The 556,842-nt window shown below is 40.4% G+C and overlaps 5 protein-coding genes across 7 annotated transcripts; 1 reads left to right on the top strand and 4 right to left on the bottom strand.

Annotated features, from left to right (window-relative positions):
- Nucleotides 1–30,366: 30,366 nt before the first annotated feature.
- pou2f2a (POU class 2 homeobox 2a) lies at nucleotides 30,367–98,242 on the bottom strand. Its single transcript, XM_086280614.1, has 16 exons — nucleotides 97,005–98,242; nucleotides 46,038–46,100; nucleotides 45,833–45,861; nucleotides 45,019–45,075; nucleotides 43,829–43,954; nucleotides 42,359–42,628; nucleotides 42,111–42,225; nucleotides 41,747–41,838; nucleotides 40,622–40,885; nucleotides 40,401–40,542; nucleotides 39,937–40,085; nucleotides 38,689–38,886; nucleotides 38,557–38,605; nucleotides 37,854–37,992; nucleotides 36,758–36,831; nucleotides 30,367–33,024 (listed from the first exon to the last, which is right to left on the bottom strand). Exons 1-16 carry the CDS (start codon nucleotides 97,102–97,104, stop codon nucleotides 32,645–32,647), a joined length of 2,247 nt encoding a protein of 748 aa, XP_086136740.1. The 5' UTR covers nucleotides 97,105–98,242; the 3' UTR covers nucleotides 30,367–32,644.
- Nucleotides 98,243–120,278: 22,036 nt separating this feature from the next.
- LOC147303409 (uncharacterized) lies at nucleotides 120,279–123,323 on the top strand. Its single transcript, XM_086280228.1, has 4 exons — nucleotides 120,279–120,527; nucleotides 120,962–121,135; nucleotides 121,630–121,709; nucleotides 122,490–123,323. The coding sequence occupies exons 1-4, from the start codon at nucleotides 120,460–120,462 to the stop codon at nucleotides 122,594–122,596; spliced, it is 429 nt and encodes a 142-aa protein (XP_086136354.1). The 5' UTR covers nucleotides 120,279–120,459; the 3' UTR covers nucleotides 122,597–123,323.
- A 6,098-nt stretch (nucleotides 123,324–129,421) lies between these two features.
- On the bottom strand, nucleotides 129,422–155,424 carry atp1a3a (ATPase Na+/K+ transporting subunit alpha 3a). Its single transcript, XM_086280087.1, has 24 exons — nucleotides 155,243–155,424; nucleotides 155,012–155,088; nucleotides 143,067–143,180; nucleotides 142,293–142,352; nucleotides 141,840–142,043; nucleotides 140,666–140,779; nucleotides 140,224–140,358; nucleotides 139,593–139,710; nucleotides 138,713–138,801; nucleotides 138,345–138,524; nucleotides 136,796–136,994; nucleotides 135,982–136,226; nucleotides 135,615–135,807; nucleotides 135,292–135,467; nucleotides 135,048–135,184; nucleotides 134,763–134,913; nucleotides 134,481–134,649; nucleotides 133,720–133,874; nucleotides 133,025–133,148; nucleotides 132,528–132,673; nucleotides 132,161–132,291; nucleotides 130,973–131,074; nucleotides 130,638–130,729; nucleotides 129,422–130,405 (listed from the first exon to the last, which is right to left on the bottom strand). The coding sequence occupies exons 2-24, from the start codon at nucleotides 155,015–155,017 to the stop codon at nucleotides 130,377–130,379; spliced, it is 3,069 nt and encodes a 1,022-aa protein (XP_086136213.1). The 5' UTR covers nucleotides 155,018–155,088; nucleotides 155,243–155,424; the 3' UTR covers nucleotides 129,422–130,376.
- Nucleotides 155,425–205,108: 49,684 nt separating this feature from the next.
- Nucleotides 205,109–546,414, bottom strand: pvrl2l (PVR cell adhesion molecule related 2 like). Of its 3 annotated transcripts, none has more exons than XM_086279062.1 (10): nucleotides 545,793–546,408; nucleotides 406,811–406,923; nucleotides 401,834–402,077; nucleotides 387,848–388,141; nucleotides 385,016–385,133; nucleotides 383,947–384,095; nucleotides 223,866–223,995; nucleotides 219,552–219,609; nucleotides 211,599–211,694; nucleotides 205,109–209,240 (listed from the first exon to the last, which is right to left on the bottom strand). In XM_086279062.1, exons 1-10 carry the CDS (start codon nucleotides 545,878–545,880, stop codon nucleotides 209,055–209,057), a joined length of 1,476 nt encoding a protein of 491 aa, XP_086135188.1. In that variant the 5' UTR covers nucleotides 545,881–546,408; the 3' UTR covers nucleotides 205,109–209,054. The 3 variants fall into 3 exon arrangements, with proteins under 3 accessions (XP_086135188.1, XP_086135187.1, XP_086135186.1); XM_086279061.1 differs by having other exon boundaries at nucleotides 223,866–223,998; nucleotides 545,793–546,400; XM_086279060.1 differs by lacking the exons at nucleotides 205,109–209,240; nucleotides 211,599–211,694; nucleotides 219,552–219,609; nucleotides 223,866–223,995 and adding an exon at nucleotides 351,770–355,889 and having other exon boundaries at nucleotides 545,793–546,414.
- On the bottom strand, nucleotides 325,612–326,900 carry LOC147303407 (uncharacterized). The gene has a single exon (XM_086280137.1). The coding sequence runs from the start codon at nucleotides 326,312–326,314 to the stop codon at nucleotides 325,622–325,624; it is 693 nt and encodes a 230-aa protein (XP_086136263.1). The 5' UTR covers nucleotides 326,315–326,900; the 3' UTR covers nucleotides 325,612–325,621.
- Nucleotides 546,415–556,842: the final 10,428 nt, after the last annotated feature.

The raw sequence follows: 556,842 nt of genomic DNA, 5'->3' as shown, positions 1-556,842 counted from the left end.
GGCTCCTGAATAATGGTGACTTTCGACCTTTTGGTGAACAGTCTGTGTTGAGGGTGTGTGGGATCTTTGAGGATGGAGGCAGCTCTCCTCTGGACTCTGCGATGGTAGATGCTCTGCAGAGAGGGCAGCAGAGTCCTGACGATCTTCTCCGCAGCTGTTATCACTCACTGCAGGCGTTTGCGATCCATAGCACCAGTGCTGCTGTACCGTGCAGTGATGCAGCTAGTCAGTGTGCTCTCCACAGTGCAGCTGTAGAAGCTGCCGATGATCTTGGCTACTCAGTGCACAGAGTATTAATATAGCTCATATAGTGCAAAACATCCCACAATGCCCTGCAAAAAGTGACGTGCGCCCACTACACCACCCAGGCTTGATGCGCTGCTCTTAAGAAAAAGTGATGGACAGACGAGAGGAATGAGAGCGGTACATCATAACATAAACTGGCACAGCGTACGTTTTATGTATCAACAGAAAATATACGACACAGTGGATACAACATGCTGATTTTGATTCATCATTTTCACTTTAGTTTAGTTTCAGTCGGCTTCCAGTGTGGGTTTGCACCTTTCAGTTTACATTTATCATTTGAAAAAGTCCAGTTTTAGATTTGTTTTTGTTATTTTAAACATTGGTTTTAACCTTTTTTTTAAAATATTATAATTTGGGATTCGGGATGTTTATCATGTAAATATCCCAAATCCACATTTGCTGAATATTTTCTTTTAGTTAGTTTTGCCCCTTTACAAAATATTTCAGCGTGTTCTTTTTTTTTTTTAGAAGTCTTGTTTTTATTTCCGTTTCAGTCATCTAAAATCATCTGCCACACCTAGTTTTTGTTTCAGTTTGGTTAATGATAACCTTGAGCTCATTTTATAGTCCATTACAAAGAATTATCTATACGGGTAGGACATTGTGAATAAGTCACTGATTTTAAACATTGTCCTTCTACAAGCAAGTCATACAACGGAGAAGTGATCATAAACACCTATTATTTGCAAAGTAATTTTGAAGATTTATCTAAACTAACTATAAATTGTCACCAGAGTGTAAAACCTGCATACAATCATATTCTTTGCATTAAAATGTGTACTGGTCTCTGTGTCACAATTGATAAGAGAACAAAACATCAGTTAAATCTGATCAAAAGTCTAAAAGTACCACCACCTATGTTATTACTGCATTTTCCATAGTTTTTAATTTAGGATTCTTAAATCCTGAGTCAAGAATCTTAAATCTTAGATTTATTTATGACGTCCCCTCCTTGTATCATCTCTGTTATAACTTTTAATCACTTCATGAACCGATCTTGAGTGACTTGTGTATTAGCTTATTATTTCTGAACTGTGTGTATGTTTGTTTAGGCCACAGTGACGTTTATTTATTTATTTTAATCACTTTTCATTTCATGTTGGTAGACAACCTGACAACATAATGCTCTATAGTTAAAAAAACCCCCAAAAAAACCAAAACATTTTTGGTTGTCTAGACCAAAATACAAAGTTTTGCTCTACAAGGGCCTGATAACCACTTATAAGGACATTATACTGCCACTATCCTATTGAATTTTAAAGCAAATATCCTCATATGGATCTCATTTTTCTTAGAAACAACAATCAGGAAAAAACAAACAAAACAAAACACAAAATTCTTTGTTTTTACATTTATCAGGTCCCAATCAGCCCAAATAGCAAATTAAAAAAGAATTTAAAAAATGCATGCCATGAAAGAGTTCGGGTCTTAGGAGGTTAAATGTGTTTGATCAAGTACCTTAGACTGAATGTCAAACATGGATATGGCCACTGTAATGTCACCCATATTTCGATGACATCTTGCAGCCTTAGGCTGTAGCTTTCTACTTGATGATGATTGAGGCGTGGTTCTTAAAAACTGAGGGTCAGTATGTAAAGCAGCGACTTTTCACTCACAAGGTAACTCCAACATAAAACAGGCCCAGCTTTATCATCCCTTGTAACTCTAATGAGGCCGGATTTGACAAAATGTATTTAATTAAGACCTGCTGCTACATGCTGCCAACTCAACAGGAAAGCGTTTTCTGAGATCATAGAAATGAATGAATGCATTTAAATAAATAAGCCCAGAGGTCAATTACTTAGTCTTACATTCTTTTTACTATCAGAGGAGTCGCCCCCTGCAGACCTTTAGAAAGAATAATCAAAATAATCATCATTATTATTGTCATATCACATGCCATTGTTTCAACCATAAAGATCAGATGAAAAAAAATAGACTGATATTTCAGTGGGACAACGACACATGAAAAAAAAAAATGTATCTGAAACAACAAAACAAGGGAAAAAGTGCATGAACAATTATGTACGGTATACACACGACTCACTCTGACACGTTCCACTTTTTTTTTTTTACCCAGAGAAGGTAATTTGAGTATTTTTAGACTCACTATATCTAAATTAAAAAAAAATATCTAGGCCCCCCAAAAATTGCTAAAACTACCAAACTTTAAATTCTGACTTTGCAAACAGGAATTAAAATGGGCTGAAATAATCCAGAACTGCATCCTGGCATCTTCATTTAATGAGCATTTAAACCAGATAAGCAGATTAATGCATATTACAAACAAATGAGTTAATTTCTTGTGCTGCCTGGTGCAGCGTGGATATGCTAAGTCATTAATAGGAAAATAATAACATCCCACAGTCTGCTTTCACTCTCAGCACATTTCTTTTCCCTTCTCATCCCTGTGGTGTGTTCACTGTGCAGATGTAAATAAAGTTACGATCGATGTAACTTCAGAAGCTAGCTGAGGATCAAGCATAAAAAAAAACCAAAAACATTTTTGTTAAGTGACAGATCATTTTAAAGGCAAATTCAGCAAATGTGATCAAACTGGCAGAGAAAAAAATGTTATTGTCTGACACTGAGAGCGGGAGAAAGATGCAAGAACGACAGGACGATGAGAGAAGATGCGAGAATCAGGAATGCTCAGCAAGTGAAATTTTATAGTCTGGAAATTTAAACTTTACACATAATATCCTCATTTATTTAATAAATTTTGAATCCAATACTGCATCTTTATTTCTGAGCAATTGTCTTCCCCACTCTACACTACTACTCCTGATCTTAGAGGTTCCCATTCACCCATCCATTTTCTGCTGCTTGTCCAGGTTGCAGGGGGGCAGCAGGCTAGGCAGAGAAGCTCAGACTTCCCTCTTCCCAGCCACCTCCTCCAGTTTATCTAGGGGAAAACCGTGGTGTTCCCAGGACAGCTGAGAGATATAATCTCTCCAGCATGTCCTGCGTCTGCCCCGGGGCCTCATCCCAGTAGGACATGCCTGGAACACCCCACTCAGGAGACGCCTAGGAGGGATCCTAGTCAGAAGCCCGAACCACCTCAGCTCTACTCTGAGTCCCCCCCAAATGACTGAACTCTTCACCCTTATCTCTAAGGGAGAAGCCAGCCACCCCTTGGGGAAAGCTAATTCTCGCTGATTGTATCTGTGAGCTCATTCTTTCGGTCAGACCTAGAGCTCACACATTGGCGACTGTAGGTCAGGACTCCCCAGCCTGCAAAATCACACATTCAAAGCTTTATAGTGGGAAACAAAGTTAAATCTAAAATATCTCATTAAAATAATGTATTACATACAACTATTTGAAATAAAACAACAGTAATATAGTAATATTAATGCTGGTACCCCCCCCTCAAGAGAATTTCAAATGCTCACACTTTGGTCCGCAGGCCGCATGTTTGACAGCGCATGTTTTTGTTTGTCCCAAAGCCCAAGGAGCCAAACATATTAAATGAAATGTGGCGTTTGAGTACCAAGAAAACAACCCGAAGACATTTTCGTCAGATATTCTCCATTTGCGCTTATGACGTATTTTAATGATGAATAAATATTTCTGTTTTAATGTAACTGCAATCAGAGATGAATCACAGAGGGAGATGACGGTGATGTGGAGTGAGTCATCGTGCTAATAGACGATCTTCTCAGAGGACCGCGGCTCATCGCTGCCCGGAGCTTCCGCCTCTGCCTCCAGTTTGTCGCCCCGCTCTCTCCCGGTTGGCGCGTCACGGCGTTGCTGTGGAGACCCATCACCGCCGCGGGTCATGAGAGGTTCCGTGTTTACCTGTAAACTGCGACAGCGAGGCAGCCAGGGAGCCGCCATCCGTTATTTATACACGCAGGGAAGGAAGGAAAGGGCCGAGCAACAGGCGCTCTTTTCGCCTCCCCGCGGGGATCTGGTGAGAAATTTACATAGATTGTAATTATAAGTGGACATCAACTGGAGCCCATCAGGCGCTTATTAGCATTATTTGCTCATACAGCCACACTTAACACACATCCACACACACTGTTCTCCCACACTCTTTTCTTCCTCTCTAATGAAGGGCCCTTCAGCACTTACATCGGCTCTGAGGAGGCAGCAGAGGGAGAGGGAGTTGAAAGAAAGGAGCAGTAATTACTCAAGAGCGTGAACTGGAGAGCAGGGAGCGGGTGGAAGGAAATAAAGTGGCGAGACAAAAAGTGTGGGTCTTTTCTTTTGCCTTATTTCCAGCCAATCAGCCATCCCACTGTCTTCTCCTCACACCCATCCGTCCGTGCATCCATCCATCTCCGTTCCTCCTCTGCTCATTTACTCTGAGTGGCAGTGTGTGGGACGTGAAGGGCATCCTGTGGGTGACTGTCACACACACACAGCCATAATAACATCAGCAGTACAACAGAAAACATCTCATCATCTAAGACTTACTTCCCCATCCTCCTCCTTCTTCATCCTCATCAACTTTTACTTTTGCCTACATGTACCCCCCTCCTCCTCCACCTCCTCCTCCTCTTCCTCCCCCTCACCTTCAAGTGCTCTTTACTTCCTTATCTTCTTCATCATTATCATCATCTTTTTACCTGAATACTTCCATGTGATGCTTCATAACACCTTCGCCCCCAAAAACCCTCCACGATGAGTCACTTTCTTGTGAGGAGTTAGATGAGGAGAACGATCCCGCACTAACGCCAGCTGCAGACTGTATGCAAAAAACTGAAGTAGCCACCCATACAAAAAAAAAGTGAAATGTGAAAAAGTCTGGAGTCACCCCCTCATTTGTTTGCGTTTTGCTTCTAAGGTGCCAGACTTTCTTCTAATCGTTTTTAAAAGTGGTCTCGAGGAAATGTTCTCCAGGCTTTCTGAAGGTCTTCCAAAGTTTTACTTTGGACATTAGCTGCTTTTTCACTTTTAGCCCGAACATTTTGACACCCAACAAAGAACCAATTTTACATTTTCTCCTAGCACCTGTTGCAGGAACACATTTATGTAGTTGAATCTCTGACAGATGACAAAGATAAGACAGTTTGACAGGATTTAAATACTAGTTTTTCAGCAAAAAGGTGATTCCCAGACAACTGTTAGCTGAAAACCTGTCATATCTCGAAATGTTGTGCAGTATGTAGTTAAATGAAAAATAAAACCCCCAAAACACACACTGGGTAGGCCTGTTCAACTGCTTATTAAATATGGTGGCAAGTCTGTGGCATGCATTGACACGTAAGCATGATCAAGACGACCTCTTGGAGTTCAACCTGAGCATTAAAATGAGGAAGAAACCTTATTTAAGTCACTTTGAATGTGAAAAGTGGTTGCTGGTGCCAGATGTGATAGTCTGAGTTTTTCCAGAAACTGCTGATCTGCTGGGATTTTCCCTCACAACCATCTCCATGGTTTGCAGAGAACGATCTGAAAAATAGCTTTCAATCTGAGAGAAGGGCAACAGTAACCCAAATAAACACTTGTTACAACCAAGGTGTGTAGAAGAGCATCTCTGGATGCACAACACACTGAACTATTAAGCAGATGGGTTACAGCAGCAGAAGAAAACACAAGGACTGACTCCCATTAGCTAAGAACAGGAAACTGGAGTTACAATTAACACTTTACCTGATCTGATGAGTCTTTAGTTCTGCTTTCAGATGGTGGTGCCAGAATTTAGCGTAAACAACACGGATCCATCCTGCCTTGTATCAATGGTTCAGCGTGGGGCTGTAATGGTGTGGTGGAGAGTTTCTTGGCACACTTAGTACCAAGTGATTATTGTTTAAATGTCAAAGCCTCCCTGAGTATTGTTGCTGACAATGACCATGTAGCCACTTCATGTAGGATAACACTCGATGTCACGAGGCTCAAATAATCTCAACACTGACTTCACTTCACTCACACGGCTTCCGCAATCACCAGATCTCAATCCAGTAGCCCACCTTTGTGATGTGGTGGAACTAGAGTAAAATCGTTGATGTGCAGCCAACATATCTGCACAGACTGTGCGACGCTAACATGTCGCTTGGCAATGAAATCCCTAAAGAAAGTTTGTAGCACCTTATTTGAATCTATGGCAAAAAGGAGTTTAACCTTGTATCTGTTGAAGTGGCTGGTGAGCGTATATCTGTTTTTATATAATATTCCTTATCACTGGAGTTGAGCCAAGATAGCGAGTTATTCTCAGTTAAACAGGGAGAACTGATACTCAAAGAATCCTGAATTAAGCTTTAGACAAAGATCGTAGACGTTTCAATTTCAGTGAGAAACAAGAATTTTTTTAAAGTCGTATTTTGGAGAATAAGAGTCGGAGAGTTTTTAATGTGCGGATATTCATTTTATTTAAATAACGCTTTAAAGATTTTCAGTTTTTTCCACTGAATGAATGTGTTAAAAGGCTGTTTTTCCACTGTTGTACTTCTAACACCACACTTGCTTTCTTTTAGTGCCGTGTGTGTTTCTCTAATAATGTCTCTGAGAATAATCATGTTAAACACAAGCAAACATTAACACCTTATAAGGTGAGGCTTTCACACGTCACAGCTGGTGTAAATAATAACATTTATGTTTGCTGACTGATTTGAGGTCCAGCTCGCTGTCACAACATCCTGAGGGGTTTTTATAACACCTGCGCTCTTCCCACTAATGCCGGCTGTGATGAAAGGCCTAATAATGACACAGTGTTTCCGCCTCAGTTTGCCCCTTAGCTTTATGCGTCTCCTCTGCTGCTGCTGCTGAACTTTTGTTCAACCCAAGGACGCATCAAGACAAACAAGGTGAAGCGTGAACAGTCTTGTTGCATCTGGTTTGCGCGGCACAAAAACAAGGAATCCACGTGGGTTCCTTTGAATGAGGAGCAAATATTCAGTTAGATTTTGCTTTGAGATCCCTGTGCAGAGCTAACAGTGTGTCTTGATTTACAAGAAACTGCCCTGCTTACTGGAAGGAAAAGTGAATTATAATATAATGCAAAAACAACTATTTCTCATTTTGCCAGTGAGCTTTTAGTCCTGAGAAACCACAGAATGCATTTAGCTGTGTAGGTGGGGAGAGGCCACTGCACGGCAAGCAACATGCCATATGAATCAAAATACATCCTCCCACCAAACCTTCGTTCCTTCGTTAAAAATCTGTAGTTTGTGTTCGCTCTTTAGTGTGTGAAAAATTTAAATACTCACTGTGGGCATCACTCACTGTGACTTAGCAGATTCTAATCTTCATCAAAGCCTTTTCACACATGAGCTGCAGCTTTGAAACCGATAAACATTTCCAACAAATCCTTTAACCTGCTAGCTCCCCAGTGCAGGAAATGGTTTGGTGAATTCACAGTAAGCGACTTGACATGGTGTATCCTGCCCTCGCCTTAACCAAGTGGAGTATTTCCAGTGGTGAGAAAGTTTCTAAGGTGGTACATGTGAAAAAAGAGAACTTTATTTTCTCAACAGAGACCAGAAAATGGTGAAAACTGCTTATTTAAGAGATAGAATCATTGTATATAGAGTACCATCAGATTAGTGCAAAGTTATGGAGATGGACAGACAGTGTACTGGGCTGGGTGAAGGTGAAGTTTCCACCAATGAAAATGCTACGTCCAGGTGAAAGGAAGCAATATTTTGGGATTCAGTCTACACACAGCATCATCCCTGTTTGGGGGACGTGCTGTTGGAAGATTGCACACGAGCAAACAACTCTGCCTACCTTTGCAAACAAACCCGAAAACCTAAAGCAAAAGCATGGATGGATGGGTTCTAATGAATGAGTCTAATTAGAAAGATAATACATTTTGTAAATGGAAATAATGGAAATTTATTCAGGAGTTGCTCTCGTACACTGCTGAAAACTGTTAAACTATGAATAATTATATTTCAAAGCCCTTAACGAGCTTCAAACAAACAATTACTATGCTGGGGTTACTCCTCTTATCAAGGCTAAGGAAATAAACGTGGAAAATGTATCCGTCTATCAAATGCTACATGCAAATCTGTCGGTGGGTATCTGCAAAGCTCCAAGCAAGAAATTCAAGGACAGTTCAGTCATTTGTTGCAGAAAGCAGCTGAAAAGCACAAGAAGGTAAAACAGACTTTGAGAACAAATGTCTGTGAAAGAGTATTTCTTCCACAGAATTTCAGTCTGTGAGCTGTGACGAGCGTTTAGACCTGGGCTGCAGTTTGTTGATGAAACAGGCAGTGTCGAGGGTGGCCTCGTTGGGGGATGCAGACCGCGACTGCATGTGAAAAGCAATGGCAACAAAAGCCCAGCAGGAGAGCTGACGCTACATATGGGTGAATAGGTGGAGTGATTGGGACTAATTAATCACCAGAGTCACTATCACTGCATTAGAGGTGTTAATGACCCTGCGCTGCCGATGAGGTAAAGTTTGCGACCCATTTCAGACGCAAAGGCTCCAGCTTTTCCTTCGCCTACTTTTTGCATTTTTTTGTTCCATTTGCCAACATGGAGCTCCGTTCGCGTCCTTATTTGTTGTTTCAGAGCCAAGTGTTTTCTATCTGAGGAAATCTAGCTTGTTTTGAAAATGGAAAACAGGCCTGAGGGGGCAAATGGTAGCAGAGCCACACCCAGAGTGATCAGCACGTACTCTCAACAACAGAACTGTAAAGGGAGAGGCCTTTTGACACCGGCCCATCTGCATGCATAAGAAAACACTGCCAAGCACACCCAGTAGAGGAGTAAAAATGAAGCAGCGAGCATGTTCGTGACAGCAGAAAATGTTTGGAGGGGAAAGTTTCTCTGAGTCCCTGTTTTTTTTTTTTTTTTTTTTTTTTTTTTTAAATACTAAAGATGGAGTGACATTTTCCATGTCGTGTTCCTCTGCTCTGCACCATGACAGTATGTTAGTGGAATAAGGAGGCCCTTGTCTGTGTTTCTCTGTGTCTGTCTGTCTGTCTGCCCCCTGGCTGGTCAGATGATGTGTCTGTCTTTTCTTTATGGAGATCTGTCTCTCGGTCCTGGATTTGCAGATAAGATAGAAAAAAAAATGGAGGGAAGAAAGACACAAGGAGAGGTTTTTAGAGGAGGATAAAAAAATAGAGGTCAGGAGAGGAGAAACTAGCGAGGATAAGTAGAGGGGAAGGGGGAGAGAGGGAGTGAAAGAAAGAAAGAGAGTGAGAGAGAGTGAATGGGCCCTTTGTGATCAAAAGGCTTGTTTATTTTCTTGGCGCTTGAACTCTTCAGGAGCCACATTGGGCCTGTCTGCACTGTCTAGCTTGCGTCCTCATCGCCTCCCCGACAGCCCAGCAACCAGCCCTGAATTCACCGAGAGGAGCTGGGCCATCTCAGAACCAAAACAAGCACATCAAGCACGGAAAAAAAAGAAGGTTTAGACACTTGAATCACTCGAAGCACACTCAGCTAAACATCCTGAGCACTCGAGAGGTGGTAGGCATGGAGAAGGTTCATTTCAGATTGAGTCAAAACAAGAGTTTCTTAGGTGTGACGCCTACTTTGATTTTCTTTTCCTTTGGTAAAAAGTAGAAGCTAGTCATTCGTGTACAACTTGTAAGTAAATTTACTTCCATTTTACGTAGTGAAAACACACATTTCTGCATGTCTTTGATAGATGACAGTCTGACAGTCATACTGATTTACATTTTACTTACTGTGGGACTAATAAGTTACGATGCACCGTTACAATGTAGAGTGTATTTAAATGCACAGTTTAACAGAAAAGAAGCCTTTGTAAACTGTTGTTGGACCTGAATACGCTTTCAAGTTTCCAAATATATCGACTATTTATCCTAAAAATGAAAAGGACCAAAAAAAATCCTGAGTTTAGAAAAAGGGTTCATGTTGCAGCTGTGTGTTATTTTTTTCCAATGAGACATCTAAATAATGCACAATGTGAGCAAAAACACACATACACGACTTCCATCAGCTTCATTTTCAATAATTTCTACTTGTGGCCTTGTCAAACCACATTTTCTGTTAAAAGTTACAAAAAAATCAGTTACAAATTCACAGAAATTGGAGGTTAATTTGACTTTATGGTCACCTCTGCTCTGGTGTGACATATTGCACAAACCAAACTGCAAAATTTATCTTATTATAGTCCACCCAGTTCTGTTCTATTGCTTATCACGGACCTCGAGGATGAATAAAACACAAAATACTCATTTTGAACCTTGGAACAAAATAATCAAGGTCTGTCAGCTTTTCTAGTCTAGCTTTTTCCAGCTTTGCAAACGTGGACCTTGTTCTTTTTTTAAAAATGTCAGATTCATTTGTTTCTATCTGCACGAAACACACAATTTGTGCATGAATTTATACAGTAGATTACATTCTCCAGAATTCGCCTTGGCATACTGTGTATTTTTAGAAACTTTGATCTTTAAAAATTCATATAAAGCTCTGTGCAACATTTGAGTTTCTTTGCTTCTTCTTTTCTGTAGAGAACACGATTGCATTGATATGGATATGAGGTGCAGATGGTTGGTTCTCTTTGTTTCTGCTGGTGTGTTATTCTGCAGTATATCACGTATAAAGTACACAGAGTTTGGGTTTTACTCAGAGTGAGTGGAACTTAAGATGAAGTAAGCTTTTAAATATCAATGACTATTAAAATATACTAACTCAACTTTGCCTCTCAGCTGAATTCCTAGAACCAGACACAGCAAAACGCCTACATTACACTCCATTATAGTGCATTGAATTATGTTACGTTAAACATCACTCCACATCTGGGCGTTCTGCATCAGGCAGACACAGTCGTATGCATTCAGTCTCACTCGGACACAAACACTCTCTGTTCGCTGCCTCCCCCTTCTCTCCCTCTCTCCCCCCTCAGTTGGTATTCACACATGTGTAATGGGATTAACACGCTGCTGCGCCGGGGGAAAGGCGAGAGGACAGAAAAGGAGGAAAAAGAGGAAGGTGAGGCCATGGAAGAAACGGGGGAGGTGGAGGAGAGAGATGAGTAAGAGTGAGTGAAGGGGCCAAAAAGGGGAAGGTTGAGGGGGAGGAGAGAGCGGGGTTCTGAAAAGGAAAACAAATGTATAGAGGAAGGAAAGAAAGAGAGGTGGTACAGCTCTTTCCATTAGCTTGTTATTAGGCTACGGGAGGTCACAGAGGACGTTGCAGGCTCATTTGAAATTCAGGGAGGACACCTCCCTTCAAACTTTACCTCCAGTTCAAAGCGTCTGAGTGATGAATTGCATTTATAAGCAAACACCAGTCTCATTAGTGAGGTGAGAATTCATGGCAGTTTCAAAAAGAATGGTTTTAAAATAGGTTTTAAAGAAATATGAGCATAGGTGCTGATTAAATATTAAATGATTAAAAGTGTATTGACTTAAGCAGACTTCATATTCTTTAAGTGAGCACACCAAGCTTTTAAAATACCCAGTAGAAAAAAATCCTACTGTTAACTGAGAGTACAGTAGAGCGCCATCTGCAAAATGATTAAAGTGCTCAGTAGAAAACTTTGATCCTTGCCTGAAATGTTTCCAGTCATCTTTTTGCAACTTTATTATCACAGTGGGGAATAAAAGATGTCTGATTGCTAATGAAGTAGGACCTCACAACAGTTTGATTCAATCTCTAATTTTGTGTTTTTCGTGCATTAGTGCCATTGAAAGTCTGAGAGTTTAGTGGGAAGGCCACACTTGGAACCTCAGAGTCATCTAGATGACATCATGGTGAGTCCAACTGTTATTTGAAACCACGGTTTTCTGTTTGTATTCAGAGCACTTTATTTGTTTTCTATGTAAGGTCTTACTGTCACAAATGTCATGTGAAAAGCTAAAATACCAAATAAATGAACCTGAGCATTTCCTGTTATGGAAGGAAATAAAAATGTAAATACTCAAGGTCAGCGCAAGCCCCTCAAAACTGGATTACAGTAAATTATTTAATTACCAGTGCAGTACTAGTAATACTTTCATCTAGTTATTTTTATTTTCTGCCACTTTATTCCTCTGTTTCACTGCAATAATTTAACAGGATTAACATTTTACACAAAACATATAAAAGAAACTGGATTACACATTTAGTATGTACCTTTCTGGCTTGCAACCTCTAATAAAATCTAAGCACGTGCTTTTTCTTTTTTGTCCAGAGAAGATATTTTCCTTGTTCTCTTTCCACCTCTTTCATAAACATAAAAACAAAGATGTTCCGTCGCATTGTGTGAGTAATCGCTTGAGAGATTTCTTACCTCGATATTGACGTCGAGAGAAGTAGCCATCTCCCTCTTTGCTGGGGAGAAAGCACATGAAGATTCCACTATGAAATAAGACCTACACATATCTTTTAATTAGATTGGTTATGCAGATAAGCTACACAAAAACACAGCTGTGCGTTGAGAGGCAACATGAAGTAAGAGCACGACACAAATGTTGCCACCCAAATCCGATGGAGGTAAAATGAGTTTTTGTCTTATTCAACATGACTGGGGCAACCAGGTGGCCTTCAGGTTTAAGTAGCCTACCTATTTAAATCCAGTTAATCACTCCTGACTACTTTCTAGTAGTGATTTTAACAAAAATTTTATAAAAATAAACAATAAAAAAAGTCATTAGAGTAGATTAATTAAAATGTCAGCGTCCTGTTATGGCGTGGAAAGGAAACAGTCTGAGCAAAGGTGTTCCCACTGAGTTGTACTCACGATGAAAGAGAGAAAAAACATGGGAAACAAACAGTGCACCAACCGGCAGACTAATCTGACTAATCTGTCTCCTGATCAAATGCCAGCTGTGATTAAGAGATGACTTAGCTCTTTCATTATTTCACTGTGGAATGAAGTTTTTTAACATTATGACTAGAAAATGCTTTGTTTCCACTTCCTAAATGACATTTAAAAATTATCTGATTTAGTGTGGACAGCATAAGATAGAGTGTGTTTCAAATCAAGAACCGATGCTCAGATTTTAATTTATGCTCATGAATTATGAATCTGTCCCACACACACTCTCATCCTGCCGTGATGGCCACTTGAATTTTCTTTTAAGCTCTTTCAAAAGTTTTGTCACTAATGAACTGCCATAAATTATTGCTCCGCATAATGAAGTGCACAGGAGAGACTCGCACACATATGAAGTGGTGGGAAGTTGGGGGGAAAAAGCCAGCTTTTAATTAGAAGCAAGTCAAGTCTTCTGCAGAGTGACGGTGGAGTCATATTCAATAAACTTTTAATGTGAAGAAAGAAAAAGACAAAGAGAGACCACATTCAGTCCTCAGAGGGGAAGAGGGACTGCAGAAAGGAATGTGAGAGTTATATTTGACCTATTTGCAGTCCTGTGCCAAGTCTGTAATGGAGAGAGAAGAAGAAGTAGAACATGAGTAAGGGGAAACTGGAGAGGGAGAGCAGACAGACGAGGGGAATGAGCGAGTGAAGGAGAGAAGTGTGAGTTGGCAGGATGTGAAGAGAAGGGGGAGAAGGAGATGCTAATGAAAGAGGAGGAGTGTGAGGGAAAGAGTGAAAAAGCGAGAGAGAGAGAGGGGATTAGGAAGCGGAGCAGCCAGCAGTCAGTCGGACTGAGAGCGAGGTATGTGAGGAACGGTGTCAGTCTATATGGAGCTCAGTGTGCATGTGTTAACAGTCTCTTCTGACTATCTCTGGAGGAACTCCCTCTTCCTATTGGCACCATGCACCGCTTCCTGCCATATTACACTCCATAAATACCCAGACTACTCCGTCACCCTTCAGTATAGAAACCGACTGTCTGTAAGCTAAAGGAGACTGCAATCCAAGATGATTTTCTTTAATCTGCCTCATGTGCTTCATACGTTTCTCAGAACTGCTTTCAGCAGTCCAGCAGAATGTGTTTGGACTTGTTGAGTTCAATTAGGTGGGCCTCGAGGGTGTGCCAAGCTTGTAAATAAAGCCGGGTAGCAAGCCAGATTGTTGCAGTAGCTGGATTTCTCCACAGCTAATCTACAACAGAAAAGGCAGAGACTGTGAAAAGGTTACATTTTCAGTCAAGATTATAAGGAAATGATCATTTACGTACTTGTGAAGTATTTACCTCACTCATTACACTAAAGCCACAGCTAATATTCTCCTGATCATGTCTTTTTTCCTCTTTGATGATTTTTTTTGTCTTTGCTGCGTTTCAGTAAATGTAGCTTTTGTTCTCAATTTATCTGCTCCAGGTAAATTTGACTTGTGATGGCAGAGTGATGCAGACACATCAGTGCAAAAGCATAAAGGCAAAAACTGATATCAAGAATCATCACAGCACTTTAACACAAACTTAACTGTGCATCAACACAGAGACAGAATAAATGTAAAGCTCCACAAACTTTTTTTGACCACTAGAAGACTGACAGAAACATGTTTACTGCGTCTGAAATCTCACACTTGTTAGGTTCGCTGTGCTAGTACTGTGTTGGACCAACGTTTGCCTTCAGAACTGCCTTAATTCTCTGCAAACGAGGTTCTGGAAACATTCCTTAGAGATTTTGCTCCATATTGACACGATAGCGTCACACAGCTGCTGCAGATTTGCTGACTGCACATTCATGCTGCGATTCTCCTCTGCCACCACATCTCAGAGGTGCACTGTTGGATTGAGATCTGGTGACTGTGGAGGCCAGTTTGAGATGACATCTAGACTCATCAGAGCAGGCAGCCAGTTATTCTGCCTCCTTATCAGCTTGAAACTGTCTGCCAGTTCTCCTCTGCCCTCCGACATTAATAAGATATTTCTGCCCAGAGAACTGCTGCTCCACCTCTGTGTTCTCCTTTTCCGACGTCATCATTTAGGAACGTGTTAGGTACCCGAAAGCGTAAAATGTTGATGATTTGTCACCTAGCATAAAATATTACGCTTAGGGAGTGAGAACGTGTTGGCTGCTCACTGGATATTTTTTCTTTTTTGGACCATTCACGGCTAATCCTAAATGTGGTCAGCAATTTCTGAAACACTTGGACCAGCCTGCCTGGCGCCAACCACATGCTCAGCAGATCCTCTTGACCATGTCTATATGTCTAAATGATATACTGCTAGGTGACTGGCTGATTAGACGTCTGCGCTAGCGATTAGTTGAGCAGGTGTACTCAAAGTGTCTGGTGAGTGTATGTACTATGATCCTACACTGCTCAGTGATTAAGACATCATTTCTTGAGAATTCTCTTTGCCTCTGGCAATGCCAATCTTTTATTTAAACACTTAAACTGAAGACTGATTTAGATTAGTGCTTACCTATTTGCAGATCACTAATATACTGCACCAACATATATTTTTATGCCCAGATATCTTCTGCTTGCAAAGTATAGTTTTGTGCTGGAAACAGTGTACACTTGCTGCACAGCAGCAATCCTGCACTCTGGAAAATGAAGAGTTGGGAGAGACACAGCCATCACATCAATGCCAAAAACCCAGAGCATTGCAGGAGATTTGAACTTCTAGGCTAAAACAACCCACAGAACCACGAAACCCTATGCAGTAACATGACATACACCTCCCTAGAAATGTATGTTACTTCAAAGCAACCCACAACAAGCACGACTGGCCTGTTCAGTCATTTCCCCCGAACTGACTGGAAGAGAAAGCACGAACTCAAAAAGAGAAACCCCACCGCCAACTAGTGTGTTGGTATGTCGCGCACTGCGCTTGGAGAGCAGCGCAGGCACACACTACAGAAATATAAATCTTGGCAACGCCGTCGGCCATTTGCGTAGGCTACGTCGTAGGCTCTACATAGATTCAACACAGAAGCCTAAATTAAGCTTTGTGGTGCAGATGCCAAAGGACATCCTGTGCGCGATTTACCCACGCCAGCTGCATCGACGAAATGTCAGGATTTGACATCCTGGGAATAATTATAGACTGGAATCTACCTTGGATGGGTAATTTCAGTTCAGGGCTGCACTTTGACAGTTTTAGTTATTAGTTGTAACCAAGACAAAGTATTTGGTTGGTGGCTGATAAAAATTTTTTTAAAAAGTGAATAATGACTATTCAAAACTGAAAACACATTGGGGTAAACGATTAACATCTAATTATTATTATATTTGAGTGAAAATATAGTACATTCTGATTCAGTAAAAGGACTAGATGTTACAATCCCTGATAATTCATTGCTTTAAATGGAGAAAATCTTGAGGGATGTTATGAGGAAAGGCAGCCCAGAAACTTTACCAGCGGCACACATCGTTAGGCCTCAACTTTTGGTCTTTTACCCAAGCTAATCTGCCATTAAAGTAAAGTAAAGTAAATCACACATCAAACAAAAACTGAGAACTAAAAATAAGTGATTTCCCTTTCAGGTGGTTGTGAGATTGTTGACTTAAGGCTAAACACTCGTTTGAATGTTCAGGATGTCCCCATTTCCACTGACTGTAATTCACTGTCAGCAAACTCAGTTAAATGTAAAATGTAGTTTAGCATTGATGCTAACAGGCTCGTTGCCTCGTAGCATCTCACAGTAGCTCATTCAGGAGATTTTACTGTCTGTTGACAGGAGAGACAGAAAGGTATGTAAAAGTCAACGGCGCTAACATGGTGACAGGCCAGTGAAAATAGTAATAGGTGCTTGTATTCACTACGTTGTTGATTTAAATGTCTGTGGCTTGGATGCAAACTTCAGTCTCAGGAGTGTGTTTTTCCTCTAGTGGAGGCTTTTAACCTTTCTGTTCAGCACTACATTTATCTGCATGTCACTTTCTCCCCCTCCTTTTCCTAAACTCCTTCACTTCACCTCACCTCTCCTCCTCTCCCCTCCTGTGTTTCTGCTCCTCGTCACCCTGTCCCGTTTCCTTTTCTGCATGTATTGCGTGTTTCTGCACGCTGACAGGAAATCAAAGCTGAGAATCAGCAGCCTTCTTTGCTCTACTTTTTCCTTATCCTCCTTGTCTTTATTGTTTGAATATATTGTATATGTTTAGACTGACATGTATAGTCTGCTGTCTTGGACTATTCAGGCACGCAAAGCCCTGCTGTATGTCAACACTTGTCTGTACTTGCATGTCTCTGAGAAAAATTACAAAGACTTACAAAGAGATTCACGCAACTTGAACACACATTGCATGTATTTGAATGAAACCCAATGCTAATCTTTTGTTTAGCTCCGTCCTTTCTGGCCTACATAACTCAAAACTATGAAATAAACATGAAATATTGCGTCAGTGTAAAGGTCTGGCACCTCTGTATCATTTGTTACTATGTTGGATTGATATTTTTCTCCTTCATACGTCTTTTATACACGGATTTATTTGTGATTTATGGTTTTGGCGCTTAGCTCGGAGTGTCTAACACTGAATGGTTTGCGGTTGATTGTTTTGCTAAAACACTTTGACAGTGAGCTTGCAGACAAATCAGCTGTCAATATCATCAGGTTTTTGACCTTTCTGTAATAAGACACTCCTTTTACTCCCAGGGTGATCCTGCCACCCACAATTATTTCTTCCACTGTTTGCAGTTATAAGACTGTGTGGAGGCGAGCGTTGGCTAAATAATGTCTAGAATATAAAATATCAAATGCTGGTTTAGGACAGGGTGGAGAGTGGTGGGCTTGGCTGCACACAGTTACGCTTGGGTGGGTTTGGCTTGAGACTGAGTTTGTCTGAGTTGGGTTGAGATTGGCTGGCACCATGTTTGTGTAGGTTTGGCTGGGGTGGATGAGCGAGAAGCGGCCTATAGGCCCTGCAATATGAAAGAGTCCTGCTCTTCTTGGCTCAAGTCTAGAGCGCGATGGCAACAGACATCACACCAGGGCTGCGGTGATTAGCCATCCCGACAACACCAGCCATCCGGCCAACCGCAAGCAGCCTGCCACCTACCACACACCCCGAGCGCACAGTTTTGTTTCTATAGCTACAGGACGACTGTCTGCATCACAGCGGTTACCAGAGGACGTTGTGTCTGGAGGCGTCTGAACCTCGGGGAGACAGTCGTATGTCAGACGCACATGTGGTGATGGGTTTTCATGCATTTACATTTTAGGCAAGCAGCCATGTGCTTTCATGCAAACACAAAGGCCAGTTCACACCATCATCATCTGTTCTGACGAACAGGAGGGGAGACGCCCATCCGAGGGTTCAGAAGCTGATGTGTCTTTATATAAAATCAAGTCTGCTCTCAAACGGATTGGCTCAAACGTGGCTCGCGGTGGAAATCTACAAAGATTTTTGCTACTTTACTGTTGCAGTCAGAAGTTTACATGCACTCATCATGGGCATGGCTGTTGCGGTAATTTGGGGGTTTTAATGATTTCTTTGAGCTGTTATTTTTCCAGGGTGGAATGATTGTACAGCATTTATATTGAATGACTTTAAAAAGCAAGAACTGGGAGCACAAGTTTGAATTTACTGTATTTTCTATTTTGTATTTATACACACCCACTAATATTTAGTTAAATATCACATCTCTCAATAGCCATCAACAAGTGTCTGGCATAATTTTAGCTGGATATTAGGCCGCTCTTCTGGCAGAATTAGTAGAGTTCATTAAAATTGGTTGGTTTTCTGGCATGGGCCGAGCTTTTAAACACATTTTCTATAGACGTTGGAGCTTTGGGAAACCTTTGGAAAGTCTGTTAACCATTCCAGAACCAGTTTTGATCTGTGTTTGGCATCATTGGCCTGCTGGTACATCCAGATGTGTCCAAGTTTCAGCTGTTGATTTCAGATAATGCTACCACCACCATACTTAACAGCTGGTACAGCGTTCTTAGGTTTGAAAGCCTCAACTTTACTCCTGCAAGTATAGCTCTTGTCACTGTTGCCAAATAGCCCAATCTTTGTCTCACCTGACCATAAATAGTTTCTCTAGAAGGTATTTGGCTTGTCCCTGTGACGAGCTGCAAATTCCACTTGAGTTTGAAGATACTGATTTTCGAGCAGGTGGTTCTTTCTTGATCAGCAACTGCTTAGTCCACGGAAAAATAAAACTCCCTTTGCTACGGACAAGGATGCTGGTGTTCCACGGTATTCATGTTCCTGAAAAACCTAAACAATTCCCTTCCATGTGAAGGTGATAGTTTGGGTATTCTTCCAGTGAGCCAAACTAGCAAAGCAACTTGTACTTAACATACAGTTTCTTAAACTGATGATATTTGGATCTGCAGTTGACCAGAAATGGCTCCAAGAGACCTTTCCAACTAGCAAATCTTCAAATTTCCTTTTTTACTGATTTCTTTAGATTTTCTGATTGTTTTCAGTCAATCCAATCAGTGCTGTCAAACAAACCCCTTTTCATGCCTGCAAAGAGGAACTACTAGCTGTAGTCAGTCATGATCAATAATGAGATGTTAATAGGCTTTGGCCTTGTCAGGTTAGAAGACATTGTAGAGCCTTCAGCATCACTTAGATTTAAGTGTACATTAGAGAAAATCCAAACTCATGCCCCCAAGTTTTTAAAGTCATTAAAGATGTATGCAGTGCATTCATCGCCTCCTGGAAAAAAAACATTTGAAAGAAAGCCAAAGATCCTCCATACCCATGATGAGCGTATTTAACTTATGACCAAAATATAATTATTCTCCACTACAGTGTTCAAGAAAAACAGACTGTATAAAAAGGATGGACAAAGCCAAAATTATGCTACCCATTAATTGGTTAAGTCTGCTTTTTTGTAACCTGTAGTTGAGCATTTTAGCTGCTGTTATCTTTGTTTTGCTTAACTCATTCACTGCCATTGACGTCTATAGCCGTCAATGGCAGTGCATGAGTCAATGGGTTTAACTCATTCACTGCCAATGGCTGGCACTGAATGAGTTAAATCAGAGATAATGAAGGAAGAGTGGTGTTTTATTCTGAAAGGCTTGACATGTGTATATCACTTTAAATGGGACTGTTCTTACAAAATAAACATCGTTATAAATCACATCAGACTTTAAACTAGAAGGTAGGACCATAACTCCACTAGGAGAGCATTTACCAAGGTCATACCTCAAGTGAGAAGTAGGTCCCTGTTCTCAAATACTTCTATACAATCTTCTTTTTGCCATCAGAAGAGTCTCCCCCTGCTGGTCATTAGGAAGAATGCAGGTTTAAGGCACTCTCTCAGCAGCTTTTCAGACCAATGCCACTATCAGACCTTAAGTTTTTCTATTTATCCATCTATTTTCTTTTGATTTGAGCTACCCAAGGTTGGAGATATCAGTTTTAGAGATGTCTGACTTTTTTATATAATGGAAGTAAATAGCATTTACCAGAAATTAAATAAATATGGAAAAACTCAGCAACAGTGCCCATTCCCAGAAACAGAAACTGCAACTTTGGTGCAGTCAGTGTCTTGTATCAACTGTTTTCTTTAAAATTAAATGAATCAAGATTTATACACGGTGTAGATCTTGATTAATTTACTAATTTAGTGCTACTGTAAGAAAAGATCTGAATACTTCTTATATACCAACACTGGACAGGGTTACCTTTAACATCAATGAGTCACCACGTGTGAAATCAGCAGTGAATTGTGATGTAACTCAGACCAGCGTCACACATGTTTGCACTGGTTTTACGCTGCAGACAGTTTAACCGTGTAACCAAATTTAAATGTGAAATGTAGCAGAAAACACTAACGGCCACAATGGCTCTCCCATTCAAAACAATGAAAGCTCATTTACATGCAATACAGCTCAGGAACTGAGTGCGGGCAGGCAGTTTGTTTACAGCAACACTCCTGCAGATTGTCTTTAACAAGTTTATAAGAGTCTTTTTTGCTGCTTGGTGTTCATCTGACTGACAAAGACCTCAAGTGTCTGCTAAAGGAAATACCTCACAGCATCCCAGCCTATCCGAAGATTTAAGAGCGAGGCTGTAAAATAAGATTTTCTTCTAAATTAATGCTGCTATCAGTTCTTTCAAGCTCACAGATTTTATGGGTTGTTGTGACATGAGATTCATAGTGACTTTTTAAACAGCTTTGCTTCAGGTTATGTTTTAATGAAAAGTTTTTTTGTGCACTGGGAATTTTTGCAGTTTCATGAAATTTTGCCTCCAAATGCTCTTGAATTGTCTCATTGTGGCAGTTAAAGTTTCACTTATTTCTCAATTATTTGTTTTAAATCGTAAATAGTGCCTCAGTGTTGGTAATCCAAGGATGAAACAGGAATATCAGACTCTTTAAACAAAAGAGGAAAAAATATAAACGCTGCATGGTCAAAGTGATAACGTGAAATTATAAGGACGAGCACTACGAACAACAAAAGAGTCCCTCAAGAGCTGAGGTAGTGCTGGGTGTCCATGTCTTCATGCCTTTCAGTCGTTGTGAGCTTTTTGTAATGAGGGGGCGCCACCTAGTGGGGTTTGCACTAAACTTGCCCGTGCTGATTCTTTAAGAGTCTGAAGAAAGGGATTTATACTGAGAATAATTCAAGAGGGCCTCTTTTTAAGGTGTTTTCTTGTTGTTGCTGTATTTAATAAACGTAGTGTAATATGACTCTTAGCAAAGAGAAATAAATCAGTCTTTTTTTCTTACTTTTCATCTATATTTTTGAAGATATAAATATATCTTTTAGTTTCCAGCTGTGCAGCTGCTGTGATGAGGAAACGGACTGACTTATGATCCAGTTCTTTGACACCTTCTCTGCTGGTCATCATGTGGCTCTGAGACCCCCTGACCGACGCTCAGCATCGCCTCTGCGGTCAGACGGGAGCTGCCAATTTCAAGGTTGCTTCACACCTGGTATTTCATTTGACTTTCCAAACATTTGGCAGTTTCACATCTGGCATGCAGAGTGTGTAAAGGTGCAAACACAGGGATTCATTCATGGTTTACAGAGCATGGGAGTGTGGGAGAAAGAGACAGAGTTAGTTTCTTCTGTGCAGTGTAGCAAGCAAAGCTGCTCCTGAGGGACTCATGTGGGTTACAACATGTTAGTTCCCAGAAGAGAGACTGGGGCTGACTGGAAATGCGCACACACACGTATGGACGCACGCACATACACACACGAACTAGGCCACCCAGATCTGAACCACCCAGGACCAATAGCAACATCATTATTTCATGTCATCGATTCATAGGGGAACAAAACTACTGCATCAGTTTCACACAGAAGTTCGTATCTGCCTTTCTGCTGTTTCATTTCCCCACAGCTGGCAGTCGGTGGCAGAAAATGTTTCACAAGACTGGGAGAAAGAAACTAAATATTCCAAGGAGGGAGCAAATGAAAAACCCAGTCCTTAAATTGTGTTTTTAAAAAGCAAAATGACAGAGTTGAATGTCAATTTGACCAGATAATAAGTTGGTGCTGGACAGAGAACCAAGGAGACCGAGTTCTAAATTTTCCCCAGAAGCTATTTGTATGTGGAGTTGGATGCACTTGTATGATTTACTGTAGATGGGAGGAGGCGTGCGGATTATGGTTTGGCTGATCTGTTAAATTAGAAACCCTCACACAACCCTGGGTCGCGCTCATAAAAAACAGATGAGGAGAAGCACGTAGGAACTGGCTGAGAAGCTGTAGCTTTTAGAAATGAAAACCGGTTCGATACTTGTTCCCTAAACAACAACAGCAGCAGCAGCAGCACTCTTTTAATCTCCCGAAATTGCAGTTGCTGAGCCCTCTGTTAGTGCTAGGCAGCAACAAGGGGCGAATGTGTGCAGGGGCGCTGCTAGAAATCTTGGCAACAAGAGCACCTGCACATTAAATTTCAATAATCCGTGGCAGGCTGCAGGGCTCCTGTCCTATCCTGCTTCGAGCCCCCTGAATGATTCAGGGGGCTCACTCCCTGATGTCGCCCCTGAACATGTGTAGCAGCAAGAATTCGAAGGGAGGTTCAGAAGGGTAAAAATTCTCTCTATGTCAGCAACTCCCGAGGAACCAAAACTGGGAGAGAGAGATAGGAAAGTGCAAGACAGGCAACATTTTAAAAAAGGGGATTAAGAGATAGGTAGACTGTCAGCAGAAAGATGTTGCCACAATGCCTGATTGTAATTCTTCTGGCTGAACATGTGAAGTTGTTATCATCCCTGGGATTTGTTCTGGTTTTAAGATCTGGACTAATAATAAAATCGAGTGTATGTCTTGGTTGTCACTTTGATAGTGTCTTCTTTTGGGTTTTACTTCCTGTTTGTCTGATTATCCTGATTACTCTCACTTGTGTTGTTTCCAATCCCCGGCAACACCACTCTTAAGAAGCAGAAAGTGTGTGGGATGATAGTGCAAACACTAATCGCACACTTTATTAAGTACACCTGGTCAACCGCTCGCTCAGCCAACCACCTGGAAGCGTCTCAGTGCATTTAGACTTGTAGACATGGTCAAGATGACCTGCTGAATTTTACACCGAGCATCAGAACGGAGAAGAAATTGGGACTTAAGTAACTCTGAATGTGTTTTGTACCAGGCGGTCTGCTCTGAGTCTTTTAGAAACTGATGAAGTTCAAAATAGAGAAAATATCCAGTGAGCGGCAGTTCTCTGGATAAAAATACCTTGTTGATTTCAGAGGTGAAAGAAGAATTTGCAGACTGCTTCAAGCTAGGCAACACTAACTCAGAAACAACCAAGAAATGCAGAAGAGCATCTCTGAATCCACACCATGTCGATCCTTAAAGCAGATGAGCAGCAGAGGACCACACTGGGTCCCACTTTAATATCCAAACAATTGTTATTTATAGACACATTTTTATATATTTTGAACTTAATTTTTTAATTTTGAGTGACTGTGTCTTTCTTTTTCTAGATAACGGCAGCTCAGCTTCATACAGTTTCATTGCTATAATAAAGATTCTGATTCTGTCAGCTAAGAACAGAAGACTGAGGCTTCAGGTCACACAGCCTCAGTAAAGGTGAGCAGAAGAAGGCTGGAAAAATATTGCCTGCTCTCATAACTTCATTTTTGCTGCTACTTTTGAATGGTAGAGTTAGAATTTGGTGTAAACAACTTAAAAGCATGGCTCCATCCTGGCCTGTGTGGGGGATATGTGGGCACCCTTTGGTCCCCTTAGTTACAACTGAACATTATTTGTCACAGCCTACCTGAGTATTACAATGACAATCCCTTTATGACCACAGTGTGCCCATCTTTCAGTTACTCCATGTTTAAGCTTCTGGTCTTCACCTCATCTTCAGACCTTTTTGGAAGTTCTGTTTTGTCCCTTTAAGCATCTTGGAAGTTGGTGAAAAGAAGGTGGTCTAACATTTAACTAGGTTTGTAAAATAACTGGATTCAAGTTCACAAAACACAATAATGTGTGGACAGAAAAAAGTGACCAGGCTCTTAAGGAGATGAAGTATAAACATTTATTTAGTCAGGAATGCAAATGGTTTAAAAGCAGATTTTCAGCTCATAGCGTCTTTATCAGGGTCAGTATTTTATACCATGAAGATGGCAGACTAAATAAAGGAGCTCACATATCTTTTCTCTGTGCTCGACATTAAAGTGAAGAATGTTATTTTTCCTATGACTGTTTTTTTAATCCCCAAGAGCACTGTAAAGATTCCTCAGATAAGTTGCATGTGAAAGTATGTGGCCTCTGAATGCCATTTATGTTAGCAGAATGCAACATTTTTCACTTAAGTTGTACAGTTTAAATAACTCAGACTGTGGTGGGGAGCCACTGCCAGTGAAGTCCAGACAACCAGGTGAAAAATATGAAGTCAAGCTAAACTGAAGAAACATTTTATTTTTATTTTTTTGGGGGGCGGGGGTGTTGCTGATATTCATTAAAGTTTCATTAAAGTTGGATCCTCTTTATTTTTTAATGATTCATTTCTTTTTAGATTTTGAGGCAGGGGACACCATAAAACATTAATAAATCTGAGTTCACTGAATTTGTCTTTTAGAGTGTAATATGTTTAATAACACTGAAAGAAGAAGTGCTCAGAACCTGCAGCAAGGCAGCTCACTGTCTGGGCTTTTAAGGGAATAATATTGTATTATTTTAATATTAATTTAAAAATTACTTTAAGAAGTTCATAACACAGTAAAACGTGCAGATTTGCTCTGTCGAACCTCATTTGAACATACTAATAGACTTAATTTTTACTATAATTATTTTTTATTTACAGTATGTGACTATAGTACATGCATAGCATCCACTTCATTGTTTAGTACAAGTTTTTTCAAATGTTTAGTAATAAATATAAAGTGGAAAAAAAATTTGATCTCAGGTTTATCTAGTTTTCCTCAAAAAATAACACTTATTCAGGGACATTGTAGATGTAAAAAAAATTTTATGCACTTAAAAGTTAGAACCCATTACTGTAACGTACATAAAAAAGTCACAATGATATTAACTATACTCAAAAGTATCCTATGCTAACATGTTCTTGTCAGTCTGAAAACCTAATGACATTTCAAACAGCTCTATATTGCATTATTATCACTTTGACCTTCAGAATAATCCATTGACCTTAAAGGAGAAGTCAAAGGTTAATTGAGACATGATATTTTTAATCTTTTATGTTGCCAACACAAACCACACTTTGGCTTTTTGCGAGATTTGTCAACCAATGAATCACTAATTTGGTCTTGAAGGCCTCGCTGAATGTGAGCCACATTTTAATGGATCGCTAACATGACCCCACTCTACAAAGTTTTATTGGAATTCATTCAAAAGTTTTTGAGAAATTATATTTACAGACAGCATGACCAACAAAAACATAACCCCCTCGGTGGAGGTGAATTTTAATTAACAGATTAACTGACTGTTTTATTTTCATTATGCTAAAACTGCAAATGTGTTGGCAAATAGTCGTCTATGAACACTCACTGGACGCTGATGACTGTGGAGGCCTTTTGAGTACAGTGAACTCCTCATTATGTTCAAGAAGTCATCATCCTAAGATGATTTGACCATTTTTTACACGATTCATTATCCTAATTGTCAAGTGGCCACTAGAGGAACTGCATTATAGAAACAAAATAACAACAAAAACACGGGAGATGACTTTGGTCTAAATTCGCACTTTATTTCTAACACTTACAGGTTTGTTTTGTCCCCGTTTCCCTGGCCCCCAAAACAACAGGCACACAGATAGCGATGAGTTAAGGGACAGTAGAGAACAGTTTCAAACCCAAACGTTTCCAACAGAATCGGGTTATAGAATCAACTCAGACAGAGAGAGCCTCGAGGTCAAAAAACAGCATATCGTAAGCATACTTCAAAACAGGAAAAAAAGAGAACCCCAAAAAACAGATGCTTGTTTTCGTCTTTTATGTTCACCACCACCACTACCATCATCATCATCATCATCATCAGGCTATATTAAAGAACACTTTTGGAGTTTACATCATAAAATCGAGGGAGTTGCACAATGCGGAGAAACAGAAAATGTGAAAAGATACAGTGGAGCTCTTTGGTTTTCACTATTGAGGTCTTTTCTTTAGCAGTAAAATCTATCTTTGCTGTCCTCTTAACCTTTGGATTTAAGCTGCATTGTAGAAAAAATAGAAAGGAAAATGTTTCTTTTAAAACTTCTCCTTAATAAATCAACAATAACAAGGGGCAAACAATACTGACTGAAGTAATACTCTCATTTACTTTTACTCTGTCTGGTAGCAGGTATTAACATTTGTGTTCTCAAGGCCAAAAAAAAAAAAAACAAAGAGAGAAAAAAAGTCGTCGATTTCACGGTGACTTGAGCAGAGTAGTAAAATTAACATTCACAGCCACATAAAGAACTACAGTAGAAAACTGCCGAGGCCTGAAATGCTCTTATTATCTGACAGTGTTCTTATATTAACATCAGGCGCTGGATATCCTTTATTTTATCAGTTACAGTCCCTAATGAGAATCCTGAATGCTTATATACACGTGGAATGACTGTGAGCGCGTGTGTTGTGTTTGTCGTGCAGGGTCTCGCTGTGGTCGTTTTAACTTTGGTATCATTCTCTGTCCACCACAGCCGAGTCCGACTGCACAGGCACACATACAGACAGAGCTGCACTGCTGTTGGAGTTAAAAAACATAACACGTAACACAAATGTTAAAAATATAAAGATCTGTTAAGTCGGAAATCCACACAGTTTTTAAGATCCACAGTGGACTTTAAAGACCCCAAGAGATGAGCGTCGTGCTAAAAACAGAAATTCACTTTTTTATTTCGAGTAAAAAAAAAAAAAAGAAGATAAAAGAAGTTCGGATGTTTTTTTCCGACAGCAGTGATAAATAGACACACACCCCCCTCCCCTCGCTACAAAACACGCCACGTCTTCACCCAGCGTGGCCGTGCGTTCTGTAGGTTAAAGCCATAAGAACAACTGGTTCGTGAAAATCTTTGTTTTTCCTCCGTCAAACTAACTTGCTAGGGCCGCTTTCACACCCCTCACTCCTGAGTTCAGACAAGACACGTCTTTTTTTTTTTAGGTTTATGTTTCGTCATTAAAGCTTGAATGTCTATTTGGTTTATTTTATCTGAGTATCAGAGGTATGAGTTAAAGCCCTCGAAAGATTGTTAGAGAGCAGAGGAGGAGGAGCGAATTCACTCGTTGGGACAGAAATGTTGGATTTTACACCACAAAGTCGAGCAATGTTTCAAACACTGACGTGTTTGGAGTGTGTGAAGCTGAGCGGGATTTAAAATCTAAAAGTTTACTTTACGTTTTCTGGAAAAGAGGCTTTCCAGCTTGACCTATAAGCACCTCCCTAAAGGTTTTAGGGGGTTAATCAAGCAAAAGTTTTTAAAATTTGGTCTTAGTAGGTTTCAAAATTGAGGTTTATCCAGGGCTTATTCATTGGCTATGGACTTGTGATTGATAAGACCTTAGCCAGTAAACAAAGCAGTTTTAGAGTTAGACCCGCCCCTTTAATGGGGCTTCAAAACACAACTTCAGAACCAGCAGATGATGTCACGGTTGCTATTCATCGTCTTATGTGCCATCATGGTGTCTCCCATCTTTTTAATACAGTCTATGTTAGTAATGTATTTAATAAGATGATGATAAAAACAATGCTGCTGGAGGTAAGTAAACCAAACGCAGTGACACACACTCCAATGCCTGTCTGATGGCTGGAACAGGAAACAACTGTTTCCCCACGAAGCTAGCCATAAATGTTCCTCCCTCTGTTCCCTACTTTCTCTCCTTCTCAGGTTGCAACAGTCTTAGGTTTGGTTTTGCTTTGAAACATTCGTTCCTCCTTGTTTTGATCTCAAGAACATCCCTCTCTGCAGATACAACCCCTGAAAAGCTGTTACAAAGATCCCGAAAGACTTAAATAGAATTCAATAAATACATAAATAATCAATAAATAAACAAGATGAGAGACAAAGAAGTTCATCAAATACAAACAGACTATTTTCCCCATCCCCGAAAAATCACACACCTCCCTCATACAATAAATACAAATATTTTTTTTCCAACAAGGAGCCCGTGAGAGATAAAAGAGTTTTAAAGCTTTTGGTTCTTAAATCATGTCGTCGTCTTCGGTCGTCAATGGATAATAGTCCCAGCCTTTTAATACATGAGCAACAAATAAGAGCAGGTGAACATATATTATTTCCTTCTACAAAACCTATAAGAACTAATGGATACATTCCCTCTAAAAGTGGATGTTAACAGCCTTTACCACCTGTACCCCGTGCCCCTCCCCATATCGTCTTCATCACTGGTTGCCTTCAGTATCTGTGTCACATCAAAGTTCATCCCTGGCTTCAACCTGGTACTTGCTTTCTTTAGTTCTCCAATCACAGCCATTAATCCTCACCAAAATAAGAGTGGGGTGGAGCCAAGGTGTGACTACCATCTTTTGAATACAGTCTGTGTTTGTAAGTCTGGCCACCCCACGCAACAAAGGATCACAGGACCCGATATTCACTGGAGTAACCAACAATTTAAAGTGTCATTTTCTTCCAAGTTTTATCAGTAATTAAAAAGAATACATTTAGCAATTGTTGCAGATTTATTGCAGTCTTAGATTTTAATTGTAAGTTTTTAATTCAAAATGACAGTCAGTTAAATAAATAATCAAATTAAAGACAGCAGCACTAACAGTCATAGCCTGGCAGTCACTCTGCCACTGCTGTCTTTATCACAGACTTGAGACCTTTAAGCACAACTGTGTTTTATTTATGGTACTGCTTAGGTGGTCAGTGGTTTGAATTTGGTTTTAAACATATGGTATTATGATAAAATTAACAACTGGACTTGGAAAAAACCCTCAAACTAAGTAAAATAATATTGTGCACTTACAAATCTAACAAAAATAAAAGTAGAAATTAATGTATTGAGTTCTAATCTTAATGAATTTGGTTTAAAAAAATCAGTTTTTGTGCAGATGTGACTATAAATCAAACGTTTGTGTTCTAATATCTTTTGTGACCTTTCTAAATTTAATATAACACACATTATAATGACATAAAACCCTGAAACTAAACATTTTAAAAGAAAACCTTGAAATGTGCGCACTCATTTTTTCACTTATGCAATACAATCAGACTCGTAAACTGTTGTTTTTTTGTTTACTGTGGTGCCGTCAAGACCTTTAAAACTGAATTTACATCCTGTAAGTACTAAAATAAGAGGTTGACTTAAAATTGGAGTTTAAGTAGCCAGGAGCTGAGTCACCATAAGCATTCCTGCATTTTTCAACATGTGTGAGAAACTGTGGGAACTTGCTGTGATTTATTTGATCATAATTGAACCCAAAAATGCTAAATTTGTGCATTCCTTTATGGGGGGGATGAACGGGCAACGTTTTTATGAGATGTGATCTAAATCTTTTGCAGGAAGCCGACGAATGTGATTGGAAAACTGCAGAAACAGGTCCAGGTTCAAACTGACCGGAGCTTTGCTCTTCACTGACTGATATTATTTTGTCCATCATGTGTTTTTGTGTGTTTTATGGTTTGGTTTGTATGTAAGAGAATCATCTTTACCTACACATGCTTACACACACACAGACACTCTCACACACACTTCAGCTAATCCAATCATACGACTTGTGCATTGGTTTGGTTGTTCTATTTGGTATGGTTGTATTTCTAAAAAGTTTTGCTTTTGGTTTTCAGTTTTGGCTTTTTCACAACATTCTGAATCAACTTAAAAAGAAAAAAGAAAGAAAGGAAATCCCGGAAGCTACATTTTCACAGTTATCTCCAAACGTCAAAGAAAAACCCGGACCACAACCGAAGAGACAAGAAGACGTGAAAACAGGCAACACGTTGCCAAACCAACCTGTCACCCCCGCCCACCCAGCCCCACACCCAGCCCCTCCCTCCCTCCTTACCCACCGCATAATAAGAAGAAAGCAATGAGACGAATCCATACATCGGTAACAGACACACTATGGAAAGCAGAAACAAAAATATATATATTCTCAAAGTCAGTTTGTTGAGGTTAATCCATATTTTATCCATCCAGGAAAAAGAAAGTGAGAACAAAGCGAGGTGGCCGGCAGAGGGAGGCAGGGAACGATTTCTGTCTGATATACAAGAACGGCAATCACAGTTAAAGACGAACAGACAGACAGGGCCTTACTCACCCCTTCTCTCCCCCGTCCTCCCCCTCTTTGTTTGTATTTGGTTTCGTTACGCTTCAGTCACTCACACATAACTAGTAGCAGTAGTAGCAGTAGCTTTTGGTTTTGGGTTACTTTTTGGTTTTTTGGTCCGCTGCTTCAAGCGTATCTCCTCCTGCTCCTCTTCCTCCTACTTCTCCATCTCCTCCTCTTCTTCTTCTCCTCCTCACTTTCCCCCTGCAGCTCCTCATACCTTTGGCTCCTCCGCTTCTCCTCTTTCTCTTCTCCTCCTTGTTTCTTTTGGCCCTTTGATCTGATCTTTGGAGACAAAGGAGAGGGGCGGATGGGAGGGAGGGTTGGAGGGCAGGGGTTTGGGGGCAGTAAGGGGAATGCCGGTGCTTCACCTCTTTCTTTTGTTCTTTTTTTTTTGGTTTGGTCTTTCTTATGCTTGTAGTGTACTGTAATATGTGTGTTTGTGTATATGTGTGTGTGTGTTTTCCCTTTGACACTGCTGAGGTTTTGTCTGGACACTCGTCTCCCGGGCGAATCCAGAGACAACGCTGCCAGAGGCGATGCTTTGGTATCCAAGAGTGAGTGACTGGTGGTAGATGAGCAGTCTGAAAGGTGACGTGATGGTGATGATGATGGTGAGCGTGTATAAAGGGTAACATTAAATTAAAGACAGCAAATAATAAATAATATAAAAATAAATAAACCACACATCTTCCTTGTGTATATCCACTCCGCAGGCAGCATGAATCCTATTCAGGGTATACTTTGGTTTGAACAAAAATTAAAGATAATAACGATGATGATGATAATGATGATGGCAGTAACCCATTAAAATCTGTCTCTGAGGGTAATCTGAGATACAAATAATCCCCCAAATCTAACTGTGGATCTAACAAATTGACATTTAACAGCTAAATAACCCTTAAAATTTTGACCAGTATTTTCCTTTAACTTCAGTGGAGTTTCCAACTTTTGCCAGAAGGGTGGCTTTTGCTACGAAGAAGGCTTTAATGAATACCAGAAAGTTATTTTTGTACTACAGCGAATACAGATTGGCTTCTTACTGGAAACTAAAGTAATTATTATCGTAATAAACCCCACCCATCTGCTGCTCCAGGCTCATTGAAACAGTCTGTTAAAATGTAAGGTAGGTTGACCACTGTAAAGCTGTAAAGAGAGAGGTAGGTAGACATCCTGCATGTGGGTTCAACTGTAAAGGGTGAAACTGTTTGAGTTAGATAAAAAAAAGAGCGATGAATACAAAATAATAGAAAAATAGATGTTTTGTAAATCTTCAGCTGAAGATGGAAAAAAAAAAGGAAAAACAGAAATCCTGAGTGAAATGGGAAATGTTTGACGTAGAATGAAGTAGTAAACTGATCCTGGACAGATCAGAAAGTCTTTTTGAACTAAAGCTTTTCGCTCCGTTTGTTGTTGTTTTTTTGTCTTTTTTTGGTTTTCAGTTTTTGGTATTCAGAGATTTTGGTTACATCTTTGTGTGTTTCTCTTCTAGCATATTTCCTTTCTTGCTTTTTTTTTTTTTTTTTTTTAAATTTGGTTGCAACCACACGACCTTCCGGGCTTGTTAAACAAGTCTTTTCTTTGCCTCCCTTTTTTTTTTCCACACACAGTTTCAGTTTTCATCCCTGCCCTCACTGAGTTTTTTTTCTCCAGCTGTTAAAAAGCGTGGTGTTCACTTCTCGATGCCAAGCAAAAACACACCTCAGTGCCACCTCTCCAGCTGTAGATCAATATTTGGTTTCGAATTCCCCTCCTTCGTTCTGCAGTTCTCTCTATCCTTTCCATCCTACCTCTCTCTTTGCTTCCTCCCCGCATCCATCTGTGTATATTTTTGGCTTCAAAAGACGTCAGCAGGGAGATACGAAAAGAGAGAGACAGACAAAACCAGAGATGGATTGGACAGAGAGATGGCTTTGGTTCAAAGGCGAGGTTGTAAATTTAGATTTTTAAAGCTCCTTTAATCGTCCTCCTTCTCCTCCTCGTCCTCCTCTAATAGGATACTTTGGCTGTCAGTCGGGGATCAGTCGGCCATGGTCCCTCCCAGTGGTGGCGGTGAGGCTTCGCTGAATGAACAGAAAGAGGCGGGACTTGAACAAGGAGACGCAGACTCTTCTGGGCACGAAGTTGGGCTCATGAGGTTGCTGGTGCCAGCGGAAGGAGACTGGGAAAAGCAGGGCCTTGGGCCGCACACGCCACCACTGCTGCTGACCAGTCCCATGACAGTTGTGGATGTTGTTGCCATAGAGCCGGTCACCATGGGGAGGAGAGTGGGTCGGTTGAGGAAGAGAGAAGGGCGGAGGGAAGAGGGGACAGAGGCACCCCCAGGTCCACCGAGAAGCATGTGACCTGCTCCACCTTCAAGGCTGGAAATGGGTAGCTGCCCACCGCTGGCTGCCAGAGCTGCAAAGCATGGAAGAGGGGAAGGAGAAGGTGGATAGAGGAGAAAAGAGGACAGGAGGATGAAGAAAAAGACAGGAGATGAAAAAGAGACAGGATTAGGCTCAAGAAATGAGGGTGAGGGGAAGATTAAAAAATGTTGCAAAAAAAAAAGTGAATGAAAAAGTCAAAATTGACAGAAAAGGAAAACAAAGGTTTCAGAACAAAGTTGCAAAGCGATCAGAAGAACAAAAGAAGAAGAACATAGAGGACAGGGGAATAAATGCAGATGTGATGGCAGTGAAGACGAAGAAGGGAGAGGAGAGGAAAAAAGAGAGACAGTTTCCAGGGTGAAATAATGATGGAGAATGGAAATAAACAAAGAGAGAATTAAAAAGAAGTCAGTGAACAGATCAGAGACATTAGTTACAGACAAACATTTAAAAATAGGTTGCTGAAAGTGAAGATGATTAAAGAAAGCCTGAATAAATGTGAAAGATTTTCCCACTTAAATCATAATAACAGATAAAAAATATAAGGCTAAAGCAGGAGTGTCAAACATATGGCCCACGGGTCAGAAACAACCCACCAACTGAGCCCAGTGTGGCCCAATGGACTAGTTCCACAAGCATAAAAAGATGGCTCACTGTATTTTGTGTGAATCACTGTAGGTTTTACAGCCCTCCTGCTAACAAAGAAACTACTCACACAACATCACATCAAAGCACGGCAAGTTGGGCATACTTAGTTGCTCTAAGTTCATCTGAAGGACACATGGGTAGTTGGTGATTTGTGGTTTAGTGCCTCAGAGAAGAGTCCACATGGTCCCAAAAAATTAGCAGATGCACATTTATCCTTTGATGATGACATTTAGATTACTCAGACTGAAGTGGACCTTTGTATACCCACTAATGTGGAAAGTATAAAATCCACATAAGATGGTTAAATCATTTAGTCTTTAGTGAGGAAACGTGGAGAGAATAGTGCTTTAAAACATCGGAGGTTGTTTGTAGATCATCAGTGATCGCTCAGAACGTGTTTGACACCCCTGCGCTAAAGCCAAGACTCTTCATGATGACACTCAACCTTAAAATGCACAGAGACAATGATCGACAGCAAAGGATGAAATCTGATTGTGATATTCACACACAGTGGATGTGAGAATGAACCTTTTCTGTCTCACCCTGTCAAACCCGCGTCTGTTACAATCTGCAAAAGCAGTAGTTTGCAGACTTTTAATAGAAAAAAAATGAACAGGCTCAAAAGGTTTATGTTAAATACAGTGCTCTGAAAAATATTTCCCCCCTTTGTGATTTATTATGTCTGAGATCATCAAATAAATGTTGATATTTGACAAGAAAATATAAAAATGCCTTTGAGGTCCAAAATCGCATTCTTTTTGAGCCACTCAGATGGACTTGTTGGCGTGCTTCGGTTCTTAAACCGAGCTTCTTCAAGATTTTCTGGTAAAGAGCAGAATTCCTGCTTTCATCAGTTACAGCAAGTCGCCCTGAAGCAGCAAAGTAGTCCAACACCATCACGCTGCCACCTCCACGTTTGACTATTGGTATGATCTCTTTATGAAATGCAGTTAGTTTTACGCTGTAACGGGACTCAAACCTACAAAAAGTTCAACTTTTTTCTCGTCAGTCCACAGAATATTTTCCCAAAAGTATCGTGGATCATCCAAGATGTTTTTTGGTAAACGTGAGACGACGTTCTGTGTTCTTTTGGATCAGCAGTGGTTTGCTCTATTTTTCCCAGTCTCTTCCTTATTATTGAATCATGAACTCTGACCTTATCTAAGCCTACTGAGGCATGCAGCTCTATAGATGTTGTTCTGGGTTTTTTGTGACCTCCTGAATGAGTCGTTGATGCGCTCTTGAAGTGATGTTGTACTCTCTGGAACATTTAACGACTGTTGTAAGTTTTCTCATATTAATTTTTGAATAACGGCACTCACTGTGGTTCGTTGGAGTCGCACAGCCTTTAGAAATGGTTTTGAAACTCTTTCCAGAGTGATAAACTTTAACGAGTTTGTTTTTCAGATGTTTCTTCACATCGTGGCATGATGTGTTGCTTTTTGAAATCTTTTGGCCTACTTCGCTTTGTCAGACAGGTTCTATTTTAAAGATTTATTGATTCAACCAGGCTGGCAGTGATCAGGTCAGGGTGTGGCCAGTGAAACTTAACTCAGCCTTCCAAAAAAATGCACGTAAATTACCGCAAGTTCACGACTGAATGAAGGGGAGCAATTAATTTCCCCTCCACAGAGTCAGGTAGGTTCGGATAGCTTTGTTTTTACCTTAATAATGTATTTCCCTTAATTTTCCATTTACTCAGGTTATCTTTGTCTAATATTGAAAATCTGTTTGATAATCTGAAACATGTAACATTAACAAGTCAAAAAAGAAGAAGAAAGGAAATCAGTAATAGCGCAGACATTCTGTACTTAAGTAGAAGTACAGATACTAGTGTTGAAAAATAGCCAGGACTGCCTCTCGTGTGTTACGTTTTAGGCTGATATCAGTTTGATGTCTGAAGGCACACATGATTTCATGCAGTGATGTGAAATAATAACTCTCCTCAAATTCCTTAAACCAAAAGCAACGAGCCCGTTTTGAAAATGTAAGTAAAAAGTACAGATATTTGTTTAAAAATGTAGGGAGTAAAAGTAAAAAGTTGCCAAGTACAGATACCTGAAAATTCTACGTAAGTACAAAGTAACAAAGTAGTTGTACTTTGTTACTGTCTGTTAGGAGGGTTAATGCTTTTCCACAGCACTATATTTCATAGCTTTTTATTACTTTTCAATGAGATAAAATCCCAGTACTGTTACAGTAGCCGTCTTTTCTGCGAGGTTACTGCTGCAAGCTTGTCAGGATAACCTGTCAATCTGTCCGAACCCTGCCGTAACACAGTGATACACCTGCCAGCGTTTGAATTCCAGTGTAATAATACACACTTTTATCCATTACATGAGAGTAAACATTTACAGCATGTGTGGCCCCAAAGGGAAGCAAACTGAAATCCTTTCGTGTCAACACTTCATTTCATCCCATCCTTTTTTCTTTCTTTTCTTTTTTTTTTAAAACTCAGGCTCTTCTCTCTTCTTTCCTTCAGCCTAAAACTCTATCAGAGCCAACAGTGCCAGAGCTGCAGTTTCCATAACAGACTGTATCCTTCTCATCAGCACATGGCCCGGAGGACGCCGACTCTGAATGACGCTGAACAGAGCGCGAGAAAAAAGGGAAGGCCTGAATCGGCGCTATAGGGAGATGGAGCACGTGACGGATTCAAAGCTGAGCTTATTTGTGATGCTTAATTGATTTGGCAGCAGATCGTCTCTTTCAAAGAGGAGAATTTTGAGTGAAACTAGTTATTTAGCCAACAGGCTTTGATATTGAGAGGGTGGGGATTGTGCCTGTTCAACTGTTTACTGTAAGCTGACTTGGCCTCCTAAGCTTTGCCATAAGGGGCTCTTGTCACTTTGTGATAATAGTGGGCTATTGTATGAGAATCAAATTGAATCTTTCACCATACTGAGCGATTCAAAAAGTTTGAGAAAGGAGGAGTAGTGCGCGCCGGGCTTGCTCTTGGCTACTGTCATACTGAGGCTTTGCAAGGAAATTCATTTTGGGCAGAATGGATGGAGGATGAAATGGGAACTGGTCTTTAGAAATGGAGACTCATGAAGACTCGCTGGGCCAGAGGGGACAGTCTAACAACACACACTCATGCACTCAGTGACACAAACCTTGCATGGTAGCCAGGGGATTGTTGCCAATGAGGGCCTGGTTCATCCCTGTGCTTACTCCCATCATTGTGTTCCTGAAATGTGGATGGACAGCAAATTCACACACACATCCAGACATTCATTGATGTACAGAAACATTTTTCAGGTTAAATAACATCAAGAGAGCATTTGTCTGTGTAGGTTCTCAGTCATCCACATCACGGTAGTCGAGGCAGCTTGGAAAGAAAGAGCTCTGATGCATTTGTGGCTATGCTTCTGAGATGCAGGGAGATGCTAGATCCTGCTCCAAACTGTCAAAATTTTGACTTTAATTTCACTTGGGGGACGAGAACTAAATCACAGGGAGCCAAATACAGTCAGCAGGGTGGGTGGAGAGTGAAACATGCACCCATATGGCATTAAAAATCCTGCACTTTCATGTGATGTAGTTCAGGTCACCAACCACTCTTTTTATGCTCTTTTGGGTCGGGACATCTTCCATTCAAAGCTGCTGTTTAAAATACTTCCAGTTTTGAGGTCACTAGAGAAATTACTGAAGTAGACTGGAACTTCTATAGGAATCTGAAAGCAGCACTGACGGTGAAGGAGGTCCAGAGGTGCACATGGAGAGCTTGGAGGCTTTGGTTTAGTATTTGACTTTTTTGAAACACAGCCACATGGGATTTTGAGCAAAGCTTGCATCATAAATGCTCAAGAAACATCTGCTCACTTATGTATGACGTGATGTCAGGTTAGAGATCATGGTCAAGTCAATTTGAAAAGGTAGTTTTTGCAGAGTTCAGAGGTTTTGTTTAAAACTAACCAACAATAAGAAACCTTCAAAAAGTTTTGCATCAATTTTATATTCATGCTTTCATTCACTCCAGGAGAGCAAATGAAGAAGAGCTAGCTTTTCTTCCATCTAGGGATCCGACTAATTCCTGCAACAATACCAAAATAATATCATGTATCAAAAATGGTTCTAGCTGAGTAATATTACACTGAAATTTATTTAATAGGATTACAAGGGACCAGAATTTGGAGATAATAATGTGATAGTAAACAGGAGGAAAAACCAATTAGTAATTAAATTTCTCAAATTGTTATTGACACTCACCCAGCGTTGAGCCCAGAGGTCCCGAGGCTGGGAGGAGCTGGGCTGGCTGTGCTATGAGGAGGCGGAGTCACAGAAGAAGAAATGGCAACTGAGCTGACCGGAGTCATGGGGCAGGACGCTGAAGGTGACGAACTGGTGCCTGAGAGGGAGAGAAGAAGAGTGATACGGATGTCGCACAGCAGTGCACAGAAGAATTACAGTGTTATTACTAAATAAACACTTTGGTGACACAGTTCTTCATCAACAGCCAGGGTCCTGAACTATTCAAAGGTCTTCTTCTCACCATTCAACTTCACTTTCTGGTTGGCCGGTACTAGCCTCGACTCAACGGGCCAATAAATTTCCAGCTGTGTTTGCTACCTGTCAGGTCATCTGTCATATCTGTGAAGCCTGGACAGCTCACGGACGAATCATGACTCACGGAGGTAAACAACTCAACATAAGACCAGCGCTTCTGTGCTGCTGTCAACAAAACATCCCTGTTTCTGTTTCCAGTCTTAATGATTTTTTTTGTCTCAGTGATGATTCTTCCATGTTTCATCAAATCAGCGAAACACTCAACAATACTGAAATATCAACTGTTAAATAATGTCAGGACCAGACCGACCTTTGGGTTCAAAAACATAATTGAGAAGCAGCGCTCTAACCTTTAATAATTTATTGACGAACGTCTACGCAGGCACAAACAGTTATTACAGCTCACCTGTTGTGCTGAGGCTGGTGGTGACCTGGGACAGACCCTGACTCGATATCTGCAGATACAGGAAAAGAGAAATTAGGAAGTTCTTCCATCCTACTGCGAAACATCTGTTCCCGCATAGAGGGCGGACTGTACCATGTGCGGGCTGTAGCAGGGGGCTTTGTGCGTCACAACAGGCGAGGTCTGGCTGGGCAGTGGAGGGGTGGTGCTGCTAGAGGGGTTGATGCGTTTCTCTTTCTGCCGGCGGTTGCAGAACCAAACGCGAATCACCTCCTTTTCCATGTTGAGCTGCTCCGCCATCAGCAGGATCTCCTCAGAGGTAGGCTTCTGGTTCTGAGGAGGAAGAGATCAAAGCGATGAGGAAGTACTGAAAACACTGCATGCAGTCAGAAGAAGGCTAATTAATAAAGGGAGGCTATCCAAAATAGGATGCTGGTTTATCACATGTAGAAGAGCTTTTTTTTTAAAGCCACTGCATTAATATAACAATATGTTTGTATTAACTATTTATGGTGTGCTAATCTAAGGCAGGAGGTGTCAAACATAAGGCCCAGGGACCAGGATTTGCCCAGCAAATCCTTCAATTAGGCCCACCATATGACTTTGGAAAATGTAAAGTAGAACAGAGGTTTTAGACTTTTAATTTATTTTGCAGCTTTCCCTAAGCCTAACTTGAAGAGTTGCACTGATTTCTGTTGAAATAGCAATTTCTTAGGGACTAAATGTGTAGTTAGACTAAACTGGCAGAAAGGGCAGTTCCACTGGTCTGGCCCACATAAGATCAAAATGGGCTGGATGTAGCTCTGATCTACGGTGTGCAGTCGATCTACGGCAGTTTCCAAGAATCTGCTGCAGGTTTGTACAAGATCTACAGCTCTGATATGACGGCCTTTGTCATTGTACTTTTTGTGTTCTGTGCTGGGCGGGTGTTTAGCAAGTTCATGTTTCTGCTTTTTAATGAAACTGCAAGTGTTTAATTCAAAGAAAATGTTTTTTCTTCTTATTAAATATAGAGGCTCCTTAGCTCTTTAAAAGACTCTTTAAAAGGTCTTTTAACATCAAGCTCCAAATTTATAACGTATCCCTACAAAGTGGTCGCCATATATTGGGCTATATTTAAATATTTTCCTACTTGCTGCATTTTTAAATCTTTGTAAAGCAAGAATTAAGAGTATTTAGGGTTAAAAACGGCCACATTCATGAATCTTATTGTCTAATAACAGCACTGGAAATTCCATGAAAGGTGTTATAAAGAAAATTGATTCAATTCTATCTTATTTCTATAAAAACAAAAGTGGAAACCTGCATTATTTTATATTCAGGTGTAAAAATCATACCCATTAGAAATTCAGGCTCAATTTTGCTAATAACTTAATCTCCTACCGTGCTGAAGTTGCGCTCTAGCATTATTCGCACATTGGTCTCGATGCTGGTGCGTTTCTTCCTGCGCCGGCCAGGTAGACCCTCGATGCCCAACATGGGGGAGGAGATAGAAGAAGGGCTGGGCAGCATGCTGTCTACCGCCATTGTTTCTGTGACAGAAACAGAGAAAGAAGGCATAAATGAAGGAAGTGTTTTTGGTGACGTAAAGAATGATCAGAATGTCAAATTAAATTAAAATCCTTAAAATATGTGAAACACTATATTTTAACACTTTATCACTGATGGAAAACTATAGGTAACATTTTTAAAGAAGTCTTGATTTAAGCCTATTTCCATCAAAATGAAACATCCTGAGCTTATTTTCAAATTAAAGTTATTTTTAAAATATCTCTGACTCTCACATGTTCCAGCAAACAAAGATGAGTGTGCTGATTGTACACCAGCAACAAAATATTTCTTAGTACCTGCGTCACTCAGCCACTTCTCGAGGAGAGGCTTCAGCTTGCACATGTTCTTAAAGCTCAGGTTGAGAGCTTCAAAGCGGGAGATGGTGGTCTGGCTGAAATCGTTGCCGTACAGTTTTCCCATAGCCACACCAACATCGCCCTGATGGAGACAGAAAATTTGTGTCACTGTGCAAATACATGCAGACTTTATCATGCAAACATGCCTTCCTTCTTCTTACCTGGGTGAATCCCAGCTTTATGCGGCGCTGCTTGAAGGTGCGAGCAAACTGCTCCAGCTCCTCTAGATCGCTGGGTTCTTCTCCCATGTGACCCCCATGACCCCCATGACCTCCAGAACTCAAGCCGGAGGCTAAGGAAGAAGCCATGGCGCTGCTGGATGCAGAGGTAACTCCTACAGATGTCACAACACCAACACCGCTGCTCCCAGTGGCAACTAAAGAGCCTCCACTGCTGCTGCTTCCAGCATCGCTGCTCTTCTCTCTCTGTGATGTCAGCAGAAGTGAGACAAAGAGTATATGCATGATTCATTCAAACATTCTTTATGTGCTGGTAAAAAAAAGCTCACACACTTTTTCCTGAGAAACATGCACATTCATTTTCTACGAATTGAAAAACAAATTAAATAAGGTCATCGGCTAGAAAACATGCTCAGAAAAATAAAACACGCCCTGGTTGCTATAACGAGACCTTTTACTCTAAAAAGGAGAGAGGAAAAAAAACATTATTTAGAATTTTGAAACAGCGTCTGTGCTTGGCTTAGCACCAAGAGAAGCTACATACTGCCTGTCAAAGCTTTGGCCCTGCAGGCTGCGGGAGTGTTAGCTAATTGACGAGACATCATGCACGATATCTGCTGCTACGCAGCTCATTTACATTCACATCTGTTGTGTCTGACACGGCTTCATCACAACTTAATCAAAAATCTGTAACAGCCTTTGGATGTGTGAGGTTGCATTCATGCATCACGTTATAGAGGATAAGGGGTGACGATACCAGATACCTCATTGGACCAGAAATTGCATCTATTTTGAAAAGAAGATGCTATGCAAATGCAGTCTTCCTTGACATTTTTCAGCTGGCAGGACAGTTGCATCACAGATGATCTATTAGTTCTTCATGCAAACTTGTGCTGCTTTCGAGCACAATGACATTAAGGTGTGTTTAGCATCCTGCAGGTACTTCTGACGCAGATAAATCCTGATAATGGTGAATGTCAGTCTGACAGAAACTCTGTGGTTCAAAGATTCTCATTTAAATTAAAAGAAAACAAAATGTTCTGTAAGCTCATTTGCATGTTTCGACTCTCTCTCTCTCTCACACGCACACACACAAAGATTTACTACCTGTGCTTGGAGTCCCAGGCGAGGTGGTGATGTCAGCAGTCCCCCTGGGCTTTGTTGAGGTAGCTGGATCAGATTTGGTGTCGAGAGCAAACCTGTAAAAATAAATCAAACACTTTACAAACCAAATATGCCAACTTTCCAGCCAAAGTTTGGATTAACGAGTTCATGGGTGGATGAACTCATCGAAAGGTGAAAGCAGCACGGCTGATTCACAGAAATCTTTGCTGTTATTAGGAAATATGACACATTTCCTAACCAACTTCACCACTTTAATCCCACTGAGACAGTGAGGGGTAATTTTTTGATTCTCAGATGAATTCCATGTAATATTTGTACAGAAAGGAGGTTTCAGGGTTTTCCTCACCCTGCTGTGACTGCTGTGCAGGTGCTGGCTGTGACAGGAGGAACTGGGCAGGAGACTGGAGAGGGTGACCTGGCATTAAAACCAGCTGCTGGAGCTGCAACAGCTGCTGGATGTCCTGCGATGCAACACAAACGCATTTCAATACAGAGCAGTAATAAAGTCGGGTAAAGATGAGTCGGTTTATTAATTAGACTTATTATTAAGAGAATCAATAAAATCAATAAAACACTCTTTTAAGCTGACGGTACCTGTGCTGTGAGCTGGATTGGCTGCGACAGGGCCAGCTGTGGCGGTGGAGGCGGAGCTTGGACTGTTTGCTCCTGTTTGGTTTGCTGCTGCTGCTGTTGTTGGGATTGCGATTGGTTTTGTTGCTGCTGCTGGTTGGCTTGCTGCTGCGCGGCGGCGTGGGCAGCGTGAGCGGCATGGGCGGCGTTCGACTGCTGAACGGCTGCCGCCAAGAGCTGAGCCTGAGCCTGTTGGAGGAGCAGCTGCTGCTGGGCCGGGAGAAGCGCAGCAAGCTGGGAGAGAGCAACAGTTGGAGGAGGGAGAGGAACGAGGACAGTGATGGGAAATGAGAAGAAGATGTAAGCGTGCACAGTGAGAGGGAAATGGAATTGGAGAAATAAAAAAATTATGCAGGACGGCAAAAGTTGGAGAGAGAACAAAGAGTATCAGCTATCATTCCAGGAACACAGGTGTAGGTGAATCTGTTAGCGGACAGTAAAAGCATGCCAGAGCAAGACAAGCAAAGAAAAGGAACCCACTTAGCTTCAAAGTACATTTAGCTGAAATGCAAAAACACAAAAACACTACAGGTAGTGCAAGGGCTTCTGGTTTGTCAGGAAGGCCTTATTGAAGTTACCTAATGCTGAATCGTTGATTGCACTCTTTGTTTTTCAGCAGTGCATCACGTTTGGAGTAATGCAAGCAGAGAGCAGCTCACAAATGTGTGTTTTTATGGAAACACTAGAGAGGGCAGAGCCAGGCGAGGAGTGTGGAAAACAATCCTGACAAGTTTTATTATTGAAGAGACTACACGTGAGTGTATGGCATCTAAAGCAGCCCATTTTCTCAAACATAGACATAGTGGCGTGTCAAATGGGTTCCAGTATGTGTATTTCCATGTGATCAGGTCAATTTAGTAAACTCTGAATTGGTAAAACCTAGATGACCTATTTTCTTGAGATAATTCCCTTATTTATGTATCATTTTTATATTCTATTTAAACTTTCTTATCTATCACATACCAGTACTGAGGCTGATTCGTGTTACAGTTACTACATTTACCTGCATGTTTTACCCATTTATTTGCTACTTTCTCATCTAAAAGCAGTGGTTTGAAAAAATATAAAAGTTAGATTTGTCTGCTTTTGTTGTTCACTAGTTTTTGCGACTCGGCAGATGTTTTCTTTTCTGATCAAATTCCAACTTCTGATTTTAAACATTTGAATTTAGCTAAGCTAATATTTCATGCACTACTTGGAAAATCCAGAAGCACACAAACTGTGTAGTGTGGATCAGAGGTAATGATAAATTTTCATTTAGATGATGGCTTTGAGACTAAAACCTGCAAGTACACAGGTTACAGATTACAACAACACCAGCTGGAAGTGCTGCATGTTTATGAACGATGAACTGTTCCCATCTATGTGTTGGCCAGCAGCAGTTTCCCTAATTTTGATTAATGTAATTTCCTCTTTGTGTGTGTGTTTTCTCACCCCTGCTAGCTGACTTCCAGCAAGCATCAACTGTGTGTGGTGGTGTTGAGCCTGTTGCTGTTGCTGAGAGGGCAGTGCCGGAAGTGCAGTGCTGTGTGTTATCTCAGCGCCATCTTCAATCTTTCCCTAAAAGAGAAAACACAGGCACAAGTTATTTCACAACCTCACACTCACCATGCTTATCTATTAAGAAAAATCTGATTTTTGTGATGATTTCCAGGTGAGAAATCAGAAATTATAAAATTCCGATGGTTCACATAATTCCTTTTTCAGATTGTACGGAATCTGCGCGCATCTCCGCATTAGCAAGGCTGGTGAATCAGCTCATTCCTACGAAGTGGATTTGAAATGACACGCGTACCTCAGAAGACAACTCCTTGCTGTCAAACGTTTTGCAAGTGTGTACCTCTGGTATCACACGGCCACAGAAAATATTTGACTAAAAGGTTTTTAAAAAGTGACCAAAGCTTAAGTATTTTGGGACGCACTCTGACTTGGATTATGTCTCTCAGATTGCAAAGATCTGAGGAACATAAACCAGATTATGGTAAAAAAGAAAGGACAGAGATCCTCTCTTAGTTCTTCTTGTGTCTGTGACTGTGAACTCCAGCCTCCCCGTCTGCCTTTCTTACCCCTGAATCACAGACTGAATCTTTTGTCAGTCATCTGTCCAAAAATCCGGGTCAGTTTTCCTCGTATTTATGTTGTCAGAAAAATTCCAAAACCTGCTGACCTCTAGCTACCATTACGTGCTCGTGTCTCGTCACTGTCCATCCATCAAGGAGTTTTTGTCTATCACTCACTGCCACCTTGTTCATATTCGTTTCCCCTACTGGCTTGTCTCTGCAGGATTTTTCTTCGTTGGAGTGGTAGGTGTGGAAACGGCAGCGTGATTTGCATATTAGATTTTTTTTTTGTGGGCGTGTGTCATTGTGGTGTAAATGCATGTGTAAACATATGTGTTTATACAAAATTACATAATCCCAGAGATGCACAAAGCTCCTCCTGTTAAGACTGTGTAACTTTCAATACACAGAAACAAGCACTGAAAATAAACTTTACAGCATTTATAACTATTTATTTGTTATAAGGAAATATTTTCAGTATAGAAGAGTTTTAAATGGTGACTTAATGACCACACACGCACGCACGCACACACGCACACACACAGCATGCCTGATCAGGCTCACCTTGTTGCCAACTGGTGTAGGAGAGAGGCTGAAGGGGCTTGTTTTCATTGTCTGAGCCTGCAGCAAAACAATGAAAATATGCATCGCACATCAAAGAACCGAAGTGTGATGACACATTCAGAAGAAATGACATCCTGTAATCTCTGTCAACAGATTTCCAGCGAACCACTTTCATGGGTGAGGCAGATTAAACCATTTATTACAAGTTAATAAGACTGGTCAGAATTTTAAGAGAAGTTATAATTTTGGCATCCAGGGACACCCCCCACCCAGGGAGCCTGCAGCAAAACAATGAAAATATGCATCGCACATCAAAGAACCAAAGTGTGATGACACATTCAGAAGAAATGACATCCTGTAATCTCTGTCAACAGATTTCCAGCGAACCACTTTCATGGGTGAGGCAGATTAAACCATTTATTACAAGTTAATAAGACTGGTCAGAATTTTAAGAGAAGTTATAATTTTGGCATCCAGGGACACCCCCCACCCAGGGTTAAGTAACCCATTGTGAAGAAGGGGTCCTCAGAACAGTTTGACATATATCATAAAACTGTACTCCATCTATAAAAAGTGGATTTATGCTAATAAAAAATGTTTCTTTGGATTTGATCGTAACACAGTTTGCCCTGAAAATCACTCTCGCCTCTCATGGTGCAGCAATATGGAGACAAAAAGATGGAATGAGGCCTAAACCAGTTACATCTGCGTCAGGATTGTTGTAGTCCACGTCCCCAAAAAGTTGAGCACAGTGCAAGTGCATCATCAGCGAGTACGTGCTCAGTATCTTTAATGAGAAAAGTAAAATACCCACCTGCTCATCGGGGCTGTTTCTGTCAGAGTCTGAAACAAAGAGCGAGATTTAAATGACCGATTAGCAAGAATGTGAGCTCGTGTGTTTGTGTGTTGCACATTTACTGGAACATTTTAGCCTGCTGCTTTCCTGTTCAAGCCTGTTTAAAGAGATTAGATAACTGAACCGTCCACACCGTGACTGAACACGAGTATGTGTGCTGTACCTGAACTGTCCCCTGGATAGTCAGCTCCAGGCTTTTCCTCCCCTGCTTTGGACATCCTGATATCTGCAGGAAACACACACAGATATCCATCAGACAGGTGCATGAAAAACACTTCAACTGGTATGTTGCCTCCACAGCTGACGATCAATGTGGGGATAACACGGTCCCAGCATGCAGGGGAATGGGAGACATGACACATGCACACATCTGGAAGTTTCTAATGTAGCTGAGCTCATGTAGACTGGAATTTGGCTAATATGTTTCCATCTGACGTTGCCTCTATTTTCTTATGCTGCTTTTTAATTTAGCTTATTAATTTTTTTGCTTTGCTTTAAATGAGAATAGTTTTAATGCCACTATTTTGTCTTCTTTTTAGTTTTGTTGCATTTCTTTAATGTTTTCACAACGTAAATTATTACTGCTTGCTCGCTATGCTTTTCTGTGTCAGACCCGTGGAGCACTATATTGCATCATTAATTTGATATTACATTTAATTACGAAACACATTTCCAAGGAAGGAACTCATGAGTTCAGGCCAATAACCCACAACTCACAGCCTAAAACGTGTTGTAACATCTATTTTTATATCCTGGAATTTCAACCTTTTAGTCACATTTAGTGTGAAAAGAAATAATAAAGTAAAACCTGCACTTTTACAGTTTTTTATTACATTATGAAAACTTTAAGCACACAAAACTTGTATTACACGTCCATCCGATCTCAAAAGTCTTCTTCCAGCTGGCCAATTTACAGCAAAAGGATACGAACACTCGGTGCTTCCTGCACAGGAGGTCAGCCGCCTCCTCTGTGTTGGAGTGGCTGAACTTTTGTGCTTTTTGCTATTATGCAGGTCAGAGTAACTGTGAAAGTTCAACTAAATGAAATGCTGCCATGAAGCTTTTGAATTTGAAAGAATAGCGTGCAAACCAGGGTGACTCAGCACCAACAAATATGTGTGAGAATAAGTTGTTGTATGTTTGAACTCATGAGTTCCTTCCTTGGAAATGTGTTTTGTAATTAAATGTGCTCTATAAATAAACTTGACTTGACTTGACTTGACTTGAAGAAAAAAAGCATTTAATCACAGAAATAATGAGACTTTCATTTCATCTTGTTTTGTATCCTGGACACAGGCAAGACAAAATCTCTGCTAAGCAAAACAACTTTATGCCCCACCAGCATAAAGTTGTTTATGCTCTAATTTAGCTCTTTAAATGTAAACTTTATTGACCCAGGAGGTGGAAGCGGGACGTTTCATGGCAGGTATCATCCTAACTACCTCTGCTGTTCCTTCAGTTTGTGGCCACTTCTGGGACTGCAGTAGTAATTGGTCCAGGAAGAACAACGCCACCCGAAGTGCTTACCTGAGCACCAGACATTACTCAGCATCACTCGGTGCCTTCTTGAAAAAAAACACGCTTTCACCCCCTGCACTTAACTTCTGTCTTTCACTTTTTAAATTAATATTCCCTCTTGTGCTCAGGACTTTCATAATAACCGTCTCATCTATGGCATCGGTTTAACTGGAAAGGATGTATGCTGATAATGGCAGTAAGAAGGAGCTCCAACTCTGAGGTTAAAGTGAATCAATGCACTAAATCTGCTTTGTCTTCAGCACAAAGTTCATGCAACTGACAGGAAGCACAACAGGGAAAATAATCAAAGTACACCACATAAAAACACAGCTGACATCCGCAACCATATTGTTTCCCCTCTGTGTAATAGACATATCCTAAATACACAACTTCCCTCCTGTCCCTACAGGTTCAGTCTTCAGAAGTAACCCCCCTCCCTCCCCCCAGGGATAATCACATGAGCTCCAGATAAATATGTGGATCTTTATGAGGTTGTAATATCTAAATGTAATATCAGGAGACCATGTTCAGTTAAAAAAAAAAGGCCAAATATTGATTTAACAGTCAAAATCTAAGATTTTACACTATATCTAGGCTGAATGAAAAAATTTTTTTTTCAAAAAGGTCAATTTTTGCATCATTACATTAGAGTAATGTAAACTGGTCCTAAGCCACAAAACACAGCGTAAGCCTCCCTGTCAAGGGTACAACAGCAGCACCTTTGAGGGTATCGGCCCAATGACGAGCACTTTTTACCCTAAAGGTCCACATTATTCTCTGAGAGTGTGGGAGAGGACATGATTGAACACTTTAAAAAACAAAGGAAGGCCTTTTGGGAATTATACTGAAGGGTCACGAACAATTTCAAGTGTGCTAAAAGATGGTGGAGGGCAAGGAAAAAAAGGAGGAAGCAGGGGTTATGCTGAGAAAATGCTGAAAAAGAGAAGATTAAATATAAGGATGAGTGAAAGAGAAAAAGAAAAACTCTAATAACAGATATCTGTTTAACAGTTCTTGGGTTGTATTTATTTCTTAAGATCTTTGTGAAATTGTAGATTAGAATCAAATTCAACCTGAACGTCACTTTTTGCCTAAATTACATTTTAGAAATGATGCAACAACAAGTCTTCAAAATTTTTATGTTATTATGATCATCCCACCATTATTAAGAAAACAAGTAAACACCCCTTTGGAAGTGTTTAGTCAGGAGAGATCCTGCAGTTGCATAAAGGGCCCAGTTGGGGGCAGCACTCTCTAAGACATCCTCTGCGGGAGCCGGTAGATGTGTGTGTTAGTGTAACAAGCACAGCACACACACTAATGAGGTGTATAAAAAGTGACTCTTGTATTCATTTGTAGATAATAACTGAGAGGTAGAAAGACGTGTTTTAAAGGGGCAAAGACCTGCTGTCAGTGAGCAGCCGGACCATTCAGAAAACTAAAAGTGCACTTGAATTTATTTATCCCCAAACATGAAGAAATATTTCATCTTCAATTAACTGAATCAGATGGTTTTTAGTTAGAAATGTCACCTCCAGTAACAAATTCAGAAAAATGTCTTCTTTGTAAGGTTGGCACTTTAAAAATGGTGTTAAAAAAATCCTTTTCATTTATCCGTTTGATTAAATAAGCCCAGCACAACACTGTTAATCAAACTTACTGTTTTCATATATTTCATATCTGAGAAATTCTTTTTGATGCAACATTTAACCTTGGACAGTTTAAAAAGTGTAACATTACTAATACCACCGCTTTCTCTAATCACACCCATATGTAATGTTGTTACTATCACCACGACGACAAAGACAGCCGAACCTTCAGAAAAGCTCTGTGTCAAAATACAATTCACTAAAACGCCGCCCCCATTTAATTCAAACACGGAGTTAAATTAATACACTCCACTTCAAACACGCACGTTACCACTCCGGGCTCCTTCATCCTCTCAGGATATGAAGAAAGGGATCCCATAAAATCATTTTATCAGCCCCCTCCTCATAACGCCTCAACTGGCCCTAACCCCTTTGGTCATGGAGACTTTTAACCCCCCCATCCCCCAACCAACCATCCATCCTTATTCGTCCTCATGTATGCCAACAAATCAAACAGCCTGAACCCCAAATGTCACAGATGTCCAGTGCACATCAGAGAGCATGTTTTAAACCAAACTGCATTATACAAACGAACACGTCTCTACATCTGCAATCTGCACATGTATACCCCACCCTACCCCACCCCCCACCCAGCTCTGGTTTTGAGTGTTTTTCCTGTAACAATGGCAATATTAGCGGATTTAGGAATAAAATTTCATTCCAAGTTATAGTGACCACCACCCCAGCACACTCCTCCACCCTGAGGCAGTTTAACAGCAGTTGCATGGATGTAAGGTAGACCCCCTCCCATCCCAATCCCTCCTTACTCATCCTATCAGTGCTAATAACAGAAGGGGGGAGGAAGAGGGGCCACTGGGCAGATGATGTATCTGTCTTGTGGGGCTGACATGGACAGCCTGCCCCTGTGTGTGTGTGTGTGTGAGCGGGAAAGGAGGAGGGGGGGGGGGGGGGCACAGGGTCACTGTCAGGGAATTAGAAAAGAAGGACCGAGAGAGAGAGAGGGGAAGAGAGGGTGCAGGATGGCTGGAGGGGTCCTACACTCAGCCTCCTCTCCCTCTGCCTCCCTCCACCTTCTTTTTGCCCACCCACCCCGCCTCGGTCACGCCTGTCAGGGGCCTGTGACAGACGGCGCGTGGGTTCATGTGTGTGTATGTATATGCCGCTGCCGTTTGGCGTGTGGATGTCAAAGGTCAGGCACATGGTCTCGGCCACCTCCCGCCTCGCAGTCAAACACAAACAAGCTGCCTGGCGCCTGCCTTTTCCACCTGTCCCCCGTCACATTCAGCGCCAAACAAACACACCCGCAGCACCAACGAGCAAATCTGCAACTGCTGTAATGATGAAAAATGTAATGTCAGCTACATCGTGACAAATGAAGCCGATGAGGCAGAAGCATGAACGCAGCACACAGCCAAACACGCGCACACGCTTTAAGTTTTTCTCTTTAAACTTTACTTTTCTATTATCTGCAACAAAACCTTAACACAGGTAGCGTGTACGAGCAACTTTCAAATTATAAAGACGCAGGAGCGCTTCAAAAAAGTTGTTTAAAATAATAAGAAAAATAAAAAATTTAGAGCTCTGTTTCTTAAACTGAAAGGTTTCTTGGCATTGCCGTAAGTCCAAATAAAGGATATCTGACACATTCAAGAGAAGCAAATGGTTGTAGATGGAAAGTCTAGAGGAGTAACTAACATTTATTTCTTGATTACACTGATTAGCTTCCACTCTTCTGCTTTTGTTCATCCGCCTTTCATAATAATGGTCATGTTTGTTGTCAAAACCATAAAAGTACAAATTCAGGTCTCCTTTAAAAGTTTTACTTCTTTTCTTTTGATCCTTCTTAAAAATACACTGTCTTTAACTCAAAGTAGGAACATCTGCCATCACAGCACGGTCTACTGTGCTGCCTATACATGACTACATTTCTCGCAAACGCACAGCTTTATGTCTAATTTTAATGACTATCACGCAGCTGAAGACAAACACAACCCAAAGAATGGAGCTCAGAGGATGAGCACACAGATGTTTGCATTTTATGAGAATGCATTTTGCTTTATATTAGCTGTGAAGCTGCTGCAGAGATGCTGTGGACTGTAACAGCAAAGTTAGGGAACTGAATACTGAAGCAAAGAAATGAGACGGTCAAATAACTGCACAGAGGATATTTTACTTCTTTTATGGTTTACATTTATTTTGTGTGGTTGATCAGGCCCCAGATATGTTTTCCAGTCAGGAAAATATCACAAAAATCCAAATTTCTGATTAGTTTTAACTTGGAATAATTGATTCACACTCTTCAAGTTCTTCTGAGAATAAAACACAAGAATTCAGGTTTAATGTGAAGCTAAAATAAAACTAAATTCACAACATACTTACTCTTAAAATATCAATACGGGCATTTTTCAGCCAGTCCTACAGCAAACAAACACATTATGTTGCTCTACAGTGATTTCTCACTCATATTTCACTAGAAAATGCTTGTTTTTAGATAACCGGTGATCATATTTTAGTGCAAAGACACAGCAATGCCTGCTGCTTTTACTGCTACCCCGACACTCAAACACAAACTGTGTTCCAGCCTCCTATTTGCATCCCTGCTCCTGCACTTTGTCCCTCACCTTACTTTGTCCTCCAATGAGTCCAACCTTGATTTATTCTGATCTCTTTTCATTTCCCCTCTTCCTTTTCTCCCTCAGCTGCAACATCTCACTTGAACTTCCTCGTCTAACCTTCCCCCCTCCGTCCGAACCCGTCGACTCGTTTGCCTTACCCTAATTCCTTCATTCCCTCCTGCCTCTCTCTGTCAAATTTAATCTCTAACATCCCGTCTCTGCCCTCACATTCCCCACCTCTCCCTAAGAATATAACCCCCCACTTACGCCATCTTCAATCCTATGCTGTCCTTTAAAGTCTCAAATATTTATTGAGCTTCCTCAAAACAATTCAACGTGCTGGTGGATTATGTGAAAGCTATTTTTGTGGTTGAAGGTGAGTTAGATCTTGGAAATCTTGTTTGCAAAAGCCCACTCACCCAGACCAGACCCCCTCCTTCACCCCGTAGACTACATATATATATAAAGATGGAAGGAGCCACCATGACATCAGTCCTGTTTTGTAGCCTCAACTTGAAACCAGAGACTGAGGCCACAAAAAGGCAAAAAAAATCAAGTGAGGTCGTGGAGTTATTATCTCACAGACTTCTATATGCATCTGTCTGAATTAAAAAGTTTTAAGCATTTTCACTCTGACTTCATTCACGATTAGAGAAATATCACAAAAACACAATTTAAGTTATTTCACGAATTTTTAAAAATTACAGATTAATCTTATTTTATAAAAAGCCTCTATCAAATTTTCACACACGCCCCTAAAAATTGTTAAAACTTGATTCTACACCGCTACAAGCCTGATGAGTATCCGGGCTATTTTATACTAAACCTGAAGAGTGAATTAAACTGAAAATCTTCACGTTTCTCTGTTATTTCACTACTTTTGCACATCTCTCAGTATTTTAGGTCTTATTTAGTTTTCAGGATGGTACTGCTAAGAGTCTTAGCTTCCTAGTATTAGCCTCTTCTCCTTTTTTACCTTCCCAGTGAGGTGCTACTTTGACAAATTATTAGTGGTTTTCACATTAACACTGTCCAGCAAACACAGATTATTTCTGTCTCGGTGCAATGTTAGCATCATTAAAACTCTTATTTGCCCCAGTGTTGTATTCTCGGCCTCACTTTTTTTTGTTGTTGTTGCGTGATCTCTGTAACCCGCCCTCCCTGCCTCCCCTTCTCCTTCAGTAGTGGTCAGCTGCAGCGGTCATGGCACCACTGGACAGCGCTCTGCTAGCACAGGACACATAGACCCGTTGCCAGGCAACAGCAATGAAAGATCACAGTGCGTGCATGTGTGTATGTGTGTGCAGCGTGTGTGTGCATAGCTCACATGTTTTGTGTGTACCTGTGAGAGTGTTAATCATTAAGAATAAACATGTTTCCCTGCCTGTAGCTGAGACTTTGTGTAAGGCAAACAAAGTGGTGCATGCTAATGTCTTCACTGCTGTTTACTCTTTAACAGTACGTATTAAAGGATTATTTGTGCTTTTTTTATTCCAGGTGAGGTTCACATTTTATCACAGTCAGGCAAGAAGAGGGTTAAACCAGAACCAAACAAGTAATGTGCAAAGACTGTGTAATCACTGAGGTTTTTGGTTGGAAATCCTAACAGATTAAGATAAATCAGGATATTTTTGGCTTTTTGGGGGCTTTAAAAACACGTTTTATTGTTCCAATTTCATTTAAACACAAAAGATGAGCTACTTTGAGTATTTTTTTAGTGATATCAACGACTTCTCTTAAAAAAAAATAGGTTTAGTGAGGCTCATCTGTAAGATAATATTCATCCTTAGGTATATTTAGTGACGATGCTGCTTTCTCAGTGCTCCCTGAGAATAAACGAGTAATGTTTTGTGTAGACAAAGATTTGTTAGTGATTCATGTTTGAGTTTACGCACAACTGGAAAGTACTGCATTCGTATGATGTTCTGTGCACCTTGCATGTGTGCGCGCACGAGTCAGAGCGATTACACGGGTGTGTGTGCAGCTGTATGCATGTATGTGAGCGCGAGCACGAGGCCGAGCGCTTTCCGAATATGTCTCCAGAGTGTTTATTATATCCGATACAGTACCTCTTTCTCGCACCACATATTTCTGTGCCGATCGATTCCTCTGACTCCCGACAAGACAATAATCGCACCGCCCTCCCTCTCTCCTTCTCTCCACCATTATTACTGCCCTCCCCAAGGAGCACAACGCAGGGATGGAAACAGAGAAATAAAGGGAGGGAGGACAAGGTGATAGAGGAAATGGCCACTGGGTGTTACTTCCTTTTCCAGAATCCCTGCATTGGGGTAAAAGATGGAGGTGAGAGGATGAGGGAGGAACAGGAGGATGTTGGAGGGGGGTGGAAACAAATGAGCTAGAAGGATGAAGACAACAAGCAGAGGGTGAACATTTTGGGGAATTTTGGTGGATAATAGGGGAGGCTGAGAGACATGACAGAGATGGTTTCAAAGCGAGAAAACAATGGGAGTAAAGGGACAAAAAATTGCAGGGTGGTGATGGTGAGAACAGAGAGATGGCGATGGCGATGGGACAGAAGGGAAGACGCGCGAGAAGCGAGAGTAAAAACAAATGAATGACAAAAAAAATCCACGATGAACAGGTAGCAAAAATGTAGGGATGTGGGTATAATGGCTGAAAGTGGAAAAAATAATGAGGTCTGCTGAAGAGAAATTTAGAGAAAAAGAGGGAATTGTGGCTAGAAAGAGCAGGCGCATGTGAATGGGTGAGTGAAGGGATGCTGGGACAGAGATGCTAAGAAATAACTAAGTGTAGATATTAAAAGGGAAACAACAACGGAGGAAGAAGCAACACAAAAAATGTCAAACATGGGCGATAATGGCAATGAAAGAGAAAGAAATTACAGGCGAGTGCGGCACAAATACAGAAAAAAAATTTATAAAACAGATGTGTGGAACAGAGTGAGCTGCAGTGTGACAGAGCATCTTCACAGGAAATAGCAGGAGGGGAAAGATAGTGACAATTGGGCTAACAAAGATACACAGCCTTGCCTTGATGGTGTGTGTGTGCACGCGTGTGAGAGTGATTGGATGAGGAGGGAGGGGGCAGATTGTGTGCAACACAGTCGATGACAAAATGAACCAACATAGTGGACAGAAAGATGACCAAAAAATGAGACGGTGCAAGAAAGAAGAAAAAAAAAGGACGAATAAAGGCCGTGGAGGCGAAATGTGCAGGTTTCACGTCCAAACTGACCTGGACCGCATCGTCTCCATCTTTGTATATAAACTTGTCACAAGAAAAGAGTCAGGAATAAAATCATACTCGTATTTATTCCTTCTTAAAATGCAGAGAATGTGTTTTTGCTTCCCCGCAAAATTTGTTGGATTTGATGTTGATTAAAATGCTTAGAAATTTAGCTCAGCTACAAGAAAACAAATATACTGCAACAGGAGCAGGTATATGTCTAAAATACAGACACAAAGACTCGGGATCAACTGGTTTTCATTCTTATTTGTGCTACAGCTATTTCAGCACTGAATCCGAGCCAAAATCCTGCCGTCTCGTTTTCGGCTTGACCACCACATTTATCCGATGGGGGCTGAAAGGATCTCATAAGTCCAAGGATGGCAGAATTTTCTCCACCCATAGAAGATCATATTATCCGTCAATTTGGAGTTATGAGGTTGTCATGTGACCGCGGGGATATTTATGTTCGGAGTATTTGGATTCGGGGTGAAAATCCCAGCGCAGAAAAAAAAAAAGCCTGTAAATCCACTAAAACCCTCGTTTTGTTTTTGTCACTGTGATGAACTGCGCGCACCTTTAATTGTGATTCCACCTCTCATCTTATTGCTTTCTTTACAAACAGGGAAAGGTCTGCTGGCTCTACAAGTGCAAACAGATGAAGGAGTGACTGAACGAGGTGCGCCGAAACCAGGCCGCCATCCTCTCCTCCAGCCGTGCAGTCCCGGTGATCTATAGTGCGTGCCGCGAGCCGATAGACGGCGAGGTTTACAGGTTTATCGATTGGACCCGACTTAAATTGGCTTCCAATTAAACAGAGCGCTTATTTGACCTCTTTACCCCTTCCTGTCCTCTCCTTTCCTGTCCTGTTAAATATCCCCCCTACCTCCATCTTCTCCTTATTTCCCCCCCACCTTCCTCGCCACTGAGCTTCTCTCCATCGACACATCCATCTCTCGCTCAGTGTAATACCTCTACTCCCTTCCCCCTTCGTCTATGACCATCACCCCATCCCCATTCTCAGTTAACAGCACCTTCCCCCCTCTATTTAAACCCCTCTCTCTCTCTCGCTCATCGCACGGTGCTGCAGTCGTTTCCTCTCTGTCCTTTTCCCCAGATATGATCTTTGCTCTGTTTCTCTCTTACACTTTCTCTCAGTCAATCCATCAATCGCTCCTTAAATAACAACGATGAATTATTAAGCGTATTTATTCAAACAGCATTAATTATAAAATACAGGCAGTGCGTCAGTCGAATCGGCTGTGGACGGAGAGGGAGAAGAAGAAGAAGAAGTAGTGGCAGGAGAAGAAGGTATAGGAAGGAGGAGGGTGAGGTGGTTTATGGTTAGGGTTGAAAATTGGGGAGAGAAAAGAAGAAGAAAGAGGTGAAAAGGGGGGTTAGGAAATTGGTGTGGCTAGCGGAACAGCTCCTCTCCCTCCCCAGCACCCCATCCCTTGCTCCCCACCCTTCCCTTCCCCGGTCTGCTTTGTATTCTGTGGAGATGACAGGGGGAAAGCTTTATTGCTCTGAGTTTGTATCGATCGGGGCCCCGCAGAGGGGGTAGCCAGACCCGCGCACGCTGGAGGCCCCTTCGCAGAGGCCGCCGATTCCTGCCTTCAGCCCCCCTCCTCACCTCACACCAGCCAAACACACCCTTCCCTCTTCTTTCTCCCCCCCCCCACCCCTTCACTTTTAAAAATGCGTTCTCCTTTTCTTGTTTTGAGAGGTCAAGAGACGAAGCGCGGTGGCTTTTATTTACTTGCATGCAACATCAACGCACCCAAACAACACGGAAAGCCTCGCGCCGAGAACGGAGTGTAAATGAGAGTGAATGAAAACACGAAGACTTTCCACAAGCAGAGGTGAAACGCATTCGCCTGGAGCAGCAACACTCACACGAATACGCTCACATGTAGCAGCACCTCACATGAAGAGGCACACACACAAACACACACTTTGCCCAAACACAATCCCAAGCTGCAGGGCTGAGCTGCTGTCCTGACCGGAGTTGCATCAGAAATCCCTAATCTGGGAGCGTGACCATCCTCAGTTCCAGCAGGCAGGGATCAGGATGCTCCGGGCAGATTCCGAATTTAAGGATAAGATGGGATGGGGATGCAGGTTCTGAAATCACCCCTGGGGATGGAGGTACGGGATGGAAGGGGGCGAAGGAGGAGGGGAAGTCGAGTGGTATTATTTGCCCCCCCCCCCGTGCCCTCTTACTGTGCGCCCACCTTCCCAGTGTTTCCAGGGGCACAGGGCTGTTGGACAGACAAGGGGGCAGATGACTCCCTTTTTTAGTCACAGTTATACAGATTCATTACAAGCAGCTGCAGCCGCAGTTTACATTTGGATGCTGGAGCAGCTGGGCGTTAAATCGAAAGGAGCCTACACAGAGTTACAGCTCCTAAAATACTGAAAATATCTAGTTTACTTTCCTTTTTTAAAATCATTTAAGCATTAAATGAAATATAATCCCAAACAGAAACAGAACGATCGCAGCGTGATTATTTTTCCGGATATTTTAAGGCTTTAATGGATCATGATATTAAAGAGAGATGACAGGAAATCAGTGAGGAAAACAGGAAACAAAGGTCACCGACCTGACTCACACCAGAAATGCTGCAGTTCACGGTCAACGTCAACACCTTAAACATCAAGGGACACAAAAACCGATAGATCGGCCTGAAAAATGATGAATTTTTTTTTTTTTTTTTTTTGGGTTAATAGCTCTTTATTTGGCCCTCTTATTGCCCAGGAATGATGAATGATGAATTTTTTTAATCCTGACTTTCATCTTTTTTCTGTAAGTGATGAGCAGAAAGTACAACAGAGAATTCTCAACTTTGGCACAACACAATGAAAGTTTTCTATATGCAAAAATTGTTATCTGTCATGAATAATTTACTTTAACAAAAAAAAGATTTGGCGCCGACTTTTGTCCAGAAAGCATAAAGTGGAATTTAATCAACAGCAGGTCAAGGAAGAGGATAAAACCCACAAGATTAGTTAACACGAGTGTACAAAAACTAACTCCTTTTTAAAGTATTAGGATTTTTTTTAAAATCTTGTCCAGCAGATGTTGTTTTTATAGTTTATAATGAAGAAAGGATGAAGATCTGTAGTGACAGTGTAAAAACATCATCAGCAGCAGCAGCAGCGATAAAAAAAAGAAAAAAAGAGAGAGATCAATGATCAACAAATCAAATGTTTTCCTTCGAGGCTTTTCCACAGATTTGGGGTTTGGGATTGGGGACGATCAATCGCCCAGATCTGTAACCTCCTGGCCACCGTCGCCTCCTTCCACTTAACAAATTCCATTTTGTTGAGGTGGGCTGAACGAATCGGCGTGCCAGCCATGGAGAGAGGGAGGAAGAGAGAGAGGTGGTCGGATGGACGGCTGGAGGGGAAAAATGGGTGCTCAAGGCCACCGTGTTCTGACCCCCTCTCCTCCTTCAACTCTTTCTCTGCAGAGTGGCTGTTATCTCTCTATTTTTACACTCCTTCCATCAACAGACCGCCCCAGACCCACTTATGTTCACTCACCAAATGACACATTGACACACACACACACATATATATATGTACAAAAACACACACAATTACAGATGTAGACAATGACCGCAGTCCTGCTAAGCCACTGTGAGTCATCAAGTGTGTGTGAGTGTATGCTTTATGCGCGCTATACGAGTTTGTTTGTGCACTCTGTAACCTTTTTCAGGCACTGCAAATCACCTGCTGCCCTGCTGTTTGACCAGATCACGAGGGATCTTCTTTGGCGTTAACGCAGGTCTGGAAACGCTCTTCTTCACTTTGTTTTATTTTTCTGAGGATATGTCATAAATGAGGCGATTTCTTTTTCTTTTTACATTTTATTCAGACTTTAATTAACTCTTTAGAAAACAGCAACGGCGACAACAAAAAGACAATAACAGCTCACCGTATACCAAGGTTGCTTCTTTCAGGTGAAAAACTTTTTATTTCCCTGCCTAACACATCAGTTTCACTATTTTATAGGCAAAAATATTTTATTAAAGCGAAAAAGGGAATTATTTCAAATTAAAATTCCTTAAATCAGCTTTGATAATTGCTGCAACGCCTGAAAGTAGAGACGGAATTTTTTTTAAAAATGCCGAAAATAATCACATCAGCGAGGCAGCAAGCGCGCGCGATTACAGGCTTCCAGAGCAGAGATAATTGAAACAACCATAGAGAGGATAGGTGCATGCGTGTGTGTCTGTGTCGTCATATGGATCAGATCCATAGGGGGTCGACTATACAATAACGACCAATTTAATGGAAAAGTCTTTTTTTTTTGTGCCGTGGGTGGAATGTGTGTGTGTGTGTCACTGAGATTGTACCACACAAAAGGGATGCCAGCATGATGCCATTACTTTTCACTACAACAACATGCCTTACAATACGTATTTTCTCATTATGTGTGCTATAATCATCTCCTTTATTTGTATGTGCGTGTTGTGTGTGTGTGTGTGCACCCTGGTTTCAGAGATGAAAGCTCGCCGGCACATGCTGGACCTCCACCAGTGTTTTTTGCAATTCAGACCATTCTTTCCTAAATATACACACACAAACAAACAAACACACACACTCTCACACTCACACACACACACACACACACACACACACACACAAACCCTGCCTGGCTGACTGACCTACCACCATTTCACACTACTGACCAGTACAAATTGGATAAGGGTCCATTCTCTCTGCACCAGCACACTTCCACACACAGACACAAAGCGCACATGTACACGTATAGACAAACACACACACACACGCTCGCGCACACACACACAGGCGCGCACGTGCACAAACGTGCTGTACACATCAAGCTCAAAATGGCCGAAAAAGCTGCGGTTGGAGTCGGTCTCTCAGTGGTGAGCAAAGTTACAGAGCAGGCAGCGAGTGAGCGCGAGATAAGGAAAAGTGCACGCCGCTTCCTCTTCTCCTCTGCGCTCGACGATTTCTTTTATTTTCCCGTCTTAATGCCAACGATCATCCGTGTTTATGTTATTGAATGAACCTCGTTACGGGACACAGCCTTATTTGTGTTCTGTGTAATAGTTTTCCTTTCTGCTTTTCGTTCCTCGGCCTTTATCTTTTGTTTTTTAGAGGCTTAAACATACGATGCAGATTTCCTTTTTGCATCCAGTCCTACTTTTCCTCTTTGTTAAAGCACCTCTGTGTGCATTTAAACACGTTTGTTTGCTTTATTAACCATGTGACCTTGCATAGCACCCCTCCCGCCACACGTATCAACAGTATTTATATTCACATGCTCAAAGTTCTCACCTCTCTATTCATACTAATGAAGCACTATTGCAAGGCCTGCTTTCAATGCGGCAGCTCATGTCACAATGCAGTGTAGTACAGAGAACACGCTACCCTTTGCTTCCACCGTCCCCTCACAACCATCGGCTTCATAGTGCTATGTAATTATAGCTTGGCCTTGCCATACCCCCCTATAGTGTCTAATTGTGTGGATGCCAGGGCTCCATGCTGTTAGGGAGCGGCTGTATTGTGTACGTTTCTGATGGTTGCTTTTTTTTTCCATTTTTTTGCACAGGTCTGGTTTCACCACAAACAGCTGAGTGGAAAAAAAGGACTGATGTGTTTTCCAGGTTTTATAGGTTAATCTTTCTACACAGAGAGATGTAATCACTAAAGAGTGATCATATGAACCCTTGTTTGAGCTCTTATACTTTTTATTTTTCCACAATTTGTTCAGAGTAGGATAGCATTTAAGTCTTACCCTTATTAGTTTATCTCCACAAATCAACTAAAAAAAGATCCTAGGAAAATGTAATCAGACTACCTAATGAAAATCAAACCATTCAAGCAGTTTAACTTAACAAACTGCAGATACTTACAGACATAAAACAATGTCAACATAGTCAAAATAACTAGTTTTAGTTACTGTGTCCAGTTTGGAGGAAAAACAAATAAAATGCATCTTCTAAATGTTTCACTTCTCTGATAAGCTTAAAGAAGTTCTTGTTGAAAACTGTCACATTTTCACATTTAAGGATGCTTAACGGTCTCAGACGCTTTCAGAAAAATAAGTAGAAAATTCATGAATTTCAGCAATGTCAAGTTTTTCCATATTCAGAGAGCATGCCGTTTCCACGTCACAGTGGATCTGTAAGAACAGCCGTTACATGCAGAGACGTGTAGGTAAACAAGAAGTTTTAGAATTCAAACAGTTTCTTTTGTAGCACACTGACAGTCTGTCTCACACCAGGAACAAAAATCAGTAAGCAACTAGTTTTGTAGTTTTACCACTTTATGGAGCAGAAACTGGGCTGAATTGGACCCTTTGGTGGGGACAGTTCTGGCATGCATGACACCTCAGTGGTGTACGAGAATATTTAATGCATGTTTGCACCAGCTGTTTTACAACTACATAATTAAAACATCCTACAAACGAACCTTGGAAATTATTTCATTATTAAAGTTATATTAAAGAGTCATTTTATTTCTGAGTTTAACAGTCTTGATGACCGTAACACATTAATTATCAACACATTTTTTGGTGCAATAATTGGACATATTTTGGTGAATCCTGAGTTAGATAGAAATAGATTCACATATCAGAGCAGAGACGTGTGAGAAGAAAAACAGGACGTTGGAGCTGACACATCTGCACGAACCGACTGATCGCCTGAAATGAGAGCTGCTCACTTCACCTTCAAATGACCAAGCGGTGTCATTTACAGCTCCACTCATATATATTTACACAAACCGCTGTGATAGTTTTAATTAAAAACATGCATCCTAGTATGAACTTGTCAATCTAGCTGTCATATATTTGTTTTTTGTTTTGTGTATTTTATGTTCAATATAGGTATTTGTTGTGCCTGAAAATGAATAAATAAATGAAAATGAAATGAATGAAATGAAATATAAATTTTCACAGTTCTTTACAGAAAGTTGCCCATTATTCTGGGAATGATGATGGAAAGTCGTGTGTTGCTGTCTGTGTTGCAGTGATCCAAGGCTAACAACAGACTCAGAGTAGAAAGATTCACGGCTGCAGATACATCACTGACCAAAGTGACGATAAAAATGGCTCAACTTCTTTTAGCTTAAAAATTATTTAAAAAACAAACGCATATATTAGAATATTTTAGATTATCTGTCATAAATGAAGAAAAAAGTATATTATGCTTAACACAAATATCCCTTAAAAAAGATCACGTCTGCACTGCATCGTTATCTTGGTTGCTTGAGGAATTATGATCTATAATCTATAAAAACCACCTAATGTTTATGTGGTTTTGACTGTGCTGGCTGGACTGGAATTAATCCTTCTGATGCTTCAAAAGTATATTTCCAATATTATTGTCATGAAACTGTTATGAGCACTAATTTATATCAGACAAAGAGCTGTGGAAAAATCTTTTTTTAATCTTCTTAATGACTTGTAAATGGAATAATGCCACTTCATTGGTTCAGAAGCACATTATTGGTCACTTGTGGCTGCTGTGGCTGCATAATTTCAGGATGTCTCTCGTTGCCGTCGGTGGCCGTGTGTTGGTCTAAGTTGGAGCGCATTTGTAAATCTGAATATTTGCACAGCAGCGTGCGTTTGTACACAGAGGCGAGCCACGTGGCCCGGTGTGTTTACATCTGTTGACGGGGCACACGGGGTGATATCTCACGGTAATCAATGAACAAGGGAATGAGAGGGGGGGGGGAGGGATAGAAGGGGGGAGGTAAAAAGAAAATCGGTAAGGAAAGCAGGTTATCTCCTGTCATTAACGGAGGGATTCCCGCGCGGAGGAAAGGAAGGAGGGGCAGGCGGGTAGTGCAGGGGAAAGACCTGGATTCATTGAGAAAAAACAGCGTGTTTGGCATGAAGAGAAAGCAGACAATTATCTATATTGATTAAAGCCAGCCAGCCAGCTCAGAGAAGACAGAAAACTATGGCTGGATCAATAGTGAGGGAGGAAAGGAGGGAGGGAGAGAGGGATGTAGGGCAAAGGAAAGAGGGATAGCTGGAGACAGTCGAACCGGTGAGGGATTCAGGAGAGACGCGACAGATGAAAAAATTAGTATTACGAGGAGATAAAAAGAGAAAATGAATTAAAGCAAGATGAGGGAGGAGTGAGAGGGAGAGGTGGCAGAGAGCAGATGACTGGCAAGAAATCTCACGGTGAGGGATGAGGTCGATGGATCTAACAGAGAGATAGTAAAAGTGTTAATGAAAATGACGGGTGGGCATTTGATGACTTGGCATGTAATCTATTTGAGGAAGTGAGCGTAAGGAGATCAATAAGTACAAGTGTACTTGTGATGGTCGGATTTAAGATGGCAGCAAAACCGGAGGAGCGGGAAGGGCTTGTGATGGAGGGATGCCGATGAAGGTGAGAGTCCAGGATGAAGGAAAACGATGGAACAAAAGCAGTGAAACTAAAGATCCTCAGAGCCCTGTGTTTGTGTCTGTGTGTCTGTGAATATTACATTACCAGGAAACCACATCTGGATCAAAGACACCTAAAACACCTGTCTCACTTAGACAACAAAGAAAGGACTAAGAACAGAAATGCTAAAATGTGGTAAAAGAAACTGTGCATCATAAAAGTAAATCACAACTACATTAATGGTTAACAGCAACCTAAAGTCAAAGCTAAGCTAAAGACAAAATCTTAATGCTAAACTAGAAACAATAAGAAAAAAAGCAAAAATAGAAACATTACAAGGACTCCCAGAAACTGCAGATCTGCAGCAGAGGGTCAGGCCTCCTTGGATAAAAGAAAATGACTGAAGATGACCTGACTTCTGTATTTTTCCAACACTCTCTAAACAACTGCAATCAACTCGCATCCAAGAAGGTTAGCAAAATGAAAAATGTCCTAATATAGTACTTGTCAAAGTAAAGCCTGCAAAGCCCCGGGATTTAATGATCTATAGTCCTCAAAACAAACTTTGCTATAAATGATAAAACTGCACTGTAATACTGAGATGTAATAACTCTATCAGGGGGAAATTTACATCAAACAACACAAGAATTGCAAGTTATCTTTGGATCAGCAGAAACTAGTGAAATGATTGTCTAATGTTATTAGTTTTAAAAGTTTTAGGATGTTTTCACTCTTCACCCCTTGTTTCTTTCTTTCCTTTTTGCTTTCGAAATGTTCTCTCACTGAGCAGGACTTCCAATTTTTTATGCGCTTTTTGGCTTTATTGTGAAACACTTTGCTTTCACATATAATTACTTAAAGTGATTTATACAGACGCAGCTTTGTTGAAGAAGCATTAGGAATCCTCAAAAAGTTTGAGAAGCTGATCTAACACTATAGCCAGGTGTAAAATATTTCTTGAGCATTTTTTATTTATTTTTTATTATATTGGTTAAAACCCGAGCTGCTCTTTGTCTCTCAGTCTCCCTCACCATCACTTTCCTTAACTCTCCCTCCATTATTTCCTAATTCCCTCTCTCAGCAATTTTGCAGCCTCTCTTCTTTCACTCCCACTTTCATTCACAATTTCTCCATCACAATTTGCCCCTCTCTTCAGTCCTGCCTCTGCCCATTCTTTCCCACTCTCCGCTTCTCTCTTCTATCTCTTCTTCCACAGGGTCAGCCTGATGGTCACCAAGGTGCTGTAGTGAGCAGTATGGAGGATTGTAGGTCTGGGGCGAAATGGTCCTTAAATGGCTCTCAAACTCACACTAGCTTTATTGATGCTCTGGCCTGACGCCAGCTAGCCTCAGTGCGCTCCATGTGTGTGTGTGTGTGTGTGTGTGTGTGTATGTCGGGGAGAGTGGCGCTGATTGCTATGTTGATTATACAGAACAGCCCGACACCTTTCTGAAAGCTTCTTAACACAGATGCTGCTAAGAGACAAGACAGAGGCAGGTGGAAAACAACGCCGGCCTGAGTTTAAAAACAGCCAACCCGGTGGATGTAAAAAACATATAAAATGCTCCTGCAAGCTCGACAAAATAAGAACTAAACTTTTGCACTTTGGAGATTATAGTTTTTGTGGGTTTGCTGGTGAATCATGCTGCAACACACTGCAAGTGTTGCAGTGATTCACGCCACGTCCGCCTTTATTATGCATGTAAAATCTAAAATGGGAATGTGGCTTGAACACCTTTCTCCCAGCTTGCAAAACTTTACAACAATGATTTCTTTAATAATGCAAAACATTAGATTTCTTTTTCAAACTAAGATTTAAGCGTTTATAAGAGCATCAGGTGGTACGGGACACCAGATGAGAACAATTGGCATACTGTTTTCTTCTTCGCTGACACAAACAGTAAAGTGTTGCTCTTATAGCTCAGGGTAGGCCTCCAGTCTTTCAGGCACTGAAGGGTGTTGAAAGATTGTTGAAAGGTGCAAAAGCATGAGAGAACAGCGTTATCCTGTTGAACTAATACATTAGATTCTCTTCTCTTGAACCAAGACTTTTGGAAATGACCTAAAAACAATTATATCTAATCGCTGAAAACTTTCAGTTATTAAATGCCTTTTCTTTATTAAATACAGTACAGCAGAGACGTGACAGAAACAGGCGAGTGAGGAGAGGGAGAAAAGACCTGATGACATGGTGAGCATGCTAAACCACGAGGTCACCACGACATCTGGTTCACTGCGATTCCCAGGGCTTCAAATACTGATGTTTAGTCTAAGCTGTGCTGTCTCACACAGGTGTCCTTCTGTGTCGGAGCCGTGAGGAACCAGCCTATGGCAAAAGTGAGACTGGTGACACTTTATAAGTCTCCACTTACAGAGACTTATGAAGGACATTTTGATGCTACATTCAAATAGAGTGGATAATATTCTAAAAACAACCCAAACTCAGAGCAAAGCAAGTAGTTTTTGGTCTCTAAACCTGAAAACGAACGCACATCCTTGTGTCCACAAGTACAAGTGCTGGATTCAAAAATCCACACCCAAAAATAGCTCCCGAATAATGGCAGCTGTTTACTAACCATAACCAGCGATTAAAATCTAAGTGTGATACAGAGAAACAAACACCTAAATGGATCACGAACTGTCTTCTTTGTTGGTGTTTAAATAAATAACCACTACTGCTGCAGTCAGTGCATCAATGCACACGTTGTGTAGATGTGTAATGACAACACTAGCACTTTATATAGCCTCTGTAGAAATTATCCACATATCTCACTTATCTTAACTGCACTACTGTATAGCTCTGTAAATAATCATTCTGTACATACGATAATTCTTAACCCTACAACTGTTTACAACTTGCATAGTTCCCATTTCTGTATAACTGTATATCTCAGATTCTGTAAAGTTATTTATTTCATATTCTGTATAGTTTTTCATATTTATATCCTGTTCATAGCCTGTACATAGCTTGTACTCACTACAGCCTGTACATACTTATAGTTATAGAATATTCACAACATACTTCATACCGTGTACATTATAACATACCATAATAGACCCATTTCTGTAATATACTTACATATCTATATTATTGCTAATAGGGCTGGGCCATATTATACCGTTCACGGTAATACCAGTATAATGTTAGGCAACGATAGGAAAATGAAATATCGCGATAGAATGGGAGTAAAACGCGCGTGCGCAGTGCCTTTGTTTTCATACGCACATGGCCGATTGTTGAGTGAAACAGATGAACCAGAATTGGTTTGTAAAAATGGTGCAACTTCCGTGATGTGGAACTGGTTTGGTGTTTGTCCATCAGATACACAACAAAGCACATTTTTTTGCAGAACATGCAAGCGGCCGTTGTTATTGTCATATTTGTCGGACTAAGATGCTCTTAAATCTGGGAGTAATCTGGGTCCTAAACTCCGTATGCTTCAGGTCAAACAACACTGCAGCATCACTTAGAGTTAAAAACTGTCTAAATTCTTTCATCTTTAATAAAACGATCAGCATTGCTGCTTTACCAGGTGTAACTATGAAGTTTAACTTCCAGGCATCCATGAAAACAAAAGTTATTACATTTAACGGAGTTAGAAGTTAGCAGGAAGCTAGCGGAAGTTAGCTCGCTAGTTTCGCTAGTTACCTAAGCATGATATTGCATGTTCTGACTGAGAGATTTCTGAAAAAAATCAAACGTACAGCTCTGCTATCACTTCCAACATAAATGAAGATGGGAAACTAAACAGCAGTGACGTTTGTAGGGTTACTGAAGTTGGGCTAGCTGGTATATAATGATGTGCTACGTGATCGCTAGCGACACAGCTATGTTAGCATAACATAAACAGTGAAGCTGGAGGACGAACACTAACACTTTTCCACTTATAAAAGTTAACGTGAAGGTTCTTCATGGTTAGAGACAAATGCAATCGCATGGCAGGATGCTGTAAACGGACCAAACTTCAGTCAGGAGAACAACTGAGATAATCCATCCACAATACGAGGTTAGTCATTAATATACTGCAACAACATGGGAATAGAGCAGCTGCCAGAGAATTCAACATTAATGAATCAATGGTACAGAAGTGGAGGAAGCAAGAAGAATGAGTTTAATAAAGTTTGATTTATCTGACTGCTTTGTTTCGCTTAATGTGCCTTATAATCCCGTGCACCTTATGGTCCGAAAAATGCGTACTGCACACTGCAGTTTAATGTTGCAAAGCACCTCTTTTTAACTTCAGTGGATATTATACATGGTTATGCTCAGGATATGTCAGCCCATTTCTACTGGAAATGCCTTTTGGTTAAACTTTCAGCAAGGAATTTGCATTTGCACTGTTACATTTTTATAAAGCTTTAATGTACATAAAAACCAGCTTCTTGTTTAAGTGAAAATAAATGGAAGGTTGTCTTTTTGCGCTAGTAATGTTGTGGAGTTGTATTTTGTCTCGCATCAATTATATCGTCGGTTATATCGTTATCGCAAATTTTCAAATATATATCGTGATAAATATTTTTGGCCATATCGCCCTGCTCTAATTGCTAATATATATTGTAATATATCTATATCACTAAAGCACTTCTGGATGGATGCAAACTGCATTTCGTTGCCCTGTACCTGTGCATGTGCAATGACAATAAAGTTGAATTCTAATTCTAATTCTAATTCTAACAGAACAGGAGTAATTGAGACTTTGGTGTGAGAATGCATTGGGTGTTGTGTTGTGATGCATTTTGGGTTTTCCACACTGTAAAATGTTTATGTTTTGAACTCTAGGAACTCAAGGATGGCGGTAAAATCCTAAAATGAAAAAAAAAATGCAACACAACACAACAGCCCTGCATTCACACGAACACTCAGTGATGTTTGAAAGATATGACTAGAACCAATAACTGATAACGAATTAAAACAAACTGTGGTTGTTTGCTGAAAAACCACTGTGGTGAACATATTTCTCCTTGTTTCACATTCTCTCTTCACACACACACACACACACACACACACACACACACACACACACACACACACACACACACACACAGACGGCTACATATGAATGGCCTCAGTCAGTCATACATGGTTAGGAGTCTCATCCACATTCTGGCTGAATGTCTGCCTTCTTTTTCTTCAGCTGACGTTGGCATGTTACTGTGGACATAGTGCAACACAAAGCAGCGTGCACGCTCAAGACACGTGCACACGCACACACACACGCACGCACACACAAGGAGCCTGTTCACTCTCCTCTTTCCGTCTCCCTCACACAGACAGACTTGAGGAGCGATCAAAAGTGCAGAAATCTTTGTCTCAACTCAGAAGACCAAATCAATTCAAAGAACTCGAGCTTTAAATACGGAGCGGAGCTTTTTAATACCCGTAGCACATAAATAATATGCAGATGTTATTACTGCTTCACATTTTTATTCCACCAAGGGAAAAAAAAGAGATGAAATATTTTGATATATCACTATCAGGATGCCTCAGTAACTAGCCTCACTTTGATATTGCTTCTGACGTACGACTGATGAATGACTGAATCCAATAAAATACATTCTATAGAGGCAGACTTGATGAAATTTGGGATGCAAACGTATGTTAAAGTATGTTTTCTATAAGGGGTGGGGTGGTTGCAGAGTTGCCATGGTTATATGAAGCAGTGGGTGTATGATTGGGGGGCTGGGGGATCGCGCTTATGAAAAATAAATTTCAAAAAGCCAGCATTACCTCTGCTCAGGCCCAAGCTCCAGCCTTTGCATTTCAATGTGAGGTGCAGCCTCCATTATTTATGATGCTTTACACCTCAAAACCACAGCCTACCTCCCTCTCTCCAACTCTCTCTTTCTCCCCTTATCCCCATAGTAACCACTATCCCTGGGTCTCCAGAAACACCGTCCGTGTGTGTAGCGGGAATCAGACAGCGGCCTGTGGGATGGTTTGGTACCACGAGGCATTTGACAGGCGACAACTTGCAGGAAGTTCAAAACTAACTTGATATGATTGTGAAACATCGCATTTTAACATCTCCGGAGACTGACAGTAGGATTTTACTTCTCTGATATCAGAGATTGACGCACACAAAAGCTGCGGAGGACTACGTGTGTTCTCCGCTTTGATTCTGGTGTTATATTTAAGCTCGTTCAGTGATGGTGCAGGCTGTCTATCAGCATCTGTTACATGTCAAAATATTCACTCTTTGGCGAGCGCTTTTTCTGTCACTCCGCCTGATAGGAGGCATGAAGAGTTTTATCTTGGCATGCAAGATGCTACACATGCAGAAATGTACACTATATCCACACTAAACTGAAAACAAACTTCAGATTTGTGGGGCTAAAGCTACACCATTCATTCCTGCACGAGCAGATTATTGAAAAGAAATAAGATTTTTGTGTATAAAGTGTAACTATCACGACTGAGAACCCATAATTGGGCCGTACAATTGTGATCACCGTGTCAACACTATTTCTGTGAAAGAACCGCAATCAGTTAAGTTATAACCCACCGGTGAATTGATCCAACTTTAATTCTACCGTTTTCGCCCACGTGAAACTTATATTGTTTGTCACAAAATAAGAAAAAAAGCTTTTTGTCGCATGAAAATATCTACTCTGGCAGTAGACAAAAAGAAAACCACAGCTCCTTAAAAATCCCTTCAGCTCAAAGTGCCACTTTACTCCCTACACTCCACCCTTTTTTCACATGATGCATTCTGTTTCAAGAATCCAGAAACTCATTCTTGAGAAAACCAAAAATTCTTGACAGGCTCAGCGACTGCGGGATCAGCACTGGTGTCAGAATTTCCCCGAACCCTTTCTGAGACTGACTGGATGCTGACAGAATATTTTCTGGAGTGAAAATGGCACCCAAATCAGTCGAGACCGAGCCTGAAAAGTTACAAAAAAACCTATAAAGGGCTTTTAAACATGCCTTTTGCAGATTATTTTACATAACAGTACATTAAGAGATATACAATGTATGTCACATGTACTGACAAACCAACCTGATATCACAGCAAAGCGCGTTATAGGTGCACCAGTCCTCCGTGTCCATTTCACACTTTGGAGAGAAAAAGCATCAAACATCTGCATGCAGAAGTTCAAGTACCAGCAAGGGGAGATAATATATTTAAAACCCAAAAGTCACTAGTGACCAAGATAGATCTGAAGAACATTTCAGTATAGAAACGATTAAGCTAGGTGGCTAAAATGTAACTACATGTAAATGTGTTAATAAAGTCCTTTTAAATGCTTTCCCGTGATTATTTTCACTTTCTCTCTCTCTTCTGCTACTAAAGATTAGAGCAACTTTCCATGTGTGCCCATTTCATGCTTTGGAGAGTTAAAGTGAGAGAAATGGACCTGTTGGACCGGTGTGTCTATTGTACGTTTTGCTGTGATACTAGGTTGGATGAACTTATAACAGAACTGTCTGCTGAATATTGTTGTTGAACACCGTAGCCAGCTTTAGCTGCAGCTCAATTTTTGCCCAGAAGAGGTTTTTTTTTTTTAATCACTCTTGTCAACCTCATTGCATATTTTCAGCTAAGACAGGCAGTTATTTTGCGATAGAAGGCTCTAAAAACACACGGTCTGGTTTCTGCTTAAAACCAAATGGGAGACACAATTAAAACACAATTAAAAGCCCCTTTCAGACTTGCATTTCTTTCCATTAATCTGATGTCACCTGAATGTGATGTTTTTGGGTCTATATGAGCATCCTACCCACTTTACCCTAAAAGCTGCTATGGTGCTCGCACTAGTTCAGACCTCATGATAGTTACATGGCATGAATCTGAATATATGGTGTTAAACTGCAGCACTGTGCATCCTGCTAACAGACAGATACAGACATCTAAATAATAGGGGTGCAACGATATTCGTATCGATATTGAACCGTTCGATACAGTGCTTTCGGTTCGGTACGCATATGTATCGAACAATACAACATTTGTAATTTATTTTATCAATTTTCCTTCTGACGATGCTGTCTGTGTTGAGCGCTCAGTGAATCTGTGTTCGACTACTCCGCCTAGGCTGCACTGTCGAGCGCAGATCCACTGAGCGCTCAACACAGACAGCATAGTCAGAAGGAAGAGCGCAGGGCAAGCTAGCGAGACAGAAGTTAAGCTCTCCTTGCAACATGGCAAATTGAACGTCATTCAGATCTGGCGTTTGGAATTATTTTGGTTTTCATGTGACGTATGACCCTGAAGGTAAGCGAGTCATGGACTACAGTAAAACAGTATGTTGAATGTGCCATGCAATGCTCAATTACATTGGTGTGAACTAGTGTGTTAGCGCAGTTAGCTCGTTAACGTGTTGGCCGTCTAAACCCAAGCACGGAGTGATCGGCGGTAGCTCGTTAACGGAGATTTGCCGTGTTGTGGCGTTAAGGTCATTTCAACGAGATTAACCTGAAAGCACTAGCGGGAACACAACGAATATGACTGCACATTTACGCTGACATCATCGTAGTGCAAAGACAAGTGGAAGCAGACAAAAAAAAGCAAGCATGCTACTAACTTTAGCCGAGTCATTTAGACAGCTGTTAGCACATGATTCTCCTTATGCTGCTGAGAATATAGCCCAGAAGAAGCGGATAGTATAGCTTTTATTTTGGAAAGAGCCATTTCTCTGTAATAAACTCTCTTTTCCAAAGATGAGTGATTCCTCAATCAGATACAGGGCTTGCAATATCGCTAGCCCGACGTCCCGGAGCTAGCGATTTTTTCAGTCGGGCTACCAAAATCTTTCTCTTCCCTGCCCGTCGGGCTATTGTAGGAAAAATATATGTCAATGCTTTTGCATTCTTTCGGAAATGTAGCTGGGTAATTATGTCACTGGCATCGGTGAGCCACTGTCAATATGTGACATATTGAAGTCGCGTTTGAATTTGCGCTTGTTTTTTTGCTTTCACTTTGCAATCGTGCGAACTGTGTATAGAGAGCGACAGCACTGATCTGTGAGTGATGATAATTTGTGCACCAATTCCTCTGACATCGTCTTATTAATCGTTAGCTTACTATGCAAACATGACAAGTGAAATCTCCCGCAGCAAGCTTAAACATGTGAGAGGTTGATCGTGTAGAGAATCGCTGAGCTTATGTGAGTGAGTGTGTAAAAGCATTTCAGTTCTGCTGAGCCAAATAAGACAGGTCAGGGTGAAGAAGTGACAGCCAAAGAAAAGCTTACCACAAAACGGAGAAGTTATGACAAATCAGACTATGAGGCAAAAAGAAAGTGCAGCTTTATGGTTTCATGGACAAAATAATTTCTGTGGCTGCGATATGACGAGCTAAATAACCAGGGCTGCACATAAGTGGTCCGCAGGTGCGCATTCGCTGTCAAAATAAAAAACACGCACAAGGGTTAGGGTTAAATTCAAAAACTGTACTTTTGAGTTAAAATATATATTTATAATTTTAATAAATGACAAATTAAAAATGCATGAACATTTTTTTGTATCGAAAAAATATCGAACCGTGACACCAAAGTATCGAACCGAACCGAACCGTGAATTTTGTGTATCGTTGCACCCCTACTAAATAAAGCTGTGTCAGGACTAACAATGCTCATTGCCCAGTCCAACAGGTCTTTTGCATGTATGCAAAGGTTTTTGTGCACACGTTCACATTCTCTCTCTCTCTCATATTAATATTATATATTATTAGATTATTAGCTTGACTTATGCTAACTTTGTGCTCGCCTCCTGTACAACTGAGATTTGTGATAAAAGTTTGGTTGGTTTTTTTTTTTTTTTTTTTAAACAGCACCAAATCGCTATCATCATAAACAAAATGGCGATAATTGTGACCATGAAACACGGCTGAACAACATCACATTTTCCTTTTAGCAGTAGCGTCGCAAATGCACCGTGTTATCAAAAGGACATAGAACATTACATTATGATTTCCATTTGACACGAGGATGTTTGTTGTTTCTGTTGATTTTCCATCTACAGCATGAATATCGCCTTGATAAGAGCACATCAGCTAGCACTGCATAAGAACTACACTGCCCTTGAGGATCATCTTTACTGCATTCATGGTCTGTTTGAAGTGCAGCTGGTCCATGAAAATAATCGAAGCTACAAGAAAACACAACAAAAACATAATTTATGGAATTAACTTGAGGGCTACATGCCAATTTTCTCAAGTTCAGGTCTGGCCGAGCTGTGTGCGAAGGCTGACATGCAGAGTACGGGGTTGGTGGCCCTGCATGCAGTTAAAGTGTAAAATGAAACTAATGTAATAACTGCAGAGCCTGGAAGGGATGAGCCTTTTCATGGTGGAAGATTTATAGTTTCTGAGCGCACAAGAATCTCCATTTCCTGAATTAGACGAGAACTGACCCCAGCCCAGTGACAATAGTTGGCCAGTAGCGTTAGAACATCTGCCAGACATTAGTCAAACACACCATCGGCTAAATGATGGAGCTTCTGAGGGGGTTGTAAATTATAAAGGGAAAGAGGGGTAATATCCATCAGTCCATCCATCTGTGTGCGTGCGTGCATGTGTGTGTGTGTGTGTGTGTGTATGTGTGTGTGTCCAAACCCTCGGACAAAAGGCCTGCTGCTGCTGCGCTGGCCAAAAGCTCTGCTGGTCAGACTTAATGAACCTCACCCCCCCTTCGGTCCATCAGACACACACACACACACATATATAAATATATATACACACCACCCATCCCCCAGTCCCTCTCTCCCCTCTCCAACTCTACCTTGGCCTTCAGTGGCTGTGTCACTGCTAATATTGACGACACCCCCTCTCTCTTTCTCTCTCTCCTCCCTCTCACTTGCTTTGGCCAGCAACCGCTGTTGTCCACATCTCACCTCATCCATAGTAGACAGTATTGATTTTCAGCACGGAAAATAAAAAAGGCCATGAATTTTAATGCCTCACTGTCTGTCTGTCGCCCTCCCTCTCTCTCCTGCTCTCTTAGTACTCGTCCTTACCTCCTCTCCTTTTATTCTTCAGGCCATCTCTCTCTCTCTCTCTCTCCCCCTTTCTCTGATGTATCTGTCTGTCCATCTCTCCCCTTTCCTTCTCATTTTCTTTCTTCTTTGACCACTGCTCCCCATCTCTCTTGACCAAACCCACCCACTGCCATTCTCTCTTAACGTTTGTTCCCCCCCCCCCCCCCCCCCCCTCTTCTCCAGAGGGAAGCAAAGGGGTGAGAAGAAAGTGAAGAAGCAGGTGTGGAGGGTGCAGCGATACGTGTTTGGGTCAGTTGCCATTTCCAAGCTTGTTAACTAATCTGTGTGTGTGAGGGAGGAAGACAGATGTGTGTGATGGGATTTGGAAATATCTGAAGACCGGATCTTTCTTGAATCTTAGTACAGCCTCGTTTAAAAACCTCTAACATACCGAATACGATCATAAATTTGAGGAAACACATGAGAAAAACCTTCCACCCTTTCTAGATCAAAAATTCAGTTAGTGAGACAGTTTCACGCCGTCTTACCTTCGAGTACGACCGAAGCAGAGCTCTATTGGATTTTTCTGTTTTTCAGATGGTTATTAGGACTGAGAGTTGGCCACTGGTGACCACTACATTTGACGCTAGCTAATGCTGAGTGAAGTGAAAAAGCCACAAAAGTAAACACATCCTCCAGGAATCACTGAATCATGTTTCAGCTAAGAGTCTTTTTCTCTTTTTTTATACACATATTCAAGAAAATAATACATCTGCGGTGTGTACTTTTATCAATATAAAAGGTAAAAACAGAGTACTGGATTGAGAAAACTGACAAGTTGGAACATAGTGATTTCACCACTCAGGAACAGAAGAAGAAGAAAGTGGCAATTGCCATCAATGACAGGTTGCAAGCTGTCAGCGCTGACTGCATATCATCGTTGGCAGGCAAAAACTCTGCTTTTGCAAAAAGCTCAATTTTTAGACACGAAAAAAAAAATATGTGGAGTTTTTCTGAAATTGTAATACTAGGTGTCAACTTTCATGGTTCAGATAACTCACCAAGTACCTAAATAACAAGCGTTTAGTTCAAGCAAGCAGAAAAAAAGAAAAATGCTAAAATTACATGTTACTTGGATTTCACTGGACAGCAGTGTAATTTTTCCAAATAATCATCAGGAGTCATCTGTGCCTCCCACAGTTTAAACCACCAGCAGACTAGCTAGACGGTAGATGTGGAATGAAAACTATAATCTGAAATCAAACCAACAATCAGAGACACGCAACCTTTCAATGCAGGACGCTAAGATATTACTGAAAAGTGGTGCACAGCTACTGAATATTTTATAAAACTGAAACAAAAATCGGATCCATTTCTTCACAGTTTTTGCAAGTTAGCTCTGCCTGTGTTATATTTCACGTCATGTTTAAAAGGTTCATGCTTTCATTTCATTTGTTATATTTAAACTTGCCTGACTCAGTTACAACTAGTTTATGGGTTTCTCTTCTGCAGCACACAAAATACAGAATCACATTATGATCCAAAATATAAAACAGAAGCAATCAGCAGGAAAAAAAAAATGTTTTATATGACTGGTTGAATTTCTAAAATTGGGGTCTTGGTCACGTTTTTAGGGCAAGAAACTGCAACGGGGGGGAGTTGTTATGAATATTAAAAGCTCTTTCTTCAGTAAAAATCTGGCTGTTTGTTTAATAATTTGCTTTGTGTTAATGACCCAAAGTGAGACAGGGAGAGTGAATGTGTGCACTGAACTTCTTTGCTAAACATGGTGAAACACCAGATGCTATATTTGCAGGTTTAGATCCAGAACTTTTTCTTTTGAGTCAGTTTGTGGACGTTTTGCCTCCAATGAGCATCACTTTCAACAATATGCTGATTCTTTTCTTTTTACACCTGCTAGAAATCTTGTTTAGTGTTGGACTACATTCAAATGTGAAATCCAACTTGTAAAAAATGACAATGATTAAAGTTTCTGTGACAGTTTTCATTTAAGACGTAGCTCTCACATCACATTTACGCACACAGTTAGCGGAGTTCCAACACAGTGAGCGTCACCTCAATTCGATGTCGAACAATCAACAAAGAATTGCTGACTGCAAACGAAGCAAGAGCCAAAACGAAACAGAATAAGTATTAGAGTCAGTTTCAACTTGTGCTCTGCTGATATCCTGGTGACAGCTCTATCCTACCTTTGATTACTCAGAGTTTAGAGTCTCATGATGCCCTGAAACGAATCTTCCATCAGTACAATCCTCCACAAAATTAGCTGCAGTTGTTGGTATGAAAGTCAACTATATGGGTTATTAATAGATTTAGTTTAAAAATCTGTACTAGCTAAAATATTTTTGCTTATAAGAAGATTTTCAACAGCAGCAGTTTGACAGGCAGACAGCTGTGCATGATGCAAACAGACAAGTGTGTGCACAAAGCATCCACAGGCACAGGTTATCCTCTTTTGTTACAGGCAGTCATTTTGCATCCTCGACACACAGCACAGGTTCATCTGGAAAGTAAAATCATTGGTCTAGTCTATGCGCCAACTACATACACTACAGAGCAACCATTACCAGCTGACTAGCTTTGGCTCTTAGAGGGCAGAAGTCATTCTCCATTTGCTGGATAACCTTCAGGCCAGCTCAATCAACTGTCAATTGGGATGCTTTCAAAACAAACTCCAGCCCATTATCGGCAAGAATGCCACAAACACAAGCAGCAGGTTAAATGTCAGATGCCTGAAGAAATTGTTTTCCCACTTAACGCATCCTTGGACTTTGTGATGCTCTGCATCTTCTCAAGGAATGCCACTTTTGCAGAAAAAAGAAAATAAAATAAAAACCAACAAAAAAATATTTGTAACATATTTGTATGTTTTCTCAGGATAATGTGCAATGTACAATCTGTATTATTATTTCGCTCTCAATGGGTGTTTATTCATCTCAGAGTGTCCTCTGCAGGCTAACAGTGCTTCGCTGGGACAATGGAGGTATTTTTCTGTTTAATGAAAGCTTAGTTATTTTCAGGAGACGGTTCAATCACTGCATTCATTCACCGTTACACGTGCAAACTGAAGGCCAGTGTGTGTGCGCTCTTAGACTTCATTTGTTAGCCAATATAAGATGTATCTGGCTTCCAATAAAATTCAGCTCATGAAAAAAATGTAAGCGCTGGAAGAGCATCAACTTCAGTCACCTCCCGCGCAAAAACATGAAAATTGTTAGAGGCTAAAATTAATTTCTGGAATTCTTACTAACCACAAACATTTAAATCCTCCCGACTCAAACTGATACAAACCATCACTTTCATATCGTCCTCGCTGACAATACACTTAAAAACATAAGGAGCCTCCCGATCCTGTTAATCCACTCATCCACATCAATGTCAAGTCCACCGTCTGTGCATCCGTCTGGTTAGCTGACCCAGGCCCCACCCACCTTGACCCTGACCCCGAGCCCGTAGCACCAACCCCCACAGCAGGCCCCTCGATGAAGGACAATGAGCCCCTCCACAAAAACAGAAAGATAAAGGTGAAATTCTGTCCTGGAGTCCGTCTAGAATAAAAATAAATGCAATGAAAACAAAATTTCAGGTTACTATATATTAGTATTAAAATCTTTATATTAAAAAAGAAATGTATTTCTCTGTTTATCCCACCTTGATTTCACAATACTTGAAGTATTTTAAATAGTTTTAATCAGTTTCTACAATATTTACAGAGAAATCTGTGTTTGTTCAAAACCTGACATTATGCATCATATGACATGCAAGATGTAAGCATATCATCAATCAAATCTTTGTTTAACAACATAATAAAGTCTTTTTTTTTCTTCCTCTGTGTTTATGCAATTATGGAAAGACAGTTCCACTACTGATAAATGATTATTTTCCCCCCACTTGGAGTTTTAATTCTATGAGAACAACATTACAAGAGACGATGTGACGCCACAGAGTTGTGTTAGCCATCGCTTCCTAATGGTCAAACGTATTATCTGAGAAATCGATTTTTTACTCCATTTACTTCATGTTGAAGTAGCAAAACTACAGTACCCATAAGCAACTGTCACATGGTGGTCTAGCTGTGCCATCATGTTAGCAGGTCAGTTTCATGAGCTGGGTTTTTAATAGTTTCATCTTGGGTTTAAGAAATGTGACACCATGAGTGCAGAGGGTTGACGAGTCAACGTAGATAGGTGTGTTCAGAAAAATGCTTTGCTCAGTTTTAAAACAAACAACACAGGGCGCCGTGCTGTTTTATTGATCTTTGTCTAGCATTGGTAGTTTCATGATATTTACAAATAAAATATCTATCTTGTCACTAATGCACATTAGATAATATCAGAAATCACTTTGAATGATTTTAATGCAGTTATGGTTCATTTAGACACAAAGCTAAAATTTTAATTATATAAAATTAAGATTTCTACTGAATCTATTACATTAATTTTTATTCTATAAATTTATATATATGGTACTGTCATTATCCTGGATTAATTCTTACCATTATAATCATGACGTGAAAACCACGTATTGTAGCAGTCCTAATTTCAAACAGAAATAGTCTCCGAGTAGATAAATCAGGATGTTTTCTTCTCTTCTGTAAGTAGCAGGAGGCTTAATGGCAGATGAAATCCTCGGCATGTTTTTCAGAGCAGGACTGACCCCAGCATGTCACCCCAGCCTATCCCCCAAACACGAGCCAGACCATCTCTCACTGACCCTCATAAAATATGAGCAAGCAAACACTAGTTCCCCTCCCTCCCTCCCCCCAGACCCTCACTGCCTGCCAGATCTGGTCTGTTGTGGTCTGGCCTGGCCCTGGATGGCCTGGCTCATCCCAGGACTTGAACTTGAGACTTGACACAACAGCCTGCCCAGGCGTGGACAATTGAAAGAGAAGAATAGGCTGGTGATGGGTCGCTTGCATATGAATTGTTCCGGGCATTGGAGAAGGGAGGGCTGAGGTTACGGGGTTAAGGGCAAAGGTTAACCCCCCGCATCCCCAGGTCCCGCGTGGACCGCTCCCTAACTGACGAGCAGACAAAGGAGATGAGGAGGGGGTTCAGGATGACACAGGGCGCCGGGCCCTTGGACCCCTGCCACCCCGGAGGAGGAGGAGTAGGGGGCTGGGAAATGAACACATAAGCATGGATTTACACATGCACACACAGGCAGATGCACTATACAAACACTGCTGGGCTCACATGTGCCACAGCTGAACGACAAAAGCACTAATTCGAACGCACACGTGGACACACAGGCACTCCCTCCACACAGAAGAGCCCGTTTAATTTCAAAAACACACACAAACACACAATCAAACCTCAACTCACATGAATGAACACACCGACAACATCCATATTAATATTTTATCATTTCTAAATTCAAATGTTAACATTAGAGCAACATTGCAGGTGTGCTAAACAGAGTCCAAAATCTGATCACTGATGATATTCAAACACATTTTTCAGACACTTTTAGATCACAGATATTAACCAAATATAAACATCATCATTAACGATCACCTTTACCACCACACAGCTCAATACAAAGAACCATTTAACCATTTCAGATGTTATAATACATTACGAACTTTGAAACAGTGAATATTTCCACACAGTATGTTAAATGAAAAGAACCATGTTTTAAGTAGACAGAGGTATACTTCAATAAATGCACATTTATGCTGTAATGATTTCCACTTGTTAGGACCGTGGTCTCTGTAATCTTCACAGCCTGCGGTTTAAATGCCTCTTTTTCCTTTTTGTGCTGCACAGAGCCCATTACTCTGCACCATAAATAATTTACAGAGCCAAAGACACACTTCAAGATTAACAGATATTCACTATGACAGCAATTCACACCAACTCGGATGTTTGAATGAATAAAAACTTTTTCTAAAAGTTTCAGTTTGTATTTCTCAGATGCTCCTTTTAATAATTAGACAACTGACTTAGAAATGAAAGGCCACAAGACTGATTCCTGCTATTGAGAAACTGGATTTCTATCAGTCAGCACCTTGACTGTAATTAACGTTTAACTTTATAAGGCTGGTGAATAAAATGTTGATAAAGAGCGCACAGAAATACAGACCTCTGCATCACTTACTGGACAGGCAAAATCAATTTAAGCTTCACTGCAATAAAGACTGATACATATCTCTCTTACATCATACCACAATACTTAGTACATCAGATTTTTGATGTACTAAGCTCTTCACTCCTCTTTTTCTCTAATTTAACCCCTTTCATGTAATTTTAGACATTCTGAGATCTTCTATTTTATGATAACATATTTATTATATATATATATTGTCATCCTTTGCTGTAACTTCCTATCTTTTGGGGAAAGCAAAGTATATGTTTATCACCAACCTGAGCATATTTACATTTAATAGAAATTAATGTTTCAATAACTGTATATTTCATAGGACTTTACCTCTGCCACTGAGCGCATGTGATCGGCCCAGTTTGTAAGTTTGTCTGAATTTGACCCTTGCCTCCTTGGCTCAACTTACAAGTGATTGACTTTTATAAGGATGCTTTACTTTTGCAACAGAGAAAAAAGGGCTAATTTCTTATCTTTACAACTACAAATCCTATTGAAATGAATAAAAGTTCAAGAAATTATCTTAATGTCACAAACTAATCCAGATCCATCTGGACCCAGGTACTCAGCGGGGAAATTTTCAGCCTTCTTTTCACATCGTCGTGACATGGTTGGCTTTTACACCGACATCGTTAGTGTTTCTCCTCTGGAATAACGTTACACACAATCTGTGTGAAGGAACCGATAATCATACTCATTATCCACACTGAAAGTATTGAGTCAGAAATATTATGCTGTGGGATTGTGTCTATATTCCCCAGCTCTACTACTAAGGCCAACTAGGTGCAAATAAACTGAATGTTTTGTCTCCTGCAGTAATGGATGACTGACGGACTGTCTGAGCGAGCTGCCATCCAACCATGTTCTCTGACCCCGACAAGACTGGAGCTGCAGAGCTGGTAGCAAAAAAACAACCTTGTGTATGTGCGTGTGCGAATGTGTGTGAATGCATGTGTGTAACAGAACATGACGATGGTCGCCGGTGATCCCTCACTGCCTCGGGCGAACACTAGCTAAATGGACCTCACTCCGTCAGTGAGACACAGACATGGATAGAGGCTCTGCATGCGTGTGAGTGTAAAAGCCGTGCATCCAGATAGCGATGGCTGTGCAGCTCCAGCCACCATGTTTAAGCCGAACTGCCGTGTGGTGTGCTATCACTGCTGCTGCTGTGGTTGTGAGATAGATAGGAGGATTGGGGCTGGCCGGGCCTTTTCAAACCCCCAGAGAGCAGAAAGGGAGTGAGTGCTGGGCATAAATGCAGAATCTCCTTAGCTTATACCCCCCAGGGACGCAGACACAGGGCCATTTTCTGGGAGAGAATCATGCCGCCAAGCGGACAGCGGATTTACCATATTCATACCACTCTTTAGAGAGGAGGAGGAGGAGGGAGAGGATCTTCATCTGTCCCATTTCACTGCTACGACTGTATGTGGCTGCCGCGGCTCGTGTAGCCACTAAAACCCCTAGGGGGAACCATTAAGGAGAACCTCGCTCACTCCCCACATTTCTCTCCCTCATCCCCCCCTGTTTCTACCGCCGTCCCCTCCCCACGTTTCCCTGCCTTCCTTTTTCATATGAAGTATGAAGCCTCTCTCATTCATCCGATATCCTCACTAATAAGGCTGGATGGTTTAGCCAAGGCCAAAGCTAAAACCCAGCAATATCTGCCATTTCTACATAGAAGTGGCTGGAATAAAAGGCAGGGCGGGGGCTGATGAAAGATGTGTAGCTGCTAAAAAGTACAGCTGCTATATTACTGCTGCTGCCAGCATGGAGAAAACAGCCCAGATTCATATCAATGGCTTTGATTGAAGCACCGGGAGAAACCCGCTGAAGGACGGTTTGTCAGAGATGTCAACATGTGTATGTGTGTGTGTGTGTGTTTATGGTCTGTGCGCACGAGGGTTGGGATTTGCTGAGAGATTTGTTTAGATACCTGTGTGGAATGAAGTGTGTGTGAGTACAGTGTCTGTGCATGCTTATGTTCACCACAGTGTGTGTGTGCATGCAAGTGCGTAAATAAGTGTGACACAGCTTCTGTGTGTGTCTGTGAACTCTGTGGATTGAGGTGGGGAGTGTTATAGAGAGGGGCAGGCAGGCTAACAGATTCATATCCAATATGAAGAGGTTAAAGTGACGAGTCCAATCCTCCCCACAGAGCAAAGAGAGAATGAGATTGAGATGCGAGAAGAGGAGGAGGAAAAGCAGGGAGGAAGAAGAAGAGGAGGAGGAGGGAGGGGTGTAGTACAACAGATTAATTTCATTTCTGGACTGAGCACTCCTCTGCTAAAGAAAAAAAGCAGAGGATAATAAAAGAGGATAAAGAAGAAGAGAGGAGGGGGCGGTGATAAGGAGGTAAGCTGGGAGGAAGAGAAAAAAGCGTGAAGAGAAAAAAAGAAGAGTTTTTTCCCCTCTTTTATCTGATGTAGTAAATGTGTGTGTACTGTACGCGGAAGAGATTGGAGTCACAGAGTGTGAAGACGATTATGTGTTCAAAATTGCCCGTGAGTATGTCTGGCCTCTGTGCATCTGAGAGGGGGATACAGTACGGTGCAACTTCACAGCCTAACAAAGGCTTCTTAAATCACGTAGAGCAAAAATCAGCTAGTGAGTACAGTTTTGAATATGAAGCCCAGACTTCAAGCAACAGGCATCAAATCTGATAATTCCATTTCCTCAACAAAACTCTACATTTTTCTAGAGACACTTATATTAGAAATACAGTGTCTCACATAGCTTAGATTCTTCTTTCACTGGTGTTTTGGGCGCTTTAGATATGAGCATAATGTCTGCAGCTCTTTTTGAATCAGTATCTGTTAAACGAGTCAAACGTAAGGAAGCAGCATGATCACGAAGTTCTTGCAAACCTTACCTGATTTAAATTTGGCCAATCTCTCCTTCACGGTCATCTTCTCATGCAGCTCTGGACCACTTTAAGCTTTGCCAGGAGAGCTCTGTTAGCTTCCACTTGTGTGTTTGCATCATATGCTAGATCTCTTCTAGTGCATCAAAATAGAAATCCTCTAATTTGAATACATTTTTGGAGCAATAACGGGTAGTGAGCAAACATTGTGTTGGTTCTTGTTCAGTCTGCTCTGGACTGGCACACTGAGGTATGATGACATACATGCAGGTGATTTTTACCAGATGTTTTCACTTAGATGCCTCCGTGCATTACAGCAAAACCCGGGACTGACAGTCTGACCCTGAAGGACAAATCCACTGTGAACAACCCTGTGTAAAAAAAACAAAAAAACAATGAGCATGCTCCTGACCCAGTGCCTTCACCTTCAGGCTATGACACTGCAGTCTCCTTCGCTGAAAGCTGCTGCTCATTCTCTAGGTCATTGCTGAAGACCTCGTCATGAGCTCTCGTCATGAGGGATGATAATTAGTTTGGATGTTTAAATTACTTTATTTTACAAAATTACTTCACAAAAAACAAAAACTCCCAGAGTCAAAATTACCCCACCACCACGCTCTGATGCTAATCATCTATTCTGCATTTGTGTCCCTACGTGGACCTTGGCCTTGAGATCACCGCACAGAAGTCAGGGCTTTGTGCAGGCCAGTCAATAATGTTCGCTCTGGTCTTCTGGAGGTAGCTCTTCACCAGGAATGACGTGTTTCATGATGACCCATATCCACATTTTCTTTCAAAACCTTCACATATCCTTCTTTCTTCACAATTCCCTCCAACCTTAACGAGATTCCCAGTTCCAGATACACTGAAACCCCACAGCATAATACTCCCACCACCATGTTTCTTTGGTTTGCACATCTCTCCCTTTTATATCCAAACATAGGCAGCATCTATATGACCAAAGAGCTCTGGTTTTGCCTCATGTGAGCACAGAGACGCTTCCAGCATGCATAATCATCCTCCAGGCTGTACTTGGCATGGTTTAGTCTGCTCTCCATTCTTGGCAGGGTTCTAGTGATTGTCTTTTTGGGATTTAAATTCCCGACTTGGCTAAGTCACTCACAGGTGTCTTGGCGGTTTTTCTAGGGTCTTTATTAACATCTCTCACCACTTGGAACTGCCCAACCCTGGCTGGAGTTTTTATACTCTGTGTAAATTAGAAGATAAACCTCAGTTTTAACCTGATATTACAAGCTTTGTGCTTTGTGTGCAATATAGATAATTTATGCTTTTTAAAGTAATCCAATATGTTTAGAAATGCTTTGTTAAATAAAAAAAAAAAGAAATTGACAAAAGGCTAATAATGTTGTCTTTATCAGACATTCAAGTGGTCAGAAACAAACTTCCTAAAAACAGGATAAGACCAGAAAGCAGTCCAGAGCTGAACAATAAGAAGACCTTGAAGGAGAAACTGGCCAAATTTAAATCAGATATAGCTTCTTTATGGCTGAAACTCTTTACTTGTACCTGTTATGTTTTCATTTATAGTCACAGATTGATACTTCAAAACATAGGTTAACCTATACACCACCTGAGCAAATACAATAGTGTTGTGGCACGGAGACACTTTAGGTGCACTTGATTCAAAATAACATATAACGCTTTTATATTCTCACCCGGTTAAATGTCAGCCCACTGTGAGTTCCATATTTTATCTGACAATAAAGTGTCTTAATGTTTCCACTTTGCTTTAACTGACTGCTTTTTAGCTTTGTGATTACTTTCATGCATTTTTCCATCGAGGCTTTTGACAGCGCACAAAGGACGGCCCTGAACTTGTTGGATTTGAACTGTATACACTAACAGCAAAAGTGATATCAATGGCAACAGCACGGACACGGAATGTAAAAAATTCTCCACGTCTCTGACTACGTATTATTAAGAATCTATGCAGAGATTTTATTCGGTGTGAATCTTAAACATTGGCACAAAGTGGAACCTCTATAAAGAGGTTCTTGCTCTTTCCATCTGAGTGGCTGAGACCAAAACCTGATGTTTACTGTTGATGCTTTAGACAGGCGAAAGATTTTCTGCAATTACACTCCACTGTAGCGGTCTTAACGTGACATCTTGCCATCTGTACTGGGCCAGTTATCTATGATGAATAGGAAAATTACACCTTCAAACAACAAAATGGACCCAGAAATGCAAGGTACATAGCCTGCAGATATTTTGTAGTGTGTTAGTGTGTTGTTTCTTTGCTTTAATTCACCAGGTTCTCAAAAAGCACCCACACTGGAGTCATTGCATGCATTAGATGCACTATTTACAGCACATCCAGGTGATTGTGGGCTCACTAACTAGCATATCTCTTAGCCTGTTTTTATGCTTGTTGAAAATGCACATCTCCTGAACAAGACAAAAATTCAGCAGACGAAAAAAAAGAAAGAAAGAAAAGTTCATATTAAAACACTAAATGTAAAAAATAGTTGGTGTTTCATACTTTTGTGCCCACATCTGGTGGACAGTACAATTAGGAGCAGCATCAGCTGTACAGTCTGGAAAAAACACCTTCTAAAAGCCCTTGAGCTTGTAGTCTGGCGAACGCATATGTGGGTGAAAATGAGTCATAGAGAGTAAGTGCACGTATGTATTTGGTAGAGCATGTGTGTTTGTATGTAATGTGTGCAGGGGGTTAGTTGAGTACAGGAGATTGAAGCACTAACCAGAGCACTCAGATTTATTAAAAAGGGCCGGACCCAGTGCCTGTCCACCCCCCAACCCCCCACCATTCCTTTCACTCTCCATCCTCTATTGTTGTCACTTTACTTCTGTCTCTGTGCATACATACAGACCCCCCCCATCTCCTCCTACATGATATTACGTTTTTCACTAAAAACCCTTCACAGTCACTGCTGGTCCCTCAATAAGACAGGCTCAAGAGAAGGAGGGGTTGGGGACAGGGAGGACAGGAAGGACGTGGTGTTCCTGAGGTAAATAAGGGGACCCCTACCCCTCCTTCCCATCCATCCATTCCTCTCATCACACACCCCTTTCTCTGTCCCACAAGTTCATTTCCATAACTCCTGTCAGCTAAATTAAATTGGGGGGGGGGGGGGGGGATTTAAATCTGCCCTGTTCCCCAAAACTGCAGTGACTACCAGCCAAGGGGATGGACGGGTGGAGCGAGGAGACAAAAGAGGTGGAATCCAATGTAACAAACCTGACTTTTGTCATTCGAGTTTATTAGCTAAATGTATCAGCTGCTGGAAAAATGCATTGTTGGCTGAAAGCATTCATATTCCTTAGAAACACACACTCACACACACTCACAGACATGCAAAGGGCCCAGACAAAGGAAGAGTTTTGGCTCTCCGTGTGTGGTTTACTCGATCAAAACTATGTTGGGCAGCATTAAACGTCCCTGCGGCACTGCAAACGGCGAGATTACATTACAGTGGCGCGTAAACATGCAAACACTCAGAGAGGAAGATGTACTTAAGTAGAGACAGGCACACACACACGCTCCCTGCTTATCCTGCTTGTCATTTTAATCTCTATAGGCAAAAGCAGCGAGACGAGCTTCCTCACACTTCCAAGGGAAGGTTTTGTGTGAGATCACACACTGGCTTCATTATGTCAGAAACCTGTGAAGGAGGACAGGAGCCTTTCCTAAGCCCTGTTCTCTCTATTCAAGCAAGCAGGGGAACAAGATCACTGCCTTGAGGTTGGCACAAAAGACCAGCACTTCTGTATTACACACATCGGCAGCAGGCAGTGATGGACATTAGCTAGAATACACACACACACACACACACACACACACACACACACACACCTGCTGGCGATCACAGACATGCACCAAACTACAGTAGACCTTCTACATACCCACTAATGCGCGCGCGCACACACACACACACACACACACACACACACACACACACACACCATCTAAAAAACTTAAAAAACACATAATTGCAGTGCATGAAACTTTTTGACTAATGGTAAATGACTGCTGGTTAAGTCCTGAATTTAGCAATTGAATTGTCAGATTACGGCTGTCTGCCTCAAAAATAATTTATGTCATTTACGAGTTAGGTTGCTTCCTGGGAGCTGAAATTACTGACCATCAGATTTATTTAATGGAAGCCAGAAGACACAAACCTTTGGACACAGATTACATACAGATTACATACTGTGGTGTCCTGAACAAATGTACCTGCTTTAAGTGGCGATGTCTAGACTCATCCTTTGGTTTTATTAAACGTACACATGACTTTGAACTTTTTGAAGCAGGTTAAAAGTCGAGTAGTCTGAGATTGCTTGTACTGTTTGGACCGACTTTTGCATTTAAAACAGGCTTGAATTTTCGTGGAATTGATTCAACAAGGTTCTGGAAAACATTCCTCGTTACTTTGGCTCATTCTGCCATAATTGCATCATGTTGCTGCAGAATTGTAGGCAGCGTCTTCACCATGCACTTCTTCTTTGGACCACATTTTAAACGTGCACTGTTGGACTGACTTGGTGAATCTGGAGGCCATTCGAGTACTCATGGTCATGGATCCAGTCTGAGATGATATAAGCTTTTGACAATGATACAATCTGCAGCATTTAAATGATGCTCCATTGGAATTAAGGAGCTCCAAGACTATGCCCTTACACCTTTACACCACCTGCTGCACGGATCCTTACTTATATGCCAAAATGTGACACCACAATCTCAATGTCACAGCAGAAATTGAAGTTCTAGTTTTTCACCGTTTTGGAACATCAGCTCTATGTTCTTAGCCAACAGGAGCAGCACTTAGCATGGTCCTCTTCTACTGTGAACTACCTGCTTTCATGTTTTTTTCAACTGTCAAGATTTCAGACTTTCATGATAACGATATAATCACTTATAATTTGAATTAATATTAATCCTATCAGCCAAAAACTGTAATTTTCCACAAACTTAAAATAGAGGTGCTCAGAGGTGATGAGAAAGGAATTATAAACTATAAAACAGGCACAAAACATTCAATTATTTACAATAACATATAAGCACCGTTAGAAATACATTAACAATGAATAACAAAACATCAAGGTTATCAGTGCAACACCCCTTTTTGTTTCGTGTTTGGAGTTTTGCAATTACTGTTTTATGTGAGCTCCATTGTACTCTGACCTCATTCATCAACAATGGACCAATGAAATGCGTGACAACTAGAAAGATAATTGTGCATGAATCTCAAGCTAATAAACCCGTTTTGTTATGTGCATTTCGTCTCTGTTTGCCTCACATGTGTTTTTGTTGAAGTTTTGTATTTTTCAGCATATTGTGGTTTAGGAAAAATGGAGCCTGCCACTTCTAACTGTGTATGTATTCATGTAAAAGCCTGTTTAGAGACAAGGGTTGAAATTTAGCAAAAGTTATAACTCTCTCTGCTTCATATCATTTTCATGCACCGTTCAGAGGACCTTAGGTTAGTTTTCTTCTCCATTCTTATACTTGGTTTCACAGCTTTGACAGATCCTCTTGCCTCCATGGATGCAAGTAGTTGACCAGGTAAATGATAAATCAGCCATTCACTGCACACGTCGAGTTTACAGAAAAGGAGTGCTTTCAAACAGCAAGAGGTGCTAAAATGAACCAAGAATCCCAAAGAGAAACCTTCATGTATCACTTAACACTGCCACATGCACACACAGACCCCTAATTGGTGTACAGCGTAAAACCTCATTATTCTGCTTAATTAGAAGGCAAGCAGCAGTCCTGACCTGAAACCAGCCTCTCAGTACCTTGAACAGCATTCATGCCTTTATTTCTGACTCCTGCCCTCGTGTTCCCTTTTCTTCCTGCCTTTCCTTCTTCTGACCAAACAGACCAGGTTGCACGCTGGGCAAGGGCAGGGAATTAGAGTGATAGAGGGAGTGAAGGGAGAGGTGGAGAGGAGTGTGGAGAGATGGAATGTGAGCTATGAGATGAATGAATAGGCACGGGGTTCTTTATGGCATTTATGTGCACTGAGGAGAAAGCCTATCGACAGACACCTTGTCGGACAAAGGGGCAGCACACGCTGAGTGCATTCGATTAAGGGTGGGCATTGGTGTTAAACCAAAAAAGGTCCCCTGCTGCGCCCACGATTCATTATTTAGACGGGGGTGTAAAATGGACACTGGCCGAAATAAACACACACGCACGTACTCTGCAACAAGCCATCGGGGAAACACCAATTTTACAGACACAAGTACTCAAGAAGTACACAGGGTACTCGTGCTTTCGTGGACAGACATGGTTGCAAACACAAACCAACACACACTTACATATGATTGCCGATTACATACCCAAAGAGAGCGGGGCACAGAGGGCAGTCAAATATAGCCTGAGTACAGCCAATTTAGCCCTTAATGGTCTTTGGGCCATTAAGGGCAGCCATCAAGAGCGCAAGACTAAGATGACTGTCCAATGCAGGATGCACGTGTGTTTATGTGTGGAGGAGGACAGTGTTTACCTAGATTCTTCTCCTCCTATATGTGTGTCTAATGGCCTATGAATGTTTCCACGGTAACTATAAGAGTTTTTAGCTGGTTGGATGGACTGACATACAGACGGCAGCAGAGGGGAAGCAGAGTTCAGGCGCCCATATTTTGTTGTGGCAACGTTTTTATTTCATATCTGCACAGCAGGAAGTGTCCATGGTATGAAATGGCTTTTTTCATCTATAAGACAAAAGGTCTCTGTATAGGTGTGTGTGTGTTCAATGCTGCATGCAAAGGTTTGTGCATGTGTGAAGGTAATGCACAGGACATTTATTACATCTGCTATAGATGACAATGTTTTATGTTTCTGGTAAATTTACATTTATTTTTAACGATGAGGCGTGTGATAGGAAACGCGCGCTGGCACCAGTACTTGTATGTAAAAGACAGATGTAGCCACTGTGATGTCACCGATTGAGTAAGCCCAGCTCTGATACTCTGACTTTATGGTCATCACTGTTTTGTTTTCTGGTGCAAGAAGTGACCGTTGTTGCAAAAGGAATGAGCGTGGTGTTTTGAGCTAATGCTAAAAAGAAAATGCTCGAATTTCACTAAACAAACATGGGCCAGGCAAATGGTTAAACACAGTTTTTACCAGGTAATTGCATCCAAAAAGACACAAATTAGCTGATTTAATGTCACATCTGATATAAAACCAAAATCGTATCATTAAGCAAGCTGTAAACATTCTTATTTCTGCTTTAAAGTTTTGGCATTTTAAACTGGACTCCTTTTTGGATCCAGCCTCCAGCGGCCATTAGAGAGACTGCAGTTTTGGTAGGTCCATGGTTGTTTGTTGCTTGGCTGACATGTAAAAATTAAGGTATGTTAATTTGTTCATTTTTGATTTTTTAACATCAGTGAAAATGCAAAGAGAACACTAAACAGGCTGGGCTTACACTTTAAGAGTTTCAAGTATGTATGAAAACGTCTGTCTGTGGAACAAACACTGAGAAACAACAACAGTGTCACAGTGTGCAGGCGGTTCAAGTAAAGCAATTAACCTGACAAAATGTGCTAATTGATATATAACACGGCCCTATGTTAATGAAAGACTATGTGGTCATAAATGTTGTTGTTTGTAAAAGAAAGGAATTAAATGCTATACTCATTAAAGAATCAACATATTTGACTAGCTGATTGCTTCCACGGGTCAGTTGTAGTCCAAAAATTCCCCTCAAATTTTTAATTGTAATTTTTTTTATACAAAAAAAATCAACTGAAACTGAACTGATAATCTATGATGGATTTATTTTAATATATAATAATAATGGATTGGATTTATATAGCGCTTTTCAAGGCACCCAAAGCGCTTTACAATGCCACTATTCATTCACTCTCACATTCACACACTGGTGGAGGCAAGCTACGGTTGTAGCCACAGCTGCCCTGGGGCAGACTGACAGAAGTGAGGCTGCCATATCACGCCATCGGCCCCTCTGGCCAACACCAGTAGGCGGTAGGGTAAAGTGTCTTGCCCAAGGACACAACGACCAGGACAGAGAGCCCGGGGATCAAACCGGCGACCTTCTGGTTACAGATACGCTTCCCAACCCCCTGAGCCACGGTCGCCCCAAATTTGGGTGCCTTGAAAAGCGCTATATAAATCCAATCCATTATTATTATTATTATTATTATTATTATTATATATTAAAATAAAAACTGTATTCACTGACAGGATTAGTCTACCTGCTGCAGATACCCTTTAATGAAGCTGCCTGTTTAGGACAAGTGAGGTGTCTGTTTCTCAAACTCCAGACTCTGATGTCTTTTCTTGGTGTCCACTTACACTGGGTCCTCCTACTTCTTTTCTCTCTGGCTGGAGCCAGTATGAACTGTTCTGTGAAGGGAGTAACACAAACTGTTGTATGACATCTTCACTTTGCAGAAGGCATTTAAGACCGCTAACCTGATGTAAATGTAAAATTTAAACAGGGATGATGATTTCTGAAATTGGGCGTCTCTGCGTCTAACCAGACATTAATGAATTATTAATTTAATGCTATACTTTCAACAACCAATGTGGGGTTTTTTTTATAGCTCAAACATTTTGAAACGACCTCAGGCTTTTGAGCAGTGGTGCAAATAAAACGACTCATAAACAGCCAAACAAAAAATATGTGTCACTGACAACCTCTTTGATATGCATGTCACGTACTTACTTTAATATTTGGATGCATTTGAATGAAGCGGATACATCGTCACATGCAGTTTGTGTGTGTGTGTGTGTGTGTGTGTGTGTGTGTGTGTGTGTGTGTGTGTGTGTGTACGTACAGAGCTCAGTGTGGGGGTGAGGCAGCTTAACGCAATAAAGCATGTTGTATTGACATCTGTGTTGTGTCTATTGATTCCCCATTATGGAGCTAACAAACCCGCCTGGACGCTTTGTCATTCGCAATCACGTTAGCACCGGGACTCACCAACAACGCTGCCCCTTTTAAAATCTGATCCATACGCACGCGGACACACACATGCAGACGCCGCTTCCTCGCATTCCCACACATCTGTGGCAGCTGTTCGTGTCAATACACACAGATCCACCCGCAACCACAAATTCTCATGCACACACATCAACAGTCTCCACTCACAAATGGGGTGGCGAGAGAGCAGTCAATGCTGGCTAATCAATAGCGGTGGAAGGTTAAAACCACTCACACAATGGGCAGCTATGAGCTTCTTGTGGTTTTCAGATAAACCAGACATGCCGGAAAGATCCATAACTGACCTCAACGTGCAATTATTGAATCGTCTACCTGTCTGCCTGCTCACACACAGATCTGGTAGCTTTATGCACACACACACACACACACACACACACACACCCACCCACGTGTTCAAATTATATAAATTCCAGCTGGCATGCATTTCCTCCTCATTGAATAAACTCAAATATATACAGATATACGTTGTAACCAGCTTCACTTAGAGTTCATTCACAAATTAAAAAAAAACACACGTTTGAACGTTGCATCTACCTGAGCAAAAATCACATCTTTCTCCCACAAACACACAAGCTTTGTTATCCATAATCGCACAAACGTGTGCTCCACAAACACAGAAAGCCAATTAATCTGAACACAGGGGCCTCAATTTGATGTGGCCCAGACTTCACAACCCCCTCCTGGGCTCCACGAGGTGAAGATCCTGGGTGTGAGAGGAGGTAGTTATCAAACAGCACGCAGCACCCTGTGTGTGTGTGTGTGTGTGTGTGTTTGTTGTATTTTTAATGCCACTTGCACAAATATTTTTAGACAGCTTTTTTTGTTTGATCGTGAATCATCATGACTTTACGTATGTGTTGCGGGGTAATCTAAATAGAAAAGCGCGTCTGAACACGCTGAACTAGAGACTAAAAAGAACACTGTGCTGAATAACTACACCTGGAATAAGAGGCCTCTCACAGTAGCCAACATAAATAAACCATCCCTCTCAATCCAGACATGTGCCTCCTCTCTGTGAATTTGACAGCTCTCAGTTTTATATGGGCCACAGTGGCCCTGGAGGATTTTACAGCAGTGTACATAAAATAAAAGAGCATTTAGATTTCCTTTGTTGTGGTGCAGAGGAGGGACAGAGCAGAGGCAGCTACAGGTCCCTTTCCGCCCTCACTGCCCTCTGAAAACACACACACACACACACACACACACACACACCGCTGCAGAGACCGGGCTGCACAAAAAAGAAGGTTTTAAGTCTTTGCGGCAAAGATGTGAAGCTGAAAAAGAGCCAAGAAACACTAGTCTCCACTCTTCAACTGTGGATGATCTGAATGCTTCTCTGGGTGTATTAATGGCTGGAAAGTAAAGAACTCAAAGATGTGATGTGGTTTATGACCACACTGATGAGATGTCAGAGTTCATCCTCATTACTGCCCCATGCACAAGTTCCCCAAACTAACACAAGCAGCGAGAAATCTGAGCTACTACAACAATCGCATTCAGAGCTCACATCTATACTATGTTATCTATTTTTAATTAATTCACAACACTGGATCCTGAAAACAACTCAGGAAGAATGAAAATACACAACACAGCATTCCTGGCGAAATAACTCTGTGAATGCGAAGTAATTCTACGGGTCAACAATATGATAGGAGTTTCTAAAAGGCAGAAAAGGCTTAATGTAATAAAAGGGTTTCATTACTAAAAGCACACGAGCTGTAAAGCCAGCGGTTTTCTGTATACTTCACGAGTTATAGGATCCACTCACTGTAATAATGTTTGCATTCATACAGCCGCAGTGTGAATAGGCTGGGATAGAGTCAGATTTCAGGGTGATGCCTTTCCAAACAATATCTGAATTGATAGCGGGAGATTCCAGGGACTTAAAGGCACTAAAACTCAAGCCAGATTTCTTTAATAGATAGCAATCATGAAAGTAGCCCAACCCATCGGTTTCTCCAAGGCTGGAACCATTTACTGCACTTAAAAATGTATTTAATAAAGTACAACATTACAAATATAAAGAAAACATTATCAAGCTCAGATGACAAATTTAATCCAGTGACCAATTTAAAGGTGTGCGACTGCAGTGATGTGTCTGTGGCCCCGCTCAGCTGAGGCCAGCGGTCTCAACACTGTAGCGTTTAAGAGTCGAGCTGACAAAAAACCCATAAGCCCTTGGTTTAGATCCACTGTAGAGCCACTGTCTGCAAGCGTCTGCTGTTTAGGACCACTCTCTCGCTCCTTCTCCACTGAACCTCACTCACCTCGTCTTAGACTTTCGACACTCCCGTCTTTGCTCCCACTAACGCAAACACACACAGGTGTGTGCGTGCTCACACATTTACAGGTGCACGGAGTGGTACAGATGCACGCCTTGGTCAGATCACAGAAAGAAGGGGAGAGCGAGAGAAAGGCAGAGAACTGTGGGTAACAGACTTAGCTAAAGTGGCTTATGGGGCCCAGGCAAACCACACTGGGCAAATCCAATTCAACAACTCCCCCCCGTTCATAGGGAACAAGACACAGGAAGAGAGGGATAGACGGGGAGAGGGGAAAAAGGGAGCGAGAGGAAGACGGGAGAGTTTGCATTTTACAGAAAAGGCTTTTGTGTCAAGTCAACACTTCACAGAAATGAGAAAGACAATGAGGAACAGAGGATTCAGAGTTTCTTTCTCTCCAGAGATTAAAGATGAAAGATGGAGAAAAGCGGAGAAATAACAGGGGAAAGGAGGGATGAGTGCTGCCCTTTGCTCTCCTACCTACTTTACTTCCCTCGTGTGTATCGGCTGCTTATCGCACCAACATGTTTAAATAAAAAAAAGCAGCCAGTACAAGAACTCTGACCCTTTCATTTTCTCCCATGTGGAAAATACACCATGCAGACTGAGCTGCTGAGGAACTGCTGCCTCACTCCTACCCTCGTTATTCTGTTTTTCACCTATTCACTCCTAATTTACTTCCTCATTTAATAATCCACATTCAGTCACGGCCATTTAATTATCCCTTTGACACCACAGTGTCGTTGCTAACACAGAATCTTCCATTCTGGCTTATTTCTCTCCAAAGCATTAAACTCCTTTTCCCACTCTCACTAATTCATTCTTTTATTGCTTTTATTCATTCAATTCAATGACTCTTTCACCTGTTAATTCACTGATACTTTAACCCTCGCATCTATTTATTATTCATTTATGCACCCACTCATTCTGTTATTCATTCAATCATTCATTTGGCCCCTCGCTCCCAGTGTGCACTTCTCCTCCCTATTCCCCCATCAGGTCTTTTACTTTAATTTCTTAAAGGATCAACTTTAAAAAAAGGAAAAAAAAAGACCCCTCCCCCGAAACAGAAGCTCGGTGGTTATATGTCGCCTGTCAAAGCCGCCAGAAGCAGTTGAGGTTTCATTAAAAACCACAACCGTTTTTCTCCTCCTGACACCTACTTAAGGTGATAGCCTGAATTATCCCTGCACGGCTCGGCACGGCTCAGCATACACACCTAACCCCATCTGTCTTTTTAAATTTCCGGCTGGATGGATGGGAGGTGGGACAGAGGAGCCACCGGCACTGTCACCCTCCAGGAATCCTGCTCAAACACACACCTCAGTGCACACACTCGTGTTTCTGTGACCAACACGTCACAAAGTTTTACCCAGGAGGTGGCAGGAAAGGGAGAACTTTGAACAACCTATCTAAAAACCAAATGTAACGACAAAATTAAGACATTCAGCTGATTTGTTAACACTGTAATTTTACATTTAGATTTATAAAGCACAGCACATCACAGATTTTTATATTCAAACAAAGAAAGCTAATCCAGAGAAGTGCATTGTCAATATTGATCACACTGCAATATTATAGTGATCATGATTTATTAAAGCAGAGCATTAAAGCATCACAAGGTCATCATAAAAACCAAGTATTGACTGACAATCCCACCGATTAATCCCGAAGATTAAAAGAATATTAAAAGAAAATCAGTCCTTAATTAAATTATTCTGATTTTTTAATATATGGATTTCAATTTCAGTCTCTTGAAAACGCCACCATTTCCCCTCTCACATCATCACCTGTGTTGGCAAAGTTTCTCCCTCAGCCAACTTAACTGTACTCCTGTTTTCCCAATGTGGCCTCCTGTCAGGGATCAATACAATCTGATCGATAGATGACCATGAATATTCCCCACAAACCTAGCCAAGTTAGACCGAAGGAGAGGAGCAGAGAGGAGACAGATGGGATGGAGGCTGAGATGGATGGATTGCCATGGATGAAAGAGGAAAAGATAAGGAGAGAGTGTGGCGCCTCAGAGAGACTGTGATGGATGCTAATGGCCCCTATATTCATGCATCCAATTTGGGGTGTGTTTTTACATTTTTGGATTTACATGCAAGTAAGTATTGCGAGTTAAACTGGTCGTTTTCCCTCTTTTCGTGAGGATATAATGACAAATAATAAAAATACACATTTTTTATGATATTTAGTCCTCAAATATTCCTTGACAAAAATCACTTGCTTGTGTAATTTCAAAGAAATCCCAAATGTCTTGAAATATTTAATACTGAGAGTCTGATCTGCTTTTTCTACTTTTAAATAAATAAATGATATTTTTGTTTCTTAAAGAATTTCATTTTGCGTCTACAGTGGTTATGGAGTGCATTTTGCATCTTTCACATATGGAAAATGAAGTTTGTGGGTTGTATGTTGCATCATCGGTTTACACGCGTGTATTTTATTTAAGTTTATTTTGGGTGTTTGAGAAACCTGAGGTGAAACTGGAAACATAAAATGATGCGTAAAGACTTTTTAAAAATCTAGATTTAGCAGGTTAAAAATAAAAAAAAATATTATATAAATTATGAACAACTGTGATTCTTTGCGTATAGGTACACAGTAGTGGGAATGGGACCGGGGAGAGGTGTCTTACCGGGACTGGACCGCGGAGCCAGCGAGGACTTGAGTCTCCAGGCGCTGAAGTCGGACGCTGTTCTCTGAAAGACGAAGGGGACCGGCAGGGGGACAAACATGGTCCTCTGTCGACCTGGGGGTCGTTGTTTTTATTTTAGTCTCACTTTTTTTTTTCTTCTCCTATTCGTGGTCCTGTCGTCGTTCTTTGGCTTTTCTTCGTATGATCTCCAGGTTTGTGGACAGCCGTTTGTAAGGATGCTGGGACGGCTTGAAAAAAGGAGATTAAGGATTTGGCTTTTTTCTTCTTCTGTGAATCGATTCTGTGTCTCTCTGGATTCACATTGCTCTACTTCTGGATTTTGTACAGCTGTGGTAACCAGATGGATACTCTGTTCCTCTGACTTGAGTCTTCTTGAACTGATCTAGTCCGGCACACACACGAACACGCAGCGATGTGCTGGGCGCGCAGCAAAGACTGTTTGGCTTTGGGAGAACAAATAAAGCTACCAGTGGTTATCCATACAGGCTAATACAAGCTGAGGGTGACTGGCCATTTGGTGATATCTGCTATCATTGCACCCATGTGAATCCGGTGCAGTCGGTGCTCGTCACTCAGATACTCTCTACAGGATGCAACACAGGCACAATTAGACTCTCAGTGGTTCTCGGACCCAGTCTTCACCCCTCGGCCGGGTTTGCTTTGGTTTGGGTTGGGGAAAGATGGATTTTCCCTCCTGCGCTCTCATTAAAAGTCCTAAACAAACGCAGTCCACCGGCGAATCCTCGGTAAGGAAAAGGCAGAAAGCAACTGTCCGTGTAAGAGTGGAGTTGCTGCTTTTTGGTTCTCCTAAAGATTTGGTTAATAGCTGGCTGATCTGCTGAAGAAAACACGCACGCAAAGCGACACTATAAAAACCGTTATTTGGTAAAAGAGAGAATTAATGAAATAATAAAGTAAGGCTACGCAGGCACCCCAGTCTGACTTTCGCTCCTCCCTCTCCTCCCCTCGCTGTTTCTCTCTCTCCTCTTTCTCTACCGGGGGTCACTAATTAAAGCAAAATCGATAGATAAATAAATGAATGAATCCATATTAATAAATAACTCAGTCCTCCGGCTTCCTCAACTGATGCGCAAGCGAAAGCGAGAAAAAGACGAGGAGAAAGCGTTGCCCCTTTCCTTTTACGGTGCACTGTCTATTCTTTGGCTCTGCTCCGCCATCCGCCGGTGTGTATCTCTCTCTCTCCTTCTCAGTCTTCCGTTGTGTGTATCCTCCGTGTGTGTGCGCGCGCGCGTATCAGCGTCCCTTCAGTTTATTTTGGGAACCCCGGTGGTTTCGGTCCGACACCGCGCAGCCTGAACGCACTCTGGCACGGCGAAGCGCTCTGCCCGGGAGACTGAGATATCCAGCCCCCCTTCATCTGTGTTTTTTTTTTTACCCCTCTTCCCTCCCCTCTCTACCGCGACCCCCTTTATCCCGACACACACAGCACAAATATACACACACACATACATATACATATACACAAAGAGAAACACACAGTCCCGCCTCTGCCCCTTGGAGGCAAACATTTCTTTTCAGCGCACACTTGCAGATTTATTGGCACTTGTATGTGATCTACAAAGTAACTCGATGGTGATGAATATTACAAATACTACAAATACGCGTGGCTGTCTGAAAGATGTTTACAAGGTTTATGTAAAAAACAGCTTCTCATAAGAGCCCTGCTTTACTACTTTAAAGCCTTCCTCCACGAACGCGACGCTTTTCTTTTAGCACGTAATCTCGTACAAGGCGAGCGCTGATCGGCCAATTGATCTTCTGATTATTTCATTATAATGAAGCCAATAATCACATCATCGCCGGCCTCCGGGAAATCGATCGCCTCTTCACAATGTGCGGACATGAAATCAAAGGGGGAAGCTTTGATGTATATTTCAGCAGGTGGATCTCTCTCCCTCTCGCTTATATAGATTTAAGCGGCTCTGGCCTACGCAAGGTCACTCGCACTACTCAACTAATGCTTTTTTTTCTAGAGGTGGATAATCAAAGCCTGCACAACCACGGGTCTTAAATTAGTAATTATTTGGGGCTCGCAAAGGCTGCGTGCGTGTATGCGTAAAATGTCAGTTGAGTTGAATCTAAATTGCATGTTTTTCCTATTAAGGGTTGGCCAGAAATGTTTTATAGTTGCAGCTTTCCTGAGTGTGTGTGAGTGTGTGTGTCCGAAGAAAGGTGCCTCCCGGCCATCACCTCTCTCTTCAGTCTGCAGCAGCCGGCTGTCAAGACTCACTGCCCCAATCTGCGCTGCGCATTTACACTCAAGATTATTGCCAACATAGATTTTTTTAAATAGAAAAATCCATACGCTAAATATCGCAGTCAATAAAAGAAAATCGACCGCACCACACCTCTCTCCCTCCCTCTGCATACACTCCGAGGTGAGACTGAGCTGTTAATAAGTTATCGATCAATTATAGCCCCTGATATTTAGAAAGGCCCCCGGGCTCTTTGCCAATGCTAATGTCCATGCATGCAGGGAGAGGAAGAAACCGTCAAATAGCCCATAAACTGCCTCCTACACGGATAAAACATCATCAGAAATCTTCTGTCCTCACTTTACAGCAGCAGCACTCACTCTGCTCCTGCCAGTGCTCTGTGTTCCACTGCAGCCTGTGTCTTCACTTGCTGAAATACTACTAATGCATGAGCTGATATTTACACACCAACTGTACTCTTCTTTCTCTGCTAGAAATATAACCACATTAAAACTAATGATGGAAAACCTTATATTTCTATCTGCACTTGAACTGTCAGTACTGTGACCTTTACTGCTCCACAAGGGTTTGATGGCCTCCTTTGTCCTTGACTCAGCCACGGAATTATTCTTAATTATAGGGCAGATGCCTTACTTGCTACCTCGCTGAAAAGGTGGGGAAAGTTATAGTCTTCAGTCTTCCATCCATCCACCTCTGAAACTGGTGATGAATTTGGGTTAAAAAAACCCCAAAAACTTCCCTGTCAGCCTGGAATCAGCTCCAAACCATCTTTTGGAGTTGCTGAATCCATTTAAGGTCAGTTTAAGTGACTTTAAGTAACTTCAGGCTGAAAATGTTACCCTGAACATTACTGCTCCTTTTTTTTAACCCACAGAAATTGACTTACTCTGTCATGTGTATATATTTTTTTGTACTTTACTCATATTTACATATTCATATTTTCCTTATTAAATATAAGTTTAAAAAAAATGCTTATGTTGCCAGCGTGACTTCACTTCAGTTCTTTCATTTCAACACTTTTTTTTCTGTCACACTTAAATCTCAGTATACTTTTTGTTCTGCTGACATTTTAGACACTTAAGCTCTTTTTATATTTTACATTTTAACTCACATTTTCAGCCTTTCACCTATCAGACACGCCCTTCCACCTTGACTCCTTTTGGGCAGTGACTACAGCATCTCCCCTTTCATATTTTTCATTATAATCCTTACTACTTATTCAGATGCTAGAGTATAAGTGCTGCGGCCTCTACCATAACTCCTCCTCCTCTAGAAAAAACTACAAAGTTATGACTATTACCAGCTCCCTAAAATATCAGTGTTTTAATGTTATTAAAGCAGCCACGTCATCTGTAGTGCTGAAATCTAGTCTCTCTGTGATTTAGGACATTTCCATTACGAGCTGCTGCTTTTGATGTCATCTATGCATAGACACACGTCATGTCACAAAGGAGGGGCCCCTCCTCAGAAAAAAAGCCCACTCCCCATTGACAGATGACATCCGCGTGCCCAACGAGAGAGAGACAGAGAGAGAGACAGAGGAAAAAGAAAAGAAGCAGAGCAGCAGGAGGAGGAGGGAGAAGAGGAGCCATATAAAGAAGCGACCGGTTGTCCCTCAAGAGCCCCCCTCTCCAGATGAGGGCGAGCGCAGAGGAGCCCCGATCCAAACTCCTTCCAGACAAAAGCAATTATTTCTTGTAGAATATAGTGTGTTTTGTGCGTCCATCGCAGGAGGGGAGGGAGGTGTGAGTGGATTTGAAGGAGAGGTGAAGAATATGGCGCATGCCGGGCCTCATCAATAGCAATATGTTCTTTTCCCCCCTTCTGTAATATCTGTCCTTTTATAACTACTCACAAACCTGCTGTGGTGGTTGCTTTGTCTGACATCGTGAGCTCACGGGCCATATCAGACTTCTGATCAGTTACAGACACACAAATACACACAAACACAAAGAGACAGTCGTAAAAAAATGAACCTAAAACAGATGCTCCCTTTCAGATAAAACCTGTTGTTCCTAAATCCAGATCTGATCTGGAACTGGTGTATTACTGATATTCACGTCAGATTCATATGAAGTTACTTTATTTATAGTTTAACCTGACACATCATCATCTTATACACCTCGAAATCACGAACCGAGACAGTTTAAATATTTAAAATACACCATAAATGTCACCATCACATTTCTTGTTATTTACATAGCTCCACAATCTACATATCTTAAGACAAACCAAATAATCTGATGTGAAAACACACTTCCCACTACAAGAAGTCTGTTGCAGGATAGATCTTATTGCTCTTTATCTGTCTGCTCTGTGTGCGAGTGTGTGTGTGAGAGCGAGTTCATTGTTAAATGGCAGTGTCATGTTGACAAACGAGTTGGTTGAATTAAATTCTCCCTCATCAATAACAAGGGGGGGCCCAATCAATACCAGCTTACAATTATATCACCACCAAACCCTCCGCTACTGCTGTAAACACACACACACACACACACACACACACACACACACACACACACACACACACACACACACACACACACACACACACACACCCTTATAAACCAAGGTAGCCCTTCTCTGTTCACCGACATTATTTTTAGCTTTCGGCATTTTATCCATATTCAGCATCTCTCTCTCTTAATGCCTCTCATTCTCTGTCTATGTCTCTCTCCTTGTTCTCTCGTAGCCTGACTAAGTAATCAATGCTGACAGGTTGTCAATAGGCCAGTCCGGGCCCTGCCAATAACCGTCCTACATATCCATTATTCCTCTTAGGCTGCGGAGGACAAACAGAAAAAAGTACAACACAAAGCTGTCGATACGCCACCTTGATACGATCGTTGAGACAGATCAATGCTCTTGCTTACAGCTCATCAGCTCGTCTCGACCTCGAGCGCACTGGAAATCACAGTTAGCGTGAAACTCAGTTTGTGAATACACATTTTCTCTCACTCGAAGCGTTTCCGTGGTCTTATCTCTATAGGCTGTTTTTTTTCCCCCCCATGTATATTCTCCTTTATTTCACGCATAATTTCATTTTGACTTTGAGGATATTTTCCCTCCTGTGAATCTGCCGGTGTTCATATTTCACACATGTTCTGCATCGTGTTTCATCCCAAACTGGTTGTAATGGATTTAAGATGTAAACCCAAGACCAGACTGAAGTAAAGGATGGAGCGAGGGGTGGGGAAGGGGCCGCAGTATCGACTTTGTGCTGTCATTCTTTATCAGGTTCCCAGACGATCCTGTATTCCACACACACAAACACACACAGGCACATTTTCTAACGTGCTGTTGTACACATAGAACAAACATATCCATATGCAAACTCACCATAACATGCAACAAAGCACACAACGGATATTCACATAAATGGAAACACACTGTAACGTGCACAAAATGCACACAGACACACACACCTCTGGTTCTTGTGCTCAAACAGCTTAGCTTAGCACAAATGCAGCATCAAGGCTTGAGGTAATGCCAATGACATGGATGGAGCTTTCGGGCCCTTGCAGTCTGCAATATGTGTGTGTGTGTGTGTGTGTGTGTGTGTGTGTGTGTGTGTGTGTGTGTGTGTGTGTGTGTGTGTGTGTGTGTGTGTGTGGTGTTTATGGGTGTCTACGTGTGCCTGTTGGAGAAGCGGGGAGGGGGGTTGATAGCCTTAAACACTGAGAGGATCAGACCCAGCTCTCGTGGACACCATCGAATACGATCAAGAGGAAAAAGGGTGTGTGTGTACATAAATGATAACAAGACTTGCTTTTAAAAAAAAGAAGAAGACAAAACTAAAAATAAGCAGTGAAAGGTGTTTAAACACAATCCTTCAAAGCATCGTACTGCTGAAATAACATCCTACGCAACATCCGCTGTTATGATGCATTTTTAAAGCTAAATATTTTCAAAATTCCAGTAAAAACGCAAGCCGCACAAATTCACAAAAAGCCGTTTTACAATTTTGTATTTCTCGTGGCCTCACAAAAACACCCACACTCCACAGGTTTCCTCCGAGATGTGCATTTTATTCGCACAAACCTGATAATCCTTTTTCTTGTACTACATAAACACCATTGACTAAACTTGAATCCCCTTTCTCTGCGCCTTTTTACTCGCAGTTATTCTCTACATGCCTCGGTCTCTCTCTCTTCCACACACACACACACACACGTTCAGTCATACACAGATACACAGACATGTTCATGCTCGGCCTGTGCGGTGTTCATGGAGAGAAAGAGAGACAGACACCGAGAGTGTGTGGATGTGTGTGGGTAGATTTAGAAGTGGGGATCAATGAGAAATGTAGAAATCAATGCACTTAGCAGTGGGAAATCAATGGGGCCTAATCGGGATGCCAATGGCACAAGTCAAAACAATTAAGAAGGAAGAAAAATGTTTAACAACCCCTCAGCCCCGCCCCACCCCGATGCTTACACAGAGGCCGAGGAGAGATGGAGGGAGCGGAGGGAAGAGAGAAGAAGAAAGGGCTGAAGCAATACAAGGGATGTTGAGAATGTCAAGAGGAGGATCACAGCGATGTTTGGATGTGCTCGTGGATCAACAGAATTAAATGTGTTTACCTTGTGAACTGCGGGGAAAAGTTGCAGGTTTGATTTTACATCGCTTCATCTTTCAGCTCACTTTAAAGCCTTTTCTGCTTACAATGAAGATCAACGAGGCGAAAAAGAACCAAAATAAAGACATAATTAGAAGAATTTTGTCTTATTTTTAATTATGGAAAAAAAAAAACATTCAGCTAAGTGTACCAACAGGAATTAAATCTTTTGTTTTTATTCAGGAGAATCGAGCCATCATCAATCTGTTTGTAACAATCTGTGGTGGGAGCAGCTAAGCAACATAACCCAGACGCTGTTCTCCTCAGGCATTTACGGCTCTTTCAGGAGGATATTTGGATATCTCAGGACCAGATGGGAGAATGCATCTCATTCATAAATTAACCCAAACTCACGAATGAGACCGTAATATACTTTGAAGAGGAACTCACTTTCCTGTTCTGCAGAAGTTCATCATGTACAAAATAAGAGACATTTAAATAGTTGGAGAACATTTTTCTCTGATATTTCCTGTACCTGCCCGGTTATTGAAGTCACTGCAATGAGCAAAACACTAAACCTCCTTATTAAGCCTTTCAAAAATGCAACTGTGGGCTCTTTTACAAAAGCTACTGTCAGTCGAGCTACAATTAAACCTGGATAAGGAGAGGCGAACCCTTATCAAAAACAGGAGGTGCTGCCAGGTATAGTTTGTTATTGTGTAGTTGACAGTACTCCACCTTCGGTCCCTAAATGCCAGCTTTCATGACCAGGGTTCAATCCACTAAAAGCACAGTTTTCACTTGCAATGCACTGCCCTCTTAACATCCGGCTGTGCTAGCTGTGGACAGAGTGTTGCACCGTGTCGCTTCACAGAGCTGAGCCTAATGCGGCCCAATGGATGCAAAACCATCCATCTCGTGCTATTTTGTGTGAACCTTTCCAAGTCCGTGATGTAGGAAAAGCCCTGTTTGCTGAGCCTCTGTCTGTGCCAGGAAATGTTTAAATGTTGAAGGAGGCCCATTTAGAAAAGTCCATGTCTGTCTATTATTGAGCTGAGGTGTATCTGCTGATGATATTACCACAAATTAAATAGAAAAATGAACAAATTAAAGTTTCACTTTAACCTTACTCCTTGTGCACGGTCCTTCCAACCACAGCACCTGCATTACTTTTTAAACTGGGAATTGGCTGAATGGCAACACGCTAATGAAAATGTAGGAGGTTCAAGGTCATAATTTGTTTAAACCAGGACACAATTTCTCTAGTTTTCTGTGGTTTTACACCACCACATTATATTGATACTCAAATCAAACAATTAACCTATGATTGAAGTGCAGGCGTTCAGCTTTATTCATCAGGTTTTCCACAAATTTGGCACCAAATGTTTAGGAACTGCAGCCATTTTTATACATAGCTTCCTATTTTTAGAGGCTCAAATTTAAGTGAACAAACTCACATGATTTCAAATGTAAACACTGTTTCACGCCACAGTCTACTGTAACATTCATGATTTTAAATGGATTACAACCATCTTCTCTGTAAAAACGTAACCCGACAAAAGCTTTACAGTCACTTTTCAAGTCTTTGAGACGTGAAAGATTTTGGGAGAAGTATCACTTGAATGCACAGATACAGATGAAAGGATGTGAAAGTATTGGCAAACACAGAGCAGGTAGAGAGGGGTGAGATGACTCCTACAACTTGTGAAGTCTATCAATAAAAAAATATTTCAGTCTTCACAAAAAATAAATAAAAAAAATTGATTGATGGAGATGATACCACAACATGACACAAATACACCCAGTAGCACACTGAAAAAGAGAGCAAAAGAGTGTGGATAGGTGGAAGAACCAGAGCCACAGACACAGAGAGACTCTATCTGAAGGCATGGTAAGGCTGCATGCTGTAGGACTGCAGCTGCATTGGTTTGGCGTGCACGGTATGTGGAGGTGGTAGTGGGGTTGATCTGGGGCCAATCAATAACGGCAGGCTCTCTTACGACCCCCGAGTTCCTCCTGGCTTGGCTGGCAGGCTGGAAATCAATGGGCCGGGCCAATAACTCAGGATGGTGTGTGGATTAGTGAACTGTCAACTAATCAGAGAGTTACTGAATCTGACACCACAGCTATTAACCTATCGATATGACACTTGGCACTGACACACACTCGCACACATGGAGATATATGTATTGATGAACACGCAGAGAAACACGTATGTGAATGCCCGAAGGTGGCTTGCACGCGTCTGTACACCAGCACATACGTGGAACACACTATCATACGCATTTTCTTGTAGATTTACAGTAAACAACATGTACGCTCATGGATTCTGGGACACTGCGAGTGCTCATGTGTGTGTTCTTAGCGGTTACTTTGCTGCACAAATAAACATGAATGAAGATGTATTAGCCTTTGCCTATAGCACCCCTCTAAAGCTTTACATCATGCAACAGGCAATAAATATTTTACAAGAAGCAATGTTGCTATAACACATATAAATGCTTATCAATAATACTAGTGTAAACAATTCATCATGCAGGCATCCATAGGGACATATGTAATAAATAAATAAAGGACAGTATAATTATTTTTCCTTAGTTTCTCTTGAAATAGTAAGAAAGTTTTCTCTGACAGTTTATAACTGTTAACAGATATTTTAGGCTTTCATTATTTTCTACCACACACAGTGTCAAAGACAGTTTTTTCTACTCTTGGATAGAAACAGTAGAAAAAACTCTGAATATCCTAATATGGTCACCCGAGGAACCCAAACTCAGTAATATAAGTCTAGGAACAGCGGTACCAGCACATGCTATTCTACCATTGTGTCTATGAGGGGCAGCCAATCAGAAGAAAGTTGGCTTTAAAACATAAACAAAAACTCTGGAAATGATCATGCAAGGCCCCATTTAAGCACTTACATTGCACAAAAGTGCCAAAAAAGGGGGACAGCAATAAAGTGTTATCAAAAAATATCTAAAAAGAAGCGATTACTTTTATCCATTTTGACTTAAATGTGCTAAATGCACATTTTCAAACTTTAAACAGCGTGTCATCACCCTGAACCATCTGAATCAAAAGCTATTTTTTTCAAAGTAATGGGCACTTAAATTTTAAAATATATGACTGAATGCAAACTTTTACATTAAAAAAAAAAAAACGTAGGTCTTCACAGGTGTTCAGTGTATGCACATTTAGACGAGTCCATATGTCCATACATAGTTAAACTCATCCCAAACTTTTGCGAGCAGGTCTGGAGTCACTGTTGTTGTTGTGCTACCTACAGACAACCACATGAAGCTCACAAATCCCCTCTTTCTAACAGTATATGTTTCAATCATTACCGGTGAGAACATCTGGATTTTAAGCACTAACTGGATTTTGATACAACCAATATTTTTAAACTTGAAATAGTAATATTTACAATTCAAAAACTCTGCAGCTTCCAGAAAGTTCATCTTAAGAGACGTCTGCTGGCTCTAGAAGCAAATAAAAATAAACCAAATAAAATTAACTTCTAAGGTAATAACAAAATATATCCATCTACCTCTAAATTGGACCCTTTTTTGCTTTCAGAATGACCTTAATTATTCCTGACACGAATTCAACAAAGTGCTACAAACATTCTTCTGAGATTCTGCTCCATGCTGACATGATAGCATCACACAGCTGCTGCAGATTTAAAGAACACATTCATGGTGTGAATCTCCAATTCCACCAAATCCCAAAGGTGCTCTCTTACATTGAGATCTGGTGTCTATGGAGGCCATTTAAGAACAGCAAACTCACTGTTGTGTTCATGAAAATATGGGGTTATCCTGGCAGGTTATGCTGCTAGAAACAGCCATCAGAAGATGGGTAGATACACTGGGTACACTGCGGTCATAAAGAGATGAACATGGACTGCAACAATACTGAGGTGTTTAAATGATAATTACAGTTGGTACTAAGGGGTGAGGGGACCAAAGTATCCCAATAAAATATCTCTTATATCATTAAACCACCAGCAGCCTGAACTGTTGATACGAGGCTGGATGGATTGATGCTATGCTAAATTCTAACCCTACTGTCTGAATGCTGCAGCAGAAATCAAGACCCATTAGACCCATCCTGTTCTTTGCTGACACGGCAGCCAGTGTGGCTTTCTGCTTCTGTACTCCATCTGCGTCATCGTTTAATGTGGTGTGCATTCAGAGATGCTTTTGTGCATACCTTGGTTGTAACAAAATGAAAAAGTGTGTTACTGTTGCCTTCCTATGTGCTCTGACCTCTAACACCAACAAGGCATTTCCCCCCCAGAGACCTAATGCTCACTGGATATTTTCTCTTTTTCAGACTGCAAGCCATAAAGATGGCCATGTGGACATATCCCAGTAGATGATCAGCTTCTGAAATACTCGGAGCAGCCCATCTGGCACCCTAACGCCCAGGACAGGTCACTGATCTATCGCAGGGTAACAAGGACGGACAAATAACCATTCACACTCACAGTCACACCTATGGGGAAATTAGAATCACCAGTTTACCTATCCACCGAATCACTTAATTCATAAAAAGAAAATAAATCAAATACAACTGATCTATTTTTCAGGAACTCTCTTGGAACATACATATAAAATACACACAATAAAAATCCTACAGTCATGGTTAATTTAAGGCTAATTTGAAAACAGCCATCATTCAGTTTTATTACATGTACTGTGTGGGCGCTGAGGCTTTGACCCTTGACCTCCAGGGAAGTGATGCTATGAATGTTGCTGAACCAGAAATTTGACACATGTGTTACATCCACTGCACCTCTGGATATCTCTTTGGCGTGTCTAAGGTCTGCTTCCTGCATACTAAATTGTTTATTAAGATCAATTTACCCCAACCTGCAGGAAAAAAATTCTCAGAAAGTGTCCCCGTGTGTGGGTCCTTTTAAAGACCTCTTTCAACTTACACTTCCACAGACCAAAGACCTAAATCCTAAAAACCTCTGTCAGTGTATAAAGGTGAGTAATCTCCATTATTCAAGTAAAAATAACAGGAAAAAACAGGGTAAGCTGGCTTTGCTGAGGGAGAACTCTCCTTTTATCCACAATTTTTATCCAAATTCCTCTGTGCATCTTTTAATATGCACACTCTGATCTTTTCATATTCTCATGTCCCTCTCGTGTGGAAGTAAAGGCTTATTTTGTGTCAAGGGTGCTGGTTCATTTTACATTATTCCCTTCTTTTCTTCCGCCCTTTCTTACTTTTTTGTGGAAAGGGGGGAGCAAAAGGAGATTATTTTGGGGGGTAATTCCATTGAAATCGCTCTGAAATAACTTGACTTGGCATGTGCCTATACAAGGCTCCACAAAAGGCTCCGGGAACACTATTCAGTAATGGGCTAAAGCAAGAGAAGAACCAGGACAAAAAGCCTGTGTGTGTGTGTGTGTGTGTGTGTGTGTGTGTGTGTGTGTGTGTGTGTGTGTGTGTTACAAGAGCAGCTGAAATGAGGGAGAAGAGAGAGAACAAAATCACCTGAGAAAAAAAATAAGACAGCTTGCAAGAGGGAAAAAGTGCTGAACAGAAAGAAGAAGAGGCAACAGCAGTTTTAATATCCTTGAAAATTATTTGATAAATGTAAAAATTTAAATCCCAAATTAATATTAAAAATTGTCCAGGTTACACATTAGATTAATTATAATAGGGTTCTGGTTTAATTTAAGGGTTTTAGTTTCTGCGTAAAGACCCTGCTCCAGTTAAACCATATATTGAGCAATTTTTCATGTTTAAGCATGGCAAGTGTATTTCCCAGGAGATCTGGATAAAACCGAGAAAACAAAACAGACGCAATAACCACACAAGTAACAAGGAGGGGGGAAAAAGCAAGAAATGAACAAAAAAAAGAAAAAAAGGAGTGGTTGAAGGGCTCCGAAATCAGAGGACTGGTTGGGGGCAGGCTGGAACCGCACTGCTGTCTAACGATAAGAGCCGCAGAAAGAAAGAGAGAGCGAGTCTGGGGCTAAAAGAAAGAGGAATAGAGGCAGGTTACAGCATTACAGCCACCAAGAGAAAGGCAAGGGCGGAGGTGGATGAGGAGGGGGCACGGGGAGGGGTGAGAGTGGGCCTCCCACACACTCCGGATTAGGAAACATATGCAGTGGAGTAGCGAGGGATTAAAGGGTGAATGAGAGCTGGAAGAAGGGAAAGAATGCTTTTTGGGGAGGAAAGGAGGGGTGAAGGGGAGGGATGGAAACACAAGTGCTCGGCCAGGCGTATTTCCACCCTGCTTTTATCCTACATCCCCTCGTCTACCACCCCCCCTCCGCCTCCTCCCACCTACTCACCTTCATCTTTGAACCTCTGGGATGACGAGATTGGTGTGCAAGAACTTGGAGAGAGACATGGAAGGAGGCAGCTTACTGGCACCATCCTTTGGGTGTAGTTATTCTCTGCAAATACCATGAGCACTTTAGATGTCATTAATTTATAAAAACTTTATTCCATTTATTAATCTCAAAAGATTAATAAAAAGGTCCAAACACTTGATCAAGAGATCTGCCGTTCTTTTTGCATTTAAGATTTCAAGTTTAGAAACACACTTGAAAAGCACATTTCCTCAAAATTATTTTGGTTTCCCAGTTTTGGGCATTTCGGCTGTAGAGAGATGTGGGCCCGCTCTTGATTATAATGGACCTAGATGACACTCACTTTGTGCTGTTCAAATCATCGAAAAACGCATTTGAAAATCTCAGAGTCCCCTAACCAGGTAACTCAAAGAAAAAAAAATCCACAAATCTTATTGCGAGAGGAGTTTCATGCTGGAATTATTACTTTTTCTACTGAACTACACCCACCCAGGCAGAGTGGAAATAGGTAACATTACAGCTGTGCTGAGGGGGGTGCAATACACGTTTAGATGCTGCCACAATGTCATGAACACAAGCCTCTCGCGGTGCGTATTCACACTTCCTCCAGTGCAGTGACACAGTGAGCAGGTGCACAAAAAACTGCCCAAAAGGGTGTTGGATTACTTTGAGTAACCAGGTCATCGTTTCAGGAAGGGGACACCTATCCTCAGTTTTTTTACGGTGTATTTTTTGGTACTTTGAGTACCACATGGAAGATGCCATGAAGCCCCACTACACTGAAGAGAAAGCATTCGACTCTGCAGCCAGCATCTTCAAAACAGCGCAGCTCGAACCTATACAGTGTAGATGGATAAGTAACACTACGTAACTATTAACTAAAATATGTATTATTGTGGGGTGAACTTTCCCTCCGCAGACTGTTTTCCTACCATATTAAATATTTGATTTTTGTAGAAAATAATCAACACAAAAACATGTTAAAAAATGTATGCACCAGACTCAAGGTAAATAAGGATAAATTATTTACATTACTCTTACTATAGTGACATATTCAATCTGTTTGTGCAGCATGTTAGAAGAAACATGATGTAAAATGGACACAGCGCACTTCTAAAAGAAAGATAAGTTTTAAATTTACTTTTAGAGATGACTAAAACGTAAATTCTAGGAATTTATTGACATCTCTGTAAATTTGACCATGTACTCGACTATGTGCAACTTGCTGCAAGTGCAGTATCTACAAGCCTGTGTGTGCTGTATTTGTGTGTGTGTGTGTTCATTTGGGGGGGGGGTCACATGAGTCAAGGTCAGGTGATAATTTGCCAGAAAGCTGCAGTGAGATGCGGGGATGGAGGGACGGAGGAGCAGAAGGACAGGAGGAGAAAGTAAAAGAAAAATGAAATGATGGTGAAGGAAGAGGAAAAGCTGCAGCTGCAACTATCCACCAATCTGTCATTGTTTTTCTTTAACCAGCTTCCCTCTACTTGTCCTTTGCTTTGTCTCTAATTTGTCATCCTTTCTCAGTTCATCTACTTCTTGTCTCTATATCACGCCTCTCGGCTCCGAATGAGAAAATCCAAGTTTAAGATGCGGACAGGATTTCGTACTCGGACACAAACTAACACGAAATAACATTTTTCTCATCTTCAAATCACAAATATCTTCAAATTTGTTAACCTCTCATCCACGGCCATCTGCGACAATCACACACAGACGCAGACACACTTAAATTTTTATGTTCACCATTTGGCAATAATTCACATGTTTCTCTCCTTATCGTCCACCCTCCCTTTCTACTCTCACACTTACACCCATACACACACAGACACACACACTCCTGATCCAGGGAGGTCAACCTTTGGTGGATGAGGTCAGGTGTCTGGGATGAAGTTGACCTTTGACCTGCAGGGTGCAATCGCCTGCTTCCATCCTAACCAGCTGGACAAAGAGCCAGCCATATAATTCTGTTATGTGTGTGTGTGTGTAGTGCTGTATGCTGTATCTATATTTTTTCTATGTGATTGGATTATTTGTCTGCGCTTTAATGCTTCCTCTCATGTTTCCGTGCATCCATACTGAAGAATTGGATTTACCTCCTGAGTTTCAAGCGACCGGGGTCTCACCGGTTGTTACCGTCGCTGAATAACAAAACAATATTGATCGGGTCGGGGTCGTCCATTGACGAAGCCCGACTGAAGCGTTTTCCACAAACACTCATCACTTCCTGTCTTCGTCCCTATTTGGGGTTAATATCTCATTAACGGCTATTATCTCCACGCCAGTCGCCAAGGAAACAGGCATCAGGACAGGAGCTGACATTTCCCCGCAGGATCACACAGGCAGCGACCAGATTATTGGAAATCAATCCGAGGGAGTTACTGTTTCCCTGACCTCCCATGCTTCAGTTGCAGTATTTATTGAGGAACACTGATCAAATGACGACTATTATGAGGTTCACACAGATGTCAATAAACACAATGATGAGAGTCAATATGCAATGACTGTGATGATGGCTGAGGTTCATAAATCAGACATTACCCAGAATACTGTGTGACATCAGGAGAAAGCAGCTTGTTATCTGGATTTTAGATTTAACTGTTTACTTCAAGCTGATTGCAAGAATTTCTCATACAGTATAAGAGACACAAATATTTATTGATGTTATCAGTCAATATGAAATTAATTAATTTTAAACCTTCCACAGAGATGACAGGGAAACCAGAGGGTGGAAGAAGAGGGGGCGTCTGCATGTGAGGGGCTTTTCTTTCTTATCAGTCACTGGGCAGTCCTGATCCTTATTTTCCACGGAGCAATGAGGAAATATTATTTAACAGCCTGCAGTCACAGCTCAGCGACACTTCACTGCCACCATATTTTCATACTTTCTCAGTTCCTTCACAAATATTTCACGTGTTTATCTGCATTTAACCATCAGTAGACCTACATTATGTACAATACAGTCACAATATGAAATTCCTCATAAGGACATTAGACAATTTGCTTTTTCTTTTTTTTTGGAGCATGCCTTCTTAATAATTTGACTTATTTGATAATTGTTGTGTTTAAACCTGCTACTGGCATGGTTCAGTATGGCTGGAACCACCATGTTTTTCACAAGTGAACATAAAAATACGATTTGGCTTTTAAAAAAGCTTTAAAAGGCCTCGTGAAGCCTTAACATCAGGCTATTAGCCACAATAAAACCGGGACTATTTCAAGTGCCGTGAGGCTAAAGGAAGGATTTAGCCTGCACCAATAAACCACCTAATTATGCCAAGTCTTCTCCTCACACCGAGTGTGTTTGGGCAGGTAGGTAACAGAGAGACTGACACTAATGTTTTGGTGTAAACTTTAAAATTTCGGGGAAATTTTCCAGTAAATTTACCTGATAAACAGGTGGCTGGAAAGCTAAGGGCTAATTTAAATATCAATGCGCAGAATACTCACCTGTGTGTCCGCGACGCTGTTCCTACAGGCGGAGGGATATCTTCTAAGCGTTGCAACTCCACGTCTCCCAGTTCGTTTGTATACTTCTTCATAATTTACTGTATTTTCTAAAGGAAAAACAGTCGCTTAAACCTCCACGTGACACTTGTCTATATTTTAAAACGAGCCGGCTCCTCTGGTGCTGGCAGCGGCTGATGAGCTGCAGTAACGGTGGAGTGGCTAGCTGACCTTTGACCCGGGGGTCAGAGCGGCTGCGGCTCTGGGGCCCGCAGTGACAGACGCTCCCTGCAAATTGATGAAAAAGGCAATAGCTTTTATAATAAAAATAAAGAACCGCCAGCACCACATAATCACATAATGGCTCCTGCGCCCTTATTGATGTTTTAAACAGGTTTCCTGTAAGTAAGAGTTTATCATGAGTCTATCAGGATGTCTTGGATTTCCAGATTTGTCTGCACAATTTATGCAAACAGCTGTTTTACGATTCAAGCGCGGTTACTTTTTTTTTCTTCCATAAATAAAATCTATAAACACCAAATAAATAATATTCTTTTTCTCCAGTTTGTCAATATAGCCCAATTAAGGCCTTCACTTATCAGGAACCAGACAACCGAATGTCGAGTTTAAATGTTTATTTCGATATTATTCTTTATAAAAAAAATAAAAATAATAGTAAATGTTCAGAATTTGGAGTGGGAATTATAAAGGTTGTGTTTGGTGCCAGGGGGATGTGTGGCCCTCCAGATATAAAATTGTTATTATTCATCAATTTAAATGAAAGTGTCGCAGTGTAGATGGAAAATCGATCGATGACAAATGGACATTAAAAAAGTCTGGGCGATTTCAAAGAGGATTAAAAACAACAATCAGATCAGTTACTATATATCTTTAACTTTGTTTGCAAAGCCATATCCAAATGCATAATATTTGAATACATTTCAATTAAGCAAAGAAAAAATGACGATCATAAAATGAGACACGCCTGTCTGGTTGTTTTGTAGAACGACGTTTGATTTATTTTTAAAATCATTTAGTCAAGATTTTAATTTCGTTTTCTTACACTTATCTGCTTTAAATAAAAAATTATTTATTCTAAAAATATTTCTCTAATTTAGACTTTTTGTTTTTCAGTGAGAAATATTTAACCTCGCTTCCGTTCTTCCGGTGAACCTGGCAGGCCATTTACATCCAATGCATAAAACAGACTTTAGCGAAATCTAAGGAAATAAGTGCAGACTAAATAAATATTGTGTGCAGCATTAATATCCTGGATTTATCGTCACAGATTATGGCCTTCTTCTCTTTTTCTGTTGAGTGAAGCTTATTTGCATATAAGCAAATACTTCGGAATTTTGCGCACAAGATTGAGCTTCTTCTTTTCGTTTCAACTCGACAAAGTAGCGCACAAATTGCCCCAAACAAACATAATAGCTATTTTAAATTTCCATTTTTAGGTAAATTTGAATAAAAATAGGCCTTTTTTAAAAAAAGAAAACGAAATGGTTGAACGTCATTTTTTGTTTAATATATCAAAAGACAGCAACACGTGCAATAATTACACTGAAAGTGCAGCTTCTGTTTTCCATCAGGTCACAATCACATTTGTCACATTTATTGTTAAAAAGAGACTCCAGCAGATATTCAATAATCAGCTGTCTCTATGTTGGAAACATCAAATTAAAAATGTGACTGTGTGATAACCCAGTTATGCCGTTTTTGTAGGTTATTATATTTACTTTTTATTAAAAATATACCTTAAGTGATCTGGGTGTGGGTAAAATACGAATAAGTTAAAGTGGGGCTTTAAAAAAGTTTTATATCACATTATATCTGAGGTAACTACTCATACAATCAAGTAGCAACTGATATAATAATTTGGATTTGGACTGAAATTAATTTTGAGGCATAGTTTAAAAATATGTTTTTTTGGGGAAAAGTTTTTTGGTGAAGTGTGTGTGCAGACGTGCAAACGTGCATGGCGATGAAATAATTACAGCCTGGGCAATATATTGATCGGCGTTTGTGGCTGTATTAGCGGGACCAGCGTTGCATGCAGCGCGCGTCCTCGTGCAAGGGTTTTAAATGCAGCAGATTTTTGGGAGTGTGCGTGTGTGTTTGGGTGGGTGGGTGGGTGGGTGGGGGGGACGGGACGTGTGTGTTTACAATGCGACTCGAGATCAGGGTGAAAATCCCACTGACCTCTGTGTGTGTGTGTGTGTGTGTGTGTGTGTGTGTGTGTGTGTGTGTGTGTGTGTGTGTGTGTGTGTGTGTGTGTGTGTGTGTGTCACACCCCTGACCGATAGGATTTCCATTAATTTATCTGCAGCCTCGGAGTTTTTAGAGGAAAGCCAAACGCGTGTCAGGGAGTCTGTCAGGATGAGCCAGAGGAGAGTGAGGAGGGAGAAAACGGGCTTTTGTTTGGTGTCAATTGCTGCCACGTGTGGGCACGTGTGCGTGGGTGTGTTTGAAAGAGATAGAGAAAGAAAAGTCTGGATCATAAAACACACTGATATGGGAGCTCATAGCCTATAGAAAACACACCATAAAGCGCTTCCTCTTTATTCTAGAGCCACCAAAGAAAGGGGACGTCAGTTTCCTCTTCTTGTGACCCTTCTCGTGTCTCTGGCCTGGTGGGGTGTTTGCTCTCAGAGCACCCTCCCCCTCTTTTTAATTGATTTACCGTAATTAACTCAGTGTGTTTATCGATTTCCCGAACACAGCCTCGAGATGGTCAACCTCATTATTTCCACGTTAACCCCGAATAATCCCGAATAAATACTCAGCGCATTCAATAACAATTAGACTCAGGCAGCACTAAATAATCCAGTTTCCTCTGGGTGACCCGTTTACCTTTCAGGCCGGGTGCTGAGACGAGGACAGAATACTTTACTCTGGAGCTGTAAGTTGGTAGAATCGAGAACCACCTTCAAAAAAATTCTTTCCTTTTGAAAGATCAACAGAGTGGAAAATGTTGGAAAAAGAAAAACCAGAAAATGCGTTCTGACATCACCTGAAGCCTCGAGGTGACCCGCACCTGCTTATACTGCAATGTCCTTCTCCTTTACCATTTGAGCAATTAACCAGATTTAATCCCGTTTCACAGCAGCTCAGCCAATTAAAAGGCATGCGGTGCACATCAGTCACTTTGACTCTGGGCAGTGTGTGAAATGTCTAGCTGTAACATCCCTCTGTCAGGTTCAGTGGCTTTGTAAGAGGGGAGGAGGAGGAGGTCAAACTAGCCTGCAGGCAGCAGTTCAACCGGCACTCAGCATCTACTTCTGCCTCCCTCCACCTCCTTAATGTTTCATCCTATAACCAGCAGATATATATTTTATGGATAATGTTGAAGGCTTCACCATCATGCCATCATTTTCTTTATACATTGGAAGTATTAAGTTCTACGTCTGGAAGCAAAGTGACTGAATATGAGCATGCGCTTTTTCATGCATGTTTGCAGGACTTGCTCTTTAAATATATTAAAATTAAAGCAACCTCAGAAATCAAGTGTTATATGTCCTACAGATTGTATTTATGTGTGTCTCATATATTAATTAAATATATTGAGTTAAAAATCAGCATTTACTGGGAAATGTTGCTTCAGGTGAATAAACATATAAACAGTGTATTTCATTTATAAGTTTGATTATAAGACTTCAGTTATTTTACATATTGTTTTGGCCAGTGGTGTCAGAAGAAAAAAGAAAAAAGTGGAGAATGAAACGGTCTAAATTGGAGGCACGTGGATAGTGAACAGTGAATACCAATTCTGTGTAAAACATTTTTAAGAACAGACAAAGCAGCATTAAACAGAAAACATAAGGTCTTGGGGGGGCAGAAAGAGAAAGGAGGCAAAAACTTGACAAAAACAGTACAAAACAGAGCAGGACAGAAGAGAAAAGAGTGTAAGTGAAGAGGAGATAATAGAGTAGAATAGAAGGGGCTGGGAAGGACAGGAAACAGAAAGAGAGTTGGGGAGGGAAGGAGGGAGGTGGGTGATGGTGTTGGTCACAGGGGGTTAAAAGAAGGAGGCGTCTAAAGCTTGTGAATTAAACGCTGTGAGGCCCAGTGTCCTCGGCACGTGCACCAGGCCTTGAGAATAAAAAGAGCTCTGGCCCATCTGGCTTTTCTGGGAGGCGAAGAAAGGGGAAAGAGGGAGAGGCCGAGAGACATAGAAAGAAAGCAGGTAAGAGAGAGAGAACGATAGAGATAGAGAAGGGGCTTCTGCGCTGCTCAATACACAGGATAGTGTGTTAATAGTTTTAAGTCACTAATGGCATAAATGTTAAACGCAATGAGATGTCAGGTGCTTTGAAGTTAAAGGGTTGATGTTGGTGTCAGAGGCGAGCAGGTGAGGAAAACAAGAGAGCAAATGGGCGTCGAGGAGAACAAAAATGTTCAGAAAGAAAAGAAAAAAACATATAAGAGTAAAAAAAATTGAGTAAAAGATTTCTATTTGTGGAAACCATTCAGGCATATTTTTTACTGTGGTGTCAAACTAAGTGTGTGTGTATTCAGAAACTGTCGATAAGACATACTCACCTTTAATCCATACGTGTCCTTCAGAGGGTTTTTCTATAACTTCACAGTCTCTCTCTCTGTCTCTCTCTCTCTCTGACACACACACACACACCAACCAACACACACATCCTGTACCTCTCCTTCACTCAGCATCTTAGCTGTTTCCATGGCGACTGGAGTTGAGACTGCAACCAGCAAAGGGTGGGGCGGGGGGCACGTGCGTTTTTATGTGTGCTCTTGAGTGTGTGTTTGTGTGTGTGTGTACAGCAGCAGCAGGTGATGAGGCTCAGCTCATGGCAGACAGTGCTTCAGCATCTGGGAAAGTGATTTCTCTCCCATCTAATAAAAGTTATATTAAGGTCATAGAGAAAGAAAAAGAAACACACATTGTAACCATCATTAAAGCAGAAAACAGACCTCACAGCTGGAAAAAAAAGAAATAAAGAAATGACCTGGACAGAAGGTAGAGGCAAAGTCAGCAAAGGTGAAACAAGCTACTTTCCCCCTCTCATCCTGCTTTTCCAACACTCAAGGCAAATCCTAAATTTTACTCATTTTAATTGAAACTATTTAAGATACAAAATAAACATGTCCTGTAAATGTTAAGTTGTGCACTGACTCAATGAAATTATGAAAGAAGTCATCCAAAGGCCCCTGACAAAGTTTTGTGATATGGGGCATTATAAATGAAACCGACTTGAGTAGAAGGATCATACATGGGCAAATGTTACAGTTCAGCCTGCGATGTCCTAAAAAGAAAACAACAAAACACCAAAAATCAACAACAGGCAGAATCAAGCTGAGGAATCTCAAGCCAGGTCACTACAGTGAGTCTGTGCTGCTGTTTAATGCACTGTTCACCACTGACCTATACAGCAAACTGCTGCATGCTGGGGTGTTTCCTAATTTAAGTGTTGACTTGTTATACTAATAATACTTTCACTGTAATCACGTTCATGATTCAGTGTGGCCCTATAAGTCACTGTGGCCCTCCCCCTTGTACACATTCTGTGAAGGGGACCCTGTGTAAATATGTCCCAATTTCTTTGTGGTGGAATTATTTTGAGAGAATGTTGTAATTCTTAGTGGGTCTTGTACTTTTCTTAAATAATTCCTGGGTGGTTTTAATGCGTTTGCAAGATCCAGCAGCTCAGTAGGAAGTGAAGTGAGAGGAGTAACGTGAGGCAGAGGGCCACAGCTGCAGAGCTACGTTACAGCCCTGACCCCTCTGCCATCAGGGTTCACCCAACGCTGAAAAGGCCTTTATCACTGCAGACGTTTAACCTAACAGCTAGAAAAATAGAACTGTTACTAATAATATTAACAGTGTCCTTTAGATTGTGCAACAAGAAATTCAGCCACCACTAATTTACTCTTAATAGCTCCACTTACGGTGTTATTTAAAATATCATTGTAAAATAGGCCCAAGTGCAACAAACACTTTCTGCCGGTGACCTTGGGGAACACAGCACGAGAGCAGCCAAGCAGTGTTTAAATTAAATCGTAATGATCTGTGAATACAGCGATAATTAACAAGGGTACAGTGATGGAAATAAGGACGCACAAACCAGTTCATATTCTCATGCAGTAGTAACCAGTGTCACAAGTTTATTTATGTCGCTTAAGACAAATGAACTAAAGAATATTTACACATTCATCCTGCTAACATCAAGGCTAGTGCTCGTTTTCATTAGACAGCAGCAATTAAAATCCAGCAAATTATATCTAAGGTGGATCAATGTACACTGAAAATGTGACTAAATAAAGAAACATTTTGCAGACTCGATGCTTGGAGGCTTGTCAGCATCTTTTGGGGCTGAGGGTTAAGTATCTGAGGGTTAAGGTACTTAACCCTCAGCCTAGACCTCAACGCAGTCAAAATATGTGATTTTTGGCTTTTGAAATTTCTTCTACCAAGTCCTGGAAGTCAGGAGTCACATAAAATAATTTTCATTATCAATATAAAATACATCAAAACTATTTTTCCCCAGCATGTATGTTTTTGGTTAAAATTCGGGAACTGTCTGTTGTAACACAAGAAATTTCCAAAACTGCAAGTCTGCATAAAGATTACTTAAGTCACATCAAATGTGAGACCATTTCTGCCTTCTGCCCCGAGGCCATCAAAGTTTCAAAACGTTCACTCTCTCCTCCCACTACCCTTTCAGTGGGAAGAAACTTCCCGTCATGAGCGCTTCGACACCAACAAGGAAGTATTGTTCGAGAAAACTTAACAAAACACGAAACTTCAACAAGTCTCAACAGAAACTTCACAGAAACAAACAAACAAAAAACTGCGTTAAAAGATCTAGAGTCGAAAATAATCGGACCACATGGAGGACGCGGAGATCTTACTCAGGGAGGAAGGAGCTCCAAGGTTCGCCCAGCTTTGCAACCTGAGGTCTGTAAACACGTTTATGCGGGTTGTCTGTCGGTTCGTTTGAAGAGATTTGTTTAGAGCTACTTGGTGAGCTTACCTCCAGATAAACTGTGGCTCCACATAATCACTGGCTTTTGACAAAAACGCAACATTTTCTTAAAAACTTTTGGAAATTGTTTCATGTGCAGTCCTTCAAAATTAAAAGCACCACGACCAATAATAATACGAATACTCAGAATCAGAATCAGAATACTTTATTAATCCCGAAGGAAATTATAGGTTACAGCAGGCAGCACGCTAATGGCGCATGCGCACTTACAAAGGAACGTATGACCAAACTTACACAAACAACACTAATACTACTACTACTATACTACTAATAATAATCAGATTGCGCTGATTGTGTTCAAAAATCAGTGGTGAAAGCTGATTGTTTTTTTTCCATCTACCTGTAGGCCGTTGTTTAGACGGCTGGAGGGCTTCGAGCGCCACCGTGTGCTCAGATGGCTGAACTGCTGCCCTCCTCCACCTGACTTCAGAGTTCCCAACGCCGCCAGATCGCCTGACGACTCATTCAACTGGTTCTTGCGGATCTTCTTCCTTCTCGTACTCAGCTTGAGTTTAATAAAGTAAATTGATTTTGTAACTATTCACTAGGGCAGGGAGACACGAGGGCCTCACAAAAAACCCCAAAACAACAACAACAGAAAAACAAACAAACAAACAAACATATATTTTCCAAAATTATTTGGAGGGTAGACTAAAATGAAAGGAAATTATGAAAGAAACAGATACACATCCTCCAGATCAGTGATCAGTCAGTCTGACATATTATAAATGAATCAACTAGTTATTTTGTGACATATTTGCAGAACTGAACAATAGTTGATCAAATTGATACACATTCTTTGGAACTACTCTCATCAGTTAAGTCACTGATCATTCAGTTTGCTTATTTTAATCTACAGTAAAGTATAATTTCACAGAATAAATCACTCACAGAGGGAAACTTAATTTGCAGGATGTAGTCAATCTTGAATTATGATGTGTTATACTTACCTGTACTTGCCTATATTTACCTACTAAGTGTATCTGATTTCTTTCTGCCTTCTGCCCTAAACAGGATATTATATGAATATTCCATGATACATAACCTGTTTTATCTGCTTTACTGGAGTGGAGTCACGGTGCCAGTGATGCTCGGTGAGTAATGGTTAAACCTGGATTCATATTCATTCCTTGCCTCGAAGTTTTCTTACATGCACACATGGCAAACATCAGCAGTGGCGCTGAAATGTGCTGGAAATCAGTCACACATGTAGTCGTCCAAGCTGCACGGGGACTGTTTGATAACCCTGCAGTGGTAGTGCAGGGTATGGGAGGAGAAGGGGCTGAGGGTCCGCAGTGCTGAGAGATTGGCTTTGCACGGACGCCTTGTGACTTTAAGATCCTATTTGGTCCACTGGCTTAAAATCTAAAAAAAGGAAATCTCACTACTAAGGTGCTTTTGACCAGATAAGTCAAGCTGGATCTGAATTTGTATTCTGAACCACAGCTTGGCAACATTGTCACTCGAGCATCCGTCGTTGTATTTAACTGACTTTAGGGCCGAGAAGTGGCACGCACACAGCTTGGACACAGTATCATAAAACCAGGTGTATGATCTTATCAAATGCAAGATTTCAAAAATGAATTCAGCCTTCTGTTCTTGTTGAAAATCTGAGACGACTAGTGTGACGTTTGTTGTTCTGTGCCACCATTCTGCATAATATGTTTATATAAAAATTATGAAGTGCAGCTTGAAAATTTCCTCAATAATTATGGAAAAATGTAGGAATTTATTTAGGAATGAATTCCAAAGTTTTTTGTTTTAATGCAGAGGTTTTGTATTTGATTTCATGGCTCTGTATGGACACAGTTTGGCTCAGTTTTACGTTTGCTGGCGTGCTGATGTCTGATTCTGTCTTTTTGTGTACACTGTAGTTGCTGTGGCTCCTTGCATCGTGAAAAATAAAATGAAGAAGACAGAATTCACGCCGCCGAGGAAGGAGGAAGTGAAAACAATCTCTGGTCTCATCCAGCAGGTGTAATTAAAGACTGAGTAACTCTAAACACGAGGCTCGCTAGGTCATGAAAACAGGACTAGAGCGGGTTAATATGTGACAGTGCTAAAAGCTGTCGCACTTCTTCTTTTAGGGAATGGCAGAAACATAAACTCAAAACTGATAACAGCTTGGAATGTGCACTTCCAGATTCACAGGGTAGGAACATGAGCTGTTAAAAAATAAAAAATCCACCCAAAATAATTGTCTAACCTTTTTTAATATAATGGATTTAAGGAGAATTGTTAAAGTGTTAAACTTGAATGAAATGAAGATGATGCATGCATAAGAAAAAAAAACTTTGAACAACACCAGATAAAAAGTGCAAAGATAACAATTAAATAACTCTCCAAACGTGGTGATTAAATTCCCTCTGCAGCAGCATTTTAACGTGAGCCAAAGGAGCCGTGAACGTACGAGGAGAAACGTGATGAAAATAAAAATCTCACGTCAGGCCTGTATTTCTGTTTTATTGAGAAATTTCGATTTTTAATGTAAAGCTGCTTATGTTGTTCTTAATGTACGCTGAGCCACATCAGCTGTATTAGTTTAAACAACATATGTGTGTTGGCTGATTTATGGGTGTGCTGTTACACTAAAAAAAAATGGTGTGTGTGGGGGTTATTTTAATCTAGATTCACACTCCTGCTGGACTGAGCCAATCTTTTTCATTTAAGTTGATTTTTCTAAAAAAAATAAAGTGCACCTGAACCGAGCCGATGTGCTACAGCTTCATATATTGTTGCGGCGACAAAACAAGCGCGCGCGGGCCGAGGAAGAAGACAGACACCGATGGAGGGGGAGAGAAAGAGACAGCGACCGCATACAACACCATTCATTATTAACACACCCAATATAGCTGGACTGGACACCTCCGTCTCCCCCTCCCTTCCTATTAACACAAACACACATACATACAACCGCAGAACGTGAGCCCTCCAGGACCCACACCCTGACCCTGCGACCTAGGCGCCATGGCAACCCTCTGACCCATCCCTCTGTTGCTGTGGTAACAACCTTGGAGCATGTCTGACCATTGCCTCCCCTCCACCCCAAACCATCCAACACACACACATATATACTCGCACACACGCTCTCCCTATAGCCCTACAGCCGCCCCCTCCTCCTGCTCCACGCCGAGCCGAGGCAAACCGATCGATATTCTATCACACAGAACAGTGGAGCGAGAGAGAGGAGGCCACGGGCCAGCCAGATTACTGGGAGGAGGGAGAGGGACGGGGGGAGGATGGAGGGGTTAGTGGTTGACAAAAAGAGAGCCCTGTGTGTATGTGTGTGTGTGTCAGAGTCAGAGGAAACGAAAAAGGGTTTTAGGGAAGGTAGGAGATGTGTGTATTGGGGACGTGTGCAAAAAGGGATTTTAGCGTGTGGGTGTAATCGGGTAGGAGATTGAGAGATGGTGTGTGCGTGTGTGGTTTGGAAGAAAGAGGTAGAGAGAGAGAGTGTGTGTGTGTGCGCGTGTGTTGGGTTGAGAGAATAAGTGGGTAGAAGATTGAGAGAGGGTGTGTGTGTATGCCAGAGGAAAGGCGTTTCAGTGTGGCTGTTATGGGGGATAAGAAAGGGATGTGTGTGTGTGTGTGTGTGTCGTAATGAGTGGAGCTGCACTGCTATAAGGCATCTCCTCTCTTATATTCTAACAGATGTTTGTTAGTGTATTCCTGGTTGTGTGTGTGTCTGTATGAATAGAATACTTTCATTCAAGTGTCACACACCTGAGGGTGCTCAGCCCTCATGGGTTTCTAAGACTTTACTCACATAAAGAGGCAGGAGGAGATAAAGAGAAAGCAAACACAACGCACAATATCCATACCCATGTTTTAAATTTTACTACATGGCACTTTTATATTTGAGTATTTTACAAAATCTGAGCTGAAGTCAAATGCCGTGTGTGGAAAGAATTAATCGCCGTGCATCTGTTATCGGTTTAATATGAATATTTGAAAATGGGTGGTGCAGCGTTTGGCATTGTTGTCACACAGCAAGACGGTTTGGCTCCAAAACCTCCTGGTCAGCTTGGTGTTCTGGTGTCTCTGTGTGTTTTTCATCCACAGTGGTGAATCTAGACTGGCTGTAGGCGTGAATGTCAGAGTGTATGGCCATCTATCTCTCTCTGGTCACCTGTCCAGGGTGCTTCATGCCTTTTGCTCTTTGTCACCTTGGAGAGGGTCCAGCCTCCCTAAAACCTAAAGTTAGATAAACCATTAAAAAACGGGTGGATATCTGTGCGTTGTGTTGCATTGGTATATATTCAAGAGAGCAAACTAACCAGCTAGAATGTAGCCTTTAGGAATATTGGGCTACTTTGTACATCAGTAGGAGAATGATTCACCAGCCCAGTACTCACACATTTCCAGGATGCCAAATATCATCATCTTGTTTCAGTACAGATGTTATAAATGTCCATCGGATGGTATCACAGACGGTTTTGACTGATGACATGTTGGTTTTTTCCATCACTTTTCTAGACATAACTATATTTGCATTAAAACATGAGGTGCTAAGTTATCAGCTAACCCTAACAATCTGGTTAATAATCTGATCTCCATAACAATATCAACTGATTAGTGTCAACTGCTAGAAAAACAAAAATAAATAATACTTACCAAAACTGAAGCACAAGCATCTTAGATGCTCTGAATCACACAATAGGCAATAATTCTGTTTTTTTAGATGCTAAAAAATGTCCAAAAAACACTGATAGCACAAATATGGTGACGAGGTTCAGTTCAGTGACTCAAGTTAGGGGAACTTATTCCTAGCCGACACAGAGTGGTTCCAGCTTACTGAATGGTGAGACTGTTAATGCCCCTAACTCGAGTATTATTTATACGTTTAAAAAAATATCGCTGTTTGTAGAGTTTTTTTATGGCTGTAAAGTTGGGCTTTTTAACATGGAAGTATAGGGACCGGTGCTTTTGGAGTGAGCCTCAAGTGGCCACTACAGGAACTGCAGTTTTTGAACCTGACATACTGGCTTCATTTTCTGTGCTGGAAGTTTCTGTTTGGCTACAGAACCCCCCTGTTGCAAGGTTAAATTACAAAAAAAGGGGCATCTGAAATGATGGATGAGTATGCACTGTGTCGCAAAGATATCTACTGAAGTTAGCATGCTATGCAGCTAGCACCAACCCCTACCCTTGTGTGTAGAACAGTTCCATTTCTAAGAAACTAACTACCGCTGTTTTGTCAAAGCTGCCTGAGTCACACAGATACATGCAAGGCATCTTTCCTTTTTTGCTCCATGACAACTATGCAATTGGTATTACACCCTCACCTACACAGCTCTCCACAGGACAGAGATGGGACTGACACTTTTCTGGATTTATAAGAGTTTGGAAACTCAGGAAGAATTTTGAGCAAAGGCTTGAGTACAGTAATGATCATGATAGAGACACTTCAGATCAAAGATGGGATTTTTATTTCTTCACTGTATATATAATCTTTTTTCATTATCTACACCGGGTAACTTTAAAGGTTTGCAGAGCTGGCAGTGAAACGTGATGCAGTGTACAGTATTGATTTGATCAGTCCTTTATTGCAAAACAGGAAACTTTATGTCAGTATTATCTAGGATGAAGACCAGCTGCTTAGCAGAGACAAAACTTATTACACGTTAATATCACTCATATGTCGGTGATAAATCATAAAAATTGCATCATTTCAAGGAGTAAACAGGTGATAAACTGTAGCTAGAGAGCATCAGGGCTATAACGTATCAGGTTGGATGAAAATCCTCAGAGGAAGAAGCAGAAAACAAACTAACAAAAGAGGTGACCTATATCCTTGGGTTACAAGAGGGTGTGTGTCAAGTGGGCAGGAGCACTCATTTGCTCTGTGAGCCTTGTAATAATATTCATGAAACACGAACACCATTGCACTCAGTCACTGTGTGTGTGTGTGTGTGTACAGACACAGATATATATACACACACACATAAGAGACTCATCTGTTCACAAGTACACAAGCAGCATAACACGCAGTCAGAAGCTGTTTTCTGTGCTCTCTAAATAACCACTGCTGCAATCAGTGTACAAATCAACCTATTTCAATGGGACAGACGAAGAAAGGCTCATTAAAGAGGTAGATGACGACCAAACCTTTAACCTAAACAGTGTGGTTATTTAAAAAAAATTATAATAAAGTGTAAATAAGTGCAAATAAAAAAACCAAAAAGGATGTTCAAGTGTTCATTACTTAAAGGTGTTAATTCCTGAGTAAGAATTAACAACCTGATTGTTTTTCGTAGTTATCCTTGTTATATAAATGAACATATTAAGAATCTCCTGCATTACAATATTTAGATTCTCAGTGAAAGGTAAAACTAGTGTGTGCCATTATTTGGCATTTCCCTGCTAACAGCTGATTTTCCTGCTACTCAGCCCCAAGCTAAATTAAATTACTGCCAGATTAGACATTGCTAAGCTCCTGGTATTATGCATATTAAACGTTTTGACTTGTGGTTCTGTTGAGTTTTACTGCAAAGATTTCTTTAGGTCTTCATTCCTGTAGCAGCATGTCTTTGTGGAAGGTATTCCTTCAGCTGAGATATCTGAAGGATATTATAAAATTAGCCTCTACAAAAGCTAAAACTTCCAGGGTCAGCATTTTAGCGCTGCGTGTGCTGCTGTTAACGTTTGATACTTATTTTTAACTCACTGCAGCACCAAATTAGTTCAACTTTAATTCCTATCTTCTCCAAATATTGTGTCATGGTAGTATTTTTTCAAGAATTGTGTTGATAGATTTAGTTAATTTAGAAGGTTTTAAAGTATTTTTAAACCCAGGACTTAGCTTTTAATCCTACTTAATTGAAGACCACATTAATTTATTTATACATTTATGTATATATATATTTGGCCTTTTAGCTGTTATTGGATAGAGAAAGTGTAGATAGACAGGAAAGTGGGGAAGACATGCAGCAAAGGGCCATGATTCAGAACTACTGGGCCTACTGCTCTCTGGCCATAAGGCATATGGTCGACTGCTCACCCACTGAGGTGACCTGGGGATAATATTTTAAGGAACAGCAATCTTAAACTGGGTCTCTGGGTCATGCACCTACAATTTTGATGTCAGAAATAACCAGTAATTTTATAGAAGTTTACAACTGGCTAACATTTTCACTTATTTAAACAGTTCTATGTATATTAAAAACAAGACGATATTAGGAAAATAATTTGTTTATGCAACAGATACTATCAGCAGTTTATTACATCTAACTTCCATTTGCCAGTTCTGACATCTTTTGTTAGTTTTAATGTTACTTAAACAGGCAATATTAAACCACTGACACATAATAACATTACCTCATTGCAGTGAATAAAGCTGTTATGTTGAAAGCTGGAGTAATGTCCAGCATTTGGATATAAGCTATCATACCTTTTTTCTGCTTTAATAATATGATGATGTGACTGTTAGATGATCGGGTCAGTGCTTCTCCAAAGTAGGACGCATTGTAGGGTGTTTTCAATGTGCAACAGTAGTACCCACCAAGTTATCCAAGGAAGTGCAACAGGTGAGCTGAAGACAGGGTCACGTGTCGCCTCGCTGGCTGTCCTTTGTGGTCTGAAGTGTTTGCAAACACTGCTGAAAAAGCTTCAGACCGACTACAAGAAGAGGCTGTCTGAACACAGCGCAGCTTCGTGTGTGCAGTGAACAACCAAACATACAGCTAGTATGATATTTGCATTAAAATTTAAACGTTCTTAACAGACTGAATTATCAGGAATGTTGTGGCTGCTAGGATATAACCAAGTTATCAGATTACTGCAATGCTATGTAAAATCATCCATGTATTTATCACTTTAGCTGATGAATATGAAACATACTTGTTGAATCTGTAAATAGCACTTTGAAGCATTTAAAAGAAAGATTCAATTAGTTTCTCTTATGGAGCTTTTTGGTCATCTAACACAATCTTCATCGCCCATGTTGAGCCAATATGACAGCAAGTCATTCTCACCACTGGCAGCTGTCTTGAAATGTCTCTGTTATCAAAATTATTTTTAATTTCAGCAGCCACGTGGACATAAAACCTTTCTTGACTATGAAGTTTCTTCAGCTCCTTCAGTCCTGCATTCTTCATTGTCTACAAACTGCATTCATAACATTTTTCCCAAATTCTGTGCACTAAACAGCATGCAGTATACAGATATGCAATTTCCCATGAGCCAGTGAGAAGCTAAAGTTCAAACAGATTACTTGACACTCCCGCCAAAAGTAAGTTGGTCACAGCATTTATTTCCATTTTCTGACAAGACTCCACACAAAAACAAAGTCGAGGCCAAGCTGAAAAAAGAGAGATCCTTCGGTTTTATTTCATTTCCTTTTTTTTTTTGCTGCTGTTTCGCAGTGTAAGGTACAGTGCCTTATTCCAGAATTCCACTGATTTAAGAATGAAACTTGAGAGAAATCTCTTTTTCCGAGGACACAGAAAGATTGTAATTTTTTTTTCAACGGGGGTAGGGCTGGGAGGTTGTAGGTCGGTCACAGGTGGGAGAATAAGAGGAGGCAGGCGGTGAAAGTGGGTGGAAGTTTACAAGGACGGAGGGTTTGCACGGTGTTCACAAACAGACAGACAAACAGGGACAGATAGACAGGCAGGAGGGGGGTGAGATTGGTGGTGGAGGGCACACGTGTTAAAGGAAAAGATGAAGATGAGATGAACAGGAAGAGGGAGAGAAAGTGTGCTTTGTCATGTCTGAATGAAAACAAGCAGCTCTCAGACTCACTCCGAACTTTAAAAAAAACAAAAACACGTAAAACTTTTACGAACAACTTTGTTTTGTTTAAAAAAAAAAAAAAAAAAAAAAAACACACCCAGCTGTCTATTAGAAAACAACAATAACACAAACAGAAAACAACACTGGGAAGGGAGGATGGACAGGGGAGTCGGAGGAAGTGAACTTTTTTCCACCCTGCTGTGGGCGTGAGTGAGACAGTGGGTTGGTTTTATGGTGACACCGATTCTTTATTGATAGGAAAGGAGGCGAGGAGGAGAAAGAGAGAACGGCAGTGAAAGACTGGCAGTGAGTAAATAGAAATAGAGAGAGAATAAAAGGCAAGGAAAGTCGCGGTAGGCGAATGGCAGGAAATGGCAGTGATTACTGAGCTGGATCTGGGCAGCTTTTCTCTGGCAGGGAAAATAAATAAATAAATAAATACAAATAAAAATAAAAAACTAAACAAAAATGATGCCACCCACCCGCTCAAATTGCCAGGTCGTAGTCTAGACCGGAGCTGCCGTTTTGTTGTGCTGCTTGGCCCGAGAGATTGCAGTGGAGCAGTCAGATTTTCTGCTTTATTCTCAAGATGTTTTCTTTATTTGGTTCCACACAGCGATGTAATTTGAGTACATGTACGAAGAGTTGCTCTAGCTAACAGTGTAGTAAGCATCGGCACAAACAGTGTTACTGGCAGACTACTGCCGTGTAGGCTTTGGATACAAAAAAGGGGGACAGAGGGACCGAAAGGACAGAGAAGATTTACAAATGCACCCTCTTCCCCATCCTCTCCTCCTCTGTCATTGGTCCTCTTGTCGTCTTGGCATTTTGATTTTTTGTTTCTTTAGGAAATGAAGATGGAGGAACAAAGATGAGGAGTAAACATTTTTTTCTTGTACATTTCGAGTATGCCGAGAGGAGAGATGGATGGAGGCAAGGAAGGAGGAAAGAGAAAGTCAGAGGGAGATAGAGAAGAAGGGATGAATTCAGGGAAAAATGGGACAAGAAGTAAATGATGCTTTGATAATTTAATAGTATGTCTCTTTTTCCACCCAGCCTGCATGGAGACAAAGAGGGAAAGAAGCACAAGAAAGAGAGAAATGTTAACCGTCAATGGACTGAAGGAAAATATTTTATAGATACACCTCTAGTTTATCAAGTTATATTACTGTTCACAACCCACACTATGCCTCCTCTGTTTCTCCTATAAAATATATCACCACTTTCCAGTTCACTGACACCACCCTACCCCTAAACAAGTAAATATATATGGTTGTGTGCGAGCTCACCTCCGGGGTTTCGGCGCAGGATGAGTTTTCGGATCTCATCGTAAACAAAGATGAGGAAACTGTATGGGAACGCACAGAACCACCAACTGGGCCTGTGAGGGAACGAGTGGGAACAAAGGACAGAGTGAGAATATTTGAATGAATAGGGTGTCATGGCAGGACGGGACAAAAGAGACAGTGGTAAATTTAAGTCCGCTGAGATTCAGGACAAAGAAACTGTTTTCGCAATTCCTTACCTGAAAATATACATTTTATGGACTGAACATCCATAGTTACTATGATGATGTTTTGTTCTGCTGTTTGATGATTCTCTTTATTAATTAAATGCCACTTACTTGAGTGGGTACATCCGTAGTGCCAAGTCCATACCAGGGCAGTAGGACAGGAAAGCAGCCAGAGCCGTTTCCTCAAACAGGCCAAAGATCAAAATCTTATTCCTGAAAGAAAACAAATGCAAAACAAGAGAGGCTATTACAACACTCACATGTATGGATAAAAAAAAAAATGCAAAAACAGATGCGAAGAGCCAAAAAACACACAAGTAGATGAAGAGTCACCAAGCAAAGAAGTATCCCGTTACTCAAAAATCTCGGACATTCGTCAGTGATGCTCTTCAGAAAACAGATCACTACACTGTCTGTTTTCTGAACAGTTGGCAGCCGTTTTTTTGCTGGCATCAACCTACTTCTGAATAAAAAAAAAAGCTTCAAGGGCAACTCCCTGCAGGCCGACAGTTATAGTAACATTATATTAGTTTGTGTGCCTGACCTACAAATGCTGCCTGCAGAACACAGCATCATGGGCAGAGGACACACAGCTTAAGACCAAACAAGATGGACGGAAGAAAAAGAGCAACATATGTGACAGCGCACAAGGGTAAATGTGGTTATCTAGTGACACCTAGTGGATGCTATGGGGAAAATAAATACAAAAACCAAATCAAATCTTATTGATGAATCATGGTCGTGATCCATTCATCCATTCTCTCATGTTCAGTATCAATTTTCTGTTTTTCCAAAACAACAACCAAAAAGCAATCAAACAAGAAACTGATGCCTTTTCTTTAGATACGAGACCTGTATACTTCTGAAAGTACTCAGATTGTTGTGTTCTCCAAGTACTAATACAGCAATGCAGAACTGATCCATCAAAAATAAGTACTATGCCTAGATATATTTACTTTGTAGACTGTATATTGTAATGGTGTCTACTGAGCTACAGTTTTCCTACATGTTTCCCTTTAAAATAAACCTAAAATTGGTTCAGCATGGCTGCCTTTGCAATAGATGTCTGTCGTCACTGTGTTTTGTCATTTCATTCATACAAACTGACTGTAAGAAGAAGGTAGAATTGCATACCTTACAAAATTCAACACACAATCAAAAAGTTCACTATTAATATCTAATGTGGTTTATCAGAATTGCTTAGGTTTTTAAAGCCTGAGATCAATTCGATTATTTTTGCCCACCATTTTTAAAAGGAATTGTTTTTATCGTACGCTCTCTTCAATAACCTGTACTTACCTCATGCCCTGCTGGAACACAGAGTTACGCCTGGTCTTGCAGATGATCACATCTGCCCACTGCACCACCACAATACTGACAAAGAAGGCTGTGTGGCAAGTAAACTCCACAATCTTACGTTGTTCATAGGTCTGCACAGGAAATGAGAAAGAGAATATCTCCTGTCTGCTTTCTACAATAGATTTGTTTATAAATAGCTTTTATTACATCAGTATTAAATTAAGACTTACATTAATCATTCAAAGATTATGGCACAAAAACAAAAGGTTTGTTTGAATGTCACAAATTCAAGTCACTCAGTGGCTCCACTACATAAGTGAACATATCTGAAACAAGAGACACTGACATTATAACATTTCACTCATACCCATTGCTGTCCATAGCTGTCCTCCAGGTCATTGTTGGAGCGATCGTCCCAGTTGAGTCGAATGCCGACAAGCAGAGATGGCAGGAAACCATTTTCAGCCATGATGACAAAATAGGCAAAGAAGCCCCCAAGAGCCTGGATCATACCTACAGAGACAAACAGAGAGTCCCTTAATCAAATGATACATTTTATTTGACACAGTAAAATCCTGTAGACTCGACATGGTCAGTAAAGACTGATTTTCCATCTCTCGTTTTAGACAGATGGAAAAGAACAGTGATATTTAAATTAAATGAGCACTAATAGATATTTACTAAAGGATATTTTGATTTGTTGCCTGTTGAGTGCAGTGGACTCATCCTCATCAGACTGTTAATACCTTTATGTTGACAGTTTCTAAGACACTTACCTGCTGTAGCGTGCAAACCATTTCCATGTAGCTGCCTGAACACTGTTTACACTAAATGCCACAAACTGTAAAGAATAAATGTACCTACCAATCTGTCCATAGGCAATACTGATGAGTCTCTCATTGACCAGTTTGTCCCTCAGTGGGTTCCTGGGCTGTCGCTTCATGATGTCGCTCTCTGCTGCTTCATAAGCAAGAGAGATGGCTGGTACCTGGAAGAGGGGAAAGGAAAAAGAGACACTTCTGTCTTATTTGAGATACTCCTTGGTAACTTTACTTATATATTCTTGATGTGTGTTTTTATAACGTTTATGAAAATTTGGTCTTTCTGTATCTAGGGTTTGGTATTAATACATTCTGTTCTTTGAGAGGGTGGAAAATGTGAGAGCTGCTTCTTATAAATAGTGGTTCAACACTGCCACCTAGTGTTCTCTAAAGGTCCCATTTAAAATGACCTTGAATTCCACCTCTGTTCCATGTTTAATATTTTACTCTTCACAGCGATGCTGATCATAAGGGACCACACTGAATAGCTGTTCTCGTGGCTGCTATAATAAATAAAAGGCATTAATCAGGTATGCATCTGACATGAGCGCATGCAGTTAACAGCTTCAAGTGTCCAGCATGGTTTTACTGGTTTACTGTGTGTACGTTAAAATGTTTTGAGTGATGAATGCACTGAGACAATCTGTTCAGAAAGGTTATTTCACACAGTGCTTTCTTATTTTATAGCCTGAACAGCACGTCTCGTCTTTGAGTCTTTGTCCTGAGATTTTTTCTCACCATGTCAGTTCCCAGGTCGATGCAGAGGATTGTGATGGTACCCAGAGGCAGGGGGATGTTGACCAAGATGAAAAAGAGGAAGGGGGTGATTTCTGGGATGTTGCTGGTCAGAGTGTACGCAATAGATTTCTTCAGGTTGTCAAAGATCAGACGTCCTGGAAAGACAAAGGTGGTGTATAAATACAACAAACAAAATGCCACATGCTCGAACAAAGCTTGAGTGAACTGTGCTTTGCCCATCTAAGTAGTTGTTGAACTTCTTTTCATGAAAATCACTACAGTCCTTTAACCATTACACTGGTCCTTGAGGAGCTGCAGTTTTCTCGTGCAGGGCTGGTGGTGACAATGAGAAATAAAAAGTGACTAGAAGATGTTGAAACAGGAAGCAAAGTTTTCTCCAAAATCTCTCACTTTTAAAGCTGTTGCAACATCGGCCTCTCTCCTGTGTTGATATAAAACTGAAATTGCAGTAAAGACAAAACTGTACACTTGTGTCTCCAATATGAATCTCAGTCCACTAGTCCTGCTGTGAGCATCAAATATTGAGAGGTGCACAACAGGCAGAAATGATGACTGCGTGTGCTAGCAGTTGTGGCGTCACTTTTGTTGAGTTCCTGTTGCAAACATGACAACCGCGAACAAATAGGATACTTTTTTAAAACTCAGCTGAACCTTTTCCTACACCTTTTATGTCTGTTTTGTCATTTGTAGCCCTGATTCCTCGCCACACTCCACCTTTCCACCTTTTGTTTGTCCCTCACCTTCTTCCACTCCAGTGACGATGGAGGCAAAGTTGTCATCTAACAGGATCATATCTGCAGCTTGTTTGGATACGTCTGAGCCAGAGATTCCCATGGCAACACCAATGTCAGCCTTCTTCAGGGCAGGAGAGTCATTCACGCCATCACCGGTCACAGCCACGATAGCACCCTGACAGAGGAAGAGGCCACATAAACTCACTTTACAGCCCCAGAGATAAAAACTAATTACACTTTTGTTTATCTCTGTTCACCTGTAAATCAGTGGCGGTGCAGTAACCGTACCTGTCTCTGGCAACCTTCAACAATGATGAGCTTCTGCTGTGGGGAGGTTCTGGCAAAGACAATCTCTGTGTGATTCCTCAAAATGTCATCCATCTGGTCCTGTGTGAGGTCTTTTAGATCCGTACCATGGATGACACAGGCCTTTGCATCCCTGCATTCCAAAAAGAAAGAAATATAATTATAAATACATATATATATGTATATTTTTTTCTTTTCTTCAGTATCATGTATTATGGCTCAAAACAGCTTTAGCAGTGATGATGCAGCCACAGGAGTAAATGTTACCTGGGGTTCACTTGGCTGACAGGAATGTTGAGGCGTGCAGCAATGTCTTCCACTGTCTCGTTTCCCTCAGAGATGATACCCACACCCTTAGCAATGGCCTTGGCTGTGATTGGGTGGTCACCAGTCACCATAATAACCTAAAGGAAGAAAAGAAGAAATAAGATTAGAAGATCATAAACAGAAGACACATATTTTTAGAGAATGAGAGACAAATAACAGACTGTCAGAACAGAAAGGTATCCACCTTGATGCCAGCTGAGCGGCATTTGCCCACAGCATCAGGCACGGCAGCGCGGGGAGGGTCAATCATGGACATGAGGCCAACGAAGCAAAGGTTGTCAGTTTGGAAGTTGACGTCATCGGTGTCGAAGGCAAAACCTTTTGGGTACTTGTCCTCAGGCAGAAACAGGTGGCAGAACCCTGAAGGAAGAGGGATGTTAAATTCTCACACAATTAATTTATTTTATTTAGTACAGTTTGAGCACAGAGAGCAAGAAAAGTCAAAATTGTATTTCACTAATTGTTTTCCATGGCATTTGAAATAATTAGTTTTCCGATCATCCTTACCCAGCACTCTCTCCCCCAGCCCTCCCAATTCCAGATAGGCATTCTGGAAAGCCTCCTTCATCTCATCGTCCATCGGCTGCTCCTTGCCCTGCACCATGATGGTGGAGCAGCGGTCAAGGATCCTCTCTGGGGCTCCCTTCATCACCAGCAGGTAATGCTTGTCATTTTCCTCCTCAGTTTCATGAATTGAGAGCTGATGGGAATGGATTGAACTATTAGTATGAATAAATATTTGGTATGCAGTTCTTTGCATGTTTAAGCCGGTTTACTACAAATTGCCTGATTCAGCTCATGTTAAAATGAACTGGGAATTTGTGTAATTGCTTATTATATTTTCTTTCTGCACAAACAAGTACTTGGTACTCACCTGGTACTTGTTAGTGGAGTTGAACGGGATCTCTGCAACTTTCTTATTCTTGTCCCTCATGGCCTTGACGGCGCCACAGGACAGTTCGATACACTTCAGTAGAGCTGACTCTGAGGCGTCACCGGCTACGTCTCGTTTCAGAATGGGCAAAGATTCCTGACCTGCTTTGAACACAGCGCGGTTGCACAGGGCAGCAATGCGAGCCAGAGACACCCATGTTGTTGAGCTCTTGTCGAAGGAGGAGCCTACAAGAAGCAAAAAAGAAGTCATTGAACCTCATCCAAGCATCCAGCTGCTGATACAGCGAAGGGTTACGGGTAAATCTTGCCATTTTATCTTTAGCTTTACTTCAGTGCTTTGTTTCCATGCATTATGTGGCATGTAAATAGACATTACTTAGAACAGAATGTAGTTCCAGTCTCACATTTTGCTTTTAGCAATGAAACAGCTAATCTGTTTGTTGCACTTTTTCAAAGCACAAAAACAGATTAAAAACTACTGAATACAAGGTGTGATTAAAATGTTCAGACATGTCCAAGTTCAGGTTCACCATTTTAAGAGTTTCTAAGATTCAGTATGAACTGCAGATGGTGCTCAATCAGCTTACAAAACGGTAGTACAAGCATGGCAGGAGCACTGGAGGCAGTGTATCTGCACACGGTGACTGGTTTGCTATATTTAAGGGAAGCTTTTTTGTTTGCGCCCTTTAAAATCCACACATTTCACAATCCTGTTTATTTGCACTTTACTTAATATATACTGCATGGAGGCACACATTTAATGCTTACTAAATAAAAAGAGAACAAAATCTCACCAGACTGATCCTCAGTCGTGTCAGCTTCATGAATCTGATTGTCAAACCACATGTGGGCCACGGTCATCCTGTTCTGGGTCAGGGTGCCTGTCTTATCAGAGCAGATGGTGGAGGTGGAGCCCAGAGTTTCCACAGCCTCCAAGTTCTTTACCAGACAGTTCTTGCGAGCCATTCGCTTGGCAGTCAGTGTCAGACACACCTGGAGGAGAGTGATGAAGCAGGAGACAAAAACAAGGAGGAAATGGGAGTGGCAGAGGAAAGGCATCAAAGGCAAAGAGAGAGGGAGAGAAAGAAAGAAAACAAGTGGGAAAGAGTTGTTGATGATCGTCACAAACAAATGGATAAAATCAATGAGAAAGAGAGAGAAAAATACAATTAGTATCTATGTTGTAAACTAAAAGAACAGATGAGCATCTCCAGACACTTAACTAATTTCTGCCAACAACCTGAAACACATAACCCCAACTAGGAACTTACAACCACCCAGATGCCTGGAAACGTTCATTCTGCTCACCAACATAGCACTCTATACATAACAATGCAGTAAGAACAGAAAAGTCCTTTCAGGATATAAAAACACAGCCCAACAAGCAGTGCAGAGAGAACATGAAGCATGAAAGAGCGATGCTGTGAAGCAGAGCAGCAGTGCATTATGGTACCATGCCAAGTATGGCAAGACCAGTGGGTCAAACTAGCCAAGGCCAAGCACAGGAGGCCTAAATTCAGTTCATGGTGCTGAGAAACATTTTCCTAATGTCATTACATTAGCTAGTCCTTGTCATTGCAGACAGCACCGCCACTGGCCTGGAAAAGAGAGAGACACACGAAAAGGAAGATGGAGAGAGATACACACAAACGCATATGGGACTGCCTTTAATAGAAAGAGAGAGGAAGTGGGAGATGAAAGGACAAATACACAGAGGCGACACAACATTTCACCACAGAAACAAACTGAGAATGTTAAAGCACGAAATATAACAATCACAATATCAAACCACACAGAGAGCACACAAGCAAACAGACATGATCAGACCACACACAACACAACACCAGCCAAAAACCACAGAAACAACACAAAATAAAACAGAAACTAATGTAAATAACACACATTCAGATGTGGGTTAAACCGCTAACAGCCCAAGGAGTGTGATTGGTGACACCACCTTTAGTCTGTTACCTTCTCTCTGTGAGAAAATCGATATTAGAGTGACTTACTAACACACTAAAAATGAGAAATGTTACTATTTTTAATACCAGTGAGTGTTGGAATAAAATTTTTGAAAAAACAGGTTTCATGATACAAAAAGTTTTCAAAGATTCATCTAATTTCTTTGTATTTTATATTATGTGAAGCTACAGTTTGACCCAAGTCTGGACAAATCAATGTCAGACACACATACTACCAATCCTAACATTTCAGCCTTATTGACAAATTTAAAAAAACAAAAAAACAAAAAACAAAAACCTGAACCACACCTAAGGATCTTGGACACACACAGACACTCCATATTGCACCATCCACTACTTTCACATCTCTCTGCCAACTCACAGTGACTGTGGCCAGCAGTCCCTCGGGCACATTAGCCACAATGATACCAATGAGGAAGATTACAGCCTCCAGCCAGGAGTAACCCAGGATGATTGAGAGGATGAAGAAGGTCACGCCAAGGAAAACAGCCACGCCTGTGATGATGTGGATGAAGTGCTCAATCTCCTTGGCAATGGGTGTCTGAGGATAAAAAAAGAAGATGTTTAATTGACTGCAAAGAGATTTAATTTCTGATAAGGAGACACAACTAAGACAATATATAGGCTTTAAATAATATTACAAGAGTTTTAGTGAATGAGTGTATAGTTACACGGTTTTAGTTTCTTGCTGTAATGGATGTGAGCAGTTATTATATATAATATATTTACCTTCCCAGTCTCCAGACCTGAGGTGAGGGTGGCAATGCGTCCCATCACTGTGCGATCACCAGTACACACAACAATACCACGTGCAGTTCCTGGAAAAACAGAGGGAACGGTTTCAAAATATATGCACTTCAACACTGGCTGCAGGGGAAAAAATAGAGAACGAAAAAATAAATAAATAGAGTGTGATAATATAGATGAACAAGCGGACAGAGTGATGATGATTGGAGACGTAGTGAAGAATGTAATGTGTCCACCAGAGGGCACCACATCTTACTATTTTCCAATTAATACACTGTGAGATTCATAATGCGTTTTGCTGCAATGCTGATAATACAATGGCTACAACAGGATCCACTAGAAAGGAACTGGTACAAGGTTAAATAGGATCACATTTCTAGATCTACTTTTGATGACCAGAGAAGTCACTCATTCCATATCTAACTCACTGTCACCGTGGGAAAATGAAGAAATGCAATGAAATCCTGGGTCATATCTTGTTAAAATAACACAACACAACCCCCGCCAAAACCAACAACAGGTACAATATTATGTATGTTTCTGTTATCAAACTGTTCTCCCACTAGGAGCTCAGTCTGAGTGGAATTTTTTTTCTCCTCCTCTTACCTCATGTTATGTATTTTCGTTGTTTTTTTCCTATCAGCCTACCTTTCTGACATGTCTCCCCAATGTGATGTTTGTGTAAAGTTGGTCAGAAGGTTCCTTTGTAAGTGCGCATGCGCCATTAGCGTGCTGCCTGCTGTAACCCTAATTTCCTTCGGGATTAATAAAGTATTCTGATTCTGATGTACATTATCATATTAGAATAAAGGTGTATTTGACTGTTGGAAAATGGTGATGATGATAATGGTGATAAACTTACCCTCAACACAGTTGGTAGAGAAGAAGGCAATGTTTCGGGTTTCCAGGGGGTTGTCATGGGTACAGTCAGGTGACCTGGTCTGGGGCTCTGATTCACCAGTCAGGGATGAGTTGTCCACCTGGACAGAGCAGGATTGACAAAAAAAAAAAAAAAAAACAAAGTCAAAGAAAAAGAGAAAGACAAGAGAGAAACTTGTTGAGGGCTACATACAAATCCAGAGAGAGAGATACAGACAGATTTTCCAGCAGAATCCACACAGGAAGCGTTTCACTTGCCACAAATGTTTATGTTGCTGATGGTTTGCTCTTACTGGACATTCCAGAGTCCAGTTGCCTAGGTAACCCTCTAATGCACTTACCACCATGTCAATAAACAGTGTATTGCACTGTTAATGGTGGTACTCTAATTGGTTTCCTTGATTTTGAGAAAAGTTTCACTTGGGACCCACTTATGCTTTTCAGTGATTATTTTTCTTGCTATTGCTTGAAGTTGCCGAATGCCATTGACTTTCTGAGGTCTCCTTTATCCACACTGTTGTGAATCGCTTGCCCTGTGGATCTGTCTCTAGATCCTTGATTTCTACTATCTCTGAATGTCTGTCATCATGAATCTGTCTGTGCCTGTAGCTCACCTTGCAGCCATGTGAGGAGATGATGCGGAGGTCGGCAGGGATCCGGTCTCCTCCTTTCACCTCCACCAGATCTCCTGCAACCACCTGCTCAGCGTTGATCTGCATCTTTTCTCCCTCGCGGATCACCAAGGCTTGCTGGATCGCAGAGTGACAAAGAAAGACGGAAACATGCTATTTGGAGGATCACTTCATATAATACGTAACCACAGAACTCGACAAGCGATACACTCATTAATTTTCAGCACCCTTTGGTCTTTGAATTCTAAATGTTTAGTCACTCCACAAACTGCAGCATAATTTATTTCAAACCTCCTTCAAGCAAATTCATTTGGAAAACTGGATTTAATCAAGCAATACATTTTGTGAAATCCCCTTCTGGCACAACAATCACCACAAAAACATCCCGGCATGATCCTGACGATGACTAGGAAGTCTCTGGTACCTGAGGGACCATGTTCTTAAATGATTCCATGATCTTGGAGCTCTTAGCTTCCTGGAAGTAAGAGAAGCAGCCGGTGATGATGACAACAGCTGACAGCACGATACCCAGATACAACTGTAGAGAAAGACAGAAAGGGGAAAAAAGGTGTCAGACTGTCATATTTATAAAGAAAATAACCAAAAGACTCAACTCTTATCTAAAACTTGATTACATGAGAGGAAAGGAAGGGAAAAAAAAGACAGACTAGCAGAGATACAAAGTCAGACGCTAACTTCGTGTCAATAAATGCTGGACTTCAGAGGCATGTAAGAGATAAAGACCAAAGCTTTTTCAGGAACTCAAGGCTTCTGTAAAGTCTGAAATCTAGAAATAACATAAATCATCTTTCATTTAAGTCTCGTATCCTGGAGCTGACAGCAGCACGTGGTTTGATTTGGACTCAATGAACTGAACGCTGTCCATCTGTTTGCAGTGTACTTTATTAGTGGTTTTATGACTATGTTGGTTTGCTGTCATATGTTTTACCATCTTAAGCTCTAAATCTGAATCTTGTCTTTCATATCTTGCGTTCAGCATCTGACAGTGTGTGAAAATACAGTTTGTTGACACACTCTTGGCCACTCGTAACTCATGACTCAAAACTGGTGATGTTTCACCCCGAGACCTCCCTGTGCTCTGAACAAAGCATGTTGTCCTTTAATGCTGTGTGTGTCAGAGTCATTTAGCCTCAGTCCTTTGCTCTACTCAGTGCTCTGACCTGGCATGAAACAGTGCTGACCTGTAAATGCCCTACTCTTACCCTGCAATTACCAATGCCAGGAGTCATATGCTCCCTGTGGCGAGTCCAGAGTGGATACAGACAAGACGGCGTCTGTCACTCCAGAGATGGGTCAGCTGACATGGTTTCTACAAACAGCTGACACATATTTTATCATAGGGATGAGATGCAACCTCATCCCTAAAGAGTAGTGAGTCAGCAAATTGCTTTGTAAAGTGATATGCTACAGGACAGAGCACACACACACTACAAACAATGTGTTCATCCTTATTTTGTGTATAACTTCTCATAGGTGCTGATGTTTGTATTTTAAGCAACAAACCCTGCCTACTTAAAATGAATGAGGATTAATAATCTATTCTATCATCTATCCACCCATCCTGGGAAACCACTTACATTATCCCCAGCAGGTTCATCCTCTGTGGCAGCCTGGATGGCATAGGCCAGGAAGCAGAGGATGGCACCAATCCACAGCAAGATGGAGAAGCCACCGAACAGCTGACGACAGAACTTGACCCATTCTGGGGTGGTAGGGGGTGGAGTCAAAGCGTTGGGGCCATCCCTGGCCAGATACTCTGCAGCCCTGGCATTGGTCAAACCCTAGAAATTATAAAAGCAATGGACAGAAAACGATGGAATGATGCGATGTGAGTGGAAGAAAAATAGAATAGAGGTGAAAAAACAGGAAAGGAAATAAAGGTAGTACAGTAGGTATGGCCTATTTATGTATAACATCCATTTGCACTTTAAAAAGTCTTCATAAGCGGTGCAACATACACCAACTTGTACGCCAGACAGAAATATCAAAAAGTGCAAAAGTGTAATTTTGATTTGAAATAAAGTACTTACTTGAACGATATCGGTGTTGTACTTCCGGCAAACCTCCTCAACAGACATTTTGTGTTCAGTCTACAAAGAATAAAGATTTATCATGAAATCAATCAAAACCTCAGTCACAATGTATTTATTTATTTTGATAACACTACAAATTAACTTCAAGAAGCAAATAAATGCAAATCACCACTTACACGAAGCAGTCACTGAGTTTTAAATATTGGAGATTTCTGGTTGCCAGCATAAAATTTCATCAATGTTTTCAGTATTTTACAAATGTTTCAAATAATTGTAAATAAGAATAGAGACTGATAACATTTATTTATGATTTTATTATCTGAACATCTGATGCAGTTTTGTATCACTGGGATTTCCTGTGGGTTTGGCTTCCTACCTCACACAAAAGAATATCCTTCCACAGGAGGATTAAATTGCTCTGGCATGTTATGTCAAACCACACTGTAACATTACTATGCACCAGCTGCTACGGAACACCTCATCTCTGCCATCTACTTTTTAACCAGGGAGATTAGATTACAGTTGGATCACAGCTCTTTGAATGCTGGACACAGGCCAGGAAGCTTAACAAACTTCTCAGTACTCAGCTGGGATTTCAAGGTTTTTGTTTACTCTGTCTATGAAGAAGCCTACTCATACTTTGTATGTGTCTTTCTGCATTTTCATTTCTCAAACCTCAGTAAGAGTTCCATTTTATACATCAGCACCTGGCCAAAACCTGCAGGCAAAAGCAGTGGGCTAAGATGAAGTGGTTTTAAAAAGGGTACATACTATGGGAACTTCCTTCTTCAGGTCATCGAGATCCTTGCCTCCCTTCTTCTTGGGCGACTCCTTCTCATCCTTGTCCTGCGTGGTAGCCACGCGGTAGCTGTCCGACCGTCCATACTGTAACGCAGAAAGAAAACATGTACATCATTGTTTAATTTATCAATGCAGCACAGGAATCTTTAAATACAACAAACAACTTCACAACAAAAAAAATCCAAATAACAACACTGCTTTATTGAGCCATCAAGGGAGAAAGAAAAAGATTTGACTGCCAGAGTTGTAGCTGTTATAATCTATAGTTTTTACCTGTAATCACAAAATAACACAACAATGACTACAGAGAACTGTTTGGCTGGACCATAAACGTGTTAATAAACTTTGTGGCTTGTGTGATTCCGTCTCTACCTCTTCCATATTAAGCCCCAGACAAAACATTAAGGTTGAGATCTAAACTTGGCTATAATCCCCTGGTGTGTCAAGACTTCCTGATTAAATCTGGCATCATTAGAGAACAGGCTTGAATCAAGAGCTCCTCTTAAGCTGCTGTTTACACGAGTCTCTATTTAGGCTTCTGCTGTTTAAACTGTTGTTGTGGCTGAGAGGAGGATCAAGGGAAATTAATATGTCATAAGACAGAAACAACAAAATCTGAAGCCGTTTCCTAATGTGCAAATTATTGCACATAATGTGTGTATGCTACATTTATTTAGATGAATGCACCAGCAAGGTCTCACAATTTTTTTCCATTGTGCATTCATTTTCTAAATTATGTCGTTCTATTATAAACACTCTCATCCATCTTATTTGTCAGAAATCTATGGATTTTCTTGTTAGATCTAATTACTCCTTTGTCTTTTGCACACAGTCCTACATGTAAATTTGTCCATATTGAAAAAGAAATAAAATAATCTGCAATACAAAGATACCAGAGTTGACTATTTTTGCCAGTGGTACATTCCTAGCCAGTCACTATTTATGCTGTGGTTACTTGCCAAATGAAACGCATCACCAGAGAACATCAGTGCATGTCTCACTGGTAAACCGAGGCTAAGCTTACAGTAGAAGCTGTGACACTAGATTTACAACACTTGATTTGCATGACACGTTCATGATTTACAAGTTATGATTTACAAAGCCACGCCACGTGATTTACATTTCAGGCACAGTGTTATATAAATGCTTTACTGTAAAAGTAAAGAGACCAAACAGCAAAAAAACAATATTTCCCACTGTTTTTAAACATAATTAGATAAAGTTTGCTGTATGAAAAGACAGGTGCTTTTTTCCATTTTTATTTTCTTGCTTGATCCTCTGCTGTAATAGTCAAGGCAGTCTTTACATATACTTTATACATGCAAACTTATTTCTCAGAGACAAAATTATAAGTGACTTATTCAGGGCTGCTGCTGTGCTGCTTCTTTCACTGGCAGAGGTTAATCAAAAGTTAATCACTTAACTTTTATGTGTTATTAGGGTGACATTGATACAACCTAATGCTTAGTATCATTAGGAACAAATGTGAGAGGTACACTGAGGCAATTTATGACATATTGATTTGGTTCATGAAGCTGGGTCAATAAAGTGATGCATTTATAAAAACATGGAAAGGAAATCTCTTTCCCTGATTGTGAACATTAAACAGTCTAATCAGATCTATGAAGTTTAAATCTAAATTTAAAATATAGTTTGGGTATAAAGTCAGTCCACATTTCCTGAAAGGGTTTTGACCCTGAAAAACGTGTGACTATTTTGTGTGCAACACTACACAGATGTTTGCTACCATCCAAATGTGACAATGTACTCTGTGAACAGCCACACACTGGCAATCAGATTCTGTTTAACCTTGCATGATAAGATGAGAGAAGTGACTTATTTTGGGAAAGCTCTCATGTGGATTAGTCTGGGCCGAGAGGTTTCACACTGATTTGATGGTTGCTTCATACTGTTTACCATCTGTTTTTTCCTAACTGCAATGAAAGCTGATAGGGTGATGGCTTGTTGACAGCCAATGACATTTTGCTTTGCACATCTGCCTATGTGCAGTCTTAGAGTTTGTGCATATGCCAAATAGTTCCATGTCAAAATTGCATCAGCATCTTTTACTGTGGAGAAAACCCTGTCTAAATGCTACTTTACACAACAAAGTGGTGTATTAGGATAGGTGCTACAATATAACTTGCAAATAGCTCTTATCCAGCCTAGTAGTACTCCTGTTCAATGTGGTGCAACAGACAAAAAGTTATGGCTGGACGTTTGGTTCTATTCTCTCTTTACGTTCATTTGGAATGAATGACTTTTAAAACAATAAAACTTATTGACTACCTCACATATTAACTTGTGTGTTTATAATTCAAATGTGTTAGTGACTGCACATCATGATACTGGCAAATAAACAACTGTTTAGCCACTCTATAGAGACAATACATCACTGCTGACCTTTTTATTGCGTGACAGGCAATGAATTACTTTAAAAAAAAAAAAAACAGGAAGTAATATTAAAACTGGCCATTTTAAAATGTATATATGTGTGCAGTAGTGATTTAATCAGTGCACGTGTTTATTTTCTGCTTAGCTACAAGTTTGTGGTTTCTGTGTGTGCACATAGATTTCTATTTGTCTGTGTGTATGAGAGTATCTATTTTTTTGCCATCTGTCAGGAGGTGAAGTGTTCCCTGGACACTGATCCAGCAGGCCATCAGATTACGGCTGTTTACTACACTAACAGATTAACCCAGTGAACAACAATAATCCCTTTTCATCACTCTCTCTCTCTTTACTATCTTCCCAATACTACTCTCTCATTCATCCTTACTCATTCGCTTTGTTACAACACTGAAACGTCTGAAGAAAAGAAAACACTGATTTAAAAACTTGCACATATAGAGTCATCAGCTAAAATATATATCATTAAATGGCTCATAAAGTTTGGCACCAAATATAAGATTTTAGAAAGCAGAAGTTATACCTCTCAAACAATCTTTGCTGTTGGAGAATCGTGTAAATTTTATAGATTTCTTCGCAGAAATCTTTGCGTGGCACGTCTTTCTTATCAAGTCTCTGGCAAAAATGCAGTGAATATGTTTAAATGTGAGAATTACCACTGACTGAAACAATGAAGGAAAATGATACTGCTATCCTGCATTTTTCTAACTTCCTTTTTTCTATCTTTACTGTACATTAAAAATGCCAAATTGTTAATTAAATATCAATAGTGTTAGGCAAAAACTTGCCAATGTAAGTCTGATTCTTTATCTTGGTTATGCTTTTCTTTACTGTGTGGTAAAAAGTTGCGTTTTTCAGTATAATAACAGTCTAAGGACTGCACGAGATTCAGGTTTACAAAAGCACCACTGCCATGATTGTGCTGTCTATCAGAAAAGTAGCACTGCTAAAATTAAATGGCAGACTCATATCTTTTAAAACATTTAAATACTTTAGCCTGACTGTTTAACTCTGAGAAACTTCTACACAGAGATTTTGCAACGTTTCTAATATGAATAAGTATGACACACACATCACTAAACTTTTAAAAAATGTTTGTGCTTTGTGCCTCAATATAAATTTAACCAAATGAAGGGTTTTCACCAGCTTTCAACTGTGGGTCAGATTACTGTGATGATGGTTATTCATGATCACATAAGATGAAAAGTACGTCAGAAAACTTCACAGTGTACACTGATAAAAAGATTTCTGTGAATAGACACTGCTCTCATATAAAAAACCATCTGTACTACACAGTCGGACAGAAATCAGGCAATCAGTAATGCATCCACACTTTCTGTCTCAGAGTTAAGTCAGTTTGTTCTCCTTCAGTAGGATTCAGAAATCCTGCAGGTGAGCACTGCACTTGCTGCTCTAACGTTGGCCTGTGCATATTCATTCCCAGTCATGTTTTTCCTAACATTTACTCAGCTGGAGGAGACATACTTGATGACTTTTTAAAGATTTTCAAAAGATTCACAAAATGCAAAACAACAATAGACTTATTGAACAGTGTCAAAAGACAACAAAGAACACCTAATTACCAGTCAATGTGACATTTAAAGGTATTCCTGAACCAAACTAGAGCCAGGATAGGTTCTTAAATTTCCAAAAAAGGTGTCAACCTTTTGAGAAAGTATTTTCTATATACTCAAAATTTTAAACAGGAAAACCTGATTTACTTCACATTTCATAAGTCAAAGTGTTGGGATGGATGAAATTGGAGAGAGACAGCAGTGCCACAGTAAGCAACACGAATAGAAAAAAAACGCCTGGTGCTGGTGCTTTACTGTGACATTTGGGTACCGAGGACATAAGCATATAAACTATAACAACTGGAAACCCTACAAAAGAAACCCTGACATCCAACTGTGAAAATACTGTGAAAAAGGAAGAAAACCACAGAAGACCACACATGAACTCACTGCGTCACATTAGGGTAATTTAGAGCTGGTACAAGTCCTATTATAAGCAATAAGTAGAATATGCACCAAACAACAGTCGATTTCTCTCAGCACCACCTGTCAAACTGATCTAGTTCAATTCTACTTCATATTGATGATTTTATCTTTCTCTGCTAAAATACACACTTCCTAGTCTCTGTCTAGTTACAGGCGGTAAAACCTGAGGAGGTCTGAGCAGCAGATGTTGTAAGCTGAGGTAGGGGACAGATTGTACATGCTGAACATTTGTAGTCTGCTCAATCTGTTGGTGTATGGCCCCTGGCTCATGACACCACAGCAAGGAAAGGCGCTGGATAAGCAACTTCTTAATCTGCTCAAATCACTGCTTGCTCAAATCTCAGACAGACAGGGACATTTATGGAGGCATCCTAATTAAAATAATGTAAGGAGAATTAAAACAAAACAACAACACTAGGATTCTGATACAACAAATCAAAGTCAGCAACCTGGTGGGCAACCATCAAATGAGATATATACAAATCTTCAAATGTCACCAAATGTCTAAACTTTTATTTTTGGGTTACTATGACAACTAACATATAACACTGCCACATCTTTGCAGGACAAATATTTTTTTGTTTATTTACTGCCAGTAATTATCAGAATCATTATCAACTGAACTTCAGGCCAGATGTGAAGCAATTTTTACATGATGCAATTAGATTCAAAGTTTATGCAAAGACAAAACTTTAGGCCAGGTGATGTGAACAGAGGCAAATGAATGTATGCTAAACCAGCGGTCCCCAACCTTTTTTGCGCCACGGACCGGTTTATGCCCGACAATATTTTCATGGACCGGCCTTTAAGCTGTCGCGGATAAATACAACAAAATAAAACTAGTACCGGTACCGAAAAAAAGAAAATTTATTCATAACACATGTGAAAAGACCCAGGAAAACCGAGTAAACGATAAAAACGATAACAAAATAACACTGAAAACCGATAAAAACCCTGAAAACTAGACATTTCACACCTGAGCCTCAACTCTCGCGGCCCGGTACCAAACAACTCACGGACCGGTACCGGTCCGAGGCCCGGGGGTTGGGGACCGCTGTGCTAAACTATAACATTTTACTGAAAAGCTTTGCGTTTTAAGTCTGTCAGCTGATATCGTCCTACAGACTTGAGCTTATATAACTAAAGCCAAGCTTATAATCAACATTTGGTGTCAATAAGACATGTTTTATCTCATCAAAATCATGTCTTATTGGCATCATTTAACCTGTTTTTATAGAGGCTGAACAAAAAAAAAGCAGGGAGCAAGCAAATTATGCTGCTGTTACCCAAGCCTAGCTACTGATTCTATTTTGGAAATACATCAACTATAATGATTGGTAATGATTTATGGTTTGCAAAATGGCCCACAAACACTCATAAAGCAGCCTCTATACTGGGGATATCAAACCCACTTTAGTTAAAAGGCCACATATAGCCCAATTTAATTCCAAGCGGGCTAGACTACAGACTGAAATTGTAACCAATAAAAGTTCAAATTCAATGATACATCCATTTTTAAAACGGATGAACAGCCTGAGCCATCTTCAATGATGTCTTACCATGTGCATTACACATTATATGAAATACGAAACCATTAAATGTTCACATGTACAGTTTTTGGAATGAGACATCTGACTGTAAATGTAAAGAAATTAAAGATTTTGCTGCAATTTCACACTTTGCAAAGCAAGACTGGGACATGACCTTGGCAACAAAAAAAAAAAAAAAACAAAAAAAAACAACCCACCAGCTGGCACTAAATTGTCTAGTATTTAACCATGTTCAGTATGTAGTATTTAGCCTATTTTCAGCTAAATCTGAAGATGCTCCAGTGAACAGAACATCATAGTCTCAGCTCAGATTTTTGAATGAAGGATGCTGCTGCTGGTGTACTGCATTCACTGGAGTTCAGTAGCTCTGATGGGGACACAGTGGCTCAACATAACCACATACACAAAGAAATGGATTATCACACAGATCAGTGGACTGACCGACCTGGAAAACACAGATGAACTGCCTGTCACTCACACACACCGACTAAGAGGGCACTGCCCCCCTTCACCCTCTCCTCCCACTTTGTTTACATTCTCCTCCCTCCAGGCTGTCCATCTGTCTCTGTGCTGTCTACTACTCTTATCTGCTCATTCGAGCAAAGATTTAATCAAAAGGAGACAGTTTGAACCATTACCATGATGCAGGCTATGTAATGATAATGTCTTAGAATATGTATTTACAGTGATGAACATCGAACACTGAGTAAAGCCATTGTGATTTGGTCAAAGGCACAGTTTAGACTTGGTTATCACTGGCCGTACATTCCTAATAACACAAAGTGCATTTTGCAGCATTCTCCACCATTAGGCTGTGTGCCACCCCCTGCAGTGCATTAGATCTATGAGTATGACAGAAAACAGCAGTTGCTGAAAGGCTCAGAGTGATGGCATCAACTTTTCAGTGGGTAATGTGAGGTTTCCTGTGACTGATAGGAGGGTGTAGGTGCAACTAAAATGTTTTAATAATGTAATGTTTAATGTGATGGTATGTTATGTAACAATACTGCTCTGCATGCAGTGTGTCTGTATGGTAGTGCAGGAATGCATTGAGTGGTTCACCTTCATTATCCTCCTTAATTTCAGACTAATTTCTAACTCAGACCAGAGACGTCATACAGATAGTTAGTGATGTCAAGGTAACATCACTCCACATTCCAGGAGGTTTATGTTACACTGACCAGAGAGCACAAACTGTGATATCGGAAAACCCTGATCACTGATTTGCTGGAGTGTGGATCAATGCTATTTGCACGCTCACACACACAGATGGAAACTAGTTAGACACAGGAAGCTACAACTAAGTATTAATGAAATGAAATGTAGATAGACTGGAACAATTACACAACATGACCATGAGAACAGACTATGTTGTAACTGCTATTACATATATAATAACAAACTGTGGCAGCACCGACTATTTGTACTAAAGAACAGAAAAAAAAGAATTACACACAATTTTATAAAATTCGTCGTCTGCTAATGGGACAATATATTTAATTTAAAAAAATAAAAAATAAATCACACTTATCATCTATGCACAGTTATTGTCAGGCGTTTAGGTAGGAATTGGCATGCGGGGATACCAAGGTTTGGTATAGCGACACAAAATAATTTATTTCATGAGGTCCAGTAGATTTTTATTTGTGTAAGGTCTGTGATTATGTAACCTGTGCAACTATTTGTGGATTTAGCCAAAAATAATCAGCAAAACATCAAGCATAGATACAGTATCTCATTTAAAGACTTTAAAATGAATTTTTAGTCTGAAATTTTATGTCAGACTTAAATTTCAAGTTTATAACATGTCAATTGCTATGCTTACCTTTGAAAATAATCTCTCATTTTCCTATCCTATCCTTTTTTCGTCTTTTTCCATTTATCAGAGTGGCACATTAATGTTTTATTCTTTCCTGAGGAAATACATCAGCTGTACTTTTAGGTCACAGAAGTATTTTGTGAAAACTGTGCAGAATGTATTGAAGATGTAAAAAGTCCACAGGATGTTTATCATTAGTGAGCAGGTATTTTCATGCTGTCACTAAGCAAGCACACGAAAATGAAACTAATTTGATAGTAATATGCACTAAGATGCTTATAAGATTGAATCATTCATTAACTGGAGGTCATTCATGATCATTCATTAACTGGAGGTCCTGGAATGATGTTCCAGATCATTCCAGCCCACTTTTTAACCCCCAATTATGAAGTTACCTGTGACTAATATCGGGCCTTTAACCCCACAACTTAAAGCCTTGGCTCAGTATATGGTTTATAGCTAAAACTATACTCTGCAGCCATTAAACCCATAGATGTTTTTGTTTTTTTGTGGTTCTACAGTAAAGTCCAATACACCTCTGGACATCAGAATGGCTCAAGCTGCTTTATTTTGGTTTAGCTTGGTCGCAAATTTAATAGTGAGAACGTATTTAAAATTCAGTATCTTAATCTTACCCAGAACCTTCTTGTTGTGAGGGGAGAATGCTAAACACTGCATCACTGTGTCACCACCCATCTTACATCATCATCTATGACACATTACAAATTGGCTTCTACAATCAGACCATGCGAAAAGTCTGGCCAAAACCTTAATAATAATAATAATAATAACACTTTAGTCTGAATAAGTGACTTGAATTGAGTAATTCACTTTAGCACGATGAGCTCAGGACTGACTGTCATCATGTTAATGAATGTTTAAGACACGAGACTGATAGCAATGACTAAAACAACAGTTTGACATATTTTTATAGGTTATAGAGCGAGACAACACTTAATGCTTTCATCTGCTATTTTTTGACATGAGTGTTTCAACCACGAATGACTGTACACTAACATTAACTGGTGTACGAGAATATGAGCTCACTCAGTTAGCTTCAGTGCAGCCACTACAGTGAAGAGGTCTGACAGTGTCGAGAGCTTCATCTGTATGAATTACACATCGTCAGTGAGAGCGTGTTTATTCATGAGAGCTGCCTGCCTCACACATGCTTACACTCACACAGCCACACCATTCTCCACTGTGATTGGCTCTTCTCCTGAAGCTTCCGCACCAAGTGCATTATGGGATATGAGCAGATGCTTTCAGCCTTGTACATTTTTCTTCTCTTTCTGAATCTCAGCATTTATTTCTCCATTTTTTCTGCTGGGGCTCCATCATTGTTCCCTCCTCTGTGTCATCGCTGCACAGGAGCAGCATCCCACCAGCTCTTTTTACATTTCTGCCTCCTCCATCTTTTTCAGTGTTCACCCTTCTCAAGGTGACTCACCACACAGCCGTCTCTTTCTCACCCTCTCTCTCTACCTCCATCAGCTAGTGTCAGTCACAGTATCTTGGTCACTCTACCAATTACAAGGACCTCCGTGCGAAGCCTGTGGCTGCTGACCTCCATCCTTTCACACCACCAATCCAATTGCTGCCTTCTGCAGCATCCATCTCTATCGATTGATTGGCCTGGATCAAATGACCCTGTAGTTGCCTTGTCAACTGAGCCTCCCTCTGGTGTTCCCCACCCCCACCACAGTGCATTTCACTCAAATCCGCTTTATCTATCTGTCCAGTCTTCAGGCAAACCACAGCTTGAAAATGGGAATTTCCACTCCCCCCACATGCACTGACACACCCTCCTCCTCAGCTCCTCTTCCTCCTCCTCCTCTCTTTCACGCAGTGGTCAAAGATGTGTATGGTTTCCCCCTTCGGCAATCTAGTGGAAAGCATTACAACCATTTGTATTTCCACAACTCAGCCTCCACTCTCATCCCATCCAAACTGGGATGTAGAACAGAAGAGAAAGCGACTACATTGCACAGGGAGGGAAAGGCACTAAAGAAGAGCAGCTACAGTTTTCTAACATACATGTTAACCAGATTTTATCAACTCAATATATTTATGTATATATTTAAAAAAAAAACCCACTAAGATGCAAAATAGGGTTTTTCCTGTTGTAAAATGAGCCTTGGGTACATGAAAGAAATACAAATCATTACTTAAGCACAGACTCTGTGTTTCCTTACTGAACAGAAGTCAGTGTTTTTTCCTGTCATCTCGGGCCATTTGATAAAGCAAAATGTTTTATTCTTTAATTATAAGCACTTACAAGCTGCTTTTATTACAATAAAAGTGACAATAAAAGTGATTTGATTTGATTTGAATATGGTGGCTTTGATTAGAGCAACATTTTTTGTATGCAGGAGAAACTCAGTATTTAGTGAAAGTAACTTTGGAAGATTAAAAAAAACTGTAATAAAAATACAGGCTGTAATACTACATTAATGAATATGGACACTGAGTCATTATAGTAATTAACCCGTTATAATCAAAGTAATAATATATGACTGAAGCTGTGACATCGAAATGTTGTTGCTGGAACAGGATGTATTATGAACTGACAGATCACTGACGTTTTATGAGTCTAATGGGGTAAAACAGGTAGATTTAAGCCCATTTTCCTTTGAGTTCTAAGCAGTTGATATTTTTGTGTGTGGGATGTGAAAAATTGGGGGTGGGGGTCGACCACTGCTGAGGAACCATTTTGACGCATTTGCCTCCGTGCCCATTTGGTACCCAGACCTAAGATGCCTCCACATCCACCGAGCCCGTATCCTCAATGACAGCAGCACGACGCATCGTCGCATTATGTAATGTTTGAATGAAAACGCAGCAAATGGCGGGTGGGGAAATTTTAGGGGGGGGGGGGGGGGGGGTCGTAGCCTTTATGGTTCAGAGTCCCAGACACCACCCTCTCTGTGCATCTGGACGTTTAACATTATGACTTTCAAATTATCAAATGAATTCAGGACATCGTGATCGCTCTTTTTCTTTTAATAATAACTGAGGAGACGCACATTTGCGCTGAGAGTTACCGCAGTCAGACTTGGAGGGATGAGATGATATTCCGCAGTCCGGACTGCGGGTTTACCGGCAAAAGGTTACACGTATCCCACGCGTAATTCTGCGTTTCACACGCGTATTATTCACAAAAGATTTCATTTCGGACCGGGCGTATCCGTGTCGTTACGCTGTCTGAATAATTGTGCATTTTGGATTTGTGAATTTCCTCAATCGTCTGCAGCAGGTCCAACGCCAGATGTGCGGTCCGTGTAATCCCGTTTTTTGGAACCGGCGCATGAAGCAGCACATTTTTCTGTCACTTCATCACCAATTCTTGCTAAAACCAGAGAGAGAAGATACTTATTTCTACACTGGGCCTGCTTGGGGTCATCGTTAGATTACTGAAAGCATTACAGCACCATTCTGGGAGAAAGCTCCTATGACATCTTTAAAAATCGGGATTAATCTCAGTGCGTTTGCAGTGCAGGGTCAGTGAGCTAAACGCCCCTTTTGTCTGCTGAATGATTAAACATGAAGGCGTGACAGCACTTTTCACCCACTGGGGAAAATGAATCAGATTTCGCAGGTCAAGCAGCAACACTAAGGGGCTTGTCGTATGGTTGGGAGCTGCACATATGCTACTTGAACTCAAACACTAAATGGCCAACGTTACTGTGGCTGGTTTCCACCCTGCACCGGCTCCGTCGGACCGGCTGGAGTCTGGATGCGGCGGACTGACTCACAAATCTGGCGCATGATCCGAAGGAAAAAGAAGACCTGGTGTGCAGGCAACAGGAATCACCTCCATTACCCGTTAATTACAAGTGCGCTGATTTGGTGTGGTAAATGGCGTCAGTGACAGGCACATAATGGGCGATCGCATCCATTTGGGAGACTGAAAAATTAACGTAGCACAGCCAAAATAACTCTAACCACTTGATTAGGCAAGTCATACATATCCCAGCACGTTCAATGTCATTGTAACATCATGCATGTGCCTCCATGTACAGTTAACCCTTACGTCGATGGCCACAGACCGTTAACATTACTAACTCACACTTTAGCCGACATATATATAATTTATAGCATGTTAGCTAAGAAAGACGCAAGGAATTCGTCTCTTACCCCCATTTTGGCGCTTTCAGTCGGCTCTCCTCAGACGAGTTGCTTTTTTAGGCTCGATTCAACCAGAAAAACTGGCTCTATAAGGCGAGGAGACAGGGAAGAGGACAGAAGAAAAAATGCCCCTTCGGCTGATTACGTTAGCTATTGCTCAAACGACAAAAAAAAATCAATTAAGTAGCTATCATAATACCCTAAAATATTATTTCTTATGAGGAACGGGACTAAGGTTACCCTGACAAAGCGACGGCTCATAAAACACTTAATCAAATCTTCATCCCGTTCAGATGAACATCAAAAAGATGTGTTCTGTTGAGTAAAATGTTAAATTAAACGCAGCCGCTGGTGATACTTCACCAGCCGTGTCCCTGCGAGGCTCAACTGATGCCGGGGGAAAGAAGAGCCGGGCGGCAGGCTTCTTCTTCGGATGCCGTCTCCCTCCGCGGCTGTGAGCAGGCTGCCGTGGCACCCAGGGTTCCCCAGTTATCACTCCGCGAATGAACAGATAGGTCCTAAGCAAAGTGGGGCTGAGTTCAGACTGTGATTGAAAAAGTATCTGTACTTGTCACCAGACATTCCGCACAATTAGAAGTAAAATAGAGGAAAAGATATTTTCAAATAATCTATGTAAAATACAATAGACAAGTTGGATGAGTGATATAAGACAAACAAACAAATAAATGTGAAATCATTTCAGTTTGTTCTGAATACTGTTATTGGAATGTCTGGAATAAAAAAAAATGTTAGGTAAATTTGACCTAATTTGATATTGGAATAACGTTTTGTCTTAATTTGCAGTAATATGGTAAAAATACAAACACTTATCTTCTTTATTTTCGCTGTATTATTTAAAATTCCTGCTACATTTACAGTGCCCTGAAACAATATTTCCTGATTTTCTTTTTCCTTTTGCATATTTATCACATTTTTCAGATCATCAAGATCATCAGTATCATTTTGATATTAGACAAAGATAAGTAGAGTAAATGCAATTAGTTTTTAAACAATGATTTCATTTTTTAATGGAAAACAGCTGTCCCAATGTCCTATGTAAAAACGTTAAATCATGAACTAATTGTGATTAACCACATTGTTTTGGAAAACTGGCTTCAGTTTAACTACTCACACCCTGCCAGTAAGCTGAAATGAGAAATCAATTAAGTAAAAACTTGTCTGAAAAGTGAAGTATAGCCTACTTCACTTCAATGTAGGATCCGTCTAAAATGAATAAAACTTGGAAGAGTGGTGAGCCTTTAAGGAATGGCCAGACTACTAAAATTACTCCAAGATCACATCAAAATCCAAGAGGTCACAAAAACACTCAGAACAACATCTAAAGAACTACAGGCGTCACCTGTCTCAGTTAAAGTCATTGTTCATGGGCAAAACTGGCACTCATGGGAGAGTTCAGAGGAGAAAAACACAGCTGACCAAAAAGAGCAGAAAACCATGTCGCAAATGTACCAAAAACATCTTGGTGAGCCCAAAGGCCCAAAGACTTTTGGGAAAATGTTCTGTGGACTGATGAGACAAAATTTGAACTTTTTGGAAGGTTTGTGTCCCGTTACATCTGCAGTAAATCAAACACAACATTTTATAAAAAGAAAATCCTACCAGCAATTAAACATGGTGGTGATAGTGCAGGGATGGGCAACTCCAGGCCTCGAGGGCCGGTGTCCTGCAGGGTTTAGATCTCACCTTGGGTCAGCACACCTGAATCAAATGATTAGTTCATTACCAGGCCTCTGGAGAACTACAAGACATGTTGAGGAGGTCATTTAGCCACTTGAATCAGCTGTGTTGGATCAAGGACACATCTAAAACCTGCAGGACATCAGCCCTTGAGGCCTGGAGTTGCCCACCCCTGTGATAGTGTGATGTTGTGGGGCTAATGCAAAACACACCAGCAAGTCCACCTCTCAAAGTCTAAAAAAGAAAAAAAAAAGGTCCTGGATGGCTGAATTAGAATAATTCTGCAAACAACAGTGGGCCAAAATTCCTCCACAGTGATGGAGTTATCGCAAATACTTTATTGCAGTTCTTGCTGCCAAGGGTGGCGCTATCGGTTATCAGTTATTATGTTTCCATGGTTCTAGGGTGGATTGGATAATTCTTTCCCTTCGTAAATTCAATCATCTTTTAAAAAATTGCTTTTGCATTTACTCAGGTTATCTTTGTCTAATATTAAAATTAGCTTGACAAGGAAAATGTAAGCGTGATAAATATGACCCCTTCAAGAAGGGGGCCAAATATTCATTCACACCACTTATATTTATAAGTGCTTTTCACAGACAAGACTCACGAAAAGCCAGTCAATCAATCAATACTTTACACTTATTCCTTTTATACAATTAATGCAACGCAAAGTTTTGTACACATTAAAAGCAGAAAATAAACAAAAATACAAACACATGCATACCTTTCACCAAACCCTCCCGTCACACCTCCGTCCCGACACCCAAACGAGCCCACTAATGTTGTCTGCACTGTACTAGGAAAACAAAAAAAATCGTATAATACCAATCATAATCATATTGCATCAATTTAGTCATAAAGATATCATTTTAATCACCTGTGGCATAGAAAACCTTTTTAAAAATTTTGTTTTGTTTTGTTGCTGGCTGGCATCAGCTGTTCAGCGTGCAGCTGTTCTGCTGTTGTGAAAAAGACGGATCCGTCATGGACAAAGTGAACATCTGCATCATCAGTATCGTCAGGGGAAAGGCCAGACACATACAGAGTATTCTCCAAACGCAGAATCTAGCCTGCATCATAATGAAGCAGATGTGAGCAGCAGTGCGCTGCACAAAACATGATATTGTTGTAAGAACAACAATAACAAAACGACAATTCATAGAAGCAAGGAAGAAAAATAAGAAAAATGGAGAAAGCAAAGAGAAGACGAGAATCATGGCACACAGTGTAAGCAGCACATTATGAAAACAGACACCACAAGGAAACAACATGTTATCAATGGTGGGCAGAGTACATGCTTTATTTCTGTATGCACCACCTGCTGTGGCAGATTAGAAAATTATATCACTGTTTTTAGAACCTTGGAGCAAGAGGCTATGAATACTGTGCAGCTGCTATATGCACAAACACGCATGTGCACATCCTGGCTGAGGCGATGCAATCACACACAGTAAGCAATCGAATGAAAGGAAAAACATATGTTGCATAACACATGTATAAACGTGATTATGCATCTGCGTGCGTATGTGTGTGAATGTCACTGCATGGGCATGTATGCGTTGCTATGTAAATCTATGTCTGCAGGCTCTGTGCATTACTGCGGCCAGATGTGATCAATACGCTCCTCTATCATAGGTCAAGTGTGGCCTGGTTTGTACCCTGCTTTGTCATCAGTAATTCGTGACAGCGGGAGCGGGTAAAGATAAAGTTCTCAGTGCAAGCACGCTGTAACAACCTTTAAACAACAAGTAAAAAAAATAACAACTGTACATTTATTTTAGCCACAGTTCATGGCATATGATATTTTAGCTTTACATAACAAGACCAAGGAAGCATTTCTTTTTAGTTCTTCTCATAATAACAAGTTAAATCTTGCTAATACAGAAAAAATACAGCAGGACTGTAAAAGCCCCTCATAATGTATAAGAAAGGTAAAAACCATCAGAAAAATAACCATTGTCCTACAAGAAGACACATTACAAACACTGACTAACAGGGTGTGATGTGTACATGTTTCTTGTGAAGGCATCAATCATCTGCTGGTAATTTAAATTGGCATTTGGTCCCTTAAACTCTGAAAACCCCTGGCTTAGACTATGCAGCAGCCATAGTACTTAATAATTTGTGTCTGGCATATGGGATGAAGTATGTAAATATATTCATAGACTGAGCTGTGCCAATCTATGCAGCTGCAAATAAACAAATAACAGCTGCTTTAATTTGAGGTCCTTCCCAATGCTTGAGCTCTTCCAACCTATATTTAAGGGCGAGGAAAGGCCCCCGTCAGAGGATGCCAATTTCTGTTTCTTGTATCTGCAGTCTTCTTTTTCAGTAACTATCCACAGCTACCAGCTACAGATGAGGATGGGAACAGATCAATTAGGAGAATCCACAGTGGTGCTAACACTCCGGGGTACTTGAACTCCTCTGCTTGAGACAACTGCTAATACCCAAGTCAGAAAGGGCAATTAATCACTTATTTCACTTGCAAATTTGTTTCTCCAAATGAAATTACTGCTGTGGACGAACACAACAGTTCCAGATTTTGGAGATTAATTTGGCAAACAGCCAAACAGAATTTTGGGCTCAGATTTCAGGTCTTTTCTGACTTCATATTACGGTTTTTTATATCAGCTGAAGTGAACAACATATTATTGCATTACAAAGCATCAACTTGGCTCTTGTTTTAAACTAGTTGTTCACTTTTTTTTACAATCTGAACTCTTTCTAAGCACGACAGACCAACCCATTCAGAAAACAACTTAACTGTGTGGAGACATCAGTGGTGTTGGAGTTTTTGTTTTTTTTTGAGTTGGCACTTCTATTTGGGGACTTTTTGCTATGAGGCTCAAAGGAATCATTTTGGTGCACAGTGACCTCACTGTCTTATGTTTGGCGCCTTTTGTTCTGCCTCTGCCAAAAGCCTCAAGTCAGCCTGGCTGTTCAGTGTGATCCCTTATCTGGGGCCAAGCTACACCAAGCCAACTTTATTTATAATGCACTTTAAAAAACAGCTAGCACTGACCAAAGTGCTATACATAAAATGACAAAAAAATATGGAGCAACGCATAAAGAAAGCTCCCGGTGGAAGGATAAACTTCAGAATGGAATGAGCACTCCTGCAGTAACGTGTGCTCATCTTTCTTTTTATTGATCTAGAACATTTCCATAACAGATTTATCTCTTCATTTATACTTTAAATTTCCAAAAGGGTTATTTCTGCTTGAGGAAAACCTGGTCTCACCAGTTTTTCCATTAGAGTTGGAAGTGATGGATGGTTTCTTTGACCACAAGGCTTTGTTATTGAAATGACCCACTGCAAAGTCATGAATCTTTCTTCTCCACAAGACAAAAGATCAATTCTTTTCACTGACCATTACCCATCTCCCCCTTTCTTCTTCTTTCTTTCTGTCTTTATTTCTTTCGTACAGTCTGGATATTCTGTGCAACTCCCAGGTGCACAGCAGAGTTTAAGCAGCATGCAGCTGAAAATAACCAGAGAAAAAGAGCATCTGAAATGCTCACTGCATCGTTTCATAAAGGTTAGACAACAAAGAGTGTATTTTAAGGTCTGAGCGAAAAGAACAGAAGAAAAACATTTCAGAGACCTGGTAACCATAGCAACAACTGCCAGGTACAGTGGCTTCCTAATCATCTAGCTGATGCAAAACAAAATCAGGGAAATTGGATGAGATGAAGGAAAGGACAGAGATGAAAGCAGATGCAGTGGAAAACAAGTGTATGGTAAAAAAAAAAACCCTGTAATTTGTTTTTGTTTTTTAATTATCTGTAAAAGAACAAACTAAGCAAATAGGTGTAAAATGTAGATCCTGTGGTGAAAAAAGCTTTGTCACTGTTATTACTGCAGACAAATGGGAGCTAGTTTTCTCTCATAATCACAAAGCGGATGACAGCAGGAGACAACTGCTGTCACACACACACACACACACACACACACACACACACACACACACACACACACACACACACACACACACACACACACACACACACACACAGCTGAAGGACCTAGAACAATTTCTTTACCCGAACCTTCAATTTGCTTTGCTTGTGAAAGAAATGAGGAAGTTCTAATTTTGTATCGTTTTGAGTAGATAACATACTAGATAAGTTGGGAATGCCTTTTAGTCACAGCTGCTTTTCCACATACAAGAAGAACCAAAATCATTTTCCAGAGACTGAGAAATATCATAAAACAGGTAGAAACGAGGTGCAAAAAACTCAATAGTAAAATCATGAATCTCTTGAGGAAAAAAGTGAAAATTCTGATCTTTGAAAATGTGAGTAGTGTCTTTGGGCTGTACATGTAATGTGACTTATCCTGACCTGGTGAGGCAAGATGGAAAAATCAAGGGATCATTAAATACACTAGGATCAATCCTCTGGGAATCATGACTATTTATAGGCTACTAATTGCCAATTCATCCGTTTGCAGCTGGAAAATTTCAGTTTGGACTAGAATGGTTCACTGATCAAAGCTGCTATTAATAGAATCTGTTATATACTAACAGCATTTACTATTTACAAACTATATTTTTATATTCACTTAAGAGCTTTCACATCTGGGGGCTTCTGAAAAGAAGTCCTTGAAGCCACTCTGTGAACAGCTGCAGGGTTAAGTGCCTTGCTCAGGGGAACTCTGTGCTATTCATTCATTCAGTGGAGGTTGTTACTCTCTCATTTCCTTTGCCAAGACATTCCCAGCTTCTCTGAGGATTCAGGTCAGCAGCTTTAACCTTTAGCTCAGAGACTCTGTAAATGCCACAGTATCTGTCCTGCTTATTCCCTTACTAAAGCTGGTGCTGGATCACCTCTCACCAATTTTAGCTTATTATTGAAATAGTAATTAAAGGAAAACCAAACCTCTTTATCGAGCATTTCAAACAAAATACAGAACAAAATAAAAGGGATATAAACAATATTCACAAGCTCTAATTATCAAAGTACATAATTAAATACATATAATAAATATACATACTGTGCATTGTGGGTGTGTCTTTATCCATAGTACCTTACAATTCCTATTACATATAAAAAAATTCCCATTTAAATTCATAAATAAAAGAAAAAACATGTTATTTGCATACAGTACAGAATAAAAAAAACCCAATACCAAAGTATTGATATGTTTCTCTCAAGTGTATGTGTGTGTAAATGTATCCACGTGTGTGAGTCAGTACCTGGAAATGGGCAGGATGCCATGCTTGCTCTGATGAACATTATCACTGCCTCACTAAGCACAGACATACCCTGCAGATATAAACAGAAACATACAGAGAAAAATGCACCCAAGTACATGCTTCTGAGAGGCCAATGAGTGGACACACAGCCATACTAAGATGACAGGTGTTTACAGCATGGTTCAGCTGTAATGATGGCACAGTCCAAGAGATACAGGTAATTGCAGGATCCACACACACAAAGATACGCACTCAATTGTGTGTTGTGTAATGTCCTGACAACTTAGAACAAGGGGCTCTTCTGGGCCCCTTAGGCCTGAAGTGGATGGTGAGTGTCATAAAATTAAGGTAAAAAAAAGGGGAAATTAAAGTGGACAAAATCTCATCCTCATGATGGGCATGTTTTGAAATTATAGAAAACACCCGAAGGTAGCGAGAAACTCTTATAAGCAGCTATACAACAATATGCATACCTGGAAACAGACATGAGTGAGTCGTTCAGCTGGAACCAGAGAAAAGAGGATTTGAAACATATATTAGAAAATAGATGTAGTATCTTCCAAACACTGTATCTAAATGCCATAAAGGTTACTGATGTCAGTCACTGTGGTATATAATGGCAAATATCCTGCCCAGCTCAAGGTTCAGCACTCTGGACAGTGCTCATCACACATCTGCCTCAAGGAACTATTCTGTAAGTCTCTATCTAAATAGACAACTCGGTGGAAGAGGATTGTGGAGGTTGTTTGAGAATGAACAGTCAATATGTATGATAATTTATGAGCACATAACCCAGAGACATTTACAGCAACTATGACTGTGCGTTCTAATTAATTGGCCTCTTTCTCTCCACTTCAATTCCTTTCTGCCTTTCTTCTTTTCCTCTGTTGCACCTAATCTGCCTCCAGCTGTTTGATCTCGCTCTTCACTGTCTTCCCACGACTTGCAACCTCCCTCTGCCTCTCTTTGCCTTCTCCTGTCATCCTGTTGTTTCAGAACAACGACAGTAGCAGCTGACTGACTTTGTTTGAACAATTAGAGATATAAATACCCTCTATCTGCCTTTCTGTCTCCATCATTTCCCATCATGGGCCCCTTTGGAGTGATATGGTAGTTTCATTTATCTCTCCAGAGGTCACATTATCAGCAGAGTCACCAGCCCATTTCTTCTCCAATACCAGTGACACATACACTGTATGAAGGAGACGAGCTCTCAAGGACAATATTCTTTTTAGAGTTGGATAACTTTTTAAAGGTGTTAGAGCTTAGAATGTATACATAATATTTATCATTGGACATTATACAGCAAGATGTAATTTTGACCATTTTCTGATGTCTCTATTTCTCTTACCTTAGCCAAGAAGAATGTGCTGGGACTTCATCTAATGTCAGCTTTTTAGGCACCTGGTTGGTTGATTTTTTTTGCAATCTCCCATATTTCGCCTTAAAACTCCCTCAAACATTCCCCTCCCTTTTCTTTTTGGAATTGCTGCACTGCCAAATGAATATTTCATCAACATATGGAAGTTCTTGTTTGTGGTTTTGTATGTGTGGACGTGTATATCCGTGTGTGAGCACCACTGGCTAAGCATCCTTCTCCCCCACCTATGCTTAGTGCACTTTCTGCTCCAGTCAGTTTTCTGATCTTTTTATAGAAACACTGGGAAAGATACTGCAACGATCTGGATTTACAACAGGAATGCTTTTTCTTGTAAAGACAAATGGCAAATGCATAAAGGAAGTGCTGGTTGTTATGGTCTCCTCTTTCCTCTATCTTTTCTTCCTTGTTTCCTGTCCCTCCTCTCTATTTGTATAAGTATGCCCTTTGTGTTTGAGTTCTGCTGATTTCTGCCTGGGCATGTCTATCTATTACAGTTTAAAGCCCAGGTGAAGTGTTCCATCTATTCAGATTCAGATAACTTTATCAATCCCACAGAAGGGCAGTTTATTTTCAGCTGACCCACAAAACCTACTCACACAACTTACAGTCTTTAAACAATAATCACAAATACTTTTGCATAAATGTAAGAAACAAAACCAAAGACGTAAAATAACATGGGCATGTTAATATTCACATGATCATCAGTCAAGTGACCTAATAACTAAAGATTTTAAATATCTATTTGTTCTACATCAGTGTACAAGGTAGTTTAGAGCAACTTTCTGAACAAAACATGGTCATGATGGTTAACAATGTATTCTTCACTACCCGATGTTCCGAGATTGAACACAGATCTCTGTCTGATCCAATGACTTCTAACCTTAGATAAAGCACTATTGCCAAATCATATGCCACTATGATTGGTAGTCACTTGGCGATTTAAAAAAACATACATAGGGGATCACTTGTGATTTTGATTCTTTAGCATTTGCACTTCCCTGGCCTCTTTTCCTGCTCTCAGGAATCACTTGCTGGTGTACCAGCCAGCTTATCTGTCCTGAACACCTGCCTGCCGACTCTCTGAAACAAGTCTTCCTCCTTGCTACTGATGCATTGCTTTTGTAGTCATTAAAGGCTATAAAGCAGCGGTCCCCAACCCCCGGGCCTCGGACCGGTACCGGTCCGTGAGTCGTTTGGTACCGGGCCGTGAGAGTTGAGGCTCAGGTGTGAAATGTATAGTTTTCAGGGTTTTTATCGGTTTTCAGCGTTATTTTGTTATCGTTTTTATCGTTTACTCGGTTTTCCTGGGTCTTTTCATGTGTGTTATGAATAAATCTTTTTTTTCGGTACCGGTACTAGTTTTATTTTGTTGTATTTATCCGCGACACCTTAAAGGCCGGTCCATGAAAATATTGTCGGGCATAAACCGGTCCGTGGCGCAAAAAAGGTTGGAGACAGCTGCTATAAAGTACTTAATGTACATTTAAAAAAAAAAAAATATTATCAGTTAGATAACCCAAAATTAGCTTCTATATCTGGACTTTTCTTTTTATTGGCCATTTGTGATTTTCTTTCCATTATAAAATATAGTTTCTCTCAATTTTAAACTTAGTGCTACGTATAGCTTAAGTCACAGATTTCAAAGTGCTGACCATAATCCACATCCTGGGTTGAAATCTGACTGAGATCTTTGTTGCATATGATTCCTTATCTGTCTAACCTAACTTCCTGTCATATGCAAATGCCTCAAAAATATGTACAGTGGAAAAACTAAGTAAAGTATTAAGGCATTATGGAATTAGAACCATAGGTACATCTTGAAGCCATTTTTATAATCATAAACCAAGCTACACAGACACTTAAGCAATATAGGACTGAATAATGAGTTACTACATGTACGTCCTACTTTTCATGCTTTACAAGAAACTACGTCATGAGTATTTGCTGACTGTTGGCAGTGGATTCATAACTTTCTTTAGTGAGTATTCATGATTCTTCTCAGGTCAAAAAGAGCCTTTTTGTGCTTCTCCGAATAGATTTTGTAATGTTCTTGTCACTCTTTGGTCTGAAGAATGAGACAACCATTAGTCTCCAAAAAAGCTGGCAGGTATAATTTCAACCTCGCCCTTTCAGGTGTTGTGTGCTGAAAGCAAAGTCTGCAATCTATTACAGCTGTTCCATGTTTCCCCCTCCTTTAGTATTAACACAGACACTGACATGGTGCGAGAAATAAATAAACATTCATATGAAGAATATCTGATACAATTTTAAATTCACTTTTTCAGCTGCTCTGCATTCAAACATGGAACTTGTCAGCCCACACGGTTTAGACACCAGAGTCTTCCTGGTTTCAGACAGTGTGTGGCTGCAGAGTTATATGTTAATGTGTTGTAACTATAAATACGCAGTGAGTCTAAAACAATCAATAACTACTGAAGGGCAGGAAATTACTCTGACCTTAATTGTTTGGAGGTGCAACAAAAGTTAACTGTCTGCTCTAAAAGCTATTTTAACTGTTCATAATTAATATTTCAGGAGGAGGAAAAAGAGCATTTTGGGAAAATCCGTGACTGTGAGGCAGGAGCGGTCAAATGCAGTCACGCCTCCCCCAGCTGGTGCCTTTACTGTGGTAAAGATGGCTGCTGTCGAGGTGAAAAGCCCCACTATGCTGCTGTCTCTTTAAGGCCCGGCTCTGCTGCAAAAACCAATCACAACCCAGAAAATGTGGTTAGACTGTCCTTGTCAACGACCTTGATAAGAAGCGGAACGAAGGAATGGAAGATGTGTGAGAGCAGATGTGAATGAATGAAAGAGAAAGATCGAGACGAAGGTTTATAAATGAGGATGAGTCGCTCATTGTTATTCTTTTATTTTCCCTCATATATACTCTCTTTCTCCATCCCTCTCCGACGTCACTCTATCACACTCACATATACGCACAGTGCTCCCTTCAATCCTCTCTCCTGTCAGCCCTGCAGAGTGTTGCATAATTCCCAGCGTGGGGGAGGGAGGACAGGACGGATGGAGGGAGGGAGGGATGGAGGTGAAGAAGGGCGAGAGAGGCAGCAGGGAGAATGACTCACGATGCAACATGCACCACAACGCCACACTCAGCTCAACTATTGAAATCATCCAGTGTCACAGAGTTTATCACAATCAGGGAGCAATTTTCCACTTATCCTTGCATTGCTTATTGTCTTTTGGATGAATGTTCTTTGCAGGTTTTCAGTGCGGCAACAATTCACATTGACTAATTAAGCTTTGTTCTCAGCTCAGCAAGTGATGCTTGAATTTTAACGTGTTGCATGCCTGCTTCGTTAGAAATCCAATAAGGAGTGAAAGATTGTTTCTCAGCAGAGCCATAACACGGATCATGAATAAGAGATGAGACGTCTGATGTCACGTGGTGTGAAAACAGATTATTCTCACTTTAGAAATATTACACAAAAGGTGACTTATTGTATGTGTTGCAGCTATTATTCAAGAAAGTGTAAATGTTTAATATGCAGCTACAATTTTAGACAAGAAATATGTGCGTTGGCTCCAAGTGTCCACTGAGAACAAGGATGTGAAAAATAGATTTTTCAGGAATAAGTACTAGTGTATTTCTAATAATAACAGAAATGGTAAAAAGATAAAAAATAAAAGGGAAGAAATGGTAAATTCAAGCAAATAACTGAACTAGTACCTTGAACGTCTGAACCATCAGGCTTTGGAAAGGACCAGAGGGTATTTTATCATCAAGGACTTTGTGTTCGTCTACACTATGCATGCAGAAAAGTTAAGATGTGACATAAACTTGTAATTTTACATTAAAAGAAAATGATGTTGTTTTATGTAACAATTTTACTAGTCCAGTCCTCTTGGCATGTGGCCTATAAACTACACTAGTACAGGGAGTGCAGAATTATTAGGCAAATGAGTATTTTGTCCACATCATCCTCTTCATGCATGTTGTCTTACTCCAAGCTGTATAGGCTCGAAAGCCTACTACCAATTAAGCATATTAGGTGATGTGCATCTCTGTAATGAGAAGGGGTGTGGTCTAATGACATCAACACCCTATATCAGGTGTGCATAATTATTAGGCAACGTCCTTTCCTTTGGCAAAATGGGTCAAAAGAAGGACTTGACAGGCTCAGAAAAGTCAAAAATAGTGAGATATCTTGCAGAGGGATGCAGCAGTCTCAAAATTGCAAAGCTTCTGAAGCGTGATCATCGAACAATCAAGCGTTTCATTCAAAATAGTCAACAGGGTCGCAAGAAGCGTGTGGAAAAACCAAGGCGCAAAATAACTGCCCATGAACTGAGAAAAGTCAAGCGTGCAGCTGCCAAGATGCCACTTGCCACCAGTTTGGCCATATTTCAGAGCTGCAACATCACTGGAGTGCCCAAAAGCACAAGGTGTGCAATACTCAGAGACATGGCCAAGGTAAGAAAGGCTGAAAGACGACCACCACTGAACAAGACACACAAGCTGAAACGTCAAGACTGGGCCAAGAAATGTCTCAAGACTGGTTTTTCTAAGGTTTTATGGACTGATGAAATGAGAGTGAGTCTTGATGGGCCAGATGGATGGGCCCGTGGCTGGATTGGTAAAGGGCAGAGAGCTCCAGTCCGACTCAGACGCCAGCAAGGTGGAGGTGGAGTACTGGTTTGGGCTGGTATCATCAAAGATGAGCTTGTGGGGCCTTTTCGGGTTGAGGATGGAGTCAAGCTCAACTCCCAGTCCTACTGCCAGTTTCTGGAAGACACCTTCTTCAAGCAGTGGTACGGGAAGAAGTCTGCATCCTTCAAGAAAAACATGATTTTCATGCAGGACAATGCTCCATCACACGCGTCCAAGTACTCCACAGCGTGGCTGGCAAGAAAGGGTATAAAAGAAGAAAAACTAATGACATGGCCTCCTTGTTCACCTGATCTGAACCCCATTGAGAACCTGTGGTCCATCATCAAATGTGAGATTTACAAGGAGGGAAAACAGTACACCTCTCTGAACAGTGTCTGGGAGGCTGTGGTTGCTGCTGCACGCAATGTTGATGGTGCACAGATCAAAACACTGACAGAATCCATGGATGGCAGGCTTTTGAGTGTCCTTGCAAAGAAAGGTGGCTATATTGGTCGCTGATTTGTTTTTGTTTTGTTTTTGAATGTCAGAAATGTATATTTGTGAATGTGGAGATGTTATATTGGTTTCACTGGTAAAAATAAATAATTGAAATGGGTATATATTTGTTTTTTGTTAAGTTGCCTAATAATTATGCACAGTAATAGTCACCTGCACACACAGATATCCCCCTAAAATAGCTAAAACTAAAAACAAACTAAAAACTACTTCCAAAAACATTCAGCTTTGATATTAATGAGTTTTTTGGGTTCATTGAGAACATGGTTGTTGTTCAATAATAAAATTATTCCTCAAAAATACAACTTGCCTAATAATTCTGCGCTCCCTATATTATTAGCCTTGTATCATATGGACTGTAGCTTTTGCAACTGCACTTTTGCAGAGAAGTAACATACTGTCAGTCACAGCTGAGCTCTCGAAAGGGATCCACTGTAAAAGTCTTGCGGTTTTTACCACAAGGAGAAAAAAAGTCCTCCCTCATAATTGAATTATAAACAGATTTACTTGTGTTTGGTTTCTCTGGGTTTCATTTTTTTCCTTTTTTTTACTACTACAGTACATAAATCTCTTCTGTTTCTCCTCATCTTCTATGATGCTGCTCTTTCATTACACCTCTAAAACAAATGCCATCTCTGTCTCCCTGGGAATCACACATACTGACATCGACACCCACACACGGATATTCAGAGGTGTCAGGATGACCTTGCAGAGGAAATCACTGGTCATTTATCATGTTATGGCTCCAGTGGTGCATGGAGCAGGAGATTTGATAAGACCTTGAGATAAATTTGGTCAATTTATGTCTGCAAGGCCACTTGGGGATCGGAGAGGGTGGCAGACATTAAGCTAGTTATAGCCCACTGTGTGTTACATAAGAGGTTTATGAGCATTTTTCTATAGAGTGCTACCATTTGATATTTTACAACATCACATAAAACAAGATTTTACTTTTGCTGACCTGAAAAATAAAGGTTTTCCATCAGTGTGTTGAGAAAACCCTCTGGACTGTGAAAGGCATAGGCTACATTTTGAATCATGACCAACTGTCAGGTACAGATAATAAGAAATCGAAAATAACAGCTTTTGTTTAGGCCGGTGGATTTAAAGATGTTTGTGTATAAATGTGTTCAGTGAATATGAAAGTCAAGCCATTTAAAGGACAGAATTTCTATGCACTGAAGCTCAGCAATATTAGTGTAACACATGCAATGGCATGAGTAATGTATTCCTCTGAGAGCATTAAAAACGTACGTTTGGTCCTGCAGTAGTTGTTTATCACCTGACGACAGCATGCTATGTATTATTGAATATCAGAGGGTACTGAGTTCAATGCTTTTGAAAAGAAACTAGCAGGTTTAGGGTTAGGGAGTTAGGGAAGGGTTAGTAATGAAGTATTTTTGGGCCGGCTGCTGAAAATGCTTCGCTATCTTCCAGTGGGCACGTGCCAGAAGAATCAAGTGCAAAACCACATCTTGAATAAATCATCTCTTCAAAGATTGCATCCACCTGTCAGTCTGCACTCTTCCTGTGCAGGCTGATAAACACCAACGCCTCTCACTCACTGGCCTTTCCTCCAAAGTAATGAGGAGAAGCAGCTCTGGGACGAGCCCTGAAATGTCTTCGCATTTGTCTTGTGTGACATGTTTGGGGAAACAAAAACAAAAAAAGCCGCCAGTGGACACAATAATAACTTAAAGTTAAATGCATCACGGTGTAACAGCATCTCAAATTATTGATGGCATATGAGCACTCTCTCACAGCAGACAGTATGTGAGCCCTTTTCTGCACGTTCGAATTTGAAGGACAATTAATGGAAATCAGCCATCGTTAGTTATTTTCTACACCAACTATTTGTTGGTGTTTTTTTGCATGCTGAAATGTTGGACTGCATCAAACTGTACAGGTGTTACTCCATACATATGCATGTACAGCTCATTTTTAGAGTCTTAATGAAGGTGACAAAAAGACAGATGAGAGACCGCAAGACGGACCACAGGAAAAACAAGCTGTGATGCTGTTGCTTTTGAAACCGACTGCTATTTTGGCTTTAAAGTACATTTTCAAAGTACAAACGAGTGCAGTGACTCAGTGAAAAGCTTCACGAATCAGCCTAGAATGAGCCCAGCTGTGAAACAACAGTCACGACAAACATTTGTCACCACAAACCTGCAAAGAAAAACAGCAACCTTCAGTCCTCATTAAGGGGCCGTATCAGAACTTATTCACATTTCAGTCAATTTGTTTCAAACATGCGGGCTGTAGCTCCTCTAAACTCACTAACTGTTACAACTCTCCATTGCTCATTTTGTTCAAACATTTTCACACTGGCACAAACTCAAAAAACTGCTAGGTTCAAAATCAGAAATCCAGAAGTCACATAATTTGGGAGGAACTTCATCCCAGCTTAAGTGACATAAGGAGTCTAGAAAGATCGTATCAAACAGCACACAGCAACATGTAACAACATGCCTTTTTCTGCTGTATATATAACCCGTACATAAAAGATGGATGTAAACACCTGGACGTCACCTATGGTTTCTTAAGTCCTGTTTTGAAGCCTTGACTTGAGAATTTTTGCCACTCATTCTGACCATAGACTGTACATAAATGATGGACATTACCCAGTGGTTTGCAAAATCCTGCTTGTCAACATCATAAGAGATTGTCATTCAAAAGGCAGGCCTGACCTAAAGCTTTATCATGTTTCTGGACACTAATGAGGATTTTAATATACAAAACTGTTACAGGAAAAATGTTTCTATGTTTCTTTACCTTCTTTTAAATGTGCAAGCATGCCCTTTTGTCTATGGTTAGATTAGTTTAGAATTATCTTTTTAGACTTTCTCAGCAAAGACATACTGTTTTGGGACATATTGTTTTAGATTGTTTTATCTCTCACAGCCTTCTCCCAGCTCTCTGCTGACGAGACTAGCGCCACATATGGAGTTGTTTATTTTATTTGTTTTGTATTTTCTTATCCTGTTCTCACTGTCTTTCCTATAAAAATTACCAAGCCACTGTGCATGGTGTGAGTTGTTCTTAGCAGCTCACCCGTGTACACGTTTGATAAAGAAAGTAACTTTGTCTCATTGTGTCTTTATTTCTCCTGGGTCTTTTACAGAGTTTTCCCCCACATTTCTTGGTCCTTCGAGCCGGATCGCCTCCATCGTGTCCCATCTCCGTGACCAGTCCACGTTGCTCGTCTGTCGACAGCCCACACACTAGGTGTGTGGTCAAAGACCAAGGGCGTTAAATTCGGGTCTTGGCCAACGTCTTAGAAAGCGACCCACGGTGGTGGGGCCCGATCGAGGTGGACCAGACCCGGCGACACGGACCAGGTAGATACAGACACACTGACACAATCTTGCGTAAAAGCGTATTTTAAATTCAGGGAATTTAAAATAGCGAAAGTAGCTCGTCGCGACTGGAAGCTCCCCACCTCTGTGGGTTTAAAGTAGCTCGTCGGCTGGTAGCTTGGAGCTCGTCGACTGGAAGCTCCCCACTTCTGTGGGTTAGGTTTGGAGCTCTGGGTAGCTCCCCCAGCTGGGTCTAGACAGGGTCTAGGGAATAAGTAGCTCGTCTACAGAAAGACTGGCAGCTCCCCTTATGATAAGGGTTCCGATCGCGCGAATAAGTGTGAATGTGAATGTATGTGTGTGTGTATTGTTTTAATTAACGGAGCAAGCTGAATTTTCACGGTCCAATAAGAGACTGAGCTGCTCCTACTGTGTTTTTCTTTACTGCTATTCACTGACGTGCTGGTGAGTTGAGAGAACGGTCGAGTTCCGTCTCGTAAAGTTCACACCGCTTTTGGAAATAGTCCGAAAGTAGAAGGGCGTGTGAGCAACCACTCTCGTCTCTAATACCAGCGAAGGTGATAGCAGCTGTATTGTGTATATATTACTTAAACAAAAATAAGTAAATACATAAATAAGATGGGTAATCAAGCAAGTGAAATTAAAACTCACTCCTGCTGACGAGCAGTGGTGAGAAAAGAAAAGTCCAGACGCCGGACAAAAACAGTGTCTGTAAACTGAGAGATTTAAGAAAACAAAATATAAACAGTCAGAAGAACAGAACTCAACTGCCAGTTTAGTAAAACCAGAAGACGAGACACTGTGCAGTCCCCACAATCCTTTTAGTAAACCATCACTCACTCCTGCAGCCGCATCTGCAGCAACACCCATATCAGGAAGAACATAATAATCCTTTATTAAGTGAAAACTAGAGATCACAGTAGTTTTGTAGTAGTTTAAAAGGGTTGAAAACAGACCCCACTGAGTAGATATAAATATAAAAAGTACGAAATAAAGATGAACAAAGGGAAAATTACAGTAGAAATTATCTTTAGAGTATTTGAAATTAATAATAGCAAGGATAACAACCTGTAAAGTGATATTAACAATGAAACACAGTTGGCATGATGACCATGCCCACAATGTATAAAATGAATATAAAGCAAATAATTCACACGAAAATATTTTAATAAAATAAATAAGGTATATTAAGGCTGTGTCATTGTTCAGCCAAGGACAGTGTGTGAAAAGGTAACTGTCTCCACCCTGGGAAAAGGATGATTCTGCAGGTCATCTGAAGCCCTTGATGGATACAAAATAAAATATAAATAATATATTATAATAGAACTGCCTGGTCCGCCATGCAACAGAGAGAACAAATGTGACCGCAGATTGGATGAATTCTAAATTATCTGTTTGCTGAATAAGATGATCTAACTATCAAATTGGCTCAGTAGTAGTATAGTGGTACACACTGATAAAATATAATATGCTATTACTGTTATATAAGACACAGGATAATATTAACAATGACATAATATTAATATGAAGAGGCACCTTAATCGGTTATGATGTGAGGTGGATAACTGTTAAGCAGTAGTCTGCATCAAGCTTAAGGTTTGCTGAAACTCAGTGTAATGACATGTGAGATGAAGACAATACAGAGAATAACTAAACTAATGAAGTGCATAGAGGCACTTGACCAGCTTGAAACTTATCATCCTAGAATGACACATTGCTGAGATATAGAGCACACCTATAATAACAACCAATAAGCAAAACCCTGTAGACAACAGCTACAACTACAGGATTGAGAAGCTGAATTAAATATGTAGACACTGCTAAGCTGATGAGCATGTTCCACATTTTCTTTTCTTTTCTTTTTCTTTTTTGTTTCTTTTAGAGCAGAAGCTGCTGTAACACACCCAAAGAAAGACTCTAGGTCTGACCAACCGTCTCAGTCGTGGGCAAAAAGATGACAGTCAATAAAATTCTAAAAGATAATTTATTGACGAAAAATATATCAAGAGATAAAAGATAAAACAGTCCAGTGTCCCACTTATGAATTGTATAAAAACACACAGTCCCAAGGCCAGAGCCAGCTATGCCACACGGCCAAGTTGCACCCCACATGTTGCCTTTAACAGGGTTAGAAGTTGTCCTTGGAGACCCACCACCCTGCAAGCATATAGTCAGTGGTCACTCAAGCCTCTGGAACTCTGCTGCCTTTAGGCTGTGGCATATAATAGGCCCTGGACTGCACAGAGAGACAAAACAACACAGCAGTGTTTGTAGTGTGGGCTATATGTAGACCAGTGTATCAGTGCAATCAAGTACACCTGCCTCTAATTAGTCCAACCCCATTCCAGCCATTGGCTCACCAAAAATGTGACAACCACAAAACCACTCCCAACCCAGTGCAACTTCACACAATAATATAAAGCTGAATTAACACAGGCACATTAGTCTAGTATGTTACAAGCTGCATGCTATTAAAAGCCAACATATGTAGACTTCTGCCTTGTTCGGGTGGCAGCATTTTTCTTTTTCTTTTGTGTCCTGAGACGTTTATGTTTTTGTTTTTCTTTGATTATTTTGTTGGTTTTGGAAACGAATTTAAACGAACTTGTGACCATACTTGAGAATCACAGTGACACATAGTGATTAGGCATATGATTGAAAAATGCCTAGGTTTAGAGCTGTGAGCTATGAGCTGTGAGCAATGCAAAGTTAAATATATATATATATATATTTGTATAAATGGGAAACAACCCTAACTTGAAAGTTTGAAATGTGTGAGATCCATGCATTGTTTGAAGAACTAGAAATTATCTAAAACTGCCTTAAGTGAAGATGTAGAGTTGCATCTATTCTCCCAAACAAAAAAAAAAAAAAAAAAAAAAAAAAAAAAAAAGGAGAAGCATTCTGTAACTTAAAAATAAGGCTGACTGTTGACAACAGACTAAAACACTAATTCGCAGGTGGCTATCAGGAACAGAGAGGCGAGCAAAGTCACAAACACAAGCAGACAGCCACGCAGACACAGCAGATAACATAGAGACAACGCCTGCTAGAACCGTGGAGAGGAAGGTCACTTCACACGAGATTGTTGCGCATGTGAAATACACAAAGATAAACAAATAACCATTTATATAGACAGCCAGTATGTTTTCTCTGCTGTGCATCATTTTGCAAAAAATCTGGAAAACCAGAGGAATGATTACACCAACCGGAAAACCAGTTCACCATGCCAACCTCTTACAACGCCTACTGACTCTTTCATTACTACAGGCAACAATTTTGCTGACAGAGCAGCAAAATAGGCGGCACAAAAGACAAACATCACATTGATGGCAGTGAACACACATCAGATTCCACTGGATGTGTTGAAAAATGAACAAAAGCAGCAAGCACAGCAGAGCAGGCAAAATGGCTAAAACACAGTGCAGTTCTGACAAACGACTTAATGATGTGTTATGGCAAGCTAGTGTTGCCAAAATTCCTCCACAAAATGGCGGCATTAGTGACTCATGGCTGTACGCATTTGTCAACGGGGGGACTGACCAGTATTGTCAACTCTCATTTCTACACTGTAAATTCTACACTGTAAATTTTGAAACCTCAGCAAAACAATTTGTCAGAACATGCATGACGTGTCAAAAATGTAATGCTCAGGGAAACCTGAGACCACACAATCCATATGGACTTTATTGAGCTAAATGAATGCCAAGGGTAAAAATACACCCTAGTGGTTATAGATGTATTCTCAAAGTGGCCAGAAATCTACCCAGTGAAAAAGGCAGATACAATTTCAGTAGCAAAATGTATGTCTAAGTTGTAGGAAAATAAAGAGATGATTGTAAATGACGAAGAATGTAATGATGTCTATCAAGTGTCTTGCAGATCACAGCCCGGTGACTGGGTTCTGATCAAAGTGCTCCAAAGGAAAAACTGGAGCTTGCAAAATAGCGGAACGACCATCAGTGAAGCCATCTAAACACAGCTGACGGCAGGCTTGCCCACTTGTTGTGATCTCGCCCGGTGGAGGGGTCAGCTTTCCTGGCCGGGGGGTCTACTCGCGACAGGAGGGTGTGTCCCGTCGTCATGAGGTGGTGGCTCTTAACAACTGCAGCGGCCCTGACCATGGCCGGGCTCCTCATCTTTGCTTCCGTGAGGGACAATAAGTCACGCTATATGAAGAAAAGGCAGACACTGTATGACAAAGGAAAGTACACCAAGTTTCCCCATGGCTATGCCACTAATTTCTGGTGGCAGTTTATGAACACTACAGCTTACTGGAATAATAAAACTGACTGCTATGCAAATACATATACACTTTCTGCCCACCGAGGAACGAGAGGAAGTGTATGGACTGTTCACTCAACGAAACCTGTGCCAGTAACGCGACACTGATGAGCCTCAACTGTCGCTCCAACTACAGCTACCGAATGCCACTACAAACAAAGACTCAGTACCAGACAGGATGTGCACGGACGGCACCCAGCAGTAAAGGAACCAGAGTTTTGGCTGACTGGTACTTCCTATGTGGCAATAAGGCCTATCTGTCACTCCCTGAAGGTTGGGGGGGTCTGTGCGCCCTGGTGGAATTATCAGATCACGTTTTCTTCATGCAACGTGTTGCACATCACCCAAGCAGCCGACAGAGACGTGAAGTGGACTTCACCTCACCCAATTCTTTCGGCATTACTGTGGACACTGGAGTGCCGGGAGAGTTTCGCATCTGGGGAGGAGGAGTGAAATTCTTACAGAGCTTGATCCCCGGCATTGGAGTTGCCGAGGTGCGGGACCATGTGGAAATCAACCGATATGCTCTGCTACGACACATCAACTTGACTAAGACCCTGGGAACCGCCTTAGCAGGAGAACAGCAGGCCATCAGAACGATGGTGCTGCAGAACAGACTGACTCTAGACCTGCTAACAGCATCACAAGGAGGAGTTTGCAAGCTGATCGGGGAGACATATTGCACTTTTATCCCTGATGGATACAAAGCTGGAGGAGACATTTATGAAGCTTTGCAGAATTTGTCCATTCTGCAAAAATATGTCACTGACCACACATCTGGAGCAGCTACACCGCCATGTCTAAGAGTAATGATTTCAAAGATGATAACAACTACAATGACTGCTTATGTTGCCGTGCCTCAAGAAGAACAGCATCCCGTTGCAATTCTGTTAGAGGAGAACTTGTAATAACTGCTAATGAATGACGTGGTGATTAAAAATGATTTCTGCCTTTTTCAAGTGATCATGCACTGATTAAAACATTAGTAGGTTATGCAAGTTTTCATGCTTTTATTTTTTTTTTTGAAGTCTTGAGTTTTAAACATAAGTTTTCATTTTAAATATAAAGTTTTCAATTTAAGGTTTGCATCATTTTAAGTATAAGGTTTCATGCTTGTATTTTTTGAAGTTTTCATTTTATAATATAAGGTTTTCATCCTTGTATTTTTTGAAGTTTTCATTTTACATATTAGGTTTTCATCATTTTTAAATATAAAGTTTTCATTTTACTTTTCACCCTTTTATTTTTTGTAAGTTTTCGTTTTAAAATATAAGGTTTTTATCCTTTATTTTTTGTAGTTTTAGTTTTATTATTTTTTCTTGTTTATTCCACTTGTTATTTCATTTACTATGTTTTTCTTTGTATTATTTTCTTTTGTTTTATTCTTTAGACCAAATGACTTCCATTTCTGCTATGCTGACATTTTGAAAATTTAAAAATTGCTTAAGATACTTAATAAATAACCTTCACAGACAATTGTTGTATACATTTAAAATAAGTTAAAACAGGAGGGAATGTTACAGGAAAAATGTTTCTATGTTTCTTTACCTTCTTTTAAATGTGCAAGCATGCCCTTTTGTCTATGGTTAGATTAGTTTAGAATTATCTTTTTAGACTTTCTCAGCAAAGACATACTGTTTTGGGACATATTGTTTTAGATTGTTTTATCTCTCACAGCCTTCTCCCAGCTCTCTGCTGACGAGACTAGCGCCACATATGGAGTTGTTTATTTTATTTGTTTTGTATTTTCTTATCCTGTTCTCACTGTCTTTCCTATAAAAATTACCAAGCCACTGTGCATGGTGTGAGTTGTTCTTAGCAGCTCACCCGTGTACACGTTTGATAAAGAAAGTAACTTTGTCTCATTGTGTCTTTATTTCTCCTGGGTCTTTTACAGAGTTTTCCCCCACAAAAACAAACATGTCGTATTTAATGACCATACACTTATTTACTTTTATCTTTTAATCTTTGCATTGGCTTCAGTTTTAAGATCCAGACGCTAAATCTTTCATCTACAGTGCATTTATCAGACTGATAACTCAAGGTTGAATTCATGAGACAGACAAGTTCTCTACTTTTAAGATTAGGCTTAAAATTTCTCTTTTTGAAAAAGTTTATGGATCAGGTGACCCTGAACTCTTCCTTAGTTACACCGGAGTAGGCCTTGAGTGCCGGGGGCTTCCCATGATGCACTGAGTGTTTCATCTTCACTCAACTCTTTTCACTCTATGTGTGTTTATACATCACTCTGCATTAAATAATAAGTTATTATTCATCTCTGGCTCTCTTCTATAGTTTATCTGTTATGCTTATCTCCCTCCTCTCACCCCCCATCTGGTCGCAGTAGATCTGCCCCTCCCTGAGCCTGGTTCTGCCAGAGGATTCTTTTTGTTAGGGAGTTCTTCCTTCCCACAGTCACCAAGGATTTAGTAATAGGTCATCTGATTGCTAGGACTTTTTTTCACTATTATTGCAGGGTCTTTACTTTACAATATACACTTATCAGCCATAACCTTTATTTTGTGTAATTTTAAAAAGTATCTCACATTTATATTATTTAATGAGGAAGAAGCACAATTATCTGAACTATGTTATGTGCACTTTTGGCCCTCGTGTTTTCCTGCCGTCATCTTTCAGTCAATCTTTTTCTGTGTATCTGTTTCCATCCTGTTTTTTTTTTTTTACACATCTATTAGTTACTCTCTTCTGCTGTCTCCTCACATCTTTTACTCCACCTACTACCCTGTCATCCTGTCATCTTGCAGATCCCATCCATCCATTACACATGCAGCTGTGGCTACACTGTGATGGGCACTCCATTTTAACACCAGCTCCCAAACAGCACCGTCTAAAATGGTTCCCCTGCGCAGGACTCGTGGGATGTGGAAGCTGCAGGGTGATTTAACTCACTATGACAGGAACGTTAATGGGAAAATCTATGATTTAGTGTTTTAGGGTTTGTGTTTTAGAAGCTTTGTTGGCAGGCAGGAAATCTGTGTCGCTGTGTGATTTACAGTTGGAGGATTACAGCATGACTAGTATGTTAATGAGAAGCACTTTAACATGCAAATATTTACATATTTTATGTAAATGTAAAGAGGTGCTTTTGTTTTTAGATGATTGCTGTTATCTAAAGTGATTTATCTGTACTGACCGAATCGTATTTTACAACTAGTTCTTCTGAATTCTCACTCCCACAATTGTCATACATCCTTGTCATCTTATCTTACACCCTTCTCCTTACTGCATCTATGAATGAATCAGCCAAGAAGAGTGAGTGAGTGAAATGTAGATAGAAGAGAGAGTGAGGGAGAGAAGGGGAAATGGCAAGTTTAATTTTAGACACGACACGTAATTCCCCCTCTTTTGCGTGGCTTCTATAAATAAACTCCGCTCACTCCCCCCGCTCAACCCCCCACTTGCCCACGCAATCATTGTTTGATGGACAAAAAGGGAGGGTGGGGGTGTTGCTTAGCAACTGTATCCTGACTTGGCAAGTCATGTGACTGGGAAATGACTGGCACCGTATGTGGTAGTAGCACAATTGTGCCTCAGAGCAGGACACATGCATAGTGACACACAGACACACACACATACACTTAAACATGGAGACATAAAAGTAAAGGATTAGAAATATACACAGTAAGATCTTCTCTCTCATTCAGCCAGGCTCAGTTTACAGAGTGAATTGATGTCGTTAACCATTAATGCATTGATGGCATTGTCACAATAGTACCTTAACTGTACATGTTGATTATATATTGAACTGAATATGTTGATAAATCAGTCAGATTGAACAGTGACACATGACTGACAGAGAAACGTCTGCGACCGCCTGATGCTTCCAGATTGGTTTAACTGCAATGTTATGTAACAGGGAGTCTCAAGGCTTTTAGGAGGAGGGATAATGGGTGTGTGGCTCCTTTAATGGACCACTAAGAGAACTGAATGTACTGTACATGAGCCTATTAGCACAACACTTTGCCTAAAACAACATTATAGTGAAATTGATGTGATGAGCGCCATTACAAATGGGGAGAAAGGGGGAATGTCCATTTTCCTAATGAATCACTGGCATCAGGACTTGTAGCGTCACAGTGATGTAAAGCATTGCTGTCAGAGTCAGGATTTTTACCCACTGACTGTTGATGGCAATTAAGATGTTTGTTTCTTTACAGGAGTATTTTTTTACCTAACACCTTTAAACTGAGATAATTACATTAGAAAATTAGAAAAATGTGGCAGATAATATGTGCTTTACAATTTGAATTTAATTTAATTTTTTTAAAAACAGGCTGCATTTACGAAGAGTGTAATTTTTCCACATTTCATGAGTCCTGAAAAAATATTCAGTCTCAGCAGAGCCTCTAGGAGTGCAGTGACCTGACTGTGGACTGTATATGAGACATGAATATGGCTACTCAGGTATTTAATGAGGCCATAAGAGGAATTGCAGCTTTGCAGCTCCCATGTTGGCTTAATTTTTTAGAGCTTGTCACATGTTATATGCTGATGGTGCTAGTTGCTTTATCACCTCAGTGGGCTACATTACTGTTGATGTCTCTTTCCTGTGTAAAAGTTTTAGCATCATTGCACTGTGGAAATGTCACTTAGTGGATCACTTCAGAGTGAAGCTTCAAAGTGCTATTTATATATGCTACCCTAGAGAAACGTCAGGGGATTTTTGGACTTTTGCACTACCCACAAGGGTTGGCTAAGTCATATTTATCATGTTTGATATAAAACAAATTAAACGTTTTCTGGTATTACTTGCATTTTGAAAACAACATTGTGGCGGAGGTGTGGTCCTGGGCGCGGCTGCAGGGGAGGAGTGGTGCAGTGGGCTCAACGGGGCGGTGCTGGAGATGCCGGTGAGAACAGCTGATGGCGATTTGGACTGATAATGGTTTCCTTCCCTTTCTATAGTGAGACGGAGAGGAGCGGAGGGAGAGGGAAATCAGCTGGGACTGACAGCTGTCAGACTGTTTTCAGTCATAACCTGGGAAAACTGTAAATAAATGTGGAACCTGGTGATAAAGACCTGTGTGTGTGTGTACCTGTGTATAGTTCATTTCACAAACATCTTGCTTTACATGTATGTGTTCTGGTTGTAATGAATGATCGGTCCAGTTAGAAGTCACAGTTGTTTTGGCAATTTGTACTGGCACACTGACTAAGTGCTGATTCACTGTTTGCATTTTAAATCCTTTTAACAAGGCACTTTCAGGGAAGTCTGGAGGCTGTTTAAATATATGCAAGTAAGAGAGCTGCAGCACTGTGCCTCTAAATCACAAACATGAATTATAAATGAGCTACAGTGATTTCAAATTCATGCATAGGTTATGTATTCACTGTTTTTAGAACTTCTTGCTGAATCTGTAGTATCTGTCTCCGCTACAGTAAAAAACTGCTGGAAGTGAAAAAACTCTAATAAAGCATGAACCATGTATGCCGAATGAATGCGGACCCCCCAGCCGAGCAGCCCGATCTTTAACAGGTAACAAAGGTAGTGATGAGCTGTCAGGCCTGCAGCAATGTAGCCTCGTTTAGGATAAGGACTCCTTGTGTGTAGAACCGTAGCCTTATGTTTGTTAAATGGCAATTATGTGACAGTGCTTTCAGGTCAGTTTAATGGAGTGTAGTTAACAGTTTACTTTCTCTGCTGAGCAATTAAATTTAATGCTTTTTTTGAGTAATGACCCTAACATTGCATAGAAGTACTTAGATCTTATCACAGATAAATGCTTACTGTGTTGTAGGTGGAATTATTGAGCTTTAAGTGGAGATCGCAGCTGTGTGGGTAGAATAAGAACTTACTTCAGGTTCAGGCACCTTCTTCAGAGACCAGCATAACTGTTGGTAGGAAATGGGAACCAAACAGTTAACTCGTGTGTGCTTGAATTACTTTACATTGACATCCCTGCCAAACCACCCGGCCAACAGTGATAAATACTTTTTCATGGAAGAACATTCTCAAACTGCCAAAGCATGATTGTAGTACGACATAAAAATGATAACACAAATGGTGGGTAAGCACTGCAATTCTTCTTTTATTACTGGGTTTATAAAAATCACTTCAGAGAAGGTAAATGCACAAAATTAACAGTTTGAAAATTATATCTCCCTTTACCGTGTACAGTCAAAATGACATTTTCAGTTCGCCACAGGATGTTAGATTCTTTAAAAATCAACTGCGGTCATTTTGGAACAAAAAATAAAAAGATACTTTTAAATGTACATGCTTTGCACAAGTAAAGTTGCACTGTACAAATTGAGTTTAGTATCAAACCATGGGTCATTGGTTGCTACATGTCCCATAATCCTTTGCAGAAGGCCTCCCCATTACTTGATCAGCGTCCTGGCAGATTGGCTGGGATTCAATGAGCCTGGCAAGAATAAGATCTGAGCAGCTCTAATGTGCACAATCCATTTTGTTAGCTGGCAGGTGGTGTAACTGTTTCCCACTAGTCCTGCATAATTGCTGAAAAGTAAATTTATTTTCAATTCAAACTGAATTAACTAAGCTGATTACTTCTATAAACAACTGGAAAATTGCCTCTCCTCAACTCTGAGATGCCGATGTTCTCAGACCAACCAGGAAGTGTTCACACCTCCCCGAATATTCACCTTGACAACCCACAACTCCCCCCTGCACACCCTCCTCCTCTGCCCTTCTCATTGGATGAGAGACTGTGCCAAAGCATACTCTGATTGGTTGCCAGGACCAAGCCTGTTGCTGGGCTGTTTCCATGGAGATCACTATCGCCTCTTCCCCTCGCCTCATCCAGATAGAGAGAGAGCGAGGGAACGATGGCGACAAATGATGACAATGAAAAGAGAGTAATTAGATTTGGGAATAAGGGTGAGACAGAGATGGAAGGGTCTGTCTGTGTGTGAGTGAAGCAGTAAGGAGAAAAATTAGTTAAAAATGAGTGGAGGTGGACATATATGTTGAGGAATTCTGTATAATTTCTTGTATCATGATGTTTCTTTTTGCAGACATGCAGTCAACATATTGACAGCAGCTGCAGGCATGTCCTCATACGCCATGTACCTTTATCCTGGACCTTCCCTCCCATTTCTGCTTGTTCTACTCTCTAAGGCAAATTAAGAGCATCCAAAGAATCAGACCTATAAGAAAACAAGATTGTAATACTCTCTGAAATCATGCCAGCATACTCACTATAGAGGTGAGTTCAATGGTATACTTACACAGATTAATACGAGTCTAATGTGCTATTATTAGATAACAGAAGAGCCAAGTCCAAATATCAATTTGCCTGAACATAAAAACGTCTGAATATAGAAAATTAGTGCCCCAAGTACGTCTGAGAGAGATGTTAGTGAAATAGTGCTTACAATGAAACTGTGACGAATTATAACAGCAAGCTTTCAGTCTATTAAACAGCATCATCATGTGGCGTAATTACACATCAGCATCTTTCATTTTTACCAGTATGTTCTCCTTCAGAGCTCCTTTGCTGTAGCTAATCTCACTGAATCCCTAATGGTGTCTAGTCGATTCATCTGAACCCACGGCACAGCACAGCCTGAAGAAACCAGCAGCTTTTTTTGGCGATCCAAAAACAATATCAGATCCAGTGATGTAGCCCAGCTGACATGTCTGCTTAGAGATATTTGAAGCATAAAAAAAAAAAAGAGAAAAAAAGAGAAGATGTGTGAATACATGACCAGAAGGCAGGAGGCAGTGATAGATGTTACAGTACGGGAAGGTGAGGGGGCTGACAAAGAAAAGGAACTGTGCATATTTAATTAGCTGCAGAATAACAGCACTGCACAGTTTAAGCCCCACAAAGACACGCACTCAGTTTTTATAATTTACAGCTGAGTTCTGATTTATGGGCTTGAAATATTGCACATGTTGCATATGAATGCTATAGATGAGATTCCTCTCTAATGTTGGATGAAACTGTTTTCCCACAGCGGAGAATATTTGTATTAGTTTGTCTGGTAGCCTGCAGTGCAGACATTCATCAGATCTGCCAGATTCTGTTTGTTAGAATAAAGGTGTAAACCAGGCTGGTGAGACATCCGTCAGCTCTCCTGCAGAGCCTTGATCACAGGGATCATGTTGGTGAAGAGAGCACTGCTTATTCTTTTTTTCTTAGTGTCAGAATTTGTTATAGAAGCAAACTGAAGCGATACTAGTGGAAATTCAAGACTAATGTTTACAAAAAAATACAACTGGTATTCTAATCCACTTCCAGTTAAGAGAAAAAAAAAAGTAACACTTGGCCTGAGTTTGGGGCAAATTAATATGCATAAGGAAAGGAAATAGTCGGGGTATTCGAGGATACCACGCTGACAACATGTGTGGTTAAACTCTGGGTCATTGTAAGCTGCATTTTTCCAGCAGGCAGATTTTGTATGTGTGTTTGAAATACCAAAGCTATTATGCTAGCAAGCAAAACTGAGACTGGGATTTAAAGGCAAATCAATCTTGGGTTTTAAATATGAATGAATAATAATCCACTTGCCATATTTGCCGTCTGCCAAATTCTCATGTGATATTGCAAGCAGTTACTTATTGATCCTGAAATTAAGGGGCAACATTAGTATTCATTTCACTACCATTTCTCATGACATGAGGAGTTTAAGTCTATATCTTAAGTCCAATATTTGCTCTGCTAGCTTCACTCCTGAGGGAAATATCTGGCTTTTTAGATATTAAACGCTTCACTCACAGCTATAAGGCAATTTGTATGTGCAGAGCAGGTAGATCAAGTTTTATTTTATAAAACAGCTGCATGATTTCATTGAAGCAATACTGATGAGAATGGTTGGAATGTAAAGTGCAGTTAAAGGTGCAGATCTGGAAATCTAAGGAATTAACTGAAAGTGTCGAGGTTGTGGAAGATCTGGACGCAAAATGCAGACTTGGAAGGACAGATTTAATAAACAAAAACAAACCTTTATTATGTGAGCTGGCATAGCCACATAGCTGAAGGCCACAAGGTTAAAAAAAACGATCAAAAGCTGGTAATACATGAAGTAAACTGAGGGCTTAAATACACACAAGGTGATCAGGGAAAGAGACACAGCTGGGAAAACAAGGCACAGGTGAACAGAATCAAGTAACGAGTCAGAGGGAAGGAAAACTGAACACACGGGAAACTTAGGCTACGTTCACACTGCAGGTGAAAGCGCATCAAATCCGATTTTTTTGACCCTATGCGACCCATATCCGATCATGGTATGACAGTGTGAACGACACATTACGATATTTCCAAATCCGATCTGGGTCACTTTCGTATGTGGTACTGAATCCGATACATATCCGATGTTTTAGAAAGCGACTGCTGTTTGAACAGTCAGGTCGCATTAAACCTGTCTTTTACGTCACTGACACAAGACAGACGCCAATTATCAGCGCCCGAGAAGACATCGTGAACGCTTCCTGGCCATCCCGTGTAGATGTCAGTGAAACTGTTGGGAAGACAACGTTGGAGAAACGTGAACATTTTATTTGTACTGTATAATCTGCAGATTCTGACAGAAATCTGCAACTATCCTTTGAAGCACCGCTCCTCTAAAACAGCAATAAGGATAATTATTAGGTTATTCACATTATTATGTAAATAACAAAATAACTTAAAGCAAAAATTGGGAAACGTAAAGTCCGAAGTCTTTATATTAAGGGCCATCAGTCAAACAATATTGTTTGCTCTAGGTCTAAACAGAGCGCGTTGTGTGGAAACATCACAGAAACACAGACTAGGCTTGAGGAAACTAGGAGGACAGGAAAACCTTAATAACTAACAAGATCAGAATGAAAGCATAATGTATGCAAATGTAATATCAAAACGAGGTACAGAACCCAGGACAGCAAGACTTTAAATGCACCTTAGAAGCCATGTTGTTCATTTTTAAACAATATACAAACATTTATCGTTATCATATTCAGCTGCTAGTCCAGTTTTATTTGTTTTTGTTTTAGTTGTTTGGGTGGCTAAAGGTCAGGAGGTGCAGCAGGTCATCTACTAATTGGAACGTTGGTGGCTCGATCTCTGGCTGCTCCCGTCTGCATGCCAAATATACAAGATGATAACCCCAAGTTGCTCACACATCAGAGTGTGACTGTTAGACAGAAAGCACTTAAGCAAAGAAAATAGTGCTTGGGTGAATGAGGCATGTTGTACAAACCGCTTTGAGTGCTCAGGTAGATTAGAAAAGCGCTATCCAAGAACCAGTCCATTTGCCAAATAAATAAAAACAGAGAGGCTGAGTGTTATAGGTCCTTACTTGTACAGAAACAGATGTCTTGTTAATTTTTTTCAAATCACTGTAGGCCTCATAGTATCTGACAAGTATACAAAAAGAAACTGTTTAAGACGAGTTCATGGTCCTGCTTTTGATTTAAAGGTATGTTTGGATGGGTAAAGGTGAGGCTTTCAAACATAAACACATATCGTACCAGCGATTAAGCATGGCGGGAGTAGCATCACACTCAAATATCCAGGCAGAATTTTGCCAGATGGTCAAAATCCATCAGGTGCAAAACCAGCAGACTAAAGAACAGCTTCTTCCCGTGGGCTGTCAGAACTCTTAATGCAAACTAAGAGTGTGTAAAGACTTCCCCAACACATCCACCCTGACACTGCTGTTGATCATCTATGTGCAATATCTCAGTCTTTCCATGTTCTGTGCAATATTTTTGGCTCATGTGCAATTATTTTGGTCCCAGTCTGTTTCAATGTTTCCTACACATACACCATGTATATAGTTCCACTCACATATGTATACACTGTTTTTTATTTTATTCTATTTATTTAATTATTTATTTATTTTCCGCCTTCGTTGTATATTGGTTTCTCTTCTTCTTACTTTAGCACCTTTGTGGTTCAGCTACCCAATTTTACTGTGCAAGAAACTGCACAATGACAATAAAAAGCTCCAAGTCTCTAAGTCTAAGTCTAAAAGCATCGGGTCAAGATGTAACTAGCTAGGGAACATTTAATAGATATTAGTGAGGATGTCTGTATATATGCGAGCCTATGTATAATTTTAACCCTGCATGGATTTCAGAAAATCCCAAATACATTCAAACTACACTGAAGCCTAAAGTATACGTGACATTTATGCCCACAATGAGTGTATTTAAACTTCTGACCTCAACTGTAACTCCAGTTCTGTGAGTATGTTTGTGGTCTTCTTAGAAGCTTGTTGGTGGTCATGGCTGCTCCAGTACACCAACTCTGTCGCTTCTATGAATACACAGTTCTCAAGTGAATGTCATTTGGTTTGAGTCTAACAAGCTATTTATCCATCAAGCACTTATCTGCACAATCTCATACGTCAAGCTTCTTTTTGCACAATGCTCAGTCTTTTGCACAACCCAGTGTCACTGATGCACTTTTCTATCGCACTGTTGTGTCTGTATCGTTCTGTTCTGTCTGGTGTTATTTTGGTTTGTTTTTTTTAGCTATTTTTGCACACTTGCACTTTATGTAGTCCTTTGTTGATTACCTGTTATATGTTATATGTAGCACCGTGGTCTTAGAGGTACATTGTCTCCCTTCATTGTGTACTCTACCACTGCAAATGGTTGAAATGACAATAAAGCCACTTGACTAGACTTGACTTTATCTACTGGAACTTACCCGAAACTGAGTCTTAATGGAAATATATCTGGAGAAAAACAAGGGTCAACATATTGTTTTTGTCGGCTCATGTCTAGATACAGTTTTTATATTTTATTTCTTGTAGTGCAGACTGCTGCTTTAAATTCTTTGATTAAATAGCATGATAATTAAAGGGCATTTTTAAAGGCCAGCCAGAGACACTTAGTATGCATCAGCAAGCATAAGAGCATAAATTCCCAAATGTGCCATATGCTTGCAACAATATGAGTTTAATGGGTTGCATAATGTCTTGCATCATGAGGTGGGGACATCACTTTGCTGCTCTGCAGAAAGATGTTGGGAAGGAAATTTCCTTTTATAGCCCAGGTTAGATTGCTCTCTGTAATGTTGAGACTCTAGCGGTGAATAGTTAATACAGACTGCTAGTATCTGTCAAATGATAGCAGGGACAAAAGCAAGGAGATGGAGAATCCCCCTATTCTTCCTGTTTATCTGTCTGTGACCTTCAACCATAACTGAAGGGGCATTTGTATTTGGTGGGGTGTGAATGAGCTCTCCCCATTTCTTCCTGACCTTTATCCTCCCTCTCCTCTATCTCTCTGCAACACACTCTCTCTCCTTCTGTCTCCTTTTTCACAATTCCTCCTTTCTTCATCTCTCTTATGGCATCCACTCTGTAGGTAACTGCTCTCTCTGCTGGAGGACTGCTGAAACAGCATCTTGGACCTCTAAAATGAAGAGATAGTTCGCCCCCAAATCAAATATACATTGCATGGTTTGCAGAGTTTTGAAAATATCAAGTTTAGACTTTCCATGTTTTTAGAAAATTCTCATTCCTAGGTTGCCATTTGCTGCTTTTTTGTTGAATCTGCAGTGTCTTCCTGTCGGCCACAAGGTGACCTTTGCATCAGTGTGTGACCTGTCATAACTTCTTAATTACAGGAGATATCTATTTGTAATGTAAATTGTGTGTAATTTATCTCAGCAGAACTGCACCAATGTGATATCTGTGAGTTATAGTGACAGAAACAAGCATGACCATCCTAGTATCCTTTGTAGTTCTGAATTTTAAAGGGTATAAATGTCAAAAAATCGACTTTGTTCCAAGTTTAAACAATCATATCAACATGTGAGATAGGTTCGGATGTGAAATTTATGGTTTTCGGGGTTTTTATCGGTTTTTGCCATTATTTTTTTATATCGTTAACTCGGGTTCCCTGGGTCTTTTCCCGTGTGTTATGAATGATTTTTTTTTTTGAGTACCAGTACTGGTTTTATTTGTTGTATTTATCCGCGACACCTTAAAGGCCGGTCCATGAAAATATTGTCGGACATAAACCGGCCCATGGCACAAAAAAGGTTGGGGACCGCTGCTTTATAGCATAAATGAACACTAGTGAATGTAGCTTAACGCTGTGAAATGTTGAAACAAAGCCGGTGTTCAAATGTTCTATACAATAGTTTGGACATATCATATTGATCAAAGAACATTTGGGGCTGTATATGTGCTCCAAAATTCTGCAATTTAGCTTCATACAAAAGGGCCTCAATCCCAGAGAATCGTTGCAGCTTCAGGCTTCATTGCCTGTTTAGCATAGACCCCTTTTCTTTTTGGCATAATATGAAACGTCCATTTAAAAAATTGAACGTGCCTTTTACTCACTTTGCTAAACTTTGAAAGGGAACATCCAAATGCCGCGGCAATTGAGTTTAACGCAGGGTTCCCAACTCAATCAAACCATCCATCTCCATTTTCACCACCATCCATTTTTCCTGTACCTACATAATTATGAGAGCTGGAATGTGCTGGAAACAAGAAGGTGACCTAAAAGGTGACGGATTTCAACTCACTCCTACAATTTTCATTGCATTAATGCAACTTTTCTATGGCTACATTAAATATACTTATTACAGACATTCACCTGTCTTACAAACACGGAAGTCAGAAAATGTAAACAATAAAAGCGAAACTTAGATTTAGATTCTAGATTTTCATAATTATACCTGACACCATAACATATGCAAACATGCTAAATTTACCTTGTGTCACACTAATAGGATTAATTTCATAACTTCAGGCCAGACATGAGTACGTTTTTTTTAAAATAGTAAATAATATGTTCAACTATTCTGATACAATGATTTGTTAATGCTGAGGGAGGATGGCTGTTATCCAGCTGCAATTCATTTCATTTTCCGCTTCAACTTTTAAAAGGCATTTTTTGATTAAATGATGAAGATCTTTCCCGGCTTCCCAAACCAGATTTAAAATGAAAGCAACTCACAGTGTGTGTGTGTGTGCGCGCGTGTATGTGTGTGTCATCTCTCACCCAATGTTGTTACTAAGAAACTGCCTGCATACATTAGTTGTAATCTAAATTACTTTTTCACAATATGATTACTTCATTCAAGGCTGGATTAACTAATATAAATGTTCTTCTAACCTTGACATAGATTGCGAATTATTCCCCCCCCCGCCACCAACTCCTTGCTCAAGAGAGTCATTAAAGCAACTGTTTCAGGCAGAAAATCAAATTCATGAAATATACAGTCATTTTCCCCTCTCATTTAAATACAGCTGACTGATTGGTTTACAGCTGAGTAAAGGCTCAAGCAAGCAGACAGAATGTGAATTACTGTCGCCATGTTAATGATTCAAACTTTGAGCTATGGAGAAGAAGCAAAGGGAGCAATTAACCCAGTGAAATTAGCATCAAGAGACTGCAATGGCTCTTCGGTAGCAGAAATGACTGTGTAGAAAGACCTCCGTGATGAGAAACTTCCAAGTGTGCAAATGTGTGTAGGCCTGTTGTTGTTGTTTGCTCTAAAACGAATGCTAAATGCAGTAGACAGAAAATTAATTTATAGATGAAATTACAGTTTAATTGCAGGATATTATGGCATAATTATAAGCTGTCAGTTATTTTACTAAATGATTTTCAGGAAACCTAATGAAAGCGATTCACAGAGAATATCTGACGGAACGTTATAATTAATGTTGCACAAGAATGTCGCTATGAAAAATCAACAGCTGGGCCTCTAAAGTTAATATAGTCTAAACTTGGGCAACTTTTTAAAAAACTGTACCTCATGACACATTTGTTAAAAAGTATTTCTAAGTTACAAAGTGTCTCTCTAACCTAATAAATGTTGTTAATGCACTGTTATACAGATTATATATGATTTTAGGACTATCTTGTTGTCCTATTAGAACACAGAAAGATGAAATTTGGAGTCAAGAGAGTTACAATTGAGGGAAGCGGCTGTACTACTATGTGACTATGCATTCACTGCAAATGCTATCAGTACACTGGTGGCCATCATCCCATACAGTCCCATACATGTCTGCTGTAGGTGGCTTACCCACAAAACAGCAGGTAGTAAAATGTTTTGTTATTGCTTAATTTAGTGGGAGTGATTTTGGCATAATGAAAGCTACAGTTGTCTTTTTTGTTGTCCCCCATCAGGAGGCTGAAGAGGTAGTAGAGCTGTAACAGAATCAACTATGAACCCTGAGACATGAATCTTTTGTTTTGACATACATTTTACTTGCTGCTTACTTTATTTTCATGCACAGCTTAGTTTTGTTAAGCTAAAAAAACTCCTTGCTCCTTGTTTGGAGAACAAAATCACATGATTAGGATTAGGAAAAGAAAGAAAGAGAAAAAAATAGGTCACCTGCACTTCATGTAGCTTGTACATGTCAAAGTATCCTTCTGCAAGAAACTGAACCCTGAGTTACTCCCGATGCATCCATGTGAGTGTGAGATAAAGCACAGAGGAATACTTGACTGCCTTATCAATATCGGTACAAGTGCTGCATCAATATGTGTCTGAATGGGTGAATAAGACTTGTAGGAAAAAAAAATACAGCAAGTCAGAGTCAACAAGTAAGATAAAAGAAAACACAAAATCCAGGTTATGAATAGCATCTGCATTCTCTAGGAGACATGCTATAGCAGCCATCCCCAACCCCCGGGCCATGGACCGGTACCGGGCCGCGAGAGTTGAGGCTCGGGTGTGAAATTTATGGTTGCCAGGGTTTTTATTGTTATTTTTTTATGGGTTCCATCATTAACTCGGTTTCCCCGGGTCTTTTCCCGTGTGTTATGAATAATTCTTTTTTTTTTGGTACTGGTGCTGGTTTTATTTTGTTATATTTATCCGCGACACCTTAAAGGCTGGTCTGTGAAAATATTGTCTAACAAAAACCGGTCCGTGGCACCGCTGTGCTAGAGAATAACTTTTTATCTAACTTGCTGTCTAACAGAAATTACTGCCCTGCCTCGAAGCTACAACAGTGGCTCTCAAACGATGTGCAGAGCCAAACTGGAGGAAAGTCCGGATGTGCACTGGGATTTTATGTAAACCTTACCAAACTGACAATACACCAACCAGCTAAAGACAACAAGAAATTAATACAGCAAAAACTACCTGTCTTATTGAACGGGACATCAACAGCGCTATGTATGAGTACTTGGTAGAAGCTGGTGAATGCTAACATTGTGCTGAGCTATCTAAAAAGGCATTTGGAGACCAAATAATCCTTCTGAACAGTCAGTCTACTACAGTGCTGAATGTGAACCAGAGACAGAAAGATTGTTTGTTGGACTGAGAGCAAAACTGTTGCTAGTGTCATGCTAGGTGCTTTCATTCAACAGTACAATCAAAAGAAAACTGGGCAATCGCACAGAGAGTATTTTCTACAAGTATGAATACAGGTGTGCCTCTTGTTCTTTGAGCAAAATATTTGAAAACCATAACTCTACCGACAGCTCTGCCAGCATCTGTGTGACTAGTAACAACTACTAACTACTGATCAATCGGGTGTTGACATCCAGATCTCACGGCATATAAAAGTCAGGGATCACCAGAGTTACTAGGAGTCATTTTTGAGTGCCATGAATGTCAGTTCTCGACAGCTGATCAAATATTAATATTAGATCTCAGCTGACTGCAGTTGACAACCACGCTGCTAATTTAGCTAAATCTCATGTTTGTGAAGCACAGCATTATCAATGCATGAACTGGCGCTGGAGGAACGAGCCTGCAATTTTAATACTACACATGTATTTCACAGCTTGTTCTTTAATTAAATCTCCCAAGGAAGTGAAGTATATTATAATGAATGCCTGGAAGGTGGGTGCAACCATTGAATAGCTACATCACCTCCACTTGGAATTTTTCCACATTAGTTTTTCACACAAAATCAAACTCCAGTGTTATAGGTCCTTTAATTTTGTGCAGATCTAACCCATTTTCAGTGGCAAAAACATAATATAATATTTTATGTATATTGTATAAGAACCTGCTGAAACTAACAATAACTTTTCTGTCATTTAAAAACAATCTCTGCATAGACAGGCTCTCCTGTGTTAGGTTTCAGATATGTCATCAGAGCTTGACGCACCTAAATCTGATCTGTGACATTTTACTCCAGTCATTTTTAATTGCAACCCTTTGAATTCTATTGCTCTTGACAGTTTTATTCATGTTTTCATTTCCCCATTTCACCTTTTGTTATTGTTATTGTTCCCATTGTTTGTACATTATGAGACCTGAGTGTAATATTAACTTTAAACAAATTTGATTCGACAGCATAATTAGATATGAAGTGCCTCAGGCTGGGGACTGCTCTACGCTGCAGTTCCTCAACTTAGACACAAGGGGGCAGTGTTACCACAGATGGCTGTTGAGAGGAATGACGGGCGGTTACACACTTCTGCACACACTCACAGTCAAGCACACACACATGCTTGCGCGCCAGCACATACACAGTAAATAATGTCTATTGTATGTGGGACTGTAATGGTGCCTGACAGCGTGTCGGTCTTGTTCTCCTTTCTTTACTCAAATTGCTCCCGCAGAAGATGAAAAAAGCCAGAACCAGAGGTGTTTGTCAATTCTGCAATATGGGATGATTATATGTGGGTGTTTGGAGATCCATGGAATAGTTTCTGTAATGTGAATAAGTGTGCTTTATGTGTATGGGTGACTGCTGTGGGTAGATGGAGTACATGTTTGTATGTTAAACATGAGAGTGCATGAACAAGGATGTGTAGAGGTGGGCAGAAGGTGCATTTTGCGGTTTTTATCCGAGAGTCTAAATGTCAGCATGGCGCCTTTTCTCATTTGTGTGTGTGTGTGTGTGTGTTGTGGCATCTAAAACAGGTTCCTGTGCCTTAACTGTTTCACATTGTTCCTGCTGAGACATACAGAACTAATCTACCTGGATTTGTCAGAGAGGAAAAAGAACAGCAGCCGCGGAGTTCACGATTATCATGTACACACATGCACATGCAATTTAAAATGCTTGGCACCCACTGAATTAAATTATAATTTACAAGAGCCTCTTTGTTTGGGTTGTCTGAATTCAATTTGAGTTTAACTGTTTTCCTGATTCTTACATACGTGCAGGCGCACGCAGACACAGACACTACAGAACAGTTGTTCTGTGTCAAATAGCTGTAATTAGATGAGGTTCAAAGAAAAGGAAAACAAATACACCTGAGATGAGCACGGATGTCGGTACATGCCAGATGTAATCCTGGTTGTGTTGTGAAATGGAAATTTAAAAAGCACAAAGACAGGCGCTGGCTGCTTTCCCCCTATAAAATAGACCAAACCAAGAAATCCCAGTAAAGTCCACCATCCATCATTGATGTTACCTGGTAAATCATGATGAGGTGGTGTAAAGGCAGGAAGAGACAGCTATGGGGAGGACTTTTAAGCTTTTAGATAAAGACGGCGTCCCCTTCCGCCTTGAGACTTCTCTGATGCAGCCTGCGGCGATAGCATCTCTGCTGAGGAGCGGCTGTTGTGCAGACAGCAGGATTTTCTTCCTCGTTCACCTCCTCAGTACTGAGAAAGACAAAATGTCAGACAGCAAGAGGGAATGTTGCAGCTGATATAATTTCTAATTCGGTTATGAGGACTGTGAGGACAGAGCTTGGAAAATAAACAGCTTTTTACAAATCCAACGAACTGTCGAGGCTTTTAAGACTTGCCATTGTCGTTATAGCTGCATCCTCCTTGAAGTTCACCACAGGTGGAGACTGGAACTCATGAACAACATCAACTAATCTTCTGAACAGTATATTTTTTTTAATAATGATAGAGTGTGGCAGCAAACCACAAAGGAACAGTCGATTCTTTCATGACTGTAATCTCAGTCAAGCGTATTTATAATAAGCGACTTTAGGGGTCGCTACAGCGGATCATCTACCTTCATCTCACTCTATCCCTGCTCCTCTGTCACACCAACCCTCTGCATGTCCTCCTTCACTACACTCATGAACTTCATCCATCATCTACACCAGCAGTCAAGCTCTATAGTCTTGCTAACGACCTACTAATTTTATTCAGGTGTGCTGCAACAGGGACACATGGAAACATTTCAGGACAGCGGCCCTCGAGGACTACAGTTTGAGACCCCTGGTCTACACTATCCCTCCTGCAGATCTTTCCAAACCATCTCTAACTTTATCTCCAAACTGTTCAACCTGAGCTTTTCTCCTTTCTAATCACGTCCCTCCTGCTCACTCCCAGTGAAAATCTTTACCTCTTCAGCTCTGCCTTCTCGTTTTTTAGTCAGTGCCATAATCTCCGAACTATACATCATAGCAGCTCTCACTACCATCCCCTTCACTCTTGTTCTTATCCTTCTGTCAAATCACACCTACAAATCATACCTTATACTCGTCTCCACCGACTTCATGCTGCCTGCACTCTCTTCTTCACCTCTCTTATACACTGCCTGTTGCTTTGGGTGGTTGACCACAGGTACTTAAACCTTCACCAGCTTCACTCTTTGCATTTTCACCTTTCCACTTGTTGCCCTCTCAGTCACTCTTTCTTTCTTACTTCTACTGACTTTCATTCCTCTTCTTCTTCCTCTGGTGCGGTTGGTCCATGTTGGTCAGGACTAAAGAAAATACTGGATGGATTCTCATCAAATTTGTAAAAAGAATTACGATTAACAGATAAATTATCAGAAATTCCAACATCTGACTTTCTGTCTCTGTCATCTGATCAAATTTGTATTTGGTATTTTATTCGGCTGTACACTTCTGTTTGATAATAAGTTAAAAAAGGAAACTAAAAGCAAATCATAATAATCTAATCTAAAAGTTACACACGGATGCCTTGGGTAATATCATAAGAGAACATTGTTTATGTTTTCATTTGTGTGCAGATCACACCCAGTTGTATTCCTCTATGAAGCCAGATGACACAAATCGATCAGTTAGACATAAAAGCCTGGATGACTTGTAACTTTCTCCTTTTAAAATCAGATGAATTTAGAAGTTATTGTACTTGGCCTTAAAGAAATCTCAGAAATGGTGTCTAACCAGATATTTATGCTGGTTGGCATTACTTTGGCCTCTGTGAGAAATCTTATTTTTGATTACATTATGTTGAATAAATGTGTCGGACTGTGTTCTGTCAGTATTGCTAAAATATGAAACATCCTGTCTCAGAGTGATGCTGAAAAACCAGGACTCACATTTGTTACATCTAGACTGTACTACTGTAATTATTTATTATCAGGTGGTTCTCAGTAATGGTGTTTAAACCAGACAAACTCCATTATTAAGACCGATAAATTACTGGAAATCCTGTCAGAGCCATGTTTGAATTCTATGAACACCAGAGAATTAAAAGTACCCACAGGATTCTCCGAGATCCTTCACACATCTTACACTCTGCGTTTGATTGGCTCCCATCAAGACGTAGACTACGCTGTCCAGGATGTAAGGCCTGCCGTGCCTCAGCATCTTAACTCTGACCCTTTTCTGCCCAATATTCTGCTCTTTCTTGTCCCCTTTTATCACAGTTAGTGTGAATGGTGATTGGTCATTTTAGATCTTATTTATATTGATGCTTTGTGTTTATGCATGTTTGATATTCTCTCTGTGTCTTATGTGGTGCTCTCTGTGCTTCTTGGGCATAAATAAAGTGATTTGAATTGAATTCTAAAAGCTTCCTGCAAAGGGACCTTTGGTTGACCCAAAATGCTGAAGTGCAAATAAGTAACAGGGGTGATTATAACCAGTCACAGCTGATAGCTGCCGTTCACTGAGCCTGGTTCTGCTAGAGGTCACTTCCTGTTAAAATGTGGGTCTTCTTTACTACCATTACCAAGTGCTGCTCAAAGCAGCTCGTCTGATTGTTGGGGTTTTGCTGCAATACTGAAGGCTCTTTGCCTTATCATAGGCAGCAGTTGTTGTGAGTTGGAACTATATAAATAAAACTGAATTACATTGACTGGTGTACCTAACTAATAATGATGTCCATAGACTTGTTATTGCTGTTTATAGATAATAAGCATTACAGATTTGAGTGCTACGATGGTTATGGAAGTAACAATACAGCCTTCATCTAACAAATTATTTTTTTTTAAACTACATGACAGAGAAAAACATTAGCACCACTGTGCCAAAACCTTTCGAATAAAATGTACTCTTCTGGTTTTGACCTCTGCACTCTGCAGATTTTCATTCATTCAATCCTGTGTTGCTTATATAATGCCATCTCCCTGCAACAGCCATCTCCAGGCACTTTATAATGCAAGATAAGAACCACATCTTTGCATTTTTAGAGAGAGAACCCCAACAATCAGACAATCCCTTGTTGTCTGTGTGGTACTGTAATGGTACTTGACAGCGCGACGTTCCTCCTTCTTTTCTTACTCATATTGCTCCTGCAGAAGATGTAAAAGCTTCTTAGTATGCAGATCTTGGCTCACAGCCTCACAGGGCTGCTAGCACTGGTGTAGACCTAAGCACTTTTTCACATTACAGATTAGATTAGATTTGTGTGCTGCTGTTGACATGCAAACCAACAACAAAAGGGCTCGCGGCAAATGTTGCTTTTCCACATTTCATGACAAAGAATAGCACTCGCTTACCAAAACCTTTCAAAGAATGTTTGGGTTTCTCCGGCTTTCCTTACTGCAGTCTACAGATTTAAGTCGATTTTGTATTATTTCTACAATGGCAGTTCATATCAACAGTCACCTCAAGGCATGCTTTATTTGGAGGAAAAGGCCCTACGCTATGAACAAGCATCTGGTGACAGTGAGAAGGAAAAACGTCCTTTCAACAGGAAGACAAGCCAGGAAAAAAAGGGCAGCCATCTGCTGTGATCGATTGGGGGTTAAGAAATAACAGTGGAACACGATGCCTGGGTAGACTGACAGCATTTTGCGCTTAAAGTTTTAGGTCATTTTTTTAAACATAGTTATTCCTGAGCTGAGTAACATGAATACCACAGAACATATTTTCAACAGCAGCTTTTTGATATGTGAGCTTGTAAAAACATTCCTTTTAGAAACATTTCAAAAATGACTTTTAAAATGTCAGACCATCATAACAACTGGTTTTCTTACAGCCCATACTTGTGGTGTTCAAAATGCTGCTGAACAAAAAGTCTCTTTCAGGCAAAATTATTTTCAAGCACATACCACAAGTCATTCCCTCTTTGATTCTCCAATGATGCTGCTTGTTTAAAGTGTCCAGTAATAACAATCTCATGCGTTCCTCCTCACAGCTATACTATTACATTCCTTCTATTTAGACCTCAATCACGATGGCTGTCTATCATCCTAAGCACAGTAATTAATCTCCCACTGATATTAAGTATTTATTTTATACAGCGCTCTGTAATTTACCAAATCAAACACGAAGCTTCTGTTGCCTTATTATTTTTCCTGTGGATTCCTGGGAGAATAACTGTCACCATATTATCCTGAATCTGTACCTGTTCACCACGATAAGGCAAAATAAAACAGGCTTTTTCAATCACTTCTGGAGTGCCGTAGATTCTCATTTTCTCTGGTGCCATTTTTCTCGGCGGGACTTTGACACAACAGGGGGCCCTTTCTTCCTCCTACTCCATGCCATTTTTCTCTCTCATCACATCTCTCCCTCTCGCTATTGACTACCTCATTGATTCACAGTCCCTTTGTCTATCTGACTCTCTTAATCTCTTTGAGTCTACCTCTCTACCTGCTTACACTAATCCCTCTATCTTGCAATTTCGTTACTTTCCCATTCTCACGTCTCGACTCTGAATCACAGACCTTTTCTCTCTCTTCATCTCAGCAATCATTTCTCTTCCTCCACCTTTTTCTTAAATCTACTCCTCACTCACGGTATTGGGAAACTCAGCAGTAAGTGGTTTCATTACTGTGAATAATTGCAGGCTGAAGTTGCTTGCTATAGAACACAGACTGCATTTAGCACAAGCGGATCTAGCATAAAAATAAGCCTAATTGAAGTTTAATCAAAATTATAAACCGAAATGAATTAAAGGACAGCAAATCTATTGAGGCGCTTATCACATTATTTTAAGACAACTCGCATTATTTAGAAAAATCACATTAGTGGCAACAATCTTTCAAATCGGACATAAAAATGTAAATCTGAAGGTTTCTCTTAATTGTCATTCATAGCAGGAAGACAAAACTCCAGACTATCAAATCTCAAAATATGCAAGCGCCACACAATTTAGCTGTGTAGAACTGAATGCAACACGTCTTTGTTTAGCGATCATTAACACCTTAATTTGTTAGATAAGATGTGGCTGCATACAACATGAAATAAAGACTTCAATGGAAATCTAATGTTAGTTAATGAGCTTATGAAGGGAAGGATTGCTGCTTTTATATTCATGAAATAAGCCTGATGTAATCAAAAAGAATGAAAGAAATAAGACTCTAGGAAAAGCCTGGTAAATTCTGAGATTAGCCAGATGATTAGCTGCTGTACAAATGTGTACTTTAACACACACTTCTCCTGCTAGCATCACACACATAAAACACAGTGGGATGGCACAAGGACAATGGATCACAAGACGCCTCCAGGTTGCTTAGGCCACCTTCCCAATAACTCCTCCCATTCTCCTTGTCTCACTTTAAAGCCACCAAAGGTACCAACCTTTCTCTGGTGTTCCCCCCAGTGCTACTTACATACCTGTCCAAGAGTTAACATTTAAAAAAAAAGACCTATTTTCACTTACTTTTTGTCATGTCTCATGGTTTTTTGTCAAGTTCAGAGTTCACTGGGTTGGGAATGGTTTCTGATATCATCATCCTTAGATGGGGTAGAAAATGGAGCGCGTTTAAGGTGTCCAGAGCTGTAAAAAGACCCAACAATTTCTTAACCCTAGCAAATAGATTTTTCACAAGGTGGTGAAAATAAAAATCAAGTGACAAAAACAAAGTAAATTAAAAAAAAAAGAGTACAAGATGAGACGTGCCTTGAAAATAAAAACACTGGTACTTGTACTGAAAAGAAAACTGAAATGCAGACCCCAGACTAAGTGTGAGCGCTCCCATATGAGCTGTAGTCTTTAAACCAAAGGCCAAGTATATGAAGGTAAATAAACAAATCAAACAAAAAAATGACACTGAAAACAAACTGAAGTGTAATTACATTTGCACAAGGCAAAACTAAGCGAGTGACTAATTACTGAAGCTAAAGATACAAAGATTGAGAAAGATTTGATGCACTGAACGAAGGGATGCAGATTATTCTACATGGGGAGAGCATAAATCAGGGAAGCCACAAAATGTTGGTGGAGCGACACACCAGTGAAACCAGTCTCTTTCTTTGGTTGTTCAGAACTCCAATACAGATGGGGAAACTATTGGAAGAAGCAGATATAAATGGATACCAGACAGTGCTTCATTTACACCTTCACATTTTCATAGATTATAATCTAACTGCTATTGGAAGAAATGTGTCAGTTCCTAACAACAGAGAGTAAGCTCACATGAGCCGTGAACCTGCTGTGCCGTTTTGTCTACACAGCCTCAGACTACGAAATCAAATAAGGCTGATGTACCTGCCTTAAACTTCCTGTTGCTCCCCAGTATAACATCCAGTCTAATTTATCAGGACACAGACAAATTGTGAAGATGCATCATCCATCAAAGGTTTGTCAGAATCAAACTTCAGATGCCAGAGATGTCAGCTTTGACTGATTTCCTGATTTCACTGGATGGGAAACGTAAATCAAGTCAATGGCAAGCCTCTCTACAGTAGCTCTGGCCTCGCGGTTTCATCATCCATGCTCTTAAAAATTTATTACGACCGTCCATCACATGACAGCATGTGTCTCGGTCTGATTTGAACGAAACAACATCTGATGCCTGACCCTCTCCTCGTTCACTTTATATCTTTGTCAAAAGCAGAGCCCAGCAGGGACCAGGATGAACTTAAGATACGGTTAATTAGCTACAAAAGTGAACAAATGCTCGCTGACAATGAGTGTGTCTCATCTCATTTGATCTGACAGGGCACAGCGGAAGCCACACTATAAGCTTAAAATAAAGTGCAGACCTGCTGCCAGGGAACATAGGATCTTATGAACAGAGGAGAATAAGAGTTAAAGAGCCATATTTTACATCCTGTGTTAGTTTACTTGATGATGGAGCTGCAGGACACGATTACTTACAGCTTATCAGTTTTCCGTAAATAAAAGTCCTTCCAATAGACAGAGCACCCTGCAGATTTAATAAATATCTTTCTGTTTATGACTTTTAAGTTGGTGCAGAGCTCACAGCGGCTTCAGATCAGCTCCACTCAATGACAACTGTTAATAAAAAAGTGAAATACAAACACTGACATAAATTGTTGGAAAGTGAGCACTGAAATACAGATTGTTACTATATTACAATACATCAGGTCTAGTAACAATAAGCAGTTGTTATTGATGATTCATTTTGTGTTAAAAGTCTAATGTTTTGATCCGTTTTTTTAAAGGCATAAATACTTAAACAGGATTTTTCTAATCCTAAATCACTTTTTACTACTCGCCCCATTCACACACAATAATGCAGGGCTTTATTCTTTGCCTTTAAACACTATTGCCTGTGATGCACACACTCACACACCGATGGATGCCTCAAGGTGTACTTTGAGGTTCGATATCTTGCCTAAGGACACTGTGATGTGCAAATGTTTGATGCTTACTTTTAACAGACATTGCAGCAGATTTTCACCTTGGTTAGAGTTAATTGTTAAATTGGACATATTACAGTTTGTTTTCTCTCATATATACATTTTTAAAGTAGTGAAAGCTGCTGTTAAACATAACCAGGGATTCAAACAATAAGATTGGTGTATGTACAGCTAATCCCCAAACTTCAGTTCTTCTGCTTGATGTTATCAGTGAGCAGTGTTGGTCAAGTTACTTGAAAAAAGTAATCAGTAACTAATTACCGATTACTTCCCCAAAAAAGTAATCCTGTTACTTTTCTGATTACTTATTTTCAAAAGTAATTAATTACTTAGTTACTTTTTTAAAACACGATTTACAACCTGAATAGGTGATAAAGCGATAGATCTTTCAGCCCAATTCTACTTTTTCTACAATCCATCATACAAAATGTAATCAAATGGAAAAGTCCCTTTTTAAAACTTGTTTTATTAGTTTTAATCTTTTAACTTTATGCATCAAGCAAAAATGTAATTATATGCAACATTCTCTGACTGGAAGAAATTAGTTTAACATTTAAACTTATTTTTTACACATTCCAGCACATAAAATATATATATATATATATATTGTGTTTACACTCACTCTTTCAAATAGATGCAAGTAAAACACAGCAGAAAATAAATAACATCAAAGACTAGCGGTCCTTTTACTCTATTTTCACCTGTAAAGCAGGAGTGGGGTAGGCGGAGGTTTACCCTGGTGCAGGTGTGCCGCAGCGGTCAGTTGAAGAATCCGCGAGTTTCTCTGTGAGTTTCCCATTACGTCGTAGCTACTCGGTGCTTGCTTGGAAGTTTAGGGTTTTTTTTCGCTGTAAAAATAAGTTTTCTTCCCGCGCACGATGGACGCTAATGTTTTTGTCACTTTTTATGGAATCAAACTCAAAGTAAGGTCAGTACTTCCACGCTTTAAACGCTGCATGCTCATACTCTCTCCCGCACTCATATATGATCCATTGTTGATCTGCACACAGCTGTTGTCACAAACGTCGCACTCGCTTACGTCACTGTCATGAGACATTCTTGCAAAAAAATCACGGTTTTAGTAACGCAGTAACGCAGCGTTCCTACGGGAAAGTAACGGTAATCTAATTACCGTTTTTGCAATAGTAATCACTTACTTTACTCGTTACCTGAAAAAAGTAATCAGTTTACAGTACTGTTTACTGCCCATGAGCACAGAAATCCACTTTCAGTCTAAAATTACTCTTTATGAGGGACACTTAATCAGAAGAACATTTGCTTCAAGTGAGAATTAAAACAGGAGAGGCTACAACTTCCTGTTTAGCTTCTCCAAACAGAGGATGAACTGAGGTGTGCTTTAAGGTGCAGCATGAGACACCTAAGGATTATTTGTGATTATTGTTCTACGCTTCTGCAAGAACAGAAATAATACAAATATGGAGCTGGAAATAAATAAGTGTAATAAGTGTTCTTTTGGAGTGCCAATACTTTTATAAGGAAAGGTTGCAGAAGAGAGTTTACCCAGATATAACTACAAAAATCATTTAAAAGTTGATGTTTTCTTTCCAAAATAGATCGCTTTTTATTTGAACCTAATCTTCCACATCTTCTTTTAAACAAGGTGGTTTCAAACTAGTTTTCAAGGCAAACAGAACAACACAGTGAACAAGGAATCAATAAAAACATTTCAAGAAGGATAATAATAAAAAAAAAGATGCCAAAAATCTGTGAACTCCAACTGGAATGCACGTTTCTATTTTGAGAGGAGTTTGCTGTTAATTCCATTTGAAAGGTTGCAAGGCTTCAAACCGGATAGTATGATATGTTGTATGAAATATGTTGTTATAAAGGTGTTATCTCTTTTGCGACAAACAAGATGTTATTGTTCACCTTGTACAGGGTCCTGGTTGGTTTCCTAGCAACACCAATTTGACGTGTAAAGAGGAAAGACCTTGCCGGATTTTTGTTGACTGAAGCTTCATCGCTCGTCACCTGTAACAACTGGTTGCTGGTTTATCCTCCTGAGACCCAGGGAAAAAAAGTATTTTGATGTAGCCACTAACTACAAGTAAGGCTTGTAGTTAGTGGCTACTTTGAGTTTTTGTTTCCCAGCAAAGGCGTCTGTAACCAGTTATGGGTGGCTAGGCTACACCAACTAATTGGAGGCACTGAAGTAAACGTCTCCACTGCCCTTTTTTTTAAGAGAGACTAGTTTGTGCTTCAGGTTTGGGCAGAGAAATTCTAATATATTTTATTTTGTTACGTAGGGTTGGGTAGCTTTTTAGACACCACACCAGCTACCAGGGTCATATCATACCATTTGCATTATACAATATTAAATAGTAATCTTTCACTACCATTGGTAATGGCTACATACAAAGGTTTCAGATGTACGATTGCTGTGTTCCACTGCGTCCTGCGTTTTTAGTGGGTCACAAGGATACAACACTACAGATTAAATGCTTTACAGTTTTTGTACCATTTACGTTCACAGCCGCCATTTTTCCAGTTGGAAATCCAACTTGAAGTATTCCAGTCTGGGAAATTCTGACTTCCCTTCAGCTGGACTGCAGCTAGTGTAAAAGGAAGTGCTAAATTAAAACATCAAACAAAACAGTGAAAAGAGCCCCATTTCTCTGCCAACTTATCTAACTACCTAATTAATTACCTGAAGAAGATGTCAATGAAGCTGTTGATGCCTCATTAAAAGTTTTATCATCATGGGTTCAACTTCTTGTACACTGACAACAGGCGTGCTAACGTTAATTGCTCGTCCTTTGTTGAGGTTGGCTTTCAGGCTTTCAAGTAGGTACACTCTTCAGCTTTTAGACATATTTTGCATTTGACCAATCGCTTCCTCAGATTAGATGTGTTATCATGGCTACCACAAATGTTGCAGAGAGAATTACATCACATTTTGAAAAGTAAAGCCACACATGATACTGCTTGCTGCCTGCCACAACCAATACAGCCACGTGCATTTGTTTTTTTAGCGTGTTGCAGGAGTGACGTCACACATTCAGGGTCTCTTTCTTCCTCTAAATTTGAAAACAAGCCTAGATGTTATAAGTCAGTATGCTAAAAGTTTACATTAGTACAGTAATTAGCAGATGTGTATCTCAAGTTGCAACTTTAGCATTTGTTAGCCAAACTTGCTAGTAATAGCTGGTAACTTTAACCTGTCATCCACATATGATCCCCTTTGACTTAGCCAAAATGCTAACATTTGTGAGGTTTCAAAACTCCTGGTGATGTCATGATGATTGTCACTGCCACCTTTTAATAAACTGAATACAAGAATATAAAATAATTGCTAACAATCATTAGCAAAAGTTGTCTTTTCACAAGTAAATTTTACAAAATGACAAATTCGAAGCTCAAACATTGCCAGATGTTCGACAAACATTACCTGAAGATATTAATCACAATCTTTGGGCTCGCCACATCTTTAACCGCTCAGATTAATTCTGGCTCCTGGGAAGATGTTAGAGGTAATAATGACACAGGCTTCTTGTCTTTTGGGTTTACATTTTATTTGACAAGACAATGAGTTGTAAAACATGTACAATAGGATTCCCAAAAAGCATACAAAATGATAATTGATCTGTGATACACAAAATAAAAGAAAGAAAACCCAATAAACACTCACATAAGATGATTTGATCTCCAGTGTTTTTGTTGTTTTTTCTGTTTTAGCACTGTCACTATCAATGTCAAACACATCCCGTGTTTGTGTATTTCCCAGTTTCGTCATCTGTTCTACTGTCAGAGAAGAAATGTGAGAATTGAAAAGCTAAAAATAACATAAAGAAGGCACGTCTGGCTCCGTGATAAAAAGCTGTGATGACAATGAATGAACGAGAGATCGGAGAAGAAAAACAAAACAAAGAGGGTGGATGAGAGACTGAATACAGACTGAACAATATTACCACTGGCATTCACAGCTTGTGTTTCTGGAGCTGAACTAATAACAGAGGAAGTGGGGAGACTGAGCAAAGCACCTGGGCCAAAAGGCAACACTGCACCTCTCACAGAGGGAGGAAGCCGGAGCCTTTATCTGACAGATAATCCATGTAAAATCACTGCACTTACCTCCGATAACCATCTTGTAACTGTGGACCCATGCTGTTTGGCAGCCTGTAGTGTAAACCGAATTATGTTTTTGCAGTTTGCATTTTATGAGTCAGCTTCATATCTATTCCTGGAAATGGCAACAATCTAATTCCAGATACCTCACAATGAAGCAACTCTATTAAACGCAAGGCTCTGGGAAAAACCGAATGATCCTTAAATGAGACGGCAGAGTCGAAACTCAGAACTGAATGGTTTGCTGAGTCATTGGTCTCTGATATAATGGGTCCCAATGATTGTCTTTTCCCTCTTGCTCAATCTCTCAAGAACAGCCTCCTGGCTAACGCATTAAACACAATAAATCCACAGGAAACTAAATATTCATTCATTTTGTGAAAATAATTTAGCAACAAAAAAGCAAAACCATTACACTGACTTCCCTTTATGACAGTTTTGTTCTGTGTCGGGGCTATAAAATACATCATATACGATTGTCTGACACTGCACCATATAAGCGAGTCAAAAGGCCGTATACTTGTTAATGTGGGGCGACTCTTCTTATAAAATATGGAAATAGGCCCATGCAGCATGCAGACATTTCCTCTAATGAGAATAAACATCTTAGTGGGACAAAGTAGGTATGCAACAAAAACTTTTAACACTATTTGCTGCTTTAGAAGTCCTCTTTTATCCTCCATCTGGCCGGATTTAGCTATACATTAGCTAGCAAATCAGCTAATTTCAGCTAATTGTCGCATTATGAAAACTGTAAACATAATTTGGAAAACACGCATGCCTCTTTTGGGGACAAATGATAATGTAGCAGCATAAAGTGGGACTATTATAATGACTAAGCATAGTGCATATGAAGAAAACAAATGATTGTCATACTGTATGTCGGCAAAACAAATATCATCTGGCGTCTACTGTGCAGAGTGAAAGCTGTGATCAGAATTTTTCTACTTTGTTGTTTTAATTTCCCATAAGTCTTCCAGTTTTTCCTTAATCTTATGTTATTATTCTATCAATCTACGTTCACCATGCACCACTGTATCCCTGTCTCTCTCTTTTGTTTCCATCTATGTCTACGTGACACCTCCATTAACTTTTATACCTGCTGACAAATCTGCAGTTTATCAGCTGCCCGCCTTTCTCTGCCCTCTGACAGTAAACACGATGGCTCTGAAAGATTTGTGCGGCTCAAAGTCTGAAGCAAGAACCCAAGATTAAGAAAAAAAAGTTGGCGTATTTTTGTGTGAGCTGGGCTCAGTGGCCGTAAGAGACGACGATTCCATGCTGACTGCATTTTAAGATTAGTGCTCGAGACTAAAACAGGCAGCTCGCGGAGCCGTCGTGAGACGGAAAAAAAAAGGAAAAAATAAAAACAAAAAAATATCCCGCTCTCTCAACTTAAATTGGACTCGTGGTGTGCATGAGTATGACAGATGCATTGAGACAGAAATGAAAAACAGCTTTCTTTTCTGACATTCAGAAATGTTTTTACAAATGAAGATTATTCCGCAAACAGCCTTGGGAAAATGTTTCAACAAGCCACCGATCATGCCATGCAGAGTAATATGAACACGGAGTAAAATCCACATCATTTTTTTATATACTCAAAAACATTTTAGTATTAAGTGACAACCTTGATGCACCCGTGAAAAGCAAAATAGTAATATACACTTTGTTTTGTCTTTTTTTAGTCGCTCGTTTGACATTTAACAAACTTCCATCCCCTGTACAGAGGCACTGATGACACTTACACTTGTTTATTTTTTTATGTGTACACATTTCACCAACAATATATTATTCATCAATATTATCAATACTATTTACACTGTCCATGATTTGGTACCATCATCTGACATCTGTAAAGACCAATTCTTGATTCAGCCTGAAGGCAAAGTTGTCGCTCGCCTTCTTTTTCGCGTTTTTTTTTCCCTTTCAAGTCGACTCTTGGATAAAATGCAGACTGCATATTTTCGACATGTGCGAAATGATCTGCATATATCGGATTTTGTGACCATTCTAATCTGTTAAAATGGCTGTAATGGCAGTATCCTTCTAATATATGCCGAGCATTTACACATTTTGTAATACATTCCTTATGATGTTTTCCTCAACTCTAACTGTGTGATTTGTTAGAGGACTGAAAGCAAAAATTGGTGGAGGCTTTTTGTTTGTGTGTGTGCACTCCTGCGTGTGTGCTTTTCTTTAGTCTCCTTCACTCCCCAGCCCACACTCTTACCGACTCTTGCAATTAACAAGAACAAATATGAATCGTGGACTTTAAATGATGTGATGTTGCCAGGTTACAGAGCTTGAAAATGATGTCACTTCCCCTTCGTTAGCGCTAATGAGCAGCCCCGTCGCTCTGACAGTTGCAGGGACAGATGAGGCTCTTTGACAACATAATAAAGTGGAATGTTTCTCTATTGGACCGTAATCTGGGCAAGGATGAGTTGGGGGGTTTTTTACAGTTATTTTGGGACTTGACAAATAACTGAAATGTGTTTTCAAATGTCTTGAGCGATTAATGAAGCTGCCTGGAGAGCCAGATGATCAGGCTTTGGACTTCCTGGGGTTGAATTCAGCCTCGTCTAAACTCAAGCAGCGGCAAAAGAGGAGTGCTTTGAAAGGACTTCAGATGTGGTTGTTTTACTTCCCCTGTAGTACTCGGCTCCCTGGTGTTTCATCTTGACTTAGAGGGGAACTTACTTTCCACAGATGTGAACTGAAGAGCTCAGGACTGGCAGCCTCACATACAACAAGAATTTTTTGACCGTGTGGTCATCGCACGAGATGTTGCATATTGTGTCTGATAGCAAATCAAACAATTTGCTAACACTACACAGAAGTAGGGCACTGTGTAGTCCAGTTCACGTGCATTACACAAGCTCTTGACCATCTAATTAACTTTTTTAATTATTGTAAATTGTGATTTCACTGGCTCTCTGGTTTTCTAATATCATGGATTACTATGTGCGTGTGTCTGTCACGATGTTTTGTATTGTAGCTCTAGGTTGTCTGAAAGCTAATGGCAAGATGTTCCAGTTGGCTCCAGTTGGCAGAGGTTAAAAAATAAAATTAATTTAAAAAAAAGCTGTTTTTACTTTAACTGACCGAATTCTTTGTCTCAAGTACCATTACGACAGATTAAAAAAAAAAACTATTTATATTAAGTGAGAAAATATTTAAACCCATAACACCCACTAAATAAGAAAGGTAAATAAAAATAAATTGAAAACATTCATCATGTGTGGACTAAAACTTTTTAAACATTTGTAAATGTTTACAAGAAAAATGGCGGAAACGTGTGCTTGCCTTTACTTTTCATGCTAAATAACGTGACCTGGAATTTGCCCATATGCCTGTGACGTGGTGTTCCGGTTGCCAAAACTAGACGTACATGGCAGGAGAAACAAAGCTTTCGCCACGAGAAATGTTGGCAGCCGGCACCTCGTGATTAGAAGAATCCAAATCATTGCTATGGTGACCGTCTGCTGCATGATCTTTGCGCTCTTTGTCGTATTTGACTGGAGGGGCTCTGCCGTTCAGGGCTCCGGTGGTCTCATCGTCCAGGTTCTGCAAAGTGGACACATAAACAGGCTTACTATCCCATACTTTATCAGTTACTATTATAATTGTTATAAGGTGATATTATGTAAAGAGTGGATTCAGAAAAGCATTCAGCTTTTGCACACTTTACTGTATTGTAAATTTTGTTTTTTTACCACAGCTTGCTCTGGGCAGTACTGTACCTACTTTTAAAACATAATTTAAGTCTATAGTGCAGTAAAAATCAATTATAAGGTTTTTTGTCAACTTTAATCCAATAAGCCACATTTTCTTGTTAACATCACCCCAATCTGAAATCCTACAAAGCTTTATCAGAATTCATTCAAAATTTTTGAGCTATCGAGTTTGCAGACAGAAAAGAAAGCAGCCTCCTTAGTGGAGGTAATAATCTGTGACATCAAAGAATTCAGACCCTCGCTGTCATCTAATGCAAACTGCGCTCAGGTGAAATGATGTTTGTTTAAGAGTGTTGCTACATAGCTAAACAACAACTGTTAAAATGGTAAAAGATGAAAAGCTGTCCTGTCAGGTTTTGTCTATGAAGGTTCTCAATCATCCAGGTCATCGAAGTCTAAGGAGCTTGGAAAGAAAAGTGTCTGGACTTCTTTGAGTTGCTTGAAGACGTTTCACCTCTCATCCGAGAAGCTTCTTCAGTTCTAAGGTCAAATGGTGAAGAGTCCCAGATTTAAACCCTGTGGGAGTGTCCCCCCAAGAGGGACAAAGGACCCCCTAATGATCCTCTACCAAAGTCCTTTCAGATTGTTAGCAGGACATCAAGAAAACTTTTTAGAATTATTTCTAATGTGCAATAAAGACAACTTTTTACGTGCAACTTTGCAATCAAACTCAGCATAAAGTGACATCTATTTAAAGGCTGAACTGACCAGATTTACCCCCCAAAACACCATCGTGGACGTCCGGCACTTGGTGGGATCCTGAAGGCTGTAATTAGTGTTTGTTGTAATTAATTTTTGCTGTAATTAATCCTTAAAAACCTGATTGGATTCCACATGCGGTAAATAGAATTGAATGGATATAGTTTAGGTACAATTCTTGAATGTGAAATCGCACAAGTAAAGTTGCAAAAACCAACATGTGAGGAAGTATTCACAGACGAACGTGTTGGTGTAGAGCTGTTACTGTGCTATCAGTGATCCCAAAGTTGCATCCACTGATGTCATTGGCTGTGGCCATGCAAAAAAAATGTACAACGTTTCCCTGCCTCCCATAAAGATGTTAATGGAACTGGCCCCGTCTTTTAAAATAGAAAACACTATGTAACCTTTGGCTCCGCAATTGCTCTGCAGATGCAGGAGAACATGCTGGAAAGCAGTTCATTAGAACAGCTAGACAGAAGCCACTCTGGACTAAAAGGCACATGGCGGCCTCCTCAGAGTTTGCCAAATGGCATTTAATGCACTCTGAAAGCATCTGATGAGGCAAATATTGAACTTTTTGGGCAGAAATAGAGGGTTGAAGAGAGAAGGATGAATGGAGCCAAACACAGAAAAGTCCTTGAAGAAAACATTTTAAAGCGTGCGCTTGTCCTGAGACTGGGGTGATTTTTCACCCCAACAATCACGCCAGTACCTTGTAAGTTTTGCTACACATGTGAATCTCTAACTTTCATTAAGTGGCCCAAATTTAACCCCTCCTGCCCCCAAACTGTGGAAGGACTGAAGATGTTTAACATCTGCTTTCATTCAGTCTGGAAATGGATCCGCCACGATGAACCGCCTAAATCCATGTGTGCAAGCATCTACAGTTACAGGAAAACTCAAAGCTTCTGCCAAAGGGGCTTCTACACTGAATTAAAAGTATGAGTACTTTACATAAATGCATGTTTTTACTTGATTATTATTATATTAAGCGTAGACTAAAGGGTAAAAGCACAATTTTTATCCATTTAAAATTAAACCTACAGTCCAGTAAAGTGCGCAGAAAGCAAAGAGGTCTCAATACTTTTGGAATTAACTGTATGTGATTGTCAATAATATATGTAAATCAGTTGACCTGAAGACTACAGAATGTCTCTTAAGTAATTATCACAACTCATTTACATACCAGAGGGATTATGGAATAACACAGGAAGTTGTGAAGACTTTCATTTTTACATTTAATTAGAATACCATTTTATGAAGTTCAAGTAATTATTCACAGCTTAATATTAATAACAGTTGATTGATTGGTACAAAGTGAAAACACCATGAGGTCCCCACAACAGTGTGTAGCTGTCCAAACAGATGTGAAGCCCCTGTGGCTGAAGTGTGGCTCATGTGTCAGTGAGCAAAACGTGCTTTTGTATCTGCGAGCGTGTTTGTGTGCGTGTGTGTGTGTGTGCATATTTATGTGTGTTATAGTTACAGTGACAGGCTCTCTCCCTGTGGGCTCGTAGTAAACCTCTCCTGGGCTGAGAGGCGCCGTCTCTGTGGCTGTGGGAGGCTCTGATGGCTTGTTGAGCTGCATGTACAGAAACCACATCAACACACAGGGAAGAGAGCAAAGTGGAAACAGTGCAATAAAATAGGATCTTAGAGTGAGAATATGTAACCTGTGAGAGAATAACACACTCTTACACGTGTGTGTATTTGATGTACACACACGCACAATGATTCATAGTGGTTTCATTTACAAGCATGAAAAGATGTTTTCAGCACACGACCTTTGCCGTTTTGTTACTACGGCCAATAATCAGAATTTTCACAGAAATAAGTTAAAATTGAAAAAAATAATTGGGTTCCACATGTCAGTAATTCAATTGTCGAGAGAGCTTTCGCTTGATTTTAACATAACATTATTTTAAATAATGAAAGGGGCAGGGAAGGAAAATTCAGGAGGCTTAGCCTAATATTTTGGAGCTTACCTTTTTTAAAGGCAATCACTGCAATCAAGCCTTTCTTGTATTTTTTTTCTCTCGGTAACTTGTAATGGGGTTACACTTTGAAGTCCAGTTTAACTTTGCTTGACCAAACTTCACGTCTTCCAGTTTTCATGCATGCTTTGTTCTTTGTGCTTTGCCAGTTTCACCGCTTTCCATACATGCTAAATCAACCTAGTGCATCGAAATACTGCTGTTGTCTCAGAAACGGCTGGCTTCAGAGAAACATGCACAATATATCCTTTGATGTTGATTCTTGAGTGACACATACGTCCACATAAGAAGAAAGCATGACTGGTTCAGTTGGTTTTAGCTCACTGTTTGGTTACATTTAGTCACCAAAACTCCTCGTTTTGTTTAGGAAACTATCATAGATTGAGGTTAAAATGTACTAACTGTCCGTAAATAATAGTGTTTTAAGGCACTGTAAACAAGCGTTCACATGTGATGAATTTGAAGTGAGATCGGCTTCAGTTTTGCCACGACTAGTGTATTGTCGTGCATTAACGCCAAAGAACAACTTGCGTACATCTTCAAGACATCAGCAACTTTCAAGCAAGAGCAGTTACACTGCTTTAAAATAGGGACTCATAAAACTTCAGAAAGATTCAGGGTTTCCTTCATGTCCATCCTTTGGTGCTTTAAGAAGTACATTTTGGGACATTAGCTTGTTGGACAATCAATGAACTGTGATTTAGGCAGCCTCAGATGCTTTTTCAACAAATACTCGTCTTTTTTATGATTTCTCTCTGCCTTGCACAGACTGAAGCACCCCTGCGACTGGCACAGCAAAGCAACCTTCTAACATGAGTAAGCCTCTTCCATATTTCATAGGGAGGATTTCCTTTGATCTTTCTTTGAAAATTTTCTTTTGTGGACATGAAGCTGATGCGACTTACCAAAAAGCTCTAATTTTGTTTTTTTTTCTGTCCAAAGAATATTCTCCCAGAAGCAATGTGGCCTGTCAGCATGCATTTGAACAAACAGCTGAGCTTTTTTTATGTTTCTCTTTCAAAAGTGGGGTCTTGTTCCATGGAGCCCATTTTCATTCAGAAAGCCATGGGAGGTGTGTCTGCACTGTTGTACCTTTATCCTGGAGGTTATCGTGTATCTGTTTTGAAGTCTCCCTTGGTTCTTTTTACACCAGCTGAACAGTACTTGTAGTCAAGCTGTGGTAGGTTAGGGAGGGTTACCATGATATCATGAACCCGAAACTCAGAGAAGATTATTTGGCTACTACGTCATGGTGTCTTTACCTTACTTTTGTCTTTATTTTTTCATTCTGTTGTTATCTCCTCAGAAACCTCAGCTGACTACTTTATGTTTCATTTGAAAAACTTAGTGACGGATTGTAAAAACATCTGTAATATTAATGTAGGACGAAAGTCTGCCTGAATTATCACCGCAGTCTACTTAGTTATCTCCATGGCTGAGCCATTTCAGATGATTTTTATAGAAAATGCATGCTGCTCTTTTCAGTCGGCTGCATTGTTCTATAACAAACCAAATGCATGTGAATGGAACAAAAGGGCTATTGACTGAAAAACTGAACATCGTCTGAGGTGTAAATGTGTCGGCACGTTGACCGTACTGGGCTTATCCTACTGACTGCTGGCGACCATAACCCTACAGTCATGTGAAAAAGAATTTTCACAGGACTTTGTGCGGCCCTGTGAACAACACCCACATGTTTCTATAGCAATTAAGAGGGTAAATAACAGCTAAGTGAGGTTTTGGCAGCTTGCTGGTCTGGACCATTCAGGTGTGTGTTAACAAAATGCCACAATATTCTCGGGATTGGATGGCCCAGCAGATAAAAATCTGAATGTTAGACGATGCAGTGCTCAAAGTAATTGCAAAACATCTCAGAGCTACATCTTAATCTATTTGATTTTTGACTTTATGTCAGTACAATTAAAAAAGACTGAACAAGTATGGCTTTTTTTCAAAGGGTTGCTAGGAGAAAGCCTCTTCTCTCTATATAGAACACGACAGGACAGCTTAGGTTTGCAAAGTTTATCTAAACAAACCACAAGATTTTTTGAGCAATGTTGTTTGGACAGAAGAGGCTAAGTAGAGATGTTTAGGCATAATGGGTAGTGCCACACAGCGTTTAAGCTCATGCACCTTTTACCAGCTATACCAAGTGTGAAGCACGATGATGAAGGGGTGATGATTTGGGATTGTTTTGCAGCCAGATGAACGTGCAGTGTTTGAATTGACCATGAACTGCTCTGTATGTAAGTATACACAGTATACAGAGTCAAATGTGAGGCCACCTGTCCTATTGCTAATTGCAACCCTACGCAACATGCATTTTTAGTTTCTATTAGATTGTTCTCAGATGTCTTAGCAATCAGGGAACAAATAAAAAACAATCTTTAAAACCAACTCATATCAAAAACTGGATGACTTAGAGGGTTAACAGGCAAGTGTCCTCACCTAATGGCTCAAGTCTACTTGTGTTTCTGCACAACTTAATTTGATGTTTGGAAAGTGATGAAACTTGAGCTGATGAAGGCCAGTTTTTAGGTGCAGCCATGATATCCAGATTATGATTGAAAGACATCCAGTTCAAGACCTCAATAATTTCATTTGCTGGTAATTTGTTATGAATCTAAATGAATGAAAAGGCCAATAAAATTCAATTTCTATTCCTTTCTTTGCTTTTCACGTGGGAAGTTTAGCTCTCTGCTGCCCATGCTAGCTCACATATGATCCTAGCACTATGAAACTTGCTCACAGTTTTTGCATTCAGATGCTTAAAGAGCACTCCACTTTTAAAAGAGATCTAAGATTATTACAGCGATTCAGCTGTTGTTTTAAAGCCTTATCAGTTGTTTTTATTGATTATAATAACGTCAAAGTAACTGCTGTAATCTAGATTGTGATTAGACTGTGGAGAAGGCAAACGAACTTAACAACTTCTTCAACAGGTTTGACCAGCCCACAACCCCCCCACCCTCACCTTCACTACAGAGTCCAATCCCCACTCTCCTACCTCCCTCGCTTCCCCCCCTTCCTGACACCATGACACCCCCCTCCTCCAATCCCTCTCTCAGCAGCAAGACATCTCCCCCCCTCCCCTCCTCCCAAACATCTCCCAGTGTCACAGTGGATCAGGTCAGGAGACAACTGAGGAAGCTTCGCCCCAGAAAGGCAGCAGGCCCAGACAAGGTGTGTCCTAGGATGCTAAAGGCGTGTGCTGCTGAACTTGGGGAGCCGCTACAACAAGTCTTCAACTTTAGTCTGCGACTGGGGAGAGTGCCCGCCCTATGGAAGACATCCTGCATCGTCCCGGTCCCCAAAAAGAACCGGCCCAATGAGCTGAATGACTTCCGACCGGTGGCACTGACGTCACATCTTATGAAGACTCTAGAGCGGCTCTTCCTCAACCTCCTCCGACCACAGGTACAACATGCCCAGGACCCACTACAGTTTGCATACAAGGCGGGTGTCGGAGTGGAGGATGCCATCCTGTACCTCCTACACAGAGCCCACTCACACCTGGATGGGGGAAAAGGCACGGTCAGGATCCTGTTTCTTGACTTTTCCAGTGCCTTTAATACCATCCGGCCCTGTATGCTTCAGGAAAAACTGAACAGGATGGAGGTGGACCCCTGCCTGGTGGCTTGGATCTCCGACTACCTCACCGACAGACCACAGTACGTCAGGCTGAAGGACATCACGTCTGACACTGTGGTCAGCAGCACAGGAGCACCACAGGGAACTGTGCTGTCCCCTCTTCTCTTCACCCTGTACACCTCTGACTTCTGCTACAACTCTGAATTATGCCACATTCAGAAGTTTGCAGACGACACAGCCATCATGGGGTGTATCTGGGATGATCAGGAAGACGAGTACAGAAGTCTGGTGAGGAACTTTGTCGCATGGAGTCACACAAACCACCTGCAACTCAACACCTCAAAGACTAAGGAACTGGTTGTGGACTTCGGGAGGTCTAGAGCAGGTCCACTGCCGGTTCAGATAGAGGGGGAGGAGGTGGAGGTGGTCAACAAGTACAAGTACCTCGGGCTGTGGGTGGACAATAAACTGGACTGGTCATGCAACACAGAGCACCTGTATAAAAAAGCCCAAAGCCGACTGTACTTCCTCAGGAGGCTGAGGTCTTTTAACATCTGCAGGAAGCTCCTGAGGATGTTTTACCAGTCGGTGGTTGCTGGAGTACTTTTCTATGCTGTGGTGTGCTGGGGGAGCAGCACAGCAAAGAAGGACTCATCCAGGCTGGAGAAACTGATCAGGAGGGCTAGCTCTGTGGTCAGCATGAAGCTGGACACTCTGGTGACAGTGGCAGAGAAAAGGACATTAAAGAAACTGATGGACATTATGGACAATGCCAGGCATCCTCTGCACACGGCCATTAACAACCAGAAGAGTCTGTTCAGTGACAGGTTGCTTCTCCCAAAGACAAGAACTAACAGACTTAAAAACTCCTTTGTCCCACACGCCATCAAACTGTTTAACTCCTCTCTGGAGGGGAGAGGGAGGGGAGACAGGAGGACAAAGGAGGGGGGAACAACTAAGCTGTAGTGCCTCTTCACCTCACTGTGCAATACCTTGTGCAATACTTTTGTAAATAGTCAACGGTGCAATAGACTCAATACTTGAAATGTGCAATTCACTTGTATTTTTATTTTTATTCCTATTTATTCTATTTATCCCCTTCGTATATTTTATTTATATTGTCTCTGTATTTATATATATATATGTGTGTGTGTGTGTGTATTATATATATATATATATATGTATATATATATATATATATATATATATATATATATATATATATATATATATTTTTTGGAAATCGAATTTCCCAGAGGAACCCACCCGAGGGATTAATAAAGTTCTATCTAATCTAATCTAATCTAGACCACTAAATATTGCACTGACAAGTTTGGCGTATTTTATTTGCAAAAGGAAATGAAGGTCTGTTCAAAAAATGACTGATGCTGTTGAGAACATTTATCACATTTTATAGCAAAATTCTACTAAAATGGAGCTTTCACTGTGTTGTACCAGTGCCAAAGACTTCACGCCCCAAGGACCTCAACAGCTACAGGCCGGTGGCTCTGACATCCCACCTGATGAAGACCCTGGAGCGATTGGTCCTGGCTCAGCTTCGGCGCCTAATAAGCTCATCACTGGACCCACTTCAGTTTGCCTACCAGCCTGGCATTGGAGCGGATGATGCCGTCATTCACCTCCTACATCATTCCCTCGCTCACCTGGAGACCGCTGGAAGCACTGTGAGAATCATGTTCTTTGATTTCTCCAGTGCCTTCAACACCATTCTTCCCTCGGTTCTAAAGGACAAGCTGGTGAACTCTGGAGTGGACCATCACCTCACTACCTGGATCCTGGACTACCTCACCGACCGACCACAGTATGTGAGGACTCAGGGCTGTGTGTCGGACAGGGTCGTCTGCAGTACGGGGGCCCCACAGGGAACGGTTCTGGCTCCGTTCCTCTTCACCATCTACACTGCAGACTTCTCCCACAATTCCACCCAGTGCTTCCTGCAGAAGTTCTCTGATGACTCTGCAATAGTCGGCCTCATCACTGATGGGGACGACAAGGAGTATAGAGGACTGACCCAAGACTTTGTGGACTGGTGCCAGCTGAACTACCTCCAGATCAATGCCAGTAAAACCAAGGAACTGGTGGTAGACTTCCGCAGGCACAAGCATTCTCCACTGCAACCACTGAACATCCAAGGTATGGACATTGAGGCTGTGGACAGCTACAGGTACCTTGGTGTTCATCTGAACAATAGACTGGACTGGACTCATAACTCAGACGCCCTCTACAGGAAAGGGCAGAGCAGGCTGTACCTGCTGCGGAGACTCAGGTCGTTTGGAGTGGAGGGCCCACTCCTGAAGACCTTCTATGACTCTGTTGTGGCTTCTGCTATCTTTTATGGCGTGGTCTGCTGGGGCGGCAGCATCTCTGCTGGGGACAGGAAGAGACTGAACAGGGTGATCCGAAGGGCCAGCTCTGTTCTAGGATGCCCTCTGGACCCAGTGGAGGTGGTGAGTGACAGGAGAACGGCGGCTAAGCTGTCATCCCTGATGGACAACATCTCCCACCCCATGCAGCAGACTGTGACAGCACTGAGCAGCTCCTTCAGTGGGAGACTGCGGCACCCACGGTGTGGGACGGAGAGATTTCGCAGGTCTTTCCTCCCCACTGCTGTCAGACTCCATAATAAAGACTTTAACTGATCAAGCACACACATCCATACATATGCAATAATACTAAGTGCAATAATCCTTTCTGTCATTGTTGTATTTTTACTCAGTTGTATATAGTATTTGTATTTGTATTCTATTTTTATCTTATTGTATATTTATTTTATTTTATTCTACTGTATATAGTATTTTATTTTATTCTATTCTGTACAGTTGTGTACTGTATTTATTCTTATTGTATTCTAATTTTTGCTTCATAACTTTTGCACTGTCCACTTCCTGCTGTGACAAAACAAATTTCCCACGTGTGGGACTAATAAAGGTTATCTTATCTTATCTTATCTTATCTTATCTTATCACCACTTTCCTGTTTAATTAGGCATTACAAAACTCCCTGAAGTTTTTTCTTCCAAAGGAAGCTGACTTCTTACGTTCTCTATAAACACCCAGCGGTAGCAGTCTTGTCCCAAGATTTCAATTACAGGACACTGGCGAGCACAGGGTTATCATAATTGATAGGAATGCTGGTTCTAACTATAAAAAGTTAAAAGTTTGAATACATTTATCTTTATTTAACAAGATAACAGATGTGGCTCCCTCAAAATTTGCATTTGCACGATCATACGGCTGGAATATTCAATCATTAGGCATCAAAAGAACACCATCTAAGATATGTAAAAAAAACTCCCACTGATAGCAACTTTGAAAGAAAAATGTTAAAAGAAAAGCCTTGTGACTTGGCCGAGACTTGCCCTCAAAGAGTTATGCATAAATATAGAGCTACAGAGATAATGCTGTCATTTGGTCATGTTCTACAGTCGGCGCTTTGTAGAAAATCCTGTAAATGCCTAATAAACCTCCACTGTTGAACCCTGTGAACCTTCCTTTCAGCCAAGGCATTTATAGCCTTTTAGACATCTTTTATACAATCTAATCAACATAAAATTATAGAGTTTTAGTCACATTACATAACGTGGCTCAAGCGTATCAAAATGTGAGTGATGGAGTAAAGTAACAGACATGGCGAGGAGAGGAGTGCTCTAATGGACCTCTTTACGAAAATCCAAGCTAATTATTTCGGCACACGTAAGCCAACTCGGATCTCCGATCAATAGCCATTAGCCCCATCATGAGTGTCCAAATGGACTGTGTGTGTATTTGTGTGTGTGAGTGGAATATAATTGTGGTGACAATAAGGATTGATCTGAAACCGCGCCGACCACTCACCATTTCTGTTGAGCTGCCTGCCTTCACTGGGGGAGGGGGCTTGTGCTTGGGTGGGCCCCTGATTGGACAAAAGACAAAGTGGTAATGTGGTATTGATCTCTGTTTCGTTAAGACAGATTTCTTTGTATTCAACGGAGAAACAACTTGGGCCACTGAGAGATCACAGAAATATAAAGTCTTGAAATGTCAAACTGCAAAGATGTCACATGCTGTTATCATTTAATCTAGATTCTTTTCTTACAAAATTCAGCACTATGAGGGAAAAAAAACCCCAAACATTTTGAGTTAAAGAAAAACAAGCACTGATGGTTAAGAAATCAACTTTAGAAAGCGTTTTTAAAAATGCGTGCTACCGTAGATGGACTTGGAGAACCCGTCAACACGTAGGATTTGAAAATAAGATCCACAGCTTCATTTAAGAAACCTTTAAAAGCCTCTACGAAACCACAGACACAGTAAAGCCTCTCCTAACAAGTCAAAAATAACAACAATAACCTTATCACCCAGCAGAAATAATGCAGTACCAGCATTCATTCACGTGGAGTTGTGTTTCTGGGCTCCAATATTCACCCTAGTTTCATCCAAGCATCATGCTTAGAGCTGAAAAATGAAGCCAATGCTAAACTGCCAAAAACTGAAGTTTTTGGAGTGGCCACTTGAAGCTGGTTACAAAAGAGCATCTACCACCATAGCCTGTGATGTTAAAATGTCTAATTTTACTACAGAAATAAACATGTGGACCTGTGTGGCTAACAAACAAAAAAAGGTTTTGGTCTCTTTACCTAATTTCCTTTTATAACTTATCTTTTCTTTCTGGCTGTGGCTGCTTTGACTGACAAATGCCAGCAGCTCTCGGGCTTGGGTAATAACATGAGTCATAGTACTCGACCTCTTGACCATGTTTTTGGTGCTTTTTGAGCCTTTTTAATAGCAAATTATGCTATTTGATATGCAGTCCAAAACATTTGTTCTTCAGGTTTGAAGAGTGAAATTATAGCATTACTAAGTAATAACTACAGGTATCCATGTCTGTACATAGCAACCATAGTACAATCAACCAATATAGATGCTAATCACAGATGGTAGCCTTAGGCCTCCATCACACCAGCCTAGAGGCCAGTTTGTTGGTCACAATAGAAAAACATGTTCCCCAACTGGTTGCAGAGACCTCTGGCTGCTTGGGAAAATGCTTTCTGTGACCAGTTGGTGAGTAATTGTAGAGAAAGAGGTGTGCAGTACTGGACTGAAAATCTTCGTGTGATCACTTTGGCTGTGAGCCGGTTGCTGTGGTCACCAGAGACAACGATTTGTCTGCAAACAGCCAAACTACTCACCAAGTGTTAGAGAAACTGTGAAAAATGTGATGCAAAGCCAAAATGGAGACTGCTCACCTTGTTGCTCCTTTTGAAAGCTGCTGCTGACACCGGTAAGACACAACTTTTATTTTTATTTTTTAGTAACCCGGTCTGTCCGGCAGCTTTGACAAGCAGAACCATGGTCTGAGTGCATCGTTGTACCAAACACATCTGAGGAGAGGAGATCTATGAACTTTATAGGCTTCTCTTGTTCACCTGTTTTTTATTTATTTTTAATTATTTTATATATGTGGAGTGTAAGAATGCAGAGCTGTCAGGCGTAAGAAAAGAGAAGAGAAAAGAGAAAGAATAAGAAAAAAGAGAAAAATAGGGAATAAACATAACAATAAAGGACCAAGTACAAATAAAACATGACAGGTCATCAGTTGCTGCATTCGTAACAAAACACAATCAAGACAAACCAACTGACAGAGAAATAACAACAAAAACAAACAAAGTGTGTGTGCATTTGTCATGAAAGTACTTGATAAAGAGGATTAGACGCCGCAACACGGCCCCTGGGAGCCAGAACCAGACAGAGGAAGGCCCAGGAGACCCGGGCCGTCCGCAGCCCACCAAGAGCACTGAAGAGGCTGCACGTCACAATAATAACTGTATGCCCAGCGAAGCAGAAGGAAGACAGATCCCCCATGGCCGCAGGGCAAGAGCTCCAAAGGAGCAATGAGCTCCTTGGGAGCAATGGGCAGCTGACCATCCACCAGACACGAGCCAAGGACCGGGCCCAGAGGCCTTGTGCCCCAGGCTCCTGATAACAGCCCAACACCCCCCAGAGACCCCCACCACAACAAGGCCTGAGCCACCCTGAAACACAACCTCCAAGGAAGCAGGTCAGTGAACACGCCAGATCATCTGACCATGTGCACCGAACCACCAACTACTGACATCCACAAAGAGGCAGTAACGATCAAATGGGAGCAGTAAGAGGAGCAACCCTCCGCCATGTCCCACAGGGGTTAAGGCGCAACAAGTCCCAAACTCAGGCCCAGTCATACACACACATACCTCCGCCCCAACAGATGTGTAAGAAGACGCACTAGCTACCCCCAGAGGTGATATGTGTGGTGAATAGAGCGGACAGATGTGACATGAACATCTGACTGCTGGGCAACAGCGCACATCCACACCTCCTCCCCAAAACTCTTGATTTCTGAGGAGCAGATAAAACTAAGGGGCAGTTAGCCGTGAAGAGGTGAGTGGGGCCCTCTACTCCCTTGCGGCACAGGGAGGAGAGGGCGGGGCGGCGGGGGATTCTCTGGCTGGCTGGAGCAGCATCTAATAACCAACTCGCAAAATAAAACAAAATAAAAACAAAACAACAAACACAAAAACACCAGACATTATGATACAGACTTATAATTTGCACCGATGGTTTTTCGAAATTCTATACGTGAAAAGTGAGCGCGAGAGCCCTCGGTGCGCCTGCTCGCTGCTGAAGTCAAAGTAAACTTTATTGTTATCTCCGCTACATACAGTCCAGTATATAGAGAGACGAGACGATGAGACTCCAGTTACAGCAGTGCAAGTAAACAAACAATAAATATAAGAACAGTAAGAAAATAAATATATGCTTTAGGACTCGGGGTAAAGGGATCAATAACAATTTAAAATTTATAATTTACAGTTTGATGATTTAAAGTCTCACACACAACCCGTCGAAAGGGGAGGGGGGCGGCTGCTTCCAAGTAGAGCACATTTCATTCATAATGTTGTAAATTATGTATTCATGATTTGAATCCTGGGTTGTGTGAAATCCCAGAAATACACCCTAGACAAAGTGAATCTGTGAACTAAGGTGTAGGTCTGTTAGGTTATGTTGTGGTGATCCTCGGGTTGGGGAATGGGTGTTCATACTGGAGTGCAAAATTAAAACCAATGGAAGATGGACAAGAAAAGTTCAAAGTCATCAGGTCCTCAGTTTAGAAAAAAGGGAAAAGAAGAGGAGGAGAAACGAGCAAAAGATACAGGAAGGAAATTATGTGCGTTACAGTTGCTCCAAGAAGAAATGGTAAAAATAGTAACAGTAACAGACTAAACTCCAAACAATACATTATGTTACAGATTTTAATATTAATTAGTCATTGTCAGTTGTTGATTTGTCCTGTTCTCATTGTATGACGAATTATGATGGCTGTTTGGTAGCCGTTTGCATACTATGCATACTCTCTCTCTCTTCATATGTGTGTGTGTGTGTTTCTCTGGTGAATTTTGACAACAGTTTTATGTTAATGTACAATCCATAATATGATTTGTGTGTGTGTGAGTGTGTGTGTGTGTGTGTGTGTGTGTGTGTGTGGGGGGGGGGGGGGGGGGGCGCCAGAGGGAGTGTTAGCCCGGAGCGCCAAACAGGCTAGGACCGCCACTGGACAGAGGTTCTTTTCCTATCCATAATCAGAATTATTAATCACTCAGTAGATGTTTACTCTGGCCCTGACTCTGCAAGCATTATTTATGGTTAATCATTTATGCTTAGTAATCACCATAAATTCCATCTTTTTTGTTGCATCAGTTTACTGGAAGTAGCTGCACGGCATCAGCAAGGCGTCTCCAACGAAATCTAATTAACCCCTGACTCAGCAAACAGGCGGTAAACAATAGCTGCATGTTTGTTAATTTACTGGAGGCCTCTACAAGAAGCCTCAGATTGGAAAACCCCTCCTTCAAACTGGAGTTTAATAAATCTCCATTTACAGCTGAAGCCCAGGAGGGGAACTGCAGGAGCTGAAATGGGAGCTCAGAGCAGAACATTTTGGGAATAAAATCTCCCAGCAGCCTCATGCTATAAACTTCAGGTCAGGATTTATCACAGAGCTTCCTCTGGTGGGTTCCCTCATGACATGTAACAAGTCTTAATGAGCCTTAGTCCTCGAGGGGGGATTAGTTTTGCTCAGGAGGTTAAATAAACGATTAAGTAGATACAGGATTGCTAATGAAGACTTACTCTGCGTCCTCCTGCCGGTTGCGGATGAAGAAGATGGTGCCGATGATGACTATGCAGATGAAGATGAGAGCACCGAGGATCGCTCCTATTACGGCACCTGTTGATGGACCTTGGATGAGTTGCCGTTCCTCTTCTTGCAGGGGACACAGAGAAGAGACGCGAATGAAAAACAGAGAGAAAAGAGGGAGAAGATTATCAGCAGTTCATTTAAATTTCATGGGGCTGCTACTGGCACTTTAATGTTGCTCACTTGCAAAAATTTGTTCTTTTATGTGTTTTTTCCTTTTTTTGCAGAAGCAAGAAGATAGAATGAAAGAAGATAATTTGTAGCTGTGAGAAACATAAAACTGAAACTGAGGAAAACATGTTAAACAAACAGCAAACACGCAGACGCAAAAATGGCACGTGAGTAAAATGAGCCATCACAAGAAGCTGTACACGACTAAGAAAATCAAAGCCAACTTTCTATTCGGTGTCAGCAATGTATGCACCAATAAAAGGTGACACGGAAACACAGATACAAAGAAGGAGAGACATAAAGAATTCATAGAAATTCTAGTAAATGAAAGCACTTCTAAGGTCTCTGTTATACGCCAACACTCATGAATGCTGTAAATCTTCAGCTGAGCCTCATGCTGACCTCGACATTTCCCTTCAATTAAGAGCCTGTTTATGATTTCCAGAGGGCAGTGAGGCATCTGAATTGACTGTAAAAGCCTCTCATTACCGTTCGCTCTTATTTAAAAGAAAAAAAAAAACGAGAGAGAGGGAGAAGAACAGGCTGACAGCAGCTGCAAACGGCACACAATATCCAGCATGGATCGTTCTGCTCAACTGCTGACTATCACAGGGAGTTTGGCAGAAACAACAAAAGGGAGGGTTGAGCTGTTTTTCACAGGTTTTTGTTCTCCCCTTATGAAGACCTATTTCATCAGTAACACTGAAGTAAACACACACTACTGCATTTGATAAGGGGATGATAAAAGGATAATAGCCCACACAATTTCCACTCGTTTAGCATTATGTTTAGCTGATGTTTGAGTGTTTATCTAAAAAAATATATAAATAAAAAAAACAACCTTTGTTGCTGCTGCAGCAAGAAAAAACGGCGCTGTAAATACAGCACACAGAACTGCTTGACTCTTCTCTTTAATCGTAGCTTTTGAGACTGAAAACATATTTGCAACAATCACACAAATGTGTTTCCTGGGTTTAAAGCCATTAGCCTCGAGTACATTGATGCAAATGATAAGGCAAAAACAACATCAATACGACACTTTTCAATGAAAAAACAAAAAATGGAACACAATAATAGATATTTTTTGATCATTCATTAAGGTGATTATTCTATTAAAATGGCTGTAGAGGTTTCAGAGGCATGAAATAATTGTAAAAATAAAAAGGTAAAGATAAACTATATTATTGCTAATTATATAAGCAAACCCCTTAATTGTAAGTTGTTCATATGATCAACCAGTGTTTGATTTTACCCATGAATAAAATAAGGATGCATTTGCTCTTCCTGGCCAGCAGGTGGCACTCTGTTCCAACCTTATAGATATATAGATAAATAGATAGATATGGCAAGTATTTTATATTAATTGGATAAATCCAGGCCTGTGTGTGTGTTTGTGTGTGTCTTCACAGTTACCATGGCTGCCATATTGGTCACAGACAGAAGAGGTAGCAAGTCTAAGTTATGCATGATCACATACACAGTCTGAGGGAAAAGGCGAGGAATAGAATGAGAAGGGGAAAGAGGGGTAAACATGAAGAAGAAATAAAGCTAGATGGGAGATGTGGGAAGGAATGAGGAAAATGAGGGGAGGCAGATGGAGGGAGGGGGAGGAGAGGGTAACAGCAGCCTTTCCTCATTGCTCGAACTGTAAAACCACACAAACATAAATGCAACTTCCTCTTTTCTCTTTGCATGCTCGTTTGATGTGTTCCACGGTGTTATCAGAGTTTACACTGCGGATGTTTGCCATTGATTTTTTTTTTGTGGTCAATAACAGACTGCCTTTCAATAAACAATGAGTCACGGTGGCGCACAACAGAAGCTGCGTGGAAAATATGGAAGTGGTGGGTGGGGGAATGGGCTTATTTTATTTTTTTTCCCACCCGGGAGAGGCACAGAAACCTGATTGGTCAGAGATGGAGGATGTGAAACAGAGTACAGCCCTGGAGGGAAGGGAAGATGGATGGAAGAGGAAAGCAGTTTGTTTCTAGCAGGGCAGATGCAAAACTGGTCTTAATAATCTCTCAGGAAATCCACTTCTGAACAGGCAAAAAGCATCAGGCAATATCCTCGTCAAACCCACCTGTTGTTCTGACTGCAGGCGGAGCAGAGATGTTGAATTGCACATTGCAACAGTAAACTTGTGTCTATCCACCTGCCTTTATGTGCAACTTCAATAGAGGCAGATAAACTGAATGCAATTTCTTCTAGTTTCTTTGAGCAGCTGAATATTCAACAAAGTTTTCACGTTTAACTCTTGAAAATGTCACTGACGAGGGCAATATTCTATTTTTAGATAAATAGGGTAATAACAGGACCAATCGCTAACCGTTCTTTTCATTTTTGACAGCCGTCCATCTTTACATGGCCACAAGAGAGGCCCTGAAGTAAAGGGTCCCAAAAATAAAAGGTCAGGAAATGCCAGGCAGTATGTGTGGACACAAGAGAGAAATTAATTTACATAAGTATGGAAAGAGATAGAAAACCAGAGCTCTTATCAATTTGCAAGCCATGACTATGAGAGCACAGGGTCAGAATATGAAGAGCAGAGCAAACTATGACAGCTCAATTATGGATGTTTGATTTTGCATTCTGCGTTTGGGATTTTATCTGGTTGTTTGGTTAGATTTAAAGCAACTAGAATATTAAATTGGCTCATGCCAGCTGGTTTTAAAAAATATATAGTCGTCTGGAAAACTTGGAAGCGAGCTATTTGCCAGCTTGGTGCTATTAAAAAGGTCGGGTTTTGCAGGATAGTGCTTTACTTTCACGTTAAACTGCCTTGCTGAGTTTTTTTTTTGCATGTTTGTCACAGTTACATATTCCAGATTTTAACCTTAGAGAAAGAGCAACCTGAGAACATACATAATGCAGTTTTCAAATGATGATTCCATCCATCCATCCATCTTCTTCCTCCAGCTTGTCTGGGGGAACACCAAGGTGTTCCCAGGCCAGCCGAGAGATATAATTTCTCCAGCATGTCCTGTGTCTGCCTTGAGGCCTCTTCCTTCGTATTAAGGGGAAAAAGCTATTCAAATCTACCCCTGTTGGCAGCACGAACAAGCTCTTGGGATAACTTTCAATAAGTCTTTGACATTGTTGGAATTTTAACTCTTTTTTTTTTTTGCAGAACTGATTTAATTAAGGCAGACTGGAAGGTTTTTGAGCGTGAACAGTGTGTTCAAGGCCTTGCCAAAGCATTTCAATCAGATTGTATTTTGGACATTTGACTTGGTCAAAACCAAACCTCCAAAACTTTCATTTGGTTTTTGCTTTTTAGCTTTCAGAGTTGGACCTGCTGCTGTATTTCGGATCATTGCTTTGCTGCATATCCGAAATGTGATTTAGCTTTAGGGCATGAACTGATGTTCAGACCATCACGCTAACACTTGTTGACTGTTGCTGTGTTAGTTTTGTGCCAAATGTAACAAGACTCAAACCTTCCAAAGTTAAACTTTTGTCTTATCAGTCCAAAGAATATTTTCCCAAAAGTATCGGGGATCATCAAGATGACGAGTCTTTGTGTTTTTTTTGGTCAGCAGTTGTTTTCTCCTTGGAACGCTCCTATGGATGCAATTTTTGTCCAGCCTCTTATGTTATTATAGTTCTTATTGTTGTATCACGATCTCTGACCATAACTGAAACAAGTGAGGCCTGCGGTTCCTTCGATGTTGTTCTTAGTTCTTTTGTTTCCCCCTGTATGAGTTGTCATTGCGCTCTGTGAATCATTTTGGTAGGCCAGCCACTCCAGCTTCTCCATTTTCCATTTTCTAGCTGCAGTCCCCAAACCTTAGAAATACCCTATATATAACCCTTTCCAAAATCTTTCACTTCTACATCCAAGACAGGTCACCAGTCTATCAAAGGGTTATCACAGAGAGGCAGACAACCTTCTCACAGTCACATTTATTGCCAATTTAGGATCACCAGTGTACCTAATAGCATTACTTTGGACTGTAGGAGGAAGCTCTGGGAGTGCCTGGAGAGAACCAATGCAGGCAGAGGGAAAATCCACAAACTCAACAAGGAGAGCCAACAGCCGGCCAGTGGATTCAAACCCAGGACCTTCTTGCCTCATTCCCACTGTGTTGCAGTGGTTCCTGGACATCACAGGGAATGCTTTTTCTCAAAATTTCCACCATATATGGATGGAAACATGCCTTAACATAACAATATACATTTATTTCCAGCTCCTAGTTCAAGCCGAAAGTTCAACATAAACAGAAAAAAACAGAACAACCAAAAAGTTTTAAAATCACTTATTTATGACCCGCAGGGCCAAGTCCATTTGATTCTGTTTATTTACTTCAACTTTTTAAATCCCCACATGGATGTTTCACCTGTGGTGAGTCAACACAAATTCTGCTCTATTTCTTTGGTTCAAACAAACCGTAGAAAACCTCTCCTTTCACGTTCACTCACCTCATCCATTACATTCAATGTTTATCTAACAGAGCGGCCGATTTCCTCATCAGCGCTGCTTCCTATTGGAGTTGTAGAATATTTATCTGAATTATCAAACATTTATACTCTTAAATCAATAGCCTAGGCTTCGCACTGTAGGAACACTTTTTAAATGTAAAAAACGAGTGGGTGAGAATTCACTGGTGTGCACAAGTGCAACACAGCAGACCTTCACTCCTTTAGCTCCGTCTATTTCTGTCCGTTTTTCACTCCATCGCCTGGCAGCTGAGCACCCCAAATCTGCAGATATAATGCTATTATCTAAGTGACACTCAAGTGGTGAGAAATTGCTACTGTATCACATGGAGTTTAAATGAAACTGAAATAACAATCCCTGTGTAAAGTGCTCCATTTCTCTCCCATGCGAAAGGCTCCAGTGTGTGGGCTGTATTAGCCAACAGAGAAACACATTGCGCCCAAGGCCCGCTCTTAACTCTCTCTGATACACAACATGAATAAAAAAAAATAAAAATTTAACAAAAAAAACAGCACACAGCAAAACAAGTGCTCAACTAAAAGTCTGCTTATAATGTTCAGGAATTCCAGGTCAGCATCAACAGTCGATAACATCAGCGATGGCATTATGTTTAAACCATGTGCTTTGGTTAATCAGCAGTCCTGAGGGATTTATGACAGCTGTGGTACCTCAAAGGCTTACCCTTTACTGTTATGTTAACGTATATACAGCATAGTAACTGTAACCTTTTTGAGCCTCAACTGTAGCATTTTGGCTTTTGCAGTCTTGATTTCTTGACACCAGACATTACACATCTGACTGACAGCCCAAGGACACTGCCAGCTGATGCACTGGGGACGTGTCAGTCACAAGGAAGCCCCCCCATGAAGCATACCCTCCTTCATCTTCTTCATCATGCTGCATGGGAGTCTGAATGGGACCCTGAGCTAGAAAATTAGCATCACTTTGTATATTCAAAAAGTCTTTAGATTATTATTGATGTAACTGATCAAGCGAGCAGTAGTAGTTGCTGGCAGGTTTAAGAAAGAAAGCGGGTTTAACACACGTTAGCATCGGCGTCACTTGTCTCAATAAAAGGCTATATGCCTTTTCTTATATACAGTCCATGGGCTCTGCAGACTTTGTTGACTGTGAGCGAAAGACAGCGTTCAAAATGTGTGTGAAGCAACACACACCAGCAGTAAAGCCTATTTTTTTGTAATTTCAAGTCAAACAATGTCTGTCTTGCAGAAGTCGCACAGATTCACAGTCCTGTAGAAAATGGGGAGTTGTAACAATAACCAGTGAAATGATGTTATACTCAGAACTGAAGGCTGGTGCTGCTGTTCACTCATCCATAAAAGGCCATTTCAAGAAGTGAACGCTAAACTCACAGTTGATTGAATAGCTGCCTCACACTTTTTAAAGCTGTGTTAACCAAATGTTTTGAGAAAAATTGCTCAAGACCTCCGAGAACTTTAAAAGAAACAGGTTTTTCTACAAACTGCCGCGGCTGCATGCCTGAAATGTAACATGACGCGATGCAGCGTGACAGGATATGAACGACTGTTACAGATTCAGCAGCTGAAGTTGTTGCACAGCTTTGTTTTTGCACACCAGCACGAAACAATTCGCGCACTTCCTTTCATTCTGCCTGCCTCTCTCCCCGAACGCCACGCTCACGTACAGTTAGTCAATTTATAAATAGCGGCTTCAGTGTCGGAGGAAAGGTGGGAAGCAGGAGGGGAGTCGAGAAAAGAATACGAAGATCTGAGAGTCGGCGGGAACAAAAGAGGAGCGACGGGAGAGGAAAACAGAGGAAGGAACAAAAGGAAGGAAGGAAAACAGAGAGCAGAATGAAAGTGGGGCGGGGATGGAGGAGAGAAAACTCAGCAGTGCTGGAGTTCAAGCAGGAGGGCGATGGAGAGATGTGTAGCAGTGAAACGATGGAGGGAAGAGGAGGGGTAAAGGGTGATAGGAGTGTTAGCGGCCTCTGGAAAAGAGGAGGTTTTAAAGGTCTAAACACTCCCGAGGGAGGCCGTGAGTGACACTGGAAAAACAACTGCCGCTCATAGTTCCTCTCCCCTTTCACCTCCTCTCTGTATCTTCTCATTCTTTCCGATGCCATGTTTTAACGACTTTTTCTCTTTTAACACTTATCGTCCTTCAGTCCTTCATCAGATTACTGCACTGTGCTTCTTTATGCCTCCAATTAAGCCACACTCACTCACTTTGTTTCCTTCTGTTTCACAGCCTCTCCGTCGCTTTATATCTCAGTCTGTTGCTCACTTGCTCTCTGCTGGAGTGCCAACATGAAGAAATGCCTGTGTTTCTTTATCCTTCCTTTAGGAAAACACCTATTTTTCCCAAGGCTCCCCACTCCCACCATCACCAACAACAACTCTGACTCACAGAAAGCGACATTAGTGCGCCCTCTTGTATTTACCAGCTCTGAAAAGACAAACTGACTCACAGTCACACACACACGCATGCACACACGGACAGGATAAACATAAATCTATAAATATGGCATGCTGCATACGGCCACCAAGCACTAAAAAGACTTCTAAAATTATAAGTGCAGAGAAATTACTGCAATCAGCAAGCAATTATGATGAATAAAAACGAAATGATTATAATCTTAGAACCTAAAAATGTCTTTCCTTTTTGCTAGGCACTTCAGAAAAGAGGTCCAAGAGATGGTGAGTGAGGGAGAGAGAGAGAGAGCGGGGAAGAGAAAGGAAAAGGTGAGTGGGAGAGAAAGAAGCAGAACGAGAGAAAGAGCTCTGCGAAGATCTGCATAATTAAATGGTGTGTTGCACATTAAAGCAGATTTTATGTATAACTGCAGCTGTTTTACATTGAGAAACCTCTCCTCTGGCACACCTCCCCCTGCAGCGAGTGTAGTATCAGAGGTTAAACATGCAATTATTGTTGACTTCAAATCCACAGACACAGCCAATTGATTAGAAAAGGCAAACAGTATTTTCATGTTTTGGGAGTAGTCTGTCTATATATGCAACTGAATACAGGTGGATTCATTCGTTGTTGCTCCAAAACACACTATGTGCTTAAAATAAAGGTGACACAGCCTGCCAATTATGAATTACTCTATCAACGTTTCTGGTACTTGTAAATTAAAATCACTTCACTACTCTAATGTTAGCGTTAGATGATTATTTGGTATGTTAACGTTTCATTTTGATTACCCTGATGCTAAATTGATGTCACGGTGGTTAGCAAGAAGGTCCTGAGTTCAAGTCCAGGGTCTTTCTGTGTGGAATTTGCATCTTCTCCCCGTGTTTGCGTGGGTTCTCCGGCTTCGTCCAACAGTCCAAAGACATGCACTGAGTGGGGTTAGGTTAACTGGAAACACTAACACTAAACTAAAACCATAGGTGTGAATGCGGGAGTAAATGTGAGTGCGAATGGTTGTCTTTGTTAGCCTGTCCAGGGTGTACCCTGCCTCTCGTCCTAAGACAGCCGGGATAGGCTCCAGCCCCCCGCGACCCTGAAAAGGATAAGCAGAAGTGAATGGATGGATGATGCTAAATCAAGCAAAGTTTTCTACCTGTGTTTGTACAAAAGATCCTACCTAATTTTAACCCACTTAGATAATAAATTAAATATATGGTTTCATTTTTTTTTAAGTAATAGAAGAAATGGATTTCAGTTGAAATTAGACTAAAACAAATAAAGAGCAAATAAAACACACTGGTAAGCCAGCAGCCTTGGCAGTGAAAGTAAACAAATCTTTCCATATTCATATTAATTTAATTTGATATCAATATCAAAAGGAGCTGCTGGAAATGGACAAGAGCGTCACATGTGGTTCTGGAGCAGCAGGTTCAAGACCCTCGGCCTGCATATATAGTCCTCCACATAGCCACCGTGGTGTCATCCCATCTGTCCAGAGGTAAAGTTTTAGCCACTGAGTACAGTCGCCTCCTACTGGCGACTGTCCTCAGAATACATAGGCTGATTGTCCAAACTGTAAAGTTACCACTTTTCTTCCTTTTATGTCACCAGATTTTCTAAGCTAAATGAGCACCATTTTCATCACTCTTTTGATTTAAGCTGAGTGTTTGCTGGAGATTTGGAGTGAATATTAGAAATACTAACGCAGGAGTTTTTCAAATCATTACATTTTTTTTATTGAGCAAAAATGTGTTTTTTGGTTGAATTATTCAAAGAACTGGAGCTTTATCATGGTAATGATGTGAACAAGCGTGTGCTTTATTTGAAGATATTTGCACTAATTACTTGAGGATTTCTATGAGACAAACCAGCCTAAAAAGAAGTGCTGCTGCTCAGGCTACAGTGGGGCTGCTTTCTTCTGCTCCTAAGATTCTGTAATTCAAATTCAGGTGCCTGTTTTATCTCTGATATGTTGAAAACAAATGCATACAGTTCTGAAAGGCTGATAGTTGCACTGATAATGTTTCAGGGTCCTTTTTTGTTGGAGTTCTCCCTGAGGAGGAAACCAGGAAAAAGCTAGAGGTTGAGAGATTGTATTGAGTGCAGCTGTGGTACGAGAGAGTTTTATAGCTGAAATTGTTTTAATGATGTGTGTGCGAGGTGGCTGCACTGTAATTGCTGGAGAAAACAAAAGAAAATGAGGACAACGGAAGGATGAGGATCAGAAATTATTTGCCAATTGAGGACACATCAGATGATGACTTGGCTGATAAGAACAAGTGGGACAACGGAAGAATCATAAATAATTTCAAGGCAGCTCCATCACTGTAATTAGCCTTCTGAGACTAGATGAGAGCCGTCCAACCCACGGCTTCTCTCTTACAGTACGGCAGCTTCGGCAGCCTGCAGAGAAACAAAGCACACACGCAGAAACACACATGCGCACCTACACGTGTCTCTAATAGGGAAGCAGATCTGATGGGATCTTTAAAATCCCATTGCATATTGAAGCTCATACAAACGCACTATAGCACGCAGACAAGCGCAAGCGCAGCATGACCTTTTTGAATAAATCTGCCTATCAGTGCTCTGTGTTTGTGAGACAGATATGTTTGGATATGCAACACTTCACAACCTTATCTGAAGCCAGAGATCCCCTTTCATTTTCTGACAGCTCTGTGTGTGAGCTTTTTCTGTCCTTTCTCCCCATATGTCTCCCCGCACTTAACAGATTAAAGAACACACACATATGCACACACGCACACCCAGACATGTTCGACGCATTCTGTTGCTTGCAACCCCAAATAACATCGAGGGTAGAGGAGAGCGGGGGTAGCGTGTGGAGGGAGCGAAATGGCATTGCTCTCCAAATGATCCAGAGCAAATGAGTTTATCTCAGAGACAGACAGCCCCAAACCATTCAGGATCAAACTAGGTCACACTCAGAGAGAGAGGGAGAAATCGGCTGGAGGAAGAAAGGGGGAGAAAACGCAAATGAAGAGGGAGAAACAGATGTGAAGTAGGAGAGAAAAGGAGTGAAACGTTTACTGACTTGCCTCCTTGGTACCTCTGCCTCTTCTCCTTTCTTTGTGTAAACACACTGAAGCTGACATTTCAAGTTGTCCCCTCTCTTAAAAGAGATGTCACCTACCTAGTCAAATTACATCAAACCACTTGGAGGAGGGGGTGGGGGGGCTGGGGGGGAGGTGTGCAAAGGAAGGTGCATCAAAGGAGATTTTTCAGAGGGACCAAGAACTGAGGACATGCTCAGTATGGAGTGGAAAATCGGCTGTTTAAACCAACAACAGAGTGAATTGTTTCTTTGTGGAGGCACTTCAGAGGTGCAGTGGAATTGGGCCACAGTAGGGTGAACAGTACGCTATCAGAACTTTGTTATTCCCAGTACAAGTACAACAAAGTCACAAAGCGTTTCATGTGATGCAACTTACAACACTCTATCGTGGGTAAGGCCTGGGGCACAAATGAGTCGGAGGGTCCCTTCATCCTCACTGCATACAGTAAAATACACAGGGCAGGGGCCCCAGAGAGCTACCAGTCAGCTGGCCTGGGTTGGTCCCTATAGCTGTGTTTCAGATTTGGGATAGCTAGCATTCAGATGAAGGTCGGGTTCAGTGATATTTAAGTGTATTCTGTTTACTCTTACATTGTAACAAGTATGCATTACTTTTATTAAGCTATTGCATTTCAATTACTTAGTTATTTAGTAACTTTTGTTAACTAGTTTTGGAATGGAAACCCTGATCAAATGGACTTTGCTGAAAAGACGGGACATTATCTGTATATTTTTATGTATATTTAAAATACAACAAAAAAGCAGAAGAGCATACGCTGCAAGCTGTGACGAATGTTCACACAAAGGCAGGTAACACTGTGGAGATTTTTTTACCATCGGAAGCAGTGCCAGCATTTAAAGTGTGAGACTTTACACGTTCTCCCATACTGCACTTTTTACAAAGAAGAAGAAGATGAAGATACACAGTGATATCATGAATGCAACAATCCACTTTATTTTAAAAGACACGACGCCATTAAGCAAAGTGTCAGATTAAAGTAACTGACCCTCGTTACCAGCTCACATACGGTGTAATGACAGGATTTGAGGTCAAGTCACACCATATATGAGTGTCACTGTCCACTTCATTGAGACATGACTGTGATTAGAGGCAGTTTTTGAGATTATATATAAACAGTATAAAATTAAAAACAATTATAATAATTTTCTATAGTACTTTTAGCATATTCTTCTTGTCTTCTGACAGAGAATAAATATTGTTTAATATATTATATTATTATACTTGAGACAAGTAATGATATGGTATAATATCATGATATATATTGACATCAACAAATATGAAAAATTATATTACAAGGGAAGAGCTGGATGGATGGATACTGTGAGAATTGTTTATCCTATATTGCGCAGCCTTAGCTGCAAAACATGAGTGATGAGGCCAGCTGAAGTGAACGATGACGGTGCAGCTCTGAAAATACAAGCTTTTTAGTTTGGTGGCCACTCAGTGAATATTTAACTAGTTATTATTAAGGTTGTTGCTGGTTATGTGGTGGAGGAGATAACAAAATGACTGAACCCAAGCAATTTGGGCCCAACGAACTTTAGCCAGTCACTTGTAATTGAGTGATTATTAATGTATCAATAGATAAATAATAAAAAATCTGAGGCTGCTTTTATGTATTTATTATTTATGTATGAATTCCCTGCATGCATTTTAGTGTATTATTACAAAGAACTTGATTAATAATGGCTAAAAAGCCATGTATTTGAATAAAGAGGGTTCAATGACTGACCTTGTAAGATTATGTATTCTGTCCAATGCACTGTAATATTTTTTTAATGTTTTTTTCATGATCCTGTGTTTTAAGCAGGTTGGGAGTGAGAGTGTTAAACACTGAAAGAGCACCAGCAGGTTCTGTTCATAATACCAAATCTTATCTAAGCAAGTTTTAATAGATTTTTAGGAGAGAGTTGGGAAATATTGATAGAAGCAAGAGCACAAAGGCAAAAAAGTACAAAGCTTCATGCCATTAAAGAAATGAGAATTAGGGCTGATTTTCAATCTTGGCTGTTGAAAAGATGCATTGCTATTAATATCAGCCGACTCGCACAGGTATTGAACGATTCATCCATACGAGAGGGTTTAAATGTGTTAAAGGCTTATTATCTTCACTGCTGGATTAAATCTGTGTGTATTTCTACAAATTGTGCCCACTTTTTCTTCACAATATTACCCCCTTTGGTACTTATGGTGCCCCAGGCTGACAGAGGCGATCGCTGAATTTTCCGTACCAACTTTTTTACTATTTTACCCTCGTGTGTCCCAAGGATGTTTGTCTTTGTTTGCTTTGAGAGCTCAGACATGGTCCGAAGCTTTTTCCATTTTGTGTGTCCAAAGCCCATTTTAGAGAATGTGTGTAAAAAATTGGTATTAAGTAGGCAATAAAAAAAGTCAGACACATTTGAACCATGTATTGTTTAATCACCTGTTTTTGTTTTCCTTTCCAGAAGCACTTTTTAAACTTTCCCAACTTGCTGCAGAGGTCTTAGTTTTGTGTCAAACACCTTATTTCTACTTATGTAAACCAAACAAACTCTTGGTACAAGAAATGATCAGTTCTTTCTGATCATGTGTGTTATGAAAATGTGCTTTTTTCCCCCTGAGAAAAGTCCCTAACACTTGAAAAACAAACAGGTCTACACACGTTCTTTCATATATTTAGAATCTGAACTTCTTCACGAACCATTCGTAGTTTGAAGTTGCTGTCAAAGCTAACCTGCTCAGTTTGGTTCAGTCCAGATGAACAGGTTGCTTTTGTTCCATTTTAGCGCTTGCAGTGAAAGCTGTCAATAAAACATGGCACGGCTCCAAATAACTGGGCCAACGTTTGTGAAGAGCTGGGTCATGGTCTTACACCAAGATAGCTCTGGCATGGCGATTTGTAGCATGAAAACAAAGCGCACAAACCATGGGATTTTGTGTGATGCGGGATAGATTGAAGTAAAAATGTCAACACTTGATGTCAACGTGAGGCGGTGTGTTTGGGAATTTGTGTGTAGCTGTCCTCTCAGACGAAAGGCCAACTACTAAATCAATAAAAAGCCGCTCTGAATAATCAACTTTATTCAAAGATAAAGCACTTCTATCCTCACAGGAGTTGTCTCTTCCAGGATGACAGCCCCCTGGTTCATAGAGCAGGAAGGGTAATGAGCATTATAATAATGGGAATCATATGCTTTGACTTTCACAGTCACCTATGGGAGGTAGCAGACTGATGTGTTAGACAGAGCGCTTCACCATCATCATCTAAACACCTAATTAAGTCACATCATTTAAAGAATGGTGTAACAACCCTCTAGCAGACTTCTGGAGTCTTGGAAAATCAATGGACTGAAGCTGTTCTGGCAGCATGTGCTGGCTCAATATCTTACCAAGTCACTTTATGTTGATTTTGCCTTTAATTTATTCCCCTTGTGTATGCATCAATTTAAAACCTTTTTATCATCCCTCCTGCCAGCTGAATGTAAAGTTATCACTGACAATTAAAAATACAGGTATGCACAAACTTTGTTAGTAGTTGTAGCACGCATTTTTTTATGCCCTGAAACAAACAAACGCAAAGCAAGTGTGCGTGAGCCATAAAGCACTAATGTGGCATAAAGGAAACTGTTTAAAATGACAAGATTACTTCAAATTATTTTAACTACTGTAATCTCAGGGACCCAGACCATTTTTCATTCTGCGCGCTAAGCTGATAATTAAGAGATCATAGCAGTGTTACACTATAGCTGACATTTGGCTGCCATGCCAACTGCGCACTCATCCACTCGTTTTCAGCTTTTTACCCTGGCAGGAGTGAGAAGGAACTCCAGGAGTGAATTTGGCACTTAATACCAGCTGCCTGAGCAGTACAGTTTAGAGGTTAAGCTAGTGGGGTAATACCTGCTCAAAAATGGAAGAATGCAAAAGTGGGTTGTAATATTTGAAGGACTTGGGGTGCGTTCAATTTCAGCCTTGGCAGAAACTTGAAATGACCTCAAGTGTGGAAGAGAGACCAGTTATATCAAGCACTCCCTGGGTTATTTCAAGCTTTTTGAATATATTCAAGTGCTATTTTGCCCAGGTCTAGAGCCAAGGGAGCACTTTTAATATTCAGCCTACTTTCTGTTCACTCACTCCTGCAGACACACACACACACACACACACACACACACACACACACACACACACACACACACACACACACACACACACACACCACATGTCACTTCAAGCCACTTCAAACACACTTCACGCTACAACTTCAAGTCCCACAGGCCCAAATTGGGGTCATTTCTCCTGACAGCCAATCATGACACCCCCAAGTATGAAGATGTGACTGTGTGTGTGTGTGTGCTCAAGCTTGTTTGTGCGTGCTTGACCTCCTGTTACTTAGACTCATGTTTATTTACGCTTGTGTGTGTGCGTGTGTGTGTGTGTGTGTGTGTGTGTGTGTGTGTGTGTGTGAGGAAGAGAAAGTGAGATCCAATCAGTGAGATCCAATCACTGAGATCCAATCACTGACAATCAATCATCCATCATTCAAACAAATTTGGACACCTGAGTGGCCCCATAACGTCATGGCAACAGCAGCTGTCTGTTACCAGGTAACTGTAGCTAACCAGTGAGCTTGGGGTTTATGCTGAAACAGAGGCACTGTGGGAGAAGCACAGGTCAAGAGAGGTGCGTATGCAGCCACACATCAAAGGGTGGAAAGGTCAAACGTGTCGACAGGTGGCGTGTGACGATCTGAAAATTCAAACGTGCGCCGTGGAAGCACACAAACACACATTTCGGGCATTCTGCTCTTGCTCTAACAAACAAAACACAGATCTGTGCAGAGGCACAGGCACAAAAAGGTGAAAGCACATTATAAAGTACACACAATACACTGGATAAACTTGAGAGCAGTTAAAATAGTAAAACTGCAGCCACACATAGCTGTGCTGATACAGTTAATATAGTGTCCGACTACATGCATAGATACTGACATAACTACACTCAAACAGATCCACACCCACTCTGACTAATCTCCTCACCCTTTTACTGTAGATGGTCTGTCGCATTCAGAGCGTCAAGGGACCGGGTATTACAATAATGGCTCCAGTATGTGTGTGTGTGTGTGTGTGTAACTATCGGACTAAATCTGTTATTTTTGGATAAATTACTTTTTCTTAATAAATGTGAACAGATTAAGAGACACACTCTTAATGCTCTCAGAAGCAGGAATAGGGATTCATATATTCTGATGGATCCAGGGATGCATTTCATTCATAAGGTGAAGGGATCTTTCAGCCATGATGGAGGAGTCTTGTAGTGCTTTTCCGACTATTGTGATTGTTGGCCATGGACACATCTATTTTGAAAGCCAGGTTCAAGTTCAAGTCCTGCTCAGCTGAATGTGTTGTTTAGTGTCCTAAGCTCGGAGCTTAAATGCTTCCTTAACAACTATTGTTCCCGTTCCAAATCAACTACTATTGTTTGGGATAAACGGGGGCTAAAACATGATGAGTTAACAAACCAAACCAAACTTTGTTTTTTTTAACTCTAGGCCTGGTTAATTAAGGTCAATGTGAGGTCACTGGGCTTGCTAATCATTCACGAGCATGCACGAAACCTGGCAAGCTTAGATAGTCCATAGGAAACTGTTTTGTTAAGCACTGGAATAACAATGTCAGTCAAAGCCAACAAATATATTTAAATAAAAGACATGTTGTATTGTAGCAGTAGAAGAAGATATATCATTATTGTTATTTCAGGCTTCTTATAGTGCAACTCAGCTGCAAAGAGTTAGGTTGAGGCACTGCAGGAGGAGCGGTAAAATCCTGAAATTAGTTAGTCTTAAAGTCACTGTGTTTTATGGACAGGTCTCAACATAATCTATCGATTAAATGCCTGGATTAAGTTTTCTTGTGACTAACAAGTTTAGATATTTTCCTGTTGTCTTAGTTAAGTGTAAAACTTAAATAAATACTACACAAGTGTGCTAAGATGTGACTGAAGCCTTGTTCACAAAGGCTAAGAAACTGGTAAATATTTCTCAAGCAACCACCGGTTGCTAGGAAGATATTGCCTGACCAGTTGTAAAGTGGCTGCTGTTTGTCGGCAGGTTAAATGGGTTGCAAAGAGGATGCTGTGCCAAAAACCTCCACACTTGCACGACATTCACAATTTCACTACTATTTGGTGAGTATTTGCAGAAAAGTTGGGGTCTTCCATGCAGACTATCAGCTAATGCTGCAGTCTACTGGAAACCAAAGCAAATGCATGGAGGTTTTCATGGTGCTCTTTGGGAATTCACATATTTCGCCCTTGCTGTGGGAGTGTGGTGTCACTACCAGGTCTCTAGGCTGTGTGGCTGAGGGCATATAAGTAAGACTACATAAGCAGTTGTTGGGGACGAAAAAGGTGCTTAGTGGTGATGTTGCTGAATGCTAGCATTTTATTTTTTGGTGAGTGCAGTTACGCTTCAAGATCATCTTGCTGAACTAAATATGCTTCATATCCACACTAACCCAAAAGCTTGTTGAAAGTCTTATTAGCTTTGTGCTGAGCAAACCAGGGTAAAGCTGAAGTCCAGGTTGGCTCTGCAGATAAACACCATCCCTGCTACTTTATGCAGCCTTGACTTGGAAGGATCCAAGCAGCTTAACATCATATCCTGAATATGATCAAAAGCAGGAGAGCGGTGCATATATGAACACTCACTGATGAAAATCTCCATATGCTTGCATTAAAAATTTACACATATATGGTAATTAAAATCTACTTTTAAACTGACACAGATACAGTCAAATTAAGTATTGATTAGAGTTTTCTTTCTGATCCGATATCAGTGGGACACTCTTCAATTGCCTTGAAAAACATCATAATATATTGATGTGTTTTATACTTTTGCATGTCCTATTCACTTATGTAATAATGAAAGGCCTGCAGCTGTAAATTGATGTGTGATTTCAACCATATAAATACAGAATGCCACATGAAAGTCATTGCAGAATATTATAAAAAGGTGGTTGCAGCTGCTTCTATCCGATCTAAAGTAAACTCGATCCCAAACACAAAACATTAATAAAGAATAAAAAAACTACTACTTCCTGAAGGCTGTGCTGACAGTTTAGGTTAATTTCCCTTCCCACCTTTCTCTGCTAAATGAGCGTTAATATGTGTGCGGAAAAGGAAGAGCATGTTTGTTTGCCACAGGAGCACTGGGAAGGTCTCTGTTTGTCTAGCGTGCACTTGAGTGCATTTTTCAGCTTTCTGTCCTTGTAAATGAATATGTTTGAATGATGGTTCACACCTCCGTCTGTGTGTAAACCTTTGTCTGTGTTTGTCTAGTTTTTTGTGGCCTCTTTGTCTCCCTGAGTAAAGTCTGTGTGTTTTTCTGTGTCTGTCAGCGTTTAAATGTGTGTGTGTGTGTGTGTGTGTGTGTGTGTGTGTGTGTGTGTGTGTCTGTGTGTGTATTAGCTCCACTCACTGTGACACTGTTCTCTGCTAGCGGGGAACCGTATGCTTCCTGCCATCCACTGCCACACCGAATCATTCACACACGCACTCCCAAACACTCACACACATAGACAAAAACACGCATAAACCCCAAGGCCCTCATGGCCTCGCTGTCCTTGGAACCCTATCGGTCATCTGTCCCCTCACTGCTGACCTACACACACACACACATACACAAAACAAATCCACGCATGCATACAACAGCAAAGTGAATGAACTCATAGCCACAACCCCAAAATAGCGCACATCATAATATCACACATACACAAAACTGCACACAAAGGGCACAGGGATAACCAGAAATAACATAAAAAAGCACAGAAAGAACACAAACATCACAAAACTGCACACAGCATTTCACATTAAAGCCCTACAGTATAAGCTTTGGCCTGCTGTAAGCCTCCATATTATAATTAATACTAATAATTAATGCTAATAAGCATTATACCTTTAATGTAGAGGATATCAGTGTGAGATACAAACACCTACATTAAGCCGTTTAGGAGCAATATGCAAAGTGAGGGCAGTAAATGATACTGCAGAGGGAAATGTACTGTTTTCATTAAATATTTAATAATAAATTATTAACTATACCTAAACTGAGCTTCATGGCCTTTGGATTGTTTTTCCCTTATAATGACTCATAATAGTCATATGGACAAATTACCAGCTTACATTTTTATTTTAGATATAACATTTTTTTTGATAGGTATGAGTGTTAATGCCCTATAATAATATCCTTTAAAACAAAGTGAAACATCTTGACAAAAGTCACAAGCTGGGCCCCCCCAAAAATCATTAGGTTACCATAACAACAGCACCTCCGTTTACCAGTCGACGCCACTGGTGAAACAGACCTGCTGTAATCAGAAAATTTTACAGCAGGGGCAGAATGACTATGTGATTATTTAATAAGCTTCATTGTGGTTTCTCTTCCTGTTTCAGGACAGGAAACATTTAATCAGGCTCTCAGGGCTACTTTTACAAAGTCTTATGTAACCATTACCTGTTCCTTAGGAGTTTAACTAAGCGTTTCCTCTTTAGACACACTCACTTCCCAAAGATCCCAAGAGCAACTTTTGGTAGGAAATCAAACCTAAGAAGAGAAGCTTGGTGCCTCTGGTGGCAGCAGGTGACCTGTTTGATAAATGAACTTAAGTACAGTTATGTGGCAAAGGATTAATCACCATCAACGATGAGTTATTATTGGCTTGTTAGAGTTAGGATTAGGGTTGTACCCAGAGATGTAAGAGTACTTTTAGTATAAAAAGTTATTAAATGCAGAACACAAGATTGTACTCATTTACTACTACATTTACTAACACAAAAGCTCAATCTAATATCCAATAAGGACAACCTGAACTAAAGCAAACTCAGGAACAATCTGAGAAAGAGGAAAGGATGGATGAGGACTGATTCTTATATAGCACTTTTCTACTCTCCGGGAGCACTTAAAGTGCTTTACACAACATGCCACATTCACCCAATCACACAAGCACTACTTTCTATGCTTTTAAGTGCTCACTAACTGACATTCACACTCATTCATACTCCAATGGACACATCGGAGAGCAACTTAGGGTTAGTATTTTGCCAAGGATAATTGGCATGCAGACTGGGGGAGCCAGGGATCGAACCACTAACCTTCCAATCAGTATGACCTGCTCGACCTCCTGAGCTACAGCCACAAAAGAGTACTATATAGTTCGGTGACCACGCAAATACGCTCCGATACTGTATGATTACAGCACCAACAGTTTTAAAGAACCAAACCACTGCTCTTGTGACTACAACTGTTTTTCTTTTGAAAAAGCAAAGTCTGATTTATGACCAAGAGTTAACCAGAGTTGTTGTATTTAAATAAACAATATCCAGAGAATTTGAATTTGTCTTGTAACCTCTTGTATAAGGCAATATATGTAATATAACATTTTGATTTTACACTCCGCTGCATTTTTCTGACAGCTCTTGTTAATGACTTCTTTCCAAATTAAGATATACACGGAAAACAATTTACAAAGTGTCTCACAGAGGCTGCGTTACAACGTGATGTACCAGTCTTTGGTACTTCAATGCATAATAACAATACTGCTCTCTGAAAGGACTGTATAATGAATATGTTTACTTTTCTATAGCTGAAGGACACTTTGCTGATAACAGTTTATATTTAAGTCTCACTTTGAATGCAGGACTTGTTGTTCTTCAGGGGAATGTATGAACATTTCCTCTGCAGATGTAAAGTGAAGTTGTCACAGCCTCATATCAGCACCCCCCCCCCCCCCCCCCCCCCCAGTGTATTACTGCTTCGATAAAATGTGCTGTACCAGTAATGTGGGTATCTTAGAATACAAAACTCACCAGGTGCCTCCGCTGACAGTGAAGATAAGTAAAAAAAAAACATCCCATAGGTTGTTTGTACATGACAGCTATGGAGGTCTTTACACCCTAAACTCCCACAATCTTGAGAGCTGCTTTAGTGTGTGTATGTCTGGAAGTGATTAGTTGCAGTGCCAACAGCTAGGAATGAAACTTTTAACCTCAGACAATATCCTCCGTTGACTTAACATCCTGGGTGAAGACCGACACACTCAAAAACGCACACCGCAGGGCTAACAGCTGATTTTTCTTCACTGGCTTTTGGCACCAAAGCAGCTGTTTTCTCATTCTGTACACTTCCCACAAACTCATCCATCATCCCGTGCCACCTTTAAAGACTCCTCATCTTAAGTCTTTTTCTTCTTTCACACTCTTCCTGACATCATTCCCTCCTTTTATCCCTCCCCTCCTCCTCCTCCTCTCTAGCCTTCCTTCTATTTAAAGTAAAATCTTTCTTGTTTTCCCTTTTTCTTCCTCCTTCCACAATCCTTTGTTCTATCTTATCTCCATCCTGTAACTACCTTCTTAAATCTTCCCTTGCATAAATTCTTCTCAAAGCTCCGTCCCATCCACTAAAGTATTACCCATCAACAGCCGTGTCAGGAACATTTTTGTTTTTGATAACAAATTATGTGTTGAAGAGTGATTGCAACACATTTCTGTGATAAACAGCCTGGGCCCTGTTGTGCTGATGAACAGCTCAGCATCAGCTGAAAATTGGCTTCGGACATCATTAAAATGTCATCAGTAACATATCCTTTCATCACCGTGTCTTAGAAATGCATCTACCTGCTGCCTTTCTATCCCATCTAGTGTGTTTTTATGACTCTTTCCTGTTTTATAGCCAAGCTCATTTATTTGTTTTTCTGTTCTGATAAAAGCATGAAATATGTCCAACATTAGCTGACATTAAGGAACAATAACAACACGGATGTCGCTAATCTTTTTGAAAGCGTTCCAGTTTCAGGTGGAAGTGATTTTAAATTTATGTTTTGCTCAACATTTGCATGTTATCTGGCTGGAAGCATCTCTCCTTCCTTGAAGAAGATCCAACTCCACTGAGAAGAAGTATAGAGACATGAAGAAGAAAGCAGAAAGTGATTACTAAAACAGGGATCAAGAGACAAGAGAGGGGCAGAGAAGCCTTTACGCCTCAATACTTGAAAGTAAGAAAAGTATTAAGTGCGAGCTGTGAAGGAAGGAAGCAAAGAGGAGGGGGAATAGAAAGCAGATAAAAACAAGTGAGGGTGAGAGAGAGACAGAAAGAAAAGAGAGAAGCAGAGGGAGATGAACTCTTCCCTGAGAGCTCTTAAGCTCTTGTTGTGTACTGTGATGAGCGATAGTGTTTGCAGGGTTAACAGCCCAAAGCTCTAAGACGGAGGGAAAACACTACACAAACCACACTACTACACAAACATAAAGGCAGAAATACGAGGGTATAGGGATTGCATGCACACACACAAACACACGTACACACAAAAACACACACAGGAGAACGATGAGGGCATCAGACAAGGCCAGGACCCCGGAGGATACAACTGAAGACCATCTAATAGGGAAAGTGTTGTCTAAAAATGGAGAGAAAGCGAAGGAACAAGGATGCCGAGAGACCTGAGAGTTACAGGAGGGAGAACGGGTGGCCAAGAAATGGAAGGTTAGGTGAAAACTAACACATGAACAGCCTCCTCAGGCTCACTACAGCAAAAGTGGGTTTTATTTCAGTCAGCTCGCCTCAGTTCCTCAACCGAGGAACACCAGAGGTGCAGAGAACAGCTGCAAGACCCCCCCCCCATAAAGACTGAGCTGGGGTCGAGGTGGATTGCAAAGCGGCTTTTACACATACAGCAACTGTATGCGTTGTTAAAACAACTTCAATAGCAGGTCACATATTAAATTTGCTAATTTGAAAGGGTGTCACCTGAGCCACAGGGCGATGGGGGCAAAGGCACCTGCTGATCTTGACCATGTGGCCGCCTGAAGCGATGTGCTTCACAATTTGTAATCAGAACGTGATTACAGCACGTGTAATTATCACCCAACTCTGACGTCCACACAGGCACTCCAGAACTTTAGAGCTAGGCCCTTTTATTTCAGTCTCATCACTTCATCAGCATCGTTTCAGCGAGCAGCAGGCAGCTGCTTTCAGTGATAAACAACTGCACATCGCCAAAGCACCAAACGGCAGACAATCACGACAAATAAGCAGGCAGATATGTTCCCCACAGGACACAGCAGAAACAATAAACAAGCTAAAAAAATAATATGTGAATATTGGATTTTAATTTGTTGGGTGCTATAGTTGCTCTATGTTTAAACACTAGCTGGATACAGTAAATATCTTACAAAATCTAGAACTTCTCCAAAAAAATGAAGATTAAATGTTTTTATTTGCAAAACTGAAAGCATTAAAACTTTAAATGTGATTTAGCACTCTCATGCTTGACTTGGGGTGAGAATGGGGTGTGAGTACAAGTACTGAAGTTTGATCATATACTTCTGTAGTGAAACTCAACTCCATTTAGTTGTATTTATATAGAGCCACAACAACAAATGTCACCTTAAGGACCTTTACAGTATAAGGAAAACACCCTACAACAAAACAGAGAAAACCCCAACAATCAAAACCGTACCCTGAGTAAGCACTTAGCAATAGTGGGAAGGAAAAACTCCCTTTTAACAAAAAGAAACCTTCAACAGAACCAGGCTCAGGGTGAAGCAGCCATTTGTCGTGTCCAGTTTGGGATGAGGGGAGGAAGATGGGACACAAGTAATGTGTAATATTTCAACATGTAGAGTAGGTTGATGGAGTCAATAGGAGCTAAATGTGCTAAATGCCATAGACTGTACATAAAAGATGGATGTGGACACCGCGATATTCCCCATTAATTTGTCCATTTTGAAAGTAGCCATCTTAACCTGATTGTAAAAACTGAGGGACACCACATATACATATGGAAGCTACTTGTCGACCTTCTTGACATTAATATGAACTGTAAGTCTGAAAATAAGATTCATGAGGTATTTATTACCCAACCTGCACAATAATCTGTAGTGTTGTTAGCTATTTGCCCTTTTCATGCTGATAAATGGCCTTACATGGGGGATTTCCCAGTGCTAAAATATGACAAAAAAGAGGTTAAAAACGAAGTGTGTGTGTGTACCTGTTTAGATGTCTTTGTGGGGACCAAAAATTGGAATGTTACTATACTTGTGGGGACCAACAGTCACTTATGAGGACATTTGTGCCTGTCCTCATGAGTTTGAAAGCATTTTTGAGACTAAAAATGTGGTTTTAGTATCAGGGTTACAATTAGGTTATGGTTAGGTTTAAGGTTAGGGTCAGAGGCTAGGGAAAGCATTATGTCAATTAGATGTCCTCACTAAGATATTAAAATGAGAATGTGTGTGTGTGTTTGTGTGTTTAAATAGTGGAAATGAAAGAGAAAACCTTCATTTACCATTAAACAATAGCTTCAGGAAGCATCGGACATGTTGAGAGCCACATCTAATAAACATGAAAATAGACAAGGAAATTGATTTGAGGGAATTGTATATTCTCAGTGTGTGAGTGAACTGGGGGTGCATTTATGGCCAGAATGAAAAACACACTGATGCAAATCCAAAATCAATCCTGAGACTGAAAAAGCTGGCCGGGAAGATTTGGGCAAAAAGCCCAAAATAACCTAGTAGAAGCGGGAAGAACGAGATCAGCTGCTGGTTTGTCTCCAAAATATGTTTACTCTTACAAGGAATTTAACTTGGTGGTTTACCTCCTTCTAGATTTCCACTCTTTTGAAATCAATACAAAATTACAGCCCGCAGTAGGATCCTAAAAAAAAAAGAACTAACAGGAAGCTTTCAAAGAGAAGGTGGAGAAAATTAATAATACTAAAGGCAATAGAAAAAGTCGTTCAGCTGATTAAAACAAGTGCCAAATATACTGTCTCTCAACAAAGTGAATTGAGAAATACAATAGAATCAATATTTTTGCTCAATTCCTACTAGCTATTACTTGGATTCTTTTTTTGGTAGTTTATTTGATTTCCTGCATTGATTCTCCTTCACGTGAGAGAGTGCATCTGTCTGTTTGACACTAAACTCTACTGTTCTGAAGCATGACAACCTCCCTGCAGTAATGCAGCCACCCACCAGCCGTAGCTAAACACTGACCTTGAAAAGATGTTATTCCAGTCAACAACTGGATCAACGTTCATGTTTTAAATACGGCTTATAGTACAGATGTGCCCTGAAATGTAAATTTTTGAATACACGAGAACACAGAGGTGTGAAAGTCTGTAAATGCTGTAAGCTGTTTGGGAGGTTCAGAAGGTGGCTTAAACAGGCTTTTCCATAAAGGCTCAGGTGTCTATTTGCCACAAGGGACCGGTACAGTGTCCCATAACAATGCTTGATGCAGACCAATCAGTCTGTCATTTCCTGCTCCCTTGCTCTTCACCCATGAAGAAGACTGTGACATGCTTAAACCCCTCTGCCTGGGGCCTGACTCCTCCATGACCCAAAGTGGGCATCCACCCTTTTCCGTCTGATAACCATTGTCTCAAACTTGGAGGTGCGGCCGCTTCACACTTGGCTGCTAATCACTCTACTGCAAGCTGGAGGTCACAGCCTGATGAGGCCAAAAGAACCACATCATCTGTGAAGAGAGGAGGGCACCAAAGCGGAAACCGTCCACCGCTTCACTACACCTAGAAAATCTGTCCATAAAATTCTGAACAGAATAGGTGACAAAGGGCAGCTCTGGCTATGATCACACTAAAGGCTATAAAATATCACATTAATACCAGTAGCTCTCTTCCAAGATCAGTTTCTTTACAGTGTCTATCTGGCTTTACCTTCCTGGAAAGATGAACAGCTTACATCAACTAGCCATCTATGTTAGATGCTATGGTAATTATACTAAGGGTCAGCCATGCTTACTATCAAAAGAACAATTTTTGAGCAATTATTACCTGCTAATTATAAATTACTCTATCAATATTTACAAGCAGGTGTAAAACGCAGGCAGTTCTTTGTTCTCAACCCATGTTTGTGCAAAGGAAATACATTCAAATAAGCCTAAAGTACTTGTAATACATTAATGACACTGTCCAATAGTTAAAAAATAATAATAAATGGAAAAATAGACTAGTTTTAGCACGGATTTTAAGATTTCTCAGTTCCTACTGAGACCTGCTATGATGTATGCTTTGGAGACAGTAGCACAGCTGGAAGTGGCAGAGCTGAAGATGTTAGGATTTAAAGAGTGAGGGACCAGGATGGACAGGATTAGAAATTAGTACATCAGAGGGACAGCTCAAGTTGAACAATTTAGAAACAAAGTTAGAGGGGAAAGGCTGTAATGGTTTGGACATGTGCAGAGGAGGGATGGAGGAAGGCGGAGCGGCCAGGTAGAAGGGAAAGAGGAAAAGTCCACACAGATGATTCATGGATGTCGTAAAGGAGGACATGCAGGATTGGTGTGACAACAGAGAATGGTAGAAGATAGGGTGAGATGGAGGCGACCTTAAAGGGAGCAGCTGAAAGAAGGAGAAGAAGGAGGAGGAGCTGAGGTGAAGTTGCACAATGTGCTCAGTTTTATGCACATTTACATATCGCAAATAGCAAAGCTATGAATGGAAAAACTAATCCAAGATATGCAAATACACACCTAGATCCAGCTTACATGTGAACAGAGAACCACACAACTGTCAGGCACAAAAGAATTGTTTTTAAAATAGAAACTCAACAAAGGATAGTTACACTAATAACTTCCCTGGGGAAAAAGCACACACACATTCACATGCACGCAGTCACATACTAAGGTATTGATAACACCCAAACACAAACCCAATCCCTGGATAATCAACATGTTTCTGAGGAGGGATAACCAAGAAGCCACTAATGAATACCCGAAGAAAAAGAAATTTAACGGTTGGTGGGAGCCAGCAAAAAAAAAAAAAAAAAAGCAAATAAATAAATAAATTTGCTGGGACTCCAGAAAAAGGATCTTTGTGTAATTGAGATTAAAAATGCTCCATTTTCCCAATTGATGACCATGTAATTATCACATTACGACGTATTAGTAATGGCTTCGTTTGGTCACGGAACATTTCGTCCACATGGGAAATAATTTCCATTGTTAATTACAGCGAAAAGGGGGCAAAAGCAAAAGCCAGAGACAGAGCACTGAATCTCTGCACTCACAGGATATATTAGGACAAATGCACTCCAGTGTGGTGAGGCCATCCCCGTGCTGTTGTACCTGACCTTTTCTTTCAATCTCTCATGCTTCAGGAGCCACTTTACCAAAGGGTGCAACATTGATTTGGAGCTCTGCTGTGGTTTTAAATATTGAATTACATGTACAATGTTGAGCTCAAAGACATTTTTTAATATAACTTATTTCACAATGCAAAATACTTTTGGACTACCTTGTCCTAGAAATTTCATAAAGTTGTCGCAGTGTTATTATCTTCTTTTCTGCAACACAAAATGAGTTTGATCGAAGCAATTTGCACAAACTTTATTGTTACTCACTGTCACAAAATAAATGAAGGACTTGCAAACACGATCACTGTATCTTTGCAAATAATTTACAGATCGTTTTAGTCTTTCTGTGTATTAAGTGATAAGACAAGCAAAATCGATTTTAAAGTTTGTATATGAAATGTCTATTTCTAAACACACTTTAGGCCACCTCTTGGAAAATAACACCTGAAAGCCTTCACAACACTGGCATACTGTGTGTAGTACTGAATTGTGAAGATGGATTGCTTGACTGTTTGTCATCAGAATACTCAGTGTGAACAGAATTTACCATGGGTACTACATTAGCCATGGCAATACATTGGAGTAGAGTACATACTGTACTGCCAGACTGCAGGTTTCTACAATTACATACACATGCATTCTCTCTGCACCCAAACAGCTTACTCTGCCTATTCATTAGGGTTGGGCGATATGTAAAAATGTTCCAACTGACAATCGTCAGTCCAATAATGGACAATGGGTGATACATTCCCGCATGTGCAGACTTTTTGATGGGCTGAGCAATGTAATCATGCACAGAGTGATTTGCGTATTTACAACACAGAAGAAGTCCAAACATGGACGCACTAATTTCTCCCCAAAAATTAGGGCTGTCAGTGTTAGCATGCTAACATCATGATTAACACGATTAAAATTTTTAACATGCTCCACCCATCTGGAGCGCAGAATGGACAAACTGCCCGAAATGCGTTTACAGAGACATTTCAGGGATTTTGACTCAGTCTGCGCTCCAGATGGGTTAATTGTTAATCGCGTTAGTTGATGACGGCGTGTTAATGCTGACAGCACTAAAAAAATATAAAGTTCCCAATTTGGGATTTCTTTGGCTTTAAACCAATAGAAAGAGACCTAAGGATGTAATCAAAGCAGCGTGCCGCTTGTGCAGACGTATAGTGTGAGCAAAGTACTCAAACATGACTAACTTGCATGAACATCTATGTGTCCACCATCCGGCTGAGCCCATATGGAAAAGAAATAGTAAAAACTTTGATGATTTACTCATGAAAGTGTCCACTTTCTCATTACTTTCATATATTGTTTTAGTAAGTATCCAAAACATACAAGTTTCATTTATATAATTTTTCAAGGGATCTTATGTCTGTTTTCACTCTTGTATGCTTGTCATACAAGTTTCACACAAGACAGATACAAACTTTATAAGATTTATATATATCTTTTCCATATGGGAGTATGCTAGGCTATCACCAGCTTCTGCAGCTCCATCAACAAGCATTTGGGCGCACTCTGAGGAGGGTGCATTTGCTCGCAGATGAAAGAGGGTGCTGTTAAAACAGCACTACTATTATTGCAATTTTTCTGTTGACTGCTTCTATTAGCTTCATCATTATTAGCAAACATATTCATTGGAAAACAAAAACATAAATCGCCCTTGTGAAAATGATCGCCGATGAGCTCAGACTATTGTCAATGGTCGATATATTCGTCCAATCGCCAAACCCTACTATTCATCCATTTCCTTAAATGCTTATCAAAGTAGAATCCATCAGAGAATCAACCAACCACTCGGTAAAGGAACAATTTAGCTTAACATACAGCTGTGGTGAGAAGTTTACATGCACTCATGGCCACGTCCACAGCTTTGTCTGTAACTGTAAATCTCTATGGTTGTGAAAATTGTGAAAAAAGGAAGAAAAATGCAAACTAGAAACAAACACACAGAAAGACATGTGCCAACCAGAGCTGCACTGCTGCGCGCCAGTAGCTTAAAGGTAAAGAACAGGTTGATTTTTTTTGAAGGGCCAACACAACAGTGACTATTTTACACCAGTACGTTTTTACAAACTTTACAATAATTAGAAATAACAGCTAATCAGTGGTTACCACTGAATTTGGTTTAGGCATGTTTTTCTGCATGTTGTTTTACGATCATTGGCAGAGTATTGCCACTAAGGAGAGCAGCTCACCATCTATTCCAGTTTTATGACAAATCAAATTATTTCACAGAAATCTTTACTACATTATCTAGAATGTGCAACCTCAGACAGGCGATGCAGCATCATTTACTTTCTTGCCTTTCTGCCTTTTTGGGCAAACCAAAGTGCTTTTCTCTCCATAACTAATAGCCCAGTGTTTGACATTTAAGAATGAGCATTTATTGCATACTGTCCTTGCTCATTGTTCCATTTCAAGAGGAAATACATCACATTAAGGTGGTAATATGGGACCTTTAAAAGAAAGCAAAGTTGGTGTTAATTTAAGAGACAGAGTGTGAACCTTCATGCATTATACACTCATCCATCATCCCCCCTAGGACTTCTTACAGCAGCATGGAAATGTCAGGCCATTTCCTGCTCTGCCACTGAATGTAAACACTGTAAACATAGTATCACTGGAAAAATAAGGAAATAAAGGACATACAGGAAAAAAGACCTCTCAGGACAGAAAAATGTAGAGATGGCTGTTTTTAGGCGATGGGAAACAAAAATCGGTTCTTCTTCTACTGCAGGTTTTTTTCCCTCATTTTCTCTCTCTGCAACACAACCCTATCACATTTATCTCCTCTGTAGCTTGCTCTTTTTCTCTTCCTCTCTGTTTATCATGCAGGGGACACAAGCTCCTTGGTAATGTCTGCATTCTCTTACTTCTGTTTTTCATATTACTCTCTGCATCAATGTCCCTGCTAAAATGCCAGAAGTGGTGCTTACCAACAAGCTTCATTATATCTGAATGAAAATCAGCACAGGGGTGCTAAACATGCTTTACACACACACACGCACACACACGCACGCACACACACACGCACACACACACACACACACACACACACACACACACACACACACACACGTTATTGTGTGTTTGAAAAAAGAAACTGTAGCAGTTCATTAGTCCCACTCAGACCACATTAGAAGGCGTATCACTCATGAAGCAGGAACATACTGTATGCAGTCTATGAAAGGAAACAAGGAATATATTCACTGTAAATAAACAGATTACATTTGACACCATAACTATTATATATTTAGTTTTTAAATGTCTTTTATTCAGGTATATTTACTGTTTGCTTGCATGTTTTGGAATAAAGTTGCCATTGATTGTCGTGTTTCTGTTAAAAACGTGTACATTGAAAGTGACGCAATCACTGTTTTGTTATACTGACTTTAGTTTTGTGGATGTGCGATGTGGTTTCTGGTATCTGTGTGGCTGAAACATGTGTAAAGGTTTAGCTTTGACAGGCCACCTAAGACACCTGTGGGGATTAGTTTGTCACAGAATGAACAAGCCAAGTACTGAAGCATGCTGTTATAAAAAGTGACCGAGGTGCATTACAACTGTTTAACATGTAGCAAAAGTCCACATATCCAATATATGGTAGACAAAGCTAAAGCCGGAAAATTCCTATTGCAGCATAAAAATTAATTATAGTCCAAAATTTTAAATTTAGCTTGAAAAAAAAAGAAACAAGATAACTATTACCAAATAACAGTTGTCTAGACTTGTATTTGCAGTTAGTTGAGTTATTTAGATGGTGTTAAAGCAAAAAAACAAACAAAACCCAAGTACTTTTTAAAATGTTTTTGCTGAGGGGTATTGTAAACTGCTCCCTGGAGTGACAACAGTAGTCTTTCCAATTTCTTTTTAATGTGCTATGATTTTAATAATGTTTTTTATACTCTGGAAGCAGATGTTCTGGGTATCTGTCTTTAAGCAGTACTAGAGGGACTCTAGATGGTTTGTCTATGGGGTGGAAGTGCTTCTCACTTCGGCTTTGTACAACATTTAAAATAAAGATGTTAGGAGTCTGTCGCTTCTGTCTCTACTTCCTACTCTGTTTTTCCTACCGTTATCATTTAAACTATGCAGTTTGAAACACAGTAGCTGTGTAAATCTTGCAGAGTAAAATGCATGATACCAGTGGCTGCAAGTGGCTTACTGCTGTGGTTTGTGTGGTTATGATATTATACAGTGGAAAACAACAGGCTCAGGAGCAAAGAATTTGATGTCACCCAGAGGTTTTTGCTGCTGTAGAATAGAGATCGGGGATGTGCAGTTTATGTTTACTTAGAGAAAAAAGTGCTAATGATTGCACAGAAGTGGCAACCCTGAACTCAGCTTGGAATACAACATGAACATATAATACAGCATCTGAACAGAGAGCTTAAAGAGAAGATTCAAAGAGGCATTGAAAGAGTGGAAGCACAAAAAGCAATAAATACAAAATGGAAACCTAGCACAGAAGCATATACTGCACATCCTGCAGCACCACATTACGACATAATACGAGTGGAACCACAGGGAAGGCAAGACAAATGAAGAACTGGACTCTCTCCCAAAATGTACTGCCAAGATTTCTCTAAAGCTTTTTAACACCCATGAGAAGCTCTTTTTACTTGCTTAGGTAACATCACAGAAGGCGGTTCGACACAGCGAAAGGAGAGCAGGTCCTGCCTCGAGCCCTTGGCAGCTCAAATCTCATGTTGCAGGAGGCAGACAGTAATTAGCTCTTCAACTTCAGAAGACAAACACTTAGCTAGCCAGACAGCCTTGGCCTGCTTAAAGGACTGGAAAAGAGTGGTGCCTTGACATGACTGAAATATATTCAGACTCAGACAATTGGCACACATGCAAACACCTGCATACAAGCGTGCACACCACAAATGACACACGTCGACCCAATGGAAAAAGAAGCTTTGGTAATGTGTCGGTAGTTTATGTCCGCTCTCTAAATGGAGCTACCAGCTTGTTTGATGTTTCTTTGACCATTTGCATTCATGCAAAGTTGTTACTAATGAAGGATTAGACGAGCTCTTATCAGCCCAGTGCCACAGTGTACGTGTGCGTATCATCAAGGCCTGTATGATGTTAATGAGGAGTAATGATACGGACAGTAACTGTTGTGGTGACTAACTTAGCATGAAGGGAGGCATCTTCTCTAAAGTATACCCCCCCCCCTTCCCACCACATGCACACACACTAAAACAGAGATACTCCCTCCAGCACCACAGCATAGTCACACTGTAAAATCATGTGTTTAACACCACTGCGCACCATTGATCAAGAGATTTTGAACAAAAAGATAATCCAACTGAATCTTCTGGCTGCTCCGTAAAAGTCTCGATTTGGATCTGTGTTTTTAATGGTCGATAAAAGAGGAATAACAAGCCAAATGTCGAGCCAGCTACAAAATAGTGAGTCGGTGCTTATAAAAATTGACATAAAAAATAAAATGTGTTCACTTTTATCAAAGTTCTTCAATCTTATCATTCCCCCGTGCACTTATTTGGGCAGTTATTTTCAAGTATTATCTCAATAAACTGAACTTTCAGTGGTCGGCCGGACATAAAAAAATGATTTCATAAGAATCTGCAAGTCTAATCAAATTTTACCCCAAAACAGGGTTTTTAAAAGCCACCATCTGTTACAGAATTCTCCCAAAGATTTCAGTTCACAATTCTTTGAATGCCTTCTCGGTCTTTGTGCATATTTATTCAAAATTGAGGAGAAACAGACACTTTGTAGATTCTGCACCACATTAACAATCAATTCGGTTTCAGCGCTCACATGAAATTATGCACATGCACAATATTTCCAAAAGATTCTCTGTTAAGAACTGCATTCACTATATTTCTTATAGCCTCTAAAGCAGTTTATTTTACATAAACCAAAAATGTGAAGCATAAGTTTTGAACTACTCAATAACGCAATCACTTTCAAAGCAATGCTTAAGCATGCTAGCACATAATGTAATGCTAACATGGTGTAATCGTGAGGTTGATCTGATATCCTCGTGTTGGTGTTGTTCCCAGATCATCATACTAAATGTTGTTCCAGGATCAACATTGCAAGTGACCAATCAGAATGTTGTGACGTCATACTTTTGCGACTTCGGGAAAAACCGGCGTAAAACAAAAAACTGTACTTAAGCTGCGTGAAACCACCTCTGTCCGCCGATCAACAGACCCTGACCCTAACCCTAACCGTAACCCTTTAATAAACAGTAAGCAGAATTGATATTGTCCTTGCAACATTGGAATTTCATAAATGCACGAATGGCTTGGCGCGCAAAGGAATAACGTCACAACAATGTGATTGGTCACTTGCAATGTTGAACCTGGAACAACATTTTCATGATGGTCTGGGAACAACACCAACACGAGGATATCAGATCATCCTAATCGTGAAGGGTTATAAAAAAGAGTAAACTTAGAGACCCATAATACAGTGATACATAATATTAAAGCTAATATTAAAGCTAAGCTCTGCTACTGCAAACCTAGAACTTCCCAGAGATGCAAGAAATAACAATATTAATGGGCAACTGCAGACTACAAGAGAAAATTTACATTTTGGCAGTATGGAAGTATGAAAAATATTCCCAGATCTCCTCACACTTCTTATACAAAGTGAAACAGGGGAACATAAACAGGATACTGCGGCTCATTCACTTATGTGTCTGGAAATGTGCTTACCTTGCTTATAGAATGAGGACGAATACAAAACCACAGCTGGATTAATGAAACATTTGCACTGACTGTTTTCTTCTCAGTACTGTGCATATATAAGTCAATCAGAAACATTTTAAACTGATATGCCAGCAAGGTATTTGCAATCAGCATACTGCCACATCCCCATTTTTCTGCATAAGGAAATTGGTTCACCACAGTGACACACAGTAACTGCAACACTAACTCTGTGCCTTCAGAATTTGTATTTTTGTTTTTGTTAAAAGTTTGCACCTAAGTCTGGGCAATCACGGGACGTCTCCTGAATCCTTAATGATGAGTTTTGATGATGGTTTGACATCTATTTGTATAGTTTACAGGTTATTCTAAGGGTATCCCTAAGAAGCTGATCCCCCACACTAACTTCTGATCCATACTGTTACGGCCCTAGCAGGGCCTCTCTCCTCCTGAAGGTGCCTGTGTGGGCGTGTCACACTACCTCTTCTGCCTGAGGTGCCACCTTTCTCTTTTACACAGCTGACTGACGTCAATAATTAAGGAGATTTAAGCCCAGGGAAAGGTGAGCTCTGGGCCAGAGTGCCAGTGGTGTGGTTACAGCTTGTGAGCTGAGTGGTTGTTGTGTTTGCAGCTAGTGAGCTGTATTTTTTGGTGGTTTTCAGCTAGTGAGCTGTGTGCGTTTTTGGTGATTTTCAGCTAGTGAGCTGCTCTTTCTTTTTGACTTACGTTTTACTTTATTGACCAACGCCCGAGTTTTGTTTGTTTCTTAAATGGTGATAGCGGCTTGTCCGTCTCTTTTAGTTAGTATAAATTTAAACTTTAATAGAACTCTTTAATTTAACCCTTTTGTCTCCTTGACTCCTTTTTCTGAACCGGTCACTTTTGTTACTTCCCCCCCACCCTGCCTAGACCCCTCAGGGGAACGTAACAATACCCAATCACTTTGTTCTGGAAGCAACCCTAGAAAGACTCCAAGAGAGAAAGAGTCAAGTACAAATTTTGAATTCCTGCATGTTGTATAGATGCCTCAAGTTAAGGTCAAAGGTCAAGGTCAAATTTATTTGACCTTGATTTATAAAAATAAAAGAACAATCAGAGAATTAAAACATCAACTAAGACTATAAAATAAGACCAAAATGCTTGGGTCACAATGTGTTAAAAGCCAGGGCATAAAAATGTGTCTTTAGAAGCGATTTAAATTGATCAAGTGTTTGTGCAGATCTAATATTTAGGGCAAGACTGTTCCAAAGTCTGGGAGCTGCCACAGAGACGGCTCTATCGCCGTGAGATTTGAGTTTAGTCTGAGGGAGGGATAGCAACAATTTTGAACTGGACCTCATTGTTTTTTCTGAAGCATAAACAGAAAGGAGCTCAGACAGGTAAGAAGAGGCTTGGGCATTGTGTGACTCAAAAACAAAAAGTAAAAGTCTGAATTGGATCCTGTAGGAGACAGGAAGCCAAGGCAGAGAAGCTAAAACTGGGGTTATATGCTCTCTCCGTTTGGTGCTGGTAAGCAGACGAGCAGCTGGATTTTGGACCATCTGAAGACGATAAATGGAGGCCTGGTCGAGACCAAAATATAATGAGTTGCAGTAGTTTTACCAGGACTTCCTGGAACTGAAAAAGATCATTTCAAACCAGTGCATATGACTAATTCAATTTTGCAACATTTATATTTTTTTCAGTGGGGGTACTCTCAATGTATTCCAGTTACCAGAGGTGTGGACTCGAGTCACATGACTTGGACTCGAGTCAGACTCGAGTCATTAATTTTATGACTTTAGACTTAACTTGAAAAAATGTTCTAAGACTTGTGACTTGACTTGGACTTTTACACCAATGACTTGGGACTTGAATTGGACTTGAACCGGTTTACTTGAAAAGACTTGATATTTTACCCCAAATATAAAATTTAACATGCATATTATATAGCGATTGAAAATGTGACGTCATTCACGGGTAGAACCGCAAAGGATTCTGGGAACTCGTGGCAAGCGGTAGTAGCGCACGCAGGCTTTCAATTAAAATCAGTCACACAGCGATAAAAAGAAACACAAAAATGTCAAGAAGCCGTTGTATTATTAACTGCAATAGCCGGTCGCATGACAGCCACAGGAAGCCGACGGGTAAAGAGATCGGTTGTTATCGGATTACGTCGTTGAAGAGAAATTGTTCGAGCCATGTTTCCGAAGTGACAAAGAGGCGACGGGTGGACTGGATTGCAGCCATTCAAAGATCAAATATAACGTCCTAGAACACTCCAGCTCACAGGTTAGTCTGCTCCAAGCATTTACACAAAGGTCAGTCTGCTGTTGTAGTTAATGCGTCATTTTTCTTAACATAATTGGTGATATAGGTTACAAGCAAGTCTGGCGCTGAACAGAAATGGTCGCGCTATGCTCCTTTATTTATTGTGCATAAATAGTGAATTGTCCTGACACAATATTGTGTTTCGCTTCTGTTATTATGGTACATTGACAAAAACATATACTTTTATTCACAGGGTAAAACAGTTGTTTTGTATCACTAATTGTCCAGTACGATTACAGCATACAGTATTATTGTCACTGCTACATTTCTGTGATGCTACCAGAAATTATTTCCACTACTAATTAATTACCGTTGAGCTCAAAGGTCCTATTAATAAACGGTTAAGGAATGTGTATTTATGACGACGATTTGTGAGACTGGTAAACTTATGATACGTACGATGGTCTTTCGTTCTACACGGTGCATTTCAAGGTCCTGCACCCATCCGTTGGTAAACTGTACCTGGGCTTGTTGCAGTGACCTGAAGTTACTAAACTTCATGAGTGTATGCACTCACTCCAAGAACCGTATGATTATAAATATGCATATAAATATGCTACGATGAGATAGCTGACTTCATCTAACTAGCAAATGTTTTCAAGGCTACGTTGGTGATGCAGTTTTTTTTTTTTAAATGATATTTAAAAAAAAAAAATCATTTATTTATGTATGATATTTTTGTCATGCGATTTCAAAGCCGGTCCTACAACCGCATCCAAGAATAACATGCAGCTTATCTCAGAACTGTCGGTGAAAATTATTCTTGGAGCTAGGTTTAATTGAGCTGCATTTTAAAGAGGTGCAATTTCACAATTTGTGTATATTTTCTAAGTTCACTATTTTGTCATGTGTTGCGAAAAACACAGATTAAAAAATTACATGGTCTAATATTTACATTTAGCATAACTGCAACATGCTTTTTTTCGTTGTTTTTTTTAAAGACTCGAAAGGACTTGAAATTCAAAGTTTCAGACTTGTGACTTGACTCGGACTTTTACACCAGTGACTTGAGACTCGACTCTGACTTGCCTGACATTAATTGAGACTTGACTTGAGACTTGAGGATAAAGACTTGAGACTTACTTGAGACTTGCAAAACAATGACTTGGTCCCACCTCTGCCAGTTACTACTAAAGGAATTACCTTTTTATATTGACACAGCACTGCTCACAGCACACATCTCTGAAAACATGTTTCCAGTATGTTTAATAAAAAAAAGAAAATATTTTAAAATTGATTGGTAGGTTGTTATGTGACCATGCTTCACAGTGAGCCCACAGTGAAATAAATAACATAACAGGGATTTACAACTGCAACCTTAATGATGCCGTATTACACCAGTTAGAGCTGCTAAGTATAACATTTTAACATCAATAAATCATTGCCACTTCCACTGAGACATTAGTGCTATTGCAATGCACAAACAAGACCTCCACTGACAAGATCAGCAACCTCATTGACTGCGTTTTCCCAACCATATGTTGCCAATAGCAAAGAGGTATATAGGAAATGTGGCTCCAATTTTCAGGAGCACACACACTGATAAGACAGAAGTGCCCAATTTTCTCTGTCAGGGTCTTTTATGTTTACAATAATTATATCAACAGCTCACAGCTCATTTGACAATGATGTATGGCTGTTTCCAGAGCAGCCTTTATCACCTTTAATGCGAAATGAACCGCAGCTGGATCAAACCAATACCAATATGCCAGAGTCACTGCTTGCCTGATCTGCATGTTTAATAATGTATTTGCATTGACAAGCGACCGGTTTGTTTACACATGCAATGAACAAAACAAAGCAGAAGGTAAACATACTCTGAGCCCAAATGTAGAGGTGATAATGATAAAAATACAACCAGAAATCTAAGCAGAAGCATCTACAGGTTCATCTGTATGAAGACCAGCAGGTCTGCATTAGTGGAGAGGTTCAGCTGACACAGAAGGGGACAGGCGCACACTGCATCTTCCTCATGCTAATCATGGGGCTTATTAACATAATAAAAGGATGGTGTCAATTGCACTAATGTATGCTGACTTATCCTCTGGTCACCTTGTCACCTTGCTGACAGAAGCCGTCCACGAAGGTTAGCAGTGTGTGTGTGTGAATATCTATGAGTGTCAAAGAGAGAAGGAGACACACAGAGAGAAAGCAAAGGGAAAAAAAATAAACTACAAGGTTACTTAGGTGGCACAATGGTGCCGTCGTTAGCACCATCACTTCACAGCAACAAGGTTCTGAGTTCAAACCTGCAGGCCAGCTGGGGCCTCTCTGTGTGGTGCTTGTGTGTTTCCCCGTGTCTGTGTGGGTTCTCTCCAGGTACTCTGGCTTCCTCCCAAAGTCATGCATGTTAGGTTAATTGGTGACTCTAAACTGGTCATAGGTGTGAATGATCGTCTGGTTTGTTATGCTAACCCAGTAGACTGGTGACCGGTTCAGGGTGCATTATTGCTTTTGCTCTGTGACAGCTAGGATAGGCCAGCCACCCCAGAAATACTGAAATGTATAAGTGGTTAAAGAACTGCCGGGATTGTTTTTTATGTGGTAGAAAAAGTTAGAGAGATTGAGAGTGATAAAGAGCTAATGCACTACAGAGGACTCGGCTGTTTTCCTTTAATTCCTGTGACATTTACTTTCCAGCTGGTGTTTGTGTGCAGCTGTTGGGGCAAATGTAGCTGTGTGTATTTATGTGTGTGTATATGTGAGTTCAGGTTAGTATGCAGGTGTGTGGGCACAAGTTTCACTGCACTACCTTTAGGGTGAAAGCTGTTCAAACTGCCAGCTTGCATAGGCTGTAATCACAACTCTGAATCTGCGTGAAAACAGGCAACGTATATACTGTCATTCATACTTATGTGCACTTATGTGTAGCTTTATGAACAGTGAAGAAAAACAGCCGATATGCATAGGCTGATTATTCAAACAAATAAATTAATGAGAAGAAATCCAGAGTGCTGCATTGACAAGCCCCCAAGAGTTGGCTGTTTTCTGGAAAGCCTGTCAAACTGTCTTCACCTGTGGTCTCTGTAGGCGCGGGGTGCGATAACACAAAATGACATGCACAGAGAAACAGGAGGGTACACAGCAGACAAGCAGAGACAAAACAGAGAATCCTTGGAAAATCAACAATATAAAATGCAGTGAAAACGTGTACTGTGCAGGTACACACTTGTCAGCTAGGAGCACGGAAGTTTGAGACTGCAAGAGAAAGGTATAGCAAAGCAGGTATGAGATCTCTGCCTCTTTAATGCACACACACACACACATCTATGTTAGCTGGTATGCTGAAGCTGATCTCACACACACAAACACACACACAAACACACACACACAGGCGCACAGACAGAAAGACAGATGGGGACCTCAGGCTTCACAGGGAGCAGCTGCATTTCAAGCAGGTACCGCTGCCAATGGCCATAGCACAAAACAACAACAAAAAAACAACAAAGTGAAACAAAACAAAATCAAAACACAAGTTAAAGTGTCACACGGAAACATCACCCATCACTTTCCATGTTTCTTTTGCAGGATAATGTTTTCTTCCCCCGTCAGACCATATAGCGCCCGAGGTGCACCACATACCACATTCCCACCACACAAACATATGGTATACGCATATAAACCCATCCACAACGGTGCACTCGCAATTACTTCAGGTACACAAATACAACCATCTGTCATAGTTACCCTCATGTCGACAACAGGCAGTTTTGTTTTCCTGCCGGCAAAATGTTTGATTCATGAGAAGAGATCTTTCAGATCCTCTCCTGCATTTTTAAACCTTTTACTTGTAGCACTTTGACATCAATAAATCATTACAACACTAATATTTGTATAATTACTGTAAAACAACTATATTGCCACTGAAGAGATCAGCAGTCTGTCTGCCAACACAGGTTTTGTTTGTATTCCTTTTGAAGAATATGATGAATGCATTTTTTCCTTTTCCTGGCGTTTACTGTCGTTTGACCATCACATTAACTTTTTCTATTTGGGGAAGAGCGTTGGCCATAAAGAAAAAGCTGGAGAACCAAAATGTTTCATTTATGTGTAGAGTGCATTATTTACTCATGACAGTTTCACATTTTTCTCATGCAGGAATTATGTATGAATCAAATAAATGAAGCTGTATGAGAAAAATGTAAAGGAGACGTCTTAGTGCGACAAATATAAATCTCACAGGACTGATATCTAAAACATACATTTTCCCCACTGGATGGAATAAGAAGGTATTCTCTGCTTGTCTTACTGCTTAGAGCAACTACACGATGAAGCTCCTCCTTCTCCTGTTCACTTAATCAAAGATCCTGAGTTAAAACAGTTCATGAACTAGTCCAAAAACTAGTTTCACAGCTAATTCAATATGGGATTATGTTGTAAACTATGGTCTGCTCCAGAATAATATATATGATGAAGCAGAATATATTTTAGTTAAGTTGCTACTTGTTGTTTTTCAGTTTTTTGCTCATGAAGGCCAAAAACGACCCAAAGAGAGACATAACAGTGGCTACATCCATCTTATAAATACAGTCTCACCTTGGGCAGAAAAGCAGCAGGCAGGGTGGGAAAGGTAGTTTTTAATGTCCTCAAAGAGAAAATGCACTGGGATACATACAACATAAAAACTTCCAGTAGTTCTACACTTAATTGGCTTTTGTTTCTCCTTTTTTTCACAGGCTATAAATCCTAATGGAGCCGCATGAAACTTTCAGATGCTTCAGATGCAAAAAAATAATCACTTGTTTGATTGCCATCAAAGTTTAAGATAATAATGTCAAACCTAGTATTCAGTCCAATAGAGCACCTTTGGGATGTGATAGATTTGTAGATTTGCATCATAAATGTGCAGCTGACAAATCTCCAGTAACTATTTGCTGCTATCATGTCAGTATGGCCTAAAATCTCTGAGGAATGTTTCCAGCACCTAGCTGACTCAATGCCATGAATGATTAAAGCAGTTCTAAAGGCAAAAGGGATCCCGACCAAGTAGAAAGTGCCTAATAAAGTGTCCAGTGAGTGTATAATTTAGCTTTAAAGAAGCTTTGAAGAGAGCCCGGCCAGCTCCTTCCCCACGTTTTAGGTCTTTAGGCTAGCTGCTATGTAGAACCTTAGAGCTGTGACAGTGGTATCAATGTTCTTCTTTAACAGTCTGCAAAAAGACCAATAAATCACATCTGCCAGAGTACATTCATCTAATCTGATGCATCGTAATAACATTGTTACCGATGACCCAACCTGTGCTTCATTTTTCATTTATCCTCTCAGTGATTCAAAGAGAAGCTTCACCCAGCATGCATTAGTCAGAAGGTGAGGGACTACGTTGAAAAGGCTGTCATTCAATAAAAGAACATTTGGTACTTGATTTGCAGCTTAATGACAAATAAAATCTGTCAGGTGAGTTTCATGCATCTCTGACATGAACTGCACTTCTGTCCGACAGTGCTGTGATTTTTTTTTTAAAGTTACCTACAAACGGCCTGCTTAGTGCCGCGCCATGCGCCGCATTTAAATTCAACACGAGTTTTCAGCCCGACAGATGGTTGGTGTGTTATGTGTGCAGCATATGAACTGTTGATTGCAACATTTGCATGGATTATTTGACTTCCCATTCTGCCAGGAAAAATGTTGTTTTTTTTCAAGACACAATCTGCTGCATTCTAGTTCTACTTGGCAGTAAAAGTAATAATAAAAAAATATCCAAATTCCACTTTGTTTGTTTCTGCTGTTTGTTTGGTTTTTTAAAATTATTATAGAAATAGACAATAGATAGACCAAGACAGCTCCAATTCCAAAGTTACACTATTAATTTGTACTTTCATTTATTTTAATTGGCTGCTCAGTTTAGTTACAATCTAGTTTTCAAGAGTGGCTTTTAATTTGTTGTTGAATCTGCCTTTCTGTCTATGCATGCATGCATATACATCAGTGGAGACCAACACACTATTAGATAGCTGGTCATAATATAATCCTTTATCAGTGTGCTTAGTGAATACCTCAGGCAGCAGAAACCCGAGAAAAAGGAGGAGCAAGATGAAAAACCATCATGGAAGGACAGGCCCCTGCATGGTATGTACCACCGGCAGATATAGAGGAGGTTGACATCCAGAAATCCTATGAGTGGCTGGACAAAGCTGGACTGAAAGACAACACAGAGGCACTAATCATGGCAGCACAGGAACAAGCTCTCAGTACGAGATCCATAGAGGCTGGGGTCTATCACACCAGGCACGACCCCAGGTGCAGGCTATGTAAAGATGCCCCTGAGACAATCCAGCATATAACAGCAGGGTGCAAGATGCTAGCAGGCAGGGCATACATGGAACACCGTAATCAAGTGACTGGCGTAGTATACAGAAACATCTGTGCCGAGTATGGACTAGAAGTCCAGAGGTCAATATGGGAAATGCCTCCTAGGGTGGTGGAGAATGACCGAGCTAAGATCCTGTGGGACTTGCAGATACAGGCAGACAAAGATGATGGCTAACCAACAGGACGTGGTATTGGTGGACAAGCAGAGGAAGACAGCTGTAGCGATAGATGTAGCCATACCGAGTGATATAAACATCAGGATCAAGGAACACGAGAACTTGGAGAAATACCAAAGACTGACTGAAGAACTCAAGAAGCTCTCAGTGCAATGACCCCCAAGCTAGGCTGAGTTGTGGTTTCACTTTGCAATAATATCACGTACAGTTGATTGTGCAGGAATTTCAGAAACTGACTTGTTGCTAGGATTCAGTGAAATCTTTAGAACGACCCATTCAATCCCAAGTGATAGTAAGAGCAGAGAGCATGGGTATGTTCTTGATTTTTATTATATATTTGTGGCAATGGGACTGAAAACACCTGAATTCAATATTTCTGTTCATATAACGTATTCAAGGCCTGTCATGTAGACATCTGAGTCGCTCCCAGTAACTCTGTAACAAACACGCTGGATTTGTTGAGCTTCTCTGAAGACCATGTAAACCCCTGTTTGTGCGTGTACATGTGCAAATACATGTGGCTGTATTCTGGACTACTTTAATTCTTTGTCCAAAGAGAGAAAATAGACATTTTTGTATATTTTATATAAATATTTTTACATTTTTTATCTTTAGTTTTTATTTCAGAAAACTAAATAATTTTTTATAGTTTACATTTGATCATAGAATCCATTCAGCATAGCTCACACAGACACATGCTGCTTTCTGCCTCAATTACATCTGAAGCAATTTCTCTCAATTCATTGTGAGAGGTTGAGGTCGCCAGAAAACAAAGCTTTCAGCAAGAGGAAAAACACTGAAAACTACATGTGCGTTTTTAGAGGAATGGGTCTCTGTGTCACAAATGTGCTCTGTGCAAGTATGTGGGTGTTATTTCATTTGTATGTGCGTATTTCTGTGTGTGGTTGGATTTTTGTTCTTTGCTTGTGTGATCCCAGTTTAAAGGACTCAAAAAAGCTCAGAAGTTTAATACCTTGATGGTACAAAGTGTCAAATGCCCACAAAGGAGGGGAAGATATTGAGTGGGAGGCGAATGTGTGTATTTGCTGACAAAGCCTAGTAGTATAAGTTGTTGCAGAGGGAGGGCTGAAGGATGAAGGCAGGACGAGGAGGAGTGCGAGGCGGAGAGGTGGGGCAGGTGAAAGCATCCGACATCAAACAGAGAGGATTTCAGTCTCCCTGTGGCCCTGCCTACTGAACAGCTTACTATGGCTGAAATTCAAGGATATGTTCTATTTAGCTATTGAGCAGCAACACCCAAGGGTCCCCTATTTCTGTGTGTGTGCCTGTGTGTGTGCATGGTCATCTGGTGTGTTGGTAAGGGTAATGTGGAAGCAGCAAAGGTTAAAGTTGAATAGCGGAAAATATATATCTGGAGATTTGGTAATCTTTCGAAGTTGTATATGGACTATAACAGTTTCAGTTTTGGATTTATAGTCAGAGGTGGGGGGATCTGGAGTGGGTGGTGTGGGGGTTAGTAAAGGAGCAGCAATGAGGTTGGAAAGGAGAAGAGGAAAAGACAAAGTAAGAAGAAGAAGAAAGGAGAAATTCAGGAGAAGGAACAGTGAAGTTAGAGTAGATAAGAGATAAAAGAAGGAGGAAGAATAAAGAAGGAGAGGGGAGGTGAAAGGACGAGAGGATGAGGGAGTTGGTGGAGGAAACGAGGTGATGAACCAGGAGTTGATGAGAGAAGTGCAGATGAAAGAGGCAAAGCTGAAAAAAAGAACAGAGAGGATGAGAGGAGAAGGAGATGAAATGAATAGTAATTGGGGCTTTAACACCGCCAAGGATCGGTTTCCCATACCCACTCTGGCTGCACATACTAACAACCCACACAGTCCAAGCCCCGTAAAGTGGATAAATGCTTCCGCCAAACAGTAAAATTTTTAAGGGGCACAAACGTGTAAAGATACGCGATAAGAAGCTGCAGCGCCCAAACCCATATCTTGTTCGTCTTTGTCACGTTATGCAGATAAAACGACACCACGCCGTGACCGCGGGCTGCAGTGACGTCTCTGTGGATGACAGATGCCCTCTCCTGCAGCTTCCTTTCTAGGCCAGTGTCTTTCAGTGTGTTCAAATCCTGCTGCCTCACAGTCTCTCAGCACACCTGTTTCCCATTTTTATCACCTCAGACAGAGAGACAAAATGTTGAACATCCCACACATTTTTTAATGTCAGTATTGAGTCGAAGGCGACAATATTTTCCTTTTTGACAAAGGGGTTAAAAAGATACCAACATAACAGACTTGATCGTTTATCCTTCCGTCTATTTATCCATCTTCTGCTACTCTAAAGCCTGGTCACCACGGCAGCAGCTAAACAGGGTTATCCAGATGTCCTGTTCTTATTCTCTCTGACAGATCCAGAGGCGGTAGCTGCAGACCAGATCTCGGGAGCTGGACTTGCTTGGGAAGGACCCATCCTTATTAGCGTCTAAAGCAGCGGTCTCCAACCCCGCGCCACGGTCGTTTGGTACCGGACCGCAAGAGTTGAGTCTTGGGTGTGAAATTTATGGTTTTTAGGGATTTTATCCTTAACTTTCCCTGGGTCTTTCCCATGTTGAAGTTGGTTGTCTTATTTTGAAAGAAATATTTACGCGTTACTGTAGCAACCAGAGAGCATTAAGGGGCAGAGAGGAGGATGTTACTCTCAGTGTTGTCGGCGCATTTCAGGAGGACACTGCTAATAAAGTTACACAATTACACAGTGAATTTGCATTTATTATTATATTTACAAAATACCACAGTTTTTGTCTCGGTCATATCATTTTATTTTGTTGTATTTATCCGCAACACCTTAAAGGCCGGACTGTGAAAATATTGTCCGACATTATAAAAAAGTTAGGGGACCGCTGGTCTAAAACACCTCAGCTGGCTCCTTGAACTTGAGCTCTTCACCCTATCGCGAAGGTAAAACAGCCATTCTATGGAGCCAACTCATTTTTGTTATTTGTATCTGCTACCTCAATCTTTTTGTCATTACCAAAAGCTTATAACTATAAGTAAGGGCTTAAACGTAGATCCGTTAGTACATCAAAAGCTTTGTCTCCATCTGAGTTCTCTCTTTAGTGCAAAGGTCTGGAAAAACATCCACATTATGACCACTCCTGAGTAAAATGCCAGAACTCTCCCCAGCTGTAAGAAAGCGATCCATTTTTTGGCAGATGTCTTTATTGTTAGTAAAATAAGATGTGAGGACGAGGCCTGTTATTTTCCATTTACAAGGACACCTGCTAACATACATTTTACGTATATTAAAGACATAAAATGTTTTAACAGCTGTCATTTTAACTGTCCCCAGCACTTAGTAGCTGCTAGTTTAATGTCTGTGCAGTGTTGAAATGAAGCTCCAAAACCAGTTATATCCTATGAATCATGTCTGTGGTGAATACTCTTTCTTATATGGATAGAAATTATTCAGAGTTCACAGCATACTGAAGGTTTATGCTTCTTTTGTCTTTTGGTCCCCCTGCAGTTGATACACATATTTCTTAAGACTCTAGAGAGAGATCTGTGCAGATGTGGAATTGATGTTGCAGAAAGAATGGAGGCTCAGCAGCACTGGCGTGTCTCCCTTCTTGTTTCCTCACTATGTACCCTGTCTGCACATCAGCAGGAGCTTGATAAATGAATGATGCTGTATGGATAGTCAAACTGCTGCCAGACTTATATTCAGGAATAACTGAAAAAGGAATGTAAATCTGTGCCAGGAATTCCAGATAAATTTTAGGATTTTGGGATTCATGTGCCAAAATAATGGACCTTTGTTATTCCCCAGAATCTCTATGACCCACAGCTCACTGTAAAGTATCACCTCGTGCACCCTCAGATGTCAAAGGGAGCTGAACTGCCTTTGTACTCCCCATCTTTACACCTCCATATGGCTTTTCCTCCTTCGTCCTCCTCTTCTCCTTCATGTTCTCCTGCTCTTTGCCATTCTCATCGTCCTCACCATCTGCCTCGTATACTGTATATATGTGAATTTATGTCGCTGGCTGTTATTGTTTCTACATTTCACATGTAATGCAATGTCAGTATGAATTTGCCATGTGTTTGTGCCCTCAGGCAAGTGCACATGTCACAGCACCACTAATGAAATTGGTGTTTTGTCCTCATTCTGCTCATTTCTCTTTTTCCACTCATGGAAATAACATTAAACGAAGGGCAAAGCACACTTGACATGGACTTCACTGGGAGGAAAAGTTACTGGAAATAGTTGCGGATTAACAGCCACAATAAAAAACAAAACAAAAAATATGCCTCTGGTTTTTGTTGCTTAATAGAATTATACATTTCATAGGCAGTCTTGGTCGACTGTATTATTCATGGGTGGGGAAAGGGGAGAGGCACAAAGAGCAAGAAATATGAGAGAAGGGGGGAAAAAAAGAAAGAAAGAAAGAACTAACACTGCTGAGTTACAAAGCGACACCCTTGCTGATTATGGCGCTCCTGCTCTAAATCAATCACACACATGCTTTGAAATACAAACCTGAGTAAACATGATCTGCTCTCCATTGGATAGATCCACCCAACACATAAATATACAGAACACACAGGTGCATTCAGCGGCATAGAGTTAAAAAAAATAAAAAATAAACACATTTAATTTGAATTAACTCACATCAACACCTTAGATGGATATTCAGCTGCAGCTGACTTTTAGTCCACAGCCGTAACTGGAGAGTGAGTTGTGTGCACACGAATGAATGTTACAATACTGATAAGAAGTGCTTACACACAGATCCACATCAACAACCTTGGCTCCAGTCAGGGCTGACACAGAGAGATTTGCTACACAGCTGCTTCATTCACACATACTGTACATTGCATGCACTACACACCTATAAGAGACACGCACTCGTAAGTTAGACAATAGACTCTGACAAGGAGAGCCAAGCAGCAAGGTGAAAACACCGAACCAGTGACTTAAACATAAAATGATGTAAATAATAAATAAACATATGCAACGATTTCTCTTAATACTGCTGCTTATGCTAAAAATCCCTTTGTCAAACCAGAGATGCACACAGCCTGCACACAAACACATGCACACACTTCAGATTGAAATAAATAACACTGGGCACCAATAGTAATAATCTCAGTATCGCTATGAGTGAGAGGCCCGGGCAGAATGCCAGTGACCTAAAGGTAAAGCCAGAGTGAGACAAGATAGAGACTGACAGAAACATACACAGACACCCTCACACACACACATAAACACAAAAAGGTCAATGGTGTAATTCTTTGCTGACAGACTGAGTGCAACTGTTCTGTTTGCTGTAGACAGAGGCAAGCTGACCACTTGTAATTTGTAGTGACCTTTACAGTGCTGGCTAACTCAATGAAAAGCCTGTAGGGTGGCATCTGCTCTCACTAATATGTCTGCGTGTTTGAGTTGAACATATGTGTTCTCAACAGTTTACAAGCAACAAACAATAAAGATTTCATAAAGTTGCAGAAGTTTCTGGAAACAAAAAGACTAGCAACACTCACTGACATGAGTCACGTGTTGGTTTGTTTTCTGGTATTGATTGATTGAGCGATGCCTCGGTGCGAGGTTTTATTTCCACTATTGTCAACTATGACTGGAAGTGTGTTCTCTCATATAGCAAGGCATTATGGGTGAAGGTCTTAATTTTTGATGCTTTTTAGGTTTTTGGTCTTTGAGTGACCTTTTGATCTGTTCCATAACTGTATCGGTATAAGCTGAATATGACGTCAGGTAAGACATGAATACAAACAGTAATGCAAATGATGAATCAACTGATATTTATATAGTGCTTTTCTAGGCTTTCTGACCGCTGAAAGTCAAACCTAAAAATTCATAAAGTACTCTGCACTTTAAATGTTTTACCCATCACACACACTCACACACTATACATCGGAATAAAGGATACTTTGACGCGCAGAAGGAACAAGCCAGTCTCTTACGCAAGTTCGTGTTATTCTAAGTAAATTACAAGTCAAAATGCAAAGTATTGTTCTTTTTCTCACTGAAACAAAGAACAGTAAATGTCAATTATTATTAATTATACTTACGATTTTTTTTTTTAAATTACTGCCACGAGAACCTACACACTAATAAAAAAACTGAACAGTTGCTTCCACTTCTACTTTCTGGCGTATATCTTAAATAGCTACCACTAACAACGGTCATGTAGATGTAGTTTTGTAACATTAGCTTCAAGTTGTGAAAAGGAGTAGTTTAAACAAAACTGCAGTGTGTTTTTAACCATAACTGAGTGGTTATCTTTAAAGAAACAGAGAATGTAAGGAAGTGAAAAACATGTCAAAGGTGAAATTAAACTCATGTGCTGAGGTTTGACAGTCACATTGGCTGCTTGTGCTGGAAACATGATGACCATTATATACTTTTGCTTAACAAGGTGGACCACTAATAACTATATTAAAGTGAAACCAAGTCAGCCCTGTGATCCAGTTGCTTGTAGAATGACCTTTAGCAGCAGTAATTTTCTCCATGACTCTATCAGCCTCTGGTATTGCTGTTTGTTTATGCACAGCTCTTTAAAGATCCCACAACAGCAGCATTTCAGTTTGGGGTCTGACCTTTGGCTGGACAATTATGGTACCTTGATTATTTTCTTTTTCAGCCATTCTGTGGTAGTTTTGCTCATTACTTTGATACATGAAAGGCTGTCACACAAACATGAATCTTGAATACCTCGGTACACAGAGGAGTTCATGGTCAACACATTGACTTTGGTCTTGTCTGTCCAAAGGACATTTTTCCACATGTCTTGTGGTTTGGTCAGATGCGACTTTACAAACCTAAGACATACTACCACTTTCTTTTAGACACACTTTCTCTTGGAAACCCTTCCAAACAAATGTAGTCATGAAGTACATTTAGCATGCTAACTGAGGTCTGCAGAGTCTGACATGGAGGTCATGGATGTTTTACAATTCCTTTGAGTGTTGCATGGTTTGACCTTGGGGTGAATTTGCCGGGACTTCTTCTCCTGGGACTATTGTAGCATTGTGCCAACACACGTCTGAATGCTTCAGACCATCAAACTACCAAAACATCTGCTCACAGAGGTGCTCACTGTCGCTGATAATCAGGTGCTTTTTAAAAAAAATACCTGGCTGTTACTTATCCTCTAAACTTTTGTTTAGAGGATTAAGCTGACTTTTTAACGACAGGGGAAGGAGACCACCTACGGACTATATGTATGAGACTAATAACATTTAATAACAGTCATCTTATGGGTGATATAAATGTCCAAAAACCATAATTCAGATTTTAAAAATGAGTGAACATATGACCCGAATGATCCTCTGACACTGATGACAAGGAACCAGGGACACAGGAGACTGATGTCACGTCACATTTGACACACTTCAGGTGGCACACATAGCACGAACTGTACTAGCATGCATCATAGAAACAGAATATATAGCAAAGGACAAGCACGTGCCACTCTGAGTAGAAACATTTCTTCTTTCCCAGCGAGATGATGAATGTTGGAGCTTGAAAGTGGGACACTGAGACATCCCGAGGAGAAGATCCTGCAGGTGTGCGGGCTTTCACAGGTAAAATGGATGAGGGCATAGCGACACCTGAGCCTCCCAGCACCAGCATCACTTAAATAAGACAGAAGGGTTGAAATACAATGAACAGAACACCAACTGGATAAACACGAGTGCGGTTTAGAAGTCAAACATATACATCAGGAGAAAAAAGAACGAGAGTCAATGTTGCCAAGAGACTAAAATTAAATATCGATCATTAGACTTAAAAGATGGCTGGAGATTAAATGATGAACGTTTTCATCAAACTAAATCAAGTACAGCACTTTATTTTTTCCCTTTTCTCTTACTTTAGCTGATTGTCAATCCCTCATAACAACGAGAGAGTTTTTCCATTTATTTTGCCCTTCTGATTTTAGAAACCTTTTAATTTTGTTTGTTTGTTCATTGATTGAATTCAGTTTCTGTCAAATTTCAGTAGTGAAATTCAATTCTTTTTTCTTTCCATTTGGCTTTTTCTTTTTGTCAGCGAGATGGCTTCATAAGTCAGAATTATTTCCAATTTTATCCCCATCTTTCATGTATTAAGTGTTTTGTTTTCTTATCAGTCCCTACAGCCGCAGATATCTCTGAAGCTATGGCTCCTGCCCACATGTTATCGTGTCTTTGAGTAAGATCTCAAATTGATCCTGACGTGTTTGTGTGTGAGAGGGAGAATGAACTTTTTCCTGGACAAAAGCATTTGTCAATAAATAATAATGATTTTTTTTTAGTACAAATTATGATAGAAACACTTTCACAGCTTGGCTTGAAGAAAGACAGATATTTCCCCATGTTGTGGCTCCTTTGGGTCATGAAGGAAGCACATATAATCTTTACAGCGCGAAACAGAAAACAATCAGACCTGGCACTCTTCCAGCTCGGCCCAGCAAAAAGCATCATACTGCTGTGAGCTCATTAGTAAAATAAAAAGCATCTGATTGACTAAGTGCCAGTGTGGAAATTAACATTCAAATTGAGCATCTCCTCATCTCATCTGATTGTGCTTGAGGTCATTGGTCAAGTTTTTAGCCGTCTGCCAGGGCTTGGCTCCGAGGCGGCCCGTGCAACTTAACTGTGATTGGCATATGCCTCTATGTGGCTTTCCCATTTAAGCCAAAAAAAAAAAGATCTGTTTTGCAACGTGGTGCAAACAGAAACTGAAAAAACACACACACACAAAGACTCGGCGCCTTGAAAGCGGCCAGCGTGATTTATATTCATACCATCAATCGCTTTTTAAACGGGGTCAGCTCCTTTCAAATGCTCTCTGTCACTCCCCAATGAAAAGGGGTTTACATGACTCATGCTTTTAAAAACATAACCTATTGAGTGTTTCCTCCTCAATTTGCCAATAACTAATAGCAGGAGACAAATTCTTTTTTAAAAATTGTCTCCTTCAGAAATTAGAAATCACTGCAAAAGCTTGTACTTTTTTATCATTTAAGACTTTCTTCTGGTATGAAGGTTTCCAGAGAAACATAACATTGGTGCTAAAATTAAGTTTTGACTTCTACAGAATCTGTCAGTATTTTACTGTCACACATATTGATTTTGGTAAAAGTGGCTGGAAGGAAATAAAAATAATAATAAATGCCTGGTTTCTGTTTTGCTATTAGCTTCAGATTGCTAAAAACTATTATTTTACTACAAACACAAATAAATGAGTAATAGTAAGACAACATGAGTGTACATCTCCCAAAAGACGTACTCGCCGACTTGGCAGTTAAATGGAAAAGAGAAACTGTTAATCAATAAGTTACATAGCCCCATAACCCCCATAACCATAGATACTAATCTGCATCCTGTAACTACTGATAACATCTTGCAGTAATATCAACGATGTCTCCAATAAAGTTCTCATCCTGCTATCCTAGAAAAATGTAATATGCGGGTAAAACTGGAAAATCAGAAGTGTAGAGGCCGTTATTTTGAGTTAAGTGCAAATAAGAAAACTAAAGAAAACAACAAAGGAAATGAAAAGCCTTTGCGTCCAATAATCATCCCACAATAGGATCAAACAGTCTTCACAGCAAAATTTATTTTTGCTCGAATTTTACTGTTGTGTTGTTAAACATTAAAGATTACTACGCTGCCACAAACTCTGCCTGCACTTTTTAAAAGAACATTTGCAGCTAACTTATTTGCTCAATTAGGAGATATCTCCTTTTCTTTATGCTGTTTGCTGGGTACTCTTTTTTCCCTGCAAGTAGTAAAGACAAGTTATAAACAGTTTGACGTTTTATTTTTTGTAAAAAGTTATTATCTGACGCAGATTAGTTGTGTATGAACAGAATTATTAAGAAACTACCAAAAGCACAAAGCACTCAAACTGTAAGTATGTGGACTCTGACTGTAAACATATGGCAATGTGATTTTAGTCAGTGTCTCTGTGGGTGTATGTGTGTGTGTGTGTGTGTGTGTGTGTGTGTGTGTGTGTGTGTGTGTGTGTGTATGTAAATGTGTCTTCAATCTAGACACAGAGGTAATTTCTGCCTCTGAATTAAACCAAATCCAATCAAATAAACTGAAACCTTGATTTAAATGGAAAGCACTACAGCCTATTACGTAGCACAGTGGAGGACAGTCTCGCTATATCAACCCTGAATTGCATTAAAGTTCTCACTCACCCTCTCTCTCCCCTCATTGATTCTATATCTCTCAGTCTCTCTCCGTCTCAAGGTCACTCTCCGACTGACAGACTCGGCAGAGAGAGACATTTCCTGTGACAAAAATAGTTTTTTTGCAAAGTCCAGAATGCAGCTTAGAAATGTGATAACGCATTTCAAACACTACGTATCAATACACAGTACACACGCCCTTCATGCAATGTAACACACTCGCATTTATGTATGCAACACTTTTCTAGCCTTACTGACTGCGCTGGCCGCACATTGAGCAACTAGTGAGAAAACTTTAACCGAAACTGGGCTTTTACTTTACAGTCAAGTCCCAACTGTCTCTCTGTGGTGTCTACTTTGATGGCAGAGCTGGATTATGGTGATGTTATTTATTTCCCAGTACATAAAATATATATATGCTGCATAATGTCTGGAGATTTACTGCAAACCTTAAAGCTCTTACCCAAAAGGGTAAGTAGTGTGCTCTGTCCTTTTGTAGATTTACCTGCTGGAACATTAATATTTACTAGTGTATGCACATGCTACAGTATTCTTTGGGTCTATTTGAGCTGTTGGTAAACACACACACACACACACACACACACACACACACACACACACACACACACACTTTACACACACATTACACAGTGGTAATCGGAGCACTAGGTGCAATGACTCCCAAGATAAGCGAGTGACTCCAGCAGACCCCAGTAACAACATCGGATATCTCTGTCCAGAAGAGTGCAGTCCTGGGAACAGCTAAGATACTGCGCAGGACCCTCAAGCTCCCAGGCCTCTGGTAGAGGACCCGAGCTTGAAGGACAGACTACCCACAAGAGGGGAATTTTTATATCTATCTATCTATCTATCTATCTATCTATCTATCTATCTATCTATCTATCTATCTATCTATCTATAATAACAAATATGGAACTGATTAGTCAAATACTCTACTATAAAGGTAGTATTGTGGACATAAAGATTTTGTAGATGTTAATTTTGTCGTATTAAAATGGTATAATGTTGCAATAAGGAATTATCGGTGTACAAACAGTAAAAAGAGGTAATTTCAGTCTGTAGAGTTTGCAATTCATCATGATGACATCATAACATCTGATAAGGATATTAAGGGGGTTACATGGAGCTGTGTAATAGGAGAAGTTGACAGACCGAGAACGAATACACAGACACACAGAGGTTTTGTGTGTTATTTTAAGATTTAAATGTTAACATTTTACTTACCAACTTATATTCATGATTTTTCATGAATATAAGTATGAGACCGAAGTTGTCTCATTCCTTCTTCTGGTCTGAAGGTGAGGAGCAGGGGTCACTGAATGGGCTTCAGGTGATTTTAGGTGACCTGGAGGAAGTTACCTCAGGCTGTAAATGTTTTCCCTGTTCATAAATTTTAGTAATTTTATTTTTCCATTTGCTCTTTATTACTTGCACATTGGGAAACTTATTTCGTGTAATTTTGCTTTGTGTATTTGTGCGCATTACTGTGCAACCACTGTTGACTGTACAGCTGCTTGTCTCGGCTGGGAAACTCTTGCGAAAATAGATTTTGTATTCTCAAGAGTAATAATACCCTTAAATATAATATCCTTAAACAAATGAAGGTTAAATAAATAAAATAAAGTAAACACACTTAAAGTGACTGACACAGAATACAGAATGTACTGGGATTACGATATGCTACGAAAACTTTGGTGGCACTATACACTGTTGAGGTTGTGAGGGTGACAATATAATAAAGGAGTTTTATTACAATGTGGGGCTGGGCGTGGTATGGTATGTGTGTGCATGCAAGTGCGTGTGTGTAATAGAGATCCAACAGGTGGGTAATTGTCCTGACGAGACAGAAAGTCCCATTAGCCCTCTGTCAAAAAGAAAAGTAGCTCCCTCCACGCTGGTTGCTGATATAGATCTGTGTGTGTGTGTGCGTGTGTGTGTGTGTCAGAGTTAGCAAGCAAGTGAAAGAGAGGCAGACAGAGAGAAACAAGAAAAGAGAGCAAGGTAATATTAAAGTGAGTAAGGCGAGAGAAAGTGGAAGACATAAAGGGCAGAGAGGGAGGGGGGAGGGAGGCAAAGTCAGAATGAACAAACAGGACATGAAAGACAGATGTTTGATCATCTCAAATTAGATCACATTACTGTAGCTCCTAATGGACGATGTCTATCACACACACACTCACAAAGCACACACACGCTCGCCAGTGTCTCTTTAAATAAATATGGATACAAGGACACACGCAAAGTGATATAATGTGCAAGTTTTTCTAATGGTAATAAATGTGGCCCACTGTACGCACCCACAGTCATATACATTTCCACAGCAGCATCTTACAGGTTGTTCCCTAATGGAAGCCGATCCTCTCAAACATACATCTCTCTGCCTCTCTAACACGCATGCTGGATACAAACACACACCATCACACCATCACTGAGCCTATTTTTCTTTTCTCTAATGGAGCCGGACCCCTGAGAATGACAACCAGCCCGCTACGCATCAGTGGCCATTCCCCACAAGGCAATGCGTCAGGGCCGTGGGGCCAGCCGACCGCCCACTCCCTCCGCCTTTCACCCCACATCCGTCAAATGCAGGTACACACTGCTCCGTGTTTCTCCACTGTCCCTCTTTATCTCTCTTTCCTGTATATGTATCCTTTGTGTCCCTCTTCCTCTCAGTCCCTTTCTGCAGGGAATAAAGTCAAATTTAAGCCTTTTCTTTAAAGACATTGTTAAAGCCATCCAGCCAGGTAAGAAAGTACATTTTCTACCAGAGGACATTTTTTACCATCTCAACCTGATTTTAACAGAATTCATTCTCCTCTGTGGGGATTTTTGTTAACCTATGAATTAAATGACTTGTATATTGGCAAGAAAACCGTTTATTTGTGTTCTGTCACTGACATTTGTCTCGTTTTAAATCACCATATATCATGACATAAACAAAGTTACATCCCTGCGCTCTAGGCTCCGAACAGAGTGCACTCTCTCCTCAGAAACCATTTCATTTTCACACTCTGAGCACACTGGATGGAATCTTCAGGTCATAAATTATTGTGAATCATCTATGGTGGCCCACAGGGGAAAGTGACTGCATTCAGGAGAAAAGGGCAGAATGTAAAAAAGGATGTGCCGGCATTTCTGTTCCTCTTGTTTTCACCCTCCAAAGGCAACGTGTGAAATTCCAAGAGTGGGCTTTTTCTCAAGCCTTGTTAACCCCTTGACCCCGATTAAATTTGGTACCAATTTAGGAGCCGAACAATAAAGAACAATTACCAGATTCAAAACAGCTTGATGATATCTGAACAGGGCCAAATTAAAGTCTTGAAACTTTATATGGGAAGCTAAAGAAAACATTGGAGATATGAAATCTAAACGTGGTTCTAAGAGAAAATAAGCTAAACATAAAAAGCATACTATATAAGACAAAGTATCAGGAACAACCAGTAAAAGTATTATGAAACCTAATGCGATAAAACCAAAATGTAACTTTAAAATTAGAAGATACCTTTTAAAGAAACCTTGCAGGCAGTGGTGCTGTGATGCAATAAGCCGGATTAGTGTGTCTGCTTTTCCTGACCTTACTAAGCGGTTATCGGCCATGCAGTAAATGAATAAATACATCACAAAACCTTCTGTCCTCATATGAAATTCAAAAATATTTCACTGACTTGTATACAGTAAAAGGAGCACTGGTTTTGGCTTGTGATCTGTAAATCTGCAGACTGATACATCCTTACTTACTGCTTCACGTGCTAGATCAGTATTTTTGCAGTGCAAACACTGAATACACAAACACCTTGTTTGTCACTGCTCTCTAAAGTAACTCACCTTTTAATTGTGTGATTGGCTCCCTTAGACGTCAGTGGTGCAGTGTGGTTAGCATCTCCCTTGCAACCACTAGTCGCTAGGGAAAAATGTATATTCACATACAAGTGGTTACTGGAAGCTGCAGCCAGTCACTAGTTGAGGTTGTAAGGAATGTGCTATCACATTGGTTGGTAGCAGGTTCCCGTGGTCAGCCATAGTATAGTAGACACAGACTTGTTTGAAAACACAGCCAATGACTCGCTGAGAGGTAGTGAAACTATGAGTGGTGCAGTTCAAAGTGGAAATGGAGACCATTCGGCTTCTAAATAGAAGCTGTGCTTTGTGAAACACTGATTGCAGTATTAAGACAATAAGGCACAGCTTTTACTTTGAAGGTGAAGACTGCACAGAGGACTGAAGCCTTACTGATAGGACAACTTTCTGATTGGAAAAGGAAGGAAGGAAGGAAACAGTACAAAGATTGGCTCCCTGTGTTTCGTGTAACCCAGTGCATTGCCATTTACTGTAAAAAGACATGCTGGGCAACAAAGCTACTGGTGAATTCTAACTTGTTATTTGAACAGTGCAGTTCTGCTGTTTACTTCATAATTGTCATGACCATATATATATATATATAATAACCTTCCAGAGCTGCAACTCAAAATAATGTAAAATAATGCACAGCACTAACAGGAAGTGACAAAAAAAGCCCAGAGTCTCATAAAGAAATTGTCAAAATGTGCTATATTTTATCACTTTACAGCTTTACCTGCAGCACAAAACCTCCACTTACAAAGCCCCTTGAGTTTCTTTAAGGGCTGTTTTGAGCCTGAACATGCTTTAAGAGGAAGGCAAAGTGATAACAACCTCACAAATACTTACACAGCAGCACTCATTCAGCCTTTTCAGCTAAATCTACACAATGTAACCAAGTTGCTTTTGGACTTTTTGGATTTTTAAAAATACAAAGACTCAAATTTAATCCTTTCATTTACACCTATTTGTCCATTTGATATAATCACTGTGTGTGCCTTTTATTAATTATCTGTACTTTTTTCCAAGCTCATTTTCTGCCCATCTTCCTCTTTTATCACCTTCTTTACTTTCTCTCACTGTCTCCAAAATCCCTTTCAGCTATTTTCCCAAGTATTCCACCTCCCCCCCACAGGTTGCCACATTTTTTTTCTTTCCTCGCCTCGCTGTCTCTCATAGTCATTTCCACTTGTCAGGCTAAAGGGAGCAGACAAATGGATGGACAGATGAATACCCAGATCTGCAGAGGGGCAAAAAGAATGATGGAGTGATGAAATAAAGGAGTGACAGTGCGTGACATCGTTCAGCTGAGCCCAGTTCAGGGCCTGGGAGGGAGTGTATGCAGCGCTGTAGTCAGAGAGGAAGGAAAATACAGGCAATAAAGAGAAAAATGAGACTGACGTACTGGAGAAGGATGGATCGTAAAGCCCATATATACTGTATGATACTTACTAGTGACAGGTAATAATTCATGAGACATTCTAATGTAAATTTATGGTTTTTTATATTGTTTTTTGTGGTTGCCACTACATAAAACACAATTGTGATTCATCCATTTGTCATGAAAGCTCTCATATGCTCTTCTTTAAACACCCACTAAGCTGGAGTGGCCCAATCGGTGAAAAATATTTTCTCTGACTCAGAAAAAAAAAACAATTTAAAATGAAATATATTATAAAAAGAACCACACAGCTGATCATTCATTAAGCCCCTTACCCTTATTTAATGTTTCCACACCTGTCAGGCTTTCAGCATTTGCACAGCAAATGTGCACTTTAGAGTGAAAATGGTGGCACTGGCCCCTGGCCATTAAACAAAGGTAGATAAAAGCATGACAATTTCGAGCTGGCACCTACGAATGCTGGTGGCTAAACTGAAAACTGTTACTGGCAGATTTGACCAGCTGATAACTGCAACCTGCAGCAAAATCACTGCAGATTCACTCTGTGGCCGTTTTATCCGTTTCAGTGAATCAAGCATCAGGTTAAGAGTTTACTCAAGTTGAACCGTGTTTATTTTAGTTTATCAGAATACTTTATTAATCCCGAAGGAAATTAGGGCATTATGGTGCCCAGAGCAACTGGTTTTCATCTCTTTCAAGTGTCTTTCTAATGAATCTTGTAATTTTAGGTTTACATTCAGCTTAACCAGACACCGCCACAAAAGTGAGCAGATTTACTGCCTAAATCTGTGTAGGCCACATGTGAAGATCAGCTCACAACACTGGCAGATTAGGTTATTCCGATGCCAGCCTGTGTGAGATGATGACTCAGCTGACACCCACATTTGTACCCAAACCTCATGAAGAGCATATTTAAGCTGCTTTAACCAGCCTACATTTGATGATTCTCTGCAAGCTGCGTTGCAACCCACCTCCGCACAGCTCCTCCTTTTTATGATGTCCCCGACTTAATTAATGCATCTCTATTGACACCAATACCCGATCTGTTATGTAACAGCCATCTTGCTGCTACTCTTACAAATACAAATCACTGCTATGAGCTTTCTACTATAGCAGCCATGACTCATTTGTGATTGACAGTCATGTTAGTGTGCTTATGTAAAAAAGCCATACTGAGTACTGCATTTACTACATGCTGTTAATCCCCAATTCCTTTGCTTTCCTTTTTCCAAGGCCTTAAGAGGGCTGTTTAATGTGTTTTTTATCTTCTATTACTGTATGTCAGTAGCTGCTTATTGACGTACAATAGGCATCTAATAAAGAAATACAACTTTTATTCTGTTAAGAGAAAGTCCAAAAATTGATAAAGAAAAAGGTAAATGGAATTAAAACTGTATTACAGTCAAACTTCCAAGGACACAGGATACAATTCAATCTGAGGTACTGACTAGAAGCTTCTTTTCAGTTCCATTCACAATATGCTGCTTCTAACATTAGAATTTATGTGTGGATTAAAATTACCCCGTACCGAGACCAGAAATCCCTTATGCTATGGTAATCCCATAATTACTGGATTTAAAAACAGAGGTAGCTTTAAAACCGCAGCTTTCTAGATAAATATGTCTGTACTTCCTTTTTCTGATATAAGAATGAATGCAATGTGTACTAGTCTCATGGGAGGTGGTCCACATCTGACACAACACGATCAAAACCTTGAAAAAAGAAATGCATTCATAATTTATCATGTAAGGCACCCTGAAATTTTCTAATAATAACACCCAGGAGTACGGTATTCACTGGGCTTACAGGTGGCAGACTGACACCAAAATGCACATAATCACAATAAATAACATCCTTCAGGGGATTATAACGGTCCGAAAGCTTCTTGTTTCTCGCTCTCTCATTCTCTCTCCCAAAAAATGCACATAAACAAGAACAAAAGACGAGATGAAACAAGGTAACCGCACATGTGAGACTACAGTGCAGTCAGCACAGTGACACAATTTCTGTCTTGTTTTGCATCGGATATACCGTTTACGCTCACCAATGCATGCAACTTAATGCATTTTTACATAAAGACGTGGAGAACAAAGGCAATTTAAACCACTTTGAATGTGGCATGGTTGTTGTTTCTACACAGGCTGGTCTGAGCATTTGAGAAACCGCTGATCTACTGGGATTTTCCCCTACAACAATTTCTAGTGTTTACAGAGAATAGTCAGAACAAGAGAAAATATCCAGTGAGTGTCGGTTGTCTGGGTGAAAATCATAGGATGATAAGAAGGCAACACTCACTCAAAAAAACCACCAAGTCCTGCAGAAGAGCATCCCTGAATGCACAACATGCTGAACCTGCAGCGAATGGTCTCCAGCAGAACACAAGAAACTGGTGTTGACTGACATTTATTTTTTGCAACAAAAGTAATGCATTCTTCTCGATTCTACTCTATGGATCCGAAACATGCACGGTGCTCAAAGCGGACCTCAACAAACTCGAAGTTTTCCAGATGCGTTGCTTTCGGCAGATATTACAAGTATCACTTTGAGACAGCCTTTGAAATGAGGACATCTGACGGAGATGCGACAACCAAGCATCGATCGAGGAGAAAATTCGAAAACACAGATTGCGATGGTTTGGCCATGTGTGTCGAATGGACGCGAGCCGACTACCACACCAACTCCTCTGGCGTAAATGACCCACCCAGTGGAGAATCCAACGAATGGCACCGAAGAAAACATGGCTGAAACAAGTCGAAGATGACATCAGAGATCGCAGAATAAATCTTGACGAGGTCAGGACAATCGCCAACGATCGCAATGCATGGAAACGAGTTGGGAAGGAAATTTGACAGCGTATGGGCTTAGGAGTTGATCCAGGCCTTACGCCAGCTAGGGATTAAAGAAGGGAAAGAAGAAGAACTGTTAACAAAAGATGTTTGGTGAATGAACTGAATCAGCTCTGGTTTGCGGGTTTCACCCAGGAGACCTCTCGTGTGTTACATTTTGTTTGAAATCATTTTTACACGACTTTTCTTGCTGTTTTTTAATGTTTAGGAACCAATAATTACTTTGGTTTGGGAAAAATGTGTGTTTTGTCCTGCTGCAAAGACTGTTCGAAGGCTAAACTGACCAAGTCTGGAAAATATTACTGCCAAGTTCACTTAAGATTAAGCTGAAGATATTCAACTTACATTCAGAGATTCTATTCAAATCTAATATGCTACAGTTAAGAGACTAAATCAGTGAGAGATAATATACCCAAACACACTGCACTCTGCAGCGTAATGCTAAATAGTTTGCTCTTGTCACAGGTTTCACAGTTAGTCAAGAGTGGAGGAAAAAAAAGAACACATGCATGCACACACACACACACACACACACACACACACACACACACACACACACAGTGAATCACTGTTCATTAAAATTCATGTGCATTGACAAAGTTTTAAACAGCGCCACAGTTTATTGATACAGCTGGAGGTAGCTGGTGTAAACCACACAGCCTGCAAGGGGTTTGGTTTTTGCTACGACTCAATGTCTAAAAGAAACCGTAGAAATAAACTCAGAGCTTATTTTTGACGGCGTTTTACTTGATTGTCAAGATAATATGAATCTATACGGCCTAAAGTAACCATGTAGCTCCAGCCACCCAAGCGTGTAGCGTTTTCCCAGTTTAAATCGAGTTTAAAAGACAAGTCTGGCAATATAGTGCCCTTTCTGTTTTTAATCTTCTGCACCACACTGACACGTTTCATACCTGCAGTATTGTTTATCTCACAGTTCAAATCCTATTCATCTCAACAAAACCTTTTAAATTAATCTATAATGAAAAGAGCTTTTAGACCTGCTTTGATAACAGTCATGCCACAGAGGCTAAAAGAATTAGTCTCCAGCAAACAACAAGTCCTGATGCTAAACAATCATATCGGCCATTTGCTTCTATAATTGGAAATTATCTGTGTAAGCCTACAGGAAATGACACATATGCAGGAGTTTTTACACACACAGAATTCAACCAAGTAACTACAGTTTGAATCTAACGAGTCACAAGTGTTAATAAATGCTTTTAGTTACTTTACGATTTTCTTTTATTTTTGTGTTGTTTGCTAAAAAGCTACCGTGCTCATCAATATATTTGTATCAAGTGAAGATTTTACAGATTAGCATCTTCACTACGAGCTAACATGTGCAGGAGTAAGTATGACAAACAGGCCACGGATTGTTAGTTTAGATGTTTTCATAGGACTTCCTGACAAAATAAATATTAAAAAACACAGTTGTGTTTTTTAGATGCCAAGATTTTTTTTTACTTTGCCTGATAGTGGAATAGAAAAATAAAAATTATTGAAAAAAAAGATAAATAAATAAACATTTTTAATTGTGCAGCACTTAATAGGAAAGCTAGATTACTCACCAGGTCTGTTAGAAGAAAAAGAAGAAAGTAAATATTTCAAGAGTACAAATGATTTTTTCTTAATTCAAAAGGAAAATCTGAAAATTTAAATTTAAATTCATATTAAAGGACAACGCAGGTATTCGGTCTGTTCAAAGAGTAACTTCACATCCGCCTCTGTGTGATTATCCGAAAATCCATCTGTTTAGGTGCCAGACACTAGTATGTATGACATTAGTGCAGAAAAATGAGTCCGGTAAAATAGACAGGTCCAAGTGTGAAATGAGAAGATAAGCTGCCGTAGTAGCACATTCTTCCCGGCGTGCAGAGATGAGCCGATAAAGGCTCAAAGAAATGGATGGATGGGTGGAGGTGTGAATGGACAAATGGGCGGATGGATGGATGCACAGGAAATGAAACTTATAATCTGAGTGAAGACGTCTCCAGGTCTGACACAAGCAGATATATAATCTAGTGTGCCAGGTGGAGATGGATGAACGGAGACAGAGAGGGTGAGACTGCAGACAATATAAAGGAAGACATGACTGCATCCCTGAAGCCAAGATTTTTTAAAATGAAAAAGTGTGTACTTGTGCCAAGGAGTACAAGAAACAGAGTGCAGCTGTGTGTGCGGAGGGGAATGTAGATGCTTTTTACTCCAGGTGTACTCCAAGCGTATTAGTCTGAGCCTGTGTCTGCATGTACAGCCATCCAGGTTAAACTGACAGCTGCAGACTGATGAAAAGAAGATGGTGTTGGAAGTCTGACGTAAGGAAACGAGGGGAGGGGAGAAGGATGTGAAAGACGTGGTATGAGAGAGTCAAGACGAGGAGAAAAATATATTCTTAGTCAATCTTTTTCTCTGTTTTCCTTCCTCATGCACTTACGCACTATGACTTTTTCTTTTCTCTCAGCAAAGCCGATAAAAGGGACTAAGTAAACAAACCAGAAGGGGTTTGGTTGCATTGAAGTGGTTTTAAATATCACATGAGTGTCAAAGACGGACTATCGATTTCTTACAAACGCATCCACACCAATGTATTCTTTCAGTTGCTGCTCAGTCAGTGACCAAAAATCACATTCAATATAACCACAAAAACATGTGCAGAAGCAGATCTATTTTATTAACTATTGACACATACCATCTTCTGAATGGACCCTTTCATTCACTGCATGCTTCAAACTAAATCTATCACTCCCACTGCCATCTTGTCACTAAAACGTTGATTTTAGTGTAATTTTCCAAACTAAAAAAGACCAAAAAACCTAAATACTATGTCACAGGACCCTCAGCCTCTGTGGGTTTGCTTCTTTTATATAGCATTTTCATTTTTCATATATAAACAAACAAACCAACCCAGAAAAAGAAAACAGGAATCAACAAAAACAAATAGAAAAGAGATATTCCCAATTTCCTGCCTGGCAAACCGAATTTTGAAAATACACACAAGTGAAAAAAGTTTTTCATTGATTCTGAAAACAAAACAAAGAACATTCTGCATTGTCCACAAACAACAAAGAGCCCTTCTGATTGACTCTCTGCCAGACACAAAGCTTTCACGAGGTTCGAAAGGTCCCCAAAACTTTTAAATATTCTTTTTCGTTTTCTAGTCGAAGATTTGACACCATGTATCCAATCCGACATCACACATTTACTCTGTCAACATTAGGACTTTATCTTAATCAAAAGCAAAATAGAATAAATTGTTTCCATTTGGTTAAATCGAGGCGCTTAAAGGACCTGGTTAGGTGCTGGTTACGCTCTTTCATACAATAAACACACATAAAAAGAAAAACTTCTCCCATTTGCAACATTCTTCTCCAACTCTTTCACGGTTACCATGGTTACGCATCCTCGGTGGTGATAGTTATGAGCATCACACCAGCTGAGCACTTTTGTCTGCTGTCTTGTTCCATCTATTTCAGACTCTGGGGAGCTCCTGCTGAACTCTATCAAACTTACCTGCTCATTAAAAATATCCTCACCTGCTGTGTGTCTGTGATGAATTAGGAGCAATAGAGGATTGTTAAACTGCAGTACTCTCCCAAAATCCCGAACCACGCTTCATTATCTTCAACAAGGAGCTTTTGGTAGTGTTTGCTATTATTTGTGTGGGTCATTCTTTCTGTGTGTAAACATGATAGAGTGGAGTTGTGTTAACAATCCCTTAAATTTGGCTTACACCATCCAAACCCACCATGGTCAACTCAACTGATTTATTGGTCAAAAACTGACAAAAAGCCTGATATAGAGCTATAGATGAGCTATGTTTCTTACTGCAATTCTTTGTATTTATAACATATAGGCATATAAATTATTACATATTTGGGGATTTTAAATGTCATGCTATCTCCTGTCTGGATGAGGTGACCCCAAATCCTTTCTTAGTGATGCTGTAATAGGTGTAGGCTGCTGGGGGATTCCCATGATGCATGGAGCATTTCTTCGTCAGTCACCTTTCTCACTCACTATGAGTTTAAACACCTCTCTGCACCGAATCATGCTTGTTATTAATCTCTGGCTCTCTTCCTAGAAGCTTGTGTTTCTTTATGTTTTGCCTTTCAGGAGTGAGAGCTTCTGGCAATTTTGTCTAAACAGTCTTTGGACAATGGCTGCTTTTTTAATCAAAGATATACAAGAATAAACAACTTGGCAAAGAATCACTATTAAAATGTATCTTTAGGCACTTTAGCCACTTTTTAATTAGTACCTACTCGGCTCGATCGCCATGGTTCACTATGGTTTTCAGGGTTTTCCATTAGATCATAGTACCTGGTACCAGGTAAAGTTACTAAAATAGTACCAGCTCAGCCGGGGTTCCAAGGGATCCGAGCAGGTACTAAAATGATGTAAGTCACACTGCATGCCACCGATTGGCTGGTCAGTGGCATCACTTGATGAGTCATGAGAGTGTGTCGTTCACAAAAATCAAAACCGCCATTTTGGAAATGAGTACAAAAAAACAATGCTGAGGTCGCCAAGTCTGATGAAAAGCCACAGACCGAGCGGCAGGTATATATTCGCCTCGACGTCCAATTTGTACCCCATACAAAGTATATCACGGTATACTCAGCTGCGTTGCTATGACGACAACCACGATACTCGATTGTAAACGAAAACCAGTAAGTCAACCCGAGTAGGCACTAATGGAAAAGGAGCTTTTGCTTCTAGCAGTCTGTTGCAAAAATATGCAGTTTCTTCCCATTTCTTTAGCTGAATATACAAAAAATTGTCACAAAATAGCAGGCGTAAAATAGTATTTCTGCACCAATAAATTCCTAAAGAGTTGTGCAGTGTATCCTTCAAACATTTAAGATAATAAAAACAAGTCTCATTCTGAAGGATGGGGAGATGCCACTCTGCCACACTGGTACACTACCTATCTCATGTAGGCTGCACTACTATTAACTACCACCAGGTGGTTTCTATAAATGAGTACAGTTTCCCCAGACCAGGGAGGGGTGGGCAACTCCAGGCCTCGAGGGCCGGTGTCCTGCAGGTTTTAGATGTGTCCTTGATCCAACACAGCTGATTTAAATGGCTAAATGATCTCCTAACATGTCTTGAAGTTCTCCAGAGGCCTGGTAATGAACTAATCATTTGATTCAGGTGTGTTGACCCAGAGTGAGATCTAAACCCTGCAGGACACCAGCACTCGAGGCCTGGCGTTGCCTACCCCTGCCCCAGACAGTGCTCAAAACACTAAGCGAAATACAACTTACTTAAGAAAATACTGAAAAAGCTACCACCAACTTGGAACATGAGACAGAATTTGTTGAAAATTTCAATATTTTACCAAAAAATAAATAAATAAATGAAAGAATTCTGTTCCAAATCTATTTATTTCCAGTGAGCTTGGTGAAGCACAATCTCCACAGGCAGCCATTAAGATCCAGTAAATCTCCTACTGCTAGCTTTTTTACTAAATCAATGATGATCAATCGAGACGTTCAGCTCTCTGTGAGATTCTCAGCTTTGATTACAGTTGCACACGACACAATATGTAGGCAGAATCAATAAATAAGAACAAACCCTGTTTTTCTTCCTGTTCATTTCAAATGTAGTCAACATTAAGAGTATTTGTCCACTGTGCAGATCGATATTTCTGCAGTATTTATGAGATTAGTCAGATTGTTGCAGGCTCAGTGGTAGGCCCACTGCAGCTGCAGTGAAGTAAAAGCTGGCTCTATGAAGTCAGTTTAAAGAGGCGCGCACACCAACTCGATTTTGCGAGCAGAAAATGTTCATCAGTCAGCGTGAAAGTGCTTATCACCTCTTAATGCTGCTCTCATTGCCAGCGCTGCAAAAAACCTCTTTGGCATACAAGCCACTGGAGTAACAATGGAGTGACTGGTGAATGGAAACCAGTAAGGGCAACTTTTTAGGGAAGTACTTATTCCTTCACACTGCCTACTGATGCTGGTGTCATTGCATCAGCTAGCTTCATTTTTCAAGGGAGTACTTTAGAACTATATAATGACCATCTGGATCAAAGAGGGATTTGACAAAGAAAAGAAGAAAGAATTTTCCGTGGAGCACAAACTGATATTTCATTCAAAACACTGAAATTCATCTCAGTAAAGAACAAAGAAGTCACAGAGATTAAAACACATAATGATCTTTGTCTTTCTATCTCCGTTCCCTTACACAAACAGCCGTTCCTTCCGCCCCCTCCTTCCCTTCACTCCACACTTTTAAGAGAAACATATTTACTCTAAAAGAATATCCCATTATTACTTCCCCCATTGTTTGTTTTGGTATAATGATGCACTTTTATGTCTTTAATGACTAAATCTCACAGTTCCTTGCTGCGTTTAACTCATTTAATAGCATCTCAAAAACTGTTAACCTTGAAATATCTGATGTTAGCAGAGGCTGCGCCATATCCGGACTCTAAATCGGTGTTCGGTGAGAGTATTTGATCCACATTTCACTTTCTTTTCCTGTCACTTTAAAGGTCAGCCCAAAAGCCATACATTTATGAATGTCCATTGATATCTTTCCCACATAAGCAACACCCTGATTTTGAATTCAGTGTTGATTTACTTAAAAAGTCATTACGCTGTCTTTCGGCCTGTCGACCTCGAGGAAGCTGATCACACACCCGTGATCCTGCCTCACTGTGGTACAGCAACAAGTATAAAACACAAGTAGAGCCAGCCTTCTTCTCTGAAATCTCAGTATGTAGAGCTTAAAACTGCTAATACTTCATCAACTTTTTGTTTAATCTTTGATTTAAACTTTGTTTTCACCCATTGTTTGTTAGATTTAGGCACCAAAACTATTTTTGGACGATTAGGGATAAAATACATCACCTTTTACAGTGGACTTTGTAAAACGATGTGCAATAACATGTGTCCAAGTATGTATGTGACAAGTCTGGAGAGGGTCCGCGATGCTCTCTCATGCACTCACTGTCACTCTCCTCTTCCTCTACTGAAGTCTCATGAACCTAATGTCAAACTGGCAGTTCAAACAGCCCTGTACCGCCATCCTGGCTGGAAGTGAAGAAGACAGACTCATGGAGGACTGAACTCACTGCTTCTGCTTTCAAGTTCAGTCAGCAAGAAATAGACTTCAGGCTAAATGAGAGAAATGTGAGCTGCTGTGAATGTTGAAACAAGAGCTTCATATGTAACTGTAAAGTACTTTAAATGAACTTGCTTGAATTGTATGAATTCTTGACAGTGAATGGATGTTTCGTATTAAACAGAAAAGCATCTGAAAATAGAAACTAGTCACTTAAACAGCTTGTGAGACAAAGGAGGGCTTGAGTAATAGTGTCAGCGGTAAGTCATGCGAAATTGGCGTAAACCAAACAGCAACACTTGAAACCGGACCCAATCCCAGGTCTCTGATGTTAAAGCTCCTGGCTCTTAATGTCTTAGTGCTTCTCAATCTGCCCCCTGGGCACTATCGTCACTACAAATAGAAAAAAACCTACTTCGAAACGTAAATTCTAATGATTCTCTGTGGGAGAAAGAGTTGAAAAACGCCTCCTATAAATATACCTGCGTGTGCAGCTCAAGCAAAAATCCATGAATTTTGCAATGACGGATGTAACTTTACAGAAAGACACAGATACAGTAAAATGCTCCATACAAAAACAAGCAAACACGCAAACACAATACACACACACACACACCCCCACAGAGAACCATCCTCTAGTCCGCCCACGCTCTCCGCGGATCGCACTATTCATTTCATCTTTGATTCCCTTTGCGGACATGATGAGTTGGAAACATGAAAGGAATCCAGTGAACTGAGAAGAGACTCGTTCTATCGCTCGGTCTTCCTTTCTGCCCTTCTGTCCCTCTTTCCTCACTCTGTTCATGTTTGTTTTTTCATGCTTTCAATACTGCGTTTTCTCTCACATGCTTACGTCCACTCTTGCTCCCTGTGCAACAGTGATTATCTAATTTTCACCTTTGTATCTCTATCATCCCCTCTCTTTTCCTTACATCTCTACACACATAATCTTCCCTTCACTTGTGTTCATCTTTTTCTTCTCATCGCTGTGTTTTATCGCTCTCTCTTCTCCTCTCTTGCTTTCTCATTTTCTCCACCCCTTCCCTTGGGGATCTGGCAGATACTGGATGCTGCCACTTGGGAATGACGAGGGCGGCGAAGCGGTGGATTAAACACTGAACGATCCACAGAAATGCCTTGAGCCAAAGCACATGCTCACGCACACATACTTTCCCGCAACACACACCCTTGCGTCACAGTTGCTTCTGTCTCCAAGATCTATTCTTAGAAACAAGACTATCCTCTTTCCCCTCCTACGTTCCTTCCACTCACCTACACAGCGCATAGAGCCGACATCCTAAAAGAACTACCCATAAACCCTTGTCAACATCTGACCCACCCTCTTCACCCTCCTCGCTCCTTCTCTGCCTCTGTTCTCTTCATCAGTCTTCTCTGCTCTTGTTAGAAAACTTCATTAAGGAGGTCCAATTAAGGCTGGCCAGATTGGTGGTTGCCGTGGCAACGATGCTGCTCATATTATGGTCTGGTCACAAGAGACGAGCAAGATGGTAGCAGCCAAGCAGGAAAAATAAAAAAGAGAAAAGGAGAGACTATAATGTGTTTTTACCAAATTATTATCATAAATCGAATAATTATGTTCTAAGGGATTATATATATATCACATATTAGAGTGAAATTGGAGATCAATATAACACAAACATTAAACATCTGATTTTAGACAGAGATTTTAGACATTTTTGAAGCGCATGAACACAACACATTTATATTTTAACATTCTCTTAGATAATTAAAACAAATGCAAATGAATGCTTTATGCTCTGTGGCTTTCATCAGAGGCTCGTAGGTTTTAGCCAAATGACTGGCATGGACTTCTGGAGGGCACCATTACACTGCAGGCCAACACTGGACTACAGTAAGGGCCTGTCATCTTTGCATGTTTCAAATCACATATATGTAGATCACCTCTTAAAAGAATAAAAACTATAAGGTGCACTTAAAATCCTTTAATTTTTTAAAAAATCAACAGTTCGCCTTATGTATGAATTCTGGTTGAGTTTACTGACCTTGAATTGATTTTATGTGGTACACAGCACTCAAAAAATCTGTCAAAAAATGTTTTAGTACGACTTTTGTAAGCTACGAAGCCACACCGCTTGATGGATTGTCCGAGCATTACTATAACTGTCAGGAGCCTCGCAGACTAATCCAGGTGAAAAACTCCGTCCGCTTCAGGTTTTACAGTCAAACAAACACTGCGGCATCACTGAGAGTTAAAAACTGTTTACATTCTTTCATCTTTCATAAAATGATCAGCGTTGCTTCTTTACCAGGTGTAACAATTAAGTTTAACATCCAGGCATCCATGAAAACAGAATTTATTAAATTTAACGGAGTTAGAAGTTAGCAGGAAGTTAGCTCGCTAGTTTCCACCTAAACATGATACGCCATGTTCTGACTGAGACATTTCTGAAAAAATTAAAACGTAAAGCTCTGCTATCACTTCCAACATAAATGAAGACAGAAAACTAAACAGCAGTGACTTTTGTAGGGTTACTGAAGTTGGACTAGCTGGTACATAATGATGTGCTACATGATCGCTATGTTAGCTTAACATAAACACAGTGAAGCTGGAGGAGGAATGCTAACTTTTTTCCACTCAATAAAAGTTAACGTGAGGGTTGGCAGGATGCTGTAAACGGACCAAACTTCAGTCAGGAGAACAACTGAGATAATCCATCCACAATATGAGGTTAGTCATTAATATACTGCAACAACATGGGAATAGAGCAGCTGCGAGAGAATTCAACATTAATGAATCAATGGTACGGAAGTGGAGGAAGCAAGAAGAATGAGTTGAGTAAAGTTTGACTTATCTGACTGTTTTGTTTCGCTTAATGCACCTTATAATCCGGTGCACCTTATGGTCTGAAAAATACGGTATGTGAACAAGTGTCCAAAAAGACAGACAGAGCTCTGCTTTAGTGACAATTATACATTATCCTGTGGTGAATCAGTCCACTTACAGTGCCATCACGAGCCATACAGAAATATACGCACTTCTAGGTGTTCTTGGTCTGGAAGATTCAGTAATGTTGCCACCTGGGAAGTGAAGGGCATGAAATTCCTTACTGTAAAAATAAAGGTCAGGGCTAATTAGCCAACTTCACACAGCTACCCAGTGTAGATCTGTGGGTCATTTCAGGTAGTTTCAGGGTCACTGTAATGAGTGGTTAGGAGGGACAGGGCAGTAATATTTCAGTTAGATTAACACAATCAGTTATGACATAAATCTAATATGAACTTATTCCGGTGTCACTTTAAATGAACCACCATTCACAACCTGAGGTGCTGTGGGGAAGGATGGATCGGTGTAATTTGGCCACTGTGCTTATATAACAGGGGAGAAGTGCACAGCTCTACTCTGCCGCTTTGCTGGCAGATGTGAAAGAACAGTAATTTTTAGTGCATCTAATATAGCAGCTATCGGCGTTTCGGTAAAACAAAGCTGGTAAAAATAATTGGCAGGCAGTAGAAGAAAGCCTTGACTTAAACTGTGAAGGTGCAGATAAATGTTTCAGGGATTGGTTGTTCTCATTAGACTACATGAGGCAAACATGACACCCTCCTTTCTGCTGCATCACAACAAGAAGATTCAAAACCTGTTTTGACTTTATTGACGCTTTAAATGTAACTTTTTTTAATTCTGATTGTGATGTGCTAAATAACATGTGGCTGCATGTTATTTAGTTTTTCATTAAATAATTAAATGAATTGACGCAATTTGTTGATTTAGTTGCATCAAGACAAGTATTGCTTATTTTAAGATCATTTATTTGAACTTCCTTACTATGCATTTTAATGAGTTAATGTTTTATGAATGATTGATCAGGATTAACTGTAAAAATGCAGATATCTCTTTACTTTTTGATTTTACTGCTTGCATAAGAAGCACAAAGATCTGGCTGTTGAGCTGCTGGTTCACACGTCTAAGCTAATAGCCCAGAATTTCCTGTAAACATCCATACTCTTCCCTCCAGTATACATCACCTGTATTTATTTCACATCTTTGCTCCATCTGAGAAGGCTGAATGTGGCACTCAGGCCGCAGGGAAGCAGAGCTGTAAGCAGCAGGAGAGGAAACTAAAATAGCCGCCATAAAGCTGTAAGAGCTAATTTAAGCCAAGCAGCGGTGCCTGAACAAATGGAGACTCTCGTATCTCTATAAGAGAGAGAATGAATTTAAGGATCACATAATTTTTTAAAAGACTCATAATGATTTTGAGGTGCATGAGGGATAGAATTAAAAAAAGAGGACTGACAAATAGGAAATTGAGTTTTTTCCCCCTCCCTTAAATAAATGGGTGGATTAAAATACGCTTGAATTAAACAGCTTTATTGAGGTCTATTACCTGCGTATTCAGGTATTCTACACATGAAATGCCACAAGCTTTCATCACTCTGCATGACTTTCCAAGAGCCTGCGAGTGTTAAAAGTACAGCTCTGACAGTTTCTGCTGTTCTCCCTGGAGCTTCTGCCCAGAACTCTGAAATTGAACCCCCCCCCCCCCCCCCCCAAACTAACTGAAACTGTAAGTTTTTGTTGTATTTCTTTGCGCTTGTGTTTTTTAGAATCTCTATCTTAAAGGCTACCCTCACTTTAAACCAATTTTCTGCTGTTTGGCTATCCCATGAAGCAGGAGTTCTGAACAGCAGGTGGCTCTGTGGTCACAGATAGGGTTGCATGTATGTTAGACCTCTTTGCATTGAATCATACTTGTTTTTAATCACTGGCTCTCTTCCACCGCATATCTTTTATCCTGTCTTCCTTCTCTCACCTGAACCGGTCGCGGCAGATGGCCGCCCCTCCCTGAGCCTGGTTCTGTTGGAAGTTTCTTCCTCTTAAAAGGGAGTTTTTCCTTCCCACTGTTACCAAAGTGCTTGCTCATAGGGGGTCATTTGATTGTTGGGTTTTTCTCTGTATGTATTATTGTCTACCTTACAATATAAAGCGCCTTAAGGCAACTGTTGTTGTGATTTGGCGCTATATAAATAAAATTGAATTGAACATGTGTGAGCTGATCACATTAAGGATATCTGATTAACATGGGTTAAAAAAGTAAGAAAAAAATGTCTGAAATGGTGAATATATAGAAGTCTGAAACCTGAAGTTTTAGTTCACACGGATTACTTCATCATGGAATGACCTCATTATTTGGAGATGTCTAACATGGACATCCACGCTCTGCTTTCCACCAGACAAGGCACAAAACTGCTTGGGGACCCCAAGCAGGAAAGTGGGGGACCCTGAGAGCTGAAAAACTTTAAACTACAGCAGTGGGAATATGCAAAGTTTGCAATGACATTTGAAGAGACCTGACCTACCTAATCGGACTCCACCTGACTATTCCAGTGACAACAACAAAAGCCACTGGTAAACTGTTTGAGAGAGAATACTGTAACAAGCATGTTTCATAAAGTAGCTGCACCAACATAAACAAGGATTTTTTGCAACAGTAAGTCATGACACTAGCAGAATGCAAGAATAACAATATGGAAAATAGGCTGCTTTAAACATCTGAAAGTGATGTTTTGAGGCCGTAACCAAATGTATTCAGTGCTGGAGTTAGATGGATCTAACTGCCTTCTAATACTGGTTAAATTAAATTAAAATAAATAAATAAAAGTCAAAAATGAAAGTACAATAGAAGTACAAATATATTTTTCTTGGCAGGGAGGCAAACGGTTGCATATATTTTCCAGCCGTCTTGTTTTCTGGGCAATGGGATATTCTTTCCTGTCTCTTTATCCAACTTTATGATCACAAAACATATTATATTGTTGTTTTGATCCAAATATAATCTATAGCAATACAGCAAATACATCCAGATATGTTGTATATAGCAAAAGATTTATTAAACATTCACAGCCTGAATGAGTTTGAATCTCGATGAAAAATCAACTTTTCAATAACCCAAGCCTCACCTTTAATTACTTTTCTAATATTAGACTGTTAGTCATCTCAAATATTACATTATTCCATATATTTGTCATTTATCAAAACCTCCCATCCAAATCTTTGAAATGCACAAACATGTAAACAGAAATCCACACACACAAATGTTGACATTTGGGATGGTTGTTTAGAGTTTGCTCACTGCTGACCTCCTGTTGAACAGAATGGAAATCAACAAGCAGAAGATGATTGTGTACCTTGAAGGCATGTTTGTCAACCTCTGCTCACCCATCATATTGGCACGAAGACTGTAGATAGCACAGATGGAAATTCTAAATTGACTATGTACACAGAATTCATACAGCGAATAAATTCTCTGGGATTCTGAAAATGTAATTCTGTTAAAATAAAGGAAAAATCCAGCTTAAAATACTTTTTTTTTCTACTTGAATCTGAAAATCATAACTCTTATCTTTAGTTTATGTGGCTACACTATGTGTTAAACATTAATACAGGTATTACCATCCACAGCTTCAATGTTTAAAGAGTTTAAGTCATAGAGGTTGAACTGCATCATCCTCTTTGATAGTTGTTATCACACGCTGATGCCTTGAATACACTGAGTGCCTTGAACAAATTATATCTAACAGCATATCTGAAAGATGGATTTTTTTCTTTAAAAAAACAGTGATTGCATTTTGTAGTTATTTCAATTAAGCTTTTTTTTTTTATGTCAGCCCTCCGCTTGCCTGAAGCAGCAAAGGAGCAACACAATTTGGAAACTTCAGCTAATCCAGCAACATGCTGATCCGTGCGTGGCTCAATCTGCCCTCCCACTGTGCGCTTCAATTTATTTGCCTTTATCAGCACCCACCCGATACTGCTACACAGAGACGCACACTGCACATGGCAAAGGAATACAGCTTTTGTAAACCATTATTTACTTATAAATATATACTATGTGCCATTAATATTAAGATATTTCACAGTACCAGTATACAATGTACTGGTATTTTCTTTTTCTTTTTTTTTTTTTAAAGTTTATCTGTTACACAACTGATGACTTTTGATGACCTTTTCCAAATGGGGAAAACTTTTAATGATATTCAAGTTCATATTCATTAGAGTAAATGAGTTACCTTAATATCCCCAGCTTATTTGGGGCGCACTATCAAATGAAGACAATACCCTGTGGTCACACAAACCAATTAAATATCAAAATGGAATTTCATATTTTAGACCTCCATCCATCCTGATGACCCATCCCTGCATCTATAAAGATCCTCATTTTAAACTGGGGAAGGAGCAAAAAGCGTGTCCTGTTTGTGTTATTCAGAAATACACAAATAACAAAATAGCATGAAATTAGACATTTTTTGCTTGTTTCTTTATCCTCACATCTTCCTGTTATAAGGGAGTTTTTTCCTTTCCCTTGTCGCTCATTGCTTGTTCATAGGGTATCATCACATTGCTGCTATAATATTGTAGCATCTTTAATTTACCATATTAACTGCCTAGAGGTGACTGCTGTTTTGAGTTAGCACCATATAATTTAAAGTAATTTGAATATCCACATGCTTAACTGAAACAACCCTTTTCTCCATGTCCAGTTAATGTCACCTTTACTCCTGTGCACAATGAACGTGTTACAAACACAATCTGGCAAAACTAAATTATTTAGTCGCTGTCTTATTATTAAGGCATTGTAAATGACATAATTCTCTTAAACCTGAGGGGTGTGATTTACAGTAACTGCTTTCTATCAGCTTGCAATCTTGTGTTTGGTTTTTGGGTTGAGGGGCAATGATTAGGTTTATATTTGGATTTCGGATTGTGCCTTTGGCTGACATGTTATTATAAACACAGCCGCGTACGCCGTGTATATTTGTGGGATTAAAAATGATGTCTACTCGGAGGGGCAGATTACTGCTCAATCATTAGTTTTTGCACTGTGAAAGGAGACACGACAGCGTTTCCTGAGGCGGCTGTCACAAACTTTTTTAACTTTGAACTTTACACCATTCCCCTGGTGATCCAAAACTGCTCACGTTACACTTTGTTACTTCCCTCACTCCCACAGGTGCTACATTTGCACCATATCAGGTTATTAAGATACTGTTTGTCACTTAACACAGTTTTAACTACGGTAAAATTCACTAAAGATTACACTAATTCCATTAAAAGCTAGTTTCCACCACTGCTTCTATCCATTTGTGCTCCCACTGAAACATATGCCAACATTTCCACACAAACATCCGCCATACTCAGACTCCAACTCATGCACAAATTGCCGTCCCCTGACTGTAATCCGGTATAGCTTAACGGTGAGTTATAGCCTATTATTCTCCTGCTATACAACAAGCTTCAGACTATGGAGGTGGGAGATAGTGCTCCTCAGGCGCTTAGCACTTACACAAAGCTACCTTGTGTATGAGAGGCAGCCACAGAAGACCTGGGCTGCTTATCAGTATATATACCGGGCCACAAATGGATGAGGGCTATATGCGTGCATGTATGTGTGTGTGGAGGAGGTGTGTGTGTGTCCGTGAGAGCATCCATCCCAGAGGTGTCAGCGTTATCTCCCGAGGCCAGAAAGAAAGAGCGAAAGACAAGGTAAGTGCAAGACAGAGATGGATGGAGAGAGGGGGTGAGAAGGAGAGCGAGGAGGGGGAGAGACATAGAGAGAAATAAGGAAGAAGGAGAGAGAGATGGAGATGGAGAGAGAGTAAGTGCTGTCAGTGATGTGCAGGAAAGCGTGTAAGACATGGTCAGTGTGTCAGTGGCCGAACTCTCCGACACTTAAATGTGACAAACACACACACATACAAAGTTCAGGAATCGGTTGATGCTCACCGTTACACGCCACCGTTACACGCCACCTTCCCTGCTAGTCGCCACATAGTGAGTCATGTGAGAGCCAATCAGTGGAAAACAACGCTAAACTCTGGATTATTGCAATGAACTCACATTCTTAACCCACCAGTGCGTATGTGGGTGAGAGTTACTCAAGTTCAGCTTTTTAGACGAACCTTTACTGAAACTCCTTAACAAACCTACAATGAGGTCCTTGATTCGCTGTATAGACTCGCCTACAGTGGATAAACTGAAGCAAACAATGTTTTCATACAAGAATAAAAAACCCTTTATCACGTAATTTTATTAAATTCTGAACAGTTACTGCCTCTATGAATACATACTGACAAAGATTCAGGATTCTCCAACAAACAGTCAGCATTTAAAAGATGAAATGTATTAAAAAAACTAATTTAATGAAAAAATTTAAATCCAATCATTAACAACTTACAAAAAAGTCAATTTTTGTCTGTGTGTGTGTGTATATATATATATATATATATATACAACTTCCCTGGAAACTACAGCATGAGCTTTACTGAAGATTGTATGTGTAGATAAATGTGTCTCTCCTTTTGCTTCTAATATCTGTTCTCCGTTTATGTCATGGTTATTTTTTGTTGTTGCTTAAATTCTACTCTACTGCCTCCTATTATATTTTGAAATCTGTTGTTTTCGCAGATAGTTTTACTTCTTGTCTCTGTTATGTTTTTTTCTTCTTTTCCCCTCCTCAGCCAATCACTCACCTTGCAGTTAAACTCTGTGTTTCCAGTTCTTATTGCGGTCAAGCTTCCCAGTCACTCCCTGGTGTTTTCACATTGCAGGTTAATTTTCTCGGCCTGTTTCTTGGATTTTTTCAAGGCAGTACTTTTGTATTTATTGTAATCTTGTGATTTGCTTGTTGTGTGGATTTGTTTCCCCTGCTGACTTATTACATACACATGGCCTATAGTGTGTTATTAAAGTTTTGGGACTTTGGACTTGGACTAGCTTGTCTGCAGGGACTTAAAAGTTGATTCTTTTTGAGACAGTTTGTATTTTTGTATTATAAACTGTCTATTATGTTGTTCCTTGCATTTCATTTTTTTAGTGAATCGAAAGGCCAATTTCAGCGCTGTTGATGGGAAAGTTCTTAATTATTCTAAAACACTAATGGCCCAATTACATCAAGTTAATGAGTGTGTGGCACTTTGATTCTTCTTTAATATGTCAGACTTCCGCTCTCCAACAATCAATCAAAGCTTTATTCGTCACATGCAGGTGACGACCCCGACCCCCGACCTTACACATATAGCACAAATATTACATGGGGATACAGGTCGGAGATTGGTAGAATCAGAGAAAAAAACATTGAAATGTACACTACAATGGGGAAAGTACAAGAGGAAAAAAAGAGACCCCTACTCATGCTATGCTTCCATGGTAGGACAGCATGAGAACAGGAAACCAGCGCGGCACACAGACCCGCCGTGTTCCCTGTTTATTTGAGCTGAGTTAATAATGGAGTTGAGGATCTTATTTATTTTTTGTAAATATTGTTTGGGTTACAAAATGGTGAATAAATCACTTGCTACACTGGACAGCAACAGTCTCCTGCACTTCTTTGGCCGCTTAAGTCAAGTCCTACCACAATCATGATTTCACAGCATTAACACCGCAGGTTAAAACGTCAAGCTTAACCAGTGATTTTAAACATGACACCAAGCTGTTCTTTAGAAGTGTGCTTATATGATGAGAACGGAGTGAAACTATGGTCATTATTGCCATGAACTCCGATGCAATCCAGGAAACACAGGAGGACACTTTGTGCATATCTGTGAGACGCCAACAGCTGTGACAAAACAGCAAAAAATGTAAACCTCTGGAGATGAAGAAGGGCTGGAAACTGCAACATGAAAGTCAAAGTGAACACTTTTTACAAGTGGGAAAAATATTTATTGGAATTTATGATAACTGCAATATGACCTGAGTGGACAGATGACGACAGAAATTAATGAAACTCATTGTGTGTTGAGAAAAAATAGATATATAAAGGTTTATGGCAAGTTTTTTGTATATTCCAGTATATAACAAGAACAGAGACACTCTCGAGTGAGGCCAGTTTACACCATTACTTAAACTCTTGAGATTTGAGTTATGATAAATAAAACATAACATAATATTCAATAGCAGTCAAAAGACTAAAATGATTTAAGAATATATTCAGTATTAATATGTAGTAAGTGTTGCCAATACAAGTAGCTTTTCCTGGCAAGTTCCACTATCTTTGGAAAACATCCTTTCTGGTTTTAGCACCAATGGTTTGAGGCAGCTGAATATTTCACTGCCCACATCAGGACACACACAAATTGCCCACACACACACACACACACACACACACACACACACACACACACACACACACACACACACACACACACACACGGCGCTTTGCAGTAGGCTTGAGCAGACACCTGCTCCCTTGTCTGGACTTGTTGTGAACAGGTGAGGAAAATCTCAACTGCTGTGACAAGCTAAACACAACAACACCATTCCTCTGGGAGAGAGAAGAAAAGCAAAAGAGAAAAGGATGGACGGAGGGAGGCAGGAAAAAAAAAGGTGCCAGCTGGGATGCAGGTGGGTCCAGATTCTGTGTATTCTGCCTGATAATGATGGTAGAAGGACTGAAACAATGAGAGAAGACAGAAAAAACAAAGGAGGTGGGCAAAAGGAGGGAGGCAGGGAAAGAGAGACTGGGGGAAGAAGAGAAAATTTCTGGAGGGAAAACCGGGTTAGAAGTTAGCAGGTAAAACCGGGAGGGAATAAAGAGATTGACACGGAGTCGAGTCCATCTGTGTCAGTCTCTGCAGCCCAAACTGACCTCATGATCGGCTGACTGACACAAATCCCTTCCTGATTACTGCGCGACTGACTGACTGGCTGCCTGGTTGTAGAAATCACTGTGTTACTAATCATATGACTGACATCTGATCAGATGACCAAGTCTTACCTCTAGTCTTTTCAAAATGCAGAATTATTTGGTCAACCTCTTCATTCCACTTAATGGGATCTTAAAACTACATATGGACCATGTTTAGTGGTTTCCAAAATTAAATTTCATTGTGTAATTGCTTTCTCCCATGTGAATTACTAAGTAGTTTGATTGCATATGCCAAAAAACAGATCCTGGCCTCACAAGTGGAGATCACATGGTCAGAGAAAAAACAAATGTGGGTCTCTCACTGAAATGGAAAAGTGAAATAATGGATGGATGGATGAGTCTATCGCTATTAATCCTAATGGGAAAAATTAGTTAACAGAATTCAGGAATTAGGCTGAATTGTAAGTAGGTTAGAGGACATGCGGTAACAGTAACAGATTGAGTCATTTTTCACTAAATTACAGTTTCTTTTTCAAGGTAAATGTTCTAAATATGCATTCAAAATCTCACTCTGGCCCGTTTCCCTCAAGGGACACTCACTCACCTTGCCTGTCACCAGCTCTGGAAATGCTGCCTGCTTCAGTGAGGCGGCTGTTTGACTTTGACAGGCTTTATTATTAGTTTACTGACACTCCTTATGTTCTGTCTGTACTAACTGTGAAGTCCTGTTACAGTTTACCCTGCTTTCCACGTCAGCTGTGATGTTCCTTGTAATGCATCATCCCCAATTAACCGAGTCAAATTCTGTTTGCACCTATTGTAGCTGGCGTATTAAGACCCATCAGTTCCAATTGTCTTTTGGAAAGAGCAAAGCTGAAACCGCTTGCATCCGACACCTTCCCTCTGATCCCCTTTTCAAAAGCAAGCTAATAGATCAAACTTTTATACAGTACATGTTCAAAGTGTTTAAAAGTCCAAGTTAGAGGAAGTGCTCTGGCAGACAGCCGGACCACCTGCTTCACTGATCAGCTAGCTGACCACTACAGTGGAAGTTAGTGTCCAAACTCCCCAGCTTCATTATTCCTGCATTTATTCCACCCATTCATCCATTTTCTTAATGCTTATCCAATTCAGGATTGCAAAGAGGACTGGAGCCTATCCCACCTATCATTGTACTCTCGACAGGTCACTGTTCCATCACAGGGCAACTATTCACTCCTACGGCCAATTTAGTATCACCGACATGCATTTCTGTGGACTACAGGAGTACCAGAGAGGACACATGTAGGCAGAGAGAGAATATGGAAATTGCACACAGAAAGGCCCCGGTCGGGGGCTGGTGGATTTGAAGCGAGGACGATCTTGCTGTGAGGTGATGGTGCTAACCACTGCACCACTGTGCTGAAACCCCTGCACTTACACTCTTACTGTGAACTGTAAATGCTATATCTCATCGCAACAAAACAGTGCAACTTCTATCTAAGTTGCCAGATTTAGCAAGTTAATTTTAACTTACTTATTGTATATGTATGTGCTCAAAGATCGGCCAGACTGTATAGAGATTTTGACACTGAGAAATTAAAACACTGTAAGTAAAGCGAATAAAGTAATTTCCTGCAATGATTCCTGCAGATATTTCAGTGTTTCCTGTAGACATCCTGACAGCTAAAATAATAATAAAGGTCAACTTTACCAAAACGTCAAGATATTCTGATCCTCTGCAGTATCGTCCAACCTGCATTAAAGTTCAGTGCCACATACTTGTTCTTTTAATTATCAATGTTTGGTTCCCATTTTTCTGGAGATTCTTTGCATCTTTTGCACACTCTCATTATAGGCCAAGTTTTGCACTCCAATTAAGTGATACAATCTGAAGGTGTGAAGCAACGGGGCTCAAGGTCACAGGGTTAGCCATCTTTGCTGCAACCCAGCATCTGTTGACCATTTCAATACCAGGTCACAAGACAAATATGCCAAATATGCCCCCAACGAGAAATACTTAAAGTCAGTCCACTGATCTGTGATGCCCTTTTAGTTTTAACCTTCCTTTCTAAAATGGTCTATTCTCCGAGCTGCAGAACTTTAATTGCTCCCATCACACATCATCTTCTTTGCTGCTAATATCCAAAACAAAACAGCCCGACCTCTAAACCAGCTCTTCATTTCCGCACCAATTCATTTTTCAGTATTGTGCATTTTGCTATTGTCACCTCATGCGGAGTGACAAACATGTAGTTCAGTGTTGATGAAGAGTGTTTCATTAACGATTTATGACTAATTCTAAGTGTTAACAAGGTGGAATGTGAAGAACTTGTTCGTTCACTTACAACGTGATTGAAAATGACAAGTGAAAACCTGCCTGATTGAAGTTCCCATTTCAAAGAGTTATATTTCCCCTCTACATTAGCCTGATTTTCCTCCTAAACTTTTCCTCCTTCTACCATTTACTGTGGAACTAATGAACATTTTATACGTTTGGCTTTTGATGAGTCCTGGCTGTCGTATGACATCATTTCAATAACTAGCTAGCTGATGGGATGTTTAAGAGGACTTGAGGGAACTGAAAGGAGATGAAGGTGGTATGCATATACACACATAAAGATAGCCTGAGGCCATATGCGCTCTGGTCCACTGAGTCTGAGCCAATGTAGGTATCACGAGAATGTCAGTAAGATAAAGAAGCAGATCAAAGAGACGGCTGAAATCATATCAGCAGAACGGAGACTGACAGAAACAGACTGACAGTCTGTCAGTCTGTTTCATAGGTCAGATCCTGTCATTATACATGAAAGTGAAACAGGCTCATAAAAAGTTAAGGTCAGTCTAAAGCGAGATGTTTTACAAAAGTCTACATTAAAACAAAGAAATGTCGACACAATGTTAACAAAATGTTTACACTAATGTAAAATTCATCTCCAACTCCACGATGTGTGCAATTATTTCCTGACAGCATTAGCTATGTAAAGTGGTCTGAGAAAACACTGTGGAAAGGACTCAGGGTGTGGGGATGGGGTAGGGGTTACCTGTGTACCCAAGGAAGACAGCTAAAGTGCATTTTACATGACATAAGCTTTTTACATGACAGTCTAAATGAAAAATAGGGTGAGATGCGCCTCATCTTTTAAAGTGCCATGAAAGTCGTTTCTGCTGCAGTTTGATGTGGCCGAGGTGCCCGTCTGAGCTGCCTGTGCCAAAAACAAATTGCTGCCATTGCAGCTTGATGAGGAGGAAGGGCGAGGCGGCAGTTATCACACCTTTTCATTACTCAACGTTTCTGACAGCTTATCTACCCCACGTTAAAAAAAAATCCATCCCTTCAAAAAGCTTTACAGGCTGAGTCAGGCGGCTTTAACACTGACAAAAAGAGGAGAGAGGGAAAACAGGGAGAGATAGGGACATGAATGCAGCAGGAATTGCGACAGAAAGAACTCAGTTAACTTCCTGTTGTCTAAAAGTACAAGCTTATATGTTTGAATTTATCAGAACCCTTCAAAGATTGAAACTCTGCAGGGAAATTATTTCAAATTTGGAAGAATTCTCAAGATTAATCAGCTACAAGAAAGGTCCTTGCACTGAACGCTATGACATGAATGCTTTTCAAAACAAAATCAGATTCCAGTGCAGAGGTCTCTGCAGATTCTAAGCACCCATCTAGAAAAAGATGAGCCTAACTCCAGCCAATTAAACCAGTGTAAATGTACTTACACTTATACACCTAAAGGGAGATTGACTAAAATGTTGACATTACAACAAGTTTTGAGCATGAAGAAAAGTGATAAAAGAAAGAAGAATAGGTTCTTTTCACATTAGATCATGTCACGGACACATTAGCATCTTTTTCAATGCTTCATGCTTTAGGTTTCTGCTGTTTCTGTTGGAGTAACTGCAACAAAATGCAACAAAATCACCAAAGAGTTGCAATTTACCTTCATAACTGCTTTTTAACATGCATGATATTGGGTTATCATCAGAAAACAGCGAAAAGAAACACGCAATGTTGGGTAAATAAAGAGTATTAATTAGTCTCCCATGATGCATTTTCTTTGAAAATCAAAACACAACGATCTACTCGATAGTAAGTGTTACTATGTTATTAATTAATAATTATAATTAGTGTTCTTATTCCAATTTGATCCTACTTTGCATGATTTGCTCTGAGAGTCACAAAGACTTGAGCCATAATGATTTTAAAATCAAAGTTTTAAAATTCTGCCCTACATCATTACATCCTATGTTTGAGTAAAGATTTGCACTGTGGCAAATTATCAAAAAACTTTGCAATAGTTGAAGTTCTTAGTTTTTATGATTATGACTTCTTCTTCACTTGTGCTTGGACACGTCATGCTCAGGCCAATGCATCACTAAAGTACCTTCCAGTTTTATAGCGCAGTTGTATTTCTGCTCCTATAACTTGCAAAGAGAAGGCTTGAAGAATTCCAACTCATCAGCACAAACTGCAGGTGCATCTAATATAAAAAGAGAAAACCTGAGAGAGAGTAAGTCAGAGACAGTGAGTCTCCATTTACACAATAGAAAAGATTATCTATTGCTGGTCCTACTTATTTTTGATGTGGATAAACTAAACTTATCCTATTGCAACATAGCTGGGCACAAAGTACCCACTGCTATCCAAAAAAAGTAAAAACAGAGCTGTCCCCTGTAGGTGATCGCACCTCAGCAGGTCACCCGGGTGTTCACATTGGTGGGAAAATGTCCTCGGGGGTGAGGAAACATCAGCAGGGCTGATAAAAACCATCATCACCAAGTCATCACCTTCACTGCTAAGTAGAAAGGCAGAGATGACAAGGCCTCCAGAGGTGCAGGAAAAGTAAGTCCAGGCTGTCCAGGAACACCTGCCAAATGTGTAGCTTCTCAAATAGTGTTCAAGACGTGTTTACTTCAGCTGCAGGTTCTGCTTCTCTTTGTGACAGACCATCATTAGAGACCTGCTTTAGATTCTAATTTAACCCATTTTGTTATATGTATACATTGAAATTTCAATGTATTTCAATACAAGATCATTCTATTTGCCCATCCTATCTGAAAGAATCCATGAAAGCATTCCTGAGATGCCATTAAAGAGTGTTGCAGTCAAAATGGGAAAAAAGCGTTCCGAGCACGGTGGGGCGAGGGAGAGTCACACGTGTCTATACACCAGGAGAAAATCTTATCTTGGGCCATTTTTAAACTTCACATTGACTTGCTGTTTGATTAGGGTTAGACTCAAAAAATGTCCCGAAGATGACAACACCAGTGTGCATTTTACTCTGCATTTAATTATTTACATAAACGCTTCATTTTCACCGTGTAATTGTTCTGTTTTGTGCTTTTTGCGGCTTTCACCTCATGGAGGATGTAGTTTGGTATTTATAAAGTGTGATTCATTAACTATTAATACCTAATTGAGGGTGTTATCAAGGTGGGATGAAGGAAACAGATTGCTACAAAACAACTTAATTAAAGATGACAAGTGGAAACATGAAATTAAAGTTTACATTTTATGTTTGATATGTATATATATTTAGATCTACACGTGGCCTTTAATAAGGTGTGAGGTGATGATTTGGAAATCAAAACTGACTGAAAATGACAAGTGAAAACTTGTGATGTTAAAATTGAGCAGGTTATTTTCTCCATTAAGAACAAATGAACATTTTCTATATCTGGCTTTTAAAATGCTGGAGTTCACTTAACTTTAAAGTGGAACCATAACACTGACAGCTTGCACAAAGAACATACGGGGCTGAAATCCTGAAAGTATAGAGAGCTATAGACTTATTTTAGCTGCACAAATCAGAAAACCTTTCATGAATATGAAGAGGAGTCAGATATTAATCAAGCACATTTAACCACTAAAACAAATATTTCTGTAATACAAGTAAACCACTGCAATTTAGCATCTCGATGAAAAAAATTATGGTTCACAATTTTTTCTGCTTTCTGTAAATTTGAAATTTCATGAATAACAACAATAATTATATTGTGGCATGAAATATATAATTTTGATTAAATAACTTGTGCAGACTGGTGGAGATTAAGCATAAAAATATTTTTTAAAAAATCATTTAGTAATTACCAGTACTGTTAATTTAGGGCAGCTGTGGCATACAGCTTAAACTGTGTGGTGGCCTAATACACTTTCAGAGCAATGTATATACCTCATTATAGACTATATAGTATGGGCTTGATCTGTGGTTGTTGATCAATGGTCATGACCATTTGCATATTAATAATCAAGGAACTGGCCTCACAGCCCAATGCTCATTCAGTGGTGCTAGTTTCAGTCATAGGGCAAATTTACTGTTTATAAGGTTGGGGAAACCTGCAGTCAGCTGAGACTGAAGAAGTCACTTGGATGAGTGACGAAACATTTCTCCCCCTGTCTTGATGCATTCTCAATCATGCAGGTAAGTAAATCTCCAAAAGTTCATTCTGTTCATCTGGACGTAGCGTTTTCAGTGGGAAAATGTTATGTCAGATGAACAGAATCAACCTTTGGAGTACCTCAGTATACCACATTTAATTCTTTTTTTTGCCTTTAAAGAAATAAATTAATCAGGAATAATAGAAGCTATATGATAGAAACTAACAAAGACATGCCGAAGCTTAATTTCGTGTTTCATGCCATGTTCACGGCATGTGGGAGGAGAGGAACAGATGGGACGTATTCCCAAGTTAATGATCTATACATGTCACAGGATAATCAGAATGCTGAGGACTGAAATGCTTGTGTGAAAATTGAAAATATGGTGCATTGAAGCTATTAATTAAACTAAATAAAGTTGACATTAGGCATTTATGTTTGTTTAGTTTTCAGGCGTTTCTATGTGACAAATATATCTTAGCCTTACTGTACATGAAGATGAACTTTTGCTTGCTCTCTTTTTTTAATGCTTTCTTTGTTATTATGCAGATTTGCTATTTTTAGCTGCTTGCCACTACTGTGAACATGATCCTCGTCTTTCCAGAGAAGCAGTCTACTGTGAACATCTACAGGAAGGTGTTACAGCTTAACAACAAGATGAAGATGAAGTTCAAATTAAAAAGAAAACAACAATGGTGGTGTTGCGATATATAATTACGAAACGATAAATTACACCCAGTTCATGAATATATGATGGGGACGCTTCCCTTAGTTTTTCCCCTTCATTTCCAACATTCGCTCATTCATACAGACATGGGAGCCGTCTGCTTTTTGATCCACCTCTCTTTTTAAATTCTCGCTTTTATGCAAGTGTAAAAAAAAAACTCTCTCTGAGGACAGGCTGCAAACAAGAATATACTGAAACTGCCAAACAACACAGAGAAAGGAAAGGTGGCAAGGTGATCCAATCAAGAAAATCCACAGATCTGGCCCGTAATAACGTATTAACATTTCTTTATGAAAGATACCAAACGCCTACATCTCACCTCTTCATAATCTCTGGATCTGTGAAATTCCTGAAATGAGCATGTTTACTCGAGGGGGAGAGCAGATAGAGGCCAACATGTAAGTGTGGAGTGTGCTCGTGTAAAACCCTTATGGTGAATTAGGCAGTTCAGCCTGAAGGCAAAGATACATGGCAGAGAACCCCACACTTTTTTCTTCCACAGCAGTGAGTGGGTTCAAAGCAGAAAACATTTCACCAAATCCAATTTTTTTTTTTCACTCGACCTTGCTGAATCTCTCTGCATTCAGTCATCGGCATCTCCATCGCTGCAGCTCAATCACACGTGATCAGTTTTAGATGAAGGTATACACAAATAGACTGTCTATATGGAACGTTCACACACACGAGAATAACTAGGATTTAGTGCACAAACACACACACACACACACACACACCTTTAAATTAGCAAACCTAGCTAAATGTAAAGGCACCTGTAAAATGCCCTTGCATCTATATAAAGCTGTCCACTGTCATTTCAACTTCAGTATCTCCATGAGAAATGATTCAGAGTGGATGTGCATGCAGTTGAATGAAATGAGCAGAAACATTAAATTTACCCTTCAGTGAAACACTCAGGGGCTGGTTGTTTTTAAAAAAGGCTCTCGTGGGTCTAGTTATTTCTCATGTGGATTCCTCCTTTGTTTGTTTTCTCCTATGATGTAATTGGCCTTTTATTGTGTGAGCTGAAGTAAAGTGAAACTGACAGTAGTGCGGTTCTGCAGAGAGATTGGACCTGTTAGATGCTGCAAACCTCCTGTAACATTTTCCTCGTTATTGCCTGTTATTGAAGGATTTAGAAAGTTAAAATAAGACTAAAACTAACTACTAAAACTAAAATGCAGTGAAACTTTTACAATTAGCAGTAGTGCTGTTAAATTATATTTAGTCAATGTTAATTAATCCTTAGTTTAGACATGTGTGTACACATATGCACTGAGTTAAAATATAGAAATGTGCATTTGCACAGCATTATAGTCAAGCTCAAAATAACTAAAACACCTACATACAATATGAGTGACAGCTGAAAATTAAAAGCACTTTGCATAGTGCTTTTTTTTTTTTTTTTTTTTAGAGGTAATACACATTCCTTACTTATTCCTTAAAAATAAGTCACCTAAGTATGAGACATGATTTTGTTGGAAAGCCCCCAAAAGCAACACTGAGGCAACTGTTGTTGTGATTTGGTGCTATGTAAATCAAATGGAATTTAAGAGATATAAAATAGCTCAGTGATTGCTTTTATAAATTGTGCTACAAAAACCAAACAAAATTGTGAAAATTGGTTCTAAAATATCAATGATAGGAGAAGTTGGACTGGTTTTAATAAAACTTAATTTCCTTTTTTTGAAGGGAGTGGTTACAGCTCAGTATCCTTTGTAAATGTGCGCTGACCTAATGCAAACCCCAATTTTTTGTAACATGCAACAACTTTTTGCACCTAAAACCAAAGAAATGTTAGCCACAGTAATAAAACCAATGTGTTCGTATAAATGAACAATTTCTAAAAATGTGACTTTATGAAATAGTTTGAGTTATGGATTGTGTGTGGTAATACAAGGTTGCAGGGGGCTATCCTAGCTGTTATGAGGCAGGAGGCAAGGTACACCCTGTAGGGTCACAGGTCACCACTCTGTGGAAATTACTATGAAAAAAATCTATAGAGGCACTCGAAGAGGTTGCAGAATTCACGCAGAAAGGCCCCTGGATTTCAATTTGCCAAGTGGATTTAAACCCTGGACCGTGTTCCTGTGAGGTCACAGTGCTTCTAACCACTGGATCACTGTGCCACCTGTTAGTGGTATCATTCAGGGGATAAAGTGGAATTTGGCTAGAGGGGGAACCTTAATATCATGCGTCTTTGTGAGTCAAGATGACCAGAATCAGTTCCAGCATTTCCTTTTTTTGGACTAGCCTCATTATCAGATTTGTGCTGCTGCTGTGGCTCTGAGATGGATTTAGCCAACTGTTGTGATATTTTGATACCATGATAGCATTTACAGGATATTGTTTTATAGTTGATATCATACATGAAACTGTTACTCAATAAGGCCCATTTACTAGTTGTTTTTCTCTTTCTCTCTGACCCAAGAATTGATGTGTAAGACTCACAGGCTGGTACCCCAAGGTCGAAAACACCACAGAGACGAGACCACTTCCTTACTCCCATCCTCCCTTTTTCTTTATCTCTTAGAAAAAGGCTCGTTAAAGGCCAGGTGGTTTGTTTCAGAATTCACTAATGAAAGAACTCTGTATTCTATGTCTAGGAGTGTATTTTGCTGGGATGATCATAAATTGTAGCTGAACTGATAAACTACACACAGGATACTTCTTTGCTCACAAGGCAGGAAGACGTTTCCTTATTTGGTCTGTACCGGTTTGAACTGAGAACTTGCTGACACACGAACCTTTTTTTCCTCTATATAAGCTGTTATGTACTAAATAAACCTTTGAGTCGATTGGGAAGGCAACCTAAAGCAGTCTCTGTTTTCTTGTTCTCCCAAGCTGCTCCCGAGCTCGTACTAACACGCTGAATGGCATACCTGAGTGTTACTTTAAATAATTAGGAATCTTAGAAGGAAAGGACAGAACTCTGCTTATCGCTCGTGCCTTGGAGGGAAAACCGGGATGGACATTTTTTTCCTTCACCAACTGTACTCCACAATGTATTAGCAGATGTTATCATACTAATATGATGGTTTGCCAATCCTCAGTTATAGTGTAAAAGTACAGTCTGGCAAATGAAAACCTCACTGACTTAAAATTTCTATGTGCAGCCTACATTAGCCTGCGTTTGGGTTCTCTTTCCACAGTCTCCTAACACTTTTTTCTGTTTTTCTCAAATTTCCTTCTTTCTCGTTGACAGTGAGGTTTTATAAATGTTTTTAATGGGATTTAAAGTTTGACATGACCTCACAGTTAGCTGCAGAAATACGCCTTCATTTCCTATTTGGTTTTCTATGGATTTTGTCTAACAACCCACAGAGATCCATTATTCTAAATTGGCCTTTGGGGTGGATGTGAGCGTGCATAGTTGTTATTTCTCTGTTTTTAGCTTTATGACATGTGACCTGTCCTGGGTGTGCCCCAGGACAGGTCACATGTCAACCTCTGATTGTTTTTAAACTGTGCAGCTTTAACTTCAACCAGAGAACTCGGAGGTAATTTGAGGATGTAGTTTTCAAGCACTATTTTGATTTCAGAGCAGAGCAGAAATTGAGTTTTGGAGTGACAAATCTGCTGCTGCAGACAATTTTAACATTCCTATTTACCTGTTCACCAATTCAGGCTCACATGGGAACACAATGTTTCTCTCTATTTTTTGTTTTTGTTTTCAAAGTCAACAAACAGCAAAGGGTTCATTCACAGCTAGACAACAAAACTAAGTGAGAACAAGGTACGTTAAACCTTACGTACTGTTTGGACCAAATAATGACCTGTCATTATTTTTTACCCGGAAGTTTGCTGACTTCCCCTAAAGTGACCCAAAATACACACAAATTGAAATACTTTAAAGTTTGTGCATCGTTTTGTACAGGTGCTACACTGTCACAGAACTGCCTGTCCTCCTACCACATATGCCCAGGCTCCCACAGAGACACCTGCACCTGCTGGTCTTTGAAGGATATAGTAGAAGGAAACAGAAAATGAGGAATGATCATCTATGATGCACAAAAGGAATAGAGGTCATACACAGATCACATGGTGTCTTGAGATAGAGGGCTTTGGCAAGACACAAGCTCTGAAACAGGGCGGCACGGTGGCGGTTAGCGGTGTTGCCTCACAGCAAAGAGGATCCTGGTTCATATCTCAGCAGGAGCATTTCAGTGTGTCATCCATATGTTCTCTCCTCCAGCTATTCCAGCATCCACTCAGTGACATACAGGTTGGTTAACTAGTGATTCTAAATTGGCTGTGGATGTGAGGTACATAAAGTGCTCTATGAATGTATGGTTAAACTGCAGCTTGTAATTAAAAACCCTGTATGTGCTCAGTAAGAGCAGAAAAACATAATATATATGTGAGTAAATTAGATTACGTTTGCACCTACAGGCACCTGCATGAAATAAAACAATCTGAAAAGAAACAAATGGTCAAATCCATGTTTTCTGACTGAAATTAACAGAGATCATAAGAGGAGTTGGGAGGGGGTGAGCTGCCATTTAGGTGACTGCATGAAACAAGTGCACGTCCCACACATGCAAGCTGTCCTACCGCTGTTCTGAATGCACAGACTAATTTGCAATAAGTGCTGTTTTTCACGTTTTATGCTTTTAATTACATTTTATTTCATGCTGAATTAATATTGATAATTAGAGATGATAGTTTTTCTTATGATTTACTGTGACGACACGTTTAATGGTTGTGTTGTTATTCATGGATATATAAATAATCCAAAGAATTTCAGAATGTTTGCATCATTTTCAACTGAATATATTTAAAACATTATACAGGACATGATGTCGTATAAGAGTACATCATTTACATAAAAACATACACTTTAACCTGCTCTCTGAAACATTATATGGATTAATCATCCATTTTTAATGCCATACATACTGCATTCAAATTGCATTTTTGAGTAAAGCAGTAATGTAAAACACATTTGTCATCTTTTTCACACCATGCCTGGTGTGTAAGGGCCTTTACTTTCAGGAAAAGTAACAAGTAATATGTAATACATTACTTTTCATGATTAATAGTCACAACACTGGTCATTACAAATAGAAAATGACTGGAATCATTACACTAGAGTACCTAACAAAGATAATAGAGTTTATTTTATTGCTGTTGCAGAGATATTCTCATTAACCTTGTTTTTTTGCTAATATTAAATCATATTTCACTTTGTGTTTTTGTGTGTGTGTCTCAGATGTCATATCTAGTGATACAAAAAGTAAAATTAGTTGTTGTCTTAGTGCCTGTAGGGATGCTACCATTTTTTTAAGAGGAAAACTCCAGCTGGAGTGTTGTCATGGTAATAAAGTCTTATTTTATCACAACAAACAACAGTTACAGCAGTTAATTAGGAGGCTTACCAGCACTCATTGAATTGCAGTTAACCATCCAGATAACCTTCCTCCTCTACATTTTGATAAAGGCAGGCTTTTAGGGTGAAGACTTAATAATGAGGAGCACGGCAGACTTTAGAGCAAACTCTGATGTAGTAACATCACTTACATTAGACGCACAATGAGTGTTTCAGTTCAGCTTGGGGCATCAGTAAAACATGCAGGCTTAAGAATATATACAACATATCATATATCGTATATATAGATGGATACAGATAAGTAGATCATAGAGCAAATACAAAAGTCTAAAAGGTGAAGCCAGTGTCTTTTCTGTTTGCAAAGAAACCTTAAATGTATAGAAATCTATCGGGCAATTACCTTTCAGTTGACTTGCTAGTATCAACTGCTTAATTACATTTTTTTTTGAAGAGCATATATATATATATATATATTTTTCAAATTATGGTCATCCTTAGAATCAAAAAGGAGAATAAAGCAGGGCATGTTTAGGATGGACTTATTATTATTATACTTGTAATTATTATTATGGCCTTATGACTGAGCGGTTGCTCCTGTATGAGGCTCTCCTGTCCCTCAGTTTCTCAGTCAGATTCAGCTCTTGGACCTCACATCCCCCCCAAAACCCAAGATGGCTGCCAAATGAGCACCAGTTTGCTTCGTTTGTAGAGAACACAGCTTTCTGCCAGGAGACTGGGTCGCATGCAGTCATTAGTTTTAGAAATACTTGGAAATCACTTACCATTACAGATTCTGATGTAATTGCCCAGTGTGTTTAAATTGCTAAACTCAGATGTTATGGTTTTTCAGACTTAGCTCTTAGTTTGATGAAAGGTTATCTTTCTGGCAGATCACAGTGAGTGTTTTTATTGTCGAGTTGCACGTTACCAAATGGGTCAAAACGAACAATCGGGTATCGAACATTACCAAAACTAAATGTATCGGATTGGATAGCAGGATTGTGCTGACTAATCTAAACCCATCTATAGATGGGATCTCACTTAAGGAGGTTTACAAAATTAAATTATTATATGTTAACTTGAATAATTCTTTATCATGGTCTGATCATTGATATTATTCTTGGTAGAGGTTATTGCTGTCTCAAATAAATCCTCTGTTTATGTTCCCACCTCTGTTCTAGCGGATGCTGCCTGCTCACTTTTTCCATTAGGATTGCAGTATCACATGATAAGCCAAACTCAGTGGGTAAAGAAGAGCACAAATACCACTTTGATCCAGAGTTTACGGGGATGCCTGAGTAGTTATGGTTGATAAGCCATGATTGGGCAGTTGTTGTTTAGCCACGGTCAATTTGTTTCCTAGACAGCAAAACACAAGAGTATTGACTGATGCTGACATTGAACTATTTTGTCTTGTGTTCTTCATTGGTATGCACAGCAGAGAAGAAGAGTGGAAAGGAAATTTGTGCAGTTTACCTAGGCCTAAAATAGAAAACAAAATGACAGTTTGACAGTTTAGAACGGCAAATAAATATAATGCTGGAGATACCATGTGCATTTTTCTTGCAAATTCTTGCAAGCTACTCGGACAGTGTGAAACAAAATCCACACTACGGTTTGAACCACAGAAAATCAACCGGAGCACCACAGCCCTCCGCATTCATGTGAGAATAAATAACAGCTGCTTTCAAACCAAAGCGACAGGATCATTAAACAGTGTGCTCTGCGTGATGGAATCTAATTAATCTTCAACTTTAACTTCATTTCTGTAATATATCTATATCTATATCTATCTATAGATAGATAGATAGATATATACAGTAGACACACACACAGATGTATATGCAAGAAATCCACTTGATTTATTTTCTCATGTAAAAAGAGAAAGTCAGCTGCCTTGGAATATCCACCTACATATATCAGTTATGCTCTCCTTTGTCATCCCCTTTTCTCTGCTTCATTGCTCATTAATTCTGATAAAACACTCATATTATAGTCACTTTGAGCTTAATTACTCACTGACATTACTTAACTCTTATTTTTTTCCCTGAGTTTTCTTTTTGTGTGATACTGATCATTTTATGCAAAGTAAAAAGGATGTCATGGTGGGCTGAAAACAGAGTTCAGTGAAGGGAATCCTGAAAGCCGTGACAGATTGATGAATGGAAACAGTAATGCCCACTGTTTGAAAAGCTGTCTACAATTTCATGAAATTGACATGTGTTCTTTACAAGTTAATGCATATATTCAGAGAAGAACACACAAGGTGAAAGAAAGTGGCATCCATGAGGACAGCTATTAAATGTGTGTGAGGCAAGTCATTTAAATGTTCTCTGTTTTTATGTATAATAAAAGATCGGCTTGGCAGAGAGCAAGAAGGACTGTTTACGAGCGCTGACACACGCACAACAAAATATGTCAAGATAACAGCTTTAGGAATTAAAATTGAAGTGGAGATGTGTTGAAATAATTTTCTAAACTGCAAGCAGCACTGAGGATTTCAACATCCCTCTGGTGTTTGTCAAGTGTGTATACTTTTGGGAAAAGAACCAACAGCTTTCATATGTCAAAGCCACAGATGCATCAAAATCACAACAGCAACAACATCAGCTAAATAATTAAAAAGCTGAAGGGGAAAAAAAATCCAGACAGTGCTAAAATAAAATTGAGTCTGAAGGGATGATCATAGGACACATTTGGCTACAGGAACAGTTAGGAAAGAGAGGGATTAGGATTAGAAATTCCTGGATTTTACTGATGGATCAAAGGTGTGTGTACAAAAAGGTAAGCTTTGAATGAGGAACGCTCATTATTCAATTCATTTCTTCTCATGGCTTTTCAGAGAGTTGCTATAGCTAAACAGAGTCAGTGCACACTGTTCAGAGAAAAACTGCAATTTATGGTAAAAAATATGCAAATCCTTTAGCTTAGGACTCGGAAGATCAGCCTTTTATGGTTCATGGTCAGTTTTTCAACTTATGGAGGACATCACCTTTGAAATAAAGCATGAAGGAGAGATGCAAAATCAACGCACACAGTCTATTTGATAATCAGGACGACAATAAAGGTTTCAAATATATGCTCACTCGTGCTTCCTCGCCACTACTTTTTAATTATTTTCAGATGCTGTACTACTTTTCAGATTTACATGAATCAGCTTATAGTCAGTGCACTTCTCAAAAACCTTCTTGTTTCTGAACATTTGGGTTGGGGCCCTCTGCTCCACTATCTCCACTAAAGTGGCGCTTTGTAAAATGTGTTTCTGGCCTCCTCCCTGACAACAGCTTGAAAAAAAGGACATGTCCTCATCAATCACAATAAACATGACTTCAGCAGCATTAAACTTAGTTTTGGACTCTTCCTCCACATTTTTCCACCCACTAGTTGGGTCATTCCAAACTGCTTAGGTAAAGAAATGCTCCATCCCTCCATCCATCCATCCATGCATCCATTATATGGTTGGGGCAGAGCGACAGCACACCAGACACACATAAATTAACACCTAATTTAGTATCCACATCTAAAGAATTGTTTTTCATCTAAATTCCTGAGGTGAATTTTAAGATGTGTTTCGGGCATTAAACAGTTATGATTAAAAAATAGCCCACAAAAGCAGAAAAGTAAATTAGGAGTATTTGTCTCACCCACATAGTGGCATTTTCCTGCTAATTATGTGCTTTTACTTTTCTCTTGTTTTTATATATGCAATAATATAATGCTTTTACATGAGTGGATTGACTGACCTATTCAAAAATGAAGAAAGTTACAGCTCCTTGTACCAGTGAGTATGAATCACAAAGTCAATGCAAAATCTCCTGTTTTTGCAGGGCTTCTTCTTTCTTTTTCTTAAACAATATTGATAATGTTCCACCGAAAACTCTGGCATTTAAAAAACAATATATACTAGTCATCCGACAGGTTCCAGAAATTGCAGATATGCCTGGCTCCTTCCTGACCATCAGCTTTCTGCCTTTATCTCACTTGCATGTTTGCATGGTTTTGTGCTCATTCTCAGCTGTTTCCTCTGTTGGAGCATGGTACGAGGGATTTAGAATATTTTGCAGATGGGATTAAGAATGTGGATGTTCTTCTTGTTATTGTGCAAGAAAATGATGTCACGGGTGGTTGACAAGTACAGAAAGAAAGTTTCAAGAGCAACAGAGAGAAAATAACTCTTTAATAAATACAATTTACACAAAGTTAACATGTCTCCATCGCTGCCAACACATCTGAGCTGAATGAAAATAATGTAGATGTGACAGACAAATGTTGCTGATTGCAAAATAAGCCTTTGTAGAACAAATACAGCCGTGAACACAGTATGTGACTGAAAAATTAAACACAATTGCTTTTCAATCTTATGTCTGGGCCAACAATGGATGATACAATATAGCATATTTGCTATAAATTGTGAAACCATAAAACATGAAATCCTGGTTGTGAGTATCTGACTTCAAACGTAACGTTTCTTTTCTTCAAGTTCCTCAAGGGGAAATACAAATGACAAAAGAACATTAAAGGATAAACCCAATTTCAAATGAAGGTCAACCCGCCATTGTTCCGAGGACACAACAGAACAGATACACTCCTGGAAGTGTGATCTCCGTACTGCAGGTCTGTCTGTGTCTTCTGCCTTCATTTTGATCTAAATCTCTGTCATTCCTTCCCTAAAGCGACTCCGCCGTTTCCCACCATGCATCAAATCCCCTGGTGTCTTATTTTAAAACCCAATTTCCTATTGTTTACCGTCGCATCAGTGCCACTCACACCATCAAAGTCTGTACTATAAACTCAGAACCAATTTCTTTTTAAATCCGTCCCACTGTAATAATGCTAGAATTTAAAAATAATGTGACTAGGGCAAAGCGGAAAGATTTGAAATGAAAAAAATAGCAGAAGAAGAAAAAGGAAAACAATGAAATCTCACGCCCCTGCAGAAAGCACAATGATTGATGGATACAGAAAGCCCTCCTGCAGCTCTACAGGAGATGACAGCGATGGTGAAGGTTGCTGTGGTACAGTACGGTGTAAAAATGCGTATCAATGTTGAACAGAGTGTACTTAAGCCTTCTGTTGCTCACAGAGGTATTTTAATTATAAACTTATGTCAGTTACCCACCGAACTCAACTGTTGCATTGATACGATTATAATTAATAAAATCCAAAGCTATCATCCAAGTCCCCTGTAGATGGATTGATTGCGCATCATATTCTTTCTCAGGTTACACAGAGTTATTAATTAGAAGAAGTCAATGAAAGTTCCCAGAGGCACAAATCAGTTTGAAGTTTTTGTTGTTTAGAGCTACTGACACTCCTGATCATCGATCCCTGGGTCTGGAGTTTTTTAGCATAACTTCTTTGTTTTAGTCCTTTCACCCATAAAGATGCCAGATAATGAACTTTTGGTTGTTACAAGGGTAGCTGCATACACCAATACCACCCTCATTAACTTCTGATGCAGACCCTGTCACGGCGGGGTATACAGGTGTGTTTGAGAATGATGGACCCAAATGCAGACAGACCGGAGACCAGAGCAGTTAGAACAAAAAGCGAGCCTTTAATTGTGGCTAATGAAAAATGACAAAACAAAAGGTGAGGCAAGGACTAAATCCAAAACATCAAAATTAGAACGAAAAACTGAAAAACATAAACTAAGAGCTAAGAACTAGGAGCTATGAACTATGAACTAAGAACTATGAGACGTGAGAGAGAATTGTGGCGTGGGATAAAGAGACGACCTGACAATGAACAAAGCAAGACAGAGGAAGACACACAAGACTCTTTCAAAATAAACCAGGAAACACTGAGAAAATAACAATAATCAAAGAATAAAACTAAAACTCATAAAACACTCAGTGGGTAAATCCCAGCACCATGACCGATCCAGTCATTGTCTTCTACAAGCAAAAGTATGACATAAACTGCTCAGTTCAGCAGGCTATAGCAACCTTTCAAGGCATTAAACGTTAGTTATTTGTTATTCAATGCAAGATGTTGCCAAAATGCAAAAAGAAAAAAAAAAAAGACTAAAAAAAGACTAAAAAAAGAAACTTCTACGTGTCAGAAATCTGTTTGACAGACCATAATGAGACTTCAAAACAACTTAAGGAGGAAGGTAATAAATACATGTTGTTAAGGATGTGATTTTTTCCCCCCGTTTGATTAATATTTCCTACTAAATAGATTTAGAATGTTGAATAATTAGTGGCTGTTTGCAGTTTGAAGTGTCCTGCCAAAAGGACACTCTTGTTTGTATCACAAATGAGACATTCTTAGTACATTTGTTTACTTAACAGCTGAGGTTTGCTAACTTACCCAATGCAAATATTAGCTAATGATGTTGTCGTGTATCAGGAAGTAATTCAGCGACTCTTTACTTCTATGCATATTGTTCACTATGAATTAAGATTCAATCATATATGCATGAACAGAGAGAAAGAGAGAGAGACTTGGATTGCTTTGTGCAGATTATTGGCTTACATTACTTTTCTTGAATATAGTGGCAATAAATGCCATGCACGGTGGTGCTCAAAAAATATGTTTCTACCAAACTAACTGAATAACTGGTTGCATCAACCATGTGAATCTCGTTCTTGTGACAGCACGACAGGATGAAAAAAATTTATGCTGTCCCCCATCCCCTGAGCCGTACCGGCTGCACATTTCTTTGTGTTCAGTCAAAAGAAAACAGTTACGACATGAAAAAGATTTGTAGATTTCTCTGAGTAATAATTCCTGGAAAAATTGTTCCATCAGGTTGAAGAGAAGACAAACATTTCCAACACTGGGCAGCTGACACCAAAACAATCTAGACGGATTAATGGCACAAACAGAAACAATTTATCTATATTTAATTTTGGACGTAAACAACCCAAACTGCCAAGTTTCAGTAGATGATATGCTTAACCTCTACGAGGGAAATCAGATGTTTTCTATAACTATATTGTAAATCTAATCAAAACATACAAATGCTAAACAGAATAAATATAATGGAGCATGTTTTTCTGGTACAACTGAGGCAGAGTGAAAAGCTAGAAATTCATTCATTCATTTCATTCATTTATTTATTCATTTTCAGGCACAACAAATACCTATATTGAACATAAAATACACAAAACAAAAAACAAAACTTGCCTGAAAAAGGAGTGGGACGAAGAAAACTTATTAAATCCCACCCCTATACTCACTCATCAACAAAAAAAAACAATAAACTTCCCGCAGCTACGCCCATCATTGCATACAGACCCATCAACAGCCCCGGGCAGATACAAGCATCTAAGCGGCAGCTCGCAACCAACAATTAGAGCCTTCATAACTGAATACAGAATATATAAATTATAAATTGCATTACCACAGGTAACAGGCAGTAATAACTACAAGTAACAGACACACATACATATACATACATATATATCTACACACACAAGTACATATATGTACATACATACGCACACTTTATTTTTTATTTTTTATTTTGGAATCCATACCAGCAATGGTAAGAGGACAGACATTACAGAGCACACTAAAACCCATCATTGAGTATACTGTGACCAGACCAACTGTTTGTAGAGAAATTTAAATCTATGAATATTTTTGCATTGTTTCAATTGTAAACTCAGACTGTTCCAGATTTTCACACCACATACAGACACACAAAAGCCTTTACGGGTTGTTCGAGTTCTGGGTAATTTGAATTCTCCAAAGCCTCTCACATTATAAACCTTTTCTCGAATTTCAAATCTAGTTTGTAAATTTGCCGGTAAAAGTTTAGTAAAAGCTTTATACAAAATTATGGATGTATTGTAATTAACCAGATCCTGGAATTTAAGTAACTTTGCCTGAAGAAAGAATTTGTGAGTATGATCTAGATAACCAGCCTTGTGAATAATACGCAGTGCTCGTTTCTGTACTGTGACTAATGGATTAGTTGTATTTTTATATGTGTTTCCCCACACTTCCACACAATATGTAAGATATGGAAGAACCAGGGTACAGTACAGAGTACGAAGTGCATCTTTATCAAGGAATTGTTTCACTTTGTTCAAAACTGCGAGGCTTCTGGAAATTTTGGTTTTTATGTGTCTGACGTGGGGTTTCCATGAAATTTTGTTATCAATTATAACTCCCAAAAATTTGTTTTCACTCACATTATCAATTGGTACACCTTCAATGATAATTGGTAATTCTACATTATATTTTAAATTACCAAAAAACATTGCTTTAGTTTTATTTATATTTAATGATAATTTATTTATGTCCATCCATTTTTTTATTAATTTTAGCTCCCTGTTTACAGTCATTACAAGATCAGTATAATCATCGCTACTGAAAAATATGTTGGTGTCATCTGCGAACAGTATGAGTTTAAGTACTTGAGAAACATCAAAAATATCATTTATGTATACATTGAAAAGTTTTGGTCCCAACACTGACCCTTGGGGAACACCACATGTAATACCAAGTTTCTCTGAATGGTAATGCCCTATGCTAACATATTGTTCCCGACCTGTTAGGTAACTTTTTAACCAGTTACCAGCTTTCCCTCGAATACCATATCTTTCCAATTTATCCAGTAAAATTGAGTGATTGATTGTGTCGAAGGCCTTTTTGAGGTCAACAAAAATACCAACTGCATATTTATTTTTATCCAGTGTATCAGTAATTTCTTCTACTGCCTCAATTATCGCCATTGAAGTGGTTCTTTGCGTTCTGAAACCATACTGACCAACATTTATTATTTGATGTTTTTCAAGGAATTTTTCTAATCTTGAATTAAAAAGTTTTTCTAGAATTTTTGAGAATTGAGGCAGTAGAGAAATAGGCCTATAATTGGTAAAACTGTGTTTGTCATTACTTTTATATAGTGGTATTACTTTCGCAATTTTCATTTTTTTTGGAAAACAACCGGACTGAAATGATAAATTACAGATATATGTTAAGGGACTAGCAATATTCAGAATAACCTGTTTAACTACAGACATATTTATGTCATGATAATCCATTGAAGACTTACTTTTACATTTTAATGTGATATTTATTACTTCTTGCTCATTTGTAGCTGAGAGGAACAGTGAAAAGGGATTTGATTTTATATTACTGATATTTTCATTTTTATGACACGGGATGTCCGCTGCTAGTTCAGGGCCAACATTTATGAAGAATTTATTGAACCCATCGACAATATTACTCATGTTGTGATTTTCACCATTTGCATCAGTAAAATATTCAGGATATGATGTTCCAGAAGATCCTTGTTTAATTAAGTTGTTTAACACATCCCAAGTTCCTTTTATATTGTTTTTATTTTCATATAATCTTCTTCTATAATAAAGTTGTTTGCTCGTTCTTATAATATCAGTCAATTTATTTCTATATGCTTTATATCTTTGTTCCACTTCTTTTGTTTTTACTTTGATAAACTGTTTATACAGATTGTTTTTCTTTTTGCAAGCATTAATAATTCCTTTTGTGAGCCAAGGACTTTTTATCTTTTTTTTCTTTGTCATGTGTTCGTTTACAGGACAATGTTTATTGTACCACATAGTAAAAATATCTAGAAAATTATCATAAGCCTTGTCCACATCTGACTCTTCATACACCGAACTCCAATCTTGTTGTGCTAAATCGAAATTGAAGGCATGAATTGCTTCTTCATTTATTGTTCGCTTTGCTATCATGATCTTGGTATCTATTTTTTTTAAATCACAGTCACACAAAGTAAAAACTGGTAAGTGGTCAGTTATATCACAGACAAGCAGACCACTATTAATTTGGAAATCCATGACATTAGTAAAAATGTTGTCAATAATAGTGGCGCTATGTGATGTTATTCTGCTTGGCTTTGTTATTGTTGGATATAGTGATAAGCTGTACATTGTGTCAGTAAAGGCATCAATGGCTTTTAACCTTGTTGGATTTAGCAAATCAATGTTAAAATCACCACAGATAAATAGTAATTTTTGGTTCACCGAAGCAAACGTTTTTTCTATCCATTCATTAAAAGTGTCAATACTTGAACTGGGTGTCCGATATATACAACTTATTATAACATTTCTCTTTTTTTCATTCATAATCTCAATAGTCAAACATTCCAAAATTCCATCAATAGCCATAGACATAGTTGTTACAACATTATATTTTATAGAGTTATGAACATATATAGCAACCCCGCCGCCCGCCTTATTTAATCTATTCATGTATTTTAAATCATATCCATTCAAACAAAAATCTATTCCTTTATCGACATTGAACCAAGTTTCAGTGATGGCTATAACACTAAAGGGGCGAGAAAATTGTTGCAAATAGTCCTTAATGAAATCAAAATTAGAGTACATACTTCTGCTGTTAAAGTGAATTAATGAGAGCTTCCCGTCTAGGTTAATTTCTTTTTCATATTGTTCCTGAGTGAAATAATTACAATTTTTAACAAAAGAAGAGAGAAAGTTACTTTCAGAATCTATTTCTGGATCTATTATATTATGCTCCTTATATTCACAATCTAGATCAATTACTTTCTGTTGAAGAACTAATTTCAACGTGTCCATGTCATTTCCTGGTATAATTGATACATTGGTGTCAGTTATACTTGTCCAGATCCTCCATGTTCCTCACTATCAGTACTTTTGCCTCTTCTGGTGTCCCGTTTAGCTTAATGAAAATCTTACAGTTTGTTACCCATGTATGTTGTATTTTACCGTTCTTCTTCAGTTGCCTTGCCTTCCTCGCGATGTCTGCGTTTTTTCGTGTCAGATGCTCATTAATGAAAACGTCCGTGCCTTTCAGTTTGCGTCCTTGTTTCAGCAGTGCGACCTTGTTCTTCCGATTGACAAATCTCATAATGATGGCCGGCAGTCTGTCACTCCTCCTGGGCAGTGAGTGACATGCTTCTATGTGCTCCAGGTCCATCTCTATCCCCTTGCTTTGGAGGAAGGACGCCACCTGTTGCTCTACCGAGCGGGTCTCCTCGTCGCTGGGCTCCCCGACGTTCCCGGCCACCGCGCGCGCGTACGAGCGCGGCTTGATTTTAATACCGCTGATGACCACGTCGTTCGTACGGGTGTACTGCTCCAGCTCATCCACCCGCCGCTCGAGATCCATGATCCGTCTGTCCTTCTCGGCATTTTGGAGGCGTAGCTGTTTTACCTCCTCCAGAAGTCCCAGAAGCAGCTCCTGCTGTGCCCTGACTGCGGCCACGTCTCCGCACAGCGCTCCGAGGGAGGTTTTAATGTCCTCAACCTCCTCTGGTGTTGGGCCTTTCTTGGGTGGCATACTGAAGCGAGAGCACGAGGCGGCCACCACGAGGGACCCGGAAGCGGAATTTCTGATGATGGCGCCTGGCTAGGCCTGCTGGCTGATGGTGGAGCCTGGCTGTGGCCTGCTGGCTGATGGTGGAGCCTGGCTGTGGCCTGCTGGCTGATGGTGGAGCCTGGCTGGGTCTGCTGGATGTGGCCTGCTGGCTGATGGTGGAGCCTGGCTGTGGCCTACTGGCTGATGGTGGAGCCTGGCTGTGGCCTGCTGGCTGATGGTGGAGCCTGGCTGTGGCCTGCTGAGCCTGGCTGTGGCCTGCTGGCTGATGGTGGAGCCTGGCTGTGGCCTGCTGGCTGATGGTGGAGCCTGGCTGGGTCTGCTGGCTGTGGCCTGCTGGCTCCAGCAGACAACTGTGCTTGCCGCACACCTGGCTTGTCTTCTAAAATCACTACTCGAACCTCTGCTGCTGAAGTTGAAAACAACCGTTTGTGTGTAGAAGACAAAACTTCTCAGGCTCTTCACCTACTCACACAACCATTGTTCACAGCCGCTCATCAGTACAAATGAGAGAAAACAACCTGCTGAGCAGAGTGAAAGGATTACAGTTATTACGTGTTGGAAGTGGAAACAGGTGCACTCACACATAGTGGAACACGAAGCATGTTCGCAGGACTTCATAAAGACAGTATTTGAAAGCACTGCTATTTAAGCCTGATTGGTCATGTTCTGTTCCACCACAAATGAGGTGCCTTCTACTTTAAATTCAAATCTAATTTTTTTTCCAGGTATGATGTATTTTTTGCAGGTAAGTAAGCAAACACAGTGAACAGCATCAAGCTGATTTGTTTTGATTTCATGTTATTATTAGAAATGACAGTTAATACCGGCGATGATAGCTTTATCATCCTCGTCTCGCATTCATAAATCTTGGATGACAGCTGATTGACATGCCTTGCCATCACTACCTCTATGGGAAGAACCACCATGTTTATCCAATTTCTCTACAGCTGACCTCTTCCTCTCTATTTTAGTGTCAGGCAGATTGAAGCTGTCTCAAAATTACAGGTTAATAACTGTGTAATATGACTGAAAACACCAGACGAGGAAAGCGGAAAAACAGAAAATTAGATTGTGATATACCTCCCTGTAACTGCATTGTTCACAACAAATGAAACTGGTAAGTCTATATTATATGTTTTGTTTTTTGTTTTTTTTATCTACACTGCTCAAAAAAAATGAAGGGAACACTTAAACAACACAATGTAACTCCAAGTCAATCACACTTCTGTGAATTCAAACTGTGCACTTAGGAAGCAACACTGATTGACAATAAATTTCACAGGCTGTTGTGCAAATGGAATAGACAACAGGTGGAAATTACAGGCAATTGGCAAGACATCCCTAATAAAGGAGTGATTCTGCAGATGGTGACCACAGACCACTTCTCGGTAGCATAGTTGTAGCATTAGACGGAGTCTACAACCCACACAAGTGGCTCAGGTAGTGCAGCTCATCCAGGATGGCACATCAATGCGAGCTGTGGCGAGAAGTTTTGCTGTGTCTGTCAGCGTAGTATCCAGAGCAGGGAGGCACTAGCAGGAGACAGGCCAGTTCATCAGGAGACGTGGAGGAGACCATAGGAGGGCAACAAACCAGCCGCAGGACCACTACCTCCGTCTTTGTGCAAGGAGGAACAGGAGGAGCACTGCCAGAGCCGTGCAAAATGACCACCAGCAGGCCACAAATGTGCATGTGTCTGCTCAAACGGTCAGAAACAGACTCCATGAGGGTGGCATGAGGGCCCGATGTCCGCAGGTGGTGGTTGTGCTTACAGCCCAACATCGTGCAGGATGTTTGGCATTTGCCAGAGAACACCAAGATTGACAACTTCGCCCTGTGCTCTATACAGATGTAAGCAGGTTCACACTGAGCACATGTGACAGACGTGGCAGAGTCTGGAGATGCTGTGGAGAACGTTCTGCTGCCTGCAACATCCTCCAGTTTGGCAGCAGGTCAGTAATGGTGTGGGGTGGCATTTCTTTGGGGGGGCCACACAGCCTTCCATGTGTGCATCAGAGGTAGCCTGACTGCCGTTAGGTACCGAGATGAGATCCTCAGACCCCTTGTGAGACCGTATGCTGATGCAGTTGGCCCTGGGTTCCTCCTAATGCAAGACAATGCTGGACCTCATGTGGCTGGAGTGTGTCAGCAGTTCCTGCAAGATGAAGGCATTGATGCTATCGACTGGCCCGCCCGCTCCCCAAACCTGAATCCAATTGAGCACATCTGGGACATCATGTTTCGCTCCATCCACCAACATTGCACCACACATTGTCCAGGAGTTGGTGGATGCTTTAGTCCAGGTCTGGAAGGAGATCCCTCAGGAGACCATCCGCCACCTCATCAGGAGCATGCCCAGGTGTTGTAGGAAGGTCATACAGGCACATGGAGGCCACACACACTACTGAGCCTCATTTTCACTTGTTTTTAGGACATTACATCAAAGTTGGATCAGTGTTTTTTTCCACTTTAATTTTTGGAGTGTGACTCCAAATCCAGACCTCAATGGGTTGCTAAATTTGATTTCCATTGATAATTCTTGTGTGATTTTGTTGTCAGCACATCCAACTATGTAAAGAACAAAGTATTTAATAATACTATTTAATTCGTTCAGACCTGGGATGTCTTATTTTTGTGCTCCCTTTATTTTTTTGAGCAGCATATATATCTAATACACACGACTAGCTTGCGTTATCATAGAAAGCAACACTTCCTGACTTTCAAAATAGACCAGTGGTCAGCATGCTCAGTAAATATGAGCCGTTTTGTTTTTTTCCTGATAACATCTTGCGAGAGATAGCAGCTGTCCGACAGCTTCCTTGGAATAATCAAAAAGGAAGTTTAAACCCCTGCAGACAGAGACCAGAGCCTCCTTTTATCTGCAGAACAGATGGAGAGAAGGAACTAGTTAGGAAAAGTAAAAGAAGAAGAAAGGGAGCGAGAGCTCAGGAGTCTTGTTCTTGTTAACGTGAGAGGAGAGGTGTGTAGGGTGGGATAAAAGATAAGTTCTAGTTGGAGTGTTTGAAAGAGACCGACAGAAAGAGGTATGAAAGAATGAATAATGAGGGAGACGGCAGAAAGAGGTGGCTTGATAGATACGAGCGCAGAAGATGCAGGAGAAACATCTTTAATGCAGATTGCAATGCAGAGCTTGGCTTTGAGGTGTGAGTCTGTGTGATGATAAGGAGAATGTGTGGATACACAACACCCTTAGACCTGAAGTCAATGCACCTTCAACACAAATTCACACATATTTTTGCAAAGCTAAAAACAAAAACGGATCTACTGTTCAGTCCATTTTGTAGGCCAATGTCAGAGGGTTTAAAAAGAGAAAATACTGATCACTTTCAACGTTGCATTTTTTCCAAGACGTTTTACAGAAAAGTACTTTCAGGATTCTTTCTATAAAAATCATGAATGTTGTTATATATGTATGGGGCTGTGGCTCAATGGATGAAATGTGTCTTCTATATACGAATACTAATCTATAGGCCGGTAACTTCATTGCGGGCTCCTCTAGTCTACATGCTGAAGTGTCCTTGGGCAAGATACTGAATTCCAAGTAGCCCCCGTTTGTGTGAGCGTGCGAATGTTCGAAAAGGTGCTCAGGCATAGAATAAAAGTGCTGTATGAATGTGTATGTGATTGGGTGAATGAGGCTTGTCGTAAAAAGTGTTTTGAGTGCTCAATTAGAGTAGAAAAGTGCTACATAAGTACCAATCCATTTTTTTACAAAAATAAATAAATATTCATTTTGTCCATCTAGTGGCCGGACTGCAGAAGTCAAGAGTATTATCAAAGTCCTTGGGATTGGCTATCAAGGCAGCACAAACAGACAGCTACTTTCATGGCAATGTAACAAGTACTTGTGATGATACATCACATGTCAGGAGTGGTCAGGATACATAGGGCTATATGCCAGTGTTGGTAATTCAGTAATTTCAGGTTATCTCAATATGGCAAAAGTGGAGCAAAATTACCCATGAAAAGCTTTTATTGTATGAACATAACATGCAATATGTCCATATAAATGACCTTAATGATAGGGTCATTGGACGATATCAGAAGCTATATCCCACCCCTGCTTTTTCTGGTGTGGTACACTTAAAACTCAAAGCTATACTTGTCCATATGCAAAGATTTACCTCGGTATTCTGAAACTCGTCATAGGGATGGGTTGAAATTTTGTCATATGGGATATTTGGCTGGTGAAAACACGTTATTGTCATGGTCCCGGGACTTCTACCCGGTGTTTTGTGTTTTCCTGTATTTTTGTTTTAGGTCCACTTTTTATTCTAAAGGTTGCTAGGTTATTCTGTTTAGATGCCGTTTATTAGATTTCCCCTCGTGTCTTTACCTCCTGTGTCTCCCTCCGTGTATCTGTGAATTCTCATGCCTTGTTTCCCCTCCTTGTGTTTTATTCCATGACTTGCCCAGCCCATCAGGTCTGCGCTCTCCCCGTGTTCTCTCTACCCCTCCTGTCTGCGTCTCTGTGTACTTCCTGTTTTGCTTTGATAGTCTCCCATCAGTGTACGTCACGTTGTGTTTGCTCCTGTCCTGTCTCGTTACAATTATTAGTATCAGCTGTGTTCCCCGTGTGCTCAGACTTCCCTCGTTATCCTTCTGTGTATTTATGTCCGCGTCTCCCTCAGTTCTGCGTTGCGTCCTCCCTCTTGGCTGTGCTTCCTCGTGTGCCTCCCCGTGTAATTAGTTTAGTAATTTTAGTAATTTGCGTTTAGGTCCAATTCCTGTCTGCACACAGCTAGTTCATGACAGTTATAGTATATATCCGGGTCTAATTTTTACCTATATTGAGATAGCAGGCTCATCTTCTAACTGTGATTTTTCTTAAAGCACAAAAAGCTTTATTTGAATGGTTTTAGCCATTGTACTATGTCAATACCAATTTATCAGTAGGGAGGTTTTCTGTAGTGAGGCACATCATGTTTCAATAGAGCTAAAAACTCCCCCACCACCAAAAACTCTCTCACTCTCCCTTCCACAAACATTTTTGGATGACTCATAACTTCAGAATAATGCATTTTTCTTGCCTGTCAGCAATCATTTTGTCAAAGCAGGAATCCTAATTTCTTTTAATGCTTTTCATCTCAAGCAGCACTAAATAACAGTGAATTAAGCTCACAAAGATACATTGGTCCTGCATCCTTACTAACAGCTGATAATTTAGCTTACATTAAAGTGTTTGCTTTTTCTGTATTTTTCTTAAGGTTAAGGTGTTGTTTTTCAGGTTTTTTGTTTTGTTTTTCACAGAGAGAAACAATCGTATTTGCCTCAACGACAATCCGAACAGTAATGAGTGCAGGGTTAAAGGCACTGCAGTAGTGCAGGGATTCTTGATAACAGGAATATAAATAACAATAACCTCAAAAAGGAGAGAAAAGGGACTGTTTTTTGCCAGCAGATAGGAAAATATGCGCGAGAGTCAGAAAGCACAACACAAGGTGAGATAGGTTTAAACCTATTCTAGATGGGAGTGAGTCACCCTTCCTGACTGCAGTGGGAGATTCATAGAGCCCAGAGGAGGAAACAACTCCTGGTTGGACAGAAGGTCTGAAGTGATGAACATCTGTTAATATGCGTGGGTTTATGCTCCTAGTTTCACCAGTTGTTCTTAAAGTCAAGACTTATCGCAGTTGTAAAAGTTAAAAGTTACAACACAGTTTGACTCAAACACACAGCTATAATAATGTTAGATGGTCCATTACTCTATATGGGAAGATATTGCTGCCCATACAACAAAAAGTTTTTCGAGTTTCATTATAAAGAGAAATTGTTCTTTTAATGAAATCTTTCTGAGGTTAGCCGGGAGAAATCATATAACATGACTGATCTCAATCTGGAGCTAGTCTGCTGACTTATTCTCAAGGGCAACGGCCAGTGTTTCGGGGCTCCTGGTCTAACCAGTGGATATCTGGGCCGAGTCTTGGTGTTTCCCACGTGTTTTTAATGCAGATAATTTAAACGAAACACAATAAAATGCTCTTCTTCTTTCAGCTTCTCCCTCCCTTTCAGTCACTGCAGAGGATCATCTGCCTCCATCTCACCCTATTCCTAATATGTCCTCCTTCATATATGAATCTTCTGTTTGATCATCCTCATCAACTCCTGCCCCACAGCGCCATATTCAACATCCATTGTCCAGCATATCCACTATCCCTCCTCAGCACATATCCAAACCATCTCAGCCTCGCCTTTGTAACTCTGAATCCAAAAGCTCAGGCTGAGCTGTCCTTCTGATCTACTAATTTCTAATCTTGTCTATTGTCGTCACTCCCAGTGAAAATCTCTGCCCCCTCCTGCTCAGCCGCTTTTTATTAATGCCACCGTCTCCAAGCCATACGTCATAGCAGGTCTCACTGCCATCTTGTAAACCTTCCCTTTCAGTCTTGCTGCTGTCCTTTTATTACACATCACTCCTGATACTCATTTCCATCTGCTCCACCCTCCCTGCACCCTCTTCTTCACCTGTCTTGTGCACCATCCATTGGATGGTTGACCCCTTAAAAATTGAATTGCGTCTCACCAAATGCAGTTACTGTTGCCCTCTTCACATGGACTGCTTACCTGCATATAACATAGGCCCGGTAAAATGTGATTGTTGAGTACTACATTAGGCTACCAGCAGGGAAAAAGAAACCAGAAACCTTCTGGTACCTCAAATCTGTTCTTCTCCCTACAGATTCTGCTTACACATAAGCAGATGTCATGTTTTTTTTTTTTTGTTTGTTTGTCTTTTATAAGATTTAGGCATCTAAAAAGCAGGAATTCAAAATCAGAGACTGAGGTTTGGATTTTTAGTCTTGAAAGTAATTAGGATTTCCTGACAAAAACACGTTGGTTAAAGACATTTCAGTGTTATTAAGAGCAATGTTCATAACAGAACTGATCAGAATGTTTGAGAAACTCATGATTTGGGGGAATTAAAGTGAAAAAATAGCACTGGATTCAACACCATGGATTTTTAACACCATTTTACCATCATGTGGCCTGCTTCTTTAGAAATCATTATTAGTTGTTTTGCAAGAAGCTCAGAGTGTGTCTGAAGGTTCACCTTCCTGTGTCTGCAGAGACTTGCTCATGTGTGCAAATTAAAACTATATGAGATGATAACTAACATAATGAATTCAGGGAATAGGTCTTATACTGTGTATTATTCCTTTGAGAACCTTCACAAGGACACATTTCTGTACATTTATTGTACTTGTCAAACAAAGTGCTGCATGTTTTAATTGTGATTATTCAGTCAGCCCTGCAACAGCAACAATTACACCATGAGTCAATCTGCTTGAGTATACAAAGATCTTGAGTGCTGAATTTACTGAGTTGTAGTAAATAAACATTGACACATATTAAATTGTTAAAACTACATAGCGCTTCAAAATAACAGAAGTGTACATGGATATTCAACACTAAGGCTCACTGTGTATATTATTATAATACAATATAAAATAATTCTATAGTCTATATTTTTATATTTTATATTCGTCTAAGTCTATATAAAATATTTAGATGAAAGTTATTTATCTAAATATTATTTTTCAATTGATTTAGCTTATTGGTTGACTGATCTGTCTTATCTGCCTCAGCCTCGTAGCTCAAGTAATTCCAATTAAAATATTTAAATATAACTAATTAAATAAATACATAAGTAAAAATGTAGTCATCAATCATTTTCCAAAAATATGAATTAAATGATGAATATTAATTGATAACATGTGATACTCATGGTCTGTACAGCATTGGTAGAGTACAAAACAAGTGACCCAACAAAGAACACACTCCATGTACACACACACACACACACACACACACACACACACACACACACACACACACACACACGTAAGATGTGGAAAGTATTAACATCTTTGTGGGGAACAAAAATTGGAGCTTTGCTATACTGGAGGGGACCGACAGCCCTTGTGGGGACCAAAATCCCAGACCCCACGAGTTTGAATTTTTATTTTTGAGCCTCAAAATGTGGTTTTAGTGTCAGGGTTACAATTAGGTTAGGGTTAGGCATTCATTTTTGACGGTTAGGGTAAATGGATAGGGAAAGGATTATGTCAATGAGATGTCCCCAAGGATATAAATACACACACGCGTGGTGATCATTCACCAAAAGGTTATCTCGTATTGATTGGAGATTGAAAGTGACATTGAGAAGTAGATGGATTTCTGTCTATTCCTTATCTGTTTACTGTCTCCTCCCTGCCATGCCAAAGACAGAATGGATTGGCATCTGCAGTTCTTTAGATCTTCGAGATTTTGCTGTCAGTTTAGAAAGCAGCACAGAGGGGAATTTAAGATGAGTTACTGTGTCAATTACTGGCTTTTTTAAATGGGAAAACACATCTATCGACACTACATAATGTTGAGAACATAACTGCATCTTTATTGAGTCTCCAAAATAAGACGCTGTCAGACTAATTTTCACAGTAGAAAAACAATGTGGCGAGAGCGAAACATAAGCATATCTTTATACATCATACATTTATCTACTGCGATGAAACTGACGTGTAATATATGATGATGATCAGTGTGGGATTTAGAAATTATTCAATCATTTTCACGCTTTTTCCTTGTGCCATATGATAAAGCCAATTGGGACCGTTTCTTTTGTCCATCTCTCTCTTTTTCTCTCTCTCTGCAGCCGGACAAAAGCAAGTCCTAGAAGATAATTGAAAGAGTTTTCAATTAATAAATGCGTCACTGATTTGCACTTGCAGCCCTCATCGGTGTCCCATGGTTACACAGTCTGCCTCTCTCCAAAATCCATTGTTTCAAATTGCACTTTTCATTTCACCGCCAGCTGTTTCATTCTCTACAGGTCCTTCCTGTATTCTGCTCGGCTGCTTAGTCAAGAGAAAAGAAGTGAAAAAAAAAACAACAAAAAGGAAATGAAGAAATAAAAAGGAAAAAATGATCCACATTAAGCATAATGGCTACCATTTTACATTTCATCAAGTCGACTCCTGGTGGTTACTGTGAGAGAATAACTGTCCTATTTTTCTCATTTCTTCTCTATTTTTCTTTTCTCGTTGGCTAAACCAAGAAAATGAGAGCTTTTTTTGACTTAATGCTGTGAAGGTCAAATGTGCACATGCACATCTTGACTGCAGTCGATCAGTTTCTGATTATGGAGCTAAAACTGCAAAAAAGCAGGAACTAAATAAATAAATTATGACATAAATAAATGAATATGCCATGAAAGCACTAAGAATAATAAAACATGTAGGCCTTAATTACCTTGCAACATAAGTTTTGTTAAATCTGACAAGTCCCGTTGTGACCCCGGCATTGATCAACCTGTAAGTGAAACTGTATGAAACACCTTGACTACTTTTTGAATGACAGTCTATTTAATGGCAGAAGAAATTCTTAAAGAAACATGAAAAGAAAATATTGAAATGGCCCAGGTTTGGAGAAATAAATGGGAAAATGATGGGGAACCGTGTTAAAATGCTCTGGTCATTGGGATTGGTCATTAGTTTAGTAGATAGGAGTTTCTGGTTAGGTTTTTGCATTATTCCAGGGTTTGAAGATGTTTCTGTGTCTTGTTCTTATGAATTATTGAGTAGAATTCTGGTTTTTGTTTGGATTTTATTTGTTATTCTAGCCTCCCCAGCCTCTCCCTATCTGTTTTCTGCCTTACTGTCCGTTATCATGGCTAGGTTAGTCTCCAGTGTCACTTATTGTTTACGTCCAGCTTCACTTTCAAGGTTAAATTTCATTGTTTTCTTGCATTAGTTTTACTTGCTTCCCCTTTGTTGTGTCTCTCTCTTTGTAACATTGCCCTTCGTCATTCCCCCTTATTTAATTAATTCAATTTCAGTTCCTGTTTTACTGTGAAGATTAGTTTCCTGTGGTATCTTATTGGAGCTTTACTTCCTGTGTTTTCCCCACTTTGTGGCACAGATTGCAGATTCATCTTTTTTTTTTTTAATAACAAACATGTTTTATGTGAATGCTGTTTTCCTAAATACCAAAGCAAATTTAAAAAAGCATAAAAATAAATGTTTGTTTTCATGCTATAGTCTGTGTGCTCATGCATTCTACTTTGTTTTTTTTTTTCTTTTTAAATCCAATTAACTTTTAAAACTGTATTTCCAGCTGCTGTGCTGTTTGGTAATTATCTTTGGGTTTCAGTATTGATGCATAGATTAGCAGATTTTTATGAGTCACACAGTTCTTGTGGGACTAACATGTACTGTGCCAACTGATGCAATATTTTATACTATGTGAAAGTGAAAAACTTGGTAGAAATGCAGCTTTCAGCTGCATTTCCTTTTTTTCCCACTTCCATTATATTCTGCAAAGGTCGTACTTGGGCCAAGACTTTGGCCTCTTACCATTGACTGCAAAAGAAAAAGTCTGGTTTACCTGAGATCCTTACATACTTTGTCTACACTGGATACAATTCAGATACAGAAAAGCATTTGTGCACACGGGCCTGATTCAGTCAATCACACTCTACCCCTCATGGTACGGCTCCTTTCCTGTGGATTTCTAGAAATATACTCTCAGGTATAAGGTGGGACGATTTGTCTTGATGGAAGACTTTCATATAAACCACTTTTTTTTTTTAATAACTGTGACACAAAGCTAACGTGTATCACCAACAGTACAAGCAGTGAAATTCAAATATACACCACAGGCCTATCACTTATATTACCTTCAGAGGCTTTCTCTCATCTATTTATGCAATCTATGTTCAGCTTAAAGTTGACATGCACTGACCTTTAAAGTTGCACTGATAAATAAAGAACCTGCTATCCATTATGTTGTTAATATTCCAGAAACCATCTGTGTGACTGCACCCACCACAAAGCTAGATACAGTACTTTGCACTCCATCTCGTTTTAACTCTGGGTGAAATGCCAGCATCCACTGACACGCTTGCAAATTACATTTCAAGCTGCAGTCTGTGGCTGGTTTACAGCACCTGATACTGCTGGCAGTGCGTTCAAGTTAGGTTTGCATTGTATTCACTCCATAGTAAACATAAAACATCTTGAGGAGATGGCGCTTGGTGCAGACTGAAGCTTTATAGAGCCAGAATTTAATCACGGGTAGAGGCTGCAAACTCGAAGAGCAGTGCTTTACCAGCCGCACGACATCTGCTGTTATAACTCAATATTTAATATTGTCACATCTCAAATGATTTTTTTTATCACATTATTTTATTGAGAAACAGTTTGTCACCTAGAGAGAGCCTGCATCATCTTGTAACAGAAATGTATAAATAACATTTTTACAGTATAAGTGAGCTGAGAAGTCTCTAGAAAAGAGCCTGTTTAGTGTAATTTAACTCAGCTTACAGTAATATGGTGTTAAATACAGGTAAATATAAGGTCGCCGAGAGAAGTTTCTTTCTTTTATCAGTGACTGCCAAAATGACTGATAACATTGTTCTATATAAACGGACGTGTTTCTGAAATGTTCACGATTTAGTCATTGAGTCACTATAAGTACAACCGATAAATGAAAATCAAAGGAGCAAAATCAAAAAAGCAATTTTTATAACACTGTAAGTTATTAAAACACTAATTAAAGACTCATTTAAAAACTGTAAAAACTCTACACAGAAAAAGCACATGAACGAACATCATCAGACTTCAGATTATAGCAGCATGTTTAACAATAACAATTACAGATTTAGGGATTAATATGAAAAGAGTTTTCAGCAGATTTCATCAGGTTTTGCCAGTTTCTGAAATCATGGTTAGTAAATAATTTAACATTTTGCAAATTGGAGTCGAAATGGAGTAACTTATAATGAAATCGTGAGATTTTGAACAACTTTGAAATTTTTCCTACTAGGTCAAAAACGTGGTAAACAAATTAAATCTCAACAGAAATTATTTAATCATTTTGAATCTTAGCTGTAAAGTGACCATTTCTGTGTGTCTGCAGCATTTCCAGTTGACTGGTTTCAATACATAAATCTCTCGTTGGGTTGCTTCACTCCAGTCTGTGTAAAAGTCCCAAATGAGTACCCCATGTGTTCTCTCTTTATCCTGAGGTCAGGGTAAAATTAGAAGAAAAACAAGCAAACAAACAAACTTTTAAATATGCTGCTTTATATATTTTTCTTGAAATATTCTGCAGAATGACCTGTAATTGCGAGAGTAGGTTATTACGAGGGCATTTAAGTCAATTTTAAAGGATGGCAAAATTAGTTTTATTGGTTAGTGTTTTTGCTCCCAAATTAAAATGGAAATGAAATTTTGCTTGAATATAAGAGCTGTAAATCCTGTTTCCTCCCATCTGTACTGTAGTGTGACAGTAATTATTTATTATATTATATATAATGTTGTTATACTCATACCAACTGTGCCTACTTTACCAAATCGCTCTTGAAAACAGACTTAAAATACCAGTGAGATGGTTACCTGGTATAGTAACAGACCTAAAAAAAGGTTAAAAACTTAAACATAAAGAACCAAAAAACTATGATGCAAAACATTTGCATCTATGCAGAACTTTAAAATTAAAATCTTCGGTTTTTGACCACAGATAAAGTTTGGCTCAAAACAGAATAACACACACACACACACACGGACCCACACAAACACTTTTCTGTTCAACTTTAGTTATTTAAAGCCATCTGAACAAGTAAGATAAAGTGAAAACAAATTGTAATCTATCTGCTGCAGTGACATCAAGCTTTTTTTAAACAGTTTATTGTGCTAATTTGTGTATATGTAGTTTTCTTTCCTCCGGTTTTCTGTCTCTTCGCTCTCTAATTTATGTTGCATGAAATAACTGGAGGTGTGATGAACAGATACAAACATGATATATATGTGTGCATGAAATTATGCTAATTGCTGCTGCTGCATCATGTCAGCAGTAACTCTGAGGTGAAAAATACATAGAGTGAAAACACATCTGCAGATTATGCTCACAATAAAACCCACTCTGCTGTCAAGTTCATTCTTTGAAGAAAAGCAAATAAAATTTGTGGTGTCATTCTCAGCCTACACACACACACACACACACACACACACACACACACACACACACACACACACACACACACACACACACACACAATTACTCAGCTGTCAAATTTGCTTCCTGCAGTAAGGAAGTGAGCTTGCTTCCTTATACAAAACATCCTTGCACCTTTGCCGCATAACTACATACAGTCCACATATACACACACCAACACATACTAAGGCACTAATTAATGCACACAGTCTAAACCACAAAGCACTCTAATGCAAACACTTCTAATTTTGCAGTGAAACACAGCGTAGTAAGTTTTAGTTCTCCTCCTTAACTGTCTCGCTAATCAACACTTGGAACTTCCACCAGTTTCATTTGCACATTGATGCAAACACACAGCAGCCATGAAACCACACTGTAAGTGAAACTTACAGCAGGTTGACTGCAGTCAGCCATTTGTCACAGTGAAACTCCAAGTCATAGAATCGAAAGTGCAAACCAGTGATTATTCTCGCTGATCACTTGAGACCAACTGGTTCACTGTCTGAGCTGGAGAGTTCTCAGATCACATTTATTAATTAATATATATATAATATGAAAGTGGCTAACTACACACAAGAAAGTTGATTTCTTGGAGATAAGAAGAGACAGCTAACTTGGAGTGGACTTCACTCTTGGCATTGACTGTTGTTGACTTTCTGTGAGATGGAGAGTTCTCAGATCTCTCGGTTCACACTCATTGATGAAAATATATGTTACACTGTTAAAAGTGTGAACGTGGCTGGAGTGGGAATCCGTTATCTGCCCGGCAGTCTCCCTATTTTCCGGGCCAAACTACACTTATCTTCAGATTTAAGGTTGATCCTTACTACAAATCTGAAAGTTTTAATTTTTTCTGAACAGTTGCAATACATAAGACTGGAACTGAGACAGCTAACTTGGCATTGATTTTTAATTATTTTCTTGTATAAAACCAAAAATGTGGGTTGTAGCTTCAAACAAACCTTTTGACGAGGTCATAATGGTTTAGTCCGATCTTTTCAGGTAAATTAATAAGCACTGACATTTGTTTTCATGAGAAAATAAGACCACTACTATATTTTTTCTTTACTAACTCTGTGGATTTCCAACTTGTTTCCAAAAATTCATTCAGAGTTTGTTGAGGGAACCGATAAAAATGTAGGATTTCTTCAGGAATGTGACCTTTCGTTTTCGTAGACAGCTAATAACAAAAAATGCTCAGTACTGGAAGTAAATAGACTTTTGCACTGAAGATCCAGCAGCCCTGGAACCCTCAAACTTGCAGAGTTGGCCAGTCGCTCCAAAAACCTAAATTTCATGATTTTATAACTTTGCAGAGGGACATGAAGTCTACACAAATAAAGGCTGATATACACCAATAAGCCCTACTCTGAAAACCTGACGTAGATGTAACACTGTCTGCGAAGCTGGATTTAAGAAATCAGTGCTCGAATTCGAAGTTTGAAACACATGTTTAGTGCCATCTTCTGTCAGCACTGACCATGGTGTCACATGGCTGGTTGGGACTGTCCACTTTCAATCTCTGCCTCTTTTGCAGGAAGTGGCTCCTCATGTTCAGTTAGCTGCACTCACAGGGGAAAATCCAGCTGTTAGCCATAATGTTTGGGTTTGTAAAGCACTTTATAAAAAAGAACAGGGTGGAGGAGAGCCTGCTTGAGCCAGGTGACAGTTTGTTCACCAGACTGGCACAATCAACTGATATGATCAGCACTATTTAATGCAATAAAATAATCTTAATCTTCCCAGGGACATGCAGACAGTTTACAACATAACAGCCCGCTACATGCACAAATATAACTATGTTTCTTTCCAAAGCACATCTGCAGGGAAAGTAGGTTGATGTGTGTGGAGGTGGGAAAAAAGGTGAGGATGCTGATGGATCTTAGGAATTCCAATCATCTTCAGTAAGAAATTGTTATATTTTGGTGTGATAGGCATGTAGTAAACTGTTTGGTCATGTTGGGAAAAAAGAGAATATCTTATTGCATAAAATATAAGGATGCAGAAAACGTGTGCTGAACAGTGACAAAGACACCTTGGTTGCAGGTTATCGGAGTGCTAAGAAATGCATATTAGTAGCAATTCAGGAGTTTGTCCAAAATGAGATAAATTTGTCATTTCATGTCATTTCCTCAGAAACACTTATTCTTTTATTTTAAATAAGACCAAGAAAGTTGTGGCAAAATGATGACAGCCCTGTGCGGTTAATACAAGAAAAATAATTACGGTGCTCTGTTATCAAAGTCGAAATGAAATCAGCAAGTTTTATTTCCTGTGTTTATGATTTAAGAACATATGAAAAAAGAAATTTGCCAGGATAATGTTTCCAAGTTCCCCATTTTCCATTTGTGAAACGTGTAAAAAAAAAAAAAAAGGGTTCCCAAATGAAAAAAACCCCAATATACTATTTGTTGTTTTTTGCCCAACAAACATGGTTTTTTTCTCATCCGGGAAAAGATTGGGGGAAGAAAAGCTTTATTTGTTTGATGCAAAAAACTCTAATTAAATATGATATAGGGGAGAGTGGGGTAAGTTGTCACACGGGTAAGTTGTCACACTGTTCATAACTCCAACACTAGAGGCTCTATCTCAAAAATGAAATAGCCACTTTGTGTGACTTCTTCTTCTATAGTCAACCTCCTGTTCACATGTGGTCAAGACTGCTCTAATCTGAGGTGAGCACATCTTTTTTATTTTTTTGACCTAAAAGGAAAAATAAATCACTTTAAATTTTCTTCAGTACAACTTTGTTAGGTATAGATGTTACAGATTATTATTTTACACAAAATAGAGGAGACATTAACGTGTCTTTTGATACTTCAGCTGATGTGCTATGTTGAGCTAACCCTGACATTTAGCCAAAATTAGCATAAATGTCAGTTTGGGGCAAGTTGTCTCCTTAACTTTGGGGCAAGTCGTCACATGTGACAACTTGCCCCAGTACAAATAAATGCTCCAAAAAATTGTGATATTGTAATTCATTTGTATTTGTAATAAGGTTTTTGAAGAAAGGAAGGAGAGGCAGGAATTAAGGAAGGAAGGAAGAAAGTAAGATGGTTCGAAATTATCAACGAAAGACAGAGCGTGGCAGAACACCACCTGACATTATGTTAAAGGCAGTCAGGCAGGTAAAGATGCAGAACAAATCAATCACAAGTACAGCAAAGGATTTTGACATAAATTACCGCACTGCAATTACTGACAGCGGACTACCAACTCCAGAGGACATCCAGCCATATCCAAAAGCTGGCCGCCGAAAACCATCCAGCAAAGGAAGAAAACGACGCAAATCAGCAATTCTAACCGACACGCCAGTGAAGCAGCAACTAGAAAAAGAAAAGAATAAGGCTGAATCTAGCAAAAAGCTGTTTCAAAAGAGAGGGACGCGAGGGGGGAAAACATCTGGACCTATGAAGAACAATGCAGCTAAAAGAAGAAAAATAATTCAAGAGTCATCATCAGATGATGAAGAGTGCTTCTGCCTTGTCTGTGTGGAGCCATTTTCAAACAGTCGTCCAAAAGAGACCTGGGTAAAATGCGTAAAATGCAACAAATGGGCCCATGATGCTTGCACCTCAGGCCAGGCAATTTATGTGTGCCAGAATTGTGACTATGAAGTTGAGTCTGATTAATCAGAAATAAGGCATCTGTTTTGTTCAGAGGATAAACATGTTAAGTAAAGCAAGTTATTTGCAGCATTCCATTCATGGATGATGGATTTATGTGGAAGCCAGAGAACATTTGAGTTTAAAGTTCAAACTAAAGTTTTCTTTCTACTTAATGTTTTGATTAAAATGTGTATTGGATTGAAATAATTGTTTTTTTCCAAATTCTCTTGGCATAATTGTTCAAATTTCCAGTTTTGGTTTGAATTTAACAATTAAAATCAATAATCATAATTAAGTATTTGTGTTCATATTTTAAGATAATCTAGTGTGACAACTTACCTGCCGATGGGGCAAATTGTCACAAGTGCACATTCTCCTTTCAACAGTCTACAACTCCGTAATGAGATAAGATATGAAAATGTAATCAATACATCATATGTGCCCGAGACTTCCGTCTTTCATTTGGTGAAACATTTATTACGTTGTGATGTATGGTGCTCAGTAAAAGTTAGTCAGTGTGAAGAGTGTGACAACTTACCCCGCTCTCCCCTACATTTTGGCCACAGGGCAATAAAGTGCACTGTGTTTAAAGTGCTTTCAGGCAAAAAAGATTTCATGTCTTTTGTTTTAATGACTTTTAATTTCTTAATAAACTCTTAAATGCAATGCACAAACACTATATGTTTTGTGTTATTTACCTTTGCAGTGATGTCTTTCTTGTTGCTAAAAGTGAGTTTGGTTTATGTAGAGAGAGTTTTTTCCCCTGCATGTTTTGTGACACTGACTACGGAGTTAACTAATGTAAATTGTTCTCTGAATCACTACAGATGGTAATTAACTTTAGTGACTCGCATTTGTGTGACTAATCTTTAGATTCTGTTGATTTAAACTGTGTCCAGTGGTTTGCAGTTGCTTTTGTGGAAGAAGACGTCATTATTGACGTCACGCTCTTAATTAGTTTCAGATCAATAATGCTGAGCTGAAAGAAAGCCGAAACAAAAAAATGCTTTTACTCCAAATTGAGGTAGTGATGCACCTTAGCCTCTTGTGGCCTTAAATAGGAATTGAAAAAAGGAACATGTTTTTCATCCATTTGTTGTCACATAAAGAAGATTACTGGAAAATGGCCCAGCTTGACACATGACAAATAATAAAGGAGCTAAAACCCTGGTAAATGTGTTTCTTTTGACGGTAGAAAGAGAGAGAGAGAAAACATGGCTATTTTTTTCCACTCACTTCTGACTTCTGTGCCGCAGTTTAGAGGGACTGGTCTCAAGCAGAGAGATACTCTGACTAATTGTAAAAGCCTTGCACTTTCAGCTGGGGTGTTTTGATGTCGAATTCAGTCACATGTGCAGCATCAAGCACATCTCCGATGGTGTTTGCGAATGAACCCCTCGATCATTATAAATAAACCCTTAATATTTCCTTCAGTTTTTTTATTCTGTCAAAGAGGCAAAAGAATTCTTTGACAGGCTTCATATTAAATCTGTTAAGGGTCAAGCTTTTCCTTCATGCCCTGTGGTCTTTCACTCCCAAAGAAGCAGGGAAGATGCAAGCCGGGCTGCCGTCCAACACAACAAGCCTTTTCACTGTACATATATATTGTGTGTGTGTGTATATATATATATATATATATATATATATATATATTATATATATATATATATTATATATAATATATATATATATATATATATATTATATATATATATATATATATATATATATATATATATATATATATATATATATATATATATATATATATAAATACAAGTTTATAAGAGCTGTAGTCTTCTATTCAATGAAAAGGAAAAAATACTCTACTCCAAGTAAAGGGAAAAAAGAAATCTCACCCATGGGGAGCGATAACATCACTGGCTTCCATGTAGTTCTATTTGTTAAAGGAATTAAAAATGTCACTGAAATGTGTTGCATGCACTTTAAATGGGATTAATGAGAATTCTGTTAAAAACATGTTGTTCAGAAAAGATTACATTTTAAGGGTTTCTTCTTGTCTCAAACAATAACATGGCAACAAATAAAAGATCAATCATCCTTTAAGAATATAGAACTGTTTTCTATATGATGTGTATGCTGTCAATAATAAGTAAACAAGTTAAGGTTCTGGCGTCAGGTTTCAAAACCTGTAAAACTTATTTGGCTCTGTGCAGTCAGATGTGAGGAGAAGCTCACATGTTTCTGCTCCTGTAATGAAAACTCCAGTGAAATAATTTCAAACCTGTTATAAGCGAAAACAAATCTATACTCAGGACTCCGTGCTGATCCTTGGGCAGCTAGAAGTACACAGACTGACTCACTTTTGGGGTATATTTTATTTAGTGCCATATTTTATATAGAAAATCAAATCTAAAAGGCTTATTTATGAGATTTCAGCCAATATTAAGGAATCTTAAGGCAAGTAACAACTTTACTACTAAAACATTTATATATCCTTCCAGTCACACCTTTGGAAAACACGATCAAATTAAGTTCTGACTAAATTATTTTACCCCCTCCAAAACATCACTTCTTGAGAGCTAATATTCTGAAAGTCAACTTCTGCAATATCTGATCAAATCCGTTTGTTTACTGTGAGTGAAGCATTGCAGGTGTTCAGAATCAACTTTTCTGCTCTGCTTGTTTCTTTACCAGCAATGACTCTGTGATCCCATTTAAAACGTAAATCACAATTAACAGCAGCACACCTTTTTATCGCCTTCATATCTAGAGGCCAAGCACTCTCAGTGCAAGAGTCCAATTGTATCTGCTCCATTTATTACTGTTATTTCAGTGCTTTCCCTGTTCCTGGCTTGATATGGAAACATCTTTGCTGTAGAATCTTCTGCCTTATCAGCACCTATTGAACTGGTGAGAAGCACTTTGTTATGTAGTTGTTCACAAAATCACCTGTAACACCACTGGTTATTGAGACCAACCGATGAGCTGAAGGAACATTTTTAAACTTAAAGTTCAAACAGGGAGTTTGCTTTGATTTCACCTCTTTTGTTCTTATCTGTTTGATCTTCAAATCAGGAAACACACATTTAAAACTACATATGCTGCATTAAAGTGCTCTATACTGTATATTAGGTTCAAGGCTTCTCATTTCTCAGTGTCTCTGATCACTTCTTTATGTTGTGATTGTAGGTCTAGCGCACTTCCTGAAGCATTTCCTGCCAAACTGCATTAGAGTTAAAAAAAATGCTTCCCAACAGTGAATTGGGATTCTATCATGAATGAGAGGCAGAGATCCATCAAATAGATCTCTTATAAAGATATACCAGCTTCTTCTGGATGAGTCCCAGTATATGTTTGGGGCAGTCACTTGGGGAAAAAAAAGTATTTTATTAAAACGTAATAATCTAAAAAATAACCCATAGCAGAAATAATTTGTAATCATAGTTTTAACCAGGATGTGTCATTGACCAGTTGATCCAAAACCCCATTATGAAACCAAGAAAAAAATTGCGAAACCAACTACAATCTAAAACAGAGTGAAACCCACTAAAATAAAACCATGACCCTGACCAAGAAATCCTGACCTACCTTAAATCTTCCTGGTCATGATGCCTAAAATTTCAAGGTGCTTGAAATATTCCTCAGATTTTTGTCTACATTAGCATGATAGTATAAAGCAGCTGCTGCAGATTTTCACATCCATGCCACGTCCAAATGTGCACTATTGGATTGAGATCTGATGACTTTGGAGGCTATTTGAGTTACAGTGAACTCATTGTAATGCACAAGAAACCAATTTGAGATGATTTGAGCGTTGCAATATGGTATGTTATCCTGCTGGATTTAGCCATCAAAAGATGAACACTTTGTGGCCATAAAGGGACAGAAATGGTCAGCAACAATTCTAAGGTAGACTGTTGTGTTTAAGCAATATTCATTTGGTACTCAGGGGTAAAATATAAACCCAAAAAAATATTCCCCACCATTACACCACAATCAGCAGCCTGAATTGCTGATATATGTCAGGCTGGATCCTTGCTTTCAAGATGTTTGTGCCAAATTCTGACCCTACTGTCTGAATGTTGAAGCAGAAATCCATTCGACTTACCAGACCTGGCAAAGTTGTCCATCTTCTATTGTGAAATTTCCATCAAGGGTTAACATGTTGTGCATTAAGATGAGTTTTTCTGCATGGCTTGGTTGTAACAAGTAGTCATGTACTTCAGTTTTTGTTGCTTTCCTTATAGCTCAAAGCAGTCTGGCCATTCTCCTCTGACATCAGCCGGGCTGTTTACTGGGTAGTTCGCCTTTTTTTGGACCATTCCCTGCAAACTCTAGAGACGGTTGTGTGTGAAAATACCACTAGATAAGCAGTTTCCAAAATATGCAGACCTGTGTATTTGGAACCAACAACTTTGCCTTGTTGAAAGCAATTTAAATGCTGAGCATGTTGGCGTGCCCACAGTAAAGTTAAAGCATTCATCTTTATTTTTCATTAGATCGTTTTCAAGCTAAATATTTGTAGAAATATATTGGGTTGGCAAACCACAACCACATAGTGATTTCACCATTAGAGAATGCATCTCTGCAGACAGATGGAGAAAACCTGTAACCAGCAGATCATGAAATCTTAAACTGCCAATAGGATGCTGAAATCCAGAATGTAAAATCTGATACCATTACCAGCTCTCTTGTTTTACACAAGTGCGTCATTCTCAGTTGGAGCACATTTTGGGTTTTGAGGATGTTTTGGTTAAACGCTTCTCATTTGTGCAGTTGCCAAATCACAGTGCTTGGAGCCTTTAAAAGCACGATACTGAGTCATTCGAAGATCTGAGAGATTCATCCCTTAGCATCAATTTTGCATTTAGGATTAATGAGAAATCCAAAGATATATTTAGGTTCACAAGGAGTTAAAGGCTGCTTTACATCAAAAACTAGCAAAGTGATGTCAGCGCTTTGGGCATGATGTTTTTTGGTTGGTACAACATAAAATTAGAACTGTTTTCCACACAAGTTGAAACATCAGAGAGGCTTTTGATTCAAAGCAAAGCAAAGCAAAGCGATTATAAGGGTCATTCGGGCAGGGGGAAATAAAAGCTTGAATATTTTTCACCGAAAAGATGAATGATTAAAAATGGCTTTATTAGGGCAATGGATAAAAAGCTTACAGAGTTCTCTTTGTCTGAACATCAATGTAAAGGTCACCATCAAAGAAAAGGTTTAGCAGTTGATACATTGCCATGTTCATTCTAAATCAAGTGAAAGAGTTGGCTCTCTTGCAACACAAGGGTCTATTTTGATCCAGTTCATTAAAGAAACGCTCCCTGAATCTTTAGTGTATTGAGATTTCTTTCTTTTCTTTTTTTTGTTGAAAATCATTGAATAGAAGATAACTCTTTACCCTGATGAGAAGAAGGAATGCAGAGCAGTACTTAAGCTGAAGAGCTTTGTGAAGCCATGATGTCTTGAGGAGAGACAAGGACAAAAAAACATTTGTCCACTGTCAAGGAAACTTGACAGTTAAAGTACTAGTTCTGCTATTAACTCTGATGAGACAAGAAAACAGACAAGAAAAAAGGCCAAAACCATTTTTAACTGTGGAAAGTAAGTGTGTAACTCAGGAGTGTAGCTGAACAACTCCTGTTTTTAACATTTTTCAGATCACTGGTTTGGTTTAATGGCTTGCAAATGTACTCTTTTGATTCTCCCAATATTTTCAACAAAAACATTAGCAAACAGGAATGTTAGGAAATGAATAAGCAGTGAAAAAAAAGCTTTACCAATGAAGCCAAATGTTTCAAATTAATCTGCAGCAGATGATGTGCAGAAGAACATGTGCAAAGATATCTTATACAGCAGCGATTCTGAATTGGAGTTATTTTTGCTGAGGTCAAGAGGTGCCCAAAATATTGTGGAAAAGTTCAGCAAACTCTAAACAATGTATCTAAATATATGTGTGTTTGAGATTGTGTTGAGTCGAGTCACTTTCAAAACTAGTTGGAGACCACAAAAAACAACATGGATACAAAAGGAAAAATGCAGAGTTTCTTGAATGAGCACTTCAACTCATCTTGCGGGGCTGTGTGTGTGAAAAAATGAGAGAAATACGTGAAGTGATTCATCTCAATCTATTGAAGATTTCCCGCATGCAAAAACACAAGTGAAAAGCTTTCATTTGAAATGAATAGCCATTCATATGAGTGCACATCTCCAGAACCTGAAATAACCTGGATGAAAAAAAAAGCCATGACGAATTACATCCCTAAGTATAGCACAGAACACTGCAAGAGCAGCACTGTGGGAGAAGAGGAAGGTATCCGGAGAAGCAGGAAAGCAGGACAGTGCTGCGTTAAGTAAATTGGTTACAGAGCACAATGAGATCTCCTCTAACCAGTGTTGGGAGGAAGAAACTTTATCCACATCTGCTGAAGTCTCAGCTGGCCCGGCAGAGGCTCGGCTTTAACTGGATTAACAAGAAAAGCCAAGCTCAATAACTAATAGGCCTCTTCTTCTTCTCGCTTTACTCTCTTCCCCTCTATCCCCTTCCCTCTCCTTCTCTTTCTGTCTTGCCGTCTTCCTCTTCCTTTAAACCAAAGCAGAGAAAGATAATGCAGAACACTTTTATGCCTTCTACTGAATTAAACATGCCAGGAACAGCTTGTACTGGGTGCTAAAGCAGAAGCAAAGAGAGATGGAATATGAAAAAGGAGAATATATACAATTCCGCCCCTGCACAAGGGTCTCTGGAGGACTGCTGAACATTTCTTTACAATTAAAAAGATCTGTCGCAGATAGACTGCGCTGAAGAAAGCTAAACAGGACAGGCTTTTTTCACTAATTGGCCGGGTTGAAAAGGACTGTCAGTTGTTGTTGGGTGGAAGCTGCCAATCGCCAAGTGGAGAGGTGGCATAGTACTCAGAAAGACTCCTTAGAGACTTCCTACACACCTCAAGCTTTCATTGTCAGAGCTGTAAATTCCATCTTGCCAATCTCTTATTCCTTTCACACACATTGCCATCTTTGTGCTGCAGCCAACCAATTGGGCTCCACAACCAACAAATCTGCCCATCTCTAACTCCAGGCTTGATGGTGAATAAATGACAGTGTTTCAAATGTTTCTGGTCTCAGGTGGTTTACAAAAAAAACCTGGAGATGTCTTCTCATCCTCTCTGCAGGAGCTGAGGTTTCAGTTGCTGTTCTGTCTCATCTTTTCTGACTCTCAGTTTCTCTGATCTGAGAAGAAAAAGTCCTCCTTTCTCTCTCCTCACTCCAGGCCTATTTGGCATTCCCCAGGCGGAGCATTGAGCTACCACCCTCATTCTCGATCCTCCCCTCCCTTCGTTCCAGTCTCTTTCCCTCCGACAGACCCAAGTGACCTGTTACAGTGTGCTTTGCTTAGCTTGTGTGCCGCACACACAGCAGCAAGGACGAGACTTTACAGGGGTTGCATTCAGGACCACAACCTCCCAGAGCACACACCATGTGAGTCAGGGTGGCAAACAAAAGCTCAGAAGAGGACATTTGTAACAAGTATGGCCCCATTTCCAACTCACTGGAAAGGCCAAGAGTAGTCCGATTCACTTAATATAAAAAAGTCATATTAGCATATTTTTAAATCATATACAGTAAATCTGAAAACAGAATTTCGATGTGTGATTTTTTTTCTTCTTCTTGTTAAGTTTCTATAAGCAGATGTTCTTGAGGGACGCTACAAAACTTTTTGCATCCTGTATAAAATTTTGATGTGTATCTGGATGATGGAAAAGCACCTAGTATTGGAAGGTGCGAAATCAAACAGAATGCATTATTAGAACTGACATTTTTGGAGGTTGTCTGACTTGAACTGCGATTGCAAATCTTCCAGGTGAAAATGCAATGGTCTTTTCTCATTTCTTCATTTTGTTCCTGTTCGCCTGCCTTTTTTCCCCCTGCCTGTGTATTGTGCAGGTTCCAGAAATGAATCTTAAGAAGTGAGAAGGCTTACAGGAGAAGATGCCAGATAAGATGCACGGGTGTATCTTTTGTGAAAGTCTTTTTAACTGTGATGTATAAAAACAGGTGCAACATGGAGCTGGAAAACACAAACCATGTTTCTTTTGTTTTTGTAAGTTGTCTTATTTAACTGATATAAACCTTTAAAATGAAGCTAGTTTGTCCAGTTTCAATATATACCAAATGCCTCAACTCGTCTCTCCTCTGGTCTCTTCCTTGTCTTCTTTGCTTGCATCTAAGGTGGCTAAGGTATGAAGAGAGGAGTTGAGGAAAGTAATTAAGCATGGTACCTAAGGATGTAATCTTGCCTCTTCCTGCAAGCTTAGGTTTGGTTAATAAGTCTGCACAAAAAGTGATTACTGTATAATTAAATGTCTTTCTAATGCACAATGTCCCTTGATCAGTAACAGTTTACAAAAGTGTCATTTTAGTCACATTTTCCTCACTTCTTTGCATGCACATGCAGTTAGAATCAAAACTGTTAGAATATGTTTAAATAAAAGGTCTAAATCCAGAGGTCTGTGGATTGAAAGCCATTATCCAGATACAAATCCCACATTAATGCCAGGTTTAAATGGGGCATTGTGCTGCATGGCAAGCAAAAGTATTACATGCTGTGTAAGCAGATGTAACAATTTGCAAAAGTATGAACTTAAAGGACACTGTTGTAACACATAGAGCGTACTGCTCCTTAAAATCGCAAAACCTGTGGGTCCTGTGGCCCGTCTGTTAAAGAGGCTAAATATCCAGAGCAGGTGCACTGCACTACATTGTGCTGTGAAATGTGCTGAGTTCTAAGAAAACCCTAAAAGAGTTGTGAGAGTCTGATATTTATAGTCTAATAAGACAGCTCTGCTTAATTAATTACCAGTTTTTCCACAGGGAATTATCTCAGAAAGATTTTCTTTTATTGAAAATGGGTTGTGCAAAAACAAAAGTTATGAATGATGATGAGTTTTCTCACTAAGGGTGCATCCATGGTACAAGACTCCGGGACTAATTAGGCGCAAAGTTGTGATCACAGTCAACTGTTTAAAATTATGGCGCTGTGAGAACCCCTAAGAGAAAAGATGCGTCGAGGCATGCATTGGCCAAATTGAGGGTAAATATGCTGGAGGGGGATGAAAGCGAGTGCCTCCAAAAAAAGTTTCATTTTCAGGGTGAAAATCATTAACACATTATACAGTAAAAAAGGAGGAGGAGGGGCTTATTTTCACTTGGAAAATACAGAAATGCATTAAAAAAATATCTCTAAGTACTGAATAAGATACATTAGACGATACAGTGTATCTGAAGCATGACAATCAGAAAATGACTTTTTCATATTTTGGAGTTCCAGAGTTTAAAAGTAAGGACCTTGGAGCATGCATGCACCCGACGGAGTAGAAAATACACTTAAATACTTAAACCCAAACTTCTCTCCAGGGATACAATAAACAAGTCCTACTACATGTAGTACATGTGACAACCAAAAGAACACCATGGCTGCTTCTGAGATTAATTGGCAACTTGTCAAAACACACTGTGAGGCTTCATGAAATGTCTGCACTGAAATGCTTTGTAACATAGCAGATAGGACTGTCTCAATTACAGAACAACAGATTGCACAGCGCATAATGTTCAACAACAATCAACAACAAGGGACCTGCTCAGGACTTGGGTGGGAGTAGAGCTGATACAGTCTTCTTAAAAACACACGCACACACACACACACCAAAAAAAATCAATAAGGTTTTGACTTTTAAATATCTCTGCTTTCATTTCACAAACAAGTCCATGTTCAGATCTACAACCCACAGATATTCCATGTTGGGCAATAATGTCTTCGTTATTCATGACAAAATACTCTTACAAAGCACTTAGACATAAAAAATAATCATAATGAAATACGATAGATTTACAATGTAAATTTGAAAAATAACTTTCTATAAACGGTCCCCGCTCTAAATGTACTGACTGCTCCGTGATTAACTATAATCACATTCCTTAAAGATTCCCTTTTTTCATAAATATTTCTAAAATACTCTATAGTGTAAATGACTGTTAATACCAAACTGTTTTTCATTTCTGGATTTACTGACTGTACTCTCAGCTGCAAAACAAACACCACCCGAATCAAACACAGCACATCTATAGTAATCCAGTGCGTGTTTGTGATGTAGCATAGGGAGCTTGAAAAGCAGAAGATGTGCTCAGTTCAGCTGCTGAAGCATCTAGGCACCACTCCTCTATTACGCTTTAACTGTGTCCTTGTTGGCTGTCGTTGCATCTCAAAAGACGTCTGTCTGAGCTGTAAGATTTCCCTGCCCAGATCTTCCAATTGTGCCATCGCAAGCAGTTTGGCATAATAAAGACAAGTGATTCAAGACTTAATTAAAAAAAACACACACATACACACAAAAGACCATTTGGATGTCTAACAATAAAAATATGAGCAGGAAAAACCTTTGAATCAATAAGGCAAAAATGTTCCAACAATATATGAGCTCAGTGTCAGTTTCCAATTCTTGTTATGTCTTAACAAATGTGTTGGAAAAAATCCATTCTACCAACAGTTCAGAGAAGTACCTTAATAAAACAAAGTCAAACAAAAATCATGAAAATATGTAACCTTTTCCAATGCATATTTGCACGTTCAAGAAATTCCCCGGCACTATTATCTTCCGGAAAAGTGAAACGTCTGCGCCCCGTCAACAGATGGGTCACTTATTTTAACCAGACATGTACCACTACCTGTACTTCTGCAGTGGACAAGAAACAAAGGCTTGAGAGTTTAGGATTTAATTTTGAATGTTTTCACATCCTCTCTTGAAATATATCTTGGACTGTGTCTTTCTGTCCAATCAGAGCTCCGAACACGGAATAATCCGCTACATGGCTTAAGAACATTCGGCGGGACATGGAAAATGAATACATGAAATACAGCAGCCCCCAACAAAGCCGGTGAATATTTTGCCTTATTGAATGCGACCCAGATAGGAATATAAATACAAGTTATCCCCTTCTCCCTGCACACAGTCATTGCGGCAGTCTAAGCCGCCCATTATGTAAATAAAGAAAGCCCAGAATGAGAGGGAGAGATGTAATGTGTGTGGGACAGAGTGAAAGGACAATATACAAATAGCTTAGAATTCATGTGGAACAGAACGAGATGGCGTGGATAGAAAAGGGGGGAAATAAAGATGGCGATAACACGGAGAAAACTAAACTGGAAAGGGAAAAAGTTGAGTCGGAAACAAATAATCTTTTTTAAATTCATTAAATGAGTCATTACCGATCCAATGTGGAACTGTGTGAAACCCCCGAGTGTGTCGGTGCATCTTTTCCTTAGCGAGATCAACACCATTACACAACAGTAACAACAACTAGAACAACAACAACAACAATAACAACAACTGTGCTATCGTGAAACGGCGCCCAATATATAGATGATGCACATCATTAACACCACAGCCAGCCACACATTAGCACATACTGTTAAGTCTGTTATGTTACTCAGTTTGGTGGCTCTCGCTTCAGCGGCACCCATCAGGAAACCATGTGGTGTCGCGGGGTGCAGCGGGAACCCGGAGTCACAGTAAGCCCAAACAAAGTCGTCTCTGGGATTAACAGAAACAAGTTTGGCCTTTTCAAGTTTCGAAATGCCTCGAGTGAAGTCAGAAGAGCTGGCATCTCCATCGCGTCAGCAAGATCCACAGAAGCCTTTCGGACAGTTTAACACAGAGTTCAACGTGATGACGATTTTTATTTTCTTTTGAAGCAGAAAGGCGAGTTTTGGATAGTGGTGATTTTTTCTTAAGTGATTATGGTGCTTCAGATTTTGCTGATTACATTTTCTGGTAAGGTATAAAATACAAACAGTTTAGTCACTCAGCACATAATCACACAGCAAAGCTGAAGAAACAAGAACGTAGCAATAAGCAGCATTGTGTTACTGTAGCTTTTTTTGCTCTTGGCAGTATTTTTTTATTCCCGTGACACTGAATCCAATCTTCTCCATGGCACAGTTAAACACAGTCACATATTCAGCCACAGTGCACTATTTCCACTGCAAGTCTTCCTTTATCAGCCTAACAACAACCTTTTATTATTTTTCGCTAAATCCACCTTTTATCAAAGTATACGGTCACTGTCAGGCTGAGAGGATATAACTGATGGCAGATCTTTAATCAGGTTGAATGATAAGCAGGCAGGTGTCTAGCTAATGGAGGTGATGCTGATTTGTTTAGAGGTGAAAGGGGCTGGCTCGGATGCACCACTTCCTCCACTACATCTCCTTTCCTTATCTTCAGCCTTTGCCGTTTCCATCCGTCCCCTTCTTCCTCAGACGTAAATGGCAGTCCGGGAAATAACAGAGCCGTCTCTCTGAGACTCCATGTCGTCGTCCAGGTACACATCCATTTCTTCGCCAGCGTGGCCTCGGTGGACGTGATAGGCTGGAGGCAGAATGTTTCCGCCTCCGCCCGCTCCTCCAAATCTGTCGTATCGCTCCTCTTCTTCCTCCATGCTGTCATCGAGGTCAAACTTCCTCCTCTCAGCTTCATCCATCTCACTGCTAAGAAGGATGTCATGGGCAGTAGGAGCGTTGCCGGTTGAGGCGTGGTGGAGATGATGATGGTGGTAGTCGTTGGCCTTTTCTGTTAGAGTTCCCGTGGCATCGCAGCCCTCCCGATACGTGTAGATGGGCCCGTTGTTGTTTGTGCCAGTCCCATTCTTGCTGCTGTTGTTACCGGAGTTGCTGAAGAGCAGACGGGCTTTGTTGCCATAGTCTCCGCCATTGCTTCCACCGCTGCCTGTTGCAATGGAGTCCCCACTGCTGGGGTACCCGCGCCTCTGCTGCCGGCGGCTGCGGGTCAGGAGGACGGCAATGAGCGCAACAACCAATAGCAGAGCCAGAAGGGAGCCGATCACTGCGCCTGCCACTACACCGGCACTGGATGGATCCTCCAAGGCTTCTGCAGAGGGGATGAAGGGGTTGGAAGGAGGGATGGAAAAATGGGTGGAGGAAAAGAAAAATGAAGGAAATGACGGCTGTTTTGGAGGAGGTATTGACAGTTCTTCTCTTATTGTGAGTGTGCTGTAGTGATAGGAGTAGTGTCTTCTTCTACGTGTGTTACAATCCTCTTACAAGTGTGTGGTAATGTTCTTCTCAGTGTAATCCCTTGGTGAGGGTGCAGTCAGTCATTGCTGGGATCAGGCTGAATGGCACTCATTCATTCTCTCCCAGAGGCTTGTTGTGCTGCATTTTTCAGACATTTTGCTCTATATGCATTTCAGTCCAGCTGCTGGCACTTCAGTTTTTGCTGCCCTTCCCCCCTTTGCCAGCTGGGGCAAAGCCTTTACTACTGAGATGATCCTTGGTTCTATACTTCATGTTGGTGTGAGCCAGGTTTGCCTCTCCACACGTTTCAGTTGAAGATTGAAACAAAAATGAGAGAAGGATTTAGAAAAAAAGCGGTTTATTTCGAGTATTGTGCCGACTTTGCCGCAGGTTAGAGGTTTAGAGCCAGCAGAGTCACACAGACAGACACACAGAGACAGATACACAGGACAGACAGGCAGAGGAGTTACTTGGAAAGGGTTAAATAAGAGCACAGTCATTACTGTTAAGTGCCACAATGCTTAATCCCTTCTATATTTACCCTCTCTTTCTTTCCTACTCTCAATTAAAACCCCTCCTTATTCCTTTCCTTCCTGCTTATCATCCCATCCTCTGCTTGAACCGCGTCCTTCGTCTGCCTCCCTTATTGGTCAGCTAGTCAAACCACAGGGAGAGCGATCGCCCGCTGTCAACCCAGGACCAAATCCAGATCTCACTGATCAGCAGCACACGAAGGTAAAAGGTTCACACTGTGGAGCAAGACTCCTACCAGGACATGTTTAAAAGGATTCTATGTAGGAGTATGACAGAGAGAAAAATGGGTAGGATTTGTACGGAAAGATTCACGCTGGGCTAAAAAGTGGAGAGAGAGAAAGTCTCAAACCAGGAAAGGAGAAGTGTTGAGTATTAGTGCAAAACTGCACAAGGCCAGCTAATATGATTCTCTTTTCTTTTATAATTTCTTGTCTGCGAATCACATTCAGATATTTCTTTGGGGTGCAGCAAGGGCAGCGAAACGTGGAACAGCAGGGGAATCTGAGCCCCTTCCTGTTTTATGCAAATAACAGCAATGTACTGCCAGCACTCCTGCCAAACACAGCAGTGAATGCCAATCAAACAATCTGAGGTTGGCTGAAATGATCATTGTGTGGGGTTACATGCCAGGGCAGCACCACTGAGGCAGTGACGTTCTTTTTTCTTTCAGTGAAATCACATTGGACATCAAATAATGATGTGTATGGAGCTAGTGAGCAGGAGTTCTGCTAACAAAACCAGTGGGGGGGTGTCACTATAAGTGAGCCTGGATAGAGAGCCTGTGATTCATACAAATTGTTCATTCTGATGGTGTAGGAGAAAAAAGAGTGGAGATAAAAGCAGAGAGGAATTGAGCAAGAGGAGAGAAAAAGGACTAGGAAGAGTGTTTGGGAGAGAGACAGAGAAGAGCAGACAAGAGGGGAAGGGAGATAAAAGGAGAGGTCTCAGTTTGATTTCAAACACACTTGCTCTGGTCTCACATGGGGATGCATTAGGGTTATGCCAGGGTGAGACAGACGGGTTGGGCGAATGAGGCGGGGCTCTAGGGACAGGATATGATGTCTAAATTAGGGGACAGTGTCTGGTAATATCCAATTGAAGTGACAGAAGGCATTAAGGATGATGAATCCAACTTTCCCTGTCCTAGTTTCCTCTCTCTTTGCAAACTTACAGATTGGCATGGAAACACAACATGTGGGCCAAAGTGTTATTTATATTTATTGTGCCATTTATATTTTAAGCATTAGTGGCATTTATCAAGTGCCTGAGTGAGAGACAGCTGAATAATGGCCTTTTGTGGAAGGTCTTTGGTGGCTGCCGTCCTTCTGTTAATCAAGTGCTTAAAAATCTATTATTCTGTATAGGCTATAAAGAACAATGCTCCTACAAAGGCCCATTAGAGCTGGCATGTTCATTTTTCATTAAGTCTGAGGTCACATGCAGGAGCAGCGTGATTATCTTTCCAATTTTCTCTCGAAGTCCATAGCTAAGGGGTGGTGGCTGATATTTAAATAGCAATGATCTCGCGGATGGGAACTTTGTTGCTTGTTTGACAGCCGGATGCCAGTCGTCTTGTTCTTTTTTGCCCTTTTCAGACAGGATATGTAAAACTGCTGGCTTCATCAATCTGTTAAAGCGGTGACATTCTGTCATTCGGACATAAATCATGTTAATGTTTTGCACTTCATTCAGCACTTGTACTCGCTATTAAGCGTTGTCAGCAGCGACTCTGGTAAAGTGTAGCCACACTTTTGAATGTTTAATTCTCTTGAAAGCTGTCACTTCAGCCTGTGCATGTGTGCGCTGAAGAGATGAGTTGCCCTGATCCTTGTATGCAAGACAGAGATCGCTCTTCTTGATTTGGAACTGGGAAAATGCATCACAATGCACGTGACCATGCCTTAATTTTATTTGGTGAGATAATGTGCTATTATTTGCTTGTTGTGCTTGTTAGTGGCATTCTCCAGTAAAATAAGCAATTCCCTAGTCACAGTGTTTGTTCAGACGTGTGTAAATGTAGAGAGCGATATGTAAATTTTACTATGTGGGGCTGCTTTTACAGAAAACGAACAACTCATTAAGACATGAAGCCAACACACATAATTTTGCTGTCAGATTAATGAAAAGGACTAAATGTCTGAAAGGTCATTTTGAGTAGGGGAACAGGTTCAACTTAATGAACACACTTAAAACCAGCTGTCGGTGAACCACGGGGAATTTTTGGCAGGGAAAGCCAAGCAACATTTCTTTTTTTAGAGGTTAATATATAATTATATATTATACATTTTACAATTTTTTATATATTCTTTTGTAAATTTCTCTGTGGCTTTCTCAAATGCACATTGTAAAACAAAAGCATAAACTTATGCTCACTGCACGAGTGTTTTACCAAAAAAAAATCATAGCATTAAATCAAAGCAATGAAAAAACAGGGTTTGTTTGACTTAAAAATGGGATGGACTGTGTTAAAAAACCTTGTAGGAGATGATTAATCTTCAGACAGAACCAAAGGGCGGCCCACAGACCTGTATGAAAATCACCATGCAGGTTTTTAAACTCCCATTTTCAAGCTGTGAGTTTGTCATTTTGGCCTTTGCCGTCTTGGTTGTTGTCACATGATGAGCAAGCAGTGGATCACTCACTGACTAACCAAGGAAATGATCATCAGATAAGATAAGATAAGTGTTTGGGATGACAAAGTAATAAGGAATGTGTTTAGTGATAGAGGAAGTGAAGTGGGAAGCACAGAGATCCCTTTAGACATATTTTGGACCTCTGGTTGCAGCTGCGGTGAATCTGACTTCATGTTAGCTTAGTTAGACATGAAGATCCCTACCACACATGAGTCCTGAAATTACTATGAGGTGGAGAGGAAACGACCAGATGATTAATGTGACTGGATCTCGACACAATACTGTACGTTTTTCTTCAAAAAGTCAAGTTTTGATTCCTCGATGGACAAGTTTTATACATGGACTTTTTAACTTACTATCAGATTTAACTTTTTGTTGCTATAACATAGCACATTTATGCTGGACAGAGCATGGTAAATTGGTAGAAGTGACAGGTGAATCACTAGGATAAGTACATTTGATTTCATAAAGACACCAGGATAGTGAATGGCTTATAAAAATGGTAGAAGTGTATTTATCTTTAATGTTCATTTATCAGATTTAGTGTTTCTCCAGGCACTGTCTGAAATCATTTTGCATGATCTGAAACACTAATGGATCCCATCAGCTCTGACAAAAAACGTGCCAGATGTATGATCAACATGACTGTCAAATTCTTGTCAACTGCCTTATGAGATGCTTTAGTAAACACTTCTCTGCAAGCATATTTCCTCCCAAAAAAGTGGAAAATAGCAAAGACCGTTAGCTAGAAAATAGGCCATGCTTGTCATCCTTATTTCTCATCAACAGAGGCAGCCTGCCTGCATTAAGAAGCACAGTGATAAATGTCATAGAGAGAGGCAGGGGGGCTTATATCAGTCTCTGTATTAGTGTCATGTACATGGAGGAGATTAAGGAAGGGGGAGAGTAAAGGAAAGAGAGAGAGAAAACCATGAAAACTACCCATTGCTACTCAGTTACACTCACTGCAGTAGGGATAATCTAAATGAGAAGATTTAGGATGTGAGGAGGCAAGGTGGAAAGAGTTAGAAGGGCTGAGCGAGAGAGACAAACAGAGGGAGGGGGGGGAAATGGTGTAAGGCGTATGAAAGTAGTAGAAACTTAATAACCTTTCATGAATCTCCTTCACCACACCTCTCCTTCCTTTCTCCTTGTTTTGATTCTCAGAACTGAAGGCTCCACTCATACAGCACGAGCCAGAGGCCATCACTGTTGAAGCTCCACAGCAAGGAGTGATTCTAATTAAAAGCAGCTTTTGGTCAAGGACATGTAAAAGCGCATCCATGAATATACCCCAAAAACCCTAACAGCCTCCCAAAAAAGGCAAAACAAAAATGAGCAAAACCATTGTCAGTGACAGAGCATCTGTCTGACATTTAGTTTTTTCCACTAAGTGATTCCTGCTGAATTGTGGGAAATGTTGATGCAAGTTGATGAAGAATTTGAAGAAATTCACATATGACTAAATTCAGATTACAAAAAGTCAAATGGGTACCCAGATTAGGACCACATACAGAAGTACCAGCTTTTTATTTTTCTGAATTCTTTAAACAATCAAACAGAGTTCCTCTGCTCTCATAGAGTTGCTCACACTTTCTGATGATCTTTTAATCATGTGCATTTGATTAGCAGCACTTGGTTGCTATCAGGAATCAGTAAGGGTGTATTTAGTTTTTGCAGAGATCTACGGTGGCCCTGAGAGGCCAAACGGACTGCAACTTAAGAAAACACCAGCAATAAGAAAAACACTCCAAAAGCACACAAAACATAACGGAAATAGGAAAAACAAAAACGGAAATAGGAAAAAACAGATTTCCAAAAGCACAAGGGAAGTGTTTCTGGGGAGACAATAACCCGGCGGACCGGTTGCAGGAACCAAAATATGCTAGGTAAGTGTGTTTTAATCTCATGATTCATATAATACTGATGACGGTTTTTCTGGCTAATAGTCAGGCTAACACACTTACCTCTCATCTTTTCTTTCCTCACAAAACCGATAGATCCTCCACTTCTTTCAAGTGTCTCCCAGCGCAATTCTTAGCATATTTTGGTTCCTGCAACTGGTCCGTTGGTGCTTTTGGAAATCTGTTTTTTCCTGTTTCTGTTTTCCTTCTTCCTATTTCCATTTTCGTTTTTCCTGTTTCCGTTGTGTTTTGTGTGCTTTTGCAGCATTTTTCTTATTGCTGGTGTTTTCTTAAGTTGCAGTCCGTTTTGGCCTTTCAGGGCCACCGTAGAGATCCTTTGAAAAACTAAATCTTTTACATGACTGCAGTAATTATTTTATCTGTAGACCAGTATATGTCTAGAAAATGTAACTCCTACCCAAGTGATATAAACTTTAGATGGTTGAGAAGGTCCAAAAATGCAAGTAATTGCAATGTTAAGGGAAAGTTCACCAGCTCTCCGGAGCTCAGCTGGAGCATTTTCTGCAAGACTGCTTCCAAGTTTATCAGAGATAATGCAGAATATATAAAGTGCCTGCTGAATAAATAAGGCGATCTTTAACCTTTGTTAAACAAATCTTGGCAAAAAAAATGTAAATGACTTCAAACAACCCAATAAACTGTAGTTAGTGGTTTATAAGGTTACGCTGAAGGCCTGCATAAAACATGGAAACATCACTCTGCTACTAAGTGAAAAGTGGTAAGTGTTCTACACTTTTATAGGGCCTCTTAGCCTTAGCTTAGTACTGCAAAACACTTTTCAGTGTCTTTCTCTCTGACCCATTCACACACCATCACGCCCATTAACCGTCGGCTTTCCCGGAGCAATTTGAATGCAGTCAGATAAGATGAAGGATCTACCAAATGACCATCTTTAGCAACAAAAAGGCCTCTGTGTTTACCCACGATATCCTCTTTTTAAAAACATTTTTTAAACTTTTACTTGAATAGCTGAATGTTAAAAAAGGCAGTATCAACGTAGAAGATGGAAGGTGGAAGAAACTGTCCACTCAGAGGAAAATGTTCAAGAATGCAGAGAACTCCACGCTGGGTCCAAAACCTCAGAGCCCTCTTCCTGTGGGGCAACAGTGCTAATCACTGAGTGGGTATCGCCAGTCTGGTTGTCACTTTATTTTTCCAAATTAAAACACGTCCCAAAGGCAAACATCAGGAAGCTCCACTTTATAATAAGTTAATGAAAACCTTCTTGTGCTTTAAACACACTTAACCTTTGGTTTATTTTTATTCCCAGAAGAAATTGTAAACACGAGTTTTAGTCAGTTTCTAAACCAAGTCACCGATAAATTATTTTAATTGAAACTAGGTGACCTTCAAACCGTGTTTTGTTGTGCTTTATGAAATTAGTCATGAACAAACAACCCGCGGTTTACTTGTGATTTACTCATGTATAAGCAGTCTGGGAGGCACAAGCTCACAATCATGGCAGAAGTGAGCGGAGGTGGAAGAGGTGAGGGAGACGCTAAATGTTATCATGCTTGGATAATGAGGCCCAGAGGCAGCACGGACTGGAAATCACAGACGTACTGTAGGAAGAGATTTTTAATGTAACCTTTACCACTGACGCAGCAAGCTGAAGGTAAACACTGCTGACTAGGACAAAGGGAAACTTTTAAAGATTGCTCCTGGGATTTGATTGTAAAATTTGGGCAAGTCGACTGGTTAAAATTAAGCATGATTAAAGAGACACACAAGGGTCTGCATGAAGGACTTTTATCAACAATGGCATCTAGCTGACTCTCATCAGCAGTTACTCATGGATGGCAACGCAAACCAACTGAGTTCTTATGAATACGATTACGGCAAACTATACATAGGTGTTTATGTAGCACATACGCAAACCTGATTTACGAGGTTTTTACACTTTAATTGGAAGGCTTGTATAAGTTTACACAGGTAAAACATAGCCAAGTATTTTTTATCTCTCTTATTGTCTGCTTTATACAAACAATCATATAAACATGCACATATAGTGCCCATAAACACACACTACAGCACAATATATATATATATATAGCAACAGTCATTTCGAAAACGCTTTATAGTGTAAGGTAAAGATCCCAAAATGAAAGAGAGAACACCAACAATCAGACGACCCTTTATGAGACCACCAGCGTATCCAGGCTCAAGGAGGGGCAGCCATCTGTTGTGACTGGTTCGGGGTGAGGGGAGAGAGGGGAGAAAAGAGGAGTACAGAGAGATCAAGGGCAAAACACAAACTGTGGGAGAGAGGTGAGGGAGAAAGGATTGCTCCCTAAGCAGCCTGAGCCTACAGAAGCATACCTAAGGGATAGTTCAGGGTCACCTGATCCAGCCCTAACTATAAGCTTTATCACAAGGGAAAGTGCAGAGGGTGTCCGTCTCCTGAATCCAAATCGAGAGTTGGTTTCACACGACAGGAGACTGATAGCTGAAAGCTCTGCTTCCCATTGTACTTCTGGAAATTAGGAACCACAAATAAGCCTACAGTCTAAGAGAAGCAACCTATCTGGATACTATAACACTATGAGGTCTTTTTGATATTATAGTGTCTGATCATTCAGGACTCTACACGAGGAGAAGAATTTTAAATTCAATTACTGAATTATTAGTATTTTACAGGGAGCCAATAGCCAAGAGAAGATAATATAATGAAATATAATTTCGCTTTGCTGTCTAGTCATCTCAGCTAATGCTCAGAAGTGAGAGTGCTATAAAAAAATCCCCTAAATTTCAAACTATTCTCTTTAATATTATCTGATTTGTATGGAGCACAAATTGTGTCAGGAATAAATTAGAGTTTAACCTGGGTCCACGAAGAGTAGTTTGTGCACTAGAATTAATAACACATTCAGAAAATAATAAGTGGTTCCCTGAAGTTAGTAATTGTAGCGTGTAATAATTAACTGAACATTAAATTCAAACACTTTAAACTGCGTTTAAGTGTCTTTGCAGGCCACACATTATTATTTATTAACTAAAACTCTTAGGGTTTCTCCTTAAGTTACTGGAGTCATCACAACAACCTCCAACTTAATTAGTACTGTTACAGTGACTGCGTAATAATCTCAAAGCGTACTTTTACTTTTGCAGACAAAGCTAAAAGGTACACAAGTTTAATGTTACACAATTCTTTATAGTTTAAAAGGACAATCCTTTAGTGTCTCACTGGGAAATACATGACATTAAGAAAGTACACAGCAAAATCTCCAGTGTTAAATTAACACTGGAGAGTGTCTATATGGGTCCACACCTCTGAGTGTTAAATTAACACTTTTGACAGTGTTATATGTTTAAAAGTAACCTAGTCAGTTTTGAAGATTAACAATGGCTAACACTGAGCAGTGCTGATTTTCTAACACTGGAAAATAACTCAAAATGTTAGAAATATTTAGTTTGTGCGCCAATCATTGAAGTTTAATGAAAAACATCCAGGTTGTCTTTTATCGTCCACCCACTGTACACAAACACACCGATACATCCAAACACCATCAGTCACACACATACACATATGTATACTCTGTCAGCGATTAATGCTCTTCATTTCTGTCCCAATCACTCATACATAGAGACAGTAGCACACACATACACATTCACAAATGCACAACCCCCACCAGCAGCTATTAGCAATGAGATACTAAAAGCCTTCAGTGTGTTTCTGTGTCATATCTTGAACTCAGCTGCAGTGGTTGCACACCACACTACACCACACACGCACACACAGACTTTGCTTAATTACCATTGATGACACAGACTTGCACAGATGCAGACGCACATAACGACACAGAGCTACACTATCTATTCAATTACCCTCATATTATTCCCGAGCTTCACGCATACACACACAGACAGGTCCTGTACGCACACATGCCTGTGTGCGCACATATTTCTTTTGCCCTGCAACCAAAGTCTTACACAAATCCAACTACCGGTGTTTCCATGACGATCTCAATCATTTTCTCATGCAACCCCTTGATGCTGTAGTGAGGGAGGAAATTTCCTTCCTAAATCATCTTCGATTCTGTCTCTTCATCATGGATTCTAGCTGGTGCTTTTCATCTCTGCCTCTCTCTCTCCCCTCACTTTTCATCAGCGAGGAAATAATCAGAGATTGGGCAAAGACAAGAAAAAAAAAAACAACTTGTAAACTACAAAAAAAGAGACATAGGAAGGGGTCGGCGAGGGGAGAGGAGAGGCAGTGCTTTTTTAAAGTATGTGGTTTTTGGCTTTTTTCTTGGCCCATTGAGCCTCACTGTGCTCTCTCTCCTCAGACTCTCAGGATTTCAAATGGATGCTTTCTGACACAGAGCAAACAGATAGCATGAAAACGAAAAAGCACAAACAGATGGGAGGGAGAGAGTGGAAAAGGCAGGGACGGGGGGTGTAGGTAGCGGGTGTCGATAAACGACCACTTGGACAGATAATAGATAGAAGGATGGGTATAAGTGGAAATAAATGGGCGAAGTTAATTATTTCTTTCACCTTGAAAATTGTATTGCATTTCTTTTTCTACAGAACCACATTTAAACTTGCATGCATGAACACACACACATCAGTGCAACCCATTCCTACACAAAGACACGCACACGCATTCAGTCTAATTACATTTTTCCCCATTCTGCGGCCCCCTGCAGGGGTTATGAACTTCACGAGGTTTCCCAAGTACCTCCCCACTTTCCTGTTCGAGCTCAATGCTTATTTAGCATCCAGCTGCTGCGCACACAGTCTCTCGTACAAACACTCAATAACTGGCTCACTTACACACGAAAGCACACACATTTCCCCCACTCCTGGCTCCATTCACCTTAATAACCACCCTTAGCCTGAAGTTGAAGTGCACAAAAATTACACCCTGTACACACCCGTTTGGTGAAAGCGTGTGTTCCTGCGAAACACACAAGCATGTATGAACACAACAAAAGCGCCTCAACTTTTTACAAACGCTAACATTTGCGCACATACACACACACCAAGCTCTGACACAACACCACAGGAATGTAAAGCCTCCGAGGGGATAAACTCCAGCCAGCAATTTTACTGAGCACAGATTAACTGTACAGTTGTAAAATGCAGTCATAAAAACACATTGTAAGGGAACAGCATGGAGGTAACAGGACTGGATATTGATTTCGAGTACATGTACATCCACTAACACCATTTGGGTGAGTTGAACACCTGTGGTGCATGTTGCAGTGCCAAAAACTGAGGCCATTAGCAGTTTTAGCTGTGCATCGAAAAAGGCTCTAACATGTTATTTCACTACAACTGGACCCGGACAACACGCAGCACAGTGAAGCATCCTTAACGAATCTGAAGAACTTCAGTCTCTAAAAATGAAGGTCAGTTCAAGCTTTTCAACAGTGTCAATTCAGTTTGAAACATCCATGGGTTAAATCTGCTTAAGAACTGGGTTCTTAACCAAAACGTTCATTCAATCTTTCTAGTGTACTTGTAATATAATATACAAGGCCGTGCTGCACAATGAAAGCTCAACATTCAACTGGTTACTTTCAACTGGTTTTCATTTGCCAAGCTTGATGTTCAGACTGCACTTCATGTGGATTCATCAGGAAATAATATACATTTATAATATGCATTTTACATCTGGTTTAGGTGTCATCTGACAAAAAGGCCGGGATAACCCACTGAGATCCCCCCCTCCCCACACACACATCCTAAGATGTAATGGAAATGTCTTCTCAGGCAGCACATCTTAACATTTTCTACCTTCTCTTGCATGACTATACAGGGTTGTGTGACATCCTCAAGCAGTAGATAATTAGGTATGCCTTAGAAATATGTGTCTCCTGTATGATGAGTGCTTTGACCTTAGAGGTGTCAAGAGCCTCCGGATCACTGCATGCCTTGTAAGATGTCATGTTCACTGTAACTGTCTCTACAATTAGCCTTTAAATCTTATTATAGGTAAAAGACTGCAGTGAAATCGTGTGTGCATTGTAAGTCTGATTTAATCAAACCCAGATTGCTGCTTGCAAAATGAGCACTTACTACCCACTGGGCCAGCAGGGTGGTCTGTGATTACAGAGACAACCCTGTAATATAAAGACAGGCAGTTTGATTCTTGAGTTCTGCCTAAGGACGTGATCGCACCTCCGGTTTGTTTGTTTGCTTTGTTTCATTTTTTTATACTGTTCATTTATTTTCTTGCTCCCTGATTACAAGAAAACCACAGCTTGTAAATAAAAGTCACAACACTCTCAACAAGCTCATTTACCGGACACTTCTCGGTAGTTCACATGCTGTCATGTTAGAGAATTGCTGGGAAAGAAAGGAAAGATTTCACTGCCTCTACCATTTGTGTTTATAGCCCTCACTGAGAGGACACATGAAGCAACAACTGAGTATTGGTCAGGGCTGCAGCTTCCCAGGGGTTCAATTTGTTAACACTCAGCTTTACAGAGATGAGAAACTGCTTGCTACTAGGTATCAAAATAAATGTACTACAACCCTGGAATTTTGGGTGAAGTGCTGCAGTTGGAACATACTTTTAACAAACTGAACCACATGGTCTTGCAGCATGGCAGTGAGTCTTATTTTCAGTGGTTTTTTGTTGGAGCTTTAATGACACTGTTTTCACTTATATGCCAAAAGCATACAAAAAGCGGTTTTAGTTAAATGCTCCACCCATGTGTGGTGTGAATGCATTTATTTGTCAAGAATCACATCACCTCTCCGACTATGAAAATTCTGCATATTATGTAAATGAAAGACAGCTATGAGTGGGATGTTTTAGTTCTTTTTTTTTATTGATTATGGAGTCCGCCTAAAACTTTGGACACGAAGAGATGATAAAAAAATGTCTTTGTCTGCCAGCCGTGTCCACATGAAGAAGCGTTTAATGCAAATCTGCGGTGATCCATCATCCAAGTGTGGTGCTTACTCACTGCTTGTGTGCGTAAGTCTTTTTCAGTTACATGCATACAGTACGTACACACTCGCTCTCCACACACTCGTACCCAGAGCTGTCAACATGAGTGGGTTCAGTAGTTTAATGAACATTATTGATGGCGAGGCTACAGCACTGCTGGCATAATTAGTGTGATGTCTCACACCTACATGTCTGTAGCTTCATTAATTCATCGCACAGCCTGGCTAATAGACACGGACACATGCACAAAGACGCACACACATGTGAGCACCGGCAGTCTCATGTGTCATAATCCAAAACCCCGGTAAGTCCTCTTACCTCTACACCCTGCCTGTGTTGCATTATGTATTGAACTTGCACTGCTGCCACTCTGTGCGTATGCCATTTGGATACAGTATCCGTGTGTGCGTGTGCGCCAGCGTTGTGCACTGTCACATATATTTTTAGCCTCATTCTGCTTGGCTGAATGCAGGGAGCTGATTGCATCCAGACCTTGGCTGCTGATACTGATCAACAAAACCAGCTGAGTGAAAAACAGCCATCAGCCTCCCTCTTCCCTCTCTCTCTCTCTCAATCCCTCTCACCCACTCGCACTCAATTCATCTCCCTCTCCAAGTCACCCACCACTCCTCCACTGCTCCCTCCCTCTTAAATGGGGCGATTTGTGGTTGGATGACTCATTTCTAAGCAAATCTGGACCACGGAAGAGAGGAGAGTGAAAGACAAGGGTGAGTGAGGGAGGAGGCGGGGGGGGGGGGGGGGGGGGGGGTTTAAAGGGGCCCAAGAGAGCAGAGAGAAATAGCAAAGGTGAACGAGGGGAAAGGAAACCAGTGTGTGCTTGCATACTTTTGCTCAGTTCAGATAGATCCAGCTCTCCCTGTCCACCTCTGTCCATGAATATGATCAGGGGCACTAAACTTAAATGTACACACCAAGACAGCAATATTATCCTGCACTGCAGACCTGATTAACGACTATGGTATATCTCGTTGTGAGAGCAGACATCAAGATATATTCATGGATGTTCAATGCTTTAAGAAATACAATTGTTAAAATGTCACAGCGCCCAAGGTACAACTCTACTATGGCTGCCATTTTTGTGGCTATTATTTTGCTACAATTGATCATGAATACAATCAGACAGGTAGCAAGCTATGCAGGAGGATGAAGAATCAATTTTTGATGCTGAGTACTAAGTTCTGGCCTGATGACCATTGTCCGTATGCAGCACTTACTGAGCTTTTTCAATCCTCTCCTGCCCTCTTCATTTTCTCTGGTCAGTTTTCCCTTCATTTCCTCTTTCCTGCCTTCATTTACCTGCCTAGAGGTCTATATGCAAATCTTCTAACCTTACACCCCTCCTTCTCTCGCTCCCTGTTAACCTCCCACACCTTCTCCCTCTCTCTGCATTGATCAGTTCATAGTGGATTAGCTTCAGTTTGTGATAGCCGTCTGACCCAGCCTGGCCTTGAACAAGCCCTGCTAGCTAATTGAAAGACAGTGAGCTGGTCTGCAGGATTAGACACTACCCAGTCTGTCTGGCTCATTATTACAAACACACAAAAATAAACACACACATACACACGAGGAGAGCGAGATGGGCGGTTTATTGAGCTTTTTGGATGCGTCATGCCAGAAGGGAATAGCCCACAGTTGCAACGCTGAGAGAAATGAGAAAAGTGACTAAGCCCTCAACACAAATTGGATCTTCTGCAAGTATTTGTGTGTCTGTGCATGCTTGTGTTTGTCTCGATGGAGTTTGTTAGTGTGTGTATGTGCATGCGCTCTATCTGCTTATGTAAGTGTCTGTGCACGTGTGTGTATTCTTGTGACTATCGGCACCTGTGTGCAGGAATGAACTGCATTAAAAAATGAAAAAATAAAAATAAAAAAAAACAAAGCTAAGAGAGTGGCTGAGTTGTGGCCCAGGGTCTTTAACATTGAAATAGAAAGCAGCCGCAGAAGCACAGAGGTAATCATGAACTGCTCCCTCACCAAGCTTCAGTTGCAGGTAACATCTGACCCTGAGTCCAGTGAAGAATGAGCCTGTGCAACAGCAAATGTGCATATAACAAAATAAAACAAAATAAACGTGTGTGCCGAAGCAGATACGAAACATAAGTACACTGTGGGCTTGTGCATTTAAATCGCAGGATGGTGATTTGTACCACAAAAATCCACAGCGGTGTATATAGAGCACACAGGCTATGGGTGATATTCATGATGTGCTGTATACATTATTTGAAATGTATTTAGTCAACTATTACATGTAATTTTGCCTGGAGCCAGACAGCTGAAGAAGTTTGGATTTGGACGCGAGATTTAGAAACCCACAAACACTGAAAAGCGAGACACGAAGAAATGGGATAAAAGCCCAGGGGAGGTGGATACAGTGCATCATGAGCATGTGTAAGCGTGTGCTCGTTTGTGCATTCAAGGGTCACCCACATGCTGCCTCTCCCTGATTGAAACCAGCAGTGCCTGGCTTGGCTCAGCTCTCTCAATGAGCTCACCCTTCTCTTTTGACTGCTGTAGTAAAAGGGAAAGTCTTGACTGCATCAACCCACGCGGGCCCCAAGCGTGAAATATTCAGGTAAAAAAACGAATACCCCATTTTAAAATATTTAAACCACATACCACACAACACTCAACCCCTTCGGCCCCTCGGCTTCTTTTCCAACTCTGACTCATATCAATAATGTACCCGTTTCGATCAGATGGATCTATTTCAAAGTCGAGATGGAGATTAGCTGATTGGAATTCAATTAAGAGAAGGTTCTTGACTGGAATTTAACCACAAGTGGCTCCTTTAAAGAACAACATTAACATTTCAGCTAGCCAAGTCCACACACTGGTCACTTCAAAGCTAAGAATGAAATACTGTAATCCTGAGAAAGTCTCGTCGACATATCACACGCTTCAAAACTGGCCAACAGGGTCATGTAATATCAATTAAGTAGAATTTTAAAAAATGGGAAAAAAAACTTTTAAACAACACAGTGGGAAAGCTTTTTTATCTGCAACAAATGTTAAAGAGTTACATCACAGGAGCACAGAAATGGAAGAATAATTCCAGACAATTTTAAACAGTTTTTCTTATTCACAACTCGACGCTTGCTTAATCTCAGCTGGCGGTGGCTTTCGTCTGACTCCTGCCTGTTCCAGGGAACAAAACACAAACACCACCTGTAGGAAGCGATGCTGCTGCGTCTGTGAAAAGAACCGCCAAAAAACCTCTGTTGTTGAAAAATGTGGCATCTCAGTTTTATTCTTTGTCACTGTCTTGAAGGACAAAAAACAGGACCGCAGACAGCTAAGAGTGTAACACAAAATTCTTGGCTTGCTTCCCAGAAAATAATCTAGCAGTGAGACTTGGAATAACAACACTTTTTAGTCTGTGGCACCAGCATCCTCTCCGTTTCTGTGTTTTCACCTTTTGAACCCTATTTTGGTTCATTTTCAGTTAATCAAAGGCCTAATCCCTCTGTTAATTCTGCTAATTTGTTCCTGTACCACACAGCCACTCTCACAAATTTACAGCCATTATGCTCCATGTTAGTATTTTAAGCTAATTACAGGCCTAATCCTAATTAGGTGTCATTTTTGTACCTACAACACAGAACAAGAATTTTCCTAAATATCACTCTACCCACTTTTGTTAATTATAGTTTTACTGAATGGTAAACTCTTTGGACCAGAGACCTTGTTTTAAATGCTTTTTTGCTACATTTCCCATGTAATATACTAGAGTTTCATTTCTGATGTTCTGCCTGTAATTCAGCATTGGAGTTTACATGGATATGTTTGACATTTTAGTTCTAACCAGTGTCTACAGACACACTGAGGGAGTGGAGATGCAGTACCTTGGAAAGGCCATGCAGCTGCTGGCACATGCTCACAGGCTGATGTTGGGACTAAACTTTTGACCTTTTGGTTAAAAGCCCTCATGTCTCTACCTACCCTCCTGCTTCAAAAACACATCTATTATCATTCCAATGCTGTTGTCTTGCACTACATAGAGAGGAACAAGAGGCACTGTGCTATACTTACATTATGTTAAATGAATTACAGACACAGAGAGTTATTACGCTGCAATGAGATCTTAATGCTTGATTCTTGGCCTCCACTCTGCTCTAACTTGGATGGTGCATCTCCACTTTTCATAGTAGTAGAGTAAGTTTTTTTACTTTAATAAAATTATACCAAACCTTTGCATTTAAAGAGCACACTGCCTCCAAAGAATAATAATAAACATTTTAATTGCCAGCATGTCAGAAAGTCTACTCCCACACAGTTGTATAAACATCCTACTGAGCAAGAGCAGCCTCTGCATTGCATTGGAGAGGCGTAATTAGTCTCCACATTATATATACACATATAATATTCGATAACTGCAAGAGACAGAGCAGATAATTGCTCACTTATGTGTTGTGATTTACTTGCTTGCTCACAATTTTCCCCTTTTCTGTTTCTTCTGTTATGACTGTCACTTTATGTAGAGCTCAAAATACAAAATGCTTTTTAGCCACACTATGTTAAAGTTTATTAGTTGCTTTGGCACCAACTGATTATATATTAAATTGAATGTAAGGTCTGTTATGCAGCATTTACTACAGGCTGCTGTCGAATACTCAGTGCTTCAGTTTTACTTGGCATTCTTCACAATACTCAGGGATGCTAAACCTGTGTTGCCAGGGGCTATTTTCTAAGCATTACAGCAGGTCAGGGGCCGGTTAATGAACAAAGAAAAATATTTTAGTGAAAATTCAGTGAAAATAAGGGTTAGTCCTCAATGACTGAATCTAAATAAATTAAATGCATTTCCCTTATCTTATGAAATTCATAAAAAATTGCCAAACTATATTAGTTTGACACAAGAACTGACACTAAACCTAAGAGGCAAATACCTTATTTCACTCTGTTTAATAGCTGCTACTGCATGTCATTGGGAATGGCTTTGGTTACAGCTGAACATTAACTGGAAACTTAGTGACAGGGATGGGAATCGAGAACCAATTGTTAATCTCTACTTGCACTTGCGCTAAAATCAGCTGATTTCAGTTAATGTGCCAGAGGATGAAAATAATAGCACAGTGTAAAGCGTGGATATGGACATATGGACATTTTCTTGGTGTTGGACTGTAGCCTATAGGTTTATATTGTTATAACTGGTAATTATGAGATGATGTGTTTTGGTCATTTTACATAGAAACACTAAAGCAATCTAATGTCTAATGTCTTTGATATACTGCTTAGCGATGGTGGTGACTCTCAAAGCGGAGCCAGAGAGAATCGATAAGGAATAAAATTGATATGTGATATTGATGATGGAATTGGAATCATTAAATTCTGATCATTCCCATCCCTACTTAGTGAGGCAGAAAATGGTCAAGTTGTCAAAGTGAAACTTGATTGGCCCCCAGAGAACAAATGGAGTATAACTGTGTTATAATATAATTTTTTAAAAAACATTAGAAGAATGCTGTTAGCCCAACATCTTTCTGAAAAAGTTAAAACGACAAATTACACCAATACGTTTCATGGGATAGCCTCCTTTGAGTCCTAAGGTCATTGTGGCTCTACAAAAGTCTGCCATTGAGCGCCGAAACTCTACGAACAGGAGATACGACGATTTTACACCAGTGTTCAATTATTACAAACTTCACAGTAACCTTTTCCACTGATCGCCTTGGGTCAGTCACACAAAAAGCTCTAGTCATAGACAACAAATATGTAGCAGTGGAAATTCACAGTTTCACAGTCTCTGTTTCTTGGAGGCCCCACACTGGTGGTGGTAATCTGTTGTCTGGAAGGTCATCCTGCTCTGAGACAGAGAAACAGACTAAAGTTACAGCTGTCGGGTGCCCAGTGATACAGAGGTGAGATATAAACCTCCCCCCAACTCAAATCTCTCTATGTGAAAGACTTCTCACCCCTGTCTAAGGCGTATGTGTGTGTTTGTGTATTCCCTCCAGGTATGTGTGTGATAAGCCATAGCCTGAAGGCCTTCTCCTCAGCTCTTATCTCCCTGACAGACGTTACCCTTGCATGGCTGCGGCCCCAGCAGTCACTCTGAGGGCGCGAAAGCAGGGTTCTCTCTCAGCTTTCTGGAAGTTTTTATCAGATCTTTTTGGCTTTGTTTCTGATTGTCCAGGAAAATAACACACACACACACACACACACACACACACACACACACACACACACACACACACACACACACACACACACACATATATATTTTTGGGAAATTGAGCTCAACTGTAAAATGATTTCAGAGTGGAAATGAAGCTCATCTAGATTAAATGACTCCCCGTGTTACTGCCAAGATTCATCTGAGGTGTTAGAAAAACACAAGTGATAGGAGATCAGTAATTACCAAGTCTGAAAGTCACAGTGAAATCCTAAATGAATTTTCACATCATGGACATTAATTATACTTGATTACGTCGAGGATATGAACAAACTGCGTTTTGTTGTTGTATTTAAACCTTTTATCCATCTTGCTTTTATTTAAAAATCAAACAATTTTACAACTTCTCTTGAGCAAAACTAAATTTGTTCATACATCACAATGACTCTCAGCTGTCGAACGACCTGGCAGAAAAGATCAGTCACTTTTAAAGACTTTCTGTTTCTGTTCTGCTTTTTCTTGCTGCCTTGTAAAATGTTTTTATTTTATTTAAAGCACTTTAGGACAAGTGCAATCTTCTCGTTAATGCTTCTCTAACATCATACTTTTTGTTCTCGGTGAAAAAAACAAATGATGTAGAATGTGTTATTATTTTAGGCACATCTTGCTTTGGGAGACACATTTCTTAATAGTCACACGCAGACATACCACGCCGTCTTGCAGTGGAGCTCTGACAGCTCTGTTTGTTTTTTTTCTTGCAATTTTGACAGAACCAGTGATAAATCACAGCTGTATGTTTTGAAGCAGACAGGCCAGTCACAGACAGGTCGTGATAATAATAAGGTAAAAACAAAGAAACTGCAAGGTGCACAAATTTCCACAAACTACTTGGAGAAGAAACAACGCCAAGCTAAATCATCCAATAGGGAAATCTCTCTGAAGCTTCAAGACTAAATAAAGCAAGCAAAGGATTTTCTTACAAAATAGTATATGTATTTAATCACTGAATACTGCCACACGTCCCCATCTCAGTCACTCAGTTTTCCAGCTTTGTAAAGCAGTAGGCAATTATCTAGTCCAAGCACAAACCACAACTGAACTTTTCATCCACACCTCCCACAGCTACAAGATGTTCTCTAGGAAGGAGTGTTGTTCTTTTCAACGCTATAGTTTTATACCCTCGGGTGCAAATTAAGTGAAACTGAATCAGCTTAATCGAGGCATGAAGATTAGATAAGATCTTACTAGAAGTCTAAACAGGCGGTCTTTCTCTGTCTGTTACTGCAGCAAGACATCAGCTATACAGGAGGCCCCAAAGAGCTGGAAGGACAGTTTAAGGGTTTAAGTCTTTACTTACTTTACCAAAGCCTGAGATGCATAGTGTATCACATACTACAGAGATGCTCCTCTGTACAGTTACGAGAGCCTCAGATACATGCGGCACTAAAGACAGAGGCTAAAGGTTGGGCATTAACCTTCCACTTTTCTCTCTTCTGAAATAGTTAAATAATTAATCAACAGACTGATCAGCAACAAATTATTGGCAACTTCGATAGTCAGGTCATCTGATGAGGTTTATTTCACTGTGCCTGCCTCGTCTTATTATTCAGTGCGCTGATTGCGTTTGGCACAAATGATCGCTCAGGCACCTTTTTAGTGGAGGCATCCCATAATGATGTTCTGAGGGCATTTAAAATCAGAACAAAGAGGCTGTTGTAGGTCAGCAACAATGGACTAGGCTTCCCTCAAATGAGGTTTGTTGCCAACTAATGATTGTTCTGAAAATCCTGTGGAGGTTGTTCCATTTTGCTGCAATCAGCAACATGACCTGTAGCTCTATGTCATATTTTTAAAAAAAAAACAATGGTGATAAAACATACCAAAGATTGGTTGCCATATCAACAATGGTTTCACCAGATAAACATGATTAATACGGACTTTCTGCAGAAGATCAGCTAGAAAATCTCTAATCCAATGAGAGAGTCCTGGAGTTACCCCCAAATTTATTAGCTGCTGGAACAAAATGTGTGTCCTCATTGTTAAAAAGGCTGAAGAGCCACAAATAAAGTCCTTGTCTGAGCATCTTCCTTTCTTCGTGTTTCCGGTTATCTTTGTGAATGATGATGATGATAATGAAGGGAATAAAACCAAGCTATCTGAAGTCTCGCTGGCCACTGAGACTCATGGAAAAGAAAATGTTCAGTATTTTTTTCTTCATTTTCTATTTACAGTTTTTGCTCGTTGCTTGAACACTATAAACCCATGCTTAGACTAAAGTAACACAACTTGAAGCTTTTGTTACCATACCTCAAACACATGTACCCATACCTTAAACAAAAGTGCTGCTTTGCACTCTGGTTGCAATTATGCAACACACTTACTCCTTTATGCAACACACATGGTCCTGCATACTACACTCTATTTCATACATAAGACACTTCGTTCAAAAATGAAATTTCAGGGTGCCATTTGGAAAACACATGTATCCAAAATACAAAACACATCGGGTAATTGCAACCACTCAAATATACACCTGAAGGCACTTACTTGCAAAACTGAACACCAATTAGCCAACCACAAAAAGCCCTCAGTTTAGCCATTTCAAGAACTTTGCAAGCATGGATGGAGGGAGAGCAAGAGGAAGAGGAGGAGGAGGTCAAAGAGGCCATGCACGGACCCATATTTCTGATGATATAAGAGCAACTTTGGTGGACCATGTCATCAACCACGGCCTGACTATGAGGGAAGCTGGGCAGAGAGTCCACCCACATCTAAGCCGCTTCACAGTGGCATCTGTAATAAGAAAATTCCGACTAGAAAACAGGTCTGTCTTCATCTCACTGCCTTCTACTCTACTCAGATGGTTTTCATAGTACTGTTCTACAGTTACCATATCAAGTGTACAGGGTATTGCAGGGTGCTAATGCTCCTTTTGCAGCCAAAGTGGTAGTTTCTGTGAAACATACCATGATTACTTATATTGAAGTACAGTGTTGTACAGTGGATGATACAGTATATACAGTAAAGTACTGTAAGAAAAATAAGCAAACCGATGACAATATGTGGTTGTATTTCTCTAGAATGACTCGAAGACCTTCTGGGGGAGGACGCCAACGCCTGTTCACACAACGGCAGGAACTTGCTGTTGTGGACCTAGTGAGGGCAGACAATGCCATCCGTCTCCACCAGCTACGACGGAAAATACTTGCAGACAGGCGAGTGTTCAGCAACATAGACCATGTGAGCATCACCACCATCAGACGCATCTTGGGAAAACACAGCATCACCATGAAGCAGCTCTACAGAGTCCCATTTGAGAGGAACAGTGACGGGGTCAAAGGACTTCGAGCTGAATATGTACCAATATGCCTTCTGAATGAACAATGGAAATCAAAGACTGCAGTGCTTTATATAAAGTAGACTAGTGTGTTCCCCCTGCTCTGTAAGTGTTTGCATATGATGCAAGTATGTGTCACTTTGTCAACAGAGTTACATTTTGACAAAGGAATGTTAGGTTTTGATAGCAGAGTTTAGGTTTTGAGAGTAGAGTTTCAATTTGGTGCAGATGTGAATGGTATATTTCCCAGTGTTGTGTCATGTTTACTTGTGTTTAGGGTTTTGGCACAATGAGCAAAGTTTTGCAAAATGTGTTCAGGCAACGGGCAAAAACTGTAACACTACATTTTTACAGGGAGAACAGCACAGTAATTTTGCAGTGCAATGCATCACAGCATTTAAGGCACTAATTTCCAAGGTTGAATAGAAGGGCCTTTAAATCATTATAAAAAGATGTACGACTTTTTTCCAGGCTGCTGTTGAGATTAATGCAAAATTTGTACAGTACTCATCTTTAATATAAAACACTTCATTACAACAATTCCTTTGCTTAACCTGTACCTAATCTTTGAATGTGTGATTCAAACCTATGTGTGATTCATTTAGCTTGTACAGAGGTTAACCCAGGCTTTATGTCATAGAGAGTTGGTGCCAGCATTTTCCCCTATGGCTAGATCGTCTGATTACTTTATGCACAGAGCGCCACGGTCCAATTTGTCTGTGTGTGCATGTGTAAAACATTGTTGTGTATGTGATGTGTCTGCACAGTGAGTATGTATCTTTCCAGTGGACGGCTATCTCACTTGCTGCAGGCGATCCAGGAAATGCTTCTCCACTGGTCCACTCAGATGTGACTGTGTGTATAAATGTGTATAAGGGTGTGAATATGAGGGTGTGTGTGTGTGTGTGTGTGTGTTGAACAGCAACAACCGCCCCCAGCCCACTGCCAGCTGGACTCCCCCATGAAAGGACTTTTTTGTATGGGGGGGTGTGGGAGGTGGAGTGATGGGCTGAGGGATAGAGGACAGAGGGGGTCACAGCCTCCTGCCAGCTCACTCTTTCAGACTGGACCAGAAGCCATCAGAGTCCTAGGAGGACTTTCCTGCCACTCTCCTCCTGCTGTTACCTCCGTCTGTACCTCCCCATCACAGCGTCCTCGCCCCAAACACTTGCCTCTATCTCGGTTTCGAGCCCTTCTGCAATCATGCTGTCTTTATTCTACTGCCCACCCCAACTCATACCCTCGCCCCCAAGCCAATCTTTTTTTTTTTTTCCTGCCAATACCGTCTCCCACTCTCCTCTCTGGGCACGGTGCACTGGGCAGATCCAGCTGGCGCAGTGGCAACCAAGCAAGCCATGCATAGCTGGCATCATGTGCATGTTGACGGATGGGATGCAGGGTGGGGCTGGAGTGTGCGTGTTTAGTTGTGTGTATCAGTCTCTGCGGATATTGGGCGGGGGGATGCTCTACACACTTGACTCTCATCAGCGAAAAACAAAAATCTCGAGCTGTATGACAGTAACATTTATTCCTGAGAGCTTAAGATGGATGAGAGGGAAATGGGCCAGGAGAGTGTGTGCTGTGTGTGGGTGTCCGTGTTTATTACGGCTCTCAAAATGCCTCCAAGTGGTTCAAGCTCTTCTTTTAACTCGTCTTGACCCCCCTTCTTTCCTTCCTTTCTCCAACCCCTTTTCCCTTTGCCTCACTTCCCTTTCCCCATCACTGTGGTCTTTCTTATACAGTCGATCCAGACTGCATTTAAAACATGAACCTATTCTATCCAGGCTCATAAAGTAGCATCCTATCAGCGAGAGGTCCCTTTCACATTTCACAAGGGACTATAGTATACAAAATTACAAAAAATAGCATCATTTCGGAATAAGTAAGGCACCAAGCTAACTATCGAGAGCTGAGTTCTTAAAGTGAGAGGTAGTTTAATGTCACAATCAGAAGAAATGCAGGTTTAAATCACTTCAAAATTTCCTTCACTTTCCCAGAATCAAGTCGATCTTTTATATACAGCCAATTCTACCACAATACAGCTCCTCTCCATCCTTCTCCAAGCAACAGAGGCTGTGGGACATCACGACACGTGACGGCTGCTTGACGGCAGCAGAAAAGCGAGACAGCATGATGCTTTCATCTACCATTTAGCAGAACAGAGAAAAGATGTTAACAGTTCTCAGCGGGGAAATTAGCAGGGCGTTATGAGCCCGTGTACACAGAGTGCCTGGGATATTAACTGTTACATTATGGGAAGCTGGGGTCTTCCATGCCAAACGGTTTACAACTCATGCTGAGAGACTGGAACTGGCTTCTGCCACAAGTGGCAAGTGGTGAATTTGTAATAATAGAGCACAAGCTGCAGAACAACAATCAGTATCGCTCTGATTTAATAATTTAAAATACATGATGCCTAATAAATTCAACAACAGTCAGTAAAACCTCTACTATAGAAGTGCTGTAGAAGTTCTTTAAATATAGCTATAGCTTGGAGTCACAATGTGAAGTATCTGTATAGCACAGTTTAGCTATATCACAACATACCAAACCACAATTTAATTCATTACGGCTCCAGCCTCCACAGCATTCGATAACTGCGCTGACCTTTGATACGGCCAACCTCGTTGGTGAAAGGGTTACTTGTAATGATCTCCTTCCTCGACTAAACCTGTAGCCTGAGCTGAACTAATTGGCTCAATAAATGCATGTTGATACGGGTCACTAGAGAGAAATCACAATTTAATGCCAAAAATGTCTCAGCGCAAGGTGTAATTGTTGAATGATTGGACGAGTTTTACCGTGAAGCTGTATAAAATGAAAGGCAAAAAGGAACACCGAGGTTTGTGTTTTTCATAAATACCGGCGGTATAAAAAGGAACACCACTCCAACATATAATTAAGGTGAATATCACACTGTTGCATGATTTCCCTCCTGAAAACCACGAGTTGCACATAAAAATGAAAGCACCGGAAGTTAAATCGCTTGATTCAAACCATATCAGACTGACAGTATCATGTTTTGCTCATAGCATGATTAATTAGCTCACTAGAGTCAGTGGTTCAACTCTCGGTGTGTGCTTTCATTAGCCACTCACATGTCGGTGAATCGGTCATTGAGCCGAATGTTTGCTGATGATTTTTACAAAGGTGAATCAAATGATCCATTCCTGTTGTAATTCACTACCAGTGGCAGACTGGCCATCTGGAGTGCTGTGACTTTTCCCGGTAGGGTTCTTTTCGAATTGGGCCAATGCAAAAGAACAGAAATTGAAATATTCACTGGGCCGTGGATCTGATGACAGACCTGGTGGAGTGAAGAAGACTCATTACAGTTCATGCTTCACCTGCTTTCACCACAAATAAGAGCTTATTTGATGTCATTTACAATGCCAATATTCATAAATGCCACAGTGTCTTGAAGGGGCAAAGATTTAATCATAAATTACTTTTATATTTATATAAAGTATTATAAGCATAGAAAGATCACTGAACATGCTCATGCCTGATGGTGTGTTGTTGAGTTTTACTTCAGTTGTTTAATTCCTCACAAGCAGTCACGTTGCAGAAAAGGGATGAGAACTAAGCAGTCAAACAAAAAGATGTTTTTTCTGAGTGCTGGACTCAAATTCTATAAGTAAACGTTGCAAAAATGAGAGATTAAGTCGCTTTGTTACTTTATATCATCTAGCTGTTTTGCTGCTGTGGAAAAGAAGCAAACCCTGAAACACCAAGGACACATTTAACCATCTCAAAGTCTGGGCTTAAAACTGTGAGTTCACAACCAGGTGCTGGATGATCTGGCTCCATTTTCTAATTCAATAAATAAAATGTATTAAATAAGTTCCACCTTTGTTAAATGCCTTATACACTTACATAATTTAATCAAAGCTTTCAGAAGTAAACAGAAGTAAACACTCTTCCCCAGATAAGCTGTGGCAGTTTTATCATTTATTTGCTTTATCAGATAAATGTTATTGTTGATAACAGGTCTTCCTCTGTATCATTCTGTCACACTGTAGAAGCTAGATAGGTAGAAAACCTCCAGCAGACGTTAAGGCTTTAGTTTTGGTTTATCAGTGACTGTGATTGCAATTCTAATTCAGTCCTTAATTTAGGTGCTTTAACCTTGATTGGACAGCCGAAGTCATTTATGGGGTTTTGATGAGATGGTCTAACTCAGAAGCGCAGGACATTTTTTCCTTTCATTGCCAGCTCCTATTGATTATAGGCCAGCAGTTGTAAAGAACGACATTGAAATGAAATGCATTTCAAAGATTTATGTCTGATGCCTGAAAATTCTTGAGCTGATATGTTGGACCTGTGTGGAAACAATGGAATGCGCATTTTCCAAAAAAAGGGAATTTTCCACGGTGTTTAAGGACACTTTGGCTGTTCTCTGTCAAATTCTATCAACACGTTGTTGAGTTTTACTTCAGTTGTATAATTCATCACAAGCAGTCACGTTGCAGAAAAGGGAGGAGAACTAAGCAGTCAAACAAAAAGCCTTTTTCTTCTGAGAGCTGGACTCAAATTCTATAAGTAAGCATTCCAAAAATGAGAGATTAAGTCGCTTTGTTACTTTATATCATCTAGCTGTTTTGCTGCTGTCGAAAACAGGCAAACCCTGAAACACCAAGGACACATTTAACCATCACAAAGTCTGGGCTTGATGTCAGTTACTTAGAAAGATGAAACATTTGCCTGTCCTCAAAGAGTTTAAAGTGTGTGCGGATAGCGTGAAGGTTTTACTTGTGTCTGTAAAGGATTTTAGAGCGTTAACTCTTATTTTATGTGTATTATGCGTGTGTGTGTGTGCTAGTAGGGGAAAGTATACCCTCCGTGATACTTTGAGTCAGTCTCAATGCTATGCTTCGAGCAAGAACAGTAGCAGCTTAGCCACTTCTGAACCTCCCACACTCCCAGCGCACCGTCTGGCTACAAAGAATCTTTTTTCTCAGAGGAAACAATTCCAATCTCCTTCTCCGATTTCCCACGGATTTTCTAAATGTAGTTTTCGCACTCTCTTTTGGCAAGAGTGTATGATTTTTGTTCTTTATGTTTTCTCTTCCTTTGTTGTAAAGCTCCACATGGTGATTATGCTAACAAATTCTTCTAAAAAAAATGTGGAAGGAAGAAAGAAAAACATTTTGACCAGTCAAGCAGTCAGTGTGGAGTGCACTGTGGAAACACACACACACACACACACACACACACACACACAGTGATTAAAATGACACTAACAAGATTTTGAGGCCTGCCTGCTGACGTGCAATGAGGCATTTCAACATCCAGACTTGTTCCTGGGTTTGTGTTTGCGTGCTTGTGAGTTTAGAGGTGTGTGCATGTGTGTAGGATTCGTATATTGAAGCATCAGAAGGCGGGGGGGTAGAAGAAGAAACTGTGACCGAAAGTCGTGGCAACAGTGACCAAATCATCTCACTGGTAAATGTCAAAAGTCAAGACCCAGCAGAAAGATCAAGACTGCATGCAGACACCACCATTATACTGTTACCAGAAGGAGAAATTCAAAGGTGAAAGAGGAAAGAAAATGTGAACGACTCAGTTCCCTTGTTTAGTAAGTGTTAGTCAAAAAAAATGCAATGAAAGGAAAAGGTAAGAAAAAACTAAACAAAAAAAGAAAAACAAGAAGAAAACCAAACCTGGGCAAACTGGCTCACACCAACTTGAACCCCTTGAAAGAATCTGGGAATCGTCCAACAATCCCAGCACCGCTGCATCCACTGCAGGGCCAAAACTCTTGTAGAAGGGCCTATCATACACCACAATTCACTTTGAATTTGCATCCAGCAGAGCTACAGATTCCCGCTGCAGTGTAGCCGTGCAAAGTTCAGTTTCAAGAGAGTGCTTTCGATCGGAGGTTATAAACACCGGCCCTTGTCTTGCATTTTGGCCCTGCTGTGGGGAAAGGGTCAATCAAAGGCCTCCACTGTGCCTCGCTAAAATTTGGCCAGTGAGGAGGAAAACATTTAAAAAAAACAATCCGATGTGAAGACTGAGAGAGATCAGCATCCCTGCAGCTCTCAGATCAGCTCTGATCCCAGAATGTGTGCATGGGTGAGAGAGAAATGTATGTTTCTGTGCATGCGTGTCTGCAAGTGTATCCATCCACCGGAAGAGGCGTATGAGACTATATGTGCATGCATATGTGCACTGGGACAATGTGGAATATTGTCAGGGAACTAGCATGGCTCACAGTGTGTGTGTGTGTATGTGAGTGTATGTGTGTGCAAGCAGTGATCACATGCTGTTTGCTGTATTCCTGCTGGGTGTGATGGAGTATTGTGTTGGGTCACCAGTGTGTATTCATCATATTGACTGGTAAATATACATGGATTTCCATTTCATTTGTGCAAACGTCCACACATATACAAGGCGTGTGTGCTTGTTTGTGTGTGTGTTGTCACTGTGTTAATAGACTCACCAATGACAACAGTGGTGATTTGGTTCCTGCTGGACCCGAGCCGATTCTTGACCTCACAGATGAAGGTGGTGTTGACAGCATCATCCACCTTCCTCACTGTCAGCTTGTTGCCCTCCACCACCACTGTTTCTGGCAAAGGACCAGAAGCCCTGTTGATGGGGAAAAGATGAGAAGGAAGGCGAAGCAGGGAGGACATAAAAGTGAGGTCGTGAGTACAGGTTTTTGGTGAGATCACAAAGGATCAGAGCAGAGAGGAATGGAAAAAAGTAATGAAGAAGTAAAGCAGGAGAAGTAAGTCATTGTGTAAATCAGGGATAACAAGAAAAGACGAGACGAGACGGTGGGGACGAAAAGGAAGCAGTGACGAGGTCATATATTTGGAGAAATTGGATAAATAAGATGAGGGGGAAAATTGAAAAGACAAAATCATGAAAGAAAGAAGGAGAATAAAGAAAAAAAAACAGAAAAAATGGGAAAAGACAGAAAATGTGGTTTGAGGAACATGGTTTGTTGCTGCAATATTCAAAGATGGCAGTAATGTGTGAAAAATCATGCGAACAGCCATTCTGTCTCCCTGCTCAATATTCATAAAGAGAAAGCAAGCCATCTGTCCATCAGAACGACTTTTTTTTCTTTTTTTAAAAAACACAAATGCATTTGAATGTCTACTTAAAAAAAATATTTTGCCAAAGCATGGCAAAGAAACATCCTCTGCCAAGGCCAGTGCCCCAGTTTTGTGATTTTAATGAAAAAGTTCCAGATCTGTACGTAATTTAGTGGGTTTTTCCTTTGCCCATATTCTTCCTCTCGGAGAAGTTTCTGTGTAATGTTGCTGATAAACAACCAGGCAAACAGGCCTTCAAAAAACCCCACCTGTCTCATACACCTGGCTCACCATTTGCCCTTAACTACCATTACAGCGAAAAAGAAGATTGTCAGGCACATTTCTGCAGGGATTACAACTAAAACCCAATTTACAAGAAGGTTAGGAGTAAAATGTAAATAAAAGCAGAAGGCAATAAGATAAAAAGCATCCCAGATATCCTGATGGATTAAGTGTGACCCTTACGCAGTCCAGGTGATTGTTGTGGGCTCGGGGTTGGCGTTAGCCAGGCAGACCAGCGTGGCATCAGAACGGCCAACGTACCAGTTGTGGTCGTATCCCTCAATGGACACAGAGGGTAGATCTGAAACACAGAAAAGAGTCACAATAACTTTGAATTTAATCATTTAAATTACAGAAAAATGTTGGAAAATAGCAACAGCTCTAAAGTTTTGCATCAGTTTCATGAACTCAAACAAACAAAAACCAAGTTCAGATTTAATCCTCATGTATCCAGAGGGCATTAAAAAAACAACAACAAGGTAATCTTAGCACAAAGAAGGCTGTGTGTGTGTGGAAATTTCAAAAAAGCCTTCCTTGTGGCTTTCTTTCCCTTCAGGTTTGAAAAAGAAAAGCAAGTGAGAGGACTATAGGTGTGAGGAGAGGACAGTGTGTCAATGAGAGTAAGAAGAAGCAGGACAGGATGGTAAGTGTGTGGTGTGATATGTGTGTTCCTCCTAGAGTGCGCTGACCTATAAAAGCTGATCTGAGTTACACAGTAGACAGGAGACATGATCCTTCACACCATCACTAAACTAACACAAACACAGCGAGGAATCACGCTGTGTGAGCATGCCTGCTGCAGGTCTCCTATCTCTGCGAGCACCAATTTTAAGTACAAGGACATGTTTTTCCACTCCTCACTAAAGGCTACTTCTACTTGAAATTTACTTTGAATTAAGTTTAAGTTGGGATTTCAAACAGATGAATGAGTGTCCCCTCAAAAGAACTACATGTGCATGACATGCACACACACATAAAGTACACACAAACAGGGCACGATGGAAAAAGTTCCTCGACTCCATAAAAAGCATAAACCTTGTTTGATGAAATTTGACCTCTATTTCCTGAACTGAATAAGCAGAGAAAACACTGATGGATGGGTGGATCCCCTTCAATGGACTGTTCCTGCTTATTTAGGTTGTTGCCTGAGAGTTTTCTTGCGACCACTTGCACATACCCATCAGCTGAAAGTATCCCATGCAACAAAGGCAACCCCTAAACCTGAATTTCATTTCAGCCAGAGGATTAAGTAACAGGTAGCCAAACCTGGGAAGTAAAGTCAGTGAAAAGTGACAATTGCTATTTGAACCCAACACTTTTTTTTATCAGCAGTAATCTTCAAAACTTTATGCAGACATAATAAAAGCTATGATAAAAATCACAGACGGTTGCAAGTGATCAGTACAGGACTTCCACAGATATACATATCTGGAGGTGTTTTTGCTTTTTATTTAAGAAAATGCATCTTGTAGATACTAAATCTGGGCACGTGCATACAGTACATACTGAGATGTACACTTCTTGAAAGGTAGTTAAGATAATTTAAAAGCTTGACTTGCAGCCATATCACTGTGAATGTCACAGAACAGTCAGGGGTCTTGTCCTCGTAAGACAAGTGCATGTAAGAACAACAATTCTCACAACAACATTTGACATGCACGCTTTGATTGTGTGTGGATGCCACCTAAAATTTAGAGATTACAAAACCAAGCCGAAAGAAGACAATCTGTTCCATCTTTGCAGTAACCGGCAGCAAGGTCACACCGTTGAGACGATGCTGGCGGCATCCCTAAATCTCTTGAAAGCCACGCTGAACCTGTGTAATATTTTAATCCCATGCAAATTAGAATGGAATTTAATGGATTCATTTAAAGCAATGTGTGTGTGTGTGTGTGTGTGTGTGTGTGTGTGTGTGTGTGTGTGTGTGCTTATTTGTGTGCAAAATGTGTGTTTGTGATTTTTTTCTATGCACCCGAGGGCCAAAAGACCTAAAAGGACAAATTAAAGAAAATTCTTTGGGGGCATTTTCTTCATCTTACTTCTTAAGCGCTCTCTGTACAGTTTGGGTTTACTGCAGATTGAACATTCTGAGTTTCCATACGCATCTGCTTCATCTGTCCTCATATTGCATGTAATTAAAGATTTCTAAGTGCATGCATTTGTCATAATCTGCTGATAAATTAACAACTAAGGAGAACCAGCAATGAACGCAGAGCCCATTAAGGATGCTACAATTAATAGTGCACAAAATCCTCCAGTTTTATAGCTAATCAGCAAAGGATTACACTCCAAAACAGGATATAAGCAACAGGCTGCTGGGTGCATTAGTTGCTAACCAAGGATCTTGTGGTACAGTTAGACATACCGAATAAACCAACCTTGGCTGAGTTTGCTTTTGGCTGGTTTTAAGCTCATTACCTCAGTTATTCAGCAAAGAGTTCCAGCAGTGGACTGCAACATGATATACCACTGTAATTTAATCAATTCCAAGTACACAAATACTGTCAGCGAAAACTTGTCCTTGTTAGATCATGATGTGCATTCACGAGGCAGTTCGCAGTCTTTCTGCGTTCATTTGCACCACTATCCCAAACGTGTTGTCACATATTCTGCAGGTTTGCTATACTATTTCGACAATGGCAATGTAAGATATAGCAAAATACTCTTATTTGTTTATTTTCCCTAGAAAATTACTGTTTAGTCAACTTTATTTCAATTGCAATTTTTCCCCTTGTTGTTCCCACCAGTGGGGCCCTGCCGTGAATTCAAGTAACACTGCATTACAGAAACAGTATATAATGCCTCTCAGTTAGTGGTAAAGCACTTGCAAGTGACTGTGAAAGTTAAGGGCTCCAGGTTCTTTGAAAAGCACTGATCTGCGTCTGAAATTGCATGCACTTTCAAGTTATTTAAAACTTTAGTTGGTCTTGTGATCATTGAAATAAAGTACCCCGTTAGGGAACACAATTCTAAGTGCTTTGTTCAAGAGTGTATATATGTGTGTGTCTTCCTTACACTCCACAGATAGCTTGATAGGGTAAACCCAAGGCTGCTTCTGTGTCTTCTGGTTGACTCTGCAGATCACTTCCCTGCCGTTGTCTGCCGGTGTAGGGACCAGCCGATACTCGCTGCGTACCGTCACCGTGCCGTCTGGCCCGCTCGTGGTGCTGGTCGAATGATTGCCTCCGACTGGCGCCAACCACTCGATCGTGGCTGCTGGTTTGGCGTCCGCTGCCTCACACCGGGCTACCACCACCGACTTGGTGCCAGCTTGGACAGTCACACCATTGGCCGAATTCTTGGGCTTGGCTGGGGGGATGATAGATAAGAAAGACAAGGGGGGGAGTTAAGTAGGAGAGTCCAAGACAGAAGGCACGGAGAGGGAAACAGAGAGAAAAGAAAAGTGGCAGTGCAGGGAGAAAGATAAAAGAAGGGCGGTGAATGGAAAGGGACATCAAACAAGAGGCCCAGGGAGAGAAGAAGAGGGAGGAGGGCAGGGAAAGCATAAGAGGAGGAGGTGGTTCAGTTTGTTGTGCATATATACTGTGGCGGCATCCTACTGTGGCTGTAATGAAATACCGAGAGAAGCAGGAGGCCCTCTGGTGTGACTCTGGGCCAGTCCACTTCATAGGGACAGAAAGAGGAAACACACATAGATCCGTAAAACCGCATACACCAGCCAATGCAAGTGTTATAAAGAATCATAATGTTTATACCATGATATGATATGAAAACCGTGTGAAAATGGTCAATTTTATTTGGATAAAACAATCAGTTTTGAGTTACTGTCACCAAAAATTGCTTTGCTGGTAATTCCCAATTGAATTGAAGCCAAAATCATTCTAGTAGTTTCAACAGCAAAATGCACGAAATTGCTTTCCATCTTTGTAACGTTAGGTTTGTCAAACTGTATAGAACTTCTAGAAAGTGCCAATTTTCCATGAAAACGTCCTCCCCTTCTTAGAACAAACTGCTACACTATCAATCTATCAGCAAATGTCACCAAATTCCATTATTTTGTGATGTTAAGTCTTGAAATTTCCTTGTTTTGTTACACCCACTCACCTCAAACATGCATCATTTTGTACTGCACAATATGATTTCATAAATTCCCCCCAAACGCCTTTAAATCTGTTTTATGTGTCTGTAGGCTATGCAGAGAGACAGTAATGGACATGCTGAAATTGAAAGATTTTTCATATCAAGAAAAAGTGAGGCAGTTACCAAAAACAGCGTATCGCCTCCTGATTCACTGAGGCTTCTGTTTTGTCTGTCCTCGTCGGTGGATTTCTTTTCATTAAATGGCTCAAGAAAGAAGTCCTTCACTCTAAGGACAGACAAAATCTTTATCTCTGCTGCTATACTCTAAATTTTAAAAAGTGCCATTTGGTGCCTTAATGTTATAAACAACCAAATATCCATGAGAATAAAAATACAAGGTACTATTAACTTGCAAAACAAACTTTAGCCTTTCCAACAGTGGTAAATGCTTTCCATTAATACTTAATTTAAATTTTTTTTAATGCACCCATTAAAGGTGTTAATTTCAGAGCCTGGTAAGACCAGCACTTAAAATAATAATGAAGTTGTATAAATTCACATCACACTTTGATTTGTTCACAGGTATAAAGTGCAGCACAATGTTTCACATTAAATTCAGCTCCTATGACATGTATGTAATGACAGCGAGCAGTCTGACGGCGCTGACCTTAAAAAGAAAATACATAGTAAGTCATCGTAACTGGCTATTTTTTCCCCACTTTATTTCATGTTCTTTCTCAAAGTTTAAACTTTGGGTGTAAAGTAAGAATCTAGAATGCACAGCATCAGTAGTTGAACAGTTAGATATTTTTCCTCCTTTTCTGCCTCTTTACAAACTAGTTTGAAATGTAATCATGGTTATTACATTAAACTAGCTGTGAATAAATATGCCTTCAATGAAGATGTCAGTTTTATTAGTTTCTAGTCCACCAGAATCCTCTGAGGTTTTAACCAGAAACTGTCATTATCACTGACAAGGGAACATGTCCACCTAAATCATGGAGAGCATTCTGGACATGCTGTGCTCCATGTAAATACCAGATTGGCTGTCACTTCCTAACTATCCTGTGCACATTTGCGGTGCTGGAGCATAACCAGCAGATTCTGGCAAACCCACTACCTTTGTCTCTGTTTTTGCTTTTGTTAACCTCATTTTTTTTCTTTAATTCTGCTCAATGCCTCACTTACATATGGATAGACAACACTGCTTCAGTCAAAATGGCTACTGTCAATCAACTTGTTCACGACGAGTGTTACATTTAAAATAGCACAGAGCAGCCAAAGAAATGTCTAGTGGGCTACTGTCCAAGTACTCATGAAACCTAGCAGTGTGGGTAGTGTGTAACTGTGAGGAGGATTGCATCTAATGTGCATTTCTTTCAATTTTGAAATAAATCCCCTCAAATTAAAGCATTTTATGTAGCATCCAGAATCTTAAATGGAATTTGGTGAACCACCAGTCTTGAAGAACAAAAACAGATTTGTTTGCAGGTTAAACTATAGAATAAAAATATGTATCTGGAATCATTTATGGACAAATGCTTCCACTAGCAGCTGAACACAGAAGCATTGTTGTTTCCATTTACTTACTCTTGGTTACAAGGTACAGTATCTGCTGGCTATGCTTGCAGTGCCCACTTCAACCTCAAGGACCACGTATTTTGGAAAAAATGAATGAACTCACTTTCTTTAAACGAGCCTGTCAATCACTGCTAATTAGACGTCATTATCTTGCTGCTGCCTCTGGGCATTTCCAAGATTTTTTAAATGGGTGCCAAAAGGGGAGACCATGAACATGCTCATGTGCAGCCTTGTGTGTCATTACAGATTTATTATGTGAAAAGTTCTGTTGCACGAGATTTTAAACATAATTCTGTGTTGGATAATTGTTTTGCAAAGTGTTTAGACTTTTAACTTAATTAAAACTTAAGTACTTAAGCAGCTTAATAATGCACAGTATAATTAATATATATTTAAACTATCCAAAATAAATGTAGTCAATATGCAGAATGACACTTTCCAGATTCATGTACATAATATTCTTGTCTCATAATATGGATTTTTTGATCTGTATATCTGTTGATGATTTTAATTACCTACATATATTAAGGGAGTTCATCTGCAAAAAAATCTAAAGTGCAATAATTGCATCCGAAATAAAACAGAGTAAAAGCTGAAAGCAGGGTAACATAAAAATATTTAACTCAATGACAAGTACATTAAACCTCAGTAAAGGACATGAGTAACTGAACTGTTGCATTCCTTCTGGTCCTATCCAGGCTCTCATAACGATGGTGGGGATTCTCAGATTAACTCCAGTCCAGTGGCTTTGTTGAGGGCCACCGAGGGAAGCCAATTAGATTTGGTCAGGGGGCACTGGGGGAATGGGGGAACACTCCCTGCCTCTCTTTTGGACTGCCTTTGTGTCGTAAGGCCTGCATCACCTCTTTGACGAGAACACGGTTGTGTGCCGTTATAACTTTCTTTCTCCTCTACATTTCTGTTCTAGCTGCTCACTGATGATTGACTGAGGCCAGCTCTGTCTGTCTATCATCCTTAGCATCTAATCCAGTTTCACCTCCCTCCTTATGTTCCAGCCCTTAAAGTCAGTCATAACAACATAATTACACATCAAGGCTCCATGCTACTATGCAGATTGGTACTTGTTTCAAGCGTAGATAGCTCAATTATCTGGAGTTTTTTTTATGGTAGACAGACAGACACTCATTTAGATTCTTCTTCTTATATTTCTCTACTCTTATTAATAATAATAATAATAATAATAATAATAATAATAATGGACTGGATTTATATAGCGCTTTTCAAGGCACCCAAAGCGCTTTACAATGCCACTATTCATTCACTCTCGCATTCACACACTATTATGACACTTTGTAGTCTTAATCATCATACAGATGAGTCTGTTAGCTTTGACAGGTTTATTTTAATTGACTTCAAATTTAATAACAAGAAAATCTAACGTAAGCCAAAATTAGCATCACATATTACATACTTGCACATTTTTTTCTGAAACCTGAAAATCATATAGAAGAAGAAACAAAAGGAAGGGAAAACGAGCAGAGATAAAGTGAGACAAGAGAGGTGAGGGAGAAACTGGAGGAAACAGAAGCCAACAGAGGAAAGAGACAGAAAGAGACTGACCGGGCAGAGAGTAAAGCAGGATGGCAGAAAGGGGTTCGGATTGATCTAGCAGTTTAGACGAGTCAGGAGTATCCGTCCCTGATGTGTTTCGTGACACTGCATTCAATTGAGCCTGTTGCTACTCCTCACATCAGTCTGAGGCGAGTACAGAGCAATTAGAAGCCAAGCGGGAAGCCATGCTAACAGAGTTAACAAACGCTGCAGCCCCAACACCCATCCTTATCACAGACCTCCGAACACGTCACCACCCCCCGGCGGTAATATCAAAAGGCTGAATGTCGGAAATTGACAGGGAGAAAGGAAAAATGCATTAAAATAATGTTTCCAAACACAGTTAACTGCATGAGGTGTTTGGTTTATAAAACCAAGCACTTAGAAAGAAATGTGTTCAAAAGGTGAACGCATCATACTCCCCACATGCTTCATTTTAAGTGTTCCAATTGCATTTTAATTCGTGTTTTGACCAAAGACTTTGGTAATCATAACAAAAGCATTGCAGTTAAAAACTTTTCTAAACTCTCCCAAAGCAGCAAATTTATTTGCCCTCTAGAAACAATTAGATTTCAGAGCAACACATTTTCAGAAGAGACCATTTTCTCGCCTTCCTTTATATAAAGATTTGTTGTGAAGCCGTCACTGTACCGATAGAGATTCTCATCACTGTTCGGCAGGGATGACACCTACCCTAACTTGAACCCATGACTTCTCTAAGATTGTCTCTTCATAGAAGAAGGCCTCTCACTGGAAGGTTGCCAGACTGAATCATAAACACGATGGGGCTATCTGCCAAACGCAAAGATTTGAGAGTGTGAAGCCAACTGTTGCTGAATTAAGGTGGCATTCGGGTAAGACAGCTGACATCTGTCATAGTGGCAGAGCTTGTGTTGAAACCAACCAAGCACCAGAAAGCAAATTAGTGAAGCCAAGTACTGACCTATATTACTGCTTATATTTGGAGATTGAAGATTCCACCATAGAAACATACCTATGGAACCATAACAGTTTGATTATGAGAGTAATATTCAAATTGTGTAGATCAGATTAGAAGTGGTTTTATGTACATAGTTTATACTTCATACATCTTTGAAACCACGATGGTTATGGAACCTGTCCTAATCTAATTCTCTAAAAACTTTCAGAAGTTCACATATGAAAATTACTATATCCAATCTTCATATTTTACAACAGCAGACAGCACTATGTACCTAATGTGTCAGTCACACCACAGTAAAAGCAGGACAACATCCTCTATAAGAGTAGGAAAAACAGGTGGTTGCCACATGACTGTATTGGTGATTCTTTACATTTGGCAACTGGTTGCCAATAGTTGTGGTGACCAACTCAACTAAACCTCAACCTCTGGGTGACCATTTTCAACCATAAGGCGACTGTCAGTTACCTGACAGGAGGTAACCTGCCTCCAAACAGTGACTCTCGGTAAAGTTTTGCAAAAAACCGCTGTCTAATTTATGAATGCATGAGAGATTGCCAGCACACTGCAATCAATCGGAGTCAGTGACTGAGTGCAACTTGTCTGTGATGCAACTCTTTGCAATCGGACAGTCTACTCAGCTGGCTGGCAACTTGCTGGATTCTGGTTATTTTTCAAAATAAAAGCAAGCTTGCTGAATATATAGCATTTTGCAGTTAAATAAAACACTTACCGCAACTACCACGTTATTCATAGAGGAATGTCTGAGCTTATGTTTCAGATCTACGAGGTTCTGGATGAACTCCAAATTTTAAGCAGTAAATGTGATTTTGTGCATCAGAAATTTCCGCTGATTTATCAAAGACACAACAGAACGCATATAATTGCCATGTTTGAAGCAACTATTTCAAAGGCAATGAGATGGTAATATCATTGCACATTGTTACAACAACTTTGGTTGTGCTGCAGTCTTTAGTGTGACTGTAGCATGTAGCTTGAGACTCCACACCGCGTTCGCTAGTTGATCTGACCACTTTTATGCATGTGACGCTTAACTGCAGCTTTTTAGCCTTTTAACCACTTCCAATGGAGATTTTTAATATAAGCTACTATAACAAAATAACACAGAAACAGAGCCAGGAGAACATATTGAGCAGCACTGCCTGGTGGTATCCAAGTTTCCTCTGTGTCTCCTTCTTTAAAAACAGATTTATTCAGTGCCGTGCCCTGATGAAGGGCAGACAAGTGATGTAATTTTTTATTTTCTACTCTGCTGCATAAATTAACCGGAAATCAATAAAGGCTTCTGGAACTTGTTAAATTTTTGGAATTCATGTCTCATCGGCTGCCCAGGTTTGTAAACACCTTGCCTTGCCACACTGCTGCTGAATATTTCCAGTCAGTGTTGGGGAAAAAATTCTGTTAAGTTCTCTACCTCAGCTCAACTTTAACAATACATGAATATTCAAGCAACACAAGAATAATTTAACCTCCAATTATTCTGCTGTTTGTGATGTTTTGACAACTCATTATTGGCTGTTCTAAATGTTGACAAAATGCATTAATTTAAGCAAGAGACTAATTTAGCTAATTTAAGCTTGAGAGCACTGGCTAAGTGCCATGAATGAAACAAATAAATAAATAATTTCCAGAGTCGGTATTGTTATGCAAACAGTGAAAGCAGAAAACAGCTAATTTTGACTTCTAAGCTCAGCTCACTTTTGCCTCTGAAAGCAAAATCTAAAAGCACCTTGAGGCATCACATTTCAAGACTGTGTTCGACTGCATTTAACAGCATTTTGACTGATTCATTGTTTCTCCTCGAGGCCAATTGTAAACTCAGCAGCATTTCTCCCTTTTATTTTACCCTCCCATGTCAGGTAACAACTCAGAAATAGGAGAATGGATACTGTTCCATTTCATACAATTTGTTGCTACATTGCAATATTTGTTATGGTGTATGCTGACTGACAAACTTGGCATTCAGAAGCTGCCTGTGTGCTTGTTTTATATGGGCTATATTATATAAACACATCAAAATTTCAGTTTAATTAACAGATTCTGGAAAAAAACAAATACATAAATACACTGAACATGAAATGAGCACTGTCCCTGTAGCCCAAACAGACTAAACTCTCTCTTTAACCTTTATTCATCCAGCAAAGGTTTGCTTTACTTTGTCTTTTCACCTGGGAGCTGCCCAACACTGCTGCTGGCCACCACGCAGCTGCGTGGATCTATTGAGGTCATAATACTCTACAAAAGGATGCCTGAGACAAACAAAGCTGAGGGTGGCCAGGCTAATTTAGTCATTTTCTTAGTATCACTTGAAATAATAAGTCAAATACTCATTTTTGAATAAAAAAAACAAAAACTTCAGCTGAAGAAGTGCCTCACAGACATCTGATTTGCAGAGTTAAAGTAGAATAAAGCTGCAATAAATTTACAAATGAAATTGTAGCGACTGCTGGAGTTATTAAGGGCACTGTGTTTGATATTTAAAAACCAAATTGTTACATTACGAGTAATTAAGAAAATATTTTTTATGTTTCTATAGCCAGTGTTTGAAAGTTAGTTAAAGAATATTTTATTCCCGAGCAGAAAAACGTGGCTTATTCAGTGTGCCAGCTCGTATTTGTGCAGTTAGTTTAATTTTAGTGATTTGTTTAATTTGTTTATGTTTTTAGTTACCCAATAAATAAAATTACAGTTTTCAGTTTTATACATGTGTTTGACAGATTTCTAAAATATCTGTGTTTTCTTATTGTTTCTAATTATGACAGTTGGTCTAATAAGTACGTTGTTAGATTATTTCGATTTTCTTATTTAAGAAAATCTTAGTTAAAATTAGTTAGATGTGCAGTAACTACATATCTGTTTTTTTAATTAGGTCTTGCTCTATTAATATCTATATGAATATAGATATGAGTCTCTGCTCCTGGCTCTTTCTCAACTCAGCTCTCTGTTTCTTACCAGCAACTTGAAAAGGTGTTAAACAATGTAGCACTACACCTAAGTCAGAAAATGCCATGCTGCATTGGAGTAATTTGGCTATATTTGTTCAAACTAAAAAAGGTTCTGAAGAGAAAATTCATACAGGGCAGCGTAGAAGTCAGAGTATTAGACTGGAAGTATTTTATCTGCAACATTTAATAAATTATAGAAATAGATAACAAGTCTTTACAGGATTTCTGCCAGAAAACTTAAGACCAATCGATGTGAACAAACCCAGAGGACATGTACTGTGTGGCACAAACAAATACATTGGTGGTTTTATTGCTACTCTCTCTTGCTGCGAGGAGAGAAAGAAAGACGCCGAGGGAACGGTTGATGTCATTAACAAAGAATGATGAGTGGTTACCACAAAAACAAAGGAAAAGGCGGCTATGAGCTGAACAGTTAAAACTGTAGCAAGTCATGATATTTCTCTCTTTTTTATAATTCCACCAACTTTTTCAAATGTTTTTAAACAAATAGCTAACTAAGACACTGGGCTAAGCTAACTAGGATTGCTTGCATTAGCAAGTATCATAAAAACAGATAATTAAACTGGCAGGACTTTGGGCCCATTACTTGATTATATTATTAAACAGCTAATAACATGTAGATATCGTTAGCGAAAGCATGTTTCCAGTCACCAGCTCTGCCAAAAACCCAAAGCCCACAGGCAGGTTTGGTTCCTTAGGTGAGAGTATAATGCTGTGGCTGTCACAATACTTGTTTTTCAAAACAGTGATATGTAATTTAGCATATTAAAAGAAACATCGCTTTAATTAAAGATCCAAAGGAAATCAACAAAAAGTTATGTTTGCTAAACAATATTCAGTATTATAATTGAACGCCCTCATTTTGCAGCTCACAACTTACAGACTTTGCATTTATTTAACACTGAAAATACAAAAATAAATGATATACCCAAGATCACCTAGTAGTAACTTAGCAGTACCACATTTCAATACACACAGCACTAAAATACAGTATGCACCAGCACCATGGAACAAGGAGTTTTTCAACAGATGGTATGGCCCCCACAGAAATCTGATCTCCACATCATCCATCCAGTCAATCTGGGATTACATGAAATAACAGAAGCAATTAAGTGAGCCTAAACTCACAGAAGCACTGGGGCAAGTTCTCCAAGATGTTTTGGAACAGAGTACCTGCCAAGTGCTTAAAATAAACAGAAAGTAAACTGTTGCTACAAATAAACCTTAAAAGGCATGGGTGGTTACATCATATATTATCATTGGATTTACGACTCTTGCAACTAAAGTCAACTCAAATCACTCCGATTTTACTGCTTATTTATTGCATTCGTGCAGTGTGGTGTACATGTTATGTTGACATTTTCTAGAGATTTCTAGTCTTCAGGTACTAAGTTAAGAAAAACTTAGCTAGATCCATTCATTCAGGTCACCGCTTAATCATTGCTGGCTGTTGAAAATCTGTAACTTCTGCCAATTTCACTCCATTGCTCATGGATTCAGGCCAGTGGCCCTCCAGTCTCTGGTCCATTGTTTTAACCTTTGGACCGAAACTCCCTCCTCAAAGTTTCACAGACTACTACATTTGCGTCTCACCTGCAATTGTATTTCTGTCCTACTGGCTATACTACATCTGATAAGATGCAGTATAACTGTCTACCATCCATTTCATATGGTCCCCATCCAGGACAATATGATATAATTCACTGCCAATTGAGTGATTCTTTATTCACACCACAATAAGTGGTAATAAGATTGGCTGGCTATGCCACTGCATCCAATAAGTTATAATACAATTGGCTGTCAGGATTATGTATTCACACTTAAATAAGTTGTGATATAATTGGAGTGCTGGTGGTTCTATATCAAATAAAATGTAATATGATTGGCTGGCAGTAGCTGCGGATTCAATAAGATCTAATCTGATTGGCTCATATGGATTCTATATATCCCATAAGGTAAAATATGACAGTTTTCCAGGGACTTTGAGGCACTTTGTTTTCCAAGTGCATTTTACATGGACTCTGTCCCAGAGAGCCTGGCACGCCACAGCTCCAGACAAAAGGCGAGTCAGTGAGCTTTCCAGCAGGTATTTCCCAGTCTAGCTCTGCTTTGCGCCAGCAGAAGCAGTAGTTTAGGAGGATTAGCCCACATCCATCTGCAAGTAAGCCAGAATATCTTTCCATGTTTTCTCTGCAAGACAGCCAAGTTCTGTATCTCCTCTGTTTTCTGTGAGGGAAGGTTCCAGGACGGATTTTGTATTGTTTTGCAAAGGTTTTCTCATAAAACAACTGAGTAAAATGCATAAACACATGAAAGGCAGTGTAAAACCATGAACCATTATAGCTGCTGCTTCTATAATGAGGTAGTGTAATGCAGTTTATTGTACAGTCGCCTTTTACAGCGCCTTGCATAAAGTCTGTGTGCTGTTTTAATGTTGCAGATCAGGGGCCAGCATTTGAAGCCTACACTGTGTCGCCACTCCAGTTCAGTTTCAAGAAACTCTTTGAAACAGGACTGCTAAGCACAACTAAAACTCACACTTTGCACAAAAGAAAAGCACTCAAGATATGCTGTAGCTTAAAAGGATCAACGAGTGATGGGCAAATTTACCAGACAGACGTTTTAATTAGTAAATGTAATGTTTCAGTTCAAAGTCTGTCATCTTAGCTCATTCCCTTTTCCTGCTCCCATTATGACAGCAGTGCTAAATGTATGAGATCTTTATTGTACAAGCACTGATGTAGGCCATATTTTTATGGCACTACAAAACAATCAAGGGAACTGTTGTTATTCACATTCAGGCATGAAGCCTCCTCAGTGCCGTTAACTGAAAGAGAAAGACAGCAGCATCTGATTCCTTTGTAAGCGGAGTGCAAATGGGAGGACATGTGGGTGGATGAATAACACCAGCTGTCTACGATTACAAACAGGATGTGTCCCCTGTTAGAAGCAACTAAACTTCCACTCACTTTCAGAAATCAAGACGCTGAGGTAACGCGAGCATTCCTTCAGGTTTCACATTCTTGGCTCTAAGTGGTTGCGCAGGTGGTGCAAAGCAAACCTTTTTTGGGGGATATCTTGGCAAAATAACACGATTAAAGGTGTGTTTTATTAGCGGTTTTCTGCTTCTGCTTTTTGTCCACCCATGAATGTGCAGACAAATATAACTAACTTACTTTGATATGAGGAAAAGTAATGAATGTGATGATTCTCACAGAAGCTGTGGATTTACACAAATTCTGCTGATTTCAAGGCTGATTAAACGTTGAGCTGCAGTGGACACTGACGTTATGAAGTGCTGTGAAGAGAGTTAAAGTCACGCTGATCTAAAAACTATGGTAATCACACATGCATATGCATAGGCCATATTTGACTGTCAGAACAAGGGCCATGTTTTAACATGCACCGTGACAATAGGGTTAGTACCTTAACTATGTCAACGAGGCATGTGTCATCATCGCTGCTGCAACTCGTACCGCTGATCTAAGTCTGTCCTCTGAATCTGAATCTCCATTTCCCTGTAAAATCTCATGCTAACCAAAGACAGTTTTTTGTTTTGTTTTTTTAATTTTCCTTTTCCATTCATCTGATCCAAACACGAAGTGGGATGCAGCGCTGACATCTTTATCTATCTTCATTCAGTGCACTGTAGAGGCTCACGATGTGATCTGAATGTAACATGTACAAGTTATAATTAAAGTCAAAGACAGTGATTATTATGCAGCCCTATCAGCCACTTTTACTTACATAAGTAAATAACAGTCTGATTTCTGAAATACAAGGTTTCTGATATTATGTTAATCATTGTCTTCGAATAATCACAATAAGGACTCAATAAATAACTAAATGTATTATTTTGCCAAACACAACATTGAACAATTAAACTGCTTTTTGCATTTTCAATGGTGTTAAGAGTTTGATAGCAGAGGATGCTGATGTTGTGTTTATGCACAGAATCAGAGTCTGTTGATAAGTTATCAGGGCAGAGCATGTTTTGAACTTGTTTCATGCTGAAATACTAATCGTCCAGACAAAGTTGAGTAAGCAAGCCAACAAAAGCACCAAGCAACAAAAGCAACAGCTGAACATCTCATGTCCACACACAGCCCCATAACAAACACAAACAGCTGTACAGAGCAGACCCTTTGCAGGATTTCTCTGCTGTATCTGCTCTCAGCATCTGCATCACCATCACAAAGTTCCTTTTGCATACACTCTGTAACACTTTGTAATTTTTCTTGCTCACAAGCAAAGTTCTAAACCAGTTGGACTGGATTCTAAACCAGTTAAGATGTTTCACAAGGGACATGCAGACTTTCTGCTTCAATTTGAGGCGCTGATAAGGAGAATTGCATGAAGTGCTAAGAGTAGTGAAATTAAATAAATTTTTTATACAAAGGCTGCCATTTTCAGAGACTCAAAAGTAATTGGATAAACTAAGGTGATTCAAAAGATAATAATACTTTCAACAGAAACCTTTTAGTGCTTTACCATCAGTTTGAAAGCATGCGGTTTTTGCTATCTCTCTGATCGAGGTTTTGCAGCTTACACTGACATCTCTTAAGACCTAATGTTGTAGATTCCAGTGAAAAAATACCAAATACAAGTTCAAAGCTTGAAATAAACTCCAGATCTTTTCTCTGTTCAGTTCCTACCTGGCCATGAACCTGCTTATCAGTTACTCTGAATACCTGAGTATCAGGGAAAAATATATAAAAATTGCTTTAATTCCTATACAATGGTTGAATGCCTTGAATTAAAGCTGAAAGTGTGCAATGTCATTTTCATTGTTTGATTTAATAGCCAGTGTGACGGTGTAGACACAGAGGCAAAATTACATAAAGCTGTATCATTGTTAAACTACTTAAAAATATAGCATATGTACAAGAAAAAATTCAGCATAAAAGTGAACAAAAAAACTGACTTATTATGAACTAAACTGTGATTTTCAACGAGAAATTAAAAAAAGAACTATACTCTCAGCATATGTCTCTAAATGCCCCGAGGTAGGAACAGTGATCTTGGCAGAGCATATCAACCCCACCACAGTCCCATATCGCGCACAGCTTTGGCACATATGCCTCCATATTAGAAAGTTTACACAAGAAGAGACTGAAACTGGCTAATTACAGCTTAACAATCATGTAATAATAACATTACACATGTTTTTAAGTAATTAAACCTGGCATTAACAATCAAAAATCAAAGTAATCTTGTCCATTTCTTGAGAAAAGTCCAGATCATCAGAAGTATGAATATAAAAATCAACTACTTGTTTTCTCAATTTACGTAACAAAATAACAACATATCAGCAATGCTTCAAACTTACTACAAAACTTTGTTTAAATAAATACAAGCACAACATGAAAAGTACTGGACATACTCAAGTCTCAAACTGAGCCTTAGAATAAACAACTCATTTATTGGATCTTGCAGACTTCGTACTGATCAACTCTCATCAACCACTTCTCAGAAATTAACAGTGTTTGTACACATAAAGGCCATTATCTGTAGAGCCACAGAATCTTTTTTGGCGGTCACTCTTGTTTTTCAGTCCATGTGTAACCAGCATCTACCCCTGAGAATACTCGTCAGCTGCTTTAAACTGCTTCTTCTTAGACTCTGGATCCAGTGGGAACTTGTTTTTTTCAGAAAGCTGTGATAAGCAGATGGCTGGGAAGGCACTTGTCAAGGCTGATGTAGCAGAACATCTTTTGAAAGCTTGTTTTATGCGCAGCTCTCCTTTGCAGAAAAGTGTAAATAGTGCTGACCTTAATGCGCTTTAACCCTTCGTATTTAGCTGTATCTGAAACGTATAAATGCCTGCAGCTTTTATCAGAGGGAGAAAACGATTTTATGCAATCTTGTGTGAACACTTACAAAGCATGATGAGGGTGGTTGTCCCTTGTTCATTTCCAGTAGGATAGGTGGCGTACTCGCAGGTATAGCGACCGGCATCGGACATTCTCAGGTTAGAAATCCTGATGGATGGGTTCTCCAGACTGTTGTGAAGGAACACAACGCGGTCCTTGAAGGCCACATTAGGGAAACTCTGTCCATACACCGGGTGGTACACAGCAATGTTGTCCCTGTGCCCGTCAGAGGGTTCCCATATCCAGGACACCTGATAAGAATCAAGAATTTATAAACGGCAGCGGTTGCAGTTTGCCCGATTATTCTTTTCATTGCTTTTATTTTTATGGTACACAACTATAGCTCATTAAAGAAGATAAATTCGTGCAGCAGACTAACTTTTGACTCACATCATCCTAACAAGGTTCTTAAGCAGTCAGCAGCTCTTTCAATCATCTAATGAGGAGGTCTTTAAATACTGACACTGGAGGGCTGTAACCAGGAGATTAATAATGTTGCCACGGATTAACGTATGCCGTAGTGTTCTACATGTGCAGTAAATTGTCCCCATTATAGTTAGCCAAATTGAATACTAGAAGTTCCTTTTGTTCCTACAGTAACTGATTACTTTGAAGCTGGGATACCAGTAATCATTTTTAAAGAATCGTCTTTTGTGTTATTTTAATAGAATTTATTGCACTTAATTAGATTCACACCGAATCTAAAATTATGTTCATCGGGTCTTTGGCAGACTAACAAAAGTCTATTATAAACTGTAGCATTTTGGGTTTTAAGAGTTTTAAAACAGCCTCACTGAGCTGTGTTTGCAGCCACAGGTCCAACTGTTGACCATGTCGGTAAGTAGTGAAAAAAAATCAGCAGTTCAGACAACAATTACCAACTTCCTGTTGTTCGGCGTCTTCCCTTAATACACTGACAGTTTGTTTGTAAACCAGAAGGCATGCATGAATATTTATGGATGCCAACATTTTTGACATTTCTCTGAATACATATTGCAAACTGCTGTCCCTGTAACATGAAATCATTTGGCTTATAGCAGCAAAACGTTGAGTACAATTAAAGTTGTCTGAGTGAGAAGCCGAGAATCTGCTGCAAGATTAAATTAAATGTCTGTTAGACTTGCAGGCGCTCGCTCAAAGACCTCGCTGCTTTTTTTAAACAAACACAATTTTTAAAAAAAAAGGATCATCTTAGAGATTTCTAATATGCGAAAGATATCGATATCTGGCCTGTGAGAGACACTTCCACGAGGGAGAACGCTGTGATGGTAAACCAAATTGATTTTATTTTTCTCTGCAATTTTCAAAGTGACAGCCAATAACAAACTGCTCGCTAAAGTGGTACACCAGGGAGCAAAGGGAATAAAGTTCATCAATACACATTTAGCAAACATCTATTAAATGTATGACATGTAGGATGGAAGGAAGAGAGCAAGCAGAGGAGGTTGAAGGTTGTGAAAAGGATGATGGATTGTAACCCAGATGTCATTGCAAATTAGAGGATGATTCTCTGCTGATTGAAGAGAAAATATCACAGAGGGCAATTTAGCCCGTCTGCATTTTTAGATTTTACTTGTGAACAAATTACCTATTGATTTCATACACAACTCAGACAGATCACACAGAATCAAATTGAACTCGTAAACAGCTCGTAGCACTTTGCTTATTCTGCTCGGCGTTGAAAATGACATCTGAACCGTTCAGGTGGCGTCAGATACGAGCTCAACTGGGACTTGATGAGATAAATTGACATCCAAATAGTCAGCTGAGCTAATTTTACGCCGTGTGTCCTCGAGCAGTTCTCTTCTGTAGACCAAGTTGGAATTAAACGAGCTAAAATTACGACAGAAAAAAAGCAAAGAGCTAACACCGCCCAGTAATCGTAAGTTACTTATCGCTGATTAGTTAAAGTCCCACATCACGCTTCTGATTGTTGCTGACAAACTGCAGGAGTTTGTTGCAGGGAAGTAACTGCATAATAGAAAGAGACAGCATTGTTCGAGCTGAGATTGCTGGTAATTTATTTGGCTTATGTGTGCATCTATGTATGCATTTGTTTTTATCAGTAACAGTGTCTATAAATGTTGTTACATTTAAGTGAAATCTAACCCACACAGCTCATTTGCAGACCTTGTCCCAAGTTTGGTTTAAACTAACGGCACAAAACAAACAGTAAAGTAGAACCAGTAATAGAAACAACAATGACTAAAAGAATATAGATTTTAAAAAAACCTGTTTGTGTCTGTGTGCGTCAGATCAGGAACTAGGTAACATTTGAATTTCTCTCTTAAGCTCCAACCTTTCATTCTCGACACAACAACAACTATTTTTGTGTTTACAAATAAGAGCAACGCAGTGAGTGTCTTTAACAAGAGAGTTTCTAAAAATGTGCACCGTTTTCTTATTTCAAGTACAGAAAATCCCAGTCTGTGCTCTGCAATGCTATGCCAAACATTTTTGTAAGGTTAATTTTTGGGGAATTTTGTGCCTTTGTTGGAGGGATAGTGTGTCAGACAAGGTGATGGGGAGAAAAAGAGGCGGGGATGACATCTAGAAATCATTATGCCTTTAATAAATGGGCCAATCAGCCATCGATGAGGTCTGAATTGACTGCCTAGTGCATAGACGCTGTGAGGTCTTTCCCCTTTCTGGCAACCATAATCTCACAGGCCTTCATGCGGGAGCCAAACATCAGCTCCCTCATCAAGAAAGCACAGCAGAGGAAGTACTTCCTGCAGCAGAAACTCAACCAGCTGAGTTCATTGATGGTGTACTTCTGCTCCTCCATCACCATCTGGTACGCTGCTGTCACTGCCAAGGACAAAGGCTGACTGCAGCGTGTCATCAGTTTTGGTGAGAAGGTGATTGGCTGCAATCTGCCTTCTCTACAAGACCTGTATGCCTGCAGGACACCGAGTCGAGCATGAAAGATTGTTGCTGACCCCTCGCACCCCACATATAAACTTTTGGAGTCACTCCCCTCTGGCAGGAGGCTGAGGTCCATTATTGTGGTCCATGAGGAATATAAACCTCATAGCACAAGAATGGTTTCTTCATATCTGCAGCTGGAAAACTTGACAAAGCTTTGATCCCCTCCTCTCTGTCGCGTTGATGATTTTTATTTGTTCAATTAGCAAACCATTACTCAGGCTGCTGAAAATGTACATATTCGACTACTGCGGACTTTTATATTATATATTCTGATTCTGTGTCAACAAAGCTTCAAGCAGCTAAAACAAGATGATGTTTCACATGTTTAGCTTTCAGCGGTTTGTGCAGGGCTTTGTTACAACACTGATTACAGTTTGTTTGCAAGTACCACAACAGAACAACAGCAGCTTTAGTGGATGTATAAGTAGCAGGCTCACTGTACATCTTCATTCCTGCACTTGTTTTTATTTCTCCATGTCTGCCAAGCATAAAATCATATGGAGATGGATGGAAGCCTTATCAATTTATTCATGCTTTACAACATGCACGCAGCAATAAATAATAAGACATCTTAGGATGTACAGTGGGATCCAAAACATTCTTCTATTTTGCATTAGTTCCCAATTTATCTCAAGAATATTCATGCCAAATGATAAAACCAGCTTTGAGTGAATCTCTACAAAATTTACATAAATTTTAGATTATATCTGTATTTGCTTTGCCCCCCTTTTGACAGCAGTTCTCGAGCCGCATCGGCTCCACAGTTTTATGCATAATCTGATAACCCACATTATCTCAGCATGATCTGACGTTCGTTCGAATGGTTCTCATGGTGTCAGGAATGTTTGGCTCTCTCAGTCTTCAAATGAGATTAAAAAGATTCAGTGGAGCTGAGGACTCCTTGGTCTTTGGTCTTAAGTGCTTGCGAACCTTTGATGTGTGTTTGGGTCATTATTCTGCTGCAGTGTGAATCCATTTCCAAGATGTGAGGATGGAGTATCGAGAAGTGCAACTTCTTCTCGGTAAGAGCGCTTTGTATCCGGAGCAAGTGCCCGATCACAGCACTTCACAGCAAATCACCAGTAACACCAGGTGGGAGCTTGGTCTCTGCATCCAAGCGATCCAGCTGCTTGACCGCACGGATATCATTAATCAACATGAAACCTAACTTTTAAATCACAGCGTGTCGCGTTTAGGGACATTTTGTGTGTCAGGGCATTTCCAGCTTTTCACATCTCGTTTCATGTCACGCTGTCAACATCACAAAAATGTTCGGTTCCCTTACCGCCACTGATTCTCTAAATGATACCAAAATTATACTGTGGCAGTGTTGTACACAGTAAGGCGCTGGTTTTCAGTCGCAAGGTAGCAGTAGTGGGATTCCCAACCCAGATCCACCTGTATAATGTCGTTTCAATCCTTTATTCCCACCACCTTGTTGCACTCACACTGCACTATCGCTCTTTTTTCCTCTTCGCCTCCTCACAACCCTCTCTTTTTGCCATAAATCTAAGACTTGGATATGTCAGTACAAATGTTTTTCTTTCTCATCATCCTCTTTGAAATGCTGTTATGGCTTTGGCCTTGTTTCCTCTCCTGAGATGTGGTTTAGATATTGCCTCTCATCCTCTGAGACCACTGCTAGACAGCCTTAAGCTCAAGAAGCCCCTTCCTCTTTAAAAGGTTGTTTAGAATAACAATTTGACATCAGATGCCATGTGGCAATTACCCTTACTTATGTTCTCTTAGAAACTATTTCCTCCTTTTATCGTCTCTCTTGTTTTGCCACCTGAGTCTTCCTACCGGAGACAGTCTAGATAACTTTTTGTATCTATTTATTTTTAAACTGTTCAGTTTCTTGGAAACTTTTACCATGAGTTTCCTTATTGGCATGTCTTTATGTTACCGGTCGAATGAACAGATCATGGAGGAGAGACTGGCCATTTGACCCCTAAATAAGCGTGTCCATTAGGCTACAGTGCACGCCTTACTTTTAAGCTCTGAATCTCAGCACTTCTGGAATTATTAACAATGTTGTCTTTCATCTGCTAACCTGTGTGAGCTTGGTCAGACCGCCTCCATCGTTAAATTGGCAGCTGAGCTCAACAGACTCTGTGGGATACGCCTCCAGCTCCTCCGCAACTTGCACTTTTGGAGCCCCAATTTCTGAAAGCAGAAGAAAGAGAAAGGAGAAGAGAGATTATGCAATCATTCATATCATCATATTTCTTTGTAATAAATTTAAAAGAGGAAGTTGAACAAACAGGGACTAAAAGAGGTAAGAATCTGAGAGGAAAGCATTTTCAGTGGGCTTTTAATTAAATGCACTTGCTGTGACTGATATTTTCCCCTCCCACGTTTTGTTTGCCATGATTGTGAAGGATCAACCTCCTTCATTCATTATAGATAATTTAGAGAACTATACTCAAAACAGAGCGAGAAAGAGGATTAAACGAACAGGAGACCATGAGAGAAAAGAGACAAGCTCCTTAAAGAGAAAGAAATAAAAATTCAGAATCATTAGTCTTTGGTAAAAAAGCCTCAGGCAGAGGCTTCCTTCACCTGGGTCCTCCTCATTACAGTAAAGCTTGTCTACCAGGAGACATCGCTAGGGGGCAAGCCTCTAGGAACACGGTTGGTTACTTTGCCTTTCATCTGTTTGCAATTCAAAGGAAGGCACCTGTAACTTTTCCTTTCAAGCTGAAGTGAAAAGTGTTGAGGGAGCAGAGAAGGTCAACAAGGCCAGCACAGGTTTAATGAGAACAAGCCTATAGAGCCGTCCTCTGCGATCAAACTTAAACAGAGATCAAACACATATGCTAACAGCCAAGCAATGCCTCAACACTGTGTGCCACCTGTTGACCCGCAGGCTGTGTCAGAACACAGAGTTTAAACTGGACAAGAGGAATTAGTTTTTTAACATTCATCCGTCATTCTGTAATTGACTGACTCAGCTCTATGCAGCTGCCAGACCTCCTTTCAAACCTATACTTTATCCCTTTTTATCAATTTGTAACAAAATGTCACTGTGCTGCTGTGATACGCTATTTTCTTGCCAACAAGAATTGGTGTTCCTACCCATGTATCAGGTTTCTTTGTTCAAATACTCTCCACAGGAGAGCCGGACGTCAACTGAATTTCAGATTGATCTGCCAAACAGAACTGATGTTGCAGAAAATGCATTTCAGGCTTGCAACAGAAGTGCAGGAAACCCTGAGCTAGACACATTCTGCAAAACAGCAGGTTTAAAAAAGTGCTCCTCAGAACATTGCTTTAAACTGCATGTAGGCTCTTTGTTGTGTTGTTTTCCCCCTAGTGAGAAAATATTCACTTGCTGTATAAATTTCTTAAAATTGAAGGACTTTAATGAACTTGTAATTCTTGTAGCCAACAGAGGGAGAAAGACAGAAAATGGCTCAACCAGAATAAGAAAGAAAAATGAAAAGACAAAGGATCAGAGAACTTGTAATCCTTTCTTAATACAATCTGGGCCAAATCCAGCAGCTCAAAGTGTTTGGCAACATCCATAAACAATCATATGAGACTGGGAGTGACATTTTAAGCGTGTCCAAATGTTCATGCTTTGCAGTCAAAATGTTGTTTTTCACAGTGAGCCATCAAACACTCATTTGGAGTAACTTAATGAAGCTTATTCCCTTTCTTTTTCTTTTTTTTACTTGACCTGCTGCTTTCACTCATTCAAGCTCCAGATCCCCTGCTGACCCGGGATCAAATCCTACCGAGGCCTTTCTTGTCTACCTCCCCTTAGTCTCTGCCCTCTCAGCCAGCTTCTGTGCCTGTAAAGATAAAATTCTTGTGGGGAGCCGGCCTCTTACTCTCACCACAAGAAAAAGGGGATAAGCACTCACTAACCGCTAGCTATAACCGCTAGCTAGCCTCGGGTGTGTTTGGAAAAAGCCTCTTAGTGTGTGAGGGATTGATTAGGACAATATGTTACATTCTGCACCATGGAGGTGAATGGGCTGGCTGGGATTTAGCCCGAAAATCAGCTGTAAAACGCAGTCACACTAACAAAAGAAGTGTGAAGGTTGTGTGCTGCAGGAGGTCGGGTTGTTTTGGATTTACAGCATGCGCGCATCCGCGTGTCCAACCATGTGTGCGGGAGTGGATTTTGTGTGTGAAGTCATATGCATGCTTTACAGCGCAGGACTGATGTGTGCATGTGTGATCGTTGTACGTCAGAGTGTGCGCATAAATCACAGCATCTTACTGTAATGTGAGTGCAGATAAGACTGACTGAGTCACTGAAGCACACTTTTTACCCCAAGGGAGACAACGGGCTGTCAAACCATTTATCCATTCCTACTGTGGGTCCAACACACTCACACACACAGACACACACACATATAGACATGCAAATAAAATAAATTAAGTTTTTACACAACCCGACAACAACGAAAACAGCAGAGTTTGAATCTGTTTTCCCCATTTGCTTCTCTTTCGATGTCATTTTTGTTCACATTTGCTTTTTTCTTTTCTCATAAACAAAAACGCGGATTAATTTCACTTAATTAAACACATCAACACACAACTCCCACTATTCATAAAGAAACCAAAATGCAGAAATACACAGACACACCAGATGGTCTCACCAAAGCCATGAACCACATAAATGTTTGGGTTATTCATAGTGGTCAATGAAATCTCTTCTGTGACGCACGGGGAAAAATATAATAAACAGAAACAGGGAGAAAAGAGAGGAAGAGGGGATGATGGTGAAGGAAAATGAGGTGTATTGAGGTTAAAAGAGCTAAACAGTGAAAGAAAGGAAGAATATGAAAGGAGCTTTGAGAAGGATGGTAGAAACATTTATTTAGGGGAATAAATATTACGGAATAAATGAGGAAAAGCGACTAAAGGAATGTCTGAAGCTGAGAGAGGTGGAGGAGTAGACTGGAGGAGGAAATAAAGAAAACCGGAGAGAGGGGAAGTTTTAAAAATGGTCAAAAAGCGACACGAGGAGAAAAAGCTAAATCCTTGAAAAGTAAAATAAGGGAGCAGAGAGCATGAGATGACACCACAGATGATTCATTTCCTCAGAGTCAGATGGAGACCGAACCTACTGGCTCCCTGAGATGAGACGAGTGAGAGGGTGAGAAAGTTTTCATTCTGACCGTACATACAGACCAGCGTGATCTCAGCTGCAGCAAAGTTGCAGCTTGTTTTGAGGTTAACCATCCAAGCTGATACTTGTTTGCTGCAGTGTATAGGCTACGTTTTAAACACTGACATTTAGTTTGTCAGAGTGTGCAAATATAATACATCGTGTGGAAAAATATCATCTAAGCTACAGAAGACTTGCATGAAAAAAAAATGAAAGCTCACAAAAGTTGTTGTCAAACATGAAATCAGTCTCAAAAGATTTAAAAAAAAGTGGGTAAATTATGTTAAGAAAACACTAAATACTGGTTCTATCAGTTCTATCAGCATGATTATGGTATCTCTGGAAATGTAGTGATAGCAAAAGAAACCGAGACGTGACTATCAAACACTAGGTGAGAGTGAAAGGTAAAAAATAGTTCCACAGCAGCTTCCTGGTTCATGGTAAGTAGTAAGGTAGACAACACTGTGATATGTACTGAGAGTGCAGAGAGGTGGAGGTGTGCTCTGGAGTGAAGAGGAATGAAAGTCAGCAGAAGCAAGACAGAATAGGGGAGATGGGTAACAGCGACCTGTGGTCAACCATCATAAGCAAACGGACGGCACACAGGAGAGGACGGCAGAGGCAGGGGGGGAGTGGGTGGACATTAGTGTCAGGGGTGGGACAGCAGCAAGGATAGCAGAAAGAGAGGAAGGGGAGGTTTCCAAAAATGAGGCCTGCTATGATATGTGGTTTGGAAACACTGGCACTAAAAAAAGAGAGGAGGTGGAGCTGGAGGTGGCCCAGTTGAAGATGTTAAGCTATTTGTGAGTCTGTTTGTTTGAGCACGTTTACATGAATGGCTTGGAGACAAAGTTAGAGAGGCGAGGCTGAGATGGCTTGGACATGTGCAGAGAAGTGTCTAACAAGTCTCAGCGGATACACTGGACAAAGAATGTTGAATATGCAGCTGAAAGACAAGAGGAGAAGGGAAAGACCTCAGAGGTTTATGGAAACAGTGAAGGAATACATGCAGAAAGCTGGGGTGATAAAGGCGGAGGCGGATGATCTAATGTTTTGACTCCTAAAGGAAGAAACCCAAATGAAAAAGAAGAAGAAAAAGTAATAAAAAGGTGTAATTGCATACTTGGATATTGGGTGAAGGCTTTAACTCCCCAAAAAAGAAGAAAAAAAGTCAAAATTCTACTTGAGTTGTTTTCTGTTATTTGCTTTTAGTAGTTCTGGTGCATAGAGACATTGCAATCAGTAACTGCCTTTATTGAATAGTTGTAATTAACATGTTGAATGCAAGTACTGCAGATGGGAAATGTGGGGAATGAGAGCAGGGGAGTGCCATGCAGCAAATGTCAGGCCCATCGGGACATGAAGTAGGTTCTCAGCTGCCGAGGGCATTTTGGGCCATGCCACACTCACCCCAACTTCTAGGCCACTGCATCTCCAACAGTCTTTAAATCTTTAAAGATGCAGATGGGTGAGGTTCAAAAGACCTCAGCTAATAGCCAAGAAAGAGAAGTTTTGATTTTTTTAAAAAAATCAAATAGAATTTTTATTAAATAAAAGCAATCTGAAAAGATCAGGAGCCTGCTCTTCTATCGCCTAAAACTGGGGAAAGCTCTCAATGAACAGTCCAAGTATGTATATATTTTATTTTTCTTCAGCTTTATTGAAACATAAACTTTAAAGGTTGCTAAAGTAAGTTGCTTACAGAAAACACTCAGCCCTGTGAAATCAAGTGTCATCATTGCTTATGCCTAATTGTATTGTTTTCTGGAAGCATAACGTACAAATGTTTGTCCCGCTATCAAGGAAATTGGTGTCAGTGCACCACAATAATTCTTATCTTTTTAATCCTCTCCAGCTTGCAACCCCAGTGATCCCACAGTTTGTAGCTTATTCCTACTGGAAGTCACTGTGGATTGGAGCAACAGCTAAACACAAACAGAAAGTCAAAAAGGGAAGGTGTAGGTGAACAGCCACATTCTGCGTCTCTCTCAAAGCACCAGGGAGATGAATCACAGTTAATTGACATTTAGAGGCTTGTGGCATTTGCCTGTTTATGTGGAGATTCCCCATGTAGACAGGCATGTAGGAAGAACGTGAAGAATATGCTGATGGGGTGCTCAGTCATCCACATTAACATCCAAATCACATGCTTATAGAAGGCAATGAACCACAGCTGTTTTGTTTTGGAGTTTTCTGTCAGCCTGTCATGATGTCAGCTATGTCAGCTTTTATCTGGTTGATTGCCAGCAGCTGTCAGCTGATAAAAGTGAAAGAATGGATGCATTTGAAAAGCTCAGGCTTCTGCATGGAGAATGACTTTAAACATATCAGCGGTACATTATGAATCCATAGCTGTATTTTTCCCTTTGTGACTAAATCACAAATTGTTGGCAGCAGGGGATATATTTATGGCTGACCAAGGTAACAATCAGTAGAGGTTATTTTCCTCCCAAGCTGTACCATTTGCTGTAATTTTGCAGAAAATCCAGATCACTACTTTTACCAAGCAAAAACCTTGAGGGATGAAAAATGAAGCAAATGCCAAAAAGTGCATTTTCATTCATGGCTGCTTCTAAAGGAGGTAAATCCCTATAGAAGCAGCTTTACAGACGAAATAATCACATTGACACCTTTGTGTAAAAGGACAGCTTTGGTCCCAGGAGCCAATTTAACCCTTTATACCAAGAAGGCTTTAAAATTATTTTTAGGTCACGGCTCCTTAGACTGAGAGGCTGATGGTGATTGAGGCAGATATAGCCTCTAGCTGTTTGTTACGTTTCACCTAATTCGAGTCACTTTGCATTTTTAAAGGAATTATGTGTCTAATAATGTGGCTCACTGTGTGATTAATAATAGTAGCAGCACGTGCTTCAGTTTTGTGAGAGAAATTCTAGTATTTTATGTTTCTTTATATGTTACTTGGCACTAATTAACAGGTGTCCATGTGTCGTGTGTGGAATCAGTCTATGGATGGAACCTGCAAACTAATCTTAGCATTAGCTGATAACAACACTTAACCCTCTCCTCCTGATACCAAGAAATCAACACGGTGGTGTCCAAAATGCTACAGTTTATATTTAAACTTTGAGTTTGAAAACCAGTGGGTGGTGTTAAAGTAGCTACATCCATCTTTTATTTACAGCAGGGGTGTCCAACACCGCAAGGGCCGGTGTCCTGCAGGTTTTAGATGTGTCCTTGATCCAACACAGCTGATTCAAATGGCTAAATTACCTCCTCAACATGTCTTGAAGTTCTCCAGAGGCCTGGTAATGAACTAATCGTTTGATTCAGGTGTGCTGACCCAAGGTGATATCTTAAACCTGCAGGACACCGACCCTCGAGGCCTGGAGTTGCCCAACCCTGATTTTCAGTGTATGATTTACAAATGTTTTTTGTGTCCCCCTGCTTATTTCTCACTGTTATAGTTTAAAACAACTGAGTATTTTCACTTTCAGTTCTCTTATTAGTGTTTTATACTCTTTTCATTTTTTATGGCCTGTTTCTCTGCGATCAAAGGACTAAGAAGAAAGGCCTCTATCCAAACTGAATAAAACTGACTAGAAGTACCTTTCACTTTTTCATAGACTCCATACTTCAAACTTTAGCTGAAGACTTCTTTCCCCCACTGAGTAGTTCAGAAACAAAAGTAGCACTTTACCGAACAAGGCACTAATTTATAGACTTCCGTCCATAACAGGTCTGGAGTCTTGAAATAAGTATTCTTCTACATCGCTGATTCATATAATATAAAATTGCCTGTTTCGTTTCTGTTTCTTTTCTGTGCTCATTCACGAGCCAAACAACATCTGTCTGGGCAGAGCCCCCAGGTACGTGGTGTTAAATGCGCGATCACTTCGCTTAATCATATCTCTATCCTCCAGCTTTTGTCACTCGGGTATGAATGTAGGTGGAGGTGCAACATACCTTCTTTGTCGAGAGACAGCTGTCGAAAGCGTTGAGTGATCAAGCATAAACTGAGCTGTAGGCTGCCAATATCGTCACAAATATACTGTAACTGTGCTGCTAACGAGAGATGGAAAATGAAAGATTCATGCAATGAAGGTTTAATCACAGTTTCCTCACTCAGCATTGCTCATGGCATTATTGGAATTTTATATAAGAGCTTCGGTTACAATGGAAAATACATTTTTAGACGAAGGAGGAGTAAGAGGCGAACGATGGAGAGGAAGGCAGCAGTGACAAGGTGAGCCAGTACACCTATGTGAGACACCAAAGATGGGCTTTAGACTAATGAAGGTGAGTTTAGTTATAAATCTGAGGCCATGGTCCTCATCTTGAAAAAGGTGGAGTGCCCACTCTGGGTCAGGGACGAGTTCCTGCCCTTGTGGAGGAGTTTAAGTATCACAGCGTATTGTTTAAGATGTCGGGAAAAGGGAGCAGGAGATCGAGAGACGGATTGGTGGGGTGGCCGCAGTGATGCGATGCTGTACCAGTCTGTTGTGGTGAAGACATTATTTCCCGGTCGATCTACGCCCCTACCCTCAACAATGGTCACAAAGAGCTCACAAGAGAGGCCAGCCACCCTTTGGAGGAAGCTCATTTCCGCTGCTTGTATCCGCGATCTCATTCTTTCCGTCACTACCCGCTCTGGGTAGTGACGGAAAGAATGAGATCGCGGATACAAGCAGCGGAAATGAGCTTCCTCCAAAGGGTGGCTGGCCTCTCCCTTAGAGCTAGGGTGAGAAGTTCGGGCGTTCGGGAGGGGCTCAGAGTAGAGCCGCTGCTCCTCCACGTCGAAAGGAGCCAGTTGAGGCAGTTCGAGCATCTGACAAGGATGCCTCCTGGGTGAGGTGTTCTGGGCATGTCCCATGGGGAGAAGGCCCCGGGTTAGACCCAGGACACGCTGGAGAGATTAGATCTCTCGGCTGGCCTGGGAGCACCTGGGTGTTCTGGACTGGTTTGAGCTTCTCTGCTTGGGCTGCTGCCCCCGCGACCCGGCCCCGGATAAGTGGAAGAAAATGGATGGATAAGTTATAATCCTTCATGTAAGTGGTCGTGTAATTGGCTGATAACAGGGTTGGGGTCTTGAAAGCATCACATTATTATTGCTTATATTTAGTCGCAGAGTCTGAAGTTAGAACAGGACAACAGTAGGGCTGCCACAAACGATTATTTTGATAGTCGACTAGTCACAGATTATTTTTGCGATTAGTCGACTAATCAGATCATGCATCCATTGGAGTACAGCTTATTGCACCAGCATGCATCTGCTCTTATATAACTATCATTAGCTTACAGCTTTAAGTGTTTACGGTATGTGCTAACTAAAAATAAAGACAAGATGATAGTTTATTAAATTTTAATGAAATTTTCAGATTGTTTCGGTGAAGTTTAATAAACTCCTTGCTATCTAAAATATAACGGACACCGGAGTATATTCTCGAGCATCTCACACTTCTGATAATCAGTTGTCGTCTTGACGTTTATTCAGCTGTATAAAAACTATAACTTTAATCTCAGCCAAACCGATTTACTCAGGAACAAATAAAATACTAAAAAAAAGCCAAACAATAACATTTTTAAGTTATTTAAGTGACTTATATATATTTAACCTGAGTAGTGAAAGACGGCAGTGGGTTTGAAAACGATTTGCCGGGAGTCCGGTGTTCTCACGGGCTCTAGTGAGCCTTGCCCCCGGCTAGCTATCGAGCTAGTGGGTAACAGACGTCTCCGAAAAGCGCTTTTGAAAATATGTGGTGTCTTGATAAACTGAGCAGATATTTGAGGTTTACACAGCTACATTCTCGCCTGAAAATATGTTAAACGTTTATTTTGTGACCCAGAAAGAATAATACGAGTAATATTAAAACTAACTAGCTGCTGCCATTGTTGTAAACTGAGCTGGGCTGCGCTATGAATTCTGGGACACAGCTTCTTCTTCTTCTTCTGGGTTTAACGGCAGCTGGCATCCTTGTACATGCAGTGCTGCCATCTTCTGTTTCAGTCCGTTATTACACTCTTAAATCCTACTACTTATTCCTGCGTCTTTTGTGATCTTACAAACCTTCAAACGATGCGTCGACTATTAAATCAGTCGTCGACGATTTTGATAGTTGACGTAATCGTGACTAGTCGACCAATCGTGGCAGCCCTAGACAACAGTGTGTGATATCAGTCATTTTGATCCACTGTATAGCACGTCAGCAGCCATTAAAATCTCCTCATGACTTTCATGAATGAAAAAAATACAATTCATCAAAGGTCATGTGAATTAGAAGAGAAGAGGAAGGCGTTGGAGTTGAGTGACTGTCTCATCCACCACTAACTGGGGACTTGAATTACCGGTAATTGGTATTTGACAGCTCATAATCATAGCTATCTTTTCAGTAGCAGAGCACTGATCAACAACACGGCAGAGGGAAGCGAAAAGGGAGATTACTTGTCACAAGGACAGCTTTAGTTCCACACAAACAGTTACTGTATCAGCTCACACTCGACAGCTTCTGCTACATTTTAACAAATGTCACCTAAATACCAAGGCTGTATACATTCTCATTCTTTCCATAGATGTTTGGTTTTCAATTTCGAAAATGTTGGTATTTGTTTTATAAAAAGGTGAACTGATATGGTCTGTAGACGGCGGTTTTTCTGTCTGGCAGCATTTATTTCTGTACAATTCCTATGAATCTTAGCCTTGACAACATTCAAATTCCTCAAAGCAAAAGCTTGCCATCATTACTTCTCACTCACAGACGAATCAAAGTTGAGAAAAAGCCGATTCGAATCCGACAAATCAGATATTTATCATTAACGCTGAAAAAACTCCTTATGTAACCACAACAAGCACCATCCACTACACTTCAGTTTATATCACTGTTGCCAACAAATGATGTGACTACAGAGCAGACCATGTAGTGATTTTCATTCTGCATGAAACCAAATTTTCTAAGGATCATTAACGGTTCAGGTCCTTTCATTTAAAACAGACAAAAATAGTTGTTGTCTCTCTGCACATCACTGACCCCTAATTACCTCGAGCTTGCAGGGGAAGCACCTAGTCTTTGGTTAATTAGATTTAGTTCTTGCAGCACATGTGATGAAAGTGCACAAGGTTGTTTACAGGAATTGAAATAGCAAATTAGCTATGCTTGTGACAGCTGGAATCACCCCGAACAATCTCTGTAAATGTGCAACTGTTGGTTTGATGATGAATGCTCTGTGTGATTAGTTCCCTGGTGTGATTTCAAACTCATTTTTCTCAGACTGCATCTGCAGGTGGAAAGAAGTCTAGAAATGTAACGGTGAAATGATAACGGCCACCAGGCACACTCAGGCAAGCGATAATTCAGGTCTCTGAATAGCGTCCATGAATACTGTGACAACTCAATTGTCTTAACAGTAAGCAGTTTATTGAAATGGAGGAATAATACTGCTTCAAGTCAATCTTTTATGTCAAAATAGAAAATTAAGTTGCGGCGCATCGCTACAAAGCGAAACGCGGTTCTCAGTGAAGGAGAGGTAATTTTATGTGAGAGAAATAAAGGATTTGCAAAAATCTGTGAAGTTACCAGCAAAAATGTTCCAATTTTGAATGATAATCCTTAATTTTCAATAGGTTAAAGAACTGTAATTTCAATTATTTTTGGCATTAATTGTCAGGCATGCGAGGTGATAGACTGAGTCACAAAGGCAGAAAAAAAATACTTTCAGTTTAACATTAATGGGTAGCTGACAGCTGAAATAATTGGCATGTTTACACTGTGGGTGGCTTTTCAGTGTTACTGTGCTGTCAACTGACAACCTATTAACTCCAGTTATAGCGATTTTTTTTCTTTTCTTTTTTTCTCTTTTTCTTTTTTAACTGGAACTGAAGGGCTGCATAATCCTCTGTGGGCTGAGAAAATGATATGGCCTATGGGCTTATGAAACACTTTCAAAATCCTCTGGCACTTATTTCCAAAAACGCCCAGTGGACAATCTTATAAGGACTGTACTGGTTTTCATTTCTGAAAGTTGGTATTTTACAAAGGCACCATATTCATTCACCTGTATCTTTAAAGAAGCGTTAAAGCAGTTTTACAGCTGTGGTGTCTCTGTGCATGTCTCACGATGAGAACTGACTCACCAGTAATTGGTATTTGATACTAAATGAGTGCTGCATATAGTCATCTTTAATCAGGTTTGAAGGCCTTTTGATGATAAATGTAGCAGGGATTTTCCATTCTCTCTGACACCCTTACACCGTCGAGAGCTTGATAAGGTTCATGATACTCCACACAAAAGCCATTGTTACAATAAAGAATAGGTGGCAGATATGCAATTTAGTTACACAGTATAATTTGTAGGGCACCTTAGTGTAGATAGCTTATCTCCCAACTGCTCAGGTATTTCATGCATGCAAATCTACAACAGAAAAAGGTAAAACGGAGACATGACATTACAAAGGAGCAGTCCCTGTTATTTGCATGTGCTGAATGTTTAAAGATGGCAAAAAGATGGATCTCTACACAAGAGTACTCGAGAGGCAACAAGAGGTTGCATTGCTGTTTTCTTGGCGTAATTTCTCAAAATGCAACCTTGAGAGTCTTGCAATACAGAGGGAAAAAAGTCTAAAGGGTTCATTTACAGTTATTTTCCTGTAGATTAATGAGCACTGTACTTGTCAAATACATGAAAATAATTCAATGGAATCTGATCATTCAGGGGTGATCTCTCTAGATAGATCGATCGATCGATCGATCGATCCATAGATATGTGTGTGTGTGTGTGTGTGTGTCCCTGTTAGGTGTGACATCAAAACAGGCACGGACAATTTCATCCCACTCTGAGTGTTTTAGTCCTAAAGCTGACAACATAGCAGTCGGTTTTGGACTGAAAATATGTTGGTTTAAGCCCAGGGACTGTTTTCACAAAGGAGGATTCCCAAGTTAACTGTATATCTTTGATGAGCAAAACCCGGAACACCCTTCAAAGCCAGAACATAGTCTGAAGTAAAAAAGAAGAGCTGTTCTGGGTGTTACATGGTGTCCAGATAACCCCCTAATCCCGCCTTGTGAGAAAGGCCCCAGGAAAGGCTGAAAATGTCTGGGTAAAGTGAACGAGAGTGGTTCTTTCTTCCTCAACAAATACTGGGGAAAGCACCCTTGAGCAAGGTATTTACCCCTTAAAGCTGTTCAGGGTGTTGTACTGTCTTTGTGAACGCAGAAGCAGGTGATGCTTAAAGAAAACATTCAAGTTCACACAGTTGGATTAGACTTTCTTAATGATCTGCTGGGAATAATGTTGATGAACCCTTGAAAGGGTTTACTTCCTCCATCGAGTAAATGTTCCTCCTAAGTTGAAGTTGAATACTTTTATTTATTTTACACACTCCTCTTAAATTCCTCTAGCAATTTGTTTTTTTTTATTGCCTGGTTTCTACAGCTCCAGCTGTTCCAGCATTCTTATCCCATCTACCTCAGCAAAGCTAATAATACCAACAACTAAAGAAAAGCGCTGCCCTCTTTCTTTTTTAGTTATAAAAATCAACCTTTCAGTTTCCTTTAAGATGTCTTACCCAGTAGCAGGAAAAATATTGCATTTTAACCAATCCGAATGGAGATGGTGTCATTACTCTACTGTGATCACATTGTGCAATAATCACAGATGTGAATAATGATAAGCAAAGCAAAAAATGTTGCCTTTTGCCCATATAAAGATCAAAGTTCAGCTCTTGATGTGTGCATAGGTTCTCCCAGGTGTTGTTCCAGCATAATGCACCCAGAGAGAAGCCGGAGTGTGTAATCTAGCGAACAAAGCCTCTTCACTGCAGGTTATGTTTACGCATTAAAAAAAGAACACCGACAGCAATGCCGAGGTAAAGAACAGAAGGTTCAATATTTTAGGTCTCTGTTTTCAAAAGCCCACCTTTGCTGCTCCAGCCCTGAGGTCCTCCTCTACAACATAAACAAAGCCGTGTACGTTTGAAAAGCAATGACAGGACAGGAGAACAACATATTCAGGAGAAAACAAATGTAGCAACTGCACAGAGAATTCACTATATTTGCTTTTTTTCCTGTTTTGTTTTTGATTTTTGGGGAAAAGGTTGGAGATGGGAGAAAGCCGAGCATGATTCTGTCCATGCTGCACCAAATGATACACGTCTGTCATAATATCACAAAACAAAGAATCCAAAGCGCTGATGTCAATAGCTTTTGTTCCATTCTCCTTTTTCAAGAGCAGTGCATTTCTTTTCATGCCCCTGCCTTGTTGATCAAGGCTCTGTGGCTCTCCCCACAGTTCCATTGAAGAGTTTGCCTCCTCTATCTGATATTTCCACTGCTCAATACACTTGCAATCTGCTTGCGAAGATCAAAGGCCAGCGAGGAATTCATCAAAAGGAATTATTCAAAAAAAGAAAGAGGAGAAGAGGCTCGAGATATAAGAGATGTAGCTGTGAACAAATTAGATGGTTATCCAATATTGGAAGAAAAGACAAGCAAAAGGCAAAAGAACACAATAAGGCTAATATTAGGAAATACTATGAAAGTCCTGAGCAGAACTTGGTAACACTTGGTATTATTGGATCAGGTAAAGGACTATCACACAGAACAAAAATTTTAAAAATACTTGAATTGAATTTCTGACAGAAGCCCTCTGATAGGCTGCTGACCTGCCACAGGGCAGTGCGTTCTCTTTGTGGTTTCTTTTTGCACTTTAATGCAGGTTGATTAAAATAACACCTGTCCTCTTAAATCTGGAGCAGACCGTCACTGGAAACTTCAATTAAATAAAGAGCCTTTGGTCAACAACCCTTTTTACAGTCAGACCCATTGTCCCTCGTCGCCTTCACCTCATCTAATTTTCATTTACTAATTTGGGTTTTATTGAAAAATCAAAATAACATATCAAGGAAGCCCGGCATTGAAAAAACAACCTCGAATAAATGAAATTTCTCGGTCTAATGAGTAATCTCTGTAAATAATTGTGTAATGAGCAAAATAACAGCGAGATCTAAAGTAGAGTAACCGTTTTTACTATCTTGGAGTAGCGCCGTTAGACTTGTGGTTGGGAAATGAGTGAGAATTGATGAGATGGGTAAGTTGTTTTTACAGATTAGTCGACTAACTCATTCAGTGTGAGTAAAGGGGCTGGCATGCAAGCCTGCTAATTTTAATTCTCAGTTTTTGACAGGCTGCTCCTGGCACAAGAATCCTCGCATTTATCCACCAGCAATCGCTTGGACACATTTCCTGGTCCCCATTTTTGTTTAGCCCGCTATTGCCCAGCGCTTGCTGTGAGAATGCCGTCCAGGAATGCCAGTCTCGCCGCTATCATCCAGCACTACAATCAGGTGTGTTTAGCAGCCCTGTTAAAAGCCCATTAGCGACTGCTTACATGCAAGTGCCTCCACTCCTGCTGTATGACCGGCTTTTTAACTGTTGTCTGGCACAGTAAAAGGCTTCATTACACAAAAGGAACTGACTCATTGATGCGTGTGCCTGTGTGAGTGTGTGTGCATGACACCTGCCAGTCTCAATTTCACCCATATTCTCAAAGAGCCGTGACCCTGTCAGAAACAGTTTAATGTTACCTTGTTATCTCAACTGTGCATATTTCAGGGAGAATAATTAAAAGCCTCCTCCATACCGTGAGAGTCCACGTGTCAATCTGGCCTGTGTCTAAAACTAAGTGACTTTAAAGTCATTTATCTCAGCCTTTTCAGCTTGAAAACAGACAGAAATAATCCATGCGACTTCCTACTGGAGCCATAAATATGCATCACGGTTTGCAGCAGAGCAAGTTTAATTATCAATTATAGAAGGAAGCCAGGAAATTACAAACATTTTACATTTTACAAGGAAAAAAAACATACGATGCAGACTTAGTGATCACGTTTCACTGCTTACATCCGTTTTTAATTGCTAATTTTTCTAAAAATCAGCTTGTGACTCATCACTCCTGGGTTGGCTCAGGCTGTGAATCACTGAGATAGACGGGTGGATTCCAACAATGGGGGTGGATTTGGCTCATTTCATTTCAAAGTGACACAAGTCCATTTTAACAAGCACTCTACAGTAAAACACTAAGAAGAGAGCATTGTGGCCAGTGAAGCACTGAGCCCTAATTACTGATATTTTCTGCCAGAATGAGAAGCAAGTGGCAAATAACCAGATTACAAAGCTGAACACAAATTAATAAGGGAGGATCAGGGGACCAATACAAACATTAACACTTTAGTTTCCGACAGCGACAGATCTGCTGCGCGAGGGGAAATCAGCCCCAGAATCCCATGACCTTCTCATGTAATGTATATCATTACAAATCATGGTTGTAATACAGAGACGAGCGAGTATTTCATCCAGAACATTAACATTTTTATCCTATTTGGGTTTGCAAACTATGATAAACACAATAAACATCACTGTTGATTCTGGGTAAACAGTGCAACAAATTAAAAGCACTTTTAATCAAAATTCGCTTTTCTATGAGCAACACATTAAAAGATGAGCCCTCACAGGCAGGAATCCTGTTGAGCTCGAAGGCACACAGATCACTGATAAAGCAGGCAATTCTGGTGAATACAGCACATTTCCCCACAGGCCCACCTCCTCACATGAATCCTCATTACCCACTTAGTCAGTTGTCATAACACTCAAACACAAGGCATTCAATTCACAGGCTTCAGGGAAGAGCCTCCCTCGCTCCGAAGCTGCGCACGAGCACTGAAACAATTATCTGACAGGTACGATCAGCTAATGCATTTATTGCACTTATAATCAACGTCTGTCTCATCGGAGAAAGAACATTAAGATCAGTGGCCAACAGATGAGAAGCAAATACAGTTTTGTGTTTTTTAAAGTTCACCACCTGAATGAAATTATATTATTAATTAAAAATTATGGATTTGAACAGGCAGCTCTTCCCTTTTTCTCAACAACACGTCACTGACTCCCTTTATGGAAGGATTGTTTGTGCTTGGTCCAAGAGGTTGCAGTTAGTTCAGACTTGTTTGTAACGTCAGCAGAAGATTGGTACAAATCACTGTGGAAGCAGAACTAAAAGTATAAAAAAGTTTGTTTTGAGGTTTTTACACATATGGGCGAAACTAAATTATAATAATAACAGTAATTTTCATGGGACATCAAAGTGCTCTGTGTATACAATTCATCTTTGCTTGACTTTGCTAAAACCACAGAGGTCTGTAGTGTATTATTAAAATGATTACTGTTGCTAACAGCAGCTGCTGAAGTAGATGCCGATTCATTTGAAAATATGATCAGTGACCGGTCACGCTTCAACAGGCTCTGTCTGTGTGCAGGTTAACAATCGCTGTGAAGATCAAAAGAAAGATGGCATCTGCTGAAATTCAGTTCACAAACCATCAGCTGCTGCTTAGTGATCATTTAGTTTTAATAACTTTTTTTGTATTCATGAACAATGACTGACACATTGTTTATGAATACAGAACAGGTCACCTTGTACAGGATGTATACTGGCTATACAGGAAGCACCGACTATAGAGTAGAGAGATCCCTGATCCATGCCAAATGTACCAAATCATGTTACGGACTCTGTATAACTGGGGTAGGCAACTCCAGGCCTCGAGCGCCGGTTTCCTGCAGGTTTAAGATATCACCCGGGGGTCAACTGATTAGTTCATTACCAGGCCTCTGGAGAACTTCAAGACATGTTGAGCAGGTAATTTAGCCATTTGAATCAGCTGTGTTGGATCAAGGACACATCTAAAACCTGCAGGACACTGGCCCTCGAGGCCTGGAGTTGCCCACCCCTGCTCTATACGCTAAACCATACCATAGATTTGGCGGAATTAGGTCATCAAGTTACTAAAATCTTGCTTATTTGTACAAGTGTAGTTGTCCAGTCCATTGCATGACAATGAAAAAGTAATTATAGCAAGGTCAACAATAAGATAGAAATGATATGGGCCAACAAAAATAATATTGTAACTACTGGCTGTGTTCTGTTCTTACTTTGTTGTTAGTGATTCAAATGCCAAATGGCTAACTTTCCTTTGCCAAAGTTCTGTTTCCGTTTTCAAAGTCGAGCACTGCTCCAATTTGACCATGGGAAAAAAATCTGATGTTTTTTGTTGATTGCTTGGATTAAATTCTTACATTTCTGTGCCAGTCCTAACATGAACTGGGTTGCGTTTGATTCATAGCCAGTTGATTCCTAGAATTTCATGATTATGTTTACCACCAGGGCAGAACAGATCACTTATTATTCAACCGTTAATCGCCTCCATCTTTTTCAGAATTTGCAGCCAGATGCATGCAAATGTAAGCAATACAAGTAAGTTGAGTTCTAACATATTTATGACAAAGAACAGGAAATCTGCTTGGTAAACTAAATGTCTTTTTATGAGTTTAACTGTAGTGCAAATGAACAAAACAAAACCAGTATTTCTTGTGATGGTAACTTGTTGATGTAATTTTCCACAGGCTAATACAGCTGCATCAGACACTCTTGGGAAACATTATCTGACCTCAAATAACCAGAAGGAAAGGCAGAAGCTTTTGCACAGGGAGCAAAAGGCAACAGTGCAGAACAAAACAACAAAAACACAGTGAACAGGACCGTTGCATGCAGTACAGGACACAGATACAAATCGGGAAAGTACAGACGCCAGATATAGAAAAGCTAAACAGTCTAACAGAGCAACTTGATAATGCGAAGTGGGTGGGGGAGATTGGAATGAAGAGAAATGAGGGGAAAAAATGGATGTAAGCTCGAGGTGAAGGGGACAAAACAGAGTGTACGAGCACATTTTAGTCTGAAATTACACAGGACGCAATTTCTCCCCGCTCCCTGCCACAATTCAATTCATACCCAGGATTCCCATTTGTCTCTCGCTCTCCCCGCAACAATCAAATTCATATCCTAGAACGTCTCCCTCTCCTTCTGCCTCGCTCTTGGTGCAGTGATGACAGCTCTACCATATTAAGAATGTGAGAACTGCTGTGACTGGGCATCTGCAGGTGGGATGTGTGTGAGTGTGACCTCTCTGAATCTATTATCTCTGCAGGTATCCAGATCACATCCAACAGTCCTGCAGGCTGACCAGTCACTGCCAACACAGGCTGCTCCCTGTGCGTGTGTGTGCACACGTGTGGGTGTGTCTTTGATCTCTGGCTGTCCTTGCCGTGCCCCCCATCTCTCTCTCTCTCTCTGGTGTAAACTCACATATACCAAACACAGGGCAGCCTGTCTTGGCAGTTGGCAGTAACACACATGGACATACACACGCATGCAGTGAGAGCCCCCAGCTGTTTTCCGTCTTTCTCCTGTCGAACTGACAGACACTAAGCAGACTGATCTCCTCAACTCGAGCCGTCAGCCTCTTCTCCTCCCTCTTGCCCTCTGACTGACTCCCTCCCCCTTTCTCCCAACTTCCTACTTTATCTGGCTTTCTTGTCATCTGCTGACCCGCTGCTCCTGCTTCGTGTCTTTCTCCGCATATTCTCACTCCATTTTTCTCCGTTCTTCCCCTCCCTTCTCGAAATCCATGTTTCTTTCTCCCAACTCTTTTCTTCCTATTCCTCCTCAGACATTGTCTCATGTATTGTTTTTCCTCAGTTACTGTTATCCTAGTAAACATCATAGTTTACTCAAGGCATGTAAACCCATTCGTTCTTAATACAGTAATAACTGTTAGAAAGTTTTGATTTCCAGGCATTTGGCCATAAATTAATGCAAATTTATGCGGCTGTAAAATTTAATTATTAAACTTGAAGCTATAGAGCAACAATTGTAGTGGATGGCAATCCAACAGCCAATCAGATGTTTCTCTTTTTAAAAAAAATATCCTTGTGGAATCAGAGGAAATGTCAGGAGAATGGAAAGTCATTGGAATTCATGACTCAGGAACATCCAAACAAATCAGTTTAGTGTCTTTTATCTTGCGCATTTAATTGTTTTTGTACCCTATTTAATAATGTGCATCTCTATCCAGGGACTGCAAATGGAAATGAGCTGGCAGATAAATCTGGTACAATGCTTTTGTTCATAGCTCCTGACAAACTGAGAGTAAAACTAAAAACTAACTAAACTAAGTAACTGATGAGATATTTCAAGGAAAAACTTGTGGCATCACCAAAGTCCCAGATCCCAAAGCCAAGGATTCATCATTTTGAAGGCCATGACTGTCTGAACACAGATATTCTCAGATATTCAAGCTGGTAGGAGCAAGTTTTTATTTTTTTCTTTCAAATTTTAGTCCGTCTAAGGTTACCAGAAAATTCAAGGTTGATTTAACAAAAATGATCCTGTGTTAAGAACCAGCAACCCCGAGAAATTGCACTTTGAATTATATACTCACAGCGTGCGGTAAAGTTCAAACCCCTGCTAGAAAGTTTCTGAACCAATTTGAAAGGCATTCAGAATCAAGGTACATGTATATATAAAAGCACAGAATCTCGACATTTTCAGCAACAAGAAACTTATAATGAACAAAAAAAGAGAGAAAAGAAAGAAATCACAAAACATTTTTCTTCTGTTCTTGGTCAAATCCCCACATTCTGCTCTAATACTGCACTTACTCAAGCCTTGCACTCTCCTCCTTCAATTGCACTACGTATTGTGCCACTTATTATCTGTCTGCTGGCCTCTTGACTCCCACAATATGTCGCCACATTCTGCTTTCAGTTTGAATGTCTTATCAGCCTCAGGGTAGACGAGCTAAACTGCTATAGTGGGCGGTGAGGCTGCAGCCTCATTTATGTTTTCCTTGGAAATGAGACTCCATGTAGAAATGTTTTATTTCACAACTGTTACAATAAATGCACTTGCTGATATTGCAGTGAACGTGGGAAAGGGGGGATATTATTTTGTACGTCTATTTGGGACACATTTTGTAAAAGAGTCAGTTCACCACAGAGATTTTTTGCTTCCAAACAGTCTAGTGGCACGAAATTGTGATGCCCATATCACTAAAAAAACATTAGTTAAAAGGTATGATGTCTATTTCAGCACCTCAGGATTTTTTCATAGTCCTGGTAACTTTGCAGCTGGGTACTACCTTCTGTTTTTTCTGTAGCCAGACTTCAAAAACTGGGTTCATCAGTATGTTTCACAGTCACTTTTAACTTCATTTATGGGACAAATACTGTGGCATAGGTACTGATGCCAAAGTATTTGGCATTACTGAATTACTGAATTTCCCGGAGGAACCCACCCGAGGGATTAATAAAGTTTCATCTAATCTAATCTATCTATCGCTAAAGGTCCAAGTATTGGTAAAAGCTGTTAATGTTAGTTTTGAAATGAATAAAGCACAGGGAAATCAGTGGATAGATTCATTAAACATCTACTTTACTTATAATTGATCATATTTTTCACTTGTTGAAGCAAAATATTAAAATCTTTGCAAGAATTTGAAAGCAGCCAGACTGAAAATAGAGGTTGAAAAAGGTTTGCAAGAAAATAAGAAAATATGAAATACAAGTCAACAACAGGTAACATATTACCAGCCCCTGAACAGCTATTGCATCACTACAGATTTCATATTAGTTTGGGAATGCAAACAGAAATGGCTTGGAAGGTGTGTAGTTCACAGGGGACGTTACCACTGGTGACTTACCCCGAGGTTGCCCCAAGAACAGTTTGGTCTGATACTGGTGAGTGACTTAATGGTGGAAAGTTCCTGCAGCAAGATTTGACAGTATGTTGGATAGCCTGTACAGTGGATACCCAGAGTATCATAAATAATATATAAATAAACGGATTATTAGATTATTTTTGGAGAGACACATTTATGTCCAAGCTGTCAGAGCTTGAAGGAAGTCAAATATTCATTTTTGAGACAAATTATTATACTCAGAAAGTTTCAAACAAAACATGCAATCGAACTAAAGAAAGTCGCTCTCTGTCATTTACCCTCACCTTCCCTTTGGCTCTCTTTTTCACTCCTCTCCTGTACACTTCCTTGTTATTTTTCCCCCACTCTTATTCTTTGTTGTCCACCTCCTCGCCCACATTATCTCAAGGTCATCCTTCTGCTCTCCTCCTCTCCAAGATGCCGTTGGACCTTTCCCTTTCTCACATTCTCTCTTTCATCTCCATTATTTTGGGTGTTCCTCTTTCTCTTATCCTCCATGCCACTTTTCTCAGCTTTCATCTGCTCCTAGCCTTGAGTCAGCTGTCTTCAGATCCACTGGCCTGCTGCATTGCTGACTTCCATCAAAGCTCTGCCCTTTGTATCTCCTCTCCTTTTTGAAAGTTTCTCAAAAGAACAATCACCCACACAATCTCATGTCACAGAGTGCAAGTACAATGATAGTTAGATCCTTCAATAAGATACTTGTCTAAAAAGCCTGAGGGTTGTGACCCATGTGTCCTATAAATTCCACTGAGTGCTGTAAAATCCTGCTATCCTTATTAAATTGCAGCCCCATTCAAAAATGCATTTCCTTTCTTGTAACACTGCCGTTTGCAGATTCTCTGTGCAAGTCTTCCACTTATTCAAACGAACAGTATGGAACTTTTTTAAGACATGCAGCTCTTCCAACACAGCTTAACATCAAAACACATGATAGAATACAGCAGTTCTGGCTTATTAAGGACGCTGTGGCAAATTTGGCACATGCCTTACTTAAAGACACAAAGAAATAAATGATTTAAGTCAAAAATGCCTGAAGCCTTTCCCCCATAAAGATGAGCTTTGACAACTTTCCCCTACCCTTAATGAAAAAGATTCTGACACCTCAGTATACATGAATAAAGACGTGGTTTGATGACCATTAGAATAATTTCAATTTTTTCCAAGGATAGCTGCATAGGCATAGACGACCCTCACAAAACTCTGATGCACACCCACTCACTTTATTCTATAGCAAGGCCTGAAATATGACAGAACCCGCTCAGTTCAGGAAAGAGCTTCGATGGTTACTCCTAGCAGGCTTTCAAAGGGTAAAGAGTTAAGCTGCTGATTCTCCTCTTTGCTTTACTTTAGTTTTAGTTTTTCTGCTACAGTTTGATTTTATTTAACTAAACACTAAAAGCTTTCCATGGGTTCAGGCAACTTTAGTACTATATCAGATTTAGAGAGGCAATCCTAGTTTGTCTTTTAATGAATGTTTAACATTATGAAAGGGTGCATTTTTGCAACTTTTTCCACCTGCAACAAACTTCTCTCACATTACCTTGGTTGTCATGGTTACACGGTTCTTGATTGCCATGGTTACAAATTGCATGACAGTGACAAACCAGCAGAGCATTTTTCATCTTGGTCTTATGATTTCTATTCCAGATATTGGGAGGCTCTTGTTGACTGCACTGCATGTTGAAAATTGGCACCAAAGAGCTACGGGTCCCAGCGTGTTACAACGTGACGCCTAAAAGGTCCAGACCAAGCACCAGATCTGACAGCTTGGAAGTGAGGACAAGTTGCATAAGCAGAAAATAACCAGGCAGCCTTTTCTTTTCCTATATTTACAGTTGATGCTACATTTATGGATGAATATCCTGCAGAATACTGTACATGCAGTGTGCGAGCAAAGACAAACTTACTTAATCTTGCCATTGAAAACTTGATCACTTACTGGCAGCAGAATTTGCAGTCCAGCAATGTTAACTGTTTGACTTGAAGAATTTTTACTAGTAAATTCACACTGAGCAGCTGAGGCAGAGCAGCCCAAATGCTCACAATGGCCATTAATTAAGGCTTCAACAACTATATTTATCTTTTTAATTCATCAGAGATGGAAGCGTGGGGGAAGCAGAGAAAACATCTTCATAATCATTCCTTATTAGTAGTTATTTTACGTGCCTTTGTTTAAGAGTTCAAGCACAAATATGACAGATTCAGGATGTGTTAAGCAACAAATGGCTTCCCCAAGATGTGAACCGGGGTCACTGAAGCTCATGGTCAGCTCTTTAACATCTGGACCATTAATCCACAGTGCGTTTTGATTCACCACTGCACAGTTTTCTTGTTTTTTCTTTTTTGTGTCAATCCTTCTTGAGCAGAAAAAGCCTCATAATGTGCAAACATTGGGTCCTTTAAAGGGAATGTATTTTTAAAACATGTGCTGTTTGAATTGCAAATAGCTATGATTAAACAGACTTTAAAAAGAACAATCTATTTATTGTGTAAAAAGAAGCCACTTTGTTAGCATACAAATTGTATTCAACACATTTTATTTACTTTTATCTTAAAAAAAAAAAAATCAAGAGAGGAAACTTGATTTTCTCAGCTCCTAAACATGTATGTTTGTCAGGATATCACAGGTTTTATACTGAGTATTTCAGTTATTCAGCATGTTTTAGCTTGTTAACAAGGGGTTTGGAAAATGATCAACAATAATTTAAAGAGACTTGATTTGCAAGTAATGAGATAAATCATTTAAAAAATAAACAGTAGCCTTGTAAGTAATATCTTGCTTCATATCACAGTCTTACTTATATATAGTTGGATTTTTAGAGACAGATATTTAGACTTATATATTTATAACACGCTTGTCTTTTCTCCATCACTCACGGCTCTTTCACCATGTCATTCTTTCTTACAATCTGTCACTGTTAGCTTTTTAACTATTTCTGTCTCACTCTCAGTCAGTCTTTTATTTGCAACTGTCGCTCTCATTTTTCCCCTCTGTCACTCCATTTTCATGCCAGTATTTTTTTAATCCGTCTGTCCCTAAGTCTCTGTGAATCCTTTCACTCCACAGCTATCACTTTCTTTCCTCTTAGTCGCTCTTGTTTTTGGAGTTTCTCTGTCTTCTCCTCCCTCAGTTTTATGTCTTTCATTCCTTTTTATTGTTTATGGTGTCATTCTTTTTTCTCACTCCATGTCACTCCTAGTTGCTTTTGCACTGTTTGGTCCCATCTCCCTCTTCCCCCCTATTTTTTTTTTTTTTATCTCTACCTTTATGCCACTTCATTCTCATCATTGGTCTCCTTTGAGGCCAACACTGCTTGTATGTCTGTGTGTGTGTCTGTGTGTCTATGCGTGCATGCGACTGGTTGTGAGCCTAAGCTATATAAAAGCAGCATACTGAGAAAATTAAAAAGAGATTTAACGGTTTTTGTGTGACAGATGGAAAATGAAGTGCATGCTGATGCGTAAAAACAAATTCAAAGTATTATATTTGTGCTCGTGTGTGTGTCATTGACAAAGACTAGCAGCAAGAGCAGGAAAGAAATTGTGTGATTGAGAGAGAAAGAGGAAATAACATCAATGCGGGGATTTGAGCATGACAGAGAGTAAAGTACAGCCAATGCATGCATGAGCGCAGACGCGACTGCACAAATTGGTTTGACATGTGTACTTGCATGTAGGTTACAGCAGTGTGTGTGTACGCTCGTATTTCTCACGTCGGGGGACATACATTTGTTTATGAAGTCAGCGGCTCCCAGCAGCTTAAATAATTCAGAGATTAAAGGTCAGGATTAGGTTCAGGTTAGAGGTGGGAATTCAGCAAGTAGTCATTATAATCCCGAGAAGTAATAATATCTCAGCTCTGCATGCTGTTACCTAATTGTGAGTAGAGAGATGTGCTCAAAGCAGGCTTGAGAGATGTCTTTGCAGAGTGCAGCTCCTCAGCAAGAGCCTCTTCAGAAATGTATGCTGGGATAAGCAAGTACAATAATCTGTCTTGCTTGTGCTTTTTAAACCCATGTCGAATGTAGTTTTTTGCACCACACTTCAAATTACCAAATGAAAGCAGACACTGAAATAATGACTGAGTTTCAAATAAATAATTGGCATAAAAATAAACAAAAACAAACTCCGTTGGTAAACGAGAGAGTTATAATGCCTCGAGCACGATGGAGCATGAATGATTGGAGTACAATGTGGACATCGGCATCATTAAGCAGTACATACAAGTACTTTTGCTTTTCCAGAACGTTATGAATCGTGTGAAACGTGTGGCCTCTCACTTGCACTTGTAGCGCCTAACACAGCACAGGGAAAAACAACACACTGCTCCCACTTGGGAGCAAACTGAAGTGAAACTGGAAGAAAATAGTTGCTCAATACGATTCATCAAATCAGTTTCAAAAAATTTCATTTCATGTTTTTTAGTTAGTTTAACTTTAGAGGTTGAAGGCAGTTTGGGTGTGCCAGCCTGCTGTGCCACTGGCCAAGGTTTTGATCTATAGTTGAACATCATATCCACTGATCCACATCCACTGAAATCAATCCAAAACTAAAGCCTAGTTTTACGTAATCGGACCATATTTTCTGTTCTGCATGTGTTACTATCATTTCATTTATTTCCTTAGCCCAGTCGTGAGGTGAACACACACCATTCTGAGAACCAGGGGCTGCTTTCTGGTAATTGTTAATGTTATCTGGCTCTGTCTAGTCACCATCATTATGTGATTCACCAGCATCAGATATGTGAAGGTAAAACTTAGAGCTCAGAGCTCTTGAAACCCTCGAATGCTCATCCCTCCTAAATGTTGAACCTGCAATCTTCATTTGTACTTTGAGGAGAAGCACTTCCGCTTTGTTGTTGTCGACAATGTAACATTGGAGGTTAAGCACTCTTCGCATCTGTGATTTGTTGTGTTTGTTGTTTCTTTAGAGCAGCCTGCTGTGGATAGAAATTATATCACATGCCGTGAGAGTAAATGGCAGTTGCTGATTGTGAAACCAGATTATATTAATTGTGATTACCTCAAAACTCTCTGCAAGGTTCAGTACCAGCGTACCACTAACACCTACCACATATTCACTTACTCATGGAGCTCAGGGTTATATGAAAATGTTAATCAAAGCTGATTTAAAGAGACTAAATTATCCATGCGGTGTGAATGTACACTGCAGTAAGTTTATCTATGCAAAATAAACACCTCCCCATGTAAAAATGTAAGCTTGGATCTGGCTGCAGATAAAACTCTTCTACTCTTTACATGTGTAGTTTATTCATGTTAGCCTGGTGTAGGTGCTGGCTTGATGGTGGTGGCTCTTTCTGTCTACATCTCTCAGTGTCACCTCCTAAATAAGTGCAGTCCATTAACTATGTAGCGTCTCCCACTGACTTATAAATGTCTGAACAAAATGCAAAATGCAAAAACAAGTAGATAGCTCACTGTCACTGCCTTATTCAGACGGATTTTAATGTCTGATCTGGCTATGTCCATATTCTGTAGATGTGTAATCACCAAAATAGCTTGAAAATGCAACTTCGGTTGAGATGCTGAGTGTAATAATAGCACTGGATCTTTAAAACTCCTCAAATGAGCGCAGCAATATTCACAGCTTTGATATAAAAGTGAGCACATCAAAGCTTGGAGAGCAGGTTGCACACAATCTGTCCACACTTAACAAGTAAATCATAGCATTCCTTTAAAGTTCTCCACAAAATCAAGAATTAACATGTTTGAAGCATGTGAAAAATTATCCAACCAAGAAGGAAGGATTCCCGCCACTTCCACATCTAGTTACCTCCACATTCAACTTGTCACATCTCCCAGAGTGCTAAACATAACGCTAATTAGCTTCTACAGCAAAGCCCTGAGAACTCAAAGGAAAAGCCAACGAGATCACTTCCCTGCACATGCTGATTTTTCTTTTCTTTGCAGTAAATAGCTGACAGCGTGTTGAATTTTCTGTGTTTGCTTGTTTAAGGAGACCTCAGGCACATTATGCACATTAATCCCCCACTGACATTATAAAAGCATTATCGTAAATCTTCAGGTTCATTATGGTTAATCTGTACCCAAGTGATCAATTACTACCTATCTAAATGTAAAAAAAAAGTTTTCCATGTATCCATCTTTACAAGAAGCTTCAAAGGAAAGCTAGTCGCTGAAAATATAACTAACTAGTGATCCGTTCACTGTATCATGTTGACTCACTAAAGGTGGAGTGCTAATAAGCCTTTTCCCCCTCACTTAGCAGCAACACCTCTGTGAAATCCTACAAATGCAGCCAATTAAAATTCATAGCAAGGCAGGTTGTGTGGTCCTGCAGGATGTAAACACATTCCTGCACAAATTTCTTTGTTGTGTCTGAGAGGTGTCAAACTGTGATGCAGAATCCATCAGCACACTCTAAACTAACAAAAAAGGCCGACCTTAAGGCGACAACACAGGAAGGAAGGTACCAGAACTGTTATTAGCACTATAAATCAGCTCTTTAAACAAATTAACCTGAAAAATAGTATAGATGTACATAGTGAGTGGGTGGCTGTCTCTCAGAAGTGAGAGCGGGTCATCTACTAACCAGAAGGTCAGTGATTCAGTCCCATTCTGTGTGTCAAAGTATCCTTGGATAAAGACACTGATCCCAGTCACATAGGCCTGCAGACTGGTTAGCAACCCAGTGACGATAGTTCAATGGGGAAAAAAATTTCTATTCCCTGATTGGTTGGCCAGTTTTTGCTGAAAGTTGCTGGCAGTTGCCAAGTGAAATTCGTCACAAAGGCGGTATATGGTGCACCACTGTAAACTTTCTTGCGGCTGCTTTGGTCGCTAACACGGTTGCCACAGTTGGCTATAGTTTGCATTGAAAATGCCAAATTGTCTGTAAATGCTCACCAACTCCTTCCAGAGTGGGAGCGATACTGTGATTAAATAAATGAATTAACAAATGCAAATTGAGACTAGTTTCAAAGTAAAATTTACACTTTCTGAAATGTAAGTCAATTCAGTGTTTTTATTTTCCATCTGTAGCACCAAGCCATGACAACAATCACCTAATTGAAGGTAAAGACCCTTCAATAAAAGAGAGAAAACCTTAAGCATTTGGTGACAGTGGGAAGGAAAAACTCCTTTTTAACAGGAAAAAAAACCTCCAGCAGAACCAGGTTCAGGGAGGGTGAGCTATCTGCTGCAACCAGATGGGGGTGAGAGGAGAGGGACAGGAAGGGAGACACATTGTGGAAGAGAGACAGAGTTTACAATAACTTATAATTAAATGCACAGTGTTGTATAAACACAGTGAGTGAAGAAGAAAAAGGTTTCTCTACTGCTCAGTGATAGTTTGCAGACAAGTTAGTGTCTTAAATGCAAACTACACAAATCTGTTTGCACATTTTTCCCCAGCAATGAGAAGTTTCCAGGGGGTTGTTGACCAGTCACTAGGCCTGTGTGACTGAGGCCTAAGGCCAGCATGAGCTCGTCACTCATAGCTTCTTGAATGATCCACAATTAGCAAAATGCTTTATACAGTAACCTAAAATGGATATTTTGCTGTTTGAATCATCACTGACAATTCTCATCAAAAGTGATGCTTTCCTGTTTGGCAGCTTATGAAAACTTAATTCTGGGTTCTTTAATCAGCTGGTTGTGCCTCATACAGCAGCTCTAAGGCTGCTTTTGCCAGTAGAGGGAATAAACAAGGAGGTACCATTACCAGCTCAAAGAAGAGCCGTAAATTGTTTACCCTACAGTGTGGGCACGGTCGAATTGCATTCTGTGTCTATAAATCGCCACAATTCCTGCACACAGATGATTTGCATTCAACTTACAAGGCCAGCTCCAGCATTAACATGTAACTACGTGCTCTCACCCACAATTAAATGCATAAATAAATAAAAACATTTAAAACATTTTGGCAGCCATAAACAACATCCATCTGCCTGAGTGAGCTCTGTCAAACCCACTAAGGCCTTCTCAGCACAGCTCTGCTATTTCTATGATGGATGCAGCGCCTTTCATTGAGATGAACTGTATGTAGCCATTGGCCTCCAGCACAGGAACTCACACACACTCCCACTCTTCTGCCATAGTAAGTAAAGAGACAAGTATACACAACCTACACATAGACATATTCGCACACATTAGCATTAATAAGCAATGCTACACCTACACTCACTTAAACTCTGCAGTGACCAATAAAACTGAATTAAGCTCCATGTCTCCAGTCCTGCAGAGATGCAAAATAAAATAGATAGCCTTGTTTCAAAAGTGAACGTATGTTCATAATAATACACATGTTTTTTTGATACTCAAATAGACAAATGAAGATTGCACCTCATTTACTAGGCAGTGCAGACAGACCCTTATAAAACATGCATGCCATGTTTTCCTCAGCTATCTACCTCCACATACACACTCAAAACAGTCCGAACACAACAGCAGAAAGTACCGATTTGTGCTCGACCAGCATGCTCCATCATTCTTGGACAGGCAATCATTATATCACACTTCATATGGAAGCAGGGTAGCCAAAACATATGCATGGGCTAATGTACAATCACATCTGATATAAGGGGTAGCGTGCGCCCCAAATGGTGTGGTTCACACGGACACGCAGGTTAATAATTCAAAGCCCTGGTTAAGAGGGGAGCGTTCCTTCCTTATTAAATTATTGACAAGCAACATCTAGACTCTGCTGCAGACTTGAGGGAAGGCCGGCAGCGAGGGAAGAAAGGAGACCAAGAGGAAGGAGGAGCAGGACGAGAAACATATGGGTGGGAGAGGAGAGAGGGAAAATGGCTGTGGAAGAAGGGAATGCAGAAATAAACATGGGAGAGAGTTAAACAAGAGACAATGGCTGCATGATATCACAGAAAAGCAGGAGAACACAAGTGCACTCTAAATAAATCCTGAAAGCCTTTAAATTGGAATTTAAATAGAAGTGAGAGAGACGGAGTGAGAGAGATGGAGTGAGGTAAAAGCTGCAGCAGCTCTATACTGTATTTATGCTTTATTTACCAGCCTGCCTGCCTCTTTGTTGCCAAGGGCTGCAGAGCTGTTGGTTCACACAGTATTCATTTCAGAGCAATTACAGCTTGTCGCTGCCCCACTCCCTTGTCTGGAAGTAATGGATGGCAGCCTGTCACTTTACCTGCATATCTGTCCATCTGTCGCTGAAGTGCATGGAATTTAAAAAATAAATTAAATAAATAAATATTTTTTCTCTTGGTAAATTAAGGTAAATCCTTTCAATAAGGAACATAAAATATTTTGCATTAGAACTACATTAAAATAGGACTTCTGTGCATAAACATGCCACATGAATACATTCAGTGTTGTATGCTGTCAATATTAACCAGCAGCATATTTGCCCTTTATTAATGAGAGACAGACTGGACATTGCATTCTTGCCCTTATAGCTTTTATATCTGGATAAAACCTTTGAGATGTAACATGTCATTTTCAATGGGCTTCAATTGATAATAACTTTTGAGTATTGCAGAAGTCATTGTCCACATTTATTACTCACACTCAGAATAGAACACATACCTGAGTTACAAGGGCTTGATTTAGTTATTTGGACCCTATTAAGACTTGCAGTTTTGCTTTTTATAAATTTATATCGATCCATCCATTCATCCATTTCTTTCCCGCTTATCCAATTTAGGCTTATGAGATTAACAGGTGGAAACAGACAACCATTTGCACTCACATTCACACCTTTGGGCAATTTAGAATGGCCAGTTATCCTAACCCGACTAACTGAGTGTCTTTGGACTGTGGGAGAGTAACGCTATCTCCACAGAGAAGGGTCTTGATGAGATAGTGGATTCAAACCCAGGACCTTCTTGTACCACTGAATAAACACCATGCTGCCCACATGGTGTTTATTCAGACTGGCTATTCATTTGGTACTACCTAACTTTCCAAACACTGATATAGATGCAAAAAAAAAAAAAAAAAAAAAAAGGTTGTACTTTTCTTCATGCAACCAAAACTGGCAAATTTGAACTTAAAGACTGCAAAATGCAAACATCTTTTTCAAGATTTGTCTTTTTTAATCAGTCATCTCATTTTTGTTTTTTTACATTGAGAGCACAGTGGATATTTTAAAACTCCTAACATTTATGTTTCTTCACCTCTCTTTGAAAAGCTGAGTTTTCCAGCAGCACCGACATTAACAGATTATTTTAACAAGTCAGCAGAGTTTCATCATGCCTTTCACGGATAGCCAGCAGGCACACATACCGCCTTCGAGAGCCTAGAAAGTGCTGTTGCACTGGTGTTATTGATCTGTCAACCTCACAGGCTGCCTGTGAAGCTATTAAGCTGATCTGTGGTACGGTCATTCAGTAGCATTGGATTATCTGTGCATTTGTCCAGTCGTTCCTGGTGCCCCTGCTCCACACTGACCCTGCTGTAGTAATTCTGCAGTTTGTGCATGTACGTTCTCCCCAGAAAGCTTTCACTCAGAGCTCGCTGCTGTTTACATCAAAGCCAGGAAAAATTTGTCCAAAGTGATGACTTACAGTTTAGGGCCCATTACTGCTTAAGGACTTTGAATGTTTTCTACTGCACCGTGCTGGAGTTCTGCATTTCTGGGTGGTTTCCATTTTGCTTTTGGCTTCACACAGTCAGAAGGAATTGCTGTTGACACTACTCAATACACTTAAAAGGGGATAGGAGGCAGTCTGACTGCTAGGCTGTCAAACTATTTCTCCAAAATGAATGCTATATTTTTTTCTCACCATAACATAATCTCTTTAAATAAACTTAGTCTGATTTGTCCTGATGGGTTGTTAAAAATTTCATTTTTAAAGCGTCTCATGAAAACTGACTTAATACAAACAAAGCAGAAATTCAGTTTTCAGTGTACATTTAAAAAAAACATTTGTGCGTGAAGAAAATTCACTTTTTTTTACTCGGGTAAAAATATTTACTCTTTATGGTTTAAATATTTCACTTAACAGACAGTGGTTCAGATTACTCAGCTTATGTCTGTTTAGAAAATTAAGGAAATAGTTCCATTAAAATGCTGTAATAGACTCCACCAATCTGGCACATGGCAAAACAGACATCTGCACATCTGCTGTCTGAAAAACAAAAAACAAAAAGCAACACTAAAGAGAAATCAAGAAAGCACTTATCCTTAATTAAAGATACATTTACTTGGTTTTGAAACAAATTGTCGGAATTAAAGGTATTCAGCAACTTGTGTCCTTCAAAATGTAAAAGTATATGCTCGTCAACAGGCTGTCACTTTTAATAGGCTGCCCAGCAAAACAATGATTTCATATGTTCTTGCAATAAATGCATAGGAGAACATGGAGGCAGATGATGAGAAAGATGTGCAAGGAACAGAAATGATTCTGTAGAGATTTATTATGTTGAAAAAACCCAAAGAAGAAGGAAGAAGGGGAGAGGAAAAAGTCAGAAATGGCAGAGGGAGACAGTGTTTTTTATTTTCTTTATTCCCATGTGTAAGCAGAAGTAGCAGCCACACCACTGCAATTACAGTCCAGCACCCATAAAAGGCTTCCATGGTGGTGAACATGACAACACATACCAAGAGAAACATTCCCTCACAAAAACATCCAGCACATAGAGCTGCAAGGACACATCAAGGAAAACTGAGATTCCCATGTTGCTTCGCAAGTTTTCTTTTATACATCAATAAAGACAAGTTTTTATTTTTTTAATCTGGCCTTCATTTCTAGACTAGTTGTAGCAAATCTTCAGATATTTTTTTGGAAAAATCTCAGAAGGACTTGATGATGCATTCATACTAAAGCTAATGTGTTACCCTGACAAAACTTCTTGTCCTATAAGCCTGGATATTTTCTAACCTTATTTGCCTTTAGAGACAGAGCGCCTCTGAAGACCACGACACTGTGATGTGTGTCCTGTATATCAACTTAATTGCAAACCCCACGATTCCCCACTGAGCTGCGCAAATCACAACCCATAATTACATGCCCACAGTAAGTCAGATCACCAAATCCCTGCATGGATTTCAAAACATTTAGGATAGGCATGAAAGCCTGTGTTTCCACTAATCCTATGTTCTTACACCCACCGCGGGAGGTTTAGAGCACTGTGTGTATGTACTGTGGACCACTTCAGAGGACAAGATGCACAGAGACCAGGGCAGAGGGCCAGACTACACAACATAATAATAATCCATCCAAAAACTCATTTTCCCACAGTCCCCTCTGGCAGGACATTACTTTTGTGAATGACTTGTTTGTGTACCATGTAGTCTGAATTTTATGTGACTATGAGTTTGTGTGTTTGAGAGAGTGGTTGGCGATCCTTACGAGTAGTCTATCTTGTACTGTATGTATGTACATTTGTACTGTGTGTGTTTCATTACTGGCTTGCTCGTTCAGGCAGGGCTGACATGTGCCAAAGCTGGAGGAGGAAGTGGAGGTATAGGGCAGACAGAGAGGACAGGTGAGAGAGAGACACGCAGAGAGAGAGAGGTAGACAGACAGAGAGGTGTAAATCTTATGTGCAGAGGATTAATGTTGTGGTCTTAGTAAAGGCTATTTCCCTTTTCCCGAATCAGGAGGTTAATCGCATTATCTGTGAAAGAGATGGGTAATAGCTCACAACGGTACCTGTGAAAAACAGGACAATGAGAAATACAACATTAGAGCTGGGGGGCAGGGCTTAAAGGAGACTGAAGAGCAGAAAACAGAGTAACAATAGGGCTTCGGAGTTGACGTCACGCCGCAATGCATTGTGGGAGCGCGGCGGCATTTTCGGGGTCTACGAATCAAATCAAACACACTGTGTTGGAACGACGATTACAAGATGCTTAAAAGCAGCTTAAAAGAGAATGGACTGTATAGAGACCGATTGCGTCCAGAGGCGAAGCGGCGGTACTTGCAGAAAATAGCGTGCATTGGAAATGTGGACCCGTATGAAATACGGCCGTGGAGTAGAAACCCTGAAGACCAACCGCTATTGACGTAGCCTGATATATTTCATACCTTATCTGTGGAGTCAGCGCGTACAAGTCGTCATTCAATCAAAGGTAAGTCAGCTCGAGTACAGCGAGTGAAATGCGTTTGATTTCCCTGCAAACATTCAGATTACTGCAGCATAAATTCATTCATGAGGGGAAATTACAGTGAGAACATGTGGAGACTGTTAGGTGGATAACATAGTGAGTTCAGTGCATTGATAAGACACTGTCCTGAAGGATTTAGTTATTCTCTATGGTTAAAGAAATTGCAATGATTTATTAATGTTTATTATAAATAATTCTAATTATACATCTTGCTTCCATATTTGTATCTTGTGTCACTAAAAATACATTTTATTTTAGTTTTATACTTTGATTAATGACCTGCAGAATCTCCTTAACATATTAAGTGATTCATAATTGTCACTTTATGCTTTCTCCATCTCTAAAGTGATGACATCCTTGCATTACATACTTTAGGTTCATTTTCTGCAGGCAGGTTTCTGACAGAACAGACAGATTTAGACTATAACATGCAGCGTTCTATAGATGGACACATAAAGAAATGAAAAATCACATGTATGTGCTAACTTTCTTGACACTTTGTTACATTTATGATAAAGTAGATTAAACACATTTATGTCGGCCTTGGCTCATAGTTCTTGTCTTTAAATGAACTTTGTCTGTGTGTGTTTCAGGTGCTGCACTCTAAGACTGAATGAACCAGCATTGCAGCCATGGGTCACTGTGAGCATCACAGGGAAGGTTGAAGCCGCCCGCTGCACCTGTATGGCCGGATTCGCAGAGACCTGCACCCACGTCGCTGCTCTTCTGTCTAAAGTAGACGGAACAGTGTTGATCCGTGGCACAAGGACTGTTACAGATGAACCTGCATACTGGGTTTTGCCTGGTAATAATACCAAGATACACCCAGAGGTTGGCCATAAGATAGACGACTTCTCTTCAGCTGCCCGAAAAAAGGCTCTTGATCAAAACATACACAGACCATCTGTAGTGACAGGTAAAAGGAGCTGTCCTCAAAAAAGAAAAACCCCACCTGCTACTGTGGAGGAGTTGTCACTGCTATAATGCCATCATGTTTTATCTAGGGGTCTAGATGTATGCCTGTAGTGCACTGCTGTGTAAATAATTTGCATTTACTGAATATGTACTGACTGAGTCCCACTGTTCAAAAGTTGAATAAAGAAACTAAATTATTTTGCCTTTTTTTTTTATTTTTATTAAAACCACTTTATAGAACATCACATCAGTAACAGTGTAGAATCCATGTCATTTACAGTTTACAAATGACAAAATGTTTACACCAAATCATGAGTGTTTACATGATATCACCCACTACTAACATTACTTTATTTACTGTATCTTTTGAAAAAATAACAGCACAAGACTTAAGAACATTTAACAGGAGCAGGTTTCATTCTTCTCTGGTTTTATTATCACACTGTTCACCAAACGCAGCAAACCTTCACCATCTTATCCAGAAGGGTCACCTCTTCACCCTCACATGGAAGAAGTAATCTGATTGGCATGGTGGTTTGTTTGAAGCAGGTCCCTCGTGTAGCGCTGGAAACCAGTCATGATGTTTCATCCATTTCATCGGCTGGTTTGCTGCAATAATGCCAAATAATTAGCAACTCTATAAATAGACGGTAGTTCTGCAAAATCACTCAGTAGGATGTTTGTTCTAATTTGCTATGAGCTCAGAGCGCATCGAAAATGAAACTAATAGGCTATAAAGAGAGATATGAACATATTTAGAACTTACCGGAATGAAAATGTCTGGAGCACCAACAGATATTTGGAGATGGAAGAGAGCTGCACGTCAGCTCATCTCACAGCTGCTATCCAGGCTAGACGCCTTCGTTTGGTAACATCGATACACGAGCTGCCTCATGTCGCTTACAGGTTGGGAAAGCATAAAAAGACAATCCAACCTTATTCCCGTGCCGGTCGTAAGATCGAACATTGCAGCCGAGCACACAGCAAGTACGAACCATGGCTATGCTATCGCTCCTAGCTTAGACCCCCAAAATGGTGAATCGGGCCAAAATCCTTTCCACGCCCACCCCCGTGACATCACGCTCCGAAGCCCTATAAGAAGTATGTGGGGTTGGATCTTTAATGTAAAAGGGGGGAAGGGGGGGGATAATCCTCCCTGACAAGCACAGGGCAAAAAGGGAAGAGAGAGTAACTGAAAAAGTAAGCTTTCATGTCTTCAGGCTCTGCTTGCGAGTACTTTCCATTAGTGTATGCATAGGTTTGACCTGTAGGTTTGAACATGTTAAAATTCTGTGCTTTGCTGGAGCATTAGTAAATGGACTCAAAACAAAGTCTGTCCCAACACACAGTGGTTAGACAGTTAGCACGCACAGTCAGAAGGAAGACACTGCAGGAAGGAGTGAAGCAATCACATGTAACGCTAAGTTATTTAAGGACTAGTTTGTGTCAATGGATGAATTTACTGACTGACGCGCAGAAGAAATAGTTCTTTATGGAGCCCAGATGGTGTGAATGATGAGACCAAAAACTGCAATGTCTTGTACCAAAAATATATTGAATAAATAGGGGAAAGGGGAAATGGAACAAAATAATTAACACAACGTAAATGTCCACAATTAAATAATAAATCAGTGCTGTGATTTTTCTGTGCAAGAGTCCTTTTGCTAAGAGTCCTTTTTTTTGGTCCTTTTCTTTTTAAAGTTCACTTTTAAGGTATTCCTCCTTAGGGTCCAGCTTCATACAAGGGGGAAATATGTCCGTAATCCAAAGACGGCTAAGTGGGGGAAAAGAAAGAATGGTCCTACCGGCTCGCCACTTCAATATGAAGAAGATCAATTCAAAGAGGGGGAAAAAAAAACCTGACCTGTAGGTCAGAAAAATGTCCATTAGCACATCAAGTTCAATTCAGTTTACCGGTAAACAAGTATATTCTTCTGCATGTCTAGGTAACAATGCAAACCATAAATCATCATCAATCCATGTACAACAGTTAAATCATTAATCATCTTAGCTACGTAGCTTAATCTATACAGTCCAGTAGCGTTCGCTACAAACAATACAAAAACAACAATAAAGGAAAACAACTGTCTAACAGACAGCATAGCCGAATTCAAGGCAACACATAACAATAATCTTTCAATCGCACTTTGTTTCAAAGTAAGCCCATAAAAATGCTTAAGTAAAGAAAGTGTTCAAAAACAGCGGTTTTTGAACCGGAGTTCTGCTTGCGGTGGGAGCGCTGCCGCACAAAGTCATTTTTTAATCGCGAAAACGATCGGCTGGTTACTGACAACCAAAGGTTGAAAGATATTAAGGACACTTACCGCTGAGTTTAAAGTTTAAAGATGAATTGAGGGGAGAAAACGCTTTGTTTTCCAACACCGTTCTAAATGCCATAAGCTCACAGCCACAGCAGGAGTCGAACCCGGAAGTATCCCTCCACAGCCGGTTTTCAGAGTTGCCGCGACGTGGGAGGAGCCAATCAGAAGAGGGACCTCAAATCAGCTGACGTGGGTCATGTGACAGGGAGTAGTTGATATGGGTTACAGGTTCCCCCCTCAATCTCATGTACGTCCCTGTACATGGTGGTTGGGTCCGGATGACAGGTTGTTCAGTGGCAGTAAGCAGATGGTCCTCTTCATCCTCCAGTGCATGAGTAAAGGCAGTGGTTAAGCCACGGACTAGTGCCTGAATACTCTTCAAGATGGGCTGACCAAGCGTAGAGTATTGTAACCGGTCCGGAGGTTTCCTGGTCCGAGTTGATGTTCTCAGAGGTTCTAGTTCAGAGCTGGAGGTGTCAGAGTTAGATGGTAGATCAGCAGCAGAGGACATACTGGACTCAGTCCGCAATTCAACATTGGTAGGTTCAGCAGAGGACAGACTGTCCTCTGATTCCACAGTATCAGGAGCTTCCTCCTTGACGGGGGTTTTTGAGTCAGGGGTTTCGCTCTCTGCTGGCTCAAGAGGAGGCAAAGGGAGCGTAGCAGGTTCACAGACTGGTGTATCAGATGGTAAAGGTTCAGTGGCTGGAACGGCGGATGACGGTTCTGGCAGATTGTGGACAGTGGTGAATTGCAGAGGCTCTGATACAGGATCATACCATTGATGCGGTATCATTTCATCCTCATCGTCTGACTGAGGTTGTGCACAGTCCTCATCAGAAGGGTTGAATGACTGCTTCCTGGTTGGTTTTACAGTTGTTCGGTTGGTTCGAGTGGAATGCGGCAAAAATCCACATGGTAATAGGAGATCTCTGTGTAGAGTACGAATCGGTTTGGATTTGTTCTCCGGTCGGACAGTGTACACTGGAAGATTTTCTGCTCTTTTTACCACCACATAGATGTCTGGTTCCCATTTGTCTGCGATTTTGTGTTTGCCTCGGAGTTTCACATTACGTACCAGCACCCTGTCACCAACGTCCAGTTCAGAGGGGGTGATATGTTGGTCGAAACGGCTCTTGTTTCTTTCCATGAGCTTCTCCGCATTGCCAATGGCAATTTTGTAGCTCTTTTCTAGATTTGACTTCAGGTTCTGGACATATTGCGAATGAGTCAGTTGATTGCCGTCCACAGGCAGTCCAAAGACCAGGTCAATCGGGAGGCGAGGTTGTCGACCAAACATGAGCTCATAGGGTGAGTAGCCAGTAACATCACTCCGGGTGCAGTTGTATGCGTGGACCAAGGGCTTAACAAAATCTTTCCAGTGAGTTTTCTCTTCTGTGGTGAGTGTTCCGAGCATATTCAGGAGTGTTCTGTTAAAGCGCTCGACTGGATTTCCTCGTGGATGGTATGGTGTAGTTCTTATTTTGTGAATTCCAGCCATTTTGCAGAGTTCTTTTATTGTGCGTGACTCAAAGTCTGGTCCTTGATCACTATGGAGCTTTTCTGGGATACCATAATGAACCAGAAAACTGTCCCAGAGACATTTGGCGACAGTCTTTGCTTTTTGGTTTGGAGTGGGGACAGCGACAGCGTACTTGGTAAAGTGATCTGTTATTACCAGGATGTCTTTGGTTCTGCTCCTGTCGGGTTCCAGTGATAAAAAGTCCATGCAAACCAGTTCCAGAGGTCGATAACTTCGAATGTTCACCAGGGGTGCCGCTCTTTCAGGTAAGGCTTTTCGTTTGGTGCATCTCTCACATGTCTTCACTTTATTCCACACATCATTGGCCATTTTTGGCCAGTAGAATCTTCGACGTACGAGGTCAAGAGTACGTTCGATGCCCAAATGACCCATCTGGTCATGCAGTTCTGACAGTACTTCAGCCCGAAATTTCTGAGGTAACACTAACTGGTGATAGAGCTGGTCCCCAACTTGCCTCCTCCTCACGAGAATGGCGTTTTGGAGCTCCAGGCGATGTTGGTCTCGGAGTAGAAGGGGCAGTTCTGGGAGTTCATCCCGCAAGACGGGAGGTGGGCTTTCCCCAGTCTCTAGCAGCAATATGACATGCCTCAGGGTCTGGTCTTCCCTCTGTCTCTCAGCGATTTCAGCATTCGTCAGCTGAGGAACAACAGGAGGTGCAAACTGAGTGTCGTTGACGAAGCTGTCAGGCAAACTGTCGGCATGGGCAGTTAGTGACTGGATGAGTGCGGTGGTGGACATCTTTTCAGCCGTACTATAAACGAGCTGCCGGTCACAAAGGGCCTTGACTGTGTGTTGATCGATGGAAATTGAGGAAGACTGATCCAGATGATGTTGGGCAAATCGGAGAATTCTCTCCCTCTCCTTTTGGGACATCTGGTCATTGGAGAGTTCTCCATGTGGCCTGCGAGAGAGAGCATCAGCATCTGGATTTTGCCTACCAGATCTGTACATGATTTTGAATGAAAATGTAGAAAGAGCAGAGAGCCAACGGTAACTGGTGGCATCTAATTTAGCAGAGGTAAGTAGATAGGTGAGTGGGTTGCTGTCAGTAATGACAGTGAAGTTGGTGCCGTAGAGATAGTCATGAAACTTCTCCGTAACAGCCCACTTGAGAGCCAGAAATTCCAGTTTGTGAGCTGGATATTTGGACTCACACCTCGACAGACCCCGACTCGCATAAGCAATCACCTGGTTTTGTCCTTGTTGCTCCTGGTACAGAATAGCTCCTAGCCCAGTAGAACTAGCATCTGTATGGAGAAGGTAAGGCTTCTGGGGATCGGCGAAAGCAAGTACTGGTGCTGTCGTGAGTTTTTTGATAATTGTGTCAAAGGCTTGTTGACATGCAGGAGTCCAGCGACTGGCAAGTGGTTCCTTAGGATCCAAATATTGCTCTCGCTTGAAGGTGGCTCTGAGTTTCCGCTGTGATGGAGGATATCCAGCAGTAAGGTCATGCAAAGGTTTAACGATGTTAGAGTAGCCTTGGATGAACCTACGGTAATATCCTGCGAAACCCAGGAAAGAGCGAAGTTCTTTAAGATTCTTTGGAATCGGCCAGGACTTAAGTGTCTCGATTTTATCTGGATCTGTCTGCACACCATCCTTTGACACAACATGCCCCAGGTATTTAACGGATTTCTGGAAAAACATGCACTTTTCAACTGAGAGCTTGAGTCCAAATTCCTTCAGACGGTGAAGGACTTTCAGTAGTCTCCTCTCATGCTCTTCAAGCGTTGGTGCAAAAATAATCAAGTCGTCAATGAAGACCAAGACTTCTTTCAAGTTCATTTCTCCCATGCACTTTTCCATTAGTCGTTGGAAGGTACTGGGTGCGTTTGTGACTCCCTGGGGCATTCTGTTGAACTCATAGAATCCAAGTGGACATACAAATGCTGTTTTGCTCTTGTCTTCCTCCTCCATTTCAATCTGATAATAACCAGATTTAAGGTCAAGGACTGAAAACCATTCTGATCCAGAGAGAGCTGTAAAAGTATCCTCCAACTTTGGCAATGCATATGCATCTTTGATGGTCTGCAGATTTAGTTTCCGGTAATCAATGCAGAGCCGCACACTCCCATTCTTCTTTCGCACCACGACAATGGGTGATGCAAAAGGTGACTCTGACTCTCTGATGACCCCAGAGTCAACCAGCTCCTTCAGGTGTTGGCGCACCGCATCCAGATCTTGAGGATGGATTGGTCTTGGGCGCTGTTTGAAGGGAGTAGGGTCAGAGAGCTTGATCTGATGTTTCACTTTGTTGGTTTTCCCAAAGTCAAGGTCGTGTTTTGCAAAGACATCATGGAGGGCGTTTAACTTCTCAGTAATACGACTCTTCCATTCCGGTGTTAAGGGGGAGTTACCAAAGTTGAAGTTGAACCCAGAGGTCACAGGGTTAGGAGGCATACTGTCATGACTCCTTTCCTGACACTGAATAGACTGAATGGCACTGATCTCCGCAATGATGGCTTTGGCTGGGAGGGTTACATCATGATCAGACTGGTTGCAGATTACCACAGGTAAGTGGTATGGCTGGTGAGAAGGGAAATCCATGACACAAGACGGGACCATTAAGCCACCTGGCAGAGGTGACGAAGTCGGATGTTCCACCAACACAGCCTTCTCGGCCTGGAGGCAGCGTCCGCAAATTAACCCCTCCAAGGCAACAGTTTTTCCAGCTGGGATGGTCTGTGGTCCGTCAGTGTGCAGCTTGATGATTCCGTGATGGTTACTGTTGGCCAGTCTGTATCGTTGCTCAAGGATTTTCAGCACCGCTCTGTATCCATGTGGCGCTGGAATGGAGGGTTGTTGGTCTGAGAATGCTTTCTCATATGCCAAGTCCAGAGTGTTCGTACCAATCAGTATTGACGGCTGTTGAGCTGATTGGACATCAGGAACTACCAGGGCAAGTGTGTCAACAGCTGTGGTGGAACCCAAGAAGTCGGGAGGGAAAGTGACGTTCAGCTCCACATAACCAAGGTATGGAACAGCTTGGCCATTTGCTCCTATCTCCAGGAGATTTTTCAGAGGTTGTATTTCATGGTCAGAAAGATAATCATGGTGGAAGGAGTGAGAGATGGTGGTTACCTGAGACCCAGTGTCTAACAGGCAGTTGAATACAGTTCCTCCAATCGTGACCTGTGCTGTGCTTCTGGTTCCAATGAGTCCTTTAGGCAATGTGATGGAATGTCCATCCTGCTTGTAACTGGGACATGGGTCGACTGCAGCCTCCGTCTGTCCCTCCACAGAGACTGCCTCTAGTTTGACGATTTGTGATTGCTGTCCCAAGCCTGCTGTCTTTTTTCAAGTTGTTTCTTCTTTTTCAGAACCAGTGTCGGGTTCGGAGGGTTGGCGCATCCTGCTGACATGTGCCCATCCTCTCCACATTTAAAGCAGTAGCCTGCTCTAGGCCGGGAACTGGTTGCACTGCTGCAGGGTCTTGGTTGTGCTGATCTGAGTTGAGGTGGTGCTGGCTTGGAGAATTTAGATTTCTGTGAGAGAAGAGCAGCCATTTGACTCTGCAGTTTCTGCATCTGTTGCTTCAGCTCATTAATAGCCTTGGTGTCTGAATGGCTACAAGCACATGTGCTCTGTGAATGAACAGCGGCACGAGGCTTGGATGCAGTTAGGTGCTTCTTCATGAGATTCTCCTTGGCCAGCTGTCTACCCTCCTCAGTTCGAAGCAGTAGGAGGAGCTCTGCAAAATATGGGGGATCGCTCCTCAAGTTCTCCAACTGTAGTTTGTTTAGGATATCGCTATCCCAGCATCCTCGACAAAACTGCTTGAGTAAATGTTTGTTGAAGTCTGAAGACAAGATACCACCTCTTTTCATCACAGTGTTCAATGTGAGTTGTAAACGTTGCAAAAAAGCAGAGGGTTTCTCACCCGGGTCCTGTAACGTATTCAGGAATTGAGCAAACAACTCTTCACCATCTTGTACTAAAGCAAAAGCAGAATCCAACACTTTTAAATAGATGGATGGAATTGTGTTTGAGCCCAGCCCTTTCACAACATCTGCTGCTGGAGGTAGCAAACTTTCAAGGATGCGACGAGTGATCTGTAGAGGTGCCAAATTTGGATCTGCTAACAGCAGTTCAATGTGAGATCTCCAGGTCTCATAATCTGTTTCGTTGGCTGGTTTGGGGATCTTCCCAGAGAAAGGACGAAGTCTGAATGCAGGTACGGTGTCTGTTTTTACAACATGCTCCACCACTACTTTTTGTATTTCTGGGGGGGTAATTTCAGTCTGTGACAGTGAAAATCTTTGTGGATGTGGCAGTGACCCTTGTTGGTCAGGTGAGGGATTGCTGGTAGCTGTCTCAGGGATTGTGGAGTGTCCAGACAACGACCCCTGCTGGCCAGGCAGAGATGATGCAGGCTCCACAATTTGGACTGAGGCTCCCTCTAAGTCACTGTCTTGTTCGATTCCTTCCAGATGCTCACTAATTTGTCCCATCATTTCCCGCAGAATATCTGGAAAATCCCTGCCGCTGCGGCGTGCAAGTTGCTTGAGCTCCCCGAGGTAATCTGCAGGGGTCCTGACTCCTCCTGTGGCTGTGCATTCTGCGGCAAGCGATCTTACACAAAAAGTCAAAGCCGAGTGATTCTTTGACTGATGAGTATATGGGAAAACCGTATTAAGAGCAGTTAACGCAGAACTATCACAATATTCAACGATCAGGTTTTTGTAAAAAACACTATTTGCGTCATCCACGAAAATAACCGTTTTTATACGACCGTATTGTTTCAAATAATCAAGAATTTCCTCATCTTTCTCAGTGTTCGTGGCACCAGAAACAATGACAGAATGTGCAACATTGACCCCACTTTCCTGAATAAACTTCATTTTTTCTTGTCGCGGACCTTATCAAAACCACAGAAAATACTGAATATCAAATTACATCAAATAACACAAAAAAAGCCCACTCATTCACCCATCAGGCTCCTGGCTGGTTCGCCACGTGTAACGCTAAGTTATTTAAGGACTAGTTTGTGTCAATGGATGAATTTACTGACTGACGCGCAGAAGAAATAGTTCTTTATGGAGCCCAGATGGTGTGAATGATGAGACCAAAAACTGCAATGTCTTGTACCAAAAATATATTGAATAAATAGGGGAAAGGGGAAATGGAACAAAATAATTAACACAACACACAACGTAAATGTCCACAATTAAATAATAAATCAGTGCTGTGATTTTTCTGTGCAAGAGTCCTTTTGCTAAGAGTCCTTTTTTTTGGTCCTTTTCTTTTTAAAGTTCACTTTTAAGGTATTCCTCCTTAGGGTCCAGCTTCATACAAGGGGGAAATATGTCCGTAATCCAAAGACGGCTAAGTGGGGGAAAAGAAAGAATGGTCCTACCGGCTCGCCACTTCAATATGAAGAAGATCAATTCAAAGAGGGGGAAAAAAAACCTGACCTGTAGGTCAGAAAAATGTCCATTAGCACATCAAGTTCAATTCAGTTTACCGGTAAACAAGTATATTCTTCTGCATGTCTAGGTAACAATGCAAACCATAAATCATCATCAATCCATGTACAACAGTTAAATCATTAATCATCTTAGCTACGTAGCTTAATCTATACAGTCCAGTAGCGTTCGCTACAAACAATACAAAAACAACAATAAAGGAAAACAACTGTCTAACAGACAGCATAGCCGAATTCAAGGCAACACATAACAATAATCTTTCAATCGCACTTTGTTTCAAAGTAAGCCCATAAAAATGCTTAAGTAAAGAAAGTGTTCAAAAACAGCGGTTTTTGAACCGGAGTTCTGCTTGCGGTGGGAGCGCTGCCGCACAAAGTCATTTTTTAATCGCGAAAACGATCGGCTGGTTACTGACAACCAAAGGTTGAAAGATATTAAGGACACTTACCGCTGAGTTTAAAGTTTAAAGATGAATTGAGGGGAGAAAACGCTTTGTTTTCCAACACCGTTCTAAATGCCATAAGCTCACAGCCACAGCAGGAGTCGAACCCGGAAGTATCCCTCCACAGCCGGTTTTCAGAGTTGCCGCGACGTGGGAGGAGCCAATCAGAAGAGGGACCTCAAATCAGCTGACGTGGGTCATGTGACAGGGAGTAGTTGATATGGGTTACACACAGAAATTAGGTCAACTTCACAGGGTTTTTGTGTTGTCAATCAAAGCATTTAGGGCATATTAGAAGATTTTGCTGTAATTAATCCCTTAGGACAAACAATATAATTTTCCAGTTATACCATGGCATTACCAGGAGTTTGGAAATCACAGCTAATTTCTAGATCACACAGAAAGGAAATCTTTAATATTTACAGCCTCACACCCTTCGGGAAAAGCTCAGATAAGCTGAGTGAGCAGGTGAAGACCTCTAACTTTGTATTCCTCACTACAGTTTTTCACCCTGAGATCATCTGTCAGTCAGGCAGTGTGGAGTGGCAATATGGGAACCTTTAGCTTCTCATTTAGAAAGCACTTACTTTCCATTACAAAGGGAATGATATATGGCTCTAATGTGGGGTTTTTACAAGTAAAGGTTTCTGCGGTGGAGTTTTTGTCTCAAAAGAAATACCAGCAAACAATCGACAGCAAGATGAAGGAGGAAAGAGTTTACTGAGATTCATACATATTCCTAAATAATAAATAACATACATGACGATGCCAGAAACTGTGGCTAGTTTTAAATTTGTCTACCAGAGGGCTGTGCCCACATATAAGGCAGAACAGCCTCTGCATTTCTGTTCCCTCTTGCAGAAACTCACGTTATTACAGGTGCTTCATCTTGTGATTTTGGCTTGCATTAAAGTAACCATTACCCATCTACTCATTTCCATATGCACGGTGTCCTAATATTCCATTTTTGATTAGTATGTCGCTTCCTGGCCGACACCTGGTTGATATGTATATGTGCTGTGGTTTGATCAGCACATAAAAGTTGTCTTTCTGCTCACGCAGCTGCAAATGTTTCAGCTGTGATCAAGCACATCTCTGTCTACCTTTAGATGAGAGAAGTTCAGTGCCTACCGCATATATTTACATGCGGATTTGCACTTCTTTGTGCCTCCTGATTACAATCTATCCATCCAGGATTTGTGTTAATCTAACATGCAAAAAAAAAAAAAAAATCACTGATAGAAAAAGAGATAAAAGGCAGCAGGAGGATGGTGGAATAACAGAAGAAAAGAACGCAGGTAGAACAGCAAAGGAGAGACTGATTTAATTTTCTCGAGCACCTCTTTACTTTTTTCTCCCCCAATATCTACTTTAAACACAGTTTGACAAGGTGTGGTGTGGCACTGTGTCATTATGACTATAGCCTGATACTGGTCCTCGGGGATTCACAGTGTAATTAGCTAGTGTGGCGTCTGAGACGTTATCACACTGATCTGCATTTGAGACACCGAGGGAAGGGTTGAAAGGGCCGGGCTTCTTGCTTCAATTACCTGCTCTGCCGCAGCCGGGAACACAGTCCGCTGAAAGAAATGACATTATCGTCTCCAAAGTAGTATTATTTCAATTTCTTTATGTCAATTCCATCTTTAATCTGTTTGAAGCCCTTTTTTTTCGTAATTATTAGACAGAGCTGAAAGAGTGATGGATGGATAGCAGGAGGGAGGCAGGGTGTGTACCCTAAGTGCCAAAAGCATGGATGAGAGAACATTGGAAATCCATCAGTGCATAAAGCAGATGGAAGCTCAAGTGCATTCTAATATCGTCTGCAAGCAAATGAAAGCCATGTCAAACTTCACTGTGACTTGTGGTGGTTAATGCTGCCATGCTTACATGCAAACATTAGTACCTTGCACAGCAGGACTCGAAGCTACCGCACAATCGACCACTTTCAGTCATAATTTAAACAAATGTGATACAGTTCATGTCTGGGTTTTGATTTAAATTGATGGATGGACGCAAACACTGGATTTCAGTGTTTATAGTTGGTGATGAACCTGAAGTTGTTGCCTTGACACCAACAACTCTTCCCTTTTCCTTTGTTCAAGGAGTTTTCTTAAACAATTCTTATTAGTGTGCGTTTTCTTTTTGCTGAGAGTAGTTTAATAGGATTATTTCTATACTTTGTTATCATTTTTACATCCGTTCTTTGAGCTGCACTCAAACAAAGTCTCTTCTCTCCAAAGCTCAGCAGCATTAACAGCACGTCAGCTGGGCCGGGTGGGATTCGGTCTTGGTATCAGGGCTGTTGCTCCCCTCCTACACCGAGTTTAAAAAGCCAGCTCTGTCTGTGTGCAGGTGACATGTGTTGCACTGTGGTGTGTTCAGTACTGTGGAAATCCAAAGCTACCAGCTTGTCATTTTTATGACATCCATGTTTGTTTACTATTTGCTTTCCTGGTTGGATTTTCTGACAACGCACGGCAGCTCATGTCTTCACTGCTGTCTCATAGCAGATTAGAAGAAGCACCAAACTGAGCCACACCAAAGCCCCTTTTTTGCCTCTCTTAGCCAAACAAAATCACAGGCCACAATATCTTTTCAAGCCTAAGTATGAGGTATTTGTTTCAACCTGTAACTTGGCATCAGTGAACTGCACACACACTGTGCTCGTGTCTGCTAATCCAGTCATTCCTGATGGGAAAGCGAACAAAACCCAAAAGACAGACAAAATATTTCACTTTGACGAGCTCAACTTTCTGCATTTCTGTGGATAGAAATGCTTTCCCGGAAGCAACCGTGCTTGACACCAGAATGTAATTTAGGAAGAAAAAATGGTTCTCTTATGTTGCTGCATCATTTTTCAGTGGACCGAATAGATAGCTGGCCTGCATGGTTCTTTAAGACTTCCTTGAACAGAGCACCCTGGTGAATTTAGATCACACAGTATGAGAAAAATGTCAGCTTGTAGCATGAATAACTCTACTCGGTGCCTCCATTTAGTCCTACATTAGAGGAAGAAATATGTAAAGCAGCGTCTGGCTTGTTGCGTGTAGTGATATACAATTAAGTTACAAAAGAAATGCAATTTTCATTCATGAATATATTAATGTTTATTACAAATTTCATTGCAAAACCATTGATGAGAAGCTGTCTCTCATTGGGTAGACTGTGTTCATGTTTTAAAACACCATCAAACCAACCCCGATAGGCCACATGGCAACGTCATAAGACAAAAGGCTGTTTTTGATTCAATAGAGATGCACCACAAATGAATCAGTAAGTATCAGTATCCGTAAAATATCATTTCAGCTGATAGACTTTTTGTTCGTTTGTTTCTTTAGAGCAGGGAACCAAAGAAATTATCTAAACATTGATAGTTTTTAAATATTTTATTATTTTATGACAATTTTTCAACCTTCAGCCTTCAGAAAGGGGATGCAAACACTGACTAGCTTAGTTTAGCATTCACAAATGTTAACACATATGTTGATTATCTGATATTTAACAGGCTCAAGAAATTATTTACCACCCAAACACATTTCTGAGTTTGGACAGAGATGAAGCATGAAAAGGAACTTTGAATGTATCCTCTTATAAAAAGACCTTAGTAAGACTTAATCAGGTCAAGCAGAAATGGACTGTGTGGTAGATGTAAGACGTGCAGAGTGCAGCACAACAATGAAAGAGCGAAGGCATTTCTAAAAAGGGTTTGACCTCTAATCTGACCTCACATACAGCAGATGTTTTTCATCACTGCTGCTGAGTTTATATTAAAGTGAAACTGGGGGAAAAAAACTCCTCTGCAGATTATATAATATCGTCTTTCTGTCTTTTAAAACACAAGGGACCAAGGTTGCAGACACTCTGTGTACATTACGTATGTGCCGTGTAGGTGGAAACAAACTGTGTCTGTTTGTGTATTTGTATCGGTTTGTGTCCAACATGTACGTTTGTGTGCATATGTGAGTATGTGGGAGGATGACTCAGACAGCAGGTGAATCACTCCAGGCTGACATACAGTTACACACACAGGCAGCAGGGTGTCAAGGCTGGCCTGCAGAGAAGATAGCACATAACTCCTCCACCTGATTTAGTCCAGTTAACCCTCCACTGACACACTCACACACAGGCATAAATGTACCCTCCCATACAAACAATTGTAGTTATCTCTTCTTCACAAGCTTATAAGGAAAAAAAACATTGTGTGTATAAAAGCTGCAGCAAACCTGAAGGTTGGCACCCTACAGATCTCACCTGGAAATTAAACTTTACCTGCTGTTGCAGAGTTATGGAGGACTTGGATGAACTATGATGTGAGTGTGTGTGTGTGTAAGAGAGAGAGAGAGCAAGTGAGAGTGACTTATGCAGATTATAGGTCATCCATGTGTTAGTGTGTCTGTATGTGTGCCCTGACTTTGCTCAAATGCCATAAAAGGTCAGCTGTAGCCCAGGCCCAAGTTTGTGCTCGGACAGGAAACCATGACATGCATACAGTTTGCACACACACACACACACACACACGCATGTAGAACTGCAAGCACACACAGTGCATTATTACACATACATGCCCTACACAGACATTGATATGCCAGAGGTGTTCAATAGCAGTGACGTCACGTTGTCACCTGAGTAACAAGGAGACAGCACTTGTTCTTTCTGACACCCCGATAAACCGAAGCATGATGCAAAAGCAAGTAAACGGGGCTCGTGTTCGGTTTTAAAATACCAATTAACATCATCTGACCTTAAGAAAAAACTGCTCTGCATCTTATTTGGAAAGAGGAATATCAGGGGAATAAAGGCTACTGAGAAGTTGGGCTTGAATGTGAAAAAAAAAAAAAAAAAACATGCACCACAGTCAGCGATACAGACTTGGGTTCAGGATGTCATCTTGATTTCCGAAATCATTCTTCTGCTCTATTAAATGGTAAGAAATTGTGTCTTTCATGTGAAAATGAAGTCCTTGCTGCTCACATGTTAGGCAGAGATGAGAGGGAAAAGGAAGTCTGCACAACACTTGCAGTCACTGACTTAATTGTGTTCTCTCCTGAAAACACAAATAGAGGTTCATGCACACTCACTGTATCACCCCTCTATCTGACAATCCATTGTAAGTGAAGGACCAAGAACTAGTTCCTCATTGGCCTCCCACCCACTGTTATTTATATTTGTTGGGGCATTTGTGTAGCAGTGAGCACGGTCTTTGTTCCCTTTGCCAGCCAGTGCTCTGCTATCAAAAATAAATGTACCACTTGATCCAAAAATCTTTTTCCTGAACCCATCATCCTCAAAAATGCAGTTAAATCTATCTGAGGAGGTTCTGTTCAACAAGGCTAAAAAAGTAAATGCAAAACTGGATTTTTAGAAAACCACGATCCTCTGTTTGACCTAAAACAAGCACACGCACACACACAAGAGTTGAGGTTTTCACTACGCATAAATGATGTGTTCCTATTTCATCTAAAGTGTAAATTTTGAGGGGCATTGCTGATGTAAACAAACCAATTACAGCCTCAAATGTACATGAACACTAAGTCTTTAGTTTCTCCGTCATAAGCATTCAATTCTGAAAGGCCCCAAGGGCTCCTTCAATCACTTAGAGTGCATAAAATGTCTTCAACCAAATAAATCAGAGCATAGCTGCCAGTGGGGCGACAGCATTTCAACTAGCAGGCGCCGTCGTACAATTACAGCGTAGACGTTTAACGTGCAGACCTTGCCCGGAAGAATAATGCAACAGTGAGAGCGAGATGGGGAGACAAATACTCAAGGGTGTGGTCACGGCAGACCAATTCAGGCCGGGATGAGAAGGCGATGTTAAAATTATGCATGAAGGTAAGAGATTAAAAGGAGATTAAGGTGTGTACCGCTTTGTTTTAGATATAAAATATTCATGTTAAGCATAAATGATTGAGCGACGAGCCACAAGACTTCGCATTAACCCTCATCTGTATTCATCTTCTTTGTCCAAGGATAAGAACAGGGGAGAGGGATGAGAGCAGGAAGGACAAAGGGGTGAGGGTCAAACTTAAACTCCTCATTTTGCATCTCACTCTCACTCCGACATGTGGAGTATCCTGTCAATGAGCCTCATTTGAAACTCATTTGAGATCGTTTGGAAACCTTCTCTGACCAGAAGAGTGTTGAGCAGATGAAAAGTGAGATAGTTACGTGAGTCATAATAAAAATGCTTTGCATGAAAATGTAATGAATGAGTCTTGAAATGGAAACTGAATTAGAGTTAGCGAGCAGAAAAGTCACAGTACAAAACCTCTGTGATGACTATCAGCAGGCTGGTTTATCAACAAGTGCTCCATTTGACTTTCATTAAGAGAATTTCTGCAGTTCAACATCCTCAGCTGCCCCCATTCTTGCTTTTATCAACCGCCAGAAATACATTTTTACTTTTAATCTTCCTTATCAGATAATTGCGCAGGTTCCATAAATTCATTTAATCTGTAACTGTTGCCTCTGGAGCGCCGCTTGAAAACGATGCTAGGTGTGGGTTTATACAATTCATTGTTTCCGTAACAACGCTGATTGAAAAGAATGAAATTTAATGCAATCAATGCCCTCGAGAAATCAGAAGGCACAAATTCTGAATTTTAAATGCGCTGAGAGCTGGGTTGAGGTACAGGAGAGGATCATTTGGGTGAGCAAAGGAGGCAAAGAGGGGTGAGCGGAGAATGCTAAATATTGATGGTGATGTTATTCATAAAGAGCTTTTAACAGAAAAGGTTTATCACAAAGTGCTTTAGAAACTAAGAGTGGACATGAATATTTAATGACAAATGAAACATAAGAGACAAAAAATAATCATGAGAGAAGGAAGATATGAGCAGAGTGCCCTACTGATTAGCGATACTTATCGTTCAGTCTGCGCACTGTGACGACAAACTGCTTTACACCAAAATCAGACACATGAGCAAACATCTCTCAAAGAGCAGGAGTGGGAGTTTACAGCTGGGAGTCCAAAGTGTGTTGCAAGGCAGCGATGTGTAATGTGAAGCAAACTCTTGGGACAAACGCACACACAAAAACACGCGTACAGACACATCTAGTCGCACTTATTAAATGTGCACCCACACATATAGGGACAAATCAGAGAGGAATCACGGCCAACCTGAGCCTACAGGCTTATCTACACCATGTGTCAATAAGTAACACACACACACTCACACACGCTCACTCAGATTTCCCGGCTGGTGAAATCAAGCTGGCTTTGTGACTATAAGTCCTGAAAATTAGATAGCTTGCCACCATTTTTGCCCTATTGAGGGATGACAGAAAAACACACACGTGTGTGCGCACGCATACACACAAATTATACAGACACCTCAATGTTCTCTTACTATTGTCCCTGCCTTGCCACTCTCCTGGCATGTGCTACTGCAGACTTGATTGCATTCATATGGCTGTATGCGTGCGCCTGTGCGTGTGTGGCCTGATCCTCCGGATTTCCAGAATCACCCTTGCAATCTGTTGCATGGATGGATGGATGGAGGGAGGGAGGAAGGGAGGAATGGAAAACAAACATACCACAGGAAAAACTAATTACAGAACAGAAGGTCCTTGGGCTAAGGCATACACACACACACACACACACACACACACACACAACACCTATGTTTCTTTCTGTCTCACAGGCAGACACTCACACGGCACTGTTGCTACACATATTCAGTGAAGGATGGGTTATCCCTGTCCTCTGCAACCTTTACCACCATAAAAATAACCACTGTGTGATTGGACAATAATCCCAATGCAGTCACCTCCACTGTCGTAAAAGGTGAAACACAACTGGACACTTCAGAAAAGCCAAGGATACTCTTTTTTCTTTTTTTTGGACAGCAAGGGCTACTGAACCGGAATATATTCTATCCTGCACACACATACGCGGACTCAGGCGTCCACGATAAAAGCACACATTTGTCCGTGTATGCTAGAACTATCCAGTAAATCTAATTTGACCTTATCTTTTCACTGCAGAGATGTTTTCCGCCCCAAACACTTCCTGGAGGCTTTTTCTGTGAGCACCAGCTGCATCAAAGAGACAGAACATTGGTGGCGAATAAACAATAAATGAGACACCGTGACACTCCTTGAGAATTTACATCTCGACTGTATTCATCATCGGCCAGACATGATCAGTGAAGTCACAGGATGCTTCTAGGCTGTACAACAATATGAAATAAGACGCCTATTGTTCCATGTTTGTCAAATATGACATTTTTTGTTCTGTGCAGGCCTGTAAACTGTCGCCAGATCTGTAAAAGGCGATGGTTTAATCAGGAAACAAATTGTGACGATGGGCCTCAGTCTTTATAGTCTTAATAGGCGCAAGTACACACACTGATGATGCATCCCTGTGCTTGAGTAAACGCAACAAATTCACCCCACCCATCCTCAAATTTCCAGATAATAAAAATTAGCGCAATTAAGAATAGATGGTGAAGAGCAGCCTGGAATGTATTAGGAACATCTAAGTGATGTTTGTTCACTGATAATAACTAAAAACCAAATACGTGATACATGAAGGTTTTAGGGTGTTACTTAAAATGGTCTTGTTTTTCTGTCTTCAGGCAAAACAGGAATTGACAGAAATCACAAATTATAGTGAGGCGAGTTCACTGCTTTCAGAAGCAGATGCGTGCAACACACACTTAACAGTTTTCTGCCCATAAATTATGATTTTACAGGCAAATTATTTAATTTTATGCACAAAGGGAGAGTGCACGATGGAAATTAAAAGTGCTTTATAGTTTGAGAAACTGTGGCGAATTGTTGGTGATTAATTTTCTTTCAGTGAATTTGCGATTTATCGACTCCTCTGAGAATTCACCGGTGTGGTGGTTGTCAGATGTTTGTTGCATTTTAGACATTTGTCTATAATGTGTGAGAATCTCAACAGGATTGTGTTTTCTATCTGTGTTTAATGCATGTCACTGCTTCTGGAGAAGCCGGGGTGTGTCTAGATTGCAGACTGAGCTGCAGGGATGTGACCCTGCTATACCTAAATGTTCCCAGAGAAAGCTGGTGAACAACAGACACCTCCACATTGCATCAGTAGCCTATTTTCTAAAGCTGCAAGGTGTATTTTAATGTCCTGCGATACAGACATGAAAGGATTGGAATCTATTTTCACTTAATACTCCACCTTTAGCAGTAGTCCTGGGAAATCAGGTTTTTAATCCCTCCTGGTTGTGTGTGGCTTAGAGTCCCACAAAGTCAAGATCTAATCTGGAGTTGTCTGTCTGTTTGCTTTGTAGCTTTCACAACAAGTGTAACTTCAGCCTTGTGTCACCAATACTATCGCCTGTTTCCAGCTGTGCCGCAGACAGTTGTACAGGCAGAGGTGTGCAGTTTGATTTGACGCTATAAAAACATCTTCATTAGTATGATGTTTGACAGTTTATCCTCATAAAACTCTTGGTAGCCAGTAAATAATAAAACGAGTCGACGGTCACGTCAGACAAAAACGATCTGTTCAGGCAATAAAACAGTAAAACTGAGGTTTCGGCTTGATAAAGTAAAAAGGTCAAATGTGTTTGCTTTTAACATAAACAAAATAACTGAAAATCAATCGATAAATGTATGCATCCCTCCTTTATTTCTGTGCAAGCCTCCTCCTTTTCAGGCACATTTTGCATTTTTCTATGCCATCTCCGCTGAATGCTGGATTCTGATTTTGCAGGGTTGGAGCTTTTCTGTGTCCTGTTGAGGACACATAATGCGCTGGGCTTTGTTTTTCTCTGCTTTCTGTTCTCTCTGCCCAGCACCTCCTCTAGCCCCCATCTCCATCTGCCTAATCCTAGCCTATCAAATGTACACCTTGCAGAGGAATGCGTCACCCTCCAATCATGACAATATGCTCCCAATCTGCCTGTTGTGGGCACGCACGTCTGTGTATATGCAAACACTTTAGCACCCAGGTGCATCGTTGAGGCGTCTGAGCGTGTGATCACATGCAAGGTTTTGTATCGCATTTTTCCAGCACGTCTTCAGTACCGCGTGAACACTCGATCCATCCTTTGTGCATGCAACTTTTGTGAAGCATGTTGGAAGATGGGACACCGTTCAATCACAGCATCATTGTGCTGATCTGCCGGGCGACAGCACGTCCTTCCAAGGGATTTAACCGAACCAGACAATCAAACAAACCCCATTCATTCTGTTTCATTCTGGCATCTCTGTCTTTGCTCTGACCTTCTTTTTTCTGTTTTTTTTTTTACCTTCTTTTGTATCTGTCATGGTCCTGGGCCGTGTTGGCCCAGTATTCTTAGTTCTCTTGTATTTTTGTATTTAGTTCCCTGTTTAGGTTCTGTTTCCTGAGTTGCCCTGTTATGTTGTTCCCTGTGTTTTCCCTTCGTGGCTTTTACCCCCTGTGTGCCCCTCTGTGTATCTGTGAGCCCTCGTCTCTCCTTATGTTTTATTCCATGTTTCCCCTGCCCGTTATGTCTGTGTTTTCCCCGTGCTCTCTCTCCTCCTGTCTGAACCTCTGTACTTCCTGTTTGACTCTGCCCGTCTCCCGTCAGTGTTATGTTCACCCCGCCCTGTCTCGTTATGGTTATCTGTGTCAGCTGTGTTCCCCGTGTGTTCCCACTTTCCTCGTTAACCCTCTGTGTATTTCTGTCTGCGTCTCCCTCTGTTCGGCGTCGCGTTCTCCCTCATGTTGTGTGTGTTCCTCCCTGTGTTTTTTGGCGAGCTTTGTATTTAGTTTTCCCAGTTTAGTTTCGTATTTCCTACGTTCTGCCTCTCCAGCATTAAAGCTGTAATTTTTGAGTTCATCCCCGTGTCTGTGAGTTTTGCATTTTGGGTCCTCCTCCTGCCTGCCACACAGTGATCACAGAAGAACGCGACCACGATATGGACCCAGCAACTCACAACCCCTCCGCTGAGCTCCGGGAGGATTTAATCTACACGGTGGAATATCACTGTCAGGAGTGGGAAGTGCTGCCAGGAGACGAACACCGGGAGGTCGTAGCCGTCCGTCTACAGCGGATGGTGTCCGGACTCCCGTGGCTGTTCGGCGCGCTGCACCCCCACATCCGGGACTTCCTCGTTTCCACCGTAGGCATCCGCCCGGAGCTGCCTCTCCGGTGTGAAGAGTCGGAGGACGTTCAGCCTGGTCCGCTGGAGGATTCGCGGTCCGGCTCGTCTCCTCCCCCTTCCCGGAGAAAACGGCGTTCACGTCGCCGGCGTTCCCGAGCAGCGGAGCAGTTTTCATCCCTGGGTGAGAGTGACTGTGCGTCACACTCTCAGCCCAAGTTTTCTGGACCCGGACTTCATGACTTTTCCACCACTGTGAGTAACTCTGTTTTGCCCGCCATTGTGTTTCCTGAAACGGATAACTCCACCACTGTGTGTTTGGACTCTAGAGACACTATACAGCGAGGCACCTCGGTGTCGGATCATTCACCAGTTGCTAGCAACCTTTGTGTTTTTGAGCCCTCTGATTTTTGTAAAGCTCGCAGTATGTCCTTTGATTTAACCGATATGAATGTGTTACATGTAGAGACAGCTGAACCTAAGACAGCTATCCTACACCAGACTCACCCATACACTGCTACCAGCATTGCAGCCCCACAGAACTGTTTTAACCAGCCTGTACACGCTGGGGTTTTCCAGTCTGAACTCAGCCACACACCACCACCATCATCAGCCAAACCATCTGAGACTGAGTGTTCTGTAACTGATGCTCCTTCTAGCAACTGTTTCATGTGCCAACCCGTTCTGTCTTTTGACATGTCCAGTGGTGCCCAGTCAGGTCCACAACCAGTGTTTAATCATTCAGTTTCTCGAGTGAGCGGTAACAAGATGGTCGCTTCCTTTGCTAAGCTAACTGAAAGACTAGGGTTAAGCGTTAAAGAGTTGCTTGATCAGGTCAAGTTTTGTGACCCACGGCAACGCATGCTTGATCCTGTTCGCTACTCCTCTGAACCTGTTGCTGTGAAAACTGTTGTGGGTGTTATTTCGTCCCTGGACTGTGTGGCTCCCCATCCAGTTCGATCTGAGTCAGCCTGCCGAGTTGGTTCACCTATGGACTACATGAAAATTGACTTTGTTTCTCAACCTGTGTTTGTCCTTCCAGCCTCGATTCTGAAAAGAACTGTCTCTGGCGTTCTTCCTTCTCTGACCTGTGTTAGACAGCACACCGTTCCTCAAGAGACAGTTGTTGATGTTGTCTGTTTTGAAACTGCTTCGGTGACTGTCCCTGAGCTAACCTCCTCCAGGACTGCTAGCGCTAACCTGGAGAGTGTTATAGCAGTGGATTTCCTAGGACCTGCTTGCTTTAAACCTAGATCTCCTAAAACTGAGTTTGGCGTCAATAACTTGGTTTTCCCAGTGTCTGTTGCTGCTCCTGAACTCTGCTCTCAAACTCCAGTTCCTGTAACCAGGGCAGCGCGGGCCCAGCTTTCCCTTGCTCCCGTATCAGTTCCTCGGGAGAGGGTGGCTGAGGTCCAGCCGGTCCCTGCTTCTATCCCCAGCCTGGCAGAGGCTCCGTTCATCCCGGCACCCGTACCTACCCCTCGGGTGGGGTTGATGGACACCCAGCCGTCGCCTGTGCCTGTTCCGGTTCCCCGGGTGAGGTCAGCCGTGACCCTGCCGACTCCTGCACCCGTCTCAGTTCCTCGGGTGGGAGCGACAGAGGTCCAGCTAGCTCCTGCACCCACACCGGCCCCCAGGGTAAAGGCAGCCAGAGCCCAGCTCGTCCCTGCACCCGTATCTGTTTCTCGGGTGGGGATGGCTGGTGTTCGGCCAGGCCTAGCACCCGTTCCTGTTCCCAGAAGGAAAGCAACCCAGAGTCAGACACCTGCTCAACCACAAGCGCAACTACCACTACAACTGCCATTTCTGTCCATAACGCAGTCAGTAGCTCAGTTATTAGCACAGTTTCTTGTTTTGTCACCAGTCCAGTCTTTATCACAGTTCGCAGCTCCATTACCCGTTCTGTTACCACCTCAGTTTCTTGCTCCAGTGCCTGTTTGGTTATCAGCTCAGTCATTAACTCTGTCACCAGCACAGTTAGTAGCTCAGCAACCTGTTCAGTTACTGCCAACCTCAGCTGGGAGCCTTTGTGAGCTTTCTCCGCCAGCTGTGGACTGCATGGTACTGACAAACGTTGGACAGACTGTTTGCCCTGCACAGCCCCAGCCGTTGCATCCTGAGCCGACTGTGTGCCCTGTGCAGCTACAGTTAGCGTCCGCTGAGCCAAAGGTCTCCGCACCAGCTGGCTCTGCATCTGTCTCCGCTGGGGGTTCAGGAGGACCCCTCCAGCAGCTCCTCGTCTCCGCTGGCGGCTCTGCCCAGCCCGGCCAGCACCTCCTCGTCTCCGCTGGGGGTTCAGGGGAACCTCTTCAGCCGCTCCTCGTCTCCGCTGGCGGCTCAGGTCAGCCCGGCCAGCACCTCCTCGTCTCCGCTGGAGGGTCCGAGGGGCCCGTTCAGCCACCAGCTGCTTCACCGGCAGCCTCGTCCACGTTTGCAGCAGCCGTGTCTTCACCCACGCTAGCTGCGGCCTCCGTGTCTCTGTCCACGTCTTCGCCTAGTCCAGCTTCAGCCTGTGCTTCGCCTGGTCCGGCCCCGTCATCGCCTGGTCCGGCCCCCGCATCTCCCACGCCCGGTCCGGCCTCTGCATCGCCTTCAACGTCGGCCGGTCCGGCGTCGGCCTCTGCAGCATCGCCTGGTCCGGCGTCGGCCTCTGCAGCATCGCCTGGTCCGGCCTCGGCAGCATCGCCTGGTCCGGCCTCGGCAGCATCGCCTGGTCCGGCCTCGGCAGCATCGCCTGGTCCGGCCTCGGCCTCTGCAGCATCGCCTGGTCCGGCCTCAGCCTCTGCAGCATCGCCTGGCCCGGCCTCAGCCTCTGCAGCATCGCCTGGCCCAGCCTCATCGGAGTCTTCGGCCTCGTCTGGCCCAGCCTCGACTGGTCCCGCCTCGACTGGTCCTGTGCCCACCGGGCCTTGGCCAGTACGCCTGGCACTGGAGAGCCGCCGCTGCCTTCCGCGCGGCCGGCCTCCTGAACTGCTCAGTCGTCTCCTTCGCCGCCGCCGTTGCCTTCCGTGCGGCCGGCCTCCGGACCAGCTCTGTCACCTGTGCCACCCGCCCGGTCGGCCCCCCGACCGTGTGACCCGTGAACTTTTATGCCGGTGGGCTCTGGGTCGGCCCCCTGAACTTTATTTGAACTATGGTCTTGTGCTCCTGTGTTTTCTGTTGTTCGTTTTTGTTTTCTGTTCCGAGCCCTCCGTCCTGGGCCCCCGCCGCCCGCCCTGGGTCGTTTTCTGTTTGGTTTTTGTTTTCCTGTGTTTGGGCTGTCTGGAGCCAGCCCTTATGGGGGGGGGGGGGGGGGGGGGGGGGGGGGGGGTGATGTCATGGTCCTGGGCCGTGTTGGCCCAGTATTCTTAGTTCTCTTGTATTTTTGTATTTAGTTCCCTGTTTAGGTTCTGTTTCCTGAGTTGCCCTGTTATGTTGTTCCCTGTGTTTTCCCTTCGTGGCTTTTACCCCCTGTGTGCCCCTCTGTGTATCTGTGAGCCCTCGTCTCTCCTTATGTTTTATTCCATGTTTCCCCTGCCCGTTATGTCTGTGTTTTCCCCGTGCTCTCTCTCCTCCTGTCTGAACCTCTGTACTTCCTGTTTGACTCTGCCCGTCTCCCGTCAGTGTTATGTTCACCCCGCCCTGTCTCGTTATGGTTATCTGTGTCAGCTGTGTTCCCCGTGTGTTCCCACTTTCCTCGTTAACCCTCTGTGTATTTCTGTCTGCGTCTCCCTCTGTTCGGCGTCGCGTTCTCCCTCATGTTGTGTGTGTTCCTCCCTGTGTTTTTTGGCGAGCTTTGTATTTAGTTTTCCCAGTTTAGTTTCGTATTTCCTACGTTCTGCCTCTCCAGCATTAAAGCTGTAATTTTTGAGTTCATCCCCGTGTCTGTGAGTTTTGCATTTTGGGTCCTCCTCCTGCCTGCCACACAGCGATCCATGACAGTATCTCACTGGGTACATCAAAGATTGGAAGCCTACATTGCCCATAATTGGAATCACGGTACAAACATCCACAGTTAAGGTCAGAAAAAATACAGTAAGTGAACCCATAGGTTAATAACATTTAGAAAAGCTAATTGCAGTCAAGAGTTTGCAATGTTCAACTCTAATCAATGACAAGATTGAAGACAGAAGTCCGAGCTTTTCTGACTGGCAAAACACAGGCACATATTGACTTTTCTAGTCACAGTTTCCATCTGCTTATGGAATCCATGCCCTCTGAAAACAAAAGAACTTTTATTTGGATCAAAACTAAAAGAAACAAAAAAATCTAGTAAGATCAGTCACCTTCAATACTGCACAGATGTGAGCTGCATTCAGTTGCAAAACTGTGCATGTCTCTAGTGTGTGTTTGTAAACAGGCCAGCTCACTAGAAGATAGCCTTAGCAGTAATTACATGTGAATAATAACATTTTATATCACCACTGTGATATCTAATGTGCATTAAAATAAAGATCTTTGTCCAGGGTGTCTGAGAAAAAGCCCTCTCAGACACTGTGACACAGGAGCAGCTCTGCAGCACCGTGCAGCACACATACAGATACAGTTTAGTGAAAAGTGAAGATAACTAGAAATTCAAAGAGTGCTCATGTTCAGGTTGTATGCATATTTTATGCGAGTACATCTTCTGGCCATCTCTGTTTTGGGAATAGCTGAATGATGGTATTAAAAACATTGACCTAAAAGTGACCTTGGTCAAAATTACATAAAATGACTTACATCAAAACACTCATATAGTTATGCTACAAAGCCATGTCTGTAATTAGATGAACCCTGTTCAGAGAATTTAGACATTTCTCAATTGACAGTTAGAAAAGCTGTATATACATTTAAATGCACGAGTATTATGTGTGCATGATCAAGAAGGTGAAAATAAAAGAAACCGCTAAAGGCTGCAATGGAGTGAATGAAACTCTTTCATTAGTATATCAAATGAAAACTATGGTGCATGACCAAAATGAGCAATGAAAAGGAAAATGCATACCTACAAAATATAAGCCATAGTGATTACTTGTGCTGCTTTGAATCCAATGGACCTGGACAACTTGCTATCATCAGGTGGAGATTATTTCCTGGGGTTATCTTGTGGAACGGCATCAGTATAATCTGGATAATACTGCAGGAAAATTACCCCAATCGTCAAAGTAAACCTGTTATCTAAAACTATTCAAACTCCATCTTTTGCAAAAGAGAGTTGAAATGCAGATACTGCAACTTTCTAACATTACTTGTGTTTTTCAGCAGTTCAGTAAAGAATAAGTATCCAAAATCCTTCACATGCTTAAGAGCATTGTGTTTGATGCTTGTCTTTATTTGTCACTGATGAAGATCTGATTATCACTTATTGCAGAAAAACACATCACTCCAAAGTGCACAGCATTTCTTATTCTCTGTCTTCTCGTGTGGCTCTTAGTCCATCTGCCAGTTCATCAGCCAGTCATTCACTCAGTAAGTTAGTCTGCTTCCCCGCCAGAATGTTCATTATTTCATTTCTTCCTCTTTCTCCCTCATGATGTGGCCGCCTCTCCCTCCAATCCATCTATAATGCTTCCAATTTCACACTTTCACTGTCAGAACATGCACTTAATTACATCGCGGGCAAGTTTACACACTTCCACAAACACACACAAAACATGACCGGCATAGAAAATTTCAGCACTCGCCAATCAAACTGACTCCCTGAGGTACGTGGTCTGACATTAGTATGCAGGACGTGAACTCAAATTCCACAGGGCAGGATTTCCCGAATGTAAAACGTATGTTACACATAGTTCTGGTCACCAAGGCAACAGCAAGGGTGTCACAGCAACAAAACAGGCAGCTGTAGAGAGTAACAGCTGTTCATTTGCAGCCACATCTGGCAATATCTCCTCTCAGTCCACGTACACACATGCCAACAGCCGAGGAAGGGTCTCCGGAGAAAAAGAGGCATGTTGGTGTGTGTGTGTCTGTGTCAGTGTTAGTGCGCATATAATAAAGTACTGGGCAAGAGTCATAGGAGTGTCTTCTCACCTTCCCGGACAACCTACGCGTGGTGCATCAATTTCATTTTCAGAAATATGACTCCCATTTTATTGTTTTACCCTCCTCTCGCCCCAGATGAAAAGTATAATTATGTAAAACATCCATTTACACACTTGGTTGGCGGCAAGCTGCAGAAAGCCGGAGAGCGATGAGGCATGTTTTCATTCGGGGAGCAGCAGCTGAGAGATAAGTGTGTCTGAGCAAACCAAGTCTAGTCAAACACTGTGTGTGAGGACCTGCTGTTGGACTTAAGCACAAGAATCAATAGTCCACAGCTGCAAGGTGCACTTCAATACAACACAACATTCCATAATATCTCAGGGGTGGGAAGAACACCTGCTCTCTAAACAGGTTTCTCTTATATAATGGATCTGCATATTTCCAGTGACCCCATTTTTCTCCACACACTCATTTCTTATCTTTACTACGATTTAAGTTTGTTGATTCTGGTGCTTTTTTATTTTTTCCCTCCAGAATTTCTCCCTTTATGGAATTTTTTAAAATTAAGTTTCTACCTCATTTGCCGTTTCTCATTTTGTAGTGTTGTCATCCATAGGTGTCGTTTATTATGCTCAAATGAAACAGCTTTCATTTCGCTCTTTTATCATCTCGTTTGGTTTACTCAGCCAAATCTTACTTACTTTTATTCTATTGTTTCACATTCCAGTGTATTGTTTCATTACATCTCCGTTTTCCTCTAATGTGTGTTGCCTGTTTTAAAGTTATGTTTATCGACATTAAAACCTCTGAGGCTTGCATAGTTATTTGTGTTTTCCAGCAGCTGTTTTTCCTGTGATATAGCTCTTAACAGACACGACATTAAGTCGAACGCAGAGTGAGGGGAGGAGCTACAGCGGAGTTGCTTGCAGATGTGCAGCAACTGTTGTTAGGTTAAAGCAGCTTAAACAAAGTGCCTTATGAGATACTTGCCAATTGTATGATTAGAAGCGCATTGGCTGAGTCATCAGCTCATGTGGGCTGCCACTGAGCTCAGCTGATATCAATGCAGGATTAGCTTAAGCTTGACTTTTTGGCCTGCCTGAACTACTGCAGTACTTGGTTTCTGTATTTTCCACTTCTCTGACATATTCGGTTAGGTCCTCTCTTATGAATAATTTTTCACTTTCTCTTAAGTTTGCTGTTCTCTTACAGTACATGTATTCATTCTTTTCTTAATTTATCTTCAATTTCTTCATCTGGACATTTTCTTTCTCAACAAATGTAATCTTCTCTCCATTGTCATCACATATCCTCACATCCTTTTTTTATTTTTTACACTCAATTTCCATTTTCATATCCGTGATGCTCTTATAGCTCTTTGTTCTTTCATTTTTCTCATATCTATTTCTCATCCTCTTATAGCATCTCCCTCATCATCTCTTGTGGGTTTCTGTCATTCCATCACTTCAGAGTCCTGCTACTTTCTTCTTTCTCATCATCTGCCACTTCCCATCTCCATCTTCCACAATATTATCCTCTCCTCTCCCATCTTCTCTGTTAACCAAGTCGTCTCCTGCCGCTGCAGCCTCTCATCTTTTTCTGTCTTTCATCTCCCCTTTCTTCTCTGCAATACATCACTCTACTCCTCGAAAACAAAAGCAAAGAAATGTTTGCGAGCATCGCTGTCCGTTTCTATCATACTCCTCTTCCTTTAAGATTTCTCAAAAGAGATATTTTAAAAGAAAATAAGACGTCAACTTATTTTCAACAACCTACACTTAAAACAAAATGAAAAAGTGCTAAAAAAGTTCTTGAGCTGATCAGATTATTACACTGTTAAAACATGCACGCACTCTATTGAGTGGTAACGGTAACGGAAACTGCTGTTTGACAGCATCTAACAATATTGTTATTGTTAGATTGACTCAATAAATGCAACACTGTTGTTAGCCATTTTTAATAACTGTTTATATAACATGATAGATTGTGGAGGCGGCGCATAACATCAGCTTAAAGTGTCAAACACCGTTATCTGAACACATGCAGCTAACCGCGAAGCCCTCATACACACACGAAAGAAACATGGTGGTTTGTGTAAACTGGAAAACTTCCAAAGGTCACAGAGCCTGAAATGATACCAAGCCAATCCACTCACTCACTCAGAGTGAAGAACTGTGGAGATCTAAAAGGCTCGGGGCTTATTTAAAGGCTTAAAGACATGCCTTATACACTCAATTCATCTTGTGACATCTGCCCTCTTTTTGGAAAAAGCTCCATGTCAGTCTAAAAGAAAGAAAACATCTACCAAAAGCAGTCTGACAGTATGACAGTGCATAAACAGAAAAAAAACAGTATTTGATGATGTTTTATTTCACTTCTTGCTCATGGATAAATGACAAAAACACACACACAATGTGAACCAGATCATAAAATCTAAAGGCAGCATTTTCATTGTTTATCTTGAACGTTGATGATAAGCATTTCTTTTTGGTGTCATCCCCTCCAAAGCAAAGGGAAAGCAAGCACTCTCTTCTTTTAGCAGCAATCAAAAGACACATAGGGAGCAAAATCCATCATAGAAAAGGGAAAGATAGCAATTTCTGTACTAACAACAGCCTCAATAGACCAGATTATAATCGTGGAAGAAACTGTGATGTGTTTGGAGTGATGGAAACAAGTCTTTTTACTATTTGATTCCTTTAAAAAAAAAAAAAAAAGACTCTGCTATTAAGCTACCTGCATGTCTCCGTTCTGGCACACTCTCAAATGTAATTCTGGTGTAGAGGCTCAATAATTAAAGTACAAGAGGTAGGCTGAAGGTAAGAGGGTACAAATAAATCCCCTGTACTCGATCATTACGGCTTTATGAAACATAAGAGCCTAAACCATTTTCAGGGTGAAATCTCTTACAGAGTGTGCATCACAATAAGCTGGCTTGAAATATGAGAGAAGGAGCTAACTTACTGGAACCACATCACAACCTACACTTGGCTGGTGTGGTGTTTTCTGCAGGCAGGTTGTGGTTTGAGTCAAAGGAAAAACCTGATTAACATTTCAACAGCTTCTTCCTTTACTCTGAAAGCTGAAATCTGCGGTCAGTGGTCCTAATGTTAAAGCGAGGAAGAGGCTGACAGGAATGATGATGGGAAACGTGTTTGTGGCCACAAGTGTAGAGACCAGTTGTGGTTTCTTTAAAATAAACATTATTATCATTTCCTTTTATTAACATTCTCTCAGCATTGTAACATGCACAATAAATGAGCTTGTCACTTGCTTTAACAATAATAAATTTGCTAGCATCCATGCATACCACTGAAGGTCAGGACTTCCCTAAGGCATCAGAAGAAAAAAATGTGAGGAGTAGAAAGCGGAAAGAAATATTGTTGCAACAAGAAGTATGTCATTGTGCTCCTAAGAAAAAAGAAAAGAGATAAAGTACTCAACCAAAGCAAAAAAGAATACAATTAATATGTTCATAACTGGCTACTTTATGAAGATGCTGTCAGAAGTTTGCATACACTCATCATGATTTCATAACTTTTAATGATTTCTTTAAACTGTTGTTTTTTCCATGGTGAAATGATTGTACAGCATACATTTTAATACCATTTAAAAAAAAAAAAAAAAAAAACAAGAATCGGGCACAAAAGACTTATTTTGGATTTTCCCTAATCAGTGCAGCTCAAAAGTATATATACAGATTCAAACACATGCATGCGGCCCATTAATGTTTGGTTAAATATCCTTGAGCTGGTTGCACTTTGACCAGATGCTTTTGGGAGCCATTAACAAGCTTCTGGCATAATTCTGGCTGGATATTTAACGACTCCTCTTTGCAGAATTGGTAGACTTTATTTAAATGTATTGGTTTGCTGGTAGGGACCCAGCTTTTAAGGATAGTCCACAAATTCTCAATAGGGTAGAGGTCAGGACTTTGGAAAGTCCATTCCATAATCTTCATGTTAGCAGTTTTATCCATTCCACAACCAATTTTGATGCATGTTTGGAATCATTGTCCTGTTGAAACACCAGTTATGTCCAAGTTTCAACTGGCTACTGTAGCTGTTGAAACTTGGACACAACTGAGTGTTTCAACAGGACAATGATCCTTGTTGGAGTTAAAGAATTTGTAGTCAGTCATAATCACTAACTAGAAGTCATTGGGCCTTGGCTTTGTCAAGTTAAAATACATTGTAGAACATTGAGAACTGCTCATTAAACGGTTCAACCGAGTGGATTTGAGCTGGTATGTAGAGAATATTAGTTTAAAAAAAAAAATCATAAAATCCAAAAATTACCATGACATTTATGCTCATGATGAATGTATGCAAACTACTGACCACAGAAATGATGAATGTGACAGTTCAATGAGTCCCAAACCTGAGTTCTTCAGCTGGATGTTTTTATAGCTCTTATACTCTTGACTGTATGCATGATTTACATGTTTGAGATTGAAACAATGTGTTTTTCACATTTTCAAAAGAACAAGGAAGTCCACGTCTTCTTCCTGTTGATCTAACAACACAGATTAGTGAGATTTTCTTCTGCTAAGCTTTCCACAGCATTTTTAACTGCTCTGTATCACACAGTTTTTGCTACAGGATTCTTATACTTCAGCATCCTCAGAGTACTAACGGAATACCCTAAACAATACCCTCTATTTGATTATCGGCAAAAACAAAAAAGAGTGCAGATTACCGTGCAAATACCATCTGTGGCACATTCACAAGAGCCCACGAGAGGGGAAACAGTAGAAAAACATACAAGAAATCGAGTTTGAAATAGAGAGAAAAAGTGAAATAATGTGAGAGACCCCATGCAAATTCAAGAATGTTTACTTATTTATTACTTATTTATCTTATTTATATCATATCATATTTTTATCTAATCAAATTTTAAGATGTTGAGTGAATTTTTCATCCCATTGAACACAATGACAGACCCTGTGTTAACTTACACATGGCAAAAACAGAAAAACTGAAACTGATAGAGTGATGGGCTATAAATGTGTGTATCTCAACCTTGTACATGTCACACAAATTAGCCCTGACCTACTTTGTTCAAAGTGTGTATATGTGTGTGGGTGCACATACACATAAACTGCAAGTCTGGCACTATTTTAAAGCTGCTACTGCTTAGCCAAACTCTTCGCCCCCCCTCCCTAATTCCTGTCACATCAGCCAAAACTAACTGGGCAGCTGTGGTGTGAGATTCTGTCAGGACGTGTGTGTCTGTGTGTGTGTGTGCCCGGCATCACCCCCTGTCCTCCTAAAACAACTGAGGTCATCCATCCTGGCCACACACCCACATACACAGAATCTAGACATTATTACACTGCTACACACTCTAAGCAATATTATTCATTTGGAAATGTAAAACAGATTTGGAACGTCACCATAAGGTTGAGGACTATACACCAGCCAACTAACAGGTCATGGCTGACCTAATAGTTCTCCACATGTCTGTACTGCTCCTATAACAATGGAATAATTTACCTACGTTACCGGATTCAGATCTGGAGAGCAGGATGGCCATTGAAGTCCATATAATTCCACGTGAAATAGAGGTTTGTGGCATGGTCATTTATTAGGCTGGAAAAGTTTATTAGATATTTGATATGTTGTGGCCATAAAGCAATGCTAACAGAAAGGCTACAACACTCAATCAATGATTGATTTGTATCAAAGGGGCCTGAATTATGAACATGCTACCTCTGTGCCTCAGCAGAAATTGAGAACATTTTTCCAGCCTTCAACTGTCCAGCGTTGGTGAGCCTGTGCCCGATACAGCTTCAGATTTCTGTTCTTGGCTGAAAGAAGCGGAACATGACGTAGTCTTATGATATTGTAGCCAATCTGCCTCAAGGCTGGACGTGATATGAATTCTGAGATGTTTTTCTGTTCGCAGACGTACAGCGTGGTGATCTGAGTTACTACCAGTTTTTCATTTTTCTCATGTTTCTAGCCATATTCCCAGAGTGTGCATTTCTTCTCGGTTCTTATGTTTGCCTGCATTTCACTGTTGCCACATGAGCGGCTGATTGAATAAAACCAAGAAAAAGGAGGTGTGCAGTTGCTCCACACTTGGTGAGTTTATATGCACATTTGATTTGACTCAGTGTCGATCTCAGAGACTTTGGTCGATTGGAGAATAACTGGGGCTTCTGCCAATCCATTTCTATGGTATAGGATTAGGGATCTGTACAGTTACAGCTTCATTCTTATCAAGCTTATGAATATTTTGGTTAAAGCCATCAGTGCATTTGTTGATAAGGAACCATAGAGTTAGATAAAGTGTTAGATAGTCCATTCGTTTTCAAGGAACAACAAATATGTAAGTCTGCTGGAGGTCTCAACAGTTCACACAGACTCCTCATCATCATCATCAACCAAAGTCGCGAACACGAACACAGAGAGACATTCAGAAGACCAAAATCTGAATTCTATACATTTTAGACATGTATAAATACTTCTTTAGCATCAATATCAACTCAGACAATCACATGGCAGCAGTTCAGTGCATCTAGGAGCGCAGACATGGTCAAAATGTCCAAACTGAGAATCAGAATGGTGATTCAAGGTGATTTAAATGTCTTTGAACGTGGCATGGTTTTTGGTGAAAGACAAGCTGATCTGAACATTTCACAAACTGCTGATATACTAGGCTTTTTCCAAACAACTATCTCTAGGGCTTGTAGAGAATGGAGTTAAATAGAGAAAACATCCAGTGAGCCACAGATCTCTTGGTGAAAATGTCTTGTCGATGCCAGAGGTCAGAGGAGAACAGCCAGAGTCTTCAACTCATGTCAGCCAAGAACAGGAAACCGAGGCTATAGTTTGCACTGGCTCACCATAACTGGACAATAAAGAGATTGGAAAAATGTTGCATGGTCTGAGGAGTCTCGATTTTTGGCTGTGACATTCAGTTGGCAGGGTCAGATTCTGGAGTAAAGCACATGAAAGCAGGCTCCATAATGCCAGTTCAGGGTGGTGTTGGGGATATTTTCTTGGCACACATTGATCCCCTTAATACTAACACAGCATCAAAACCACAGCCTGCATGAGTATTATTGCTGACTATCTTCACTGTTTTATGACTCCAGAGTACCATCTTCTGATGGCTGCTTCAAGCAAGATAACGCTCCTTGTCACAAATCATCTCAAACTGATTTGTTCATTGTACTCAAATGGTCTCCACAGTCACCAGATCTCAATCCAATAGTCAACTTTTGGGATGTGGTACAATGGAAGATTCGCACCAACAAATCTGCAGTAATTGTGTGATGTCATGGTGTCAATATGGACTAAAATCTCTGAGGATCGTTTCCAGCACCTTGTTAAATCTGTGAATTAAGACTGAAGGACTGTTCTGAAGGCAAAAGAGAGTCCGGCCCAGTACTAGAAAGATATACCTGATAAATGCGAGGGCCTTTCCCAGTACAAAAAGTGAAATGTGCCAATTACTGCTCTCTTTAAATCCTGCTATTGCCTCTTGCACAAGCAGAAAGTTAGCTTATGCTAAGCTAAGTTAGCTGATGCTAAATGCTAAGAGTTAGCTGGAAAATAATTCACAGTTTTGCTGCTGAAAACACATCTCCGAATAAGTTTGAGTTTAGGACAAAGCAAGCATGGGCTGTCTTTGTTTAACATGCCTGAAATTTTACAGTGAATGACATAAATAGCTGCAGGCAGAGTTTCCCCAGAATTATCTGATGTAATGCTCCTCACACCCTTTGAGCTCTCTGCCATGTTGCTCACACAGTTTGGCTTTGCAGCTGAATAGGAGAGAGGCACTTCCCCTGTGATCACACTCTGGGAAGTGTTGAGTTTTGGTTTATATTTTTGCTGTTGAGCACATTCTGCAGTGTCCTGGACAATGAACAGCTCCCAGGCCACATCTGGCTGGAGGACACATCTTATCTGCTGAACAAGGTCGAAACAAATCAAAATCAAAATTAGTCCATGTGTGTCCTTTATAGACAGAATGCCAGAAAAAAGGCTATGAAGTACCTGCTCGTGTTGAAATAAATGATGACTTATTTTGAAAGCATAAAGCAGAATCAGTGGTTGCCAGGTTGACAGTGAAAATAGGACACTTCACATGAAAATTATTTTTGCAACGTTTTCTCTTTAACAAAAATGTGCCGCTTCTTTATGTCTTTCTCTCGCTCTGTGAAAGTGGCTTTATTAAATAGCTCAAATTAACCAAAAACAGAATTGTTTTCACTTTCTGTTATATGCAGCAATTCATTTTTGCTGAAAATTAAATTAACCATGTGATTGATATTTTTAAATTTCATTAAGAGGAGAGCAGTGTGTAGCATTGCTGAAAGATGGTAAACATGCAAACAGGGCTCATCGCACAGCTGCATCCGCATCAGGGAAGTCGAATTACTGCCCTTATTCAATGATAGAAAAATCACAGAATTCACTTTTTGACAGCTTCATGTAAAAGCTTCTCTGTTGAGCTTTTTTCTCACCACTGCTGGAGACAAACATGGAAAATGCACACCCTGCATGGGACGTTTTCCAAGATGAATTGAAGACTTTAAAAGCGTCAGAATGTAACATGCTTTTGGATCTTATTTCCCCTTACTTGTGATATGGCCGGGCTCCGAGCGATGTGCAACTTGAACTTATTGATCGTCAATTTGATACACTGCTGCCGGAGTGCATTAGATCTGAATCTCTGCTGAAATTCTATTAATATTCTCTGAGTGTAAAGCCATCCACAGTTAAGAAACACACTCAGGGAGTCTGATGTGTTTCAGTTAGATTCAGTTTCAGTTTCAGTTTATAAGAGAAGACAGCTTCAGTGAAAAAGAAAAAAAAAAAACAGGACATGAACATGCGGCAGTGTTGTACATGGACACTTTAGTAACTATATCTGACTCCAATGTACTTGAGGCTTCATTTATAGTGGAATTCATACTGTAAATAAGAGGCGTTTCCTTACTTGTGTAGAGTCATTTGTTTTAGGTAATGGTGTGCACTTTTCTGGGCACATTTGCACGAAGCAGTCTGCACTTTAGCAAAACATTTAGAAAGATGCTTACAAATGAGAACTTATAAATATTTACAGATTATTTATTAAGTATTTGTGTCATTCTGTCTTCCAGGCACTTGAGCAGCTACTGAATGGACAGATGATGTAAGATGAAGAGACATTACTAACCACAAATGTAACTGATTATTATGGAGTAAAGAGAAGGGTTTGGTTTTCTTTACTGCTGGTAGATGCCACAGATTTGCCATGTTAGGCTTGTAAAATTAAGGTTTGATAAAGAAAAATAATAAAACTTTGTGTTCACTAAATCCTGAACTAAATCTCTGCTTGCACTAACTGGAACCTTGCCTCTCAATGTTAATTCATCACACTTACTGTAAAGCAAAAATTTACAGGTAATCTTAGGTATTGTCTTAATTTGAATTAGAGATGGCACGATACCACTTTTTTATGTCCGATACCGATACCGATATCATAAATTTGGATATCGGCCGATACCGATATGAATCCGATATAGTGTTTTTTAATCAACAAAGCTGTTTTTTAAATATCTTGCTGCATTTTGTATAAGTTCATACTCAAGTTTAAAACAACAACTACACTAAAGCTATTCTGTTATACCTGTATCCAAAAAAAATGTTTCATAGTTCAGCAATACTGATCAATCTAATAAACTTAAACCTACACCATCCTCCCTATTCTGGTATTTTAAAGAGTACTTAGCGTAAATATTAAGCAACCTAACTAATAGGGTTCCAACTCCCAGCAACAACAAAAATAAATAAATAAAAAATAGGGAACCACCCCTCACGCTCCATCTCATGATGCTTAATCGACGTAATCAACCTTAATTTGATGCAGTGTGAAAAAAAATGCACAGAAATCAATTATTTTTCAAGAAATATTAAATAGATTCAACATCTTTCTTCAACAAAATTGCAGACTGCACAGATGGTACCTTCACAAAGGAAAAAGTACTATAGCTTACTAGGGTATATATATATATATATATATTAGACTTAATAGTTACTATATACAGTAATTGACTTCTATACATTTTACATCAAATTAAAACTTTGGGTGTCAGATAATTATTTATTAAAAGCTAGACATTTTAAATGAGAATAAGAAAGAAAAGTATGTCTTTGTGCCCCCTTTTCCCTGTTCATGCCCTATCGGCCCCCCTGGCTAAACTTTGCTAGATGCGCCCCTGCACAGTTACCAGCCGTCAGCTACGTAGAAAAAGATCCTCGAGTAGAAAGTAATATTAAATAAATTCTAACAACAGCTGATCAAGCTTAAACGTGCTGCTGTTGTTCAGCCGCTGGTTTCCTCTTTCTGGTGCAAAGTGGGCCAAAAGCAAACTACAGACAAGGACTCGCGACAGAAAAGCCGATCAGCTGATCGTTAAGCAGTTTCATGATTGAAGTAGCAGCCGGAGAGCGAGAGGAGTCGCTTGTTAAGCTTAACGCAGGAATGCTTTACAAACATTCAGAGATGGACTTACACACTTGCTTTACTTCTCTCGGGATAACTTTGTCGGAGATGAAATGCCGGGTTGCTAGCGAAGCTCCAAATGCTATCCAGACCACCGACAGGTCCCGCATGCCACAGCCGCTCTATCACGTGATGCATACTGCTCCGACGTGCTAACGTTCTGAGGTGAGTTACGGCGTGTTGCAAGTTTTGTGAGGTGCTTTCGTGATATTTAATGGATCGGATTACATTTTTTATTTTTCTCCGATATCCGATCCAGTAATTTAGGTCAGTATCGGACCGATACCGATACGTAATATCGGATCGGTCCATCTCTAATTTGAATACTAAAATAATTCATTGTACCCGTGTGTGGTTGGTAAAAGTGCGTTTGTTTAAACACAAAGTGCACCATAATTAGTTTGTGACTACACTGGATCTAGCCGCATTATTGAGGCTGACGTTTTTGCCACGAAATGTCAGGATATTTGGACTTGTGCCACTTTAATTATGATTGTTCTTTTTTAGCCAAACCTCAAGTGTAGCTCTTGGGATGGCAAGTCCTGTGTCACTCTGGCACTTTGGTGCAATATCTGCAGCTGACTGTGATGCTCATCTTGACGTTTTCTGGCTTTTAGTGAAAGAGTTTTCTAATTACTAGATGTACTCCCATTACTTTTTATAAAGCATCCACGATGTCCTAATGAGTCAACTCCTGAAGACTTTGGCACTATGATGACCTCTGCTCTAGAACCAACAGGTCTGATGAAATAGAATTAGGATAATCTTAGTCTGCAATGTGGATTAGTCCCATTACCCCATACAACACACACACACACACACACACACACACACACACACACACACACACACACACACACACACACACACACACACACACACACACACACACACACACACACAAATAGCTCCTGTGTGAATTCCTATATGGCTAGCTGTAACTTTGTAACCTTTTTTGTTTTGTTTTTAACATCTTAAAGATTGAGCTGGCTCAAGAACATGTTACAAGAGCTTTGGGCTTCCTCCTGTCACTGGACGTCATGGATGGGAATTTGAACATAAGGTACCGATTAAGGCTCCAGTATATGGCACTGTATTGCTCAGTGACATCAACATGATAATGCATTACCTCTTCTTAAAACAAAAAATATTTTTGTTTCCCTGCCGCGTGTGCAGTCATTTTTCCATGCACACAATCTGAATAGTCAGAGTTTTGGGGCTACACATGAACGTCTGAGCAGGTGGCCTCACGCATTGCATAAAGCTGCCTTGTTGTTTATGCATTTGCTGCTAATTAAGAGTTTTATTATGCCTATCTCTATTTAGAGATACTGTTTAGCATTAGCATTTCAGCATAAGTGAGAAAACAGTCCATTATTTGATCTCAAATATTTTTCTCCATTTGTATAATTTTTTCTATTATTAAAAACACACTTATTGAATCAGCTGAAATAGGAGTGAAATCAATCTCAGACCTGTGAAACCCACTCTGGCTGACTTCATCAGAGACCTCCCTAAACAATACAATCACAATATTGTATCACAATGTTTGGGCCAACAAACAATAATGCCATATATTTTCTTTTTCAACAGGTTCAGCAACTCAATATCACCCACTTTATTCCACATTTCATTTGATTATATCAGGAGAGTGAAGAGCCGAAGCGAAATCTCTCAGCACAGAAATCAATTATGCATATAAAGAAAACAAACTCATCTTCCATGGCTCATAATCCAACTTTTCAGACATCTGAGTGCACTTTAAGGGGCTCTCGTATATGAGGGATCACGTCTGAATCTTACGGATTAAGCCATCATGTGAGCTGTTGCCAGACTTAGTTGAAGCCTGGAAGAATCCATTAACCTGAAACGACATGTACACCTGGAGGAGATATCGAATGAAAAACAAAAATTGATGCAAAAAAACGTATCAAAATCCATTTCCTGCGTACCAGAGTCCAACGACTGATTCTAGGCCATCATAAACCAACATCGACTGCAATACAGTCAAGCATGTTTGAACTTTCTGTACTCGTGCAAACTGTGAGGCACAACTGGGGCTTTGTGGAGCCAGGTAGGAGCTGGCAAGCTGACAGGATAATGACTACTATTACTAAATGACTGCAGACAAGAAAGTGAAACCTATTTAGGCTATATTATTGAAATTGAAGCCATTAGCTATCATCAGGCTCCTTTTGGGTGCAGAAATAGCCACAATCTCAAGGATGCCCATACACCTGTACTTCTGAAATATTTAGAGATGCGTATAAAAGAACAATTACAGTGCAGATATCGAGATCTAATAATGCTGTGGAATGAGAACTGACATGCCACGTTCCGTGTGCCCTTTCTCTAAGACATTATTGGAGAATTTTGTCGTCATTTTTTCCTTTCTTTCCTGCATCTATTCAGTATTTCAGAGACACAATGAGACACATTCCTATTATGCGGAGGGAATCTCTGGTATCATTTACAAACATCTCTTTTGTTTCTAAATCATTTTTCTTTCTAAGTTGTTGATCTCAACTCTTGTTGAGTCTTTTGTGACTTCTCGTTTATGTTTTCTCCTCCTGCCATGTGATACCTTTGTATCAGCACTGCTGTCATTTATGGTTTTCTCTTCTCTCGCAATAGCTCTGTTTTTCCCCTCTCACCACCCGCAACCACCAGCCCCTCGCTCATTAACAACATTACATATCTAACCTCCCTACCCAAGTCACTGCTTTTCCATTCTCTTCCCATAAGGCAGACATTCCTTCCAATAGTAAGACACGGATTCATTTCATTTCACTTCGTTCCCTTTTGCTAATCTCTCAGCTTTGCTTTCTCCATCTTTCTCATTCACCTATTCTCATTTTTCTCTCTTAATTTCAGCCAGAGCAACTTTCATAAAGTTACCAAGAAAAGGATTTTGGTTGTGTTTGAGTTCTGCTGTTTGGCATACAGTATCTGGGGGAAAGAATTAAGCAAAGGGTTAGATTGAAATCCATGTGGATACCCTCTTAAATCAATTTAAACCCAGCTCTGCGGATTTTTAAGTAAATTAAGAGATGTAACTGATATATGAACCATATTCATTAGCGATTCTTAAACTGACTCCAGGCAGAAGTTAAAATTAGATGAGTTGAATATTAAATGTTTAGCAGGATTTAACGTTTCACTCCTAATTTTTCAATTTGCTTTCTTGAAAAATTCAGGGTCCCAAATCAGATTTACAAAACTGATTAGCTCAATTGTTCTGCTCAGAAATTAGTTTGATAGCGAATGTGTCTTAAAGGTGAAAAAAAAGACTTTTTAAACCTTTTGAAAATATTGTAGTTTGTTACAGGGTAGTCGTTCTTTCTTAATTAATATTTTGCCTTAAGCTAAACAACAGTCTATGCTGCTATGGCACTTTAGTTAACTTAGAACGGGAATTATTTTTTATAATTTTATCGACCTGTACCCATTTTTTGCTTTAAATCTCTTAAAAATCAGCCACACATGGCAGCAACTTAATGCATTTATTCATATAAACACAGTCAAAATGATCCGTTGAAGCTCAAAATGAGCATCAGAATGGAGAAGAAAGGTGAAGGCACTGCAACTGGTGTCAGATGCACTGGCTTGAGTATTTTAGTAAGTGATCTACTGGGTAATCTTTTCCCACACAACTATCTCTAGGGTTTACATAGATAGGTAATCACTCGTTACAACTAAGGTATGGAGAAGAGCATCTCTCTCTAATAAACTAGGTTCTCACTCCTGTCAGCTAAGAACTGTTGGACAGCAGAAGATCAGTTTCTGCTGGGACTTTACGGGTCAGAGTTGGTGTAAACAAGCAAGGATTTATTCTGCCTTGTATCAATAATCGTTGGTGGTTATGCATTCTCCTGTTACATGGTTGGGATAACGTGTCATGTCTCCAACCTCAAATCATCTCAAAATGTTTTGGGTTTTTTTCCACTGTCATCAGATCTTAATCCAATAGAGAACTTTGTTATGTGGTCAAATAAGAAATTTAAATCATAGTTGTGCAGCTGACAAATCTGCAGCAACTGACTGATCAAAATCTCTGAAGAATATTTCACACACCTTCCTGAATCTATACTGTGAAGTATCAAAGTAGCTCTGAAGGCAAAAGTGGGTTTAACCCAATACTAAAGAGGCCATGAGTGTATGTAGGTGAGTGTACTGTTGTTTGTCTTGGCTACCGTATCCACAATGTGTAAGTTTACATAGGATTTGATAAGAGCTCAGTTGGGATGAGCTGCACATTCATTTATCAGCACTCTGTACTGAGACAGTAATAAAGCCTGAATGTCATGAGTAGACCCGTATCCAAACCAAACTAGCGTTATCATGAATCCTAAATGTTTCTGAATTCCAGGCATTAGAAATAACCAAGATGTCCAAGAGTCCATAACATCTCTATTATATTATATATTGCTTTTCATTTAATTTACACATTTGGTCTGCTATTAAATAGCTAATTCAAATGTGTGGCCTATGATGAATAATGAAATAGTATTTCATTACAAGAATGATATAACATAGGGGGCTGCATGCTGTTTCGTGGAGGATTAGCTGACAAGGTGAAAAGGACAGTCATTTTTCATTTCATTGAGACTTCGGCGCGTTCTGTGCCTCTTTTCCTCCTTCTGTCACTTCATGTCTCCCTCATCTCATCTCTTCAGGCCACACAAATTCCCTCCTTGCTCCACATCCTTACAGTTTTCCACACTGGCCCCAAATGTCTTCTTTTCCTCCCTCTAACTCAGCGACAGCACGTCTCTTCGTTAACACTGAACTCGCCCTTCAGTTGCTGTAACCTTCAGCCAGGTGGCTTTGGTACTCTCTGACTCGCTTGGCTGTCGGGTTTATTTAGATTCTTCCATTTCTTTTCCTACTGCTTACAATATTTCCTGGTTTTAGTTTCAATAATATATCTCCTTGTTTCATATATGAAGTTCCGTTTACAGTTTGGTGCTGAAATGACTGAGGTACAGTACTTCACACTGGCAACATAAGAAGGAGCAACAATAACGAGTTCCTTACATGGTCTGATGTTTGTGCATCATAGTCAAAACAAACTCGATCTGGCACATTTGAGTTTTTAATATCAATATGTCATATTACTTAATATTAATTACATAACAACTAAAAACAACAATCAAAGCCACCTCCAAAACATTTGCCACATCCACGAATCTGTATGAGATTGCCCAGTTAACAGTAATCTGTATTGCTAAAGCACAAAACTGACTGAATGATGTATCTAAATGACATCAGCTATAAAAATGTGGGAAAATAAAACCTGAATCTAAGAAAGAAGAAATGGGCGGTGAAGCTAAATGACACAAGATCGCCGTCAAAGACTGAAAGCCGCTTCAAAGCTGATACTCGTATCAGAGACAAATCTCTGCTTTGAAGATCAAGTGAAAGTTGTACAGATGAAACCTTCCTATGCCTGGCTGACCTTGTAAAAGTGATTTATGCTTTTATGTTTCCTTGTTTAGCTTGTAATTCTCTTTGCATCTCAATGTCAGATCCATCTATCTCGTCTGCAGTGACCCCTCAGTGATGCACAAAGACCTTAAACCAAATGTAATTGAGACGTTCATATTTGTCCTCATAGTCGCTTTAGTATTCTGATAACTCGCATGCTGAAGCGATCTTTTGAAAAACAGGAAGAAAAAAAACGAAAATGCTTGTTTGTTTACAGCTGGTTTTCACCTTGAGTGGTGCAGTAGTGATGTTCCTTGTACTGACACACAGAGTGTCAGAGAGAATTACAGGGTAAATGGATGGGCATTTAAACTGTCCATGGCTCCTGTCCTGTGTCCTGCAAACAGTAACCTTTTCTGGATACTACTCATCACCTTCAGCCACACATTTAGCAGGTGCCTACTGGAGAGAGCTCAACAATCAGGAAGCTCTCAACTGTTTCTAAAGGCTGAAAGCCAAGGCCACATATTACTGACAAAGCTGCCAGTTGGGTTCAAGTTTCTTCACTGCAGCCTTTTTGTATTGTAGTAATACAGATGGGAGATGCTCACATTGACTCTGCAAACTGATGAAGATTACATTTCTATTTAGAAGCTCGAGTAATTTAACATTTGAATAAATTATGCAGATTCTCTTCTTATTTTAAGGGTTTTCTGCAACTGCATCTGGCCTCCTCGAGCCTGACCCGCCAGCATAAATAGCTTCTTTGAACTTTTCATATTAGATTATCTGTTACACAAGAAATGATAAAAAATAACTTGCAGCCTAAAATCCACCCCTTGGGAGCTACACTGTCACTGAGCTTTACATGCAGAGATTTTGAAATAAACGACAGCAGCGTACCAACAACGAGATTTCGATTTCTTTTTTTCATCAAAGTCCAAGCTCTGTTGTCTTTTAAATTCTGCCCAACTACCCTCATTTAATTTTATTTATTCTTCTGCCAAAAATAAATTTGAATTATAAACCCAAGCCACAAACAGAAACGGCAACATGTGGTGAGGGCATGTTTGTTTGCAGTGTTGAGTGGTGAGTTTAACATGAGCAGTGTCTCTTGGTGCATCTGTGAGAATTGTTCCACTTTGGCAGATGTTTAAACTTTCCATGTTTCTGGAAATGTTCAGAAAATTAAACAAGAATTATTGGCTTGTGTTTTAATGCTGCATTTAGTCAATGCACCGAATGAGAAGCAAGTGTTCTTGCTTGTCATGCATTCATTTTTTACCCTATTAAAGATTTGCTTGTTAGAGCTGAATTCTTACCCAACAAATGTATTTTGTGAGGTCACCATGACCTTGGCCTTTGGCCACCAGCTTATTATCACTCCCTCCTGGAGTCCAGGTAGACATTTGTGCTTAATTTGAAGAAAATTCTCTTGAAAAATTCTTGGGATGTTCACGAAAATAGGACAGACAGACGAGCCAAAATCACAATACCTCTGGCTATGATTGTCTCTGACACTGAGGCATAAAAACATCCTAATTATGTTCTGTTTCAGTTCAGTTTTCATGTCTTTTGTTGAATTTAGTTCTGTTTCAGTTCAGTTTTTTACCTGTACCCAATGAGAACAACAAGCTTGAGAAAAGCAGAAATGCTGTAATGAAAACGTATCACTGAACCAGGCTGAACTCTCCATGACAACCGCCCCCCCACCCCTACCACCACCATCCATAAACGAAATCAATACAATCTGAATATATCAACTAATTATAGTTTAACAAACAATAGTTTTTAGCCGTAAAGGCAGTGGTGTTTAATTTTAGCTTAAAAATGTCATGATTACTGCGCGCATTTTCACCACACAGGAAATAAATAATAAATAAAAACACTCACACCTCATTAGAATAAGCACCTGGATGTCATTATCACAGCAGAAACCAAATGACAGGCCTCTTTAAACAGTTCCAGCATCCGCCAGCCATGATCAAAATCATCATCACTGCCTACACAGAGCATGTGTGTCTGCATATGTGTGCGTTCCTTAACCTTTCGCTTAGTGTGACACTCTAAATACAGATTCCACATCAGTGACAGCAGGTCCCCAAAGAGCTCAGGAAGCGCTTAGCGACATGGGAAAACAGACAGAGCGCAAGTGTGTGTGTGTGTGTGTGTGTGTGTGTGTCACTGAGAAACAGAGATCTCTTTTCCAGCCCAGGCATCTTGTTCTGATTGCTAATTAGCTATTTGTCAACAGTCATTCGTGTGTGCTCTCCCATCTACATCAGCACAGTTTGCAAGATGGACACAAATATGCAAAAAAGCCCTGGAGGGGTTGTAAACATATAGTAGTGTTTATGGACTGTCTGTACATATGTATGTTACTGCTTCATTTATTTGTATGCACATGTTTTTGATCACTGCGTTCAGGTGACAGCTGCAAAATGTCACGTCCACCCTCCCTAACTGAACTACAATCAAAACAATAAGTTATTTTTGACAAATATATAATAAAATAATATGTCTGTCTCCTAAGAATTTTTCTTGGGGACCATAGAGCTGCACCCCACTGTTTCCAATGGACTGCACCTGCTGACTGTAGTCCTTCCTCTGCTCTGCAATATCAGTGAACTCAATGTAGCAGCACTCGAGCTGGTTCTACACCTGCGGCAGACTCTAGTTAGACTTGCCCTCCAGCTTCCAGCGTATCTCTGAAGCAGAAGACAGACTACCAGCCCCAACAGCAGAGTTAAAGTCGACTCACTGGAGAAGCAGCTAAATGTTATAAGTAAATTCATAACAGTCATGTAGCCAGCAAGCCAGCCTTTAGGTAAACATAAGAGCTGAAGGGAACTGAAAATATGACTGAGCAGACAGCCAACTATTAAATCAATACTAGATGGCTGTCTGCTCTCAAACAAAGGAAAAAATAAAGTAAGAAATACTGCAAAATGAGACACCACCTATACATTGGCAGCTGTGAATATACTTGGGCGACTCACCGAATTAGCATTCATTGTTTAAATTATGAACAAATGAACACACTACAGAAAGAAACAGCAAAACAATGAACACACACACACGTGATTCCATCACTTCAGAGGAAATTAGATTGAGTTCCCCAAAAATCTAAAATTGACCTCAATTCCAAGTGTTCATGTTAAACTGTAATAATTATCACACAGGGCCTTTTCCATTGTCCTTCCCAAAAGGACAGCAAGCCCCACAATGTGCTGTATTAACAGAATTCCGTCTTACCAACAGGTGAAATATAAGAAACACACACACACACACGACAAACCTCCAGTTGGCACATACAGCGCGTCTAATGAGGTGCGGTATAGTCACCAGGCTTAATAGAACAGTCACAGTGTGTTATTCCTCCAGTGTCTGAGGTCTGTCTGAGCTGCCTCACTCACTGAACACTTTGCGCTGCTTTCGACTGCAGGGTGTCAAACCACCCAGCAGACAATGCAGACGTGCTGATGCATTTTCACTGCAGCTGCATACGCTTCACTGATTTCAAAACACAGGGATTCCCAGCTGTTATGTCATAATTATTATACTTAACCAGTATTTTTTAATGCAAAAGAGACAGATGGATGGAAGACTTTGGAAATGTTGCTTCTAAATTATGAACAGTAAAATGCTTTTTAAAATGACTCGTCCTTTTCAAAAGAACTGAATAAATGAAGGGCATCGGGGATAATGTTGCCTATTTGGAACAGCTTGAAATGGAATAAAACATTCAAATTGAAATTATATTTCAATTTGAATCATCATCTGAATTTATAATGACCTGAAATTTATTAGTCAGTGTTTATTAAAAATAACCAAATGCATTTCTATTTTTCCATCTCAAGCAGAAGTGAAATAGCACATTGAAAGCAAGGTAACTGTAACTATTGCACCATTTATACATATATAAATTACTTGACTGATTCTTCCTGCATTATTTTCTAAAGATACATTTGTATTGAATAAAAAATAAAAGTTCGCTAAATAAAAATTAGCATTTTAATTCCTCTGGTTTTGTTACTCTATAGACAACTTATGCTCTCTCCTTCACTAGGTCTGTTATTTGTACACCGCTGTAACTGTTTGTCTAATTACAAAATTTAGTAAAGTGATCTTGAAAAATGCAAATTACATTTACACAAATTTACAAAGTCATCTATCAGTCATATGCTGCACCACTGATTTGTAATATTGAGTGCATTCCAGAGGACTTCTTGTAATGACAGCTTAAGGAGACTTCTGCTCTCCTGAGCAAATGTCTGCATCGCCCCTAAACATGAATTTCAAATGACTAAACACGTTTAAACACCATTCTTTGCTCTTGTAGATCTAAAAACAGCATTAATAATGTATAATGTAAGAAGCAATTTGTTGCCATTGTAACCATTTAAATAAATGAATTAAATAAAAAGACGCACAGTTTCCAGGTGACCAGAAGACATTTTTCTATCCTTATGTGGTGTAAAATTGTGGAACAGTTTGATTGTGGAATTACAACAATGTCCAAACTTAGTCTCAGTTTACAAACAAACATAAAGAGATTAATTTGGCTAGGAATAGTTCCCCAAACTTTAGAGGGATGTTAATTACAGGGTGTAGCATTTCATGTCAAAACGTAGTTTGCTGTTTTGTTTTGTGATGTTTGTACTGTTTTATGTGTGTGGACTTGTCTATAGTTATTCATGTATATTGTCTGATTATATACTGATAAACACTGATTTTTAAATTATTAGTTAGTATTTCTCCTTTTCAAGCATGAATTGTGATATGTAGAGTTATTCATGGCAACTCCATATTTTTCTTTTCACTTTTTTTCCCGTTTACAGTGATTTTCTGTTTCTTTTTATATATTTTCATGTTCAAAATAAAACAGTCATTTAATAAAATAGTAAATTACCCAGTAGAGAACTGGCAACACAAGACAAAAACACAGAGCAAAAACAAAGCTAATCTGAGGAAGACATGACCGTCCCAGTCACACCCATCACAAAAACAAATGCAAACACTGATTTATGTTGTCAAAACATTCTTGTAAATTGACACATTTGTTTCTTTTTACCGCATAACATTAAAATTCAATTTCAGTTCTTCTGGCTTCTGGTCATACTTGGTGATAGAAATAATTTTTTTTACATTTTTATAGCTTTAGGTGGAATCAAGCTAGAGTATAATCAATAACAATATAAAAGTTTGTGATTTGTATAAGCTGCTAAAACATTGCAAACATTTAATTTAATATCTATATTCTTCTATTTTTTGAGGTCGCACTTTGCCAGAAGCTGCAAGTATTAAAAATGGATGCACCCTGTCTTCACCATATGTCATAAGTTTAAACATTCAAATATGTCCCTTCCTTCAATTCAGAGCATATAACTGCAGTTCAGTTTCAAGCTCTTAGAAAATGTGAAGCTGAAAAAAAATAACAGATTTAAGCCATTGCATGTATAAATATGAAAGTAGAGAAACGAATGGGCTCTGGTAAGGAAGGGAAAAATCTTTAGTTTTAGAGAAAGTAAGAGAGAGAGGAGTCAATATTTTTGCCATTTTTAAGTATTAACATACCTCCCTCCATCTTCAGCTATAAGTAGATGCCATAAGTATATATCCATGCCTAGACTTTGTAATAAAATCTTCAGTTTTCAAATCTTCAGTTAGCAAGGTTAGCAGCATAGTTACATTAGCATTAGCAGCTAATGCTAGCAGAGCTTTAGCGCACGCAGAGAGATCCAACCAGTGGCCATAACCACTGCACCACAACGCCACCCAATAGTTAGACTGTAGTAGTTAAACAAGAGCAGCACAAACATGTGGTTCAAGTTGCCACTCTTACAGCTTAGAAGTGGCTTCTTCTCTTCTAGAGGCCAAACATGAAAATGCTTTCTAAACCCTTCAATGTTAATTCACACTAATTTGGTAAGAACACTTAGCTATAAACAGCCAACACATGCATTTGACTGCAGAATGAGAGCCTGTGCGACTAACTAATAGAAAATCAAATGTCCTTGCTACTACAGTGCTCAGTAAAGTTATTAGACCACCAAAAATTAGTGATATTGTTGTTGATTAGGAAAATACACTGAATTCATGTTTTTATACCCAAATTTGAGCCACCACACTAGATTTCAAGTAGTCAGAAATTAATCAAGTATAAAATTTAACTGCAAAATGAATGTTATACTTGTTAGTTAGCAGTTAGTTGGTCAACTGTTAGTTGAACAACAAGTATAACATTCAACTACTTATAACATGAGTTTTTAGATCTCTTGCTAATTTGCTTTATGTTAGCGTATGTGTTTATGTGAGTTCCAGAGAATCTGGAATTTCATCTGGGATCAATAAAGTATCTATTTATCTATCTATGGAAAACTTTTTTGTGTGTTAAGGAATGCAGCTAAACGACTGTAATTTTATCAAAATTATATTGTCCATTTGTGTTTTTTCTGCTTTTGTATAAAACAGAAACATTTAAACTTCATAGATGACAACATTTATTACATTATTGCATCAGAAAATAACTTTGATTAAAGAGTTTGGATACTTTTTGTCCTTTTTGCCTGCAGAAGACAAAAACATGGGCAAAGTGTTGCATTTGTGCTTTAATTATCAAACATGCGGCTGTCGGTGAGAACAATGAGGGAAAAAAGGCAAAAGAAGGCAAATACAGAGTTTTCCTTAAACTGCACAACTACAGTTTATGATGTGGCGACGCTACTACAATGAAAAAGTATGAGATTTAAAGTGTCCAAAAAAAACCACAAAACAGCAACAATCCTCATTTTCAAATTTTCTAAAATTAGGAACCAATGAATATTTACAATATCATATATTACAGAACAGTTTAATAAAGATTGGCTTTGCCTTGACATTGTAAATCAGCTTTAGGAAAGAAAAGTGGATGACCATTTTCTCGATAATGAATAAGCCATGAAACCAAAAATAAAAACACAAAATAAACTGTAAGCGAGACATTCGGATTTTATCATTTGTGATCTGGGTTTCTGAGCGCCTGAAGGTAGAAAATTGTTCCGAGGCACTGGTTTAGTGCTATCTTTAAGCCCTGCAGCCACCTCACAAACAGTTTGAACAGCGTCAGACGGACATTGCATGCAAAACATTCAGAGGCGTATAACGTTCATGGTGTGTGCCCTTGGTTTACTGGAATCAGGAGAGGTAGAGATAATCAGACATTGCTTTTACAAATGGACACTTTTGAGTGAAGCTTTGAAATATTAATGGGGTGATGAGGCCGCTTGAGGCAGCCTTTAATCCATGCCAATCCAAATGCACCCCAAGGTCACTAACATAACATTGCAGCAGCCTCTGGCCAGGACAGATTGACTAGGAAAAAGCCTGTGAAATGGGGGTCTTTCATACTCTGGTAGAATACAGCACACTGTATAATACAATGGCCTCGAGCCCACGGAGAGGCTCAGGAGGAATTAGCTGGAGCCTGGGCCACATCAAAGTGTGTGAAGCACAATGTGTGTTTTTCTAAACCTCAACCCGACTGACCTGCTATTTTCTTTGGCAATAGGATTCACAAAATAACCACAGGAATGTTGTTACGAGGACAAGAGTGATAATGAGTGAGGGCCGGGTGTTTAGGGACTTCTCTTTACAGTGCTCTGCCTTAATTTACCTCATTATTTTTCGAAGTATGGTCCTCACGGCTAAGCATGCTTTAAGAGGATGAAGTTATGACAAATTTTAACTTTAGCCAAAAGAGCCCTGCACTTCAAATGACTTTTCAACAGTTGCATAGCAACAGCAGCACCTACGTTTTGTGTTTCTGTTTAGGTGATGCCAGTTATGACCAGAGAGGACCGCTGGACACAAGAGCTCCTCTGTGCTAATAATTAAGCTTTGGCTGGTCCTGCAATGAAGCCCAGACAATTAGTGCGTCTGAAATGTTTTAGTACGACTAGACTGGAGATGATTACTGGCAACAAAGTTTGAACCCATGCACTGAAAAACTTTCGGAGGGGGGAAAAAAAAGGTTAGGAAGTATGCATGTGTTCTAACAGTGCACCTCCTGCAATCTACGGTAACTGCGGTTTCTCTCTGTGAAAAAATAAAACACTATAATTATACTGTGATGTTAGCGTTCTCAACAAAATCTCCATAAACTGTCACATAAAACTGTCAAAGCACCGTCCCTGTACCCTGAATTCAGATTTGTCATTTTGACAAAATACTATCTCTTGATGTGATTACGCTCCTCCTGGCAGCACACAGTTACAGCATGGCACTGCTGCTGTATTAAACACTGACTGCTGGCCAATGTGATTAATGGCTGCAGGAGATTTCATCTCGGTGGACCATTGCTAGTTAAACCACAACACGGACCACACAATTGCTATATAAACACAAAACATTAAAATAACATCACAACACTAATAAATTCAACTTTAACATTTATATTCCCACCAGTCTTGACGTTTGCCAGAAAAGTATAGTATAGATTATCCCTTCACAGGTATCAGCTTTTACAATATTCATGCATATTCATTTACTACAGAATTTGGAGAGCACTTCCCAGACTTCCCCTGAAAGTACAAATCCACTTCAGGACCTTGTAACTGAGCGGTGTCATCCCTGCAGTCTCCAAACAGCGAAATGCACACTTCACACAAACACCAGAGAGTCTTTCCATCACATCTGCTGCAGAATCAAAAGTGACAATCAAATCTCAAAGAGGGTTTTATGTCCACACAGAGGCGGATATGTGCTACTAAAATAGTGCTCAAACAGATGAAAATCTGCAGAGGCAAGCTCCGTACTTTCTGATAAAAAAGGGGGAAAAAAATAGATCACTCGTCAGGATTTTCCAATTTCTGGGGTTTTTCTCATTCAACTGTGCAGTGATACTGTATTGTTCCAGCAGTAGTCCGAGAACATTTTCACTCTGGGTCCAGATCTGTCGCTATTCTGCTCCCAGTTAGCAGCAGGTAGTGTCATGATAAAAGCACTAATTGTACACAGTGGACCTCCATTATTCTCTACAGTTTTTGTCCCTGCAAAATGAGGTTTCTATCCCTTCCCCTTCTATGAACGAATGAGTGCAAGCCCTGCACAGCGCTGTGCAGCTAATACCTGCAATAATCTTTTTAACTCTTTGTGGCCAGCCTCACAGGGAGAGTGCTTACTGCTCCTAGCAAAAAATGACACGACAGAATCATTTGCCTTCATCAGCTTTAGACAGCAGATTCACCTCTCTGCCAATCAGCCAAATCATTTTTCCCCTTCTGTCTTCATTTGATGAACTCAACCTTCTCCTCTTCAAACTCTCTCTTTTCATAACTGGCACCTTTTCTTCAACTGCCATGCTGTCTCTCCTTATGCTTTCACTGTTTGAGTCTACGGCATCCCAATTAGTGGAAATGGGAAGCTATTCTCTGTCGTGGCCCCAATTTGGGATTTAGACTGATAAGCAAAATGCTTCCTTACATAAAAACCTTGCCTGGTGCAGTGTTAATGAATTACTCTCCAACCTTTGTGTTTCATTAAACATACTCACACGGGATAATGAAATTGCAAGCGCCCCAGAAGCCATACAACTGTGTAAGGTTATGATTTTACTTCCTTTACTACTAATTCTCTATAGAAAGGTCTGCAGACTAATAACTTAACAGTACAATCTCCTTACGGTCTGAGATTATGCTCTGCTCCAGTAGCTGGATCTGAAGTTTTCAGGGTTTTTACTGCAGAGAGAAATATTTGGCATATTTCCAGAGAGGTTTTAACCAGACCAACAGGAAAATCATCAGCATTATAAAAAGCAAGTTTTCAGTGGCTTATCTTAAGTTAGATTTCATTTGCTTATGTATAATAGACTTTCTTTTTTAAGTCAACAGAAATAAAAAAAGATGGTCCGCAGTGATACGGAAAAAAAGACTTTTTATCAAAATCAGACTCAAGTCTTCTTTGATATGATGATAACAAAATGTCACACCACAGTAGAAAATGATAAATGACCTTTGACTGAATACGTACTTCAGGATATTAACTTGGGAAGAGATGCAATTTTACACCAAGCAGTCTCAGAGGAATCACTCCTCAAGTTTTTGTCAGGCACAGTCTCCAATACCTATATTAAAGTGATGAATGGGTTAACATGGGCCATAACGATCAAACGTTTATATTTAATCAGATCTGATAACTACACAGTGAAACATCAACACCATGTTTTACTAGAATCTTGTTTTTCTCTCCCGCTATTTTCAATCCAAAAGTAAAACTGGAACAAACAAAAAAAACAGATAAATTTGCTTTTCTGTTTGTCATTTCACTCGTTTGTGTTTTCCTTTAATTCGGTTTCTTTTCCAGAAAGATACCAAGTGGGCTACAGTCTCCTCTTTTTGGGAGACTAGAACGATTTTGGCTGAACAAAAACATCTCTAACTTCCTAAGAAGCATACCACTGACATTGCTGGCTAATGTGTTTCTTGCTACAAGGTTAACAGAAAGAGGGAGTCCACAGATAAATTTGCAAAATATCACCATGAAGACTGGAAACCCGCTGATCCGTTGGGCCTGCTAACTATTGAAGCTCACAGCTTAAAAGTGACTGGGTTTATGTTGGTGAGGTCATGTGCTGAACAATTTGTTGACTGAAAAAAGCCGAGCAATCCAATTATAGTCATCCTTGTATGCATGTAGAAAGCAGTCAGTGACACATTTGGATACAGCTGATTGTATTTTGGGGGGTAATTGACAATGGCATCAATCTTCTTAAATCCTGGGTAGTTAATAAGCATTTATTCCAAAAAAGTTTCATTATTTAACTCCTTTTTTAATAATCTAAATTAGAGGAATTAAATATCTTGCGATCAGTACATGAACAGCAGGCATTCACTTTGTAAAGCTTAGCAGTGCCGCTGCTTGCTGGACTTCAAGATGAAACTGCTACCAATCCTCTTTCAGCAAGCAGGAAGGGATATTGACAGAAACTCAATTTATAGCCCCTTAAGACTATTTTCACTCCTCTTATCCTCTTATTTGTTTTAGTCTCACCCTCATCCTCTCGCTTGACCTTCGCTTGTATTTTTTCTCATTCACTCCTCTTCTTCGTCTCCCTCTTCCTTGTCTTTTCTCCTCTCTGAATAAATAAATGCAAAGATGGGCAGAGGAAGAAAGAGAGGGAAGAAGAAACTAGGACACTCCAACCTGGATGCATCGTCCAAAGCAATTTGCTCAGATGGAGAGTGAGGCACAGAGGAGGAGGAAAACAAGGAGCTTAAGAGCATCTCTACTAAAGAGGGGATGGCTTAGAGAAAACAAGCAAAATGGACTGACAAGCTGAGCCACTGAGAGGGATGGAAAGAGAGCAAGCAAAGTGAGAGAAGGACAGAGTGCTGGTAAAATGAGAAAATGGACAGAGCAAGGTGGGAGAGGGAGAGGCAAGGGTAGAAAATTGGACCACCAAGTGACAGAGAGAGAGAGAGACCGCGACCACAACCCCCAATTTAGCTCTTTACTGAAAAACTAAATGGTTGCTTAACAGAGAAAAACACTGAAAGCTGAAAATAGTTTGTTTTGTCATCTTTCCTTTTCTGTGTGCCTTTGCATTTCAACCTGAACACATTAAGTCGCTAGGATGCAGAAAATTAATTCAGTGTTTTTTAATAATTTCTGTAAATGACTTAAACACAAAGACAGTAAGAACAAACAGCAAATAGCTGCAGGTTCCAGCTTCTCGATTGTGCTTTTCTTTTCTTTGTAAATTGAATTCCTTTCTCTGGGACTGTTGTCCGGACAAAACAAACAATATAAAGAAGTGACCCGGGGCTTCCTGATACCGTGAAGTCATTTTCAGCATTTTTAACAATTTAAGAGACTTAAGAGTTTAACCGGCAATTAAAAATAATAATAACAATAAAGAGGTTAATCTATAATGAGAATAATCATCATCTACAAGCTTCATTTCAAACACAAAACATTCCAGTGAGATGGCAAATATCAGCGAGGATTCAAACCTAAGATTCATGATTATTAAAGCAACATGAGACGACTAATACCACAGAATATATGTTTTAAGATCTCATTTTAGGTCATTATGACACGAACGGGCCCATCCGCACACTGAACCTCATCCAATCACAGCTTAAAGTCTTTAGCAAGTTAACAAAGAGGAGGTGGCTCGGGCAGACTTCTGGGATCAGCAGTGTCAGCATATACTTGTTAAACGAGGCAAGAGAGGAGAAAAAGTTCTGACCTGCTGCAGCCTCTCCACCGGGGCCTTGGGAAGGTGCCACTGAAGCAAAATTGGTTGTCTTGGCTATTAAACACTAGACTAGATAACAAAATAAATTGTCAGTCCCAAAGCTCATTTTCATTCCTCACACCTCATGTCAGGCCGTTACTGAGCCGACATTACACAGTGTGATACCGGAATGACAGAACTCCAGAAATACTGATATAAACTTTACCAAAACTCGTGCAATGAAACATTTTTAATGTCTTTTTGCATGTATAGTCGAAACTGATGGAAACAAATGTGAAAACAAGAGTTAGTGAATAAGAGGAGCAGAGGTCTGGTCTGGAAACATAAACAAACATTATAGAGCATGTTGGAAAATGCTCTTAAGTAGCTTTCAACCTAATAAACTGTGTGCTTACAGTGGCGCCTTAGCAGACTCAAGGTCATGAGCAATTTATTAACAATGCAGTGCTCAGCACTACTATTATTATTTTAAAGTGACACACATACTTAAGGAAGAGACAGCTGGTGCAGAACTTGCCCACAGAACCTGTCATTTCAATCACACACCTTTTTCATTGTTTATGTAAACAGCCATGATGCAACGCACTCTGGTAATGTGTCGCATTTTGAGCGACAGGACGATGATTTTCTCAAACCTCATTTTTGTAAACTAGGCTGGTTTATGCAAATTAGGTTGTCCTGCGTGACTCAGAAACATCTGCAGAAAGTTTGCAAACGAGCCACTCTGTTGATTTTAGTTTGAAATGCTGGAGTAGACAACACACAAGAGGCCTTCGTCCAACAGACTGAGTGAGTGCATGCATGGAAGAAGCTGTGAGACCCCCAGCTGGTCGCAGCACAATTCTGCCAGAGGTTCCTTCCTGTTAAAAGGGAGTTTCTTTCCCACTGTTTGGTGGGAAACATAAAACACTTTGAGGTGACTGTTGTTGTGATTCGTCACTATGTAAATAAAATTCTATTTAATTGAATTGAGTTAAACTGAATAGAGGAGGAAGAGCACCTAACAGGCATCTTTTGCAGTTACTCAACTGATAAGAAACCAATGAGACTATCTAGAAAAGACAGTGGAGGTAACGTTCGACCTGAAAAATGAAACGAATGTTTAAGTGTCTTCACCGGCCAGTAGGAGGAAACTTCTCCGCTTGCAAAGAGACTCTCAGTTGTATAAAAGTTATAGGAAAACAGCCTTCAGGTCCCTTACTCTGTGACCTCAGTAAACTCTTCCCTGATGAGTTCTTGGCTCGTTGTAAATCATTGTCACCATGTCACACCTTTGTCACACTTTGCAAACCAAATAAGTGCCACCATGTTGGCCTTTTCCATCTTTTATATACAGTCTATGACAGTGGTACAAGTTTTTTTTTTTTTTTTTTAAAAAGACACCGTGGAGACGGACCATAAAAGACTAACGGAGAGCTTTGAAAAGAAAAGTAGTATCCTCTAACAAAGTGGAAGGAGTAAAAAGTCATTGAACATCCCTTAGTCACTCACAGATAATGTGATGAACTTGGAAGGCCAGGGTGGATAATAAGGAGCACCAGCCTGAGCTACTTGGTGTCAAAATGTCAATTTGTTTAAACATGCAGTGAGAACCCCACTGGCCAATCACACTGACTGTGTAAGGTACTTTATTAGCCAGAGTTTCTGCGAGATCCATCAGGAATGTGACACAGGCAAATTTACAATAGAAGTCTGAAATGTAGCCCACTGACAATGAAATGTGGGGTGGGAGGAATAAAGATCAACTGCAGAATAGGCTGCATAAGGAGCGAAAGGAGAAGGAGCTGGACAGGAAGATGAAATTGAGGTAGGTATTGAAAAGGGGAGACAAAGAGAATGATAAAAAAAAAAAGATGAACCGAGGCTGGAATGGACTAGGGGAGAGGGGATGGAGATTAGATGGAAGAGGAGATTGAAAATAGGGGAATAAGTGAAAAACTGATGAACTTGGGAGGCAGCGGTGGGTCAAGAGCACGTGAGAAGAGGAAACTGAAGTGGGAATTGAGGAGGAAGAAGGCAGAAATGAACTTGGGAGGAGGCGGCAGAAAGAGAGACAATGAGCAGAATAGAAGAGGAGATAAATGAAAACACACACAGGAGAGTGCCAAAGAAGGAAGGAGAGGGAAAAGGGAAAAAAGAGAACAGTGACGTGAACAGAAAGAGGAGGATGGGGGGGTTGCTCCTCAGAGATAGACCATTAATAATCCATGGAGCCTTAAGTACTCCTATTGAGGGAGAAAATCGCTCCTGTGAGCCTTGAAAGTAGCCAACACGCTCATCCTCCCTCCTCTCACTTCCTCTTTTCCCCCCTTCATTCCCTCAACTGCTTTTAAATATGGTGTCTTTTGTTTGCTGTGTCTTTGTGGCACAAGTTGTTATTGAGTTGTTCTTTTGCTTCGAATGTGACAGTAAATCTCTCTCTTATGGCCCCTACACACTGCGCGATAACAGCAATCTCGCTGGTTCATTGCATTCCACGCTGAGCGAAATGGCTCTAATAAAATCGCAGTTCCAATCTGTGACAGAATGCACCATATCAATATCCTGGCATGTTGTATGATAAATACATGATTTTACACCAAAAAACGCACACACATTCATAAATCATCAACTTGTATTACATGTTTTGTACTCAACAAAGCTTTCTCCACGCCTCATCCTCATTGTGTGAGTCTCAATGCAATTTTTTTCTCTGTATTTATGGCAAGATGTATGCATCATTCAGTGTCATTAGATCCTGCATTAAAGTGTCTGTTGAAAGCTGAAAGCTCCATTATGATCGTCCTCAGCAGACCTAGATTTTTCCAGTATTCTGAGCTTTTTAAAAGACTTTTTTTCTTGACCTTCAAAATTGCTGTTGGTAAAACAACATGAGAAACAACAGTTTCGGCAGTTGTTTGTCCTTTTAGTTTGTGAGCTGAAGAGCTAACCACAGTGTGAAAATCTGTCGTTTCACCCTTTTCTCTAGATTTTGGACTTCCTACACTAACTCGTTTCTCTTCTCTTTCTTCTCACAGTGATTGTCTTTGTCCATTAATGCCCTTTATGAGTCTGAGAGGTGAAAAGGAGAAGCAAAGAGTAAAGAATGACTGGAAAAGGAAAATAACAATGGAAGCAGAGTAAGATAAATGAGTGGGGCAAACTCGAAAATAGAGGAAAAAGTATTGTGAAAGAAAGTGAATCAGAGGACAGATGCAGGCTTGTGAAATGTTGCAAAAAATAAAATGCACTATACAGTATATACCTGTCATAGAACCTAATATAAGGCATGTTTCTGACCTTTACCTGTGTTATATTTACACGTGACATTAGCATGTCTGCAGCTTTTCCACAGAATAATGTGTTTTTCAATGTTACCATGTTTTTTTTTTTCCAAAAAGGTAAAGTTGTTATTTTGTAACATAAGAGTGCCTCAGAGGAAGAAGCTCCAACCACAGAGGCTGACATTTCAACAGTAAAACTATGTGAGGATTAAAAAGCCACAGCGCAGCCTAACTTTGATTGACAGGTGGCATGTCGGTACAGTGATAATATGAGATGGAACACTGAGCACACATGATAATATCAAGCATTCAACTTCATTGTGTAACAAATGCATTTCCACAGGAAACTTATTTATTATGGGTTTTTTTGGTTTTGTTTCATAGTTTGATTTTTTCCACATGAAGGCCACCATATAAAGTCAGGCAGGGAGAATGGAGGAAATATTCACGTAAAGCTCTTTGACTGGGTACCATAATGAATTAATGAAATCATTGCGTGGTAAGCCAGAAGCAGACAGAGGCCTAGGCAGTAGAGAAACAGAAAGACAGACAGCTAAAGATGAGAAAATTAATGAGCAAGATGACACGGAAGGGGCAAAGATGAGAGGCCAAATGAGAATGAGGCAGAAAAAGGTAGCGAGAGAAAAAGAGATGGAGAAGCCTGAAAATGAAAGGAAAGCGAAAAAGGAAGCACAAGGGCCCGGGAGGAAGGCAGGGGACAGAGAGACAGAAAGATAAAACACATGGGATGGGTAATTAATGAGGGACAAGAAAGGGAGGGGAAAAATGGGGAGAATCTGAATGAAGCAGATTAACAGAGATGGATGAAAAACACGGGAATCAATGAAACAAAAAGAGACTAAATAAGGGCTCTAAAGAGTAAGAAATAATAGGGGAAAAGCCAGTAAACAGGGTCAAAAGGCAGAAACGGCCCACAAGACAGTAAGAAATAGATGGAGACGGATAAAAAGAGAAAGTGGATGTGACAGGCAAAAGAAAAAAGGGGAAAAAAGTGGCATATAGAATGAGGAGGAACAGAGTCGGGGGCCTAAGTCAGCCAGGCGTTCCCAGAGGCAATGCCATTGTCTGTATGTGCTTGCGTGAGTGTGTGTGCAGCGACTTTACAGTCAGGAAAGTGCATTTGCTGTGACACTGAAAGTAGTCTGTGGGCTCGTGCACAGCTACCCTTCCTCTCTTCGGTTTATTCCATCCCTCGCCCAGAAATCCTTCAACATTTTAATGATTGTAAACGTGTTTAGGCAGACTCAGCATGCTAAAATGGCATCTGAAAAGTAGATTTTATTTACATCAAACAGCAGCATCTTCACTGTATTTGAGTATTTTCATCATGTATTCAAATTCCTTTACCTTTGTGATAAAGACATTTTTTTTTACCAACGCAGCTGTGCTTCAGAATTCCTTTAAACCGTCTGGAGCAATGCAGCAATGGTAGACTCACATACTTGGTACAGGCTCTTGTTTACATTACATGTAGCAGAGTAGCATCACAACTGAAGAGGAAAGCAGTTTCATAAGCTTGAACACGATCCTTTATTTGTCGATTTTTATCGTCAAACTAATTATACGCCTATCTATAAATGAAAACAGCCAAGTGTTTATTTTTCACCCACTAAAAAATAAATATCGCTTCAACACCACATTTCTACACTGTCAACATGAACTCAAAGATGTGGATCATAAATAGTTTACTTACTGACAGAGTAGTTTTAGCTGTTAAGGCTGTTTAAGGCTACCACAAGTCAAGTCTTGAGCCCTTGAGGACATGTTCAAAATCAGTTTTTTTCAGCAAATACATTCAAAGCTGTAGAAAATTCTATTTTCTTTCAAAGCTGGTAATAGTGCTGTTTTACATAAAAGTCAAACCCAGTGTATCCAACAAATGAAGTTAACAGTTTGCTCAGATCATAAAACATGCTACACAGGAGGTTGAGACACAGGGATTGATGAATCTGAGATGCCAAGCACTGCAGTCCGTTCCACTGCTATGGGACTTCACAATAGAAGAAAGACTATCTTTCATCTCAACAATAACAAGGAATACATATGGCGTTTTTGTTGCCAAGTGATTTATCTGAGCTCGCAGACATGTTTGTGTTCGTCTGGTGTCGCCTCTTGCCACGCGGTGCTGCCTTGAATTCTTGTTAAAGTTGATTTTTACACCAAAACTTTGCTTCACCAAAGCGCCTGAAGCAAATCATCGAGTATGTATTTTTTTTATTCATGGATAATGTTAGCATAAACTCGGTCTTATGGCAAAATGTTAAATGTAGAACTTAGCTCTTTCTAGGCAAGCTTTGCCATTTTCTTGTTTATTAAGCGTATTATTTAGCTAAAAACATGAGTCAAACTCACCACATTCAAGTCAGGGTAAGAGCTGCATATCCGTGATTAACCCCTGACAGGAAACAGGGGTAACCTAGACAACTGCCAAGACAAAACTAAGCAATTATTATGCACCACATTTTCCTCCCTGGTGATAGCTTTCAGAGCTGCTTTTGTCTCAGATGTCAAATGCAGACTTTACTTCTCAAACACACATGAATTTGATATCGCTGTCCTAAAGACTGGTGACAAAATGAAAAGAAAAGAAAACCCAAACCTCCGACCTTTACAGGGAGTGGATCTGGAAAAATGATTTGGCTCCGCACATCAGTGCAAAGTTGTTCTGAGTGACCACCTTTATCGTGTGAGGAAACATCTGTATCCCTGTGGGAAGGGTCTTTTCCAAAATGAAAGGTTCCCATACATAGGGGATGAATGATCACTCAATGGTTTGAGAAAGGAGACAATGATGCAAATTATGTGCCGCAGCCACTGCAATCTCCTGATCTCAACCTAGTTAAACATCTATAGGAGATTTGTGGTCAACATATCGGACAGTGCTACCCTGCACCATCACCAAAACACCAAATAAGGAAAACATTTATAGAAAAATGCCGTTTCAAAAACTTGGAGAATCACGTGCTGTTCTGGTGGATCACGGTAGCCCAGCACAATACTAACTTTAAATTATCATACGTCTTCTGTGTTTCCCACATTTGGAATACATATGCTCCCAAACTGCATGAATCGCTGCCATTTGTAGTAATCCTTCTCATACTGCATCGGTTTTCCTCCAAGTTGTTTCTCGGCAGCTTTGCGACACACGCGAACTGGAATTTGACCAACTTTGAAGGGGCTTATGGTGTATTTGGTCTCAAACTCCTACAAATTACAGTCTTTAATGTGTTCTTGGTCACCATTCAGACATGTTGATATAGTCAGACATCTGAATTGAAACTATAGCTTCAGCTAGCCCGAGCCTTGTGGTAACTGCTTGCATATTGTATAGTGTGTTCTCAGTTTGAACCAACAGAGTTAGTAAACTGTAAAGCAGCATCTTCACTATGGGCTCAGAAATGACTGCAACACTGTTGCATGGTCAGACCCAGTAATTAGACTATTATGAGAATAATTAACAGGAAATCACTTTTCTGCTTCATCCACAGTGAAACAATGAAAAACAATGTAGCAAAGGAAGATTTACAGACAACAGGAACTCCTTTTATTGTGTCTGTGTGCTGAAATAAAATGCATCATCACTCTACATTGGTTTCATTTCTTACCAATAAAGACATAGATGTCAAGTTAGATGAATTTCTCAACCTAAGATATCTTAAAGTACATCCAATAAGATGCTGAATGCCACATTAGCACCTTGCTGTACTGATTCAGCCTTGCACGGGAAACATCTCAAACCCTGCTCGTGTGTTTTTCCACTCACTTAGCATCACAGTTCCATGTGTGCGGTGAGAATTACAATCCCGAAACACTGAAAGAGTTTATGAGTTTATGCCAATGCTTGTAATTCTATTGTTACCATGGCCTGCACATTGTGGCGCACACCATGTCCTGAGGTCTCCTGCAATCCTGCCTTTCTTCTCCCCCTCAGTTGCTTCCCCCGCTCCTCGTTTCCCCCTGCAGCTTCCAGAAAAGAACAACAAAGCTGGCATGTGTTGCTGCCAAGCTCCCATTTAGCCATGACAAACACAGCTCACCAAAATGCACAGCTAGGGATGCAGGAATACTGAGAGGCAGAGAGAGAACTACAGAGGAAACTGGGGAGATATAAAGGCAAAGGTCTGGAGACTGAGGTCCTCGCTGGATCTCTTCACCCGCCTCCTCATATCACTCCCCTCTATCGTCTCTAAAACATGCACCAATGCTCTCCATGCACAGCTGCAATGTGCAGTCTAATGATAAACCAGGCAAGCAAGGACAAACAGGCTGCACACGCACGCACACACAAAAACTCGCACACAATCATTACTACATATCTGTTTGTCGTTACATGCTGTTTTCATTCTGCAAGCCGCTGCTCTCTCCTCTCCTCCTCCCATCTATCCCTCTCTTATTCCATCCTCACTTCCTCCCTTTTTCGTTTTATCTGCTCTAACTGAGCTGCCTGTGTTTGCCTTTCCTGGGTTTTGTCCACCACACTAGCTGAGGGGTTTCTCAAATGTGCGCTGAGTTGACTCATAAGCAAGACTGAAGTCCTGGTTAAGCTCTCAGCACGCTGGCCTATCCATAGGTTTGAATGCAGGCCACAAACTGAAGCAGGTGTCAGCAGTTTTCACTTTGCATGTCTTTTTGCTATTTTCTTTGTCTGACAAAGCTAAAGCATTTGTGCATTTAAAAAAATAATAAAACAAAACAGCTCATTTTCATGTGCCCTGTAAGCTCTGAATGCTTCTGTATAAAGAAATTACTATCAGCTACTACCCCCTGTGCCTACATACTCTCTTTAATCCACTTCACGCACATGTCTGACCTAGTTTTGACCTGCCTTGACCCCTATTTGCTTGATATTGTCATCTCCCTGTTTTAAATCTTCCAGAGCAACTCAGAAAAGCAAACCCACACCTCCCATAAATCCTCTCTGAAAAGGTCCAAATGTCAATGAAGTGCTACTTGAAAGTGCATAAAGGGTCGCCCACACTGAATTTCTCAACTAAATAGCGACAGAAAGAGAGGTCCATCACAGCCCACGAGTGACCTTGCTGATCAAGCGCATGCTATGTCGCACCTGTTTAGATGAAGCCAGCGGAAAAGCAGCAGAGAACGACACTACAGTGAGGAATAAAGTGCGCAGAGTCGGATGGCATTTTTACACAAAGTAACACACAAGACCTCTCAGCTCAGACAATTCTTTTGATATAGTGTACCACCACAGCCCCCCTACGCACACTTCTTGGCGCTTGATGGGTTCATCTATCATTCGTTAAAATAGTGAAAAATGCCATTGTGGATCAGCCTGAGGTGCCATATGTGCAGCCAGGTAATATTTTTCAACCACAAGTTGATAAGACTTTGGTTAAAACGGCTATTTGCAATCTACAGACTGCCACCAAGTCTGGAATGAAAGGAAACTCTTATTATTGAAATAATGAATACATAGAATGCAGATACCCAGTAGCACTGTTGGGTTCTGCAAAGAGATTGTAATGTCAGGATCTGTCTGGTCTTGTTGAAACACATGCTGCATTCTTCAAAAAACCCAGTGGGAAGGTCACATTTTTTCATGTGTGATTCCTTCATCGTGTGTCATTATCATCTGGTTTAATAAATGTGTTGAGCATTCTATTTAGTGATGTTGTAGCCACAATTTTCCAAATTGCGATTGTTTTATTTATTTAATAAAAACAAATTGCATGCTTTTTGAAATTTTGGCAACATGAATGCACAAAAACTACATCAGATACCTCAATGAAATGCCGAAGCAGCGTACTAAAAAGCCATGGTAATTTGATGGTAGCTGTGATGGTTAAATGTTAATCATTAAGTACATTCTAATCAAATTAGTAGTCAATAATTAAGTGTGAATTTACAGTCTTCAGGACATTTTTAATGGGGGGGAAATGGTGAAGTAAAGAAAGTATGTTGGCATTTCTTAACAGGAAAAAAAAAAGGAGAATAAATGGATGAAAGACTAAAATCTGCCCATGAATCGTTAAATACCAGCTACTGTTCAATCGCCTTGGAGCTCAATTGTTTCCTAGTTAGTATATTCTGATGTGCCACTGGTTCCATTACAAAGAGAAAGGTTATGACTAACAGTCATGTTTGTCCTTCATTATGGCAGGAAAAACAAAAAAAACAAAACACTGCGCCCTGCACAGATTCCAGAGTGTTTATAAAAAGCTGGAGGAAAATGTCAGGAAATCTAGAGGGTATTCTGTCTCAAAAATGCAAAGCAAAAACAATCCGCTTGAAGTAACAGAAGACTCCTTACTCACATGAAGCGGAGGAAAGAAAGAGAAGGACACAAGGCACTTTACTCGTGACTATCCCACTGGCAAAGCTTTGCTGTTATTGCCTTGCTTATTTTCATTCATTACCACGGCACTTTAAATATCATACATGGCTCTTCCCATCCCCATCTCTCCCTGCCCTTACCATTATCTTGTGATTTCTTTTTTCCTGTTGAGTTTCTGCTCTCTAGTAAATAAAGAAAGTAGCTCAGCTTTCTGTCCAAGAGGACCAACAGTAGAGTAAAGCTTATCTCAACAAAGAAGCATAACATCCCTGTTATTAGATGTCGCCACATCTCCACCAACAACAGCAGCACACAAGATGCAGGGCTGGGAGCCAACTGTGTGTGAGGTACACTACCTTCTTAAGCAAGTCTCCTATTGACAGCTCTGTGCAGAAATGTCCCTCACAGTAAAGTGAGACAACACTGTTTATCTGTCATCGTGTGCGTCTAACAATAATCATTCACACAGTCTTTTTCTCATTTGAGCTTTTTTGTCCACCTGCTCTCTCTTTACTGCAGGTCCTCTTTCACTCTGTGACTCTCCTGCTCTTTACCTGTGCACACTCTAGTCTTTCTGCTCCCAATCTCCTCGTTTCTTCTACCCCTTTCCTATCGGTACCTCCATCTTTGTTTTCTTGCTGAATTTCTATCCACATTTAGCAGGGTTCTCCATCAGTTTCTTCTGTTTTCTGTTCATCCCGCACCACCTTTTTATTTCCCTATTACTCCTCTCTCTTATCGTAGCATATGATAAATGGCTCTTCTGTGACCTGTCACAACCTCCCAGCTGGTGTGTGTGTGCCAAGTTGTGTTACGTGCCTCTACTGTATGTGGTTGTGTGCTTTTCTAAAGCAGATAAATACACAGATGTGTGTGTATACACAGATTAGTATGTCTGTGTCTGGTCATGTGTGTTTGTCAGAAGCCACACTGGCCTCATCGACCTGCATGACCCTCGACTATCTCAACCGGCGCCAACACTGGCTCGAGGCTACAATTAAATATCCACCCTAGAGGGCAGTTGTCTGGCAGAAAACAAACGCACCTGTGATGGCCGGGGCTCTGCGGAGGAATGACATATGCGCCCACCTGTCAGATGAGTCTGGCGAGGTTTGATAGCCCGGGCAGAGTTGCTCCACTGCCCGTCCATTATGTCCTGATCCGCCTTATAGTTCTTAGCGAGTGTAAGTGCTGGCTTCTCTTCCACGGTTCAACTGGCAGGAGATTTGCTCAGATGAGAAGTAAATTGATGTCTCAATTATTTACCGTGAATTATTTATCTGTAATTACTCCACAAAGGATTTGCCGTGCATCTTTGCCCATTTTCAGCCAAGCTTTCTTATTCAATCTAACATCCACTTCACACCTGGATGCTGCCCACTGCGACCACAGCTTCCTTCTACCCAGCTGCAGAGAGTTGAGTGCTTTGCTCTAAGGTAATTTGATGGTAATTGGTGAGGGCATGCTTTTGTCAAACTGCCAGTGCCTTTTTAAACTTTCAAGTCAATTAGATGCAGCCAAGAGGTGGCTGGAAAGACTTAGCTTTAGTCATATTCTGAGCTCAGTGCCACTTAATGTAAAGAAAAGCACTCTGCAGATTTGACAAGTTTAACTTTTTCATAACATAAAGGAACTCTGCTGCAGTATCTACAGGCAGCTGACATCCATCCATTTTCAGGATGGTAGATGTCTCGAGCTTGTCCCAGACTTTGGCCGAGAGACAGGCTACGCACTGGAGAGGGTACAGTCTATAACAGGTGCCACTCACATATTCAAACTAAAAGGGAATGGGTAGAAAATGGATGGTTGTCAGCAGCACGGCTGCTACTCTATGATTTTGCATCAATTTACCACGAATATTAACCATTTTTGTGGTTTTTCATTATAAGGCAAACTCAAGGGTCAAGCTGAGGACAATCTGTGAGCACATCGCCCTCTTTGATCTTAGCTACTACTAAGGTAACAATGTACACTCACTAACTTTAATAGGTACACCTTTTCAACTACTTGTTAACACAGCTATCTAATAAGCCAATTACATGGTATTTGAGATGGCAGAGGCTCACCAAAAATGAAAAAATAGAGGATTGGAAAAACATTTTCAGGTCTGCAAAGTCTTGATTTCTGCTGCATTCGGATGATAGAGTCAGAATTTGGTGTAAACAACATGAAAGCATAGATCCATCCTACCTTGTATCAGCAGCTTAGGCTGCTGCTGATGATGTAACAGACACTTTGGGTCTCTGTTGCGCATCCTCCCACACTAAGGGTGGACAATATAGCCTCAAAGCTATTTCCCAACATTTCAAGGGAATCTGAGATAATGATATTCGTGACAATACAGGAAAAAACCTGAAGGTTTTATCAGTGATCGCAGCTTGCAGTTTGCAGGCAGCAGCCTGCATGCAGTTTGTTATTGCATGAAAAAAATAAGGGCATTTTCCATCCTTCCTTTCCAATGAGTTACTGTCACTGATGACAGGCTACCTAATACAAAGTGTGAATCTACAGCTACAAGATGCCAGCAGCATCAGCATTATACTGCAATAGTAGTGACAGAGCATAAGCCCAGTGTAAGCATAAAAGTAGCCTAGATAGTGTTTTTCCTGGAAATTTTAAATATAACACAACTGCTTATAGGGCTGCTCAATTAATCGAATTTTAATCACGATTACGATCTGGGCTTTCAACGATCATTAAAAATGACTGAGCCGATTATTAGCCCCTCCCTCATTTATCCGCGACACCAAATATTGTTGGGCATAAACCATCCGTGGCGCAAAAAAGGTTGGAGACCGCTGATTAAGAGGACCCGAGGGAAGCTCGGAAAGCTAAGCAGAAGTTATTTGGAGAGGAGAGTGACTGCCATTGGTTGAAAAGAGAGGTAAAAAAAACTTCAGTGGTGTTGCACACTATTTTATATTATTTTTTAAAGTCATTATTCAATACATTGTTATTGTTAACCCTTTAAAGCCGGTCAGAGCAGCACGCTCTGTTTTGTGTAACTATTTTTAAATCCCTGTAGAACCTGAACCGTGTAAGCTAGCGCAATAATTTGTTTTGCATATGAAACTTACATCTTATGCCATCAGCTTGTTCTCGGTCACGGTTTCCTTCCACATAAATTGCATAAAAAGCGCTTGCAGGAACAAAAACATAATATTCCAGAAACACGCTTTGCCGATCCGATCAGCTGTTCGTAACACTTCACACATTGAAACAGATGTCACCGCTAACTATCACATGTCCGCCATTTCCTGCCCGAAACCGGAAGTGATGTCATTTTTGCGGAAAATGTAGTTTTTTTTACTTGTAGGCCTTAAAAGCCTATACTGGTCATGTTTGACTTTTCTGAATAGTTTCTGGGATGCTTAGAACTCGAATTGCACTGCTGGAAATAGTTTATTTTGATGCACCTGCTGTTTTCTTTGCAAATTTGCATCATAGGATTGTTTTTGTTTTTCCTGCAGTATATAAAAATTGCTGTATCTCCAAAATAAAACTATGAAGACACTCAAAATAAACTTTTTTGTATTTAAAGTTTTGAGGGATAAACCTCTTAAATTTCTCCAAGTAGAAATATATGTTAAAAAACAAAAACAATTTTCAATTTTTTTGTAGTTTATTGCACTTTTTTGCAATTAATGTAGTTACTATGGACTTAATGCATACATATTATTAAAATATGGGCTATAACAGTTGTATAGCAACTTGAAATGCTCCCACAAATGGCACTACAACATGTAAAAAAATAATATAAGCTCTGGCGGACTTGGTTCTATGGTAGGTCTTAAAGGGTTAAATAAATATCGTCAAATAATCGCGATCTCAATTTCAGTGAAAATAATCGTGATTATCATTTTTGCCATAATCGAGCAGCCCTAACTGCTTAACACTTTAACAAAAATGTAACTTAACCTTCTGCCTCCTCTGGAGCAGAATGATACAGTGGAACCGCGGCTTATGAAGACCCCATTTAACGAAAAATTCAAGTTACAAAGGCACTTAACGGCAATATTTCTGCCCATGGTACGGCAAAATGCCCGCATAACGAAAATGCCCGTACATTAATTAACGTAAATGTAAATTTTAGTTTTAGCGTGTCTTCAGCCATTATCGCCTCACTCAAAAGGCGATGGAAAAAGGTGCTTCGACTTACGAAAGACTTTGTTTAGATTTTTTTTTTAACCTGACTGCTTTGCTGGGGGTCTGTTTGCTGCATGTCTTCCCATGTAGATTATTCAGTGCAGTGACTTGCAGAAAAATCTTTCTGAAACCCATTTACTATTTTTTTAATTTCGTAAGTTGGGGTTCCACTGTATTGGCACATAATACAAATATTTTACACTTTGGATGCTGTATCTTCAGTCAAGGTCTTTAACCAGATGCTGCCTTTCCACCATGTAACTGCATCAGTAATTTCCACCCACCATTTAGTCTTCCTGTTATAAGGAGTAACTAGCGAGTGCCCCACCCATGCTCAGTTGAGTCATTTGTTTACTTTTGGGTCACACATCACCAGCTTCTCCAGTCTCCTCCGTGGCTTCCTGGTCTGTGTACTCGGTGTTTTTTGTCTCAAGTGGTGAAACAAGTTTATAGTTTGCACCTATAGCTGGAACAGTTTTCTGGCACATTTTCTAACTGACTGTGTTTCACTGGAAGTTGTTTGAGTAAGTTCCTTTTTACTGACACTTCATCAGAGGCTGACATGCAGCTCCTCCTCTCAGACATGCCTGGGCTTGTTTCGCTGTAGGAAAATAAATGCACGGTATTGCTATATCAGTAATATCACAATATGAAACTTTTATATCACATAAAAAATGTTTTATTTAATTTATCACAGTACTGCGAACAGTACCATCCCCTTATGACCACAGTGTGTATCTTCATTTGGTTTCATCCAACATGTCACAAAGATTAATTCATCTCAAACCGGTTACAATGATGTAATAACAATAAATATATATGTAACTATATTGTAACTACTACTGTGAAAGGATACAACTCTCCAGTTATTTGGGTGAAGTGACCTTTTGCAAACAATGCACTTGTTTTGGAGTCCATTCAGTGCTGGAGACAAACTGCCTATTGTTTAAGAGCTGCAGTATGGAAACAACATGTTTGTCACATGATCTGTTAATGGTATAAAAACTAAACAAAACTGTTTTCTCAAGTACTCGCATACTTGTGGGTACTTGAGCTAATGTCAGAATTGCGGCAGCCTTAAAAACAGCTCTACAAAATCTGAATGATTCTTTTGTTCTTTTGTTTTTACTGCGCTTCAGAAAGTGGATCATGTACGAAACAACTATCAATTCTGCAGGTACAGACTCACTTTTTATGTGTTATTACCACATAATTATACTATCACACTGCGGCAGGGCTTGCAGGTGTGAATGTGTTAAATGTGTTTTTAGCCACAGTGAAAAACCACCCATGTTCAATCAAGCTTTTCAGAATAAATAAAAGGTCAAAATGTATTTTATATGATAATTTGTCCATTTAAAAACCCTGATACTTAATTACCACAGCACCTTCAGAGCAGTTGCAATTTGCTCTTCTAGGTGGCAGCTTTTTAAATTTCACTCCTGCTCTTGTATGGACAAACAAGCCTTTGTGTGACATTTCCAAGCAAGTAATTAGTTTTATTGTGATATTTTGGCTTGTAAAAGTATGCCGCTGCATTCAATGTAATGAGAATCGGTGCCTTAACACACAACCTTCAGCGCACTTAGTGCACTGCCGGCCCTGTCTCGCTTCTATGGAAATCAATTGAGCATGGCCTGATACTATTTAGAAAAGCAGATGGCATGTCTAAATGCTAAGCAGGAACTAATTTGTTCATTTCATACCAACAATGTCAACAGCGCATTACCCATTATGTCATTCATATTCGCACAGTCAGTGAACTACGCCTGCAGTGTACAGTATGAAACCAACCAAAGGTTAGGAATGGGAAATTACATCGGTATTAGGAATAAAGACAGTGTCAGATTTGTGTGACTGAACCATAACTTTAGTCTTTATACCTCCTCTTACCCACATTCAAGAGTACAAATAGGATGGGAAGCTCCTTACCACCAACTGGTGATTGCACTGAAACTTCCTTTTGCTGTTGGAAACAGGTGACCACCAGCCAAGTGGTAGGAGGCAAACTGTTTCAAAGCAACAGCAGTCCGACTTGGAGCGACTTCAGGTTTTGCAGTCTAAAACTGTATATGAACACAGACAGATTGTCAACATGTTGCAATCAATCTCAGTCAATCTGTGCAGATGAGCGCAACTCGTATACAATGCACCCCTTTGCAACTGGGAATTCGAGTCAATTGGTTGCCATCTGGTTGGGCTCTGTTCCTATATAAAAGCAAGGCTGCTGATAACCTATGTAATTTTGCAGTTGTATCACCATCCTGCAGCACCTAGATCATTATTTGTGGAGGACTTTCTGAAATTCTGTGAGGTTCTGGCCAGAAACTGGATGCATGAAGTTAATGTCACTTACTGTACATATAGATCGTAACAGATCTGGAACAAAGATTTAATTATAAAATGCTAGATCACAGCACGGTGGCATGGTGGTTAGCACTGTTGCCGCACAGCAAGAAGGACCTGAGTTCAATTCCAACATCAGGCCGGGGTCTTTCTGTGTGGAGTTTGCATATTCTCCCCGTGTTTGCGTGGGTTCTCTCCGGGTACTCCGGCTTCCTCCCACCGTCCAAAGACATGCAGCTTGTGGGGATAGGTTAATTGGATAACCCAAATTGTCACTAGGTGTGAATGTGAAAATGAATGTGAGTGCGAATGGTTGTTTGTCCCTCTGTGTTAGCCCTGCGACAGACTGGCGACCTGTCCAGGGTGTACCCCGCCTCTCGCCCCATAACAGCTGGGATAGGCTCCAGCGCCCCCCGCGACCCTGAAAAGGATAAGCGGAAGTGAATGGATGGATGGATGGATGCTAGATCACTAATAGACTGATTGTCTTATTGCAATTTAATCACCATCTTGATGAATCAAATTCACTTTGAAGATAGTAACTGACTGCGAGTGGTTGCAGACCTGGTCTCCGATTTTCAATCAAAGATTTCAAAGGCAACAAGATCACAGTAATTTTGAATATTTCACCTGATGTGACTATGAATGAAACATCATAAAGACTGCCGATGCCTTGGTGGTTAAAGTAGCAGAAATATGACCACTTCCACTAAACATTAACTTAGTTATTTGCATTTCAAACGACGTCTGGTCTTTGAACTTTAGGAAGAATTTTTAATATTGAGTTTTCAGATGATTTGGTATGCTTGACATTTGCGCTACTTGTTTGTTTAATCTGAGTAGGTTTGATGATGACAATGCTTGACATACAGCGTTTTGCAGCTCAGAATGAAAACCAGCCACCCTGGCAAGAGCACTGTCACATCCAGAAGCTTTCTGAGCCACCACAACTGCTCCATTGCAGCTGCATAAATGAAAACAGACCTGAAGATTACCAAACGTCATCAAAATGTAGCCGTTGATGGCAAAGATGGTGCTGACGATGATCAAAAACGTCTCCACTATTTGTGGCGTCAAACTGTGTTTTTAAGCTCTCTGGTCTTTGCAAATTTTACTTTGAACCTGTTTACCAGTCAAACCCATTTACTGGGCTTTATAATCTTTATAGCACTTCATAACAAAACAGATATTAACACCAGCAGAAACTTTTGGTGTGCTCGTGCTTGGCATTGATAAGGCCAAGAAAGTGATGATAACCATGAAGCCTGATAAAAAGCCACAACTGTGAACTCAGCAGAAAGAGGTGAATATAGTTTCTAAAAAACTTCAGCAGAGTCATTTTTCTCTACAGTGAAACCTTTAGAAAATGGATTATAAAATGAGTCTGAAACAGTTCACAGTATAGTTCACAGTATAACTTTCCACATTTCAAAAATGGGTTTCAGAAAGATTTTTCTGCAAGTCACTGCACTGAATAATCTACATGGGAAGACATGCAGCAAACAGACCCCCAGCAAAGCAGTCAGGTTAAAAAAAAAATCTAAACAAAAATAACATATCCCAGAAAAGAAAGAACTGGTTTTCACTCAGGGCCTTAACACCCAAACCAGACCGATATTCAAGTCACATGTGTAAAACTGTATTTTAATTAAGTGGAAATACTTGTCTGATTAGAGGCAAAAGCAAACATTGTTATATTGGCCTTCATACAGCTTCAATCCTTCTTTCCTGTCTCCAGCTGAACTATGGCTTGTTCCAATGTAAGCATTTACTCAAACGCATCTCTCTTTTACATCCAATTTTGGCAAAGCATTTAAATTTAGAACAAACAAGACTCGCTCTCATTCCCCAGATGAGACGTGAAATGTTCTGACCTGAACTCCTATAGCACTCAAATTACCTCAAAAGAGTTTGCGAAAGATTAAATAACTTTGATGCATATCAGCAGTGTTGACTATGGCTATGCAGACAGGCTTATTGTTGCAATTTAAAGTCTGCTCCCCTGGTGTTAAAGGAGTGACTCAAAACACTAACGAATGGCGGCGTGAGGCCAGAGTAAGCAGAACTTCCCATTTGGCAGAATCGCTGATCAAAAACACAGAACTTGTTCTTCTTTGCAAAACAGCTGCTCAGCAGACATGATCAAGAACAGTGATATAAGATGCACACGCTGCTGGTGTTTCAGCTGGAGAATCAAAACCATAAATGGCTCTCACTGAAAATTAAATCAACACATGATAATTGAATTAACATAAGAATTTCCTGTAAAACCTGTGTTCCTGCAGATATGTGTTCACAGAAGGGGTAATTTCCATTTTATAATCGACATTAGCTAATGCAATGAAAGCATTTGAGAGGACGTATAGTCTTTTGTTAGAAGGGATATTCATGCAGTATATTCAGAGGTATATACCTCTATACCGTTGAATAATACGCCCTTGGTGCAGAACTGCTAATCTTCTGTTCCTAGATAAACATTTTTCGCTCAGTGTTAATTAGGCACCACTCCAGGTAATGAATAGGGGAGACAAAGGAGTAGAATAGCAGAGAAAGTGCTGTTAACTGTGATCAAGTGTTAAATTCTGTAATTTGACTCCAAGTTTGCCTCCTAATGACAAAAATTGCACGTGATCTATTCTGTGTTTGTGCACGTGGCCACAAACTTAAAAGGATACAGCTGTTAGCACAAATGCTGTGTTATGGTTTGTATATTCACAGTAAAAGAAAAGGTTAATCACCATGTTGAAAATGGTCTTAAATGGTGACAAGGAAAACACACACACAAATACATGTGGTGCTTGACAGTGCGGTTTGTGACTAAGCTGTAGCTCAGGTGGCAGAGCAGGTCAGCCACTAATCAGAAGGTCGGTGGTTCGATCCCAGGCTGCATCCTGGCTGCATGCCAAATATCCTTGGGCAAGATACTAACCCCGTGTTTGCCTACTGGTGGTGGTCAGAGGGCCCGGTGGCGCCTGTGTCCGGCAGCCTCGCCTCTGTCAGTGCGCCCCAGGGCAGCTGTGGCTACAATGTAGCTTGCCATCGCCAGTGTGTGAATGTGTGTGTGAATGGGTGAATGACTGAATGTAGTGTAAAGCGCTTTGGGGTCCTATGGACTAGAAAAGCGCTATACAAATGCAGGCCATTTACCATTTACCATTTAAGCTGCTGCTGCTTTGCTTATAAATCATCATACAACACTGTAATTAGTACACGCTGCGTTGCGTCTGATTGATAGCAGACAGGAATGCAATCACTCAGCTGCAACACACACAATGCATATAGATTCATATACAGATAGAAGGGAAGAAAGCACGTAATCTGTGCGCCTTTATTTCTATCCGAGAGGCGTTTTATCAATAACGTGTGCGCAAGTGTGCTTATGCGTGTGTAGTTGCACCACTGCAAGTCCTGAGGTGTTGTCTTCTAATTGAAATCTAAGAAAACAAACAGAACGAGCGGCTGCTAAACAGACAGGCCCCATTAAAACAAATGGGAAGTTCTGCTCATCTATTCAACACATTGTGATTGGCATGACAACGACCTGGCAAGTAGACGCACGCGTAGCTGTTGTAACCGTGCTGGTGACGCACAAATATATATAATTAAAAACAAAAAGACCAAACACACAAACACACAGCAGGTTATTGATCACAGCCAGGGCTGGGCTAGAAAGAGATGAGGTCAGGAAAGATACATTATCTTAATGTACTCATGTCCCTTAGTGGTGCACATGGCAAGCACACATGCACACACGCACACACGCACACACAGACACATGCAAACACACATGGATTAGAGGTAGTGCTATGCAATTACACACTCATATATATTCCAGATATTCATGCTGTAAAGAATTTGCAGCATTTTAATCGTTGAATATGTTTATTTATTTACGTGACAAAAATGGATTTGAAAAGAAAAATTACAAATATTACAAATAAATTGAGCTTTCAAAAATGACATTTCCAACATTAATGTACTCTAATTTGTTCCTGCTCTGACTGACTTTGGAACTCAATCAGCTTTCTCCCCATTTTCTCATTGCTCTCAGTTCCTGGAACCATTTTCTGAGCAGATGACATCAATAGAGGCCCTTTCTTAGCACGTATGCACGCACACACACGCGCACACGACTTTACAATCTGTCAAGGGATGCAAACCTAGAGAGATGAGATTAAACCAATATATTACTTAAAAGAAAAAACATTTCCTTGCAATGGGCTAAATGAAACATGTGATATCAATATGTGTATGTTAAACATGAAGCCATGTCCAACAGTGGATTAGATTAGCTCAGCATGAATGAAAACTAAAAGTCGGGTTAAACGGCTAAAGAAACCTACCTTCCAGCACTTCTAAATCTCACTAAGTAACAGAGGCTGTAGTCAACCAAAGAGTCTTGGTCGCGATTGATCACAGGGGGGCGAAAACTACTGCACGTCATCTCTAGATTAATTAAAACAGCTATAGTGCACTGAGTGAACTCTACATGCAGCCTTATTAACCCAAATGAATTATAAATAAACATGAAAAGCTGGTATTGGCAGCATAATAAATCATTTTAATCTTGTTAGTTCATACTGAAATTAAAAAAAAAAAAAAAAAGAAAAAAGAAAAACAGCAGGCTTAGGGCTGTCCAGCGTGCACCTGTCCAAATACACAGAACTATATCTAGTGATCCCAGCACAAGAGCCACTAAGGAACGACGCAAGGGGAGCAACGAGCAACAAACGCTTCGGTGATTTTATTTTTTTCTGTTCTGATGAGAGAGAAGGATTCACACAGGTTGGTCTGCTGCACCTCCTGCTACTGGGAGACAATCTGCCGTTTTTAAATAATTATTGTACCAAACATATTTAAATATGCCAGTGTTTACATTTTTGCTGTAGACATCAGCTTTAAACACAAGTTTTCATTAAAAGCCAACCAAATTTCAATGATACACCAGTTCCTGCATAGACTCCATTAGATGTTGGATGGCTGGAAACTTTCTTCAACTAAATGAGGAGAAGACTGAAGTTCTTGTTTGTGCTCCTAAAAATTTTGTACCTAGTGTTATGGAAAACTTGGGTCCACTTGCTACATTTGCAAAACCGTCTATCAGGAGCCTTGGTGTTAGTATTGACTCAGCTCTGACTTTGGATGCCCATGTAAAATCTTTGGTTCGCTCCTGTTTTTATCACTTGAGAAACATTGCTAAGCTGAGTCCCATTGTATCGCGCTCCGAATTAGAAATTGTCATTCATGCATTTGTTTCATCTCGTCTGGACTATTGTAATTCTTTGTTTACTTGTTTATGTAAAGCCTCTTTGGAGCATCTGCAAGTTGTTCAGAACGCTGCTGCAAAGCTTCTGACCAAGTCCTCCAAGTTTTCCCATGTCTGCTGATTCAGCTGCACTGGCTCCCCGTTAAATTCAGAATCCAGTTTAAGGTTTTGACCTTGACTTTCAGGGCTCTGCATGGACAAGCACCAACATATATAAGTGAACTATTAAATCCATACATTCCCAGCAGGTCCCTGAGGTCATGTGACCAGGGCTTGCTTGCTGTCCAACACATGAGGCTGAAAACAAAAGGCGACAAAGCTTTTGGAAGTGTGGCCCCCAGATTGCGGAACTCTCTCCCTTTGAGCCTGAGATCTGATCTCAGCTAGATTCATTAGACACTCATTTCCAAACTCAAGCACACATAGCATTAAAAACAATCACACTCTTAAAATAAAGACCAGGCTTTGCAAACCTGAGGCACATAATCCCACACATGAGTGCACATCAGCAGAGCAAAATATCCCAGACTGAGAGAATCTCTTTTGGGGGAATAAAAGGAGAAGACAGATTGCAAAAATCCTAAATTAGGAATGAGAAAATCTACAGGTGCATTAGCTAGGTGCTGACATGTCTGCTCCCTCCCAGCTGGCATCAAGTTGAGGAGGAAAGAGACGCCGGTGCAGGGGCTGGTGGGAGGGGGTATAGCTTGTCAGTGTGATAGATTATACGTCGGCCCATGTGACAGACTGTTGGGAGAAACAGCAGCAGGAGATTCGCCGGGGAACTGCATCTCATCCTAGATTCAACAATAATATTTACATAGCTAGCCTGAAATGAGGGCATCACAGGCCTGACAGGATGGTAAATCGAACTAAATTGAATGCGTGAGCAAAAAAAGACGGAGAGAAAAAGAGAGCAAGAGTGAGAAAGAATGAGAACGAGGGGACGAAACAGATTGTCATGCAATTGTCCTGTGCATGACTATTTGTGTGTAAATTTATGATTAGGTGTCTGATTTTCTGTGTTTATGTGCATGTTCCCATTTGAGTTAGTCTGAGTGCTGTTATGTTTTCATGTGGATGTGGTGTTAACCGTCAGCCGCTGTCTGCTTGCCATCTTGTCTCAAGTTTTACTCTTTGAAACCAACTATTTTTCATGCTTGTTTTGCATGTTGACGTGTATCTCTTTGTGCATGTGTGGAGCAGCTAGCAGCTCTTTGATTGAGAAGAAAGAAGAGGAATTGATGGAGGAGCAGATTTACAAAGTGCACAACAGTAAGAGAAGAACAGAGATGAAATCAGAGACTTCAGGGGGAATGAGAGTGAGTGAACAGGAAGTTAATCAAGCTAAAAGAGAAGGGTGGGGGCGGTTCAAGCTGAGAGATGGGGAAAAATGAAATAGAGGCAGATAAACAGGAGAATAGCAGAAGTAAAGTGAATGTGGTTAAAGTCCGTGAGATGTAAATCGACAGCTTATGATGTTCTCTAATGAAACGCATCACATTATGCACCTCAGAAAACACTAGAACGTGTCAAAAAAATCATGCAAGGCACTTCCAGATTTATAGAAACCGACTTCCAATAACAAAAATAAATGCACAAATACATGCAGCTCTAACACTCACCAAAGATGATAACATTTTAACATTCAGATGCCCAACTTTCACTGAACACACCGTAATAAATAGAAGAGGACACTCTACGCTTTTCCAACTTAGACAAAGCTCTTAGACTTTGAGTCACTAACTTACATCCCAGCAATTTCATTCTCAGTTGATATGCCTTCCTGCCCTCACTTATAGTCATGAGCTTGGGATGGTAACCAAAAGAATGAGATTGCAGATATAAGCGGCGGAAATGAGCTTCCTCTCAAGGGTGGCTGGGCTCAGCCTTGGAGACAGGGAGAGGGGCTGACTTAGAGGGGAGCCGCTAATCCTATACATTGAAAAGAGCCAGTTCATGTGCTTCAGGTATCTGACCAGGATGCCTCCTGGGTGCCTTCTAGGTTAGATGTCTGGGCATGTCCCACTGGGAGGAAGCCCTAGGGCAGACAAAGACACGCTGGAGAGATTTGGCTCTGGAAAGCTTTGGTATCACGGGACCAGGGAAATCCAATTTTTTCCACACATGTACAAAAAGTGGATGGATAAACGAATGGATGGACGGACGGATAAACCTGAACCTGAAATATTAATAATTTTAATAAAAAACTAATTAACATCAAATTAATTAAAATCTATACTTAAAACAAGCTAAGAAACCAGGAGACTTCACTTCTCTACAAACGTTTTCAGAATCTGTTGGCAATTGACAAGATATTTGGTACTGGAAGCTTTCTGGTGTTCCTTTGGCGTCCACTCGTAGTACACATTTTATTGGCAAACCATGTTTAAGTAGCTTTGGCTGCATACAGGTAAACACAGTATGTGGAGAGCAAACGATGGACTACATTTGCCAAAAATCTCAAACCCATCAGATATGATTGAGTTTTAATTTAGGTTTTTAAGTGCTTTTTTTTATTCAGTTGCACATGTAAATGATGACAGGTGGATGAAGTCAACTGAGCCATAAAACATTCTGTTTTCCCTCCAGACATTCACTCAAAAATAGCTGCTGGTTTCTGTTACTTTGGCCAATTCTGTGTAATGATGAACCCAAACATGAATCTAAATTGTGCAGAATGCCGTCTTCATCCATTTACAGTTTATCTCAACAGATTTGATCAGGAATATGATTCTCACCACTCTTAATGCAGTTCTCAAAACAGTTTCTCTTAACACAGACTCACCTGTGCCAAAGGCACTAAAATGATCAAAGCCTTTTCCACATGTCAAAACATACAAAGTCATTCAATCCTTTCAACGCTGTGACCAATGAATAAAAACCTTCCATAACTTTTAAGACTTAGACACCTTTTAAACTTTTTAAAAAAACTTACTTTGAAAAGAGTACTGCTGTAGAATATAGAAATAATGCCGTGTAAAGAGAGTTCAGACACAAGAATGAAAACTTGGAGCATAACTACTGTACAGTATAGTCACACCATTAATATGTACAGTATATGCACGTGTGAAATTAGTGATGTCATGGCATCCATCTCTGACTGACACAGAGAGAGTATGTGTTTCTATAATGTTTAATTACAGAAGCACATACTCGCTCTTCTTCTGAGCATAGGTTTAGTGTTCGCTTTCAGGTGAAGGGAAATTTCCCTTTCACCGCTCTCAGTGTTTGACTGGCCTTGGTCTTTCATACATATTTGAAAGAAGAGTTCAAACTGATTTGATTGAAAACGCTAACACAATGCTGGACAGCATTACGGTAAGTGAGAGCTCTGCGGTTCTGACTGGCAAAAGTACAAACTGTTTTGGTGAGTTGTGAGGTTTAGATTAAAAGTACATCGACACAATGACAAAACATCTCTAGTCGGGTAATAGCAGTGGATACAAAGAGAATCTGAAATGCTAATGTTCATTACTGATTTGATAACTGCTTTAAGAATAAAGAGAAAAACATTCGTCATGTGAAAATTGCATCAAGGTGATCAAGAAAAACTGTAATATACAGAAAAATGTGTCCTTTATTGGATAAAGGTAACCATTTTACAAGCTGAAGCCTCTCAGATGTGAAGATTTGCTGCTTTTTAGTCTTTTACATCACTGTTAATTCAAAATAGCCTGTTAATTGAACGCCAATAGCCCAAGAATACTTCATCATGAGCTCTTCAACACGACATATTAAATTCATTATTCAGCGTCATTTCTGTAACAGAATTAGATCTGCCTTAAACAGACTCCATGGTGTAGGAAACTTGAGCCCAGAGGTCAAAAAACCATCAGACAAAAGAGGGGTATGTGTAATTTGTAATCTACCATCATTACAGATTGAAATACAATTACCTATGAAATGATAGTATGAAAATATGCATGCTGCCATGCCTTCTTTTATAAAGGAATTTCAGTCATTTTAATTCAAAAGCTTAAAAATTTGTTCCTTTCAGTACCAATATGTGCTCTTAACGACTAGAGAGCAAGGCTGGAGATTAACCAGAAAACACAAAAGCATTAAGGGTCAAGCTAAAACCTGAAGTTAAAAAAAAGAGAAAAAAAAAAAGAGGGGGAGTGGCTGACAAAACAGCAGCAAAAAGCCGCAGAGAGACACCAAGAACCAGAGATAAATGGAGGCTTAAGTGGCATCGGGAAGAGGAATGAGAAGAGACAGGGGTGTGAGGTAAGGGGTGAAGGGTCTCAGCTACAGACAGCCACTAAAATAAACATGACCCAACCTGCACTACACTGCAGGAATAAGGTCAGCTGGAGATGGAGTAAGTTCACAGAAAAAAGGTGAAAAGAAAACAGGATACAAAACAGAGAGCGGAGTAAGAAATATAGAAGCGAGAGGCAGATCCATAACAGAGATCGGGTTAACCTTGTTGACCCTTTAATCAGAATCAGAATCAGAATCAGGTCTGAGATGATGCGAATAGGAAGCAAGACGGAAAAGAAAGGAAGTTTAAAGGTGATGGAGGAAAGAGAAAAAAAATAAACCACGTGCAGGAAAGCGAGAGGCTGATGTCTTCATTCGTACCAAAATATACAAATATAAAGAGTTCCTTTGCTCTGTAAATGTGTACAGAAAAGGCATCTCGTCAAGAAAAGAACAATCAGCCCAGTTACTCTGCTCGATCTCATCAGCTCGATCTCATCATCCCTCCCTATAACAGGCTTACGTCTTTAAATGCAGCCGACCAGCCCAAATAATTGCTTTTGATTAAATGTTTTTACCTTTCGGCAGAACACAATAGGCCTGTAAGTGAAATGACTGTTGTTCACATCAACACTTTTTGATATAAAAACGTTATCTGCTAAACTGGAGCTTACGGTATCGGGATACCGAGGGGCCAAAGAAGATGATGACGACAGAGCAAAAACGGCAAAAGGAAAAACAAGCAGACCGGGCAGAGAAGACCACAAAAGGAAAAAACAGACAATGGAAGTAAGAAAAATACACGTGAAAAAAAAACAAGAGAAGCAGAGTGACAAAGTGAGGTAGACTGAGACAGTAAAACATAGAGGGAAGCAACAGAAGAAAAAAAAGAGGACAGGCCAAGAAAACCAGAGGCACAAAAGACAAGAAAGGGCACATTGCCAATTTAGCTTTCACCAGTAATCATTCCCGCTAAGCCTTTCTTACAGCAGAGCAGGAGATGCATTCGCCCTCCATTTCTTTTCCCCTCATTTTTTCCTTCCTTTCTTTTCTCAGTCTGGGTAATTCTTGCCATGTTTCACAGCCAGTTGCCACCCCCCACCCCCTCCCTTCAAACCCACCAATAAGATGCCACAGTTATATCTGCTGCTGTGGGGAATATCACGGGCAACATAGATCAATGACAGCTAAATCCTAACAGAGTAACAAGTGTGTGGATGTCTTTGTCTATACAGCGGCTGGCAAACTCCACGATAGAACTACAAGTTTTACTAATCGGAGCAAAAAAATATGAAATATGAGTCCAAGATTAAAATTACTGACAGGTGAAGTGGATTCTTTGGTTTCAGGTTGTTGTTCTGGCCTTTAAATTCCCCAGACTTCAATCCAATCGAACATGTGTGGGATATGAAAGAAAAACAAGTCCAATCCATGGCTCGGAACTCAAAATAAACATCTGCTCATAATGTCTAGGCGCGGGATACCTTCAAAGATCTTCTGAACGACGTGCCGTAGAAGGTCAGAGTGGTTTCAGCAGAACAAACAGGACCCACCACAGTCTGCATTTAAAAGACGACGAGGTCTGGACTAATGCATCAACTGACCGTCATGTGATAATACAACCTGTCAATCAAAAGATGGTCAGCCCCTAATTCTCACTTTGCTCTTTTTGTGTATTTTACCATAAATTGGATCATAATAGCAAAAATATACTGTGGTTTGCTGAATAAGACTTGAATCTTGGCCACGGGAACACTAAGCTAATTAGAATTAGGAATTCACTGAGGGATTAAAAACAAGTGAGTAGTGTGTTTGTTCTCCTTGGTTTAGGTTTCCCCTTCTCTTATTGACTTCTATACAGCTGGATTTCTTTTACAACCAATAGAAGGTTTAGGCCACTTCTGTTTGCAATATCCATCTTTTATACACAGTCCGTGCGATATACACAATATTACACTTTTCTGTAAGTTTAATTTTATGGATGACAAAGCTTTTTGTTTAAAATTATGCCTCAATGAGTTCCCATCCAAACCTTTCCTTTAAAGTGTTGTTTTGACATATTGAAGAAGTTGGTATTTCATTCACTCTTCAAGGCTGCTTCAGTCAATTTTCACTGGCAATCGATCAAAAGACTGTGAATGTGAAAGGAGCTGAACGACTGTCGAGCTCACGTACTCTAAAGTGTCTCAGAACTGCGACTCTGCAGTCTTTTAGTATCATTCGGATCTTGGTTTCATTTTAACTATCAGACGTCTTGTTTTGGTATTCTTCTGGCAGAAGGAAAAAAACAAAGAATGACTGTGATACGCTTCATTGAACATTGAGCACTTAAAAGGGGGACAAAGTAAATGGCTGGTTGTTGCATTTAGTGGCTGCGGAGCTTGACACATTCTCTTTAATAGCTGATAAGTGCAAAAACAAAGCTAGAAGGAAAGCATCAGTAATTCTTAGCTGGCCAGAAGCTTTGGTCAGTTGACGGACGCGGTTTGTCAACAAGACTCAGTTAAACTTGACACAAATGGAGATCCCTGGAAGTCTCTGAACAAAAGAGTAAATGTTTGTTGATGCCAGCCTGGGATGAAGGGAAAGACAAAGTTTCTTTTGATTTTTACTGCAAAATTGACTTATTTGTTACGGACGATTTAGGCAAGTAACTGAAAACATTTAGAAGGAAAATGGAAATGGAAAATAAGATGGAAAATTCAAGTGTGGGGGCAGTAAGGAAAGCTGGTATGATGAATTGATTAAATGGAAGATTGAAGAAGTGGAGTCAGGAAAGGAAAGGAGATGAGAGGACATGGATGGCAGGATGTGAGGAGAAACGGAGTGACAGGAGGAGAACAGAGAATGATTGGCAAACCGAGGAAGAGAATACTGCTAAGAGGAGAGTGGGGGTGATGAATGGCAAATAAAAAGAGAGAAGCGCAATGATGGGGAGGAAAGGTGAGAGGAAAGGAGAAGAATAACAAAGAGAAGGAGGGGGAAAGAAATGCATGCCAAGTAGGAGAAGAGAAGAGACAAACAGAAGGGAGAAGATTAAAGATGAGGAAATATCATGAGAAAAAAGTGGGAGTGACATAACGCAGATGAAGGTGACGATGGCATAACCGGAGAAAAAACGCAAAGATGACTCAACAGGAAAAAAGGAGGAAATGAAATGACAAAATGACAAGGGGAGGAGAAGGTGAGCTGCAGAGGAGAAGAGGGATAGCTTTATGAGGAGAGAAAAGGAGAAGGGAGTAATTACACTAAACTAGCCTGCAGCCTGACAGTAATTTGCGTTGTGCACTGTTGCCCATTTATGGAAATGGAATGTGTGAATGCAGCTACTGTGGTAAAACGCATTGATCTAAGATCAGACCGCTGCTGTTGGCAGACAAAAACACCCGCACAAATACACACAAGCTTGGCCTGCAGTGTCTGAGAACGAACTCTGTGCACAAAGACACATAGAGGCTAACCTGTGGTCAAATCAAGGACAGACAGGCTGACAAAAGCAAATGAGCTCACACGGTGAAATCAAGGGCAGAGACAAATGCGCTGAGGTATCGGATGAGTTACCTCTGGGGCAAAATGAAAAACTTCTCATTCTGGTTTTTAAAAAATTCATTAAACAGATATAAAAGTGGGATCAGAAAGCCACATTAGCGTTATAGGATGCTAATGTGGAACTTTTACAGCACCATCCAACTGATCTAGATGTTATCATTAGAAGGTGGATTCAAGGTGCTGACTCTAAGCGGACATCCTCTTACCCTCCAATTTGCTGTGACTGCACATACTTGTCCAAAAAAAAAAAAAAAAAAAACAAACAAACCACCAAAAGGGCACAAAATGTGCATGCTTCTGCAACTGTCACTGTGCACTTCCACACTGGAATAGCATCTAAAGTAGTCAGAGCCTTAGATATCAAACAGGATGTGGTTGTAAAAAAGGGCTGATATACTTAGAGATTAAAGCATTATTTACTTAAAGCTATTCTATGAAAAGCTTGTATGTTCACAGGTAAGTTTACCAATCTAACTTATTCTGTGCCTTTGTGCATCCTCTTAGATCATACGCTCTCCAAATACAATTTATTATAGCTTTGTTTTTGTTTTAAATCAACTATCATCTGATTGGCTGCCCCTCATAATTAACCGGTTAACAGCCAGATCTGTGTGCCTAAGATCACCATGTTAGGAAAAATCCTTGTCTGCGACATCATAAAGATCAAAGAGTAGAAAAAAGAAGCATTTACAGCAGGAGTCAGCAATAGGGATGGGTACCGGTATCGGTTCTGACATAAACGGTAGTAACCAGACCGAAAAGCAGCGCACATTTCAGTGCTTTATTTCATTGCCTTTTTTTTCCCCTGAGCTGTGATACACTTTGGATTCTAGCCAATCATTTTACCTTTCCAAGGATAGTAGGCGGGCCCAGGTACGTACATTCTTTTAGAGCAGAGCTACAGATTAAAAATGCCCAAGGCGAAGCGGTCAAAAGTCTGGCTGTACTTCACAGCAAAAGATGCAAACTCAGCAGCCTGCAACAAGTCCTTTAAGGTGATACTGTGCAAAGGAGGTAACAGCTCGAATCTGATGAAACACCTGGCGATGCATAGCGTTTTTTTAAAAGCAGAGAAATGCACCGTATTTGATAGCTTGCTGTAAGACCTCACACCGAGCACATCTACTGCGGGTGTGGTAAATCTCCATTAGCAAGTTAGCACGGATCGCCCCGTGCATGGGGCTGGACGGTGCTTATCATTTTCCAGAAAAAAAGAGACTACTAAAAATAAAAACATAAGAGGTTTTTGGACAAAGTTTGTGTTCTCCATTCTTTAAGCACCGGTTTGAGCACCGGCACCGTTTCAAAAGTACCAATTCGGCACCGGTATGGGATAAAACCTAAACGATACCCATCCCTAGTCAGCAACCCTGGGCAGTCGTGCCACAGCTGGCACGTGAGGGGTTAACTGATGGCATGACACACAGTGAATTAATCTGAGAAGGTGCATTAGAAATAAAAATGGCTGGGCCACCGGTGCACATCGCAAATTAGCTCGCATAGACACATTAGCTGCTTCACTTCTTAATGACGATATCTTAGCTAACAACCCCAACTACCAGATTCAACTTGTAATTGGTTAAAAATCACTTAGCCTACTGGTGAGAGGGACGTTGTTAGCTGACAGTTTTTTCAAGCGATGTTGAAATTGCCATATTACGACACTTTAAATGCTTCAGGAGCTTTCCTCTCAGCACAGCATCAGCACTGCGGAAATACACAAATACAATACTGCACTTTGCCAACATCTGGGAGCAAATATAGTTCTGTAAAGTTGTTCTATGTAGTGTGTAACTGTTGATATAGAGTGTTATTAAATTTATTCCTAATGCAATGGTTGATATGGCACATTGACTTCTGAGGAAATTTTAGATGGCACTCATCATCAGAAAGGTTGCCGACCCCTGATTTACAGCAATCTGAAGGCTAAGCTTTTGAATCACAGGGAATATTGACTGATACTCAGCTACAGTTACAAAATATAAAAAGTATAGGCCTTCTCCATAAACAATTTCAAATAAATATTTCCTCTATTTTTATTTTCCTACTCAAAGAAAACAAAAACAAAACCTTACAGTCTTTACCCACATCAACACCTGTACAACCACACCTGACCTGCAAAAGCAAAAGGACATAAACCCAAATATGAAACTGTGCTCCAAACAGGAAGTATTTCACATCTCAGGAGGTGAACAGATTACCTCCTGCTGGCAGAGCCACAGATGACCCACTTTCACATGCTACAGTAGTCAAGGATATCATCCAATGTCACGATCAAACTAAGTTATTGTACATATGTGCATGTGTGGATGCGGGTTTGTATACATGCCTGTATCCAAGTTCCCTCCATCTCTGTGTGCATTTTGGAGACAGACTTGATTAATCATGCTTCTTATTAATCAAAACTGACTTGAAGCTCAAGCTTTAATCTCACTGCTGGTGCGAGCTTTTTAATAACACACAATCATTCATTGGATTAGGTACCAGCTGCTGTCTGTGCCATTCTTGTTTAATTCTTCCTCTTTGTCCCGCCTCGTTCCAAATATGGCACCAGGCTAATTAACTCTGAATGCGAATGCCATTCTGAGCGTCACATCTTCTTGATATCCACGACCCATTCGCTGTCGCTCGAAGGCGTATGTCGCAGCACCTTCGCCTTTCTTGTGAAAATGATTAAGCTTTAAATTATCAAGATCTATTTAAATTCTGTGATGACAGCTGTGTTTGTCTTGCGATTGGCTGAACATGTCTGTAAAGGACAGTCTGTAAATATTTCTAATGCTGGAAAAAAATTGAAACCATCTATGCACAGCCTTTTTTAAGATACAATCTGTGAAGACAAGTGTAATAATTTATGGTATCATTTAAGCAAGTGTTTATTAAGGTCTGCACAGTAGTGTGTCTACACTTGTATGGCTTACACTGGTGATAACGGGATGATTAAAGCTTGTAATTAATCCATCTGTGGTTGTATATCAGAAAATGGCACCCTTTCTTATTCTGTGTATGTGTTTGTTACGCCGTGCAGATGATACTAGGGGTGGGTGAGTCGACATCTGTGTGACAGTAATTCTTTCACTGGCAGTAGTCGTGCCATTAAACTAACAAGCCAGCACAACAGACGAAAAGGAATCCATGACATTCACTCTGACTTTTCCCCAAAACAAAAAGCTACGGCTGCGCAGCTCCAATATTTATTTTTAGAGATCATTTTCTTTCACTGGATATTATGGTATGGTCAGCATCCAACTGAGAAGTTCACAGTTGACTAGTCCATACCATAGAAATCACAGAATGACTCAGATGAAGCATTTTGAACTAGTCCATCTGAGTATCCAGTTGTTTCTTCAGGCACAGTACCAGTATTAATAACTTTGTAGGATGACTACAAACAGGCGCATGCAGGGTTTTTGCACTGTCACCTCTTATGTTCGAAACCACTGGCCAGCTGTTGCCCCCATGCCTGCATGGGTTCTCTCCTGGTACTTTAACAGTCTCCAAAGACGTGCATGTTGGGTTAATTGCTGATTCTAAAATTACTGTAGGTGTGAATATGAGCATGATTGGTTGTCTGTGATAGATTAGTGACCTATCCAGAGCATGCATCACCTTTCACCCTTTGAGAGCTGGAATTTGCTCCAGTTTTAATGCACATGTGTGTGTATCAGTGGACAAATGGTATTCAGCTGTCTTACTGCTTCTACTCGTGACTTGCGCAAGTACATGGGATGCTTTAGTCAGTACTTGGCGCTTTCTCTCTCAATCCATCATCCACACATCTGCACAGACATAAAAAGATGATTCCCAGCATGCGTGCAAACACGTATAACAAAATACACAAATCCACGCAGACACCGAGGCACACACACACGCACATCCTGCCAACGCCCACACTTCACTGCCAGCAGAGAGAAAAGAGACAGGAGTTGAGAGAGATGACATGGGAAAAGACTTTAAAAAACAGCTTTTATCTGTTTTTTGCAAGAAGAGACTGCGACTGGATAGCTGTCAGGGGGACGCCATTGAGTGGTTCCACCAGACTGAGAGCGAGTATGTGTGTATCTGTGCCTGTAATTACTTCATGTATGTGGCATTGAATCTGTGTGCTGAACGGCGTGGGGACCATTGTCGTGTCTGTGCACAAGCAGTTATGCATGCAATGCTGCACGTGAAAGAGTATTCACATGTATGACGGCCTTCTATCAGCCAGTCTAAACGCACCAGCAGCCACACTCTCAGAATAAAACATGAGAGCGACAGTGAAAGAGAGCAAGAATAAGGCGAGGATGAGAGGACAGTGTGGGGGAAGGTTAGGACCCTCACTCTCCTCTTCGACGTGTTGCAGTCCTCCTGTCCTCGCTCACTCCCTGTCATTTCAGAAAGAAAGGAGCCAGCAAACTGACACTCAACAGACAGTGTGAGAGTTGTCACAGCGTACTAACCTCAAGATCCCAGAAATTTATTATTTTTTTAAAAAGGAACCAAGAATAGAATCAACAGGATGACGGGTCAGAAAGACCTGTCAAGTCAAACACAGAGTCAACCCAGAGCCCTAAGTAATAGTGAGCAAATGGCTATCCCTCTGCGCCAACTGGCTGCATCCGGACTCACGCTCATACTGTGTTAATTGGCATTTAACCCCTCGTGGCCGTTGCCCATTTGGTTCTAACAAGCAATTACATCTGACGTACTATCATCTGAAACCATATGAGATCTTATGGAGCAATTACAAGCTTGATGGCACCTTCTGTGCAACCACGGCAAAGAAAATCAGCTGGAAAGTTAACCAATGTACTTTCATTTACAAGCAAATTTGATTTCATCACGACACCGTTTCATTGACGGACAACTCTATTCTCTGCGGTGTTAATAATGTTTAGTATGCGAAAGGTTTGCATGGCTGCCCATAAAAGTCTGTTTAGTTTTATAACACCAATCGCTGTGTAAGAGAATTTCTTTCTCTTACACATGTTGTGATGAACACAACATATGCTTTACTGTGGTACTATGTATTTAAGTAAAACAGACACACAATGTTTATCATTATATCCACTGTCCTTGGAAGGCTGATCCCACTGTGACGATTATGGAGTAGAATCTCGTGCGCAGTCTCATGTATGCCAGGCCTCCCCATCGCCTGATGGGAACATGCCAGGACTGCCAACCAACTCTCAAATCTGCAAATGATACAACAGGAAAATTTAAAGGACCAAACTTTTTATTAAGTCTGCTTCATGCCAGTTTGAAATTAGATTCAGGTAGAGATATTGGATAATATACCAATACCGGCATATCACAGAGGTTGTAGACGCTTAAAACTTATGAGAGATAATAAACATCCTTCATTTGCTGCAAAAAGCAGAGGATTCACAAAGCTAAGAAAAAAAGTGCTGTCTAGTAAAAAACAAAAAAAACAAAAAAGAAGAAGAAGTCAAAGCCAACAAGTAAACACAGATGCTGTGAAATTTCATTTTGAACTTTTTGCCTCCTGCATTAAAAATGCAGAAGGCAGACATTAACTCAAATGCCAGAATTAGGTGCTTTAGGTACTCAGGAGAGTCTGGGGGGGAAAAAACGGTATTAAAAAAAACAAAAACAAAAAAAACAATGATTCCTTTGATTCTGCAATCTTAAGCCTCTGCACAGTCTCTGACTGGATGTTGTGATAAAAAAATTAATAGAAAATACTGCAGATACCAGCAACTTCTGGTTGAAATTCCATCTGATAGAGATCAGAACAAATAACTTCCTCGCCATTATGTGCCGAGACATCCTCAGAGTTTGGGTCTTGGTCATCTTCTGCTCATTCTCTACTTGGAACCAGCATCATCCATCAACATGGTCTTTTCCACTGCTATACCAGTGACACATAGCTCTACATTACCACTAAATCCATCGTCCATGAAACTCAATCCACTTTCACCAACAGCCTCACCAAAATGAAATCATGGACTCACTTTGTGAAAGTGAACTAGGATAAAATCCTACGCAATACTTACTTTAAAACCCTTCAGTAAGCAGGCTCTCCACTCTGTCTGCTGCTCCACAAAATCCCCAACCTAAATCTTGACTTTTGGGGGTGTTTTTAAGGATTTGTATCAACATTCTTCTTATCTGTGAGGGATTTTTGTGCATCTTGAATATCATACTATATGGTGTGGAGATAAAGAGGTAGCCTGTATCAGTCACTTTTATATCAACAACAATATAACTGAGCTTATTATGTAACTTAAATAAGGAGTTATCATGGGACATCTGTAAATGAGACCTTATATAATCTATTTGTAAATTAGACTTCGATGCACCATCATGGCTTAAACCAAAGATTTAAACCACGCAGAGTAGAGGCTGATTAGCTCAAAGCAGGCGGGCGAGAAGATGATTAGTCGAGTGTAATGTTTGACAGCGTGGGAAAGCCAAAGATTCAAGGAAGCAGGCAGATGAGTCCTTACAGATCTCCCTGATTGAACACATAAACCTAATATACGAGTGACCTGCAATTTAGTAATTTGTTTTTAATGGTGTAATCCTCCAAAGAAGACTTTTATAGAGATGTGCCATAATTCCTTTTACTCATTAATAAATTACTTTGGCTGTCGACTGATTTTGTTTAAGCTTTTAGCGAGCGCTGTCATCCCGGTCCTTGTTCTGTCTTCTGTTCCTGTTGGCCGGTTTTATGCCACTGATGACTGTAAGGAACGAATGATGATCCAAACCCTCTCATTAGCACACGGCCCTTTACACTCCCTTTCATATTGAAAAACGCCTGATTCAATTCCAACCGTATTTAACTTTCAGTTCAGGCACGGTCACTTTGTACATTAACAGTCAGAAACCTAGAAGCTTATAGCTTAGACACCCACAGAGAAATGGCATGCTGCAAAGAGGAGAGGACACACATGAAAGAGCAGCACACATCTCATTAGCACACTTTTCTCTCCGTCCAGCTAACTGGGCAGTCGGCAGTCTACCACCCATCAGGCCACTTGCATGGTGGGAAACGAGAACAGCTGAAGCATTTCGCTTCCATCCTCAGATGCACCCCTGGGGATTAAGAAATCATCCTCACATTTCGAAAAGCCCACTACCTGGAAATAGACTCTGGGATGAGGGGGTGGAGAGGTCAGAAACCCAGGCACACAAGTCATTTCTATTTTCCAATCCAAGCTCCTTAGTTAATGGAGTTTTTTGAGGTAAGCACAAACACCATGGCAGGGAGGAGGAGAGTCGCTGGCTCAGTGAAATTCACTTTCTCGAATATGAAAGGAGAGACCATCTCAAAAAATTACATGCTGTGGCGATGGCTAAAACTGTACTTATAAAACAGCAATACAACTTTCCAAACTGTTTTTATAACTTTAAGCAGTAACAGTATCAATGCTTTAGTCGCTCCTTTGTCACCTTGACACCTATTGTTGGCTTTAGTTGACAGTAATTAGAAATTAAAGTTACAGTTTTACAAAACCTCATCAAATTCACGTACAGCTCCTGTCAGTAAGCTCACAACAAAAAGTCAATTTCTGATTCTGATTTTTCAAAGGTTACACTTTGTTTATCCCTACATTGTTAAAGTATTTAGCCACAGGCTTTCACACAATGCTGAGCCCCACTTAATTTTACTTCTTGTTTCTTTCAGATTCTCTTTTTATACCGAACATTTTACTAATAAAGCTAAAATTTTGGAAGTTCTTCTTTCAGGTATCTTTAGCGCTAACTACCTTTTCTCAAATATATTGCTAACCTGGAGTATTATTTAGGGTTTTAAATTATTTGAAAATGTCATATTTTTGGGAAACAACATGGTTCATATCTCAACTTAAATTTATACAAAAAATACAAACTCAGAATTTAGATTCAAAGAGTTATTCCCCCCAGAATAACACTAAAATCTTCATTTGTGACAGCTGGCTAATCCACTCTGATGTGCGGTTACTAAATAAAATAAGATGCAGAGGTTAAGAACTGCCCGCCATGGACTGCAGGGCCTATTGTGGTTGCAATTATTTCTTATTTAAAATGACCCTATGCAGGTTTTGACCATCTATTAGTGTTGCTAAGACTGCTAGCTAGCAACAATGCATACAAATACAGAAGAACATAAAATGTTTTAATAAACATGGCACTGTATTTTTTAAGTACAGCAGGTAAATATGTGTATGCCAGCATTTTTAAATAAAGGTGTTGTTTTTATTCAAATTTTTCAATTTTAAGACTTTTGGCAGACTTGAGGTAAAATATCACAACCTGGTTTAAGGGCGCGCACCGCTTCTCAGTCAGTGCATTACTTTAAATGTGCTGCATTCCCCACAGCATCAAACAGCATAAGCGTATTAGAAAATGGATGGTAGGATATTCCAATTTCAATGTGGCAGGCAGATTAGCAGATTATTGCCATAATTGCCTGGCTCACAATAGCACATTATTCATTTTTGCTAGTCAGCTATACTATCCTTCATTGTCCCCAACCTTATTTAAAACCATTTATCAACCATAGCTTCAGATTTACACTGCTCAGTTTAAGCTCTTTAGTTATTGTTCTTTTTCTATAATGAGCATGCATCTGCACTAATAAATGCATTGAAAATGAACCAGGCTTCTTAAAATAGGAGAAAACATTCAGGGAATGAGAGTCTCCTAATTAAAATCAGAACCTTCTGTGCTTTTTTAAAAAAAATGTGAAAACCTGTGAAATATAAATGTTTTCTCCCATGGAAGCAGTTCATGTGTGACTAGAGTGTACAAGTCTTTTGAGCCACAGTGAAGCGCTTTATGTCATTAATGAGTTTTGGGTTTTGACAATTGCAGTATTATTTAAGTCCATGTGCTATGATCCATTTCCAATATATATTAGGAGATGAGAAAAGAACGATCTCAGGGGTAGAGGAAGAAAAGATGGTTAAAGATGTGTGTGGATGCCTCTGTGTGTCACATTGACTCACATCCTCACCCATCACATAGTCCACAGTGGCTGTATCAGTGCAGCTAACAGAGGGCCTTTGTCACAAGCGCACGCACACACACACAGAGAGAAATAGCAGACATGCACTTGCACGCTATCATAGCAATGTTCTCTTTGTTACCACTTTATCCAAAGAATTGCAACTAAGTGCTTGGCCAAAAATCTGCAAACTTAAAACTTCAGTAAATCTAACCTGAACCCTCGAACAGAATCTTATTCTAAATTTCAAGTAGGCAAAAATAGCCCAAATTTTCAAAAACAGGCTTCACTCTCAGGTTACAAAAGTTATACAGATCCTAAGAGAAAATCTTACAAGTACACTCACACTCTCTCTCTCTCACAGACACACACACACACACAGACATTTGTGCAGAGCCATCTGACCACCACGTATATCCTGAGCCCCATGATGCCGACAAGGACACAGTGGTTACAAGGGTGACAGATGTTCAGCAGAAGCTATTTACAAGCACTAGCCTCACTAATCTGTTTTGCACTTTCATTTGGTCTAATTAAGCAGGACTTGGACAGAATCCTCTCTTAGATAAAAGAAAGAAAGACAGAAAGACAGAAAGAAATAGCCAAACATACTTTAAACTGACTAACTGACAGGTAAGTGTAAGCATCAAAAGCAGCAGGGAGGAGAAATAATGAAATGAGCTATGAGAAGAAAGCCCACAGGGCCTGTAGAAAAGCACCGGGCAATATCGAGTCATTTGACAATAATATATCATTAAAGAAGGAAAAGCCTCCTTTTGAATAAACCCGGTAATTCTATCATGCAAAAGAAAACCTTTATTGGCGGCCACCAAAAGACCGGATGTCTGCTTCTGTCTGGAATACTGATTAGTTTAATGTCAAAAGAACATCAACCTTTTTCTGTGCAAAAAGAGAAAAACTCAGTTTTGGATTCACGGGAGAAATTCAGCTCAGTGAATTGTGTATTTAAAGAGTTGACCCTCAGATTTAGATCTGAGATAGGAAAGTCAAGAATTAGTTTGCTCTAGGCGGGGAGTGGGATGGAGAAGAAACTGAGAAACTAAGAAAGGCAAAACGTTGTTCTGCAGCTGTCAAACTAAAACTTTCCACCAACATCTGACTTGGGGAGGTGCAGAAGCATAGATGCAGGAGCACGTAATGAGACTGGGAAGCAACCCCAAGGAAAAGACAAGGAATGAGGAAGCCTGATTCCACATCGGGATATACTGTTTGGATGTGAGATGAAGCAGTTATTTTTGGGTCACGTGGACAGAATTCAGTATACATATAGAAATATCATATTGTGGCTTTATACAGTCCTCAGATTACAACATTTTTATCATATACATAATATTTAGAGTTGTGCTAATAGACATGGGAAGGTATCGACTATGCCACCTGAGGATAACGGACCCATCATCTGTACTTTTGCTAGACTTCACTACTTGAATGCTACATTCCTATAGCACTCCTATAATCATACCGTTTTTTAGATTAAAATCAACACAACAGATCTTATTACATGCGTGCTGCCCCGTCAAAACACAGAGCCAAATTTACCCAAACGTAATTTCCAACAGCTCGGTCAAACACTCAGCTTAGTCTTAGCAGTAGCTAATGTAGCCTTGAGCCCCTCGCCACAAGAGCAGATGAGGCGAGAGTTACAGAGCTTTAGCGGGCTCCCTTAATTCCATCCATACAGATTTTAAACTTCAGACACCAAACACACACACACACATCTTTCACAGTTTCCACTTAAGCCACAAAAGGCTCTATTGAACCCTTTCTACAACTCTTGCTATAAAAAGACTATATATAGAAATGCACTTAGAGGCATTAAGCTATGCAGATATTTCAATCTCTGGATGACATCTTAACATTAAAGAAAAGCCTTAAAATGTTTTAAAGTGTGCTGTGAGGATAAAGGCATGCACGAAGGTAACAGAAGTAATGCACTATAGGAAGACAACTATTAACTTTCTTAAAGGGTACACTTATATGCAGGCGGATGTTTCTATTGTTTTTCTAGGTTACTGTTTGCACATTCAAGCATCCGTTTGCTTATCGTTCTGCACATTCAGTGACCTCTCCTAGCAAAGAGAATATTTGCATTCGTATTAGCATTCGTATTCTATTTTTATCTTATTGTATATTTTTATTCTATTTTATTCTACTGTATATAGTATATTATTTTATTCTATTCTGTACAGCTGTGTACTGTATTTATTCTTATTGTATTCTAATTTTTGCGTCATAACTTTTGCACTGTCCACTTCCTGCTGTGACAAAACAAATTTCCCACGTGTGGGACTAATAAAGGTTATCTTATCTTATCTTATCTTATCTTATTTCAATGTCTCTCACTGAAGCCTGACAGGAAACCAAGTCCTGTTGTTAATATAAATGTAGACTGTTTCCTGTCAGGTGACTGACAGCCACATAAGGCATGACAGTCTCTGCCAGGAAATAATCCCTGAAATATATGCAGCCTGACAAACTTGATTGTCATATCCATGGCTTCTTTTGCATGCAACTGCTTTGTCTGCCAGGACAGCCAATTCATTTGCAGCCAGGTTTGAAATAACCACAGGCTATATATTGAAAAATGACCTAAAAATGATCTAATTACATATGGCATGCATTGCAGAATGATCGGGGGGAAACATACACTAGAAAGAGAAGGTAGTAAATGGGCTGTAACTCTAAATGACACTGGTATTCTCTTTTAATGTGCATGTGACTTGAATACAAATGGGCTGTTTAAACAGTAGTCACTTGTGAACATGGAAAGGGGAAGAGATGTTAGCTTGTATTATGCAAATAAGAAACAACACTGTCAGAGCAGACGCAGCTGATCAGGATGGCTCCCATCGACAGACGTGCACATGCATGTGCGTGCATCGGGGATGCATTTGGTTCAGGCAGTGATATTGAAGATGTTAACAGAGGTGAGAGACGAGCCAGAGTGTTAGAGGTGCACAAATCCTTGTCTTCAGCCCAGTTTCATTTTAACATTTCATCAGTACAAACAGATCTCCCACCACCATCACCGACCCACCCTTTCTATCTCTTTATCTCTCTCTCTTTTGCTCATTTGCTCACTCTCTACTGGCTGGTTAGCCACTGACCTCTAGAACTTGTTGCTAGAACAGTCTCCAGGCTAAAAAGCCAAGATAAAACCGCTTTTTATAATCTTCCAAATCAAATCGATTACTTTAGTGAGATGTTAGCGTTCTTCATTCCCCTAAGACACAGATTTTCCTTTCCATGCTTTTTTTCACCAAATGTCAGGAAATTCCAGGAGTTGTAAAACTCTTGAAGTTCAACAGTGAGTTCAACAGTTTTAGGAGGTCAAACAGAAGGCCAACATTATGCCACACTGAATGAAGAACTGAAAATGAATATTTGCTATTACAAATAAGAGAAAAAAAAGAAGAGGATCCAGGAACAACACCGAAATGCCCTGCCCTTTCTAGAGCTTGCACTTGAACTATAACAGGAAATGAACTTCTTTTTTTATATATATATCATACTGGTTTGCAGGAATAAAAATCCACAACAGTGAAGTAGGTTTCAATTTCGATTCAATCAACTAGAAGAATGGACATGACCAATTCTGAAACTGGCAGACACGAAAAGATTGATAGTAGGTGATGTTATGTTCAATGTCTTTTTTTAGCAAATAAATTTCACTCTGTTATTTGAGATAAAAAGCAATCTGTGATCAAGGCCAAAGACTGCATTAAGGCTGAAGCCATTTCATTTTCTCACTTGCGCTGAGAAAGAAGTCTTTCTGCTATGATATAAGATTCCTCTCTTTCACTTAATAAGAAAATATACTGTATTTTTACACCAATATACCACAGTATTAGAACCACGGAGAGGTGATGGGGATAACATTGATCGTCTTGTTATAATCCAGTGTTCAGCAGGGAAACAAATGGTCCTGGCATTGATCTGGATGCTACTTGGATGCAGGCAAATGAAACTATAGCAAAAGCACTCCAATAGCAGGTCACATCACTATATAACTATGTATCCCACCAAACCACAAAAACTGTGTAGGAAGCACCACCAAGAGCCCAAAGCACTGAGACTGTCTCCGGCCTCCCCAGATCCCATTTCAGTCCAGTACCCCCAGAATCCTTTGAGGCTACAGCGTGTCCTTGACCATGTCTCATAAAACCTTATGGATCTCTAATAATATGGTAAAAAGGATTTATTTAGTGGTCAAATAAAAAGAAGTATATCTAAAACCATGCATTTCATTGCTTAAATAAATGGTATCATGTGACCTGTTGACAGAGTGGTAAAAGGTAATGGAAGAGAAATAGACCCTTTTTTCCAGTTACTGCAATCTGGTTTAAGAAGGTAATTTTTTATTTTATGAGGATCGTAAATGTCAGATGATTCAGTTACTCCTGTTTTAAAATGTATTCTGATGTTTTGTTCATTAAAGACATGGACACTTTAATCATCTTGCACATTGTCCAGAATGGCTCTTTTCACCAACGATTAGCAATGTGCCAGTAGTGATTTAGTGACTGCCAACATGGTCCAATTTTGGAAAGCAAGACCGCTGCCTTAAATTTCTCAATTGGAAAAAGTCATTGCAGGAGCTCCATAATGATGTAAGTGAAGCAAACAATGTTACTGTAATTATTAATCGCCCACATGGGTACAACTGCAAATGTCACAAAGTCACGCCGCAGCCTGACCGGTCGCTGCACTCGCACACAAATGGTAAAAAGCAATTTCCATTTTGTCACCAGCAGGCTATATCTGGAGAGGTGAATAAACAGGAGGAAAGGAAGGACGCAGGTCGGTGTGGTCTGTGTAACCGGAATGCTGAGGACAGACTAGGACAGAGAACAGGGACGCTTGTCTAAACACTTTCACACTTTTGAATTTCCCCTCTAGCTCCCTCCCTCCCTTTCTAAACAATGAGGCCTAGAAGAACTGAAAGCAGAAGAGTGGATTGAGAGAGGAAGAGTAGAGTTGGGGTGGGGGGGTTGTCCTGGCACCCTTTTTAATTCCACCAAAGCTGTTCCAACAAAAGGGCCCCCGCTTGGGAGCCGCCACGGAGCAGCAGCCAGCCAGGCCGACTGAAAATAGGGTCGTGAGCAAAAGAATGAGTGTGAAAGAGAGGGAGCGAGAATAAGACAGGGAGGAAGAATGCCTGAATAAAAGAATGGGAAAATGAAAACTGAGCAGGGTATGAAAGGCCATTTTTTTACTCTGCATGCAGGTAAAAGTCAAACTAGCAAAGGAGGCCACACTGATCGTGTGAGTATGTATGCAAGAGACTTTGTGTGTGCATTTTTACGTCATCTGCAAAGGCATTCGTGATGCTGTGAAACCTGACTGGACCCTGTAAGAATAAACCGTGCTCCGACCATCCTTGGATCAGCTCCATTGTGATTCATGGCCCTCTTCCTGTTGCTACGCTCTGTAATCCCTCTTCCCACTGACACCTGTTTGCTGTAGAATCACAAAGGAATGCCAAGGTGTTAGCCATGATACGCTTTATGTCTAGAAATGTGATCTGGAATTTGCTTAGTAACCCGTTTCCTCAGAGGTGGAAAAAAAAGAAGAAAAAAGAAAAAGGAAAATTGCTGACCAAGTGCAGACACATGCTTGCTGGCTCTTTGGCACCCACGGTGATGAAGTAAAACCTGCTTCCTGTAGTAAGCTGGGCGGATTGAGCTTCTTACATCAACCCAAACTCCGAAATATTCCCACTAATTATAACTGCACACCTTCTTTTTTAGGACATGCAAAGACACACACACAACACAGGCTTGTGATATTGTCTCGGACACAAAAGCTGTATCCATGGCAACAAGTTTAAAATTTCTGAGAGTGACCTACCAAGCCAAAGTCTACCCCTGGCTGTAAGAGCTGCACTAGAGATTTTTGAAACTACTTCTTTGATGGCACAAACACAAGCCAAACGTATTATGCAAGATCCCGCAATACAAACTCAATAGTTCATCATTCACTGGCCCACAAAGAGTCGTGGGAAGTCATTAAGATTTTAATCTTTGATCAATAACAAAACCTAGAGCCAAAAATTAAGAGTCCAACTTTACCAGAAATGCAAACAAACAAATCACAGTGTGATGCAACTCGAACCAATTAAGAAGTGAAAAGCTGCAATTAAAAGGAAAAGTTTTTTTATAAGCAATAAGACTTCATTTTATGCTGGGTGATAATCATCGCCGCATGTATCGATTCTGACACAGACAAAAACAAAGTCGTGCAAACACAAACAGCAGTCCATATTACTAAACAGCGTGTGTAGTGTGCAAATCTTTCACAAGCTCTCAACGGGCATCAGCGATCTGCTCCTGATGATTTTCACCCTCAGCAGGAAGAGCCTTTGGCATTTGAGTCTTGAGCCTTTTAACTGCAGGTCCCAATGTGAGAGCAGCCTGTATTGTGGCGGGTGTCAGATTAAACTTGACTTAAGCTGTTTTCACAGACAAACTCAGGACAGCGTTTCTCTTTCTCACATTTAGCAGACAACAGGACACACTCTCAACAGCTGTAAATAGTCTAGTCCTGGCAAGAGTGCTGGCTAGGTAAAACATGCAAGAGGCAGGATGCAAAGTCCACCAGCTTTCTGTAAAATCTCCAGGAAAATACCGACTCAGTTCTCGATCAAATATCACACAGGCTTAGTAAAAAGAAGCTGACAGGCTAAAGATGTCAGATGGTTAAATTATGTTTGAAATGTTTTGGACCCCAACGCATGTGTGAAAATAAGTTTACTGTATGACTTTGCAACTGATTTTTCTTACGTTTCAGTAGTTTTGATTACCGAGTCTGTAGTCATGCCCTGGATAATAATGGCTTCTTTAGCAGCCATTGGCTCTTCAGCAAATAAGACATTTAAATATGGCAGCGGCTGATGCTAAACCATTGTGTCACATCAATCACTCAATGCGTGATTGTGTGACGAAGAGTTGGAAGACTGAAAACAGTGCAGTTGCTTTTTGATTTCTCTTTTTCCCGTGACAAATGGGGAAATAAATAACAACGACATTTAAAAACCATTCGCATTGCACATCTGCTAAATTGTCATTTTTAAACATCGGCATCAGCCTAGACTTTCCCGACTGGTGCGTCCTTAACTATTCTGTTCAGCAAGGTCATTAGTGTTATGAATATGAAGGTTTTTAACAGTTAAGGGGGAAATATCACATGCTAAAAACACATCATTAAGCCCTTCCGAGTAGGAACTTGCAGAGCATCCAGCTGCTTTGCACGGTCGTTGACATTTTAACCCAGCAACGATACCTATGATCAACTCTCATGGCAACAATGACAACCACTGCCTCAAACCTCTCCACAAACACACAGAGCATCAGTTCTCCCCAGATACACTTCTTGACATTTTGTCTGTCTGACATCATCGACCACAGTGGGCCTGGGACCTTTGCGCTACAGACCACTTTTTAAAGCTAACAGAGGCTCCAGGGTCAGGTTGCTACATAGTATTCAACCAGGATTTATGCAAAGAAGCAAAATATGTTTTTTAAACTGAGAAAATTGCTGGAATATTTTATACAAACTGCCCTTTGCTTTCAAAAAAATTTGGATTTTTTTAAAGCCTCTAGGCTTATTCCAGTTATTAATAAATGAAAATATCCTGCATGGAGAAAAATTTAAATAACTGTGCACCTATCCCAAAGGCCAAGAGCGCACAATCGGCTGTAATGTGCAGCTCACAGATGAACGTCTTGAACTCTTGCTTTTTTCAATTTTATGTTGTTTCTGAATTTTAATTACAGCACTAAAACTGGCTGCGCGTCCCTCTACCCTTTGCCGTTTATCCAGAGTCGGACTGCAGCGGTTGCATGCAAAGCGAGGTTGTCCAGCTGTCGCTGTCTACAGCTTCAATTTTTAGCTCCTCCTGGGGGATCCAGAGCCATTCCCAGGCCAGATGAGATGCTCTATATAGTGTCTCTAGTGCATATCAGGATGTTAATTTAAAAATTACAGAGCTACATCTAAAATGTTGTTTTTTTGTTTTTTTTAATTGAAGGCGTGACGATGTAAAAAGAAATGCAGATGTATGTTTTGGGTTTTGCCCTTTAAGGCAAGAAGGTAGGTCAACATGAACGTTTAAGACTTTTTCATCCCTGAGATCCTCTGCAGTGATGCAGTGATGGCTTTACTCCACATGGAGTAAAGCCATCACAGATGGATACTGGAGCTTGTGTAGCACTCGCTACACAAATATGCAAACAACAACATAGCGCAATGCAAAGCTAAAGATGAGTCATTAATAAGAGCTCTCGATAATCAGGCTGTGCTGCTCTGAGGGCGATAATCATCGTCCGCCTGCTCTCCAAGTGATAAGCTAATCAGCCCTCCGTCTCTGCAGAGCCGTCGAGGGGACTCATCATCATTGACATTTCAGCACAGGATCGGGCCTATTGAGACACGAAGGGGAGGGGGTGGTTACCTGAAGAGACTTAATTATCATTGCTGCACAATGATATCCTCTTAACTCTATTTTGCCTTTTTTATGAAGGTTAACATTCCTCTTTCAATATTACAGTCAAGGTTTCACGGCTGCCGTTGACCCCTTTTGCAAAGTGCTTGTTAATTTTCCACATAATTACGCAATTGCATTTGCCATGTAAACATACAACGATCATCTATGCACACAACTCGCTTTCGAATTGTTTCCTCATATGCCAGGGCAATCTTGGAAAAATCAAGCCTCTGTCAGCAGCTCGCTTTCTAAGCAGCTGCAGCGTGAGTGTAGATGTTCTTCCTCAGACGAGACAGTTGTGTTGTTGCATGTTAAAATGAATTCATAACCTGTGGGGATACTGTCATGACAATCTGACAGCTTTTTAACAATACAGACCCAATGTAGCAGAGTCTCAGCTGAATATCTGTCATCCTCTCTCCAACCTGTGTTAGAGAGCTTACAGCATGGGGTCTAAAGCAGAACGCTCTCCTTCACTGGGGTTTTCTCGTTCTTACATTGCTCCAAAAACGCAGGAAGAGAAAGGATGTCATTACACAGCTAGTTCTAATCGAGATTAAATCTTCCTCCTGCCTTGTAAACTCGGCGCCAATAACAGTTCACGCCATCACCGGTTATGCAACAGATGCTACAGCGAAATGCAAAGAAGGATTCTGTGGCTCCCCGGCTCGAAATAACTTGCCCTCCCGTTTGCTTTGATCTCACAGGCATGTCTCCAAGGTGCGTCAAGGCACAAGATGACATATCTTCCAGCTCCATAATGACCCATCTTCTTTTTCCTCAGTGAAAATTTTGGAGAGCTCTGACAGATGATATTAGTTATACCCAGGTGCAAACAACAGGCTGACAGATTCATGCTGACAGAGCAGGCTAACGCCGATCACTATAGCCCGACTACCTGCTGTTATAAATATTGGAGCTGGTTCCAGTGGGGGGAAAAAACTTTCAAAGTAGTTTCTGTTGGGGATTACAGCATATTTGTAAATTCTTGTGGTTCTTCTTGTCTGAATAATCTGAAACACTGGTTTACAACTGTGAAAATTCCCATAAACAGCTGCTGAAGTCGGTAAAGACTTTGGAAAGTCCCAAGAAAGTACACGAGTGTGCACATTAAAGTAAATATTTAGTTGAATCTAAGGTACTTTTGAGAAACCGTGCATATTCATGTGACACATAGCATTGTTTGTTTCACTAATGTTTAATCTGTAACATGGTAAAAGGACATAACTGAGAGTTCCAGTGTGCAGACTGACTTTGACTAGTTAGAAAAGCCATTCAAGTGCAACAGTGCTGATAACAAGTCAGGTACGTCAATATGCCATCTAAACAGCAATAAACTACAACACCTAATCTGTGTTGTTTTAACATCTCAACTTAAAATCACAAATACAACAAAATCAGAGTAAAGACATTCCAGTACAGGGAAACAGAATCATGAAAAAACCTCATAAATGCAGCGATAACCTTGTCTTTTAGTGACCTTTCCCGTACGCGATTACTGTTATTTCTATCCATCAAAGGTGCGTTTTATAGTGACAGCAAAGTGTTTCTGTTATTCATGAGCAGGTTTATTTATACCTGCTTTTATTTTATGGAAAACGTTGTCACCGTTTCCTTAATAATCCCATTATGTCTCTGCGCCACTCAACAACTTCACAGGGACGTTATTTTTGGCACATGTTTATTCGCTGAGTGTCAAAGGTGCTGATCAGGAAGCTTTTTAGTTTAAAGATGAAATCCATCAAACAAGCTGCTCTTTGTGGCTCACTGTGCTGCATCCGGGACTTCGCGTACAATCATTGTAAATCCTCCTATACCCAAACACAGGATATTGCTCTAACTTATTTCTTATAGGTTTTATAAAACACTCACACAGTGTCTTGCATTGTGCTTACATCACTTAACAGTAAGTTCACAGCACCATTCGGCTGATACTTGCTGATACCATCAGTCAATATTGGCCACAGTTACATGCATCACTGCACAGAGGTAGATATATAGAAAGTGGAGTTAAAGTTTTTATGACCCCTATCTCACTTTATTCAACTCTGAGTGTTTTACATGTGTTTTATTTGGGTTTAAGATGTCTAATTTGAAAAAAGAAAAGCACTGAATTAATTTTTTCAGATATTTTACTCTAAATGTTCTGGTATTGGTCTCTTAATTGACTACAGGGTGCCTTTTATCATAATATTAATATTTACGTCATTTTATCTTCTTAAATTTGTATGCACTGCGTGTTCGCAAGGCTGCTTCTTCTGCCATGATTCTGGAGTTCGTGTATTTTTCATACAGTTCGTGTAGTCGATATTCATGCAGCCCTCTTGACAAGGTATTTATTCCTGAAGGGCCACCTCAAGAGCAGGGGCCGAGCCATTCTCATCCCCCGCAGAGAACGCGTTTCCCCATCAACACCCTGTTGCTCCACACGACGAGGACCAATTTTTGCCATTACTCTAATGGTTAGTAAACGGACCGGCAGTTGTGATAGCGCCCCATTTCACGGCCACGCTTCCCGACAGGTAAACACAGATTTCAGGTCAGCCGTGCTGTAAGGGTTTGTAGCGGCTCAGGGAGGATTAGGTTTCCTGAACAGTCACCTGCCGACGAAAGCGGCGAGGAATTAGGACAAACACCGCAAACCAGGAGAGCCACACCTCGCGTCGTGGCTTACCGAAACTCAACACACACACATGCACACACAGATCTGATGTAGAGCTCGGACAATAAACTTTTACAATAGGTCTCGGCGCTCTGAGCAGCAGCCAGAGAGGACGCGGAGACGTGACACCGTCAAACATCCAGCACTCCGGGAACGCGGGCTGCCCTGCTGGAAAAGTGCCGGGGGTTGCTACATTCAGAGAACAAGAGGCTACAGGAGGCGAAGAACTGACGGGACTTCCATTGTAAGAAACACAGCTGGGCTCGTTCACACTTACCTTGGGCTGCAAGCAGGACCGCTACTGCCACCAGCCAAGCGTTTCTCATCGGATACACCGGGCAGCGCGCTGCGTAATCTCTCGCCATTCTTATACACAGGAGATAAGGTGGACGTAATATCCACAACAGCGCCGTGTGTTTCAGCCGGGCTCCAAATTATTCCTTCTCCGATCAGCCAAGAAACTTCGAGCTCAGTTCAGACCGCCTGCGCTGAAAGCAGCCAAGTTACAGCTTCTCTCTCCTCCTGCCGCTCTGAGCGCGCCTCTCCTCAGTCTGGACCGTGATTAGTTTCTCTGTCCTTTGCTTTAATTCTGTTAATGACAGGAAGAGTCAGAGCCCTCCCCACGTGGACCGGCCGCAGTGCGCAGGCAGCCGGTGGCTGTGTTTTTGTGCCGGTGCGTCTTGTACAAGGCGAGCGGAGCGAAATGGAAACAAAGTGTGGACGGAGTGTGTGTGAGAGTGCTGGAGCTCCGTGTGTCTGATGCGGAGAGCTGAGTGGGGGAATATCAAAGTGATGTCAGCAGAGCGTCACCAAGAGGACTTCAGCCGCAATACTGAACCCTCACAGCCACAGACGCACAATCCGGTGCAGTTTAAAAGGTTAGAAATACAGAAGGGACGCATCTGCATACCTGTGCTGTGAGCTCCGGGTGTGTTCTGCTGACACCTGCCGCTTGTTTGTGTATATGTGCGCGCGCACGTGTGCGTGCGTGTGTTGGAGCAGATTTTCACTGTTGGAGATGGAGCATCGTCGTGATACAGAGTAACGACATAGAATCTTTTAAGCAGTTAAGTATTTTAATTTCATGCTTATAATATTTTTTTATTTGTTTCTGTTTCACTTTTCAGCGAAGATTCCGTACTTTCCCCGGAGCTGCCGCTTATTCACACGGTTACTGGTTATTTCCGGATTTCCCACATATGACTATATAAACTAGTGTTGGGGAACTACTTATAATCCAATCGCACCTTTTTATTTAGGGCAAGCAAAAACAAGTAGCCTTTCATACTCTACAAGCAGAGTCCTTAAATTGAAGTCCCCAGGCTTCTGGGTAATATTTTCTGCAACCCTTAATCGTGTGGAGGTTACATTACTGTACATTTATTTCATCCACAGTTCTTGTTATTTTCTGAACAAATGTCCTACAAACTGTGAGAGTTTTAGGTCTGCGTTTCCCCAACTCTCTGTAACATACTTCATGCACTCAACCATCAGAAGTTTGAGCTCTCGTGCACTCAAGGTAAATCTTTGATAGCAAATTTCCCTTTATGGAAGAGACCATCTATAACATTTAATTGTTGCTTTTTGGATTATATTAATAATTACATGATCTATGATAATAGCTTTTGTTATACTAATTTTAACAGACCACCTCTATTGCCACATTTTCTACTACAGATTAATCACAGTTTGTTCATCATGTAGAAACAAATGAAATGATGAAAATGTTTGCAATGAAAGCAGTGTCTTCACATTGGTTACTCTGTCTGACCAGCAGCCAAGAAATCATCAAAGTAATTTATTAAAATCACCGAGAAGCTTTGTCAGCAAATGGTAACTGAAGCTGGTTATCATGGATCAAAGTCATTATTGACTTCTGCCCTTCGATTTAGTGATAAATCATCTGACTATGTGAGTGAGGAATATAGTAAACAGTAGACATCACCGAGGGGGGTTTAGTGTGCCTGCTATGAATCAATAAAGGTCATATTGTTCACATCAGATGTGATGTCTCTGTGGACTTCACATAATGCTTATTGTAATGGTTTTCTAGCCAAAGTTTTCTAAGAACTGAGCAGAAGCAGGTGCTCAGCTCACAGGGGAAGCCTTGTTGAAGGCATTCCAAAGAGAGACAAACCCTTCTGTAGTTGGAATAGTCATCCTTCTACAACTACACAAGGTGACCCCCCCCCCCCCCCCTAAAAAAAAATGTAAACAGATATTGATATGTTAAAATAATAATACTAATGCGGCACAAATCCAATATTCCAGAAGATTAAAGAGAATGTGAAATGTATATAAGTGTGATATCCCATCATTATGGCTCAAAAGAAGACAAAAATATTAAAAGAAACATCTCAAGGAAACATCAAAGAGATTATGAGCTACTATTAATGCAAATGCAAACCATCAAATGGAGAAAACTAAACTTTCAAATCCAGATTTCAATTTATAGAATCCAGATTTTTGCTGTTTTATTTTCTCAGGTGTATTTTTAATGAAATCTGATGTTAAACATATTCATTTAGCTTCTTTTTTGGTTGTCGTAGTGTAAGTAAGTCCCAAAGTACTGCACAGCAACAATTTGACTTCTAGAAAAGCTTTGGAGACAACTCAAAGCTCCATCGTCTGCATAAACATTCAGATTTCCACTTTATATGATGTATTTTGTTTCTTTGTCCAAAAGAACTACAAAAGAAATTGCACACATAAATTCAGGTTTGCAACACACGCGAAAAAGTCGTAAGGGATTGCAGTGGTGGGGGTTAAGTCTCTCTAGATGGATGCCGTCATTTACTTTGTTGTCCCTTCCACAGAAACAGTGATGCTGCGGGTTTTTTTAAAGACAGAAATGGTTCTCCTCCACACACAGAGGACGTTTGCCTGTCTGTTTAAGACGATAAGGACCATCTTTGAAATCCACTGCAGTGCTTTTTAAAGTTTCTGCTGAAATAAGTTGTACCAGCAGATTGACTGAGAAAGTTACTCTGTTCACAGCAACACACTGTAGAGGCGAAGCTCAATTAACTGTGTGATTGAGTCATAACTCCAAAATACTGCAGTGGGAAATATTTCTAATGCTGTTTGTGTTTTATAGTGATTTAAAATAAAACACTATCCAATATAAAATCTTTAGTTTATGCCAGTGAATAATACAGGTGACTGTTTATTCACACATTGGATGGCTAGATGGAATAATGGTAACATCAATTCAGTCGTTTCACAAACAGACAGTTCGACTAAATTACTTAAAAGTTGTAAATAAACTTGTAAATAAAAGTCTACCTCTTGGATTTGCAACCCTAGCACGTTGAAAGTGATTCATGTGGCACCCAGACAGGACATGCTGAAAGTTTTGCAGGTAATGTGAGAACTGGTTTTCTGTAAAACGCACAAGTGGGGTAGGTTAGTAATCAGATTTGCCTTTGATGTCTTTGTGTTTGTCTGATCCCTTAAGTGTACTTTTAAAATGCTGTTCAAATATCAGGTAACATTTGTACGTACCCACCAAATCAGTGTTTTTCATATGACGTAAATGAAAGCAGCTACCTCTAAATAATCAGGGTTTTGATTTACAAGAGGTAAATCAGAGTTCACAATTATGAAATAGTAGTTAAATAGTTAACTAGTTTAAAAACAGGGACCAGATCTGTTAACACTGGCAGTCAGTTACCCAGAGTCTCCCTGCAGGTGACCGGTGAAAGTGGCTGAAGGTGTTGCATGCTCCTGTTTTAGGGTCACTGAGCAGTGCTTATGTTGTAGTTGTAGGTTAGGTGACCAAAAACTATGTTCATGTAATCAGGCTGTATGTGTTTTATCATAACTAATTACCTGTTCACCCACATAATTAGAATCTGGACTTACAGCAGACAGTCTTTCTTAGAATGAGTCTCACAGTCTGACAGAAAATAAAAGGGAAACAGATTTAACGAGGATGTACTTATCGCTTTTAAAATATTTATTTGGTAAATGGTTTTTGCTCAGCAAGTCACATTTGGAAAGCATTTTTTGGAAGGTCACCCAGGAGTCAAACCTCCAGCCTCACAAATAACGGTCATCCAGCTCCATCTGAGCTGCAGCTGCCTTCTAGTGCAACACCAAACAAATAAAATAAGACATATTTTTTTTATACTCTAAACACTGAGAGTCTTGCCTGTGGTGAAAACGTATTTAAAGGCTTAAATAAAACATTGAGTAAGTTATGCTTTGCCTCCCCATACTGATATCAATATGATGAAAGATCTTGTTTTGCAGCTTACAGTAACAATGATGCCGTCGTGCTCCCACACCATCTGCAGTATCACAACAATCCCACTTATTCCAAAACCAGCAATCACTGTCACAGTGAAAACAACTCTTCATCACCCAGTCACAGCACCCACCTGTCTTTTCCAGCTGCAGTGTTACAGTGTAATGCACTCTCTGCTTGAGCACCATGATTTTTGCTTCAAGAAAACCAAATAACCACCTCTTTTATAGTGGAAAATGAATATAGGTCTCCCTGTACCTTCACTATTCAAAACATTTTACTGAAAAATAGCATGCACAACTGCCCTCTGAGAAGCTCACCTCCCTGCATACCTCTAAAACCATCCCCACTAAGCTCCCACCATTTTGCTGGGTGGCGTACCCAGCCGCCCACCTCTCCATTATCACCTCATTAGCGGGCTGCAAACTGGCCCACCCTCCATTTTGGCTCCAGCCTCAATCAGCCCATTAATCACAGCAGAGCAGGGAAACCTTCTGTCCTCTGAAGACTCGCAATGTATTCTGCTGGCCCCTGCTGTGTGTGTGTGTGTGTCTGTGTGTGTGTATGGTCCTGCTGCAGCATACAAATGATCCAGCTATATCCTGCCATCTGTTGACTGCTAAAAGTAATGCTTCTACACTGACATACACAAAGTTCATGATGTTTTCTATCTGTCTTTTCATCTTTATCTAAACACATAATTACGTGATCCAAGGTTTATCTCAGCAAAAGAACAGATGGAATATAGCACGCAATCACCACGCAGACCATGGCAAGGCCAAAACTATTCCAAACATGTGCCATAAACTTACAATCTAGATGCCTTTAAAAGTGTTGCTTCCAAGACAGAAACCAGGTCTGTGCCCACTCCAAGCTAGTTTTCAGCTTCAGAGCATCTTTGGTGTATGGAGGTGGAAATAAAACTGCATTAAGCATAAATTGTGTTTTTAATTGCAATTGAATGGGGTCAGCTTGACAATTAAATAGAATCTGTTTTTAATAATGCAGCAATTAACTGTGATCACTCTATGAATATTGTTTACATACATAGAAATGTACAATAAATAGAAATTTACATGCACTACTAGCATACAGAGTCCAGCTCCAAACATGTAACAATTCAGAAATTCCTCTGGATATCATTGCTGCAGAATGCTGATAAATTAACTTGTTTTATATAAAACCAAACTACAACCAGTTGGCAACCAGTTGAATCAAGCTCTCTATTGCAAAGAGATGCATCACAGACCAGTTGCACTAACTGGTGCAGGCTGACTCAGATCGATTGCAACATGTTAGAAATCAGTCATTAGATGGCAATGATTGGCAAACCTTCACCAATCTGTCTGTGAGTGATTATAGTCCAAGTCAGATAGTGATTGTTTGGAGACAATATCCATGCAATCTCAAGTGATCACCCAGAGGCTGAGCACCAAACCCACAACGTCTGAGTTTTTGCAGATCTGTTTTAGTGGCACGAGGAAGACTTACATAACAACAGGCATCTGGATTTAAAGTCAGATCAGAATCTGCAAATACATAAACACTTATTATTATTTTCAGTAGTGGTTATGTCTCCTTTCCAGTTGGGACATTGTAGTTCAGCTTTTAAAACCAGTACTTAAGATTTACTACAGCTGTGTGCTAATATTATTAGTGTGAATGCTCAACCTTGAGAAAAAAAAAACACATTTTTTATATTCAAAACCATCACGTGGCTGACAGATAATCTCTTTTGGCAACAAAATGCAAAAAGGCCACATAAATGCAATTTGGGGGGAATTTGTGTGACATAAATAATGAGTAAGCCCTGGCTCCAGGCCTGTGTGGCCCTGTGGAGAAAGCAGAGTAAATTAATCCCCCCTGCTATAACGATGTCGTAAACAAAATCAGAACAACTTTATGTCAACTCATATGCCAAGTGCGGCACGTTGATGCAAAGATTCATCCTTTACTTGTTACTCAAACATACCGTAATTACTGTTACATAAACAAAGAGTGCACTGGCAAAGTTAGTAAAAACAGTATTTTCAAGAGCAGAGAAAACTAAAAACATGCTTTACTAGATCCATTCAGTCTCCCAGGAGCTTGTGTTAAACCAGAGGTTCACTGCATGGGGTTCAAGATTGCTACTCTCAAGGGACTGTGAATCAAATCAGAGGCCACAAAATGATTAGCAGAAAAGAGAAGGAAAAAAACATTTCTGCAACTCACAACAATATTTTCTCCTGAACTTTCTTGTCTTGTCTCATGTTTTTCTATTTCTTTTCTGAAATAGTTTGCAGTTTAGCCTCTGGAGGCTTAAAAATGTATTAAAATGAAACAATCATCGAAGACAATTTCACTTTTTTGAACTACTCCCAATTCAAACAGTGAGGTCAAAAGTGCATTCTGTACTTTTAAATATGTGCTCAGAAGTCAAAACAGTCGGGAGCCAATGGTTTAAAGATTACAAAAATGGGCGTCTGACTGGGAATATCACTAGAGGCAACACAGTCCCTCTCTTCTCCATCATAGATTGTGCTGATAAGCTTTGAACAGAGCGTTTGAACCCCCTCATGATATTGTACTGAGGCACTCAACTCATGTCAGGCTGCAGATGCACTGCAGATCTGGGAATGTTTAAGTGTCTGTTCTTTAAGAAACACTTAAAAGAAACAGATCTGTCGGCCGTCCTCTGGCTGCAGACGTTTTGGTTTACTAAGCTGCTTCCTTCCCGTCACACACAAACCAATCATCTCTTCATCCACCGCTCTATATTCATGCTTTTGCCTCGTATAAAGATTAATAAAGATCAATCATCTCGTCTCTCTTCCTGCCATCACCCTGCCACATCCATCCCTCCAATGCTCCATCTATCCATTCTTTGATCTCTCTCTTTTGCCTTTCCACCCCTCCCTCTGTCATTCTAGGGACCAATATAAATCAAAACCTACTTCAGTGACAGCTGGCCAGCCCGGACACCTACTGTGTTATTTACTTTAGCATGCCTCTGATCCACTGTTTGATCTAAGTGAACTTGCGTTAACTCTCACAAAGTCAACTTTACATATTCACATATCAGCACAGAACACTTAAGAGCTAACACACAAATGCACATGCGCGCGCACACACACAATCTATTTAGTTGCATTAAAGGAACTGGGAGCAGTTTTCTCCCTTATTATTTTCACCACAACCAGCCCATGAATTTTATATGCACAGTCCCATTGCTCTTGTATCTTCACCTCATTCTTGAAGCTATAAGCCAACAAGGACTTGCACACACAGGCACTCGCGCATCCATGCGTGCCTGTGCTCACACACAGCTGGTGGTTTTTATTTGTGTGGTTATAGATTGGTATGTTTTCGTAGTGGAAGAGAAGGTGATGTGGGAGGGGACAGATGGATATGAGCATGGTACTCTGAAGAGGCAAGGAAGGGGAGCTGCCGCTGGGTAGATAATCCTTCAGTCTCTAAACACAGTGGAACAGAGGGTTAGAGGTGCCTGTCAGTCACTGCATGGAGTCCCCACTGAGGTAACCCAGGTTTGTTGAGGGAGGGGTTTGTTACATGAGGAGGGTCAGTGGAAACCAATACACTCTGAGAGGGGACTTCTAGGACAAACAGATTATCCCTAAATGAAAATTCATCCAATAACACTGCAGTGATGGAGCTGTTTGAAGGGCGAGAGCAAAGACATGAAAATGCAGAAGGTTAGGGTTTATGTTACAACAAAGTAGATGCACGAGCTAACCAGAGGCCCAGGGGAGATAACCAGAAGACCTCAGTGCTCAATGGTACCGCAGAATTTCTAACCCTAACTTGAAGCTGGAAAAGATTTAAACGAAGGATTTTATTGCTAAATTCTCAAATGTATGGTTGAGGATGAAGTGAGTCAATGGAGATGAAGTGAACAGGCTGAGATGGATGAAGAAATCAGAGCCAGGGTAGAAGAGCTGGCAGGCAGACAGATGGGCCACTGATGGCTAGGCACATGAGCTTTGCAGTAGTAGAGAAAGAGAAGGATAGCTTGTTTCCTTCCACAGTTCATCATCTTTAATAACTAACAACTCGTAAATATTTTAGGGAACAAGTATTGTAGAGTCGTATCCATGGTTTCTATATTCTAGCTGCGTGGGAACTGAGGTACCAGTGCAAGTACTTCTTGACTTATGGTTCCTCGAGTAAGCTTTCTCTCTCCTCCAGATGGCTTTTTAAAGAAATAAGACATCCTTAAAGGTACACTGAGATGAATTTCCGGGTAACAGGCTGGAGGACAAAAGGGAGAGGAGACGAGGAGGCACAAAACAGAGAAATAAGGCAAAGCCCAGGGAGGTCATAGCACAGACAGAAAAAATAAACAGGAAACAAAAAGAGAAGGAGACCACAAAAGAACAAGGGGTGATGGAAGAAAATGGTAGAAACAGATATGAAACACATGACACCTAATAATGTCTGTGTTTGTATAGGTGTGTGTGGGTGTGTGTGAGTGTGTAATGTCCCAACCTCCAGATTAAAGTAGAATCTCTAAATATTTAATGTTAATGACAACACAAGGACAAAATGTGTGTCGAACACTTGCAGAACAGCTGGGACTCCTATCAGCCTCAGTATGTCTGCCCTTAACGATATGTGAGTATTTTCTTATTCAAAAGTTGTTTCATTTCAGAGAATTTATATTTGGCAGCATGTCACTGTACTGGGACCCCTTTCCTTCTCTACACATATATGGAAGATGGAAGGTGCCAAAAGGAGAAGAAACAACAAACAGGCATGAACGTAAGAAACGAAGAAGATGGGGCAGAGGGGATTTTTCAGCAGCAGCTATATGCAGGCAGTATGCAAGCTGCCAAATAACATGCCCCATTTGTATACCATTAAGATGCAGCTGAACCATCAACTAATGTCAGTGTCATCATCAGCAGACGATCTGTCAGGATTGCTGCCTGTGTCTGACTCGATGGCATGCAAAAACTAACGCTATGCTCAATTAGTGTTTAGCATTTTGCTCAAAACACTGCAGAGCTTTTTAAAATTGCATTGTTATTATACAAAATCCAAATTTAAGTAGATTGTGTCTATACGCACTGAAATTGGTCTGTTAATATGTTAATAAGTTGGGTTGTTGGTGAAACCTCCACCCACCCCACTTTTTAAAAAAATCTTTTCAGTGATAGCTTCAAGTCCACCCATGCCCACTATTCATATCCCTGCAGCCCATTTGAAATGCAAGTTAATTTACACAGAGCCCTTCTGCAAAAAACCAAAACACAGCGTGAGTTTGGCCCTCTAATTGCATCTCAGCTGTTTTCCAAATGAGCCATCTTTTTACAGTTCCAAAACACAGGCCAAACATATACATCACAGCTCTACAAACAGCTTGTACTCTATGTTCCCAATGTTTGTAGCCAAGTTGGAGTTCAGAAATGCACACAGACTTGCTGACATCCACCAGAGAAACATGGAGAAATTTGATGGACATTTCTGTATTTTTTTGGAAGCAAGGAAAGAACGCAGTGCCAACTCTGATAGCTTGGCAGCAGGACATGGAGCTATGCAGGCTTACAACTGTGCCTTCAGTCATCCTGCAAACATTAGGGGTTGTTTTAACTAAGGCACAAGGTGGGATACTTTGTTTTCATTTTGAGGAAACCTGTTCTTATATGTCCAGATAGGAGACCATGGTGCATTTGCATATGGCAGATGATGTAGATCAAATGCAAAACTCTATGTAAGAGATTTTTCTGTGCCAAGGTTTTGTGGTAGTTCTGTGGCTTTTCTTTTTCAGGGAGCTGAAGAGAGAGAGAGCTCTTTCCTGATTTAATGCTGCCTTCCAGTCATGCTGGTAAGCCCCTCATCAAGGCTCCTGAAGTGGTAAATTTGACGTTCCATGCATTCAAGTGCACTTAGTCAGAAGGACAGCTTCTCAAGTAGCATTAGTAAACTGGAAGTCTTTTCTCAACAGAAGCAGGGCGACATCCATGTCCAAAAGCATGACAAGTGATGAGTTAAGTGAAATTTTATCATAGCAATATTTAAGGGAAATTACACATAGCAACCAAGAAATATATAATATATATTTAAATAGTCATCCCTGTGCTTTTGTGAATATTTGCTAGTTTTCTGAATCTATCTACAGATTTTCTGTTTTTCTCAGATGCATAAATAGTTGAATATTCCATTAACCATGTGCTCAAGCTTCCTCTTCATAAGCGTGATTTGCACAAGGATAAGCTACAAGAACTGAATCAGTTATCTCACGATCACAAGTCAGAATGCAAATTAAAATAGAAATTAATTGGGAGTGGGGGTGGTTGAAGTCGTGGGGGTGGGGGGTGTTCAAATCAGTTGAATGGCTTTGTATGTAAACCTTTATTCATAGCACTGTTTTAAATCTACACCATAGCCTGACATACATCTCCCTCGAGCTGTATATGCCGGGGTGATGCAGTTACTTGTGATCAGTCAACTTAGTACTAATGAAGCTTGTAATATATTACAGAGCTTCTGTGAAGCCTTTAATTGTATTTGGACGGTGACAAGGAAATGAAATAGCCAATATTCTGCTTTCTTACTGTGTATCTAGTGTTTTGGTTGTGTGTTAGGCCAAAGCAAACATAGCAGAACTATTAATCGGGCTTAACTTTGGACAGAAGTATGGGCACATGGTTTGCAGTAATGCTGACCCTGTGCCACGTTTGCCAAACTACATTCCACCTTATGGTTGCAAGCTGTGCAAAGTGAGAACAAGATCATAGATGCAAGCGAAGGTAAACAGGCTTCCACCCAAAAGTGTCTGTGCTCAGTGTTAGAGATGGGGTGAGGAATTTAGTTATTTGGGAGTGGCTCAGAGAGCTGCTGTTGCTCTACTCTGAAAAGGAAACAGTTGAGGCAGTTTGGGAATCTGACCAGGATGCCTGCTGTCATTTTGTAGGTGTTTCAAACATGGTGAACTGGGAGGAGACCCTGAGGCAGACTCAGAATATGCGAGAAAGATTATATCTTTTAGCTGGCTATGAGTCCCTCTAAAAAAGCTGAATGTATGATGTTATCACCTGGGAAAATCAATTAAAAAAATATATTAGCTTTTGGCCCT

Source organism: Aulonocara sp. 'chitande type north' Nkhata Bay, linkage group LG22, assembly GCF_057382095.1.
Source record: "Aulonocara sp. 'chitande type north' Nkhata Bay isolate Kocher_YH1m ecotype deep benthic linkage group LG22, A_spYH_male_GT1.1, whole genome shotgun sequence".
Taxonomy (NCBI): domain Eukaryota; kingdom Metazoa; phylum Chordata; class Actinopteri; order Cichliformes; family Cichlidae; genus Aulonocara; species Aulonocara sp. 'chitande type north' Nkhata Bay.
Note: the sequence above shows the minus strand (reverse complement) of the source record. Positions and strands in the feature narration are given on the sequence as shown.

Coding starts and splice junctions, on each gene's coding strand:
- LOC147303409 (XM_086280228.1), top strand. CDS start 120,460: ATGGAGGACGCGGAGATCTTACTCAGGGAGGAAGGAGCTCCAAGGTTC. Junction 120,528..120,961: donor GCCCAGCTTTGCAACCTGAG/GTCTGTAAACAC, acceptor ATCTACCTGTAG/GCCGTTGTTTAGACGGCTGG. Junction 121,136..121,629: donor CTCAGCTTGAGTTTAATAAA/GTAAATTGATTT, acceptor TGCCCTAAACAG/GATATTATATGAATATTCCA.
- LOC147303407 (XM_086280137.1), bottom strand. CDS start 326,314: ATGCCACCCAAGAAAGGCCCAACACCAGAGGAGGTTGAGGACATTAAA.
- atp1a3a (XM_086280087.1), bottom strand. Junction 136,227..136,795: donor CACGACTGAGGATCAGTCTG/GTGAGATTTTGT, acceptor TGCTTCTTGTAG/GCTCCTCCTTCGACAAGAGC. Junction 131,075..132,160: donor GTGTTCCAGCAGGGCATGAG/GTAAGTACAGGT, acceptor GTTTTCTTTCAG/GAATAAGATTTTGATCTTTG.
- pou2f2a (XM_086280614.1), bottom strand. CDS start 97,104: ATGTTTGTCCCCCTGCCGGTCCCCTTCGTCTTTCAGAGAACAGCGTCC. Junction 45,076..45,832: donor GAAACAGCCCCGATGAGCAG/GTGGGTATTTTA, acceptor GTTTTGCTGCAG/GCTCAGACAATGAAAACAAG. Junction 42,226..42,358: donor CAATCCAGCTCACAGCACAG/GTACCGTCAGCT, acceptor GTTGCATCGCAG/GACATCCAGCAGCTGTTGCA.
- pvrl2l (XM_086279060.1), bottom strand. CDS start 545,880: ATGGCGAGAGATTACGCAGCGCGCTGCCCGGTGTATCCGATGAGAAAC. Junction 406,924..545,792: donor GGTCCTGCTTGCAGCCCAAG/GTAAGTGTGAAC, acceptor TTCTGCTTTCAG/AAATTGGGGCTCCAAAAGTG. Junction 402,078..406,810: donor GTCTGACCAAGCTCACACAG/GTTAGCAGATGA, acceptor GATTCTTATCAG/GTGTCCTGGATATGGGAACC.